Consider the following 417,095-nt stretch of genomic DNA (forward strand, 5'->3'; position numbering starts at 1 on the left):
CTACCACTGTCAGTCTGTGAAAGTGGACGACTGATTGTAGTGGGAAATGCTTTGGGGTCCTCAGACTTAATTTACCATTTTCTGTAGTCCCAATGCCTTAGAAAAGTCTTTGTAATATCTTCAAGACCGATAGATCTAAATGAGTTTGTTTTTTGTTGGTCTTGAATTTCTTTACATTGCCCCATGATGTGTTGCTTTTTGATGTGTTTCAGCCTACTTCATGTTGCCAGACAGGTTCTATGTAAGTGATTCCTTTATTGTTCGGGTCTTATTGTAATCAGGCTTGGATGAGGCAAGTTAAATTGAACTCAGCTTTCCAAACAGGTTCTTTCAGCTTAGTTTTTATGATTTAAAATGCAAGAGACAATAGCTTTTTCACATTGGGCCAGGGTGGTTTGGATAGCTTTTTTCTCTTAATAAATGAAATCATAACTTCAAAACTGTCTTTTGTCAGGTCATCTTTGGCTGATATTAAAATTGTTTGATTATCTGAAATATTTAAGTGTGACAAAATGGCTAAAATGGAAGAAATCTGAAAGGTGGCAATACACTTTCACAGTACTGTAGATGTTAAAGCATAGAATAAATTCAAAATCTTGTAAAGTTCAAGTCAAAAAATCACACTAAGATAAACATTCGAACTGAGAATTTTGTTTTTCTTTAGAAAACTTAGAATGATCAAGAACAACCCAGAACCACTATCCTGAATTGTAAGACAATAGAAAACTAGCCTCCCTGTACACTGTGAAGTCAGTTACAATTGACTGAGATGGTGTCAACCAAGAAAGAAACTACTGATGTAAAATCAACACCTTCAAGCACAACCTGAATTTGCATCTGCCAGCACGGACAAGCCAATTGCCTCCTGCAGTTTTATGGCCAGACGAGACAAAGATCAGTGACCTCAATGACAAGAAGAAGTCGGGGTGGTGGGGTTGAGGCTTTCAGACCTAAAAACACTATACCAACTGTCAAGTATAGTGATGGTACCATAATGCTGAGGGTCTCTCCTGCTTTCAATAGTACAGGTGCATCACAAAATGTGGATGGAAACATAAAGAAGGACGACCACCTCCAAACTCTTCAACTTCAACTTCTCAGATCAACAGCTCCATGGTTGAAACTAAAACACAGCTGGCTGTTCCAGCAGGACAGTGATCCCAAATATACATCCCAGCTGGTTTTGGAATGGATAAAGCAGGCTAACATGAAGCCTCTGGAATAGCCCTGACCTACACCTTATTGAAAATGTGTAGATTATGCTTCAAAGTTTGTTCTCTGCCAATAAAACAAGCAATTTGGAAAAGCTTCAAAATATTTGGGTTTTCTGCAATCCATTAATGACATTTCTCCACAAATTAGAGCGGGTATATGTAAATATTTTAGCCCATCTGCATTATTTTTGAGCCTTTGTGTTACCAACTGTAGTATTTAAAAAGTCACAAAGGTAATGTTTTTGCGTAATCAGTCCAAAAGTGCAGAATTAATAGGATATTTTTGCCAATGATGACTGTATGTAAACTTCTCACCAACAATGTACATGTAGGTCACCAGTTTAAATATGCCAGGAACCAACCTATATTATGAAATAAAAGATAAGTATTTTAATATTTACAGAACAAAACAATGTTACATGACAAGGCTGATCAACCAGTATTGAAACACTGTGATGTTTGGGTCCTCAGGCTATGCTGGCAGGAGTCTACAATATAAATGGTCTCATAAAATCTCCTTAAAGCTGTTCTCAATCAACACAGTTTGTCACTACATCCTTGGACGCTAATACAAGTCATTTTATTGGAGGATAAACTTTTAGAAAAAGAGCCGTGACTTACTGACTTAAGGTAATCTTCACAGGCGTGAGCTCCTTCTAAGGTGGACTGACGTGATGTGGAAAAAGGTTGTTTTGTTGTGTGGGTTGTGCAGGTCCAGTGGTTAGTAATGCGTTTGTACTAGAACTGTAGCCACATCTCAATAATCCACGGCTGGTGGAGGAGTGACATCTGCAGTTAACAGTGTGCAGATTTACTGCCTTTCTGTTGAGTTTTAAAGGGGAAAAAAATGGCACAACATGCATCCATCTTCTGAGAAAAGGAAACTGCTGATGAACGCACGGCTAAGCAACAGAAATGAAAAGAAAGAATGGAAACTGTGCAGTTTGTGTTTTTCTTTTATATCTACGGTGGTTTGTCCACATAAGATATACCTGATGCATTACCTCGCAAAATTATTCTCATAAGAATCTAAAACAATGTAAGTAAGGTATGATGTGCTTTTGTATTCAGCCCCTTTTTCTCCAATACCCCTAAATAAAATTCAGTGTATCCAACTGCCTTCTGAAGTAATAGGTAAGTAAATAGGGTACACCTGTGTGTAATCTATTCTCAGTATAAACACAGGTGTTCCATGAAGGCCACAGAGGTTTGTTGGAAAACACAAATGAAGAAACAGCATCATCAAGACCAAGGAACACAATAGACAGGTCAGGGATAAGGTTGTAGAGATGTTTAAAGCAGGGTTAGGTTAGAAAACAATATCCCAAGCTCAGACATCCCATATAGCAATGTTCAATGCATGGATAGATCCAATGGATAGAGCTTGAAGAAACACGACACCTGCCAAGACATGCTCATCAGATCAGCCAAGATCCCCATAGTAACTCTAGAGGAGCCACAGAAATCCACAGCTCAGGTGAAATAATCTTTTGATAGAACAACTGTCTGGCCGTTATGGAAATGTGGTAAGAAGAAAACAAGTGTTAAGAGAAAGCCATAAGAAGTCATCTTTGCAGTTTGTCACAAACCATGTGGAGAACACAGCCAATATGTGCACGACACATTTGGTCTCCTCTGGTGAGAGGAAACCAAATTTAAATTTTCTTTTTGATTTATTGTGTGTGGCGAAATAAATGGTGCATTCCATTTGTACACAGAAATTGGAATGTCCAACTTCTGAGTAGGAAATTTCAACTGGAACAGCATCAACAGTGTAAAACCTTTTTACTGTGACTGTTTTTAGCAGTTCTGTATTTTTTATGTAACGTAATCATTCGTACATTTACAACTTTTCAGTGTTTATAAGACGCAATGTTTCACCGGTGTTTGTGTGCATGAAATACCACATAGAACAGTGTTAATTGTCTTTGCTATTGCTGTAAGGCTGCTGTTACAGTTGCTAGCACTACAAACAAAGACAAGCAGGAAACTGGAACGCTATAACTTAGAGATGATATAAACCATGACTTCCGAGGTTAATGGAATGCACCATAACACTGCACATCACCCTGGACCCCCACTCTGCAAAGTGAAACATGGTGTTGGCAGGATAATGATGTGGGGATACTATTCCTTCCAGCAGGAACACGACCCTAAAGATACAGCCAGAGCTAAAAAGGAATTGTTAAGATCAAAATATGTTAATACATTAAAATGTCCCAGTCAAAGTCCAGACCTTAAGAATCTGTGGAATTGCTAAAATAATGTATGTTCACAGATGCCCTCTGTCCAGTCTGACTGCATTTGTGCTGTTTTATGAATATAAGGAAAAAGAAATTCAATCTCTAGATGTGCAAACTTGGGAAATACATATCACTGGGACTAAGTGCAACTGCAAGCCACACTTTTTAGATTTTTATGTTTTAATTTGCAATCATGTACTGCTTTGTGTTGGTCTATTAGGTTAAATCCATAAAATACATGATAGTTTGTTGTTAGAATGACACGAAATGTGGAAACATTGAAGGCGTTTTTTTGTGCCCCTCGCAGGAATGAACTGAAAACGTGCTCATGTGCAGTTTGTCCATTGAAAGGTTTTTCACCAAAACCAGCTGGGTGATCCAATGAGCAGGAACGAAGGATGGAGTCTGACGTCTTGTCAGTTGCAGAACAGCCTGGGGTTAGGTGGGAGTTTCATAACTGACTAACCACCACACCACCCGCTTTTGTGTGATCTGCCACATTCAGAGAAGCATTTGACCTACAATCTCCCTGTAAATCCTGTAAATGTGCCATGGGGCTGTTTTCAGATAGTGAAGAAATTTCAGGGCAGGCTGCAACATTGCGTAAAATGACAAAGGAATGAGCTCAGTAAAAACAGCCAACCACAGACGCAGAGCTATAGTATTGTGTAAAATTCACAGACTCCTCTCAAACACCTTTATTTTGGGGATTTTGGCATTACTCAACCCAAGGAGCAGCAATTTGTCTTCTTACTTACTCTGTTTGTTTAGATCTATTGCTTTAGATCAAATGCCACGCACTTATCTGATGTACTTCTGAGGATAATTAAACACGTGTCACAGAGATGAATGGTTAGCATTACCAGTGTAACAAACAGCCATTAATTTGGAAATGCATGACACAGCTGACTGGAGATGTGACACTTCATGACAGAGGAGCGCTTGTTCAAAAGTTACCAACTCTTGGCAGGCATCGTGAGTCATGTTCCACTATAAAATGCCAAAGTGCAGGGTGGGTCATTGTTTGAAACTCAAATTCAGCTCTGCTTTCAGCTTTCTGTGGATTTAAAACTAGAACCGAGCAAAACCCTCCAGCCCTGCAAGGAATCATTTTCAACACACCTGATCATACAAGTGTTGTCAGCTCAGACAATGTACAGAGCCTTGCAAAAGCTTTCATACCTCTTTTCTACATTCTCCCAAGTTGTAGCCACATTTGCATTTATCCCCCTTTACTCTGGCACCCCTGAATAAAACCCAGTGTAACAAACGGCTTCCACAAATCACTTAGGTAGGTCTCAGAGGTTTGTTAGAGAACCTAAGTGAACAAAACGCATTATGAAAACAAAGGAACAAGACAAGACATGACCATCCACGTAAACTGACAGGATGCTCATGGAGAGGATTAATTAGATAAGCAGCCAAAAGGCACATGGTGACTCTGGAGGAGCTGCAGAGATCTACAGCTCAGGTGGGAGAATCTGTAAACATCGCAACCTTCAATCCTGCACTTTATAGAAGAGTTGTTGGAACACAGCCTGAAAAAACAGCCATGAGAAGTCCTGTTTAAAGTTTACCACAAGCCAGGCATGAACACGCCATCCAAACCATGAAAAACATAGTGGTGACAGTATTATACTGTGAGGATGCTTCTAAAGTAGGGACATTGATGTTCAGAGTTGATGGGATGATGGATGGAGCTATGGTTAAAAATTATTCACACCCATAAAAGAAAATGTATCCATCCTCTTTTTGCTTACATTTTATTGTTTTTATTTATTTTTAAACCTAAAAATATAAAAACAATGGTGGTTCTTAAGAATGACTTTTTTTGCAAGGTCATGTAACATTAGGGGCTCTAAACAAGGTTTACTGAACTGGACTGAGATCAAAATGGCTCTTTAGATTGTAAAGGTTGCGGACCCCTGGTATGGATCAAAGCATATTCATGTGTTGAACTGGTCCAGTTAAAGTCCAGTCCGAAGTCCAATTGAGAATTTGCAGCAAGACTTGAAAACTGAAAATAAAAATGCATGCCAGACTTTAGGGTTTTTACTCATGAAAATTATGTGTTCCTCTTTCTTCAGTTTGACAATTATGCAATATTTTGTGTTGGTCTCTCACATAAAATCACACTCAAACACATTGAGGTTTGTAGTTGTAAAGTGAGAAAATGTGATAAAGTTTAAGGGCTAATAATAGCTCTGCAAGCCACTGCAACTGCTGCAAGTGATACTTCATTAATCTGGTTTTTCATGTACTGGTCCACAGTTTGACAAACGCCTGCCTGTCAGCAGGCCTCTCCTATTGGTCTTCCTCAAAGGTTTCATAGGCAAGTGATTAGTCTGTTTCCCTGTTTGGATTTTAAAACATGTTGTGGCGAAGTTACAGCCCCTTGGTACCCCCCCCATCTGCTGCATGCACTGGTAAACAGTGGCGTGGCTTAACATTCAATAGGTTTCCACTCAAAAAAAAAAAAGATAGCAGACTGATGCATGACTCATTGTGTTTCCTCTCTTAGTAATACACCAAGAAAAAATAAAAAAGGAACATTCTTGTTAAAGTTCTTTTTCCGCAGGCCTTTTCCTTTGGTTTTATTCAGCTGCTTTCGGTGCTTATTGTTTGCTGGATAGATTAAGCTGCAGGGAGTGCCCTATTTCTTCTTAAATGTATGTTGCAAACCTAGCTTCATCTCACCTGCAGGGTGGAGTAGAACACACCCAGGACACAAGCAGGTCCAACCGCATTCTACTTTTTCTCAATCTGCCTCCCTCGTGTCGGATCCAGATCCATCTCAGGTTGTCTCTCAGAAGCAGTTTGGGTAACAGATGCATCACAGCATAGTTATTCAGTTTTGTTTTTTTCATCTTGAGTCACTTTGGAAAGCAGGACATGTAGTACTATTTCCCTGCATCGAGGGTTGTGTTACTCATCTTGGTTTGGTGTGATTGTCTGAGGTTGCATATTTGTAATTATTTACCATGAAAATTAACCTGGGATGTTGAGAGAATTGTTCAAGGTGTGGTGCCTAAAATACAAACTGATTTGTTCCAGTTCTTTTCTTTCCTTCTGTTATATACTTTAACTATGCTTTTAGATGTATGTCCATCAGTGTTAAACCCTTCACCCACTCAGAATGTAGCCACACGAGTAGCTGTTGAAGGTCCGAACCGGCAGGATGTTTTCCTCTGAAGCGTGTGGTCACATTGCTCACCTTCACCTGCGGCTGAGCAGGTCTGACGGTATACTGAGTAGTTAATCTGTGGAGTCCATTTGGTAGAACATGCCAATCATTTTAGGCTCACCAGAAGCAAACAGATTAGCTCAGCCGCTGAGCATGTGCCTAGCTTATTCCACCTATTTCTCCCACCTGCTTTATTTTGCAAACATTTTGCATATGAAAATTAACAAACTGTTCTGATACTCATGCTACTCCACCTATCCTCAACCATGTCATATTGAAATCAGGCAGTCAGCTACAAACTGGATTCAAACTTGCAAATTGTTTCCATTCATTGTGCTTCAAGCAGCATACAGCTGACATCATGCTCCTCACTGTATGTTTTACCTCCCTCACTGATTTAAAGTTTCAGAGGGATTTTAAAAGAACATGACGCCTAAATCTGCACAGAAACTTGTCTGTTCATTCATAAGTATATATATATATTTTTTTGTAATTTCAGGCAGTGTTTTCCAAAACTATTAAGTATTTTGTTGGGATTAAATTTGATTGAGTACCACTTTTATTATTTAAAATCTAAAGAGTGTGATTCGTAGGTGATGAAAAACGTTTATGAATAGAAGGTTTTGAGTCTTTCCACAAATTGTTAATTGGATTTAGGTCTGGACTTTGACTGGACCATTCTAACACATGAATAGCATTTTCATTTAAACCATTTAGGGTCATGGGTTTGCTAGAAGGTGAACCTCCTTCCAGAATTATCCAGTATTTAGCATCTATCTTACCATGAACTCCAATCAGCTTCCCTGTCTCAGCTGAAGAAAAGTATCCCTTACAGCAGGATGCTGCCACCACCATGTTTTACTGTGAGTGTGGTCTTTTCAGGTTGCTAGAGTTAGTTTTTCTTCCCCCATAGTGTTTTTTATTTAGGCCAAAAAATGTCATTTTGGTCTCATGGGGGGATGTAAGCTGCCAGCACCATTAATAGGTCCAACTGATTTCAGAGAGGTTTCTTTGGAGTTGGTCAAAACAGAAAAACAGGGACAGCCCCTAACATTTACTGCCATCTACCAGGTTCTGCTTTAGAGAAACTGCTAAGTGTCTCCCATGGATGGATAGATGGAATGTGCTTTCAGTACAAAGCATTTCAGTGATAGAACATTTGATGCAGTTTTTAAATATCTTTTTGCCTTTCTGAATATAGACAGGATAAGACAGAGATTACTGTAACTGAAGACAATTGTTGCTTCAGTAAAATTTGTAAGTAGCTTGGGAACTTTAGTGGTCGTTGTTAAAGCAAGTTTGAAAACCACTGACCTTATCCATTGTAGCTTGGGCTGTGTTTAGGGTTGTTGTCATTCTGGAAGGTGAACCTCCATACAGTTTCATGTATCATTTTCCACACGGCATGATGCTGCTAACACCATGTTAGATGTGGTTATTAGACGCTCCTGAAGATGACAGGTTGCACTTGATTTCATTCAGGGTGATCAAAGTAAAGGAGGGCTAAACGTAAATGAAAACTATGTTTTATTTTCCTTCCACTTCACAATCATGCAATACTTTGTGTTGATCTACCAAATAAAATCCCAATATAATACTTTGAGGTTTGTAGTTCTAATATGACAAAATGCAAAAAGCTACAATAGGTATGAATACTTTTGCAGAGCCTGAAAACTAAATGGTACAAATGGCCTTAGAAGCATATGACTTTGAGTTACTGGGCTCATTTGGAGCATATCACTCTCCAATGAGAATTAAATGGTGTCGATGAGTAATAGCAAATGAAGTCACAGCGGTGTGAAATGTCTCCTAACCCCTCCACCCTTTACATTCCAATATGTTCCTCCTTACTTTGCACCTAGGCAACGAACTTGCATCCATTTGCCCTGTCCTACTTCCCTCTGTTGCCACCAGAAAAACGCCTTCATCCTGAAATATCGCCTTCTGTAACAATAATTGGGGAAACACAGGGAAGCCATCAAGAAGGAAAGTTACGGCATTCATCAGACGCGTGAGTGTTTATGTGCTCTGATTTGACTATTTCTGTGTATACACGTCACCCATAGCGACAACACTGTGATTGTGATTGTGCTTAGCTGGGCTGCAGTCTGTCACCATGGCATTGTGTGTCCAGTCAGTGTTTTAGGAGTTCCCCCTCAACTTCGCCTGTGAGTCACCAGCAGACCTCATAAGAATAAACCAACATCTTCAGCTGATTGGCAAAGACATGAGAAATGACACAAAAAAACACAACTTGTTTGAGTTTGTGTGTGTGAGAGAGTAACGTAGAGGGAGTATACACAGGAAAAGGAGTCAGAGATTATGTGAAAGGCAAACAAGAGGCTTGTCTGGGGTGTGGACTTAAAAAGAGGGCTGGGTATAAGTGGGCGGACGGGTAGTTTCTTATGTTTGTGCATTTAGACTCGCAGCTTGGAATTAGGGTCACTGACAGCAGGAGGAATAGGACCTGAAAGAGACACACAGCCATTTAACAGTAAGTCAAAGACTTTTCTTTGCTTCTCAGATCTGATATTTGAGTTGATTCAGGAGGATCAGAAAAAATATTTGAACATGCTTTCTTCTGAAGATTTGCGTTTGGATGATTTCATTTGTATTCAAGAGAAGGCAATGAGAAAAAAGGTGCAAATTTACTTGTATACCTCACTCGGCTTTAATTTTCCAATCTATTTCGATTTCACTGCTGGCAAGACTGGTTCACATTTTCAGGTTTGAATCTGGTTTGAAAATGTGGGTAAAAAGTTATGAAAATTAAAATTACAAGCTTCTGCAATTGCAAAAAAATATTTTTTTTTCATTTTCCGGGATGGAAATTCAGCAACATCAAGGCCAGATGTTAATGTCCCTGCAGCAACACTTGACAGCTCAGCTTTTCTGGATCAATTTTGGAAGAACCAGATATTTCCCAACTGTGTTTTGAATGAAAACAGATAGTTTAACTTTTTTTTATTTTAGCCAGATTTTTCAAATTTAAACTTCAGTCTAATCTGGTGAAATTCCAGAAAACATCTGTGGTCCTGCTTCTTAGTGCAATAGGTTGGCGCCGCACACAGTTCTCTAAAAAGTAAAAATCTTGTGGCTTTTTGAGGCGAGAGTGAGGGCGGCAGGAAAGTATGGATGCCCGAGGCCTGGTCACATGGCTGCCAGCTCAATGCCCCGTGTCTGCATGAGTTTGCTGCTTTAGTGAGCGGCATGGAGGATGCCAGAATGTGTGTTAGTGGGCCCAACCCTTGACCACTCCTTTACCGAAGAGGGAACCAGCACATTCCAAGTGCCTCTGATCTCTCCTATCGTGGCTTCAGGACCGGATTTGACACAAACACAGTTCATGTATACATGAGGTTCTTTACAAGTTTCTGAAACTGTAATAACAGTTTTACAATGAAAGCATGAAACAGTTTGTAAAATGAATTTTTAAAGGCAGAGGGGGATGCATTGTCTGCCAGAGTGTGTAGGGATCAGCAGTTTGGTGAGAGAACTGGGTGTATGCTCTAGTTATTTCAGGGAGTGGCAGGTATCCTTCAAGCCCTGGACAAGCCCATACTCATCTATATGCCATAAACTCTTCTACTAATTTGTCTTTTACTCCTTCCTTACCAACAGTTTCTGTGTTTACTGATCCTTCTCATGCCTGATGATCCATCTGCACCTCTGCTTTCCCACTGACTCCTTTTATAAATATTAACCTGAGCTCGGTTCGCAGACATTTTCATAAGAGTCGTTTGGCTCTCGGACTCAAATTAGAAGTTGAGAAGCAACGCCCTGAGTGGGTGTGAGGCTTTTTGGTCTTCATTTCAAGCTTAGAATGAGCGGTTGTAGAAGGGGTTTAGTGGAACTACATGTGCAAAACTCTGTGAGGGGAAACAACATCCAACCCATTTTATCTCCATTCATCCCTCCAGAACAGTCACCATGCTGATTCTCGTCGGACTCTCGGTTCTTCACGTCGCAGCCATCATCCTCCTGTTGGTGGCTACCATTGACAATGTAAGTAAGATTCATATTGCAGTACTATGAAAACACCTCATGCAGGATTGCTTAGTTTTAGTTCATCAGAATGATTATTCAAGGAAGAGTTGAAAGGATAGTTTAGGAATTTAAAATATTATAAACAGTTATCAGCAGTTGTTAACCACTTTGTTTGCTTTACTTAGGCCACACCTACACTAATCTGTATAATTTTGAAATGAATATTTGTTTCCTCCGCTTTTTTAAAAATCTGCATGTAAACCTTCCATTGGAATCCAGTCATATAAAGTATGTCGCGCCAGCAGGGGCGATAACCTTGCCACTGTCAACATCATTGGGGGTTTATGTCAAGTCTATGTCACTTATAATATGCTTTTTGCAGATTATATGCTTTTTACTAAATATCTATGTTAATGTGAACAAAGCCTCAGTATAAATAAAAATTGGCTGGTCCCAGAGGCTAAAGCTAACAGCTAGCCCAAGGGAGGCCAAGATTAAAGTGGACTTCTGGCATCTTAAAAAAACTTAAGTCTCAAAAACATCACCACTTTACGTTCTGTTGTCAGTTTTTTTTACACAGGAAAATCCTTAAATGCACACATTTACTGCATTTACCATGTAAATCGACTTCTCTGGAACTAGCCACCACATGCAAACATGACAACGGTTTGAAGGTTCATAATATGCCATCAGCACAAAATGCTTTGGTATTCCTTAGAATGTATCTGTTTTAAGTAGCGGACCTTAACGAGTCTCAAGGTACTTCACAAAGGGTTTGGAATGGTGCGGGGTTGTTGGGGAGGTTAGATTAAACTACTGAGTGTCAGAGTATGGCCATTGTAGAATGGGCTATTCGTTGGGGTACTAAGTAAAATAATAAACTGATAAAGTTTGTCCATGTAGAGCCCACTGGTGGTCATTGTTATATTAAAAACCACAAGGATTGGGGGTACCTCTCTCTGACAGACTGATTATAATCACTGGAAAAGAGAAGGGGTCGCACAGGTAGCAGAAATGGAGGTTGTGTTTGCACCTGTTGTGATTATTAATCTGAGAATATCTTTTAATATTTAATATTAATATTTTATCAAATAATATTCCGGTCTGTTAAGGGTTGTCCTGTGAATACCAGCCCAGTAAGGTGGTGGTATTAGGACAAAATAGAAAGGTGTGAGACGAGCTCTGACATTATTGAACAGCAAAACTCTGCACACATATGGAATGAATTCACACAATCTCTTAAAATACAAGAATTTATTAACAAAAATAAGTCGACTCAAAGTCAAACATATTTCAATCAACAAACTCTTTACTATGCTAAAACAATCCATCTAACTACCAAGCAGAATTAAACAATAACAAAGACTAATGGGTTATGTACAATATAAACAGGTTGATTAATGATGATTGGAAATCATGACCAAAAAGAGTGATGCAACATTACCATGCAATGTTTATCTTGCAATGATTATCTTGAAGAATCTGGAAGTGAAGTGAAGTTAGTCTTGGAACCAACTTAGGAAATAATCAGCAAACGTTTAGACAACCCTTCACAATGCAAGATCAGGTAAAATATTATTTTAATAAAATAATGTTTTAAATAACGATCTGCTGAATAAAACCAACCTTCTGGATGACCATTTCTCAATGGTGTCTCATTAGCTGCCTTTACTTATTAAAATAATATTTGAAGAAATATTATTAAGGGAATATTTTGTAAAGAGCCAAATCTTTCTGGAGAAATGGTGCTTAATGGTGTTTATTTAGTTATGTATAGGGACTATTATTTACTGGATTGAAAACTAAACCTTTCTGGGTAAATATTATTTAGCACCAGAATCAAACACACACCTTTAGAATACCAGGGTCAATAAAAGGGTTAAAATGCATAAGCGCGGACGGCGCGTTATGAGCAATCTTCTGTGTTTAAAATCATCCTTGAAGTAAAGTTTGTCTTAACTTTAAAAACACACAGACAAAGAACACAAAACTTAACACGTGTGCTGCAGATACCCTGCTAGCACTAAGATAGCCGAGTTTCACAAAAACAAAACCAAACTTCATAAAAAATGGAAAACGTTTAGATCATTTCAGTCTAAATCTTTCTATTATTTTTTTGCCCAAACCTAACCTCTGACCATGCTGAGGAAACGTTGTCCAAGGGGCGAAGTTTGAAGAAACGTCCACAGTCAACAAGTGGTTGGCTTTCAGCTAACCTGACCTCTGGAGCTGTGGCTTGCAAGACGACTTGTTCTGTCCGCTGACCACACGGGTTAACACGGTGATGCGGTCTCTGCTGTCTTCCTTCCAGACTGGGAAACCACATCTTTGCAGGGGCTTCTCTCAAACACCGTTTGCTACTGCAGGGCTCGGAGAGAAAGTCAAGCAATGCTTATACCTTAATTACCCCCGTTCATGAATGAATACCGGGTACACAAACAGCAATTCATTCCTACTTAACTTGTACATATGATCGCGTGATCTTATGACACTTTTGAATCCAGTTTGAAGAGTTTATGTCTTTTTGTCAGCAAAAGACATTAGCGCGCTGGCCTCTCCTGACCGGTCCCACTAGAGGCCGTGTGGAAAGAGAGCGTATGTAGCAACAGCTGTGCTATTATTTGGGCAGTGGCGTCACAGGAAGTCCGCAAGCAAGGTTAATGCACTTTATTTTGAAAAGTTCCAGAAGAGTTCGTACCGGAGTTTAATGTTGAAATCCATGGCTGGGTCCCAACACACCTCAACCATAACTGAGCCGGTTTAGGCTAAACCTGACCACTTATTCAACATTTGTTTTTGATGCAAGCCAATCATAGTTTAACAATCCAGCCTGCACATGCTGGTCAAATACATGAAATATCTGAGATTCCTACCTGTGTTGCATTTCAGAGCAAAGTTTGAGTTATACCATAGTTATGTGGAGATGTGCATCAGTACTTTGAATTGTCACTCCCCCTAAAAATGCTTGACATTGCTTCCTCTCTGACATTATACAGCGTTAAATCCAGTGACAAAATTTGTATTGATTTCATTCTCTGCCCTTCCCATTAGGCCTGGTGGGTAACTGATACCATGCGCACTGATGTGTGGGGCCGGTGGATCTGGTTCAACAATAAGTGGAATCATACTGAGCTCCCAAATATCCCTTCCTACCCATCAGGTGAGCACAACAAAATACATTTGCTGTAGATGTACAACAGGTAGATAATGATGCTAAAGCTGGTTTCAGAATTGTAGCTTCATATTCTGTGAATTAAAGTTCACTATTTTTTCAAGGAATCTGAACTGAATTTGATCATCTTTAGTTTAAAATCTAAAATACTTGAAAAATCAAATGTGAACTGCACTGAGATTTTTTATTCACAGTTTGAGACATGATCATAGGAAACTTTTATTCTGTTTGTGGAAATGCAAAACAAGAGCACTTTAGTGCTTTTAAGACATTAGAACCATCGTAGATGTCACATTTGTAAATGCCTGCAATTAAAGCATGCTTTGACTCGCAAGTTAAAATTCTTGCCCCAGCATTGTAGCATTCTCTTGCAACATATCCAGCATCGTTTGCACATTCTAGTGCTCTAACTCTGCTGGGATGTGGAAAAATGTTCATTTGCAAACCGTTTGGAATAAAATCATCCATTATGATAAACATTTTTATCACCCACGTTTTGTGTTGCTCTTTCTGGCTCCCCCTGCAGATTACCTCCAGGCAGTGCAAGCCACCACTGTACTTGCCTGTATTTTCTGTATCATTGGCCTCTTTGTGTTTCTTGCTCAACTCTTCACCCTCCCAAAGGGACAGAGATTCACCATCTCCGGCATCTTTCAAATCCTTGCCTGTAAGTTACACTTTGAAAGAATGTTTCTGCACATCTCTGAATGATCTGCATCATCACCATTTTCTTTTTTTCTCCCTCATAATCCTCTGCCTTCCCTTCAGGTCTGTTCATCATGATCGCAGCCTCCATCTACACAGACCGCTTCCATGTCAATGAGCCTGAAGGTAATTACGGCCACAGCTACATCCTGGCGTGGATCGCCTTCGGTTTGACGTTCATCTCCTCCATTGTTTACTTTGTGCTACGCAAGAAGTAGCATGGAGCAACCTGGACACTAGATCACACTCCACCTAATGTGCTTGTTTTTTGGACAGATCTACTCTTTCAACTAAAATCCTTTTTTAATTACATTTAAGCTGCTAGTGTAAACACAACAGACCTGTGGATATTCTCATATACATTTAATGTTTTGACCGAGTCTGCCTTCTGATGGTGCTTCAGATTTACATCTGAAACAGGAGGCAAACTCAGTCAGTCGCAGTCATATTTAAGTATATTTTCAGCCCAGCGTCAGGCTAGCTTACTTCAGGGCATCTAAAGATACTTTTGTTTAAGCTGAACAGAGAAAGCCTTCATGTTTATGAGAGGCGATGATTAATTAAGACGTCAACATTTTATGATGAGGGTACAAATCAAATATTTAATGATCCGCTAATGTGTGTCAGGATCATCAAGCATAAACTGTTTATAAATTGCTTTTTTTCCCTCTGTAATCAAGATAGTAAGTCACTATTTATAAGAGATCATTAAGTATTTGAATGGCAGTAATATAAAGTCTTACCAAATAACATCAATAAATTTTCAAGTTTGAAGAGTTAAATCTGTGGTTATTTTTTAAATGTACTTTTACATATATGGATATGTATGTTACAGAAGATAAAAAGAGTTTTCTGTTATCCTCTTTCATGTTTTTACTTTATGTTGTTGTCAGTTTATCAATATTTTTTCTTCTCTATAAAAAAAAATATCTTTCTTCATAAGGCTAAACTAATATGATCCAAAAGACCGTTAAGGTCATGCCATCCAAAAACATCATAGTTGCATTTATATTGGATTAAAACATATTTGTTATTAGGAAGACAAAATATTCTGCATGACAAGTATCTGCCCCGAAAGAAATGGCTCCACAGAATTATGATGGTTTTTAATATTTAAAGCATATCTACTCTAAATTCTAAATAACATATTAGTAAAATCAAACTTATTTTCCGATTGTAAATTCATCACATTACAATCTCTTCATACACTTACATTAGCTGTGTTCACCTAAAGGCAACTGTTTTAATAATGAAGCATGAGACATAATGTGTAAATAGGATTTTTTCCCATAAAGCTCTGTATGTCTGATTATTATTTTTGCTACGTAAATGAATAATAGTGATTTTTGAAAAAATAAAACTTCATTTTCATTCAGTGGTGACTTGTCATTTGTGGTTTTGAGCATAACAGATTACATTATATAAAATCACAGAGTAACAAATTAAAACATGCCTAAATGGCCAAGATGGGTGTGGAGTTTCTAAAAAAAAAAAAAAAAAAAAGACTCCTTGCTGAATGTACACCAGCATCTCAGTGAATTAGTTGAGTTCAGTGATTCAACTCAAAAGTGTAGCACATACACTACTGGTCAAATTGTAGACACACTTTCTCATTTAATGGTTGTCTTTATGTTTCTGACTGTTTACATTGTACATAGATTTTCACTGAAGGCATCAAAACTGTGAATGAACACATATGCAATTATGTAGCAAACAGAAAACTAAAGGAACTAAATATGTTTTATATTTTAGATTCCTTAAAGTTGTCACCCTTTGCTGTGATGACTGAAATATTAACCTTTGGTTGTCTCTCAGTGAACCTCCGGGAACTTATTTTAGGACTCTTTGGAAACTATTTCAGGTGACCACCTCATGGTCACCTGAAATGTACTTGGAGAGAATGCTAAAGAGCAAAGCAGAAATCAGAGCAAAGGGTGGCTATTTGTCATAATCTAAAATATAAAATGTTTAGTTATTTCACATGTCCATGTTTGTTCATTCAGTTTTATTGAATCAACAATGTAAATAGTAAATATTCATGAAAATAAAGACACTCATTAGGTGAGAAAGTGTATCTAAAATGTTTGACCGGTATTATATATGACATACAGTGGGGAGAACAAGTATTTGATACACGGGTGATTTTGCAGGTTTTCCCACTTACAAAGTGTGTAGAAGTCTTTAATTTCTATCTACAGGTATTCTTCAACTGTGAGTGACGGAATCTAAAACAAAAATCCAGAAAATCACATTGTGTGATTTTTAAGTAATTAATTTGCATTTCACTTTTTGAATTAAATTACCTAAATAAATCAACTTTATGGTGATATTCTAATTTATTAAGATGCACCAGTAGGAGTTCAAAGTGGGCTGTAATCCTCGTCCCGATCCAAGGGATTCTCTTTGTGTCCTGGGAGCATCATGTGAACAGAGATGGAGGGTGAGAGAGACGGCGAGGGCAGGGAGAGGCGGTGGAAGGGGGACGCAGGTGCAGGGTGGAACGGTGGAAGAGGGAAGGAGTCTGAGTGAGTGAGGGGGAGAGAGTGGGAGTGCGTGAGCTTTGGAGAAGTGAGAGGCAAGGCAGCTGATGGAGGCTCGTAGTAGGGAGACAGGTGGGAGATCATTGGGGCAGGCAGAGGGGCAGACAGTGGGGCAGACAGGGTAACGGGCAGGTTTGGGGGGGTGTAGTAGGGAGCTGGTGGCAGAAGTCCCACAAAGTTAAAGCTGCAGGGGTTGAGGCTAGAGGAACTCCTGGGTCCCACCATCAGGAACTTCTTGGTGTAGTTGTTCAGGGTTGAGACGCCTGCCGCCATGCACACAGTGAAGGCTAGCCAAACCACACTGACAGAGATAAGACAAGGACAAGAGACATGGTGTTAATGTTTATTTCTGAGTCTACACTAAAAGTGCAAGCGAAATCTTTTTTAGATTGATTGCCCATCACACTACATGAGGTCCTGGTCAATTTAAATTCAAAATCACCATGCACATGCTTTAGTTTCAAAGGGTGCCACCAAAAAATTGTTAGAATTTTAAATAGAACAGCTACAATTAAAAGCCTTATCTTTTAAAGCAATGGCCTTTGTAGATATTTTGGATTTAAGTGGGCCATGCTTTTGGATGTGGTTTGTTTGTTTGTAGAAATATTGTTTGGTTAAATCAGGCGGCAGCAACAAGATCAACCATTGATGGATGCCAGCAGTTATGGAAGCTATCAACTGTAGAAGGAGTCCTTTAGGGCTTGGTTGTTTCTGAGGACTCCTGAATAACAGGCAGCTACCAAGTGACCTAAAAGACATTGCTTCTGTGTTTGAAAACAAAAGCCCAGGTGTGTGAGGATTTCAGAGAGACTATGTAGAAGGACATTTGCTTCTCCCCAAGAGGGTTATATGCCAGCAACTCAAAACCAAAACAGGGACCAGGATGTTTGGGGACCTTGACTGAGCAGATTGTCGACCAGTGAGACGAGCGTTTTGAGGTTATCCTTAATCCGGTCACCATGTTCACCTTGGATTCGACAGGGTCTTGGGATCCAGGGATAGGTGAGTTCATAATATTTGCAGAGGTTGCTTAAGTGGTTAAAAAGCTTCCCAGGGACAGGGCACCAGGAATGGACTCTACTTCTTTGTGACTTTACCCTACGGCACTGGAAGATGCTTTGACTGATTTACTCTTCCTAACCTGGAAGACTCAGATGATAATGCTTTTTATTCGGTGTATGTGTTTTAAAAATCTTTTTAGAAGGAGAAATTTGAAAAAGAGTGGAACATTTTTTTTGTTCAAGTTATTTAAAACAGGGGCAGCACGGTGGCGCAGTTGGTAGCACTGTTGCCTTGCAGCAAGAAGGTCCTGGGTTCGATTCCCAGCCAGGGGTCTTTCTGCATGGAGTTTGCATGTTCTCCCCGTGCATGCGTGGGTTCTCACCGGGTACTCCAGCTTCCTCCCAGTCCAAAGACATGCCTGTTAGGTTGATTGGTCACTCTAAATTGCCCTTAGGTGTGTGAATGAGTGTGTGTGTGGTTGTACAGGTCCTTCTCAAAATATTAGCATATTGTGATGAAGTTCATTATTTTCCATAATGTAATGATGAAAATTTAACATTCATATATTTTAGATTCATTGCATACTAACTGAAATATTTCAGGTCTTTTATTGTCTTAATACGGATGATTTTGGCATACAGCTCATGAAAACCCAAAATTCCTATCTCACAAAATTAGCATATTATTAAAAGGGTCTCTAAACGAGCTATGAACCTAATCATCTGAATCAACGAGTTAACTCTAAACACCTGCAAAAGATTCCTGAGGCCTTTAAAACTCCCAGCCTGGTTCATCACTCAAAACCCCAATCATGGGTAAGACTGCCGACCTGACTGCTGTCCAGAAGGCCACTATTGACACCCTCAAGCAAGAGGGTAAGACACAGAAAGACATTTCTGAACGAATAGGCTGTTCCCAGAGTGCTGTATCAAGGCACCTCAGTGGGAAGTCTGTGGGAAGGAAAAAGTGTGGCAGAAAACGCTGCACAACGAGAAGAGGTGACCGGACCTGAGGAAGATTGTGGAGAAGGGCCGATTCCAGACCTTGGGGGACCTGCGGAAGCAGTGGACTGAGTCTGGAGTAGAAACATCCAGAGCCACCGTGCACGGCGTGTGCAGGAAATGGGCTACAGGTGCCGCATTCCCCAGGTCAAGCCACTTTTGAACCAGAAACAGCGGCAGAAGCGCCTGACCTGGGCTACAGAGAAGCAGCACTGGACTGTTGCTCAGTGGTCCAAAGTACTTTTTTCGGATGAAAGCAAATTCTGCATGTCATTCGGAATCAAGGTGCCAGAGTCTGGAGGAAGACTGGGGAGAAGGAAATGCCAAAATGCCAGAAGTTCCAGTGTCAAGTACCCACAGTCAGTGATGGTCTGGGGTGCCGTGTCAGCTGCTGGTGTGGTCCATTGTGTTTTATCAAGGGCAGGGTCAATGCAGCTAGCTATCAGGAGATTTTGGAGCACTTCATGCTTCCATCTGCTGAAAAGCTTTATGGAGATGAAGATTTCATTTTTCAGCACAACCTGGCACCTGCTCACAGTGCCAAAACCACTGGTAAATGGTTTACTGACCATGGTATCACTGTGCTCAATTGGCCTGCCAACTCTCCTGACCTGAACCCATAGAGAATCTGTGGGATATTGTGAAGAGAACGTTGAGAGACTCAAGACCCAACACTCTGGATGAGCTAAAGGCCGCTATCGAAGCATCCTGGGCCTCCATAAGACCTCAGCAGTGCCACAGGCTGATTGCCTCCATGCCACGCCGCATAGAAGCAGTCATTTCTGCCAAAGGATTCCCGACCAAGTATTGAGTGCATAACTGTACATGATTATTTGAAGGTTGACGTTTTTTTGTATTAAAACACTTTTCTTTATTGGTCGGATGAAATATGCTAATTTTGTGAGATAGGAATTTTGGGTTTTCATGAGCTGTATGCCAAAATCATCCGTATTAAGACAATGAAAGACCTGAAATATTTCAGTTAGTGTGCAATGAATCTAAAATATATGAATGTTAAATTTTCATCATGACATTATGGAAAATAATGAACTTTATCACAATATGCTAATATTTTGAGAAGGACCTGTATGTGTGTTGCCCTGCAATGGACGAACCCCTGCCTCTCACCCAAAGACTGCTGGAGATAGGCACCAGCTCCCCCGCGACCCACTATGGAATAAGCGGTAGAAAATGACTGACTGACTGACTATTTAAAACAGATGAGACCCATGTGGTCATGCATTATTTGCAATAGTAAACCTACCTGCAATTTTGACCAAAACGTTTATGAATTAAGTGCTTGCAAGTGAATTCTTACTTTAAAACCCAAATCTGCATATTATTTTCAATATTAGAATAATATTTTCCTGATTGCAAATTATAATAATTGTTTTGGGCTGCTATTTTACTTTACATTAAATATATTGGGGAAAATGTTTTCACATTGAATATATAGCTTCCAGTGTAAGTGTATGTGGGTTCTATTACTAATACGAGCAGTTTTAAAAACGTTCAGATTAAACAGAAATGTCTAACGAACTCACTAGAACGCCCAAGAGTAGCCGTAGCTGTGAGGTTTAAAATCTTCTGGTCCCATTGAAACTGTGGTCTGAAACACCTGCAGGAACATCATGTGACCCACCATCCCCAGCAGGCCTGTGGTACAAGAAATCCAGAGAAAGGTCAAGCACTTCCATTAAAACCAGTAACCCAAATATAGATCTGAGGTAGCAACAACTGTACCTCCCAGGACTGTGAAGACAGCTGCAAAGGCATTGAGCATCTGGCCCCAGCACAGCGTGGAGGGAAACCAGGCCCTGATGCAAAGCTGCACGGACAGCAGCAGGCAGCTGACCAGGAGCAGACCGATATACATAAACTCCAACGAAAGACACAGCCAGATCATTGCTGCAGAGGAAGGAGCAGAGGCTGAGGGCTAAAACAACAATGTAGGCATGGACATCCAACAATCAGCCAGCATGAAGAGGAAGAATTTACCTTCTTCTGATTCAGGAGTCAAACTGTAAAACCCTCGACACTTCTCTTCTAAAAAAGACAAAAAAGGAATAAAATACTAAACTCATAAATAAAAGTCTGTCTGGACAGGGAATGTGACCATTTACCACAAACATCTGAGGTCCTTACATAAAAAGATAAGAGTTACATCAGAAATCAGATTTTTTTTTAAATCCATTTCATAGGAAACCCCAAGTTTAATTAAACACATCTATCAAGCTATTATGTGGCAAGTTCATTTGCATAAAGAGCTTTCAGTGCCGGACATAACCGGATGAAAGATTATAGGATTTGTTTGGTGCAAGTCTGCCAAGGATGGCAGCAGAAAGAAAAATATTAGCTGCACCACAAACTGAAACACAGGCTTGTTTTTCCATTTCCAAGACTATTTAAAATCATTTCAATAGTGGAAATTTCCAAAAAATATCAAACATAGAGCAATCATTTCCCCAGAGGGATCTGACTGACTCCAAGCACGTGCACAGATAATTGCACAAAAAAGGAGAGAAAAAAGCAGCATCATCCTGTCTCAGTTTTTAGTTAAGCTTCTTTGTGGCTTGATTACCAAACTGTTTACATGATAGCACCAATAATCTGCTTCTAAACTGACTAAAGCAAGAGTCTTAAAGAAACAAGTGCAAGTAAAGACAGCAGCAGAAAAGGAAGACTTCATCCACCTCTCCTCTTTTTGTACCGTCAGATGTCCTTTCTAATTCTGCTGACTTGCTAAAGTATTCATACCCTTTGAATTCAAATTTTGTCATGTTACAAACACAAACTTCATTGTATTTGAGTGACATTTCATGTGTTAGACCAACACAAGGTACTTCTGATAGTGGGTTATTTAGTGGGGAAACATTATACATGGTTTGCCTTTGTGTTCAGGCTCCTTACTATAATACTCCGAAATAAAATCCAAAACAACCAATTGCCTTCAGAAAGCCCCTAATCAATATATAGATTCTGTGTATAATCAAGTCTCAGTATGAATCCAGCTGTTCTGTTAAGGCCTCCGAGGTTCACCCTAAACACACCATCCCTAAAATGAATCATGGTGATGGAAGCATCATGCTTTGGGATACTTTTCTTCACCAGGCACAGGGAGGCTGGTCAGGTTTCATGGGAAGATGGATGGAGCTTATTATAGGTCCTGGAGAAAGGCCTGTTGCAATCCTCAAAATGCCTGAGATATAATTATGCATTACTTTGTGTTGATCTAGCACAATGAATCCCAATAAACTACACTTTATTTACCAATAATGTAATAATAAATACTTTTGCAAAGCAGTTTTTGTTCATTTGAAATCTTTGTCCTTTTGTCCTATTTATGGAAGCACAAAGGTGAGCAACTACACTGAATGGAAGTTAGACCAATAATGTAAGAAATGATTGTTCAACGCCGTACAATACTCTCGCTCAGTTCATCTAATCAGCTGCAAACGAGACGATAACCCGGCCCGTTTGTGGATCCTGTTAACCTTTCCCCTCTCTGGCTTTTAATCCATAATTGAGTCATGCTGTTAAAGTCTAAATCTCTGTGAGCAGAACTTGGCCTGGTGATAATCCTCTTTGGGCTGAGCACACAGCATTACAGGCTCACAATCACACACATACATCATACATTATATATATATATATATGGGTGCAAAGGAGACCTTGGTTCATCCAACCACTTTTCTGTGCCTTTTCACGGTGGTACCAGATCAGTGTTTTTGCTAAAATGAAGTCTAAATAAGAATTTCCAGTAAACATCATGTCACTCACCATGAGATTGCTTTAATATTCTAAGCATACATGTAAAAATGGATTAGCATTCGTAGATTTCCTTAGAAATCCAGTGTTCTTTGATTGATTAATTTTCTCCAACTTATGTAATCCCAGCTTTTACACAAAAAACTGAGCAATGTTGTTCTTAAACCTCCTGCCTTGATCAGTCAAAGATTTATTTTTCCTCTTTAGGGACAACTGACTGGACCCATATCACTCCCTCTCGCTCTCTCACCCCATTCATCCACATAGATGTTTTCCTCGCAAATGATGAACAGGCCCGTGTGAAAGGTAGGGAAGACGAAGCGGTCATCCCCCGTCTCCCAAAAGAACTGGATGTTGGAGGTGTTGGACACACCGGGCACAGGGATGCACCGGGTGAGCTTGGTGTCTGTGCACAGTGGCTTGGGCACCTTCTGCTTGCCTGTGCACCAGAAGGAGGACGTGAGGGCTACCGTACTCAGGAGGAGGGACACGACTGTCTGGAAGAAGGAGAGGGAAGGGGATCGAACTCTCTTCAGGAAGGCCATCGTGGGAGGAGCAGGCTGGCAAAGGGAAAAAGAAGATGAAATGAAAATATGTGATACTTTTTACTCAAATGAGAGGCAACAGATGAGTAGAACATGTGGATTTAGTGTAATTATACTAACTAACCTTTTTTTACCTTTTGTCTCATTACAACCACAAACATCAGTGTATGTTATTGTGATTTTATGTAAACAAACCAACACAAACTAGTGCATATTTCTGTAGGGGAAGAATGATACATGGTTTCTGAAAATTGTGGCATTCGTTTGCTTTCAGCCCCCTTTACTCTGAAATCCACTGCCTTCTGAAGTCGCCTGATTAGTAAACACAATAAAACTATGTTTAATTTATCCTCAGTATAAGCAGAAAGTTGAGCAGACGTTTAGGTTATAAAACAATACTTGGGTCCGCTACAGACCATACAGTAGATACAGCTAACATGAGGAAGATTATGATGAAACAAAACAGACATTTTTGGTCTAAAAGACAAATACTGTGCATTAAAATAAAATACCACAGCACACGACCCTGAACACACCAGCTGAAAACTTGTGCTGATCGATGCCATGCCACATAATTGTGAAGAAAGTGGTTTTCAGTTGTTTTTATTCTTATTTTGTGACAGTAGCAAATTAAAACGATCCCTCTGGTGAAACATGGTGGTGGGAGCATCATGTTGTGGGGATACCTTTCTTTAGCAGGGACAGGGAATGTGCTCACAGTTATTGGAGAGATGGGTGGAGCTAAATACAGGGCTTTCCAGGAAGAAACCCTGTTAGAGGAGGTTCTCCTTTCAGCAAGAGGATGATCTTAATCATACAACCAGGGCTACAATGGAATGGTTAAATAACGGTTGTCCTGCTATATCCCATTCTAGCTGTTGAGCATAGACTAATTATTTTCTACATAAAAAAAAAAAAACAGATAAAATGTGCAACCCGTGAGTACTATTAATTCAGCTCTTTTGACGCCATTGATTTGAATCAAAGCATGTTTATGTGTCTGAATGGTTCTGTCAAAGTCCTGCCTTCTCCAAATGAGAATCTGTGGCAGGAGTTGAATATTGATATTCACTGATGCCCCTTATCCAAACTGAACTTGAGCTATTTTTCAATGAAGAAAGATCAACAAAAGAAAGAAATGAATAAAGAAAAGGTGGTAGACAAACCCAAAAGACTTGAAGCTACAATAGCTTTGAAACACAATTCTACAAAAAAATGACTCAAGGGGGCTGAACAAGATTTGAGATTTTCTTTTACTCATAAAAAAACTTTAAAACCAGGGTATTTTATGTCCACTTCCCAGTTGTGCCGGTCTATCTCGTAAAATCCCAGTGAAATACAGTGTTTTAAAGACTGACAGAAATTCACACATTACTGATAATTGGTAGGATAAAGATGTATTAACTGGAGAGGAAATCTGCCATCACCATGGCAACCCTCCAAGAGACGGATGCAATACGGTGCGTCGAGACAAAGAAATCATTCTTACCTCCTTTAGTCTCTTTCTTTATATGTCTTTCCTCGGCCTCCTCTCTGAGAGAAGAGTAAAAGATGTGAGAAAAATGGGACCCTGCTGCTGCTGGAGTCCCCTCTCCCACTTTCACTTCGCTCTTCAGCAGCTATGTAGACTGACAGAGGATTGTGGCTGTCACAGTGACCTCTACGGGGGTGTCCGACTGCCACTCTTTATGAAGCGCTCCAACATGAGCGGGAGCATATCCCTCAATCACACACACACACACACACACTATAAATACACAAACATGCCTTTAATCCAGCCGTATAAATAAATCCAAAACAGACAGCTCTGTTCCATCTGTTTCAATTTGATTCCTAGACTCATTTTGATCCGTTCAAGTTGCTGCCCCCATCCATTTCCATATAACGCTTTTTAGCCTGTACAAGCAAGTTCTTCAATTTGATTTAACCTTGACACGACTAAAACTACACATACACACAGACAAACCGACAAAGCTGCACGGGTTTAAATATGGAGAGATGAACTATATTATTTTGAAGGGTGGGAACATTACTATAACCTCTGTAGAGAGAGGTCTTAGGTGGGATACTGACCAAGGACATTCATCAACAATTCATTTATCAAAACTTGACAGAGGCTCACTTATGTACAGTTCCATGAAAAAGTGTTAGCTTACCAATTTTTTTTTTTTGTCTTATACTTTTATGTCACATTTAAATGTTAAGATAACCCAAGTAAATACAAAAAACTGTTTTCAGATAATTACATTCAATAATGGAAAATATTTGGAGCTGACTTCAATTTCAGTTGACACATCTAGGCCTTTAGTACTGCCTGCCCTGTAGAATCAAGAGCTCATGAAATAGAACCCGTCCGACAACATGAAGTAGATGAAAAGGAGATCAGGTCTTGACCTAAAGAAGTTCAAGAACAAATGTGAAAGAAAGTCAATGACATCCATCAGTCTGGAAGGTGCTACAAAGACATTTCTACATGGAGAGCCGTTTCATTCAAAAATAAATAAATAAATAAATACTGCTATTGATAAATTAATATTCCATGAAATAAAACAAAATAATTATGTTAAAAGAAATTTTGATATTATTTTATTTATTTAAAGATTTATTTAATAATGCAGTTTTATTTTGTAAAGCTACTTTACGTTTATCAGTGACTTTTACTTTTGACCCCGTTTTTCATTTTAAGCTCTTTTTATTTCATGTTCTTATATTCAAATGAGGGGGCAGAGTTTTATCTGCTGGGCGGCGCTGGAACAACACGGCCGAGCTCAATTTGTGGCTGTGGCCAGCAGAAGACGGCATGGTTTTTATTTAATAAACAGCGATAGACCCATAACATAAGATGGCTGCATTTACTTGAGATGGGAAATAAATAGCACTATATGTGTGTATGACGTGCTGAAAGAATGACAAAGACTTATTGCACAAACAGCTTCCACAAAAACAGCAACAACCACCGTGGCAGGCTGCTACGGCCGGTCTGGCACCTTCTGGCATCCTCACGGAATCCCCTGGCGCCCTCCGCCATGCCGTCTTCTGCCGGCCTCAGCTACGAATTGAGCTCGGCCCTGCTGTCCTAGCGCCGTCCAGCAGATAAAACTCCACCCCCTCATTTGAATATAAGAATAAAAAGAGCTTAAAATGAAAAAACAGGGTTAAAAAGTAAAAGTCACTGAAATATGTAAAGTAGCTTTACGAAATAAGTGTCACAAAATAAAACTGCATTATGAAATAAATAAATCTTTAAGTAAATTAAATAGAACAAGATAAAAAATTCTTTTAACATAATTTTGTTTTATATCATGGGGATATTTACTTATTTCATGGAATATTTATTAATAATTTATCAATAGCAGTATTTATTTATTTAATTTTGAATGAAACGGCTCTCCATATTTCTAAGGCTTCGGGACTCCAACAAACCAATGTGAGAGCCATGATCCAAAATGGCAAAAACATGGAAAAACTTCCCAGGACTACAGGCCAACTAAAAGCAATATTCTTGCTTTGCGAATAAGAAAGAGACTAAGCAAAAATGGCATTTCAAATAAAAATCAAATGAATTCTACCACAAAAACCGAAAAGGAGTAGTCTCTTTCAGGAGAATAATGACCAATTATTAAAGAAATGGTTCACAAGTCACTTTTATGATCCAACCTTGTACAATGTTAAAGACTTGGCGCTGTTCCAATTACCCAAAAAAAAAAGATGTATTAACGACTAGAAAGTTAAACACTGGGCCTAATATGTCATTGTGGAATCAAACAGCATTAATTTTAAAAACGAAAAAATATATACAGCTATCATATACCATGTTTTTGTAGTATTGTGGTTTCCAGATCATTTGGTGAACAAGGAAGTGAGCATTAAACTAGAGCCTGGGATGGTCTTTCAAGACCTACCATTGTTTTCTTTCTTCAATCTGTCAGTGTAGGGCTGTTTAATTACTGCCTGAAACACCTCTGTGAATACCCATCCTAGACTTGCTACAACAGGTTTTAGACTCAAAGGTGCCTTCTGTACAGGGTGTAACCGTGTGAAACAGACTCTCCCTGTCAACTGAAAAGATTAAGTCATGGATCAAGAGAAAAAAAAATAACGTATGTGAAGATCTGACAAAGAAGGCTACTGGTCACATTCCCCTTATCGCTATTTGTAGTTTGGGTTGTTCACTACTTGAATTTTTCATCATTTTATACACACCAGGGGGACATTTCTTACCTGCTTTAATAATTGATGATTTGAACAAATTTTCTATCAAAGGGAATGTGGAGGTAGGAAATGGGGGTATGAAGCAGCCCATTGGTCTGGAGCTGCCAAAGAAAAAACCTGAATATGCATGAACACAATGTGAAAATCCAAGCAAAACGCTGTCAGACAGCTGGTTTCACCACTACAAAATACCCCAAAATCAGAAAATTAAGAAGAGAAACAATGTTGAAGCATTTTTAAGTGTATTCATAATTCATATACATATTGACAGGTTTCTAATACAGCATGGTTTTGATAGTGTAACTGTCTTTCCGATTGACCTTTTTTTTGTACAAGAACAATAAAAAGTAATAAAGACAACACCATGTATGACTCACTTTGAAATCTGATGGCAATGGATTTCGCATCTTCCAATTCATTTGCCGCTGCTTCACTGAAGTGGGAAACCTCTCAAAAGTACATGGTTAGGCTCACTTGCGGTTGGTCAGGACAGATGGCCACTAGCGTGACGTCTCCAAAGTTCAGATCCATCTCATTCTGCAGAACTGACGCGTGCCGTTTGAATCAAACGTTTCACCAACGTACGAAAGCTCCTCTGTGTCCTGTCCTTCCATCGGTCTTCCAGTTAAAGACGGCAAACAAGCATCAGTCCATAGTGTTATCACCTCCTCTTACAAGTCTTTCTCTTTGCACATTATGAACGTTTTGTTCTTGAAAAATAAGACTGTCCATCGGATCTTTTTAATGAATACTATCTGTACCGTAAAAACCCCTGTGATGAAAAATAAGAACACTTCTCAAAAAGGACCAGAAAATGGAATCAAATATCAGCATTTTTTTCCTCACACACACACAAACACACAATCCTCACTCATTCAAAACTTGTTTTTTTTTCTTTTGTTTTTTAAAGGCAACAGATGTCCACTCTCCAAGGCAATAATGTCTTTGTGGCAAACTCGACCCTGACATTCCAGACATCAGACGCTCTGGCTCTTCCTTCTCCGGGAATAGGGAAAGAAGAAGTATAAAAAAATAAAAATCGAACTCAGGTGCAGACTGAATATAAAGTCGGATACATCCATTTCATTGTCGTAAGTAAATACTGATGAGGATACAAAATAATGAGGACTAAAGTAATAAGTGTGATCATCCTAATACCGTAACATAAAATACTAACTGGTAAAATGACACCAACTCTCCCAGTTCACTTTCTGGGCTTGACACCCAACTTGTTCCCACTACAACCCCCATAAAGCCAACAAAAGATAAAAAGGTAAAGGATGACGCAGAAAATGATAACTAAGAGTTTAACATTTTAAGGTTGCCTGGAAAATCAAAACAAGCCTAGAAGTCTGTCACTTTTGTTCTTTACAACAAAGCTGCTTTAATTCCTCCGTCAGTCGACGTCTCATTTTGTCCCGCTTTGATCACTGTAGTTTGTTTTTTCTGTCTTTTTCTCTCAGCTAAGTTCCTCTGTGTTGTTTCTGTGTTTCTGCTTTTAAGTAACAAGCAATGACTCTGGTAAAAATGTTTCTTTTTCTCTGTTGTCCTGTAAATGCAAAAAATGCTGATTCAGTTTGAGAAATTGTACATTCCCTTTAGTCGTTCGCCTCGATGAAACACAGTCCAGTCTCTTCACATTTTGCCAATGTCCTACTCTCCAAGGTACCCTACGAGAAGAAACAATAATTATCAGTCACAATGATTCTATTGAGCACCATCCAAAAGTATTCACACTATGAACTTTTCCACATTTTGCTCCATTACATAATCAAACCGGAATGTATTCTATTGGGATGTTATGCAAAAGACCAACACAAAGAGCATTATTGTGAAGTTGGAGGACAATGATGATGTTCAATATTGAAATACATTAAAAATAGTAAAATTTGAAAATGGTAAAACATGGTGATGGCACGTATGTAGGGATGACTTTCTTCAGCAGGGACAAGGAAGCTGTGCAGGGTCGATGGAGCTAAAGATGGGGCGTTCCTGGAACAAAACCTGTTAGAGGCTAAACAAGACTGGACATTAAGACATCTTTCACTTTCTTGCACCCTTTTACTGAGGTTGAAGAGAAGAATAAAGTGACCAAGACATTTCACACTTCACAAGAACTCCGGTGCAGACCTCTTAGTAAGCACTCATAGATCCCCCCCACTGCAGCATTTGTTCATGACAGTTGTCGGAAACCACCCAAGAAAAAACGTTCTGCACTGTGGATGTGTGAGGAACTAGCTGCACAAACTCCCAAACCACAGCTGCTAAAACAATGATGGCATGCTGGTCTTGCAGCCCTGGTAGAGGGAACTAAGTTCCTAGTTCTTGTAGGGGATCTATTGGCCTTAAACATAGCTACCATTGTGGCTTGATGGGAAACGTAGTGTACTTCAGAAAGTTGTGGACCTGATTTCAGCTTCCTACCCGGCCACATGTTCACGTTTCCTTGGAAAAGGCTCTTAAGTAGTGCGTCAGTTCAGTCAGGGAGGCGGCTAAGCATAATACAGCAACGATGTCCAGCTTAAAGAAAGCAGTTGTAACATATAGTAACAGAAGGCTTAAAAAAAGCTTTAAAATTAGAGAGTCTAAATCATTACATTTTATTGTATTCAGAAGATTATCCCACAACCAAGATGCAAAATAAGAACAGAATTATTCCAAGTTAGAAAATATTCTGGAAACGTTGAAGAGAGGCCAGCTCAAAGATCGTATAACATACCAAGTGCTTACCAACAACTTAAATATTAGGGGAGTAAAACTTTGTCCCCAAACCCAGATAAGAAGCCACACAATGAGGCATTGGCATAAGGCTATAAAACAAAGAGAAATGTCTCACAAGATCCAAATAATGAAATGTGGGGAAAGCAGCCTGCATATAGATAATACCAAAATCAACTAATGCAGCCTAAACAAGTTTTTGTCCCGACTGATAAATAAAATCGAGGAAAAAGAGAGGCCATCATCTGGCAAATTTCTTAAATATTTGTAGAATGGTACTCTCTGGATGAGCACTCCTCCTAGGGTAGAAATAGCAACATTGTCTAGGAATTGTGTTTTACGTCTGGAAAACATCTATTTAGTTTTCGTCACAATTAGAAGCAACCTTAAGTCATGCAGCAGCTTAAAGCCAACTTGAAGCTCAGTAACATTTTGCCTCAGAGCAGCGCCAACTAAGTAAAGCATGTTGTCATCTGCATAAAGAGGCACTTTAGCTGAAGACATTCTTCCTAAAGCTATTAATAAAAATGGAAAATAAATCAGGGCCTAAAATTGATCATTTGGAAACAAATTTTAACATCTTCAGAAAACTGGATGCTATATCAGTTTCCATCAAATTTATAATTAAAATGGTGTTCTGTAACTCAGTGTAATGCCTTTTAAATACTGGATTACGCTGACACCAACTTGCAGATGCAATGTCCCAAATTAAACAATATTTATAAATTGGAGTAACAAGCAAGAAACGCATTTCAAGGCCAGCAACACAGCTGAATATAAAGTGGGGTTGTGTGTGTATGTGTGTGTGCCACAGGGGTTCAGGCATGCATCTTAGTGCATCTTGGTCAAATCAGTGCGGAGGGGAACACAACAGACATGTCAATTACATTTGCATCATAATTTGAGAAATTAATTTATTGATTAGGAAATGAATCCTGGTTTTACAGACTTGGGTCTGTAAAAGACATATCACACTCAGGAGAAAAAAACCCCTGATGAACTCACCTGATATTCAGCTAATTCAAAGAGAGAAAACAAAATCCTGTTTTAGATGATCAAACAACAAGCTGTCATAAGCTCAGAATGGCTGATTTCTGGTTATTTTCTAATTCAGTCTTAAATGCATGTAAGACAATTAAGCTTGTCACAGGAAAAATAAGCCTTTAACATCTGCTACATCCTGACATTTGATCCCTAGACAGAGGAATGAAAGCTCAAGGTAGAAAGAAAAATAACTTAGTACATTTTACCAAGAATTTCCTTCTTTGTTGGCTGAGGAAGGAGAGCCCTTAGAACAAAGGTTAGGAAACACTGGTTTAGATCAAAGAATATTCAGGGTACTGTTATAATGAAAAAGTCAAAATCCACTCCTGAATCCAACTGGGAACCCATGGCTTGACTTTAAAAGAAAACTGATCTTCATCAGATGTTTTTCATACAGCCTAATTGAGCTTGACAGAAAACCTTTGTACAAAACAATGGCTGCATTGTTTTATCATGTAACATTGTCTTATGTGCTGTCCTTGATTAAATAAACTTGACTAACTAAATCTCCATCTTTAGATGTAGAAGGCTGTTAGGTACATACCCCAAAAGGTGGTGCTACAAGATAGCGCATTGGGGGGCTAAATACTGATCCTCAACAAAAACTACGTAACCCCTTCCTTCCAGCTCCCAAATCCACACCACTCTGTGTTTCTGCCAAATACATTAAGGTCTGTGGCTGTCACATGGTGTGGAAAAGTCCAACAGGTCTGGATACATTTGAAAGGGAAAGTACATAAGAATTACTGACTACAGTTTAAAACGTTCAGATTTTTTTTCTTTTAGTAATTTAAAACAGCTGAAAGACAGTTTAAAGCTAAAAGAAACAAAAGGGATCCACCCCGATTAAAAGGCAGCTATACTGTATGTGTATCAGTTTCCATGGAGTCTGGTTGGCTTGAATCTGAGGGGGAGGAAGTGACAGCGGGCGACAGGAGTACAGCTCAAAGGTAAGGAGAGCAGGAGTATAAACAAGAGTGTGGCTCATGCGCCACTGTGCTGAATTATATAGTTTGGGAGGATGACCTATGAACCAGTCTAAGAAAACAAAAATAAGGAAATTGTGCTATTTTTTTGCTGCATGGCTTGCCAGACATCACTGTTATTTTGTTCAAGAACAACACTTAAAACGAGTCTTGAAGTCCTGCGCTCTGTTTTTGCGTAAGGTGCATGTGAAAGTATCTGGTGATTAAGTCTAAAAAAAAAAAAAAAAAAATTTTACTACAAAAGCATGATTTTACACCCAAAAATGTTTTTTAAATTCAACCTTTAATTTGAATACATTTATTTAGTGGCGAAAGAAGGCAATGGAAAAATAAAAATAGTGTTTTTTTAATTCACTGAGGATACAAACCCCTTTTGCCAACAGCACAGCACTTTGTGTGCTTTAACCTTGTGTTGTAGAAGAAGACTGAATACACAGGTCTTCCATAGAACTAAACCATTTCTGGGTCAGTTTAACCATAAGCTTTGGATCATCATCGTGCTAAAAGATTCAACGATGGGCCATTTTTAGTTTACTGAATGAGTGCAGAAAAAGTTTTAAAAATGTTCCTGCATTTCAAAGAATTTATCAAAAGTTTCACTCTGAAAAGGTTCCCATGACTTTTGAAGAGAAACAGACCCACAGTATCATAGATCTTCAACCACACTTCACATTTAGCAAGGGGTGCTTTTCCACCTTTTTATCTTTTGTTGTCACCAAACCCACCTGCAGAGTTTCATCAAAAAGCTCAATTGTAGTCTCATTTTACCAAACCACATAGTCCCAGTTTAAATCTCAGTAGCATTTAGCAAACTCCCTATTTTTATGTTTGTAATGGTAGGACGGAAAATGTTTTTTTGGCATCACTCGACAGATTGGTGTTTAGATAGTGTCTAATCGTTGCTATGGAGATCTGGTGATCCCAAGATGCCACTCTGCTTTGGTTCAGTAATAGCAGGCTTTTACTGGCTTACATTCCTCATTCTGCACGGTGACAAGATAAATATCAGTCCTCATGCAGCCTAGTGGCACTGGTTAATAAATGGGCCTTGTGTTACGTCATGTTTATACCCCAGGGAAACAGAAAGTCATGGGTTACTAATCAGAAGTTCCTAGAAACTCTCATTTTAAAAATTCCTGCAGTTCTATTTATTTCAAAGTGATTTTTAGAGGTACCAATAACTGTGGGTAACAATTTCTTAACTCAGAGTATTTTTTAAATGAATAAATGTACTCAAATTTAAGGTCGGATTAATGTAAAAACTTCACCTGATTTAAGGCTTATTCAGAAAGAGAAACACATGTAAGAAGATAAAAGAAGACCGTTTTAGATGATCGAATGACATTTGCTATAAAGCAAAAAGATACATCGATTTTAATGCTTATTACACATCTTGACCCAAAATATAGGGGCAGCCATGTATTTTTTTTGTGGTTCAGATTTTAGTGGCTATGATTGCTGAAAAGATTATAGGTTGAAATTGTTGTCAGATTGAGGTAGGTGATTTTTCCTTAAGCCTCAGGAAAGATGAACATCTAGGAGTATGCCTGGCCTCTACTGTCCTTTCTTTTCCTAGGCTTCTGTGTCTTTGCTCTGGCTTCTATCCTTGTGTTCACAAGAATCTGCAGGAGTTCAGACGTCACCCACACAGTACTACAACTATCATAAAGCTTAGGGAAGCTGCGCTGCTTAAAACAGATTACCGAAAATGTGAGAAAACAGAGAAAGGTTGAAATAATTTATCTTTTCAAATGTAGTAACTCATTGGAGCCGAATAACTCTCTGTTTGGGTCTGAATCTGAGCCACAATCTGCCTAAGAAAATCTACAAATTAGTTTATGACTTACAGCTCCCCAAATCCTGCTCTTCTTTCTCCAGGTTGCCCTCAGCCTCTTTCTGACTGCTCCACAAACACTGACTTGGCTGGCCGGATGCTCTGGGCAAACTGGTTTAATAGGAGATGAAAAGAGATAAAGAAAACAGGGGGTTTGGTCAGTTTTCAACAGGTAGGTATATTATAAATAAATGGTTCAGTGAACTAGGCAAAGAAAAACGAACCTCTCCTTCTTTACCTTGTGCTTCGGGCACCTTAGCGAGAAGTTATCTTCATTCAGAGAACAGTCTAAGTAAAAGACAAATGATACCAATATTTTTTGTAAAAACACCACGGTGCTGTAGAAAACAACAGAGAGAGGCTGTATTACATGCACCTCCTCACCTGCTTCGATAGCACACAGATAGTGGTAGCGGAGTGTGCAGCCTTTACTGTAGCAGCCCAGCATCGAGCCGACCATCTCACAGAACGAGCAGCTCTGATGAATGAACGCAGAAGAAAAATAATAAAACCTCTCAGAGGCTAACATTACTTAACAAATTCATAGAACTTAAATCAGGTTTCTATAAATATATCACTTTTCCACACTGAAGTCTCAACATTTTTCAGTAGCTTTATTAACATTCTTACCATCCAAGTTCACCCTGGTTATGTTAAATATTCAGTATGTTGCAGAAATCTTCAAAAAAACATTTTTGCTGCTTTTTTGGCCTTTGAATCAATTCTATTTCAATATCTGAAACACTTGGACGGACACGGACAAAAACTAAATGAGGAGGTTAAAAGGAAAAAAGATGTTATTTAAATATAAGTTAAACTAAAATGCCCATTCATTTTTCAGAAATTCTGATTTTTATCTTGCATAATTATACCTGATATCAAAGAATTTATAGGAACCCTATGAAATACGTTAAAAAAAAGAACAAATCAAACCAATCCTGACACAAAAGAAAGCAAAACAAATACAACTGGCACTCACTGTTTCTCTGGCACCATCTAGTGCCTCCTGCAGGCCGTACAGTCTCCCATTGACTAGGTACACTCCACTTGTCCACACTATACATCCTTCATGCACCCACAGCTCCTCTGGGTCCATGGGCATCTGTGGCAGCTGTGCGAGTTGTGCCAAGGGTCCCAGAGAGTCCAATGCAGGTGGAGGGGGCTGAAAGGGCAGGGAAGCCTTACTGTTGGATGGCACCATCCTGGGGGAATCCTCGCTGGACTTGTGCCGCCTTTTAAAACGGGGATGTGAGGTCAGCTTTCTGTGCTGAGGTCGCTGCTGAGTGTCATCTGTCAGCTGCTGTGGCTGCTTCTGTGCCTGCTGCTGATCGCTTTCGAGGTCTGGCTCTTTCTTAAGCTCAGGGATAGGTCGGATATCAGAGTTTTTATCCCGGGTCAAAGGTGTTTTAACAGGGTTAGGGTTACTGAGCTTTCCAGGCATATGCATCATCATCATCATCTCCTCTGTCACAGCCGTGGAGGCAGTTCTGTCTCCTGGGTTTGAGCTGCAATTGTTGTTCTCAGATGAGGGCTTGTTGAACTGAGCAAGCCGTGTTTGTGTGACTTGGAGTGTACTCAAAGTGTTCGTGTCTAAATTTGGTCCAGTTTTGTTTGGGCCCGTGGTGGCCTGACACTGTCTGATCTGGGGCTGGTTCTTGGGGAGCTTTGCGGCATATTCAGCTGGATAGTACGGCCCGTAGAGATCTCCGAGATGTTTGTAGTTTGCCCATTTCTGACACAGGCAGCATAGCAGGCGGCCAGAGTGATTGGTCTCTGTGATCACAGGCCCTGTAACGACATAGCCAGATGAAGGAAGTGCTTTGCCCGACTGAAGCGTGGTCTCCACCTCATCCATCTCCCTTTTCTCCGACTCTCTGTCTCTCCGAGATAACTGAGAGGAAAGAGCTGAGGGCAGGAGCGAATCAATTCCACCACCTCCTGCTTTTCCCCCCGCTGCACTGCGCTCTCCTTTCATCTTGTCATCCTCAGCATTCACAATGGTGCACACTGCTCCAATCTCAGGTATTTGTTTCTCCACATGTATGTGAGGAATGAACAGGCCTTTTCTGTTTGGATCTGTGAAACCTCTGCTTGAGCCAAAACTACCCCCTGCCCCTAAAGGTGGATCTGGCTCATCTTTAGACACTGGTGGTGCGGTGGCTACCGGCGCTCTCCTCCTCCTCCTCTGCTGCCCCCTAGCTTCTAGCTGTTCATTATCAACTTTTGCACCTCTGCGTCTGCGTCGCACCTGTTTCACCTCAATTTCCAGCTGCGTGTCCTCACTCTCAACATCAGCTTTTACCACCTGGGTCAGAACAGGAGGGGCTATAGGGGGGGTGTTTGCATTTTCTGACAGAGTTGGTGCAGGGGGTGTTGAAGTGCTGCTGGGAGGCTGTGTTGCTGGTGGGGTGGAGGCAGGTGCTGGGGTTGACGGAGTTGGAGTGGTTGGAGCCGGGGGATCGCTTAGAGCTGTGCTCTGTGGTTGGGCTTGAGCCTGGACCTGCACCGGGACTTGGATTTGAGCCCGTTTTTGCTTATTCACGCTTCCAACTGGCCTGCCCTTCTTCTTGCCAGAAGGGAAATAGCCCTTGGGCACAACATTCTCTAATGGCTTTGAGTCTGTCGGTGACAGACTGGACCGTCCAGAGGACATCTGATGTTGTCTGTTCAGCATGTGGCCTTGGTGGGGCAGGGTGGTCCCGTAGTACTCACTGTTAGGGTAATCCTCAAATCCCATGCCAGATTCTTGGAGTTTTTGTCGAAGGAGGTTAGCAGCAGACTGCTCTCCCCTTCGTGTCTCAAGCTGCTGGTAAGTGTTTGTAAAATGCTGAATGTCTGACAAGGCAGACGAAGATGGAGGAGAACCCTGGACCGGGCGGGGAAGAGGTGGGGGAGGAGGTAATGGTCCGAGCAAAGCAAAGTCTTCCTTGTCACCAGATGCAGATACCACAGAGGTCCCCAACCCAAAGTCGAAATCTTGCTGCTTGACTTGAGATGTCTGATGGGATTCACATGGGAAGGAAGATGGTGGTAAAGACCCACTTTCATCAACTCCTCTGAATGGAATCATGTTATTTAATGAATGACTTTCATCCATGTAACTATCCTCCCCTCCTGCAACTCTGGGGAAATGTGCCAAGTCTTGGTCCTGTGACTCATTAAATATAGGTATTTCTGAGTGCAAGAAACCAGGGTAATGATTTGATTCATCATCAGTGGGGCCTGTTGGCCTTTTAATATTTGGGGTGATTTTCTGCACTATTGCCTCCAGTTTTAAGCCTCGCCCTTTTCTGGCAGCCAAAACCTTAGTGTTACCACCTGATGGAGACAGTGGTTGTATGAAGGTGTTCTCACCTGGCTGTGGGGAGGAGAGCCGAGGACACGGCACTTCTGGGTTGGATGAGTCATCGTCATTGTGATGGCTGGGCTCTGACCGAGCTCCAGGGGAGTGATGAGAGTTTGTAGCGGCTCTCTGCTGAGGTGTGTCCTGGTGCAGTCTTTTTGCAGGAATGGGAGAGATAAAAGAGCGAACCCTTCTTCTTAATATTAGAGGGTTTGTGTCTCCGGAACCTCCGGCTTTTGTCGGACGCTGCACCTGTGTGGTGTTGGTTTCTGTAGAAGGTTTAGAGGAGATGGGTGGGGGAGGTGGGCAGGGGTGTTTGGCCTCTTCTGTGGCTCCTTTGGATGCTTCGAGTTTGACAGCATTGTGGCCGTGAGTCATTTGAGTCACAGCGTGGCTCTGTGAAGCTACAGGAGTAGAGGCAGGAAGTGGAGGAGGTTGTGCTCTATAGTAGGAATCTCCCTCCATCAATCGAGCGCCCTCTCTTCCAGGATTTGTCGACTCCCACATTTTTATATCATAGTAAGGATTCTGATGATGCACTGACTGAGATTTGTTTGTGTGTTCAACTTGCATGTCAGCCGGCGGAATCAGTCGCTGTCTCTGCTCTGATTGGTTAACCTTGTGTCTCCCAGGAGAAGTTCCCTGCTGCATCATCATCTCCTTTGGAGGCCTGTTTATGGCCTTTAGCCATTCACTCATGTCTTGAGAAGGATGAGGTGGGCCACGTGGGTGTGGGTACATTTGGAGCTTACTGGTGGATTGAGATGCTAAATGGTGGAAGGGATGGTGAGAAGGAAAGTGCAGATTCCTGCGTGACATCACGTCTTCTCTCGAGTCTCTATATTGATATCCAGGAAATGTACCGCTGCTGCCAGATGACAGATCGACTCCATGGAGATATGAATGATGCCTTGTTGGTGATGACATAGCAGTCATGCTCACAGGGTGGGAGGGCATGGGAGATATATCGACAGTGCCTCGCCTGTAGGGGTCAGCACTCACTCCACTTGACAAATGAGAAGTTTTGGAATGATACTCCACCTCAGATTCACTGCCATGATTCTCAGTTTGTGAATTTCCAGCCTCTTTGGAAACAGTTTCTATTTTCACCACTCGTTTTTCTCCAACATCCTTTTTACTGAGATCACTGGGTGCTTCCGGTGAAGAAAATGGTTGCTGAATCACTGAGGCTCCGCTCTGACTTTTCTCCCGTTCCCTTTCTCTTTCCCCCTCCCTTTCTGGTGTGCCACGCCGGTTCGGCGACACATCGCAGATGACGGTTCGCCGTTCTGACTTGGCTACTATGGAACCCGCTGACTTCTGAGGCTCGGTTTTAGAAGTGAGAGTTAACATTTCAGGCTCTTGCAACAAGAGCTCCTGTACATTGGATAGTGTTTTTCTCTGTGGCATAGAGTAGTCAGATAAGTTGATGTGTTTAGCTGGGGGTTGCTGAGAATCTGCAGTCTGTGTTAAATGGCCCATGTTGGGTTTTTCAGCATTTTGAAGACTTTTTGGATTGGAGACCTCTGATTTGACTAAGGACTGAGTATCTGTAAAATCTGGGTCACTTCCATGTTTCTGATTTGTGGGCTTACCAATTTGAGCTGAATAAGATGAAGCCTCAGGTACTCCACTGTGTATCCGTGTACCCTCAGTCATGCCAAGTGAATGTCTGGTTGGAAACTGCTGTGGGGCTTGATGGCGTGCAGGGAATGTCTGCTCTGGTCTACCATAACGTCTATCTAAATTGTAACCCTGAAGAACCTCTTGCAGGAGACTCGGGAATTGCTGCATCTGTGAGTTCTCTTCCTGAGCTTTAGACCCCGCCCCATGACCTTTCTTCATCAGGGTCTCGGCAACAGAACCAGATCCATCTTTTGGATGCACAGGAACGTAACCAGTTTGTGAGTGCTGGTACCCAATGTATCTGGGGTTTGTTTCCATTACAGAAGCTGAACTGGCCCTTGCTCTGTTTTTCATAGACATATCTGAGCCATATGTGGATTCTGAGTAGCTGTATTTATGTGAAGCAGGCTGGGGAGGATTCTGAGATCTCCCACTGTTTGACTTTTGATGATGGGACGAATACAGACTAAGATCTACACCATCCTCCCCATTATGACTGCTTGCCTCTTTTAAATAAGAGAGTGACACTTTCTCTTCTACACAGTTGTCTTGGGGATGCCTACTTTTGTCAGTGTGACTTGAAACAATCACACCAACACTACTAACATTCTGCTGTTCCTCTGATGCCTGTTTTTCTTTCTTCTTCTTACTGTGCAATTCAGAGTGAAACATACTTTCCTTCTCCTGGCCATTTTTTGCACTGACTCCTCCATCTTGTTGCATTTGGCTGCTGACCTTCTGTGTTTTTTCAGCTGCTACTTCATTTTCCTTTTTAATTTCCCTACCTCTGTGGTCATTGTATGCCAAACCAGTTTCTGGGACACAATTCTGTGCTGTGGCAGGAAGAATACTGGAGGAGGAGGGGGATGACGAAACTGGAGGTGCTGAATGTAGAGTCAGGCCACCCTCAGAGGATAGTGATGCTGCTGATGAAGGAGTGTTAGTTTCTTTTGTTTTAGTTTCTGTGACTGATGCTTCTTTTGAATGTGTATCAAGGACAACTCTTTTAACATTACAGGCCTGTCCAGTTTGTGTTTGGGTTGGATTATAGCCTGTTGCTTCTGACCCAGTGCTCGCACCGCTCACTTGCCTCACTCTCCCATGCTCCCCCTCAGACAGCTGCTCTTCTCGCTCCACTTTGGTCCCCAATGGTGCTCCGGTGGGCATCAAAGAAGAGTCTTCCTCAGCCCCGTCACCCGTCCTTATGTCTTTGACTGTGCTACTGCTTGAGGCTGCGCTTAAGTTCCGACTCCTGGGTTGCGATGGGGGCACGCAGTGTGCTGCCTGTGGCGTTTGCCCCCCGTCTCTCTTCTTATGCGAGAAAACTGTGTCAGTAAGGAGCATGTGCTGAACTGTGTTTGGTAAATTGGCTACTTGGGAGCTCAAGGCATTGAGACTATTCAGGCCGGCATCCTGCATTCTGTCAACAGAGGAAGTGGAATAAACAGAGGAGCCTTCCTCTCGGGATCCCTGGCTCATTTTAGTTCGACCCACTGGAGGTAGACTGCTCCCTCCGACTGCACTCAGGCTGTGAGCTTTTTGGCTGCCACTGCTGCCACAACTACTGATACTGCTGTTCGAGTTGGGTGTAGGACTTAACTGAGGTGCGGCGTGCAATAGCCTACCATGGCCGTGGCTGCTACGGGTGCTTGACATAGGAGGAACTTGATTTGAAGCATTTCCAAGTGCCTCAGAGACCCCCATTAGAGGGGAAGGAGAAGAGCTACAGCTGGGGGAATGAACTGCAGAGGCAGCAGGGGAGGGGTTGGATATCGGGCTAAAGTTTTGGTTCATTTGAGTCTGCTGCGCATTAGAATGCATAGGGGATTTAGCTATTTCTTGGGAGGATGGTTGAGCTATACTTGGGTTGGAGGCTTGATGATGTTTAGCATAAACAGCACCTGAAGATGGACCCTGGTGAGGCATTTTCAGAGAACCGTCATAACCTACCCCTAAACTATGCTGCGAGTTTCTGTGCTGTAGTGTGGCTTGCTTGTGAAGTGAATGAGACTTTGGGAGATATCCAGAGTAATTCGAAGCTGGGTAACTCTGCTGAACATTCTCCATAGTCCCAACATTATTATTATTAGCAGCAATAGAATTGGAGCTAGCATTGACATTTGGGGAACTGTTGACTTTAGGATCAAAGCTGGCGTTTGCAGCTCCATCCAGATATCTCTGCAGAGGTGGGCTGTACATTCCAGACGACCCTGTGGACGCTCCCCCCTGTGGAGAGTAATGAGGGTACTGTGGGGTCATCCTATGCCCAGAGTGTTGGTAGGTTCTTTGCTGCTGCGTATTGTGGACAGGAGGAAAGCTTTGTCCGTGCTGGCGCTGTTGCATTTGAGAACCTGGAACTGTCTGCATCACAGGGTTCTGATTCATATTGTATTGATGAGAAGGAGAGAAGGCTCCTGCAGTTGCCACTGAACCGGCAGTAGAGCCATAATCCACTGGGTAAGGGGACATCAGGCCAGATGACGTAGCAGAACCGGATCCAGGATGTCGATACTGGTGAGGTATATGTCCATCAATACTGGAATACCCGAAACCTCCCCCGTAACCCATACCTCCCCTCCTGTGTCTGTCTTTTCCACCCATTGAAAAATAATAATCCATAACCTCCTTCCTGTAGGGGTTGTTATTGTTGCCGGTGTGGACGTTACCCTGTGTTGGCGGTGGCTCCAAAGCTCCTCTGTTTCTTGCGCCATATGCAAGCAGGTGGCTGGCTTGACTCGGGTGTTGGGGGCCTCTGTGAATGCTCTGCTGCTGCATCCCTACGTAATCTTCCGTCATTCTCGGAGAGATCTGGGGCTCCACTGACTGAGGGGGATACGGCGATCCGCCAACACTCCTCCCGCTGAATCCAGGAGGTATTGTGGGTGGAGCTGGGCTGTTGGAGAAATTCTGCATTTTGTCCGCCAATTTCAGATTAAAAAAAGGAAATATCTGTAAGTCTCTATAGCAGGGAATGATTCAGACTGAAAAACTGGCAGGCTTATAGCAGTAACCATGAAGAGAGTCTACAGCCTGGCAGGAAAACAAGAAAAGGCAAAAACTATACATTGATATCACAGATGTCAAAATCTTTAGGGTAAATTGTTGAACTGTTGATGATTTTAACAGTGACCAGAGAATGTCCAAAATCCTAAAAAATAGTTCAAGTTCAGTGTGACTGTATGTCGTTTGCTAGTCTCCAAAGCCTTTTTTAAAGAGACATGCAGAGAAGCAAAAGTTCATTTCTAAAACGCAAAAGTCGTTTGGCACTGCCAAAGTGATATCATTGACTTCCACATCACCAGCAGAGATATTCAACTTCAAATGTCTTCATATGGATAAGTTCCACAAATGTTGCAATCGAAAAGTAAAAATTCAAACAAACTTTTAAAAAATGTCTCAAAAGACACACACGAGGCGCTCTGTTGCAGTGATACTTTAGCTTCTCTTTGTGTGTGAGTTTCTGTGGATCTGACTCACATCTGTGTGGCATAAAAATCCACCGAAGAGAATCAAGACGTCTAAATGGAGATCCTCGCTAATCATTCCAATAGGCAAAGTCTCCATGGATATTCTGGTCAGCTGTTGGATGACAGAGGAAATGTTTCTTGCACTCATTTGGTCTTTATATGCATTTGGACCCTTTTTCTGGACTCTTTTTTTCTGTCTGTATTCAGACTGCTCTCGGTGCCCCCCAGCGTCTTCAGCATTCACTTTTGCTGTTCTTTGTCAACCGTCATTTAACTTTAAATAGATCCATGGCAGTTTTTCAAAATAAGGGTAATCCATTTATTGCACTTCAGATTCCATCAATTCCAGTTCATTTTTTCAGTAAATCCACTCACATACATTTGTTTCCATCCGATGTTGTTCTAGAAGAAAAAATAAAATAAAAAGACAGGTCAAAGGAAATACCAACTGTAACATTCTCAGTTTTCAATGAATTACTAATAGAAATGTTTTGATATGAATTTAAATAAGAGATTATTTTACTTTGACCACTTCTAGAGTTGCACGGATAATGCCTTTCTTGGCCGATACAAATTGCCAGACTTTACTGAGATCTGACCTGCAGATTCAGACTTGGAGCAATTTGAACCACATCACATACGAAAAAACATGCAGCTGGCTCTTTGTTCGAGGTTGTAAATTGTAATTCAACAGGAAATGTAGTAAATCTTACAATTATTAACATTTGATTTTATTTATTGTATAAAAAAAATTTCTATCCTAGAGCAGTCAGGAGGAATTGGGGGGTGGGTGGTTGGGTCCAACTTTTCTACCGTTGATGCAACAATCACCCAATCAGAGTCGATCATTAAGGGAAAATTTGCCAATTCCAATCTCTGGTCAAACAGTTGGTGCATCTCCTAAAATATCAACAATGCACTTCAAAACAAATTTATGTCAATATACAGGGGTTGGACAATGAAACTGAAACACGTGTCATTTTAGTGTGGGAGGTTTCATGGCTAAATTGGACCAGCCTGGTAGCCAGTCTTCATTGATTGCACATTGCACCAGTAAGAGCAGAGTGTGAAGGTTTAATTAGCAGGGTAAGAGCACAGTTTTGCTCAAAATATTGAAATGCACACAACATTATGGGTGACATACCAGAGTTCAAAAGAGGACAAATTGTTGGTGCACGTCTTGCTGGCGCATCTGTGACCAAGACAGCAAGTCTTTGTGATGTATTAAGAGCCACGGTATCCAGGGTAATGTCAGCATACCACCAAGAAGGATGAACCACATCCAACAGGATTAACTGTGGACGCAAGAGGAAGCTGTCTGAAAGGGATGTTCGGGTGCTAACCCGGATTGTATCCAAAAAACATAAAACCACGGCTGCCCAAATCACAGCAGAATTAAATGTGCACCTCAACTCTCCTGTTTCCACCAGAACTGTCCGTCAGGAGCTCCACAGGGTCAATATACACGACCGGGCTGCTATAGCCAAACCTTTGGTCACTTATGCCAATGCCAAACGTCGGTTTCAATGGTGCAAGGAGCACAAATCTTGGGCTGTGGACAATGTGAAACATGTATTGTTCTCTGATGAGTCCACCTTTACTGTTTTCCCCACATCCAGGAGAGTTACGGTGTGGAGAAGCCCCAAAGAAGCGTACCACCCAGACTGTTGCATGCCCAGAGTGAAGTATGGGGGTGGATCAGTGATGGTTTGGGCTGCCATATCATGGCATTCCCTTGGCCCAATACTTGTGCTAGATGGGCGCGTCACTGCCAAGGACTACCGAACCATTCTTGAGGATCATGTGCATCCAATGGTTCAAACATTGTATCCTGAAGGTGGTGTCGTGTATCAGGATGACAATGCACCAATATACACAGCAAGACTGGTGAAAGATTGGTTTGATGAACATGAAAGTGAAGTTGAACATCTCCCATGGCCTGTACAGTCACCAGATCTAAATATTATTGAGCCACTTTGGGGTGTTTTGGAGGAGCGAGTCAGGAAACGTTTTCCTCCACCAGGATCACGTAGTGACCTGGCCACTATCCTGCAAGAAGAATGGCTTAAAATCCCTCTGACCACTGTGCAGGACTTGTATATGTCATTCCCAAGACGAATTGATGCTGTATTGGCCGCAAAAGGAGGCCCTACACCATACCAATAAATTATTGTGGTCTAAAACCAGGTGTTTCAGTTTTATTGTCCAACCCCTGTATATTTCATGTTTATCTAGGGGTCTTTATTTAATATGAGTACTGGATTATAGTACTTGTATTTTAATATGCAATGTGAGAGCATTACATTTGTTCTTGCATCAACAATACAAACCCCAACTGTCTCCTGTGGCCTATAGCAAACATTGTAAGAGAGAAAAGTTGGGGATTCAGTTTATAATAACACTCAACAACACTCCCTTTTATTATGTAAACCAATAGCTTTGTAAAAGATCTAAGTCCATTAAACACATTTAATATTGAGACAAAAAAAACAAAACACTATTTTGTTATTTTTGGAGATAGCTGTATGCAGGTTGGCATCAATTTTTAATAAGGCCAGTATCCTTCATTGACATTTGTGGCACAAGCCTCTTTTCAACTTATCTTATCCAATGCATTGCAAAACTGTCAATAGTCCCAAAGGTAGTAAAACAGGGCCAGAAAGGGCTGCAAACCCGAGCAAAAACAACTTAGCAAATTTGAAGGACAATGGTTCTCTCAGAGTTCTCAGTTTATTTTTGGCTCATCTTGAAGCAAAAATATAACATTTCAGTCTGAATTTATAGGAGAAACTTATCCAGTGGTCATAACCTCCATAAACAGAACCTTCAAAATCCAGAAACTAAGGAAATGGACTGATGGCTTGACAGACTGAGAGACAGACAGATGGATAGATGGATGAAGAGATGGTTGATGAAAAAAAGGATAAATTTATAAATGAATGGATGGATTGTTGGAAATTGTTCATCATCTATTTTCCAATGAATGATAAAGTGGATGGATGATAAATAGACGGGAGTGGATAAATAAACTGAAAGAATGATGGATGGATGGATGGAGAAAAATGAGAAAAAAGTGGATGAATGTCAAAGAAATAGATGGGTGGTGAAAGGAAGGATGAAGAAAATTGATAAATTATCAACCTATGTATGTAGGGATAGTTGATAAACAAATGAATGTGCAAATAGATGCAAAATCTTATGGATGAATAGATGAACTGATTGATGGAGGTGCTAACTGACAAACAGATGGATGAATTAAGCACACTTTATGGAACAACCCATTTTTATACAGTTATATGTCTATAAGACAAATGAACAGGCAATACAGTCTGTAAATATAAATGTTTTCCATTTTCTATTCTGGTTTTTCAGATTTACAAAGTCTTGGATAACACCCGTCATATACATACTTTTCTAGACTATGTAGGAACCCTAAATATTTCATTGTGTACTACCAGGCAGCAGCATTTACAACCCACAAACAGTGCAGCAATAATAAAAACTGGCTGTCTCAGTGCAGTCTGTTAGCCAGTCAATCACCAGCAGAGCTGCCTAATTGATGCAAGCAGACGCAGTGTTTTTGCAAGGAATGAGCCAACGTTAGCTCTGGTTTGTTTGTTTGTTTGGTTTGTCATATTGCCATCAATACCACATTGGGGGGGGCTTTTGCACTGCATATGTAGCAGCTCCATATTAGCCGACAGCAAGGAATATGCATTACAATTAGCTTTGTAGTACTGTTGCCTCTTTTAGCCATGTCAGGTTAGCCCTAGCTAAAACACCTCAGATATCTCATATTAAATATGCGAGCTAGCCACGTAAACTGTGAGCTAGCGAACATGGAAACACTCGATAGCATCTCTGTGGGTCTGGATATTTGTATTTCTTATATTATTACAAGAACTTTACACATACACGTATAGTTAAGCAAGGCTAAAAATGAGCAGCTACTGAGAAGAGGTGATTAGGTGCAGATGTTACTCCCTCGGAAATCACCAGAGCCTCTCAGTAAATAGGTTAGCTAGCAGCAGAAATAACGTCTCCTACCAGGAGACCCGCCGTGACTACTGCATTACAAAAACTGCCGTCGCGCAGTCTGACATTTTCTCCTAAATAAACACAGCAAACATTTCCCGGAGGAGAGGCAAGTCAGCCGCAGACAAGGCTAGCTAACACTCTGAAGGCATACCTGGAAACGCAGCAATACAAGGCCCCTCGAAGAGTGAAAGGCTGTTTTGTGACAATCCCGCTGCTGTGGCAGGAAACCCCAGCCTAGAGTGGACCGCTCCGCCGCTTTTCCCCTTAGCCTTCCGAGTCCAGACAACCCCGAACCAAGCGGCGGCGGCGAAGTCGGGGGCCCCGTCACGACACCCAGATCCAGGGCCTTTTCTTCTTCTTCTTCTTCTTCTTTTCTTTTGTCCTTACACCTCCAGAAATGATGAGAGCGGAGCACAATCGGGGTGCCTGTGGGTCCCGTAACAAGCGAGGTCCATACACCCCCGCCCCCTCCGCTCTCTTGTTCCCCTCTCTCTCCCTCTTCTTTCACACACCGCTGAGGTGCTTCCACCTATGTCCAACTAAAACGAAACATCTCTCTCTCAAGCTTCCTTTCACGCGCGAAGACTTTTCAGGCGTCGTTTCTCGTCACTGAAATGCAGCTCCATTCCTCCATCAGCAGCTCCAGATATTCGTTTTCCTGTTAGACTGTTTTTTTTTTTCTTGCAACAGAAAGACCGCCTTGAAAATGCATACACACTCATATTCCTGCACCCCCTCCGTCATCTCTCTCCATCACATCCCTCCACCACCCTCCTCCTATGAAGCTTTGGCTTTTTCATTGATCTTTGCGTATTTCTGCCATAAAATCTAAAGAATAAACCAATGCTACAAATTGATTTTTTTCTTCAAATGAACACGCAGCTTCCACTGCTCCTTTGTTCATATTTCATGTCAAGTGAAAGTGAATTAGCCTGATGAAGGCACCAGGGTACAGACAATATGGAGAGGGACCAAAGGAAGGTTATGTCTGTAATGAGCAGGGCATGCGTCAGAGAAAAATTACAGTGTACAGGTTGGAGCTCTTAGAGATAGTGAAAAAAAAAAAAAAAATTACTAACAAACGTCAGTGACAAAAAACACAGCAGGGCAATGGAATATGGATTTCTGCTGCCGCATTTTTAGAAAGCATACAGAAGAAGAAGAAGAAGAAATCGAACCATGCTTTGTTTGTATTTGGGTTGATGACATCACAAGAGGCAGAAGAATGGAGATGATCAGCTGATGTTAGTAAACCATAGCAAATGAAAGACCTTTGACAGATTTCAACATAGCTTAAAAGCAATCAGGTTCCATATGGGCTGCAAGGGGTCCAACCTTACATGTTTGAGCCAGAGCATGACTCCGGTGACCTGATGAAGTACAGATGTATCAGAAATGGACATAATTGACTCTAACCAGTGACCAGACTGTGACTCAAAAATAGAATAAAGAATGGATTTCCACAGCAGGGCTTCGCAAAGTACACAGTTGTCAGGACACACCTGAAACCCTACCCCCAACTCTCCTCCCAAATTTTGCTCTATGTGTATGTTGATCAATGACATTACAGGAGGGATTTTGCCCCTCCACTATTTGTACTTCTGTACTCTTTGTTGAGGCATAATTGACGTCTTCAGGGAATTTTTGCCCACCTTTATAAATTCTCCCACCTGTCCGAGCAGTTCAAAGTGGATGATGTATAAATATAAAAAAATTTAAGAAAGAAGGGAAAAAACTTTAACGAGTTGAGTTTTTTTTTCATTTAATATTTATTTATTTATAAATATGTTATTTGGGTATAAATAATTTCTGATTTGCCATTTATGAATAAAATATAAAGAAAAACAGCTAAATTATTTGTTTCAAAATTTAAAGTACTTTTGCACCATTTTATTATCTCCATCATACATCAAAATACTAAACCACAAAGAGAAATAACCTGATACATAACGATAAAAGCACATGAGTATGATATGGTTTGTTTATTGGTAAAAAATTGAAAAAAAGAAGCGACAAATTGACAAAAGCCAATCCAAAATGGGATTATTAAGTGAGCATAAAGATGAACTGATGCAGAGGTGATTTGAGATGACCAGCTAGCATTACTAAACATTAAAAACACATTTCAATTAAGTTTCTTATGTTTTTGAATTGCAATGGTTTCAACTTTACACGTTTGAGCCAGAGTTTGACTCTGGCTGAAGCAAACAGTGACGATGATCATTTTCAGAACTTTATCTGGTTAACATCGGTTTATGTTTCACGTTAAGTGAAACATAAATAAAATACAAAGGCAATATGGGGAGGAGACGGGACTAAAAGAAAAGGCTAGAGTAGGATTTGGAAAAAGATAAAAGACAATATCTAAGAAAAAAGGTTTTTGCCTGCAGAAAATCAAGATGAGGCAGTGAATAGCTGTGCCTCACTATGGCGTTGTGTCACAAACACTGATTGATATAGGCAGTTGGCGCATGCCCATTGCCGTCTCTCTTTATGTCTACAATATAAATGCTGGATTACACATGCAATAAACCCCTTCTCTTTTCCAATGGTTATAATCAGTCTGACAGAGAGAGGTATCCCAATCCTTGTGGTTTTTAGTATAACAATGACCATCAGTGGGACCCTTTGTGGGGTTCCTTGAAACGACATTGTTGAAAATAAGCGCCGTTTAACTAAATAATCTGAACTGAAACTGTGTAGTTATGCTGCTATAGGCTTAGGCTGCTGGAGGACATAATGACCACTTTCACCCTCTTCGCTACATTCTCACACTACTCTCCAATTTTGCATTATTTGCTGTTATTTCAGCTTTTAACTTTGTTCTCTCTTTTCTCTTCCTAGAAGCTACATCTGGCCTGGCTCTGTGTCTACCTGTGACACCTTTCTGGAAAGGGGAATCGTCCGAGCTTCTGCTGGCAACAACTTAATGCTCACCCTCTACCAATGATCCACATGGCCCTGTGTTTTAGTGTTTAACCCTTTCTCTCTCCTAGACATGGTGATTGACTGAGCTTTTACTGTGACTAATTATATGTGCTGTCTTTGAAAACTGGCACAGAGTTTATCTGTTCTTTCTTTCTAGGTGAAATGACTAAAGGAGCTACATCCATTAACATTTACTTTTCCTTCCCATAGAAAGTACTCCTGGATCAGTGCTTCTTTGTTCTTTTTGTGTCTCTGCTCTGTTCTCTCAAACCCCCAGTCGGTCGTGGCAGATGGCCGCTCACACTGAGCCTGGTTCTGCTGGAGGTTTCTTCCTGTTAAAAGGGAGTTTTTCCTCTCCACTGTCGCTACATGCATGCTCAGTATGAGGGATTGCTTCATAGTCAATGCCAGTGACTGTCCACTGTCTCTACATGTTCATCCAGGAGGAGTGAATGCTGCAAGTCACTGACTGGATGCAATCTGCTGGGTTTCTTTAGACGGAAAAACTTTTATCCAATTTGAATAAATAACTGAATCTAACTGCACTGTTCAATGGTTATGATTAATTGGAATGTATGTACCTGACTGTTGAGAAGTGCCTTGAGACAACATGTGTTGTGAATTGGTGCTATATAAATAAACTGAATTGAATTGAATTTTGTGATGTCATCCAAGGCATGCATGCTTGGAAGCTTGTTTTTGGGTGGGTAGGTTTTGTCTTGATTACATAAAAACTTCAAGCAAATAAAAACAACTGATAATGTCTCATATCTGGTGACGCACCATCACAGGAATAAATGACTACCTGTTGCTCTGACGTCTGTGGTCATGAAATCCTTTGAGCGACTGGTGTTAAAGCAACGGAAGGACATCACAGGCCCCTGCTGGACCCCCCGCAGTTTCCTTACCAGGCAAACAGGTGAACAGATGATGCAGTCAGTTTGAGAATACAGTTCATCCTGCACCACCTCAACCACCCAGGGACGTAAGCCAGTATACTATTTGTGGACTTCAGTTTAGCCGTCAACACCATCAACACAGACATCCTCCACCAAAAGCTTACCCAGCTCACAGTGCCATCCTCCAACTGTCAGAAGATTACCAGCTTCCTGGCAGCAGCAGGTGAGACTGGGGAGCACCTTCACCCACACAAGAACCATCAGCACCAGCACCCTCCAGGGGCAAGTTCTCTCCCCACTCCTCTTCTTTCTGTACAAGAAAATGACTGTACCTCAGTGTACCCATCTGTGAAACCCCTGAAGTTGAGATGACCGTGGACTTCCGGATAATACCCCCCACACTCCCTCCCCTCACAATCCTCAACAACACTGTGCCTACAGGTCCTTCTCAAAATATTAGCATATTGTGATAAAGTTCATTATTTTCCATAATGTCATGATGAAAATTTAACATTCATATATTTTAGATTCATTGCACACTAACTGAAATATTTCAGGTCTTTTATTGTCTTAATACGGATGATTTTGGCATACAGCTCATGAAAACCCAGAATTCCTATCTCACAAAATTAGCATATCATTAAAAGGGTCTCTAAACAAGCTATGAACCTAATCATCTGAATCAACGAGTTAACTCTAAACACCTGCAAAAGATTCCTGAGGCCTTTAAAACTCCCAGCCTGGTTCATCACTCAAAACCCCAATCATGGGTAAGACTGCCGACCTGACTGCTGTCCAGAAGGCCACTATTGACACCCTCAAGCAAGAGGGTAAGACACAGAAAGAAATTTCTGAACGAATAGGCTGTTCCCAGAGTGCTGTATCAAGGCACCTCCGTGGGAAGTCTGTGGGAAGGAAAAAGTGTGGCAGAAAACGCTGCACAACGAGAAGAGGTGACCGGACCCTGAGGAAGATTGTGGAGAAGGGCCGATTCCAGACCTTGGGGGACCTGCGGAAGCAGTGGACTGAGTCTGGAGTAGAAACATCCAGAGCCACCGTGCACAGGCGTGTGCAGGAAATGGGCTACAGGTGCCGCATTCCCCAGGTCAAGCCACTTTTGAACCAGAAACAGCGGCAGAAGCGCCTGACCTGGGCTACAGAGAAGCAGCACTGGACTGTTGCTCAGTGGTCCAAAGTACTTTTTTCGGATGAAAGCAAATTTTGCATGTCATTCGGAAATCAAGGTGCCAGAGTCTGGAGGAAGACTGGGGAGAAGGAAATGCCAAAATGCCAGAAGTCCAGTGTCAAGTACCCACAGTCAGTGATGGTCTGGGGTGCCGTATCAGCTGCTGGTGTTGGTCCACTGTGTTTTATCAAGGGCAGGGTCAATGCAGCTAGCTATCAGGAGATTTTGGAGCACTTCATGCTTCCATCTGCTGAAAAGCTTTATGGAGATGAAGATTTCATTTTTCAGCACGACCTGGCACCTGCTCACAGTGCCAAAACCACTGGTAAATGGTTTACTGACCATGGTATCACTGTGCTCAATTGGCCTGCCAACTCTCCTGACCTGAACCCCATAGAGAATCTGTGGGATATTGTGAAGAGAACGTTGAGAGACTCAAGACCCAACACTCTGGATGAGCTAAAGGCCGCTATCGAAGCATCCTGGGCCTCCATAAGACCTCAGCAGTGCCACAGGCTGATTGCCTCCATGCCACGCCGCATTGAAGCAGTCATTTCTGCAAAAGGATTCCCGACCAAGTATTGAGTGCATAACTGTACATGATTATTTGAAGGTTGACGTTTTTTGTATTAAAAACACTTTTCTTTTATTGGTCGGATGAAATATGCTAATTTTGTGAGATAGGAATTTTGGGTTTTCATGAGCTGTATGCCAAAATCATCTGTATTAAGACAATAAAAGACCTGAAATATTTCAGTTAGTGTGCAATGAATCTAAAATATATGAATGTTAAATTTTCATCATTACATTATGGAAAATAATGAACTAATATTTTGAGAAGGACCTGTACTATGGATCACCTAACTCCCTTTCTAAGGACCTCAGATGGTGCTCACACATAAACACTGTTTGGAAGAAGGCCCAGCAGAGACTGTACTCGTGCGGCAACCCAAGAAGTACAGGAGACATCATTCAGTCTGTCCTGTGTTCGTCCATCATTGTGGCTTGGCTCATCCATACAAAACAACAGGTCCAAACCCCTCACATCTTGGACACAAACTGTTTCAACCTTTATCTTGAGGTCGGCGCTAAACAGCACTGTTGCAAGGACCTGATGCCACAGAGACAGTTTCTTTCCCCATACTGTCTCTGTAAAGAACACGTTATTTCTGCTGCTGAGTACCCAGATCGATACCATGCATATTTGCACCAATTCAACCATGTCTTTCTCTTTTGTAAAAACACTGTATATATACATATTTAAAAGAAAACCTTTAAATATTTACTTTCCTTTTTATATATTTATATTTTGAATTTCTTCACTGGAACCAAATTCAGATTCTTTGTGTGCACAAACCTGGCAAATAAAGCTGATTCTGATATATCTAAAGCAAGTTGGCCAGTAGCTTTGAGTAAGCTGTGCTCACATTAAATAGACATACAGCAATCAGAGCACCTTAATGTTTGTTTCTTGAGAAAAAAATACTTGAATCCTAGTTATGCCTTCAAGACATTTATTAACTATCAGTCCATTACCACTGCCACAACAATGGAGGTGCAACAAACCTTATTTGCTGTCAAATTTATTGTGTTGTCTTTGGCTTGGCTTATCTTCACTCACACAGAGCCTGCAAGCAAGGCACAGTCTCCAGTAATCGCAATGATTTGCCCTATACCCCAATCCGTGTTGCTGCACTTTTAATATACTGCAGTGTGCCATACATGCAGCCTTTCGTTCACACACACGTGTACACAGTCACCACAACATGCATCAATCCATAAAACTGGCATATGGGCGAAAGATGGGCCCCAGCTTTTTATTCACAAACAGGTGGTGCCCAATGTCCGTATTTAGCCAAACACTTAACCCGTCAATCACAGGGTAACATCTCCCTGTTTCCAACCAACAGTTCAATTCATTTCATTCCCTTACAGATGCGCATCTATTTCTATCATAGTTGCCATAGCAACTGCATCACAGCACCTTAATGGAGAATAATTTTTAGACTGCATTTACTTATTTATTTTCATTGATTATTTCATGAAGGCTCTCTTTCTTTGTTGGAACAAACAAATCCCTCATGAACGGCTCGTGGTTGTCCCAATAAAAAATTTGACAGGAAGGAGCAGAGGGGCATGATGAAGGGGCTGTGATTCTGAGGGCCAACAAGCCAGGCAGCCAGGCCTGTCCAATCAACAGGAACACCTGTTGAGAAACACTCACATTCTCTCCATCACAGGCAAGGTCAGAAAATCTTCCACAGAGGAGGCTCAAAGTGCACAGATGTGAAGAAATCAAGCAGTTTGGAACACATCACAAATTTTAAAACATTGAGGGAATAGAAAAAAAATTGAAATAGAAAAGACAGGGGAGAGTAAAAACAGCACCCTTAAAAGGGTGAGGTTAAAAGGGTGAGGTTATAAGCAGTAAGTATCTCACCTGCAGTAGATTGTTGGCATCTTCATTTTGTATGGATCAAAATTCTCATCTGGAAACGTGTGCCTTGGAGCTGTATTTAGTTTGTTTGTTGGTCCTAACAAATGTTACAGAGCACAGTGGTTCCTCAGTCAGGTTTGTTGTTAGCCTCATAGCATATTTGCATAAGTCATATTTGAACGTTTTTGGAAAACAAGAAAAATGATCACATAAAATTTGTTATTGATATTCTACCAGTAAGCCAAAATATGACTTATGCAATTATGCTATGAAAACTAATAAAACTAATAAAAACTAATAAAAAACATCCTATTGTTGACAGACTACATATCCAGCCTTTCAGTGCTACTAACTACTTTGCCCAGTTTTCTTTCACATAAATGCTCTCATATGTTTGTTATTGCTTGCACCTCCACCACTAACATATGACATCAGCCTATTTTAATCCATGAATCCAGATGAGTTGGTCCCTGAGGGTGAAGCTAACTGCAAGCTTGAGTAGGGGCCAAGACTAAAGCGCTCTTCAGCTGTCTTCACTTCAGTCTCAGCAACCGCAGAATAGGTTAACACTATTTTCTTTAACCTTTAAAGTGTCATGTTTACATTAGATGGTTATTTATGAAGAAATTGATTATTATTAATTATACAGGAAAATAGATAGGAGGCATTGCACCATCAATAATTTTACCGTGTAATTTACTAAAATGAGCATTAGGCAGTGTAAACACCTACTGGTTTAAGTGAACACAGTTATATTAATTGAAGCTTTGACTTACTTTTCTGTTGGGTAGGCTAGTTCTTCTGAAAATACATTACAAGTTCTGTTCTTAGTATATGTTTCACACAGGAAGACCAGCAGGGGTGAACAGCCTCCAACCATCAGCTGTTGTGTAAAAAAAAAAAATCTACTTCTTAGTAAAAAAACGTTCCACTGGCAACATGATAACGATTCAAACGTTAAAAAAATGTCATTCAAATAAACTGCTGTAATGATATTAAGATTGGAATTGTTTTCATACAGTAGAAGGTTCTCTTTTTTATATATTTTTAGGCTTTCAAGCTCTTCTTTTATGGAATATGTTGGATTTTGAAACGTTTGAAGCCCTTTGGAAATCTAAGGAGATTTAGATTCTTCATGTAATAAACCCAGAAACTAAGGCGTTAGCAAAACTAGCTGTGCCAAGCATGCTACATACACTAATCACTAGCATAAAATGCTAAAGACAGTTTGACAGGTCAACCCAGTAACAATTTTATCTTTGTTTTAAAACACTATAACCCTGCTGTACAGTGACTGCTCTCATACAGTCGTCAGATTTTGCTTCTGCTCCTAATACTAATAATTGAGTAGCTACTGCTTGCAACAGGAAGGTGAGAAAAAAATATTTTGTATACTTCAAGGATAAATTGGAAGTCGGCCAACATATTCTGAATCTCTAACCCCAAACCATGAGGCGTGCTGGTATTGGTGGCGAAGCTGAAGTAAACGGTGATGATTATAACGATCCTAACCAACTAGCTAACCTTAACATCTACTGATGAAGAATTTTAGGCATGAGAATCATGTACAAAGCAAAACTATTACAGCTGTGTTAGTAAACTATATTTGTTTCTATTTTTATAGACCCTTACTTTTCTGTGGTATTTACTCAGACTAGAAATGTACCTTCTCTTTACATGTTTTGCATCATTTGTGGGATGAAATTCTTTTTAAATAGCCGTAAATGCAAATGGGCCCAAGGTTTAAGGCCTTTTTCGTGCTTCCAAGTCTATATAACCTTTTAATAGAACCTCAGTTCAAAAATCCTGAACTATCCCGTTATTAATTTTCCTTTTAAGGAAAACCAACTTTTCTAATTTTACACATAGGTTTGCAGAAACTGCTGCGGAATAAAAACAAAAGCCACTACATGTCTGCACCGGTTTCTCACAATCTTTATACAGATCTGAGCAAATATCCGTCCTGAAAAAAAAATCCCTTGACAAGTTTAAACTAAGTCCATCACCTAAAATTGATTAGTTATTTGTCTGTTTTTATACAAAGGGTTCACGGGACTAAAAGGCTGTAAAATTGTACGTTGAACAATCAAAAGGACAGGTGATAAAATCTCAACTGGAACTTCTGCGACATGGCTCCAGCACATGTGGAGATGGAACAATGGCTAAGTGCCTGCACTTTGTGCTCACTGGTCAACTGGAATACAATCTAGTTTTTCAGTTTCACTCTAAGGGTAAAGTGTGATGCTACTTAGAAAGGTATTTCCTGGTGCTGGTGCTTTGGGAACATGTTCTTTCAGGGAACAACTGGGAACACTGTAAAACTGTTGGTTCATATAAACATTTATGGCACAAACCATACTTTTGATTTTTATCAAATACTACAACATTGTGCAATGGTTTTAAATCATTCTTGTTCATACTTTGTTCATAATCATTTAGAATTGTATAGATCAATAGTGCTCAAGGCTTTCTGAAGGACTTTGGCTGCTTTTAACTCGTTTTCTATTAGGCCCAGTACACGGCATTTAACACCGTTGGATGCATGTTTTTGGAGAGCCCTTCCTTTTGCCCTGTTTGTGTTTATATATACAGTCCATACACTACCAGTCAAACGTTTTAGATACACTTTTTCATTAACGGGTCTCTTTATTTTAATGACTACACTGCTCAAAAAAATAAAGGGAACACTCAAATAACACATCCTAGATCTGAACGAATGAAATATTCTCATTGAATACTTTGTTCTGTACAAAGTTGAATGTGCTGACAACAAAATCACACAAAAATCATCAATGGAAATCAAATTTATTAACCAATGGAGGCCTGGATTTGGAGTCACACACAAAATTAAAGTGGAAAAACACACTACAGGCTGATCCAACTTTGATGTAATGTCCTTAAAACAAGTCAAAATGAGGCTCAGTATTGTGTGTGGCCTCCATGTGCCTGTATGATCTCCCTACAATGCCTGGGCATGCTCCTGATGAGACGGTGGATGGTCTCCTGAGGGATCTCCTCCCAGACCTGGACTAAAGCATCCACCAACTCCTGGACAGTCTGTGGTGCAACGTGACGTTGGTGGATGGAGCGAGACATGATGTCCCAGATGTGCTCAATCGGATTCAAGTCTGGGGAACGGGCGGGCCAGTCCATAGCTTCAATGTCTTCATCTTGCAGGAACTGCTGACACACTCCAGCCACATGAGGTCTAGCATTGTCCTGCATTAGGAGGAACCCAGGGCCAACCGCACCAGCATATGGTCTCACAAGGGGTCTGAGGATCTCATCTCGGTACCTAATGGCAGTCAGGTTACCTCTGGCGAGCACATGGAGGGCCATGCAGCCCTCCAAAGAAATGCCACCCCACCCCTTTACTGACCCACTGCCAAACCAGTCATGCTGAAAGATGTTGCAGGCAGCAGATCACTCTCCACGGTGTCTCCAGACTCTGTCACGTCTGTCACATGTGCTCAGTGTGAACCTGCTTTCATCTGTGAAGAGCACAGGGCGCCAGTGGCAAATTTGCCAATCCTGGTGTTCTCTGGCAAATGCCAAGCGTCCTGCACGGTGTTGGGCTGTGAGCACAACCCCCATTTGTGGACGTCGGGCCCTCATACCATCCTCATGGAGTCGGTTTCTAACCGTTTGTGCAGACACATGCACATTTGTGGCCTGCTGGAGGTCATTTTGCAGGGCTCTGGCAGTGCTCCTCCTGTTCCTCCTTGCACAAAGGCGGAGGTAGGCGGGTCCTGCTGCTGGGTTGTTGCCCTCCTACGGCCTCCTCCACGTCTCCTGGTGTACTGGCCTGTCTCCTGGTAGAGCCTCCAGGCTCTGGACACTACGCTGACAGACACAGCAAACCTTCTTGTCACAGCTAGCATTGATGTGCCATCCTGGATGAGCTGCACTACCTGAGCCACTTGTGTGGGTTGTAGAGTCCGTCTCATGCTACCACGAGTGTGAAAGCACCACCAACATTCAGAAGTGACCAAAACATCAGCCAGAAAGCAAAGGTACTGAGAAGTGGTCTGTGGTCCCCACCTGCAGAACCACTCCTTTATTGAGTGTGTCTTGCTAATCGCCAAAGATTTTCCTTGATTTACTTGGAGTTACGTTGTGTTGTTTCAGTGTTTCCTTTATTTTTTTGACCAGTGTATTTACATTGTAGATTCTCACCAAAGGCCATAAAACTATGAATGAAAACACATGTAATTATGTGGTAAATAAAAATGGTGAAATAATTCTAAACATTTTATATTTTAGATTCTTCCAAACAGCCACCCTTTGCTTTGATGACTGCTTTGCTCTCTTGGTATTCTCTCCATGAGCTTCATGAAGTGGTCACCTGAAATGGTTTTCCAAAAAGTGCTGAAAGAACATCCCAGACGTTCATTGAGAGATGGCCAAAGGTTAATATTTCAGTCATTACAGTAAAGGGTGGGTACTTAAAGGAATTTAAAATATAAAACATAGTTACAGTTTTTTGTTTGCTACATAATTGCATATGTGTTCATTCACAGTTTTGATGCCTTCAGTGAGAATCTACGTACAATGTAAATAGTCATAAACATAAAGAAAACCATTAAATGTGAAAGATGTTCTAAAACATTTGACCGGCATGTTTAGTCCAGGTCATTTATCTTTCCACCAATCCATTTTTCAATCCATCCAACCTGGTAGTAGGAATTTGTTTAAAGTTGAAATTAGTGAAACCTTGGGAACACCAGGATGCAGAATGGTTGTAAAAGCTGCAAACTGCTGTTGGTAATGTTCTGCTTCTCAACCTTGGGTCTTGCTATCTATGTGGATGTCACTTTGACATGTATCACTTAAATACACATTGTTGCAGACTGTTTTGATATGGTACTGGAATTCCTCTTTTAGTTGGATAATGAGAAATGCCAAGAGCCAAAATGATTGCCAAGAGCCAACACCTCCTTAAATTGTAAGTAGATGTTGGCATGGTTTACAATCTCAGTCCTGTCAATTATGGATGGGATGCGGTGGACAGACATGTCCAATCCATGGAGGCCCCACTCCTCAAATTCCCCGACCTAAATGGATCTACTACTAGCATCTTGCTGTCACATCCCACAACACACCTTCAGTGAGTCCATACCTTGATGGGCAATGCTGTTTTGGTAGCAAAAGAGGTGTGGAACAAGACACTATTAGGCAGGCAGTCATGAAGGTATGCCTAATTTGTGTTTGTGACACCTTAAATACACATTGAATACATTCAGTCCCAGAGAATATCAGCATCAGTCATTGCTCTAGATTCAAACTAAAAGCTGCAGCAATTTGCAGTTTTTTAGACTGCCACCAGGAGGCAGTTTCATACAGTAAACAAACAGAAAGGTGCTGCTCACAATCCACTGGCCTTGTGATGTAGCATTACATTGAAAATTATGACAAACAGCTCTAATAAAATGTAGTTTGAAAGCCCGCTCCATCAGTGGCTTTGAAGTGTATGTTTCTTAAACTATGCTTGGTATAATCTTCCCATCTATGATCCTTCTTCCTCTGGAGTCTCTCACAGTATCACAATTAGTGGGGCGTGGACATGAGATGTCATGTCTGTGCAAAGAGAGCTGCTTTGATACTAAATTACTGCAAACATTTTTCTGAGGCAGTAGTGAAATGAATTATGGAGGTGATTGTTATGAAGGTGTGGTGACCCTGTGACAATCTTGGTGAAACTGGTTTAGATCAAAGAATATAATGGTGCTCAGATGAAATGCACTGACATTAGGAAGTCTTTTGGGACCTGAACAGAGACTGATGATGTAAAGAAGGATCCTCCTCAGAGAAACATGACACACAGAACCAGTATTCCTTCTGTCTTCCTCTAACAGATCCAGTCAAGCAATTGATTCCTCAAAATCATAGTGTTTAGATTTTAAATAATTCTCAAAAGATCTCTCTTACCCTCTGGAACACACAGACATAAACGCACTTACCTCTGTCTGATTATTCGCGCGTTCACCAAGCATAGGAGCTGGTTTAAGGCATTTAACTGAACCAAATCACTGTTAGTAGCTAGCAATGACCAGACGGGAGCGCTCTCTCCTAATGTCCCTCGCCATTCTCTATAACACTCCCTCACAATGAGGCCTGCTGTCACACTCTCCCTGTCTCTTAGCAACCTTCTAACCCTACCTCCAGTCACTACGGTATCCGTAGTGACTGGATGGAGAAAGGGAGGGTCTCAAACTTGTGAAAGGTGGGTGAGAGGGTGGGATGACTGGGAGGAAAGGCTGGCTTGGGATCCCAATCAGCAAATCTGATTGGATGCAAACCTCAGTAACTAGTTGGGACACGGGTTTTTAGAGGATGATCATAGTGGATGAATGGTGAAGGAGATGTGAATCATGAAGCCAGATTTTTCAGGGCCACACTTAGATCATGATTCAAGTCAATGATATTGAATAATGTGAAGTGGAGGAAAATGATAGCCTCAATTAAGCTAGATTGTCTTGAGGGTCACATTGGCCTCAGTGCAGCTCATGGTCCCTCCTTCCCCAGCATCTCCTCCCGGCGTCTGTTCCTCTCCTCTCACCTATGGAGTCCTGACTGTTAAATTTGATGGGGCCATCATCATCTCTGTTCTGCCCTTGTGACTCATGACGGGCTTTATGACTTCGCTAATCCTTGGGGGTCCGTACCCCCCACCTCACGGTGTGATATATGGTGCTGTCTCAATCACGGAGTGCAGGTGTTTGTGCCCAAAGTCAAAATGTGCACATTCTGCATAATATAATCTGATAAAATATCATGCAGATTACGTACAGTACATTGTAAGTATTTATATACTCAAGTATTAATACTCTATAACCCTAAGCATAATGGTGCAATGGAAGGAAAATTATTCATGGCTTTCAATACTTTTCCTCTGATACCCCTAAATAAAATCACCTGTGTGTAATTTAATCTCAGTAGAATTTTGTGGAGGCCTCACAGGTTTGTTTGAGAACACATAGCATCATATAGACCAAGGAACACAGCTTACAGGTCGGGGTGAAAGATGTGGAGAAGTTTAAAGTGGTGTTAGGTTGTAAAACAATATGCCAAGCTTTGCCCATCTGACAGAGCTCTGTCTGAGTTCTCATCTCAAAGAGAGCATTAATCAGAGAAAAGAAACCACAAGCCAAGTAGAGGACACAGCAAACGTGGAAACGTGCTCTTGTCAGACATGACCGCAATTTAGGTTTTTTTGGCCTATGTCCTAAAGATACGGTGGTGGTGGCAGTGATGCTGTGGTAATTTCTTTCTTCAGCAAGGAAAGCTAGTAAGAGTGGCAATGAAAGGATTTAGATCAATTAAAGGAAACTTTGAAGCCCACAGATGTTCTCTAATGAAGAACAGGCAAATATTTTAGTCTCTAGATGTGCAAAGCTGGTAGATACACAACCAAAAGGTGGTTCTACAAAGTTCTAACACGTGTGGGGAGAATTCACATGCATGCCACACCTTTCAGATTTTATATATATTTGAAACAACATAACATTTTCCTCCCAGTTCACAATGTGGCAAAATTTTAAAAGAGTTGAAGTTACATGAAAACGTTTGTAAGGCAGCTTTAAAAGTCATAGGAAAAACCCATATATCAATTTACTGAGTGTTTGACAAGGGAGACACAATTTCCCCACACCTCTGCATGTGCTAACAGTCAAGGCACACAGGCTTTTAATGTGCTTAAAAATGTAGTGGGGACATATATTATCACATCGCATATAGTGACATAAATGTAAATGTGATGTATTTAATTATATAATTTGAAATAAGATGGACTGACATGATGTGCACAACATTTCGTGTGATTTTCCGCATCTTAATTCATATCGTGCCAGGATTGGTGATGTGTGACGACAGGGACGGCACCTGATATGGAACCAGAAAAATGCAGTACATCGATGCTCGTTCAAAAAAGCATCCAGTTCTACTGAGTGCCGCCAAAACATGGCGCGAAAAGCCCAACCTGTAAAGAAATGCAACACCAGGTAAACTATCAGAGAAGATGAATGAATTGAAGTGAGGAGGAGAAGATGTGCACGTACACGCCTGTGTTTACTGTGTGTGTGAGCGACTGTTAAAGACAGAGATAATGCTGGCTGCTGTTGCCATGGCAACCCTCTCTCTTCCCTCTTAACCCTTTCTCCTCAGCACTTCCTTTTTCACCTTCTGTGTTTTAGCATCGCAGAGAGCTCTCACTTGTTAAAGTTCTGTCGCGCCATCTGCGCCTCTTCGCACATCTCTCTGCTCTTTGTGCTGCAGAACCTTCATTCAAGAACTCCTCAGGCCTTATCTTTATCTTGATTATTAATCCTCGTTATGTTGGCGGCACACATGTGCTTTGTTAGCTGTGAATCATTCATTGCAACAGAACAGCGACAATTTGTGCCGAACAGTGTTAAGCATCAGGAAGTCATTGTTTCACTCAGATTGTGATGATTTTAAAAACTAGAACGCATGGTGGAACTTTTTCACTGCTGTCATGAAGGAAAGCAATTAGCAAACCTGAAGCAATGACAGAACTTGTGGAAGTTGCTGATTTGGAAATTTTACATGACACTGAATTGATGCCAGGTAGATCATTCTTTCACATGTTTATGTCCTTAGTACAGAAGTGGTGCTATTCACCCTTAGTCACTTTTAGAACAAAACAATTAAATTTTAAATTTAGTCAGAATTTGTGAACTATTTTTTATCACGATACGACTTTTATTTGGGAACAATTCCAAACTGTAACATTTCATGTACTTTTGTTTAACTGTTGGGTTTACATTGACCTACTTCTTGTTAGGAGCAAAATTTGTATTATTATGTCCCAACATGTAAAACATTAAAATTAAGAAATGGAGAGTATTTTTTTCTAGTTCTTCTTTTTTCTTTTTTTTTCCTTAACTACATTTTTATCAACCTGGTTTGTTTTAAGTATAAAGGCATTTCCAACTGTTTAAGCTACATACAAACATAAAAAAAAAGAACTAACTCTGTGCTGTGAGCTATTTCATTAAGCACATTCATGAGTGGCGTAGACCTTTCAGGAAAGTTTGTACTTAAATGGATCTGGATTATTGAAAAGATCTTCTGTTAAAAGGTTGTAGACAGTTGGCTCTCTTGGTATAAGATTATTAATTATTTGGTCCAGGAGGCTAATGGCTAGTTTGAGGGAGGCCAAGACTGAGCAGTTTATGTGGACTCTTAATATATGACCCTTTCAACCATCATCACATTTGCATTGGGTGGTTAATTACAGAGAATCCGATGATTATTTACAGTAAAAGGAGGTTGGAGTTGGTGCACCAACAATGACCTTTCTGTGTGAATGTTAGGGTTTGAAAACTTTTGTATTGTTTATCACTCATGTCTGCTCTAAGTGTTTTTCCCTCCTTACATGTCACAGGAAAGGGAGATGGGGAGAGGAGTGAGTTATGCTTTTATCAGCAACATGTAGGGACTGGTACCAAGTCCTCACTCCCTCTCTGTTTAAAATCAAGACACATGAACCCTAACCTTTCTGACCCCCCCCCCACACACACACACACACCTTGAATGTTTGTTGAACTGTGTGTGAACCAGCATGTATAAATAAAGAGAGAAGGGTGCCAACACTTGGTAGTCTGTACTGCAGAGCTACCCTTGCAAGTAAATTGACTGTATCGTTCTTGCCTCTGAGTTGACTAAATAATACCTAACATTAACTTGGTCCTTCGAAGCCGGATATTATAAGAACTAAACTGATCTTATTTTTCTTTGTAGTGACTGGCGGGTCTCCGGGAACAGTCTGACGTTGAGATAAGCGCTGCCGCACAGCCGCACCTAGGCCTGGTGGCTGAAAGTCCCGGTGTGTGATATTCGCATCTGGCCGGTGGGTTATCATCTTGCTTGATGCCAGGTGACCCTGGGGATCCGACAGAGTCACCTAGAAGTCAACTCCGAGGTGAAATACTTTAAAATACAGTACATGAGATAAGAGTAAGCGCTATAGAAATAAAAGAAGAAAAGTACTTAAAAGTTGTTGGTAGTGTGTCGCCGGTAAGGACACTGCATTGGATAGGTTTTATTTCGCCGCAAGGAAATAGCGATAAATTTAGGTAGGATCTCGCCGCAAAGAGATCAGAAACGACTAGGTAATTCCGCCGTAAGGGAACTGGATAATTTGGTTGGTAACATTTCGCCGCAAGGAAATGAAATTAAATGTTGAATAATAAGGGAGCTCATCAACTAAGCTAGGTCGACCACATATATGCTGAAGGGACATACATATGTCAAAATACTAACTGTGTGAGTGTTGCTGTGTGTGTTTGGAGGACTAAGCATTTTTGGAAGAGTCATAGCAAGATTCTGTTGGTCCTGTGTTTTCTTTTGCACAGATTAAAAATACCTTTTATCTGGGACATTCATACTCTACAAATATATCTGGGTGAGAAGTTGCTCTGTATTATTATTATATTTTTTTTAATAACACATTAACCATCATCTCCTAAAACAATTAAACAAAAAGGTGGGGATGATTGTGTTAAATGTGCTTTATCTTGGGAAGATAAGTTTGGTTTTTCACAGAGTGGAAGTTTGAGTGTAAATAAGTTAAATAGTTTAAATAGTTTCAAGTAAAACAGTTGATGGATGGAGATCAGAAAAATAAAAAACATAAGAAAAAGATTAAAAAGCACAGAGTGCATCAATTAAGGTGTTAAAGAGTTAAAACTTTCCTGCAGGAAGTTTCGTTTGTCTTAAATATTGCGATCAGTCGGAAAAGAAAGGAGTATAGTGCATGTTATGGTGGACAACTGACTGACTGACTGATAATATTTCTGTGTGCAAAATCTGAACCTATACTAAACTTTTTTTCTGCCTCTCTCACACACATACACACACATATATGGGATTTGAGTGCAACATCTGCGTTTTTGAGTCTGGACTTTAGAAACCTGCCGTTCCCATGGCTACTCAACCAGAGACGCTTCTTCATCATGGCCTGAAAGAGAGAGGTTCTGTCTGCCTGCTTGCTGCAAATGACAGTGTGAGTTTCCACCAGAACTAAACTCAGAAGAAGTCTGGCCCCAAACCCACTCAGATGGACAACAATCCATGCTGCTGCAGAGCCAGAAGAGCGATCTTATGCGGGCGGAAGAGAAACAGGCCGGAGCAAAGTTTCTTCTTTCTCCGTCCTGGAGAAGTTAAAGTGGACAATGAAGGAGTGAATCTCCCACCAACAGACCAGAAAGGCTTGGATTGTTTTTGGACTGATAGAGGACTGTGTGCCATGACAGTCTGACTCTGGAGCGATTAAGAAACTGATGGGGGTAACGTACAAACACACACACATTTGCGTAAATCTTTTCCTATTTTCTGCAACAAAGAACGCTTATTAACCGCTGCTCATGTGACGCTTGCTTGACGTTGACAGATATAGCGGGTTAAAATATTATTTTAGTGTTAGAAAAGTATCTTCAAAAGGGTGATAACTTAGCTCATTTGATACTTTCCAGTTAATTCTTTCAGAGAAGCAAGTTCTCTTTGGTCGTGGAATATTCAGGATCAATTATTCTAGTTATTAAAAGTTATTAAAAGCAGAGAAAGTTACATCTCCAAAACTCAGCAGTTTCTATGTCATTCTCAGGACAGATATCATGAAGGAGCATTTTTAAAACCCAGCGCATGCGTAACACCTGATGGTTTTCTCCTTCAGGTATTATTTTCTGTTGTCAGAGTTTGTATTCCATAAATCTAATGGGTAGAGACCTCATTAAAACAGGCTTAGTTCTACTGCAGATGGTCTTCATACAGTCTCTGACACAGTACTTACAGTTTGGTGCAGTTTTTGTCCGCAAGTGTTAACTGACGCTTATGGAAAGTACAAATTCATTGTTTTTCACAGCAGCTGCTGGGATGAGGTTATATTAGGTTTTTTCTTCCCTCTTTTGATTCATGCAGCGTGTTGATTTATACTGTACCTTATATCAGGTCCTGACAAAAAACTATGAAAGGCTTGGTTCTGCAGGTTCTTTTTTCTCCCTTTGGGGAAGGAAAGGACACCTAATCAGTTCTGTGTTGCACAGAAATATTAAAACACTTGTTGTTTTCTAAGATATCACCAGCTAAAACATTTTAAACTTTTGAAAGTAATTGGTTTTGTTAAACACATTTTCCTTGGTAAAACAAACCTTTAAAATGAGAATGGGAAAAATTGGGTTATTTTTGAAGGTAAGAAAGAATCTGATTGGACAGTGGTACCACACAAAAAAAAAAATTAAAACATATCTAAGCCAATGATAGGTTCCAGTCATTTGGTGGCTTTGAAATGAAATAATACTCAAAATTTCTACTCTGGGGAACACAGATTGGGGTTGAAGAGTTTTGTTTTGGAACCAAGGTTATGATTTTTATAACGGAATAAAGGAAATCCTTCATTTTAAGAAAAGAAAAGATATAAAGGCTCTCTCAATACTAAAGAGGACGGTCGGCTCAAACTCAAGTCTCCTTGTTTGATTTCTTAGGGTTTAAAGATTAAAAGAATACATAGGAGTACAAAGGTACACAAGGTAATTTCAGATTACTAAGAGATAAAATATTGGAACATTTATCCGCATTTGGATTATTAAAGAAGGGTTCTAGTAATAATTTTCTCCCCAACTCTCAAAATTTAAATAGCCAAATTAAGGAAAATTATATGTGTCCTCCCTTTGAAACGCTATGTGGAAAAAAGTCCAGTTTGGAGTCAAGTTTATTATCTTAATTTCTGATTAAGTCAAACACTGCAGTTTTTGTTTTGTTTGGGTATAGCATAAAAATGTCAACGCCGTCTTAAAATACTTCTTTGCATTTAACCTGAGCAGGGAAATTCTTGAATGCAGCTGCGATCAAATTGAGCAAAACAAAAAGAGAACTATAACAATAACTCTCAGGATTGTAGTTATTATTATAAAGTTACAGTACAAAGAATTGGCAAAAGGTTTCAGCATCAGTGAATTTGGATTCATTTAAGAGAAAACTGTTGCTGTGCTTCTAAATACTTTGAGATCTCTTTGGACTATGTGCATTCATCTTAAAAAGGATCCTGAAAATTGTAATAACAAGATTGATCAATTACAGCATTAAAAAATATGGCTGAGAAAACATATTTTAAAAAGAGATTGTTAAAAATGTATTTTAATTCTTGAAGCTTCAAATTTGGCCATTTGTCTGTCTTGGATGTTTTGTCTTTGTTTTGATGGAATGAATGTTTGTTTATATGTTGCATGAAACAATAATCCATGTTTAGAATAATGTTTCTAAATCCCAGATTGATTAAAACTTTGAGTTTTCAGGAGAGTTAAGAAGCAGCTTGTTTCTGAGGTAGGTGCATGTTAACAGTTTTGTAGTTTAAGTTACACTAATGTGGGATGAGATGAAGAAACTGTGGTTCCGCCCATAGGCTGTCAATCATAGGTTAGTTCTGCCTGACTCCGCCCACCTACCAGGTTGGTTCATGCCTTTGTTGTCATGGTAACGCTCAGCACCTCCCTTCCTGAGTTTTAACATTGTTTAAGAGACAATAGAATCAAAAGGCTTGTAGTGATTGCTGCCTTATAAACATGTTTTTTGTATAATAATTAAGGATGTAGCATGACTTTTAGATTTATGTGTTTTACTATAAAAAGGTTAATGAAATAGTTTAAACTAGTTTGAAGAATTAGTTTTGCATACAGAATCATTGGTGATTTATTAGATTGAAAGTTTCCCTGGTGCCATTAAGCTAACTGACAGTTCAAGATATGCCAAAAGTAAGTAATATATTTTTGATAAAGAATCAGTTATGATTTCATACTTGACAGGAATTATTTATTAGATTAAATTTATAGGGTTTATACATCTGAATTACATTAGATGTCCATTAATCTAATACACATCTTCATACAAGACAAATCAGGATGATATGTGACTTATTTCTAAGTGAAATATTGATGAACTGTACAACAACTGAAGTTTGTGTTTTGTTGTTAATGGAACTGAATTGCAGTTAAAAACATCTGGATTTTCTTTATGTTGCTTTCATTAAATTCATAGTGACACAGTTATGTCAGAATTAATTTCTTTGGTTCTATGTAATGTGATCTTGGTTACTAGAACATTTTTGTACAAACGTTTTGATGGATTGTCGCAGGGGTTGGACCCTGCGTGGAAGAGGGGAATGTCAGAATAAAGTAACATGGGGATATTGCCAAGATAATTTTTTTCCACATCTTTGTGTGAAGATAGGATGTTGTTTTACTGTCAAAAACTGTCCACTGTGTTTTCTCAAGTTTCACAGACGGTGAAGGCTGCATTACCAGAAACAGCCACTTCAACCCTCCAGTCCTTTATTTCTGGCGACTGGATTCTGGTCAGAGAATCTAGGAGAAAACACTGGAAGTCCAGGCGCTAGAATGGCCCATATCAGATCCTACTAGACACCCAGGAAAGCTGCAGGAAAGCTCCAGCTCCTCCAGCTTCATCTGGCTTCCAGGACACAAGTCATCTTACAACTGGATCATCCACGGCCCGAAAGGTGTGAGGACAGCGGACCACCACAAGATAAAGAACTGTAAGCTGATCACTGGCGAGTGATTGAAGAGGTGGTTGAAGAACACTGTTCTTACAAGGGCACAATCTCTTGGGCAGTGCAACGTTATTACAGAATCTACTTAAGGCCATCGCATTGCTTGAAAGTTAGAAATCATAAGGTCATTTGCCTCACTGCACACACACCACAGTGAGACACACATTAGGAAAACATACAGGGAAGACCTCTACACATTGCACATAACCTTTCTCTGGATGATGGACTGGCGATGTCTGCAACAGAGAGACAGTCAAACATGCGCCATGATGCTTATTCTCCTTAATTTCTTAACATTTGGTGGCTACTAGGCCCTCCTTTGCCTGGACAGCGAGGGTCAGCCAAATTCTTTTCTCCCACTTTGACAGCGAAACTGACTCTGAGGAGGAAATCTCGGATGCTTTTATCTAACTTTCATGTTTATTGCTTGATATCTATCATTATGGTATTATTACAAATTTGAAATGTGTTCATTTCCACCGTTGTTTAGTTGGACTATGGAAGCCTAACTTCCAGCAGGTTAGAGTTCCTGTTTCTAAACAGACAGGTCCTTCTCAAAATATTAGCATATTGTGATAAAGTTCATTATTTTCCATAATGTAATGATGAAAATTTAACATTCATATATTTTAGATTCATTGCACACTAACTGAAATATTTCAGGTCTTTTATTGTCTTAATACGGATGATTTTGGCATACAGCTCATGAAAACCCAAAATTCCTATCTCACAAAATTAGCATATTTCATCCGACCAATAAAAGAAAAGTGTTTTTAATACAAAAAACGTCAACCTTCAAATAATCATGTACAGTTATGCACTCAATACTTGGTCGGGAATCCTTTGGCAGAAATGACTGCTTCAATGCGGCGTGGCATGGAGGCAATCAGCCTGTGGCACTGCTGAGGTCTTATGGAGGCCCAGGATGCTTCGATAGCGGCCTTTAGCTCATCCAGAGTGTTGGGTCTTGAGTCTCTCAACGTTCTCTTCACAATATCCCACAGATTCTCTATGGGGTTCAGGTCAGGAGAGTTGGCAGGCCAATTGAGCACAGTGATACCATGGTCAGTAAACCATTTACCAGTGGTTTTGGCACTGTGAGCAGGTGCCAGGTCGTGCTGAAAAATGAAATCTTCATCTCCATAAAGCTTTTCAGCAGATGGAAGCATGAAGTGCTCCAAAATCTCCTGATAGCTAGCTGCATTGACCCTGCCCTTGATAAAACACAGTGGACCAACACCAGCAGCTGACACGGCACCCCAGACCATCACTGACTGTGGGTACTTGACACTGGACTTCTGGCATTTTGGCATTTCCTTCTCCCCAGTCTTCCTCCAGACTCTGGCACCTTGATTTCCGAATGACATGCAGAATTTGCTTTCATCCGAAAAAAGTACTTTGGACCACTGAGCAACAGTCCAGTGCTGCTTCTCTGTAGCCCAGGTCAGGCGCTTCTGCCGCTGTTTCTGGTTCAAAAGTGGCTTGACCTGGGGAATGCGTCACCTGTAGCCCATTTCCTGCACACGCCTGTGCACGGTGGCTCTGGATGTTTCTACTCCAGACTCAGTCCACTGCTTCCGCAGGTCCCCCAAGGTCTGGAATCGGCCCTTCTCCACAATCTTCCTCAGGGTCTGGTCACCTCTTCTCGTTGTGCAGCGTTTTCTGCCACACTTTTTCCTTCCAACAGACTTCCCACTGAGGTGCCTTGATACAGCACTCTGGGAACAGCCTATTCATTCAGAAATGTCTTTCTGTGTCTTACCCTCTTGCTTGAGGGTGTCAATAGTGGCCTTCTGGACAGCAGTCAGGTCGGCAGTCTTACCCATGATTGGGGTTTTGAGTGATGAACCAGGCTGGGAGTTTTAAAGGCCTCAGGAATCTTTTGCAGGTGTTTAGAGTTAACTCGTTGATTCAGATGATTAGGTTCATAGCTCGTTTAGAGACCCTTTTAATGATATGCTAATTTTGTGAGATAGGAATTTTGGGTTTTCATGAGCTGTATGCCAAAATCATCCGTATTAAGACAATAAAATACCTGAAATATTTCAGTTAGTGTGCAATGAATCTAAAATATATGAATGTTACATTTTCATCATGACATTATGGAAAATAATGAATTCATCACAATATGCTAATATTTTGAGAAGGACCTGTATTTCTAGAGGAGCTTCCTACGAACGCCCACCTGTACCAGACTGATAACCTGGCAGCTTGAAGCGCAGAAGCCACTCAGGAGAGGAAGCAGGATTTTTGAATTTTGTTTATAATTAGTTTTCTTTGGAAAAAACTGTTTGTTTTCTGTACCAGAAGAAAGGACATTCCACTTCAAGGTTACGATGCAGTTATATGGAAGATGTTCTGTTCTGATGATGATGATTGGTATTGCAAGTATTTTTATTACCCCTGACCCGAGGACGGTTTAGGGTCGTAAAGCACAAACTTTTTTAAGTTGAGATAACACCCACATACTCTTTAAATACTGTGTGTAAATGTTGACACCACACTGAACCCAAAGCAGATGACTATGCTGACACAGAAAAGGTTTATTTTACCGAGCTACAAAATAAAGACCACTACTCCTATGATGACATGTTGTAAATGAAATGACGCCTGAGTGTACTCATAATTGTACCTCATAAATTGACTTTATAGCAGAAAATCGAAAGAAGTTGCTATTTAATTGAAATGAGACAAAGTACACTGATGACATGAACAAGGCTTGTTTTAATTCTTTTATTTTTATTACATTTTGTTTTCTTTGATTTGTTATATTGTTTTATTATTATTGTACTCTACCATGCCCCTTAGGGGGAGGGGCGTGTGAGTATTTTTCCCACAATATAATCTGCTTCCCGTCCGTGGGTTTGTGCTCACACAGAGTGTTTTCTTTTATATGTATCTAAACATGACTTTCTTCATGATAAAAAAGGGGGGACTGTTAGGGTTTGAAAACTTTTGTATTGTTTATCACTCATGTCTGCTCTAAGTGTCTTTCCCTCCTTACATGTCACAGGAAAGGGAGATGGGGAGAGGAATGAGTTATGCTTTTACCAGCAACATGTAGGGACTGGTACCAAGTCCTCACTCCCTCTCTGTTTAAAATCAAGACACATGAACCCTAACCTTTCTGACCCCACACACACACACACACACACCCTGAATGTTTGTTGAACTGTGTGTGAACCAGCATGTATAAATAAAGAGAGAAGGGTGCCAACACTTTGTAGTCTGTACTGCAGAGCTACCCTTGCAAGTAAATTGACTGTATCGTTCTTGCCTCTGAGTTGACTAAATAATACCTAACAGTGAAACATACTGCAAACCGAATAAAAAACAAAACATAAAGCAAAAATGTAGATGTTTATGTCAATGGTACTTTATGGATTTTTAAACTGCTTTACTTTTCTATCAGATAGTTACTTTGACTGGAAACTCTTTATATCTTAGCTCATGTCTTGTCTAAATTTACCCTCAAAAAAGAGTTTGAAAGTCAGGCTTGGTTAGCCAGATGACAACCCAAATAACTTTTAATCATGTTTACACATCAATAGATGTCTGCTTGTTCATTGGCACCTGATTCTGTCACATCAGGGAGCAAATGTGAAAAAAAGGTACCTGACCCCAAACCCCTGTCCCTTCAACCATCAAACTGGCAAGAAAGTTCCCACATTAACCTTGGTGAAAACTTTTTTTATTTTCTGTTTTAGATTGGTTTTTCACTGTATTACTTCTATACTGACTTAAAATGCATATTTAAAGAGTTCGCAGCTAGATTTTTTTTGAAAGTTGTTGCTGTTTATAGGAGGGGTGAGGAGCAACAGAAAGCTGCACGACACCTGGTGTAATCTGGTCACAGGTCTGCAGCTCCACCCACATAGTGCAATGTCCTGTAAAGATATTCTACTTTGATTTACAGTACATTAGAGGGATGCATCACTATTATAACACTCAAAATAGAGTGATTTACTTTCTGTTGATTTTACCTTTCTGTCAATGTCTATGGAAACTGTCTTACTAAAGAGATCCTTCTGAAATGAAGAGACTTTTATTTCCAAATCTGACTGTGGCATACATATGAGATGAACTATTTCAAACTAATTCAGAGGGATAGGAGAATGGCGCTAAAATTTAGCAATTATTTACAATATGTATTTTTGGCTTTGTAGTTGAAGGAGTGTAACTAGGATTTATGAAGACTTTCTAAATTTGTCAGATGCAGAGATTGTTTAGATTTTTTTGGGTGAAAAAGTGGGGAAGCAAAAACATGAGCTTGTTCACCCACTTTTAAGGCCCTGCCCCCAGGGCCGTGTTGCTGCACAGGCATCATAGGCAATTGCCTGGGGCGGCAGCCGTGGAAATGGCGCTGAAAGAAATTATGTTTTTAAAATAAAATGGTTTTTAAAAAAAATATTAATTACGCTTTTTTTTTTTCTGTGATGATACATCATCCTAAACCATTCTATAACGACAGACTCATGTTCTAAAATTCCAAAGAAGTCTGTAAACTAAACTTAGATTAATAACCAAGAGGCCAATTTATTATTTACCATGTTTCGGTACCTAAATGCATCATTGTTGCACAGAGGGAATGGAAGAGTGGGCAATTTTCCATGGTGGACATGAACACAGCATTGCACGCACCATAGTGTGATGACGTCAGAAGCCGCTGCTACAGTAAACAAAGCAAGCATGGCTGATAGAAAGCGCTGAAGAGGAGGGCTTCACTTTTCAAAATGCGATGCAGATATTTGTGACGCAAAGTGCAAGGCCAGCGGCGGGAATACTTCTAATCTGAAGAAGCATCTGGTTAAGCGCAAGATTTTTCGCAAGGCTGAAGAGTGCACAATTTTCAGCAACCTCAGATCCATGGCTCCAACTCCTGCATTGGGCACCGTTACCATCCGTTAACTAATCGTTGTCTGCAGCCAGCAACATGGGTGAGGCAGCCGCATCATCATCATCATCATCATCTTCATCTTCTCCAGGTTAATAAGCCTAGTGTTTAAGATGATGTTAGCATGGTACAGAAAATAGGTACCGACACCAATTCCGCAACTAAGTACCCAGGAATCGGTTCCTGGGTACCGAGGGGACAGGATGGGGGGCTCTCTGTCCATCTGTCCGTCCATCCCATCTATGGCAGCAAAAAAGCACAAAACGTCCATGTCTGTTCCAATACTCACACTTCCATCTTTGTCTCCCTCAATTGCGCCTTGATGGGTTCAAGTGTGTAGTGTGCCCCCATTCTCCACAATGGTCTTTCGCACCGCTCCCTTTGTGCCCTTGATCCACACTTTGGCTAAGCGTGCATTTCTTCTCCTCAAAACTGCTTGTTGTAATTTTATATTTTTATAGCAGCAAGACAGTTATGTCACAGTTATGGCGCAGAGGTGCAAGTCGATGATGTAACCCCTACTGTCCCAATTCTCCAATTTTGCACACTTGTAACCTGCACACTTCACCCCAATGTGCACCTTTACTAAGTACACACTTCATAGAGGGATGTAGGTGTATTGTGGGTATTGGGACGGGGCCTTGAAATGGGCTGGGGGGCTGGGTGGGTCCACTTGCTCTGTTGTTCAGGCATGTATCTCCATGTGGACAGCTTTTCACCTTTGACTTCTTAACCATATGCACTCCTTGTTTATATGGAGATTTGACCTATAAATAAAATTTTGCTCAGGTCAGTATACATCTTGGTGACCTTTGTTCCTCAACTGTTTCTTGTTTGGGTGAGCTCTGCCTTTTCAGTTTGATTTAATTTTGTTTTGAACTGATCCTATTGGATTTTTGTGTTGGATCTGCAGCTCGTATGTTTTGTATTAAATTATGCTGTCATCCTCATACATCAGTCTTCCATATGTCGCTCTTAGTTATTAAAACTGTGCTGTCTCCAGTGTTTTACATTGTCACATATGCCGTTGTGCTGTGCAGGTGCTGTTCTGAAATGAGGACCTGATTGTGTTTTGCACAGAGCACAATGCTGGTAATCACAGCTTTCAACCAAAGTAAAGCTTATGCAATACTTGGTTCTCCATCTGCAGAGTGTATGTGTACAATAAATAGGTGTCAAACACAATGCATCTGACAACCATTTGTTTATATCCAAGAATCAAGTTAAATTAGGCGACCGTGTTTGGCCTATTGCCATAAATATGTTACTTTAGCAACATACAGACACTGCATTCACAACAGCTTTAGATCCAACAGTTCATTCTTTTTAGACATAACCTAGCTAGTAACTGTTAATTGTTAATTATCAGTTGCTTCTTTCAAAACAAATCAATCAATGGTTGAGGTAATATGGAAAAATTGTACAAAAGAGCAGGAAAATGACAAATGAGGGCAAAAGAAATTCCTGCAACGCATACATAAATGAAGTAACATTTTGCTAGCTCTTTTAAGGACTTACACTGAAATGACAGTTTGCTTTCTTGTGTCTCTATGGTTGTGATCTGCCTGTTTTTACCCTATTCTTCCTCCGTACTGCTATGCTGTTCGTCCTCCAAAATCCAGTGAACCCTTCGACATAACATCACTGTTGTAATTATGATTATTGATTAATTAATATTTATCAATACTTATAATTAAAAATCATAATTTGACTAAATTAATTTCTTAACCAAAAATCCTCATTTATGAATCGAGACCAGAGATGTCTTCTGGTGTTGTAATTGTGGCTCAACGCCTTTGATAATTATAACGTTAAATACCAAGTAATAATTAATAACTATTACCAGAGATGTCACTGTTTAATCGACCGTTTCTGCTGAAACGTGTGGAACTTTAACCTTATTTTGACTGACGAATCACTCTTGCACAAAATAAACACCCACGACTTCTCTTTATCTATGTGAACATTTATTAAATTGATCAGCCTGATACACTCGCTCCTCCGATTCAATGATCTTCACCTACTCAAACATGCAAAGTTCTACACAAAAAGGTGTAAAATATCTAACTAAACAAAATAAAGCAAAACAGCAGTATGGGATCAAACCAGCAGTTATGGCAAAAATGATAATATGACAAAGGGATGTGGTGGTGAGTGGAGGTTGGGAGCGGAGCTCAAACTGTAACTCGGTTATACTCAGTCATAAAACATCCCCCAACTCTGGGCGGGGTTGATCACACAAAGAGTTATAAAACTTTTGGCGGCAAGCTAGTAAGCAGTAAAGTTGAAGACAAAGAAAATGGTGAATTTCCCCATGAGGTTATTATAACAGTCCGGTTCCACAGCGCACCTGCGCTTGCTCTCAGGTGTTAAATAACTCCGCAAAGCACACACAAAGATGGGTAGCACAGCGGCTTCCAGACATCCAACACATCACATCAAAGTTTCAATAAAAGGTTGCATGCAGATATAATTCCGAACACATTAGATTAAATGGCGAATCTAATCGCACTAAAAATCCTACTCTACCCTGCCCACGCTATTCCTAATAAAGAAAAAAATAAATAAATAAAAGGATGAGTTTTACTTTGTGGAAGTCTTCATTCTGAGCAGCGAGTGAAGAAAAAAAAGGGTTGAAGAGCACCTGTGCGTCCGCAGTTAAACTCCAAGAAAGTGGTCAATATCCGTCCTTTGGCCTCCTTGGCAAAAAGGAAAAATATGATCTGATCATCAGCAGTCGACTAGAACCAAGCAAGGAGGGAAAGTTGCGTCTCCTTGAAACTCCGTGGTTTTGCTTATGTGTTAAACTCACGTCTTCGATTGGCAAAGTGAAATTTTTGGCCTTCTCATTCCAGAAACCTCTTTTGTGAATTTTTTGTTGGCAAACGAAGGAGAATAAAGGAAGACTCCCCGTGGGACCTCTTCTTCTCCAGAGAGAGATGCTTCAGTTGTGTGGTAACCGTGTCAAGGTCTCCAGCTGAAGGCGTTCTTTAAAGGGGGTCACCTTTCTTTATAATCTCCTGTGACGTCAGACTTGGTACGCCGCCGTCATATCAGCCGCAGTGGCCGACGGGATTTGTAGTAACGGACTGTCCTGCATACAAAATGGCCGATGAGGTTGGAAAGGCATAGTGGCATCCAGCAACGTGCAAATGGTCCAATATTCAGCAGACAAGTGGTCCAAAAACTCATGGTCCCTCTCCAGCTTTTATTACAGTCAGTTCCCCCTTCCCACCATCCCAATAACTCAGGGTGATGAACACTACAAGGATTTCTTGGCTCAAGAGCCGAGAGGAAGAGTGGGAGAGGAAGAGTAGGGAAGAGATATGAATGCCAGGAAGCAAGCGTTTGGTTGATGCATCAGCAGATTTATAAGAAAGATTTTTTTTGTTTTAGTTTTTAAAAGGGTATCTGAAGTTATGTTTAGTTGTTCTGGTTTTGGTAATGTTATCTTAGTTTCATGGTTCTTTACTCCTGTTTTTTTTCTGTCTCTGCTTTAATTTCTTGAGATGATTACTTCAGTCCTACCTTCTGCTTTTTACATTCTCTTAACTCTTGTTAACCATTACCGCACCTGTGCTGTGTTTGTCATTTACATTTATTTAAGAAATATTCTCCAGTGGATAATATTTTAAAATAATTTTGTCTGGTCCTGTTTAGTTGTGCTGTCACCTTATGTCTTTTTTGTACTGTATAACCCAAAGCACTATGTCCTCTTGTTTCCAAGACACCACAGAACATTTTTTCTCATTTAGAAAACAGTTATTTCCAAATAACAGTAAAGGGGCAAAGTGCTGCAAGAGACAGAAATGGAGCAAGGATGTTAGCCCCGAGACATTTTGAAGTTCTAGCTTTCAGCCTAAATAGTTTTGCTAGACAATTTTGAACGTACCCCTGGTAAAGATGTCTGGAAAATTGAGAATACTACCATCCCCACCAGAACAGTAAGATGCTTCCCCAGTAACAAACCCTGGATCACCAGTGACCTGCAGGACCTGCTTAAAAAGAACAAAAGAGCCTTCAGAGAGCGAGACAGGGAATTATTGAGGAGTATACAGAAGCAACTTAAAATTAAGATAAGAGACAGCAAAGAGGTGTACAAGAAGAAGCTGAAGAGAAGCTCCAGCAAACAAGTCATATCAGAGATATGTGGACAGGAAAGAAGATCACAGGCTTCAAGCAGAAAGAAGATTGGACTGATGGATGTCTGGACAGAGCCAATGAACTGAACACATTCTTCAGTAGGTTCAGTTCAGAAACAAGCTCAGCATCCTCCTCTCCTGCTCACAGCCAAACAGACATCCCGCCCTCATTTGACCCACAGCTGTCCAGTAACACCTCAAATGTTTTATCTTCCACGTCAGCCATGGACCCTTTTGCTTCTACATGTTTGTCTTCAACCAAATCAGAAGATGCTGATACTCTCTTTTCCTCCCCCTTCCACCTGTGTGTCTCAGGAAGTCAGTTGGAGGGTCAACTGGAGAGACTGAACAGCAACAAGGCTGCGGGTCCAGATGGTGTCAGCCCTAGAGTCCTGAAGGCCTGTGCAGAGCAGCTCTGTGGGATTCAGCAGCACCTCTTTAACATTAGCATGGCCCAGAAGAAGGTTACAGTGTTGTGGAAAGAATCATCTCATCTCGAACATGAATAAAAAAAATTAGATGATTGTAGATTTTAGGAGAAACAGAAATAAGTCAAAAACTATTTCCATCATGGAGGAAGAAGAGGAGGAGGTGGAGGAGTATAAATGCCTTGGTGTTCACCTGGACAACAGACTGGAGTGGAGATGCAATTGTGAAGCCATCTACAAGAAGGGACAGAGCAGATTGTACTTCTTGAGCTTCTTGAACTTTCAGAGCCAGGGACTAACATTTTGCAATGAAGGATTCTTCATAAAATGAAGAACATTATAGAGAACCCTGATCATCCTCTTCATGAGACTGTTGTACAACAACAGTGTCTTCCGGCTTCATCAGATCTGCTGTAAGACAGACTGCTACAGGAAATCCTTTCTGCCCACACCATCAGCATCTACAATGGCTCTTTGAGGAAACCTGTATAATATGAGCAACAAAAGAACCAAAAGAAAATCCAGACATATAAAACCATGCACAGCAGCAATCAGTTTCCCCTTTATAAATCCTAGCTGCACCTCAATGTTTGTGTACAAGATTCTGCCTCATGTTCTGCCCTCTACATGCCCACATTCAACCATAAATGGTTAATGCAAAGCACTTCATGAATGTCAATTTGTCTTTAAATAAGCCAGTTGATCAATGTTATTTTATGGTTAACAATGGTAACCAAGGAGCAAAGAGCGAAGAAATACAATTTCTCCGATGCGGAAACTCGATTTGACACCATCTGAGAAATGGATGGCCTCCATACTAGGAAAGACAAGCTTTTGTGGCATCGTCAGAGTAGGAGGGAGACGCTGATTTGTCTGAGACCTCAGATGCCAGGCAAAGCACTGTTTAATTTGTATTAAATTGGTAAATCAGAGGTACAGACACAGTAGGCTAATGTCTCTATGTCCTCAGGTCCTCTTGAGTTGGCAGGAAAGTTACGAGTGACAAGAGTCCGAGCAATGTGGCAACCGGCACCGAGGTCCCCAGCAACAGTGTGCCCCATGCACAAGGTGCTTCTGGAGGACGTGTTCAGTCAAATGCTGTTCTGCAAAATCAGAGAGAAACAACTGATGTATTGAAAGAAATTAGAACAGTACTGAGTAACTTGTAAAATGTGAACATTATTGTTGTCCTTAATGTCGCATGACATCCTCACGCACATATTCCTTGGACACTTCCACACACTGCCACCAGCATCTTAGAAGGCCAACGGAACACAGGTATGGGCAGTAGTAAAGCGCACCTGCTCTGCGCTCTGGGGCTGAGGAAAGGGGGTTAGGAGCCAGCGCCTCAAGAGGTAACCACTGTCCCCTGCAGGTTTTAGCGGAAGATTGCATCATTAAATCAGGCCCAAATGGTTAGAATTTCCAAAATAAGTTCTTGGATGTGCCAAAATGTTTTTCAGCTGAATCAAAACAAAACTGAAGTAATAATTCTTGGACTAAAGGAAGAGCGTTTAAAAGTTAGCACACATGGAGTTCACCTGTGGGGGTGTTCCCCTGTGGGGGAAGGGATTCGTGGCGTTTGGGTTCGGGGGCATGTGTTCGATATCGGTGTCCTTGTTGGGGGTGGCCCTGTGGGGAGGTTCCTGTTGGGGTTCACGGGGTTGGAGGCTCATGGGGTTGGGATCGGAGCTCATTGGGGGGTCGGGACTGCTCCGTCCTGGGGCGGCTCTGGTTGGCGGGCTGGCTTGGGCCATGTGGACCCCTCTTTTGTACATAGCCCCTCTCCGGAGGTGGATGGGTATGGCGTCACATTCCTGCCAAAAATCAAAGGAGTGTATTAAGCAATCACAACAGCGCATCTTTTAATCGAGAGAGCGCATAGCTCTGTTCGCGGGCGTACACCTTTATTCGGAAGTGTCTGAACACAGCACTGCGAGCAGTAAAAAATGCCCCCTGCAACCATCTGTTCGCTCTCTGAGAAAAATTACGCTCTCTCGCTCTGTTTAGTGGGCGTATTTGTCAGTTGGGGGCAGAAACTCTTCTGATTGGCCGGATTTTCACCTCATATCCGGTCGCAGCCCGCACAGGACATTGCCTTATAGGAGAAGAAGAAGAGCAGGGAACGTGACGTGGATTCAAAGCGTTGAAGAAAACGAGGAATAAATAAGAAGGTAAGGAAAGGAAAAGTTGGTTGATTGCAACACTTTTTTACCGGTGACATTTATTTTATTTATATTTTTTAAGGGTGTCCTCTAAGGATGCTTATTTTTCTTTTTCTATGTGTTTTCTAAAGGTTTTAAATATCTGACTGTATCCTATGTGGCATTCTGAGTCGGATGTCTCAACTAAATTTTATTATGGTCTCATAATGCAATCGGTTAGCTGTGGATATGTTAAATTAATTAGCCTGAGACAATTTCTAATTGTAGAAGTCAAAATCTCAACACTAACAGTATGTCGCTACATGCATGCTCAGTATGAGGGATTGCTGTAAAGTCAACGCCAGTGACTGTCCACTGTCTCTACATGCTCATCCAGGAGGAGGGAATGCTGCAACTCACTGACTGGATGCAATCTGCTGGGATTCCTTAGATAGAAAAACCTTTTATCCAAATTGAATAAATAACTAACTCTGACTGCACTGTTCAATGGTTAGGATTAATTGGAATGTATGTACCTGACGTTTGTGAAGTGCCTTGAGACGACATGTGTTGTGAATATGCGCTATATAAATAAAACTGAATTGAATGTTGTTGCCCTGCGATGGACTGGCGACCTGTCCAGGGTGTACCCTGCCTCTTGCCCATAGACTGCTGGAGATAGGCACCAGCTTCCCCGCGACCCACTATGGAATAAGCGGTAGAAAATGACTGACTGACTGAATTGAATGTCTCTGAGAGGAAGTTTTCTCTTAACTCTGGATGCTGATTATAATAACCGTTTTATTGACATTGTTGTTTGATACAGTTGAGGACAGCATTGAAGATTTTATTTTGTGGGATGTCAGATGAAGTGAGCCTCACTCCACTCTTAACATCTGTAGGAATCTTGATTTTTTTTTTGGATAAATCTAGGTACAGATTGCATGTAGTGTTTGCATACTTGTTTTGACATGACTTAAGTTTGCTTATGTTGCTTAAATTTGTCTTGTGTTATGTTTGTTTTTGTCCACCCAAGAACAGTGTTATTGTTTTTAATGTATCTTCTTGTCAACAGGATATCCTCAGACAACAAATGATTTCCAGGCTGATCAGAAAATTAAAGTATGGCCTTTCACAACAACCTCTGGACATGGGCTTTCTAGTATTTACTTGCAGGCAAGAGCTGTACCTCTGGGAAGCACTGTCGAGGCATATAAATATCCAGCCAGAGGTTGTACAGGCCTTACAAGAATTCCTCACTCTTGTGATGGACCACATTGATCACGCTAATGTTACATGGACCACAGTTGAAACTCTAACTGGAGCAAGGGGGCGTCCCATGTTTTCAATAGATAAAGAGAGACTAGTTGAGCTTCTTGAATTAAATCTGCCGGTGAACAGCATTGCAAAATTACTGGGGATTTCAGCCAGAACAGTTCATCGACGGATGGTGGAATTTGGCCTGTCTGTCAGCCAGAATTACAGCAATCTCACTGATGAAGAGCTGGATGATGCAGTCCAGCGCATACAGAGTGAAATTCCAACAGCAGGCTATCGGATGGTGAAAGGAACACTAAGGTCAATGGGTGTCAATGTCCAGTGGAGAAGACTTACAGCATCAATGCATTGCGTGGATGCACTTGGAATTCTTTCCAGACTGACTGGACTTGGCTGCATTGTACGGAGAACTTATACCGTCAGAGGACCCCTTTCACTGTGGCATGTGGACACTAACCACAAGTTGATAAGGTAAGTATGCTACTAATTGCATTTAAAATTTCATGTCCTCATGTTAGATGTATGAAAAACAAAAAGTATGTTGTCTTGAAATAAAATAACTTCACAATGACCTTTACAAATGACACCAGGTACAACATTGTCCTTTTTGGTGCAGTTGATGGCTACTCCAGGAAAGTAAGATTTAACCTATCTTTTCACAACTTGGTGTTTTCTTAGTAAGCCTGTATTAAAGAACATTCTTGCAATTGTGTAGGCGATGTGCTTGCAGGCTGCAACAAACAATCATGCATCAACAGCTTTTGCAGCATTCAAAAAAGCAACAGAGATACATGGCATACCATCAAGGGAAGTTTATACAATTTTGCAATATGCAGACAAAGGATTTGACACCCGTTTGAAAATGGGTATTCATATAAGTACATATTCTGATGTGCGAACTTCTACATAGCATTTTTTGTATTTGATGGACTGATTGATCTAAAAAAAAACTGTCTTATGAGCTCTGTGGGGCAAAGACGAAAGGTAGCACTCCTCAGTTTCAACACAAATAAGTTAAATGGGAGACACCTAAAGAAATACTAATGGCTAAATACATAGGTCATTTTAAAGGCATTAATAAAAGTTTAGGACAGTCAATATTTTATTCTCAATTTGTTTTATTTTTTACTTTGTAAACTTTTTCTTTTATAGAAGATCTGTTTGCAGTCCACCTGACATTCCTTACCAGACTTCTGAATGACCTGGTTGCTTTTGTGGAAGGTTGGAACCACCATCCACTCAGAACGGAAGGAAACCAAACCCCTGAACAGCTCTGGCAAACAGGAATGATGCTTCAGCCTGTCAACCGGCCTGAGAATCTTGAGGTTTTTGATCTTTAAAACCTTTTTCTTTTAAAACTATGTTGATACTGTGTTTAAAAATAAGCTAAAAGCACAATAACTCTACTTTCAGGATATTCAGGAGCCAGATATTGACTGGGATGTTGCAGTTGATTTTGGAAAAGATGTGCATGGAGCAATGGTGGTTCCTGAATTTGACGGCCCAATAACTGAAGACCAGTTGGTGGAATATCAGAATCTCATCAATGACAACGAAGATCTGGACAGCAGGAGCTTGTACCTCCTGTGTCGTGAATATCTGGCAACTTCAAATGCGTAATTCATAAATTGTTTAGATTTGAATATTTGGTACTTAGTAATCATTTGCAATACTTTGAAATCACAAAACCCCACATGTAGTTATTTTCCAAATACACCAACCTCTGCATGCAGTCAGTGATGTCAGAGGTAACTTTTGGATACCCAGACACATTTGCTTGTAAATACTTAATGTAAGATCTAAGTACAAGTGCACATGTAACAACAATAAAACTGCACAGCAATTCTTTGAAAACTTTATTTTCTGAAAATGTTTACACCTTAAGTATTTTCCACCCTTTTTAAATACAACAATAGGGTTGAAACAATCACAAGCTAGCTTTAGCTGCAAAACAAAACAGTACTCAAGCTAAGTTTTTAAATAGTTATTTAGTACCTGCTAAATTCATAACTGAACTCTAATGCAGTGCTCAATTTCTTCTCAAAGTCACTATATGTCCGTAAGTGACATATGGGAAATGTCACACTAACCCCACAGGCATTGACAACTGGGTAACACACACCATGTTCCCCATACAGGTCCTTCTCAAAATATTAGCATATTGTGATAAAGTTCATTATTTTCCATAATGTCATGATGAAAATTTAACATTCAATGTTCAAAATAGGCTTAATATGCCATGTCTTACCTCGGTCTTCAAGACTGCAGGAAACTCAACTCAACAACACATAAGTTTCACTGTTGAATTAATTTCTGGTGCTGTTTAGTGACACCTTAACTACAGTCACGTTCTCCATAGCTGAAAAATTAGCAACTGCAAGTGATACATACTTGTTGCTGGATTATTCAGTGTTCTTCTTAGCATTTCTATTAAGTTCATTGCAGCACTGTGCACTTCATCCTAAAGGATTTTGGAAACGTGAATTAATGCACTAGTAGAAAACGCTAACTCTATTTTTTTCTTTTTTAGATAACACCAGCCTCTTTTGGGTCTGTCATTTAGAGATTTGGAAAGATGATCTGGAGGTACACAAAGACAAAACTTAAGTAAAATGAACATGTGGCTACCGAACTACAACCCGATATACATACATGAAGTAAAAAAAAGCTACGTTATCGTCCAGTTGTTGTCTCCATTGGGAGATCAATAAATTCAATCTTATCTTAATACTTAAATACCAACTCAACCTACAACTCAAATGTGTCACACAGCTAGCTACAGAACTAACGCGGTAATATTTTCTCAGGCTAACGCCGGATAATTAATTGAACAAATACACAGCTAACCGTAACCTAATAAAATAAATGTCACCGGTAAAAAAGTGTTGCAATCAACAACCAACTTTTCCTTTCCTTACATTCTTATTTATTTCTCGTTTTCTTCAACGCTTTGAATCCACGTCACGTTCCCTGCTCTTCTTCTTCTCCTATAAGGCAATGTCCTGTGCGGGCTGCGACCGGATATGAAATGAAAATCCGGCCAATCAGATCAACCAGAAGAGTTTCTGCCCCCAACTGACAAATACGCCCACTAAACAGAGTGAGAGAGCGTAATTTTTCTCCGAGAGCGAACAGATGGTTGCAGGAGGCGTGTTTTACTGCTCGCAGTGCTGAGTTCAGACGCTCTCGAATGAAGGTGCACGCCCGCGAACAGAGCTATGCGCTCTCTCGATTAAGAGATGCGCTGTTGTGATTGCTTAATACGCTCCTCTGATTTTTGGAAGGAATGTGACGCCATAGATGCAGGTTGTTGGGGACTGGGTTCGGGGCCGGGGCCGCCCGGGTCTGGGCGGTGCCAGCGCTGTCTACCTGTCTCTGCCCCAGGAGGGAAGGGGACAACCTCCTGGGGCAGAGAGCTGGTTGCCCCTAGGGGGTACTGGCGCCTGGACCTGGGAATATAGAGTATGCATGGGAAGTGTGAGTGAATGTATGACGTCCATTGTTGTTTGTCTTTACGGTGGGTGCGAGTGATTTTATGTGTATGCATGAGGGTGGGAGTGGGTGATGGCGACTGTGAGTACCTGTTTTTTTTTATTTTTTTATTTGTGACAGGTTGGGTTTTGGACTGCTTCCCCCTTATGGGGGGCCTCCCCGCTACACTACCTGCTGGTGGTTGGAGTCTCTGCCCGCTGGTGTACTTGTGGTTCTCGGTGTCCGGGGCTGGGTGCTTTGGTGTGTGCTGGCTCACTCCCGGTGGCTGCTTGCCGGGGCCTGGCCCCCTGGGCTCTGTCGGGCCTCTGCTGGGGGGGGTGGTGTGTCCCGGGGTCTTGGGTCTCTGGGTCCATGGCTGGGTCTGCTCGGGCGTGGACGGCTGCCGGCGGGGCTTCTGGGCTCGTCGCTGCGGCTCCCTGGGGCTTCTGCATTGTCGCTGCTGGATGGTTCCCCTGGGACTCTCCACTGCTCTTCTCTGGGGGGGTTGCGATAGTCCCGGCGGTGGTTCTCCTGAGGTTCCTGTGCTTTGGGGGGTCTTTGGATGTCTGTGGCTTGGATCTCCTCAGTGTCTGCCCAGGGACCACGGGGCAGGTCGGTGGGTCCTCACACTCGCTATTGCATATTTTTGTGGAGAAACCTTGTTTACAAAAGTGCGTCCACACCCAGACTCACAGGTGTTAAGCTTCAGGTGTTGACAGATACACAGATGTTCTATATTGGGCTGCACCTCTCACTAAATACATATTACATTCATAAATACCGTGTGTTATTTTGTAAAAAATAGCAAAAACAAAAAACAGCTGCAGGTGTATAAGCAAGCAGGGTGTAATCTTGTATTCTCTTCATCCTTCTTTCTCTCCTCCACTCTTTCCTCCTTTTCTCCCCTTTTTCCCCCATCTCTCTCTTTTTTGAGCTTCTTTTTTCCTTTTCATTTCAGTCTTTGTGTCCGTAACAGTTGAAATATTCCCAAAGAAGTTTATGATGAAGTTTCTTTTATAAATATCAAGCAGAGCTTCAAAGCATTAGCTGTGATGCTCTGCTTGTGAAAGTAAATCTGTTGGGCAATTTCTTGGCACTCAGACAACAATTCTGAGCGATACTCTGCCGGACAGGACACAGTAGAAAATAAATAAATAAATAAAAGTTAGCACACAGCTAGCAACCACCAATCAGGCTTTAAATATAGGTGTAGTAATTGACTCAGACCTGAACCTTCAGAGGCACATAAATGATCCAGAATGCTGCTGCCTGCTTCCTCACTAAGACTAAGAAAGTGGAGCACATCACCCAAGTTCTAAAGTCCTTACACTGGCTCCCCGTATCTCAAAAAAATGGACTTTAAAATACTTCTGTCTATAAATCACTGAATGACTTAGCACCAAAATACATCACAGACTTGTTGTCAGTGTTTCAACCAACCAGACCTATCAGGTCTTCTGGCTCAAATCTACTCTGCATACACAGAACCAGAACCAGACATGGAGAAGCAGCTTTTAGTTCTTATACTCCATTAATCTGAAATAAACTTCCAGAAAATTGTAAAACGCTGAAACCCTAAGTTGCTTCAAATCATAACTATCTGTACCCTTCTTGTGTTACTAAGAGCTGCTGTAACAAGTCAATTTCTCCATTGTGAGATCAATAAAGTATCTTATCTTATATTACATGATTCCATATGTGTTCATTTACGGTTTTGATGCCTTCAGTGATAATCTACATACAATATAAATAGTCATAAACATAAGGAAAACCAGTAAATGAGAAAGTGTTTCCAAATATTTTTGAAAGGTAATGTATAGTGCCTCCAGCCTATTTCCCAGACCTATGGATTGTTTGACAGAATTACAAGGGTTACATCTACAGGGGTTGGACAATGCAACTGAAACACCTGTCATTTTAGTGTGGGAGGTTTCATGGCTAAATTGGACCAGCCTGGTAGCCAGTCTTCATTGATTGCACATTGCACCAGTAAGAGCAGAGTGTGAAGGTTCAATTAGCAGGGTAAGAGCACAGTTTTGCTCAAAATATTGAAATACACACAACATTACGGGTGACATACCAGAGTTCAAAAGAGGACAAATTGTTGGTGCATGTCTTGCTGGCGCATCTGTGACCAAGACAGCAAGTCTTTGTGATGTATCAAGAGCCATGGTATCCGGGGTAATGTCAGCATACCACCAAGAAGGACGAACCACATCCAACAGGATTAACTGTGGACGCAAGAGGAAGCTGTCTGAAAGGGATGTTTGGGTGCTAACCTGGATTGTATCCAAAAAACATAAAACCACGGCTGCCCAAATCACGGCAGAATTAAATGTGCACCTCAACTCTCCTGTTTCCACCAGAACTGTCTGTCGGGAGCTCCACAGGGTCAATATACACGGCCGGGCTGCTATAGCCAAACCTTTGGTCACTCATGCCAATGCCAAACGTCGGTTTCAATGATGCAAGGAGCGCAAATCTTGGGCTGTGGACAATGTGAAACATGTATTGTTCTCTGATGAGTCCACCTTTACTGTTTTCCCCACATCCGGGAGAGTTACGGTGAGGAGAAGCCCCAAAGAAGCGTACCACCCAGACTGTTGCATGCCCAGAGTGAAGCATGAGGGTGGATCAGTGATGGTTTGGGCTGCCATATCATGGCATTCCCTTGGCCCAATACTTGTGCTAGATGGGTACGTCACTGCCAAGGACTACCGAACCATTCTTGAGGACCATGTGCATCCAATGGTTCAAACATTGTATCCTGTGTATCAGGATGACATTGCACCAATACACACAGCAAGACTGGTGAAAGATTGGTTTGATGAACATGAAAGTGAAGTTGAACATCTCCCATGGCCTGCACAGTCACCAGATCTAAATATTATTGAGCCACTTTGGGGTGTTTTGGAGGAGCGAGTCAGGAAACGTTTTCCTCCACCAGTATCACGTAGTGACCTGGTCACTATCCTGCAAGAAGAATGGCTTAAAATCCCTCTGACCACTGTGCAGGACTTGTATATGTCATTCCCAAGACGAATTGACGCTGTATTGGCCACAAAAGGAGGCCCTACACCATACTCATAAATTATTGTGGTCTAAAGCTAGGTGTTTGAGTTTCATTGTCCAACCCCTGTATGTTGTTCCTGAAAGAGGCTTCAAGCAGAGAGTTCATTGACTGCTGATTATATTAAACACACCTGTTGGCTAATTTGTGGTGGTAAAAGCTGGAACACCAGGCTGGTTAACACCTGTAATTGCACAGGGATGGTGCGGTTCTGGCAAGTTTATCTCTCCAATACAGAAACCAGTACAGCACATAGATCCAAGAGCAATGCTCTAGGGAGTTTAAATCGGCATATTAGCCAGTAAATATCATGGACCAGGAAATTTTGGTGATCCCAGAAAACGTGTTCCCTCCTAATTCTGTGGTACACATCACACTGGTGATCATCAGGGAGAGGAATGTGATGGTAAGGAAACTTTGATGAAATGTTGTGACTTTAAGTTATGATTTAAGTTGGCTTATAGGCCTTTTTGTATTTATTTGGAAGGTCCCTATGTACAGATATGGCTCACCAGCGCAAGCATAAATAACACTGCGGTTTTAAAATCTATGATTAAAGTTTGAAATGAAGTGAATGTCTGAGAGAAATCATGATGCAGTGTGGTTTCAACTCCCCACCTCACCATCTGCGTCGCCAGTTGCATCGCCAACACCCATGGGTCAGAGTCTCCCGTCAAATTTGTTTTTTATAGATCACAACCTTTGTGTGGAAAGTGATGCACACCAGTTTCAGGCCCGTTTTGTGTGTTTATACCCTGATGAGGCTCAGGTGTTTAAGATCTCATAACAGGGACGGATTCACAAGGGGGCAAGGGGGGGGGAACTGCCCCCCTGTTGTGGAACCTAGCCCTTCCAGCTGCCCCCCTTCTTTTATGTCCTCAATTACTAATAGCTTATTTGTCCAAAAGCCTCTTACAGGCTTCAAATTAAACATTATTTACCAAAAAGTATATAATTGTAGATATAATCTGAGGTCCCTGAAAAATGTAGTTACGGCCCGGCATCAAACAATGTCTGCCTACCGCTCCGCCACTGCACGTGCGTGTGTCACAGGCACTTTAATGAGGCAGTCTGTCTGCAGCCCAGCAGAGTGGAGCAACTGAGCTGTCTAAGTTTCTGCAGTTAAAGTCAGTTTGTCCAAGTGATGTTTGAATAATAATACATTTTATATAAAATGCATTAGAATTCTTTTATTATTATTAACACACAACAGTAATGTTAACTTACGTTTGCAATTAAACAAATGTTTGCTAAAGTGACTGACGTTCATGGTATAATACGTTTATTAATCATTTGATGATAGTGACTCACTCTCGCGTGATTTGTAAGAGTGTTAGCATATTTCCCTTGTTAGTTTAGCTTACAATGTTTAAATGAATAACATACTGGCACCAGTCTACAAGTGTGTTATAAAGAAAACTGAATTAGATAATTCTAATTGTCACTGTATATTTTTTTAGAACTATGAACTTCAATGAAAAGGTCCAGCATTGCCACCCTGCCTAGACCTTTCGGCCTCATTTGCCCCCTCTTGTAAAACCTTCTAGATCTGCCATTGTTTGACAATAATTGTTTTTTGCTGTCACCTTTAGTTTTGTGGTTTATTTAGTTTACACATTACAACACTCACACAAAATTCAATTCAATTCAGTTTATTTATATAGCGCATATTCACAACACATATCGTCTCAAGGCACTTTACAAAAGTCAGGTACATAAATTCCAATTAATCATAACCATTGAACAGTGCAGTTAGATTCAGTTATTTATTCAAATTGGATAAAAGTTTTTCCGTCTAAAGAAACCCAGCAGATTGCATCCAGACAGTGACTTGCAACATTCACTCCTCCCAGATGAGCATGTAGAGACAGTGGACAGTCACTGGTGTTGACATTGGAGCAATCCCTCATACTGAGCATGCATGTAGCGACAGTGGAGAGGAAAAACTCCCTTTTAACAGGAAGGAACCTCCAGCAGAACCAGGCTCAGTGTGAGCGGCCATCTGCCACGACCGACTGGGGGTTTGAGAGAACAGAGCAGAGGCACAAAGAGAACAAAGAAGCAACAGAGAGGGAAGAAGATGGAGGTAAAAAAATAAGGAAGATAGCTCAGGACAACCTAAGCCACTCTAACTATGAGCTTTATCAAAAAGGAAAGTTTTAAGCCTAGCCTTAAAAGTAGACAGGGTGTCTGCCTCACGGACTAAAGCTGGGAGCTGGTTCCACAGGAGAGGAGTCTGATAACTAAAGGATCTGCCTCCCATTCTACTTCTAGAGACTCTAGGAACCACCAGTAAACCTGCAGTCTGAGAACGAAGTGCTCTGTTAGGAACATATGGAACAATCAGATCTCTGATGTATGATGGAGCTAGATCATTAAGGGCTTTATATGTGAGGAGGAGAATTTTAAATTCTATTCTGGATTTAACAGGGAGCCAATGAAGGGAAGCTAAAATAGGAGAAATATGATCTATTTTTAATTTTCATCAGAACTCTTGCTGCAGCATTTTGTGCATTTTGTGGACATCATGATAGTAAACAATTACAATAGTCCAGCCTTGAAGTAACAAATGCATGCACTAGTTTTTCAGCGTCACTCCTGGACAGGATATTTCTAATTTTGGCAATGTTCTGGAGGTGAAAGAAGGAAATCCTAGAAACCTGTTTAATTTGGGATTTAAATGACATGTCCTGGTCAAAAATAACACCGAGGTTTTTTACTTTATCGGAGGTCAATTTAATGCCATCCAGGTTAAGTGATTGACTAAGCAGTTTCTTTTTTAAAGACTCCGGTCCAAAGATGACAACTTCTGTCTTGTCTGAATTTAGAAGCAGCAAATTTAAAGTCATCCAAGTTTTTATGTCTTCAAGACATGCTTGTAGTCTATCTAACTTGTTGGGCTCATCAGGATGTATGGATAAGTAAAGCTGAGTGTCATCAGCGTTACAGTGAAAATTTATTCTATCCTGCCTGATAATTTGACCTATTGGAAGCATATACAGGTCCTTCTCAAAAAATTAGCATATTGTGATAAAGTTCATTATTTTCCATAATGTCATGATGAAAATTTAACATTCATATATTTTAGATTCATTGCACACTAACTGAAATATTTCAGGTCTTTTATTGTCTTAATACGGATGATTTTGGCATACAGCTCATGAAAACCCAAAATTCCTATCTCACAAAATTAGCATATCATTAAAAGGGTCTCTAAACGAGCTATGAACCTAATCATTTGAATCAACAAGTTAACTCTAAACACCTGCAAAAGATTCCTGAGGCCTTTAAAACTCCCAGCCTGGTTCATCACTCAAAACCCCAATCATGGGTAAGACTGCCGACCTGACTGCTGTCCAGAAGGCCACTATTGACACCCTCAAGCAAGAGGGTAAGACACAGAAAGAAATTTCTGAACGAATAGGCTGTTCCCAGAGTGCTGTATCAAGGCACCTCAGTGGGAAGTCTGTGGGAAGGAAAAAGTGTGGCAGAAAACGCTGCACAACGAGAAGAGGTGACCGGACCCTGAGGAAGATTGTGGAGAAGGGCCGATTCCAGACCTTGGGGGACCTGCGGAAGCAGTGGACTGAGTCTGGAGTAGAAACATCCAGAGCCACTGTGCACAGGTGTGTGCAGGAAATGGGCTACAGGTGCCGCATTCCCCAGACCTGGGCTACAGAGAAGCAGCACTGGACTGTTGCTCAGTGGTCCAAAGTACTTTTTTCGGATGAAAGCAAATTCTGCATGTCATTCGGAAATCAAGGTGCCAGAATCTGTAGGAAGACTGGGGAGAAGGAAATGCCAAAATGCCAGAAGTCCAGTGTCAAGTACCCACAGTCAGTGATGGTCTGGGGTGGCGTGTCAGCTGCTGGTGTTGGTCCACTGTGTTTTATCAAGGGCAGGGTCAATGCAGCTAGCTATCAGGAGATTTTGGAGCACTTCATGCTTCCATCTGCTGAAAAGCTTTATGGAGATGAAGATTTCATTTTTCAGCACGACCTGGCACCTGCTCACAGTGACAAAACCACTGGTAAATGGTTTACTGACCATGGTATCACTGTGCTCAATTGGCCTGCCAACTCTCCTGACCTGAACCCCATAGAGAATCTGTGGGATATTGTGAAGAGAACGTTGAGAGACTCAAGACCCAACACTCTGGATGAGCTAAAGGCCGCTTTCGAAGCATCCTGGGCCTCCATAAGACCTCAGCAGTGCCACAGGCTGATTGCCTCCATGCCACGCCGCATTGAAGCAGTCATTTCTGCCAAAGGATTCCCGACCAAGTATTGAGTGCATAACTGTACATGATTATTTGAAGGTTGACGTTTTTTGTATTAAAAACACTTTTCTTTTATTGGTCGGATGAAATATGCTAATTTTGTGAGATAGGAATTTGGGGTTTTCATGAGCTGTATGCCAAAATCATCTGTATTAAGACAATAAAAGACCTGAAATATATCAGTTAGTGTGCAATGAATCTAAAATATATGAATGTTAAATTTTCATCATGACATTATGGAAAATAATGAACCGTCAACTTAACGTGGTGGAGGGGTTTGAGTGCTCAAATGATCCTAGAGGCTATGTTGTCTGGGGCCTAAATGCCCCTGGTAGGGTCTCCCATGGCAAACAGGTTCTAGGTGATGGGTCAGACAAAGAATGGTTCAAGAACCCCTCATGAAGAACACAATATCGAGGCACGTGACGTCGCCCGGTACGGCGGAGCCGGGGTCCCACCCTGGAGCCAGGCCTGGGGTCGGGACTCGTCGGAGAGCGCCTGGTGGCCGGGTTGCTCCTCGCGGGACCCGGCCGGGCCAAGCCCGAACGAGAGACGCGAGGCCATCCCCCAGTGGGCCCACCACCTGCAGGGGGAACCGTGAGGGACCGGTGCAAAGAGGATTGGGTGGCGGACGAAGGTGGAGACCTCAACGGCCCGATCCCCGGATGCTTAGGCTGGCTCTAGGGACGTGGAATGTCACCTCGCTGGGGGGGAAGGAGCCTGAGCTTGTGCGGGAGGTCGAGAGATATCGACTAGAAATAGTCGGGCTCGCCTCCACGCACAGCGTGGGCTCTGGAACCCATCTCCTTGAGAGGGGTTGGACTCTCTTCTACTCTGGAGTGGCCCATGGGGAGAGGCGGCGGGCTGGTGTGGGTTTGCTTGTTGCCCCCCAGCTCAGCCGTCTCGTGTTGGGGTTTACCCCAGTGGATGAGAGGGTTGTATCCCTGCGCCTTCGGGTTGGGGAGAGGTCTCTGACTATCATTTCAGCTTACGGGCCGAGTGGTAGTGCAGAGTACCCTGCCTTCTTGGCGTCCCTGTCGGGGGTGCTGGATAGCGCCCCTCCCGGGGACTCCATTATTCTGCTGGGGGACTTCAACGCCCACGTGGGGAACGACAGTGACACCTGGAGAGGCGTGATCGGGAGGAATGGCCTCCCCGATCTGAATCCGAGTGGTGTTTTGTTATTGGACTTCTGTGCTAGTCACGGATTGTCCATAATGAACACCATGTTCAAACATAAGGGTGTCCATCAGTGCACTTGGAACCAGGACACCCTAGGCAGGAGGTCGATGATCGACTTTGTTGTCGTATCATCAGACCTTCGGCCGCATGTTTTGGACACTCGGGTGAAGAGAGGGGCTGAGCTGTCCACTGATCATCACCTGGTGGTGAGTTGGATCCGCTGGAGGAGGAGAAAGCCGGACAGACTCGGCAGGCCCAAGCGAATAGTGAGGGTCTGCTGGGAACGCCTGGCGGAGCCCTCGGCCAGGGATGTATTCAACTCCCACCTCCGGGAGAGCTTCGACCAGATCCCGGGGGATGTTGGAGACATAGAGTCCGAGTGGACCATGTTCTCTGCATCTATTGTCGATGCTGCTGCCCATAGCTGCGGCCGTAAGGTCTGCGGTGCCTGTCGTGGCGGCAATCCCAGAACCCGGTGGTGGACACCGGCAGTAAGGGATGCTGTTAAGCTGAAGAAGGAGTCCTATCGGCTGTGGTTGGCTTGTGGGACTCCTGAGGCGGCTGACGGGTACCGTGAGGCCAAGCGTGCTGCGGCCCGGGCTGTGGCAGATGCAAAAACTCGGGCCTGGGAAGAGTTCGGTGAGGCCATGGAGAAGGACTACCGGTTGGCCTCGAAGCGATTCTGGCAAACCGTCCGGCGCCTCAGGAGGGGGAAGCAGTGCTTTGCCAACACTGTTTATAGTGGGGGCGGGACACTGCTGACCTCGACTGAGGACATTATCGGGCGGTGGAAGGAGTACTTCGAGGATCTCCTCTATCCTGCCATCACGCATTCCGTGGTGGAAACAGAGGCTGGGGACTCGGGGTTGGATTCTTTCATCACCCAGGCTGAAGTCACCGAGGTGGTTAAAAAGCTCCGCGGTGGCAAGGCTTCGGGGGTGGATGAGATCCGCCCTGAGTACCTCAAGTGTCTGGATGTTGTAGGGCTGTCATGGTTGACACGCCTCTTCAACATTGCGTGGCGGTCGGGGACAGTGCCTCTGGACTGGCAGACTGGGGTGGTGGTCCCCCTTTATAAGAAGGGGGACCAGAGGGTGTGTTCCAACTACAGGGGGATCACACTCCTCAGCCTCCCTGGTAAGGCCTACGCCAGGGTATTGGAGAGGAGAGTCCGACCGATAGTCGAACCTCGGCTTCAGGAGGAACAGTGTGGTTTTCGTCCCAGCCGTGGAACACTGGACCAGCTCTATACCCTCTACAGGGTGCTCGAGGGTTCATGGGAGTTTGCCCAACCGGTTCACATGTGTTTTGTGGACCTGGAGAAGGCATTCGACTGTGTTCCTCGTGATGCCCTGTGGGGGGTGCTCCAGGAGTATGGAATCGGGGGCCCTTTATTAGGGGCCATCCGGTCCCTGTACGAGCGGAGCAGGAGTTTGGTCCGCATTGCCGGCACTAAGTCGGACCTGTTCCCAGTGCATGTTGGACTCCGGCAGGGCTGCCCTTTGTCGCCGGTCCTGTTCATAACTTTTATGGACAGGATTTCTAGACGCAGCCAAGGGCCGGAGGGGGTCTGGTTTGGGGACCAGTGGATTTCGTCTCTTCTTTTTACGGATGACGTGGTCCTGCTGGCCCCCTCTAGCCAAGACCTACAGCATGCGCTGTGGCGGTTCGCAGCCGAGTGTGAAGCGGCTGGGATGAGGATCAGCTCCTCCAAGTCCGAGGCCATGGTACTCGACCGGAAAAGGGTGGCTTGTCCTCTTCAGGTTGGAGGGGAGTTCCTGCCTCAAGTGGAGGAGTTTAAGTATCTCGGGGTTTTGTTCACGAGTGAGGGAAGAATGGAGCGGGAGATCGACAGACGGATCGGTGCAGCTGCCACAGTAATGGGGGCGCTCTGCCGGTCCATTGTGGTGAAGAGAGAGCTGAGCCGAAAAGCAAAGCTCTCAATTTACTGGTCGGTCTACGTTCCTACCCTCACCTATGGCCATGAACTTTGGGTCATGACCGAAAGAACGAGATCACGGATACAAGCGGCTGAAATGAGCTTCCTCCGTAGGGTGGCCGGGCACTCCCTTAGAGATAGGGTGAGGAGCTCGGCCATCCGGGAGGAGCTCGGAGTAGAGCCGCTGCTCCTCCACATTGAGAGGAGCCAGTTGAGGTGGCTCGGGCATCTATACCGGATGCCTCCTGGACGCCTTCCTCGGGAGGTGTTCCAGGCACGTCCCACCGGGAGGAGGCCCAGGGGACGGCCCAGGACACGCTGGAGGGACTATGTCTCTCGGCTGGCCTGGGAACGCCTTGGGCTCCCCCTGGAGGAGCTGGAGGAGGTGTCTGGAGAGAGGGACGTCTGGGCGTCTCTGCTGAGTCTGCTGCCCCCGCGACCCGGTCCTGGATAAGCGGAAGACGACGAACGAACGAACATTATGGAAAATAATGAACTTTATCACAATATGCTAATTTTTTTAGATAGGAATTTTGGGTTTTCATGAGCTGTATGCCAAAATCATCCGTATTAAGACAATAAAATACCTGAAATATATCAGTTAGTGTGCAATGAATCTAAAATATATGAATGTTAAATTTTCATCATGACATTATGGAAAATAATGAACTTTATCACAATATGCTAATTTTTTGAGAAGGACCTGTATAGTAAAGAGAATTGGCCCAAGTACTGAACCCTGTGGTACTCCACAATTAACCCTGGAGTTTAAAGATGATTTATCATTTACATGAACAAACTGGAATCTGTCAGACAAATAAGATTTAAACCAGCCTAGCGCTGTTCCCCTGATCCCTACAGCATATTCCAGCCTTTCTAAGAGAATTTTGTGATTGACTGTATCAAATGCAGCACTGAGATCTAACAGGACAAGTACAGAAACAAGTCCATTTTCTGAGGCCATAAGAATATCATTAGTGACTTTCAGCAGAGCTGTTTCAGTGCTATGATGAGCTCTGAAACCTGACTGAAACTCTTCAAACAGGTTATTGCTGTGTAAATGCTCACACATTTGATTAGCAACTATTTTCTCAAGAATTTTAGATAAGAAGATTGGAAGATTGGATATAGGTCTGTAATTTTTCAAGTCATCTTGATCAAGTGAAGGTTTCTTAAGTAAAGGTTTAATTACAGCTACCTTAAAAGCCTGTGGTACATATCCATTTACTAAAGATAGATTAATCATATCTAAAATGGGGCTGGTAATCAGAGGGAACACCTTAAATAATTTGGTTGGGATTGGGTCTAACATGCAAGGTGAAGGTTTAGATGAAGCTAATATTTCTGATAACTCAGGAAGTTCCACAGAATCAAAACAGTCCAAACACAAATCAGGTTCTGCAATTACTTCCAATGTTGTCTCACTTGCTGAGGATGAAGTAATCATCTTCGGGAGTATGTCAAAGATTTTCTTTTAATAGAATCAATTTTATTTAAGAAGAATCCCATAAAGTCATGACTGCTAAGAGCTAAGGGAATGGATGGCTCAACAGAGCTATGACTCTGTGTAAGTTTAGCAACTGTACTAAAGAGAAACCTAGGATTATTCTTGTTCTCTTCTATTAATGATGAGAAATAAGCTGTTCTAGCTTGGCGAAGTGTCTTTTATACAACAGTAGGCTATTTTTCCAGATTATGTAGGAATCCTCTAGGTGTGTAGAGCGCCATTTTCTCTCCAATTTTCTAACATTGTGCTTTAAAGTACGCAGCTCTGAATTAAACCAAGGAGCTAGCCTCCTATTAGTGATTACCTTCTTTTTCAAGGGGGCTGCATTGTCTAATGCACCACGCAGTGATGTAGTAACACTATGAACAAGAGAATCAATTTGTGAAGGAGAAGAAACCAAATTATTGCCCTCCACTGTGATTATCTGTAATAATGAGGAAATTAAAAGGGGAACAGATTCTTTAAAGGTTGTTACAGCATCGCCTGATAATGATCTACTATAATGAAATTTTCTTTCAGGTGTGGAGTACTCGGTTAAATTAAACTCAAAGGTTATTAAAAAATGATCAGACAGGACACGGTTATGAGAAAATATTGTTATGTCTTTACACTCAATGCCATATGTCAGCACAAGGTCCAGAGAATGAAGACAAAGGTGGGTGGGTTTGTTAATGATTTGTGCAAAGCCAATTGAGTCTTAAGATAGCATTAAAGGCTATATTTAGGCTATCACATTCAGTGTCAACATGAATGTTAAAATCCCCCACTATAATAACCTTATCTGTATTTAACACTAAATCAGATAAAAGGTCTGAAAACTGATCTAAAAATTGAGAGTAAGGACCTGGTTAAATTAAATATTCAAAAGAGTTGTAGCTATTGATTGGTCTGGGACTAATCAATAAATCGGACTGAAAGATGGTTGCTACTCGTCCTCCTCGCCCAGTATTTCGAGGAATGTGAAAATTTAAATAATTAGTAGGAGCTGACTCATTTATAGTAACATAATCCTCTTGCTGCAGCCAGGTTTCTGTGAGGCAAAATAAATCAATGTGATTGTCACAAATCAGGTCACTAACTAGCAAAGTCTTTGAAGAGAGAGATCTTATGTTCAGTAAGCCGCATTTAATTGTTTTATTTTTCTTTTTAGTCTGAGTTGTGTTTATTTTTATTAGATTTTCCTGATTTTCTCGTTTTAGATTATTTTTTAATCTATTCAATTTTGGCCGTGGGCGAGACACTGTCTTTATAGGGTAATGGGTGGGTAGCAGTACAGAAGCTGCAGAGAGGAGTGTTAAACTACGACCCTGCTTCCTGGTCTGAACCCTGGGTTGTCAGAGGTTTGGAGAACTAATAAATTCGGCCAGATTCCTAGAAAGAAGAGCTGCACCATCCAAAGTGGGATGGATGCCGTCTCTCCGGATCAGACCAGGTTTTTCCCAAAATGTTCGCCAATTATCAATGTAGCCCACATACATCCCCACTCATGAGTACAATACACCAATTATTTAATTGACTTTTACACCCCATATTGGAATTTGTTTTTTATTTCCTAAAATGTCTTTCATAGCTAAAGAAAGTGTTTGGATGCAAGATAAATTGCACCGCTCAATATGTGAGTTCAGTGTGATTGATTGACAGCAAACAGAGCTTGACCTCGTGGGGGGGAGCTTTCCAACACAGAGGTACTTGCACATGCATAAAAGATATATAAAACAGATTTAGGGTGCAAATGACAGATAAAGACATTATTTTTATTTTATGGTGCTTGTGCGCCCAATCCTCTAGTGCCACCCTGGGAACTGCCCATATGGTCCATATCAAAAGGCACAGCTAAATAATGTACATGGTGTTTCTCCATTTTTCTTGCGGCCTTTCAATGGGATCATAACAGCTTATCTTTTTCTAAAATGCTGTTTTAGACTGGGTCTCAGTATCTGGTAATGGCTAATGTTAAATGACCTGTACTCGGGCTAAAAATCCTTATCAGGACATCCTGAACCTGGAGAGAACCCATGTATGGATAGGATTGTGTAGCCCCGTGGCTGTGTAGTTTTTCTTTTTACATTTGGCAGCAAATTTTAGGATTGGTTGGTTTCAAAACATTCCTATCTAAGAAATATTTATGAAGTTCAAGAATATATAACTTCATAAAGGAACAGTTTTAGCAGGATGTAAAGCTGACTGAAAACCTTCTAAAGGATTAAAAAAGCAGGAAGCTCAGCAATACCACAGAAACTCAGGTCGGCTAAAGACGTCACACCTCACAGGGTGATGTCTGCCTTTTTCCCACAAGGCATCCAACCTCTGTCTTTGACCAATTGAAAATGTGGGTGGTAGAGAGTGGGTTGGTTCTGAACAGAAAAAGGACAGATTAATATTTTATTATTGTGCCTGGCAAAGTAAATGCTGAGTCCTAGCCACTGAAAACAACCCCATGAAGCCCCAGCAGATATAAAATACTCATTTTGATATAACGAAGGGGCTGTAAAAAACCTTAATGCATCTTTGAGTCACTCTGGATAAGATGCTTGATTAAATGCCAAAATGCCACTTAGACAACCTGCATTGCTTGCTCAGTAAAAGAGTGACAAACCAATCTGCATTCATACAGTGAATCATCTTCCCAATCCTCAGTCTGAAACTTCATTTATCCCTTATTTTTTATTTCTAAGACATAACACCTTCATCTCCAATCATTACCAGCCAAGGTAAAGGCATGTTAGCTGATTTCCTTTGGGACATTTTGTCTATATGCTCATTTAGAGAGCATCCTGAATAATATTTATGCATGTAAAAAACACCAGGGAACAACTTAATAAGTCTTGGTGAACAATTGTAGAAGCAGTGCCAAACACTGGAAGATAAATGGCAACTCTTTGTGTCGGTTTGATGTTGAATGTAGACACAGGGTTGTATACTTCACTTTCCATCATCATAAATTATTTTATTCTCAATAGTCAGGAAATAATAAAAGGTTTTCCTCAGATTACAAACACACACCAGAACAAGGCAGTGCAAAATTGTGAACTTTTCTATTTTTTTTAGAAATCTGAAAATCATGCATCAATTTTCTTCTGCTTTATAATTCTGCCTTGTTTTATCATAAAATGCCAAATAAAATACATTAAGCTTTCGTGTTGTAACGTGAAGAAATGTGATAAAGGGTTGTAAATGATTTTGGACGGCACTGTAGATTACCATTGTAGATTTTAGTTTTTATATATTGAGCACCAGCTATACGTTCAACTGCTGCTCAGTCCAGCAGAAGCAGCAATAGGAGAGAAGAGAACAGCCTGTAAGAACCCTGAGGAGCTGGACGGCATCAGACAAGCCTGTGTGGAGCGCCAGCAGCAGTGTGGGTCATAGAGGGGAACAGATCCCGACCCAGCTACCCCACCATACCGCCACCATATGGCTGTGGTTTCTCAGGCATCCCTCTCCTCTCGTGTTCTGCTCTCCCAGGAATTCCTGCGGGCCTGGGGAGGCAGGGTGCCAACTTGTGTGTGACAGCAAAGTGTACATGCAAGTGTGACATTTCAACTGTCCAAAGGAAAAACTAATAAAGACACCTGATAAAAGACATAATAAATCATTTCAATTTATAGGCAAAGTCAAAACCAGTGAAGGCCTAAAAAAAAAGTCAGTGCCATCCATCTGAAACTTATACTTTTTATTATTAATACTCAACACTTCATTTTGTTCATCATGTACAAACAGAAAGAATAGTCTTATTTGAGCACTTATAATGGTAGATATCAGCATTATCCTTAGAAGTACCTTAGTGATATTTTTTTCTTTTTGCAATTTTGTCATGACATGGTTAAATTTGCTATTGAGAATACGTCGATCATTTCAATACAAAAAAAGGTGAAGGTAAATACTTTTCCCCCAGTATTTGGTATATACATAACCTGTACAATTAGCTGTTTTTGTGTGATTTTTCTGCCTGTACGCTGTAAAAATTTTGGCATTATTTGAAAGAAAATAGCCAAGAAAAGAATGGCCAGGAATAATGTTCTGTATATGATTATGTATACAAGTGGTCATACTCATATGTTACACTTTTGTCACCCACAGTTACTATAATCAAGCTATTTAGTTTCAGTAAAGACTTGTGATTTCATTGACTTCATCTCGCTTTGGGAAATACATTTTGTAGCAACCCCTTATGCAACACTGAGCAAATAACTCAGAAATTACAGAGGATGAAGATGGAAAACAGGAATATTGACAAACACCAACTGTACACAGCTGAGTAGAAAATTTTGTGTGCGTCAATATGAAGCAGTATCGATAGATGGTACACATACAGCACATTGAAAAAGTATTTCGACCCCTAGACTTCCACATTTTAGGGTTTTATGCGATAAACCAACACAGAGCGGGGCCTAGTTGTGAAGTGGAGGGAAAATGATAAAGGGTTTTAAACATAAAAAATAAATAAATAAATCTGAAATATGTGCTCGGCATTTTAATACGGCCCCCTTTACTTTGATACCCTAACATAAAAATATTACAACCACTTGACTTGAAATGACACCCAATAGTTAAATAAGGCCCCCCTGTATGCAATGTGACAATTGGTTTTATTTAGGGGTATCTGAGTAGATCACTGCAAATATGTGCCACATTTTCAGATTTTTATTTGTAAAACAATTTTGCTAAGGATTGTTTTCTTTAAAATGTGTGGCACGCCTTTGTATTCAACCACCTCTACTCTGATACCCCTAAATAAAAATAGTGCCTCCAATTCCCTGTAGCTATCACTTAAACAGTAAGCAGAGCCAACAAATTGATTTAAAATCATATATCCTTTAAAAGTCTAGCATGCATTTGTATTTAATCCCCTTTGCTCTTAAATAAAAACAGTACAGCCAAGTGTCCTCAGACCTCCCCTAATTAGTAAATACAGTGCAAATGTATGTAATTTAATCTCACAATAAACAGTGTTTTATTTAGGGGTAGCAGTGGGGGCTAACACCACATATCTTTTTTGTTTAAACATTTGACATCCATTTGTATGTCCTACAGCTCTGAAACCTCAAAATAAACATAATTCTAAATACCCAAAACTTTTTTTGGTCTATCAGATAAAATTCCAATCACATGTATTGCAGTTTGTGTCTGTAATGTGACAAAATGTGAAATAATCTAAGAGCTACACATTCTTTTGCAAGGCACTGTATAAAGAGACAAACACATACAGAGGTTTGTAACAAAAATATGAGAGAACTTGTTTTCAATGAACAGAGAGGAACTGAAAAAGTGTGAACTGCTCACTTACGTAAAGGTTCGGAATAATCAGTTATGTAATATCACAGTTTAATTCTTCCTGTCTGTATGGGATGAAGTCACACTGGTGACACATTTTTTAATAAACACAAGCAGTTTCAAAGTCAAGAAACATTAAAGTGAAGCTCATCAAACACCTGTTTGTTTCTTTCAAAATGCTAAAGAGCACAGATGAACTGCAGCCAACTGATTCTTGGCCTTAGTTGGTCCCACAGGTCAGTGTTATTGATAGAAAAAAAAAAAAACATCCACCGCCATCAGGATGTTGTTACAGCCATTTTTCCTTGTGTGTTAAAACCAGGGGAGGGGACACAGTGTTTTGCCCTTCATGAACAAATCTGTTGTGACATGCTCGTTTGCAGAAACTGGAGACTGGGACCAATTTGGCTTTGAGGGAACTAAAGACTCCTGACAAGCCCAACATAATCTGCTTCACAGGCAAATCTGATCATGAGGCTGCCGAGCAGCTGTAGGGTTGAAGACCTGATGGTCACATGTTTTTAACAGTATCAGGTACACCTCTGTGTCATGGCCCACAGGCATGAACTAGCCCTAGCTAGTCATCCTCATGCCTAAAAGAAAAAAAACAAAAACAAGAACTGATAAATTAGCATATTTAGTGTACAATATGAACATTATCTGTTTGGTTGTGCTGTTTATTGCAAATGAGTTGAATTATTTCAGTGCTTTGTAGGGAAAAAATGGACCACTAACAGAGTTTATGTGCATACTGATACATTTTTCATTTTTCAATCAACCCCGTGGACACGAAAACAGTTAAGGAGAAAAAAACAGTGGAGAGATGAATTTCTTCTCTCAGGGTGGAGGAGAGGATTACATAGACTTGTTGGAATTAGAACCACACAAATAAGTGGAAGGAAAATCATTCCCGAATGCATGGGGCTAGCGTTCCACATGCACCCGTGCAACTTAATAAAGATGTATCCTTCTCTAATGCAGAGGAAAACACAAGAGTTGAGAAAAACAAATGAGAATCCAGACTATTTAGTGATTTTCGGTTGTCGAGTAACAGTTTAGCAATACAGCACGTGAGTCTAAATAAAGCAACAACAGTTTAATTCCTCTGCAGCAAAACACAGCACAATATGAGACATGACAGAACAAATGTTTCACCTTTTAATAAGGGGTTGCACAAATGCATTTCAGCCTCACTTTCACTGAGATTAATCTGCACTCCAGTTTGGTATTGTGCTGAAACTCTCAGCAACATCAACACTGGAAAAAGGTCCAGCATCCATGTGTGTGTGTGTGTGTGTGTGTGTGTGTGCATGTATATATATATCTTCCATTACCACAGTGATGTCTATCCCAAACAAAGAGAGGGAGCAGGATAGACTGGGCCGATGATGGCTCTAAATTCTGTGTGCAATTACCATTAGAGCCCAAGTCAAAAAATGGGCAACAAAAAACACAAACGTCTTGAAAACGTTTAAACCAGAATGTCTGCTTAGAAATTAAGGATCACAATATACTGCCTCTATATGCAAATATCACCTCTGTATACATGTAATATCGTATTACATAAATGTTTACATAATTGAATCTACCCTGAAAAGCATGGAGAAAGAGCTTATATTAAAAAGAGAGAGTCTAACACAATCCAAGGGAAACTTAACAAAGACTCCTAAAACTAAACCTTCCCTTTTTAAACACTAAACATCTACAACTACAGTAAATTATCCTCAGTTTTCAACAATTTAGAGAAAATAAAGAGAAATTATAACTCTTAACATAGTCCGTATTGGTAAAACTATTATAATCAAGTAAACATGAGATTTAAAGAAATAAAACGTTTAAATTATATCACTTATGATTAGTAATGTTTGTGTATTATCTATATTTTGCATATTTTTATTTTTATTTTTGGATTTTACAAGTTTTTATCACAGTTTTATTTCTTAAATTATAAAACATACTGAAAGGTACATCCTGTCTGTCTGTTTACTGTACAAAGTGAAAAGATTCTTAAATATATATTATTTACAAGAAAAAGATTGAACATACTAATGCTGACACTGACAGATGTCCATACCCAAGTCTTTCAAGTCTTAAAGGGATAGTTTCGAGTTTTTGAAGTGAGGTTCTGTGAAGTTATTATCAGCAATAGTGACCTTACCAGCTCTAAAAAAAGTCTTATGGCAGTGAGTTTATAGAAAAGTTAAGCAATCAGGAGAATGGAAGGCTAATAGCTGATTTTACAGACTTTAACCAACTCAAGAAGAAAACGTTCCAGTACATAAGACACATCACCAGATTAGCAGATATTACCTGTGTTGACTTTTCCAGGAGACTGTTGCCAAGGCTGTTGCAGTTTTCTCAGCCTAACAACATCAATGTAAGTTTGCATGTTATTAGCTGTTAGCTACCACCACTCTAAAACTGCTTTGATGCTATGTATGTTGATGTGTCAAAAAAAGCATGTTACGTGGGTTTAATGATGAAGAAATAAGCACATTTTGTTTGTCAGAATACACCCCTGGATTGTATAATGGACATACCACTGGGAGAAATGTGTAAGATGTCCAGAGTGTCAGAACAGGGTATATTTCGTGTCACCTTCTTGTTTTTTTCATACTTTATGATTGTCTAAACATCTTGGGCTGAAAGTTCACTCTGGGAACAGCCTATTCATTCAGAAATTTCTTTCTGTGTCTTACCCTCTTGCTTGAGGGTGTCAATAGTGGCCTTCTGGACAGCAGTCAGGTCAGCAGTCATATCCATGATTGGGGTTTTGAGTGATGAACCAGGCTGGGAGTTTTAAAGGCCTCAGGAATCTTTTGCAGGTGTTTAGAGTTAACTCGTTGATTCAGATGATTAGGTTCATAGCTCGTTTAGAGACCCTTTTAATAATATGCTAATTTTGTGAGATAGGAATTTTTGGTTTTCATGAGCTGTATGCCAAAATCATCCGTATTAAGACAATAAAAGACCTGAAATATTTCAGTTAGTGTGCAATGAATCTAAAATATATGAATGTTAAATTTTTATAATTACATTATGGAAAATAATGAACTTTATCACAATATGCTAATATTTTGAGAAGGACCTGTATGGTATCTCAGAGCTCAGAGCTGCCATTAAGGTTTTTGGCATGGGAAAAAAAACATGGCAACCTGGCCTGGCTGGTGATGAAATTTTGATTGCTACGGTGTCAAATCTATAGGAAGGTGATGTTAAAACGCAAGGTAGATACATAATAATGTGATAGAGGTATAAGGATTTATTCACTTTTCTTTAAACTCACTGCAATAATACATCTTTCTATTACAGGCAAGGGAACTACTCTTGACAACTTTACAGAACCTCACTTCAAAAATCCAAACTAGCCATTTATTTCTGTGTCAAACCTTTATTCCTTCTTGCTGATTATGTTTCACCTGAACTTTCAAAATGTGTATAAAAATTTCAGAGATCCCAAGTTATTTATTAGGGGTATCTTGGGGTGTGTGTGTGTGGGTGGGTGTAGGGGCATCTGATTTAAGGCCAACTCGATCAGTTTCACTGTTATCCGAGGAGTTAGAGAGTACAGGCTGTTGAAGTAATGAATATTTAAAAGCGTGATTGGAGAAAGCACTTATTGTTGAATAATGGTCTGCCTTTCTTCAAAAACACAAACACACATAGCCTATCAACCTATTCCATAAGTGCTTTTATATTGGGATGTGATATAATTACTAACATCAAATTCCACACAGTCCAATAGGTCTTCTCTGTGTCCAGTACTCCTGCATGATCTTCCTCAGCCCTTGAACTTGTGACACCAACCAGTCATAGATCAAACCTTGAAATAACTGTAGTCTGTACATGATAAGTCATCATCATACAACTTGGGGGAGGGGAACAATAAGGCATGTCTACTGAGTGCCTGAACCTACACTGAGTAAAATGTCCTGTGCAATAAATGAGGCCTCCTTAGATAAAAAGACTATCTACAACAACCCAAGTGAAAAAGAAAAAACAATCTTTCACAAGATAGCCACCTTCACAATGCCTAGCCAGTTCCTTAACTCTGCCTTTCATCAGCTTCTCCTACAACTTTGTTGTAGTAGTTCTCCTACACAAGTGACTGCATAATATTAGTTTTACACAAAGTCAAAACAAAGATTTTTCTGGGAGCCTCCCAGACTGTTTGTGTGATGTAAAGTAATGCTAGCAAGAACCAGGTGAGAGGTTGAAGAAAACAGGTGGTCTATAGGCTTAGATTGCTGTGATCTGAGACAGCTTATGAGTAACAGTGGAACATCCTGATTCACTGGATCATAAAACACCGCCCATACCTAAAATATGAAATATTTTCACGAAGATATAAAAGATCTTGGACTGTGTCTTGTATGGAAACCATCATTATCAGCAGCCTGCTGTCAAATTTCTACAGCAGGTTTGGCTCATGTGTTCGTCACATAACAGAGCAGCTTGAACGAGCACTGGTCCGTCCTGGTGTAGTTGCATGTCAACTGGAGGACACTTCCACTGGAGACCTTTAAGGCACGACCTTCCTCTCAGTAGCTTCTGTTGAAAACATTGTTCTTCACAGTAACGCAAGTTCAAACTGACAAAAAAAACCGGTGTGTTTTGAAGTATGTGCGTGCTTGATTATTAGTAATGTCTTAAAACATCAACAATCTCCCAGCACCAAATGTGTCTTTGAAATCCTAGATCAGATACACAAATGGTCATGGAGTAAAATATTCTACAGAAAACAGAAAGCAAACAGGAATAAAAGACTCAGTCTTTCTGGCTTGTTTGCCGAACCAAGAACAACCTTCCTGGCACCACCAGGAGCAGATGGAACAGGAACACTACTACAGATACTTAGAGAATAGTCAAATACTATACCAACAGAATACAAAACAAAATTTGTGGTCTCACAAGCAGAGTTACCATAAACAGCAGTCTTTGTTATTCACAATGTTATTGTTGTTCTTATACCCTGTTTTTCTATAAGAATATCTTATTATCATTCATGATTGTATTTCTCATAAGCAAACAGCTCTTTAGGTGTCGGGGATGATGAGGAAAATCGGGGGCAGAGAAGAAGAGGAGTGGACCGGGGTGCAGGGAGAGAAGAGATGTCCAGACCAGGCTGTTTTGTGGCACATGCAAATGTGACAATGTCTAATTTCTGAATTGTCAGAGAGGCAGACGGGCGGTTTGCTCCCATTCCCACTCTTCCTGTGGTTCCTCAAGAGCACATGACAGGAGCCCTCAAACTGTGGCCCTTGAAAATAAAACAAACTGTTGCTTCATTATGAAACCAACCAAGCACAGTGATTTCTAGCACACTGGTGAGTGAGATGATTTGACTTGCTGAGGTTGAGGGCTTTTGTAAGATTAAGAACACTGTTGATTGATTGTGTATGTATGTAAAAGTTGAGTAGCTTTGGCCATTTTCAAGAGAGGTTTAGCATCCTTAACCCCCTCAGGATGTCCTGATTTCTTATCCATATTTTCAATCTTTGTTTCTTTTACAACAGTCTCAACCTTTTTTGTCTCTATCAATCATTTGAGCCCTCTTTTAATCATCTGTTTGTGTCCCCATTAACTTGGGCTGCTTTGTGTCTGCTTTGTGTTTTAAGAAATAGCCCGATCTAACACTTTGAACCTCTTTTGCTCTCCTCTTTCTATACCTTTATCTTTTACACGTCAGACTCAATGCTGGAAAGTTTCTCGTACACATGGCCATTGCTTCCATTGAAGGGACCTGGGGGTCCGACCGCCAACATGGATCCATGATGATTCATCCCACCAAGGCCCAGCTCTTTTGGGAATCTTGGGGACACGTTGGACATCAACCCGGATGTGGCAGATGCTGGCACATATGACGTTGCGCTCAACTGACTCCTGAATTCACTTCTGCTGTTTGGGGCAACTTGTTGCTGCTGCTGTTGCTTTGTCAGGTAATATTGTTTGGCTCCATGCATCAGACACTGGTCATCGCCGAAGGTGGGTATAAAGGGGTTTTGGTTTACCCGATCAGGGTAAAGGGATTTGGATAAAGAGAATGCTGCCCCACCTCCACCTTCCATCAACGATCTATCTCTCCTGTCTCTCTCTCTGATGGAGCGGCGGTGGAGGCCCTCATCACCTCTGAATAGGCCAAATGGCGACTCAGAACCTTTCTGACTCTCACCTCCATAAAACAGTGGGTCTCTGTCCCTATCTCTTTCTCTCTCTGAGCCCCCATGACATTCAAATATGTGTGCAAAGGGGCTGTTATCTTCCATGTAGCGTTCTTTCTCCTTCAAACTAACACTCCTCGGTGGGGGCACCATTCCTCCCATGCCAGCTCCACCGATGCCTCCCCCTAAACCTCCCATCAAACTTCTCATGCCACCGGATTCTTCTTTCTGAAGGTCAACAAACGTGTCGTACGAATGCTGCCGCCTTAGTTGCTTCCCAAATCCTCCACTCTTTCGCCTCTGCTGGGCCTGAGATTGAACCTGAGGGCCTGCGGCCATACCACCCACTCCTCCCCCACCTTTTCCTCCCCCCATTTGTTCCAAGGGGTGGTTATTATCCTCGCTAATATCGTAGAGGTTTCCTGTCTTTTTACAACCTTCACAGCGCATGCAGGTTGCAGAGCTAGGGCGGCTGCTACCTGCTGAGGACCCACAGCCCATACCACTTGAATACCCACCACCTCCTCCATGAATGGACATCTGCTTTCCCCCACTAGCTCGACAGTTCCTGCACTCCCATTCTCCCCCTGCCAAACCAGAGCCTGCTCCGCCCTTTGAATCAGACTTTTTAGGTTTGCTTTTAAGAAAGTCTTCAACTGGTACCAAGGAGGTGCAGGTTGGCACTCCATCTCTGTTTCCAGGGCCCTCTGTCAAGTCTACATGTTCCCATTGAGGGACACCCTCTTTGGGTCGAAACTGGTCCAGGTAAAAGTCCCTTACACTCTCCTTTTCCCTGAAGAGATAAGAGTTCCCATTGTTGTTTCCTCCAACACCCCCTCGCTTGCGTTCAGCGGGCAACAGCGGGGGGGAAGCAGAGCGCTGGCTGTGGTAGTGGTGGTGGCTGATGTGGTAGGGTTTCCTCCTATAGCCCAGCTCAATTTCGTCCAGTTCCCGTCTGGACTTTGCAGAGGCCGGCCTCTTTTTTAAGCTGTCGCAGTACTGTTTGCGCTTCTTGGCATTACCCTCCAGGTTCCCGTATGTTACAGTGTGTGTGGAAATGTCTGAAACATCTGAACGTATATTTCCCTCATCATCTCCTCTCCCCCCACAGTAGCTATGTCCAGGAATGAAAGTGGAACTCGAAGCACCACCTTTGAAGGAGAACTTCCCGTAGATGTCAGGCAGACCTCCCTTGAAGCTCTGGCCTGAGGGAGGAGTCTGTCCGGACAGCAGGTCAAACTTGCTCATGTTCCTGTGGGTCAGTGCTGAGCAGGGCTGGGTGGTAAAGATAGGTGCCACCCCCCCACCGAGGCTGTCACAGTCAAACATGCCACCCTCCAGAGAGCTAGCACTGCCCAAACTGTGGGGTCTGTTGGGGGGAGGGCCACTGAGCCCTGGGGTTGAGCCATGATGGTGTAGATAGTGATCCTGGTACAAATTACTGTCCTTGAGATGGATGTTGCCAAACGTCCTCTCCACCTCACTGATGTAGTCACTAAACATGTTGTCTTCTGGCATGTATGGAGGTTTGCAGTCAGAATGGCCTGCCAAGCTGCGGCGATGCTCAGAGATGTCATAAACAGAAGAGTCTCGACGGATGAAGTCCAGAGCGCTGTGTGGTGAGCCGTTTACTCCTGACAGGGAGGCCATGTTCTTGGCAGTGCGTAGGAGGCGCATAATGTTTGAATGGGTGTTGTTCATGGTGGCTGACGGGGAGTTCAATGCAGAGCTGCTCTTCTCTTCGATTTGGACCCCATGAATGCAGCTGTATATTCCCTGTACAGACGAAATATAAGGAAGAAGAATTGTCAGTGATGCACTCTAACAAAGAAGATTTGGACAGACTTTTCTTGCACACCAATGATAAAACACTTCCGCCTCTGACTACAAAGTTCCCATTTTTACACATGCAGTGTTTTGCATAAGTATTTTTAGTTGGATTTAATTTTGGACTTTAACTAGGTTATTCTGAAACATGAATTTGCTTTGACCATTCCATTGTAGTTCTGTCTGTATGTTTAAGGTTGTTCTACTGCTGGAAGGTGAACCTCTGCCCCAGTTTCAAGTCTTTTGAAGCCCCTTAAAAGGTTTCCTTCCAGCTCTGTCCAATATTTGGCTCCATCCATTTTCCAATAAACTTTGAGCAACTTTCCTGTCAATTTAGAAAACAAAAAGCATCCCTACAACATGATGTTGCCACCACCATGTTTTACACTGATAATGTTGTGTTGAGGGTCAGTTTTGACGGTTTGACAGTTAGATTTCCACCACACAGAGTTTTGCCAAAAGGGTTAATTTTTGTCTAATCTAAATTGAAAACCTTCTTCCATGGAAAGAATGTGTTAAAGCTTTTGCCAAACTACAAATGGGACTTCTGTAAAAACTCACTTTTGCAAGGCACTGTATACAAATAAAGGAATTACATTAAAAACTTTCCACCAAGTAAAACAATGCAATTTTTCATAACTTTAACTGCTTTATTGTCTTTGAATTGAATTTATTTTATTAATTTACCCCATGATGCTTTTGTATGTCTATGTAAAGCTTACATTAAAATAATGGTTCTCATGCCACTTTGAATGTGATTTTCTCTCTTTTTAACAGGCTTATGTATTGTCTTTTAATTAGCACTGCCGTTATTCCACATAGGCATCCAGTAGCTTTCTTAAAGGGGATGTATTATGCAAAATACACTTTTTGATCATTTTTATACTTCAATTTGGGTCTCTGTTGCTTCTACAAACAGTCCAAATGCAAACAAAAATCTAAATAATTCTACTATGTTTTGCCTATATATGGAGCCTGTAGCCTGGAAATGTCTCCTTTCAAGTGTCAGCAGGTAAAAACCAAAAGCCGGTGGAAATCCGTGCTAACGCTTTACTAAACCGTGGGCTCTGTTTTGCAATCCACACGTGCAGATTAATCAGTGACATCTGTCAAGTGTTTGGACGCATGGCCCACACCTGCCAGGTAAGTTCAGTGGATCTGTTGTTATATATTGTCATATATAAACTTAAAGCACTACCATGTTTTAATCAGCACACTCCATGCGTCCAAACTCACAACAGATGTCACTGAGTAATCTGCGTGCACAGTTTGCAAAACGGAGCACACAGTCCCTACTGATCGTGGGAAATCTGCAGATGACATAAATGTAAGTACTTATTGTTGTGTCTTATAAGTTTCAGTTTAGTTTTCACGGACGAAGTGCTGGTTAGGGGCGCGGCCAGATACAGCTAATTTGCCTAAAATGACAGAGCCCTAAAACAGCTCATTCTGAAAGGAGCTTAAAAAAGGGGCAACTGAGGAGGTGAAATCTCATTATCTGAGAAGGATTTTGAGCAAAAAAAGTAATTAACATGTTTTGTGAAGCCCATAGATCTATCCCAAATGTTTAAAATGAAGTATAATAGGTCACCTTTAAATATGTAAAGAAATATTTCAAGACAAGTGCATAAAAAATGAACACGTCAAGAGACAACCTCATAAATGCACAGTAACATTTATAATTTCTTTAAAAGTATTGTTAGACTGCATATAAAACAGTTAAAATTGCATCCTGACAAATCAATTTAGAGTGTAGATGACAGAGTTAGAAGAGTTGTATATTGTATATATTAGGTAATGCGATACAGCTTTTTTGTAGTTGTGAAACAGAGTGCAAACAGCACAACCCTTGTGAGAGAGTGGAGTAACTTGATGCCAGATGATTGATACTGGCGTAGGGATTATAAAACCCTTTCGGATCCACTGGTCAATACTTTCAATCAATGTAATTAGAATCCAGCTCAACAATTTCCTCTGGCAGTTATTAAAAACTTCAGTTTCACAAGCCTCTCGGTGCCACTGGCCCCAACACAATTCCTACTGTAACAAAAAGGCCTTGCTAAGGCGAGACTAGCTGAGCCTCTCAGAGACAGAAAGATAAACTGCTCCATTTGCATTCAGTGATGTACGATTCAGTATTCAGATAAAAATGGATGTTCAGCGGAGGGCAAACCAGGCGTGACAGATGAGGACCTTAAAGGAAAAAATCAATTGCAAATACTGATTTTTCTCAGGTGGTGCTCTGGAAAATGTAAAAGCAGTTGGATCTGCAGGATCAGAAATGTTTTACTGTTTGGCATCTTCTCACTAAGCCCCTCTCTATTTTTCCACAAAAAGATCCTCTGCCCTCCTTCCACAGGTCATGTGTTTCTGGTAATCAGCCAGACTGCTGCATTGGCGCAGAAAAGCTTCATCCTAATATTTATTTTACAGGCTATGTTATTGCTTCTTTCAATTTCACAGTCTGTTAATAGCCAAGTAGGTGAGGCTATTGTCAACGAAGTAAAGCTGAAAAGGTACTTCAAGAAACCAGGAAGAGGAAGATGAAAACAAACCCAATCACCTGGTTTGATGGTATTTATGTCTTTTTCAAAGCAGAACGATCTTCTCCTGGTTACTGAATCCGTAACACTTTCCCAACAACAGGTCTACAGGTCTGCTAGTTTTTTCAAGCGTTTATTGTCTGGCAAAAGTATTCATACCCCTTTAATTTTTCCATATTTTGTAACGTTAATCGTGTTTTTATTGGGATTTTATGCAATAGGTAAACGCATAGTTATGCATGATTGTGAAATGAAAGGAAAATGATTATATTTCCGACACATTAAAAATCTGACAACTGTGGACTATGTTTGGTAGTAAACAGAGTCCACTTGTGTGTCATTTAACCCCAGCGTAAATACAGCGAAGGCCTGAGGGGTTTGTTAGACAACGTTAGCTGTAGTGAGCCATAGTAATGCTGGATGAGCTGCTGAGATCCACCGGTGGGGGGATCTGTCAACAAGACAACTATTAATTGTGCGCTCCACAAATTTATCCTGAATGGAAGAGTGGCAAGAATAAGCCCAGTTTTTAAAGAAAGTCAGGAGAAGTCACATTTGCCACAAACCATGTAGGGGACATAGCAAAAATGCAGAGTGAGGAGCTTTGGTTTTTTGGAGAAAAACTAAGACTTGACATCGCTCCAAATATGCCAACCCCATGTTGAAACTTGTTGGCAGCATCAAGTTGCGGGGGATCTTTTTCTCAGCCAGGACGGGAAGCTCGTCCGTGTTGATAAGATGGCGCAAAATACAGGGTAATCCTAGAAGAAAACCTTTTAGAAGGTAAAACAAACTCTTGAGACTAAAGCAGAGGTTCACTTTCCAGCAGGATATTGATCCTAAACAAACAGTATGAGCTACGATGGAAAGGAATAGACAAAGCATATCTATGTGTTAGAATGGTCCAGTCAAAGTCCGAATCTGTGGCAATACTTGAAAAATGAACTTCACAAATGCTCTCAATCAAATCTAACTGAGTTTGAAATATTCTACAAAGAAAAATGGGAAAATAAGTTAAGTAGATGTGCAATCCTGGTAGAAGTATGCCCTAAAAGACTGTAATTGTAAAAACAAGAAAAGTAGTTGTACAAAGCACTTTTCAGGGGACTGGGAATATTTCCAGGATACAAACCAAATCAAATCTAATAATTTTCCTTAAACTTCATAATTATGCACTACTTGGTGTAGGTCTACACATGAAACACTTTGATTTTGGGGGTTGTAACATGACTAAATGAGAAAAGGTTCCAAGGGTGGAAATACTCTACCTTAATCTCAGAATGACTCTGCTTCCATAAATTTAACAGGTAGAGAAAACCTTTAGAATAAAAATTTTTAAGCTCGATATGCGTGAATAACAGAGGAAACCTTTCAAGTGATCGGACTGTTAAGGAGGCAGGAAACTGCCGTTGCAAACTGTAGATCATGGACTTATAATAACTCCTACTTTATCACTGTTCAAATGTGACATATGTGTATGGTGCTAAATGCAAATTTACTTACAAATAATTTAGTGAGAGAGCTGTGTAAAGTGTACTAATTAAACCTTTAATACATTTACAGTTCTAAAGTCATTACAGGATTTTTAAATCCATATAACTAATTTGTCTGAGTGTTTCAGGTGGGACCTGAAGGAGCAGGTAGCCAGGGGAGAGCTTCTCGCAAACCCTGCAGAGGGCGGGAACACTAAACAAGCATGGAGACATGTCTGAGGCCACGTGACTCATGCCAGCTGTGACAGATGTCATTTTTCACGTTTCCAGGCCTAAATGTTAATTGCAGCAATAACAATAAGCTTTATTGGATTATGCTATAAAATGAAACAAAACAGAATCTGTCTGAGAAGCAGAACAAGAAAGAAAAAAAAAAAAGCAAGAAATGGCTGCTGCTGAGGAGACAATGTTACAGGAAATGAGACAAAGATGATCCGATGTTTTGGACGTTGAGTTGTGAAAAGATGATGGAGAGTCATAACTCCTGTTGATGTTTTCCTGCTCAGTGCTCCAAATGCAAATGATTTCTTTCTATGATAATATTTTATCATATTGAATCATCTCACTGTATTTGTGAACACACACAGCTCATTCATTTTGCCATGCTGCAGCAAAGACAGACATAATTTTTTTCCATTAAGAACAATCACTGAAGGCTACACAAAGCTTAATTGGTCTCAGTTTCAGCCAGCTGTAAAAAGTTTAATGATGCAGTTATCAAAAAAACAGAAGCGAACACCTTGCCTTGGAAAATGAGAAGTCAAATGACATAGCAGCAAATGGAAATCAGGGTTCCCACACATTTTTCATGAAAAATTCAAAACTTTTCCAGGTTCAACTTTTTTGAATCTTTAGAACATCATTTAAAATACCAAAAGTTCACTATGGATTTATGGCTGATCTTTCTACTTTGGGCACACTTCAAATATGGAACCTGGCAACAACAGAAAGTGGGAGGAAGGACGGAAGGAAGAAAGGAAGGACGGACGGATGAACGGACGGACAGACGGACGGACGGAAGGAAGGAAGGAAGGAAGGAAGGACGGACGGATGAACGGACGGACAGACGGACGGATGGAAGGAAGGATGGAAGGAAGGAAGGAAGGAACAAACGGACGGACGGAAGGAAGGAAGGAACAAACGAAGGAAGGAACAAACAAAGGAACGAACATAAAGAATAGTAGGAGAGAGGAAGGAAGGAAGGAACATAAAGGATAGTAGGAGATAGGAAGGAAACAATGAGGTAAGAACGGATACAAATATACAGGAAAGAATGGAAGGATACAAATAAGCAAAAACCGAATTAAGAACACAACTGTTTGTCAGTGGGATAGGTGATAAAGTTTGGAAATGCCAATATTTTCAATACTACTTCCATATTTTTGCAGACCTATGAAATACTAAAATCAGACTCCTTGCTTTTCAAGGCTGTAAAAGAAGACAAGAACAACATAAAATTAAGATTATACAGAATAATGAAAGTTGGACACGCCAGCATGATCAGAGAGCATTGTGGAGTTTTTTTCCTAACTTTGCTTTCTGGTTGCAAACCCCTGTCAAGGGCACACCAAATGGAGAGAATGAGCAGCAACATGTGGCTTTTCTGCTGTAAATTAGCCATGTGGTTCAGCCTGCAGTGGTTCACCTTCAGAGACAAGCAGTGAATTACACCATAGCCATGTCAAAACAATTGGAATGCAAATCCAACACCTTGGGGTGACTTTGGTCTCCTGGTAAGTGGTAATCCACCCTCAACGGTTCAGGGGCTGATTTTTTTTGTTGAGTGAATTATTGATTTCAGCTCAGCATTTTGTAAATGTTTATCTCATGGGCTCGAGGAAGGCCTACGAATGAAAACAAAAACTAAAGGGGAGAGCTCCTTGTTTTTTGTAAAGGTTGACAGAGAGAGCCTGCCAGCCTATAGCGATCACAAAATGGAAATTAAATATAGGGCCTTACAAAAATGTTAATATTTGTTGAACTTTTCTACATTTTGTCCTGTTACAACAACAAACTTTATGGTGTTTTGCTGGGATGTTTTGTTATAGCCTAACACAAATTAGGCTATAAAAAAATGAAAATGGTGGAATGTTTTCCCCCCTGAGTCAATACTTTATAGAACCAACTTTTGCTCAGTTATAGCTGTAAGTCTTCATTTTCACATTTTCAGGCCTTGGCCCAGATTCTCAATAGGATTTATGTCTGTACTTTGGCTGGGCCATTCCTACATATAGATATGTAATAATGGCCCAGTCTAAGTCTCAAAACCATTGCAGCCTGTAAAAGGTTTTTATTCAGGGTTGTCATGAATTTAGCTCCATCGGCCTTCCCATCAATGACCAGTTTCTTGTCCATGCTGAAGAAAAACATCTGACCAGAATAGCTTCTTTCACATGTTTGCTGTGTCTCCTAAATGGATGTCTTATGGCTTTCTTTGAGCACTGGTTGCTTCTTTCCACTTTTCAGTAAAGGCCAGACCCGTGGAGTGCAGGACAAATGTTTTTAACATCAGCAGATTCTTCCATCTGAGCTGTGGATCTCTGTGGCTTCTCCAGAGTTACCAGGGATCACTTGGCTGCTTTTCTGATTGCTCTCAGCCTACAGGTCCTTCTCAAATAATTAGCATATTGTGATAAAGTTCATTATTTTCCATAATGTCATGATGAAAATTTAACATTCATATATTTTAGATTCATTGCACACTAACTGAAATATTTCAGATCTTTTATTGTCTTAATACGGATGATTTTGGCATACAGCTCATGAAAACCCAAAATTCCTATCTCACAAAATTAGCATATCATTAAAAGGGTCTCTAAACAAGCTATGAACCTAATCATCTAAATCAACGAGTTAACTCTAAACACCTGCAAAAGATTCCTGAGGCCTTTAAAACTCCCAGCCTGGTTCATCACTCAAAACCCCAATCATGGGTAAGACTGCCGACCTGACTGCTGTCCAGAAGGCCACTATTGACACCCTCAAGCAAGAGGGTAAGACACAGAAAGACATTTCTGAACGAATAGGCTGTTCCCAGAGTGCTGTATCAAGGCACCTCAGTGGGAAGTCTGTGGGAAGGAAAAAGTGTGGCAGAAAACGCTGCACAACGAGAAGAGGTGACCGGACCCTGAGGAAGATTGTGGAGAAGGGCCGATTCCAGACCTTGGGGGACCTGCGAAAGCAGTGGACTGAGTCTGGAGTAGAAACATCCAGAGCCACCGATCACAGGCGTGTGCAGGAAATGGGCTACAGGTGCCGCATTCCCCAGACCTGGGAGACAGAGAAGCAGCACTGGACTGTTGCTCAGTGGTCCAAAGTACTTTTTTCGGATGAAAGCAAACTCTGCATGTCATTCGGAAATCAAGGTGCCAGAGTCTGGAGGAAGACTGGGGAGAAGGAAATGCCAAAATGCCAGAAGTCCAGTGTCAAGTACCCACAGTCAGTGATGGTCTGGGGTGCCGTGTCAGCTGCTGGTGTTGGTCCACTGTGTTTTATCAAGGGCAGGGTCAATGCAGCCAGCTATCAGGAGATTTTGGAGCACTTCATGCTTCCATCTGCTGAAAAGCTTTATGGAGATGAAGATTTCATTTTTCAGCACAACCTGGCACCTGCTCACAGTGCCGAAACCACTGGTAAATGGTTTACTGACCATGGTATCACTGTGCTCAATTGGCCTGCCAACTCTCCTGACCTGAACCCCATAGAGAATCTGTGGGATATTGTGAAGAGAACGTTGAGAGACTCAAGACCCAACACTCTGGATGAGCTAAAGGCCGCTATCGAAGCATCCTGGGCCTCCATAAGACCTCAGCAGTGCCACAGGCTGATTGCCTCCATGCCACGCCGCATTGAAGCAGTCATTTCTGCAAAAGGATTCCCGACCAAGTATTGAGTGCATAAGTGTACATGATTATTTGAAGGTTGACGTTTTTTGTATTAAAAACACTTTTCTTTTATTGGTCGGATGAAATATGCTAATTTTGTGAGATAGGAATTTTGGGTTTTCATGAGCTGTATGCCACAATCATCCGTATTAAGACAATAAAAGACCTGAAATATTTCAGTTAGTGTGCAATGAATCTAAAATATATGAATGTTAAATTTTCATCATGACATTATGGAAAATAATGAACTTTATCACAATATGCTAATTTTTTGAGAAGGACCTGTATGTGGACGGCCACGTCATGGTAGTCTTTTAGTTGTGTCATACTCTATTCTTGGACAATACATTAAACAGTCCTGTGAGATGTTCAAAGCTTGAAATATTTTTTTCTAACCAAACCCTGTATTAAACTTCTCCAAAAATTTATCTCTGACCTGTCTGTTGTGTTTCTTGATATTCATGATGTTTAGTCACTAATGTTCTCTATTAAACCTCTGAGGCCTTCGCGAAACAGCCGGATTCATAATAAATAGAATAAATTACACATAGTTGGACTCTTTTTGCTAGTAAGGTGAATTATAAAGGCAAATGACTGAACAGAATTGGGTTCAGGAGTATCATAGTAAATTGGGGTGTTTGCAAACGCACGCTACACTTTGTAGATTTTTATTTGTAAAACATTCTGAAAATCCTTTTTTCCACTTGCCAATACAGTACTACTATCTGTTGTTCTTTTACATAAATCCCAATATTGGACTTTTTGGTTATAGCAAAAAGAAAAAAAAAATATCAAGGGGTATGTATACTTCTGCTCTGTTCCTGCTACTCCACTACTCTGGGTTACTCTGCTTTCCCTGTTATATTTGGGATGTTAATTGTCTCTCACCCTGCTGACGCTGAAGACGAAGCTGGGCTGGCCGGAGCAGACGCCCATGAAGTAGAAGCGCAGCTGCCAGTAGAACCAGTGCTCGCAGATGAAGGTGATGAGGGAGAGAGCCATGGCGGCGCCCAGCATGTAGAAGACCCCGGCCATGTTGTCCACGTCCAGCTGGCTGGACATCACCTCATTCTTCTCATGGTGGCAGATCCCAGTCAGCCACAGGGACTCCAGCTCCTCCATCTCACCTGGAGGGAAGACACGTATGACAATGGAGAGGGGAATATTAGAGGAAGGACAAAGGTAGGGATAAGGTGAGGGCTGCAACAGATGGCATGGAGGGGGGAGGAGGCAGCGAGAGATGGATGAGGGGGAGGGAGAAGCATAAGGAGTTGATGGAGCACTAAAACAGGCAGTAGAGGTGTACATCAAAGGCCTGGGAAGTGGTGGGAATGGACATAAAATATAAAGCTGAGAGGATGGATGTGATGTAATAAAAGAATGGTATAGGAGGGCCTGAGACATGGAAGTGATGATGCAACAAAAGGAAAAAGCAGGGAGGATCGCGGGGGAAATGGTTTGTGTGTGTATGGAGAAGAGGGTAGTAGCCTTCACAGCAGACCAAGGAGGAGAAACATACACATAAAACACGTCACATGTTGATGACATCAAACTCCTCTGTCCAAACATGTGTCTTCAGGTGTCTGCTGTGCGTCTGATGCTGATCCGTCAGTTAACGGTGTCGTTTGTGGGTCACCTTCTGTTTCATCACAAGCTGCTCTCAATCAGAGCAGAAAGAGGCATGGTGGGAATCGCTTAATTAATCATACAGTCAGCCGCGGTAGCTGCACCATCAGAGGGAGGCAGAGATATAGAAACACAACAACGTCCACTGTGCATATGCCGATGAACTGATAAAGACACCTGTAACCACTTTATAGCTTTTAGCTTATGTTAGAAATTAGTTTTTCCCCTTTTTCTAATTTTAAGGTAAGGAAATTGTTTTTTAAGAATATGAATTGAGATTTTCCTGATCTGCATCAATTATGATGCAACAAGTGATAGGATGCTACAGTGCAATTACAGGCAATTACAGGTCCTTCTCAAAAAATTAGCATATTGTGATAAAGTTCATTATTTTCTATAATGTCATGAAGAAAATTTAACATTCATATATTTTAGATTCATTGCACACTAACTGAAATATTTCAGGTATTTTATTGTCTTAATACGGATGATTTTGGCATACAGCTCATGAAAACCCAAAATTCCTATCTCACAAAATTAGCATATTTCATCCGACCAATAAAAGAAAAGTGTTTTTAATACAAAAAACGTCAACCTTCAAATAATCATGTACAGTTATGCACTCAATACTTGGTCGGGAATCCTTTTGCAGAAATGACTGCTTCAATGCGGCGTGGCATGGAGGCAATCAGCCTGTGGTACTGCTGAGGTCTTATGGAGGCCCAGGATGCTTCGATAGCGGCCTTTAGCTCATCCAGAGTGTTGGGTCTTGAGTCTCTCAACGTTCTCTTCACAATATCCCACAGATTCTCTATGGGGTTCAGGTCAGGAGAGTTGGCAGGCCAATTGAGCACAGTGATACCATGGTCAGTAAACCATTTACCAGTGGTTTTGGCACTGTGAGCAGGTGCCAGGTCGTGCTAAAAAATGAAATCTTCATCTCCATAAAGCTTTTCAGCAGATGGAAGCATGAAGTGCTCCAAAATCTCCTGATAGCTAGCTGCATTGACCCTGCCCTTGATAAAACACAATGGACCAACACCAGCAGCTGACACGGCACCCCAGACCATCACTGACTGTGGGTACTTGACACTGGACTTCTGGCATTTTGGCATCTCCTTCTCCCCAGTCTTCCTCCAGACTCTGGCACCTTGATTTCCGAATGACATGCAGAATTTGCTTTCATCCGAAAAAAGTACTTTGGACCACTGAGCAACAGTCCAGTGCTGCTTCTCTGTAGCCCAGGTCTGGGGAATGCGGCACCTGTAGCCCATTTCCTGCACACGCCTGTGCACGGTGGCTCTGGATGTTTCTACTCCAGACTCAGTCCACTGCTTCCGCAGGTCCCCCAAGGTCTGGAATCGGCCCTTCTCCACAATCTTCCTCAGGGTCCGGTCACCTCTTCTCGTTGTGCAGCGTTTTCTGCCACACTTTTTCCTTCCCACAGACTTCCCACTGAGGTGCCTTGATACAGCACTCTGGGAACAGCCTATTCGTTCAGAAATTTCTTTCTGTGTCTTACCCTCTTGCTTGAGGGTGTCAATAGTGGCCTTCTGGACAGCAGTCAGGTCGGCAGTCTTACCCATGATTGGGGTTTTGAGTGATGAACCAGGCTGGGAGTTTTAAAGGCCTCAGGAATCTTTTGCAGGTGTTTAGAGTTAACTCGTTGATTCAGATGATTAGGTTCATAGCTCGTTTAGAGACCCTTTTAATGATATGCTAATTTTGTGAGATAGGAATTTTGGGTTTTCATGAGCTGTATGCCAAAATCATCCGTATTAAGACAATAAAAGACCTGAAATATTTCAGTTAGTGTGCAATGAATCTAAAATATATGAATGTTAAATTTTCATCATTACATTATGGAAAATAATGAACTTTATCACAATATGCTAATTTTTTGAGAAGGACCTGTATAACTCTAACGAATATATCAGAACAACATCCAGCTGTTGGTAATGTAACATCTCAGTTGTTTCAAACATTTCTTCTCCCATGTTGCTGGCTGCAGACGACGAGTCGCTAACAGATGCAGGCCTGCTAACGGTGCCGAATGCTGGAGTTGTAGCCATAGATGTGACGCTGTCAAAAATTGTGCACTCTTCAGCCTTGAGAAAAATCTTTTGCTTAACCAGGTGCTTCCTCAGATTAGAAGTATTCTTGCTGCTAGCCTTGCACTTCGCATCAGAAATATTGCAGCGAGTGCAATCTGCATCGCGTTTTGAAAAGTGGAGCCATACTTTCGACCACTTTCTACCAGCCATGCTTTGTTGACGGTACTGGTGGCTTTTGACATCATTACGCTCTTCTGCGTGCAATGCCGTGTTTATGTTGCTTGGAAAATGACCCACTCTTCCACTCCCTCACTGACACGATGATGCGTCTAGATACCGAAACATGGCACCATTTTATTTTACGTGAATAAGTATTTGGTATTACCAACGGAATTTGGTCGGTACCTATAAAAGTACCGAATTCGGTACCGATCCCTTATTACAGGTTCAAAACAAAAAATGTGACTGAAATATACAAATTTTCTGTCAGTTTTCAAACAAAAATATTTTAAAGATGTGAAATTAACATTATAAAATGAAGTAAATATCGTGTATCATCATTGATCTTTGTCCAATATTAAGCAACACGTCTTTTTCAGAGTTGCCAACTTTTAAGAGAGCAGGGGGTGAAGAAAAAAGCAAGATGTGCATTTAACGCTTGGCAACATATGAATGAAGTAACTAGCTTATCAGTGATGGAGATGTGGTGTGAAAGCAACAGCCTCTCTATCTTCAACATTGATAAAAACCTCAGAGATTATTTTGGACAATAAGATAAAAAGTGTTGGGTTAATTGGTCTCTCTAAATTGCCCTTAGGTGTATGAATGAGTGTGTGCATGGTTGTTTGTGTGTTGCCCTGCGATGGACTTGTGACCTGTCCAGGGTGTACCCTGCCTCTCTCCCATAGACTGCCGGAGATAGGCACCAGCTTCCCCGCGACCCACTATGGAATAAGCGGTAAAAAACGACTGACTGACTGACAGACAAAAAGTGTTTTGTATTGAGTATGAGTATGGTCCATCTGGTGAAAGGTGAAATCTATTTGGATATTATACTGGATATTATTCTGAGTGCTTTAAGCCACATCCTGTTGTATCGATGTTTCAGACTCCTATTTTGAAGGAAGAAAGGAAGTCTTTCTTGGCTGACAACACTTGGTGATATTGACATTGATGAAACATTTATCCTTTTTAATTTATTAATCTGGCAACGTTTTGGGCTCTCTGAAGAAAAAAGAAGCCACTAACCACCCTGAAGTTGGCTTTAAGACTTCAAGCAGTAGTTTTATTCCATTTAATTTTCTATCTCAAAAGAGGAAAATTTAAATCTAAACATATGTTTTTAGGTTTTCTTGATTTCTGTACATCACAATAAAATAAGGCTATCAGTTACATCCAGTACAATAATAAAATTAGGTAAGTACATCATTGTCTATTTTTTAATTCACATCAGTAAAATACTTAATTTTTTTTTTTAAGTTTCAAGGAAGAAGACATTTTTGGTCAAAGTTCTTTAACTTTATTTTAATTTTTAAAGTATTTTACTGATGTGAATTAAAAAATAGACAATGATGTACTTACCTAATTTTATTATTGATTTTTGTGTAATGTTATGCAACATGTGGCTAACAAAAAGAGTATATTGAAATTTCATGACACAAGTTCTCACAACATTAAAACTCAATATCTCTCTTAAAAGCAGAGTTTGTCTGGCAGAGCTCTATCCAGCTGCTGTCTACATGCGACTTTGTCTGGTGAAATCAGTCTTAAGGTCTGCAGTTACTCCACAAGATGAGAGAAATCTGTTCTCCTAGACAGGGTTATAGGAGAAAAATGTAATCATTGTTTTCTTGCAGCCATGGTTTGGGAGTTGCAACTTGTTCTCGTCACATCATCTGGGCAGAACGTTTTTTGTGTGGTCTCTGACAACTATTATGTGATTAGTGGGATATTTAAAGTGATGTTGGTTTCTACTCTGATGTATGCTGCAGTGGGAGGTCCCTATGAGAACTTCCAAGGAGTTCTGCCCCTGAGTTTCTTGTGAGCTATTAAACAAACCTTGCTTTTCTGGTGAGGTTTGTACAGGCCATTGTGTAATATTATGATATACAGAGGGGTGCTTCAAGCTTGACACCCTGCTATATCTGTGTTTGAGACTCTTATTTTAAAACAAGAAAAGAAGTAGTTCTTCATCTTGCCCTGTTGTGTTGACCCTGTCAGTTAGTAAAGACTTGTCCATCAGGTTCGCAGACCACACTTAGTACTCGGTAGAAAAAAAGACAAAGTGACAGACGATACAAATAATTTCAAACTACTGTGAGAATACTAAAACTTGCTAACGATAAGCTGCTAATAATGTTGAAGTCAATATCTGATTTGTAGTTACTTAAGGCTATTTTACAGTTTTTTAAAGAAGTTTTACAGCTATATGTCTTTTTTGTTTATGATTTAAAATACTGAGACTGATCAAACCTGAACAGGATAAATACACCTTAGAATTATAGTAGCATAAAACACAGTGAATGGAGTCATACCCGGACTAGATTTTTATTGTCTCATTCTCATGAACCTAACATTTGGTTGTTCATTAAAAGGTCAATCTAAACTAAACCACATAAAAACTTTCTATTTTATAAAAAATCTGAAAAACTGTAATCAATTTTGTGGTTAGTGTTTTTGTAGGACAGTTCTTGTATATAAGTTTTGCTCCTGTCTGCTTCAAACAACCCAGACTCCCTCCTCACTGAACCTCCGGGCTTTCCGCGTGAGCCGGATCGCTTTCTAGGCCACGAGGAGTGGAGTGGACGATGAAGCATGGCAAAGTGACATTGAAATCCTCAGAGGTTGTGATATAGGGCCGCTTGATTCCTGTGGCGACACAGGGGGTGTTACAGCAAGCCGACCCATATTCATATGCAAACAGATACAAGCGACTCTGAAAGTTTGGACAAATTTAGTTTGATCAGAAACTGTTTATTCTGATGATCAATAAGTAAGAAACACGAGATAGAGAACACTTAGACTGAATGCATGTAGGTTGCCAAAAATATCCCTCTTTCATAAATAAACAGAATCTCAACAATCCTGTCTCCTTTTCTCACTCAGACACACACACCCTCGCTTACACACATCGGCACTCTCATTTTCAGAGGGCTGACCCATATTCACATGCGTACGCCTTCACACATGCACACTACCCCGCACTCTCACAGCACCCAGTGTCAAAATACACCAGGAGCTATACTGGCACCCCTAACTGGGACACAATAAAGCCGGCCTCGGGAGGCCCCTTGTTTCAGGATGCTTACAATATGCTGGACTGCATCCAACTGAGTTAGCTACTAGACATGAGAAGAACTCCACACACATTAAACCTCTCATACATTTTCTTGTCTATCAAGACAGGACATCCTGAATTAAAAAAGGATACAGCAGCCAAAGTTAACATGGGCTGGTTTTCAGTACCAAGGTATGACAAGGTTTAAAAAAGTTTCAAAACCACTAAATATTTCTGCCAGTGCAGTCCTACTGTTTAAACTCCTTTTATTGAGATGGCAGAGAAAGCATCAAAGCAACCAGAGTTTTGTCTAAGTGCTGCTCGTTCCTCCACCTGTTGCTGCAGAATGACAGTCATCAGCTGAACAAAGATTGCTCACACTTTTCCCACTGTTACAAAACAGTCAAACACTGTTTGGAAAAATATCGGGACGCAAATGGTGTGGAAACTACAGCAGTGCCACCTATTACTCTTATAAAGGGAACACTTTTACATTTAAGCTGGCAAACAATGAGAAGCACCCCAGATTTTTTATGAATATAATGGCTGTATGTACCAACAGGAACAATAATAACCCCAGTCAAAGGGGGGTGCCAAACACACACAGGAGTTAACATAAACTGTGTGTCAGACCACAAGCAGAAGAAAAAAACAACAACAATGATGCTTGCAATGATGCAATGATTTTAGGAAATACAGCGAGGATTTGTTCTGAAGAACCTCAAATCATTTATCTATTAGGAGCAACAAGAATACAAAACCTGCCATGATATTTTGGAGAAAAATCACTTCTTTCTTTTCAGTTGTTTTGTTCTTTTCGTCGTAGATGGTATTTAACGCAGTGCATTTGCGCCCCCTAAGAGGCTGTTTTTAAAACTGTATTTCTCTGAATTGAAGGTTGTGGTTCGAATGAACTAAAAAGAGACTCAATATGGGTAGGTGCTTACTGCAGGGTCCAAGCAGCTTGTTGTAACGCTAATATCGGCCTGTTTGGCATCCTAGAGTAAAAAGGGAAGCACTTCGGTGCACCTGGTCAATTGTCACACACCCTAAAAAAGATGAATCAATATGAAAGGTTTTAAAAGAATCACTGGCTGCCAAGCCTTGGAGCGTCAGTTGCTGACCGGAGTTGTTTACTAGGCAAGTCCATTAAACAAAATGTACCAAAGTAAAAATAAAATACAATAAATCAATGTTATAGATACCATTATAACAGCCAAAATATATAGATTGTTGTTTTATTTTAACAGCAGTTTATGGTACTTCCTCTTTCAATATGATTAGTTGTACACCACAACTTTATTCTGTACAAAGAAAGACTATAGGACGACATTTAATCGCCAATAATAGACACCCAAAATGCTGAAGTTAGAACTGGAATAAAGTGCATTTCAATAGCAGAAACTCTGGAGAGTTTGAGCAAAGTTCAATAAAAAGCTAGTATGATCATAAAGCAGAGGGTCCCCACAGCAGAGCTAAATCACAGGTTATATTAAAGCTCAGCCTTATCGTTTCTTGTCTGAAACTACTTTACATTTAACTCACAATTAGAGACTAATTCCTTACAAAAACCATATTATTATCCTCAGACTCAGAACTTTCAGCCTTATCGCTTTACACAACTTTACACAAATATAGAAATAAATCAAGATCTTCAATCCAATAAAGAAAAAAACACCCAGTTGAAACAAAAATAAATAAAATGTGTTAATAAATTCACCTTTTTCCTGCCTCATGAATTCGCTGATGTGAGCATAGTTAAGAAAGACCTCGTTATGAGCAAACTTTAGATTTAAAGCATGATTAATCATCAAAACCTCAGAGGTCTTCCTGGGCCATGCAAATGGGGCTGTCATTGCCGGGCTTTTATATGAAAGAGCAACAACAATGGACAATTAAACTAAACATCTCAGAAATTGATTAGAAATCTAAAAAACACAAAGAAAAACAAATTATCTGAACACTGGTTCTTCTTTAAAGGTCTAAGCATGGACAGCAGCCAACAGACATGACAGGCTGACATTTGTTGATCGGCTGCTGAATGGAGCAACAGCGTGAATGCAGATGTGTTAAAGGGATAGTGCAGCACTTTTAGGGAACATGTAAAGTAAAGCTGATGTCTCATCTACAGATAAGAGCAGTCGGCATGATTTACCTAAGAATCAATGAGGATTTTTTTTACAGGTAAATTAAGCTCAAACTCTGATGGCCGGGAGGTGTAAACCAACATTACAAAATCTGAAAAACTCTTATAAATACAACTCCGTGCTCAAGACATGGATGCACACAAGGGAAGCTTGTCAGAAAGTCAGATGCAACAAGGAAACTTGAGATCGTTCCTAAGTGCACATTTTTCTGATAAACTAAACATTCTGAGCTAAGAGGTTAAATTTTGCTGTGCTACTTTTGAAGCACAAAAAAAAGTTATGAATAAATAAATTATAACAAACAACTGTTCTGTAATCCATGTACTTTGATATTGAGAGGACATTTAACAGCACACTTATTGTTGTGTTTTTGAATTTTCCCTGCAATAAAAATCTAAAAAGGCAAATTTAAAAAGGTATTCTTAAAGACTTAAAATGTTTTGGGTTTTTTTGTGACAGGAAGTAGACATGCTCTTTTGTTCATAATTTTTACCTTCTTGTCACAATGGCTTGGTTCATGTCAGCACACATCTATCCCTGGTTTAGATTTGCAGCTAACTTGTCAATATGATCTGTTGTTGTTGTTGGAATGCTTCAGTTCCTTCACCAAGCTTTTTTTCAGCAGTGTTTTCATGCCCCGCAGCTTCAAGTAATTCTCCTTATGACAACAGTGTTAAAATAAAAAAGTTTGATGTATCCGTTTATACTCACTTCAAGGTCATTGAGTATTTGTGATCTCTCGCCTAAAATACAGTCTTAGGAAACATCTGATGCATTTTTAAGCGATTACACCACTAATCACATCAGTACAGCTTTATGCATGATGGAGTCTGCTTGTAGGGAGAACTAAGCCAAGCAGCATCAATGAATAAAACAGTGCAGGAAACAACCCGCTTTGCTCACCGTCTCCAAAAAGTTGCAGGATGGCCAGGTCCACGTGTCTCTTCCATCCAGACTCCTTCTGGATGGCAATGCCGTATCCCGTGGTGGCGAAGATGTAGCCGCTGCCAATGGTCACCAGCTTGCAGCCCTCATCCCTGCCAGCCATGTAGTTCAGAACGGCCGCATCATAAATGAAAGCATCTAATTTGCTGAAGAGAAAGGGTAAGAGACGGATAGAAAGGCAGGGAGAGAGACAGATAGGTTACAGTTAATTAGCACTTAGAAGTAAGACAGCACAGCTACAACATTCCAATTAACCTGCTAAATAGCACTAAGCCGCTGATAAGAGTAATAGACTTCCACTTGGTTTGCCAGTGGCTGGAGCTAGCACACAGGCTGGTGAAAAGGAACGGCAGATGAAAATTGAAGAGGGAGGGTGAAGGTGATATTGGTATCATTTAGCCTCTTTTTGTTTATATTTATTAAAATACAAAAAAGGATTTAAGCAATGATGTATATTTCCACTGTTCAGCAATGACATTCATTTCTCTTTCACAAGATCAAGATAAGAATTCACCAAATAAATACAACTCATTTATGTAAATGTATGCTGTCCTGTAAAGTATTTAAAAAGATCTTTTAAAAACGCATCAAATGTTGGTTGTCGACGGCATTCAGCTTTTACATTGCATCATACTGGCACAAAGACAGTCTGCCCTCACCCAGTCCTTCACATCTGTTCTTTTCTCTTCTACTCTGTGTATTCACATATTTTACTGCGGAAAAAATCCCCATAAAGCTGCTCTCTTTCAAAAATGTTAATTTTCTTTGTAAAGGCAGAAATTCAAATCTAAAAATGTGGTCAGCTTTGATAAATTAAAAGACGTTGCTCTGCTCTTATAAAATCCTGATTTGTGTAATTGCCCTGTAATTTATCAAATCCCTTCTCAAAGTTTTGCCCTCTCTGTTGGGCCTAGATCTTGAGTTTTTTTTACCCTTTCTATACCTAGATTGTGTTCCTGAGACTGAAGCTTTGAAGATTAAAATAAAAGCCTTTAGTTTCAAATACCCCTGTCACACTATTGCATTTCTGCCTTGTGTTTCTATGGAGAATGAATATATTTGGCTTAGGTTAAATAATGCTCTAGAGTCACTTTTCTACCTAATTGCTACTGTATGTTATTGCAGCAACCCAATAATTTGACATTATGTCATACTCTTTCTATAGCGGGATCAGCCCGACCCTTCTCCATCGCATGCTTGCTAACACCCCTATTTTATCCCCTCTACACTGGCTGACTGTTTCTTTTGGACTCACTTTTAAGATTTTACTTTTGGTTTTTAAATCTTTAAATGGTCTGACACTGACTTACCTCTCTGAACATTTACATAACCACAGTCTTTGTAGGACGTTAAGATCTGAAAACTAAATGCTTCTAAGTTGTTCAGAGGACTCAGCTGGTGACAAAAAGAGACCAAGCTTTTTCAGCTGCAGCTCCTAAACTGTGGAAATGTCTCTCACTTATCCATAATGTCCACCAGAACCTTAGTTGATTTAAAATCACTGATTTCACTGGCTTTTAACTATGGGGAGCTTGAGCATTGGGCTAGTTGTGGTATTATTTTTGTTTTTGCTTTAATTGTCTTCTATGATGTTCTATTCTATTCCTTATTTTACCATTTTATTATTTGTTTTACTTGTGATGCGCTAACTCTGTTGTGTGTAATAGTGCTATTTATTGATTAATTGATTGTATGCAGTTGCTCTGTCTGTACTAAAGAAAATCTACTCACCTAAGCATGCCAAATACTTAAAGTGGCTCCAACAAAAATGCAGTCCAACCTGCTTTCTCTTTATATAATTATAAAATAAAATTAATTATAAAATAATAATTTAACCACTTAGTGGCAGTCATGGATTTTGTGTAAGGCACTGAACTTTCATCCCCAGACGGTCAAGCAATAATCAAGTATGGAAAGACAAGTGAAAACAAAACAATGACAACTAAGCAAAAGAAACTTATTCTATCTAACACAATGGTGCACGAAATTTTACACCCTTCATCCAAATATTCATGTAATGCAAAAACAGAAGGCGCATCAAAAATGACAAAAATATTCCATAGACATGGGAGGACTTGATGTTTGATAAAACTTGCTTCATTTACTGTTTAGACCCACTCAAAACACATTTTTCGAAATGCCAGCATACATGGCAATATAAGAAACAGCATGACAACATCCTAAAATTCAAGCCTTCACAAAGAGAGGAGAGCATAAAGGTGTTTGTAACAGTCTGATTGAACAGTGTACACACTGCAGACAACTTGTGCCCCCCAGGGAAATTTTCAGCAACATTAATTAAATAATAATAATCCAAATAAAAAGGTTGGATTCATTATTATTAAGTCTCTCAGTTTACACAGTTCATTCACACTTCAAAAGAATGTTGCTTTTGGGAGACAGAACTGCTTTGTGTCTTCCCACTGATATGACATCTGCTGTCTCTGAATGTAAGTTCCCTGAGATCATTGTAAGTAAGGAGTCTGGTTGGAAAAAATGCTTTTTAATTGATTTAACTCTTCTTGCAAAAATGACAAAATCATGTCAAGGTCCCTACCCAGCCTTCAAACTCTGCAGAGCTTCATTGACGTTTCTCTGGTGAAACTTGGTCATGTAGGAGTGCATTTCTGGGTAGTTGTTCCTGATATTTCTCTCTGTGCTTCCATTCGGGACCGTGCCAAACCGGAATGGAGGAGAGAAGTCATTGGGACTCTGGAACTAATTACAGGAAAAATGTCAAACCTTTCACAGCTTATTTTTAAGGTATGCAATGAGGCCAATTTATGCTAGAAACCTTCCAACTTACCTTCTTGTCGGAGAGACCAGTTACTTGATCCACATATTCCTCTTGGATCATGAAAGCAGCCAGGTTGGCAGTGTATGAGGCCAGGAAAATGACAGCGAAGAAGGCCCACACCGAGACCATAATTTTACTGGTGGTGCCTTTGGGGTTCTGGACCGGCACAGAGTTGTTGAAGACCAGACCCCAAAGTAGCCAAATGGCTTTACCAATGGTGAAAGATGGGCCATGAGGCTCTGAAACAAACAGGTAAAAAAACATTTAGATGACTTTCTGAACCAGCAGACACAACTATTGATCTTTTTTTTTTACATTTTGCCCTGTTAGAACCAAAAAATCTGTGTTTTGGGAAAATTTTAAGTGATCAATCAACACCAAGTAGTGCATATGCAAAAAGGATGAACAGCTTTTAAATTTCTTGCAACAGAAGAATAAACTGTGGGGCCTTTAAGTTTTATATTTATATTCAGCCATCTTTACTAGGATACCACTTAAACTCCAGTGCAAGTATTTTCCTTCAGGGCTCAGCTAATTACTAAACGGAGTCCACCTGTGCAATCCAAATACAAAATGCTATTTGGGGCAGAAAATGTAAACTGAACATCCCATTTCCAAAAGTAAAACAGGGTGGTGGCACAATCATGCTGTGAGGATGCTTTTGTGCAGCACAGAAACTGGTCAGAGACCCGGGTTAGAGGTTCACCTTCCAGCAGAACATCAACCTTAAACATCCAGCCAGAGCTACAGTAAATGCATCTGATCAAAGCTAAGTCATGAGCTAGAATGGCTTAGTCAAAGTCCAAACCTTAATCTAAACAAAAACGTGTGTTGAGACCTGAAATTTACATTTCACAGAAGCTCCACCTCCATTGTGATTGAGCTTGAGCTATTTTGCAAAGAAAAATGGGCAAAAATGTCTCTACATGTGCAAAACTGATACAGAGATACCCCAGAAGACTTACGTTTTAGTTTTTATTTAAAAAACAAAACAAAACAGTGTGTTATTTTACTTCCACTTCACACTATTACAGTACTTTATCATGTTCTGCTACATAAAATCCCAAAAAATACATAAATGTTTAAGACTGTAACATGACAAAAGGGGAAAAGCCCCGTTGTGTGAGTTTTACAGAGAGATTTAGTAAGAGCGCTTTCTCTTTGCTTTACCCCATTCATGGAAGCAGTTTGGGTATAAATCACACCTTAATGACATTGTTCAGTTTGTCTGTGAGCTGTTATTACACTGTAAAAAGCAGTTGGGTTTTTATGCTCGTGTGGGTGTGTGTGAGCAGGAAAGAGTGAGAGTGTAAATGTGTGAGTGTGTATGTTGCAAAGTGTTTTTTTTTTTTCTGTTCTTGGACAAACTGACTTCATATAGCGCCAAACAATCCTCTGTAAAGTCTGCCTGCCAGAGAGCTGCCTAAACGGATCCAGCAAAGTCTTCACAACTCTGCAATGTACTCATTGATACATTATTGCGTCAGGTCCTTTGACAGCAAACTTCGATCTGCACTCTTTATGATACCAAACTCCCACGAGGCAAATAATAAAAAAATAAAAAAACACATGGAGGCCCACAGAAGAGAACAGAGCTTTAGGGAGAAGTTCATCTTCTCCAGAAGATGATGAAGGATGAGAGGGATAAAAAAAAGATAACCACTGTCTATATATAGACACATCAGAGATAGACTTGAGGGAGATTGATTTTCCTCTTTTTTTGTCTCTCATCTGTTCAGATGGTAAGATCTAAGACAAAACTAGCCTCATGGTATCAGAGCTAACACGGGATTTTAGGAGGAAATATGGAAATTTATGCAAATGACCAGGTCCAGTGTGAGGAAAGCAATGGTTGAGTATTGCTTAAATCAGTGTTTAGATCCAGCTCCATATGATAAAAAGAGAGCAGAGAGGTGAAGAGGAGGAGGTGGAGGAGGAGGAAGAGGCATTGGGTCAGTGAAAACGGCTGGTTTAGGTGCGGAGGCGGCCTGCAGTGTGTTTCTGTGCCTGTCAGTCTTTGTGCACGGCAAAACACAATTTGTGCAACACAGCTTGTGTTGTTGCAGAGAGAGAAGCATCCTCTGTGAAGCATCTGTACTTTCAGTTGACTGCTAAGAGAAAAAATTTTGCTTGTTGAAGAATTACTCTTTTAAGCCTCTTTATTTAATGGAGCAAGGTATCGACTGTCATTTTCTTTATATACACTTTATACTTCATTTTTGAAGTTAATTTCCAGTGCCTGTAAAAGTTGCTCTACATTTTGATGATAATGTTAAAATATTTTATTGTGGAATTTGCAGAAATCCAGAAAGGAATGGGACACTAAACAGGTAACTGTGAGTTACTCTCCAGGGGCTGGAAGGAAACAACACGACTGTAAGGTGAAGGAGGGAATTTTGTGTACTCTCTTTTATGTTTGCTGAGAATTTTCTAACTTGTTTTGAAGTCTCTAAAAAAAGATCCTTAAACCTTTTCTCATCTCAATCACAAACTTCCTCTTTAATTTGTATTTAGAGGTAGACACACAGAGACAAACAATAAGTAGTTAATATTTGTGAAACAGAAGAAAAATTTTAATTTAAAAGTGTAACCCGCATTTCCATTTAGCTCTCCCTAGTCAACACTTTAAAGATCCACCTTTTCTACAATTACATTAGTCATTTAAAGTATGTCTCTGCCTGTTTTGCACATCTACAGATTGATATTTTTATCCCCCTTTCTTCTTCAAAATAGATCAGCGCTGATTTTTAGCATCTTGCCACAGATTTCCCAATTGGATTTATAAATAAATTTTGCCTGGAGCCACAAAATCCAGACATTTGACTTGGCCATTGTAATACATTACAATCTAAACCGCTCTGGTTGTGTTTTTAGGCTAATTGTTCTGCTGGAAGTTAAACCTCCACCTGAGTCTCAACTCAAGCCTTTGCAGCCTTAAATAGGTTTTCTTTTTGCATCACTTGTATTTAGCTCCATACATCTACCAATCAGCTCTAACAAGCTTTTCTGGACTCCATTTACCTGTTCAAATGACTTCTGGAGAAAACCTGTTGCACTGGATTGTATCAAGGAGTGTGCACAATTTGCTTTTCCCCCAAAAATACATGAAATTTTTATTTGTAACATAACAAAATTCAGAGAAGCAAAAATACTTTTGCAAGGCACTGTATGGAAGACAACATCACCTGAATACTTAGAATATTTGTGGATTGAATCTCTCTTCTGAAGCAGGCTACACATAGGTACTATGCCTGTGTGTATCTGTGTGTGTGTGTTGGGTGAGTCCAGATCTCTCACCTCTGCCATCAGCCAGACAGCGGTTGTAGCCCACAGGGCTGAAATACTCGAACACGAATACAGCCACTGCTGACACCAGCAGCAGCATCACGAACATCATCACCCACACATCTGCGCTAAAGGGCTCTGAAGGGGTGAAGGGGTGGGGAACAGAGGAGAGGGAATGATGATGATAAACGGGGAAGCCAATGGATTGATAAAAGGAGGAAGCATGGTCAGAAAGAGATATAGCAGAAAAAAAGATTTGAGTAAAGGGTTGTAAGGAGGCAGGAGGTGCGGAAGGAAGGAGGTGCATGAGGAGGGAGGAAGAGTTTCCCTTGAGCAAGGGCAGCAGAGAGAAAGAGAAAATGAAGCAAGAGAGATATGCAAATGTGGTATGTCATATTGAAAAGAGGAAGGTAGCGTCAGAAAAATTGAGTAGGAGTGGGAAACATAAGAGGGCAAAGAGAAATAGAGAAAAATAAGCAGTTAGCTGAATAATCATGCAGGTTAGAAGAACTTGTCAGTGAAAGTTTACTGAAACTTATTTTAACACATTTTTACCTGTTAAATCACTTTTAATTGATTTATTTTTATTAAGAAGAACAAAATGTCCAGGGCATACCCTGCCTTTTGCCCATAGACTGCTGGAGATAGGCACCAGCTCCCCCGCGACCCACTATGGAATAAGCGGTAGAAAATGACTGACTGACAAAATAACAAATAACAAAAAAACGTAATTCTGACTTAAACAAATAACTACTACAAGTATATAGTAAGTAGTTATTTGTAGTAATAACTACAAATAACTACTAAATCTCACTCCAAATAACAAGATCTCATTGAAGGGGCCTTTTACACAGCAGGAAGGGATGAGTGCAGAGGGTGGCTTGATCACTGAGAATTTGAAGAAGTACTAGTCACATGACCTCATGCTCAGGGCATGACCACCATACATGCACACCACCCTGGCAGCGGTAAGTTACTGAAAAGCTCCTGAATTACAACTACTCCACATCAGGTCTGTCCAACGCCTTTACGACAACCATCAGGATAACTCCATATCGTGCAACCGTAAAAGCCAATCCATTCTCCCTATGAGCCAATAAATATTCAGCTGTCTTTCATTCATCTCTGGCCCATACTTTTGAATAGCCCAGAAAGAAGAAGTTCCAAAGGATTCAACAAAATCATGGAAACAATCTAGGCAGATGGCACCTGTGACAGAGGCAACATGCTATTAGCTCGTAGCAGCTTCCTGTCCAAGAGAGTTGTGTCAGGAAAGGGTGCAGGGCAAATATAGGTGATGGTGGTTATATTGTAAAGCAGCAGGGAAAAATCTAATACTAGGTGAGTAGACCTGAACAAAACAGTGTATATCAAATTGTAATCTCAATATGTGCAACACCGTAATTTCAAACACCTGCTTGGATGTAATACTTATTATTCTTCATGTTCCATCCATTCTTATTTTACTTGTCAGTTAAATCGACTCTTACTGCTCTTGATGGCCACACCTGAAACAGATTTTAGGAACTGAGATGCTAAAGCTCATTGAGAGTGGTGGGGATATTGTGGTGTTGGAAAAGAAAGAGAAGAATGAGGAAAATGTGGGTTAATTGTCATCACAGTTTTTAACAATATCACTCATACTCGTAATTGTTTTCTCCGCTTTATCCGGGACCGGGTCGCGGGGGCAGCAGACTAAGCAGACTCAGCAGAGACGTCCAGACGTCCCTCTCCCCAGACAACTCCTACAGCTCCTCCGGGGGAAGCCCAAGGCGTTCCCAGGCCAGCCGAGAGACATAGTCCCTCCAGCGTGTCCTGGGCTGTCCCCTGGGCCTCCTCCCGGTGGGACGTGCCTGGAACACCTCCCGAGGAAGGCGTCCAGGAGGCATCCGGTATAGACGTCCAAGCCACCTCAACTGGCTCCTCTCGATGTGGAGGAGCAGTAGCTCTACTCCGAGCCCCTCCCGGATGGCCGAGCTCCTCACCCTATCTCTAAGGGAGTGTCCGGCCACCCTACGGAGGAAGCTCATTTCAGCTGCTTGTATCCGGGATCTCATTCTTTCGGTCATGACCCAAAGTTCATGGCCATAGGTGAGGGTAGGAACGTGGACAGACCGGTAAATCGAGAGCTTCGCTTTTCGGCTCAGCTCTCTCTTCACCACAACGGACTGGCACAGTGCCCCCATTACTGCGGCAGCCGCACCGATCCGTCTGTCGATCTCCCGCTCCATTCTTCCCTCACTCGTGAACAAGACCCCGAGATACTTGAACTCCTCCACTTGAGGCAGGAACTCCCCTCCAACCTGAAGAGGACAAGCCACCCTTTTCTGGTCGAGTACCATGGTCTCTGACTTGGAGGAGCTGATCTTCATCCCAGCCGCTTCACACTCGGTTGCGAACCGCCCCAGCGCATGCTGTAGTTCTTGGCTAGAGGGGGCCAGCAGGACCACGTCATCTGCAAAAGAAGAGAAAATCCACTGGTCCCCAAACCAGACCCCCTCCGGCCCTTGGCTACGTCTAGAAATCCTGTCCTTAAAAGTTATGAACATGAGCAGTGACAAAGGGCAGCCCTGCCGGAGTTCAACATGCACCAGGAACAGGTCCGACTTAGTGCCGGCAATGCGAACCAAACTCCTGCTCTGCTCGTACAGGGACCGGATGGCCCCTAATAAAGGGCCCCCAATTCCATATTCATGGAGCACCCCCCACAGGGCATCACGAGGGACACAGTCAAATGCTTTCTCCAGGTCCACAAAACACATGTGTACTGGTTGGGCAAACTCCCACGAACCCTCGAGTACCCTGTATAGAGTATAGAGCTGGTCCAGTGTTCCGTGGCCGGGACGAAAACCACACTGCTCCTCCTGAAGCCGAGGTTCGACTCTCGGCCGGACTCTCCTCTCCAATACCGTGGCGTGGGCCTTACCAGGGCGGCTGAGGAGTGTGATCCCCCTGTAGTTGGAACACACCCTTCGGTCCCCCTTCTTATGAAGGGGGACCACCACCCCAGTCTGTCAGTCCAGAGGCACTGTCCCCGACCACCACGCAATGTTGAAGAGGCGGGTCAACCATGACAGCCCCACAACATCCAGAGATTTGAGGTACTCAGGGCAGATCTCATCCACCCCCGAAGCCTTGCCACTGCGAAGCTTTTTAACCACCTCGGTGACTTCGGCCTGGGTGATGAAAGAGTCCAACCCCGAGTCTCCAGCCTCTGTTTCCACCAGGGAGTGCGTGATGGCAGGAATGAGGAGATTCTTGAAGTACTCCTTCCACCGCTCGATAATGTCCTCAGCCGAGGTCAGCAGCCTCCCACCACCACTATAAACAGTGTTGGCGAAGCACTGCTTCCCCTTCCTGAGGCGCCGGACGGTTTGCCAGAATCGCTTCGAGGCCAACCAGTTGTCCTTCTCCATGGCCTCAACGAACTCCTCCCAGGTCCGAGTTTTTGTCTCTGCCAAAGCCCGGGCCACGGCACGCTTGGCCTCACGGTACCTGTCAGCCAGCTCAGGAGTCCCACAAGCCAACCACAGCCGATAGGACTCCTTCTTCAGCTTGACAGCGTCCCTTACTGCCGGTGTCCACCACCGGGTTCTGGGATTGCCGCCTTGACAGGCACCCCAGACCTTACCGCCGCAGCTACCGCCGTGGCAGCAGCATCGGCAATAGATGCGGAGAACAGGCATTCCCAGCAGACCCTCACTATGCGCTTGGGCCTGCCAAGTCTGCCTGGCTTTCTCCTTCTCCAGCAGATCCAACTCACCACCAGGTGGTGATCAGTGGACAGCTCAGCCTCTCTCTTCACCTGAGTGTCCAAAACATGCGGCCGAAGGTCTGATGATATGACAACAAATTCGATCATTGACCTCCTGCCTAGGGTGTCCTGGTGCCTAGTGCACCGATGAACACCCTTATGTTTGAACATGGTGTTCATTATGGACAATCCATGACTAGCACAGATGTCCAATAACAAAGCACCACTCGGATTCAGATCGGGGAAGCCATTCCTCCCAATCTCTCCTCTCCAGGTGTCACTGTCGTTTCCCACATGGGCGTTGAAGTCCCCCAGCAAAATAATGGAGTCCCCGGGAGGGGCACTATCCAGCACCCCCGACAGGGACACCAAGAAGGCCGGGTACTCCACAGTACCGCTCAGCCTATATGCCGAAACGACAGAGACCTGTCCCAAACCTGAAGGTGCAGGGATCTCTCATCCACTGGGGTAAACCCCAACACGAGACAGCTGAGCTGGGGGGCAACAAGCAAACCCACACCAGCCCGCCGCCTCTCCCCGTAGGCCACTCCAGAGTAGAAGAGAGTCCAGCCCCTCACAAGGAGATGGGTTCCAGAGCCAACGCTGTGAGTGGAGGTGAGCCCGACTATTTCTAGTCGATATCTCTCGACCTCCCGCCCAAGCTCAGGCTCCTTCCCCTCCAGCGAAGTAACATTCCACGTCCCTAAAGCCAGCCTAAGCATCCGGGGATCGGGCCACTGAGGTTTCCACCGTTGTCCGCCACCCAGTCCTCTTTGCACCGGTCCCTCACGGTTCCCCTTGCAGGTGTTGGGCCCACTGAGGGATGGCCTCGCGTCTCTCGCCCGGGCTTGGCCCGGCCGGGTCCCAAGGTGGGACCCCGGCTCTGCCGTACCGGGCGACATCACGTGCCTCGATATACTAGTCCTCATGAAAGATTCTTGAACCGCTCTTTGTCTGACCCGTCACCTAGAGCCTGTTTGCCATGTGAGACCCTACATGGGGCAATTAAGCCCCAGACAACATAGCCTCTAGGATCATTTGAGCACTCAAACCGCTCCACCACGTTAAGGTGGCGGTTCAAGGAGGGATTAACAATATCACGATTTGTCTTATAAGTTTTCTTATAATGGAGGGTCAAGAGCAGAGCAGCAACATTGTTTCCTTTGCTTAAAAGTAATTTGCCAAATTTGCCACAATCCTGGCAGGACATGGCTGAATTATGACAGGGTTGTGAATTTGCTTATCCAATGTGAAGGTGGTAAAACCGCATAAAATGAACAAATGTAGGTATTGAATATAGAATCATTTGGGGAAGCAAAGATTGATGGAAAAAATGTGGTTTATTTATCTGCTAATACACCACACTGATTCGCTGAAGTATTACGTTTTTTTTTTTTACAAGAAGATAAAAAAGTCAAACAGATCGCATCTAATTCAGCCTAAAAATCCAACATTACTGTCCCACAAGTAAGAAGCAGAGCAGATCACATTTTTGGATAAAAACAGTTGCTTTTATTTATACTTGTGCACATCCTGTTCATTGCCTGTATCTATTTTTAGCATCAGTTGCACACATTCTGGTCTTGTGTGTTTCTGACATGTCCATGCTCCATTGGAGCCTTTTCAAATGGTTGAAATAGTTCCTCAGCAGGTAATCAAGTTCTGCATAGGCCTCGTAATGAACCACTTATTTGATTCAGGTGGGCTTAACCAGGGAAACATAAAACATTCAGAACCCTGGCCCAAAAGGATTGACATTAGACACCACTAGTGTAAATGTTCTCCATACAATACTGGGAGACGGTAAAAAATTTAATTGTGTCTATGCAAACCTAAAAGCAATACAATTGTCTGCAATGATGTTAACCCGTTCCAGTGCAAATTGTTGACATGAACCTGGACCGTAGCTCCATAGTGCATGCCAATCCCAGCTTGGACTTGTTTTCATGTTTTACATGAAGAATGAAGCACTAATTTAAATCTGCTGTGGTTTTATTAATCTTTTAAACATGACGAATGGTCATGACTACTCACCTAAAAATGCTGAAGGTGAAACTGTGCCATTACTGCGGGAAACCATGACACTGATTCCAGTTTCAATGAAGGGAACAGAAAAATCGATGACCTCAGACCTCTCCTCATTGATGGTTAGAGATCCAACAGCCATGTGGGCATTTTTTAACACAACCTGGGCAAGATGTGTAAAGCAGAGAAAGACATCCATTGGTTAAGCAAACATTGGTCATTAGTCCACTATTAGAGCAGAACTTAGTCAAGAATGTCTGGTAAATGAAATGAAAATGTTTGCTAACACTTCAGTTTTTCACTTCAGAAGGATATCTTAAGAGTTGTGTCAAGAAAAACGAAGCAAATTTAGCTAAACCTGTTAAAAAAGCAAGTAGTTGGAAGAGAATGAGAAGCTCAGTTAAAGTTATTGTTTTTAACAAATTTTTTGTGGTGAAATGAAAATGAGACCTTGCAATATTTTAACTCCTCAATACTTTGTCTGGTGGCGTGTAAGCTGTTATGAAGAGCCCTAGATCTGAAGGTGAGATCCTGTTGTAGCTCTGTTTGAGACTCTTATCTTGAAGTAAGAAAAGGAGTGGTTTTTGAGTCGTTACACAGTTTTTTTGATGGAGTTGACTTCTTGTTGGGCCAGCCTCCAACACTCACTTACAGTAGCACTGAAGAACCTTGTACCACTTTCAAATTTTTGGCATGGCAACATCTTGGGTATGCGGCAGTAAAAACAAACGGAGTCAGAGTGACAGGTCGGATACAAATGTTGAGTAAGCATTGTAATAAATACTGCAAGTGGCTAACAGTTATTCACTAACCGTGAAACATTTGTTCTTTCTCACTCAACTGGTTTCAATGTCATTGAGAGCTTCACACATCAGCATTCACACACCATCAAACCATGCAGTGATGGTTGCTTCATGTGATACTGAGACAAGAGACAGGACCTGGGGTATCAGAGGACCACCACTGCCCACAATACACCTACAGTTAAGCCCAGAATTATTCATACACTTGGCACATTTAGGTTTAAAGTAATCTTTTAATTTTACCAAAGGTGTTTCCTGATTGGGAGCAATATTAGCATTTTAGAGTGACCTAGTCAAAGTCTCTACTTGAATCTGATAAAGAATCTGTGGAGCGAGCGAAAGATTAGGGTGATGGCAAGGAGACCTTCTAATCTCGAATACTTGGAACTCATCATCAGAGATTCATTCATTCATTCATCTTCTATATCGCTTATTCCATAGTGGGTCACGGGGGAGCTGGTGCCTATCTCGAGCAGTCAATGGGCGAGAGGCAGGGTACACCCTGGACGGGTCGCCAATCCATTGCAGGGCAACACAGAAACATACAGGACAAACAACCATGCACACACTCAGACACACCTAAGGACAATTTAGAGAGACCAATTTAACAAACAGTCATTTTTTTTGGACTGTGGGAGGAATCCGGAGTACCCGGTGAGAACACACGCATGCATGGGGAGAACATGCAAACTCCATGCAGAAAGACCCCCGGCAAAGATAAATCATCAAAATACGAGTGGAGAAGCATAAAAGGTTGGCCAGCAAATAAAGGGTGGTTGACTGCTGCAATGCTTGTTATGATATTTCCATTGAATATTGGCAAGGGTATAAACCATTTTTGGAAATGCCATTAAAAAACATAAAATAAAAACAGATTTTTATTTTATTTATACTCCTTAACATCATCTTTTAAGATATTTTGTCTCAAAAACAATCTTAGTTGAATGAAAATAACTTCAAATCTAAATCTGCCATGGATATGAATAATTGTGGGCTCAACTGTAACTAGGTCTACAGTGTATACAGATTCTTTAAAACATTGTTTATATTATAAAACAAAAAGTGAGGATTCTTATTTTTTCGAACAACACTGCTAAAAATCTTGTCTCATTCTCATGAACTCAGTACTGTGTAAGTTACCAGTGGAAATGCTGGAGATTGTTGTTATAAAAACAAATGAAAAACATAAGACAGAATTGACAGACTTTCAAGAGTGACTACTATGTTTAAACCGGATCTTCTATCAGACCAGAGCTAAAACTTGATAGAGCCATCTGGACATGGGCACCCTAAATCACTTTGGGCTACGTGTAAATGCTATAAACTATTCCCAAATGACCTAAAAGAACAGGGTAAACGTACACAAGACTCTTACACAGAACACATGTTTTTGATGTCTCAGTGTGTTTTCTGAAAAGACCAAGACAACAGGGGGAGATTGAAGTCAACCTGTAGCAGTTGTGTTTCTGAGTATTGGCTGACTTGTATAAAGATTTTCTAGCTTTGTGGCTTGATGGATGGATGTAGCGATTCCAAACAGTCTTTGCAACCAGATGGCCTGCAAATTCAAGGCATAAGCACAGAAGGGCTTATCGAACACAATGTCCTGCTATTAACACACGCTGGATGGGTTTAACTGATGTGCACCAAGACAGAACAGGTCAAGGGACTTCAGCCTATGTTAGTTCTTTCAGTGGTGGTTATGGTAAAGCATAGCACTAAACTGATAAGGTTTCTTCACCATAATTTGTAATACTTTAGAAAAGGAGATATTTGACATTAACTTTATGTGTAGCACTTTATATCAATTCTGCAAAGTTCTACTACCCACCTCCTTTGCTTCCACAATGCCAGCTTTGTTTTTAAAAGCTCATGCCAGTAGGACATTACCAGCTTTTTCGGTGGTGAGGAACTTATATTTGCTATTTCATGATGAAACTATTATGAAAGAGGTTGCAGACGCTGTTCATCCCCACATGAACCTCTTTGAGGGCAACAAGGGAGGAAGTCACATTATGTTAGATGTCATAACCTATTTAAATAAAGAATATAAAGACCACCAAATGTCACATTTAAGAAAAAAAAGGGTTTCTTTGAAGAAACAAAAAGTTAAGATATTAATACATGGAAGGTGGGGCAAAAGAGGCCTAAAACTGGAAGCATTGGAGACAAAGATGTGGTATGGCGGGTAGCGACAGGAGACCAAACTACTTTACACACAGAGCCCTCGAGTGGACACTTGTGACACTCACCAGGGCACAGAAGAAAAGAGAAAGACAGAAGGAGAAGAAGAAAGTGGGTTTACACAGTGGGTCACAGCTGATGAAAATAGCTGGCCCAATGCCTTTCGCTACCTGCCTTGCTCCCTTCAGTTCTTCTGCACAGGTAGTATATTTAGACCCAAATTTTATAGCCTTAAAGCATTGGGGTAAACTGGGGCGAGATTGTCTCTGTGAGTTAATAAGGTGTGTGTGACTGTGTAAGTCAAAACTCTGCTGTGAGCTTCAACGCTGCAATGTGTATGAGCGTGTGTGTGCCTTTATGTGTGAGTCATAAAGGGAAAAAGACAGAGAGAAAGAGATGTGAGTAAACCTTTGTTCATCTACCTGTGAAGTGGACCTTTTCAGGGTGGGAAAATGTTACGTCTCCTTTACTGATTATGTGCAATTCCGCAAAGAATCTGCTTGCAATTGTTTGTGTGCATTTGTAACTTTTCAGTCATATTTATTCAGCAGATATGTAAGTATGGTTCTGAATGTGCATTGGAATCTATGTGTGCCCGAATGCGTGAACATCTCCCTGGGAAGGAGAACGAGTGGAACCAGCAGTGTGCTCACTTCCCCTCTCACCATTCGCTCTCTCCATCTCCCTCCTACGACTTGCTCTCTCCGTGTTATGAAAATGACCCATGTGGGTGTTATTGAGAATGATTGAGTGAGGATCTGTGTGTATTTGTGTGTCTTGGTTTGTGTGTGTGAGTTGACCATTGTCTTCTGTGGATCTCTTAGCGAGGCTAAATTCAAAATGTATAGTCTCTAATATTACAGTTTTGCCAGCAGCATGAGTCAGTGTGGCCCATGAAAACAGATTCTGGCTGCCAGAACAAAGTCAGGAAAAGGTGTAGAGCTTCCAAAGCATTTGATGATTTCCTTTTGTTTTATTTTTTTATCTTTTAAAATCTGACGAGTGGAAAAAGCTTAGAGTGATCTCTGACTGCCAATCAGCCAATTGACAATTTGACATATGCTCTTGTTTTGTCTGTGTTGAAACGTTAGGTAGACCGAAAAATATTGTCAAAAACAACATATTTGAAAACTTTAATAAGTAGTGTGGCAGAAAGCAAGAGGTTAATCAAAAGTCACAAGCAATATCAATAACAGATGTAGAAGTCAACTTGGGTAGGCAAGTTGGAATTTATTGTGGATTTTCACTAACCCAAAGTGTCAAAATTAAACATAAAGGATCAAATATATAATAAACACCCACAAATTTTTGTACAAATGTTCCTTTGGAAGCTACTGAGAAATCATACACTATATACTTTTGTAGCCGTCAGCAAGCATCTGACAAAGTTCTGGCTGGACATTAGACTAGTCTTGGCAGATCATTTTGAATAGGTTTGAGATCAGAATCTTAACGTTAGCCAGCTTTATCTATTCCAAACATTAAAATGTTTCATTTTCAGCCATCTGACCCTAACTGTCCCTCAGATGAAAGGAAACTAGTTAGGATTAGAGATGGGAAGTTATAAAATCTTTTATTGTTATCTAGAATTTTTTTTTATTGTGAAAGGAATTAAAATTTATTGTTAAAAATTAAAACTTTGATTGTCCTCAAATATCCCTAGATTTGACCATATAATAAAATGCAGTAATTGTTATGATTCTGGCACGTCTGCTCTACCCTGTCTCCCTGGCTGCAATCAGCAGATTAGATGCACCTGGTGGCTGCTGCAGTGTAGTGCAATCTGTGGAATGCCAAGCACCTGTGTCTTCCCTGGTATATACTGACTCTGACAAGCAGACGGTGCCAGATTTTTGAAAGCCATTCGTGTGAGTAGATATCCAGTGTTCCTTCCTGTCTGATCATTGTTCTTGACCTTGCCTTGCCTTTTGGATTTATGCCTCTGCCTGCTCCCTGTCGGACTATTTGGATTTTGGTTGTCGACCTTGTTTCCTGCATCTGGTTTATGCCTTTGCCTGCCCCTTGCCTGACGCCTCTTGTTCCAATCGTTGACCCTGTTTCTGTCCTTGGATTATTGAGCCAGCCTAACCCTCGGATTATTCAGCCTGGAGTCATTTCTTACCTGTGCTGTGGAGATCACCGCCTGCCGCCCACTGAGGTTTCCCCTCTGGCCTTCAATAGTTTCAATAGGTAAAGGAACTCTTCACGTCAGCTCCAGTGTTACGGTCTCCTGACCCAGAGAGACAGTTTATTGTGGAGGTGGATGCCTCAAGCACTGGGGTCGGAGCTGTATTAAGCCAAAGAGGTGAGGATGATCGTGTTCATCCATGTGCCTTCTTTTCAAGGACTCTGTCACAGGCTGAGCAGAATTACGACGTGGGAGACAGAGAGTTATTGGCTGTCAAGTTGGCATTGACAGAGTGGAGACATTGGCTGGAGGGGACTAAGGAGCCATTTATGGTGTGGACTGACCATAAGAACTTGGAGTACCTGAAATCAGCAAAACGGCTAAACCCCAGACAGGCTAGATGGGCTCTGTTTTTCGGTCGTTTTAATTTCTCCCTATCTTACAGGCCAGGGAGTAAAAATGACAAACCTGACTCCCTATCCTGAATTCAAGAGCCTGAAGAATCTCAGTCTGCGGGTGAAGAGGAGTTTATCCTTCCTGAAACCATCAGGTTGTCTGTGTCCCGAGTGGAGGTGGAAAGGGAGGTCCAGGAAGCCATTAGAGATCTGCCTATCCCACCATCATGTCCACCTGACCGCTGTTTTGTCCCTGAACGCCTTGTGCCTAAGGTACTGGAGTCTTGTCTTTGCTCTCGTTTAGCTTGTCATCCAGGAATCAGCAGAACCATTCAGACAGTTCAGTCTCAGTTTTGGTGGCCATCGCTGGTCAAGGATGTCAAAGACTTTGTTTCTGAATGCACTCAATGTTGTCGAGCCAGGCCTTCTCGTCGCCCCCCTGCGGGGTTGTTGCACCCATTGCCCATTCCCCATTCCCCCTCGCCCATGGTCACACATTGCGATGGATTTTGTGACAGGTCTACCGGTTTCTAATAGTCACTCTGTACTACTAACCATAATTGACAGATTTTCTAAGATGGTTCATCTGGTGCCCTTGGAGAAGCTTCCATGTGCAAAGGAGATGGGTGAGATATTGACCCGAGAAGTTTTCAGGCTCCATGGAATCCCTAATGACATTGTTTCCGATAGAGGACCCCAATTTGTGTCACGTTTCTGGAAGGAGTTTTGTTCATTGTTGGGAATTTCTGTTAGGCTTTCCTCAGGGTTTCATCCTCAGTCTGATGGCCAAACCGAGAGAGCCAACCAAGAAGCTGAAACCAAACTTCGTATATTATGTGAGTCTGACCCGACCAAGTGGTCACAAAATTTGCCCTGGGTTGAATACGCCATGAACTCTATGCAATCAAATGCCACTGGTTTGTCTCCTTTTTATGTTGTGTTTGGTTTCCAGCCACCCATGTTTTCAGTTCAGGAGAGAGAAGCTAATGTTCCGTCCGCCCAAGCGGCTGCCCTAAGGTGCCAAAGAATATGGAGAAAGGCCAGGAGATCGATGATCAGAATGTCACTGGTTCAGTCAAGAACGGCCAACCGGAGACGGATCCCTGACCCTAAGTACCAGGTGGGGCAGAAAGTTTGGCTCTCCGCCAAGGACCTCCCATTAAGGGTAGAATCCCAGAAATTGGCACCCCGATTTGTTGGACCTTTCCCAATCTCTAAGATCATCAACCCTGTCGTTGTACGACTGAGATTACCCAACTCCATGAGGATTCACCCCACGTTCCACGTTTCTCAGGTCAAGCCCTTCGTGGAGCCCCGACTTGGGTTCACCTCCGGGCCCCCTCCACCCACCTGGGTCATTGATGGTGGTCCAGTGTTCTCGGTCCGGCGCATTCTCAGGTCCAGGCGAAGAGGACGTGGAATGCAATACCTGGTTGACTGGGAGGGCTATGGGCCCGAGGAACGGACTTGGATTCCTGCGAGGTTCATCATTGATAAGGACCTAATTCGTGAGTTTCATCGTCTCCATCCTGATCAGCCTCGTGGTCCGTCAGGAGTCGGACCTTAGAGGGGGGGTACTGTTATGATTCTGGCACGTCTGCTCTACCCTGTCTCTCTGGCTGCAATTAGCAGATTAGATACACCTGGTGGCTGCTGCAGTGTAGTGCAATCTGTGGAATGCCAAGCACCTGTGTCTTCCCTGATATATACTGACTCTGACAAGCAGACAGTACCAGATTTTTGAAAGCCATTCGTGTGAGTAGATATCCAGCGTTCCTTCCTGTCTGATCATTGTTCTTGACTTTGCCTTGCCTTTTGGATTTATGCCTCTGCCTGCTCCCTGTCGGACTATTTGGATTTTGGTTGTCGACCTTGTTTCCTGCATCTGGTTTATGCCTTTGCCTGCCCCTTGCCTGACGCCTCTTGTTCCGATCGTTGACCCTGTTTCTGTCCTTGGATTATTGAACCAGCCTACCCCTCGGATTATTCAGCCTGGAGTCACTTCTTACCTGTGCTGTGGAGATCACAGCCTGCTGCCCACTGAGGTTTCCCCTCTGGGTTTCAAGTTCCACTCAAGACAAAAGCAGGTTAGTGGCTTTTCTGATCCCTGCAAAATCTGGAGAGACTACAAGTCGCTAATCCCTCTTTTCTGCCTCAGATTCCTGGAAGCTGTGAGGAGTGTTACCTGTGTGACGTTTTCCTGTTGCTGAATAAACCTTTTAAACTTTCAGTACTGTGTCTGGCTGAATCTTGGGTCCGCCTTTTTCTGATTCATAGCAGTAATCGTTTGTGCAATTGCACTACCTGGTGTACTGAAGTGGCACATTTGATAATGAGCTGATTTTGTTGGTTTTAAAGTCATGGTTAGTTATGTTTACGGTATGTTGCAATCATGTTCTAGACTTTTAAAAAGGAGCCAATGTAGAACTGGCTGGAGTGTTGGTTACCAGTTGTACCTGAATGCACGATATAAAGTTGGGGAAACCCCTGCTGTTGGATGAACTCCTGGTCCACATGTCTGCCACTAGAAGGACTCGAGTTACATTTGGGGCTGGTAAAATCCTGATTGTTGGGGTCATCTTTTGCTTTGGTTCAGTTTTTGTTGCATGGCGGAGCACATAATTTCACTCTTTAGTTACACACATAGATGTTCCACATGTGTACTGATTTAAAACAACACTGTATTCATTCGGTACACGAGCGTGCCAAACCGTTGGCCACAAAAATGAGTACACCCCTAAACGAAAATTTTCAAAGTATGCCCAAAGTGTCAACATTTTGTGTTGCCAACATTATTTTCCAGCACTGCCCTATGTTTTGAGCATTGAGTTCACTAGAGCTTCACAGGTTGCAACTGGAATACTCTTCTACTCCACTGTGACCACATCACACTGCTGGTACATGTTAGAGAAAATTACTTAATTCCTCACCTCCAATGATGACAAGCAGAATTTAAACATCACTGGTACCAAGAAACCTAGGCCAAAGTCCGAATCCAGCTGCCTGTAGCATTTTACCACGCACAAATGCAACCCGAGTCTTTCTAATGGCAGACATGCAGACCAGAAGTTCATCCAAAGGCAGAGGTTTCCCTGACATTCAGCTTTCCATTGTGAATTCAGGTACAACTGGTAACCAGCCAGTTCTATAATAGCAACCCTGCACCACCACCGTGCTCATTCAGCATGTTTTTCTAACAGAGGACCTTTAGGGTACTATTGATTGGTTGGCCACTTCCCTCATTAACAAAACGCCAAGATCAGTCAACTGAAACACATCTGGCACTTACAGACTTAAGCGTGAGAACTGACAGTAACCTTTTCATGGGACCAATACCTATTAGAAAATGTTGTTAATTCCAAAGATATTAGGTTAAGCAGACTGGTGTGAGATTAGAGGTAGTTTGGCAGAGGCCATGGCATTTGACCCAAAAACAAAACCTCAAATTTGAATGGAACTATAAATATACCAAACATATAACTGATCAGGTGGTTAATGAATTCATTTATTGTTCCCAAGGACTTGAATTTAGCCGTCTTCCACAAAACTTAGGAAAGTTAATCCAACATGTCAAAGTCGATAGAGAAAGGTCATCTTAACACTTGCCAGGGTATTTATCTTACCAAGACACAGTGGAATAAAAGTAAACTTCTCCTAGGTTTTTTTTTCCTGTAGTCTTCTGCCTGACAAATTACATTTGAAGAGTTACACTTTTTACTGTACCTCGCTAGTTTTTTTTTACTATTTGGCAGAAATAAACTTCAACTTGTATGGAAAACTATTCTGACATCAGTGAAAGTTTTATGGTATTAGATCAGTTTCAGATCAAAATGTGCACAGATTAATTTATTCTATGCAGAAATGCAAGCAATAGTCAATCACAGAATTGCATTAAATCAAGGGACTCCAATTAAAAAGTCCTAAAGTCTGGCGCTGAATTTTTTTCCCCTTTGCAGTATTTGTTGTTTCTGCAATTATTTACCGACCAAAATTGACTTCAGCACTGACGAACACATCTATGTACCAAAGCCTGTTTGGTAATGGAACGTTTTCTCTACTGACCTCAAACATTTTCTTTGCTCTCCTCTTGTCTATAATTGACATGGAGCCAAATACAGCAACAAACATTGTCTGCCCAGGTTCTGATAACACCACGAACCTCAGTAACATTATTAACAGTGTCCCAAACTGTGAATTAGTTGCAATCTTCATTTGAAAGTTTAGCCAACGAATAATAATTGACACTGCAGTATAATTTACACATGGATGAATTTGAGAAATACGATAGAGTTTAATTTGTGGACCTGTGAAATCTACTGGATCTGCACGTTTAAACACTGGAAGTGGAATGCCAGCGTGACAACATGTGCAGTAAACAGAAACGAGTGACAGGGCTATAAAATTTATAGGAAAGATATACAGACTGACAAACATAGACTCTTCCCCTCACCTCTCCCACCATGCCGTTCCAGGTTCCATTGATTTTTTTTCCATGTTTGCCGTTAGTGACCAGGTAAAGGTCATACGTAAACTTGACTGACTTGGCGATCTTCTTCAAGATGTCAATGCAGAAGCCCTTACAGCATCGTTTGATATAGATTCCTGTCTCCTTGGTCTGATTTCTGCATAAACAGAAAGATAAACACTCTGTAATCCAAAATGTACATCTGTCTGAATTGGCAAATTCACTTGTAAATGCTATTTAGTATTTCTGGCTTTGTCATTCTCACACTGTTGAAGTGTGAAATTATTCTACCTCCGGCTATGTAAAGCTATCGTGGGAAACCACCATCATTCACTAACATAATTTACTCAGCTGTCAGTGCTTTCTTGCCATTTTTGCTTTGGTCAGTTCCAGCTACTGTGATAGATGGGCAGAAAAATGCAACAATACGTAGCAACATGTGTGGAGATAAATACGTCATGCTTTGTTAATCTGGACTTGGTAAAACATGATTTGGTATGTCCTAGATTAGAGCCTCACATTGTTTTGATCTGCTTTCTGCAGGGGACAGTGTTCCTCATGCAGGTCCCACTCAGCGGATCCACATCTTCAACAATGACGAATGGAGCCTCCTCCAATGTCACAATGGACAGGTGGTCATCTTCCCTGGTTGCTGCCCCACCATACAGCTCATAGCGAGGCCACACATGGTACTTCATGGACAAGGAGCCATTCTCCCATTTACCCACCTGCAGAGACACGCAGAAAAAAAATGATGTTCAGATTGTCTGAACGGTGTTTTACCTTTAAAGCATTCATTAGAACAACATGCATTGGTATTCACATCCCTTACACTTTCTCACATTTGGTTATGTATTTGATTGGGATTTTAAGCTGCTAGTCTTTGGCAGTATGCCTCAACCAACTTTGGACATCAAGGTACAGAAATGGGCAGTCCGGGACCTCCCATCTATATTACATGAACTGGTCATTATCAGGCTACTGCAGGATATATGATAGGCTGCATAGATAAGTTAGCTATTTGATTCAGGTGTGTTGGAGCAGGGGCCCATCTAAAATAATGCCGGAAAAACAGCCCTCGATGACCAGGATTACCCATGTCTGATCTAAACCATTTCATTGATGGAAGATGAACTTCTACTCCAGTTTAATGTTCTTTTGCAACCTCTAACGGGTTTTCTTCTAGGATGGTCCTGTATTTATCTCCATCCATCTTCCCACCAACCCTGGCCAGCTTCCCTGTTTATGATTTTGTTTGGTATTAGGATACATGTGGTGACTGGTATTTATTAAAAAGTTGGAGCCATGATTCTCAAACTGTGGTACAAGTACCACTAGTGATTCTTGGGCTTTCGTTAGGTGGATAAGAACATATTAACTGTGATATAGTGGACTATAGTGAATCATTAACAAATGTTATTGTCTAACTTTGCAGATGTGTTGTGCATGACTAATAGAATACTTTAAAAGATTATCCTACCTGTGCTGGAGAGCTCTGCAGCTCCCCCAGAGTTACGTGAGCTTTTTGGTTGTTTCTGATTAACGTTCTGCTTGCTTGGTCGGTCAGTTTAAGATGGACATGTCTTCATAGGCTTGCAGTTGTGCCATACTCTTTCCATTTTTAAATGATGGATTGAATAGAACTCATGAGATGATAAAAGCTTCAGCATTATTTTATAACATAACCATGCTTTAAATTTCTCCTCAGCTTTGTCCCTAACCTGTCCGTTTGTTCACAGATGTTGTGTTTACTGTGTGTGACTTCTGATTGCTCTTAACTACACTGAATTTTATTTAGTGTTGTCAGAGTAAAGGAGCTGGATACAAATGCAAAAAACACTTTTCAGATAGTCTAATTTGTGGAAAACCATGCATCATTTTGTTTGCATTTCATAATTATGCACTACTTTGTGTTGGCCTAAAATGTTTGTGGCTCTGCTGAGATCAAATCTGAGTTTAAGTGGCATAAATACATTTGGAAAGAACAGTAACTGGAACAGAGCTGAAACATTTATTCATTCATTTGTTGTTACTATATATATATAGTAACAACAAATGAATGAATAAATATTTATATTAATATTTGATATTTCCTTATTTTCTTAGTTCCACTGGTTTCATTGCACCCATTGTGGATGATTGTCTTTATTCAGTATATTTTGTGACTGAGCTCCGAGGCACTCAACACAACACCCGCCAGGAATCAAAGTTAAAAAGGAAATCAGATTGCATTTCTCACTACAGTAGCTCTAGTCCATACAAAACTGCTGTTCTCCAGTTACAAACAGTTCTGAGGCATATCATCAAAGAGGAATATGGAGTATATATGCCTTTCAGCAAAAACAACTTCATCCAGTTGGGATTTTAAAGCCTCATGTTGAGTGTCCTGCATTTTACTGCAGGTGGGCCATCTGCCCGTATAATCACAGGTTATATCAGGTGAAGAGAATCTAAAGAATGATAGTTTATTTTAACTGAATGTTAGAAATAAAAACCCACAAATGCTTATTTTGTGTTTCTTATCCTGACAGCATAAGCAAACAGCGTGGTGTGTCTGGTTGCCTTGCAATGTCAGGTCAAATTTACTCTACAAAATGGGGAAAGTGAGCTGATTCTCCTGTTGCATAATTGGCATTACTGACAGTAGACCGCACCTGATTCAAGCAATAAAGGGAAGAGGCCACATCAATTACAGGGAGACAAAGATGGCTGGTTAAGCCGGGGCAATGATAACACAATTACAATAACAGTGACAGACAGAATTAAAGATCAATACAGACCAAGACAAGAAGAAATAGAAAATAATGAAAAGTTGAAAAAGGAAATAAAAGATGACGAAGTAAATGTGTCCACAGCACCCATTGGCATTTAAGTTGCAAATGTAAATTAAAAACGTTTGAGCTGCTGCAGGTGACTGTGTCCATGTACGACTGCATGTCAAAAATGACAAATATTAAACAGTTAATTTGATTCAGTCATTTAATTAAAGAAGTGAAACTCCTACATTACAAAGATTCATCACACGCAGTGTTATATTTCAAGCATAACCAATAATGAAATAACTTTAATACAGAAATGTCTGCCTACTCAAAAACAGGACCGGTCTATTCACTCAAAAGGACATTGGGTGTCCTTTTGACTGAATTACTCCTTCAGTGTGGCATGGCATGGAGGCGAGTAGCCTGTGGTTCTGCTGAGGTGTTCAGGAAGCCCAGGTTGCTTTATTGGCAGCATTTAGCTTATCAGCATTGTTGCCTCTGGCATCTCTCATTTTCTTCTTGTCATTAGTCCATAGATTCTTTGTGGGGTTTACGTCCGACCAGTTTTGCTTCTCAGACTGGGAACACAGTGATATCCCATACAATGGTCATTAAAGCTGGCATTGGTGCTTATGGCAGTGTGGGCATGCCAAGTCCTGCTGGAAAATTAAGTCAGTCTATCCAATAAGCTTGTCAGTGGAGGGAAGAATGGAGTGCTCTAAAATTTCCTGACAGGTGGCTACACTGACTTTAGGTCTGATAAACTATATCTCTTCAAATCATCGCTGATTGGGGAACATTTACACTGAACCTCAAACAATGATTTTCTTTTCACACTTTTTCCTTCCACTCAACTTTCCGTTGACATGCTTTTTCAGCAGTAACATTTTCTGGCTTAACCTACTTGTAAAGGGCATCATTGACAGGCTACTGAACAACAGTTAAGGAAGCAGTCTTCCCCATTAAGGTACAGGCAATAACAAATCATTTTTTGTATTAAATTTTTTTTTTCATTGGTCTTATGTAACATTTTAAAGCTCAGAGAAACTATATTTTGGGTTTTGAGCTGTATTCCATATTCAACTAAAAGAACAGAAATAAATGCCTCAAATATATAATTGTGAGTGGAATTAATTTATATAGTATATGAAAAAAATATATGAATGAAAGTACTGAAATAAAAAAACGTTTTAATCATAATAAAATGTATTAACATGCCACTGTAATTGGGAGACTCCAAACATGTTTTGTAAATGGATAGTTTAAATATGGAGAAGAGAAGAGAGTAACAGGAGAGGAGGGGCAGGACTGGGAACTGGAGTATAGAATAAGAACAAGGTTAACCTGAAGGACGGGACCAACACAGAGGATAGAGCAGAATTCAGATCGCAAGGATAGAAAATACAGGAAGATATACACAAAGCAAGAAAAAGAAAAGCAGACAGTAGGGGCTATAAAAACACATATTTCTGCGGAGAGAAAGTGGAATCTGAAGTAAAAGACTGTGTTGAGAGAATTAAAATGGAACTCATTCAAATGCAAAATGCTAGATCTTGTGAAGAAGAGTGTCCAGCTGTATGTCTGAAGGACCCTCCAGCCCCCGGAGGTGTACTCGACTGAATAAGTATCACCACTTAGTCAATTTCTTCCTGATGCCCCTCTCAGAAAAACCTTACCTGGATGTGCCAGTTCCTTCCATCAAGAGGAACAGAAAGTTTGCAGAAGGTTTGAAGTGGAAATGGATCAGACAATTTGACACAGCTTAACTGTGGTTTGAGTGTCCAGTTTTGCACACTCATTAAATATGGAAATGTGTTCAAACACATTTCATTCTGGGGAACACAAACTTGGCAAGGCTAAGCCTGTGTATCCCCGGAGCAAAATGCAGCCATATTTTTGTATGAACAAAAACGAGTGAGAAGCAATGAGTGATAGAAACGAGAGGCGAAACAAGGTTTAAATTCGGCCTGGAGGGATGGGAACTGGACATTACCAGAGTCTTTACGCTTCTTCAAAGAGGCAGCGAAAGGAAGAAGAGCCAGAGGTCGTTAGGATCCGAGAAACTGGAAATCAAGCCGGGAATTAAACATGAGCGATAAAGCTGGAGGTTGAACTGGAGGAGAAAGAAAGGGATGGTGCAGACCACAAGAGGAGTGGGAGAAAGGGAGACCAGAGGGGAAGGACTCACCTTGTTTGCTGATCAGAGGACAGAATATAGATTAGAGAGGCAGAAGACGGAGAGAAGTACCGAGAATAAAAAGCAGGGAGAGGTGAGGGACTCAGACAGCAGGACACAGACACAATGGAGCCAGATCATCTTAGACACAGATGCATGCTGACTCGGCAAGTGGTGGGATGCAACAGGTTCATTCTGGGTGGTTTGAATTATTGTTGCCATATGTATGCTCTCTTATCACCATACTTTGTCACTTTTTATTCTTTTGTTTTTATCACATCATAAAATGAATTTTAAAAGCCAGATTCATTGAAGAAGAAGCTGAATCAGCGTGTAAAGTTTAACTGAAGTTTCCTTTTTACTGCTAATAATAGCACACTCTTTCAGCTGAACTTCTTCAGGTCAAAGGACTTTGACATTATTAGATTCATGCATATGAACAACAGTTGCTCTGTTTACTCATCCCGTATCTTTAACTGCCTCTATGCTAAAGTGGGACTGGAGCAATATTGTTGGGACCCGCAGCCATGGATTTCAACATTAAACTCCGGTACATACTTTTCTGGAACTTTCAAAATAAATTGCATTTAACAGACTTTCAGCACAACTTCAGAAGGGGGAAGGGGGGGTAACAGAGGACTTCCCATGATGCCACTGCCCGCATAAAACCCCCCACCTTCCCACAAGTCTTTCTCTCCAAGCCGGTTGACCATCGGGACAGGAGCAGGCCAAGCGTGCTGAGGTATTTTGCTGGCAAAAAGACATGAACTCTTCAAACTGGATCCAAGAGTGTCATAAGATCACGCGATCATATGCAAGAATTAAGTAGGAATGAATTGCTGTTTGTGTACCCGTTGATTTCATTCATAAAAAGGGGAAATTAAGGTATAAGCATTGCTGAGTTTCTGTCCGAGCCCTGCTGAATCAAACGGTGTTCAAGAGAAACCCCTGCAAAGACGTGGTCTCCCAGTCTGGAAGGAAGACAGCAGAGACCGCATCATCGTGTTAACCCGTGTGGTCAGCGGACAGGACGGGCCGCCCGGCTACAGCTCCGAAGCTAACCCTTTTGTTCACAGAGCGAACGCAACTTCAACCCTTCAGCTAACCGCTTCAGCTAACCGCTAACAAGCGGTTAGCTGAAAGCTAACTGCTTGTTGACTGTGGACGTTTCTTCAAACTTCGCCCCTTGGACCACATTTCCTCACCATGGTCACAGGTTAGGTTTGGGCAAATTAACAGTTAGGATGAAATGATCTGAATGTTTTCATTCTATGAAGTTTGGGGCACTAACTTAGTGCTAGCAGGTTATCTGCAGCACACGTGCCCTGCTTGTGTTCTGTGTTTGTGTGTTTTTAAGTTAAGTCAAACTTTACTTGAAGGGTGATTTTAAACACAGACGATTGCTCATAATGCGCCGTCCGCGCTTATGCATTTTAACCCTTTTATTGACGGTATTTTTAAAGGTGTGTGTTTGATTCTGGTGCTAAATAATATTTACCCAGAAAGGTTTAGTTTTCAATCCAGTAAATAATAGTCCCTATACATCATTTACTAGATTTGATAACTAAGTAAACACCATTAAGCCCCATTTCTCCAGAAAGATTTGGCTCATTTCCAAAATACTCCCTTAATAATATTTCTTCAAATATTATTTCAATAAATAAAGGCAGCTAATTAGACACCGTTGAGAAATGGTCATCCAGAAGGCTGGTTTTATTCAGCAGATCATTATTTAAAACATTATTTTATTAAAATAATATTTTATCTGATCTTGCATTGTGAATGGTTGTCTAAACGTTTGCTGATTATTGCCTAAGTTGGTTCCAAGAGTAACTTAACTTCACTTCCAGATTCTTCAAGATAATCCTTGATTCTCAAACATAAACATTACATGGTAATGTTGCATCACTCTTTTGGTCATGATTTCCAATCATCTTTAATCAACTTGTTTATATTGTACATAGCCCATTAGTCTTCATTATTCTTTCATTCTGCTTGGTAGTTAGATGGACTGTTTTAGCATAGTAAAGAGTTTGTTGATTGAAATATGTTTGACTTTGAGTCGACTTATTTTTGTTAATAAATTCTTGTATTTTAAGAAATTGTGTGAATTCATTCCATATATGTGCAGAGTTTATGCTGTTCAATAATGTCAGAGCTCATCTCACACCTTTCTATTTTGTCCTAATACCATCGCCTTATTGGGCTGGTATTCACAGGACAACCCTTAACAGACCGGAATATTATTTGATAAAATATTAATATTAAATATTAAATAATATTCTCAGATTCATAATTCCAACAAATATCCATAATAGCTCAAGAGGTGGGCAGCACACTCTGGATGGAGTGCCAGTCAATCACTAGGTTGACTTGAAAAGACAGGCAATTATTGGCATACATATCCACACCTACAGAAATTCCGAAGTCAGCAATTAAGCCTAACCTGCATGTCTGTGTTCTGTGGGAGAAAAATGTAGTCTGAAGAGATAACCCACGCAAACTCAGGGAAATTATGCAAGCTTCACACAGAAATACCAAAACGAGCCTGCAGGTTCTAACCCTGAGGATGGGAACATTTGTTGTTGAACTGAATCTCAGAGTATACATGAATAATCTGAAGAGGAATCATGGAGAGGAATGGTTCTCTTGTTCTTTGATATGGACTTTGATATGGAAAGTTAAAGGCGACGTTCCAGATTCAATTCAATTCAGTTTATTTATATAGCGCCAATTCACAACACATGTTGTCTCAAGGCACTTCACAACAGTCAGGTTCATACATTCCTATTAATCCTAACAATTGAACAGTGCAGTCAGATTCAGTTATTTATTCAAATTGGATAAAAAGTTTTTCTATCTAAGGAAACCCAGCAGATTTCATCCAGTCAGTGACTTACAGCATTCCCTCCTCCTGGATGAGCATGTAGAAACAGTGGACAGTCACTGGCGTCTGTTCCACAAGAGTTGCATTCAAAGATCAGCCACTATCCAGAAACAATAACTAGCTGCACCGTAGTGCATTTATACTAATGCATTTATCTGCGTAGGTTTTGTTCATGGTACAATGTTAAAGTGACAAACTCACAGTTTGTCCCAAATTTAAGTTTTTTTTCATTTTGTCATGTTTTCAACAGCAAACACCAATGTGTTTTATTTGGATTTGATGTAATAAACCAATACAAAGTAATTCATGATCACAAGGCGGAAAGACAATGATGCTTCACTTTTCACAAAGAAAAATATGGAAGGTTAGGTGAACATTTTTTTTCAGACCAATGAGACAATACTTAGAAAAAACTGTTGAAGATTTACTTTAGATAAGCAGTCTTTGCACATCAGAAGTCAGAAGCTTCTGCTGAATTGAATGGACTTCACTGAGATGATGATATTTAATCAGAGCAGTGCTTTAAATGCTTAAAAAGTAAAGATAGATCCAGATGGAAACACATACCTAAACCTCTGACAGTGGCGGTAAAAATTTCCCCTTAATTTACCTATTAAGATAAAGAAACAATTTGCTTTGACTGTAGTTTTAACAAATGCATGTAGCAGTCCCTTTCTTGTTTCCTTTTCTTCCAACCTCCATTACAAATAGACATCTTTAGATTGAGTTGCAAACAGACAACCTGACGCTGCCACCTCTCGTTCTGTCTTACCCTGTCCCACTGTCTCTCTTTGTTGAGTAGAATAATGACAAGCTTGGGGTGCAGCTGGTACCCATCCTCGCTGAATGACAGGTTGCGCCCCTCAAATGTCACATTCATCAGGTACCTGCAGAGGGAAACAAGGAGGAGAGGGACAGAGAACAAACACTGAGCATCACTTACTGAAAAATATCATTTTTGCCAGAGATAACTAAATATATTGTCGAATGGCATCTGTTTTTTAAACAAGAGAGAATTAATATTTTGACATCTTATAGATTTTTACACAAAAACATGGTAACTTAGATAACTTTGTACAACTTTCGTCCCATTTTATATTTCGCTTTCATTTCCATAATCCTATAAAAAAACTGTTGCATCCCAGGTTTATGATCACCACGCTCTCAATTATCTGTATGAACAGTTCTAATCCACTATTCATTGACTTCACACAACTGAAACTATTCTTTTTAAAATCACAATCAATAAAAAATAAATAAATAAATAAAATTAACCAATCACCTCCTCCTGCTTCCTGACTTTGGACACTTTACCATCCTCATCTCAGCCTTTGACACAGTCTGACACATCATCCTCATTTCACTCAGATGGTCCAACTCTTTCACATCCCACCCATTTCCACCTCTCTTTTCGTGTACCCCAGGGCTCTGTACCTCCCCCGGTCATTATATTTCTCCTCCCAATTGGCAATATTTTCCATTGCCATACAGACACCCAGGTCTACTTGTTCATCAAGTATGTTCACGCTGGTGAATGTATTAAATAAAGAGAACAGTAGGTTATATCACTTTGCAGATGATACACAATTATATTTCCTTCTTCTCCACATGTTCTTGGATGTGGTAGGTCATTGCTTGAGTCATCGCATGGATTCTCGGATGCTGTGGATTTTTTCACAGTTAAAGACTTAAAGAAATTATAGATATGATTTTTGTAACAAGATGCAAAAGAACAACCCATTATTGGATTTTAAATTTCTTACCTTAATTGAAAAAAGAGCTTAGAAGCCTTGTAATCAATTTTGAAGGTGACCTTGGATTTTACCAGCATACAGTCATATGAAAAGGTTTGTGCACCCCTGATAATTTTAATTATTTTGATTTTTACACCTTAGGGTGTTTGGATCAGTTATACAAATAACTGATGGGCATAGTAATATTTCAGTAGTGAAATGAGGTTTATTGGAATAACAGAAAATGTATATAATCCATGAAAACACCATTTGAGAGGTGCATACATTTGGGCTCGCCAATAGAAAAATCACATCAATATTTAGTAGATCCTCGTTTTACAGAAATAACAGCCTCTAGATGCTTCCTTTAGCTTATAGTGAGTATCTGGATCCTTGGTGAAGGTATTTTGGACCTTTCCCCCCTTTTCCCCCTTACATAATATCTCCAGTTTCCACTTTAAGACAATTCACAGATGTTCAATGATATTCAGGTCTGGGGACTGGAATGACTATTGCAAAACTTTGTACTTGTTCCTCTGCATGAATGCCTGAGTAGATTTTGAGCAGAGTGTTTTGGGTCGTTGTCTTGTTGAAATATCCATCCAATCCGTAACTTATTTGGTACCGGCATTGGCAACACAGCTCCAAAGCATGAAGGAACCTCCACCAAACAACTGAATCGTTGTTTCATCAGTCCACAGCACCTTATTTGAAAATGAAGCTGACTTGTCCAAATGTACTTTTGCATACCTCAGGCGACTCTGTTTGTGGCGTGTGTGGAGAAAAGGCTTCTGCTGCATCACTCTCCCGTATAGCTTCTCCTTATGCAAAGTGAGATGATTTGACACCATCTGCAGCAAAATGATGTTGTAGGTCTTTGGAGGTGGTCGGTGGGTTGTCTTTAACTGTTCTCACCATCCTTCTTCTCTGCCTGTCTGATATTTTTCTTGGCCTGCCACTTTTGGCCTCGATTGTGTGGTCCTCATGAAGGTGTCTTGAACCGCTCTTTGTCTGACCCGTCACCCAGAGCCGGTTTGCCATGGGAGACCCTACCAGGGGCATTTAAGCCCCAGACAACATAGCCTCTAGGATCATTTGGGCACTCAAACCCCTCCACCACATTAAGGTGGTGGTTCAAGGAGGGGATTTGACATCACCCTGGAGCCAGGCCTGGCATCGGGACTTGTCGGAGATTGCCTGGTGGCCGGGCTGCTCCTCGCGGGACCCGGCCGGGCCAAGCCCGAATGAGAAACGTGAGGTCTTCCCCTATTGGGCCCACCACCTTCTGGGGGAACCACGAGGGACTGGTACAAAAAGGATCGGGCAGTGGACGAAAGTGGAGACCTCGGCGGCCCAATTTCCGGTTGATTAGGCTGGCTCTAGGGACGTGGAATGTCACCTCGCTGGGGGGGAACTGGGAGGAGTTCGCAGAGGCCATGGAGAAGGACTACCGGTTGGCCTTGAAGCAATTCTGGCAAACCATCCGGTGCCTCAGGAGGGGGAAGCGGTCTAGGTCCCGGATGAAGAGGAAAACAGCGACGATGACGCCACTTCTGGCACCTGTGGTCTTCCATTTCCTTACTATGTTTCTCACAGTGGACGCTGACAGCTGAAATCCCTGAGATAGCTTTTTGTACGCTTCCCCTAAATCATAATGTTGAACAATTTTTGTTTTCAGGTCATTTGAGAGTTGTTTTGGTGTCCCCATGTGGCCACTCTTCAGAGTAAAAGCAAAGAGGAGAACAACTTGCAATAGGCCACTTTAAATACCTTTTCAATGATTGGATACACCTGTCTATAAATTAGTACACACTTTTAGTACACACTTTTGTGTCATCTAGACCGGATTATTGTAATTTCGCCATTTTGTGGTCAATATAAATCTAATTTATACCTGCCATAAGTTCAGAACACAGCTGTTTGAGTTTGAAGAGAAAGGAGGAAGAACATTACTCCAGGATTTAAATCCTTTCATCAGCATCTTGTAGCTTCTAGAATGGATCTTAAAGTTTTACCACTTTTTCTTAGACATCGTCATGGGCTCATTTTTGGATGTCAAAATGCTATTGTATACACCTCCAGCCACGGAAGTGATTGTAACACTGTAATTCATTGATTTGGTTTTATCCAATACTTTTGGCAATATAGTGTATTTTTATATGAAAAGTTGATACAAAGAAGGAAAAACATAAAGTGCAGAGAATAGGCTTCTCAGCTAAAATCATCTCCAGCTATTCAAAATGGCAGTGGATAAAATAAAGTTTCAGTACTTTAACAATATGAAGATGCCAAGCTATCAGCAAAAAATCCCCCTATAGTTCCATTTTTGAAAGAACAACACAGGCTAAAAGATTACAATTTGCCAAAAAAGACATTGACTGGCCTAATGGAAATGAAGTAACATTTATGGTCTGATGAGGGAAGGATTTTCTTTTGGGCTAAACAACTCCCAAACATTAAATTGAAGCCTCACTGTGAAGCATGGTGGTTCAGTCATTGTGATAAGGGAAAGTATGTCATCCTACGGTGTCATGCCAAATTATCGCATACCAGGAAACATGGATTAGTCCAAATGCATCAACATAGTTGTAGAGGTTATGCTGGAAAGGAAATGTCCTTGATATGTTATTTCAACAAGACAATGACCCCAAACACAACGTTAAGGGAGCAGCATCTTAGTTCCAGACCAACAAGAATAACATTGTGAAGTGGCCAGTCTAATCCTTGCCCCTGAATCAGGTTCCCAAAAACAGTGACGCAACTAATTATTTGTGCAAATATTTAGAATTTTTTTTTTCAGTTTATATAGTTGATATTTCAGTTTATAAAGTAAAATAGAGACAGCAATTTTTTATAGCTTATTAGTATTATTTCCTCTTTTTCTGCAAATTTATAACAAATATGCTCCTTTATGTTTTGATTTGTAATTGTTTTTATTTGTAATCGATGTCTAGGAAGGACCTAGATGCAGGCAGACAAGAACCAGAGGATTAGAAATAAACAATTTAATGATAAAAAACAAAGGAACTTACATGTTTGACTTGTACAGAACAGAGCATGGAAAAAGGGTTTATACAATGGAGCCATGCAGCATTGAACAATGAAAACCAGGGAGCTTAAAGAGAGGAGTGAAGAGTAACACTGAAATAAGGTGAGTCTAATCAGATGGATGAAGGACAGCTGGGAGAGAGAGCTGAGCAGGAGGACCGAGGGAAGGAGAATAATTAACACAGAGAGAACACAGAGAGCAAAACTAAACAGAGAAGGCTTTACAAACCTAAAGGGAAAAAGGCTGAAAGTACAGACCGAAATGCACATAGAACAGAGCCAGAAAATAACAAAGAAGCAAAAGGAATAAACTAATATGGAAATACCCTCACATATAGATAGAACCAGAACCAGCTTTATTCTCTTTTGTTTGTGGACACTAACAAAGTATTTGACTTCGGTTCCACTTCACTCTCAATGAAGATAGCACACCCATGGAACCAATGAAGCTCACATGTTGCATCTGTATATCTGGGTGTGTAGGAAAAATAGGAAAACCTTATTGCTTCTGTCAAACCAAATTATTTGAGCCATGTTTGAGTGAACATTGCACCATGCTTGCAGCCTCTTGGAGGTGAATTCTCCTCGCGGTGATTACAGCTAACGTGTGTGGGAGTGTGTAAGTTTGTAAGTGTGTGAAAGAAGAAAACCAAGGATTTTCATATCAGGTAAAATCATCACTTCCACAAACAGACACACACTCACACAAAACATCTTAACCCATTCAATCTCTCACTCTTGCATCTCCTCCTCATTTTCCCTGTTACTGTTTCCATGGTAACCTGCATCAAGACCATGCACAAGATACATATGATGATATGAAAAATAAATAAATTGTAAAATTGTTGAACGTGACTGCAAGTAATTATTTTATTGCTAATCTGTTTGTCTGTTACTCTGTGTCTTATGCAATGCAGTTCCATAATTCGACTTCCTGTATTAAATACTGATATTTTCAATGGGCTCTGATGATCAGAATCATGCAGCCCCATGTGTCCAGCTAAGAGCCCCATCCTGTTGAGTCCTGGCACTGATACAAAGTGCACAGAATCTGCTGCATAAATCATAAGCCATTTATGAAAGGACTTAACGCCACGGCAGCTTTAATCTACGGTGCGATTCAGGGCCTACATGTGTGTGTTTAGTGTGTATGTGTGCACATCTCCAATAGCAGTGAAACACAAGCATAAGTGTGTTGCCATGACGCCCACAACCACTGTGATTTCTAAGCCAATATGTGGCCGTTGCTAAGGCAACGGTAATCTCACAAAGAGTGGGACTGAGACTAAGTGAGAGGTGGGAAAAAGAGGAAGGGGATGAGTGCTTACTACTATACCGCATACTGGAATGCCCCTCTCCTTACAGTGTAACTACAGACTTTACAGTAGAGCTGATCTGAATGGTTTGACTCTAACAAACCTGGACCTTGACAGTCTGTCACCTTCACCAATAGAAACAAAGGGCCCAGTGAACGCATTTCTTCTTTTCCACCTTTCACCTTCTTCTGTTTGAGCTATGAGGATGCAGTCAATCCTGTGTTCAAGCTGTGTGTAAATAAGATGACAAGAAGGAGTCACACGTCCTCCCACCAATGAGACCTCGCGTTTTGATATCCCGCTATGCTTGTCAGCTTTACCTTTAGGCCAGGGGAAAGTATCTCCACCATGCCCCCACCTACCTAGCTCACTCAAAGCTTGTGACCACTCACGCAACAAATCATCCCCAATATATGTTTGAGCAAACCTCTTCCCCTCACTATCCTTCTCATATTTCTTAAGCATTAAGGGGTGTTTACTGCATTCACCCACAGAAAACTCATCGTACTTCAACTACTGTAAATCCAAGCAACGCAAACATTTGCCAGGCTCACTGCATGGCCTGACAGATTGCTTTCAGCACATGTTCTGCTTTGAATAATGGAGGAGTCATGTGAAATATTGATAAGTCAGTTTTCATAAATTAACCCCGGCATCAATTAGTCATGAATTACACTCCTTAACAATCATTGTTGTATCGGATTTGTGAAGGAAAAATCTATGTGAGGAATGATAAAATGACCTATATGGTGTTGCATGTCTGAGGCAGAGAAACATATTGTGGCTTTGCAGCGTGCACACATGGGGTGTACAGTGTGAATGGTAGATGAGGTGTGAATTTGTTTCATGTTAAACTGGTTTGTACTCTCATGTGTACATTTAGACTAGATGCATAAGCACATTGATAGATTGACAAAAGAACTGATACTTTCAACAGTGCCTTGCAAAGGTATGCATACACCCTGAACTTTTTCACTTTTTTTCATGTTACAACCACAGACTTCAGAGAATTACACTGGGATTTAATGTGAAAGACTAACACAAAGTAGCACATAACTGTAGAGTGTAAATTCAAAATGTTTTACAAATCGAAAATCTGAAAAATGTGACTTGCATATTGAGCTCCTCTGTGCCAATAGGCTACTTTTAGAACCACTTTTTGCTGCAGTTACAGCAGCAAGTCTTTTGGGGCATGTGACTATCAGCTTTGCACATCTAGAGGTTTAACTTTTTGCCCATTCTTTACAAAATAGCTCAAGCACAGTCAGGTTGGATGGAGAGGATCTGTAAACATCAAATTTTACATCTTGCTACAGATTCTCAATTTGATCTAGATCTGTACTTTAACTGGGACATTCTAACAAATTAATACATCCTGCTGAAAGGTGAACCTCCACCATAGTTTTAATTCTTCTTTTTTCAGTCCTACACGGTATTTAACTCCATCCATCTTCCCATCTTTTCGGACCAGGATTCTTGTCCTTGATAAAGAAAAGCATCCCCGCAGCCCGGATGAAACAAGAAATTTGACTTTGGTTTCAAGCGCTTACAGCGTACAATTAGTTTGAATATATAAACTTTAGAGAACATAAAATTAAGATACACAAACAGTATGCACATGTATGTGTAGGTACAGCCATTTTTAAAAATAAAGACAAGAAAAAAATTAAAGGCAGGTTGTGGGAGTGCAATATGCTTGCTTGTTTGTTTCACAGCAGAGTAGCTGACTACTCGGGATGTAAGGTGTTCATTGTGTTCACCAGAGAGACAACCTGTAGGAAGAAACTAGGGGAAAAAATTGTCTCTGTGGTGGCTGGTTTTTGCAAGTTGAACTCTATAGCACCGACCTGAAGGTAAAAGTCTAAACAGTTTGTGTCAAGGATGTGTGGGGTCTGCAGAGGCGTTAGCAGCCCTTTTCCTGACCCTCGACTTGTACAAGTCCTGGACTGAGGGGAGGTCAGCCCCGATGAGCTCATCTGCAGACTGTTGTAGTTTGGATTTCTCCTGTTTTGTTGATGAGGCAAACCACACAGTGATGGATGAACACAGGACAGACTGAGTTATTGCACTGTAGAGGATGACCAACAGCTTCTGTGGAAGGTTGTACTTTTTGAGTTGCAGCAGGAAGTACAGTATCTGCTGGGCTTTCTTCCGAATATGTTAGGGGTGTACCTAGGAATCGAAAGTGATTTGCAAAGAGTTAGATAAAGCCACTAACCTTCTTAGTCTGGGAATGAGGTGCAGAATCCAGAAGAGGATGTGATCCAGACAGTTAGTGAGGAAGAATCCAACAGACTGAAGTCAGATTGCCAACTGATCCAAATCCTCAGGGGAATCTGCTGAAGCTGTGACAGGAACACAGAGAGCTGTGATTGTCCTCTTGACAATAATTCCAGGCGGACTTGAGAGCCAGGCGGGCTCAGGCTGAATAAACCAGTGGTTAGGCTGGGGCGTAAATCCAGGGACAGAAACAGAGTCGAATTCCAGGGCTAGAGGCATCAGACAAGGGGCAGGCAGAGGCATGAAACCAGAGGCAGAAAACAGAGTCCAAATCCAGAAATCCAATCCGTCAGACAAGGAGCAGGCAGGAAGGCAAAATCCATGAGGCGAGGCAAGGTAAGGTCAGAGAACGAGATCAGTCAGGAAGGAATGCTGGATAACTACTCACAAATGTTTTTGAAAATCTGGCACCGTCTGCCTGTCAGAGGGCTGTATATAACTGCAGCTCCACAGGTGTGTGGCATGATGGTGATTGCGCAGCAGCGCAGCAGCAGACAGGTGAAGCAGATGAGTTGATTGCATGAGTGAGAGCAGAGCAGGCAGACGGGCCAGAATCATAACAGTACCACCACCCCCCAAGGTCCGGGTCCGGACGGACCCCGAGGCTGATCAGGATGGAGGCAGTGGAAATCCAGGATGAGGGTTTTATCCACAATGAATCGTGCAGGAATTCAGGACCTCTCCTCAGGACCATAGCCCTCCCAGTCTACCAGGTAACGTATGCCACGTCCCTATCGTCTGGACCGGATGATGTGCTGGATAGTGTAGACCGGGCCTTCAGCAAGAAGCCGGGCGGGTGGAGGGGGCCTGGAGGTGGGCCTGAGACAGGACACCACATAGGGCTTGATATGGGACACGTGGAAGGTAGGGTGAACTCTCATGGCGCGAGGCAGACGTAAACGAACAGCCACAGGGTTGATGATCTTGGATATGGGAAAAGGTCCCACAAAACGAGGTGCCAGCTTACGGGAGTCAGCCAGAAGTGGGAGGTCCGTGGTGGACAACCAAACCTTCTGTCCCACCTGGTAGCTTGGAGCAGGGACTCTCTGACGATTTGCTGTGCGTGCCTGCACCTCCGACATCCTGATCATGGACCTTCTTGCCTTTCTCCAGATGTGCTGACATCTTAGGGCCGCGGCCTGAGCAGAAGGAACCTCAGCTTCTTTCTCCTGGACTGTGAACAAGGGTGGCTGAAAATCAAACACAACTTGGAAAGGGGATAACCCCGTGGCACTAGCCAGGAGGGTGTTGACAGGATATTCAACCCAGGGTAAATTTTGAGACCATTTTGTTCCGTCTGACTCACATAGTGCGCGAAGTTTGGTCTCCACCTCCTGGTTGGCCCTCTCAGTTTGTCCGTCCGACTGTGAGTGAAATCCTGAGGACAAACTGACTGTAATCCCCAGCAAGGAACAAAACTCTCTCCAGAAACGTGACACGAACTGGGACCCTCTGTCCGAGACAATGTCTGTGGGTATGCCGTGAAGGCGAAAAACCTCACATGCCAAAATGGCCCCCATTTCTTTGGCTGAAGGCAACTTCTTGAGAGGGACAAGGTGAACCATCTAAGAAAACCTGTCAATGACAGTTAGCAGAACTATGAAGCCATTAGAAACTGGCAAACCTGTCATGAAGTCCATGGCTATGTGTGACCAGGGAAGAGGAGGAATAGTTAGTGTATGTAAGAGTCCAGCAGGAGAACGACGAGAAGACTTGGCTTGGGAACATTGAGTACAGGCCGTGACGTAATCTGTAACATCTTTGACAAGAGATGGCCACCAAAACTGAGTCCGGACCATCTGCAACGTCCTGCTGATATCAGGATGACAGAACAGAGGTGAATTATGGCATAAATTAAGTACCTTGGGTACGAGGTGTTCCGGGACAAAACACCAGTGGGCATGAAGTTGGGATAGGGAGGTCTTTGGTGGCATCTCTAACCTCTCCTTCCAACTCCAACATGGTGACAGAGAGTCTCACTGATTCCGGGAGAATAAACTCATCCCCCCAGAGGCCTGTGACTCGGAGGGTTCCTGTATTCTGGACAGCGCGTCCGGTTTGCCATTTTTGATTCCAGGTCTGAAAGACAGAGAGAAGTTGAATCTTCCAAAAGATAAAGCCCACCTTGCCTCCCTGGGATTAAGGTGCTTAGCTGATCTTAGGTACTCCAGGTTCTTATGATCTGTCTAAACAAGAAACGGTTCCTTAGCCCCCTCTAGCCAATGCCTCCACTCCTCGAGAGCTAACTTGACTGCCAGCAGTTCTCGGTCCCCCACATCATAATTGCGTTCTGCTTGGGACAAAGTCCTAGAAAAGAAGGCACATGGGTGAATACGATCATCAGAACCTCTTTGGCTTAGGACTGCTCCAACCCCAGTGTTAGAGGTGTCGACCTCCACTATGAACTGTTTTTCGGGGTCAGGGGACCGTAGAACAGGAGCAGACGTAAATAAATCTTTGAGCTTGACAAAAGTTCTTTCTGCCATCTCGTTCCATACAAACTTGGTCCTAGGCGGTGTGAGAGCATTGAGAGGGGCTGCTACAAGGCTATAATTTCTGATGAAACGTCTGTGAAAGTTAGCCAACCCCAGAAACCTTTCAAGCTGTTTGCGATCAGTAGGAGAAGGCCATTCCAAGACCGCCTTGACTTTGGAGGGATCCACAATGACTTGGTCTGGAGGAATGATGAATCCTAGGAATGAAGTGGTGGTGGTGTGAAACTCACACCTTTCAGCTTTGACAAACAGATGATTTTGAAGAAGACGGAGGAGGACGGCCCGAACATGACTTCTGTGAGTTTCCAGATCCTGGGAATAAATCAGAATGTCGTCAAGGTAAACAAAAACAAACTGTCCAACCATGTCCCTCAGGACATCATTCACCAATGCCTGAAACACTGCAGTGGCATTTGTTAAACCAAAAGGCATTACGCAGTACTCATAATGACCAGTGGGAGTGTTAAATGCCATCTTCCATTCGTCCCCCTCCTTGATGCAGACAAGGTGGTAAGCGTTTTTCAAATCTAGCTTGGAGAAAATCTTGGCGCCTTGAATCTGGTCAAAAGCAGTGTTCATGAGTGGTAGAGGGTATCGGTTCTTGATGGTGATGTCGTTTAGTCCCCTGTAGTCGATGCATGGTCTCAAGGAACTATCCTTCTTCCCCACAAAGAAGAAGCCTGCCCCTGCTGGAGAAGAAGAGGGTCTGATTATACCAGCCTTTAATGATTCATCGACATACTTCTTCATGGCTTGGTTCTCTGGTCCAGATAATGAATACAATCGGCACCTAGGGGGAGATGTGCCTGTAAGGAGCTCAATGGCACAGTCATAGGGTCTGTGAGGTGAAACTGCCGTGGCTCTGGATTAGTTGAAAACCTTCTGAAAAGCATGATATTCGGGAGGCACCTTAGACAAATCAGGGTATGTCTCCTCAATGTCATTTTCAGGAATGTTATCTGTGGTGGCAGAAGACAGATACGTGGCCGAGCAGGACTTAACCCAGCCCAAAATTTTTTTGGCTTGCCAGTCAATGTGGGGGTTGTGCTTTTGTAATCAGGAGGCCCCTAAAACAATGGGTAGTTTAGGCGAGTTGATAATCCTGAAAGTCACTTCATCCAAATGGTTGCCCCCCTGTGTGAGTTTGATTACCTCTGTTTTGTAGTGTGAACTATTGATGCTATGACCATCCAAAGCCAGGACATTACGGGTGTCAGACGTGGGAAGGAGCATGATGTAATGGTCCCTGGCGAACCACTCATCCATAAATTCTGTGTCCGCCCCTGAGTCAATAAACACTGGCACCGACACTGACAGTCCCGGGTTGCCAGTTCATCCTTGATGTTCTCATTAAGACCTTGCACGAAAGCATTCATTTTAGCATGCTCGTTCCAAAAACTGTCTGCTGCCAATAAATGAAAGTCAATGATATAAGATGTGACGCTTCTCTCTCCCTGTTTTATGGAGAGTAAACCTCTGGCAGCTTCACGACTAGGAAGAACTGGATCAAAAACCCTGATGAACTCCTTGGAGAATGCAGAATGCAGCTCCTTGGAGAATGCAGAATAACACACGTGACCAAACCATTTTGCCACTCAGCAGTGCCCCATTGCTTAGCCTTTCCAAAGAACAGAGAAATAACAAACGCCACCTTATAGCGCTCAGAAGGGAACGAAGAAGGCTGAAGCTCAAAATGAATCTCACATTGAGTAAGAAAAGCACAGCACTGGTCAGGATCTCCCTTAAATAGCTCAGGAGGCGTGAGTCTAGGCTCTCTCACCACAGAAGAAATATCAGGAACTGGGGGCAACAGGCTGTGGGGCGCTGACGTGAAGGCAGGAAACATGGAGCGCAGCATATAAATTATTTCCCCCATGCCATAATCTAGACGGGCAATAGAGTGATCAACATTAGCGCGCCACTGCTGTGCTGGCAATGGGTCCATATTTTGGCCAGATTTTGCTATCACGGCTTGAGACAGAGAACCCAAATTCAGCCAAACACAAAGTGATAAGTTAAAAGGTTTATTCAGTAACTCAGGATCAGAAAGCAGGAGAACAGCAGTCAGCTTCCAGGAATCACTGAGGACAGAGAGATTAGTTAGTGGCTGAATAAAACACAGGATTTGCAAAGAGTCAGATAAAGCTACTAACCTTCTCAGTCTGGGGATGAGGCGCAGAATCCAGAGGAGGAAGTGATTCAGACAGTTAATGAGGAAGAATCCAACAGACTGAGGTCGGATTGCTGACTGATCCAAATCCTCCGGGGAATCAGCTGAAACTGTGACAGGAACACAGAGAGCTGTGATTGTCCTCTTGACAATAATTCCAGGCGGACTTGAGAGCCAGGCGGGTTCAGGTTGAATAAACCAGTGGTTAGGCTGAGGCGTAAATCCAGGGACAGAAACAAGGATGAATTTCAGAGCCAGAGATGTCAGACAAGGAGCAGGCAGAGGCATGAAACCAGAGGCAGAAAACAGAGTCCAAATCCAGAAATCCAATCCGTCAGACAAGGAGCAGGCAGGAAGGCAAAATCCGTGAGGCGAGGCAAGGTCAGAGAACAAGATCAGTCAGGAAGAAACGCTGGATAACTACTCACAAATGTTTTTGAAAATCTGGCACCGTCTGCCTGTCAGATGGCTGTATATAACTGCAGCTCCACAGGTGTGTGGCATGATGGTGATTGCGCAGCAGCGCAGCAGCAGACAGGTGAAGCAGATGAGTTGATTGCATGAGTGAGAGCAGAGCAGGCAGACGGGCCAGAATCATAACAGTACCACCACCCCCCAAGGTCCGGGTCCGGACGGACCCCGAGGCTGATCAGGATGGAGGCAGTGGAAATCAGTTTCACTGGATTTTATTTCAGAGCATCCGTGTAAAGGGGGCTGACAAAAATGCTTGCCACACCTTTAAGATGTTTAGATGAAAACCATGCATCATTTTCCCCATACTTCAAATTTTACTCTATTTTGTCTTGGACTATCACATAAAATCCAAATAAAATAAAATAAATGTTGTTTGTGGGACATAATGTGAGAAATGTGCTCTAAATTATTGTGTTAGTTCTGGTTTCTCAGCATCAGATTAAATTACATTTATAATAAAAACAAACATAAAGACATATTTCTATGTTGTTTTGTTTGTATTTTAACAGATGAAGCCCAAAAAAGACTGAGAGCAGCTACTAGAACCAAGACATGTGGCTCTGGCTTGTTTTATCTTTGGAACGTGATTATGGTGCTAAATTAAAATTCATTACTGTGACAATGCCCTAAAATGGGACCTCTTAAACAGATTAGATTTGCATCCTTGAATAGAGGATAGATACCTGAGGCGATGCTTGTCTTTTTATACTTTTATTTCAGAGTATTTTGGAATGAAACCTGAAAAGCCTTTAAACACATAGCATATGCGCAGGAAAACAAATGAAAAACCTTTGAAAGCCCGCAGCAGAAACAACTAAATAATGCAGTTCAGAAAAGTAGGGCTGTGAACGAAAATGACAATTTTTAGTAACAAATGTAGCCTATTTAAACAGGTTTTTTAAACGTTATTGCATTTTCATTTTCCAACGCCAGTCATGGGTGTTTTCTCTCAGTGCTATGTGGGAATTTAACATACTAGAAAGTGGAAAATGCATGCCTTATAGAAGTCCATGTTCGTAGTCCATGTGGTATGCATTAATTCTTTAGAATTCACCTAACTAGTAAATAGTCCACCTGTATGTTATTTAGTCTGAGTATAAATACACCTGTTCTGTAAAGAGTATAAGATTTTTGCAAGGAACTGCCCATCAAACAAGTACAACAACCTCTCTGGAGGTAGTTTTGTAAACTAAGACAACACTAAGGAAAGGTATTAGACTAAATACTATGATTTTTACATGTGTCCTCTGTGGTCTGACCTAACTCAAAAATACATTAATTCTGAGTGGGCAATTGTATTTAGCTCTCAGTTACCTGCTGCAAATGCACACTGAACAGAAAATTTCTACGTACACAAGTGTTTTGTGTCCATGAGAGCATATACTATTGTACAAGAATGCCAAAAGTTTTGTAGGAGCAAAGAATATTAGGAGAAAGGCAACAGCAGACACAATCAACTCCAAGAACTATAAAATATAAACAAAACTAACAAGACAACTCTTTTATAAAGCATAAGACAACTCTTTTATAAAGAATTTTGGAACAATTTCTTATTGAAATTTTCTGACCAAAGCGGTTTTTGTCCAAAATGTTTTTAGGATTTATCTGAAATCATTTTAATACATCTGGCTGTATGAGGGCTTTGAGGGTTTGTAACATGTGAGTTTAAGAGGAGTCAGCTGAACTGAGGCCTTTCTGTGTTCAGTTTTCATGTTCTTCCGGTGCATGTGCTACTTTTCCCTGCATACTCTAATTTCTTCCTACAGTGCAAAAACATGCCTGTTAGACATACCAATTTACAGTGTTGTCTACCTCTTGCCCATTATCTCATGAGACAAGCTACTGTAGTCCTAAACAGAATGAGGCATGTATGGAAAATGAGTGGGTGGTAGTTGTGGCTCTCTGACTGCCCATTTCAAAGAGTTATTTTATGAACAAATCCATCCATCCATCCGTCTAAACCCGCTTGTCCAAGAAGGGTCGCAAGGGTGGCTAGTCGAGAGGCGACATACAATCAATAGTCCATAGGCGATGGCAGCGTCATGCTGTGGGGATGCTTTTCTTCACCAGTGAGAGTTGATCGGAATATAGAGGGAACTAGGTAAAGGGCCATGGTGAAAGAAAATCTCCTTGTTAGAGATATACAAAGCATTTAGCCAGAGGTGTAATGGAATAGTATGGCTCAAAGCAGATTTATGTGAAGTATCATCCATCCAGTCAAAGCCCAGACCTAAATCCAACTGAAAAAGTCTTGCATGAGTTGAAAACTGCGGTTTGTAGCACTCTTACTGATCTTAATGAGATATTTAGCGACATTCACTAGACAAGAATTTCAGATTTTTAGACATGTATGTAAGTTGTGGTTTCAATTAATATTCACTCAAGGGGACATAGTACATATGCTCATCACACTGGTTAACAACTACTTTAATATTGTTGGTTAATCAGGACACATGTTGAAACAGGAAGACACATGTCTGAAGATGATTTGTCAGACACATTTTGATGTGTAAGACCTTTATTGTTCATAAATGGACTGCAAGAATGAGCTCTCACAACAGGACTGAGAGCGAGCCGCCAGATGTTGTGCAGACGAAACTGATCTGTTGATGACTGCAGCAGAAATTACAGAGATGCTTTACAGACACAAGAGAATATTTTTATCTGACTTTTTCTTATAGTACCTTAAAGCCAGACATGAGCAGGTGTCTGACTTTTTAACAGGTGTACAAAGAGCATGTTAAGGACAACTGAATTAAGTTTCTGGAGAATTAGACATTTAGGGAAAGAGACAGATTCAAATATCAGAGTTCAGATAAAATAGACATGAGGGTGGATGGAAAGCAAAAAGGAGACAGAGAAACAAGTTTTCTTGACCTAGTTCCAATTGTACGTTCCCTAAAAAAACAGCTATCTTTCAAACTCCTCCCTCTCTTCTGCTCCATGCAAACACAGCCAACTGTTCTCATCCAGTCTCAGACTGAAAAAAAGGCCAAAACAAACAGACACAAAGACTTCTGAGGAAACAGAGACACATACTCGTCCCTCTGCTCTACAGGGTCAACATGCTGCCTCAAAGCGTTCTGCACCCACAAACACACACAGATGCTCCACTGAAAGCTTACTGGGGCCACACAAGTTCAAAACTGTCCACAGAGCTTAAAAGCACTTGACACCTTTCCAACTCCAAGCTCATCTAGAACCTGTCCACGCCTGGCAAGGTCAGGGCCACTGTTGTCAAACTCATGATTCTCGCACTGTTGTGTATTGCTCACAAGTGATTTCCAGCACCATCTCTTTCTTTCTGTGAGGTTTGCTTTGCTTTCATTTTGCTACTATCTTCTTTTGTCAGGCTCCTACTGTGGCATTAGCTGGAATGTCACAGCCCTGGCTACAAAGAACTTCATTTCATTAGTGCAGGCATGTGCCCCTCTCTTAAAAATGCTGAGCAAGGAAGTGAGCGTGCCATCAGCTCAATATAAGTCAACCAGACAACAGCTACACAGAAGACTGTTTAACATAAGACAGAAACTTGCACTGGGTGTGATTTACTAATCCAGTGCATGAATAACTCAGTCAATATTGTTACAATAACTATGACACATTTTCCAACTGGGACATGGAACTCAATGCATACAAGACATTCAACATTGTTTATTTGTGACTTCAGCTTTTTATTAGTCAAATTACTTAAAATAAATTTACAGGTCCTTCTCAAAATATTAGCATATTGTGATAAAGTTCATTATTTTCCATAATGTCATGATGAAAATTTAACATTCATATATTTTAGATTCATTGCACACTAACTGAAATATTTCAGGTCTTTTATTGTCTTAATACGGATGATTGTGGCATACAGCTCATGAAAACCCAAATTTCCTATCTCACAAAATTAGCATATTTCATCCGACCAATAAAAGAAAAGTGTTTTTAATACAAAAAACGTCAACCTTCAAATAATCATGTACAGTTATGCACTCAATACTTGGTCGGGAATCCTTTGGCAGAAATGACTGCTTCAATGCGGCGTGGCATGGAGGCAATCAGCCTGTGGCACTGCTGAGGTCTTATGGAGGCCCAGGATGCTTCGATAGCGGCCTTTAGCTCATCCAGAGTGTTGGGTCTTGAGTCTCTCAACGTTCTCTTCACAATATCCCACAGATTCTCTATGGGTTTCAGGTCAGGAGAGTTGGCAGGCCAATTGAGCACAGCGATACCATGGTCAGTAAACCATTTACCAGTGGTTTTGGCACTGTGAGCAGGTGCCAGGTTGTGCTGAAAAGTGAAATCTTCATCTCCATAAAGCTTTTCAGCAGATGGAAGCATGAAGTGCTCCAAAATCTCCTGATAGCTAGCTGCATTGACCCTGCCCTTGATAAAACACAGTGGACCAACACCAGCAGCTGACACGGCACCCCAGACCATCACTGACTGTGGGTACTTGACACTGGACTTCTGGCATTTTGGCATTTCCTTCTCCCCAGTCTTCCTCCAGACTCTGGCACCTTGATTTCCGAATGACATGCAGAATTTGCTTTCATCCGAAAAAAGTACTTTGGACCACTGAGCAACAGTCCAGTGCTGCTTCTCTGTAGCCCAGGTCAGGCGCTTCTGCCGCTGTTTCTGGTTCAAAAGTGGCTTGACCTGGGGAATGCGGCACCTGTAGCCCATTTCCTGCACACGCCTGTGCACGGTGGCTCTGGATGTTTCTACTCCAGACTCAGTCCACTGCTTTCGCAGGTCCCCCAAGGTCTGGAATCGGCCCTTCTCCACAATCTTCCTCAGGGTCCGGTCACCTCTTCTCGTTGTGCAGCGTTTTCTGCCACACTTTTTCCTTCCCACAGACTTCCCACTGAGGTGCCTTGATACAGCACTCTGGGAACAGCCTATTCGTTCAGAAATTTCTTTCTGTGTCTTACCCTCTTGCTTGAGGGTGTCAATAGTGGCCTTCTGGACAGCAGTCAGGTCGGCAGTCTTACCCATGATTGGGGTTTTGAGTGATGAACCAGGCTGGGAGTTTTAAAGGCCTCAGGAATCTTTTGCAGGTGTTTAGAGTTAACTCATTGATTCAGATGATTAGGTTCATAGCTCGTTTAGAGACCCTTTTAATGATATGCTAATTTTGTGAGATAGGAATTTTGGGTTTTCATGAGCTGTATGCCAAAATCATCCGTATTAAGACAATAAAAGACCTGAAATATTTCAATTAGTGTGCAATGAATCTAAAATATATGATTGTTAAATTTTCATCATGACATTATGGAAAATAATGAACTTTATCACAATATGCTAATATTTTGAGAAGGACCTGTAGCTTTAATGGCTGCAGCACAATCCAAAACTGAAAAATCTAGATAGAACCTGAGCCCTGACAATCCCTTTAACATAATGGTAATTAAAACAATCTTTAATTTATTTTTATTTTCTCAAGTTGTGATTTTAAATAAACCACTAATAACTAACCCATGACTTCCTGTTCCCTTTGGGCTTAAATATGATGTGCCACACAGGCACATTTATTTTAAGGGAAGAGCACAATGTTGGAAGAGGACCATTTTTTATATTATCACCACAAAAGGTCAGCAGGACGATAAAAAGGAGAATAAATACATCTCCAGAGCTCACTGTTGGAGACATGCAGCACAGTGTGGCATAAACTGTTGTCGGACTTTAACTGGAACTGTGCTTCAGGATTTGTTGTATGATTGGAAGGTCCAAAGACAGATAAACAGAATCCAGACTGAGTACAAAAACAACAAACTGAAAGGTCCAAAGTCTAAAACCACAAGCAACACCAGACGCAGAGACATGGAGATGAAAACAGGATGCTAGAAACAGCCTCTGAGTAAATGACCCAAGGGTGGAATACTGTATACACTGTGGCAGGTGATTAATGGGTTGAAACAGGTAGGACTTAATTATAAATGAAAAATAGCTGGAGCACAAGGGGCTGAAGAGATAACTGGGGGAATCTTTAAAGGGAATGGCTAAACAGAACTAACTCAGAAACCAGAAAAGAGCAAAAACATGAAGAACACAACCCAACAAGGGAATGACTGAATACCAAACAAAACCCTGATGCAGAAATCTCAGGATTAACAGGAAAACATGAAGTCAACCAGAGTATAAGGAACCATTGCCTGCAGAGAGAAGTGGTGACTAAGGGCAACACCACAAACCAGAACCTAAAAAACATAAAATAACAGAAAAAACACAAGAAGCAATAGGAATCTTAAAACTTATGATAAACCAAATACAGAACACCAAATGTGACAAAACCGAAACCACAAGATAATCAGAGTACAAGCTGAAGTCCAAAGGATCATGATACTGTGCGTTATGGATTCAGCCCTTCTGCCTTTACACATTTCCATCAGGGGAATCATTAAATGTGACTGGCACTATAAATTCTTTGCCACAATATAGCTTGCATAATACAGGGGTTGGACAATGAAACTGAAACACCTAGTTTTAGACCACAATAATTTATTAGTATAGTGTAGGGCCTCCTTTTGCGGCCAATACAACGTCCGTTCGTCTTGGGAATGACATATACAAGTCCTGCACAGTGGTCAGAGGGAATTTAAGCCATTCTTCTTGCAGGATAGTGGCCAGGTCACTACGTGATACTGGTGGAGGAAAACGTTTCCTGACTCGCTCCTCCAAAACACCCCAAAGTGGCTCAATAATATTTAGATCTGGTGACTGTGCAGACCATGGGAGATGTTCACCTTCACTTTCATGTTCATCAAACCAATCTTTCACCAGTCTTGCTGTGTGTATTGGTGCATTGTCATCCTGATACACAGCACCGCCTTCAGGATACAATGTTTGAACCATTGGATGCACATGGTCCTCAAGAATGGTTCGGTAGTCCTTGGCATCTAGCACAAGTATTGGGCCAAGGGAATGCCATGATATGGCAGCCCAAACCATCACTGATCCACCCCCATGCTTCACTCTGGGCATGCAACAGTCTGGGTGGTACGCTTCTTTGGGGCTTCTCCACACCATAACTCTTCTGGATGTGGGGAAAACAGTAAAGGTGGACTCATCAGAGAACAATACATGTTTCACATTGTCCACAGCCCAAGATTTGCGCTCCTTGCATCATTGAAACCGACGTTTGGCATTGGCACGAGTGACCAAAGGTTTGGCTATAGCAGCCCGGCCGTGTATATTGACCCTGTGGAGCTCCCGACGGACAGTTCTGGTGGAAACAGGAGAGTTGAGGTGCCCATTTAATTCTGCCGTGATTTGGGCAGCCGTGGTTTTATGTTTTTTGGATACAATCCGGGTTAGCACCCGAACATCCCTTTCAGACAGCTTCCTCTTGCATCCACAGTTAATCCTGTTGGATGTGGTTCATCCTTTTTGGTGGTATGCTGACATTACCCTGGATACCGTGGCTCTTGATACATCACAAAGACTTGCTGTCTTGGTCACAGATGCACCAACAATTTGTCCTCTTTTGAACTCTGGTATGTCACCCATAATGTTGTGTGCATTTCAATATTCTGCTAATTGAACCTTCACACTCTGCTCTTACAGGTGCAATGTGCCATCAATGAAGACTGGCTACCAGGCTGGTCCAATTTAGCCATGAAACCTCCCACACTAAAATGACAGGTGTTTCAGTTTCATTGTCCAACCCCTGTAGATGTAAAACCAGAACCAGGTCAAACAGACTATTTCAGTTTAGAGGTAGCAGGTTGGTTTTAATGAAATTGTGACATTTTGAGAGTTGAAACTCTTCCAACCTGAAGCAGTCCAACAAGTGTGTCTTCAATTGCATGGGTATTTAGAAAGATGATGAGAAGCCGATGAGTGTGTAACATTTATAGCATCATTTAAAAAAAGACATCCAAGTGCTGATTGAGCAGTAACACCTGAACATTAAACTGGACTGTTTTGCTGTTAAAATGTAAAAACAAAAATATCCACAGCACCCGGTTGTTTTGGATTTTGTCACACTTCACTATGTTTTATGGGGATGAAATGTGAAAAACCAACACAAAGCAGTGCATAAATGTGAAGTGGAAGGGAAATGATGCCTGTTTTGTGACACACTCTCCACTGGTTTCCATTATATCATTAGCAAATAAATAGCATTCAACGATCAGAAAATTAAGGTTTTGTCTACTGTTAGTCATTTTTAAGGGTGTTTTTGGAGCAAAATAGCAATGCTGTTTCTTGTAAAAAAATAGCAAAAGAGGGATTTGATAATAGCTTTCAAAACATCATATGACAAAATAAAGCACTTTTATTGGTTCTATATAGTCTTTTTCTTTATTGTTTTATCATTCATAGTGATGCACTGTGGAGATGTGACAGGCCACAAAAGGGGTTGTAGCCTGATAGCAACATGGTAGCTTGGAGGGATGGCTTCTCTCTATTGTCGGTCTGATTTTTATATGCAGTATATAGTTCACCTAAAATATAAACACTAGCTAAATTCTCAAATGTGCCAAATGTGTTCAATATTTTAGGTTTATCTTCCAAGCCACTGTCTGGTGCAGGGATTAGTGTAGAAGTCTTGTTTCAGCTAGCTGACAGGCAGTGCACAGCAACAACAAAGGGAGAAGTAGTGCTCCATTACTCTATGCTTTATAGTTGGAGATTTTCTCTGGCATCTAATTAAAAGGATTTAAGCTATAAGAATGGAACAACTGAAGGTTCATGAGGTTTACGCTTAGAATTCCTTACAAGACATGAAAAACATGATTGAAAAATTTAAACACCTGCAGTATCTATGACATCATAATAAATATTTAAATATTAAATGCAACATTTTCAAATTGACCAATGAAGCTTATACTGAAGATAATCTGACATAAAGGTGAGGTTTTGTGAGTCAATAAATCTCAGGAACCCTCTTCTACACTGACGACATTTATACATTATCTGATTTGAACTGACCAGTGGAGCATCCTTCCAAATAAGCACTTTATTCAGTTCAGAGCAGATAAACTCTAGCCCTGTTGCCAATCTCTTGATTGAACACTTGAAGATAAAGGTTATCACCAAACAAATTTAGTTAAGGCAGGGAGGGGCGAAGGATCTCAGCAGCACTCGCAACTGATCTAATCAACTACACAGCTAAGTTGATTATAAAACTGCAGGTCTGAAGTGCAGACAATGGCTGGGGAGGAATAAAACTGTGGATATGAGAGGAAAATCACCAGGAGGAGTGAGGAGAGGACAGAAGGTGTGAGCAGCAATCCACAGAGGTGAATGAAGACACGAGAACAGAGGAAGACATGTAAAAATGAACCAGAGAAGAAGAAAACTGCCGGGCAAGGGGGTACAAAGGCAAACAGGACAGGGTTAGGAGCAGGTTCAACAGAGCAGGGAGCAACACAGAAGAGTTATAATGAACAAAGGGGTTCACAGCAGACTACAGTCAGGTACACACAAACAGAATAGAGGAATTATATTCCAGGGCAGCAGCAGCAGCTGAACTCCACTGCTGGATCAAAGCAGTAAGCAGTGGTCAAACAAAAGCAAAGCTTCATCAGAGGAGTAGGAGGTTCATAAGGAGCCATCCAAAGAGGTGAGCATGTTTCTGCTGATGCCAAAGGGGGATATTAAAGTGTGGTTGAAGAAAAGTGGCATTTTTTGTATTACTATAGGCTTGTGATGAGCAGTCAACTTTAGGAAGGCAGAATGTGTTGTATACAAAGACTTGCAAAAGTGTTCATAGGCCTGAAATATTTTTTACATTTCACATTATAACAAAAATCTGCATATTTTTTAATGTTGTTTTAGATGTTTAAAAAATATATATTGCAGTAAAAATCGGCAAAGTGTGAATTGCATTTCTATTCAAACCCCTTTACTTTAAAGCAAAACAAAAATCAACCCGAACTGGGTGGGCGGAGGGGGCCTTGGAAGGAGGAAGAAACAAACAAAAAAGAGAGTTAAGGCGGGCGACCGAGATGCCCGAAGAGGCACAGGGTTCAGGTTGATGGCAGAAATTAAGCCTTGGAGATTGACAGCGGCAGAAGCACTGGGCTTGGAGAACCCACGTAGAACCTTGTCAGGTAGTCAACCAGGAGGTGCAGAGGACCTTCTGTGACCCTTCTCACGTAGCTGACCATGTGGCACGAGAACCCACAGAGAATCTTCTCTGGAGGTTGAGTTGGAGATTTGTGGAGTCCTGGAGACTGGAAGCTACTATGGAGCTCTGGAGAATGGAAGCCATGATGGAGCTCTAAAAACTGCTTCACGGAGTTCTGAAGTTCAAAAAGAAGGTCAGGGAGCTGGCTCATTGAGGAACAGCTGTGGAATGGCAGTATAACCCTCTGAGGAACCCTGGAGAATGGCAGTGAAACCGCTGGAACCCTTGGAAGAACCTTGGAGAGCTTTGGAGACGCTGGGATTATTCTCGATGGAGCTCTGGAGAGCAGCGTGGAAGCTGGGAGAACCCTCGACGAAGCTCTGAAGAGGAGTGTGGAAATCAGGAGAACTCTCAATTGAGCTCTAGAGAATGGAGCTGGAATCCTTAACAAGACTCTGGGATGTTGATAGAGGTAAGTCTACCTGGATGCCGTTGTCAGAGAACACAAGAACAGAAACACGAGACTGCCTGTTCTCAGTTTCTTCTGAGAACTCAGACACAGGAAAGTAAGACAGCTTGGAGAACTCGCAGGAACGCAGGAATGTGAGATGGCTTGTTTCTTTGCCTCCAAAACATGGAGGAGGGGAGGAGGGGATAGTGATGAGGAGCTGGTCTGGAACCAGGAAACTTGAAAAGAGGTTGGAGACACTGGGGCAGGGATAAAAGCATTGACCAGGGCCTCCAGGAGCAGAGAGGTCCGTCTGATCTTTCAGAACAGGAGCAGGCACTAGCACTCGGAGGCAGCTTGGTGCAGGTTCTGGTGCTCTGAAGCAGCATGGAACAGACTCAGGTGCTTTCAGGCAACAAGGAGCAGTGTCAGGGACCACGTGAAGCAGATTCAGGGAGCTTGAAGAGGTCAGACCCCCTTGAGAAGGAGTGGAGTTGTCGGCCAGACCCAAAGGAGAAGGCGTGGAAACGTCATGGCCGCGGCATGCACGTCTGGAATGCCAGGACTGTGTTCCACCCACTGGTGCACCGGAGCATGGCAATGAGGAGCACCCGACTGGAGACTAGAGAGAGACAATGTGGTTGTGGCATGGAACCCTGCTGATCTTGGTGGAGAACATGTGAGGCGTTGAGCCAAAGGTTCCGAAGTGGAGGTGGGCTTGAGCTACTGGTGACCTTTTCGTCAGGCTTACGCACCATGCTGAGGAGGGGGAAAAAAGGCATACGGGTCGTACTCTGGCAGCGCAAGCACCAGCCTGGAACCCCGAAAGGTCTTCTCCATTTCCCCCTGCAGCAGCGGAGAAAGCAGGATCTCTATTTCATCTCTATATAAGTCCCTCGCCTCCTCCAGCTGCTGCTCGATCCACCGCAGAGCTTCTGCAACCCTCCTGTCTGCTTGGAATATTTTCTGGTTGGGTTGTACTATCATGGTTTGCAATGTTGAAGGACCAAAGCGGCAACAGGACATCGGCAGGGGAAAGGGTATTCAATTCAATTCAATTCAATTCAAAGATAGATTAGACATGATGGAAACACAGGAATTTGAGAGATGACAACAGCAGTGACAGCAGATGACCCAACAATAAAGGACAGAAAACAGTAACTTTAATTTACAGACAAATAGGTGAGTGCAATCAACAGAAACACAAACAGGTGCGGATCATGACACATGGTCTAATTTAATCCAGTATAAATCCAGCTGTTTTGTGAAGGCCTCAAGGGTTTGCTAAAGAACATTGGAGAACACTCAGCAACATGAAGCACAAGGAGCAGAGCAGATAGGTCAGGGACAGGAAGTTAATGGGAAGATGGATGGAGCTGTATACAGGCACATCAAAAAACATTTTAGAGGCTAGAAAAGATTTTAGACCGGGGTGTAAGTTGAACTTTCCAGCTTGGTAACAACGCTAAATATACAGCCAGAGCTACAATGGAATACTTTAGATTAAAGCCCTTTGTTAGAATGGCGCAGTCAAAGTCCAGACCTAAATCCTATTGGGCATATGTCCCAAACCTGAAAAATATCTATTCACAGATGCTCAACATCCATTCTGAAATAAATCAAGCTTTTTTTTTTTTTTTGCAAATAATGGAAAAACATATCAGTTTTTTAGATGTGCATAGCTAGTAGAGAAATACTCCCCCAAAACTTGATGGTTTAACTGCAGCAAAAACTGGTTAAAAAAATTATACAAAAACTTGCAGAATTTTCCTTCATCATCACAATTATGCACTGCTTTGTGTTGCTCTGTTACATAAAATCCCTATAAAATATGTTATTGGACAAAATGTGAAAAGTCTAGGTATTTTTGCAAGGCACTGTGAATCTCAAAATGTGAACATGTGTCAAGCTAAGGCCACAGTCGACTTCAGTATTATCTTTGAGGGTCTAAAATTATTTTATAGTATGTGTGTTTGTTTTCCTTCAGCTGCCTTTCAAAGCAGCATGTTTAAAAACCCTGAGCAGGAAGCCGATTTTGTCACAACAGCAACTCAACCAGTGTCCTCACAGGAGCCATGACAATCTATCAGCAAACACATCTCAGACAGAGCTACTCCAACTGCACAGACAGACATACCTGTTCTTCCCTGACAGCCTGATTCTTGATATTAAAACACCCACACTGCGGGCAGACATGCACAGTGGCAGGAAGGTGAAACTGCTCCTGCATACCATCCTGCGCTGTGCTCTGGAGCACAACGCAACAGGGGATAGTGTTCGTCGACTGAAACACCATTGGGACCAATTAAGCAGAGGGCAGAGCACAGTGCAGTCAAACGCCACGCTTCAAAACCAGTTCAAAAGGCCTGCTGCTGAAACGGAGAGCTTAGTTTTCATTGGGATAACAAGGGGATCTTTGTGTGTATTGTGTGGGATTTTATGGGACAGAGGTTAGTGTTTTTGCATGTTTAGGAGTATGTTCCAGCATCTGCTACTTCTTCAAATGTGCTGATCTATACCAGACTGAGACACTGACACTGAACCACCTGAATCAGTCCTTTTTAAAGCAGCTGTGTGTGGCATGTTCGCTTTAATTAATCAATGTCATAATAATGTGTGTAACTAAAATGTAATGCAAATAGAACAACTGAGGTGAATCATTGCCCGTAAACTTAAAACTATTTCTTTTGGCACTTTAAAAGTATTTTGAAAATATTTTAGACTGTATGTATAATTTTGAGTGTGTGTGAATTAGAAAACATCTGTATAAAATTTAACGATTTGCACCAAATTGTTGTTTTCATTCAATTTATTCATATTCATTTAAGTTATTTGTTGTCTAATAACAACCCAAAAGAAAAAGAACAATGAAAATGCATTGTTATAAAGCCAAAATTAATTACATATTATCTGCCCATGATGAGTGTATGTAAACCTCTGACTGACACTGTACATGGAACTGATTTTTAAAATGTATTGGACTTTCCTATTGACTCTGTATTAGGAACGGAAAGGCTTGATCTGTTTATTTCCAGTGAAAACTGGAGGGCAATATTGTGGGTTTACAGATCCAAAGACTTTATAATTATGGACATCTTTCCATGATTAAATGCAAAATTGGTTTGCTTTCGTGAATATTTTCAGCGTCACTACAGGTCAAATGCAGCCTCAATCTCCTCTTACCTGAGGACTTCATTGGAATTGCCTGAGATTGGGGTTTTCTTTTCCGGAGCTCCGTGGCATTCTGATTTCAGCAAGGTGTGAGGTCCACGGTCCATCATCATGGTGGAAGTTGCCATGGTAATAATCGCCACACCGTCCCGAACACGGGCTTCCAGGCCATAATCCCACTCATCGTAGGATACAGAGAGAAGACCTGTGTGGACAAAGCAGGAGGATAAGAGATAAGATTCAGTTCGAAGCAAAATCTGGAAAGTAAGAAGGCAAAGTACGAAGACTATAAGATACGGTGCTGTAAATAAGTATTTGACTCCTTAAAGGGTTCTTCTATTTTTGCTCTTTTCTCAGATTTAAATGATAAATAAACATGCAGTTTTGGGACTGAATTTATGTAGAGAACAACCTATCCAAACTAAACTGCCTTTTGTTAAAAAGCAATTGTCCCTCATCTTTACCATGTGGTTACTCAGTTAATCATAAATTAACTGAGTAACCACATTTTCTGGTTCCATTTCACTAGTCACAACAAGATGTGATTACTGTCAGACCTGTAGAAACAAGAATCGCTTAAATAGAACCTGTCTGACAACATGAAGTATGCTAAAATATTTCAAAAAGCAACATATCATAGTGTGATCTAAAGAAATTCAAGAACAGATGAGAAACCACGTCAAAAACATGGAACAGTGGTGAACCTTCCAAGGGCCTACAAAAATTACTCCAAGAGAACATCCAGGACTCAACCAAAAGAACCCAAAGTTACATCTGAAGCACTGCAGGCCTCATCTTCCTCAGTCAAGGTCAGTGATAAAAGGTCCAAGATAAAAACCACTGCTGACCAAAAAGAATATGAAGGAGCGTCTAACTTTGCTATACTTCTTAGTGATCATCAGACATTAGGGAAACTAATCTGTGGACTGACAAGAGTCATAGCTACAGTCAAACATGGTGGTGATAGTCAAATTGTCTAGTGAATAGCTTGAAAAAAAAAAGCACTAAATGATTTTGGAGTGCCCAAGTCAAAGTCTGGACCTAAATCCCATTAAAACACCGTGACATGGCCTTAAATAGCTAAATAATTTCCAATATGGCTGATTAAAAAAAAAAATCTGCAGATATAAGTGAATCATCATTCCTCAATATCAGTGTAAAAGACTTATTGAGAGTAATCACAAATGCTTGGTGGCAGTTGTTGTTGCCAACCAGTTACCTGTACACAACGGCTTGGTAGGGTTGGATGGCCTCTTTTTCTTTAATAAATGAAATCTTAATTTGAAAACTGTATTTTGTATTTACTAAGGTTGTCCTTGTCTGATCTTAAAATTTGTTTGATGATCTAAAACATTTAACTGACACAAAACACAAAAAGGTTAAATCTGTGTGAGGGAAATAATGAGGGGGAAGAGAAGCAGAGATGGAGGAATTATTCTTCCAGAGTCCATACAAGACATGAAACTGGGTATAGAGTGTGATGATTCAGGGATGCTTCAGAGTAAATGAATACCAGTCGCATTCTGCCTGACTGAGTGTCTGTCACATTGCTAGGTTCGTCCATCTGTCTGTTTAAATCTTTGTCTTTGTCTGCTGGCCTTTGTGCTGTCTGTAGCTTGTCCTCTTGACTTGTTTACTTTCTAGTTACAAATCTTTCGGAACATGTATTTGTATTTATATGTTTCTGTGCGTTTAATTTTTAATTGGCCACCTGTTTCAAAGCCAATTTCTCCAGAACCCTTGAAAACACCCATTTAACTTTTGCCAGGATGCATGATATTCTCTATCATACCCTCTTGTAAGCAAGTGTTTAGACCATTCCACATATTTGTCTGAAGCACTCAGACGTTCTTTATCTAACAATTTTGCCATTTTCTGTAATGTTAAGGTCACCCAAACTCACCGTTTCAAAGCTGACATTTAGTTTTTGGTTATTATTCTATTTTGGTACAATATTAATCTAAAATGAATGGAGAAAAAATCACAGGCCAAAGTATAATGAGTGTTGATTTATTTGGAAAATCACCCAATCACCTAACCCATCTGATAAACTGCTGTCATTTCGAATTAAAATCTATATTGTGATTTTCATCCATGATGTAATTAACCAATGACAAAGCATCATTATGAAGTGATGAGACGCAGTGTGTTCTATCATGTGCACAATGTTCATCTCTTTTTAATGACAAACTCATATCATGATTGCATCATGTTTGGATCTATTTACTCTCCTCAGGCCTAACTTACAACAAGTCTAATTCTATCAGGAATAATTTTGGAACACTGTTTAGGAGCTCATTTATTCATGTTTGGGTACAAGGCTTCTGTTGGACCAGTTCCAGTTATGACTCCATGTATATACAGACTCTCACAAAATAATTCGTAGCTTTTGGACAATCACAAACTCCAATGGTTTTTCTTGGTATTTTCACTGCTTTTTACTAGCCCTTTATGGTATGTTTCTGCCAGCTTTGTACATCTAAAGACAGATTTGTTTGCCAATTCTTCTTTACAAAATAGACCAAGCTACGGCTAGCATCTGTGAACATCAGGTTTCAACTCTTTTCACACATTACAAATGGATTTTTTGTAATAATGAATATTCTATGACCCGACATATGCATTTGCTTTAATCAAGACAATTCTTTTTTTTTTTTTTACCTGTCCTGTCCGGCAGAGAAGCACTCAGAATTGTTGTCTGAGTGCCAGAAAAAAGCCCAACAGATTTACTTTCACAAGTGGAGCATTACAGCTGACACTTTAAAGCTCTGCTTGATATTCATAAAACCTTTATTAGAAACTGCTTTGGGATTATTTCAACTGTTACGGACAAGGAGACAGAAATGGAAAAGAAAAAAAAAGAAGCAGGAAAGAGAGAAAGGAGGGCAAAAAGGAAAAGGGGAGAGAAGGAGAATAGAATAGAGGAAAGAAAGAAGGATGAAGAGAATACAAGATAACACCCTGCTTGCTTCCACGCCTGCAGAAATGTTTGTATTACCAGCCTTTTTAGCACAGTACTTATGAATGCAAGATGTATTTAGTGATAAATGCAGCTCAATATAAAACATCTGTGTATCTGTTCACACCTGAATCTAAACACCTGTGGGTCTGAGTGTGAGCGCGCATGTGCATACAAGGTATCTCCATAAAAATATGCAATAGTGAGTGTGAGGAGCCACAGACCCGTCCCCTGGACCCGGAACAGATACGAAGGAGATCCAAGCCACAGACATCCAAAGGCCCCCCAGAGCACAGCAACCCCAGGAGAACCACCGCCGGGACTTCCGTAACCCCCCCAGAGAGGAGCAGGGGAGAACCACCCAGCAGCCACAGTACTGGAGCCTCAGGGAGCTGTAGCGACGAGCCCACAGGCCCCACTGGCAGCCGTCTACGCCCGAGCAGATCCAGCCATGGACCCAGAGACCCGAGACCCCGGAACATATCACTCCCCAAGCAGAGGCCCGACCGAGCCCAGGGGTCCGGGCCCCGCAAACGGCCACCAGGATTGAGCCAGCACACACCAAAGCAACCAGCTCCGGATACCGAGAACCACCAGTACACCAGTGGGAAGAGATACCAACCACTGGCAGGTAGTGTGGTGGGGAGGGAATAGGCCCCCCATTGGATGGGGGCCTAAACTGATCCAGGAGAGGGAACAGCCGAAGACACAACCTGACACAAAAAACAGGCACACACAATCACACATTCCCAGCCTCATGCATACACATGAAAACACTCACACCCACGCACCCAACATAAAGACAAACAACAATGGACGTCGCACACTCACTCACCATACATACTCTATACTCCCAGGTCCAGGTGCCGATACCCCATAGGGACAACCAGCCCCTGACCCAGGAGGTGGTCCCCTTCCCTCCGGGGGAGGAGACAGGCAGACCGCCCCAGCACCTAAACCTGGTCTGGGCTAGCCCGGCTCTTGCCTGAACCTGATCGACCCCGGCCCGGACCCCCTGCCCCGTCCCCAGTCCCCAACCACCCCCATCCTCATCCAGAGGGAGGGGGCCATGTACAAAAGAGGGGTCTACATGGTCCAAACAAGCCTGCCAACCAGAGCCGCTACAGAATAAAATAGAACCAACCCCCAATGAGTTCCGATTCCAACCCCATGAGCCCTCCGTCCCCAATGAACCCGTCATGAATCTCCCCACTGGACCACCCCCAACCAGGACACAGATATTGAACACATGCCCCAGAACCCAAACGCCATGAATCACCCCCCACCACAGCCCATAGTCACACTCCCACAGTAGAGCTTCATCCCGGAAAGGCCAACGAAGCAACACCCACACAGCGCAAGCTCCACACACAGCTCCGCTCCAAGCACCCCCGCCGTGACAGCAAGGCAAGAGCCCCACGCAATGCTGTCCCAGCCCCCGCCCACAAGCGCAACAGGGCAGACACTGTCAAGCACCTGTTGCCCCCGACCCCACACCAAGACGGAACAAACTCACCCGGCAAGATGTCCCCGGCCAGCAGCAAACACTTGAGGCCGGCATCCCCAAACCCGCAACCACATAGACACACCACATCACCGCCACTGAAATGTTAGCCCAGGTAGAAACATTATCCAGCTCAGCTCTACCATTGCCGCTCAGCCGATCCAGATGTCGGTGACCCCACATCCAAGGGCACAAGACATGCTCCGCCGCGCCACCCGTTGAGGAACTGTATAATATTTTTAACCAGTTTATGAAAGAGCTTCCAAAACCAAATTTAGTCAAGGTTGCAAACAAGAATTTCCAATTAACTCTATCAAATGTTTTTTTCTGCATCTAGAGATAATATATTGGTCTCAATATTTTTACAGTATGAATAGACTATTAAATTAAGTAATCTGCGTGCATTTGTGGATGAATGCCTCCCATTTATGAAACCAGTTTGGTCAGGATGTATTATGAGAGGAGTTACCTTTATTTTAAGATCCACATTAATAAGGGATATGGGACGGTGGCTGGTAGGAAGTACTGGGTCTTTTCCTGGTTTTAACAGGAGAGTTATCTTGGCAGAATTCAAATTTAGTAGAAGTCTGCCATTTATTTGGATTTCCTGCACCATTCTTTGGAATGTTGGAGCCAAATTATTCCAGAATTCTTTGTAGAACTGTTGGGAATCCATCTGGGCCTGGAGCCTTTTTAATGGGCATGCTTGTGAGAGCTTCTTGGATTTTGGCTCCAATCAGTGGTACATCCAGGGCCATCGCTTGATTATCTGATAATTTAGGAAGTGTTACTTTATCCAGGAATTGATTAATGTCGTTATCTGACAGGTCTATCTGTTGTGAGTATAAAGCTTGCTAGAAATCTCTGAAAGTGCTGTTTATTCTTTCAGGATCATAAACTGTATTCCCTGTCGAGTCTTTAACAGCAAATATAGTTGTTTTTTCTTTATTTATTTTTAACTGGTTAGCTAAAAAGCTACCTGATTTATTGCCATGTTCAAAGTTTTCTATTCGAAGTCTTTGCACTAAGAATTAGGTTTTTTTGTCTATAATGTCATTTAATTCTAGTTTGGCTATATGTAGTTTACTCTGCATTTCCTCTTCCTGGGAAGCTTCTAACAGTTTAATAGTTTCTTCTAATTCTTGAATTTGTTTGTTTTCTTTTTTTTCTTATGTGATGAGAATGAGATTATTTTACCTCTCATCACAGCTTTCCCTGCCTCCCAGAGAACAGAAGTTGATGTCCCTGGGAGGTCATTAAACACCAAATATGAAGTCCACTCTTCTTTAAAATATTTGATAAATTTTTCATCCTTAAGCAATGATTGTTTAAGTCTCCAGTCTTTGCTTTCATATTTACAAGAGATAAGGAGACAGGATCATGATCGCTGACAGCTATAGGGTGTATCTCAGTGTCTGAAATGTCAATCAAAAACAAGCTCAATGAAGACCATTCTATTGCATCTCTGCCTGTATGTCTAGTGTCATCATTCTACTGGATGGTGAACCTCTGCCCCAAACTGCATTGAGAGTGATATGAAGTTACACACTACATACTATTTAGTAATAAGGTGACATCTCTTGGCTGTTGGTAGCACTGGATTTTATTTAGGGGTATATGTCTTTTCAGGTACTTTTTTATTTAGTAAACATTTTATATAAATCATGCATCCTTTTTAATTTTACTGTTTTCTACGATTATGTGCTAATGTGTGTTGGTCTATCACATACAGGGGTTGGACAATGAAACTGAAACACCTGTCATTTTAGTGTGGGAGGTTTCATGGCTAAATTGGATCAGCCTGGTAGCCAGTCTTCATTGATTGCACATTGCACCAGTAAGAGCAGAGTGTGAAGGTTCAATTAGCAGAATATTGAAATGCACACAACATTATGGGTGACATACCAGAGTTCAAAAGAGGACAAATTGTTAGTGCATCTGTGACCAAGACAGCAAGTCTTTGTGATGTATCAAGAGCCACGTTATCCAGGGTAATGTCAGCATACCACCAAGAAGGACGAACCACATCCAACAGGATTAACTGTGGACGCAAGAGGAAGCTGTCTGAAAGGGATGTTCGGGTGCTAACCAGGATTGTATCCAAAAAACATAAAACCACGGCTGCCCAAATCACGGCAGAATTAAATGTGCACCTCAACTCTCCTGTTTCCACCAGAACTGTCCGTCGGGAGCTCCACAGGGTCAATATACACGGCCGGGCTGCTATAGCCAAACCTTTGGTCACACATGCCAATGCCAAACGTCGGTTTCAATGGTGCAAGGAGCGCAAATCTTGGGCTGTGGGCAATGTGAAACATGTATTGTTCTCTGTTGAGTCCGCCTTTACTGTTTTCCCCACATCCAGGAGAGTTACGGTGTGGAGAAGCCCCAAAGAAGCGTACCACCCAGACTGTTGCATGCCCAGAGTGAAGCATGGGGGTGGATCAGTGTTTGTGCTGCCATATCATGGCATTCCCTTGGCCCAATACTTGTGCTAGATGGGCGCGTCACTGCCAAGGACTACCGAACCATTCTTGAGGACCACGTGCATCCAATGGTTCAAACATTGTATCCTGAAGGCGGTGCCATGTATCAGGATGACAATGCACCAATACACACAGCAAGACTGGTGAAAGATTGGTTTGATGAACATGAAAGTGAAGTTGAACATCTCCCATGACCTGCACAGTCACCAGATCTAAATATTATTGAGCCACTTTGGGGTGTTTTGGAGGAGCGAGTCAGGAAACGTTTTCCTCCACCAGTATCATGTAGTGACCTGGCCACTATCCTGGAAGAAGAATGGCTTAAAATCTCTCTGACCACTGTGCAGGACTTATATATGTCATTCCCAAGACGAATTGATGCTGTATTTGCTGCAAAAGGAGGCCCTACACCATACTAATAAATTATTGTGGTCTAAAACCATGTGTTTCAGTTTCATTGTCCAACCCCTGTACATTTCCAATTAAACACATTTGGGTTTGAGGTTCTTATGTCACAAAATGCAAAACAGTTTGAAGAATAAATGCTTTTACAAGGCATTGTATGTCCTTTTATCTACTTGTTATGCACAAAATACAAACAACGCCCTAGTGTTGACTGCAGGGTTCCCAGCTGAACTCAAATGGATATTAACAGGAAGAGAGTTACATTTTTTTTATCACCACTTAGCCTGTCATTAAGGACATGTAATTATAAATTTTTAACATTGTATCCATCCATCTATACATACGTGTTCTATTCCCGTTACTTCCATACAGGGCCACGGGGGAGCTAGTGCCTATCTCCAGCAGTGTACGGGCGAGAGGCTGGGTACAAGAACAATACATTTATCAGCCAAACCAACAGTGTCATAATCCGCACCTGTGTTGTGGTTTCTGTTAATTGCATCCACCTGTTTTTCATGTAGTTCTGTTAATCCTCTGTTGTATTTAAGTTTGTGTTTTCTGTTCCTTCATTGTTGGGTTGTCTATTTATCCAGCTGTTGTGCTGTGAGTCCTGTTTTCATTGTTGTTGTCATCTCCCAGATTCCTGTTTTCTCTCCGTGTTAGTAAGTTCTGTTCATTAAAATGTATCAATCCACCATGCGACTGCCAATGTCAATAACTATTCATTTGTCAATGTCTTGACAAATAGTTATTTTCTTTAAAGGAGTGCTTCTAGAACTTTAAAAGCAAACAGGTGGCTTTGCAAAATTCAGAGAGTTGTACTATTGTAACACAATGGATTACACTAGAAGCAACAATTCATAATGTTTTCACTTGAAGGAGGATGCCAGCTAAGAAAATCAGTGACTGTAGAGAAAATAGTTTATCTCAAATCCTTCTTAATGAAAATTCAGATTTGAAGAACTCAAAAACTCCAATAAAGGCTCATAATTTCTGCCAGATGTCCATTTCAGTACTTTACAACCATCTGGATTGTAGTCACAGTTTCATTCAGTGTTCATGCCAGTTTATCCTGCTGTCCATTTCTCTGTCTTTCATTTAGCCTGTCCTTCTCTCTGTTTTTCAGTTGATCTGCATCGATCTGACAGTGTATGACTACATGTCAGCCAGTCCACTACCATGTCAGTGGGCATAAATAGACAGGCGGCTTGGCAACCTGCCCTCCTCATGGGGCCTTAGTGGTGACAGCTTCGGGCCCTTCAGGACCACATCTAAAAATCACACAGTCTTGACACTTTCTTCACACTCGCTCCCATAGCTTGTTCCTTTTTAAGCATGTCACTTCTGCTATCCTATGGAAAAGATTCCTATCTAGAAAGCGGTGGGCATGCACGTGCACGTAAGCGATGTCTGAGGGTTTCTTTGCATAATGGGAACTTGCTGCCTAATGCATATGGATTCATACCTCTCTCAGGACATGTGTAAATGTCATAACACATTCACGTAATTGGGTGACGTATGAACTAAATGGTACAGCCGCATTTGTGAAGCCTTTTACCAGAGAGAAATGGGGCTGTTGATTAAAATCTGTCTCCCTGTAATATGCTCACACATTAGATTAAACAAGCAAATAATTTATACATCATCTTCCACAGCCACTGATATCACTGGTGAACATGTGTAAAAAGCTTTGAAAAAATTTTTTTTCATCTTGCAGTGGGATAACACCACACTAAAAATTTTACAAAAACCCAACCAGTAATTTGCATTCATTTATGTTCCAAAAGAAGAAGATATAAGTAAAGAAATATTTGTTGTTTTACAAAACCCCTGGTGCCACAACTAGTGTTACTCCTAACAAGTCCTATAAAAATGTAAATAAATAATTTTAGTAATTCAAACTTTACCTAACCTTAACTTAATTAGTAGTCCATGACTTTTTGTTTCATTGGAGTATAATTATGACAAAATATAATGACAAAATGCATTGACAAAATGTAATGGCCCTTAGCCACTGAGAAAGATAAGGAAACATGTAATTCAAATACAGTAGATGTGTGTTGAACTCAATGAAACAGGAAGTGACTACAAGAACACCACTGCTTGCTTCAATTTGCTGATGCCTATAGTCAAAGCATGTATAGTTATTACAGAGAGAGTTAAAGTAAATTCTTCAGAGTGAGATGATGCTTCATAACAGACCAAAATTTTAAGCTTTTCACCAGGGGTAAAATTTAAATGGTACTGTAGTATTCTTCAAAGGGAAGTCTGTCTTACGAAGCAAAAACCAGTTACTGTTTCTGTCGGGGCTGGAGTTCCTGTTGTATGTTTTTGTCTGTGTTTTTTGACTCCTAGTAGGCGCTAGTGCTCAGCAGTGGTGGAGACAGTTGTTTTCCTTCTCGGTGATTGAGTCTTGGGGTACTTAAGCAGGAAGCAGCCAGCATCTCGTCGATCAAGTATTAGCCTCTGTGTGAACTGAACCGGTGACTACCTGCAAGTTACCCAGGCTGGCCCCGGTGGCTTCGTTTCGCACTAGCCTCGGTCCTAGGATCTCCGTAGGAAGGATCTTCCACACACACCTACCCGACGCCGAACTCTGGAACTTCCCCGGCTGGCTGCTTCCGGACCCGGATTCTCCAGAGACCATTCAACCTAATCTGTCCACCCTCCACCTCTCCCTCTGACACTTCGCCTGCACTCCAAGCTCTAACCCAAGTAACTGAGAAATCATCGGACTTACCATTGTCTCCATATTCACTTCTTCTCCAGTCCGAATCCCTCTCCTCCTGACGGATTGCCTACTCCCTCCTATTGCTCCTGCACACCATACCGATCCATTCTCCTTAAATAAACCTTTTTCAAACTTGTACCTGTTTCCCTTAAGCGCGATTCTGCATGACAGTTTCAGAAGAAGTCATTACCTTGAGGACATGTGAAAGTGAGTAAAGTAAGTATGACAATGTCTTGTATTAATGGTTATGACTCATATTTTGAATTAAGACAGGAAGTAGTTATTGTCCTGTTGTCATGTGTTATGTTGGAGAAGGCTAAGAAAGACTGCACACCGGAGTGCCCAACAGGACTCCGTATAAGCATTGGAGCAGCCTCCATCACTGTTAAAACATGGTAATTTTATTGCCAAAAATTATTAAACATAGTTTTAATCAATAACCTTGTTTTTTTTTATCAAAGGTCGACAAAACTTTATTCAAATTAGGTTTTTTGTCATGTGGAAATACGGGAGGAGTTGGAAAAAGTAAGCAAAGCTAATACAGTTAGCATCCAGCATTACCTTTCACCGCTGTTGAAGATCAAGATAATGTTTGGATTATGTTTTTTTACATAAAACACATTAGAGGCCCAAAAATGCATTTCTCCATTAAATCAACTTTTAGTCAGCTAGGTTTAGAGTAAATTTACTCGACTGACATGTAGATTTTTGCAATTAAACTAGACTTAAACTTAAATGAAAAACATTATGTTGAAAACACTGTGAGTAAAACTAATTAAAAATGTACAATCCAAATTAACAATGGTGACAGCATTTTTGCTACTTGGTAGAAAAAACGACATGGTGAGAGTTACGAAGTTACAAGATACAAATGATCTGTAAGCACCTTGAGAACCTGATGGCTAGCTAAAACCACGAATATTCTATTTTAGCATTAGCTCCATCTTAGGACTGGACAGACAAAAAAATCTAACCTGGACTGAGTTTTTCTTTACTGACTGTAAACTGTTATCCATGAAACCTTTAATTAATCTTTAAAGAACAAAAAAATTGCATTCTTACTTTTTTAACATATCGTTAAAAAGTCATCTTATTTCATTCTTCTCAAAAAAGCACATTGTATCTTCTCATCTACTAAACTGGATCATTCATCACACCCTTGCCAATGAGTTTGAGTATGTATCTGGTATTGATGCCAGTTCATAGTATGCAGTACAAAAGACAAAAAGAGGTATAAGAGCGCAGAGGTACAAAGAGCAATGAAAAGAACAGAATGAACATGGAGTGTGCAGGAAAAGTAAGACAGAAACTTTAAAGAAATAACAGAAATACAATAAAATGCAGAAAATAGAAATGCAAATTTGACAGAGCAGCAAGCAGGTTCCCAGGAGCACAACTTGGCGATGGCATCACTGGAATTACCCCTGATAATTCGAGACACTTCTTCACACACAGTGCAAATTATTAAATGTACCAAGCGAGCTATTTATCCCCACAGCTAGCATGCACCTTTTATTGAACTCTGAACCACAAATCATTAGTTGCATGCTATGCCACAGTTTCATTTCCCCCCATGTTTGTTTAGAGGTCGGTGCGCTTGAATGCCCCTGAAGGCATCATGTGGTTCCTCTAATGTTCAAGTTGAGAAGAGATAAAAGCTTGCTGAATGAATTTACTGGGCAAGTATTATGTGTCCTTCTGTATTACAATAGAAAATGTAACCTAGCAAAGAAGACTGTTATCTTTTCCATGAAAATGCTTTTGGAAAATAATTAGTATCATCTGGATATGAGCATTTCTGCACTTTGATAAGACTTTCAGATTATTCAATACAGTGGTTCCCAGACTTTTTATTACAGACACCACTTAAGCAAATACAAAGTTGTAAAGACTTTTCAAAACAGTTGTACAAGGCGGGAAAAATAAGGAAAAAGCTTTCTTATTCATTAGCAGTAGATGATTGGTTGAAGAATGCAGTTAACTTGCTGTATGTGTTGTTTCTTTAGCTATAAGTTAAAATTTATATTTTTGTAGTTGGAAAAGGTAACAGAATGTCAAATGCTTCTCACCAAGCCAGACCTCAAAATCTAATATGGCCGCCTTGCATTTAAACTAAGACTAAGTTCATACTGCAGGCAAATACACATATCTGACTCTTGCATGGAAGATGGAAATGCAAAAAGTTCACCTTTCCGCTTCTGAAAAATTCTGAATTGTGCCACCTTTATATGTGGTACTAAATCGGATATGCATCCGACGTTCATGCTACATTTAATCTGACTTTTAAGGCATTGTCCTGGTTCAAACAACGCATCCACACAGACTTCAAATGCAGAAGTCTCTTTTTTCTTACCTTTCTTTATTTTGTTATAATGTGGTTATAATATTGTCGACTCCTATTGCTCTATAACTTAAAAATAACACAGAGACGGAGGCATCCATTATTACTTCCGTAAACAGTGGCGCTGCTGTGTGAAGTCTACATTCTTCTTCTGCTTTGGGGTCATGAACCGTTCAGACTGAAGTCTTATTAAAGTTGCATCTAATCAGCAGTTTGAATGACTACGAAAAGAAAGTCAGACTCCTGCGAAAAATCAGAATTGAGCATCAAAACCTGCAATGTGAACATCGCTTTAGTGACATCTGAAGTTAAAAAAAAACTGTTATATTACACATTTGTTCATTGGTTTCTGATCTCCATCTTTTACACTCATAGTGTAATACATTTTTCTTCAGTGAGGTTGCCACCGTGTTTAAAAGTACAAAAGGAAGACAAAGGCGTCCAGGAGCCACGTCAACTGGCTCCTCTCGATGTGGAGAAGCAGTGGCTCTACTCTGAGTCCCTCCCAGATCACTGAGCTTCTCACCCAATCTCTTAGGGAGAGCCCAGACACCCTGCGGAGGAAACTCATTTCGGCCGCTTGTATCCGTGATCTCGTTCTTTCGGTCATGACCCAAGGCTCATGACCATAGATGAGGGTAGAAACGTAGATAAACCGGTAAATTAAGAGCTTCACTTTTTGATCAGCTCTCTCTTCACCGCGACAGACCGGTACATCACTGCTAACACAGCACAAATCCATCTATCGATCATTCATGAACAAGACCCCAAGATACATAAACTCCTCCAGTGTACATATGTGCCAATAGCACATATGGACACCCTTATGCTTGAACATGGTGTTAGTAATGGACAATCCATGACACACAAAAGTCCAATAACAAAACACATCTCGGCCCAGAATGGGAGGGCCTTTCCTCCCAACCACACCCCTCCAGGTCTCACTGTCATTGTCAACGTGAGCCTTGAAGTCCCCCAGCAGAACAAGGGAGTCCCCCGGAGGGGCGCTCTCCAACATACCTTCCAAGGACTCCAAAAAGGGTGGGTAGTCTGAACTGCTGTTTGATGCATAAGCACAAACAACAGTCAGAACCCGTCCCCCCACCGGTAGGCGGAGGGAGGCGACCCTCTCATTCACCTGGGTGAATCCCCAACGTACAGGCACTGAGATGGGTGGCAACAAGTATGCTCACCCTAGCTTGGGGCCTCTCGCTAAGGGCAACTCCAGAGTGGAAGAGTGTCCAACTCTTCTCAAGGAGACTGGTTCCAGAGCCAGAGACGTGCGTCGAGGTGAGCCCTATTAGTTCTAGCCGGAACCTGTCTACCTCATGCACTCAGGCTTCTTCCTCACCAGAGATGACATTCCATGTCCCAAGAGCCAGCTTCTGCCGCCGAGGATTAGACCACCAAGGTCTCCGCCTTTGGCCGCCACCCTCCCTGGGTTGTCACCTTACTGTGGTGGAGGGGGTTGAGTGTCCCAATGGTCCTAGGAGCTATGTTGTCAGGGGCTTTATGCCCCTGGTAGGGTCACCCAAAGCAAACAGGTTCGAGGTGAGGAATCAGACAAAGCGCAGCACACAGACCCCTTATGATGATTTCCATGAATGGAAACAGCATTCCCTCGCCCAGACAGGTCACTGGGGCCCCACTCTGGAGACAGGCTTGAAGGTGAGGCACACTGGCGAGTGCCTAGTGGCCGGGCTTTCACCCATGCAGCACAGCCCAAAGAGGAAACGTGGGTCCCCCTTCTGATGGGCTCACCACCAAAAGGGTTGGGCCAAAAGGGTTAGGTGCAATGTGGTATTGGTGACTTTAGGGGGCTGAATTATCTATTCAAATTGTTTAATAAATCCCAATCATCATATTGATCTTATTGTTTTAATTAGCCACATTTAATAAATGATTTAAAAGCAGACTTGGGTGCACCAAAATCTGCTTTGTCATTGGATAGATGTGGTTCAGTTTTGTATACAATTTAAAGGAAATGCAAAAAGGGTGGTTATAAAAAGACAAACACTTTGTGTTGTACCTAATATTTTCCATTGTAAAAAGATTTGAATTTATCAGTAATAATTTTCCTTTTAATTAAAAACAAAAGACCTCCAAGACCAGATTTGTATCATTCCTCAAATAAGCAACAAAAAATGAATGATAGAAATCAGATGATATGGACATATATATATATATATATATATATATATGTGGACAGATTCAAATTCAGTTGCCGACATTATTCTAATTCAATCTTGTTTATAGCACAATGCAGTCAAATCTGGTTTTTAATGGTAACTGGTACTAAAGAAGATGGGCTGCAAATGGTTCCCTGGCTGCACTCTGGACACCCCTAATCTATCAACTAAAACCCTATTGAAACATTTTTAAAGCTGTGGCTTTAAAATGACAAAATGTGGAAAGGTTTAAGGGATATTAACACTTTTGCCTGGCATTGTACCTAACATGCAGCAGCAGGGCAGTGTGTAGAGGCTTGATCACTTACAAACTGACTTATGTTTCAGAATATTTCTTTTACCCTGAATTATACATTTTCTTCTCCATTTGATGTTGTTGCAAAAATGATTGACTAACATGTTTTGGCACATTCTGTATTATTCATCATGCAAAAAATTTAAATTTAACATTTTGCCAACAATTTGTCATTACGTCCCATTTGATTTATGCCACAATAATTCAGTTTCAACAACAAAAAAACAAGGTGTGGTGTAGGGTGTATGGTGTAAACAGCCACTCCACACTTCCACTTAGCAATCAGTCAGGCAGTACACAAACAACACGATTATCTCGTTAGCCACATAAATCAAGAGAAAAGTCATTGTGTGATTTAAATAACCAGTACGGTGACGGATCATACTTTGCAAAGTGAACTCTCATTTGGAGCATGAACCAACAGTTTTGGTTACCTAGACCAACGCAAAAACACTCAGGTCCACCAGGCAAGTTACACACTACAGCATAAACACACAACACATTGGATGGCATTAATCCATTATTTTTCTCAGATGCTCTAACACACTCTCATTTAGAGTAACCCATCCACAGGTGTAATAAAGGGAAGCAGAGGTAAAACGTTTTAGTTACGGAAAACCATACCTCCTGAAACTGCTGAGGACAGGCATTGGTTTAATCATTACTGTAAATCAACAAGCCAAACACCAACAAATCATCACGCTCATGTGTACCACCATGTACATATACAGCCTTACTGTGTCACAGAGAGGGGAGCAGATTGAAATGAAGGAACTGTTGCTTAGATTGGCAGATACACCCCCAACACTGAAAGGTTTGGCCACCCGCTGGGAAATGGCCTTCCAAAAAGAGTCTGTCCACATCTGAGTGCTGTAAGTTGTGTTACATTTGGCAGCCTGACAGGTGTGCCAGACAGATTGCTTGTGCAGGTTGAGTGCTTAATGCGCCCCAACTCGGAAGTCACTTTGGTTGACCTTCAAAGGTTAGAATGACATCCAGTGGTGATGTGGGAGGAGACGAAGTAAAAAAAGACTTCTACCTTATCATTACAAAAAGGTCGCTTTCTTTCTTTTTTTGTTGTTTTTTGTGTTGGAACAAAATGTTAAAATCCACATTAAAGTAATTGGTTCTCAGCTTTGCTTATGTGGTACAAAGCAGACTAAAAGGGAGACAATGATGGCTTTAAACAGATACTATCAGCTGCTTTTATGGTACATGGAACCAGGTCAAGTTTTGTTTACAATTGGTGGTAAAATCTGTTTTTTTTTGTTTTTTTTATTTCATTGTTTCATAAATGAGATAGACCACTCTCTCTTAACTGGTAGGTGCTGACTCAAAAATAGGTTGTGGTTCACTCAGCTTGTTTTATTTAGATTATGGCTGCAGAATAGATGTAGTTTAAAAAAAGAGAGGGCAATGCATAGTAACTGTTCTCATACAAGGTTGAACACATTAAACTCAAAGCAAGCTAACTTCAAGGATTAAGACTTTTCTCAGAGAAAATACATTCAATTCAGAGAATCTGACTCAGCTTTTTTGCCTACCTGTGGGAAACTCCGCAGGCACTACATCAGTGTCTCCAGCAACCAGCGAAGGGACAATCCAAGTGTAGCCGTAACCAGTGATCCCAACAGAGTGGGCCACTTCGAAGATGGTGTTGGCCTCCTCTTTTGTGCAGTAGAGAAGAATCACGGGGCTCTGGAGTTTCTTCAGCTGGTTCTGGATCTTTGAATCACCATCATCCACTGACATGTCAAGCAGAAGAACTTCTTCTAGCTCCCAGCCAACAAAGCTGTTCTCAATGGTGTTTCGGATCTGAGACAGGCAGGGAGACCAAAGATTATTGGAAAATACTCAATTTACATAGACTAACAAAAAGGCAGTATTGTGAAAACATGGTAAGTAAGTGGCAAAGTGGGCGAAGGGGGCGAAAATACCCAGAGCCAAAAGAATAATGATAGTTTGAATAGTTTTTATTTATACAAATTAATGAAAGAGCGATTTGCATTTTCATTCAGACTAATGCTACCCTAAAAGAGGGTCCAGTTTGCCTTCAGATGTCATTTACTTGTTAAATATAGTCTACCTGTGTGTTCATTAACTGCTCATCACTCTGAATACACCCTCTAAACCATTGTGTTGGCAGCATCATGCTGTGGGGATCCTTTTCTTCAGCAGGGAAAGGAAAGCTGGTCATAGCTGAGGAAAAAATTAATGAAGGTAATTTATAGGATATTATGGAGAAAAACCTATAAGAGGCTAAAAAAATGACTTGATCGGGGGCGGCGGTTCACCTTAGAATGTCCGAGTTTAGTGCGGACCTAAATTAAACTGAGAATCTGCGACAGGACTTGAAAAATGATGTTAACAGATGCACTCCATCTAATCTGAGAGAGCTTGAGCAATTTTACAAAAGAGAATTCGCAAAAGATTTCGTCTCTAGATGTAAAATACTGTTTGAGAAAAATTATTGACTCAGGGGTGCTGAATAGAAACACCAGCCATAATTTTCCGATGTTTTTTTTTAACCCTAACCCTATGTATCTTTTCCATGTAATTTCACATTTATGCACTACTTTGTGTTGGTGTATATCACAATGTGTCAATAAAGTACTTTGAAAGTTGTTGCAAGTTCATGGGGTATTATTTGTTCTGCAACGCACTGTAACTGCGTGTTCCTTTTGCTGAGCGGTCTTACCTTGGTGACAAAGTCCTGATAACCGGGGTAGTACGTTGTGACAATGGAGAAGATGTACCAGTCATACTCCTCCATGATGTTCAGTATAACAGAAGCCTGCTGCTCAATAGAGGGGCCGAACTGAAAGAACATGGAGTTGTCGTCCTAGTAATAACAGAAACACACACAGAGGAACAAAGACTGAGTGTAAACGGCAACAATATTGGCTAGGACTTTAATTTACTTGGCTTTACACACAGAGGAGAATGGCCACGACTTGAAGGACAGTGGCGGGTTTTGTAACATTATTGGAGCGAACATTAATTTAGCTGCCTTTATTCTTTGGCTCACAGAGGAGAAAGACAAGAGGACTCCTGTGGACTTGTAATGATACCGGTCATGATTTTCATTAGTTCCCTTTATGACGCCTTTAATGAGTTTGTGGCTGGAACAAATTCTGTGGACTCAAAGCTGCTGTCTTTAATCTTATCAGCCATTTTTATCAGTTTGTTTGAGAACAACCAACAAAACAATGTCAGTGTAAATTATTAAACATCAGATGTATAGAAAGATATTATATACATAAAATTGGACACATTTACCCTGCAGAAATTGTAAAGAAAATTCAAACACGTACAGACCACATACCCAGGAAGTGTTAAATCTCAGTTTGACAGATACAGAACATACACCAAATAAAAAAAGCTGTGTAATCTAGCAGACTCTTAAACAAACATTTCTTAAACACTTCAAGCCTGCCTGTTGCCACTGGTGCTGGCATCAGAACATTGAGCCAGACAGAAGAAGAGGAGGAGGTGAGAAGTAATAGTCTAGACACGGCCTTGGAGTTCTGCATCATCAGCTTGCTGTTGTGTATGTGAGTCACTGTTTGAGAGTCCTGTTTACACAATGTACAGTAGCATGTTTATTTTGAAATCCATACTACAAATGGGTCAATTCATATAAACGAGTTTAATTTTTTTGTGCGTTTAGTGTTTAGCTGTATGTGAGTTCAATGACCAGACTAGCTGAGAGGCGCTGAAATGTCTTTGAGGTTCTTTCAAAATCAAATGCTAAAGCCGAGATGATGTTCAAGTGACTGGCATGAGTAGCTGATTTGCCAATTGCTGCAGTTCACCTGAGCATATTTATGTTACCCAAATATTATTACCCAAGAAAAAAGGTGGGGTTTGACAAAGTAAATGAGTGACAATGTTTCTCCACACCCACCAAAACAGTCTCTCAATTGAAAACATGTTTTCCCTCTGGGTCATAAGGAAACATTTTAATTTAAGTTAAGAAACAACCCCTGGTTGAGGGATGAGGGCATAATACAGTTCATCTCATAGATAAGACATATAGTTCTGGCATAGTTAGCAGCTGAACCTTTAATGGAGCAGTGGGTGTTGTTTGTGAGCATAAAGTTTCTCAGGTAAGAAAAAACTTTGTTTTCAAGTTTTTACTTTTATGTGACCTCTGTCAGAAAAAAATGTTTGCTGACATCTTTGACTCTCCAGACATTCCTCTTTTTTCAGTGTTCTCCTGCTATAGTTGTTTGAAGAAAAGGGAGCTCTGGTATACACTCACCGGCCACTTTATTAGGTACACCTTGCTAGTACCGGGTTGGACCCCCTTTTGCCTTCAGACCTGCCTTAATCCTTCGTGGCATAGATTCAACAAGGTACTGGAAACATTCCTCAGAGAGTTTGGTCCATATTGACATGATAGCATCACACAGATGCTGCAGATTTGTCGGTTGCACATACATGATGCAAATCTCCCGTTCCACCACATCCCAAAGATGCTCTATTGGATTGAGATCTGGTGGCTGTGGAGGCCATTTGAGTCCAGTGAACTCATTGTCATGTTCAAGAAACCAGTCGGAGATGATTTGTGCTATATGACATGGCGCGTTACCCTGCAGGAAGTAACTATCAGAAGATGGGTACACTGTGGTCATAAAGCGATGGACATGGTCAGCAACAATACTCAGGGAAGCTGTGGCGTTGACATGATGCTCAATTGGTACTAAGGGGCCCAACGTGTGCCAAGAAAATATCCCCCACACCATTACACCACCACCACCAGCCTGAACCGTTGATACAAGGCAGGATGGATCCCTGCTTTCATGTTGTTGATGCCAAATTCTGACCCTACCATCTGAATGTCGCAGCAGAAATTGAGACTCATCAGACCAGACAACGTTTTTCCAATCTTCTATTGTCCAATTTTGGTGAGTCTGTGCGAATTGTAGCCTCAGTTTCCTGTTCTTAGCTGACCGGAGTGGCACCCGATGTGATCTTCTGCTGCTGTAGCCCATCCGCCTCAAGGTTCGACGTGTTGTGAGAGATGCTCTTCTGCATGCCTTGGTTGTATCGAGTGGTTATTTGAGTTAGTGTTGCCTTTCTATCAGCTCGAACCAGTCTGGCCATTCTCATCTGACCTCTGGCATCAACAAGACATTTGCGCCCACAGAACTGCCGCTCACTAGATATTTTCTATTTTTCAGACCATTCTCTGTAAACCCTAGAGATGGTAGTGAGTGAAAATCCCAGTAGATCAGCGGTTTCTGAAATATTCAGACCAGCCCGTCTGGCATCAACAATCACGCCACATTCAAAGTCATTTAAATCACCTTTCTTTCCCATTCTGATGCTCGGTTTGAGCTGCAGCAGATCGTCTTGACCATGTAGACATGTCTAAATGCATTGAGTTGCTGCCATGTGATTGACTGATTAGAAGTTTGCATTTACAAGCTGTTAGACAGGAGTACCTAATAAGTGGCCGGTGACTGTATGTTTGGTGGTTATTTGTCGTTATGCAACCACGTTCTGACTGGACTAACCAAACAATAATTTTAAATCTCTGGGTATGGTGCCAGCTTGTTAAGTCTCTGCGCTACAACTTCAGATCCCAATCCTCCTGACGTTTTTTGCCTCTCTACATTAATCACCATAAAAATACTTGCTTTATAAGCTCACATTTGAGGTGGAGACTGAACTATTGTTATTTTCTTTCATGGTTGGCAAGTGATGTGAGAATGAATATTACTATCTTGAGCTACAAGCCCAAACACATCTGAAAAGGAAAAGCAAGAATGACAATGTCTGCCCTTCAGGCAAATTTTAAAGTTTATGTACAGTCATGGTAAATAGAAAATATACCATCTGCCATCTTCTAATCTGGATTTTAAATTATTTAAATCTAACCTCAAGTGTAAAGACTCACACTGCAGATTCCACCATGTCATCATTTATGAAACAAAGATGAGCCCAGACTGGAAAAGGTTGTGAAAAACTAAGCACAACCCAACAAAATCTAGTTGCAAACTCTAGAATGATAATAGGATGCACTGATCATGTTTTACCATTACTGTTATGTTGTACTGTACTGTTATGTTAAGCATTTCTAAAACCTTCTGGAAAAACAGAAGACCATACTGAATTTTAACATCAGGGAAACCAGGATGAGAATAAAGGGGCAATTCAAAATTTTTTAAGTTGGCTTCCAAACAAAAATGACATAGTACTACTTTATAAACCCGCAATGTTTCCATGAGATGTTTACGTCCACAGAGATCTAAAGTTACTTATGCATGGTATTTAAAATATGCGCTTTAAAACAAAGCATGTTAAGCATATTATTAAAATATGATAACGTCTCATGTTAATGCGACTTTATTGACTTTTCCCCTGTTTTACTCTTACAATATGGCAGACAGTTGCTCAGGCGCCAGATGGTTCACATTCCCTATTTTACAACTGGTGTTTTAAATGCACTGGTCATTTTTACAGATTTGCTTCCTATTTTAGAAAGCGTTGAGCTTTCTAAAATAGGATTTGCTTGAGCTGATCTTGAGATTGGGGCTTTTTCAACATAATATTAGTCTGCTTTGGTCTTACAGCTGCTCAAATTAATCCTTATCTAAGGAGCTAATCACTGTTTGAATATAGCAAAGAAACTGGGAGGGTTATCAAAAGCAAGTTATATATCATTTGGTAAATTCCTCATAACAGAATCTGGCTCTAAAAGCTTTGAACTATCTCTTTAACCTAGTGCTCCCTGGAGGGCCAGATTTAAATCAACTTGTGTTCATGCTTTACTAAGGATTTAGGAATTATTTCATTCAATTCAGTTTCAAGTCAGGTAATTTAAAAGTTTAATAAGTGGAATAAGAATATAAATTCTAATGTTCGAATACACTCTAAAAAGGAAATTAATGTATTGTATGTGTGAGTTTTTCTTGTTTATTGCAAGTTCTTTTAAGATGAAGATATAGAGACACACAAGCACTGACCTTGCATCATCTAACCATTTTCACTTCAGTGCATTCCTCCATTTCTCTCTGTTCATATTCTTTTTTTCTCATTCTTCATCCATCTCTATCTCCTTACCCGCTCTGCTGTACCCATTAATACCACTGGAATCATGGCCAGGGCACACTTATAATTGAATTTCCAGACTCGCGCTCTCCCGCTTTTATCCTCTGCAGAGCACCCTTGTCACTATGCACCCCCACCTCTCCGTTTTCCCCTGGGTTCCTTTCTCCATGTCTCTCTTCATGAAGTGCGGTTTTAAAGCACCACCTAACAAACTGAGTCCAGAAGACTGAGGAATTATTTTAGCCTTAAGGAAAGCACCTGCTCAAACAGGAGCTGTAAAAATAGAAAACTGGAAGGAAGGAAGGATACAAGGATACAAGGATACAAAGAAGAAGCACACAAGGAGGGAAAGATACAAGTAAGAGGGAAGGAAACGAGGAAGAAAAGGGGGACATAAATAAGGAATTGTGGATATGAGGAAGTAGTAAGACAGAAATAAGGGAAGAAGTGCAAGTGGATGAAAGGAAGAAAAAAAAGGAAACATATGAGGAAGGAATGATGAAAGGACATAATGATAGAAGAAAAAAGGAAAGTATCAAGGACATAGGGGAACAAGAAAGGAAGAGAGGCCATAAAAAAAGAAGCAAAGGACACAAGCAATTACAAAACGAAGGATATAAGGGAGAGAGGGAGGAAGTAAGGATAGAAAAAAGGAAGTATACAAGGGGGCAGAAAAGGAAGGACATAAAGCTAAAGAGCAGAAGGAATCATACAGAAAGAACGGACCCAAAGCTGATAACACTAAGGGCAGGGAGGACACAATTTTTAAGCAATGGGGTAGGAAATGAAATCTTGAAATACTAATATTTTTCTATTTTAATATTTTTCTAAACCTATCCAGAGCTGGAAAATATAAAAATCTATTTCAGACTTCTCCAGACTTTTTCAGACTGCAAAGGAACCCTGACGATAAGGGTGGAAGTCAGTTGACTGAAATTAAGTCCTGCACAACACCACTCTTCATTTGCAGCTACAACAATTAGGGTTTGGCCACATTATCACCTCTGTTGGCACAAAGTGATCGATTAGTGAGTATTAAAATTCCCAGAGGGGTAGAAAGGCAGTCAGCCAGATGGAGGAAGCTGGCTAGGATGGCTTTGAATAGACCGCTGAGCTGGTCACTGTCTTCTCTGTGGATCCACAGCTGACATCAGCGCTGGCTACTGTACATGGAAAACAATACGTTACTACACCATATGATGCAGCAGAATGAATGCTTGGTGGAGACAAGGGAGAAAACAATAGAGAGATCTGGCAAAATTAATGAAAAGACAACATGAGAAAACCAACAGAGAGGGATCAGATAAGAGAACAGAGAGGAGCAGAAAGAAACTAAAGCAGGAATAAAAGACAGAGATGTCCAAAAAAGGCAGCTGAGATTTGAAGCCTCCAGAGGGACAGGAGCAGAGGACAATGTGGTGACAATAGGATGAATGGAGGAGAGGGGGGGCCATGCTGGCAGATGGCTGTGATCCTGTATGGAATGGGTGAGCAGGAAAGAGGCAGAGAGCCAGGAGTCGCTGGAGGAAGTGTGTGTGTCTGTGTGTGTGTGTGTGTCAGGCAGACGGCCAGCCGTTTACACAGAAAGGGAGGCGGCTTAACCTGAGCCGCCCAACCACAGAGGACTGCTGCTGTCAAACAGGGGACGACAGAAGCAGGACATGGGTGTCCGCCTCTGTGGGAAACCTGGGTGTGCTTGTGTTTTCAGGATAAAGATGTTTCAGCCTCTCCATTAATCCCTGTACTTACAATCTCTACATTAATGAATGCAGATGCATTTTCATGCCTAATTTTCTATTTCATTTGTGCAGGTCTGACCAAAGTAGGACGCTAGTGTGTGTGTGTGTGTGTGTGTTTGTTCGTTTTGTATGAGTAGTCCATGGTAGATGGGCCATGGTGTGCCGTGGTTGCTTGCTCTGCCCCAGAGCCTTCAAATGAGTGCACTCACACACTCCTGAAGCAGTTATTTGATTTGAAGGCTAGGGAAAGTCAATAGCTCAGGTATTTCAATTACACACACAGGGGCACATCACTGGCTGCAAAAGAACTAGATTGGCTACCACTCTTCCTATAAAATATGTAAAAACACACATAGACGACACACGCACACACTCACAGACACACAAACATACACACATTTAAATAGTTTTAAACTCAAACACATAAAAATACATTTGCACACTGCAAGCAGAGTGAAAGCCCATGCATAAACACATCTAAAAAGATGTATTCAGTCTTTTGTTGGATTACCTTTTACTGCAATTACAGCTACAGGTTTAGATACCATATGTATGTACTGTATGTATGTTTATATAACAGCTTTTCACATTGAGTGACTGCCATTTTCGCTTGATCTTTCCAGAAATAGCTCCAGCTTAGTCAGATTGGATGGAAAGCATCTGTGAACATCTCTTGTTTAGTCCTGTTCAGCTGCTGAGAACAGCAACCACCTCATTTTCACCTGACCCTTTCAAATTAAAATCAATTACAAAAACAACTTGAGGTTTCCAAAAGTCCGTGTGATCTGTTTGCAGTGATTAGTTCATAAGGAATCCTTCTGACTGGCCACCAGGAGCAGCGTGGCATCCTCACCGGTACACTGTGCTCTGCGTGTTTCTCAGCTTGGCAAAGTTCAGAATGGGTTTCGAAGCTGTGTGGGGTGCACGTGGTTTCCCATGTGAACAGGTGTTCTCCCAGTTTTGCCCTGTATTTAGCTGCATCTATCTTCCCATCAACTCTGACCTGTCTGACCCGATCCCTGCTGAAGAAAAGTCTCCCCACATAATGGTGGTGCCACTAACATTTTTCACAGTGGATGTGGGTTGGTTCAGAATGATGTACAGTATTAGTTTTCCATCACCACCACATGGGGTGTTTTGGAATTAGGCCAAAGATTTTAGTTTTTTTTCTGACCAAATTATCTTCTTCCACATCTTTGCTGTTTCCCTGTATGACTATAAACAGGACTTTTTATGTCTACTATCGCATAGAGGCCAGATTTCTGAACATCACATTGGACAGTTATCCATTTAACAAGTTCTCCCTCCTGAGGTCTATATCTCTACTGCTCCTCCAGAGTTACCATGGGCCTTGTTGCTGCTTATTTGATTAATGCTCTCCTTGCCCAGCCTGTCAGTTTAGACCACAAGTGCCAAACTCCAGTCCTCAAGGGACAGTGTCCTGTAACTTTTAGATGCATCTTTCTGTCAACACACCTGAATCACATAATTAGGCCATTAGCAGGACTCTGTAGAGCCTGAGTCCATAAGGAGGTAATTAAGTCCTTAGATTCAGATGTGTTGGCCGTGGGAGCCATGAAAAACTTACAGACACTGGCCCTCAAGGACTGGAGTTTGACACCCCTGGAACGGATGGCCATATCTATATTTGCAGTTATGCCACACTCTTTCCATTCTCAGATGAGGTATTGAACAGAGCTCTGTGAGATGTTAAAATCTTTGGATATCCTAACCCTGCTTTACACTGACCTTCTTGCTGTCTCCCTTGGTTTCCATGGTGCTGTTTGATCTCTAATGTTCTCTAACAAACCTCAGAGGCATTTATAGAGCAGCTGGATTTATAATGAGATTAATTTACACACAGTTATTTATTTAGTAGATGCCTTGTAAAGGCAGTTAGTTGTGCTATATTTGATTTAGGGGTAACAGATTAAAAGGGGCTGAAAAAATGCACGCTGTATTTTACAAGGCACATAACATATTACATGGCTAAAGATACCTTCTTACAGGTAAAACTGCAAACCAGTTTGTTGGGAAAATATGTTGCCAGTGTTGGTTTAAAAAATCAGCAGTTTTAAGATTTTTAGTGCAATTGTATTTTCCACCTCTTCAACCAATTGTTTGCCTTTCATTTAAAGACCTGGGATTGTATGTTGGAAACAGGTGATCTATCCTGTACTGAATGTTTTTTTTTTCCTCAAAGATTTAAAAGGTTGGACATTTTCCAAGAAGAAAAGAGACAAAAAACAAGACTGCAAAATAACATTTTTCCTTTTGCTAGGATGCTTTTCCTATACAAAATATCTGTCTGTTTATAACTGACACAACTTTAGTTCAGTTCAAAGATGAACAAAGGTTTCACCATTTTATGCATTTAAATGGGGTATTTGGTTAATTGCCGTGGTCAAAACAAATACCATCCATTTTCAATAACAATTTTCTTCCATAGTGGGTCGCAGGGGAGCTGGTACCTATCTCCAGCAGTCTATGGGTAAGAGGCGGGGTACATCTTGGACAGGTGGCCAGTCCATCGCAGGGCAACACAGAGACACACAGGACAAACAACCATGCACACACCCATTCACACATAAGGGCAATTTGAAGAGACCAATTAACCAAACAGTCATGTTTTTGGACTGTGGAAGGAAGCCAGGGTACCCGGAGAGAACCAACGCATGCAAACTCCATGCAGAAAGGCCCTCGGCGGAGAGTTAAACCCAGGACCTTCCTGCTGCAAGGCAACAGTGCTACCCACTGTGCCACCGCGCAGCCCCAAACTCAATACCTACTGTAAACTAAAACAATGCTGAAAGCATTGCCTAATTCTGATCCTATAGAAAAAATGATATAGGGTTAGGGTTTTTTTCACAAAATGTGGTATGCATTTACATTATGTAAGTGCCCTTTGATGTGATACCCCAAAAGAAAAGAATCAATTTGCAAAGCACCAGATGTTACACCCAGAAGACTACAAACGGTACCTTTTCAAGATTTAATTTTTTGTAAAAATGTTCCACTTTAAAATTATGCACTACTTTTAAAATGATTTGCTGTTGATCTATTACATGAAACGCTAATAAAATACAGTGAAGTTCATGGTGAAGCTCAACGGATATGAACACTGTAAATTCTGATTGGATAATAATAAATATAACCCTTTAGTCACAATATTGGCACCTTCAATAAGTTGTGGGGATATATGCATAGTATAGGTTTTTGCCTGTAAGTGTATAAGTGGAAATGAGATAAAAACAGGGATAAGAAGGTATAAGCCAGAGAGCCAATGGAGTCTGTTGCTGGGAGGGTTTTGGCAATGCATATTTCTGTCCTGCCTATAAAGGATGCTTTGAACTTGAACAAGGGGTGTTGCTATTGACTGCTGCTGCACAGCCTGATGGAGAGTGAAACCAGCCTGAAAGAGCGAGAAACAGAGGGAAAGAGGATGGAGGGATGATAAAAGAGAGCGCTGGAGTGGAGGTGAGGAGAGAAGGAACAGCTGGCCTTCGCTTCAATATATGAATTCAAAAGATGGTGGGAAGAAGATATAAACTAGCCACAGCCACAGGCATTCACCAACAGAATCATAGCAGAAAATGATATGAGCGCACCTCACACAGCGACACAAGTGCCCAGCAGCTTTCAGCTCTAATAAAGCTTTAAAACTACAACTGCCATTACCACATGCACACAGTTATTATCTCTGCGTCCTCTTCTTCTGTTTCCCTGTCCTCATGCCCCATCATCACATATTTTATCAAGCAAGCCTACTTATCTTTAATCAAACACATACACACTTAAGTGGCTTGAACATTTGTTCGATAGTCATCTAATTAACAGTGACCCTATTTAAGTACTTTTCGAGTCTTAATTAAAAACAGACATGTCTTCATTAAAATGTTTGACTAAATTTGTCCTAAAATAGCTTTGAAAGCAAAGAGACTTGCGCACAACAGCCACACACAAAAATGTCCAGGTGTTAAAACCTGGATAAACCAAAAAACGAATATGAAGACAAATGGTAACGATCAAATTAAGTGGAAGGGCGTTTTTATTTTACCCTGTGAATCAATTAGACCAGGTTCAATTTAAAGCTAATACCATAAACAGTCAGGCACAGATGCAAAAATGCAGCGACTGTTTCTCTATGGCCCATTTCTGCTATAAGTTTAGCTAAGGACCCACTGAGGGGCCAGTGCAGTCTGAATCTGCTACTCGTGTTTGTCCTCTGGTCCTTCTAAAATAAGGTGTAAAATGTACCCCTTTAAATTTTTAAATATACTGTTATGTTCAAAGGAAACATATAGAAAGAGGTTCACATCTCTTAATGTTATATAGGGAGTGCTTTTTTTTTTTTTTAAACCGGACATGTTTTTATAATAATGCTAGTTTTACTGACAGGAAGGAAAAACAAAGGTGCAACATTAAAAAAAGATAATTTCTTCCTTTCAAATTAATTTGTCTTCTATATTTCATTACCTGAACTGTAGAACAACTTCCCACAATCTTACCACAGGACAGGGAAACCTAATTAAAAAAATCAAATCAAATGAGTGTTTTAGCATTGAGGGGTTATAGGTTGCATAGCTTTGAATGGAAGCAGGGACATGGCGGATGCTGAGGTTCACCACGGTGTCCCTAGGCAGCTGTAAAGTGGTTCAGGAAGTCAGGGAGAGGAGCATGTTTATGCAGTCAGACATCTTTCTTCCTGTCTCTCGCTCCAAGTCAAAAGGAGGTAGGGAAAGGTGACGGTGGTGCTGAGCAGCAGAGAAAAGAGACAGAGACAAGCTGTATGAGGAGGGATGGGAGGGGTGAGGAACATCCAAATGAGGGGTGTTATTAATCCATTTATTTTCCTCCAATCTCTGAGTCTGTCCACTGCTATCTCCTGCACTCCAGTCATATCTTCTGATTTCAATCTCTTGCTCTTGCTTTCCCATAAATCTTCAATCTTGGCTCCTTACCTCTCCTCATTTTATCTCCATGCTTCCTATCTTTTCCCTTTACTTCCCATCTTTCCTGTTTGCTCCTATTAGCTTCCTTCCTATTCTTTTATTGTAACGCCTTCAGTTATTCCGTCCTGCTTGCCTTGGTCTTCCCTGCTAAGTCAATATCTACTGCTTCCCCCTTCCTTATTCCTTGTCTTCCTCTTCCAGCTCCATCGTGCCATCCGGGTGCCACCTGAGCTGTACTGTGAGTTGCAGGCACAAGGCCATCATCATGCTGAGGCTGTTTCTCACTATCTCACACTCCAAAAACTAAATTCTGTCATACACAGACACAGACACACATACCCACTGGCATCTTCCTACAATCAAGCATCTCTAGCTCACCTCCCCTGATTTCACAATTTACCTGCAACACATAACACGGGGGCAAATGCAAAACAATGTGAAAATCTGAATCGAACATTAAGGAAATGGTTATGATATTTATAAATCTGTGCCCTATTGAGTGGTTATAGATAGTCAGTATCTCTCCTACATTAGAGAACCATCTGAACATGTTCATTTTGTGTCAATATAGACCAGTTGCCAGACAATGACTGGCTAGTCCAAGTAGACTAGGGGTTGACCCTGTTTGCTGTTCACAGAGAGAAAAGGTTACCTCAATGGAGTGCACAGCACTTTCCTGCACCCTACTTCTGAGGTTATTTTCTGGACTTTGATTGGTTATTAGGAATAATCAAACTGAGCTCACGTTGGGTAGAGCACAACTAAACCTGCTAAATCTGTCTTCAGCAAGAAAGAATCATTGCTTCCATAAGTAATGTGCAACTGGTAACTTTGATAATAATAATAATAACCTGTTCACTGATATTATTACTTAACTTCATAACAAAAGCATTACATTTTCAGTTATGCCACCTTCAATAACTCTAAAACTATTTCTATTTGTAAAATGTGGTTTGTCTGACAGATGTCAAATGTAAAATTATGCCAAAGTAGTTTATTTTAAATTTATAAAATGGTTGTCAGGATCTCATGAATTGATTAACTAATAGAGGAAATAATGCACTCGGACGCAATAACATCCATGTCATATCAACATGAAGTGGTTTTATTCTAAAGAACCGTTAATGTCTTTTACGCTATTAACACCTATTTATCCGAATGCTCAGATTGTTCACTCCTTTACAGTGTAGTATATATATGGAGGAGATCAGCCTGTGGTTCTGCTGAGGTGTAATGGAAGTCCAGGTTGCTTTGATAGGAGCCTTCATGTCACCAGGTGCCAAGTCCTTCTGGAAAATTAAATCAGCATTTCCACAAAGCTTGTCAGCAAAAGGAAGTATGAAGTCCTCTAAAATTTCCTGGTAGATGGATGTGTTAACTGTGGACTTCAGAAAACCCTGTGGACCAACACCAGCAGATGACACAGCACCCCAAATCATCACTGACTGTGAAAACTTCACACTGGACTTCAAGCAACCTTGCTTCTGTCCCTCTCCATTCTTCCTCCAGACTCTGGGACCTTGATTTCAAAATGAATTACAAATTTTACTTTGGACTACTAAGCAACAGTCCAATTCTATTTCTCCTTAGCCCAGGTAAGACACTTGAAGCCCATGTGCAGGATTTGTCTGTGTGTTGTTCCTCTTGATGCAGTGACTCCAGCTTTATTCCCCTGCTTGTGAAGCTCCCCCAAATTCTTTAATAGATTTTGCTTTACAATTCTCTCTGGATTATCCAATAATTTTCTGAGACACTGAATTTTTGTATCCATTATCTGTAATACATAATTATCAAGAAATAAAAGCTAGAAATATTTCACTTTGTGTGAAATATTTCTATATAATCTATAAATTTCACTTTTTGAAATGAGAGCCAAACAATGTTTAGATTAGAGGTCAACAAAAAGCATAGAATTAGAGCTATGGGATTCTGTGATCTTTTCAGGGCAAAGCTGAAAGGGTTCACTCTCAGCCGTTGTTCGAGGTGACACTTTTCCACCTCCAGTACAAACCTTTCAAAAGCAAAAACAGCCTTCCCTGTATATCCTTCCTCTTTCATCTCCTGTGCTCTCGCTCTCTCTCAGTGCCCTGCTTTCACAGCCGGATAATTTTCAGCATTTACCAGGTGGTCTAATTCACAGAGACATGTCGAACCCAAATTCACTTTGAACCGTTATTCCTACTCTCCAACACTGCTAGAAGCAGGAGGTCAAGAGGTCAAAAAAGAGGAAGTTCCACAACAAATATAACGAATGTTCCGAATCAATAAAATGATGACAGAAGATTACTTGGAAGCATGCTCTAAAACGAAATCTGAGGATAGTTGGTTTGTTCATTTCTCATCTTTGACTCACACGGACCACCCCCTCTGCATATGCAACATGATCTCTCCCCATAAAGCTCCTCCAGCGAGACCCGTGAACATTCAGTGTGGTTTAAAATTTAAATTCAAATCTGCTTTATAGGCGTGACAGTGGAAGGGGGATGTTTTTTGCAACACAACATGTTGGGAGGAAGACTAAGACAATAAGCCAATCTACAGTATATGCTGCTCATTTTCCAGTCTTCCCTCCCTGTCTAACTAACCTTGTTTTGGTTTTGGAAAGCTGTGCAGAAATACATAAAACCATAAAACCCTACTGTCCTCTGCATGCCCAGCTTCCTTCTTTTTCCTTCTTTCTTCTTAAGAGATGCTAACATGGAGGGATAATATTGCTATCAGGCAGAGTTAAGCTCCTGTGTATGCACAGACATATGTATTAGTGACTGTTGTGCCCACTGGAAGACATTGGAGCCAGTGAAGCCTAAAAAAGACAAGAGAACAGAAAACCAAAGTTGTGTGTTCAGGTATGGAGCAATGTGGAAAGTTGTGCAGCCTTAGGACAAATGGAGGGAAGCTTGCTGGTATACTTATGAATACTTTAGACTCAGTGGCTTCTTTTTCAGTCCTGGGAATCATTATGTGCTACACTTTTTTTCTCGTACCTGGAGTTTTGGGGAAAGACAATTTTGAAAGTTTGCTTCAGTGGTACAAACTAAAATCTCTGTTTTGATGCAGATTTTTGCCAAGCATTTTTTGTGATAGCATAATTACTGTTAACGGATGTACACGATCCCAAATGTAACACAAACCACATATTCACAGAAAATAACTCATGCATGTAATTGAGCCTTGCTATCTGCCATTGGCCATCACAATTCAGTCTGCCAAAGTAAATCAGAGCCTTATCGAGTTCCTGCTAATGTACACTTTAACTGCTCATGTTGCCCATTAATAAAAAAGGTCCAAATTATACGAGAGATGAAAGTCTTACCCTCCTGATTAAGAATTTATTCAGATTTGATTAGGGCTCAAAATATTCTGGCTTTTAATCAGGCATTAGCATGTTTACAGAGTTCCTCGATATGTTTCATGTCAAAATTACATCCTGTTTCAGATTCTTCTTATTTAGGTATTTTTTTTAAATATATGTGCAAAGGTTTCCTATGAATGTCATGGATTGACTTAAGAACCAGTGGATAGACAGTGTTACTGATTGGCATGGATGGATGGAAACAATGTGGGGATGAATGATACAAAATCAAGAATCATCTATTTAAAGCTGCATCCACAACGCTGGATTGTGAAATTATCAACCTTCTTAAACCAAATCCTTCGTTGTTAAAGACTGGGGAGCAAAAAATTATTTAGTGTAAAGAGCATGTGCTGTTCTAGCACTTTTACACTAAAGATAACATACAGCAATTATCAGAAATGTCTGAAATTTCCTTTAAAACTCATGCAGCGGCTGCTGCTGCGAACAATGGCTACACTCATGGCTGAGCAAAAAATAATAGAAAAATATCTTTGAAGCTTAAAATAATAAAATTAAGATTTTCACATATTAATTATTATTCTGTACATGTAAAGGTGTTATATCTTCATTTATGCGTGGAGTAGCAAACACTTGTGGCCTGGCTTCCCGTCTCTCAGCATGCTGCTGAGAAAGGCGTCCTCTGAGTCTGCTAAAGATTTTTAGCCACAACAATAACTAAATGGCACATAAAGGACCATTAGATTCATCAAACCATTAAACCTGCAACAGGCAACCTTCAGCTTGGCAATTACAAATATTTGATTCACTCTCCCAGCCCATACACACACACCCACACTCCTGCATGCAGGCATACACACTCTTCATGTGCTCCTTCTCTCTCTTTCATCGTTTCCCTCTGCTTCTATTTCATCCTGTGCTTTGCATGTGTGCATCCTCTGTCATGTGCATCCGACCTAACACCAATCCACTCTTTTTTCTGTGCCCCCTCTCCTCCAGGCTCATTTCTCTCTCTCTCTCTCTCTCTTTCTCTCTCACAGACACGCTCTCTCTTTCTCTGCAGCCGCCGTCACCTTACTACTGTGGCCGGCGATCAATGTCAGGATCAATTAACAGATTTCAAGCCACTAGACGCGGCATTTGTAGAAAGCTGCGTGAAATTAAAAGAAGCCTTTCTGCAGTAATGAGGAGAATATGGAAACAGGCCTAGTGCTTTGCTGTCATGTACGTGGAAACAGCACAGAGGCAGACCTGTTTCCACTTAAGATGTAGGCTCAAGGAAAAGGTAGCAGCTGTGGAAATAAGAGACTTTGGGTAAAAAAAAAAAAAGAGGGATTGGATGGAATCTGGAGAGTAAGAACCCTCAACAAAAAGCTTGAAATTTATTTAGTTTTATATGCATTTTGCTGTTAGTTAAAATTATGCATGACTGGAAAATTTCAAGAGATGTTGCAGAGGAGCAAAAAAAAAAAAAAAAAATCCTCTCCAAATTCTTCTATTTCTGATATTACTCAGCCAACTACTTCAATGAGGACAGGCGATAAAGCATATGTGAGAGGGAAACTGGCAAATTTCTGGAGCATTTACAATGAGCATTAATAATCCTGATCTTTCTTTCTTTCCATTAGATATGTCAATGTCCACACATTATTAATGCCAGGACAGTTTTTTCTGGTAAATCTGCAGCCTCATCAGTAATCCTCAACACACCACAAAACTAAAAACTGCAGTTTAAACAACCAACCTTTTGCATAACATTCAACAGAGACAGTCCACAACCTATTCTCCCAACATTTTCCATAAATTCACTGGTGTTCAGGTTTGAAAATCAGTCCAAATGCTCCAGAAAGTTTTCACAGGGTGGCCACATGGGAGATATTGATTATCTGAGGCCCTGAGAAATCAGCTGGTAACAAGGATCAGTTGATTTCTACATTTATAGCCAGTGAGTGCACAAAATTAAGCACTACCAGGTCCAGCTACTCTGTACCAGGTACAGAGACATAATGGCTGCTCATTTACAGTGGTACACCCAGGAGATGATCTTCTCACTCTTTAGCCATTACTTAATTTTGCAATTTAGTATTAATTGCCCCCTACGTTTCTGGGTTTGAGAAAGAGCCATCTGCCACAGGAAATCACTTCACAAAGCACCCTCTGGATGTGTTGTTGAATTGCCAAAGGCGTGAGGTGGCCAACCTCAGCAGATACCAGAAAGGCTCAACATCTTACAGCAAAGTTGCTCCTTTTTATTGTTCTGAGCTTTCAACCTCAGTCTGGTAAGGATCTGTCTAAGTAAAAGACCCAGAGGCAACTGTCCAGTTAGTAAAGCCAACCACAATAATCATGCAAAAAATGCTAAACACTATAAGATGCTAGAGTGTCAACTCAATTATTTTGTTGCTATTTTGTTTGCCCCCCCACCCCCCCACCCCCACCCCCACACACACACACACACAGTCAGTAATGTGCCAAACAAAGTTTAAAATTTCAATTCCAAATCAACTTGTCTTTGTTTTAAATCAGTAAAAACCAACTGGACTCTCTCACACACAGTGCCTCTGTTTCTAATAAGACTCATAAAAAATATTACTGCACTAAGGTCAGAAAGAATATGTTGAATGTTGGTAAATATGGTTTTTCAAGGGTTAGGTAAATGGCTAAAATCAGTAATGCCATTCCATAACGTTTTTAATAAAAGAGATGGATAATTGGGTACAAATTCCATATAGATGCGAAACCACAAAAAAAATAATAAAAGGTCATGACATAATTCAAAAGTTTTATTATTATGCTGTTTTCATACATTGGCTGATGGAAGTTAGGTTCCACTTTCTAGTCACTCAAAGAATTTTTTAGTACTATAAATTTTAAACCCACAACAACAAAACTTCTAACCGATTTAGGTGTATGTAAGTCTTTTGCTCTGACATTGATTTAACAAGTGAAATACTATGAGTAACACTATAACTGAATAATTAAACAATCCACAGCCAGATCTGACTTATCTTTAGTTTGATGCAATTTAGTACACAACTAGAAAAACACATTCAGTATCAGTTTGATCTACAGCTTGAACTTGCACAGTGAATTAGTTTAAACATCTTTTATAATGGTGTACTTTTATCCCTTAGCCCATTAAGGCATTAAAGTCTTTCTAAAAGAGGGTTTGATCCTCTAAACAGATATCAGGTAAAATATTCCATACTAGCACCTCTGTGAAGCCGCTGAACCCCCCCCCCCCCAATTATTAACCCCTTGGCTGTGATTTCACAAGCATAAACATCTCTGATGTATGGTCTTTGACATTCACACAAGCTGGTTAGGATTTCACACCGCGCTCCCATCCCCCTCTTCATCTCATCTCATCCTTCTCCGCTCACCGACTGACAGTTGGTTGCAGCAGCAGCCACTGAATACACACAGCGGAGGTGTGACCTGCTCTTCCTATCCCTTGCTGAGCTTCCGTGTGCATGCAAACGCGTAAAGGTGCACATGTACGAATTTTGTGCTTATGAAATATGCAAATACTGACGACTGAAGTGCAGAACATTCCAGATGCAGCAATGTATTTCTGTCCAGTTACACACACACACACATACACACACACACATTTAAACACACACCAGTTGTTGCACTGAAGCCTGTTTTTGGCAGACATATCCATTTTTCTCCTTGCTTCCCTGCATGCTGTGCCACAGATTGGAACTTGAATTCTGCATCTGGAGTTTTTGCATGTGACACTCTCCATCTCTGTCTAAAACACACAAAATAAAAAAAAACAAAAATATGATGTGCTTTCGTATTTAGCACACTAAATAAATTCTTTGCCTCTAAAAGCGTTGCACAACTAGAGACTGAATTTTTGTGCAATTCTTTTTTGTAAAACCATTCAAAATGAGTCAGACTGGATGTAGACATTCTGTGAAGATCAGTATTAAAGCTAGGTTTATACTTGACCCAATGAACAGGTGCGAGGGTCCTGCGTGCTGTTGCGACACATGGTTGTGCACCTCTGAATTTATGTAACTCTCCATTCAGAATGAAGTAGAAGGTCGAACATTTCACACACAAATAAATCACTTCTTCATGAACTGAAGGAAGAGAATAACAACAGAAAATCAATAAACAAAAAAAAGGTTAGAGAAATGCGAGATACAAAGTTAGATTGTATGCCTTAACAGTGTTTAAAGTTTTTATAGCTTTTTTATTGTTAAGAGTCTGAAATTGTATCTAGGTACAGTTTTATATCCTTTACAAGGATGTCAAAAAGTATTGTTCTTTTCATTGTTTTACTCTTATGAATCTGAAACTTTACAAGAAACAGTTTCACGTTTCTAGGAAATGTTTTTGATAGTGCACACACCCATTTTAAGCGATTTTTTCTCTCTTTTACTACATTTCCATTTGTTTTCAAACATACTGCCTCACTGTGTTTTCGGAGAATACTGGAGCGACGTCAGCTTCAAGTATAAACGCCTACAGCACCTGTCAAGGCGTCATCAGCGGAGTCCTGCGTGATACCCAGAAGCGCGACTATAAGTGAGTCTGAGACTGAGGTGAGACTGCTGCTAACAGATTTATTTTGCAGCGTTTCCCTAAATTAAAATCCACCCATTATCTCATCAACTCTGACCTGTTGAAGAAAAGCATCCCCTCAGCCTGATGTTGCCACCACCATTTTTAACCAAGGGGATGTTGTGTTTAAGGTGAATTGCAGCTTTTGCAACAGTTTTTGCCAGGTCTCCATAAAGGCCAGATTTGTGCACTGCTAGGTGTAGTCCTGTCAACAGAATATCAGAACTAAACAATGGATATCTGCAGCTCTTACCCTGTTACCCTGGGTTTCTTCTTTGATTAATGTTCTTTTTCTGTTGAAGTTGACAACCATGTCTTCGTTGGTTTGGTCAATCACACAGTGTTCATCTTATCTGACCAGAACACCTTCTTCAACATGCTTGCTGTGTTCCCTGCATGGCTTGTGACAAACTGTAAATGAAAACTCTTTTTGGTTGTCTGTCAGCAATTTCTTGCAACTCTTCCATAAAGATCAGATTTGTGGAGTGGATGAGTAATAGTTGCCATGTCAACAGATTGTTCCCACCTGAGCTGCGTATTTCTGCAACTCCTGCAGAGTTATCATAGGCCTCTTGGCTATTTCTTTGATATTCCTCTAACAAACCTCTCAGGCCTTCAAAGATTAAATGGATTTGTACTGAGATAAAGTTAAAAATAGGCTGACTCAGTTTAGTAATCAGTTGAAGCAAATGTGAAGTCAATTATTTGCACTGGAATTTATTCAGGTGTATCACAGCAAACGGCTAAATAAACATTTGGACCACACGCCTTTTATCTCTATATTGACACTTATCTATGGTTCTGTATGATCTTACTATCAGAAAGTAAAAGATTATGAAGGACGATACCAAAAAATAATGTTTTCCATGTATTTTTCTCATCAGCTAAACTACAAAAGTTTTTATTTCTTTTCCGCCATATTTCTCTTGCTAATTAGTCTTAGTCCTCTTTGTCTGCTTCATCATGTTCCTCATTTTGCTCCTTTTCCATCAGAGAACCTGAATTTATAATCAAAGTGTATTAATTTTAAAAAAGATGCTTAAAATAGCTGCCAGAGCATCATATCATGCTTGTGCTTGAAAGAAACTTTCAAAAAGGAAGGACTAAATGAGAAAACTTGAAATAACAAAAACATTCAATGGAGATGCCAGGTGTGCGACTAAAAGCCAGGTGAGAAATGTGTGAACCAGAGCAGCACCTGCAGCATGAATTAAAGTGAAAGAGACTACATTCACCAGACAAATCCCACAACAGGAAGAGGAGGTGCTGTGAGGGGGCATGCTTTGCATCACAGTGAATTTGGGAGGCAACTTAGCTCACCTCGCAGAGAACTTTCCGGGTATGAACTCTAAAAGCAGTCATAATGCATTGCACCATAACCGTAGCAGGGTATGCTGCCTAGCTGTAGTTACCGAGCCGGCAAGCTGGGCTTCAGTCCAGTAAATAGGGCGACAGAGCAACAATAATATGCTTCCATGCATGCACATATAAACAGGCAGCAGGCATTTGATTAAACTCATAATTGAAAGGAGCATAGAGAAACTTGAGCTGCTTGCTGTCTCAGCACATTTTATGTTTTATTAAGCATAACCCATCCCTGTATAGCATTAGGGTCATTACCCAAGTTAATTATTTGCTAAGTAGGAAATTATTCCATGACACATGCTGTTCTGTAATAAATGTCTGCCAACTACAAAAAATGCACAAAAACTGTCTAAATTTCCCTGAAATGACTTTAAATAAGTACAAAACATGAACTGCTAAAAGTCAAAGTCAATCCAAAAAATCCAATAAAACAAATCGTTTAAGATACTGGTGCAAATGTATTCCATTTAGTTCCTTTCACCTGTATTTGTTAACTATAAACAGATTCCCAGCGCTTTAATATGTGTTTCATAAAACAAATTTGAAAGTTTCTAAAAGGGCAAAACAACGTTTCATAAATTGCAGTTTCACTGACCAAACGTGCACATCTATTTCTAGACTTATAATGATGAAACTCACCAGCTGAGATATGGTGAAAACACAACACAGCCTGACTGACAAATCTAGAAGAAGATGGAACAAGATTAAAGTCTATGTTTTTTTGTCGTTCAATAAGTATTGATTCCACTTTAAAGTTATACACTACTTCTGTGGGTCTACAATATAAAATCGACCCAAAATAAATGTAAGTTTGGGGATGTAATGTGACGAAGTGTGAAAAAGTTAAAGTGGTTGCAATACTTTTCCAAACCACTGTTTAATCCAAATAATCTGAAACATTCCACATTGAGCACAGCTCTGTCCCCACCTCTTTCTTCTCAGAGATATTAAATACCCACCTGACCAGGATTCTCATTAGTTTAAAGAGGCAGGTTCTCTATCCCTGACATTTCATTTCCATCAGGCCCTACTTACAGAGACACATGTGCAGCATAAAGCGTGACTTAGTGTTTGCTGTTTTTGTCTGTCCTGTGCAGTAAACAGCACAGGACAGACACCTCCTCAGTCAGGAAGCAGGTTTTAAAGTGGTGAAATGGGAGGATGGACAGGGGGGAGGCACCAAAAACTGATGATGGGTGACACAGTAGCACAAGAGAAACCAGAGAGTCAAAGCAGGAAAAACGCAGTTTTTTCTCTCTCTCATTTTGTTCTCAGAGCTTTGTTTTCATCCATTCTTGTCCCAAACACACATTACTCTTCTCCTCTCAGCCGCTATCTTCCTTGCAAGTTCTTATCTGCAGCACGCACATCCCAGACACACCCTATTCTTGTTTTCCCACGCTCAATCTTCTTTTGCCCATGTCCCTGACTGTCCTCTTCCTAAGGCACGAAAATTTCCATTCCCTTCTTTATCGGGACCCATCGGTCCATCCTCTCATACGTTACGCCCTTCTGATTGGATTACTATTATTCTCACAAATGGATTTTTTTGTCTTGACACTGCAGCGTTTTGAATGAATATTTAAAGAGGAATTTCTAAAGTCATCACCCTCCAAATGAACTATTATGCAGGATCCAGCTGGAATTTAGGAAGCAGTCTAAGTGTGTTTTCATATATATATTTATATAGTTTTTAATTTGGCTGGTCTCCACTTTGTACACTCCTTCTTTCTCTCATGGTTTTTCTCTTTGTCCCTTGCCTCCCATTGTCCTACTTTTGAACCGAGTTATTTTATCTATCTCTCTGTCCAACTGCTGGAGAACCTCACTCCCCTCATTTCTGTCTCCCTGCCATTCGTCCTCTCGCCCTCCCACCCATCTTCCGTCTACTTTTCTCCCTTAGTCCCACTATCTGTCACTCGTCCGGCTGCTCTATTCTTTCTCCCTTCTCAATCATTCTCCCCGCAATGTTAATTCAAATTGCCTGGTTAGGGAAGATGGTACTGTTCCAATAATGCCGAAAGCACTTTAGAGAACATAATCAATCTTGCTCTCTTTCCCTCTATTCCTCCACTTGTTCTTTTCTCCCTATTTTCACACCCCATTTTATATCCCCTCCATATGTGCAGCAGGAATCATCCTCCTTCAGTTCTCGGTTGTAGTCATCCTTTTTTTACTTGCTCTCTATCGGGGCTTTATCTGCTACTTTGAGATGTATCCAAAACATTTACATTGTTTTAGAGATCTGTTCATCTTGAAGGGTAATTAATGAGTTAAGGTAGCTTTAACATACAGGGAAATGGGGATGCACAAGAATGAGGGTGTCACGTTCCTGCCACGGGTGCTTCATGCTTTCCCCCAATCTGCAGTAAAACTGCAATATCCTGTGACAACTGCAAGCTTTCCAGGCTTTAGGGTATTCAAAAGAACAAGTGTGTGTTATTTTTTATATTGCCTTCAGAATTGGGCCAAGTTTTGATGGGGCTTAAGCAGAACCAGATTTGGTGGGGGCCTTTCGGTTAAGCCCATCGCCGGCCAGCCACCAAAACAACACGAATAATTCGTTTGCTCTGTCAGTGGTTTATAATTTGGGCATTGTGAATGAAACACAACTTGTTTTGTACAGTGCTGTAAAAAGAGTCCTTAGAGATTTCTTCTGTCATTGCTTTTTTAATGTTTCAGATCATTAAAAAAACTAAATGTAACACCAGATAAGGATTACCAGAGTAAAAACAAAATTAAGCTTTCACATCGTGATTTTATTTATAAAATTCCACTATCCACACCAATGCTTAATTACTGCATGGAATCACCTAAATAGAACCAGTGAATGGCCCAATAATGCACCATAAACTATATAGGGCAAACAAAACGTTTTTCACAGCGCGGTAGGTAACTAAAGTGCCATAAATACCCTAACACTGACTGTACAAGAGAATGTCTATGAGTCAGAATGGAGGCCTAAGTTTGATTGATTGTTCTTTTTCTTGAGGTTTATTTGAAATAGCTATAGTGTGCATAAAATATGAGCTAAGCAGCAGAAATAACTAAACTTCTGACATTGAATTATAAATGTTAATATGAATTTATATATTTTATATGTTTACAATTTGTGCATTGGACAAGTTTTTAAAAAATATAAATAAAGAACATTTAAAATAATTATAATAACTATAATAATTATAAAACCCTTTAACTGGGGCACAAATGAATCTTAAAAAGTATGCTTCTTGACAAACAATAAAATGATATATAATAAGTGTACAATTAAACTCTTGAAGGTCCCTGCTGGTTAAAAGGCAATAAACGGTGGCTTAGTTTGGGTAAGCCTGGGACTGGCTCTGATTACCTTTAGTGTTTGAGAGCAAGTTACATTTTGGTGAAAAGAACTTTAGTTAAAATGGATGTTTAACCAGAAAACAAGTGATTCAACAACGATGGTTTCCGAAGATGAGGTGAGGTGTCCAGCGTGGGCCACAAAACAAGTGGGAGGTGTTAATCCAATTTCCAGGAAGTACATTTAGTTCAAAAATGATTGTTGATAGCATATTCTCACTACAATTGTTACAAGAGATGAAAACAGAAGTCATAATTGGGCAGAAAATTACATAATAGTTCCTGAGGCAGTTTGTGCTATAATTAGATTTGTAATTATGGTCTCAAGTGCGGTCAGAATCCGATATATTTTGATGATTTGTTCAACATTTTCTGTTTTCCTAGTACCTTTAAGATGCTTAGGGATTTTGATGCATGCAAATTTATTATTAAAGGTTCAATACAAAATAGTTCGAGGTCGACCAGTGGGTGCTAAGCCCCTGAGCAACCCATGAATGTAGTCATACAGTCTGGATTGCAAGGAGGTTTGCAGTGTTTGGAGTAGTTGTAGTGAGCAGCACTCCAATATAATCAATGCTGTTTCTGCAACGTCAGCATCCTTTATATCTAAAAGATGCTGAGTGAAGCACAACCCAATCAATGCCATTTTGTTTGTATTTGGGTTTTGTTTGCTGTTTTTCTTTATCAATTTTCTGATCAAAAAATGGGTCAAATTGACTGATGTTTAACATTAAGGCTACCAAAGAGGGTTAAAACGAATAACCCATAACATGAATTTCTAAACAAAGAAAGAAAACCTTATGATGTCTCATATGACTTTTATTAACAAACAATAGAACACATAGTAAATGCATTTATTATTAATATATTATTCTGAATTGACTTTATGAACAACTCTTGCAAAACTTAACAGGAAAAGATTGTATCATCTTAACATGCTTGTATTTCAGTAACAGGTTTCATGAAGTCTGATGAGGTTGAAGAATAATAAGTCTTTTCTCAAACACAGAATATTTTGTAAGAACTACACAACTTGCATCCTAACAACATAAACCAGGCTTTTGGGTTGATGTTTTTCGAGCATAGGTAAGGTTACATTGTTGGCTGGCCGAATGGTTGACTGGCACTGGTTGTCACATGTATTTATCACCCATTTTTCAGAGTTCTTTAAGGTTAACCTCCTCCTGTTTGACAAAAGACTTCAAATATTTATTTTGACCGCAGGAACTTTGTTTAAGTTCTTCCTCTTATTTTCCTTTTAAACATGAGCATAGTGTTCAGTTTAGCATGTATGTGTGCAATTTATCTAAATACCTTTGGTCATTTAGTGTGTTTCTTTCCATGTTCTCTCATATAAATGCCACTCCATTTCCCATTCATGACTCCTTCATTTATATCCTTCATTTATATGCCTGTACCTTCACCCTTTTTTTTCCTTCACACCTACAGAATGCTTTTTTTTACCTCGAAAAAAATATATTCCATTCTTACTTGTCGTCTTTTTCCCTTGTCAGCCCGTCCCCTTGCTCTTTGATATACACGCACACCTGTCTTCAAGTGTCAGCTGCTCCCCCGTCAGGTTTACGGGGAGTCAGGTAAAGACGAGAGGCAGAGACGGAAAAAAGAAAGCTGTATGAAGAACAGGAGCAGGGTGGGAGAGTGCTGAGAGAGAAGGAGCGAAATACTTTTAATTCACAGAGACAGCCAGCGTTTCCACAGCAACGTGGTTGCCATCGTTACAGTCCTGCTAAGGATGCCATTAGTTGGGAACAAAAAGAGAACGGCACTCACCGCTTGTATGGAGCATACAGCGCCAGAACACAGTATTACACACAACTATCTTCTCCTTGCGTTTATACATCCTACTACACTGACTCTCACAAGCACTCAAGAGATGCAGACATACACACATGCTGCCATCCACACATCATTCTGCCACCCCCCCCCCCCATCTATTTCGCCTCGCAACTCAGTACACGTACTGCTGCTGCCACTTCCCCGCTGCCCACACAGGAGCTCAAACAAATGCAGACATATACTAATCTACCTCTCACCTGCAATCAGTCCTGCTGGGCCTGCTATATAATAAAAGCATCACATCATTCCTCATTTTAAGCTGTGCAGCCATGGCTCATCAAGACTTTCCCGGGGACAGATTCGGTATGCTGCACTTTGGATTTCCTGGAAACAACCTAAAGGCTTGTTTGACACCCATTTATCCTTCATCTGGTTCTCTAAATACAAGAAACACAAGTCAAGGGGCATGCCAAGCAGCCTGAAAAAGGTGAAGAGAGAAGAACAAAGACGGCAAAAAAAATGTTTTCTGTTATTATTCTGAAGAAACGTTGATAGTTTATCCCATATAGGGCATCCGGCCCCCTTTGCATCTCGATTCAGCAACGCATCACAGAGCCTTAATGCGCTGAGATAAACTGATAGAGAGGTGGAGGCCATTAAAGCAGAGTTTTATTAACTTATGGAAACATTTAACTTTCAGTTATAACCGCAACCAAGCTGCTAAGGTAGGGAAATTCAGCTATATTTGTCTTTAAAATGCTACTTCAAAGAGGTTTAAGAAGTATTCATACATCTTAAATATTTTCACATTTATTGCATTAAAGCCAAAACTTCATTGCATTTGAGGGGATTTTTTTGGGAAATGGCAGGAAACCCAAATAAAAATCTGAAAATTGTGATGTACATTGTGCTTTGGAAGATGTTTAAGCTCGAAATAGTGTTTTGTAACCTAACCTTGCTTTAAACATACCCCCGACCTGTGTGCTGTGTTCCCTGGTCCTTATAATGTTATTTGATTACTAATATTCTTCAGTAAACCTCTGAGTCCTTCTCAGAACAGCTGGGCTTATACTCAGGCAATTAGTTGCACTGAATTTTATTTAGGGGTAGTAGAGGAAAGGAGGCTGAATACGAATACACGAGATACATTTCAGCTTTTTGTTGGAACATCATGTAATAATTTTCTTCCTCTTCTCAATTATGCATTACTTTGTGTAGGTCTATAAAATAAAATCCAATTGAAGTAAATTGACGTTTATGGTTCTAATGTTAGAAATGTATAAAAGTACAGTAAGTGTGAGTAAATTAGCTAGGTGCTGTATAACAGCCTAAAACAGTGTGATGCACATAATGACACATTCTCCAAGTCCTGACACAAGACAGAATGTGGATATCACTCTAGGCAGCAGGCATGTTGGCCGCTCTCCGCTTGCTCCAACAGAGCAACCCAGTTTCCACGGCCGGGCTGAATAGCCAAACAGAGCTTGCTCTTAATCTATCGAATGGAACGGAAATGTAATCTCAAAATAAACCACGTTTTGGTTTTCGTTTCTTGTGGCCAAAAGAGTTCAAACAAACAAATGTTTGAAGCATATTCATTCTTGAATGAAATGTTAAAAAAAAAAAAAAACCTTGGAAAGTGCTTTTACAGTTATAACATGAAAATGAAACATGTCAGGGATTGCAGTCATTTACTAGAGTATTTCAAAATGAAAGCCCTGCTCTGTAAATCTTGCTCTGCTATTACATTTACATTTAATCATGCATGGAAAGTAGTTGAGGACTCAGACGCTACATCCTGAATTATGAGAAAATGTACTTCAGTTGAGTAAGGACTCATGAGCTATAAGCTCATCTGCACTAGACTTAATCTAGTCATTTGTGTGATATTAAAGATCATGTTGCTGGTATCAGTTTTGGATGTGGAATACGCCCAACCTCTGGTGTTGTTCTGAGAAGGAGACATGTCCATCAGCACCATGAAAGAACGTTTGGTTTCAAATACAGATTTGCAGAGCTAAACAGTGTTTTGGTACCATAAGGGTGAAGTGGTGCATGTCCAGCACAACTTACAGAAAAAAAGGTACAGTGACATAAAAAGGTTCCCCCCCCCCGTACAGATCCAAACTAACCTGATCCTATGTGTAAAGGTGTCCTTGTTAAATCATGAATTTAACTACACACTTTTGGATCTCAAAAAGCAGCACATAGCGCCCCGATCTAAAAAAAAAAAAAAATCAAGAATGTATAAGAAGTTATTGATATAATATATAATATTTTTTATCTATCAGCCGGGAACCGATCACAACATCTTTTCTATGGTTTTAGGGACTTCAATGAACCAGAGTCAGAACTTGGAGAAAACAGGGAACAGTGGTGAACCTTTCCAAGAGTGTCTGGCTTACCAAAGCTACTCCAAGAGCACATTGACGACTCATCCAGGGAGTAACAAAAGAACCAAGAACATCATCCAAAGCAATGCAGCCCTCACTTAAGCCCACTCAGTGTGGCTCGACTGAGCTCTAATTGGTTATTAGGGTTTTCTATTAGTAATTTGGTACCAGCCCCTTTTTTGATATTTATTTGGCTGGGGTTCCAAGCTTGATGAGTAGCAGCAACATTCTCCGTTTATTTTTGGGTTTTTCTGTTAGTACTTTGTTAGATATTTCCTGTAGGTTTTCATTCATGTTCGTTAGTCTCTCTCAGCCGCCCTGCAGTTAAGCTCACTCAGTCCACCCGCTGCCTTCTCATCAGACTCGTGCTTGTTGCCTGTTTCCACTGCTATTTATGCTTCTAATTTCTCTTTGCTTCTTGGTGGTTTATACTGTTTTGCTCATTCCTTTGTGCCAGTGCTCCATACCTCATTCTCCTTATTCTTGCCTGTACCTTGTCTTTTATTTATAAAACAATTCTCAACTCACCATGCTGCACCTGCCTGCCTGTCTGCAATTTCGGTCCAGAAAATGGTTACCTATGTGCTTGCATAATGATTTTCTATTTTATGATATGTAACATCTGGGTGGCCCCAAAGACTTTAGGGAAAATATTCTGTAGACCGTGGGTGTCCAGCTCCAGTTCTCCCGGACAACTGAATCGAACTACCTCCTCAGCAAGTACTGCTGAGGCCTGGTAATGAACCATCATTTGATTTAGGTGCGTTGAACCAGGGAAAGAACTAAAACAGGCAGGATACCAGTCCTTGAGATTGACGAGACAAAGGTAGAACTTTATGGAAGGTGTGCATCCCATTACATTTAGTCTAAAACCAACACAGCATTTCAGATAAACAATGTCATACTAACAGTTACATGCAGTGGTGGTAAAGTGATGGTCTGGGTTTTCTTTGCCTTTTCAGGACCTGGACAATCCCTAAATGATGGAACCATGAATTCTGCTTTCTACCATAAAATCTTGAAGGAAGATGTCTGGCCTTCACTTCATGACCTTAGGTACAAGCATACTTGGGTTATGCAGCTGTTTCCAAACACACCAGCAAGCCCGACTTTGAATTATTGGGAAAAAAAAATTTTGGAGTCTTCTAGTCAAAGTCTAGACTTAAATTTAATTAAAGATGTTGTGACATGACCTTGAACAGGGCACTCATGCTCAAAAGCCCTCCAATTCAAAAACAATTATGAAAAGAAGAGTGGTCCTCCATAGTCATGTAGAAGGTTAATTGCAAGATATCAGCAACACAGCCCACCAAGGATGGCACAATAATTCGGTTTGGTAGACAATGGCTGTTTTACATAGGGCCAGGTTTGTTTTAAATATGATTTTTGTGTTTACTCAGGTTATCATTGTGGGACATAATAATTTGTTTGATGATATAAAACACAAGTGTGACAAAAAAGCAAAAACCTGCAATTTGTAGGGAAGCAAATATTTTTCCAGGAAAATATCTTAGGGGACCTGCCATTAAGAGTTATTGAGCTTTACAGAGCTGGATAGATTTAAAGGTTATCCCAAGGAGTTCAGGGACAGATCAGGTCAAGGTTACACACACAAGATCAAATGGAAGAACATCTTGTTTTTATGGGTTCTTCCAAAAAACACATCTTTCAAATTATACAGCGTGCAGCACTGCTGTTCTTTGGACTGAGAGATCTAACTTTGCATTGCTGGCAGACGGTGGGTTGCGCCCTTAGCCACTAGCAGCTGATTGCCCCAAATCTCATACTAAGAGTCATAAAACTCTGAGGCGGGAACTCAGTGGAAAAATTCAAGTAATAAAATCGGGACTACAGAGTGGTCAGGCCACAAGGTTCAGACCGCAGTTGCTTTGAATGGAAAAACTTTAAAAGTCCAGCTTCTAACTCCTGGCTGATTTGGGATCAGCCGGACAAAAACACACGCACCTTGCTGATCGCATCTGCGCTGCATGATTAAGCACACTTGCACAGCAAATCAAACACTCAGCATAAAACACTTCAATCAGTATTGCATGCAACAAGTTGATACCTTGGATCAACTACTGGTGATTCTAAAACACTTTAACTATGTCTCATCCTGCCCATACCTCTAAATGCACCTATCCAATTTAATATAAAAAAAGAAAGAACAAAATTACTTTGACGTTGATTTCTTCTCTTCACCGGCTGAGGATGTGTAGGTCTGAAGGAGAAAAAAGGGGGAACCAGAGTGACACCCATCCGTGTTCAAATCAAAAACGGTAAACTTCTCATCCGTCCAAAACGGGGAAAATATGAGAAACCGTTGCAGTCGGCTGAATCAACAAGGGAAAACTCCTCTCCTTGGAAATAAAACCTCTGTGGGTTTCCACCTGCTCCGGGTGTGGGTGGGGTCTTCAATCGGTATATGAATCTTCTGACCTTCTTGTATCAGACAGCATTTCAGCTTTCAAGCTCTTCCAGGAATGACCGTGTGGAGGAAAAGTTTGTCTGTCGCTCCAGATATGCCCTCCGTTGCGTCGTCCTGTAAGACACGCTGGAAATGGCAACAAAAGTTTATTTTCCACGAGTTTTATAATCCCAGATGACGTCAGAGCTGAGACATCTGTTGATCTGCGCATGTCAAACTACGCAGCCCAGCTGGTCTATCCCGCCAAAATGGATGACCTCAACAGCCCTCTGCACAGCAAAAACAGGTCAGATAGATATCAGAACATTTGGGAGGGCAGCAGATCGAGAATTGTTAGCATTTTGAGCATTGTGCTTGCAATCACTGGTAAAACTAAACTAATTTTTAAAGATATTGAGTAATGTTGTCTGTATTCACAGAAAAGTGCTTGCCGTGGATTTTCATAGTGTTAACAGCAGACATTCTAAAAATAAGTTAGGGATGTTTTTTTAAAAGGAGAATAAGCTGAATTTCTCACATGTGGGCTGACCTGCAGCTGTCACAAACATGCTTTGTTGTTCCTAAAAGTCTCAAAAACTCCAAAAGCTCACTTCTCACTATTTTCTCAAAACGGTGAAATATTTGTGTTAGTGTGAAGTGTCTGTGCGGTATCACACTGCATCTGTGTCTCAGAGTTAATCAGTTTGTCATTTGACTGAGAAGGCCCAATCTGTGAAATCCACATGATGTTTAATTGCAGAACAACATGCAATGTAAAGAAATTTGTGCCAATGCAAAGAAAAACTGTAATTCTAGTCCACACTTCGGTAGAGAATGCTTCATGTTTATCTGTCTATCTCTATGTGAACTGAATATTTCACATATTAATTACATCCAGCATCAGCAAAATCTCTTATGTCAGCACTGCTTATGAAAGCACATACAATGCAGCAGGCAGCAAGATGGTGTGCAGGCGAGAGTATTCTGACAATGAAAAATCATTTTGATGAGGGAAAACAAAGGCTGCCTCTGAAGCCTTGAAGTTTAACTACTGCTGCTGGATTTTCATGTACCTAAAACATGTAAACAATGCCAATCTAAAAAGTATTAGCCATTTTTTATTAAAGCAATGGTTTGTGAGTCAAACACATAGTGGATGAGATTATTAACTTTGAATATAATTCTACCAAGACTCTGATAATACAATATAGTACTTTGCAAAAGTATGAACCTTATTAACATTTTGTCTCTGACTGTGCATCCACAAACATTATGACTTTATTGAGACTTTAGGTGGAAGTAGAAGGGATTTTATTTTTTCCTTACAGATTTAAATGTGAAACATATATTTGGATTCAACCCTCTTACTCTGATACTAAATACCACCAATACCTATGAAATTAGTAAACAGATTAAAATCCAGGAATCCAAGGAAAACAGCAGACAGGTCAGAGAAAAGATTGCAGAGATATTAAAAGTAGATGGGCAATATGGACTTTAAATTAAATCACAATATTCTGTGGTAAATCTCTCAATGATGATTAAAGTGATAACAAAAAAAGATAGATAGCGCTATGACTGATTGTCTCTGCATACAGTGAGAGCCCAAAAACACAAATACAGCTCTCATTCATTATCTATTAGATTACTCCAGTACACCATCTATATTTAGTATGGCAACTGTACTGCTTAGCAACAAACAATAATTGATTTTAAGCATGTTTTCAAATGTATTGATATTTATTGATGCTCTTATGGAATCGACTGAAAAATTTGTGAAATTAACGATCTCTACTCTACCGTTAGTTTTAGTAATGACAAACAATATAATAAAAGCCTATCCCAGGTGTATAGCATGGTTAGATTGGAAAATCTAACCATGAGAAGCATTGTTTCATTCATCACTTACCAAACAATGGCTGCCTACACACACTGACAGGGGACGCATCAATCTGAGAAGTAAGTCAAGTGAAGTCAAGTCAACCTTTTCAGGAAAAAGGCACTCAGAGCACTGTACACGAGGAAAAACATTACAATGACACAGAAAATCAAACACAGAAATAGAAATCAAATGACATTAATAATCCTTGGGGGTTTACTGGTAAGAGCTGGTTCTAATCCTATCTTTCTAATAGAGGTAATTCGCTCATTAAGTCCTCTGTGGTAAGGAATTCATCCAGTGCTTGAAGAAAAATTAATATTAAAAATTTTAATATTAATCCTTGAGGTCGCTGGTATGAGGCAGCTGTGGTCCCGTCATTTAAATAATAATATCATGGGCAGCCACTGAAGTCTAAGTAGAGAAGCTGGGTCACTGGTATAAAATAGTTTTAGTCCAAACTTTTTAAATACTAATAATATTTGGCTTTCACTGGTATGAAATAGCTGTAGTACAATCCTTCTAAGAAATCTAAAAGTCTCTGGTCATTGGTGTAAAAACAGAGTTAGTCCAAATTTTCAAATACTAATAATATTTGCCATTTGCTGATAATCCTTCTGAGAAATGTTTAAATCTATGAAAAGTAATGAAATCACACATTTAGGTAAAGTAAGATAGGAGGAAAAAAAATCATATTTCAGGCTCTATTCTTAGCACAATACAGTCTGAAGTAGTACAAAAAACCTCAGCAGGGGTAAGCAACACACACATAAGTAAAGATTTAGCAAGGGTACGGTGAAATCTTGAGGATGTGAATATATACAGTACACACCAAAGGTTTGAACACACCTTCTCATTCAAAGAGGTTTCTTTATTTTCATAATAATGAATATTGTAGCTTTACAATGAAGGCATCAAAACTATGAATTAACACATGTGGAATTATATACTGAACAAAAAAGCATGGAGGAGGAGGTGTGATGGTGTGGGGGTGCTTTGCTGGTGACACTGTTGGAGATTTACTCAACATTGAAGGCATACTGAACCAGCATGGCTACCACAGCATCTTGCAGCGCCATGCTATTCCATCCACTTTGCGTTTAGTTGGACCATCATTTATTTTTCAACAGGACAACGACTCCAAACACACCTCCAGGCTGTGTAAGGGCTATTTGACCAAGAAGGAGAGTGATGGGGTGCTGCGCCAGATGACCTGGCCTCCACAGTCACCGGACCTGAACCCAATCAAGATGGTTTGGGGTGAGCTGGACCACAGAGTGAAGGCAAAAGGGCCAACAAGTGCTAAGCATCTCTGGGAACTCCTTCAAGACTGTTGGATAACCATTTCAGGTGACTACCTCTTGAAGCTCATCAACAGAATGCCAAGAGTGTGCGTAGCAGTAATCAAAGCAAAAGGAGGCTACTTTGAAGAACCTAGAATATAAGACATATTTTCAGTTGTTTCACACTTTTTTGTTCAGTATATAATTCCACATGTGTTAATTCATAGTTTTGATGCCTTCAGCGTGAAGCTACAATATTCATAGTCATGAAAATAAGGACAACTCTTTGAATGATGTCCAAACTTTTGGTCTGTACTGTAAGTCTGAGTGTGTTTGCAAGAATTTTACTGACAACACTGATAGAAACGCCATTGACTAAAACCATAATTAACAAGTTTGGAGGATATGCAAAGCAAGGCTCTGAGAAAAATACAGACAAAAAGCAGAAGCAGGGATCAGCAGGGAGGGAGGGAGAGAAAACATGTGTCTTCGACCGAGAGCAAGAAAAAAAAAAAGTAGCCAAGAAAGGCATGTTAACTGTGGTGGAATGGCAGAGATCAACAGTTCAGGAGGGAAAATAATGACAATACAGCTACTACTCATGCACTCCACACATTTGGACTTTTTGGAGAGAAAGACAAAAGCTATTCTTGAATGAAAACCATAAGAAGTCAGGTTTACGGTTTGCCACAAGCCATATAAGGGACGCAACAAACCTGTAGAAGAAGGTGTTCAGGTCAGGTGAGACCAGAAGGAAACCGTGAAACATAGTGGCGGCAGTATCATGCTGTGTGATGCTTTACTTCATTGAAAAAGAAGCTGGACAGAGTTGATGGAAAGAAAAGCTGTGACAGAGACTGCAAAATACTTTTGAGACTTGGACAGGGGGTTAGCTTGCAGCAGTACAACTGCTCTGAACAGCCAGAGCAATGATGTAATGGTTCAAATGAAAGCATATTCCTGAATCATTGATGTTCACAGCTGATGTTCTCTATTCAATCTGACAAAAGGATTTAGCACAGAAGAATGTGTAAAATATTCAGCCTTAATTTGTGCAAAGATGGTAAAGACATACTCCCAAAGGACTTGTAGCAGCAGGTGATTCTACAAAGTATTATCTGAGGTGGGCTGCATACAAATAGAGCACTTTCAAATTTTTATTTTGTAAAATTGAAAAGTAAGAAAACCACCAACATCACCTTTCATTTCACATTTATGCATTGCATTGTGTAGGTCTATCACATACATTTCATCCAAAATACAATGAAGTTTGTGACAAAATTTGAGAAAGTTCAAGCAGTATGAAGGAACTGCAAGGAAGTGTGTACTAGTTATTGAGGCAACAACAACAAAAACATCTCAAAGGTAGCATGTCTGGTGTTTCCTAAATATTTCTCTTAAGTTAATAAATCTTCTGGGTCCAACATAGTTAATTAGCTCCTCTATTCGTAGAAAACACTGACCTATTTGTCCCATGTTTATGGTATTCCTGCAGAGAAGGAACAATTTTGGCTTCGCATGCCAGATTGTTGAAAACAATGTCATAGACTTACTGCTGACTTATCCTATAGAACTTATCACTTCACACAGTTGCATAACAGTCAATGGCTTTATGGTTCCTGTTCTGCTCCCTGTGGTAAAAAAAACATATTTCACAATGTGGTCACGTCATCTTGATAACGACTTTTATACAAAGTGCTTTCATAAAAAGTGGATGAAACATTTCCACTCTCCTCACCGAACCTTTGAGTGCACATAGAAAAATTGATTTACAACCCCTTCAGTTGAAGAGAAGCGAGAAATTTGTTCACATCAAAATCCACTGGACACAACACTTTATTTTCGGCAATTTCTGGGTATCATGCTAACTATTCTAGATACCTCCATTACAGTAAGCCATACATAATATAGATTCAGTGTCTCATTTCAGTTTTTTTAAAGTAATGCTGCTTTGTCATCACATGGGTCAGGTGCCAAAAGGATCCATATTTAGCAGTGGTTTTTGGAAGCTGCTCTGCGTTACAGGGTTCAATTACTGGGATAAAAATGCAGAATACAGTACAGTATGATGTGCATTTCCCTTCAGGTGCAGCAGTACTTATACCTATAGTTCTTATAGCAACGTAATAAACTGGCTTCATGCACCATCTCCGTGTTTGTCTACCAAAGTAATCATAAATCAAAGAACAGTAAAGAAAACTGCAGGGACGGCACGAGCTGTGACCCAAAAATGCCATAAACCACAATGTAATGCTTATTGATGTCAGTTAATATAGCAGAGGATTGTGTGGGCACAGATGATGTCCTGGTACAAAGATTTCTGTTTATCACCATGTTGTTTTGTGTGAAAAAGCCCCCATCAGCACACCAGTACCTCTCCAATAAAAGTCTATTAGGTCAGTTTGACTTTGCTCATGCAAATTAGCCTTTAGAGGATAAAAGGGGAGACAGAGAAGACCCTGACACAAGTCTGATATGACGAAAAACATGTCAGAATAAATGCATAAATGATCAATAGGGGTAAGGGTTGATAAAGATCTCTAATTGTGATGAAGGTAATTGGAATTAACAACCGTATAAACAAGCTAAATAACTTGCACAATAATGTAAAACTTTATAAACCTTAAAACATATATTCAACTTTATTCATCTTGAGCCACAAAAGCTATGGACATGTGAAAAAAGGATAACTTGTCAAGCTTTAGAAATATTTGCATGCATTTTCTTATTTCATCATGTTTACAAAACCCACAATACATTTTATGTTTTGGTATTAGTGAAAAAAAGCTTCAAATTGTAAAAATAAGCTAAATAATATAGATTATTGGGTATCTTAGGGCGGTTACATATAAGTAAAATTGATAAAGGCAGCCACTAGTTAAACAATAATACACATAATTTGCATCCCACAAATAAACGAACAAAGAGAACAACAGTTTGCAGCAATGATGTCATAACAATCCTTCTTAAACATGTGCTATACTATGCCGACTCTCTGTCTGCACTGTTGAAGAACTAATTTGACATCCTTCAACTGATGTCAGTCTGACCTATTTTTTGATTAATTCAGCTGAGATATTTGACCAGTTGGGGGCAGTAATAGACTGTGTATTGACCATTGAACCGTCATCTGTAGGAACACTGTAAATCCTTTATCGAAATACACACACACTGTCTAAAATGGGATGGGATCTTAAGTGCATCACCTACTTCATGAACATGAACAGATAATGTTTAACAAATGTGTCAAGATAGGAAAAAGTGTGACAGACGTTTTAGTCAGAGATTTCATGTATACACTTTAGTATAGTGACGTAAAGCATGAGACTCTATGTTATAGGTGTGAATATTGGAATTATAAATTTTTTACATTCTACTTCAGAATGTAAGTCTTCTATCATAATTGTATTTGCTTTAGTTTCTTTGGGAAGTATATTTAGATCTTTTTCTTTAACGGGGACATATCATGCTTTTAAATCTTTCTTTTTCACACTTAAATCATTCAGTTGTGGTCTATATAAAAGGGAACCGCAATGCTTTGGTCTGAATTTCTTGTTATTGTAGCTCCACAGGCTATTACCCCTGTTCTGAGGTGCGTCTGAGAGCAACTCGTTTCGGTGTGGTCTCTTTAAATGCTGTTGAGGCACTTCACACCCCGCCCTCCTTGAGGTCACAGAGCATTCCACTCCACCCCGTTCTGACATTTTTGTAGTCTGATAACTGAGATACAATTATCTAACTGTTTATGTAATAATACTATTTAAAACATGTGTAATCCAGATGAATAAATAAAATAAAGCAATCTGAATTTAATGATTAAATAAATAATAAAACAAAGTTTAGAAATAATATGCAGTGAATGATAACACAAAAAATATTTTAAATAGAATATTTTGATCATAAATGCAAGATATGTTTTTCAAATGTGTACTGTCCCTTTAAATCCGAGCAGTGGCAGGAGCCAATAAGAATGAGATAGCTCTATAGCAGCATGGAAATAAAACAATGATCGAGAAGAAGAGTGTTCATGTAAAAAGTAAAATGTCTAACCAGTGAGCCAAGAAAAGAAATTGTAAATAACTTAAAGATAAGTTTGAAGAAATTTAGAAGTTTTTTTGTGTTAATTTGAGTTAACAACGCCAGACTGTGGTTGTTTCCACCCGTTTTGTGGAGTTATCCTGGATTTTGGACAGTTGCGTGTCAAGCACAAGGCAGCTTCAAGGACTAAAGAGAGGAAAACCTGAAATGGCGAGCCACCCATGGAAACATCCTAGTGAACGTAATGGCAGAAAAACGCCTCTGCATCCCCACTAAACACTTTCAAGCTGCGTGAGGACCTGAAAGAGCTTTTCTGGTCCGGAAAGCGGAGTGAGCTGTGGAGTCGCGGTAAGAGTGAGGTGGTCACCCAGCGGTTGCATACCACACCCGGATTTTCAGAAAGATGCAAGTACCGAAAGACAAATTTCACCTGTCTGATGGAGTTGTCATTAAAAAATTGTTAATTGACCATATAGACTGATATGTGTATTTTCGTTTTTTGAATGCCCTTGCTAATGTGTTAAGATGTTGTAAGGTGAAACAGTTATACTGAACTCATAAAGTAAACGAGTTTGTGGATTAAAATATCAAAGTTAATGCTCACTGGTTGGTCTTTTTGGTTTGATTTGTTTTTTTTTTTATTTTATTTTACTTCATTTTATTTCCTAAGAGTGAACTAGAGTCACATAAGAGGTTAATTGGATTTATTTTGGTTATTTGATTTAAATGCATCCTGCTACCAATTGTTGGTTACATGTTCCTTTTTATTTCTATTTTCTAAATTTAACAAGCCTGCATTTAAAATTTGTCTTGGTCTGTGGTGTGGATGGTTGTTGATTAGCTACGTTTCCTGCTCCCACAAACAGAGAACCTGGTCTTACCTCACTGCCACGTATACAGGTCCTTCTCCAAAAATTAGCATATTGTGATAAAGTTCATTATTTTCCATAATGTAATGATGAAAATTTAACATTCATATATTTTAGATTCATTGCACACTAACTGAAATATTTCAGGTATTTTATTGTCTTAATACGGATGATTTTGGCATACAGCTCATGAAAACCCAAAATTCCTATCTCACAAAATTAGCATATCATTAAAAGGGTCTCTAAACGAGCTATGAATCTAATCATCTGAATCAACGAGTTAACTCTAAACACATGCAAAAGATTCCTGAGGCCTTTAAAACTCCCAGCCTGGTTCATCACTCAAAACCCCAATCATGGGTAAGACTGCCGACCTGACTGCTGTCCAGAAGGCCACTATTGACACCCTCAAGCAAGAGGGTAAGACACAGAAAGACATTTCTGAACGAATAGGCTGTTCCCAGAGTGCTGTATCAAGGCACCTCAGTGGGAAGGAAAAAGTGTGGCAGAAAACGCTGCACAACGAGAAGAGGTGACCGGACCCCTGAGGAAGATTGTGGAGAAGGGCCGATTCCAGACCTTGGGAGACCTGCGGAAGCAGTGGACTGAGTCTGGAGTAGAAACATCCAGAGCCACCGTGCACAGGAGTGTGCAGGAAATGGGCTACAGGTGCCGCATTCCCCAGGTCAAGCCACTTTTGAACCAGAAACAGCGGCAGAAGCGCCTGACCTGGGCTACAGAGAAGCAGCACTGGACTGTTGCTCAGTGGTCCAAAGTACTTTTTTCGGATGAAAGCAAATTCTGCATGTCATTCGGAAATCAAGGTGCCAGAGTCTGGAGGAAGACTGGGGAGAAGGAAATGCCAAAATGCCAGAAGTCCAGTGTCAAGTACCCACAGTCAGTGATGGTCTGGGGTGCCGTGTCAGCTGCTGGTGTTGGTCCACTGTGTTTTATCAAGGGCAGGGTCAATGCAGCTAGCTATCAGGAGATTTTGGAGCACTTCATGCTTCCATCTGCTGAAAAGCTTTATGGAGATGAAGATTTCATTTTTCAGCACGACCTGGCACCTGCTCACAGTGCCAAAACCACTGGTAAATGGTTTACTGACCATGGTATCACTGTGCTCAATTGGCCTGCCAACTCTCCTGACCTGAACCCCATAGAGAATCTGTGGGATATTGTGAAGAGAACGTTGAGAGACTCAAGACCCAACACTCTGGATGAGCTAAAGGCCGCTATCGAAGCATCCTGGGCCTCCATAAGACCTCAGCAGTGTCACAGGCTGATTGCCTCCATGCCACGCCGCATTGAAGCAGTCATTTCTGCCAAAGGATTCCCGACCACGTATTGAGTGCATAACTGTACATGATTATTTGAAGGTTGACGTTTTTTGTATTAAAAACACTTTTCTTTTATTGGTCGGATGAAATATGCTAATTTTGTGAGATAGGAATTTTGGGTTTTCATGAGCTGTTTGCCAAAATCATCTGTATTAAGACAATAAAAGACCTGAAATATTTCAGTTAGTGTGCAATGAATCTAAAATATATGAATGTTAAATTTTCATCATTACATTATGGAAAATAATGAACTTTATCACAATATGCTAATATTTTGAGAAGGACCTGTATTTTCAGACATAGAAGCATGCTTGATGATGGCTGGTGCAAAGATAAGGACAATGAGCCTTAGGAATCCAGGATGTGCTGGCAGTCAAGGTCTCTATCCTCCACTCTAAGTGTCCTCAGAGTAGACACCATGCATCCTGGAGGTGTTTTTCTTCATTTCACAGTATTGTCTGTTTGTCCTGTCTGACTCATATATCTATGTACTTTATCTTCACATGTGTTTCTGCAGTGCTGGAGGCCGGGCAGACTGCCCCGTCGACCAATGCGTGAGGTTGCTGTGGGTAAATGCACACACCTGGGGAGGGGGAGAGTGGGGAGTGAAGGTGTAAGAGGTTGTGGTGTTTGCTGCAATTTAGCTGAACAAATGAGGGGAGGGGTAGCATTTACATTCATCACAGGGGCTCACTGCCTCAACTCAGATGCCGTGTGAAAGAAAGGAGAACAGAGCATCTGAGATACAAAAAAAAACATACATACAACAGGAGAGATGCAACCAGACAGAATGGGGTTGAGCACAGAAATCTTTTCTCTGTTTCTTGATTCTTTTTTTAACTCAAGGAATGTTTTCCTAGTTAAGAACCTAAAAACAAGATGCTTCATTTACAAAAAAGTAAGCAAATATGAGGGTTGTTTTATGTGTAATGACATCAGGTATAAACAAACAATGCAGTTGCCAGATTGCTCTAGAAGAATAAAAACTGCTGAGAAAGTTATTCCAGTGGCTTCATTGTGTTAGAATACACACAAAAAAGTGAAAACTGTTCTCTTACATTTAAGATTTATGATCCAACATAGGTGCTTAAATTATGAAGACTGGGAAAGGACAATATACAGTGCCTTGCAAAAGTATTCATACCTGTTGAACTTTTTCATATTCCCAGTATAAACTTAAGCGTATTTTATTGGGTTCATAGGGGATAGGCCTAACAAAGTCAACCAAAACATGGAGGTGGAAGGAAAAGGGTACACGGTTTTCACAAATAAAAATCTGCCTGCATTTGTTTAAGTCCAGTCGATGTCAAACCACCTTTCACTGCAATTGCAGCTGCAAGTCTTTTAGGATATACATATTTTCAGTATTGCCCTGCAGTTAGCTCCATCCATCTTGCCATCAACTCTGGATAGCCACTCTTCCTTACAGGTTAGATTTGGGGACTTTATGACTAAACGTTTACATGTCATTAGATTCTTCCACTTGAGCTGTGGATCTCTGCAGCTCCTCTGGAGGTTACAATGACCCCTGTGAGCACCTCTCTAATTAATTCTCTTTCTGCATGGCCTGTCAATTTAGATGGACTAGGTGGAATAGGTAAGGGGTGTGTGCACGTGTGTGTGTGCGCGCGTGTGTGTAAATAGACTGAACTTATATAGCGCTTTTCCAGTCATACAGACCACTCAAAGCACTTTACACTAGAGCCACATTCACCCAATTGCACTCAGACACACATTCATACACCGATACGCAGATCGGTAGGCAACTTGAGGTTAAGTGCCTTGCCCAGGGGCACATCAACCTATGGCAGGAGGAAGCTGGAATCGAACCCACAACCTTCTGATTGCAAGACGACTACTCTTCCTACTGAGCCACAGTCGCCGTGTGTGTGTCATAAAAAATATCATACAAATACTGTATGTTTAGAGGATGCTTACAGGCAGCTACGGCAACCTGCAGGTTCATGCATGTGTGTTTCTGCAATGTGTCTTACTGCAAATGGCTCTGATGAGGCCATCTTGGCTGAATACCAGTGAATTATTAAGTGAGCATATCACAGTCTTGCAGTTTCCTACAACTACATCTCATCCTCTTCCATCTGCCATTTTGTCTTCTTTACATACTTTTCCTCCACAACCTTGTTTCCCCCTTCCATTTTTTCTAAATGTTTTCTCTCTTTCTGGCTATGCCTTCTGTTTTTTGTTCAGTGGGAACAGACTAGGTGATGGTTTCTCCGCACAGAAAGGGCAGACAGAGAAAGGACACCCTTAGAACAAACACGTTGGCAGCAATTAAAAACTATTACAGTACTACACATGAAGTCTGTGAACTCTGAGAGGTAACAAGTCTTAAAACTATATTTATAGTTGTATAGATGTTTGTTGTTTGTGTTGGTAAGTGATGCAACATAGACTACATAGTAAAAAAGCAAAAGGGTAATATTTCTGCAGTCATCGTAACAGCAAAACAAATTATCAAAATAAAACAACTAAAAATTTATTTGACAAAATAAAATTCTGTGTCTTTTTATGATCACAATAGTTTTTTGCTTGTATTTTACATTACGGTTAGGTAAGGGTAGTATTATGTCATTTATTTTATAATGGTAGAAGAGAATTATCAATACATCAATCATCCTGAAATAATTAATATTGTGATTGAAGGCGTTTTTTGCAAACTGATGATGTTCTTTTCTTGAAAGATGTTAGTTTTATTGAAAATGTAACGAGACGGACACCTTCCAAAAATAATCTCTCACTTTTGACTCGTCAGGCCACAGAATGTTCCCAAAAAAACTATTTTGCCAAAGATGAGATGGACATTGTGTTCTTTTTGGTCAATCTGTTTTTTATTGTTGGACCTGGAAAACAGACCTAACGGAGGCAAGTGAGGCCTGCAATGCGTTAGAAGTTTTGACTTCTTCTGTTGTTGGGACCCACAGCCAAGGCTACAAACTGTTCTGGAACTTTCAAAATAAATTGCATTTAACCTACTTCCGGCACAGGCAAGGGGGGGTAACAGCGGACTTCCCATGATGCCACTGGCCGTATAAAACCCCCACCTTCCCAAGGAACCGATCTCTTCTATGCGGGTCACACAGGGGCCTGGACAGAGAGACCCAGCGCGTTAATATCTTTTTGCTGGCAAACAGACATAACTCTTCAAATGGATCCGAGAGTGTCATACGATCATCGATCATATGCACTAAGTTAAGTACAGTACGAATGAATCATTGTTTGTGTATCCGGTAGATTCATTCATAAACGGGATAATTAAGGTACAAGCGTGGTTTGACTTCTCTCTGAGATTTACAGAAATTAACTGTTTCTAGAGAGTTGCCAGCACGATGCTGAGTGGAGCAGTTTCCCAAAGCAAGGACAACGGAACACATCACCGTGGTTACGGCAGCTAACATGAGGTGTGTTCAGCTGCATGTTAACTGCTGTAGCTGTAGCTAACCTTTTGTTCACAGAGTTTCTTCAAACGTCTTCGTCGCCTGGACAACTCCTCCTCAGCACGGTTCCTATGTGGTTAGGGGTTTGGGCAGAGAGATTTAGGATGAAATGATCTAAATGTTTTTCATTTTATGAAGTTTGGTTTTGTTTGTGTTGAACTCAGCTGTCTTGGTGCCAGCAGGCTATCTGCAGCACATGTGCTCAGTTTTGTGTTCTGTGTTTGTGTGTGTATTTTTAAAGTTAAGACAAACTTTATTTAAAGGGTGATTTTAAACACAGAAGATTGATCATAAAGCGCCGTCTGCGCTTATGCATTTTAACTCTTTTATTAACCCTGGTATTTTAAAAGTGTGTGTTTGATTCTGGATGATGAGCTATCAGCTTCTTTTGTTAGCTTTAACTGCTAACAGCTAAGAACACGTGCTTGCATACGTAAATCCATTTCTCCAGAAAGATTTGGCTCTTTTCCAAAATATTTCCTGAAATATTTTACTATTTCCTTAATATTTCTTTAAATATTATTAATGAGACACCGTTGAGAATTAGTCATCCAGAAGGTTGGTTTTATTCAGCAGATCATTCTTTAAAACATTATTTAATAAAATAATATTTTATCTGATCTTGCATTGTGAATGGTTGTCTAAAGGTATGCTGATTATTGTCTAAGTTGGTTCCAAGATAACTTCATTTCCAGATTCTTCAGGATAATCCTTGGTTCTCAAACATAAACATTGGTTGGTAATGTTGCATCACTCTTTTGGTCATGGTTTCAACCATCTTTAATCCACTTGTTTATATTGTACATAGCCCATTAGTCTTCCCTATTCTTTAATTCTGCTTGGTAGTTTTGTTAATAAATTCTTGTATTTTAAGAAATTATGTGAATTCATTCCATGTGTGTCCAGAGTTTTGCTGTTCAATAAAGCTTGGCTCACCCTTTTCGATTTTGTCCTGATACCACCGCCTTACTGGGCTGGTATTCATATGACAACCCTTATCAGACCGAAATATTATTTGATAAAATATTAAAGTATTAATATTAAATAATATATTCAGATTCATAGTCACAACATTTTAATCTACTGCACGAGTAGTCCGTGATCTTCTTATTTAGCTTAGGTAGGCTGACCACTCCTGGGAAGGTTCTCTACTGTTCCATGTTTTCTCCATTTATATACAATGGCTTTCACTGTAGTTTACTGGAGTCCCAAAGCCTTAGAAAAGAGTTTGTTACATTTTCCCTCCTGATAGATGTCAGTCTATTAGTTTCACATCTGTTCTAGAATGTACTACGTTTTGGGATCTTTTAGCCTACTTCATATTGTCACACAGCTTTTATTACATTGATTTTTGATTATACAGGTCAGGAAGTAATGAGGCCTAGCCACAGTTACTTAATGATTCACAAAGGGGGTAATTATAGTTAAGCAGCGTTCTCCTTTCCCCGCATGGTGCTGTACACTGTTGGTCAGCTGGCTAAAAAGAGGGGACAACATATTTTCCTGATTCACAAAAAGGAGAAATGTGTTTGCAAGTATCTATGGTTGTCAAAAACACATGCAGTTGTTGTATAGAAACTAAAGAGCAACTGTTCACTCTTATAAAGATAACTGTTGCCAAAGTGCAATGGAAAAGCTACAAGGTGGCATGTCTGTCAAGCAGTTGGCTGCAGGCTGACTAATTATACTCAGATTTACGAAGAGCAGAATTTGCAAAGCGCAGAAAGGTAAAAAGGTTAAATATTGTGTGATACATGCACTTGAAAACTACTAATGCATTTAGCAGGAGTTTATCCTACATTTTGTTTTTACTCAAGATTATCATACATAGGCCATGCCTACTCCTACGGTGAAGTGGCATCTCTACAGGATTGTGTAATTTGATATTTTAGTTTTGAGTTTTAGCTTCTTAGTCAAATAATGTCCAAAATGAAAGATGTCAGACAATGCCTCAAAATAAAAGCAACACATGTTAAGCTTCTCTCATCACCTTTGATTGATGCTCTGAGCCACATTCTTACAGCGAGGATGCAGTGAAATCTCGCTCGGCTGTTTCCTCGCAGGAACACAGTGGGTGTTGTTGGGCCAGATTCTGTCACAGCTGGTTAGCTACATTGCCACTGTCCTTCAGTGGGAATGAGAGCGGCAGAGGTTTAAAAGTGGACAGACGGGACTTGTTGGAGTGACTAAAGGGGGAGATAAAGGTTAAAGAGAAAGATGTGAGAGAAAACATCCTTTTCATGGCACATCACAAAGCTTTGGCGCAGTAATTAACTAGTCCTAATTATTAGAGAAAGGCAAAGATGAGGTAAAAATGGGTGTGAGCAAAGGGTTGTCATGATGGTTGTGAAGGGGATGATCAATGTAAGAAGCACTGGAAAAGTAGTTAAGCAATGAAAAAAATAAAATTGCTGAGACTATAGTAAAAATAAAGAAAAGGGATAAGGAGAGCAAGTGAGAGGAAAGGAGAACGTAAAGAGGTGTATTGTGGGATTCAGGAGATGTGAATGGACGGCTAAGAATGAGAAGAGGTGTTTGGTCCAATAGCATGGGGACAGGTGGAGAATTGAGGAATGCGTTATGGGTTTATGATATTCAAGGTCCTTATTACACTAAACAAATTCCCTAAATTCAGCTGGCATTTAAACATGACTGAGCAGAAATAATGTAAGCCCATCACTGTAAATAGATTGGTTGTCATATTTGATTAGCAATCGTACCCAAATGCTGACATAACCAGAGGTGAAGAAGTGAAGACTTTTTTAATTATAACAAAGCCAAGAAACGTATGCAACTGCAGGAGAGGAACAGGACATGGAGTATAAAGAAGACACAGGAGATAAGATGGGGAACCACAATCATGGCATTGGAAGGTTTAAGTGGAGAACAATAAGAATCAGAGATTTTAAATACTGAGGGAAGTGTGGAGAAAAATGCAGAAGAGAGCGATTAAGTGATAATAAGTAACAGCATGGTTTATAAAATGCATATCTCACTGAGCACTGTTCAGTCAGTCAAAGATGAAACAAGCATGGACATGGCCATCCACCTAAACCCACAGGCCAGACAGGCAAAGGATTAATAAGAGAAGCAGCCAAGTCCATGGCAACTTGGTACTGGAAATATCTGGCACAGCCCTTGTCGGTTCACTACAGATGTTCAACATGTTTTATTTTCAAGTATGGGCACAGTTTCCAAAAAACATATTTAACATCAATATTGGCCATTTTCAGTGGAAAAATAACAAAACCAAATTAATTTCGGAATTTGAAAAATAATCTTTGTTTCCTGCTGACCAAAGAAAAAAACTAAAAAAATTCATATTTCTTGTCTTGTCGTATCGGGCCTTTCTTGTCGTATCGTGCCTACGTATGGACCTTGTCCACACGTAGACGGATATCTGGGAAAATGAATAACTTTGTATGCGTTTTGGCCTTTCATCCTCACACAAACTCTGTTTTACATCACTAAAATGAATAATTCTGAAAACCCCAGCCAAAGTGGAGATTAATAAAAATTCTGTTTTTGAGCCTGTGCCTCTACATGATCAAACGGACTTTTACAGTTAGGCACCTCACTGTCTGCGACAAATATTGCGGTGCTGACGTCAACTTATTTTTCTGTCCACACAAACAAACCTCCTGGCACCATGTTTTATACCTAACAGAAAGTCATGATTGTTTTGAAAGATTCTAACTGGCTGACATAGGTTTCATTTTTGCAGTACACTGCCTCCTATGCGTCTGCGTGTTGTGTTTAACACAACCCACAGTGGCGTATTTCTGTGGGTTGATTTAGATGAAAACTTTTCTGAAAAACCTCACGTGTGTGCGATATTATTTTTTAAAACGATGTAGGGGAGCTATTTGTTTTTTTTAAATACCCTGCCATGTGTGTACAAGGCCTAAGGTGTACCACAATTGTACAAAACCATGACTTTCAGACCCAAATACATACAGCAAATCATGATTTTTGTGTACCGTTACCCCCTAAGCTGCTATCCATCCAATCTAAGCTATTTTGCAAAAAAATGTAATAAAAACTGTAGGTTGGAATCAGGGATGATGAACACCAATGCACATCACACATTTATTAATAATTATTAAATAGTTTTTACTTTGTATCATTTTCCTTCCACCTCACACTAATGCACTAGCGGTCTAACACACAGGATCTCAGTAAAACACATTGATGTTTGCAGTTGTAACTTCATGACATGTAAAAGATTTCAAAGGGGAATACAGTAATATTCAATAAATTAGAATATGCATTCCAGTGAGGCCTGTCTGAGGGAGTAACTTTTAAAAATAACGTTTTCATTAGCTATAAGTGAAGATCATTTTAGTTAGAGGCTTGAAAAAAACCTCTGTCTTCAAAAATATGTTTTGCTTTTCAGAAATATTGAATCACCAACAATGTCCGCTTTCCCTTTTTGAGTTATGGAGTTTTTCAGGTTCTTAACATTTTTCATTTTTCTTTAAAATAACAACAACCAAGCACTCAAAAAGCTAAATTGCCTTACTTTGCTAAAATTTGTTTTGTGACAAAAATACAAGTTCTCAATAGAACTTAATTCAGGTGAGTGAGTGAGTGAGTGAGTGAGTGAGTGAGTGAGTGAGTGAGTGAGTGAGTGAGTGAGTGAGTGAGTGAGTGAGTGAGTGAGCCAGTATTTTTTGAAAAGGTGTGGAGAACAGGAATAGATGAGATATAGCATAAATGAAATTGCCTTAAATGGTGATGATATCTCCACCACTGTTTTAAAAAAAACATCATTTGATAGGGGCAGCACATTTTTGTGTGACCTTAAACAAAAACAGGTCTGTCTACAGCAGCTCATTGTTAGTGGTAACATAGCAGCTCAAACTGGTGGTGATCTTCTGGCTTCATGGAGTCAGACTAAAGCAGTGTCTGACCAGTGATCAAGCACGCATGTCCACCAAACCAGCTGCAACCTATCTGCTGGCAGTTCTTTATCACACTATTGGAATTTGTTGATTATTAACCTGGTCATACCTGGTGATGCCTCATACTTCTGGAAACTGTCCGGAATATGGGGCATTGGATAAAAATGGCGTCCAGTTCAACTCGTCTAATGTTTCTGTGGGCTTTCTAAAAACAGCAAGATTTTTTTTACCAGCTAATTGGTCCAAATTTTAGCTGTTATTATGTCTGGGAGGCATTTTGTAGCAATGTCTATCAACTTTATTGATGAGTTAAATTCAATTCAATTCAGTTTTTATATACAGCGGCAATTCACAACATGTCGTCTCAAGGGACTTCACAAAGTCAGTTCAATCGAATCATACAGATTTCAAGTCAGGTATATACAGGGGTTGGACAATGAAACTGAAACACCTGTCATTTTAGTGTGGGAGGTTTCATAGCTAAATTGGACCAGCCTGGTAGCCAGTCTTCCTTGATTGCACATTGCACCAGTAAGAGCAGAGTGTGAAGGTTCATTTAGCAGGGTAAGACCACAGTTTTGCTCAAAATATTAAAATGCACACAACATTATGGGTGACATACCAGAGTTCAAAACAGGACAAATTGTTGGTGCACGTCTTGCTGGCGCATCTGTGACCAAAACAGCAAGTCTTTGTGATGTATCAAGAGCCACGGTATCCATGGTAATGTCAGCATACCACCAAGAAGGACGAACCACATCCAACAGTATTAACTGTGGACCCAAGAGGAAGCTGTCTGAAAGGGATGTTCGGGTGCTAACCTGGATTGTATCCAAAAAACAAAACCACAGCTGCCCAAATCACGGCAGAATTAAATGTGCACCTCAACTCTCCTGTTTCCACCAGAACTGTCCGTCGGGAGCTCCACAGGGTCAATATACACAGCCGGGCTGCTATAGCCAAACCTTTGGTCACTCATGCCAATGCCAAACGTCGGTTTCAATGGTGCAAGAATCGCAAATCCTGGGCTGTGGACAATGTAAAACATGTACTGTTCTCTGATGAGTCCACCTTTACTGTTTTCCCCACATCCGGGAGAGTTACGGTGTGGAGAAGCCCCAAAGAAGCGTACCACCCAGACTGTTGCATGCCCAGAGTGAAGCATGGAGATGGATCAGTGATGGTTTGAGCTGCCATATCATGGCATTCCCTTGGCACAATATTTGTGCTAGATGGGCGCGTCACTGCCAAGGACTACCGAACAATTCTTGAGGACCATGTGCATCCAATGGTTCAAACATTGTATCCTGAAGGTGGTGCCATGTATCAGGATGACAATGCACCAATACACACAGCAAGACTGGTGAAAGATTGGTTTGATGAACATGAAAGTGAAGTTGAACATCTCCCATGGCCTGCACAGTCACCAGATTGAAATATTATTGAGCCACTTTGGGTTGTTTTGGAGGAGCAAGTCAGGAAACGTTTTCCTCCACCAGTATCACGTAGTGACCTGGCCACTATCCTGCAAGAAGAATGGCTTAAAATCCCTCTGACCACTGTGCAGGACTTGTATATGTCATTCCCAAGACGAATTGACGCTGTATTGGTCGCAAAAGGTGGCCCTACACCATACTGATAAATTATTGTGGTCTAAAACCAGGTGTTTCAGTTTCATTGTCCAACCCCTGTACATTCCAATTAATCCAATCTATCAAACGGTGCAGTCAAATTCAGTTTATTGGTTAAAAGTTTTTCTATCTAAGGAAACCCAGCAGATTGCATCAAGTCAGTGTTAAACAAAGTTAAGCAATATCCTTCTCCGTTATAGAAGTACAGTGCCTGTCAGAAATTCACATACACTCTTTGTGGGCATTAATCTTATGCTTTTAATAATGAATTTGAACCCTGTCTGTCCAGGGTGGAATGATCATATTGTCAACAACAGATTAATATTAAAAACAAGAATTGTGTGTACAAGTTTTAATTTATTGTAGATTTTCCATAATCCACATATGATAAAAAAAAAAAAACAAAGGCTCAAATACCTCTATCCAAGCATCAGTGGAGATGTAGGTATGTGTTTGACCTTGAATGTTAAGTTTTGACCCTGTGTGGATTTGAGAAAATCCACGTCATTCATCTTCTATACCACTTATTCCATAGTGGGTCACAGGGGAGCTGGTGCGTATCTCCAGCAGTCTATGGCCGTGAGGCAGGGCACAACCTGGACAGGACCTGTACACATCACCTAAAAAAAATGAAATCCTACAAATATTTAGGTTGAAATTGTTTTAATTTGTATAATATACAAAGAAAATAATGGTATGAGGAGGAAAGAAGAAAATGAAATGGAAAAGGCAGCTTAGGGAGAGTGAGGTATGGAAGAGAAAGTTATAGAAGGAACTAAATGGCCTGGGTAAATTGAGACCAACAGGGTTGGAAAATAGGACACATAAATTTAGGACTGGCAATATTTTTCTCCACATCTTCCTGTCTCCCTCTCTCTGTAAAATACTGGAACACACACAGTGGGTCGTAACACTAACTAAACCAGGACAATAAAAAAGTAAAATAGAGACAAGTAAAATACGGGTGTTTGGAATTTGATCCGGTGGTGGTGTGGTTATAGAGTCAGCACGACCATAAAAAAAATGCTATACTATTTGTCATTTTTAAAAATTGATATTTCTTTATTTCTTGTGGGAATAAAAATGTTTAACTTCTAAAATTTCTCTTAAATCCGTTATAGACATATGGTTTAAGTATGGTTGTGTCAGTTGATGTCAACATTGTTATTTTCTCGTAGTAAGCCTTTGTTTTTTATTTTCATTTTCTTATAACCCTGTCACACTATTAAATACCTGTCTTGTTTTTCAGTGGTGTATAAAGATACAGCAAGTAAATAACACTCTAGCATCACCTTCCAAAGCATCTGACACTGTGGCATAAATGTAATTTGATCTCCAGTTTGATCTCCAGCTAAGTCTGGCTGCTAGGAATTTTTTTGCGAATGTTTCAAAAAATCATATATACGGCCAACATAGTATATATGAACTGTAAATATTGTGCACATTTAAACAAGTCCTACTTAAATGTCAAAGCAACAAGCAGATAATAAAATTACTTGATCACATGCCATGATAGGCCGTGGAACAAAATCCATTCACCTCGGCATTTTGAATACTTTAAGTGGCTCCACTGTCAAGCCTGTCCAACCTACTTTCTGGTTAATTCAGTAAAAATTCATCAGAACCCCAAGTGACCAGACTTGAGGTCACTTGGGGTATGTACCTGTCAGAGTCTGTGTGTGTGTGTGTGTGTGTGTGTGTGTGTGTGTGTGTGTGTGTGTGTGTGTGTGTGTGTGTGTGTGTGTGCGTGTGTGTGTGTGTGTGTGTGTACTTGTATTCATGGCTTCAGTGTTTCTCAGTTGGTGCTGGAGGTTCTCAGGTGCACTGGTTCACAGGTGCGACCTACCTGCTGATTGCATGGAGGAGTACTTAAGCAGGAGGCTGCCAGCACTTCAACACCAGAGTGTTTGCCTTAGTGGTAACAAGCTCAGCCTCTACTGATTTTTGCTTTGTTCATGTGCTTCTAGTAACTTTTGTATTTGGTCCCTCGCAAGTTTTTACCTGAGGCTTTGTTTACCTTGCTGAGACCCGACTTGGTTCCAGAGGTTCTCTGAGCAATCTGGATAATCTACTGAGTATTGGATCTACCTTCTTGTGGATTTCTCTCCCAACTGTTTGTACTTTTCGTGCACAGACCAAGCTGGCGGCTTCCCACTTCCTTCAACTCCAGGACCAAGGCAAAAGCATACCCTGTTCCACCCTCCATCGCAAGCATATGCTTCATCTGGTTTGCACCAAACCAGCAGCTGAGAAGACAACTGAGCAACCTCACTTCGCAAGCTAAGACTCTGGATCTCTCTACCCCTGATGGTTAAAGCAACAGCAATTTAGTAAGCCATTTCTCCGATCTCTTTAATCAGTTGCTATACATTGTCCATTTATTCACCAGTCCCTTCTCCTTTCTTTCCGTACAGTTGGTGTTTCCAGTTCGTGTCCCTGATTACTTTGCTGACAATAAAAACACGTTAAAACCTTACTTCTGAGTGTTTTCTGTACGTGGGTCAAAACTCTGTTGAAAATGACAGAACACTCTGGCCAATAAGACCCTGCAGAAACACTCTGAAGAACTCCTTCAAAACATGCTAATCAAATTCATTGTCATGATTCTTCTCTCCGTTTTCTTACAGAGCAGCAGCGTCAGACAAACCAACAGTTAGAGCAAATTACCTCCATGCTACAACAGACCCTAAATACCCAATCATTCTCTGGAGAGGTGGGTAATTGTAGGGAATTTTTACTCCAATGTGCATTAGTTTTCAACCGATCTCCACGTTCCTTCCCACATGATGATGTTAAAATTTCGTACATCATTGGTTTATTGACCGGCAAGGCTTTGCAATGGGCCGAGGCCCGTTTTTCAGTTTCCAGCATTTTCGGTTGTTCCTTTTGAAGAATTTATTTCAGAGTTTAAGCAAACATTTTCCCCTGAATTAGATAAGACAGGTATAGGTCGGCAGCTGGGGTCATTAAAGCATCGCAATAGACCCCTCACTGAGTTTTTGATAGAATTCCGTACTTTGGCAGCTGCTTCTGGTTGGAACAATAGTGCTTTAAAGTCTGCATTTTTTCACGCCCTAGACGAAGATCTAAAAGATGAGTCAGCTCTGGTTGATGAACCTCCCACATTGGATGAAGTAATTTCCTTCGCCACAAGAGTGGATAACAGAATAAGAGAAAGAAGGAGAACCAGAGCAGAAAGATCTGTTTATAGACCACAGCTGAAGTCTAGTTTTTCACCTGTTGCTAAATCCCTTCACCCTTTAGCTACCGGGTCAGAACCCATGTTGCTAGGAAACACCGATTGACTCCGGAAGAGAGACAAAGACGCAGACAAGCCAAGCAGTGCTTTTACTGTGGTTCTCCTGACCATTTTGTAGCTCACTGTCCTTTTTGTCCCGGGCAGCCAAAAGACAGGGTCCGCTAACCATGAAGGGGGGGTTGGCGGACCAATCTTAAAATAGTAAAGCCCCTAGACTCAGCCTGCCAGCAACTATCATAGTTAATCAACAAGCTTTGACTGTGTCACCTTTGGTAGATTCCAGAAGTGAACAGAATTTAATTGATTCTGAATTAGTGAGCAAGGCCGGAATTGAAGTGGAACCACTTACTTCCCCACAATCTGTTTTAGCTGTTGATGGACAGGTTTTACAGCGAATTACTCATCAGACTAAGCCTCTTGACCTTTTGTTATCAGGAAACAATAGGCAGAAGATATCTTTTTTCGTATTTCCAGTATCACAGGGCTCCTTGGTTTTAGGTTACCCCTGGTTACGAAAACATAATCCTTATCTAGATTGGTCTGAGGGTCGCGTTGAATCCTGGTCTACTAGTTGCCACCATGTTGCCTCTAGTCAGCGTTCGCTCTTACCGTTCTTACCACCTCACAGGCCTTGTGACTGCGCTATCGACCTACTCCCCTACTCTAGCAGGCTATATAATATCTCTCGTCCCGAACAGATGTCCATGGAGAATTATATTAGTGAGTCTTTGTCTGCAGGAATAATTCGGCCATCTTTTTCACCTCTTGGTGAAATTTTTTTTTGTAGGGAAGAAGGATGGGTCGTTAAGACCCTGCATTAACTATAGGGGCCTAAATCAGATCACTGTCAAGAACAAATACCCTCTTCCACTACTTTCCTCAGCTTTTGAGCCGGTTCATGGTGCTACAGTATTTTCCAAATTAGATCTGAGAAATGCTTACCATCTTGTTAGGCTCTGCCAGGGGGATGAGTGGAAGACGGCCTTCAGGACTCCACTCGGTCACTTTGAATACCTGGTCATGCCCTTTGGTCTCTGCAATGCTCCTGCTGTTTTCCAGGCCCTTGTTAATGACGTGCTTAGAGATTTTCTGAACATTTTTGTTTTTGTGTATCTGGACGACATTTTGATTTATTCAAAGGACATTGAGGAGCATCGTCGCCATGATAGTCAGGTACATCAGCCTCTTCTGGAAAATAGTCTTTTTGTGAAAAGTGAAAAGTGTGAGTTCCACCAAAACGTTTGTCACCTTTTCGGGCTACATTCTCGAGGGTGGACTGGTACGATCTGACACCGAGAAGATTAAGGCAGTCCTGGAGTGGCCTGTACCAGATAACCGTAAAGCATTACAGAGGTTCCTTGGATTTGCAAACATTTACAGACGTTTCATAAAAGATTACAGTCAGACAGCTGCACCCCTTACTGCCTTAACCTCTTCTAAGGTTCCATTTTCCTGGCCACCTGAGGCCGAAGACGCGTTTCAGGCACTAAAAAGGAAGTTTTCTCAGGCTCCCATCTTAATTCACCCTGACTCTTCGAAACTGTTTATTTTAGAGGTCGATGCCTTTGATATTGGGGTTGGAGCAGTGTTGTCGCAGAATTCTTAGGATGGGAGACTACATCCTTCTGCTTTCTTTTCACGTAGACTGAACAACGCAGAAAGAAATTATGATATCGGAGATAGAGTTATTAGCCATTAAATTAGCTCTCGAAGAATGGTGCCACTGGCTTGAAGGAGCTGAACAAGCTGTTCAAGTCTGGACGGACCATAAAAACTTGGCTGACATACAGTCAGCTAAGAGATGGAACCCACGTCAGTCCTGGTGGTCTTTGTTCTTTTCACGTTTTGATCTATGCATTTCTTTCAGATCTGGACCTAAGAACAATAAACCTGATGCCCTTTCTAGACAGTTTGCTGTTGATGACTCAGTAAAGGAGCCAGCTTCCATTCTACCGCCCAGTTGGACAGCTGGGGCACTCAGGTGGGAAATGGAAGACATTATCCTCAGAGCTCAACAACAGGAACCCGACCCTGGCACAGGACCACCCAATCGCACCTATGTCCCGCTTAAGGTTCGTTCCAGACTCATTGATTAGTTGCACATGGCTAAGTTCTCTGCTCATCCCGGAGTCAGTAGAACCATAGCTCTCATACAGAGAAGGTTTTGGTGGCCTTCAGTTCATAAGGACGTTAAGGACTTTGTTCAGGCCTGTGCCACATGTGCCAGAAACAAAACCAGTAATCAACCACCCGCAGGTCTCCTCCAATCTCTTAGCATTCCTAGCCATCCCTGGTTGCATATTGCTTTGGACTTTGTTAACGGTCCACCCCTATCCTCAGGTATGACTACCATTCTCACAATTGTTGACAGTTTCTCTAAAACGTGCTATCTCATCCCTCTCAGGAGACTTCCGTCAACTCTGCAGACAGCTAAGTTTCTCATCAAACATGTTTTTCGTTTGCATGGAATCCCACATGACATTCTGTCCAACCGAGGCCCGCAATTCATCTCTCAGGTCTGGAAGCAGTTCTGCTTAACTTTGGGAACTAAGGTTTCATTAACCTCTGGCTAACACCCTCAATCTAATGGACAGAGAGACTCAACCAACAACTTGAATCCACTCTACGCTGTCTCACTTCTACTAACCCAACAGACTGGTGCTCATACCTACCATGGGTTGAATATGCATTAAATTCTCACGTTTCCTCTGATACAAGACGTTCTCCCTTCGAAGCATCCCTTGGTTGCCAGCCGCCATTGTTTTCTGCTGATGAGACAGGCATCACGGTTTCCTCGGTCCATCAACAAATACGGCCCTGCAAATCCGTCTGGAACTCCACCATCCAAATCCTCCAACGAACCACAGAACAGAACAGCGCTTCGTTGATCAAAGACACCGAGCTGCCCCGGAATATCAGCCTGGCTGTCAGCACGTGATGTACCACTTAAGTCTATGTCCTGAAAACTTTTGCCTCGTTTCATCGAACCTTACGAGATTGAGGCCGTGATCAGTCCCTCTTGCTTTTCACCTTCGTCTACCTGCAAGCCTTCTCATACACGCTACGTTCCATGTGTCCCAGATAAAACCGTGGATCTCTAGTGCTGCTGAGGCTTTGTTTACCTTGCTGAGACCTGACTCTGTTCCAGAGGTTCTCTGAGCAATCTGGATAATCATCTTCTCAGTATTGGATCTACTTTCTTGTGGATTTCTCTCCCAACCATTTGTACTTTTCGGACATGGACAATGTGAGACTGAATCTCTCTACTCCTGGTGATTCAAGCAATAGCAATTTAGTATCCATTTCTCAGATCTCTTTTATCAGTTGCTATATATTGTCCGTTTATTCACCAGTCCCTTCTCCTTTCTTTCCGTACAGTTGGTGTTTCCAGTTCGTGTCCCTGATTACTTTGCTGACAATAAAAACACGTTAAAACTTTACTTCTGAGTGTTTTCTGTATGTGAGTCAAAACTGTGCTGAAAATGACAGTACCAAGAAACATTAATTTTGTCATTATTTTCCACTGTCACTACATGTATGCTTAGGAAGAGGGATTGTTGCTCTTTTTTTTAGAAGTTTTAACCTACCTGTGTTTCAGTCCTTACTCCCTGGTGACACTCCCTGGTGTCCCAATAAAAGAAGGACGATGCGATCTCCACATATGTGTAAGGTTTCACACAAATAAATTTCCAGGCCACTTCTACTGCAACTCAAAACATCCATGCACACAAACGATAAAAGAGATGTACCTATGAAGAGATGCAGGTAGAGTGCCTTATTGAGCACAGAAATCAATTATTGAAGTGAACAATTAAAAAGGAATCTAAGGAGACTGGAACAAATAGAATCAGTACAATAAAAATGGCATACTAAGAGGCACAAGGCAAAGGAACACTCACTTTAAATTCTCTTATTGTTTACAAATGCTACTAATTGCGACTGTTTTAGCAAGGACATGGCACTGCCAAGCTGAACAGCATATTACATTAATAGAGTACAGGACCTCAATGATTACTACAACAATGGGCTCAATTGTACCACAGTAATTGCTGATATAAATGCAAGGAGATTTTGTTGAACCTCAGAAGGACTTAGAGGGAACAGTGCTGACAGGAGTTGATTTGCTAAGGTGAACGAAATCAAAGGATGGCTTTCGCCAACTATAAAGTAAATACTGAGAACAGGGGGAACAAAAACACTATGGACATTAACTGCTCCCCTGAATTCACCCATAAGCTGTGATTAAACGCTTCGACTGCCTTACATACATGGACACAACAATTACCCCTGGACACAATTCATCACCAGTTCTTCACTATGATCGAACACGTTTCTTCTAAGGAACAAGCACATGTGTGCATGCACAAAAACAGATGCACAGACACAGCTCTGCTCACAAACAAAATGCTCCTTTTCTTCTCCGAAAAAGGCTAGGACACGCACAGGCAAATGACCACACTGGAAAAGATGAAAAGCCCGACTCAATTGGATAAAAGTTAATAGATCCCACCCTGCTGCCGTTTTTTTCACGAGAAGGCTGCCCAGTGACACAAAAGACATCCGATATTTGCATGTGTGTGTTGGAGAAAAAAAATTGTTTCTGTTTCTGCTATGTGATATGGTTAATACATTGTTTTAAACCTCATAAACTAACTGTACATTTGTGAAAAAAATGCGTAGGAGTTTTCCTGTTTGCCATGTTTTCTGTGTGTCACACTGTAAATAATGCTAATGTGGAAATGTTATTCATATATTATTCCAGTTTCTCTCAGGTCATCTAAATTGTCCACCTTCCTCATTTCCATTAGTTGCTAACCATCTTGCATTTAAATTCTATGTACAAGTGGAAGTTATCTCTCCAAATCTACAGCAACAGCCTTCTCTCATAGATTAGCTGTGCACTTATTGTGCTGTGGCCCAGGGGTGATCAATGACAACTACAGCTATTTGTACGCTACAAAGCCAAACCTTCTAAACAAGCTGGGAAAAATAGCTCAACATGTCTTGATAATATGACCATTAGCCTGAGCTTTAGATGGCACTGATTGCTGCAGTCCAACAGACTGGCAAAACCAGAATGGCTACAAAATACACATGCAAAAGCATTTATACTTCTTAAACGAGAAGCACACCCTGGAACAGTTGGCAGTCCATCACAGGGCAACACAGAGACACAGAGGACATACAACCATAAACGCATTCATACATAAGGGCAATTTAAAGAGACTAATGAACCTAACAGTGACTGTGACCTAGACTGTGTGACTAAGCTGGAGTGCCCTACAGAGAACCCACACATGCAAACTCCATGCAGAAAGACACCAGGCCAGGAACTGAACCCAGGATCCTCTTGCTGCAAGGCAACAGTGGTACCGACTGCAGCACAACGCAGTGTTTAATATTTAATATTTTCTGTCTTGCATATTAAGAACATTAAACTGTATACAGAAGTCAATGCTTCATAGAACCACTCTTCGCTGTAATTACAGTTGCAAGTCTTTTGGGGTATGTGTTTTTCCGCTCTGCAATAAAAAATTTCTACACATTCTTTGTTGCAAAATAGTTAAAGCACAGGAACTCCGGTTGGATGAAAAGCATTTATGAACATCAATTCTCACCTCTTTTTTTGGATTCTTAATTGAATTTAGATCAGGACTTTGACTAGACCGGTCTAACACATAATAATTATTTGATCTAAACCATACATTGTAGTATTTATACTGAGATTAAATTACACAGTGGTGTTCACTATTTACTGTTTAGGTGACTTCTGAAAGCAGTTGATAGAACTGGGTTTTATATAGGATAATTAAAGTGAGCTAAATACAAATGCATGCCAATCCTTTTTAGACATTCATGTCTAATAAAGATTCAAATCATTTAGAAATTTCCCTACATTTCATAATCATGTCCTATTGTGTGTATCCCACTAAAAGAGTTTGGGATTTGTGGTTGTAATGTGACAAATGTACAATCAATCAATACAATCAATACTTTCGCACATCCCTGGTTAATCATTGGATGAGTCCCTTTGCCTTCTTCATCTCTTTCTCCTCCTTTATCACATCTTACACAGATGCAGGCACAGCTGTGCTCTATCTATCCCTCTTCTTCTTCAGCCCTCCTCCATTCAGGCTGTGATTTCCAGAGCAAAGAGGCAGCTTCTGTTTTTCTTCCATGGATAGATGGCAACACACCTGCTACAAACATCCTCTCTGTATCACTTCGTCTTCCCCGCTCTCCTTCAGCCCTCTCTTAGTTATGCAACTCTGCACTCAGGGCACTCATCCTTTTCTTACCGCCCAGCACCTCCCTCACCGGTTTCTTTCATTGATATAGATGCAAGTGCCCTTTGCCTTGATCAATTTTCCTCCCTCCACCTCCTTCCTCTTTCCATTCCTCCTATCTTTTCAGCTTTCCTTCTTTACAAGCTTTTATTTCTTTCACACCAGTTATAGAAGAACTTCCCGTTGGCATACTGTGTGCAGACACGCAAAAGGCGTGGCAGCTGGAGTCCCACTTTTTATTGCTGAGCTGCTGTTGAACTTCCATCCCACCTTCCAGAGGAAATTGTCTAAAATATCCAGTTTTGTACTCGTTACAGATGTCGGAGGGCTCAGAGGGGAATAGGGCTTATTAAACGAAGGATGTGTTGCATGCCTCAACTTTGCGAGCAATGTTTAATCTTACCGGACTTAAACGAGTGTCTGTGTCTCCCAGTGGCACATAACAGTGGGCTTAGTTTTGTGTTTCATCCCTAAACACATAGAGCCTCTGTTTGCATGTGAGAGCAAGAAAGGAACATAATTCCAGAACCATAATTCAAACCGACTTGTCATGCAGCACGACAGTAGGCCACTCCAGAGAGTAGATTTTATGGAAATATCTTGTATTAGTCCTCCAGATTCTCCTACTCTTCAGCCTTTGCTAAAAACCTAAATGTGTATTCTGCCTGCCGTGTTGCTCCCTGTTACTCTCTTTTCCACAGATGTGTAATGAAAATGGGGGTTGTCTTTTCAACTGTAATAGCAGCATTTGGCCTTCTCCCGTGATGGGTGCATCCACTTGTGTGTTTGCATGGATGCGTGCGTGCATGCGTGTGTGTGTGTGTGAGAGGCACAAGAGATAAACAGCTCCTACAACATCATTTGTCAATCCATTTCCATGTCAGAAAAGGAAAACACAATTGGCCAAATCTCTATTTTTCTCAAGCTCTGCAACTGTCTCGCATGTTGTCTTCCAGATTTTCTTTCTGCTTATTTACTCAATCTTTGTTGTCCAAAAGATAGCAGGAAGGACAACATTTCTCCATCTTCTCCTGTCTCTACTTCATCTGTCTCTAGACTCTGTAGAGAACAGTCTGCCTCATGACTCAAGACTCCTGGCTTATCAGTGAAACTGCCTTTATCTTAAGAGTGAATCCCACATTTCCACTGCGGTTTCAGCAATTGCACTTTTTAAAGATAAGAAGAAAAGATGGCATTTTAAAAATGTGAATGGTTTAATAAACCATTGTCATGTTTATTAAAAGAATAAACATGACAACGGTTTAATACAGATCATACAGAAAAATATAATGTGTCATACTAATTAATGTTTAGACATTATGAGTGTACCAAAGAAAAGAAAAGAAACCAAGGTAAAATAACAAATAAAAAAGACTATAAACAAGATGAAAAAGTTATTGTAAACTACAGTTTTGTGTAAAGGTATTTGCTCCCTAACATTTTTTTGTGGTTTGGCTTTTGGCCTGTTAAATCATGAAGTGACTGTGATTAACCACAGTTTTCAGAGGGCTGAGTTCAATTTCATTACCCACACCCATGCCAAATTATTTTCAGATATAAAAAATAATATAAAGAAAATGAACAACAGATGAAAAACAATCTTATCAGTCTTGAACGGTTTACAGATGAATTGCTGAGGCACTGGGACTCCAGTGAACCACAGTGGGAGCCATAATCTGCAGATGGAGAAACATTGGTCAATAGTGAACCTTCCCAAGGGTGGCCTGGCCTATGATAATTACTCCAGGACCTCATCAACAACTCATCCAGGAGGTCACAAAGAAACCCAGAACATCTAAAGAACTGCAAACCTTATTGCCTGCATAAAGGTCAGTGTTCATGATTCAACAATAAGAAAGTGGCTGGGAATAAATGGGATCAGTGGAAGAGTTTCAAACAAAAATCACTGCTGACCAAAACAAACACAAAGGCCCATTTCATATTTGACAAAATACATGTTGATCATCCCCATACAGTAGACTGACTAAACAAAGGTGGCACCTTTTGGAAGCTGCGACCCGTCGTGTCAGTTAAATCTAACATGGCATTTCAGAAAAAGAACATTAGGCTGACAGCCAAATCCTGACATTTCTGCCATCAGTCTGTGACTTCCGGAAATTCCTATCCACTGAGCCCCAGAAAAAAAGCTAAATTAAAAGTGCTGTGTAAGGGGGGCAGTGTCATGATCTGCCAGTGTTAGGGTTTTGAGTTTGTGTTTAATTTCCTTCCTTAGCCAGTGTCAGTGTTGTGTTTTTGTTAACTTGCCTCAGCCAGGTATTTTCTGTTCATCCAGGTCGTTAGATTACTTTTGTTCGTTGCTACTCCGTAGATTCTTGTGTTTCATGTGTTTGTTTATATTTTCCTATTGGTCTTTTTTTTCCCTTGGTTTTGTTATTTAGTCTAGTTTCCTTGTTTTCTGCTCATTTTCTCATGTCCCTTCTTTCCCTCTGCTTGTTAGTTTAATTAGACACATTCTCCCTCAGTCTCCTTGCAGCCTGTTTCACACCTGTGTCATATTTCCCCTGATTTCCTGTCTCCCTGTTTCAGTGGTTCATGTTCCACTTCCCTCAGTATATTAGCTTCCTGGTTTTCATTGTTCCTCGCTGGTTCCTCCAGTTTACATCCCTGAAAACTACACTGCTGACCTTCCCATACCATGTCTCTGTGATCGTGCCTCTATGCCTGCCTAAGTTCTGTCCTGTAAGTTACCTGTTGTTTATCACTATTAAAAGACTTCTCAGGCCCCCTCGTGCTGCTCTGCACATTGGTCCAACGCAAAACCAGTGCATCTTGACCGGCAGATACCATTTTACATCACTTGTGAACTAAGAGAATGTAAGACCAAGTGTATTTTTTAAGAATTAAACTGATTTAAACTGCATTCACTTGAGACATTTGGGTCTGACCTGACTGTAGTATTGGCTTCTCAGTGGGATCACCAGCATTATTTCCACTGAGACGTAGCTCCCTTTTGGACCATTACTTCAGCTTAGAGACACATGAGTGGGGAATGTTTGTAAAAACAGTGAAATCAGACTGATTAAGCATCAGTTTTAAATTGTTAAATTACAGTCGCCCTTTAAAGGCTACAGATTGCCACTCCAAACTGTGTGAAAATAGGTTGAAAAAGATTTAGGTGAACTGTGCTGATATTGTAGGAAGAATAACCACATTTAGCAATCGATGCAGTACGTCTGCTCCATTCGAACTTAAATTTAACGAATTATCAAAAATCCTGGCAGGTTGTGATAGCTCTAATCAGTAAATAATAAAAAATATTTAACTTTACCGACCTATGAAAAGAAGCTTTTATGAGAGCCTTTTTTTGTTTGAAAAAAGCAAAATTGCAATCTCAATGCATACTTTGTGAAACACTTTGATATTTAGTATGGGTGGCTGGGTCTAAATGGGTCCAAAAAAAGGTATTCCTGTCACGTAATTTAAAAATAACAAAAAATATGACCAGCAGAGGAGGAGATGACTAAAATTAAGTGCTGGGGATTTTCAGTTTGTAAGATTGTTTAGCCTCCTTCCACCATGGAGCTCCTTATTTGGTTCAGAATCCATCCAAAATCCTACATTCTCTACAGGGCTGTTTTCATGGTAGCGTTCTACCAACTTTTGTCTGATTTGCTCCTGGTTCCTGTAGTGGAAATGTGCCTAAACTCAGCATAGCGTATGATGATAAATAAACTCTCGCAACTGCAGTCCATGGGGTAATTGAACTTAGGTGACATGAATAATCCGGCTTTATGGTTCAATGAAAGCTTTCTTCCTTCTCTGTGTTTGGTTCCAAAGAACGTTTTAGCACACCTCCCTCCAAACTAAATCCATCGGGGCTGATCAACCAATAAAACGCGAAAATTTAGCCAGTGTAGCAGTTATATCATATTACCATTAAGAATTGCTTCAACTTTAAAATATTTTTTAACACATTTATCTGTTTCACAGGATAAAAGATTTTCCTGAATTTTAACATAAACATTCAGAATGTCAACTATTTTGTCTCTCATTATACGGTCCAAAGCAGTTGTAGGTGGCTTTAAGTGAACAAACACTACAACAAGCTTGGAGTGTCAGAAAAAGATCACTATTTTGAGAGACCAGGATAAATTGCAAGAAAGATTCTGTAGTAAGAGTTTAATGGGACTAAATAGAAGAATCCAATTTCTGGAAACGACAGGAAGGCAGAGTCCCTTGGGACACGCACATTTTTTCCTCCCAGTCTGAATTTGTCGATCACTCTCAAGAACCTTCACAAGCCCACTTTGATCAAGCCTAACCCTCTTCAACCAAGTCCCATCTCTCCTCTCCCAGCAGCATTTCTTTAAAAGCACAATTTCTTCCATCCGATCTCATTCTCTCCTTACAATCTCAATTACTCTGCCTTCCCACGTGTCTCGCTTTTTTCCTCCCTCCTTCTCTCTGATTCTTCTCTATCGTATTTTTGCCACTCCATTGTCTCACTCCATTAGGCAGACACAAATCCGTTTGGAGACGGAGCCTGAGACTAACCCCGTCCTCACTCTCTAGGGCCCAAGCGCAGCCAAGAGAATGCTCTCAGGGGAGGCAAACTCTGTCTTGTTGCCGGGAAAATCCATTTAAACCTTTGCCACGGAATACTGCTCTTTCCTGCTGTCTGGTGCAAGTACAGTATATGTGCTTAATAGGTAATATCGTTTCTGCACACACACACAAGCCCACTCAGAGGTCTATGAATTTCTTGACTTCCCAAGTGCTATTTTATTCTTTTACAAGCCTGGAACTTTCTATGTAACAATGTCCAAACATTCATTCAAAACAGCATGACAGAAGGCCATTGGGTAATAAGGCCAAGAATAAGACAGATAGAGGTACCCAGCAATTTACAAGTTAAATACCCTACAAATTTACAAAAAGAATTTCAACAACTCCCACTATTAACCAAAACAAACAGCAACAACTGCTGGCTACTCTTAACACGTCTAAAGTCAAACTGTGGATCTGGAAATTATGTCAGAAAACCATTCGGATATGGTAATTGTTGTGATCAATGACAAACTAACTACTGTTAGCAATACAGGCTGATGACTATGTATTTCCTTGGATTTCGTATAATCAAACACTAAAAGAACATATTCACTATCAGAGGTTTGACTGTACTATGTGCGAAACATTTAAAGAGATGCACATGATCAGACGCCTAATAACTTTACTGATCAAAGTAAAACAGTTTATCAACACAGCCATTACTATGTTTTAATCACATGGCAGCCATATTGAATTTTGAGTTTGGGATTGGTGAACAACTGCCAACTCTTCCACTTACTGTAATTAAACATGAAACACACAAGTAAACCACATCCATTCAACCAACGGCATAGCGCCAATGGATATGATTTTTTTTTTGTATTCATGATAGAACAGAGAAGTAGTAAAGTCCATGCAAAATTTAAAAAAACACTGCTTTAGGAGACATGTGTATATGAATTTAGGATGCATGGTTAGGATGGATATCCTTGAATATTTTTGGGCTGAACTGGTAGATTGTCTACCCGGACTTGTACTGCCAAATGTGTGTGCTGTAAAGCAGTCCTTGTGCATGTGAGTGTCTTTTTAAATGGGAGATGATGGTTCCCTGCGACATCTTCTTTTTGAGCAGTAATGAGAAGCAACAGAAAATAGTGCTTCAGTGGTGGCCGCTGGTCTTGCAATGTCACTCCAGCTCATGTCTCTGATGTTACAACAACCTGTTGACACCAGAGGGTCACCAGACAAATGCAGGGATGACAACATGGAGACACTGATAGGAATGAGAAGCCAGAGTCTCTGTGTGGCAGGACGCACATGAAACTGTTGTACACATCCTCAACTGTGGCCCACAGGATGCAACTGTTGTGATTTGACTGTCTGGTGCCTACACTGCCACTTAAAGGAGTGTCCCAATTTCCCAAAGCAAACAGCATAACCAAAGCAAATTCAGTTTGATTCAGTTCTGGAAACACATTATACTCCCTGTTTATAGTGAATGTGTAAGTGGTACGTTCATGAGAACATCCAACAAGTTGTCAGCAGCTGAGGAACTCTCATGAGACCATAAGATTTCACTTTCTCTGCATGGATGGATAGAGACATTTTTCTTATCTGGCAATTTTTTAGTTCAGTGACAATTCAGCACAAACTGAATGAGCTGATTTTGCCCAAATCCACATCTCAATAGGTCACAGATAAAGCAGCAGCAGATTGCTTTATCCCATTAGGCAAGGCCTAGTAAATAGGCAGAGATCTAGCGCTCTGTCCTGGTGCAATCTCCAGCTGATCCTGTCGCTGGCATCAGCTCTGTTGGCAGTTTGTCTTTCAAGTCAGGGCCCCCAGCTAAGCTTGCCTGTCTGTCTTTATGCGCATGGAGCTAATACAAACCAGTGTAGTAGTAAAGCAGGAGCAAAGAGACTTTGTAACTGCTGTGATTTCTCTGCTCATTGTTTTTATATGCATAGGGGATCCACTTTAACAACAAAGGAGAACATAAACTAAAGTGTTTTTCTGTATGCAGTGTGCAGTCATGAAGTCACAGTTGTACAAAAGAGGCATGCTGAACCTAGTATAGGTAAAGCCTAATAAAACAAGGATTCAGAAAAACTGCAGAGTGAAATTAAAACCATGAGTTCCACCACCAGGAAAACAGGAAAGCATTTTTTTCTACTGTTGCTTTTTTGTCACACTAAAATGTTTCAGATAATTATTCAAATTTTAATTTCAGACGCTTTCATTCATTGAGAAAAAAAAGCTTTTCAAAACCAACCTACCCCCATGTGAAAAAGCAGTCCCCCCCAATCCTTTTATAAATAATTGTGACTGACCACATTTTTTGGAAAGCTGAGTGCAACTTCTCTCGCCACGCATGCCTAATTACTGCAAGACCTGTGGGACCAAGAAATCCCTTAAATCCAATCATAAAAAAGATGACAAGCACAATCATTGATATCTATAATTTTCTGAGGCTTTGAGATTCCTGCAAACCACAGTGAGAGTGATCATCGTCATAGAGCAAGGGTGAACCTTCCCAGAGGTGAGCAGCCTACCAAAATTACTCCAGGACCGCTTTGATGACTCATCCATGAGTTCCACAAAAGAAAGTCTAAAAAACATCTAAGAAACTACATACCTTACTTACCTCAGTCAAGTTTGTTTGTTAATTGTAAGTTTTAAGTTTAAACTCAGAAAACTTTACAAAATGGTCTCTACAAGTCATGTTTCTATGAAAGAAAATTCTGAGGGTTTTAAAAACCCTGAATCTCAATATCCAAAATGGAATAAAACCGGTAGAACCAAGAACCATGATAGCTGAAGTAAAAGTACAGCATTTCAGACTACTTAGATCTGATTAAATATATCATGCACAACACTTTACAACCTCTCAAAGTGAAAATGTTTTTTTACAGTGTCTGAAAATGTAAGATTCAAAGACATACACTTGTATTGGCTTGTATTGCTAATACCTGTTAGCCTGGTCACTGAGAATACCAATAAATAAAATCTACTGGTTTTTGAACTTGAAACAGGAACACAGTTAAGTTTGGTTTGACATTATTTCAAAATCTAACTCTGGACTTCAGAGGTGAACGAAACAGTATATTTAGCCATTAGTTATCTGCCCTGGTTCTCTGGTATACACTAATAATTTATACCTGTGGTATTTGTACCACAGTTTGAGAACTATAGCTCTAGGAGCTTAAAAAGCAGCAGAGGTTGGTGAGGTTATCAAATCCATTACAAAGTTATGCTGGGATAATAACTGACTAAATAAAAACTACACTCTGTAGCAGTGAAATATGTCAGAGATTTAAATGTAGAACTGATCAAAGCAGTCACTGCTAAGATCAGGACTCTGGATTAATCGTTGTAGAACTGCAGTTTAGTTATTTATATCCACATTTAAACCACCTGGTCACTGTTCCTTATACAGTTGCTGTAATTATATGAATTTTTTGTTTTATGCAAAGATTATATAAAATTTTGGTTTTATACAATCTTTGTTGTTGGGTGCAAGAGATCCTACCTTGGCAGCCATGATCATTGAAGAGCCTCCTCGCACTCCAAGAATGGGAATGTGGGTTTGAGCTGAAATGAAGTCCAGAATCTGAGCGATGGCTTCCTGGTCTGTGTCATCCCCAAACACTACACCCTGCAGCCAGTGTTCCGTCATCAGGTCACAAATGCTCTTGATAATGCTTTTAGGGTCAGTCTCATTCATGGTCAGCACTTCCACGTTAGGAGCCATATGTAGAAAGTCCTCCTTCTCTCTGGCCCCTGCCAGTGCCACCTCACTGGAGTTGCCCACCAGTACGACAGCAATGCTTAGGCCACGTAGGATGTGAGGCAGTGCCATGTGGTGCGGAGGAGGCTGTGGGATGGGTATGTAGTGGCTGCCACCTCCACCACCTCCTCCGCCCTTTTCTCTCCGTGAGTGACAGGCTGAGGGTAAGTGGAGAAGACAGAGCAGCAGACAAAGAAGGGGCAGGCGTAAAGACGTGCCTGTGCTGTGATGAACTGATGAAGGTGGGGATGGATGATGAGTCCGAACTTTGGGGGAGAGGTGAGGCCCAGCATGTTGGCGAGGTGGGGAGGAGCTGCAGTGTCCACGGACAGGCATAATGTAGTAGTGGAAGAGAAATACCTGGAAAGGCAAAAAATGAGCAGGGGGGGAAGTTAAAGAGAGCAGAGGATGATAAAGAGAATGAATCAGAAGTTAGTATACTGTCTTTAATGTGTGGAATATACTGAAGCAGACAGGCAACATGCATCATATATATCAGGTCTTATTTGTATGTGTTAAAAAAATGAAAAAGGAGTGACAGAAGACAAGGGAAACATTGTTTGAAAGTACCTTCATAAATCCAAGCAGTCATACTTGACATTTACAATTTAAAGTCACAATACAGGGAACAATAACAAGTGTGAATCAATAATTTATGCAGAATGTTGAGAATGAAAGTTATAGCACATATTAAAGATAAGACCCTTGTTTCTTGACTGGATGGGAGAACAGAAGGACACAAGGGAGGAAGCAAAGGAGCGAGCAAAAGAGGGAAGGGATGTGGAAAAAGATTAAGCAAGTGAGCGCAAATGACAGAAAGGGCAGATGGAGGGAAAGACGACTAACTGCCAACTCAGGCTGACTGACAAACTGTCTGAAGCGAGATGAGTGACGCACCAACTGGAGACGCATACAAACTGACTGATGCTGAAACTAATTAAATGATTGAGGGTAGAGACACTCTGGACAATTCACAATGCTTTGGTATCTGCAGAAATACTCGGATGATTCTGCAGTTGTGGGGTGGATCAGAGATGGAGAAGAAGCTGAGTACAGGAAGGTGGTGGACCGCTTTGTGGCATGGTGTGGAAACAATCATCTCATTTTGAACGTGACTAAAACAAAGGAGATGATTGTAGATTTTAAGAGAAACAGGAATAAGTCAAAAACTATTTCCATCATGGGAGAAGAAGTGGAGGTGGTGGAGGAGTATAAATACCTCGGTGTTCACCTGGACAACAGACTAGAGTGGAGATGCAACTGTGAAGCCATCTACAAGAAGGGACAGAGCAGACTGTACTTCTTGAGGAAGCTTAGGTCCTTTGGTGTTTGCAGCAAGATGCTGCATATCTTCTATAAGTCTGTTGTGGAGAGTGTGATCTCTTCTGCCATCATCTGCTGGAGAAGCAGCATCAGAGCCAGAGACTTAAAAAAAACTCAACAAGCTGATAAAAAAAGGCTGGCTGTGTTCTGGGGACTCCTCTGGAACCTCTGGAGATCATTGTGGAAAGACGGATTCTTCATAAAATGAAGAACATTATGGAGAACCCTGAGCATCCTCTTCATGAGACTGTCCTACAACAACAGAGTGTCTTCAGTCAGAGGCTTCTTCAGATCTGCTGTAAGACGGAGCGCTACAGGAGATCCTTCCTGACCACAGCCATCAGCATCTACAACAGCTCTTTGAAGAAACTCTCACAATGAGCTACAACAACATTTAATTTCCCTTTGGGATTAATAAAGTATTTTTGAATTGAAATGAATTGAATTGTATGAAACCCGCCCTCTTCCTCCATCAGCCCCTGTTGGTCTAGTTTAACACTCTTCTGCTGTCCACCCCTCCCTCCTTTCTTACACCCCATTCGTTCCACTTGACCGTACCTTTCTCTCACTGACTGACTCCCTCTTTTTCAGTGCTTATTTAAATTTTTTTTTTTTTATTTAGTTTTTTAATAATTTGGATGCAGATGGGTGACAGGGCCAGGTGAGACAATGAAAAGGGGGCAGAGCAAGAAGCTGTGGAGCAGGGGACCAGATCTTAACCCTGTAGAGTTGCCGAGTCAGTCATAGCCATTTTGAAGGGGTTCTGCTAGAGTACAGGGTCACAGGAACATTTGTAGGGGATATGCTGTCCTCGTATAGCCAAAGCAAAAGCTCTGTTGGCATTTCCAACCCATATTTGAGCTTGTTCTCACTGTAGTGATCCCAACATGTGCTTTTCATGAATAGAATCTCAGCATAGTTTGGGAAAGGAGATGTATGTTTTGGTAACCTCCGGGTGTTAGCTGATGATGTCATTCTGTCAGCCATGACCTTTATCGTGCACTGGAATGGTTTACAGCTAGGCATAAAGCAAGAAGCAGCATCTCTGTGTCCCAGAAACAAGAATTCGATCCAAAAAAAAGGTAAACTAGTCCTTCAAGGTTTATGGTCATTTTCTGTCTTAAGTGGAGCAGTTTCTTCCTCGTCTCCAATAACGTGAATGCAGCTAGGGTCTATCATGATAAAGAAAAAGGAGAGCCATAAAGAAAAGCTCTCAATTTACTTTTCCCTCTCTGCTCTTACTCTCACATATTCTTATGAGATGTGGATGAATGCGATACTGGAAGAATGCGATCCCAGACAAGTGGCTTCCTCCTTGGGGAAAGTAGACTCAGACTCAGATATAAGGTAAGGCCCTGCCCCATCTATGGGAAACTCCAAGTAGACCCACTGCTCCTTCACATCAAAAAGGGTCATTTGAGGTGATTTTGCCATCTGATCAGGATACCTCCAGGTACTTCCTTTTGGAGGTTTGCTGGGTGCACCCCACTGGGAAGGGACCTGGGGGCCAGGAATATGCTGGAGGGACACTTAATTTACTCTATATTGCCAAAGGTATTTGTCCATCTACTTTTACATGTACATGAGCTTTGAAGATGTCCTATTCTTAATCTACAGTGTCCAATTTGTTGATGGACCAACCGCTGGCAGCAATAGCAACTTTAACTATTCTGTAAACACCTTCAATAAGGTTGAGCATAGTTAGATGAGAAAACTAGAAATGTAGCCTCAGCTCTAATTCATCACTAAGGTGTTCAAGAAGGTTGAGCACTGGACTCAAGTTTTTCCACACCAAACTTTATACACCTGCAGCCATGGAAGTGATTGTAACACCAACATTTATTGATTTTGCTGGTGTGACCCAGTACCTTTGGCAATATTGTGTACCTTCTGGTCTGAAACACATTGGTATTTTCCCCAGTTGAGCTGGAAATTGCTGCTAGGAAAATGGTTGTATGGGTTTTCCTCCTGGCCCTGTTACTCCCGTGACAAATTTCAAATAAGTGGTACGATGCATAGATGGATGGATGGAAAAGACTATAAACATTGGTAGGAACCCTGATGGAGACAAAAAGGTGCACCTGAAGACGAAGCACTCTTAGAAGAATGTTTGTTACTGTATGTTTACATCTGACTGAGTGGGAGGGCATCTGTACCCCTGAGCTTATCCGCACGTAGTCAGAGTGGGTGTAGATGGAAGAGATGTTTGCCTAACTTTCGTGGGCAGATGATACCAGGGAAGATGTGGATGTTGCTGCTCATAAACTTGAGCAGCGCATTGTGGGTCTAACTCGCAAATGAATGTAGCCAAATAGGCAGATGGAAGTTACAAAAAACACAGACAATATCCACCGAGTGAAGCTGACAGCTGATAAGACAGGGAATGACAAAGAGGGAGGAAAAAGCAAAAAGAAGATTGAGGGAGGGATAAAGGGATGCGTGCGGAGATGACAGAACAACTACTTTGGGGAAAACTAATTGCTGGAGGTTCGTCAGCTCTAATTACAGGTCCCTGTGTTAATATTCAATTGCACACCACTCTGCAGGAAGGATGGAGAGGCGGGAGGGAGATAAGGAGGGAGGGATAATAGGCGGCACAAGGACATGGAGTGGGGATAGGGGATAGGGGAGAGGAAAGCAACAAGAGAGAGGCTGCATAAAGTGGAGGACAGGAAGAAAAAAACGAAAAATTCAAAGAGAGGGATGGAAGAAAAAAGGCAGCAACGAGAGTTACAGAGTGAGACAGAAAGAATGATTTGGCCTCTTTGAATCTGGACTTCACTGGCAGCACTCTGTTTCCATAGCAACAATTAAAATAGGCCTACATATACAGACACAGTTGATGGACACTGAGATATATACATGTGCACCGGCATTTGTATTAGGTACTGATCATGTAATGCAGCAATATAGTCTAGAGTGCACTCACTCTGCTGTGCATTGCTGAAGTGGATGTACTTAAACCAAAGTTTGCAACACACACACAAAGAAGTCAGACAGATTTTACAAATAAACAGACACAGAAATGGTGCTTTGCATGCATCTACTAATGGTAAAATGACCATGTTTTTCTACCTTGCTCTGCCTCACAAACAAGTACTCAGCACCCTGCCGCCACATACCCTCACTAGATGCAGCTAGTAAAAAAGTCCCACGATGACTGGAAGAATGTCTCATAAATGAACACAAAGGGAGTGTATTCACCTGTACATTGCATAGTTGATGTTATGACACTAAATGACCCAATTTCCCCATCAGCCAGCCCCCCTTTATCGACAATTTGCCTCATTACCCACACAGTGCACATAGAAGTCAAATCAGTTAAACACACAAACTGCAGATTGTTTTTACCAGCTGAAGACAACACAGGTAGCAGTGCTTATATGACCTTTAAAGTCTTTATTTAATTTAATTAACATTAATGCAACAATGATAAATATTGTACACTTTCATTTCATTTAATGTCATTTTCTAGTGGTTTATGCTGTAGAGAGAAATATTGCAAAGTTTTAACCAAACAGTAGGTAAAACATTCTAACCAATAGTTTTTAGTTATAGAAGAAACTAGGAGCTTTATGATGCTCCGCATTCAGAACCATGTAGCTAGGTATGTTCTCCAATAATTTGAATGGTGATTGTTCTACTGACTGTGCAGTCCCATTGCTGTTACAGGTTCCAGTTTCAGGAATGTCCAATGATAATGATGTAAACATACCCCAAATAGAATCCTTTATGTATTTCTTTTTCATTCTAGTCAGCAACACACCCTTTTGACTAGATATAAGGACCAAATACATGTAATGTAAGCACTAAAAAGGCACAACATTCATCAAAGATTATTTATTGAATATTTTCTGGCAATGTCTAAAAGTGTTTTTAGACATTGCCAACTGTGATTTTTGTCACAGTTTTGTCCCAATTTTTCAGGTTTCAATGTAAATTGAGGAGCCTTAATTAACCCATAAGTTCAACATTTAAAATGTTTTAACTGTCTTCTCCACTTGATGGAATAGGAAAGGGTAAGATGTTAAAACTGTGCTGTATAATAATGTTAATGTTAGTCGGTTGTGTAAATGACTTTAGTTCACTCTAGGTAGTTTGTTCACTAAACAATAACATTAGTCTTTAACTCACTAGGAGTTAGCAGAAGCTAGTGCTGGTAATGTTCAACATTCACACTTTGACCAAAGAAAGCATCATCAAGTCACTATATTGAGGCAATATTTTGTGTGGTGTTGTATATTGCGTCTGAATTCGGGTCTGCATGACAGGGAAGTTGTCAGCACTTTTAACGTAAAGCAAGAAAGTCCTGGATTGAAATCCAGGTTACTTTGGGTTTCTCCCACAGTCTCATAACATAAAAGTTAGGTTAATTGACCGCACTACTTTAATCCTAGGTGTGAGTTTTTACATGGTTATTTGTCTTGTCATGGACTGCCGATCTTTCCTCTGTTGCCCAATGGTCACTGAACGTCCAGCCATGATCCTGCACCATTAAAGCAGCTGAAGAAATTGGTTGGATCAGTCCATGTTTGACCCAATACACAATATTTTATAATAGCAAAATAACCCAATTGGGGTGCTTTCACCCCATCAGCTTTTAGTCTGTATATGTGTCCTATTTACACGAGAGAGGGGAAGAGTAGTTAGAGGCAGGCCATCTATCTGGGGTTACACTAGTCCTACTTATACTAATTTATTTTCCAAATTTCCCAGAAGAAGCCTGTTCTCATGTCCAATATGATGTGCAATTGTTAAACTAACAATATTGTTAGGAAAAACCTAGTGTACGAATACAATTTCACACCATTCACAAACACTAAGACAGAAATTTTCCTTCTGGAACTGAGATGGGTCTGACAAAGATGATGGACTTAAACCATTAGGCAGCTGCAATTTTTCATACAAACGTATTGGGAACAAAAAGGTAGATATTAAAGAAATATTCCAGCCAAGAGAACAGTGACATCAGTAAACACAAAAATTATTTTCAGAACATGCAAAAACAGTGTTTAGTCAAAAACTCATCTAATTCGAAACAATCTAAAAACACATTATTGATTTATTATGATGGGTGAGTTTTAAAGGCACTGTGAAATGATGTAAAACAAAACAGTGAGCACCTCCTACAACAGCTACTGTAGTTGCCAGTGGTGGACTTAGTCATAACAGAGACCAAGGCAATATATAGACTTGGGGCCCTTCACTTCCCTTCTTTGTCTCATTTTTCCCCTTATTTCACTAAGAGCTACTTTCAGCTTATTGTTTCTTAGTTTATCTAAATAAATTCACTGTTACAATCTCAAAATGTATGTAAGAGCAAAACTTGATATTTGATATACAGTATAGCTGTGGATATTTGTAGTTTATCTGCATACAGTCAGTTCCTGATGCTGGTAGATGGTGTGACTTCTGCTATTTTAACTTTTACTTGGTAAAGGCTAAGGAGATCCTAGCTCACCATTAAAAGCACAATATGCACATGTTCTTAATGATGAAATACAGGTCCTTCTCAAAATATTAGCATATTGTGATAAAGTTCATTATTTTCCATAATGTCATGATGAAAATTTAACATTCATATATTTTAGATTCATTGCACACTAACTGAAATATTTCAGGTCTTTTATTGTCTTAATACGGATGATTTTGGCATACAGCTCATGAAAACCCAAAATTCCTATCTCACAAAATTAGCATATCATTAAAAGGGTCTCTAAATGAGCTATGAACCTAATCATCTGAATCAACGAGTTAATTCTAAACACCTGCAAAAGATTCCTGGGGCCTTTAAAACTCCCAGCCTGGCTCATCACTCAAAACCCCAATTATGGGTAAGACTGCCGACCTGACTGCTGTCCAGAAGGCCACTATTGACACCCTCAAGCAAGAGGGTAAGACACAGAAAGAAATTTCTGAACGAATAGGCTGTTCCCAGAGTGCTGTATCAAGGCACCTCAGTGGGAAGTCTGTGGGAAGGAAAAAGTGTGGCAGAAAACGCTGCAAAACGAGAAGAGGTGACCGGACCCTGAGGAAGATTGTGGAGAAGGGCCGATTCCAGACCTTGGGGGACCTGCGGAAGCAGTGGACTGAGTCTGGAGTAGAAACATCCAGAGCCACCGTGCACAGGCATGTGCAGGAAATGGGCTACAGGTGCCGCATTCCCCAGGTCAAGCCACTTTTGAACCAGAAACAGCGGCAGAAGCGCCTGACCTGGGCTACAGAGAAGCAGCACTGGACTGTTGCTCAGTGGTCCAAAGTACTTTTTTCAGATGAAAGCAAATTCTGCATGTCATTCGGAAATCAAGGTGCCAGAGTCTGGAGGAAGACTGGGGAGAAGGAAATGCCAAAATGCCAGAAGTCCAGTGTCAAGTGCCCACAGTCAGTGATGGTCTGGGGTGCCGTGTCAGCTGCTGGTGTTGGTCCACTGTGTTTTATCAAGGGCAGGGTCAATGCAGCTAGCTATCAGGAGATTTTGGAGCACTTCATGCTTCCATCTGCCGAAAAGCTTTATGGAGATGAAGATTTCATTTTTCAGCACGACCTGGCACCTGCTCACAGTGCCAAAACCACTGGTAAATGGTTTACTGACCATGGTATCACTGTGCTCAATTGGCCTGCCAACTCTCCTGACCTGAACCCCATAGAGAATCTGTGGGATATTGTGAAGAGAACTTTGAGAGACTCAAGACCCAACACTCTGGATGAGCTAAAGGCCGCTATCGAAGCATCCTGGGCCTCCATAAGACCTCAGCAGTGCCACAGGCTGATTGCCTCCATGCCACGCCGCATTGAAGCAGTCATTTCTGCCAAAGGATTCCCGACCAAGTATTGAGTGCATAACTGTACATGATTATTTGAAGGTTGACGTTTTTTGTATTAAAAACACTTTTCTTTTATTGGTCGGATGAAATATGCTAATTTTGTGAGATAGGAATTTTGGGTTTTCATGAGCTGTATGCCAAAATCATCCGTATTAAGACAATAAAAGACCTGAAATATTTCAGTTAGTGTGCAATGAATCTAAAATATATGAATGTTAAATTTTCATCATTACATTGTTGAAAATAATTAACTTTATCACAATATGCTAATATTTTGAGAAGGACCTGTATGACAAGATAATTGTATTCTTTAGGATATTTAAGATAACTATTTGACTTTCACTCTGTGTATAAATGATTGAACTTCATTCAATTTCCAGACAGGTTGTTGTAACATTATTAACCTGTAGCCCCATAACTAATGACATTTTAAAATGCTTGATAGCATTCACTCTGATCAAAATACCATTCTCACAATTCACAATTGAAATTACATATATCTTTCCTAATGTCATCTTGGGGCCAGAAGCAATTTCCTACTGTGTGAAATAGTTAAATGTTCCTCTGGCTGATGCATGCATCAACATGAGCAATACAGTAGAAAAATATGACAGGAACAGAATTCAAAGACATGCCAACAAAAAAGTAAACAGATAAATATACACGAGTTGTCTCAGGAGATTAGAAAGAAAATTATAGACAAGCATGTTAAAGGTAAAGGTTATAAGACCATCTCCAAGCAGCTTCATGTTCCTGTGACTACAGTTGCACATATTATTCAGACATATAAGATCCATGGGTCTGTAGCCAACCTCCCTGAACGTGGCCACAGGAGGAAAATTAATGACAAAACAAAGAAACAGATAATACGAACGGTAACAAAAGAGCCCAGAAAAACTTCTAAAGATATTAAAAGTGAACTTCAAGCTCAAGGAACATCAGTGTCAGATCGCACCATTCGACATTGTTTGAGGCAAAGTGGACTTAATGGGAGACGACCAAGGAGACCATTGTTAAAAACAAATCATAAAAAAGCCAGACTGGAATTTGCCAAACTACATGTTGACAACCCACGAAGCTTCTGGGAGAATGTCCTATGGACAGATGAGACAAAAATTGAACTTTTTGGCAAGGCACATCAGCTCTATGTTCACAGATGGAAAAATGAAGCATATGAAGAAAAGATCATTGTCCCTACTGTAAAACATGGAGGAGGCTCTGTTATGTTCTGGGGCTGCTTTGCTACATCTGGCACAGGGTGTCTTGAATCTCTGCAGGGTATAATGAAATCTCAAGACTATCAAGGGATTCTAGAGAGAAAAGTGCTGCCCAGTGTCAGAAAGCTTGGTCATGGGTCTTGCAACGAGATAATGACCCAAAACACACATCTAAAAACACCCAAGAATGGCTAAGAGGAAAACATTGGACTATTCTGAAGTGACCTTCTATGAGCCCTGATCCTATTGAGCATCTTTGGAAGGATCTGAAACATGCAGTCTGGAAAATGCACCCTTCAAACCTGAGACAACTGGAGCAGTTTGCTCATGAGGAGTGGGCCAAAATACCTGCTGAGAGGTGCAGAAGTCTCACTGACAGTTATAGGAATCATTTGATTGCAGTGATTGCCTCAAAAAGTTGTGCAACAAAATATTAAGTTAAGTGTACCATAATTTTTGTCCAGGCCTGTTTCATGAGTTTATTTTAAAAATAATTCTGTTGAAGCATGTTTGAAAATCAATGTCTGACTTTCATTTGTTCATTTTCATAGAATTTTTATTCATTATTACCTTTGTCAGATTCAAGTTAATTCTGTGACCATTGTGGGTTTTTCTTTCATTAACCGAGGGGTACAAACAATTTTGTCCACGTGTGTATTCGTTGGCAAATGGGAGAATTAAGTGAGGAAAAAAATCATTTGGATTTCAAATAACAGTGGGCTGCCAGTTGAACAGAGGATGTTTTCAAGAACAATTATCAGTATATCAGAGCCTGAAAACTTGAAAATCTTTACAGTGTAAAAAATTTATACACTGCTTTTCAAAGCATCTAAGTAGTTTTTAAACATTCTTTTCTGACACAGAAAGAGCCATTGGAGCTACACCTCTCTGAAACAAAAAAGCACCACAATATGCATAATGTCATCAGGAACTGTGGACTGCCTAATGTAAATAGAAAAAGTTGTTTTCTTGACAAATCGAATGTGTGGCAACTTATTGGCAGCCCCATAGACCCTGTGTAGAAAAAGTAGATTAGATTAATGAAAGCAAGTAGGGCAGACCTCTTCATTCAGCAATAACTGTCTTTCTGTGAAAAACACTTTTTGCCCCTCCAACATGAAACAAAAAGCTTTGGCTTCAAAGAATATGACCACACAAGACTGAAGGATGGGAGACAACATAATTTATGCTATAAACAGGTAGTTCTAGCAGAGCTATTAGCCAGGCCAGTGAAGTGTTATTTGCGAGGATAAACCTTCTCAATTAAAAAAATGCTTTGTTTGATTGTGATTTTTTATTTTACATGTCCACTATTATTTCACAATGGCTGCTGAAGTCCACAAACTTCAATAATGAGCTGCAGCAGCCACATGTTCCTTCAGTGTCTGAGTCAAATGAACAGATTACATATCAGGATTTCAACTTCCCTCCTGACCTCCACATTTGCAGCATTAACTTGAAGTGACATAATGTTTTGAGTAAAATAACTGTAGATAGACTTACAAAGTTTCCGTTTTGTGACCGATGGTGTCCTGATAATCAGAATCAGAATCAGAATCAGAAAAGCTTTATTGCCAAGTACGTTTTTGGACATACAAGGAATTTGTTTTGGCATAGTCGGTGCAATACAGTACAAATTAAACAGTATAAACATATCTACAATATAATATAAATATATGTGCACAGTTTTAAGTGAGTGAGAGTAAATATAGAGCAGTATAAGATGCAAGAGCAATACAACAGTGCAGGTGATCATTGTGCAAGTATGGCAGTGCAAGTAAAGCAGGAGTCCAAGCTGAGCCTTAATGTAACGCATAGAGTTACAAGTTACAAGTGTCATGTCAGCCAAAAAAGGGGGGGTGTGGGGGAAAGGGAGAGTGTCAGGGTGGTTTCCGGGCTTTGTTAACCAGGCTGGTGGCAGATGGGAAAAAACTGTTCTTGTGGCGTGAGGTTTTGGTCCGGATGGACCGCAGCCTCCTGCCAGAGGGGAGAGTCTCAAAGAGTCTGTGACCGGGGTGGGAGGGATCAGCCAGAATCTTCCCTGCCCGCTTCAGGGTCCTGGAGGTGTACAGTTCCTGGAGCGACAGTAGACTGCAGCCAATCACCTTCTCAGCAGACCGAATGACACGCTGCAGCCTGCCCTTATCCTTGGCTGTAGCAGCGGCGTACCAGATGGTGATGGAGGAGGTGAGGATGGACTCAATGATGGCTGTGTAGAAGTGCACCATCATAGTCTTTGGCAGGTTGAATTTCTTAAGCTGCCGCAGGAAGAACATCCTCTGCTGGGCTTTCTTGATGAGGGAGCTGATGTTTGGCTCCCACTTGAGATCCTGGGAGATGATGGTTCCCAGGAAGCGGAAAGATTCCACAGTGTCAATTGTGGAGTCACAGAGGGTGATGGGGGCAGGTGGGGCTGGGTTCTGCCTGAAGTCCACAACCATCTCTACTGTCTTTAGAGCGTTGAGCTCAAGGTTGTTCTGGCTGCACCAGTCCAACAGATGGTCCACCTCCCATCTGTACGCAGACTCGTCACCATCAGAGATGAGTCCGATCAGGGTGGTGTCGTCCGCAAACTTCAGAAGCTTGACAGACTGGTGACTGGAGGTGCAGCTGTTGGTGTACAGGGAGAAGAGCAGAGGAGAGAGAACACAGCCTTGGGGGGAACCGGTGCTGATGGTCAGGGAGTCAGAGACGTGCTTCCCCAGCCTCACGCGCTGCTTCCTGTCAGACAGGAAGTCAGTGATCCACCTGCAGGTGGAGTCGGGCACACTCAGCTGGGAGAGCTTCTCCTGTAGCAGAACTGGGACGATGGTGTTGAAGGCAGAGCTGAAATCCACAAACAGGATCCTGGCATAGGTTCCTGTGGAGTCCAGATGCCGGAGGATGAAGTGAAGGGCTAGGTTGACTGCATCATCTACAGACCTGTTGGCTCTGTAGGCAAACTGCAGGGGGTCCAGGAGGGGGTCGGTGATGTCTTTTAGGTGTGAGAGCACAAGGCGCTCAAAGGACTTCATCACCACAGAGGTCAGGGCGACGGGTCTGAAGTCATTAAGCCCTGTGGTCCTTGGCTTCTTGGGAACAGGGACAATGGTGGAGGACTTGAAGCAGGCTGGCACATGACATGTCTCCAGTGAGGTGTTAAAAATGTCTGTGAAGACTGGAGACAGCTGATCAGCGCAGTGCTTCAGGCTGGCTGGTGAGATAGAATCCAGACCAGCAGCTTTCCGGGGGTTCTGTCTCCTGAAGAGTTTGTTGACGTCCCTCTCCTGGATGGAAAGAGCCGTCCTCGGCGTGGGTAGGGGGCTGGTGGGGGGGAACTTCAGGGTGGGGGTTGGAGGTGCCAAGGCCCCTCTTGAGGTTGGGGAGGTGGGGGTGGTGGATTGTGGCTGCAGCTGTTGGGGGGCGTCGCGGGGGATGGTTGCAGGACTGTCCCTTTCTCTTTCAAAGCGGCAGTAGAACTCGTTCAGGTCGTTGGCGAGGCGTCGGTCGTTGATGGAGTGGGGGGCTTTCGGCTTGTAGTTGGTGATTTGCTTGAGCCCTTTCCAGACAGACGCAGAGTTGTTGGCTGAGAACTGGATTTGGAGCTTCTCAGAGTACAGTCGTTTGGCCTCTTTCACTGCCTTGCCAAACTTGTACTTAGCCTCTCTGTATATGTCTTTGTCCCCACTCCTGAAGGCCTCTTCCTTATCCAGTCTTAACCTTCTGAGTTTAGCTGTAAACCAGGGTTTGTCGTTGTCGTAACTCACCCTGGTGCATGATGGTACACAGCTGTCCTCACAGAAGCTGATGTAGGAAGTCACAGCCTCTGTGTACTCGTCCAGACTGTTGGTAGTAGTCCTGAACACATCCCAGTCTGTACAGCCTAAACACGCCTGGAGATTCTCCACAGCCTCACTGCTCCACTTCCTTGTCGTCCTCACAACAAGTTTGCAGAGCTTTAGTTTCTGCCTGTATGCAGGAATCAGGTGGACCATGATGTGGTCGGATTGGCCCAGTGCAGCACGTGGGACGGCGTGATAAGCGTCTCTGATGGTGGTGTAACAGTGTTCCAGAATGTTGTCCTCTCTGGTCGGACATTTTATAAACTGTCTATATTTGGGGAGTTCGTGGGTCAGATTACCTTTGTTAAAGTCGCCAACGACGATTACTAAGGAGTCCGGGTTGGTCCGCTCCACACTCAGTATCTGGTCGGCGAACATGCGCTGTGCGACCTGCATGTTAGCTTGCGGCGGGATGTAAACACCGACCAGGATGAACGAAGCGAACTCACGGGGGGAATAGAAAGGCTTACAGTTTATGATGAAGGCTTCCAGGTCTGGAGAACAGTGCTGCTGAATCACTGTCACGTTGTTGCACCAACCACTGTTGAGGTAAAAACAGATTCCTCCACCTTTCGCTTTGCCGGAGAGTTCTGTGTCTCTGTCCGCTCTGTAGAGCTGGAATCCTGCCAGCTGCAGTGCAGAGTCCGGTATTAATCCACACAGCCACGTCTCCGTGAAGCACAAAACTGCCGATGAATAAAAGTCCCTGTTTTTCCCCAACAGCAGTTGTAGTTCCTCAATTTTGTTGGGAAGTGAGCGCACGTTAGAGAGAAATATTCCAGGTAACGGTGTTCGTAGTCCACGCTGGCGAAGTCGTACCAGCACCCCAGCCCGTTTCCCTCTCTTCCGGCGTTTCACCGCGTGAACAAAGGTGAGCGCACCTTTGACCAGGATGTCCAAAAATTCCAGAGCAGTAGGCAGAAAAGTTGGAAATAACTCCTCTGGTGTAGTAGCCCTGATGTTCATGAGTTCTTCTCTGGTGAGAGAGCTCCGGGTACCATCACAGAAGACCGTTTTAAAGCAAAAAACAAAACAAAACAATGCGCACCAACACGCCGAGGCGACCATCTGCGGCGCCATCTTGGATCATTACTGTTAAAACATAATGTTTTAACAGCAATATTATTAAAGTGTAGTTAGTCCCTCACTACTAAATAATTAATAGTTAACTGGAAAAGGGATATTTTCAGATGCTTCCACTCATCGCGGCATATTTAACAGACAATTCTTGGAGACAAGGTAGTGCTGGTGCAAGCCAGTTCTCATCATGATCATCAGTGCTGGTCAGGTGTAAAGCAAAACTTACAGACTACAATTATTGTCGCTCATTCACCACTATGGTGAGTTACAAGTAGACTGAGCTGACTAGTTTGTTAGATAAGACCACATTTCTCTCAGACAACATTTCTCTGAAGTTCCTTCTCCAGATTGAACAAAATCCTTTCTGAACATTTGAATCAGAAACTCACATTTAAACTGCAGACTTTAGTATCACTTCTTTGTTTATGAATATTGTTGTGTATTGCATCGATGCTTCGTTTCAGTATTCTGTATGTAATGTCATCACTCTTCATCAACTTTTAGCTACATTCTTAGCAACCCTGTTTTCTTTTTCCTCTTTCATGCTTTTTTACAGGTTTTCAATTTTTGACATTTTTGACATGGTAATTATTTTAGATAATTAGAACTACAAGCTCGAACACAATCAAACATGAAAAGTCATTTTATATACTCTTTAAAGCTTTTAGAAAACTGAAAATACATCAAAGATCTTTCTTCCTTTAGGAAGTAAGCACCTTACAAATTAGACAAAAGCAAAAAGTTCATGAAAAATTCAAGAGCTTTACAGTTTGTGGCCATGAAAAGATTTTGGTATATGTCAAAGGACCAGGAGTTTAATTGTGTCTGAGCGTTTGTCCCTGCTGGGGGCGGCTGCTTCTGCCACTCTGCTGTTACCATGGAGTGAGCGTGCTCGCTCTGAAGCAGTGTTCAGGTAAGTGGTACTTGTCGAGGTAATATCTCACGAACACCTAATCAGTGTAACTCATGTTTCCTGACAGGAGTTTTATGATGTTGCTGACCACTTTATGAATTCATGTTTTAATATGATTGCAGAAAACATTAGCACTGTTTCTGCGGGATCAAAGAGAATACATTTCTTTGTGTAATCCTGGATCTGTTGCCTTCATATGACCTCTGAGAACTGACCAGCTGTCAAGTGGCATAAGCCAATTAGGTTAAAAGTTGGTGATTTGGGAAGCTTGGCAGGCCTAGCAAACAAAAGTGGTGCAAACAAACCCAAATGCACAATAAAGAAGGTCAGGTTAATTAATATACTTCAGGCACAATATTGCTGTAGCAGAAATGAGGATATGAAGCATGGCACACAAACAACTCTAGCTGCATTTTCTACTGCCCTTTTTCTTTCCTGTTTGAATCAGAGTGCATGAAAATCGTCTTTTCAGTAAATCAGAAACAGTGTCTTGCTTTACAGGTGAACAAACAGGCCTTTTGTTTGAGCTTTGTATTTAATATGTGGGGCCGAACGTAACTCCTTTCAAATTACAACATACTCTGCTCTCACTGTGATTAATCTAGCTTTGACAAGAAGCTTTACTGCTGGGAAAAGTTTGTGCTCTTGTAGTGCCATGTAAATGTGTGTTTATAGTTGATGAATTTGGTCTGAAAGGCTGTGACCGGTGCCAAAAACACCCTGCTCCCTCTTATACCTTATTACAGGCAAAATTGATGTTATTTATTCTCATGAAACCAAACGGAAACATGAAGCACTTATGTGCAATCTATAATCAGTGGTCGTTCCAGCATGAACCTTAATGTCCAGGGAAAAGGAAATTATAAAATAAAAAAGATATTGAGAATTAACATTTTAAACTGCAAATATTTTAAAACTTTTCAAATTGTTTTGGACTTCCTTAGTGCAAACCTTTCATCAACATCATGACAAGAACTTTGCTCAACAGTAATGTGGCTGATGTTGATGATGGCCCCATCACCCTACTATGTTGTTTGCATATTATTATCAGAATATTTCTACCAGTGGTGATTGCTCTAAGCCCGCAAGGGAAGCTCAGCTTCCCCTAAAATGTCAAAAAATAAGTGATCAAATATATACTGTTGTGTGTTCATGTCATTGACTAAATATGCGCTACAACGCGTTCAACTTTTGTTCAGAATCAGCTTCTTATCACTGGTAACGACACGGCTTTCCTCTCACTCATTCCCGCAGCTTCACAGTGCTTTAAACAATGATTCAACAGCGAAGCAATAATGCTGGGCTTTGTCCCGCCCATCGGACGCTCAATGTCTCTGGGGGTCTAAGGGGCAGTGGGCTGGCCTCGGCTGGCCCGGATGCTCAGCTTCTGCATGATGATTGGATGATCTGCCTGAGGCTGAATCCCTTTTTGATTGACAGCGAAATGAGCGAATCAGCGACCTTGAAATTGAGCTTCCCGTCCTTGAAAGACCAGCATTCGCCACTGATTTTTACCTATATAAAAACTATATAGGACTGCATTATACCACTATGAATGGAAACTACAGTTGCTTATTTGCAATTGCTGCACAGGGACATCACATTAAAGTGCCCCCTCCTCTTTGAAAATTACTTTTCTTTTTGAATTGCTGTCAAGAGCCCATGCTTCCCCCTACAGGATGTGGCCCTCGGCAGTGAGCCATATTGAGATCAGCCACTGACTATTAGTAGATTGTCAAAATCTTGCGCCACGAGATCTCGCCATATTAAAACGCTATGATATTTATTGTCTACGTGAAGTCTGTCTTGCAAAGCCCTATTTACCTGCAGTCAGCCTGTTTGTAGTGAAACAAGACAAAGCTTTTATTAGAGGCCATGGATATGAAGTTAAGCACCTAATCCTGACACCACTTGCTATCATTGAGACTTTTTTTTTGAAGTAAGAAAGGATGTGGTTCTTGTGTTGGTCCCCTGTTGTGATGATGGAGTGCGCTAATAAAGACATCATTAGACCGGTCCACTGCCCTCGGTTATAAAGGCATTGAAGAAGCCAGCATCACATTTAAATTGTTTGTATGGCTGCATTCTAGGCACTCTGTAGAAAAAGAAACGGTAAATGATAAGATGTAAATGACATGTAAGCACTGTGAGAATACAGCAAATGGCTAACCATTAGCTGCTAACGACGCTAGTAATTTAGTTTCCTATCAGTGTTAAAATACAACACTATTTTTAATGAGTCTAACCAGAATTCTAGTTTAAAATCTAAAATATATGAACTCATGAAATCTGCACTAAAACGACATACTTTAAAATCTGAAAAAACACAAAAAGAGAGCGACTTAATGAATTTTGACATTAGGAAAACTTTGGAATTACACTAGTATAAAAACTACAATATATGGATGAGTCAAACCTGGGCTGGATAATTCAACACTGTATGTAGATTGTTTAAAACAGCCAGCGAGTTATGAAATATTTACGAGAATTGTCAAAACAAACAAAAAAGACATTTTTTACTCAAAGAAATGCTAAAATATTGTCTCATTCCTACAAAACAAATATCATCTATTGTTTCATATTATTATAACACTACTGACTGTAATCTTCACCCATTTAAAGATTTGTGCCCTACAAAGAAGATTATGTCAGTATTAAACATTTTTCAAGGGGAGGGTTTAACCCATAGGCAATGAGATTTGACCAGATCACAACTCAGGTCACTGCACAGCATACAGAAGAAGGCAGAAACCAGCTGGATGCCAGACCCACTGCCATACCTCTGATACTTGATATTATGAAAAGAATGACGGTCTAAGGAGCGAACCCATGAAGTGTTTGGATAAATATTCATGTGGGACTGACTGTGCAGTCTGCTGTGGAGGTGGAAGGTAGAGTGTGTGTGTGTGATAATGTGTTTGGACATGTGTCTGTACATGGTGTTCTGATGCAGCCACTCGCCACCCTCCCTCCCCTTAACACCACCACAGAGCCAGCCAAGGTTTGAAGTCACATGTTTGCTGGGACTCCAGAGCTAATCTGTTGGCATAATGGTCATCATTTCCAGAAAGAAGGGACAATGAGTTGCCCGTCACTCTCGTCCTCCAAAATTTGCCCTTTCTCTTTCTTTCTTCACACTTTTTAGGCCTTTCTATCTCTGCTACATCATTTTGAGCCTGAACAATACTAGCTCTCAGTTTTCTCACTTATCTCTCTCCTGGTCTCACACTCTCTCATCACCCTCTTCTCATTATGTGGTAAGTATCAGGATTGTCGATGGCGTTATTTACAGGACAAAGGAGGTTGTTAATTTTTCATGCTTATTCTCTGGTTTGATATTTAGGAAAACAGCAGAGGATGGTGTGGCGATTGTCTTTCCACATCTCTAGAGCATTTGAAACATTTACTTTCTAAGTCAGATGTGCTAAACTGACTTAATTTCTGCTTTTAATTCCAACAACCATGTGTCGATGAGAGGCTGATATGTCTCCTGCTGCAGCAGCAGAGTAAGTACCTTGCCTTCTGTCAAACGCACACATGGTTGAGCCTACTTAGAAGTCTGACTCTTTTGTTACTACTACTTTTAAGGTGATAGTTCAGGAATTTTGAAGTATGGTTTTTTAAAAGGTTATAAGTAGTTATTATATTACCTGACAATTCTCTTGGTGTCTTTCGTATGAATCTGCATTAGCTGGCTCCATAGACTGGAGCTAACAGCTTTAATGGCTTTATAATTTAAAAAGCTGTGCATAAACCACTATCAAGCTTTTTAAAAGTATGGAGTAAGGCTTAAGCCACTGGCATACACCTGAAAACAAAAGCATATGCCGATTTATTTAAACACAAGCCAATGACTAATTAATGTACAGAGGATATGGAGTTTGGAGGTGGTGTTATTTACTACGGGTACAATATTAACTGCGTAGAACCTCTCTCCAAACCAGCAGGCAAGTAAGCAGGCTAACCATGAAACATGTTAACTAGCAGATGTTAGAGAACAGGGTTGTACAACAATTCATGTGCACCAGAAGCCCAAATAAGTTTATTATCACTTTAGCAGTCACCCCCTATAATGTGTCAGGCCACCAAATTTCATTTTGACATTGGCGCTGGAATGAGGCTGTTATCTTTTAAAAATCCACATTTAAGGGGGGGCTTGTTTGTTTTTTTTTACTTGGAAATGAATAGAGGTCTCTGCTCCAGTCAATATATTACCTGCTTATAATCTTTTCACATAAGCTACTTCAGGAATCCTCGAGTATCCCTCTAAGTCTCTGTATTAAGTAAAACTGTGAAAAGGGACTAATTCGTTTGAACATGCTGTACAAATCCTGGGCTTTTTGCTATTTAATTCAGTGGGACTCAAGGACAAAATCCTCAAGCGACACTTTGTTCTGACCCAGAGAACAACTGCTGACAAGTGATGAAAGATAACGTTACCTGGACAACCGCTTTGACCACACAGCAGCCAGACATGGGGGCTCTGGAGGCTGTGGCACAGTGGTCGGTGGGGAAAAAGAGGGGGACGGCAAAAGCTCAAAATTCAAACCCTGGTTTATACCTTAAAGTTCAAATATTATATATAGCTCACAATGTAATGACAAATTTTCTGGATGTAAAAAGCTGTAACTAAAATGAAACCAAAGGTGGGCTGGTAACCGGAATTGTGCCAATTTTTAGCTTGATAGGCTCTGACCCGTGATCAGCCTGTCGGAAGTTAAGAATAAATTTTTTTTCCCGATGAGCGAACACACCATATTTAAAAATTATTATGTGGCGGTAACAGCCCTCTTCAGTGTGGGGCCAGAAGACTCAAAGTTAGCTAGTTGTTTGTATCAGTGATGTGTTTAAACATCAAGTCAGAGGAAGCAGAGATGTAAGAAGTTGTTTCAAGGAAAATGTATTTTCTACAACATGTTGACACATGACTGCAATTCATTTAGGCTGAGAGACAGCGAGAATTTTAGCAGGTAACAGCTAGGCTGAATGGACTACAGCAAAGTTTGCAATATCTGTCTTAAATGGAACATGATGGAATTAAATGCTGTACATGTTTTGGAAATCTTAGGGTTAAGGATAAGTGTTTACATACTGTAGTGAATGCGCAGAGAGAATATTTCTTTAGCCATTCACTAACTGTGCTAATTGTATAAAATGCTAAATACAGCTTTAAATGTGAACTCTGTAGTTGATTTGTCTTCGTATAAAACCCTGTTTTACAGCAGCTGTTCCCTCACACATGGTGTGAAGTTGCCTCTGCTCCTAACATTAATAAATGATTGCTCAAACGTGAAGAAGTACTGCTCTTGTATGTTCTTATTGTTTTTGAAGAGATAATGAAATTGTTTAAAATCAGTACTGGCCTGGCAAAGCTTTACAAAAATCGAGCATTGGCCAGAAAATTCTGATCGTTGCATCTCTTTCTTTCACTAGAGCATTCTAAAACCCATTTCTAGATTAATTTTGAGAAAGTTGACCTGTGCCATTATTTGTGTTGTATATGAATTATATGCATAATTATGCATAATTAAATATATCGATTTTATTTCTTTTTTTTTACATATGGGATAATTATCCCAGAAGAAAAGCAGCAGGGCCACAATCCCTCCGTATTGTAAAGCTCTATGATTACGCCTCTGCAGACGTTTTCTACCTTATTTATAAACCGTCAGTGTGTATGTCCATGTGTGTAACCCATTAGGTTCAGTTCTGTAGTTCCTTGCAGGTGTACAGCTCTCCTGTTTGTCAGCAGCTCTGCTCTGGGGCAACTACAGCCATGACTTACAGGAAAAGTCCCGGAGGAGCAGAATGATTTCCCTCCCTGGGATTACAAGAAGCCCATTCAGAAAGCTTCTCCGTGCTATGGGGAGCAGTTTTTTCTTCTGGTCTACCAGAAGAGATGATATTTTCAAGAATATTTTCGATTTGTAATTATATAATTGTTTGGTATTTTCTTCACCCTAAAAAAAATTTGGATCAATGTTTTGCTCTATTAGACAGAGATTTGTATGCATTACCTCTGATGCAAACACAGTGTTCCCAAAAAAATCAATCAAAGGATAATGCAACTAAAGGAAAATCTAAATCACACAACAAATTCCTACATTAATTAAAACAACAAAAGCATAACCATTTGCAAAAAATACTAATAATAAATAAATAATAAATAACTCCTGTTTAAGTCCACAGACAGCAGTTCAAAGACAGACCCGGTTGTATAATGGATCAAGATGTCAATTCTTGATCCATTCTTAAGTGCATTATGGTTCCCAAAAATTCCTGGAACCTCTTTAAGACTAAATATGACAAGCTGATGTTGACCCATACTAACTGGCAGACAGCCCAAATATTTACTGATGGTGTATTGATGTGATAGATGCAATGTAACGCAGCCCTTAGACAAATGATGCTGCCTTCCTCAATTACAAGACAGCACGAAGTTGCTCTCCATAATGAATTGATAAAATTATGAGGTTATAAATTCATTCAGCCTGCAGCCAAAGATCTGTTCAATGTAAAAAGGATTGAAGGAAAAAAAAACACTTAAATATTCAGCTGTTTTAAAAACCCAATTTTAACAAGACAATTAACAGTTTGCAGGCATTCCAGTTTTAATGCACATAAGTGCCCCACTTGGTCAATTATTCTCTCTGAGGATGAGGTTTTATGAACTTACAGTCCACTCCTAAATACCCCTCAGTATAGGACTCTGTGCAATAAACAGGACAAAGCATCGCCTTTTAAGTTGATGTTAGACAAGGATGTATCACTCTGACTCTGTTAAACCTGTTCTTCCTTAAAGGAAATCACAGTAAATGCTAGGTCCCACAGACATTTTTGTCCTGCTAAATCATCACCAGCAAACTGGTGAAGAAAACTGGATTATGTTTCAAGTTTGCTTTTGGTACATGTAGTCATACTAAACCATTCAACCCTGAAAGGAGAAGCTGGTATAGAAAATGGATGGATGTGTTTTTTCGCATTGTGTAAGCGTTAAATACTTGTTAACTTGTTGCACATAAAAAAGGTGTCAAAGACACATTAAATATCTGTTTTTGGCCCAACTGGTATTCCAAACCTTAGATTCACGCAGTCACTCAAAGAATACGTCACTAGTTTATGTGGAGTTTTTTGCTTTTTGTTCAAGAAAATGATTAAATTGAGCTATTATGTAAAGCAGTACACACCAAAGGAATGCAAGAATAACTAGCTGCGATGACCAACAGGAGTCTGAATATCCACCTACTGGTTTTTAATCAATAGTCAATAGTTTGTTTTTATGTTTACTGCGATACACCAGCTGTCAAGTTGGAGTTGTGGATACATGGCAAGCACAATAATTGTCAAGTAGCTCTTTTATGGCAGAGCAAATTGTGTATTATTTTGACATTTTTGATATCAGGTGTCATTTTTACTGTTAAGCTTGTGGTTTGCAATTTTCAAGGCCCGATAGAGTGTAATAAATGGCGTTAGATATACCACTAGGTAACACCAGACAATTAACAAACAAGCACCACCTAGGATCTGAACACTAAGACACCATGCGAGTAAGTGTTTTACATTTTGTCGCCAATTAAATTTTTGTTTCACATTATAAGGCGACCTTTTGCGGTTGGATTTACAGTTGAGATGAAGGCAGATGCAGAGTATGGTGGAAGCAGCAAATGTTTATTCGTTTACATACGGCACAACTCCATGGCATGTCAGGCCTTCTAACAGCAACAAAAATCTCCTTTCTCTAATAACTAATGGCAGCCTTAAATAGTCTCAGCTTTTGGAGGACTAAGCCATTACTTGCTCACATGTGAATTTACCAAATTCCAACATTGATATACAGTACAGACCAAAAGTTTGGACACACCTTCTCATTCAAAGAGTTTTCTTTATTTTTATGACTATGAATATTGTAGCTTCACACTGAAGGCATCAAAACTATGAATTAACACATGTGGAATTATATACTGAACAAAAAAGTGTGAAACAACTGAAAATATGTCCTATATTCTAGGTTCTTGAAAGTAGCCACCTTTTGCTTTGATTACTGCTCCGCACACTCTTGGTATTCTGTTGATGAGCTTCAAGAGGTAGTCACCTGAAATGGTTTTCCAACAGTCTTGAAGGAGTTCCCAGAGATGCTTAGCACTTGTTGGCCCTTTTGCCTTCACTCTGCGGTCCAGCTCACCCCAAACCATCTCGATTGGGTTCAGGTCCGGTGATTGTGGAGGCCAGGTCATCTGGCGCAGCACCCCATCACTCTCCTTCTTGGTCAAATAGCCCTTACACAGCCTGGAGGTGTGTTTGGGGTCATTGTCCTGTTGAAAAATAAATGATGGTCCAACTAAACGCAAACTGGATGGAATAGCATGCCGCTGCAAGATGCTGTGGTAGCCATGCTGGTTCAGTATGCCTTCAATTTTGAATAAATTCCCAACAGTGTCACCAGCAAAGCAACCCCACACCATCACACCTCCTCCTCCATGCTTCACGGTGGGAACCAGGCATGTAGAGTCCATCCGTTCACCTCTTCTGCGCCGCACAAAGACACAGTGGTTGGAACCAAAGATCTCAAACTTGGACTCATCAGACCGAAGCACAGATTTCCACTGGTCTAATGTCCATTCCTTGTGTTCTTTAGCCCGAACAAGTCTCTTCTGCTTGTTGCCTGTCCTCAGCAGTGGTTTCCTAGCAGCTATTTTACCATGAAGGCCTGATTCACACAGTCTCCTCTTAACAGTTGTTCTAGAGATGTGTCTGCTGCTAGAACTCTGTGTGGCATTGACCTGTTCTCTAATCTGAGCTGCTGTTAACCTGCGATTTCTGAGGCTGGTGACTCGGATGAACTTGTCGTCCGCAGCAGAAGTGACTCTTGGTCTTCCTTTCCTGGGGCGGTCCTCATGTGAGCCAGTTTCTTTGTAGCGCTTGATGGTTTTTGCGACTGCACTTGGGGACACTTTCAAAGTTTTCCCAATAGTTCGGACTGAATGACCTTCATTTCTTAAAGTAATGATGGCCACTCGTTTTTCTTTACTTAGCTGCTTTTTCTTGCCATAATACAAATTCTAACAGTCTATTCAGTAGGACTATCAGCTGTGTACTGTATCCACCTCCTGCACAACACAACTGATGGTCCCAACCCCATTTATAAGGCTTGAAATCCCACTTATTAAACCTGACAGGGCACACCTGTGAAGTGAAAACCATTTCAGGTGACTACCTCTTGAAGATCATCAACAGAATGCCAAGAGTGTGCAGAGCAATAATCAAAGCAAAAGGTGGCTACTTTCAAGAACCTAGAATATAAGACATATTTTCAGTTGTTTCACACTTTTTTGTTCAGTATATAATTCCTCATGTGTTAATTCATAGTTTTGATGCCTTGTGTGAAGCTACAATATTCATAGTCATGAAAATAAAGAAAACTCTTTGAATGAGAAGGTGTGTCCAAACTTTTGGTCTGTGCTGTATATACACAACATACACTTTATTAAATACAAATACATACATTTTACAATTTAGAATTAATAATTAAATATTTTATACTTTAACCTCATACCTCAACACCATTATGACAACATAAAAAACCATGTATAGAAATTCCCCACACTATCTTATCCCGTGGCATCTCTTGGAACCTTTACATTTTGTCCAGAAAAGCAAGCAGCAAGCAACTGCTTTACCCTTACACTTTTACTTCTAGATTTTATACATAAACATTTGCCAAGGTTTTGCTGAATAGCAGACCTTATTTGTCCCAAGTAACAACTCTTTTGTCCTCACAGGCAACCACCACACTTCTAAATTATGAGCACTTGTGCAGGGCCTGAAAAAAAAGGCTACATGCTAATTTTTAAAATGCTCAAATAATTAAAACTTCTTGTGTGCAAATGGGTATTGGTGTGCAAATGCTTAATGTGCAGCGCTAAACAAAGTGCTAGTTAAAGTACCTTAATGAAGTGCAAAGGGTCTCATAAAGTGCTGTACAGGTTACCACAGTAAAAATGGTACCAGTAACAAAGACCTCATTGTTTCACACATTTAGGGGAGTTATTCAGTTGTGTCCAATCAATTGTTTTGCAGTAAAGTCAAAATGCTTAAAACACTTTCTTTTGTTTTATATAAGAACTTTACCTGTCAGTTTTACACTAAATTAAACTGTCTGTTGGTCTTCCTGGTAATGTGTAGTTCAAATTGAAGGAAAATATTTTAAACGTTTTAAATTTTAAAGAGACTTTTTCAGTATGCAAATCCCACCTTGCTGTACTTAGAGGTTCTCACTTGCAAGGGTGGTTTATGATTCTGTTTTTGTAAGGGTTGTTTTTTGTTAAAACACATTTAGCATTAACTTTGTTTCCCGTGCCATTGTACTGTATTTCATAACCAAGATCCAAAAAACCAAAGTGCATACCAAACACTAAATTTGTCCTTTTGCACCTGGACATTTTCTGGTTAAAACATAATATAATTTAGGTCTTGTCTACTTTGAATTTGTTCAATCTTACTTGTCCTAAAGTTTTTTCCAGTTGCTTTTTATCAAATTGTCAGTAAAACAAATCATTGCCTTGTCATATATGACCACATTTGTGCATAATAATTTATCAATTGTTATTGTCTATTGTTCTGTATTTGTAAAGGCCTGTTTTCTTGGTTATTTCAACTATTCATTGCCTTTCCATTTTCTTTTGCTGTCTCTGATACAGGTAAAACTGTGCAATCATATTTGATCACGCTTTAAAATAGACATCTGTAAAAGTTACAGGCAGTTCTTTGATGAGATTTTAGTTGCTTCGGGGGGGGGGGGGGTCTTGCATCGGCGGCTCCCGAATTGAATTCAGTGAGACGGGCACTTTAATATTAAATATTGATCCCCATAGATTAACTATAATGTAGATATGCTGCCTGCCATCCCACCAGCCACTTCTGGCAGAGCTTAGGCTACCAAGCTGTGTGAGTCCGCCACAAGAAGGCCTGAAGATGATCCCAAAGGAAACAGCACATTTTGTTAGGAAGAATGCAGCATCACCATGGCCCCAAACTCCCTCAGCTAATTTACTGGTCAGAGACAGTCACAATGGGAGGCATTTTCTCATCATTTTGTGAAATGCAGCAGCTGTTGCATGGGTACAATCGCCGCCAGCTGTTTGATGATGATGAGGCTGGTTATGCAGGTGAGAGAGTCAGACACATGGAAGATGCATTTTCAACTCGCTGGTTCTTACTGGTCCACCAATCTAGGGGCTATACCATAGTGGAAGCAGCTTTCTCTAGTTGCAGGTGGTGTTCATGTGTGCTTGACTTCATGTGCTGTCCATGTGTTGAGATGTGTGGTTGATGCTAACAATCTTTAGTCTACCACCAGCTGTTTACTTTTGAGTATCGGGTATCTTACAGACACAAAGACGCTGCAATACTAGAGACTGAAAAATGTGTTTTGACAATACTAAGAAAGATAAGAACCAGGTCTCTGAAATCTCACTCTGGGAAATATTTTTCTATTTACACCTCCTCTACGACAGAGAAGGGAAGCTTAATCCTCTCCATGATTTGTGGCTTCACTGCCAAAATCCCTTCACTCTGTTCTTCTTCAACCTCCTTTCTTACATTTCTTTCCTTTTTATCTCTCACAGTCTATCACTTCAGATGCTTTTATGTCTCTAAATGTGGAGTCATGCAGCAGTCTGTTGAGAGGCAAGGCTTGGGACAGACAAGAGCCCAGAACATTGAAATCCCCCCTCTCACCCCCCAGCCCGCCAATAACAGTCCTGTAATCAATTTAAATCTGTTTTATTGTCATCTTTTTAACAGATTAGACCCACAATAATCTGTCCTCTTCCCTCCATCTCATTCCAAGTTGTTATTTTTGGCACCAGGATACTCTGCTTTTTTGGATTAGTAGGTGTGCAAGCGTTTTTTTTCTTTCTCTCAGGCTAAGTGTGTTTATGTGTGTACCTGAAAGATACAAAAACATTACATCCTCTGCCACTCTTTTCCAGGAAATGTTTCCAAGTTTATTTTTTTTTGGACAGAATTGGTTCAGGGCAGAAGATACTGTGGGTCCAAGCCCGATATTTGCTGCATTATATGGAAATCAGTATTTTATAGGGTGTGACTAGATTTTATGCCACAAGATCTTGCGATAATATAACCTCACAATAAAAGTCTGTCGTGTTTTGCAACCATACCCTGTTACAATTCAGTTCAATTCAAAAATACTTTATTAATCCGACTTCCGCTTCCGGTAGCATGGAGGGAAGTTGTGTGCTTGCCTGCTCCGCATATTATTTAATTATTTTTCATTTTCTGACCTTTCCATTCAGAATTATACAAATCATGCCGGTGCTAAAGTCAAAATGGAAACTAAGAAAGGCAAAAAATATACACAAAAGACCGTAGACATTGATCCCACCCCGACCGGAGAATGAGGTGAAGCGGCTAATGTTACATCTAAAGCTACTGCTAGTGCTGGGACGGCGGCGGAGACCCTCTCATCTGTGGAAATATTACGCGAGGAACTCCATTCAGGATATAAATCATACAAGAATAGTTTGGATGGCTTACGTAAACAGATCAACACTAGGCACAAAGATATCCACAGTAATATCTCCTCTCTATGAGAGGAATCAAAAGCGGATATCAAAGCCACCCGAGACGAGTTTATGGTATAAGTTGAGAGGCTGTTTACAATGCAAGTGGAGCCAGCTACTACACAGAAGGATATGGAAAAATCCCTGAATGATGCATTTGATAGGCTGACCGCACTGGAGAAATCATACACGTCTTTGATTATGGATCACAAGAAGTTGCAGGAAAAATTTACTTATTTAGAAAACAGATACCGCAGACAGAACATCCGAATAATAGGCGTCACGGAGGGCTCCGAGGCTAATAATACAATGGACTTTGTCATACTGTTTCTTGTATAAGTCCTTGGGGAAGACAACTTCGAATCTCCCTTTGTTATTGACCGAGCTCATAGAAGCCTCGCTCCCAAGCCACGCAGCGGGGAGCATCCGAGGCCCATTATCATCCGACTGCATTACTACTCAGATAGGGAGAAAATCCTGAGATTGTCCCGGTGTAAGGGTGGCCTGCATTTTGGTGGTTCTCCTGTTTCCTTTTTCCCATCTGCCACCAGCCTGGTTAACAAAGCCCGGAAACCACCCTGACACTCCCCCCCCCCCCCCCCCCCCCCCCCCCCCCCCCCCCCCCCCCCTTTTCCTTTTTTTGCTGACAGGACACTTGTAACCTGTAACTCTATGCGTTACATTAACGCTCAGCTTGGACTCCTGCTTTACTTGCACTGCCATACTTGCACAATGATCACCTGCACTGTTGTATTGCTCTTGCATCTTATACTGCTATATATTTACTCTCACTCACTTAAAACTGTGCACATATATTTATATTATATTGTAGATATGTTTATACTGTTTAATTTGTACTGTATTGCACCGACTACGCCAAAACAAATTCCTTGTATGTCCAAAAACGTACTTGACAATAAAGCTTTTCTGATTCTGAATCTGATTCTGATTTATATTTTTCCCAACCTGAGTCCTAAAGTTGGGCGGCATTCAACCAGGTGAAGCTTAAGCTCCGCAACACTGGTGTTCCATATAACTTATACTATCCGGCCAAACTCGTGTTAACGGTAAACGGCACCAGACATACATTCACCACCCCACAGGCGGCGGAGAGGTTTGTCCAGATTAGCGCGCTGATTAAAACGGAAGATGCAGCACAGGGAGCGGCCAAACCAGAAGATGCAATGGAGGGAGTAACGTTAGCCACACTGGAGGAAGGAGCGGACTAGATAGCACAGGCCCAATTGATTACAGAGGATATTTCTGACTGGTAAAACTCACAATCTGAACTGATAAGCTAGTAACCAGGTAAACTAGAATAATGTTATTGTCGATTTGTTTTTTCTTACTATTACTCTTTCACTGTGTCAAAGGAATTTCAGGCCTTTTGAGTAAATTTCGTATTACTTTTGTACTTTTGTATTTATGTATAGAAATTTCGACATCAACATTACGTAAATAGACAATCTATTCTAATTTTATAGTTATTTTAACTTTAATTAGTGGAAAGCCTAAATTAAATGTCAGCACTGAGTGTACCAATTTAAAATCAATCATCTGTCTGAGAATGTTTGAAATGCTTGTAGGAGCTTAGTGGTAAGTCAGATGTTCACATATCTCTGGATTGGGAGTAGATTTTTGTTTTTGTTTTGAGACTCTCTGTCCAAGTTTCATTGGATTTTTTTGTTCAGGGAGAGAAAGAGAAAGAACAGGGATTTGTTCAGTAGGAGTTTTTGTTTGTGTTCTCACCTGCACTATCATAAATAATTACTCTGGGAGGTTATCTTTTGAAATGATGAATGTTTGTGTTGCAAATATTTACCAACAAGAAAAGTGATGGTTAGTGATTGTGGTACCTCTCAGAACGTAGTTAATTTTGTGTCATGGAATTGTAAAGGACTAAAAGGAGCTGTTAAGCGGGGGAATGTTATAGCACGTCTTAAAAAGTTGGGAACAAACATAGGATTTTTACAAGAAACTCATCTGAAAAATCAGGACCACAAGAGGCTATTTGCCAGGTGGATAGAACAAGTATATCAATCAGATTGTACGACATAAAGTATAGGTGCCGCCATTATTGTCAAAAAAGGTATCCCCTTTAAAACATCAAAAGCAATATCTGACCTGTCACTATAACATAACCTGTCACTATAACGTATCGTCCTCGAGGACAGGTTTACTTTATAATAATCCAGTTACACTTGCTAACATTTATACCCCTAATGTTGATTATGTTAGTTTCATTAAATCCTTTTTATCTGCTTTACCTAACATGGGCTCCCACCAGTTAATAATTGGAGGTGATTTTAATCTTGTCTTGGATCCCAGTCTTGACAGATCTTTCCAAAAATTAGCAATTATGTCTAATCTGCAAAAACTATTCATGCATTTATCAATACATACAAGTTAATAGATCCGTTTCGAGTTTTATCTCCCAATGTTAATCAGTTTTCTTTTTTCCCCCGTCCATCATTCGTACTCTAGAATAGATTTTTTTTTAGTAGATTACAAATATTTAACACAGATTCAGAGTTCTGATTATAAGGCCATAGTACTATCCGATTATAGTCCAGTATTATTTAAGTTAGCAATTGGATATAGATCAATCAGAATCAGAATCAGCTTTATTGCCAAGTTTGTACATACAAACAAGGAATTTGACTCCGGTACACTTTGCTCTTTGGTTTGTTTTTGCATTACAGAATATACATATTTACAATGTACAATATACACATATATAAATAAAAAGGTGCATTTGCAACATCTGTATGCTGTTGTTTGGTACTCTATTGAATGTTCAACAGAGAAACAGCCTGGGGGAAGAAACTGTCTCTGTGGCGGCTGGTTTTAGTGAACGGTGCTCTGTAGCGGCGGCCTGAAGGTAAAACTCTAAACAGTTTATGTGCAGGGTGTGTGGGGTCTGCTGAGATTTTAGCAGCTCTTTTCTTGACCCTAGACCTTTATAAGTCCTGGATGGAGGGAAGGTCAGCTCTGATTATTCTCTCTGCAGTCCTGATTATTCGTTGCAGTCTGGACCTGTCCTGTTTTGTGGATGAGCCAAACCACACTGAGATGGATGAAGACAGGACAGATTGAATGATGGCAGTGTAGAAGATGACCAGCAGCTCCTGTGGAAGGTTGAACTTCTTGAGTTGCCTCAGGAAGTACAGTCTCTGCTGGGCCTTCTTTTGAACAGTGTCTATGTGTGAAGACCATCTCAGGTCCTCAGAGATGGTGGTTCTTAAGAACCTGAAGTAGTCCACGGCCGATACAGTGTTGTTGAGGATGGTGAGGGGGGTGTATGGGGGTGGCGTTCTCCGAAAGTCCACCACCATTTCCACAGTCTTGAGTGGGTTGAGTTCAAGGTAGTTCTGACCGCACCAGTGTACCAGCCGATCCACCTGCTGTCTGTATACCGACTCGTCACCGTCGTGGATCAGTCCAATGACAGTGGTGTCATCTGCAAACTTAAGGAGTTTCACGGACCGGTCCGGTGAGGTGCAGTCATTTGTGTACAGAGAGAAGAGGAGTGGGGATAGAACACACCCCTGGGGGGCACCAGTACGTATTGATCTGGATCGGGAGAAGATGCTCCCCAGTCTCACCTGCTGCTGTCGGTCCGTCAGGAAGCTGTCTATCCACTGACAGGTGGAGGCTGGGACGTTGAGCTGGGCGAGCTTCTGGTGGAGGATGTCTGGTATGATGGTATTGAAGGCCAAGCTGAAGTCTACAAACAGGATCCTGGCGTACGTCCCTGGGTGGTCGAGGTGTTGCAGGATGAAGTGTAGACCTAAGTTAACAGCATCATCTGCCGACCTGTTTGCTTGGTAAGCAAATTGCAGGGGGCCCAGCAGGTGTCCTGTGATGTCTTTCAGTTGCTTCAACACCAGCCGCTCAAAGGAGTTCATGACCACAGACGTCAGGGCTACACGCCTGTAGTCATTTAATCCTAGGATGGTGGGTTTCTTGGGCACCGGGATGATGGTGGATTGTTTGAGGCAGGAGGGGACCTCACATTTCTCCAGTGATTTGTTGAAGATCCTTGTGAAGATCGGAGCGAGTTGATTTGCACAGGCTTTCAGGCATGATGGGGAGACGTTATCAGGTCCTCCAGCTTTCTTTGTTTTCATGCGCTGAAAGAGCCTGTTTACATCTTCCTCAGAGATCTTTAGTGCAGGCAGAGGATCTGAAGGTAGGGGGTTGGTTACTTTATGGGAGGAATTTGTTCCTGAATGGGATGTGGAGGAGATGGTTTGAGGTGTGAATGGCTTCTTGTCATGTCTGCAGTAGAAGTCATTCAGATGGTTGGCCAGGACTTTGTTCAGGATGGGTGGGGGGGCTCCTATAAGCAATCAGGTTTCTCAGACAGGTCCATACAGCTGAAGCATCACCAGTAGAAAGGCTGTTCTTAAGCTTCTCACTGTAGCTTCTCTTGGTTGCTTTGATCTCCTTTGTTAGTCTGTTCCTGGCCTGCCTGTACCGCGCCCAATCTCCACTGCTGTGAGCTTCTTCCTTTTCCCTGCGCAGATTCCTGAGGCGTGGAGTAAACCATGGCTTGTTATTCCCAAAGGTGCAGAAGGTCTTGGTCTGCACACACATGTCCTCACAGAAACTGATGTATGATGTCACCACATCAGTTAGTTAGTTTAGGTCAGTGGCTGAGGTTTCACTTCAACTGCACTGAAGTGGCGATTAAATAACAGTCTGCTGTCAGACAATAAGTTGATAGAGGAAATAAATAATCAAACTGAATTTTTTATTTCAATACATGACACACCTGAGGTCCATATTATGGAATAAAAAAATCCATATTATGGGATACATTAAAAGCATATTTGAGGGGTCAAATTATCTTATTAAATAGTCAAAGTAATAAGCAACAAAGGGAAAGGGAATCAAAAATAACAGAGGAACTTGTAGAAATACAGGTCCTTCTCAAAATATTAGCATATTGTGATAAAGTTCATTATTTTCCATAATGTCATGATGAAAATTTAACATTCATATATTTTAGATTCATTGCACACTAACTGAAATATTTCAGGTCTTTTATTGTCTTAATACGGATGATTTTGGCATACAACTCATGAAAACCCAAAATTCCTATCTCACAAAATTAGCATATCATTAAAAGGGTCTCTAAATGAGCTATGAACCTAATCATCTGAATCAACGAGTTAACTCTAAACACCTGCAAAAGATTCCTGAGGCCTTTAAAACTCCCATCCTGGTTCATCACTCAAAACCCCAATCATGGGTAAGACTGCCGACCTGACTGCTGTCCAGAAGGCCACTATTGACACCCTCAAGCAAGAGGGTAAGACACAGAAAGAAATTTCTGAACAAATAGGCTGTTCCCAGAGTGCTGTATCAAGGCACCTCAGTGGGAAGTCTGTGGGAAGGAAAAAGTGTGGCAGAAAACGCTGCACAACGAGAAGAGGTGACCGGACCCTGAGGAAGATTGTGGAGAAGGGCCGATTCCAGACCTTGGGGGACCTGCGGAAGCAGTGGACTGAGTCTGGAGTAGAAACATCCAGAGCCACCGTGCACAGGCGTGTGCAGGAAATGGGCTACAGGTGCCGCATTCCCCAGGTCAAGCCACTTTTGAACCAGAAACAGCGGCAGAAGCGCCTGACCTGGGCTACAGAGAAGCAGCACTGAACTGTTGCTCAGTGGTCCAAAGTACTTTTTTCGGATGAAAGCAAATTCTGCATGTCATTCAGAAATCAAGGTGCCAGAGTCTGGAGGAAGACTGGGGAGAAGGAAATGCCAAAATGCCAGAAGTCCAGTGTCAAGTACCCACAGTCAGTGATGGTCTGGGGTGCCGTGTCAGCTGCTGGTGTTGGTCCACTGTGTTTTATCAAGGGCAGGGTCAATGCAGCTAGCTATCAGGAGATTTTGGAGCACTTCATGTTTCCATCTGCTGAAAAGCTTTATGGAGATGAAGATTTCATTTTTCAGCACGACCTGTCACCTGCTCACAGTGCCAAAACCACTGGTAAATGGTTTACTGATCATGGTATCACTGTGCTCAATTGGCCTGCCAACTCTCCTGACCTGAACCCCATAGAGAATCTGTGGGATATTGTGAAGAGAACGTTGAGAGACTCAAGACCCAACACTCTGGATGAGCTAAAGGCCGCTATCGCAGCATCCTGGGCCTCCATAAGACCTCAGCAGTGCCACAGGCTGATTGCCTCCATGCCACGCCGCATTGAAGCAGTCATTTCTGCCAAAGGATTCCCGACCAAGTATTGAGTGCATAACTGTACATGATTATTAGAAGGTTGACGTTTTTTGTATTAAAAACACTTTTCTTTTATTGGTCGGATGAAATATGCTAATTTGTTGAAATAGGAATTTTGGGTTTTCATAAGCTGTATGCCAAAATCATCCGTATTAAGACAATAAAAGACCTGAAATATTTCAATTAATGTGCAATGAATCTAAAATATATTAATGTTAAATTTTCATCATGACATTATGGAAAATAATGAACTTTATCACAATATGCTAATATTTTAAGAAGGACCTGTATAGGGCTACAGGTAGTCACTGTGCTGTTTGGTGACATGGTGTGTACCACACTCAACATGGACCAGAGGAAGTGAAGGAAAGAGTTGTCTCAGGAGATTAGAAAGAAAATTATAGACAAGCATGTTAAATGTAAAGGTTATAAGACCATCTCCAAGCAGCTTCATGTTCCTGTGACTACAGTTGCACATATTATTCAGAAATGTAAGATCCATGGGACTGTGGACAACCTCCCTGGATGTGGCCACAGGAGGGAAACTGATGACAAAACAAAGAGACCATCCGATGTTGTTTGAGGCAAAGTAGACTTAATGGTAGACAACCAAGGAGAACACCATTGTTGAAAACAAATCATAAAACAGCAAGACTGGAATTTGCCAAACTACATGTTGACAAGCCACAAAGACTCTGGGAGAATGTCCTATGAACAGATGGGACAAAAATTGAACTTTTTGGCAAGGCATATCAGCTCAATGTTCGCAGACGGAAAAATGAAGCATATGAAGAAAAGATCATTGTCCCTACTGTAAAACATAGAGGAGGCTCTGTTATGTTCTGAGGCTGCATTGCTGCATCTGGCACAGGGTGTCTTGAATCTGTGCAGGTATAATGAAATCTAAAGACTAACAGGGGATTCTAGAGAATTGTGCTGCCCAGTGTCAGAAAGCTTGGTCTCAGTCGCAGTTCATGGGTCTTGCAACAGGATAATGAATTAAAACACACAGCTAAAAACACCCAAGAATGACTAGAAAGAAAACACTGGACTATTCTGAAGTGGCCTTCTATGAGCCCTGACCTAAATCCTATTGAGCATTTTTGGAAGGAGCTGAAACATGCTGTCTGAAAAAGGCACCCTTCAAACCTGAGGCAACTGGAGCAGTTTGGTCATGAGGAGTGGGCCAAAATACCTGCTGAGAGGTGCAGAAGTCTCATTGACAGTTATAGGAATCAATTGATTGCAGTGATCGCCTCAAAAGGTTGTGCAACAAAATATTAAGCTAAGGGTACCATCATTATTGTCCTGTTTGTATGTCTGAGTTAGCATGTTTGAAAGGTAATGTCTGACTTTCATTTGTTCATTTTCATAGAATTTTTATTCATTATTACCTTTGCCAGATTCAAGTTATTTCTGTGACAATTGTGGGTTTTTCTTTCATTAACCAAAGAGATTGCCAAAGATTATGACTGTATTAACTGAATTTGTTAAAGTCTCAGGATATAAAGATAGCCTAACAAAAAGCATACTGTTTCCAATTAAGGCCATAGCAAAGCAAAACACAAACATTTTGATTCCTTTTCCTTTTACCATTTCAAATAGTTTTAAGCACACTGCCTGGCCAAACAAAAAAAAGTCGCCACCTGCATTTTACTAAGCAAATAGGTACGAGCCTCCCATTGGATAATTACTGCATGGGCAAATATTTTTCAGCTGGCAACAAGTTATTTAACCCCAATTGGTGCAATGAGTTGCTTCTCATTTTTTAAACAACTATGCCGAAGACACATCCCGTGGTCGTGGAAAAGATGTCAGTCTGTTTCAGAAGGGTCCAATCATTGGCATGCATCAAGCAGAGAAAACATCCAAGGAGATTGAAGAACCTACCAAAACTGGGTGAAGAACTGTCCATCGTATTACTAAACACTGGAAGGATAGTGGCGACCCATCATCTTCGGGTTAGAAATGTGGCCAGAAAGAAATCCTGAATGATCGCGATCGGCAATCACTTAAACGTTTGGTGAAATAAAATCAAAGAAAAGCAACAGCAGAACTCCAGCCTATGTTTAATAGTAAAAGTCAGAGCACTTCCACACGCACAATGTGAAGGAAACTCAATGGATTGGGAATGAACAGCTGTGTAGCCTTAAGAAAACCACTAATCAGTGAGGCTAACCGGAAAAAAGGCTTCAATTTGCTAGCGAGCATAAAGATTGGACTCTTGAGCAATGAAAGATTTACCCTGTTCCAGAGTGATGGAACATCAGGGTAAGAAGAGAGGCAGGTGAAGTGATGCACCCATCAAGCCTAGTGCCTACTGTACAAGCCTGTGGGGGCAGTGCTATAATCTGGGTTGCTGCAGTTGGTAAGGTCTGGGTTCAGCAACAGTATGTGTTCAAAGAATGAGGTCTGCTGACTACCTGAATATACTGAATGACCAGGTTATTCCATCAATGGATTTTTTCTCCCCTGATGGCACGGGCATATTCCAGGATGACAATGCCAGAATTCATCGGGTGCGAATTATCAAAGAGTGGTTCAGGGAGCATGAGACATCATTCTCACAGATGGATTGGCCACCACAGAGTCCAGACCTTAACCCCATTGAGAATCTTTGTGATGTGCTGGAGAAGGCTTTGTGCAGCGATCAGACTCTACCATCATCAATGCAAGATCTTGGTGAAAAATTAATGCAACACTAGGTGGAAATAAATCTTGTTACATTGCAGAAGCTTATCGAAACAATACCACAGCGAATGCATGCCGTAATCAAAACTAAAGGCAGTCCAACGAAATATTAGTGTGTGACCTTTTTATTTTGGTGACAACTTTTTTTTTGGCCAGGCAGTGTATGTTGTATGTCACTTTGAAATGGAACACATATACCTGATTGAGAACAGATGGAAAGTCAAACGTTCTTTCCTAACACATTGAAGTCTTTGGTTTACTCAAACCTGGAACTAGGAAAATACAAATGCAAAAATCCTGTAGTATCTAATTCACTTAAAACTTGGTCTCAGATCAGAAAACATTTTCATTGGGATCATTGTTCAATTTTAACCCATAATCAAGCATATGCAATGTTTTCAGGATTATCATTTCAAATGTGGAATCTTAAAGGGGTCCTCACAATGAAAGATTTGTTTATTGATAAAAACCTTTCCCACGTTTCAACAGCTCCAACAAAAGTTTAACATAGAAAACAAAGATTTCTTTAAATATTTGCAAACATGCAACTATATCCGAGAAACTTTTCCATCTTTTCCCAATAAACAACAAAGAACTGATTTAGATGATCTCTTCCTAACAAACCCTTTGGAGAGAGGTGCTATTTCCAGGATTTACAATAAACTTTCACAATTAGACTGTTCAACCACATTGGATCACCAGAAAGATGCTTGGTGCAGTGAACAAGGAATTTTCATGACTGAAGAACACTGGACCAAAGCGCAGGAGCAGGTTCATTCCTCTTCTGTCTGCTGTAGACATGGACTTATACAATTTAATGATTTGCACAGGCTACACTTGTCTAAATTAAAGATGTCCAAGATGTTTTCTGGGGTAAGCTCAACATGTGATCATTCTGCTTCATTGTCACATATGTTTTGGTCATGTGCCAAAATTGCCACCTATTGGACTAAAATATTTTAAACACTGTCTGAAGCTTCTGAAAAGTGTCTCTCTCCAGACCCGATAATGGCATTGTTTAGTTTATCTACAATTACAGATTTAAGTAATGAACAAGTTTACGTTTTAAGCTTTGTGACATTGTTGGCAAGATGCCTCATACTGTTAAATTGGAAAAACAAAGCTCCTCCTACTCATTCAGCTTTATGAAGAGATATTATGCACCACTTACAACTAGAGAAATAAAATATTCATTAAGGGATAACATAAGCCTTTTCTACTCAATTTGGCAAATTGGGACAGATGACCTCCTCCTGTACTTTAATTTTTGTGTATGGACATATAGGGGTTGGACAATGAAACTGAAACACCTGTCATTTTAGTGTGGAAGGTTTCATAGCTAAATTGGACCAGCCTGGTAGCCAGTCTTCATTGATTGCACATTGCACCCATAAGAGCAGAGTGTGAAGGTTCAATTAGCAGGGTAAGAGCACAGTTTTGCTCAAAATATTGAAATGCACACAACATTATGGGTGACATACCAGAGTTCAAAACAGGACAAATTGTTGGTGCACGTCTTGCTGGCGCATCTGTGACCAAGACAGCAAGTCTTTGTGATGTATCAAGAGCCACGGTATCCAGGGTAATGTCAGCATACCACCAAGAAGGACGAACCACATCCAACAGGATTAACTGTGGACGCAAGAGGAAGCTGTCTGAAAGGGATGTTCGGGTGCTAACCCGGATTGTATCCAAAAAACATAAAACCACGGCTGCCCAAATCACGGCAGAATTAAATGTGCACCTCAACTCTCCTGTTTCCACCAGAACTGTCCATCGGGAGCTCCACAGGGTCAATATACACGGCCGGGCTGCTATAGCCAAACCTTTGGTCACTCATGCCAATGCCAAACGTCGGTTTCATTGATGCAAGGAGCGCAAACCTTGGGCTGTGGACAATGTGAAACATGTATTGTTCTCTGATGAGTCCACCTTCATTGTTTTCCCCACATCCGGGAGAGTTACGGTGTGGAGAAGCCCCAAAGAAGCGTACCACCCAGACTGTTGCATGCCCAGAGTGAAGCATGGAGGTGGATCAGTGATGGTTTGGGCTGCCATATCATGGCATTCCCTTGGCCCAATACTTGTGCTAGATGGGCGCATCACTGCCAAGGACTACCGAACCATTCTTGAGGACCATGTGCATCCAATGGTTCAAACATTGTATCCTGAAGGCGGTGCCGTGTATCAGGATGACAATGCACCAATACACACAGCAAGACTGGTGAAAGATTGGTTTGATGAACATGAAAGTGAAGTTGAACATCTCCCATGGCCTGCACAGTCACCAGATCTAAATATTATTGAGCCACTTTGGGGTGTTTTGGAGGAGCGAGTCAGGAAACGTTTTCCTCCACCAGTATCATGTAGTGACCTGGCCACTATCCTGCAAGAAGAATGGCTTAAAATCCCTCTGACCACTGTGCAGGACTTGTATATGTCATTCCCAAGACGAATTGATGCTGTATTGGCCGTAAAAGGAGGCCCTACACGATACTAATAAATTATTGTGGTCTAAAATCAGAATCAGAATCAGAATCAGAATCAGAAAAGCTTTATTGCCAAGTACGTTTTTGGACATACAAGGAATTTGTTTTGGCATAGTCGGTGCAATACAGTACAAATTAAACAGTACAAACATATCTACAATATAATATAAATATAAGTGCACAGTTTTAAGTGAGTGAGAGTAAATATAGAGCAGTATAAGATGCAAGAGCAATACAACAGTGCAGATGATCATTGTGCAAGTAAAGCAGTGCAAGTAAAGCAGGAGTCCAAGCTGAGCGTTAATGTAACGCATAGAGTTACAGGTTACAGGTGTCCTGTCAGCAAAAAAAGGGGGGGTGTGGGGGAAAGGGAGAGTGTCAGTGTGGTTTCCGGGCTTTGTTAACCAGGCTGGTGGCAGATGGGAAAAAACTGTTCTTGTGGCGTGAGGTTTTGGTCCGGATGGACCGCAGCCTCCTGCCAGAGGGGAGAGTCTCAAAGAGTCTGTGACCGGGGTGGGAGGGATCAGCCAGAATCTTCCCTGCCCGCTTCAGGGTCCTGGAGGTGTACAGTTCCTGGAGCGACAGTAGACTGCAGCCAATCACCTTCTCAGCAGACCGAATGACACGCTGCAGCCTGCCCTTATCCTTGGCTGTAGCAGCGGCGTACCAGATGGTGATGGAGGAGGTGAGGATGGACTCAATGATGGCTGTGTAGAAGTGCACCATCATAGTCTTTGGCAGGTTGAATTTCTTCAGCTGCCGCAGGAAGAACATCCTCTGCTGGGCTTTCTTGATGAGGGAGCTGATGTTTGGCTCCCACTTGAGATCCTGGGAGATGATGGTTCCCAGGAAGCGGAAAGATTCCACAGTGTCAATTGTGGAGTCACAGAGGGTGATGGGGGCAGGTGGGGCTGGGTTCTGCCTGAAGTTCACAACCATCTCCACTGTCTTTAGAGCGTTGAGCTCAAGGCTGTTCTGGCTGCACCAGTCCAACAGATGGTCCACCTCCCATCTGTATGCGGACTCGTCACCATCAGAGATGAGTCCGATCAGGGTGGTGTCGTCCGCAAACTTCAGAAGCTTGACAGACTGGTGACTGGAGGTGCAGCTGTTGGTGTACAGGGAGAAGAGCAGAGGAGAGAGAACACAGCCTTGGGGGGAACCGGTGCTAAAACCAGGTGTTTCAGTTTCATTGTCCAACCCCTGTAACTTTGTGCAGGTGTAATGTTCTTCTTGTTTGTTTGTTTTTTTTTTTCATTTATATCTTTAAAGATAAAAAAAAAAAAGTACATAGAAAAATGATTGCTTGATGACAATGACAATGCCTATTGTTATGAGTGTTGGTTATTAGGAAATTGTAAAAAAAAAAAAAACTTTATTAATCCCAAAGGGAAATTAAATGTTGTTGTAGCTCATTATGAAGGTTTCTTCAAAGAGCTGTTGTAGATGCTGATGGCTGTGGGCTGGAAGGATCTCCTGTAGCGGTCTGTCTTACAGCAGATCTGAAGAAGCCCCTGACTGAAGACACTCTGTTGTTGTAGGACAGTCTCATGAAGAGGATGCTCAGGGTTCTCCATGTTGTTCTTCATTTTATGAAGAATCCTTCTTTGCATAATGTTTGTCTCTGGCTTTGAACCTGCTATTCCAGCAGATGATGGCAGAAGAGATCACACTCTCCACAACAGACTTATAGAAGATATTCAGCATCTTGCTGCAAACACCAAAGGATCTACGCTTCCTCAAGAAGTACAGTCTGCTCTGTCCCTTCTTGTAGATGACTTCACAGTTGCATCTCCACTCCAGCCTGTTGTCCAGATGAACACCGAACTATTTATACTCCTACACCACCTCCACTTCTTTTCCCATGATGGAAACAGTGTTTGACCTGTTCCTGCTTCTCTTAAAATGTACATTTATCTAATTTGTTTTAGTCATGTTGATGATGAGATGATTGTTTTCACACCATGCCACAAGGGAGGACAGGGAGCGGTCCACCTGCTCCCTGTACTCAGCTTCTTATCCATCTCTGCACCCCATGACTGCAGAATCTTCTGAGTATTTCTGCAGATGACAAAAAATCTGTCTTGTACTGAAGGTCTGAGGTGTACAGAGTGAAGAGGAACAATGAGGTCAGGTTGAACTGTGATAAATGCACCGGAGAAATCAAAGAATGTGATGCTCACAGTACTGCTGCCTTTGTTCAGATGACAGTGGGTTTGTTGAAGAAGGTGTATAATGGCATTTTCAACTCCAACTCCACAGTTGTAAGCAAACTGAAAGGGGTCCTCATTGAAGACTGATGGGTGAGTTTTTTTTTTGGTACCGGAACAAGACAAGAGGTCTTCCACAACACTGGAACCTTCTTCTGGGCCAGGCGAAGATTGAAGAGGTGCTGCAGAATCGCACAGAGCTGCTCTGCACAGGCCTTCAGGACTCTAGGGCTGACACGATCTGGACCTGCAGCCTTATTCTGGTTCAGTCTTTCCAGTTGTTTTTTTACTTGACTTCTTGAGACACACAGGTGGAAGGGGGAGGCAAAGGGAACATCAGCATCTTCTGATTTGGTTGAAGACAGACATGTAGAAGCAAATGGATCCATGGTTGAGGTGTGACAGGAAAGCTGTGGTCAAAGGAGGGCGGGATGTCTGTTTGGCTATGAGCAGGAGAGGAGGATGCTGAGCTTGTTTCTGAACTGAACCTATTGAAGAATGTGTTCAGTTCATTGGCTCTGTCCAGACCTCCATCGATCTGATCTTCTTTCTGCTTGAAGCCTGTAATCTTCTTCATCCCTGTCCACACATCTCTGATATTGTTTTGCTGGAGCTTGCTCTCCAGCTTCTTCTTATACACCTCCTTGCTGTCCCTTATCTTGACTTTAAGTTGACTCTGCATTCTCCTCAATAATTCTCTGTCTCCCTCTTAGAAAGCTCATTATTTCTTGTTAAGCAGGTCCTTCAGGTCACTGGTGATCCAGGGTTTGTTATTGGCGAAGCATCTCACCATTCTGGTGGGGATGATGTTATCCAAATCAAAGTTTATATAATCGGTTTTACACACAGTTATGGCACTTGATGTCCACTGGATGTGGCTGGCACAGTGCGACCCAGTCTGTAGCCTCAAAACAACCTCACAGGGCTTCTTCAACTTCCTGGGACTATCTTCTCACAGTTCTCTTTATTAGAGGTTGCCTCTGAACAAGGGGTTTATATTTTGAGCCGAAAAAAAACCAGATTGTGATTGGGTTTGCCTAGAGGAGGTCTTGCTTAAGAGATGTATGAGTCCTTGACATTTGCATAAAACAAATCCAACATTTTGTTGTCTCTGGTAGAGCAGCTGCCAAACTGTTAAAATGTTGGAAGTGTAAAAGAAACTTAAGCATGGTTAAAATCACCAGATATTGGCACAAACGCATTGGGGTGTTGTATTTGTACCTTAGCAAAGACTGAGCTGAGGACATCACATGCAGTGTCAGCAACAGCTGATGGTGGAACGTAAACTGTTGCCAAAAAACACTATTGAACTCTCTGGGTAAATAATACTGCTAACAATTAATATCTGGACTGCAGAGATGACACTTCACAGTAACATGTCTAGAATTACACCATCCGTTTTTCATAAGTACTGCCAGTCCACGTCCTTTACGTTGGCAGCTCCTCTTTAAATCCCTGTGTGCTCGTATGGTCAGAAAGTCTGGCAGAGAGACACTGGAGTCGGAGATATGATCCTGCAGCCGTGTCTCACTAAAACACAAAATACTGCACACCCGGTACTCTGGCTGGGTCCTTTGTAGGGCTTGGAGTTCATCCAACTTGTTTCCCAACGATCTCACATTGGCCATCATAATTGATGGAAGAGATGGTTTGAACTTCCTCCTTCTCTCTCTTCTCTTTGCTCCTACTCTGCATCCACGGTGTCTCCTTTTCAACCCATCAGGGATTTGGGGTTGTAGCTGAAATATTATTTGAGCTTTTGAGATATTAAAGAGCTAATAACAAATGTCCAAAAGTAAAAAAGTATCAGCAAAAATCCTTCCAGCTGTACAGCATCCAATACCGGAGAGGATAATTGTAAAAAAAAATCTATTTTTATCCACCACAAGAAAAGTAACAGAGCTACACCAACCTGCTGCCACCTTGAGCGGCTCAATTCTAGAACTTACTGTATGCTTGTGACTTTGTCTGATGTGTCCCATATGAGAATGTGTGCGCCTTATGCTTGACGCTCTGTGTCTATGGAATTGTTCAGACCTGGTATTATTATATATTGCCTTTGTACTTGGAGGTCATATTTTCTGACATCCCAGTCAGGAAAACTACAAGAATGCAACATTAGGATCCTTCCTGAATGATTTACATGTTTTTAGCCTGACAACAACCATTAAAATCTGTCCTGAGTGATCAGATACAGTGATCTGACACCCCCCATCAGAGACTGGAGTATCAGCTGAGCAATAAACAGGAAATCAACAGATCTGGTAATGTTTCTGTGACCTTTCAGATACATTCACTTGAACTACATTATTATCCAGAAATCACCACGTTTAACAATCATCTGAGTCACAATTATGTATACTTATTTCAGCTACAAACTTAATAATTTATGTATCCTAACAGATATGATATGTGAAAGGAAACAGAAGATGTAATGTAGAAATAAAAAGATCAATGTTATTGCATAGACACAGAAGATTTTAATCCATAAAACAACACTGCAGTAAAACAGGTCTTGCCTTGCTTTCACGGACCTTAATTAGTTTATGCATTACATAAAAATAGTGAATATTCTACAAGATTTTGTGCTTTGCATTAGTCAGTACCATAGCTGGTTCAATAGCCTCCAACAAAGATTAAAATACTGTAAACTACATAATACAGAAAAATAATCACTAATCAATAAAAGCCGCACGTGAAAGATTTTTATTAAGGATGATTCAACAAAGTAAACTTTCTTATTGGAATAGGTTATTTCTTTAAAATATTTCAGACAGTAGTTAAATTGTTTTAGGTTAACAGCAGTGCTGCCTTTGGTAGCGCTGTTTTCATAAGTTTCTGTTAAACCCTTTTGTTTTAAACTGAGGCCCCTCCAGATAAGTTGCTGCTTCAAGAGCGTCGCATCATATTGGTTAGTGGTCCTTCCTGTAGTTTGCTTTTGCAAGATGATGCCAAAATATTGCAAGATCCCAAATTACTTTTGTGAGATCCTGCACAAGTATGTCGGGATCCTTTTTTTTTTTTTTCTCTCGATGTCCCTTACACAGTTAAGTATGTTAGTGCCAGGTGTGAATGAGTTGATGCCTAAGACTCCTTTCTTTAACTAAGAAATAAATTAGTTCTCGTGTTGCACCATTATATTGGCAGAGTTGACCACTAAAGACTACTCATTGTTGTTATTTCTGACGACACTCAATTTAAAAAAGCTTTGAAGAAGCCCCCGCCACTATTGTTTGTGGTACACCATTTTTGGTAGAAAAAAGAAACGGTGACAGTGACAGACAAGATGATTTATATTTTTAAAAAACATCATGGAATGAGACGTCACAATTTAGATTCCCTGTGTTAGAACCCTTGCAACATAGTCAAGCCAAGCACTAGTCATATATCACATGAAATGAAATAACGTTGCTTAATTTCATGCCACAATATGCAGATACTCTGTCTGCACTGATGAAGATTCATCTCACTTCGGGATGCTGAATTTTCATAGATGCTCCCTCTGACGTACTCTAACCCACTTTGAGATTATTCATGTAATAACTATTTGACCACTTGTAGGCACTCATAGACTGTGAATAGGGCATTTAACTTTTATCAATGGAACATTAGACAGGAAAACATTTAAAACATGGATATACTTCAAAGATGTGACAGGACCTGATGCGCCACAAATGCTCTTTATTTTTTCACACTTAGACCCACGTAGCAAGTCTTGCCAGTGGCAAGATTACAGCAGCTTTATGAAAATTCAAAGCAATGTTCAAATCCACTTCTGCAGGAAGTCTAACAACTCTACCACCAAGTACACATTTTATTAATGCAGCAAAAACACACTTGGCATTAAAGAAATCAAAGACGCAGATATTTTTACTATTGTTTTTTTGCCCTCTATCTTTGTTTAAAAAGCGATAATTTATTAACTGACTGCACAAATTCAGGGAAGCCTGTGAATATATTAAATAGAAAAAAGGTTATTTAAATTCACCCGCGTTTAATTTTTTATAGACCCTTCTAATTCATATCAACCTTGGATAACACAAAAAGAGCTATCTCCTTGTTACCAACCTGGGATGAATATTGACTGATGACTTTCATTTTCAGCTATCGGCCCTGATGCTAATTTTACATATTTTTTAATTAACTCCAAGTATTCTTGGAAAAGACTAACTGATTAGAAGCTGCAGAAGGGTTAAGGTTTCACCATCCTAGACCTCAGCACAGCTATTCCGCTTATTCTTTAATGTAAGCACCCACACAGCCACTCGTACTGACACATACAGAAGCTACCTTCATGTGCAACCTTTTTACGTGTGATATTTTTTTCGCACTTGTTCATCACAATTTTCTTGACTACCAAAAGCTGTCATGACTCTCTCTGACACTTTCTGTTTCTCTCTTTCTCTCTCTCTCTCTCTCTCTCTCTCTCTCTCTCTCTCTCTCTCTCTCTCTTTCTCTCTTTCTCTCTCTCTCTCTTTCTCTCTCTCTCTCTCTCTCTCTCTCTCTCCCTCTCTCTCTCTCTCTTTCTCTCTCTCTCTCTCTCTCTCTCTCTCTCTCTCTCTCTCCCTCTCTCTCTCTCTCTCTCTCTCTCTCTCTCTCTCTCTCTCTGTCTCTGTCTCTTGCAGCCTTCCCGGGCCGCTGTGTCGAGATCTGCTCTGTTGGAGGATGATGATGAGACTCCCCACAGGGATAATGACATCTAAGAGTGTCTCTCCAACGGATGTCCCCTGGATTTAATGCCATCCAACGCTTAGCCCGAAAGAGATGTGCAGCCCCGAGACAGCAGCACAACACAGAGACATGCGTGGACAGCCAGCTTGGCCAGTTCGACAGGCAGCAGCCGCTGAGATACACAAAGAGACAGTTAGTCAGACTGGCCGACTAACCGGCAGACATCTGGCAAGAAAAGAAGCAGCCCAGACATGAACAAACACACTGACACAGGTGAAAAACTACATGAGGTGGATGGCATCAGAGTAAGACCAGACTCCACAAAGCTTCCAATCCACCCCTAGTATCGGGGGAATATCTACTGCTGTCAATATAAAACCATCATGATGATGTCATACAGTATATTATTTGACATGTTATCAGCTAGCTATGGTAAAACCACTCAACCTGTAATGAAAAGGACCACTTTTCATGAAAATATTATTTTCTTAGGGGCAATCAAGTGATCACCTATAGTGTAGCCAAAGGTTTTGAGACAAACAGTTTTAGCAAATTTTTACGGTGGCAACTTGCGCTGAGCCTGTGTTGCTATGATGAGTGTTCAGATGAAATGCATATATTGAAAAATAAATAAAAATTCACTTCATCGTGAAAAACTCATATGCACCGTGTTTATCCCTGCAGCAAAATGACCTGCTGGCTTCATTTAAATGATCTCAGGAGAAACTGTTAACGAGGAAAGGGCCGCCGATATCGATGTCATTTTGATTGAATCAGATAAGCAGAATGACTCCTTTAAAAAGCAGGGCGCATTCTTCTTTTGTCAACCATGGTTACCTCCAAAGATACATGTGCTGTCATTACTGCTTTGCATCAAAATTGCTTCACAGGTAGAGCTATTGTTGCTATTAATATTGCACCCAAATCCAATAGTTATTTAATCATCGAGAATTTTAAGGAGAGAGTTTTAGTTGCTGGCAAGAAGTCTTCAGTGTGTCCAGGAAGGCTCAGCGGGTGCCAGGACTGCGCCCTAAAGAGGATTCAACTAAGGGATCGGCTTGCCACCAATACAGAGCTTGCTCAGAAATGGCAGCAGGCAGCTGGAGACGTTTGGACAACAGAAGGGTTTCAAGAAGGGCAGCAAATGAGAGACTATCTCAAAGAAAAAAGACAAGACTGATATTCTGTACAAGCCAGGACTAAGTATGGCTGTAAGGTCTGGACTCCAGAAGACTGAAATAAGGTTATTTTCTTTGAAGAGGCTTCTTTCAGACTGTCTGAGACATAAAAAAATAAATTAATAAATAAAAATGAGTATGTGATTCCTGTCGACATGAAGCATGCTGAGACCATTTACGTATCTGCGAGGTTGCCTCATCCAGGGGAGTATGCTCCAGGGGAGTATGATCAAAACGCTGACATGAATGAATTTGATCAAACCACTGATCAATTTTGCCAAGAGACCCCTGACAAAACTGGCTGAAGAACAATGCTTGTCCAGCACAATGGAGCAGGATGCCACAAGGCAAAAGTAATCACGGCAAAAATACAGACAAAAGAATGAGGGGATAACTCAGAATTTTTCGTTGAAGCTGATATCCAATATCCCAAAGTGAAATTAAATAGAATGCTTGACAATGTAAATGTCAACACGTTGCATAAAGTTGTATTTCTCAATGAGATGTCATGATCTGCATGTGTTTGTGTTTGGTTAATTGAACCCACTTGTTTTCCATGTAGTTCTTTTCACCTCAATTGTATTCAATTTCCTGTTTTCTGTCCCTTCACTGTTGGGTTCTCTGTGGCTGTCTCCCTGGTTTCTATGTTTCCTTCTTGTCTGTAAGTTCATCATTTCTTTTCAATAAAACATATCCATTCACCGTGCGCCTGCCGATGTCTTGTTGCTGCTTTGGTCCTCAACAAACTCAAAACATGACAGAAGAACCCAACCAAAAGAAAGACCAGGCAACAGGTGTTTAGGTCATTACTCTTTTTCGACACTGGCGATTCCACCCTTAACAAGTGGCCTGCAGCACTGCTCTCTGCTTCCTCAGAGCAGGACACTGGAATAAATAGCAAGCTATGCAGGCAAGCTCTGAGTCCAACGCCTCGCACTTCCTCAACGAGGGTCGGCAAAGTCCTGCGCCAGCACGCCTGCACCCTGCTTCCTGGCACCAGCAAGGACTTCGGTGACCGATCCAACCCATTTGGCTGTTTAGTCAGACACTGACACAGATTTTTTGTTTGCTTTCCCAGAGAATGCTTCAAGCCGCTTTGAGGTCCCAAAGCCTGCTCCACGCCGCTCCAAGATCCATGAACCTACTTCTCACTCCCTGAAAGCACCAGGGCCTGCTCCTAGACTCAAGCTGCTGCTGCCTCTTCGTAGTCCAGCTCCTGAGGTCTCCGATGAGGGTGTCCAGGAGGACCCGTCTTGTGCTACAATACCTGAGGTCTCTGGCGAGGGTGTCCTGGTGAACCCGCCTCCAGCTCTAGTACCTGACTTCTCTGACAAGGAAGTCCAGGTGGATGCACCTCATGCTCCATTACCTGAGTTCTCCAACAAGGGTGTCCAGGTGGACCAATCTCATGTTCCTGTCTCTGAGTTCTCAGACGAGGGTGTTCAGGTGAAGCCGCCTCTTGTTCCCGTCCCTGAGTTGACCAATGATGGTGTCTAGGTGAACCCGCCTTGTGTTCCTGCCCCAAAGCTCCTTTGTGCTTCAGAGCTCCTCCGTCAGTCCCGGCTCCAGAGTTCCTCCATAGGTTCCCCCCTACAGATCCTCTCTGCCAACTTACTGGTGAGGTTCTCCATGGGTTCTCCATGAACCTTGACTGCCGGCTTCCAAGGTTCCTGCATTGCTGCTGGCCCCATAGGTTCTAACATCGCTGCCGCCAGCCTCCATGGTTCCTGCATCACTGCAGCTTCCTCCAGAACACTGTGCCTCTGCAGGACGACCACCAGGATATCCTACTGAACTTTGGGTTTTGTTTTATTTTATTGCCCTCCCTCCAAGGCCCCCTCCTCCTGCCTGGTTCGGGTTGTTTTTTGTAGTTTATTTCACCTGATTTGAATTTAAGTTCCTGTTTTCTGTCCCTTTATTGTTTGGCTTTTTGTTGCTATCTCCCTGGTTCCAGTGTTTCCTTCATGTCTGTAAGTTTAATATTCCTTTTCATTAAAATATATCTATCCACTATGCGCCTGCAGATGTGCTGTTGCCTCAACAAATTCAAAACATGACATAAACGACTTAAAAACTTAGGATTATTTTATTATTGAATTTCAATATGCCATTGAAACAACTGACAAAAAGGTCCAGCATCACTGAAGCAGCAAAGGCTGTGGAAAAAACAAGTTTCTTTTGGCCTCAACTGTAAAAAGTCAACATTACATCTACAGAGACTCACTCTTCATTTTACAATTTATTTGAAACAATTTAAATAGTGGAGATAGGCACCAGCTCCCCCGCGACCCACTATGGAATAAGCGGTAGAAAATGACTGACTGACTGACTGACAATTTAAATAGCCATTGTAACTCCAAAACTCTATTAACTTTAGGAAACTGCTCTGCACCAACCCATCATTACGGGGGGGCAGAGGCTCTGCTGGGCGAACAGGTTGTTTAATGATCCCCATGTATCCTTCATGTACCATTGGTGTTTGAAAAAGAGAGAAAAGCAGGCAGGTGCTGATTACAGAGACGTTTGCACAGCAGCCTGGACTTAACTAGTGGGTTTACTATTAGGTGAATCAAGCCTCTCCCAGACATTTTTAAGCAAGGTCTGAGGATAACCTCATCTGCATTAGTGCTATGTGTGAAATGACCAAAGTGGACATGATGGGTGGACATTGACTTAGTCAGTAGAGGATTTTGTCACATTGCCCTGTTAGCAAGTATGTCTGAAGTAAGGGGCAGCACAGGCACTGCTCCATTATAACCAACAGTGCTTTTGTCAGTCCAGAGTTCCTGCAATGCTAGCACCATTTGTATAAGCTCAAATATTCATGGAAGATGGTCGTTTTTGATTGTGTCAAGCAACATAGTCATAATACTGAAACAGTATGAAGTTGAATTCATGCCTCAGTATCTGCTCTATCATTTGCCTATCTGAAGAAACGTCTATGACGTAAATTTCATCATCTGTACCAGCCCAACAGGGTCTGCCAGGACTCTCAATGGACCCTGGCTGTGCAAGCTGATGGCAACAATAAAACAGCCATTAAAAGACTGGGACTAGACAGACAGTCAATGAATAAAACACTGAATCAGATTACAAGCAGAAGAAGAAAAAGAACCACAAAAAAAAAAGACATTTGTGGGGACATTTGCTTTTTAGACTAGTTTAGGTAATTTGTATTTTAGAGACAATGACTTAACATCTGCACTTATATCCACGTGAGAAAACACTTAATCATTTCCTTTTCTCATCTTAGTACGCAGTTAAGACTTCACAGCATTATGACCTGCCAAATCAAAACAAATAAGAATATGACTGCATGTGAGGCCAAAGCAGTGTGTGTTTGTGGATCTAGAAAGGTTTGTGGAAACCTTAACCCCTTTTATACTCTTGTCCCGATTGTCTACTAATGATTCCAGTCCTAATGCAGCCAAATTGCAGTTATTGCATATTCCATGCATACCAAGGCTTATATTGGAAGCACTTTACTGCCCTCTAGCAGTCAGAGTGTCAATGATATTAGGTTGTGATTTTTACGGTATTACGCTGTATTTGAAATTAGTTGATCTTGGACCACAATGGATTGCATAAAAACTAATGTCATAATTTCAAAATCCTTTTAATTCAAAGAAGCACCGCTAAAAACAAATCTGTATAACTGGAACTGGAAATTTTGTGTAATTAATATTATACCCGGTTAAGCATAATGTCACTAATTTGCATTTTACCTAAACCAATATCTATTGTTTGTGCATGTAACGTGTTCTCTGTAAGTAATGACCATAAACTAAAATGTTTGCCGGTTGGGAACTAAGTGTAAAATAAATGTTCAGACTGTTTGCTGATGCACCAAATACAAAGTGTTTACTTATCCATATTTATGGATGCAAATGAACCCAAATGGTAGCACTAAATAAGGGGGGTCATGTGTAAAAGATGATCTGATGCCAGCTCAGGTCAGGAGACCTCCAGAGCCTTTCTGTGCCTGTCGCCATGGCTACCCAGAGGACTCCATTTGCAGAGAAACAGTCAGCAGGGTGAATCGCTCCAGTACCTTCAATTAGCAACCCATTATCATTCATGAGTTTGTTTGTGCAAAACTGTGAGATTGAATTCCTGTTAGCCCTTTCTCCCTGCACTCGCCCGGCTGATATAACGGTAAAAGATGCCGTGGATTTTGCTGCAGCAGCCCTGCGTTGAGTTCCAGCTCTGCTGCTGTGCTCTGTTGAGCTGATGTCTTCTCCACTGAGGCCCGGCTCATCTGGCTGTCTCCCTAGTACGATGTCAGCTGTACTTGCAAGACATGAAAAGGTAATAAATTAGCAAAGGGGCTCATTGAAAGAAGCGTGGTGTTGAGTTTTAACCTGGACGTACCTCTGACATGAGCTTTTGAGAGTAGCCATTTTGCTTATAGATTTGAGAACTATGTATTTTATTCAACAATATAGCAATGCCAGTGTCATTGCACATTTAATGGCAGAAATAACATCTTGCCGCCTTCTAAATCTGCACGATGACCAGAAAAACAGCAGACATGCATAGCAGATGTTATGCATTCCCTTCTCATCTTGAATTGCCAGTAGGCAGAATGTCCGTTGTTATGATCACAACACTAACTGTTCTCTCTTGTTCAACAATAACATATTTCCCTTGCTACAACACAATTAAACAAAGTTCTGTAATTTTAGCTGCTTTGAGTGCTGTTTCTGCCCTCCTTCCTGTTTGTATGATATAATGCTATTGACCCCAGTGGCACCAGACCCTCCATATCAAGTTATCATATTTACGCAACCGCTAAGCTCTTGAGCTATTTCACAACACTGTCAGCCCTGAGTCGCTATGCAGGGACGAGGATTGCTGTGGACATTCTCAATTTATTGTTGAAAATTGAGTTGCAAGTAACAAGAGAGAACCTGAGAAAGAGGAATGGGAGGAGCAGACTGAGTAAGACAGAGAGAGGAAGAGGGAGAAAAGAAAAAGTGAGCCCTGTATATTTTATTCAGTGGCAGCGGAGTACACTTCATAATAAGGCCAGACTGATTCACAGTTTTAATTAAAAAGTAGCCTTATAGTGCCGGTGGTAACATTTTGATTTATGTAGACCCAACTACAGGCTTCCATCACCACAGAGTGAGTTCACTGTAGAAGAAGGTGGGTAGGGCGAGGAGCAGATGGGGTGCTCACATTCATAGGGAGAAGAGGCATCTCATTCCTCGCAACAAGGTGGTAGGCTCTGTTGGTATCTCTGTGTGAGAGAGTCAGACTAGGTATGTACATTTCTGTCTGTGTATGACATGAATGACACTACTGACTTTAACTGCTATTGCTCATCCAGGAGGAGTGACTGCTACAAGTCTCTGACTCGATTCAATTTGCTGGGTTTCCTTAGACAGAAAATGTTTTTATCCAATTTGAATAAATAACTGAATCTGACTGCACTGTTCAATGGTTGGAATTAATTGGAATATATGTATCTGACTTTTGTGAAATGCCTTGAGACGACATGTGTTGTGAATTAGCGCTATATAAATAAACTGAATTGAATTGAATTGAATTGAATGATGAAATGGTTTTCTTACATTCTTGTTTGGTAAAATTTAAATGTTTCAAATCATCAAGCTAATTTTAATATCGGGCCAATATAACCTGAGTTATCCTTCTCTGATAAAAGCATTTTTTTAAATAATTAATTTAATTTAATCAGAGAAAAATCTATTCAAACCAATCTGGCCCTATGCAAGAAAATAACTGCCTTCCTTGTTGAATTAGGAGTTAACTGTGGTTAGCCACATTTATTGGTTCAATCGCATTAGCTACACCCAGGCTTGGTTACTACAAGACCTTTTGAATCAAGAAATCACTCAATCGAACCTGTCTGACAACATAAGAGACTTCCAAAAGCAACACATTGTGCACCTATCTAAAGAAATTTAAGAGCAGACAGAAAAACCAAGCATTGGCATCTCTCTGTCTGGAAAGGGTTATACAGCCGTCTTTGAGATTTTGGGACTCCAGTGAACTACCGTGAGAGCCATTATCTGCACAAGAGAAAAATATGGAAAAGTTGTGAATCTTTCCAGGGGTGACTGGCCTGGCAAAATTACTCCAGTAGCTCCAATGACTAGCTCCATCATAGCCTTATAACATCATACCAGCAGTCAAAGATAGTGGTAGTAGTGTGATGATCTTGGGTTGCTTTGCTGCTTCAGAAACTGGACAATTGACTATGATTGATGGAACCATGAATTGTGCTTCTTTAGCAGAAAACCCAGAAGGAAAATATCCAGTCATCAATTCATGACCTTAAGCTGAAGTGCACATGAATTATGCATCAAAACCAACAAGTCCACCTCCTAATGGCTGAAAAAACAAAATGTACATTCTCGAGTTACCTAATCTGGACTTCAATTCAGTGAAGTCCACATTAGGTAATTTCCTGTGAATTGTTGCGGCATGACTTTAAACAGGTGATTCAAAACCCCCCAATGTGGCTAAAAAACAACTCCGCAGAGGAGAGTAGGTCAAGGTTAAGTATAGCTGCCGATTAAACAGTGACATTTAGCGTGGGTTTGGTTAATAATTATCAATTATTAATTATAAATAACTAATTGTAATTATTAAGCGCTTCGAGCCCATAATCACAACACCAGTGGACATCTCTGATTTCTATTTGCAAATAATGATTTTTGGTTAAGAAGATTATTTTTTTTGAATTGAGTTATTTTATTATAATTTTTGATAAATATTGATTAATCGATAAGCATAATCCTTGCAGTAACATTATTACTGGGTCATTGCTGTGACGTGTGAATAGCACTTCTGTAAATTCTGTGGCAGTGGCAATTAAGTGAACAAATAGATGGCTTCTCTAAGTTGTTATGCTCATGCTACAGATATCTGATTTAGCTGGTGATCAAGATGTTCATGCTGCAGTATCAGCTGTGAAGGAAGGTAAGGCTGGAGAGGTATTTACCTAAGGCAGCATGTCTTCCTACACCATTAAAACACAAGGCTGATCCACAATCGTGTGCCAGGGGTATGTTTTAGATGTGTATCTGCTCCAGCACACCTGATTTAAATGATTGCATTACCTCTTTAGCATGCAGTTAAGTGCTGCAGAAGCCTGTTAATAACCCATTTAGGTCAGGTGTGTCAAATTCCAGTCCCCAAGGGACAATGTCCTGCTTGTTGGAGATTTGTCCCTGTCCCAATTCAACTGACTTAGATCATGGAATTGCCTTCTAAAAATGTCATCAGGTCCTGCAAAAGCCTGTTAAGAACCCACAGATTTAGGTCATGTGTGCGGAAGCAGGAACACATCTAAAGCATGTAGGACACTGGTCCTTGAGAGTTTTTCCTTGTGATATTCTCTAATAATGTTTTTTATGCAGCTTTCTGCTTTTAGATAAAATTTTATAAAAGGTAGAAAATACTTTTTAAACATTTTGCCATGATTGCAGCTGACTGCAATGTCAGCACATTTAGTCATCAGATGTAATCGTCTAATGGCAGCAGCTTTGTTGTTACTAGGAAACAGTTAAAAATAATGTAGTGTACCTAACTACATTACTACCAGTTCTCTACATAGCTTATGGTACTGGTCAGCTCAGAACAGGCAGGAATCCAGGAATAATGCTTGAAAACTACATTAAAGATCTACTTTACTAAGCTTATATTCATGACTTCCCATTGCTATATTACTTTCCAATTCAAAACAATGGGGAAATCTGTTTGAATAGTGAAGGTGAAAAGTAATCTTCAAAAATATTAATATTGGTGTCCAAATGTGGTTAAAAAGCAGTTTGGGTTAATCAATTAGGATAATCAAGGCTGACTTTAAAGATAGTTTCTTAAAGCTGAATGTGGTCAGGACCAATGGGCTAAAAGGTGTATGTTGAACATATTTTTCCATCCTAAATAAAGACAAAGACTGGCCAACCTTAAATGGCCATAAAAAGATATCCTGTGTTTTGGAGGGTTGGTACACTATGTAAGTTACTGGTCCGCTTAGGGTGGCTGATATAGGATCTTTACATTTTTTGCGGAGATGCTAATAAAAATATTGTCTGTAATAGCATTATAATAGCACAATTGACTATGATTGATGGAACCATGAATTGTGCTTCTTTAGCAGAAAACCCAGAAGGAAAATATCCAGTCATCAATTCATGACCTTAAGCTGAAGTGCACATGAATTATGCATCAAAACCAACAAGTCCACCTCCTAATGGCTGAAAAAACAAAATGTACATTCTCGAGTTACCTAATCTGGACTTCAATTCAGTGAAGTCCACATTAGGTAATTTCCTGTGAATTGTTGCGGCATGACTTTAAACAGGTGATTCAAAACCCCCCAATGTGGCTAAAAAACAACTCCGCAGAGGAGAGTAGGTCAAGGTTCCTGTACAGTGATGTACAAGACTCAGTTCCAGTCATTACAAGCATTTGATGGCAATTGCTGCCACTAAGGCTGGCACAACCAGTAATTAGGTTTAGGGGACTATCACTTTTTCACATGGGGTCAGGTTGGTTTGGATAGCTCTAAGTGAACACATCATTTGAAAACTAATCTGCTTTTTCAATTTATTCAGCTGTCTGATAAAATTTGCAAGAGGATGTGAAATATTTAAGTATGACAAAAAATGTTAAATCAGATTAAGTCTGTTATGAGGAAATACTTTTTCACAGCACTGTCACTTACAAATATTGTGAGAAAGGTAAAGGTAAACCTAAAAACATATCCTAAATATCTTTTAAAACAATAGCAAGTTAAAAACTGCAGCCATGGTTTACAAAGCCATAACAACTGATCCTCACTAGAAAGCTAGGAAGGTTACAGGGTTATACTAATAAGATCCCATATAAAATGAATCCGGGAGGTTGCACTGCTAAAGCTGTAACTTACCATAGCATGTGGTTGGCACATCAGAAAAACACCTTTTATCTGGGTCAAAATGTGATGAAATAAAGCACAATTCTTGAAACATGATGTGACATAAGTGTTGAAACATTAGTGTTGCTTTTGATGCAACCTGATAAAAAGTGTAAAACTCACTGCATTTAACTGTATCAATACATAATACAGTCTAGTTTTGCCTGTGATGTCATTGTCTTGTTTTATTCTTCCATATTTTGTTATTAACTGACTGTCTGGGGATAAAGTTCAATGCCCTGCAAGTACCCCAAGCAATCAAATAATTATTATTTGATATAGTTGAAGAGTAGGCAGGGCTGCCATTAGTTGGAGCCTCTCCAAGTCTTCGACAGACCAGGATGAGAGTGCAGTGCAAAAACCAAATCAGCATAAAAGACATTAAGTAATGTTGGGTTCATCCATTTTGGTCGGACAGACCAACTAGGCTGTGCAGTTCGACATGCGCAGCTCAACAGGCGTTGCAGCTCTGATGTCACCCGAGATTATATAACCCGTAGAAACCAAACTTTCGTTGCCATTTCCAGCATGTCTCATGGGACAATGCAACTGAGACGCATATCTGGAGCGACAGAAACTTGCAGGCGAGTTTAAATTCTCCTCCACACGGCCATTCCCGGAAGAGCTTGAAAGCTGGAATTCTGTCTGATACAAGAAGGTCAGAGGATTCATATACCAATCAAGGACCCCGTCGACACTCCGGTGCAGGTGAAAAACCCACAGAGGTTTATTTCCAAGGAGACCCCTTATTTTCAGTCGACTGTATCGGTTTCTCATATGTTCAGCAAGGTGCATGTTCATGTTTTTGTCCGGTTGATCCCAAATCAGCTTAGAGTTAGAAGTTGGACTTTTAAAAGTTTTCTATTCAAAGCTGGGCCTTGTGGCCTGACCACTCCTTTGTTTCAGTTTTATTACTGGAGTTTTTACACTGAGTTCCCCCCTCAGAGTTTCATGACTCTTTGTTTGAGATTTGGGGCAATCAGCTGTTAGTGGCTAAGGGTGCGGCCCCACCGTCTACCAGCTGATCGCCGCAATCGAGACATCAGCACACCAGGGGGGCTTCTCTTTCCAAATAAACCAAAATTGCACATTTTGTCCATAAAACTGCTGGTTTGATCTTCATAGACACTCAAGCGCATATGTTTCGTTTTATTATTAGTTAGGTAATTATTTTGCTGTTTTTTTTCGAATAGTGCTTGTTAGTTAGGTGAAGGTTTTTGGGCCAGAATAGTAATTATATCAGGGCTATATGTTTCAATAAATGTTCACATACATAAAGAAAAGCCTTTGTGTTTATTTCATGCAAGAGTGATTTATCTGTCAAAATAAGATCAAAGTTCCCCCACCGTTAAGTATAGCTGCTGATTAAACAGTGACATTTAGCGTGGGTTTGGTTAATAATTATCAATTATTAATGATAAATAACTAATTGTAATTATTAAGTGCTTCGAGCCCATAATCACAACACCAGTGGACATCTCTGATTTCTATTTGCAAGTAATGATTTTTGGTTAAGAAGATTATTTTTTTTGAATTGAGTTATTTTATTATAATTTTTGATAAATATTGATTAATCGATAAGCATAATCCTTGCAGTAACATTATTACTGGGTCATTGCTGTGACGTGTGAATAGCACTTCTGTAAATTCTGTGGCAGTGGCAATTAAGTGAACAAATAGATGGCTTCTCTAAGTTGTTATGCTCATGCTACAGATATCTGATTTAGCTGGTGATCAAGATGTTTATGCTGCAGTATCAGCTGTGAAGGAAGGTAAGGCTGGAGAGGTATTTACCTAAGGCAGCATGTCTTCCTACACCATTAAAACACAAGGCTGATCCACAATCGTGTGCCAGGGGTATGTTTTAGATGTGTATCTGCTCCAGCACACCTGATTTAAATGATTGCATTACCTCTTTAGCATGCAGTTAAGTGCTGCAGAAGCCTGTTAATAACCCATTTAGGTCAGTTGTGTCAAATTCCAGTCCCCAAGGGACAATGTCCTGCTTGTTGGAGATTTGTCCCTGTCCCAATTCAACTGACTTAGATCATGGAATTGCCTTCTAAAAATGTCATCAGGTCCTGCAAAAGCCTGTTAAGAAACCACAGATTTAGGTCACGTGTGCGGAAGCAGGAGCACATCTAAAGCATGTAGGACACTGGTCCTTGAGAGTTTTTCCTTGTGATATTCTCTAATAATGTTTTTTATGCAGCTTTCTGCTTTTAGATAAAATTTTATAAAAGGTAGAAAATACTTTTTAAACATTTTGCCATGATTGCAGCTGACTGCAATGTCAGCACATTTAGTCATCAGATGTAATCGTCTAACGGCAGCAGCTTTGTTGTTACTAGGAAACAGTTAAAAATAATGTAGTGTACCTAACTACATTACTACCAGTTCTCTACATAGCTTATGGTACTGGTCAGCTCAGAACAGGCAGGAATCCAGGAATAATGCTTGAAAACTACATTAAAGATCTACTTTACTAAGCTTATATTCATGACTTCCCATTGCTATATTACTTTCCAATTCAAAACAATGGGGAAATCTGTTTGAATAGTGAAGGTGAAAAGTAATCTTCAAAAATATTAATATTGGTGTCCAAATGTGGTTAAAAAGCAGTTTGGGTTAATCAATTAGGATAATCAAGGCTGACTTTAAAGATAGTTTCTTAAAGCTGAATGTGGTCAGGACCAATGGGCTAAAAGGTGTATGTTGAACATATTTTTCCATCCTAAATAAAGACAAAGACTGGCCAACCTTAAATAGCCATAAAAAGATATCCTGTGTTTTGGAGGGTTGGTACACTATGTAAGTTACTGGTCCGCTTAGGGTGGCTGATATAGGATCTTTACATTTTTTGCAGAGATGCTAATAAAAATATTGTCTGTAATAGCACTATCATAGAAAACCAAAATAGAAATGACACAGCTTAACCAATAACTCTGAATGCTGTTTCGGTTTGAAAACAAGCTAGCACTGGTACTGCAGAACAGCTAGCTATTGCTTAAATATATCATTAGGCAACTTGTATGCAGATATTTATCGTATGTATTTCTGAGGATGTTGTGGGGGAGTTGGACCCAAGCACAGAGACAACAACTTTAGTCTCATGTTGAGATGATAAATTATTTAATTAAGTCTTACAGAAACCAAGGAACAGGCACGTAATGAAACTTTACAGCGTAGAATGGAATAGTCTGGCAAGAAGGAAAAGTAACTGGCTGCCCTTTAAAAACTCAGAAAGTGGATGTGTGGGAGTATGAGAACCAGAAATAACTAATTAGGAGAATGCAGAGAAATAAACAGAGGGAATAAAACAGAACACAAAAGGATCTTACCAACTGCAAGCTTAAAACTAACAAAAACATATGATTCTTAACCAATTCACAAAGAGCAGAACACAAAAAACGCAACACAAAGGGATGAACTGTGTATGGGACACCCTTAGTGAAAGTACAAAGTACAAAACTAAGTGAGAACCAAACGAACAAAGACCTGTGGATTACTAGCCACTTCTTTCAGCAAGCACTCATACACAGCCAGTGTTCACAACATAACCATGTCTGTGAAAAGCCAAAAACAATTTACAAAGATTTCATGTGGTCAATGACCATTACTTGTCAAGATAGCATCAGATTTAAAGCACGTTAAATTACTGTTTGACAAGGATAGAGACAAACCAATAGAGAGGTATGGAATATCCCCAGTTTAAAAAAAGAAAACTAGTTTATTAATAATTAACATTTCCAAGTGCATTTTGTAAACTTATTTTGATTAGCTATTTGTATAAATGAATGTTTCTTAAAATATCCATGGCTTTTAATAATTCTTACAAAGCAAATCCAGGATAAGAGTTGAAGCATCAAACAACACAACGTCATGAACAAAGTAAGATGTATAAATGGATAGCATGAGAGGGAGTAGTAGGCAGACAGGTGATGGCATAGATATTGGCTGCAGAATAAAAAGACTTTTGGAAAGAAGCCAGCACTGCAAATTTTACCAGGGCTGATGAAATTTGCTTTGGTCTGACAGTAATGTTACGTTTATGTCAGGCCCTCCATTTAAATCACCACTGAAACTGAATACCTTGATATGGACGGTTTTTAATTAAAAGGCAGTGAGGAAGAAAGGAGAGATAAATTTAGGAAAGAAGAGTGGGAGAGATGGAACATTGCAGGAGAGAAATGATAGAGAGAGCAGAGGAGTTCTGAAGTGAGATGGAAAGCAGGAAAGAAAAGGAAAGGATGGAAAGGGCGAGAGAGTGATTACATGAGCAAGATAAGTGGCAACTTTTTCTGCAGAGAAGTGAAAACAGAACATCTCTATCTCTGTGATTGTCCTCCTGCACTTATTTTCAATGGCTTACAGGGCCTTCACAGTGTGTGTACATGTGCTGCATGTGTCTTTGCCTCTGCGCTCTCTCTCATCCATGGTCACTCACACAGATTGATTTTTTAAGGGTTGGCTCTATCATAATTATGACAGAAACCACATGCAAAAAACTGCTGAAACACACGCACATATGCGCTACAGTGCACACTGACCCTCCTCCCACAAACGGAAAACGGCTACATCAATCTGAATGATGCACACCCATACTGTGAAATAATCCATTTATGTTTAAAGGCATGCAAAGCCCGATGTTAGGTAATGAACACTGTCTATCAGCTTTAGCCAGTCAAGCATGTCCATACCGTTTCTTAGGACACACAACTGATCTAACACCGTAGAAAAAACCAAACCAGAAAAGCATCATATCAGAACTGATGAAGCATGAAGCCCACTATCTACTGCTTTATATTATATTTTCTACATTTCCTTTGAAAAAATCTTTCTGACATTATAGAATGGTGTGTAACTTTCTGCACTGATGTTAACTGATAGTACAAATAGAGTAAAAGAAAAGATTACTTCCAGTTATCAGTTTTGTCAGAAATTGAGAAAAGAACAAATTTAAAGCTTTTGCAGCTTTTGCATATTCTGACTCTTTATTGCAAGAATTTCATTCATCAAGAGTGTATGATCCAAGTATTTTTTATCTTACTGGTTGCTAGTGTCCACTCTTTCACAATCAGATAACACAGATAACCTTACAGACTGTTCTGTGTAACACACACCATATGGTTTGCTGATTGTTTTTCATGCAACCAGAAGTGGCACAAATGGGTACAACCTCTTTTTGTTAGGGCAAGACTTCATCTTCTATTTTATCTCCCAAGCTTAGAACATACAGAGAAAGGGAACTTTGAACAGCTACGTTTTGCACAATTTCTCTAGATCATCCAGTCCTGGGTCACCTCTTATACTCTCTTCTCTTAGGCTCCACATGTTCTCTAAAGAATTTTGGGTCTGGGGACAGAGTCATGAAAAATCATTTATTTTTGTGTTTTTTATGAACCCTGTCTCTTTTGATTTGTATATTGTTTAAGGATGTTAAAAGACTCAGTCATCAGATTTCTAAGGTGATGATGCAATGCTGTCAGAAAAGTTTCCCAGGGTCTTAGGAAGAGAAACAAGCCCTTGGCATCACAGATCCACCATATCTATATATATAGATAGATATATATACATCGATATATATATATCAATATTTCTGTGCGTATGGGTATACTCGTGGTATTTTTAGGTCAACAGCTTGCAATCATGGATGTACAGACAGACAGACAGACAGACAGACAGATAGACAGACAGACAGACAGACAGACAGATAGACAGATAGATAGATAGATAGATAGATAGATAGATAGATAGATAGATAGATAGATAGATAGATAGATAGATAGATAGATAGATAGATAGATAGATAGATAGATAGATAGATAGATAGATAGATAGATAGATAGATAGATAGATAGATAGATAGATAGATAGATAGATAGATAGATAGATAGATAGATAGATAGATAGATAGATAGATAGATAGATAGATAGATAGATAGATAGATAGATAGATAGATAGATAGATAGATAGATAGATAGATAGATAGATAGATAGATAGATAGATAGATAGATAGATAGATAGATAGATAGATAGATAGATAGATAGATAGATTTGTATTCAAATATACAAATTTTATGTCTGTCAGTCATCAGTCAGTCAGTCATTTTCTACCGCTTATTCCATAGTGGGTCACGGGGAAGCTGGTGCCTATCTCCAGCAGTCTATGGGCGAGAGGCAGGGTACACCCTGGACAGGTCGCCAGTCCATCGCAGGGCAACACACAAACCACCATGCACACACTCATTCATACACCTAAGGGCAATTTAGAGTTACCAATTAACCTAACAGGCATGTCTTTGGACTGTGGGAGGAAGCCAGAGTACCCGGTGAGAACCCACTAATGCACGGGGAGAACATGCACAGAAGTGGCACAAATGGGTCTCATTTTATGTCTGATTTACAATTTACAACTCCACATCTTGAATTTTTACAGAGTTGAAGTACCACAGATCACTTACTCACTGGAGACTCTGTATTTAGTGCTCAATAACACAGTCCAAATTTTTCAAATCTAGTCTGCAACTAAAATAGAAACCAACTGGAAAAGTCATTTTGTTGTGTCATACACTCACCCATCCATTGTCTAAATCCGCCAATCCTTACAGAGTCATTGGGGACTCTCACCAACTACTCAAAAGTAGAAATTTAAAAGAACCCTTCAATTACATTTATATCAAATGAAACGTTAGCATTGCCAATATTTGTGGCACCAGTGATTTTGTTCGGTCACTCAATAAATGTATTCAAATTGTATTTATTGTTTGTTTTTTTATTGTCAGAATGAGATAAATTTCCTGCACTAAAAAATACATTTATTTTAAGGCTTTAAACACATCTTTACAAGGGGCGCAAATAACTGTAGCTGACACTGTTATCAGTACTATCTCCCGGCCATGTGATGCTCTCTCATTGCTTTGCAAGTAACTACACTCAAATGTCCCCACAGACACACACGCTGTTACTTTTATTGTAGATGCAGAGCAATAGAGAAGGTGCTATCTCATGTCACCCTGAGGGTTTCCTTACTTTATAAAGGATATCAAACTCTTGGACAGCAGTTACAGATTATGTCAAAGGGTGGTTTTGTCATGACTGACAATGTTATTCCAATGGGCCTGGACAGAAATGTATTATCCAAGTGTCAAACTAGATTTTGCCTTTTACAGACAGAAAGGTGCCATTTTTTTTTATTTTTTTTTTTTGACATTGGTGGAAACATGAATCTTTTCAGGTTCTTTCTTCAAAACCACTTGTAGCACACCGTATTATGTTCCTTTTAAAGATACTATGATATTTAGAAAATTGCTAATAGCTTTAGGATAACTTTCTCCACAGAAACCTGCATTGCTTGTACTTTTCATATTGATGGTGTATTGTAGTCTATAAAACATATATTTATTGCCTCCCAAACTCGCTCATTCATCTTTCTTTAGATATATCTTGACTCCCACCGCATTGTGACCAAAACTGCATCACATATTAGCAGTGCAGCCAAAGCCTTAGAAAGATAAATAGACATATATTGCGAGAGCCCTGAAGCAGAAACAGCTTGAATCTTGAGATAAGCTGTCAGTTTTCACTATTAATATGAATGTCCCAGAGACCTATACCAGCCTGGGACAATTTAAAGCAGATAATCCAGCACCTACCTTTATCATAGATTAATTTAACAAGACGTACAAAATGACTCAGTGGCACGGTGCGTGCATCATGCAACTTTTCAGTAGTCTCTCCTGGGTTGGTCACTGTGTTTTTTATCTTTCTATCAAAACACATGCTCTCACACACACATTCTTAATAAGGCTGTGATCAAAATCCGGCTGTATGAGCATGTTCTAATTATATCATCTTTTAAAGGTGGCACATTGTTGTGCTGGGGTTTAATTTCACACCCAATCCACCTCTAGCCTTGCTTTTATTTACACTCCACCTTCCGCAAAACATCTCACACACCTACATGTAGATACACCTACTGCCACAGAGGACTCTACCATCTAAAAGTAGTCTTGTACCCTCACCATCACCCTAATGAGTCACTCCGCTCAATATCATTCCTGATTGTCCAATCTGCCAACAACATCTCATGGTAAATGAACTGGCAAGCTACTGTTTTGCATACCATCTGTATTAAAAACCTCCGTACAGGAAACTTTCTTTTCAGCCAAAACACGAAGACACCAAGTCAGATTATGTCCCTTGAAAATCAGATAAACAGCAGTCAGAATTGTATTAAGATCAAATCAGCTACAGTTTAGTCATTGTTCTGAGAAGAACTGTGTTCAACTCTCTGAGAGAAGTAAGCCTTAACTAAAGGTCTGTTCAGTTTGTTTCAGACGTTAGAACTTAGATCTGGGTCGCATCGGAGTTTAGCGTGTAAGGCTTGAAAGTCAGAAAACCAGTGGATTTTGCCAACAATCTATTAGCTGATAACACTGTATTTCTCTCCATGTTGTTTATTGAAACATTAAAAGGTGGGTTCACACATCATTCGTCATGAAAAAACAAATCTCTGGTTGTGAGCTTTACTCAATGGTCTAGGGTCATTTAGTGTGACTGGTGCCACTGTTTCAGAGGTCTTTCAAATAAAGATGACCTACGAAGAATATCAATCACTGTCAGATGTTTTCTGGGAAATCATGCAGCCATGAGTGCTTCTATGCTGCCTTCTTTACCTCCTCCTCCTTTCCCTCTACATTTATTTCCTGTATGATTTCAACATTTTTATGTTCAAAATTACTGAATTTATGCATTGCCAATTCTAATGAATGGGAGAAAAACAATGTGAGGCAGTGAATAGCTGTGCCTCACCACCGATGGTGATGTGTCACACACACTGAGTGATGCAGGCAGTTGGTGCATGCCCATTGCATTCCATTATCTCTTTATATCGCCAATATACATGCTGAATTACACATGTAGTAAACATGCTGATGTTCCACAGTCTGTCTAATATATTTAATGAATGTGTGTGACATATTAATTATTTCAAATCTGCTATAAAAGCAAAGTGAAAATGGTCAGGGTGAGGTATAATGTACCATGCCTCACTCATAGAGGGCAGTGCAGAGCCCCATAGGCACAGACTGTTAACAGCACTATTCAGCTACACCGAGGGCAGGGGTGTTTTCACCGACAAGTCCTGTAAGCATACACTCATTTAAATTTGATCCCACAAAAAAGGTTACTTCTCAAAACTGGTAAGACATTTTTCTAAACTGGATTTTTTAACAGGAGGTTTTAAACAGAGGAAGACTAACTCTGGAGCTAAAAGATCTGCTTCAAACAAGTCGGAAAAAGGTTACCAGCTCTTTTCGACCAGTGGTCCGCCTGAAAACAGTGTGGAGTACACAGATTTGACTTGGCATTCAATAGGCAGCACAGACTGTACATTAGCGTCCACGAGAAGATTAAGATTAACAATTAAGATTGTTAAACAACGTTCTTAATTGTGAGATTATTGTACATAAATAAAAGTTAACAGAGGAAAGAAGCATGCATATTTTAAGAAAATTGTTATGCTAATTTTTTGTCAATTGAACAATGTCTTCGTCACCTGTGAAATATGCAAATTTTATTTAATGATTAGCTGAGCTTTAAGCTAAAAAGTCAAAACTATAAAAAAGAGATTGCAAACTTTTCCCAACAATATCTTTCTTTGTGATGACAGAAAAAGCAGATAAAAACAAATTCCCAGCACAGATAAAAATGCCGGTGGCGTTTTTCCAACTGAGCAATCTTATGCTGTTTTCAATAGCTGTGATACTCCACGCTGGCTTTCAGAAATCGATGTGAGATGTAAACGGGAACAATCGACTGAACACACAAAGTTAAATAGCTGCTGCATTGCAGCATTGTATTCAGGTGCATTTTGTTTAATCAGTCAGACTTTGACCAACCCATCATGTTCGTATGCTTTATAATACCCAGTGTGACATCTTTTCTCTTTCCTTAGGTCTATGAGCACTATTTGGAGTCTAGCATTTCCCCATCCAACACTGCTCCTCTCTCCAATTCCCTCTCCCTGTAGCCTGTCTGCCACATATCACAGCATTTGACAGTATGTGAATGGGGTCCCTCAGGGACGTATTAGCTCCCTATTGGGAGTTCTTCTGCGATACTCCTAGCGGGTGTTTTTTGCCCTTGACACAACATAATCAATAACTTTTAATATCATCTAGTGGCAAACAGAGTCATGGTGAAGGGCTGCAGGAGGCGTTGGGCCAGACTGAGGTTGAGAGACTGAAGTGGGGGCAGATCATGCTGTGGTGAGCCCACAGATATAAGGAGAACATTAGCCTTGACATTTCAGCTGAAGCGGGGCTGAGAGATGCTGCCTAACATTAGGTTCTACTAACAGAAGAGAGCGTATTCAAGGATGGTTTAGGGTCACTGCCATTGCTTCACCATTTTATCTTTGCAGCTTCAGAGATTGTCTGTTAAAGATTTTAGAAGTGGCATGACAGATGATACACTCCCATCTGGTCTCTTATAGGGGGGAAGGGGATGTAACTGAATTCTGCACAACACTATACCAGCATGGTAGCCTTTTTTTCCTGCTATACATTGAATTGTAGTCTGGCACAGCTTAGGTAACTGGCATATAAAAGTGAAGCTGTGCCATAAGAAAAAAAGATTTAAATATAGTTAATTAGTTGCAGCTTCAGTAAAACAACAAAATCAGATGCAATTATCCAGCATTATTTACACAACAGGACAATGAAGTCAATATTCCAGAATAATACTGGATTTAAGGGAATAATTACAGGGAATAATTTTTATAATAAGCATCTGTTAAAGGGTTATAAATAGTTAATATCTGACTTGCAGTAGATAATGCTCCTGACATCTTCACTTATTATAAATCTAGATTTTTCAGTCCTTGAGGCTAAAGCTGATGGGTAATTCAAGAGGCCAAGACCAAACCCCACTCAAAAAATGTTGATATATTCCTTTAGGCTTTGTTTAAAGACATCAGGCAGATTTCTGAGGGAATCAAACCGTGTCAGGTACTGACAAAAAGAGTTTCCTTAAGCACTTCTGGTCAAAGAAACTGTCTGATATAGAAGTGAAGTGTTGTAAAGAGCAAAAATAAGTGGTTTTAGTGAATGCTGTTTTATTGATTTTACGCTGCCTTACTTTTCAATTAGTCAGTAACTCTGAACAGAAATGTGTTATAGGTTATGTTCTCAGGGAGATCTTTAGGGGTGAACCACCTTCTACCTCTTTTTCCTGTAAATAGGTTTTAAAGATAAAAAAAGCTAAAATCTTTCAATAAACCATCTCTACATTTTAAATACATTTTATTGAAATGTCTGCATGGAGCTCAGGGTAGTACAGTGCTGCCTCTCCCTAACCTGTTGCTGCACACTTTCAATTAGCTGGCTACACTTTTTTCACAGTTAGAAGAAACGGCAAATCCAGCTGTCTTGGCATTTTTCCAGTCACAAAAACCCCCGTCTGATAATCCGAGCAGATTTCCTTAATGAATAACTACCTTATTTGAGCTTGTTATACTCTCACTGTTTATTAATAAATAGCAACATAACAAAATGGTCAAATAGTTTGTACAACAAGCACTCGAGAACTAGTTCTAAATTTAGCTGATTAATATCTTTTATATTTTTGCTTTTAGGAATTATTTCTGTTCATTTTTAATTTAAGAAATTAAATCATGGTTTATGGTTTTATTTTAAACGAATGTGTAATTATCATGACAATGTGAAACTGTGATATTTTTTGAAAAAGTTACCAGGAGAACCATATACTGGCTAATACCTCACTGCAATTAAGATATAACTGTTTATAGGTTTCCAACAAAACCTTACTTTAAAATAGCGACCTATCACTGTAAAGCAAGAAACCCATAACATTTACATTATTTTTCACTGCCACTTCAAGTTAAAGCACAAATATAAAGCTGTGCTTGCTTTAATAGCCCGCAACAATCATGCCTGGCGTCACCAACCCAGCCAAACAATCAACACTCTGCACCGTTACTCCTCAAGGTGCAAGTACAAGTGTTTCCTGTCAATCATGGCTGCATAAAGATGCTGACCCCTGGCATTCATGCAGCGGAAACAAATCATTCATCTGCCTCTACAGCCCAATCTCTAGGTTACAAAATGGCAACTCATGTGAAGCAGAAGCAGAAAAACAGCATAACCTTGTAATGTCAGCACACACACAGTCACACACTTAAATGGACAAATATAAAAAAATATATAAAAGACTCTAAAAGTACTCTAAGAAAAAAATACACATTTATTTCAGCTAACTAGCCTGTTCCTATTAAGATCACGACACTGCCTCTTTGGTTTACCTCAGTCTAAATTTACAACAATGAAAAAACTGTCTCGCTGCTTCAAGCACGTGTTGACACTGATGCCAAACCAGGTAAAACAACAAAACTTTGTCAGTTCTTTGCAGTTCAGTTCACATAATCAAGAACTCATTTAGGCACTAGATCTACCCAACAACTGGAGCACAAACATTGACAGCACCTGAAGCCTCCTCACAGCAGCATCTGAGCATGTGCCAGAAAACAACAGATGCCACCAAAGCAAATGTTGGAAGTGCAGCGCTCAGCTAATGATGGGATCTGCAGGCCGTTTTCCAGGTGACTTATGTTACTGCGTCTCAGCTGGGGGCAAGGATAAGTGAAGCTCTATCGATCTGGTGTTTTGCAACGCGATCGATCCTATCACACGGATCCTAGTAGTAATATTTAGGTCAAGCCAAGGCATGTGGGGTTCAAATGTAATTAATGCTAATGAGCATAAGATAGCATCAGCCTAAAATAAACAACCAACTGGGACTTGCACCATGTTATTGATTATTCCGAGAAGATGAGTAGCATCAGTGATGCAGAACATGCTCAGTATGATTGGTATTCATTAAACTAAGGCAGGCCTGAATGTTTTTGGGAAATAAGAACTTTTAGATTAATGAGATTTGCCCACACGCCAATGTGTAACTTTGGATTATTTGGAAAATATACAGCAGAACAATAACATCAAAGGTCATTCAGCCAAAATGGTTCTATTTTTTACTTGTCATCCAAACAGACAGGTTCTCTGGGTGTAGCGGTGCATGTATTCTTACTGAAAATGTTTGGTATGTAGACAAGCAGAATGTGTATAAGTGGAACTAAAGTTTGGAACTCTTTGTTCTATGACAGAACCTTTAAAACGTAGCGCATGAGAAGCACTGACAGAGCTTGAGAACCCCCCACTATCATTAAAGTCTGCTGGGGGGACGTTACCAGTTCTCAGTATGATTCAATGAGTGCCTCATGTCCACATTGCTCAACAGTAGCAAACTCAGCTAGTCCCAGCCTTTTGTGTCTGTGTTTTGTAATTAACTTTTTCAGGTACTAAATGAAAGCATCTCCTGTAGGACATTTTGTACCTGCTTTGAACTAAATATTTAAGGTAGTACTGTACACATGGTATGACTCCAATTAATAATATTTACCAGCAGAATGTCGCTAATAGTAATTTTGGTGTTATAAAGGGTTTCATAATCACTCATATTTCAAAAGGCCCCCCCATTTTCAGAAAATTACATGTAATTAAATTAAATTATACACAACATTGGAGCAACTTTGAGAGTGTCACTATAATTCATCAAAACAATGGGTGTGAAAAGGGAATGGAAATTGGCAAAGGAAAGAAGTGACCCAGAGCCCAAAGGTGCCTGCCCATCCTTGAAAAAGCTTGCTAATATTTCAGACCAGGTCTAAGCCATAATAAACACTATATGAGTTTGTTATAACTTTATGGAAGCAGAAATGCAGCAGTACGCTACTGTTGAAAACACCGGTGATGAACACACGTTGAAAGTTTCAGAGTATTTGATTGGTGTGATGCCAATACAGATGTTTTCCTTTTTTTAATGAGAGGGGTATAATCACTTTTGAGCTGCCATTTTTCTAATGTAAATAAAAACAGATACAGATTTTTTTCACAAATGGTAACCCCTATCATGGTAATTTTCAAGAGATGACTGTCAGAAACAAACCTTTTGGTTGAATGACTTCAAACCTAAATCTGCCAGGTGTATGAATAATTTTGGGCTCAACTATGTGCACCTTAGTTGTTGTCTTTTTATTAACTTTAGAAACTTTATTTTCAGACTGTTTTTTTTCATAAGATAAGATAAGATTCAATTTATTTTGCTGAGTCAATAAAACAATTTATGTGCATGTGTGTATTTTTGCCTTCTTTTAATGGTATTAATCTGACAAATGTACCAATATGTGATGCAAAGACAGATAGATGCCAAACTCTCCTCTTTGTGTACTATTAATTATCAAATTTATCTTTTCTCTTCTCTTTGCTGTCTTTTTCTCCATCCAGGTCCTCTTGATTTCCTGATATTTTTCCAGGACTCCAATTTAAGAATAATCTTTTAATTTAAAAAAAAGTACAAATCCCTTTTTATTGCTGAAAACATGAAAAGAAAGAGAAATAAATAACTATGATTCTCTTAAAATAAATGTAGAGTAATAAATGTCTATGCATCAGCAGAGAGAGGAAGGGCGACCCTGAGAAAAAAAACAACAACAACATATTTTTCACTCATCAAAGATCGCAGGCTCAGTATATTTTACCAGTTTATTATCTATGACAGGCGATATGGCTTCCCAGAGTCTGAAGAACTGCAGTTAATTATTGGCACTGGTCTGTGCTGATATAATGGGAGGGCCGGGATCCTATCAAGCTCAGGTACACAAAGGTTGGAGAAAAAAACGTTATTATTTTAATGTGTTCTTATTTATTTCAGCCTATCTTTTTTATATACCTTTTATCTGCTGGCTTTATGAAACACTCCAAACAATAAGAAGAAAATTAATAATCTGTAATGATAAATGTGAACCTTTTTTTTATTGCAAAACCAAATGGTATGGTATAGATGAGATACAACATCTAAATGGTAAGGTTTTCTGATGTAAGCCCCTAGTAGGAAAAGCGCCACGTCAGCACCAGCTGAAGCTGCTGTGTGACTTTCAGCTAATGACAGAGGACCGATGCCGAGGCACTTCATTACAAAGCTGCTCCATCGCTCCACCGCTGGCCGAGGCAGCTACTTAAAGTAATGGGTGAAACTGCGCCTGGCACTGCTTTCCGGCGCACTCTCTCACACGCTGCCTGCATACTCCATTATCCCCGCAACCACTCCAAGTTCCTGCTCTCACCACAATCGCTGGCTCCCATCTCTTACAAAAAAACAAAAGAAAATTCATTTCTTCCTGCACCTTTGCAACAAGACTCATGCCTCTTCACTGTCACAGATGATTAATAGTGTGTGAGAAGGGAGAAGGAGGGTGGACTGAGTTAGAAAAGGTACAGGGTGTTAAATAAGTACTCAGCGAACATCTTAAATGGAGTGTTTAATAAAGCTTGGTACTGCAAAACAATAGAAGGAAAAATAAAATGGAACCAATTTGATAATGACCTCTTATAAGCACTTGTGGCAAGTGTATTTGCCCTTACAATTATACATACATATATATATATATATATATATAGTGAAAATGATGTCTTCTTTTATCTTATCATACAAAACATACAGTCTCCCTGTTTTCACAGTCCCTTGAATGTTTCCACACTTTTGTCACGCTAGATCTAGAAACTTTAATACATCTTAGTGGCAGGCCAGCACATAGTAGTGTTCAACTTCAAAGTGAAATGAAAGTGTTACTTGTTTTTTAATTTACTTGGTTTTACTTTTTTTTGGTAAATAAAAATCTGAAAAGTGTGGCGTGTATTTATAATGATTCCGCTTTTCTCTGATACCCCTAAATGAATTTCAACTGCCTTCAGGAGTCATCAAGTAAGTAAATAGAGTCCACCAGTGATTCATTTCATCGATATAAGAGTGGAAATTAAAAAGAAACCCTCAAGATGTCCAGTGTAGCATTTGCCATGAGCCATGTATGGGAACACAGCAAATTATTTGGGGAAAAAGGTGCTTTGGTTAGATGAGATCAAAAAACGAAACATCGTGGTCCACATGCAGAACGCTTTGGTGTGATGGAAAAGTAACACTGCACATCAACCTGAACACATCATTCATACAACGCAACATGGTGGTGGCAGCATCATGCTATGGGAATGTTTTTCTTTAACAGGGTTCCCTGTCCCTGTTCAGAATTGATGGGAAGATGGATGGAGCTAAAGACACAACAATCCTAAAAGAAAACCTGTTAGAGGGAGCAAAAGACTAAGGGTTAGGGTTGGAGGTTCACCTTTAAGACGGACACCAACTCTAAACATGCAACCAAAGCTGCAATGGGATGTTTACATCAAAGTATGTGTGTTACAAGAACACTCAATCAATCCCAATGAGAATCTGTGGCACAACTTGGAATCTGATGTTCAGTAAATTTGGCTGAGCTTAAGCTATTTGACAAAGACAATTGGCAAGAATTTTAGTGTATAGATGTGCGACGCTAAAGAAAAAGTTCAAATAACTTGCAGCTGTAATCGTAGTAAAAGGTGGTTATTCAAAGGATTGACTCAAATTGCCCAAATACAGAAGCACGCCACACTTTTTAGGTATTGATTGGTAAAATACATTCTAAACCATAAATTGTTGCCTTTCTACTTAATGCTGGTCTACCACAAAAATCCTGGTACAATACATTGAAGTTTGTGGTTGCAACATGACAAAATGCAGAAATGTTCCAGGGGAATGACTACTTTTGCAAGACACTGTACACACTCACTGCATGAACATATCTATTATGAGTTCCTGTCCAAATACTCCCACACTTTGACCACAAAATCACATCCAACAAATCCTTTAATTGCCTGATCAATGCATGTAGAGCTATGAGAAATGAGGCCAACAGTTGATTTGGCCTGGGTCTGGCCAAACGTCCGCGCACTGATGCGTGTCATTGATCAAAGCGCGCGCCATGCTTACAAACCAAGGATTAAACTATTTGTCTGCAGGGTCCACCTTGAAACATTATTCTGACCCTCAAGCAAACCTACCGTGAGATACAAAGCAACAAAGACTCTCAGGAGTTTCAGGACATCCATCACCAAGCTTAAAGAAAGGCACATAGAGCTGGGAAGTTGCAGACGCACAAACACGCAGCTGAGATAAGATGGGTTGTTATTGTGGGTCTCTATGGGGACGAGACAACGGTGGAAAGAAACCCCTATGCATCAAGATTGTCCTACCTCGTGTTTTGCCAGCCAAAGTCTCATCCCAGCTTCTCAGAAGTAGCATGGTGGTGCAGCCTGGGACTCCTCACTCCCTTTCATAGCCTCAGACTGAGGGATCCTGAAGGAAAATCAACATGAACAAAAGGACAAAATGAATATTAATAGGAAGCAGCTTCTGGATTTTAGAAACATTCCGATTTATAGATTTTTGCTTAATCACAGAGACTGAATAAAAGCAATGCAGCTTCTTTTGTTAAAGTTTGTTTTTTAAATGTAATGACTATGGTTTTAAAATAAATGCTACAGCCCATTTTCTTTTGTATTCTGCATTTTATATTGTTTGCTTTAACCAGCTTTTGCGTCATCAAAATCGTGTTTTCATGAAGCAAGTTCAGATGCTCAAGGATCAGTCAGTTTAAAAATGATGCACCGCTGTTTCATTCATCTATTTTTAAGCCATTTTTCTCCAAATCCAATATTTTTATAGTTTTGATTGTAAACAGCGAGCTAGTAATTAAGAACTTACAGCCGTTTTAGGAAAACTCCTCAGACAATGAACAGGGCAAAGCATCGATCTTTTTGTAATTGCACTCCACTGGAGCACCGTCACTTCTCCTCCTCAGTAAAGATGCTTGGAGAATCTTGTCTTTCTTACGTCAGCCACTCTGTTATTGCAAAGGGAACAAGGAAGACAGAGGGTTAGAGGCAGGTCGCACTCATTTAAGACTCTAATAAAGCCACAATGTGCATTGGCATGGTGTGCAATCTCCGACCTGCTCCCCTTAGAATTAATAAATCAGGTTAATTAGTGGGGGCAGATTAAAACATACAATGGGTTCCTACGCAGTTTTGTCTTGAAAAGTTCAGAGTGTAGTTTTGTCTTTTTCCATATCTGGAAATTTGTGGAAAAACAAAATTTAAAAATGGAAAAGTATTTCCATTTCCAGACTGCATTTCTTTTTTGATTGTCTGCTGACAAAAATCTGAATTTCATAAAAATAATGGCATTTTTATGTTTAGATCTTGACCATTAGCTCTGTTTTTGTCCAACTCACTGCTCATTTTTGCTAACTGCAACCCATTAAATATTTTGCTCAATACGTTGTTTCACCTTTGGGTTTTTTTAGTGGCCCAAAGATTCTTGAACTGGATTCAGATTAGATACTAAAAAGTACCTGAAATTCCTATTTAATTATTTTAGAGCATGAAAATATCACTGATCACAAACTGTGATTAAAAACAATCTGTATTTAATCTAGAATAACCTTATCCACATTTTTTTAAATTTTGCTGGTGTTACCTGATTTAAGTTTGGCCAAAATACAAACAAAAACTAATTGAAAATAGCCCTTTTCCTCAATATTGAATTGAGAGAAAGCTTCAACGTTGTGCTGTTTCACGCTTTGTGGAAAAAAAAGATAATAAAACACAACTAGGAAAATATTTTGTGCTACAATATCCATAATGTATTCAGAAGAATGACGTTTTGAAGTTTAAACTTTGTAGTTTAAATTTCTGGTTTCAGAACTCTTCCTACATTGTTGTTATCTAAAGAAAAACAAACTTATAAGACATTTTAAATCACCATCTCCAAAAGGCAGTACAGGTTAGGAAGAAAATCTAACAAAGCTGATCTACTATTTGAGGAACAAGAGTCCAAACAATAACGTCTAAATCTAAGAGGCAAGTTTGAGCCATACTTTAGGTGAATAAATGATTAAGGTTAATAAATAATGAACAAGTCTTTGCGGGGTAACAGATTGTTTGTTTCATATTTAATAGATTGATGGGCCTCACACAACTGAGACAAAATGCACATGATCACTAATAAACCCAAAAATAATGAACAAGGAAAATTCAACAGTGGTTTTAAAGCGTATTAAAACAAAATGTTGTGCCGTGCTCGCTTGAAGTTCAGAGGCATTTGTTGAACCTTTGTTCTTAGCTCGGTTCTAAACTTGTAAAGAGGCCTAAATGCATTTCTGTGCACTCGGCGTACATCACTTCTCATGGACAGCATCTCTGTCGATACGAGTCCTCTTAATCAGTTTCAATGAATTATTGAATAGCCTTTTTATATCAGATCATGACCCATATTCTGCTCTCTTGAAGTGAATATACAGCCAATAAAATCCGGATGTACTTTTTTTGAGTCGGACTGAGACGCAAGCGGCCCTGTTATGAGCTTCAGATGGAGCTCTATGGACTGATCCTCTCATTTAGAACAAGATGATGGATGGGATTGTCTTGCAGCGCCGCACATAAAGTGAATCTGAGGTGTTGGGTTTTGCTTGTTGGGTTAGGCTTGCTCTACGCCGACGGTTCTGATGCTCAACGTCAGAAGCAGTGAATTAGGATTCTGTGATCCCTAGATGGCACAGAGTGGAAGTCAGCGGAATACAAAACACCTAATAGAGGGGTTACTTCTCGCTCTATCGAGGCGGGTGCGGAGCTGAGCGCCACAAACAAGAGTTGCTTTGTTGTCTCATTAAGCAGCTGAAAGACAGAGAGAAAATCAGTAGGAAGAGGGGATAGGATTATGAATCTCCTTAGCACCTGCTGTCTTCTCACTATCCTGTTAATCAATGATTACTGCAAACGAGGTGCATATAAAATGTCTTAAAGGGAGAGTTTAGAATTTTCAAGATAAAGGATTATAAGCAGTTCATATTTTGCCTGCAAGTCAAGAACTTTGATTGCATCTTCATTTTATGTAAATTTTGATTAGTTTTTGTCCCAGATGGTGACGCTAGCTAGCTAACATTTAGCTAGTTTAAATGGAGCCAAAACCAAAGGGGACCTCTCTCATCGTAACAAACTTCAATTTTAACAAAGTTGTTGCAGTTTTTGCAAACTTTGCCTCAGAGCCTTTAAACTTGGAATCGGACACTTATTCACAGAAAGGTTCCTGATCATTTGCACTTGATAGGAAGCTAGGAGGTGCTTCCATTAAACTTTTCTGCCAAAGTAACTACCTAATAAAAAGTTAATGTAGTGTAAAAATCAATCAAATAGGGTTTGCATGAATAGCTTTGACATTTTTGGGGTTGGATTTTTTTTTTAAAAGATAGAAGTGTACTTTGGTCTCACTCCCTCACTAACTAGCTGTGGCTTTAGTATCTGGAACAGAGGTCAGCAACCTTTGCAATTAAAAGGGTTCACTCCTATTAAATAAAAATGGTCTCAGCAAAGCCTACACAACCCGTCCAAAAAACATATCTTATCAAGCTTTACAAGAAAAGTCTAAAGAGATGTTTGCTTATGGTTAACTTTAAAAAACACATATCTATTTCCATTTTTGGTTATAGAACAAGAAACAACAAGAAATGGATCAAACATTTACAGCAAGTGAATACATTTTTTAACAACGTTTCAGAGAATTTACAAAAAATAAAAATAAATATTTTGCGCACTAATGACAAAAAATTGTAGCGAAAATCCTATGTTCACATACCACTAATTCCATTCAAATAAGGAAATTCTATGCAGATATTAATTGAAAACTAAGGGGGAAAAAAATCCCAAAACTAACATTGTAGCTTTATTTCTAAGAACATTGGTCACTTTTATAGATTTGGCCAAGTTATTGCTGAAGGGGACAGGGTGTTGTCCCTTGATCTGGGAATAAAACTAATCTGGTGCGAAGAATTGGATTGCTAAGAGGGTTCTACTACAGGACAGCCCCGGACACTAAACCTAGCCCCTCTTAGGCTAGCTTTTAGCTAGCTGATAGCTACCACCTTACAAAAGCCCAATCTCAAACTTCATAAGAGTTTATGTGAACACCATTTTATGAACCTTTTTAGCTGTTATGACATTTGCTTTGGATGGTTACTTACACAGGAAACAGAGGTAGGAGGCAGCACATCACCAGTGATCTTCCCTGTAAAACATGCGCTGAGAATGGAATATTTTGCACTTCTGATTAGTGCAACTATTTGATAGTAAAGTAATGTAGAGTAAAAATCTATAAAGTAGCACTTGTCTAAATCTCTGAGGTTGGAGCTTGCTTTTACAAATGTATAATGACTATTTTAGTCTTTTCCCCTGTTGGACTAGGTGTTAGTTTTAGCGTCTGGGACAAAAGCTAACCTGAATTTCAAATAGATGAAGATACTAGTAAACATTCTGAACTATCCTTCTGATCTGTGATTAGAACCATTCAGCAGGTATTTTTGGGAATCAAACTGTGTTAAATGCTGAAAATTCCTAGAGGTACATTCTAGTTTTTCAAACACCATCAATTTATTGTTCAGTCGAATTTTTGGCAACACTTCCCCAAACTGGGGAAAACATCTACTCCTGGCAGCTAGATTGAGATAAATTATAAATGTTCTGATTTGCAACATAAAGGACCATGATTACAATTCACAGTATGAGAAAAAGCACATCCCAAGATGACAAACAAATCATCTCTATAACTCTATGTATGTCTGCATACTTCATGCATACTGGTGGAAATCGGTAAAGCCAGGTGTGTGAAATGCCTTTTTCCAGCTATCCACATCAACTTCCATTTTGACTCTGTCGAGCTCCACTGCATATTTTCAAGACAGCACAACAAACATTATGCTTGAGCATGAAAGACTACCACAGACAGTTTCTGTAATCATTAGAGCAGCGAGCCATGTGTCAGGGGCAGAGCTTGCACGCGAGACGCCCGTTTTGCAGCGAGGCAGCGGAGGTGACAGCTTTGACAGACTACCTGAGCTTAAGCAACCATCTGTGTAAAGGCTACGGAGGGTCACATGTGTGCCAGAGAGCAACTAGCAGAATGCGTAATAGACCCTGAGTTTATGAGAGCACAACCCAAGCGGGTTTTACAGGTGTGACGCCACATACACACACACACACACACACACACACACCTGTGGTGTAGATTCAAAACACGTTATCAGACAAATGATTGGAAAGTTAGTCAGAGAAACAGGGTCAAACACCACTGCACTTGTGGTAGATAGATGGACAATGGGGTCCGTGTGTGCCTGTGATGGGAGAGAGAGATGAATAGAATGGGTTTGAATGTGCGTTGTGTTGCAGATTTATTAGAATTTGATTCTGGAGCTACATCATTATCACGCCCCTACAGTTAAAGCAATCTGGGTTTTGCTGGAATAACGTCAGATAAGGAAAATTGTTCTGAGAAAAGAAAAGTGTACTCTTTTTCCTTTATGTAGATTACTTTATTGATCTAGAAGTACATCCTTCCTGCACTGAGTTACAGTCCTTATTTCTTTTCTTCTTGTCCAGAACAAGTGGCTCTACACAGCTGGGGTTTGAGACACAAAGTGTTTTGACATTTAAAATAATTTTTTTACATATCTAGACAATCCATTGTATTCTTTAATTGGAGTTCTCATAACTAAAAGAGGAGAATGAAAGACAGAATTGGGGGAGAGAAAATGAAAAAAGATGAGAGGAGGTAAATGCGCGGGCTATTAATGATGTCAATAATCCACCAGCATTAAGCAATTAGTCTGTGACAGGTCTGTAGACCCACACATGCACACACACACATACATATATATATATATATATATATATATATATATATATATATACATATATATCCAAAACAGCAATAGCATGTGTGGATCCAAGGAATTATACTCACCTCCTGAATTCTAAACAATGAAATATATTAAATGTGCTGAGTTTTTGTAGGATGGAGAAATTAAAATCAAGGCCGACTGACAAAGACGTTGCTCGAGTCTTTAATCCGCAGTTGTGAAATCCAGTTAAGATTTAAAAGCCAAAAGGCGGATCAGCTTCGGTCCTTTAACAAAATGCGAAAAATAAAATAAAATAAATAAAAGTCCAGAATCTTAAAACATTTTCTTTGTTTTACTGTTTAATATTTTTTGCATCATTCAAAATCTAATCCAGGATCTTAAAGGGTAATTCCACAGGAAAACATCTAAATCCAGAGTCCCACGTTTCCGTCGTCTTCATTCGGTTTTAAATCTCCTTCGGAAACAGAATGAAAATATTTAAAAATCAAAAGAAATTGAAGATGAAGATGACTTATGTGATTTTCTCCACTTTTTTGCTATTGGTGTGTATATTTCTGTGCTTTTGCTATGTCGTACACACTATACTCCAGACTGTTCAGTTACCTTGCATTTAAAAAATATTCAGCTCTCTTTTTTTGGGATTAAAATTGTAAAGTTTAAAGAATTGCAAAATCACAAAATCAAATTGCAAAATATTCCTTCATGATGTACGGCAATTCTTCTTGCACTGCGAAGAAAAATTTTAAAAGGAACAATAAATCAATGAGTGGGATCAGTCTGTAAAAGTTCACTGGATGGAAGCAAAGGAGGAGAGAAAACACAAATGGTGAGATATTATTAAAGTAGGTGAGTGTGAAGCCAAAAAAAAGGGAAAGAAATGAGGGATAAAAACTCCTTCAGGATTGTTTTTTAAAAAGCCATCTTTTTATCCTAGTCCATAATCTTTAGGTGCTTGTGTATGTCTGTCTGCAGGACTGGGAGTCAGTTTGGAAACGATACGAGACAGAAAGAGGGAGAGAGAGGGAGGAGGCAGAGGGGAGGAGAGAGGAAAAGAGGGCATCGAAAACGGAGGCAGAGGACTGTACAAACACAGATGACACGCCAGCAGAACGGGCTTTGAAGCAACCGAGTGAAACGGGCCCTTCCTGCTCAGTCTGACCTTCACCTGATCAAACGTAACGCTGTAAAACTGGAGCTTTTCAGCAGATGAGGAAGTTTTGTGGTGTGTGTCTGCATGTGTGAGACGGGAAAACCAAAGGAACAAACATGTAGACGTGATGAAGCCGTTTTAATGGACACAACACACTTTTAACTATGACAAGGCAGTCAAACATTTCAGGTCCGTGATGATGGCTGGAGAAGGTGTTCGCTCGATGAGTCACTTGAGGAGGAAAAAAACACAGAAATCAAGTCAGAAAACAAGGATGAAAGAAGGAAGAGTGACATAAGGAGGGCATGAGGCAGGAATCAGCTGAGAGCGGGATGGGAGGAGAGCCATGGAGATACCAAAGCATTGCCAAATCTGTGTTTGTGTGTGTGTGTGTGTGTGTGTGTGTGTGTGTCATGTCAAGGTGTGCTACAAACACAAACGCCTCACACACACAGAAAGAAAACAAAGACAGACACTAAACACTAATCAGACCTACCTATGGTCAGAGTTAAGGATCAGCCAGATAAGATGCATTAGGGGAAAAAAAGAAGGGGGGAAATAGGTATAAAAGTGGAAAAGGCATAAATAGAAAAGACAAAGAAAGCCAATTAAAATGACTCTATTAGAGCTCCATAAAAGAAATAAATGAAACGACAGGTGGAGTCAAAAAAAGCAGCCAAAGTTACGGGTGGAGGGGGTGGGGGTGAGGGAGAGAGGATGGAGCGTGGGCTGCACGGGGAAGGAAAGCAATGGAAAGGGACGAAAGAATGGATGGAGGGGATAAAAGAGGATAAAGAGGGGGAAAAAAATCCCCCTCCTCTGTCTCTTTCTCCTTTTCTCTCTCTTTCTGCTTCTTTCTCTCTCTCCCTCCTTGTCTGGCTCATAAATAGAAGAAATTGTTGACCAGGTAAATGGCAAAATAGATGAGGAGGCAGAGGACCGAAAGAGCGAGCAAATGAAAAGGCAAAGCACCTCCCAGCAGCGCAATGAGGAAAAAAAAGAACAAAAAACGAAAGATAAAAGCAAATACTCCAGTGGCCTCCGTTGTCTCCAGTCTGTGAGTGGAAGGGGGTATTGGCTGATGCCAGTTGTTCCCCTTCCTCGGCTGCTTTCTGCTTTCTTCTCTCTCTCCTGTCAAAAAGCACTTCCCATCCAGATGACAGAAACCAGGCACAGATGTCCTCTCCGCTTTTCCTCCTAACTCTGCTCAGACACCACACTCCCCACACACAGGCTAGACATGTTGCAGTGGCAACGGACGGTGTTACCTATATTGCTCAGTGTGAGACAAAAAAAAGAAAAAAAAAGGCATCATTTGGGGGGGGGGGGGAGGGAGGGGGCTGATGCTGCTGCTGCTAGTCAAGCACAGCCTACCTCATGAGGAAAGATACTGAGCTGGAATTGCTCTGTCTCCCCCTCTCCCGCCCATCCCTGCAAAAAGATGGTAGGAAGGGAGGTGGGCCCACTCGCTGCATTATTATTCATTGAAAGAGTGTGTGTAAGAGAGAGAGAGTGATATGGGGAAGGTAGAAGAGTAGAGGGGGCTTTCCAATAAATGTAGAGGAACCAAACCGGTGTGAAACTAATAAGAGACTGGCTCCCCCTAGAGTCAATCATCAATACACAAGTTCTGTGCACTGGAATCACTGGTTGAGAAAATATTTACAGTGCTTAGCAAAAGTGTTCACACATTTTCTCACATTTTGTCACGTTTCAACTAACTTCTATGTGTTTTATTGTTTTATGTGACAGACAACATATTGCTTAATTGTGAAGAGGAAGAAAAATTTGATTTTCAAAAATGTTAACAAATACAAATCTGAAGTGTTTTGTGCATTTGGACTCTCCACCATGAAACCATGCTTTTGTTCAGTAGGGGCAGGTAAGCTGCTCAGAGTTGACAGGGAGATGGAAGGAGCTAAAACAGGACAATCCGGGTAGAAAACCTGTTAGATGCTGCAGACGACTTAAAACTGGGATGAAGTTTCATCTTTCAACAGCACAATGATTCTAAACGTTCAACCAGAAAGCATATTCATGTGCTAATATGGCCCAGTCAAAGCTGGCTTGTAGCTGTAATTGCAGTGGAGCATGATCTGCAAAGTATTTTCATATTATTGCTGAAGACAAATGCAGGCCACACTTTTCAGATTGTGTTTCATTATAAAAAATAAAAAAAAACATGATCAATTTCCTTCCACATTACAATTATCCACTACTTTCTGTTGGTTTGTCCAATAAAATCCCAATAAAATACATTGATGTTTGACATTGTAATGTAACAAAATGTAGAAAAAGTTCAAGGAGTATCAATACTTTTGAAAGGTCTTGTATGATTACTTAACTTTAGGCTGTACTTTCCTCCCTCTCTGTTAAACGATACTCTGTTATTTAGGGTTCCAGGCAATCCATTTTGCGCCATGTTAAACTCAGATGCATTAAAGAACTTCTGGTTCAGATCTGCGTTGCTGTGAAAACAAACTGATTATCTCGTGTGCATTTTGCCCTCAGCTAAACTCAGTGTTGCTATGGCGATAAATTCCTCTCCACTCTAGTGGTGGCTCTCAAAAGATCATTGCTGGAGGTTCTGTGTTTTCTTTTTCTTTCAGTTTCTGACATTATATGAACCAGACGATCATGTAACATTGCACACATTGCAAACCACAAGGCTGCCTGTTGTGCAACAGGCTTAGTCCAAGATGCAGAGCAGTGGTGCCACCAAGGATGGGAAAGGGGAGGCAATGGCATACCACTACAAATTAGCTAACCCAACCCCACTGACCTCACTGTTTTTAATTTTTTGTAGCTTGGATTAATATTTATTTATTTATTTATTTATTTATACCTGTATAATTTTTTTTTGCTCCCAGACTATTTTTCTATTTACCAATCCATACCTCCGTTTTGTACCCACATGTTGCAGTTTTGTCATTTCATACCTTTAAACCAGGTGTCTGCAACCTGCGGCTCTAGAGCCCAAAGTGGTTCTTTGGACCTTCCACCACGGCTGTATACAACTTTGACTAAAACTAATGTTTTTAAGTATAGATATAATAACAAATGCAGGTTTTACCACTTTTTTTTTATGAAAAAAAATCCACAACCAGCTTATTTTTCATAATTTTCCACAAATATCAACATCCCACAGAAAGAAATGTATCTTATGCTTTTATGTATCCTAAGGTTTTATGTTTTTCTATATTTTAATAGCTAAAAATAGAAATAAAGTGGTGACTCTTTAAAAATGACAAAAAATGTAATAGTAAATATCCATTAAAAATTTCATTTTTTTTTATAAAGGTAATTTGCAGCTCTAAATTTGTTTTATTTAGATGGACTGGGAGCAAAAATGGCTCTTTGGATTTTAAAGTTTTTTTTTTTTTTTACAAAAACCATTGCATATCAGTTTATTTATTTTTAAATAACAAATTTTAGTATTTACATAAACTTAAACAATACTTCCATTTGTTTTAGTTCTGATCTCCATTTGGCCAGTGAACCTTTATGAAATATGGCAGATTATAACCCCTAATCAATCTATAATAGCTGTAAGCACCCTCCTGCTGGCAGATATTGTTTAGTAGAGTTGCTCAGCTTAATGTATATCTGAAAAACAAAATATGAAAAAAACTTAATGAATCTGTAAAAAATAATAATAAATGTGAATAACTTACAGAACTGGAAAAAAGATTAAAGTGGTCTATGCTGTTTGACACTATTATGTTTTGTTGCATTTGGACTTTTTTCACATTTATTTATTTATTGGTTTATTTATTAAGAATTTTGTTATCTGTTATTTGTTAAATGTGTTATTCTTTATATTGTGTTTATGATTATTAATTTATTTATTCTCTCAGTTTTGAGAGGTTGTACAATGTAGCGGTTGTTAGCACTGCTGCCTTGCAGCAAGAAGGTCTCTGGTTTGAATCCCTGCTGCGGCCTTTCTGCATGGAGGCTCCTCCCCCACAGGTCAAAAAAAGCATAAGAATCTGAATCAGCTTAAATCGCCGAGTTTGTGCTCATGGTTCCACTTCGCTCTCGGTGAAGAAATGTAAAATATAAATATATAAAAATCAAATAAATAAATAAATAAATAAAATAAAAGGTTGTTTACGTACGTTGGGTTAATTAGTCGAAATAATCTTGGCCCTCCTGACTGAAGCCACAGACCTGTTGAAGAAGCCAAACTGTCATCCTAGTTATTATGTGTGAAATGCCGCCACCTTGTGGTTTGTTTGCAGAATGACAGTGCTGAGTTTGATTGGGCTGCCTTGATGTGTTGCTTGAAATAAGTACATCGTGGAGAGATGGCGTCGCTGTCATCTCCTCTGAGAATCTGTAGAGAAATATTAAAAGAGTTACGTGCCATTCAAGGACCGAGTTACAAACAGTCGCTGGCTTACAACTATGTTTTAGATCAATTTCGCAAGAATAAGGTGAGTTTAGCCCCAAATTAGCAAAGGCTAATGTTAGCTAAGTTGCTACTCGGACTGAACGTATCCTTCAGACTCATAATAGGTCGCATTAGGCATATGTTAGTGGTTAAATTAGTTAATTATTTCATGTTGAAACGTTTACAAGTGTCGTGGCTTTAGAAGGAATACAGACCCTGACACTCACAGGTTGTTGCCAAACAGTAAAATCTTTAAAAAAAGACAAGGTTAGTATTAGTGGTGAAGGGCGTGCTAACATTAGCCTTCGGGATAGCTCATCGTTGAATTAACTTTATAAATGCGAACATTAACCGCGGTGCAACCTTCTGAAATGGTTATTTGCTAATTAAATCAGTTTTCACAATTTTCTATAGATACCTGCGTTAGCAATAAATAAACCGGAAAAATCAAATGCAGTAAAAAGCTCAGGACTTTTATGCATTTTATGTCATGTAAAACTCTAGCTAAGTCTTCATCCGCAGTAAAAAGTAGATACCTCTTTTTTTTTTACCTCCATTTTAACTGTATATAAAACAGTAATTTAAAAGCTTATATTAAATAGTAGTTTACCATTATATTTATAAGCTATGTGATTAACTGCTTGTTATATATAAATGTTATAATTATCATAGTGTGATGTAATAATAGGATGTATATAATATCAGGCATGCAGAGGAAATGTTAGCCCATTTCTCCACCTAGAAATGTTTCTGGTTTTGCCTTGAGGTGGGCAGTTTTAGTGTTTATTGTTATCAAAAAATGATCAATTAATAAAGATTAATTGTGATAAGTATGAGTAATTGATTTCCCAAAACACCTAAGCAGATGGTATGGTTTGGATTATTACTTTTGCCAATTTGTCCAATGTTTGCTCAATGAGAGCAACAATAAAAATGTATATATATTTGACAATATGCTTGAATGCAGTTATTGTGAGAAGTTTAGCAGTAATTGTACCACTTATGTATTGTATTTTATAAGCTGAAGTAGCCTACTTCCTAAAACATAAGGTTTATTAGTAGGGCAGTATTTGTTTGTGGAGCTCTGACTGTATGTGGTGACTATTGCCATAAATACTGTGGTCTGTTGTGGTTAACTCTACATTTTTAAGACCACATAGCTCATCCTCATAGCTCAGCTCTCGGTTTAGCTCTATTTCTCTTGCTGCTCCCCAATTTCACTTGTGACTGGTAAAAATCAGTCAACATTGTCCATAATCTGTCAGTGAGCGTCTTCTTTGCCATATAGGCTTAGAGCTTGCATTATTAATGGTTGGGAGAACATGGCTCAGCAGGATTGCTGAATGCTTATCACTGAAGCAAAACAGCTAAAAGGAGCTCTTGCTTGTCAAGTTGTGTTTATACTTACTGTGCATTGCTCTCTAGGCTTTACTGTGTACATTCTAGTCTCTATATGGACTGTACGCAGTGCTATTGTTCTTGCAATATTGGATGAAGGTCAGAAAAGTCTTGCTTCTTTGTGCTGCCCTTATTGGCCTGGAGCTTTTTCACTTACAGTTCCTTGCAAACGTGTTCATTCACTGAACCTCTTTGCATCTTGTCAGGTTAGAACAAGATCAAAAGTATTTTTTTAGGATTAAATGTAAAAGAACAACACAAGCTAGTGCATAATTATGTTGAAGGAAAATAAGAGATAGTTATTTTAAGCTGTTCCAAGAAGGTCTAAGAGGGTTGTTATTGACCATTAGTGAACAAACAGCATGGTGAAGACCTAGGAACACAGCAGGCAGGTCAGGGAGAAGGTTTTAGAGATGTTTAGAACAGGTTTAGATTATAAAATAATATCTCAAGCTTTGAACATCTTAATAAGCACTGTTTATCATCTGGAAACAGAAAGAGGTACAACTGCAAATCTACCAAGATGCAGCCGTTGACCTAAACCGACAAGCAGTGCAAGGAGAGGGTTATTTAGAGAAGCAGCCAAGAGACTCAGGGAAACTCTGGAGGAGCTACTTGAGAGCCACAGCTCAGGTGGAGAACTTGCTGGAAGAAGAGTTACAGAGAGTCATTATTGAAAGACATCCATAAGTCTCTCACAGCAAAGATGTGGATGAAGGTCCTCTCGTAAGATGAGAGCAAAATTGAACTTTTTGTCCTACATGCAAAATGGTTTGTCTGCCTGAAAACGAACACTCCGCATTCCAATGGGTAAACATGGTGGTGGCAGCATCATGCTGTAGGAATGTTTTTCTTTGGCAGGGGCAGGGAAGTGAAAATGTATGCAGCTAAGTACAGGGCAATCGTAGAAGAAAACTTGCCTGAGGCTGCAAAATAACAGCAAGCCTAAACATACAGCCAGAGCTACAATGAAATGGTTTAGTTGTCTAAGCATGAGTTAGAATGGCCTTGTCAAAGTAAAGTTTTCATAAGAAAAGGAAACATGGATTAAAGTGACGGAAGTGACCTTCATTTGTAATTCTTTTTCCTGGTCACAGGTTACAGGGGAAAGGTACTGCCGAGCCCAACAGGAGGCGCGCCACGCATCGCTCACATACCTGTGTTTGCTAGTGTCCACCAGGAACCACCTGGCCCTGCATAACCTCTACCATGGCAAGGGAGAGCGCAGCCCTGAAGAGGTGGCCGGCCTAGTGGGGCTCAGGCTGCCCACACAGCCTGGAGGGAAAGGCTGGGAGAAGTGAGGACATGGGAATGTCAGTCCGTGGGAGAAAATCCTGAAACTCTCCTGGTATTACCTGTGTGAATAGCTGTTGTATCTGGTCTCATACAGCTGGCCTCACGTAATTTAAACTACATATATGTAGTTGACCAGGGTCTGCTGGTTGTGACACTGTCGAATGAGGAAACCTGACTTCATTCTGTTGAGCAACCATTGTTCAAAGTGAAGGAAAATATGTGAACTGATAAAAGTTTCATCTAAAATCAAACCCTTGTTGATACAGCCTTTGTTTTAGTTGTGTTAATGTCTAATAGCAGCTCATCAATAACACTGAATATACCATCACTTGGTGCATGTCTCTCATTTCAAGTTAATCACCTGAACAGTTGGTGCAAAGGTTAGAATAACTGGCTGTGTTTAAGTATGTGTATGAATGAACAGGCTAAAATAAATGTCAATCTTTATGTTACTAATTGTCTAATTAATCATTATTTTGCTTTTTTTAGATTTTTTTTTTTGGGTGTGACACTATTGGTCTTTATTTTTTGCTGTTATTTTTTCAAAAGTAGGCAGACAGGAAGTGGGGTGGAGAGAGGTGGAATAACATGCAGCAGAGGCCTCCGGGGTCGGGACTCAAACCCGGGACAGCTGCGGAGAGAACTCCATATATGGGCGGCGAGCTCTACCGCTACACCACGCCCCGGTACTTGGCTTTTTAAGCTGATACCTTTCCAGCGAGGTTTCCAGTGTTTGAACTTTAGGATATGACCTCAAACCTTTTTTTGTGTTGTTGCTGCCAAATGTAAAGTATGCATATTTAATTTATTCAAAAGATGCCATTTTTCCTTTGTAATATTTGGTATCAACTTTGTAAAATGTTTTTAACTGCATCCCAAATTCTTTTTAAATAAACTTGTAAGTGTAGCGGTGTGGACAAAGGTTCTGCAGGTGACTCGGATGTGCTTGCATTTTTGTAGACGTTTTCTATGTTTCTATGGTTTACTGAGGAAAACTTAAAAACATCTCATACGTTTCAGAAACATTTAATTAGCAGATGCATCCTTTTTATGTAGAAATAATAACATTGTCTGGGTTGCTTTGTGGTCTTAGGTTTGCCCAATTCAGTTCTATGTCCAGAATTTCAGTATTATGTCTTAAATAACAATTTGTCGTGTCATAAATCTGCCCCTCTTTTCATTGCTGCTTGGATCAATCTTAACAACATGCACCTTTCTGCTCTGGAAACGGGTTTATTTCCTCTTCAAAATCTAGATGTTACGCCATTCTCTACTGGCTGCTCTGTCATGGGAAAGTGTGATTTTTAACAAGGCTTGTCTAAAACCTGTAGTTTGTAATCGTTACAATGCTTATTGGATCCTGTAAGAAGGAAATAAGTTGAGTAAGTCATGTCTAAATGCACTGAAGTCACATTTTAGAGCAGCGTAAGGCCACAGTGTCATAATTACCTTCCTTACATAAAGTAAGTTGGGTATTATTTAAGAAGTTATTTGTTTCAATTCATTTAGGCTTTGAATTCATTTAATGATGTCCTAAAAGGGTTCTGGGTCTGAATCCTGGCAGGGGAGCCGTTCAGCATGTAGTTTGTATGTTGGCTCTGGGTTCTGTAGGTTCGTCCCATGGTCCAAAACCTACATGTTAGGTTTAGTGGGGGTTCAGGTTATGAATGCATGTGTTCATTGTTGTTTGTCCTGTGTCTCTGTGTTGCCCTTCAATAGATTGTCCAGGGTGTACTCCACCTCGTTCCCATTCAGCGCTGGAGAAAGGTACAAGAACCCCAAATCAGAACCTAAATCCACCACTCTGCTATGTCATATTTTGGGTTAAAGAAAACAGTTAATAAAACCTAAGTCATTATTTTAGGCTCACATGTAAATTATTTTCTAAAAACTAAGGGAAAATCAAGGAAATGAAATCTGTAGCCAGCAAGGTCAGGTCAGTTTATTTGTATGGAATAATTCTTACACAAAGATGTTTAAAATGGTTTACAGGAAAATAAAGGAACAATAATAAAATTACATTTGAAACAAGATACACGTTAAAATAAAAATGTCAAATTTAGGCACCACACAAAAGCAGAAAAAGATTACCACTAATAAATAGCCAAAACTTAAAGGAATCTTTGACCTTCTAGGGAAACCTGCAATAAACAGGTATACTCCTGGTTTAAAGGAAACCGTTTCTGCTCATCTCCAGTTTTTAGAGAGTTGCTTGGTGTTTTGGAAAAGGTTGATCTTATTGAGAATTTTGATGTGGATTGTACCAGGAGTCATGATGGTGTTCACATTTTCTTCTCCACACAAATTATTTTCTCAGATATCTCCAACAACTAGAAGGATTCAACTGTACCACTCCGAAGGTGTTTGTACCTCCTGTGAAATTTCAGTCTGTCCTCGATGCTTTTCTTGGACATAATTAATGTTTTTGCTTGTCTTCATAATACTACTGTCAAAAAGTTTTTACCTCACTGTGTGTGTAGGTGCATTCCTGCTGCCTGTGTAAGTAAGCTCTGCACTGGTGGTGAGACTTTAATGTTGCACACTCCTCAGCAGGAGCCATCCTGGCACTTGCTTGCTGGAGACACTTGGACATCCTGAAGCCTTCATCACTGGAATCTCTCACCATTAAGTTTTGATAATACAAAACCTGTTCTTTGATGCAAAATTATGGTGAATATACACTTTCTTTTAAAGGCAAAGAAAGTACAAAAACAAGAAAATGATTGTAACCAACTTCTTTTATAGAATTAGGTCTGATGCAGTCAAGCTGGCTTGAGTTGATTGGAAAATGTATGAAGCTAAATACGGGGCAATAAAGGAAAAATATCTATAAGCCTGCCAAACACTTTCCACTGGGGCAGGGGTTTCCCTTTCAGCAGGACAACAACCCTAAAGATACAGCCAGAGCTGCAAATGAATGGTTTAGATCAGAACATATTTATGCATTAGAATGGTCCAGTCAAAAGTCTAGGCTTATATCCATTTGAAAATCTGGGGCAAGACTTTCCAGATGTACACTGGGAACATCAGATCTCACGAGCATGATTTATCCCTACAAAGGGGGGAGTTTCTAGATGTGCAAAATTAGACCAGGCATACCCCAAAAGATTTGCTCAGGAGAGCGTTGAATCATTTATGATTGTAAGTAAAGATTTGTGTCACTGTGAACGGTATTTTATGTGGGGCTTGTATATCACAGGTTGCTTTTCTATTATTAAAAGTGTATGTTCAAAACTCAAATTGTATTGCTTTCAAAAAAGCCCTCATTTGCAAATAGATGGAGTACCCAAATGTTTCTCATCCGTCCTTTGACCGTGCTCTTTCCTGACTGGTGGTTTTTGACATGGGCTACATGGGCAGTTGCCAAGGGCGTCATTAGACATGGGGGATCCTTAGTACAACCTATCTGTCAGTTGTGCCCTGAGCAAGTTTTCTATTGTTTTTGTGCATATGCCTGTCAAAGATTGGTTAGCACCCCTGTGTGTTGAGTAGGGGTCCCCTGTTTGCTGCTAGGACAGAGAGCCAAGGTTAAGCACTTTGTGGAGAGTTGCTCTCCATTTTATCCTGCTCGAGAATCTCAGATAATTTCTCACATTTTAAGTGTTTGGAAGGTTAGGAGAAGGCTGGTCTCATCCAGGGTGCCATTCATGCAAGGACCACCACTGTTTCCTGACCTGCATTATCAAATTCACCCCCCCGCCTCACACACACATAATTTTACCCTTTCCCTTTTTCTGCTCTTAATGTGCAGTGGTGACTAACGTTGCCTTCAGTGTGAATTAAAATAGACTAACCCTGGAGCAAAGCAGCTCACAGTGGCACAGGGGGAGCAAGATGTGCGCTCATGTACAACCCAAACTTCACATGCACAAACACAGCTGGGCGAATTAAACTCCAAATGAATCGTGACAAACGAACCGCTAGTGTCAAAATTGATTTTCCACAGATACAAGAAGCAATTACTATCCGTCTTCTGATCCTACCATCCTGGAACAGGCATCCGTGACAAACAATGAGAGAGGAGGCTGAGCAAAGTGGCGCTGAAGGTTTGTAACTTTCACACAGGTAGAAGCTGGAAGACGTGTCTGTTTCTATATTGGTGGTTTGAGTAAACGTTTTAACCAAGTCAGCGCAACTTGGACTATTCTGAGAGGAATATATGTTGGAAAATGAGTCACGTTAGGTGGTGATGCGCGTCAAGCTTGGAGGAGAAGAGCGGAAGGCGGGGACAGTGTGGAGGCTGCTTTGGTCATTGGTTTGTCAAAGGTGCAGACGCTCAGCACCGTCTTCCTCCAAAAAGGGGAGGAAAACAGCTGTTGAGGGAGTTCACAGAGACGAAGTGCTGCGTGTTGTTGATGATTTGCAATCACAGACTGTCTCTCCAGGGAGCTGGTTGCTAGAAAAAAGGGAGAGCAACACCTTTTTTAAAAAAGGGCAAGGAGCGAAGAGAGGAGAAGTGACCAATCCGAAGCAATGTTCGGCATGATCAGAAATTCGCTCTTCGGAAATTCCGAGGAGACCGAGTACAAAGTCCTCAGCAGCGAGACTAAGGTAAGCCTCACAGAGACAGCTCCATCACCAGCTGTGCGCTTTTCGATGTTTGCGCAATTATTAGGCACAGAATTCCTGCTACCCTAAAACGTTGAAACATTTCTGTGATTCCCTTTTCAAACTCCCAACTTTAAAATTAGATACATGTAGTAGTATTTACGTGGAATAATTTTCTTTGCAAGCTCTCACAGCTCCTGTCACCTTGGCAGAGAGTCGGACAATAGGCTTGTGATTGCTTGTGACCTAGAAGGATACCTGGTGACCCACAGTGTGGGGAAATAAAGGAGCCCCGAGGTTCTGTGCCGGTCAACAAGGCAGACGTGAATAATGATGAAAAGGAGGGGGGGGTTCTATATGGTGATGCTATATTTAGGACTGTACATCTCCCTGAACACATCATCGCCACCGTGAATCATGGCAGCATCATGCTTTGTGCACTTTTTTTCAGGCTGTATAGATGGGAAGGTGCTGGAACTTAATTCAGGGCAATTCTGCAAAAAAACTTTTAAAAGGCTGCAAAAGACTTGAAACTGGGGTGGAGGTTCATCTTACACCATGACAAAGACTCTTAACATGCATCTAAATGTAATCAAGATGCTGGAAAAACATGAAAATGCTCGGATAGAGCTTTAGCTTTTTTGCCAGGAAGAACGGGCAAAAACGTGCCAAGATGTGCAACTGAGTACATTATTTGTAGAACCACCTTTTGCTGCAAGTCTTGTGGGGTATGCCTTAACCAGCATTGATTTTGATGTGTAATATATTTTTTTCAAAGCTATGTATAATTTTCCTTCCACTTCACAATTATGCACTACTTTGTTGCTTATCCAGGAAATCACCCTCAACCCTACCGTGAAACATGGTGGTGGCAGCATCATGCTGTGGGGATGCTTTACTTCAGAATGGATCAGGAAGCCGGTAAGAGTTGAAGATCCTCGTTCATCTCTGGGACCAAAGTGCAGTCCCCAATAGTCTAATGTAATTTTATAGGGATGAAGCTTGGTTATTGGGCCAGTGTTAAAATTGTGTTAGCTTAAGGTCAAAAGTTAGGCATTTAATTATAATAATTTAATGTTAAGGTTAGCGATAAGAGCATGCACCTTGTCAGTGGAGGGAACCTATGGGGCTATATTTTCACATCTCTGTGTGGATTCATGAGTCCACAATAGATGCATTAAATGACCCTGCCTTGGAAGAAGATACATCTCAGCCTATGAGCTTCGACCTTGTGTCCAAATTCCAACCAAATACCTGTTGATTTGAGGTGAATATAAATAATTTAGAGGCATACCCCCTTATGCGTTATTTCACCTCATTTGTGCAATGCACCTGTCACACTGATAGCAAGCTAGACCCTCAGTAGGATTCTACCACTGCCATGCTTGACAGACAGAACAGTTAAGATTTTAACGCCTAGCCTTGACTCCCCTAAAGATTGTTCTAGTCATTGAGGCCAAATAGCTCAATCTTTGTCCCATTTGAACTTGTTAATGTGGGTAGCTGCAAATATTAGTTGAGCTTGAAGGTGTTGATTATGGAACAGGGCCTGGTTTCACCCTCTCAGTCTATTGTAATGTAAAACTTGCTTCACTGTGGGCAGTGACACTGGTGTTCCAGTATCTTCCAGCTAGTGGCAGGCTTGAGTCTTGAATGTTCCTGGGTTGTTCTTGAACGTCCAAACTAATTTTCTTTCATCTGAGGAGGACGATTTGGCTCAGATGGTTGAATCTAAAGCTGGCTAATATTGAGTTTCCACAGTGGCACCAACCGTAAACTCGAACCGAAAAATGATGTGCTATGCTAAAAAGTAGTCAAACCAATTTAAGTGAACTCTGTTGAGAAGAATAGTCAGAATTATGATGGAAGCTTCAAACTCAAATGCATCCCTAACCGTTCAGATTCAATACGACATTAATTCCATAAGGTTGTATGTAAACTTTTCACAGGCATTGTTTATGTCTTTCTTAAGGACCAACAATGAACCTCATCCTCCCTGGATTGTAGATGTTCATATGCAGCATGTATTGCTTTGTTTTGAAAGTCCCTTTGTTCGTTTATCTCCCAAACAAAAGATAACTTCTGAGTGGGAGACAAAGAGATAAAAAAAGGATTTCCATTTCACATGAGAGAACATGGCCCACACTGACACACACACACACACACACTGACAGATAGATCTGTTTTGACACAGCCAAGTGCACGTCTTGTAAAGATGGGATATTTAAAAAGGACTCTTGAAGCCAGCTGTTGTTTAATCCTGCATGGCAATAACAGCTCTTCTGTGTATCCAAAACAATATTTATCTCCACAGCTGTCAAGTGGCTGTTAGTTTATAAGCTGATTATTTATATAATAGATACAGGATTTAGAATTTAACGCCTGCTTTGAGAAATGGATTTTATAATGGTTTAGATCAGAACCAGTTCAGCTGCACTTAATTTTGTCAAAGGGGCCAAAATTCCAGCAAATTATTGTAATAAACCTGTGACTTTGGAGACAGTTAAAAAACATCTCTCACCCATTATTCTGACAGCAAACTGAAAAAAAATGTTGGTTATCCTAAATGACTGAAAACAGGAAATGTTTGGTTTCATGTCACACGTCGAGAGAAAAGGGATTTTTATACACTCCATGTCCATATCTGGTTTCATTTGTATAAAGCACCTGTCTGACACTTCTAATTAAAACTAACAGTTACAGATGAGATGCTGGGTGGGGCATATTCACACATTCACAGCTGAACAACACCAGCAACAGTGGGTGAAACCGAGGATAAATCCTGCTAAGCTAATGAGCACAGAATATTGTTTTAAACCAAAACCATGGAGTTTTTTCTTTATTATTATTAGTTAGTTGTTAGAGAGAGAGAGAGAGAGAGTGTGTGTGTGTGTGTGTGTGTGTGTGTGTGTGTGTGTGCGTGCAAAAGCACTCTTTCAGGGCACAGGCTAATTACAATGTACATGCTGACATAGGCACACACAGGCTCACAGCCCGTATGCACACGACAAATTAATTGCAATGTTGCACAGATGAGGGTCTCTGCTTTCTTGTCAGCCTGCACAACTTTAATGTTGTCCCCAGTGACAAGTTCTACAGTGCTAACTCTTTAATTGCAATACGGTTGCCGCTGTACCTGTCACAAGTTACAGCTCCATGATAGCATAGTGTTATCCTGTTTTCAAATTGGAATTTACTCAGTGGAAAGTTAGCCCTGGAGGAAAGGTTGTTCAAGATCTTTATAAAATGCAGTTTGAAAAGGGGATTGAAAGATACAAATTTATTTTACAGGATGAAGACCCCATAATCTGCATGATACTTCTTAGCTTTGAATGTTGCTCATGGGGAAAGAAAATAGTCACAAAATGTCCAGATACGAATAAAAACATGAAGTACAAATTAAGTCTTGAACATAGTTCCGCTGTTTCATTTAGTGCTACAGGTGTCACACTACGAGCAACATTCATCTGCAAGATAATAAACTGCAACAGCCAGCAGTTTATTTCCAAAGCATAAGAAAAATTTTGTAGCAATATTATGCTAATTAGTTCCAAGTTACACTGTGAAGAAAACCCCAGAAACTACTGTACATAATAGAGTGATTATGCTGCACATTAACCCCACTTAGTCATCTATTTTTAATGCAGATGTTTGTGTAAGTTGTTTATATGTCTCCTCAATGCCTCTGCACTATTATGTAAGAGCACACATCCCTGGCCCATAATTCTCTGCGAGCTCACTGAACCCTAAAGAGCAGAACAAGACATTTAATCAGAGCAGTGAAAATATGGTTCATCTGGGTCTGCCCACTGTGGGTTTTTTTTTGCCCACACACAGATATGCATCAAGGATTTATTGGGGTTGGGCCAACTCAAGTGGAGTATAACTGTGAATTTGAAGAAAATGAATGCACTGCCATCAAATTATTTCACAAATATCATCTGAAAAGTATGGCGTGCATTTGTATTTGGGCTCCCTACTTTCTGGAGCCACCTTATTTTCCTACAAATACAGATACAAGCCTTTTGATGTATGTTTCTGCCAGCTTCGCACATCTTGACACTGAATGTTTTGCCTGTTCTTGTCCCGGCGGAAAGTAAACCTCAGAAACTGCCTGACCACTTTTTCAGCCTCTTACAGGTTTTCTTCTCAGGTTGGTCTATATTTAGCTCTATCCGATTCCCAATCAACTCTGACCAGCTTCCCTGTCCCTGAAAAAGAAAAGCATTCCCATAGCATGATGCTGCCACCACCATGTTTAACTATGGGGAAGGTGTGCTCATTATGTGCATCGTTAGTTTATTTACCCAAAATAGCATTTTGCATGTACAGTCAAGCAGTTCAGTTTTGATCAAGTTAGACCAGAGCACCTTCTTCCATATGTTTGCTGTGTCTCTTCTACACGCCTGCAAACAGGACTTCTTAAGACGTTTTTCTCATCACCCTTCCATAAAGGCCAGATTTGGAGAGTACATGACTAATAATTGTCTTGTCAACAGGACTTGATGCATTTGCAGCTCCTCCAGAGGTACCATGGGCCAATTAGAAGACTTCTGAATATTATTGGTTACACTAGATTTTAGTGTACCAGAGTAAAGGGGGCTGAGTACAAATACACATCAATTTTTTCTGATTCTTTTTTTTTCCATTTTAGATTTTTTTCGTGGCACTAGTGACTTTTATTTTCATTCATTCATTCATTCATTTTCTACCGCTTATTCCATAGTGGGTCGCGGGGGAGCTGGTGCCTATCTCCAGCAGTCTATGGGCGAGAGGCAGGGTACACCCTGGACAAGTCGCCAGTCCATCGCAGGGCAACACACATACAACCATGCACACACTCATTCACACACCTAAGGGCAATTTAGAGTGACCAATTAACCTAACAGGCATGTCTTTGGACTGTGGGAGGAAGCCAGAGTACCCGGTGAGAACCCACGCATGCACGGGGAGAACATGCAAACTCCATGCAGAAAGACCCCCAGTCGGGAATCGAACCCAGGACCTTCTTGCTGCAAGGCAACAGTGCTACCAACTGCACCACCATGCAGCCCTGCAGACTTTTATTTTTCCCAGTATTTTTTGACAGTAGTTAGACAGGAAATGGGGGCGGAGAGAGAGGATAAGATATGTGGCAAATGTTGCCAGGGCTGGGACTCAAACCTGGGATGGCCGCGTCAAGGACTAAAGCCTCCGTATATGGGTTTACCGCCTACACCACCTGTGTTGTGCCCCATTTGTTCTGATTTTGATTTGTAAATACGCTACCGGTCAAAAGTTTTAGAACGCCTTTCTCATTTAATGGTTTTCTTTATGTTTATGACTATTTACATTGTATTTTGATTCTCACTGAAGGCATCAAAACTATGAATGAATACATATGGGATTATGTTGCAAACAAAAAATTGTAAAAGAACTTTAAATATGTTTTGTATTCCAGATTCCTTACAGTAGCCGCCCTTTGCATTTATGACTGAAATATTAACCCTTGGCCATCTCTCAGTGAACGTCCTGGAAGTTCTTTCTAGACTCTTTGGAAAACAATTCCAGGTGACCACCTCATGAAGCTCAAGGAGAGTATGCAAAGAGAGCAAAGCAGTAATTAAAGCAAAGGGTGACTATTTGGAAGAATCTAAAATATACAAATGTTTTTTTCACACTTTTTGTTTACTACATAATTCCATGTGTGTTCATGCATAGCTTTGTTGTCTTTGGTGAGAATCTACAATGTAAATAGTCATAAAAATAAAGAAACCCATAAAGTGAGAAAGTGTATCTAAAACGTTTGAGTGAAATGAATAATTAATAGTTTAGAGTTAATAGTTTAAATTGCTGCTATCATCTAAATTCAACCTCTTCTCTACTTTCTTTCTTAGAAAGGGCACAACTTGGTTTGCACGTGCAAAAATGGTTGTCGCAGCTGTTCAAGAAACCATTAACACACACTGGTCCACAAATTGTTGGCATTCTCTTGTTCCACAGAATGGAGTTCGCTTTGAGGTGAGACGTTACGATGCTGCAGAATACGCCGCCATCTCCTCTGAAGGAAGAACCTATGATCAAGTAATTGGGGAGCTGGTGCGGAAGCTGCTGACGTACATTGGTGGAAACAATGAGCAAGGTTCAATGGAGAAACACAAAAACCAGCCAATCCACAATTCAAATTTACTAAACATCAATGTATCTTGTTCAAAAAGTAGTATATTTACAAAAGCAATGTGCCCAAAAACAGAATTTTACATTTAAACTTGAGAAATTTTGCTCAAAAGAGATTAAGTTACATGTATTTTAAATCTACTTCCTTACATTTCACATTTAAAGGTGAGGCCATGGGGATAGCATTTCCCATCATCATCACAGTATACCCACGGAATGATGGCGTTTTCTCCCGACGTTTGGTAGTGGGCATCCAGATCCCCATCGCCTACCAGCAAGACCCCCCAGCTCCCACTGACAGTGCTATCAGGATTGAGGAGCGGCCTGGCATGACTGTATATGCTCTGTATGTTCCAGTTAAATCGGTTTTAAATCTAATATGTACTCAACATTATATTTGGTGACACAATGTGCCTTAAGAAAGAGTTTAGAATTCAAAATGTTCTGTTTGAAAAGGTTTGCAAGACATTTTGTTCACATATAAAATTGCATGTTTGATGCTTTTTTTATTACTTAAAGCTTGTAAAAGTGGATTAAGAGACCTCAGTCCATAATACAAGAGTTTAAACGTGATGTGTAGTCTATTTATTATTGAAAGTGATCCAATATTGGGTATCAGTAAATAAAGAAAGTGAAGGAATCTGCAGGATAATTAATTTAGGTTGAGGTGAACTATCCTCCAAGCATCTCTTTTTTAAAGCCTTCCATGTATTATTTTAAGACACAGTGGACATGACAGAAAATCTGAACTTGGAGACCATAAAACCTGCATATTGTTCACAGACAGAAATAATTCAGACTAATTGTACTCTTTAAGACTGGATGCCAAACAAAACATTTTAAGAGCAATACATCTAAAAGTCTGTCAGGTCACATGAGTTAAAAAACCATGGATTCCCTTTTTAAACATCTGATTTTTTCTGTTGCACCAATGTACAGGAGCTCATCATCTGCCAAACAATAATCAGCAGCAATGTCTTTGATAGAGCTGAACTATCCAATGTTCAGTATACTGGTGCTGAAACAAATCAGTCAGACAACTGCCTGGAAGATGTTTTGTGGATATATGAAACCGAACAGAAGCTTTTGGACTCAATTAAACAGTCAGATGCTTATGGAGGACAAGGCACTGCTACAAAAATTATGACTTCTAATAAATAGCATGGTGATGGTAGACTCGTGGTATGGGCCTCCCCTGTTGTATATATGACCCATTAAGAGTAACTGTTATTATTTGGACAATTTAATTCTATTTTAGATCAGTGAGTTCTAAAAGGAGAACTAGATTTGAGTTTAGGAGGACTGTAGTAACAATGTGGAAGTCTCATGCTACGGACCTTCCCAGGTCTATTAAAGTCTGTTGTTTTGCCATTATTGGCTGGAGAAAGAATACAACTTCACATCTGTGAATTCTGAAAAGGGCCCTGCATCAGTATACCTTTCTGGAAACAAATAATTGAAAAAACAAATGTGATACTCATTGCACAGGTATTTTCCTGTTGCATTAAAGCCAGTTGCCTTTACTCATTGGGCAATGAATTTAATTGTAGATCAGTGAAAAATGAACAACTGTTAGATCAGTGAATTTTGAAAGGAAATGTCAGAATACCTGTCTGAAAAATGAGCTGTAGAATGAATGTATATATCATTCAGTGTAACATTTGAACTATTTTAATGGTTAATACCACTTACTACAGGGCTTGGACAATGAAACTGAAACACCTGGTTTTAGACCACAATAATTTATTAGTATGGTGTAGGGCCTCCTTTTGCGGCCAATACAGCATCAATTCGTCTTGGGAATGACATATATAAGTCCTGCACAGTGGTCAGAGGGATTTTAAGCCATTCTTCTTGCAGGATAGTGGGCAGGTCACTACGTGATACTGGTGGAGGAAAACGTTTCCTGACTCACTCCTCCAAAACACCCCAAAGTGGCTCAATAATATTTAGATCTGGTGACTGTGCAGGCCATGGGAGATGTTCAACTTCACTTTCATGTTCATCAAACCAATCTTTCACCAGTCTTGCTGTGTGTATTGGTGCATTGTCATCCTGATACACGGCACCGCCTTCAGGATACAATGTTTGAACCATTGGATGCACATGGTCCTCAAGAATAGTTCGGTAGTCCTTGGCAGTGACGCGCCCATCTAGCACAAGTATTGGGCCAAGGGAATGCCATGATATGGCAGCACAAACCATCACTGATCCACCCCCATGCTTCACTCTGGGCATGCAACAGTCTGGGTGGTGCGCTTCTTTGGGGCTTCTCCACACCGTACACCGATACATCACAAAGACTTCCTGTCTTGGTCACAGATGCGCCAGCAAGACGTGCACCAACAATTTGTCCTCTTTTGAACTCTGGTATGTCACCCATAATGTTGTGTGCATTTCAATAATTTGAGCAAAACTGTGCTCTTACCCTGCTAATTGAACCTTCACACTCTGCTCTTACTGGTGCAATGTGCAATTAATGAAGACTGGCTACCAGGCTGGTCCAATTTAGCCATGAAACCTCCCACACTAAAATGACACGTGTTTCAGTTTCATTGTCCAACCCCTGTATATATTTCCTTTTGAAATTTGTGAAATCTAGCTGCTTCTTTCTTGAAATATTAAGCCAATAGACTTTTCCTTCATTACGGTGTAGTCAGCTAGATGCTCTCCTTTGGATCAGTGTGCCGATGGTGCTTGTGAAAAAGGTTTGTGCTTTGTTCAGCTGGCTTTCAAATATTCTTTTTTAGCTCTTTATTCTTCCCCAATTATGTTTTTTTTTTTTTTACCAAAACGGTGGTTTGAAATAATCTAAACGATAAATAATATGATGGCTGCTTTTTGCACTTTATATTTGGAGTTGATGCTATGATGCAGCCTTGCAGAATTATGGGTCACTCTTACAGACAGAAAACCCCACGTCCACAAGTCTCTCAACCAAAATGCTTAAGGAGAATAAAGTGAATGTTTGGAAAGGGCCATGTCAAAGTCCTGACCCGAATCTAAAAGAGATTATGTGGAAGGATGTGAAGTGAGCAGTTCAACCGAGGAAACCCACCAATACCCCAGAGTCAAAGCTGTTCTGTACAGTGAAGTGGACTGAAATACCTCCCAGCTCATGTTCAAGACTGATTACAGTTACAGCAACAATGAAGCTGCGGTCATAACCTGCTTGGTAAAACTGGATCATTTTCCTATTAAACTATATACCATATACATTTACCTCAGACTTGTTTCATTTTGTGGGTCACTAATGAATCTAGATTATTTCGAGAAATTCAAAAAAATTTTATTACCACTTTTATAAAAGACTAGAACTTGAAATTTCCCATTTCTTTTTTGTGTTTCAGACAGTTTGGTGGCTTTGCAGGGGAGAGCGAGTATCGGGCTGAGGCGTCCCGCCTGACGCGCACCTTGGGCAAGACAACCCCCTTTCAGCGCAAGCAGTACTTCTGCTGCAGCTATGACCCACCACTAAAGCCTTATGGGCGTAGAAATGAAGTTTGGTTTCTACAGGAGGACCCGTGAATGGCCAATCAGTCACATCTGATGCTTAATCCTCTAAAACAATCTACACCATTGTTAGGTTCAAATTAAACATACTTAACATTTAAAAACAAACTAGAATTAATCTTAAGAATGACCAAAATTTAGGAAAGAAGCAATCATATGAAACTAAATTAGCTTCCACTTGTCGTGAAACAGTGTAAATAATTTATTTTATGGAGAATTATATTTGTCTTTGAACCTAATAAGTCCCTGTAGAGTTGAAATGCCAATGAGCTACAATTTGCACAGCTTCAGTTTAAATAAACAGTGACAACTACAGAGAAACGTGAAGACCTAACGTGGAAAATGGCTGCAAAAGGAAACCTTTCTGATTAAAATACAGTGAAGTTTAACCATAAAGTGGAATATGGCTTTATAAATGAGCTGTAAGGGGACTTTTGCTTGTTTGGGCTACGACTACACATACTTTGTTATATGTTCATCTAGAAAGCATCTGTATGTTCAGTAAGGACTTTTTGTTTTACTGCATGAGATATTACAATTTTGATTTCATTAAACTCTACGGAGTGTTTTGTGATCCGTCTGTCCACGTAAGGGTTTTGTGCATAGAGTGAATTTTTTTAAGGCTTGAGTGTTTCTATGCATAATAAAATACATTATTCAGTTATAGTCTGCATTTCCTGGTTTTGGTCTTTTCATTTGTGCATCACAAATTCAGTCAGATTTTTCTCGCACCATTGAAAAATGGAACACTCACAAACATCTAAACCCTTCTGAACGTTAAAGCTGCACACAGTGGCTTGCAGAAGTATTCCTAACCCTGGATTTAGGGAAGAGCGGTGAGAAGAAAAGTCCCATTTGCAGTTTGTCCCCAGTCATATAGGGGACACAGCAAACATGAAGCAGCAACATTTTACTTTTAGGCCTATATGCAAACGCTATGCGTGGAGAAAAACCAACAATGCACAAGCCCCAGGGCACACTATCACCACCATTAAACAAGGTGGTGGTTCCATTATGCTGTGGGGATGCTGGAAGAAAATCTGTTAGAGACTGCAAGCGACTTGAAACACAAAACATACAGCCAGAGCAAGAGTAGTTTCAATCAAAGGATATTCATGTGTTTGTTTCAGACCTCAATGCAACTGAAAATCTGTGAAATGTGATGTTCACAGGTTCTCGCCATCCAATCTGACTGAGATTGGGTGATTTAGCAAAGAAAGCGCAAAAAAAAAAACCTACTGTAAATGTCTGAAGCTGGTACTTGTAGAGTCACACCTAGAAGACTTGCAGCAGTAATCGCAGCTAAAGTTGGTTCAACAAATGTTGACTTGGGCGCTGAATCGTCATTTTCCTTTCACTTCTCAACTAGACACTAATTTGTTTTGCATTTCCCATAAAAGCTCAATAAAATAGTTTATTTTTTATTTTAAGAAGATAAAATGCAAAAAGGTCTTTCTTGAGTGTGTGGCAGTGGCCAACTAGCCAATAATTGAAACACAACAACCCGAAGGTAGAACAGCATACTAAATTAATATTAAAAAAATTTTACAATTTTGGAAGATGTTCAAAAACATAAAACACTGAAATATAAGCTTTAATAAATGATTAATTTATTAGATTTTATTTCAAACTAAATTTAGCAGAAAGAAAAAGAACTTCAAAAGGTATTAAAATACAGACATTAGATTAAATCAGGTGAAGCATCTACCTACTATATCTGTGCGCAAATAATCCATCAAACAAATTGTAACTGTTGCACATTAAGGGAGACACAGCCTGTTTCAACCACAACACTCTTAATCTGCAACCAATGCTTTGCATTCAGAGGAATCAACAGCAATAAAGCACTCATGAGCCTTGAATAAATCAATGTGGCTCAGTAACCCCACACTAGTTTAATTAGAGAAGGAGAGAAGTTCTGGTGTTGATCACAGAGATTGCACCTACATGTATCACAAGAAATCTTTCTGAATCCTCCTTACCCCCAAACATTGCACTACTTACTTTTAACTTAAACCATCTAAGAGAAATTATCAGGAAAAATAGCATAAATGAATGATGCTATATAAAATATAATGTGAAGCAGTACAAGGAAACATTCCTGATAGCTGAAGTAAAGTTGTTTATATTTACCTACATATTAATAAACACAAAAAACTAATAGGAAAAATAATACAGTATTTGCTATGATGCTGTGGAGAAACGGGGTTTTAGTGGAGAAGTTTCCCTCGGTACAACAATCACATAGCCAGAAAACGTTTTGTTAAAAATATAGTTTTCTTCCTTTAAATTTATGGATGGATAGTTTTGGTGTTAGAGAATTAGATAGAAAATAATAAATTTTCATGCTCAGAATGTAAGTGAGTTAATATTGTTGGTTTTAACTGGCACCATGTCAAAGACACAGTTATGTTCTAACCTGTTCTTGTGCCCAAAATATCACTGATTGTACATTAAAGCATTACTGACATCCTTGAGCTCTGTGCCAACAGCCTTCACTTTTTATTAAACCTAGCAGTTTTCCATCAACATTACTTGCTTTGGAGTCTAATTTGGAAAACATGGGAAGCAAGAGGAGTGCCACAGAGGTGATGGTTCGAGTCTCAGTCTTTCTTTTTGTCAGGGGAGTTAGGATAAGGTGCATATGGTGGAGGCCGCTCCTGTAGTGGAAATAAAACACTGTTTTGAGTGCCATCTTTAAAAGGACAGCTGACACGCCACACAAAGACATGGCATGGAAGCTTACCGCAGGCATGTAGACGCTGTGCGGATTGCTGGGATTATAATACGCGCTGCCTGCTGCTTCAGCCGCCTTTGAGTTGCCTGTGCATAAAACGAAATGTGGCAAAGACAAGAAGATTAATTCTGACAGTCATGAATGCAGAACGTACTTAGGGTACAGACGCTACAGCTCAAACCACTATGCAAGGAGCGCACGGTTAGTCATGTGAATCCTAAATGACAGCTTCAGAAATCCTCCTGACAGAATCAACTGTCACTGCCCAAGGAGCAACACGGGAAACATCCAACTGAACATCCACCGAAAACAAAGACATGTCACACTGGAACAATGTATTCTCACATCTAAACGGGAGGATTGTTTAACCTTTGTAATTATGATGTTCAATACATGAGACAGTAGGAGACCCCACTCCCTTTTATGTTTTTTTTTTTAAGTGCCGTATTTCAAAGTGATTCATCTTGAAAAAGATATATCAGATCTGACGGGTGCAGTGACACAGAGGAGAACAAGGAGAGAGACTCAGAGAGAGAGAGGAACAGACCTGCAGGAGGCGGGGGAGCGGTCCAGTTCTGAGGAGGTGGAGTCCAATTCTGGGGTGGCCCGGGATAAGGAGGGGGTGGGGCCATGTAGTCAAATCCAGATGGGTACATGCCTGGAAAGGAAAAAACAAGATATGTACAATTTTGAGACACAATATAAAGCGAACTGTCAAAGTACTAATACCAACTGGAATACAAACGCTCGGCACACTATTACGTTTTTAAAAACCATTTAAAAAACATGTATCATCCTCACTCACCTTCACAATTATGTGCTACTTTACACTGGTCTATCACATAAAATCCCAATAAAATCCATTCAAGTTTGTTGTTGTAACGTCACAAAACATGAAAAATTTCAAGGAGTATGAAAAACATTTTGCCAAACTAACTACTGTACTGTAAATACTGTAAAATTACATTAATACATTTTAAGCATAAAACATTTAGAGACATCTTAATCTATCCATACAATAATTATGCAATTTGAAAATAGAAGAAAAAGTCATTCTGGCTGAAATCTGTACCTGCTGCTGCTGTTGGATAGGGGTACCCCATATTGCCAGAAGCAGTAGGAGGAGGGGGACCTTGGTAGAATCCGTTCTGCTGGGGAGGGGGTGCGTAGGGATAGCCGTTAGAGGCAGATGGAGGTGGACCATACCCGTTCACCATGCCGGGTGAAGGGTAACCATAAGCAGGAGCACCGTTCTGGGCCGGAGCAGCACGAGATGCTGAAACACAAAGGAGAACAAGGTCTATTACCACATACATAGTGGACCTATTTCACTAAGCTCACTTTTTAAACTTTTTCATTTAAAGGTAAAATATATGGTGTGTACTCATTTTTTATGAGTTTTATATCATCCATTGTGGCGAACAATAACTAAAACCATATGAATACAAACCATTTGTGGCCAGTTTGAAGAGATGCTGTCCCACCTCAATGGCTCCTCCACTGGGAAATGACATCTTGAAATGAGCCTGACCTTCCCAGCCACCTGAACAAACAGTCCATTTCAATTAGACAATGGGATTCCTCATCTTCTCTAAATTACAATGCTAACCCTATTCATCTTTTGGTTTCGGATCAGCTAACAAGAGAAAAAGATGGACACCTACCACCTGCCTCAGCCGACACAGTGCCTTTTATGTAGTTGGCTCCAAACACTGGCTGCTCAATGCTGCAGCCCTTCATCAGATAATAGGGGAAGACGGCTGAGCCTAAGCAGTCCTTGTTGTTACTGGACACGAACACCAACTGAGAAGGTGAAGGGGAAAACAATAACAAAAGAACAACATTGTGTGAGAAGCATGAAGATCACAGCAACATCCAAAGCATGCTAGTTGTACAAAACTGAGTTACCCTGTAGGGTGTAAGATAAATTGTGCCTTTCTTGGTCCCCTTGAGCAGATCAGTCTTGCAGGTGACATCAGTGAATGACAGCTCCACATTCTTACATTGTCTTAAGACACTGAAAAGGCAAAGCAAGGTGAGTTTATTTATATAGCACATTTTGGTAGCAAAGTGCTGTACATTAAAAAAAGAAAAACAAACATAATAGGAAATGTACATTGCAGTGGCATAATGGTAATTAAATAATTAAAGAGAATAACAAATGAATTATTAAAAAGATGATAATAAAAAAAATAATAAAATTAAAGCTGCAAGCAGCGTTGAAGGCCCTCAGCGTAACTCGGCCTGTGCAGCGACCGCGGGAGCCTGGCATCGCCAGCTGCATACCACTAACCGCCGCTCAATTCCAAATGTTGCGTCTAGGTGGCGCTGTGAGCGTCATGTCAAATGATCTTCGGTCATACAGAATTCTGGTCTGGCGAGAAGCATTCAAAATTTTGAGTAAATCGGACCTTCCAGATGGAAGCTGCACACACGTTTGTTTGTGGGCAGGGCTAAAACGACATAATAGATTGACAGTGTCCACATGACCATCATTAACTGATGATCATGTATACTACATTTCAAGTGGATCTGATGATGTATGAGGGAGATATAGCCCTTGAAGTTTCCAAGGGTCGCTGTTGATCCAAATGTAAATGTAATCCAATAGAGGTGTTTGGGGGCTGACAAAGGTCAACCATATTCAGTTTGGAGTAAATTCATGTTGATTAGGTGTAGAACATCCAAAATTGACTCTCTAAAGGAAAACGTGACACTTCCTGTTCTCAGGGGGCGGGGCTTCGATGATGTCAGCATCTGATCAGTGAATATTGTTCAGGCCTAGAGGCAGATCAATCTTATAAGGTTTCAGGTCTCTGTGACTTTCCTTGTAGGAGCTATATAAATTTTGTCTTTTGTGGTGAGAAGTCAGATTTTGAGGCTTAGCCACGCCCACATAATTTCATGTATGAAAAAGCTTTTGATAACTTTTGATCCCCAGTGCCTTAAGAGTATACTGAGTGATTTTCGCGTCTCCAAGTCAAAAGCTGTAGGAGGAGTTCGCTCAGATGTGCAGGCTAGAAACGCCCAAAACAGGGTCAAAATGGCAACTTCAATCCAAAATGGCCGACTTCCAGCTGGTTTTGGACCAATGCTCCAATAGAGTTTTTTTGTAGGTCCTGACAAGTTACATATGTGTACCAAATTTCAGATTCCTTGGACAAAGCACGGCTTGGGGTTGATTTTGTTAAATTTTCTAGGGGCGCTGTGGACGAATTAGGCCACACCCACCAAATATGTCATCAGATCTCTGTTGGGGACTGGATAAGGATCAATCACATTGAATTTGGTGCAGATCAGGTGATGTATGTGGAAATTAAAGCCAAAAGTATGGCCATGGCGTGACGTCCAACTTCGCCGCGCAATCACGGCCATGGCCTTTTATGAAACGTTACTGTGCTTCAAACGAAGTTAGACCCACTAGTTATCTGTCTTCTGACACACTTTCAAGTTGATTGGGTCAAGAGGGTCAGAGAGGCACCTTTCCAATAGAAAAGTTACTTCCTGTTCTCAGGGGGCGTGGCTTTGGTGATGTCAGCATATGACCCCATAGGATCGTCGGGAACCTGCAGGTCCTCCTTCATGCCAACTTTGGTGAGATTTTGGGTTTATTTGGGAAAGTTTTTGCAATTTTTCAATTTCGGCGCGAACGGCAAGTTCGTGCCCCGGCCACGCCCCCTAAACAAGGCCGAAAACTCAAGATTTTGATAACTTTTAATCCCCCATGCCATAACTGCATATTGGCAAAATATGAAACAGATAGCTAAAAATCCCTAGGAGGAGTGCGTTAAAGTTCGAGGTGAGTAAAAGTGAAAAACGGCCAAAAATTGGCCTTTGACCCAAAATGGCCGACTTCCTGTGTGTTTTAGGGCATAACCTCAAGAGACTTTTTTTCTTGGTTTGAGGAGCTTTACGCGTGTGCCAAATTTCAGATCTGTACGACTCACAGTTCGGCCTATCTCACGTTTGGGGGCGTGGCTAAGAGGTTTGGTCACGCCCACTGACGGCAACATTGAAGAACCAAAATTTCACGCGGGGGACAATTTTGGGTAAAATTATATGCGTTTTGGTCCATGGCAAAGGCCCCAAATTGCCCCCCCAAAAGTCCCCGGAATAATAAGAATTCTTGCAATTACAATAGACCCTCACAGTTTTCCTGCTCGGTCCCAATAAAATAAAACACTAATGATAAAATGATTGACAAGAAAATGAAAGGAAAGTTGGACAGAAAACGTAACCAATAATGTTTAGATGGCACAGTCAAAGGCCACTCTAAACAAATAAGTTTTTAATCTTGATTTAAAGCAACTTAGGGTTTCGGCGTTTTTACAGTTTTCCGGGAGTTTATTCCAGATTAGTGGAGCATAAGAACTAAAAGGTGCTTCTCCATGTCTGGTTCTGGGTATGCAGAGTAGATTTGAGCGAGGTGATGTGCTCTACAGGTGCCGCATTCCCCAGGTCAAGCCACTTTTGAACCAGAAACAGCGGCAGAAGCGCCTGACCTGGGCTACAGAGAAGCAGCACTGGACTGTTGCTCAGTGGTCCAAAGTACTTTTTTCGGATGAAAGCAAATTCTGCATGTCATTCGGAAATCAAGGTGCCAGAGTCTGGAGGAAGACTGGAGAGAAGGAAATGCCAGAGGTCCAGTGTCAAGTACCCACAGTCAGTGATGGTCTGGGGTGCCGTGTCAGCTGCTGGTGTTGGTCCACTGTGTTTCATCAAGGGCAGGGTCAATGCAGCTAGCTATCAGGAGATTTTGGAGCACTTCATGCTTCCATCTGCTGAAAAGCTTTATGGAGATGAAGATTTCCTTTTTCAGCACGACCTGGCACCTGCTCAGAGTGCCAAAACCACTGGTAAATGGTTTACTGACCATGGTATCACTGTGCTCAATTGGCCTGCCAACTCTCCTGACCTGAACCCCATAGAGAATCTGTGGGATATTGTGAAGAGAACGTTGAGAGACTCAAGACCCAACACTCTGGATGAGCTAAAGGCCGCTATCGAAGCATCCTGGGCCTCCATAAGACCTCAGCAGTGCCACAGGCTGATTGCCTCCATGCCACGCCGCATTGAAGCAGTCATTTCTGCAAAAGGATTCCCGACCACGTATTGAGTGCATAACTGTACATGATTATTTGAAGGTTGACGTTTTTTGTATTAAAAACACTTTTCTTTATTGGTCGGATGAAATATGCTAATTTTGTGAGATAGGAATTTTGGGTTTTCATGAGCTGTATGCCACAATCATCCGTATTAAGACAATAAAAGACCTGAAATATTTCAGTTAGTGTGCAATGAATCTAAAATATATGAATGTTAAATTTTCATTGTTACATTATGGAAAATAATGAACTTTATCACAATATGCTAATATTTTGAGAAGGACCTGTATATGACAATCTGAAAACTGTGCATGCACACAGCTCTGGCTGCATGTTTAGGTTCATTATCCGGCTGGAAGGTAAACCTCCATCTCAGTCTTGACTCGTTCGTAGCTTCAAACAGGTTTTCTTCCAGGATTGCCCTGTATTTAGTTCTGTCCATCTTATCTCCAGCCATCCTCTCCCTAATAATGTTTAGATGGCGCAGTCAAAGGCCACTCTAAACAAATAAGTTTTTAATCTTGATTTAAAGCAACTTTCGGGGTTTCGGCGCTTTTACAGTTTTCTGGGAGGTTATTCCAGATTAGTGGAGCATAAGAACTAAAAGGTGCTTCTCCATGTCTGGTTCTGGGTATGCAGAGTAGATTTGAGCGAGATGACCTGAGAGGTCTGGGTGGTTGATACACTGACAACAAGTCTGTAATGTATTTTGGTGCTAAGCCATTCAGTGATTTATAGACTAACAGAAGTATTTTAAACTCTATTCTCTGATCTACAGGGAGCCAGTGTAGGGACTTTAGAACTGGGGTGATGTGCTCTACTTTCTTAGTTCTAGTGAGGACACAGGCAGCAGCGTTCTGGATCAACTACAGTTTTTCAAGGTCCTGCTGAGACATTAGTCCTTTAATCCTGGAGATGTTCTTTAGGTGATAGAAGGCCGACCTTGCTACTATCTTTATGTGTCTCTGAAGGTTCAGGTCTGAGACCATCACTACACCCAGGTTTTGAGCCTGACTGGTGGTTTCTAGGTGTATTACCTGAAGCTGTGTGCTAACTTTTAACCGCTCTTCCTTTGGTCCAAAGATTATTACTTCAGTTTTGTTTTAATTCAGCTGAAGAAAATTTAGGCCCATCCATGCATTGATTTCTTCTAAGCATTTACCCAGCGCTTGAATATGTTCATAGTCACCTGGTGACATCATAACATATAGCTGTGTGTCGTCTGCATAGTTATGATAACTTATGTTGTTGTTTATTAAAATCTGAGTTAGGGGAAGCATGTAGATACTGAATAGGAGGGGCCCTAAGATGGACCCTTGGGGAACGCCACGTGATTTTTGTGGTCTCTGATGTAAAGTTACCTACTGCCACAAAAAATCCCTCTCCTTCAATTAGGATTTAAACCAATCGAGTGCTGTACCAAAAAGGACAAACAGATAATAATTAATTTTCAACAAAATAACAGGTTTTGTGTCCACCTGTTTAGTTCTTATTGGGTGAAGGGATTGTCAAACAAAGTGGCTATCCCAGGGAGATCATAGATGTGAGTCAACTGCAGAACAATTTAGCCTTATAAACCTCGGTTGATGTAATATACAGGTCCTTCTCAAAATATTAGCATATTGTGATCAAGTTCATTATTTTCCATAATGTCATGATGAAAATTTAACATTCATATATTTTAGATTAATTGCACACTAACTGAAATATTTCAGGTCTTTTATTGTCTTAATACGGATGATTTTGGCATACAGCTCATGAAAACCCAAAATTCCTATCTCACAAAATTAGCATATTTCATCCGACCAATAAAAGAAAAGTGTTTTTAATACAAAAAACGTCAACCTTCAAATAATCATGTACAGTTATGCACTCAATACTTGGTCGGGAATCCTTTGACAGAAATGACTGCTTCAATGCGGCGTGGCATGGAGGCAATCAGCCTGTGGCACTGCTGAGGTCTTATGGAGGCCCAGGATGCTTCGATAGCGGCCTTTAGCTCATCCAGAGTGTTGGGTCTTGAGTCTCTCAACGTTCTCTTCACAATATCCCACAGATTCTCTATGGGGTTCAGGTCAGGAGAGTTGGCAGGCCAATTGAGCACAGTGATACCATGGTCAGTAAACCATTCACCAGTGGTTTTGGCACTGTGAGCAGGTGCCAGGTCATGCTGAAAAATGAAATCTTCATCTCCATAAAGCTTTTCAGCAGATGGAAGCATGAAGTGCTCCAAAATCTCCTGATAGCTAGCTGCATTGACCCTGCCCTTGATAAAACACAGTGGACCAACACCAGCAGCTGACACGGCACCCCAGACCATCACTGACTGTGGGTACTTGACACTGGACTTCTGGCATTTTAGCATTTCCTTCTCCCCAGTCTTCCTCCAGACTCTGGCACCTTGATATCCGAATGACATGCAGAATTTGCTTTCATCCGAAAAAAGTACTTTGGACCACTGAGCAACAGTCCAGTGCTGCTTCTCTGTAGCCCAGGTCTGGGGAATGCAGCACCTGTAGCCCATTTCCTGCACACGCCTGTGCACGGTGGCTCTGGATGTTTCTACTCCAGACTCAGTCCACTGCTTCCGCAGGTCCCCCAAGGTCTGGAATCGGCCCTTCTCCACAATCTTCCTCAGGGTCCGGTCACCTCTTCTCGTTGTGCAGCGTTTTCTGCCACACTTTTTCCTTCCCACAGACTTCCCACTGAGGTGCCTTGATACAGCACTCTGGGAACAGCCTATTCGTTCAGAAATTTCTTTCTGTGTCTTACCCTCTTGCTTGAGGGTGTCAATAGTGGCCTTCTGGACAGCAGTCAGGTCGGCAGTCTTACCCATGATTGGGGTTTTGAGTGATGAACCAGGCTGGGAGTTATAAAGGCCTCAGGAATCTTTTGCAGGTGTTTAGAGTTAACTCGTTGATTCAGATGATTAGGTTCATAGCTCGTTTAGAGACCCTTTTAATAATATGCTAATTTTGTGAGATAGGAATTTTGGGTTTTCATGAGCTGTATGCCACAATCATCCGTATTAAGACAATAAAATACCTGAAATATTTCAATTAGTGTGCAATGAATCTAAAATATATGAATGTTAAATTTTCATCATGACATTATGGAAAATAATGAACTTTATCACAATATGCTAATATTTTGAGAAGGACCTGTAGTGCGATCTGCTTGATGGATCCAAACATTGTCTTTATTGGTTTGTTAGACTGTTCCGTCAAATCTTTGCGAACACTCACAAAGTAGCAAAGAAGACAGATGAGCTGCAGAACCAGCGAATACCTCCAACATTAACTTCTCCATGCTTAGCAAGAGGTCACAGTGCCCGACAACCCTAAGATTAGCAGATTTAGGGCAAATGTTTTACATGTTTAGTGTTGAAGACGACCAAGCTAAAATCGACGGTTTGCTTTAATGTCTGTGGTTTTAAACTGTGGGACAGAAGAGAAATGCATTCTGATCTTATATTCTGATCTGCATTATAAAGAAAACAAATACCTTGCAGAAAAGATCCAAAATCTAATTTGAGCAAACTCAACAGCCACGAAATTACACTTAACTGAAGAAAAATGTTAGAAAACTAAGGCTTATCACGTCACAAAATCCCCTCACTCTGAATCGTTGGAGTTGTAGGAAACAATAAGATCTCTTTGCCATATATAACATCAGTCAGTCAGTCATTTTCTACCGCTTATTCCATAGTGGGTCACGGGGGAGCTGGTGCCTATCTCCAGCAGTCTATGGGCGAGAGGCAAGTTGCCAGACCATTGCAGGGCAACACACAAACAACCATGCACACACTCATTCATACACCTAAGGGCAATTTAGAGAGACCAGTTAACCTAACCTAACCTAACAGGCATGTCTTTGGACTGTGGGAGGAAGCTGGAGTACCTGGTGAGAACCCACGCATGCACAGGGAGAACATGCAAACTCCATGCAGAAAGACCCCTGGTTGGGAATTGAACCCAGGACCTTCTTGCTGCAAGGCAACAGTGCTACCAACTGCGCCACCATGCAGCCCCATATATAACGTATCCTGGAATATTGTTAGACCGACAAGAACTAAACTAACCTCCAGATATGCACCAGTTAATTGTCCTTTAATTTACATTATTTTATATTCAAAGGGCTATAAGTTATTTAAAAAATATAGTAAGTTCTTTAGGGGTTTTGAATGAAACCCTCAGAGTTGATCAAGGGAAAACCGGGCGGATCCATTGGTGGATGTCTAGGTTTTATTTAAGTGTTTTCACTGTAATCTCTATAAAACAGCTATAATAAATGTAGTGTTGTGGTTTCGTTAAGGTAATGCATCAGGTAAATATCTAAACCATTACCTATTGGTTTATTTCTCATCGTAGTAACGTACTTTCAATAAACGTGGAGATAAATAATACCAAACATGGCCAAAGCTGTGTGGCCGTGATAGAAAAGACGAACTTCCAGACGTTTTACGTAAATCTTATATTTTCGATCGCGGTTTGTAACCCGAACTTGCGTAAAACTAGCGCGTGATGGCATCATTGTTGTAACAGAATGTCAACATGAAAAGCAGCCATTACTTCCTGTTGACAGACGATTAACGAAACAAGTTAGCCAAAAGCAAAACCAACCTTCACGACACCATAAGAGTAACAAGACAGCATTACATTTCTTCTATAAACGTAATTATAGGTGAAATCACAGGAACTCTGGTTAGAAATAAGAGCAATTGTAAACAAGGCTAGCTTTGCTAATGTTATCCCGTGAGCTAGCATTAGGTAATGGAAAGTAAACAAGCTAAGGGGAAAGACAACAGCTCCCTAGTTTACTAAATAAACCCAGAATAAACGTCATAAAACGCATACGTCTCTCCGTTGTTAATCAGGACTCCGCCGTTTTGAGAATGATTCCGATTTAGAGCCATGTTCAGGAGCTGTGTGGAACTTCTCCTGTTGCCTGTGGTTAATGCTAAAGCCTGACGCCGTCAAGAGGGATGGTCCACCGACGACACAGTCCTTACGTCACCACAACACCAGATAACTCGTGACCTGAGAAGCTTTTGACAAAGTATGGCAAGCAATTTTAACATTTAATAGCCAATGGGGCTCTTTGATTCAGTGGGCTGAGAGGACTAAACGGTGTCCCTTCCTGGCCATCCCCGGAGCAACGGTTGCCTCGCCGGGTGACAAATGGTGCGCAACCAAAGTCACAGGAAAGTTTAGAAACAGAGTGGCAATCAGTTCTAAGTTTGGCCATATAATTTTTTGGCCTAACAATTTCTGCTCTGTATTTGGAATATACAATTATGTTGGGGATCAAAAAATATTTATGCTGGATGGGTTGGATTTATCAGATCAATATACGTGAAAATGAAACTTGAAGCTATCTGCTTCTCTGATTGAGGAGGAAACAAGCTTTAGACCAATTAAGGCTAATTACCAGATGTCACGTGACCCTCATCTAGTGTCATACAAAGACATGAGAACCCTGGAGTCAAGAAAAACGTTACAAAGTAAAAGGAGATGATCTACAATTCCGCAAAAAATAGATTGCTTTCTTTAGTTTTGATCCTGATGGCGAGGCGCTGTTGCTGCGTCTCCACCAATCAGGGGAAGGAAAGACCATTGCAGAACACGCAGCAGGCTTTACCGACAGTCACCTGCTCAGTCCGTGGCATTAAAGCGATGTTCGGCCCGATGGTCAAAAATAATCTTCATGTAAGAGGTAAAATCATGTCTGTTGCATTAATTATATGCCAATTATAAGTGATGAAATTTGTGGTAAAATATCTCAAAGTTACGACTAAGTCATGAATTTCTTTCTGAAAATACTCTCATAATTCTTATTCGTGTGCTTTGTTGTTGTTGTTTAGACGTGTCAGGTACTACAATCCCTTTACTTAATTCTAAGGGGTCCTGTGGAGTGAGGGTGGGTAAAGACAAGAATCAAAACGTCGCGTTTTTCAGTAGATTTGACAGCTGCTATGCAAAGATAGAGGTAAGGGTTCAATTAAAAACACATGACCAAAATTCAGCATGCAAATAGAAAAGAACATTTCAAAAGCTCTTCCCATCACATATTCTCCTGACTTTTTTCTTTGCAGGGCAACAAAGTGGTCATCCCTCTGCTGGTCCAGTTGACAGGAGAGAACCGGTGGATCAGAGTAAACATCAATTGTCCTCTGATAAAAAGAAGGAGTGAAATGGCCCAACCAACATGTGAGTGACCCCTCATCTAAGCTTTAACAGGATTGTGGCATTTTAACAGTATTCAATGGATATTGTGGAACGTTTTCCATAGCGACCTTCTCCTTGCCACTCTTATGTACAGCTCAGATCTGTTTAGTGTCCACAGAACTACTGGACTGAGATTAAATTACACAGAGCTGGATCCTGTTTTATATTTAGGTGGCTTCTGAGGGGAATCAGTTTCAATGGGTTTTATTTAGTAGTACCAGAGTAAAGGGGGGTGTATACAAATGAATGCCTCATGTAAAAGATTATTCCAACCGTGTGCTTTTTTTTTTTACTCCACTTGACAATTTTGCCCTACAGTGTGTTCATCTGTCACAGAAATACCCAATAAAACCCACTGAAGTTTGTACGTTCTAAGTGTTGAGTGATGAAATGTAAAAAAAAATGTTCAGAACATTAAAACATGATTCTTCTCCAGCTTCCGTTGGTGATTGTGAAGCTGATAAATTCCTGCGTTTAGACTGTGGCCACCAAAGCATCACCAGAAGCGCCTGCCAAAAACTGGGCTGCTGCTACGATGCTCACACATCAGCCTGCTACTACAGACTTAACGGTAAAATAATTATTTCATCCCTCTGTGAGGTTGCTAATGGATTGTAGCATGTTCACATAAGACACCCCCCCTCAACATTTGCTAAACTAAGCATATTTTTCTCTCTTGTGACATTGTTTAGCCTGCTCTCTGGATGGACACTTTGTGTTCACAGTCAAGGCTACAGACACCCACCCGCCCATTGATCCCAGCAACCTTGTAGTCAAGGATCAGCCTCACTGTTTGCCTGTAGTCTCAACTCCAGATACTGCCGTCTTCAAGATGGGAGTCATGGAGTGTGGCGCAAAAATGAAGGTAAGCTATCATGCCTCAACCTGACTTCATATTAAAATGTCTGCTCTGGAAGGTCAATAGAGGACCCTGTTAGCTCCTGTCTAGAACCGCCTATGCTAGAATGGTCCAGACTTAAATGCAATTGAATTTAAAGTTGATGTTCACAGATGCTCTCTATCAAATTGTCCTGACCTGGAGACATTTTACAAAGAAGAATGGTTAAAAAAATCAGTCTGTAGATGGGCAAGGCTGGTAGAGCCGTACCCAAAAACACTGGCAGCTGTAATGTGCTTCTGTGGTATTTACTTCTGGAGGCTGAATACAAACGCATGCCATGACTCTTTATCTGCATCCTTTTCCTTCCACTTTAAAGCTATGCACTAGTTTGTTTATTGGTCTATAACATAAAACCTCAATAATGTATATAAAGTCTGTGTTTGTAGTAAAACAAAATGTGGAAAGGCTCAAGAGATATGAATACGTATGAAAGGCGCTGTATGGACTCACTAAAAGATTTCTCCTTTTTAAATACTTGTTTTCTCACTTTAAATATCTACATTGATGCTCTTTCTGGAGGCTGAATTATTTGTTTGGCTTCTAGAAAGATTGAGAGCTGGTGATCTATGAGGTTGAGGTGGAGGAGCTGAACACTAAAAGGGAAAGACATGCTTCATTTAAGTATACTTTTACCCATTTATGTTATAATTGATTTGTGGTGATGTAAATGAGCTGATATTTTGGAGTTTTTTTCAGTTTTCACGTTGCTTGTGAATATAAAGAACTGGATCTCAAGCGTGCAAAAGACTTGAGGTCCCTGTATACGGTGACCAATCCACCCGCTGCAGTTGCTCAGGGAACCATCAGGGTGCAGATGAGATTAGCAACAGGTAGAAATATTTTTGCCAGCTCTAATTGCTCAAAACCCATTCCTGACCCACTTTGGTTTCCCTCCAGATGCTTCCTTTACTACCTTTTTTCCTGAGGACCAGCTTCCCCTGAAACTGCCACTGCGCGAAACAGTGAATGTGGAGATTTCCATCGTTCCTCCATCCCCTGATCCTACACTCTCGCTGCATGTGCGAGACTGCTTCGCCTACCCTGTGTCTAAGCACTCTGTGTGGACCCTCCTCCATGATGGGTGAGTGGTGTCTACAATGCACCAACCTGAGAATCATGCCGGAATGTGAAAGTGAAATGATTTCAGTTTTTCTTGGACAGATGTCCTAACCCTCTAGATAATATGAGAAGCTCTGTCCCTGTGGACAACCAGGGGGAGACCACCACTCACTCTCAAGTTAGGAGGTTTGATGTGAAGACTTTTGCCTTCTTGGACCCTGATACTGGCAAACCAAGTGTGGAAAAGGTAACCTTATCCAAAAGGGGTTAAACTCCAGACCTCGAGGGCTGATGTCCTGCTACTGTTAGATGTGCCTCTTCTTCACCACATATGAGTTAAATAATTAGGTCATTGGCAGGACTCTAGAGAATTAGATTGCAGACTGAGGAGGTAATTCAGCAAATTGATTCAGGTGTGTTGGACCAGGGGAGACATCCAAGTTGCAGGACAGCGGCCCTCGAGGACTGGAGTTTGACACCCCTGGCTGGACACATTTGTTTTGGAGGAGTATTTGTTTTGAAAAATGTGCACAATGTACAGGTCCTTCTCAAAATATTAGCATATTGTGATAAAGTTCATTATTTTCCATAATGTCATGATGAAAATTTAACATTCATATATTTTAGATTCATTGCACACTAACTGAAATATTTCAGGTCTTTTATTGTCTTAATACGGATGATTTTGGCATACAGCTCATGAAAACCCAAAATTCCTATCTCACAAAATTAGCATATTTCATCCGACCAATAAAAGAAAAGTGTTTTTAATACAAAAAACGTCAACCTTCAAATAATCACGTACAGTTATGCACTCAATACTCTGTCGGGAATCCTTTTGCAGAAATGACTGCTTCAATGCGGCGTGGCATGGAGGCAATCAGCCTGTGGCACTGCTGAGGTCTTATGGAGGCCCAGGATGCTTCGATAGCGGCCTTTAGCTCATCCAGAGTGTTGGGTCTTGAGTCTCTCAACGTTCTCTTCACAATATCCCACAGATTCTCTATGGGGTTCAGGTCAGGAGAGTTGGCAGGCCAATTGAGCACAGTGATACCATGGTCAGTAAACCATTTACCAGTGGTTTTGGCACTCTGAGCAGGTGCCAGGACGTGCTGAAAAATGAAATCTTCATCTCCATAAAGCTTTTCAGCAGATGGAAGCATGAAGTGCTCCAAAATCTCCTGATAGCTAGCTGCATTGACCCTGCCCTTGATGAAACACAGTGGACCAACACCAGCCTGACACGGCACCCCAGACCATCACTGACTGTGGGTACTTAACACTGGACTTCTGGCATTTTGGCATTTCCTTCTACCCAGTCTTCCTCCAGACTCTGGCACCTTGATGTCCGAATGACATGCAGAATTTGCTTTCATCCGAAAAAAGTACTTTGGACCACTGAGCAACAGTCCAGTGCTGCTTCTCTGTAGCCCAGGTCTGGGGAATGCGGCACCTGTAGCCCATTTCCTGCACACGCCTGTGCACGGTGGCTCTGGATGTTTCTACTCCAGACTCAGTCCACTGCTTCCGCAGGTCCCCCAAGGTCTGGAATCGGCCCTTCTCCACAATCTTCCTCAGGGTCCGCTCACCTCTTCTCGTTGTGCAGCGTTTTCTGCCACACTTTTTCCTTCCCACAGACTTCCCACTGAGGTGCCTTGATACAGCACTCTGGGAACAGCCTATTCGTTCAGAAATTTCTTTCTGTGTCTTACCCTCTTGCTTGAGGGTGTCAATAGTGGCCTTCTGGACAGCAGTCAGGTCGGCAGTCTTACCCATGATTGGGGTTTTGAGTGATGAACCAGGCTGGGAGTTTTAAAGGCCTCAGGAATCTTTTGCAGGTGTTTAGAGTTAACTCGTTGATTCAGATGATTAGGTTCATAGCTCGTTTAGAGACCCTTTTAATGATATGCTAATTTTGTGAGATAGGAATTTTGGGTTTTCATGAGCTGTATGCCAAAATCATCCGTATTAAGACAATAAAAGACCTGAAATATTTCAGTTAGTGTGCAATGAATCTAAAATATATGAATGTTATATTTTCATCATGACATTATGGAAAATAATTAACTTTATCACAATATGCTAATATTTTGAGAAGGACCTGTAGAACTTTCCCAGAAGTTTCTTTTGGAAGTGGATCAGACTAACCAAATCTCAGATCCTCCACCCTACTTCAGTGAACATCAGGTGTTGTGGCACATATGCGGTTGTTTCATGCTGGACTCATTTAGAGTGCTGAGCAGGTTTTGGAAGATTTGCTGATGAAATATGTTTTAGTCTGACCCAACTAGGTCTTGTTTATGTCCCAGTAGTGTCTACAGGGGTTTCTTTTCAGGTAGAGTCCAACATATTCTTATTTAGAAATTTTAATACTCAGAGCCTTTGGAAGTAAAATGGGCCCACAGCAACACAGATCCTCCACCATACGTGACAGAGGAGCATGAGGTGCTTTTCCACATTTGCATCCTTTGTTATATCCCAAAACCATCTGGATTGTTTGCCAAGTTGCATCTGACCAAAATTTGCAGAAAAGTTTAGTAAACCTTGCATGTTTACGTTTGCGATGGTAGGAAAACCTCCCAAACAAGAGGTTGGTGTGTAGATAGCATCTGCTGGTTACGGAGACGTGGTGACCTTCCAATGTCGATCTTTGCTGCAGTTCTTTAACGGTGAGCTTTGAAGATTTTTATTTTTAAACCTCCTACCATACTGCTAGCTTTGTGTGGCAGTAACAAAAATGTAGGTCCTCGTCAATCGTAGAGGTTCATGGCTACAAGGAGTGGACCTTTAGGTCATGTTTTATTTAAACCCAAGAGAACAGAAAACTATAGATTACTAATTGGAAGTTCCATTTTTAAAATTCTGAAAAATGTAAATTATAAATTTCAGATATATTTATTTTAAAGGAATTGTTAGGGGTACAAATGATGGGTACCACTGATGAACCTGTTATTATTAAACCCCCACTATATAAATGCACCTTTTTCAAATTTTAGATGATACTACCACAATAAAATAGTTTATTTAAAGTCTTTTTAAATATCTTGACTAGAGGTGCTAGTAAATGTAACTGGCACTGTTACAGTATCAAGTAAGTATGACTACAGAAGTTCTATGTATTCTGTCCATTAGATGTACTTCTTCTGTTGGGTGGAAATCTGCACAGAAGACATCGACCGTACCCAACGTTGCACCATCATCTGAGTATTACTTAAATTTGTTTGTCCTTTTTTTTTTTATGACTTCTGCCTCCTCAGCATCAGATGCTGAGGGACGAAGAAGACGGGCCACACCTACATCCCATCATGTCCAGCTCATCTCCTTAGGGCCACTTCAGCTGCTCCAGAAAACACTGAACTGGGTTACATTACAGCGTTACAGCATAAAAAACTGAGGAAGGGTAAATGTTCTTTCAAACAAAACTGTCAGCAAGCTAATGGTAATAACTTGGTTGTAACGCAACTTGTCTCCTGTTTCCTAGTGTTCAGAGTGATGTAGGCTCTCTCTGGCGTGGCGCTGCTGCTAATTCTGCTGTTTAATCTTTGGTAAAGCATCCAAAGATGTAAGAGGACAGATAAAGCTGACACAAAAGATCACTTTAAATGAGCTCAATAAATTACTTTTTGTTTGCTGAAATTGTTTTGGACAGCTTATTAATACCATAACTAAATATTGCTTTGATCACTGGATTTTATCTTTCAGAAAAGTTTGTGGTAGGAAACCAGAAATGAATGGCGGTAGATAACAAATTTAGTTAGACCATACATTAGTTTATTTTATTGTATTTTAATGCATTCTAAGTTTGATATAAACATAGACATTTGCCACTCTTCACTGTTTTGAGGATTCATGAGTAGAAGAAGTCAACTTCTGTAGTTCTGAAAATAAACTACATTTCCATTCTTGCTTTAAACACAATTTTAGCTCTGGGCCCTCTGTATTTTTGTTTTTCATACTGAAAATCTATTTTGCAATCTATCTGAGGTTTTGCAAAATGTCTGGTTTAGTTCCAGAGGCGTCTTTATGAAGCAGTGGGTTCAACATCTGGATGGTAGCAGATCTGACCCAAGAAACCTTTACTGTGTACAGTGGCTGTACAAAGCGCATCAGGAGATGCTGGTCCTCACTTCATCTCCTCATGGATGCATCTCTAGAAGTCAGAAGAGGCAGTGGGAGAGACTGAACTGGAACAGGGCTGCAGGTCCAGATGGTGTCAACCCCAGAGTCTCAATGGCCTATGTGGTGCAACTACGTAGGATTCTGCAGCACCTCTTGACCTTCGCCGGACCCAGGAGAGAGGGTTCCAGTACCGCCATAGTTGTGAAACTAACACATAGGTGTTTAACTCCAATTCTCAACAGCCTGTGTCCTGTATGTTTTCCATGTGCCCCTCCTCAAACACAAGCTGAATCACCTCATCAGTATGTCAGGAGGTTCTGCAGAGGCCCAGTAATGAACATTCATTTGATCCAGATGTCTTGGGACACCCCAGCCTAAACATCTCGCATCACAAAGGTCCTGGAGAGACTCCAGTTGGGCCTGTTCTGGAACCTTTGGAGATTATGCAAAGCAGGATAATTCAGAAAATAACACAATAGGCAACACTGAGCATCCTCTTCATCAGAAACTACTTAATCCTTAATTCTTCAGTCAGATGTTTCTTCAGATTTGGAAGGCAAACCAAGCAGTTATTATATAATAGTCCAACATAAAGTGCTGCATTACTGAACTGGAAGAAATGATCCATGGTTTTCTCTTTTGCTCCCCCAAAATAAAATCTAGTGCAACCAATTGCCTAAAGAAGTCTACAGATTCCAGTCCAAACGGCATCATGAAAACCAGGTCATGGATAAAGATGTGGAGAAGTTTGAAGCGGGGTTAGGTTAGAGGAGAATTTCTCATCATTTAATCCATCATCTGAAAATGGAATACGGGTCAACTGCAAACCTACCAAGACATGGCCGTTCACCTACGCTAACAGGATGAAAAAGGAGAACCTTAATCATAGAAGCAGCGAAGATGCCTTTTAAATCTCTGGAGGAGCTGCTGATCCACAACTCCGGTGGGAGAATCTGTCAATCATGCACTGGAAAAGTGACAGAAATACCACTTGACAAATGTCATTTAAAGGACAAGGCAAACAAGATGTACCTACTGAAGAGATGACCCCAAAACTGAACTTCATGGTATACATACAAAACGATGTGTGAAACTAATGCTGCACATCATCGTCCCTGTGAAACCTGGTGGCAGCAGCATCATGCTGTGGGTGTGTTGTTCTTCATTAGGGAGAGGATGGCTGGAGATAAGATGGACAGAACTAAATACAGGGCAATCCTGGAAGAAAACCTGTTTGAAGCTACGAACGAGTCAAGACTGAGATGGAGGTTTACCTTCCAGCCGGATAATGACCCTAAACATGTAGCCAGAGCTGTGTACATGCACAGTTTTCAGATTGTCATATACAGGTCCTTCTCAAAATATTAGCATATTGTGATAAAGTTCATTATTTTCCATAATGTAATGATGAAAATTTAACATTCATATATTTTAGATTCATTGCACACTAACTGAAATATTTCAGGTCTTTTATTGTCTTAATACGGATGATTTTGGCATACAGCTCATGAAAACACAAAATTCCTATCTCACAAAATTAGCATATTTCATCCAACCAATAAAAGAAGTGTTTTTCATACAAAAAACATCAACCTTCAAATAATCATGTACAGTTATGCACTCAATACTTGGTCGGGAATCCTTTTGCAGAAATGACTGCTTCAATGCGGCGTGGCATGGAGGCAATCAGCCTGTGGCATCAGCTGAGGTCTTATGGAGGCCCAGGATGCTTCGATAGCGGCCTTTAGCTCATCCAGAGTGTTGGGTCTTGAGTCTCTCAACGTTCTCTTCACAATATCCCACAGATTCTCTATGGGGTTCAGGTCAGAAGAGTTGGCAGGCCAATTGAGCACAGTGATACCATGGTCAGTAAACCATTTACCAGTGGTTTTGGCACTGTGAGCAGGTGCCAGGTCGTGCTGAAAAATGAAATCTTCATCTCCATAAAGCTTTTCAGCAAATGGAAGCATGCAGTGCTCCAAAATCTCCTGATAGCTAGCTGCATTGACCCTGCCCTTGATAAAACACAGTGGACCAACACCAGTAGCTGACACGGCACCCCAGACCATCACTGACTGTGGGTACTTGACACTGGACTTCTGGCATTTTGGCATTTCCTTCTCCCCAGTCTTCCTCCAGACTCTGGCACCTTGATTTCCGAATGACATGCAGAATTTACTTTCATCCGAAAAAAGTACTTTGGACCACTGAGCAACAGTCCAGTGCTGCTTCTCTGTAGCCCAGGTCAGGGGCTTCTGCCGCTGTTTCTGGTTCAAAAGTGGCTTGACCTGGGGAATGCGGCACCTGTAGCCCATTTCCTGCACACGCCTGTGCACGGTGGCTCTGGATGTTTCTACTCCAGACTCAGTCCACTGCTTCCGCAGGTCCCCCAAGGTCTGGAATCGGCCCTTCTCCACAATCTTCCTCAGGGTCCGGTCACCTCTTCTCGTTGTGCAGCGTTTTCTGCCACACTTTTTCCTTCCCACAGACTTCCCACTGAGGTGCCTTGATACAGCACTCTGGGAACAGCCTATTCGTTCAGAAATTTCTTTCTGTGTCTTACCCTCTTGCTTGAGGGTGTCAATAGTGGCCTTCTGGACAGCAGTCAGGTCGGCAGTCTTACCCATGATTGGGGTTTTGAGTGATGAACCAGGCTGGGAGTTTTAAAGGCCTCAGGAATCTTTTGCAGGTGTTTAGAGTTAACTCGTTGATTCAGATGATTAGGTTCATAGCTCGTTTAGAGACCCTTTTAATGATATGCTAATTTTGTGAGATAGGAATTTTGGGTTTTCATGAGCTGTATGCCAAAATCATCCGTATTAAGACAATAAAAGACCTGAAATATTTCAGTTAGTGTGCAATGAATCTAAAATATATGAATGTTAAATTTTCATCATGACATTATGGAAAATAATGAACTTTATCACAATATGCTAATATTTTGAGAAGGACCTGTATTAAACTCTGCATCATTTTCCTTTTACTTTACAGATATGTGATTATTTCTCAGCCAATTATATAAATTGCTAAAAAATATGATAAGGTTTGGGGTATGTCTTCCTAAAATCCCGCAGCTGTTATTGGCTTGTTGTACAGTTAGCTTCACAACCCGCTACTCTTCTTTAAAAATCTTAATGTATAAGTCCCCACTGTCTCGCTTACTGCCAATAATGATAGTCGTGAAAAAATAAACATAAGTTTATTCACAAATGACATCCCAAGTATATGATGCAACTAAAATAGAAAAGCAGTGAAATGAGCCAAAAAGGAGTAGTTGACTCAGTAAGGTTTGAACTTCCTCTGTGCTCTCATTAGAGCTATTCGCTGTTTATCCTCCTCAAACTTCTTCCTCAGTTCAGCAATATCTGGGGAACAAAACAGATTAGAAAAAAGGTTTAAATCCTTCTTAACCTTAATGTGCTTCTGTAGTTCATTGTTGTTAAAAGATGATAAACTTACGTTCTTTTTGCGTGTTCCGGTGCTGCCAGGTGTAGAAGTTCATCAACTCTTTCCTCCTCTTCTTCCTCACCTCCCTCTGAAGAGTCCTCTTGTTGGCAGCCTCGCTGTGAGGGCGGGCCTTGGCGCCTTTGTGCCCTCTCGTGACTTTCACCCAGCCCTCTTCGTCCTCCTGTTGTTTCTCAACCTCCTGTCTCTGTCGCTCTGCCTCCTGCAACAGACAAATGTCAGATTTAGGTCCCATAAACTTTAATGGGGTTCCAGAGGAAGAGCTGTGCTGTTTTTACCTCTTCTTTCTGCTTGTCGTAGTCCTGCATGAAAGAGTCGACCGTCAGCTGCAGTTTGTCGGGGTGGATGAAGGACTTTGTGTACTGCTGGATCCATTCTGTCACGGGGAGAAACACCAAACACGAATGTGTCACATGAACCATTTGTTTCATATTTAAGGGCTCGTCAGCAACCTGCTGACTGCTTTCTAAATATGAAGCAAAATATTTTTTTTATAGTTCAAGTAACGTGACATCATAGAAGATACAGTGCCTTGCCAAAGTATTCACACCTCTTGAACTTTTTCACATTTCAACACATTACAACCCCATATTTTAGGGAATTTTCTCTGACTGTATGTGACAGACAAATACAAAGTAAACTACAGTATCTGTTCTAAACTGGAAGGAAAATTATACATGGTTTGTACAAGCAAAAAATGTTTTCCTTAAGCTATCTATATGTAGCCCTATCCATCTTTCCATGAACTCTGACCACTTTCCCTTTCCCTACTCAAGAAAAGCAATCCCACAGCATGATGCTGCCACCACCATGTTTCACCAAAGGAACGGTGTGCTCTTGTTGATGGGCAGTATTAGTTTTTCTCCCACATATATTGGCTTTAATGTTGGCCAAAAACATTTATTTTGGTCTCATCTCTCCAATGCACTCTTTGCTTGCCAGGTCCCTTGCATGGCTTGTGGAAAACTTTAAACAGGATTTCTTTCTTCCAGTGAACGATTAATAGTTGTCCCGTCAACAACTTATGCCACCTCGGCTGTAGTTCTCTACAGCTCCTTCTGAGTTACTAGGGGCCTCTTGGCAGCCTCTCGGATTAATACTCTCCTTGTCCAGTTTTTCAGTTTAGGTTAATGGCCATATCCCAGTCATGCCACACCAATAACCCTTCTATGATATTGGATTGAACGATGGTCGATGAGATGTTCAGAGCTTGTGATATGGTTTATTAACCTAACTTTACTTTAAATTTCTCCACCACTTTCTCTCTGACCTGTCAGCTGTGTTCATTAGTCTTTGTGATCATGTTTGTTCACTAATGCGCTCCAACAAACCTCTGACGCCTTCACAAAAAGGATTTATACGGAAAATAAAGTAAGACGGCTGATAACTAATTCACACCAGACTTCTCTTTCCTTTTTCATACCATGTAACCCTTTCCTAACTTTACAATTATGACCAACTTTGTGTTGGTCGATCACATAAAATCTGTTTAAAATGTTTGTGTTTATAATGTAAAATGTTAACGGAAACCTCATGTGGTGCGAATACTTTGCTACAAGGCACTCTAAAACCGGTGACTCACTCTGTACTCCTGTTTTTACTGGCCGCTGCTCTGTGCTGACCACCAGAGGATCATCATGTGGATGGGATTTAGCTGCGGCTAGACTGGAGGAGCTTTCAAACACAATGTAGCCAACTTTGAAACCCTGGAAGACATGAAAGAGACATAATGAACCTGGTGGTACTATATCAATAATTAAAGAGAGGAAAACTTGCAATGCAGGCTGACCTGTTTGTCAGCTGGTCTGAAGACCTTGGACAGTTTGGGTCCAGACTCTGGAGAGGAACCCGGGTGATCCCTCAGCTCTACTGAAGCAACGCTGCCAAACTGGGAGAATAAATCTTTGACAACGCTCTAAAACACAATAAAAGGGAGAGAAATGTGACCCTCTTTGATTTTATAAAACATCAGGGAAATTACCCAGCTCCTGATTGTTGCTCCAGGCTGAATGCTGGGAGTTGGAGTCTCACCTCTGAGCAGTATGGAGGGATGTTGAGCACAAATAAAGTCCGATCCAGCGGTCTGTAGGAACTCTTCTCGGCCCGGACCCTGTGCTCCTTCACATACAGAGAGTGCCGTGCAGCGCTATCAAGGCTGAACTGTAAGGACAGAACTGCAGAGACGAGAGGAAAACCAAAACATCAGCATCTGCAAGAACTAAGGTCCGTCAAAGTGATCCATAAATACTGACTCAAACAAGACGGCTGTGTTAAAAAATAGACCTAAGATCGTCCGCCTTCTGGAGACTATAATCATAAAAATAACGATAAATACCCGTAAATCCTCCAGGAATAACACAGGCCTTCCTCGTTGCATGTTTCTTCTTAGACGGCGCCATATTGGGTGACCTTTTCAACCGGAAGCGCATCAACAGTACAGTTTGCACTTCTTCTTCTTCCTCTGTGTTATTTTTTGGCAGTTGGCAAATAACGTTATGATGTGCATTAGCGCCACCGACCGGTATGGAGTGTGGTTCTTCATGGTTTTAAATCTTATTTACTATTACAACAATCAAATTCTATTTATTAATTTAGTGCTTTTGAAAAATCTAATTATAATTTGAATATGTTTGCTACCTAAACTTCTTTGCAAAGTATCTCTCAAAATAAAATTTTCTTTAATACCTACAAATTCTCTCCTTAAAATTGTTCTTTCTTGTTCATATTTCTGACACTTCAATATTACATGTTCTATTGTTTCCTCCTCTCCACAATGATCACATTTTCCTGTATTATGTTTCTTTATTTTGAACAATGTAGAATTAAGTCCTTTATGTCCAAGTCTTAATCTTGTAATTAATCTTTCCTCTTTTCTGCTCCTTCTTCCTGTTCTTACTTCTCCTACTATCTTGTTGATTCTGTAAAACCATCTTCCTTTCTTTTCTTCATCCCACCTTTTTTGCCACTCTTTCCTGATTCTCTGTTTAATTATATTTCTTGCCTCTGACCTACTAATATTAATTATAAAGCTAATGTTGTTTTGTGTTGCCTTCTTTGCTATCCTGTCCGCCTTCTCATTCCCCACAACTCCTACATGTGCTGGTACCCATAAAAACACTAATATTAATCCCAAACAAAATGTCTGGTCTACCCTCTGAATGATTATGTTTTAAACTTAATAATGCTGAACTTGAGTCTGAACAAATGATTGTTTTTAATGGTTTTATATCCTCCACCCACTGCACTGCTAACAATATTGCTAATAATTCTCCTGAATATACTGATAATCCATCTGTAATTCTTTTTCCTACTTTTATTTTAAATTCTGGTATTATAAATGCTACTCCTATTTTTTTATTTTTTCATCTGTTTTTGATGCATCTGTGTAAATCTGGACATAATGATAGTAATTGTTTATATATTCCTGTATTATACTTGAATCTAATCTACATTTCGTATCTTTTTTCTTTTCCATCAATGCCATATCCACCACTGCTTCTGGTAACAGCCACGGTGGCACTACTGGCAAAGGCAACATTGAACTTATTTCTTTTTCATATATTTGAAATTCTTCTGCTATATTATTGATAATCCAACCAAAACTCTTAACTTGTTTTTTTTTTTTTCCCAGCATGGTTTTAAAATATCACGTGTGGGATGATCTGGATTATTGCTTTGTAAGTTTATCCAGTAATTAATTGCTAACTGTTTCCTTCTTAGATCTAATGGCATCTCTCCCATCTCTACCTGAAGTACTGCTATTGGACTGGTTCTGATTGCTCCTGTACAAATTCTTAAAGCTTGATGTTGTATATTGTCTAATTTTATAAGGTGAGTGTTTGCTGCTGATCCATAAATTATACTTCCATAATCGATATTTGATCTAATTAATCCTGTACAAATTCTTTTTAATGATGTTCGATCTGCTCCCCAATCAATACCAGCCATACATCTCATAATATTTAATATTTTTTTGCATTTATCTATGATTCTTTCTATATGTACTTTCCATATAATTTTTTCATCAAACCATACACGTAAAAATTTTATATTTTTTACTTGTTCTAAAACTTGATTGTATAATTTTAGTTTTATATTTTCTCTTTTTCTTTTCTGTGTAAACACCATTACTTTTGTTTTTTCCACTGAGAATTTAAATCCCCATTGTTTTGCCCATTGTTCTATTCTAATAATCTCATCCTGTATTTTCTTTTCAATAAGTTTGATATTACGACCCCTTTTCCATATAGCTCCATCATCTGCAAATAGTGAACAACCGACTTCCTTACCAATATTTTTAAATACATCATTTATCATTATAGAAAACAATAACGGACTTATAATACTTCCTTGAGGAGTACCATTATCTATTATATATTTACCTGACAATTCTTGACCAATTCTTACTTGTATTGTTCTTTTTGATAAAAAATCTTTAATCCAGTTAAACATTTTTCCAGTAATACCCATTTTATTTAATTTAATTAATAATCCTTCAACCCACATCATGTCATAAGCTTTTTCTATATCAAAAAATACAGCTACTACATTTTCTTTGTTTATTTGTGCTCTCCTAATTTCATATTCTAAACATAATGCAGAGTCATTTGTGCTTCTCCCTTTTCTAAACCCATTTTGATTTCTAGATATATATCCATTAATATTTAAATAATATGTTAATCTATTATTAATCTTTTTTTCCATTATTTTACAAATATTTGATGTTAATGCGATCGGTCTATAATTTTCTGGTTTTCATCTTTTCCTGGTTTAGTTATTGGAATAATTATTGCTTCCTTCCAGCTCTGTGGCAGCTCTCCCTCCTCCCAGACTTTATTGTATAATTATAATATTTTGTCTTTTGCTTTGTCATTAAGATGTTCTATCATCGTATAATACATTTGATCTTTTCCAGGTGATGTATTTTTTGTTTTCCTGGTAACAAAGTTCAATTCTCCTTGTGTAAATGGTTTATTTATTAATTTATTTGTATCTACATTATTTCGCATTAAATCTTTATATTTCATCTTTGTGATTTCCCTACTTTTCTTTCCCTCTTCACTAATATTATTTGAACTATGAATTTTACTAAATGTTTTAACTAATATTTCTGCTTTTTCTTTATCTTCCGTTATAGTTGTATTATTTATTTTTAATATAGGATATCCATATTCTTTTCTAATACCATTCATTCTTTTAATCGTTTGATCAGTTTTTGTTTCTCTCCCTACGGAATTACAAAAGTTTCTCCAATATTCTCTTTTTGCATGTTTAATGATCTTTCTTACCTTTGCCTGCTTTCTTTTGTACTCAATTAGATTCTGATAAATTGGGTTACTTTTTAACACTTTAATGCTTTATTTCTTAATTTTATTACTTCACTACAATCTTTTGTCCACCATGGCACAATTTTTTTATCGTTCTTTCTTCCTCCTTTTTTTATTGATTCTTCTGCAGCCTGTAAGATTTTTTTTACAGATATTTATATTTAAACTATTTATATCAATTGACTCATCTATTTCTTCCAATTTCTTTTGACTTAAATATTTAAATTTTTTCCAATCAGCCTTATTAAAGTTCCATCTTTTATATAATCCTGTATTCCTGTTATTTATTAATATTCCTGTTATGATTTTAATGGGGTAATGATCACTACCTACTGTTGTATCTTTGTCAATGTCCCACTCACAGTTATTGGCTAAACAATTTGATACTATTGTTAAATCAATCACAGATTCTGTAACTGTTTTTTACATTAATTCTTGTTCCTCTTCCATCATTTATACATACCAAATTTTTTATTTCCATTATTTCTTCAATAACTTGTCCATTTTTATCATTACATTTTCCCCATAATGTGCTGTTAGCATTAAAATCTCCACACCAGACTACTTTTCCTTCTAAGTATCCCATTAATTCATCCATCAACTCAAATGATAATATTTTACATGGATTATAAAAATTTATTATCTTACATTTTTCTTTTTTATTGTAAATTTCAACTACTATGTATTCTAAATTTTTACCTTTTCCTAATATCTGATATTGTATCCCTTCTTTTATAAATATTCCACATCCTCCTCCACTTCCTTCTTGTCTATCCCTTCTGATACTATTATACCCTTTAAACACAAAATCTAGGTTTGGTTTTAACCACGTCTCCTGTATACATATAATTTCTGGTTTTTCTTCAATTCCATCTATATACCCTTTAAATTCCTGTCCATTAGCTATTAAGCTTCTTTCATTGCACTGTAATATTATCATATATTTCTATCAGCTGGGTTCCTCCTTGCCTCCCATCTGTTTCCAACTTTTTATGAATGTTTTCCCAAGATCCTTCTTTAAACCCTAAGAACTTTTCTGCTCCTCTGACTATTATTTTAATCTTTTCTGTTTTGTGTTTAGCCTGTTCAGTGCAGTTAATGACATAAGCTATGAATAATATCAGTTTTTCCAGACATTGTAACATTTTCCTCTGATTCTACTTTTCTTTGTTGATAATCTGGAATCCTAATTAGACCTTCATCCCTTGATCTTTCTTTCTGTACATTTTTGACTGCTTCAGCATAGCTTATGTTTTTAGTTATCTTAATTTGTTGAATTTCTTTTGCTTTCTTCCTTACCTCACATCCCCCGAATGTAACTCTATGTTTCCCTCCACAATTGCAACATTTTTCCTGCACTTCTTCCCCACAATCTTCAATTCTGTGATCTTCTCCACACTTTGGACATCTTTGTTTTCCTTTGCAGACAGCTGCTATATGACCATATCTCTGACATTTAAAACATCTTAGTGGTGGAGGAATGAAAGGCCTCACAGAAAAACTCAGATATCCTATTTTAACATTTTGTGGCAACACCTTTTCTTCAAAGTCTATTAAAATTGACAGGCTTCCTACTCTTTATCCATTTACATTTTTTGTCAGTCTTTTGAGATTTTTTATCTTTGCACCAACAATGCTTTTTTTTAACTTGTCTATATCTTCCTCCAGAGGAATGCCATAAATTACCCCCGAATGATTTTATCTTCTCCTATAATCTTCCTCTCTGTCACCCTTTTCTTGCAAATGTTTTCAACTTGTAAAGCCTTTCTTCTTGGTTCTTCGGTTTTACACAACACCAGTATATTTCCATCTCTCAAGACCTTCACCATTTCAACATCTCCTATCTTTTTTTTTATTTCTCTAGATAGTGAAATAGGACTCAAGTTCTCTTTTTCTTCTTCATTTTTTATCTTTAATATTATTTTACATTCTTCCCTTCCAATTTTCCTCCTAACTACTCTCTCTTCTTCAGAACTGTTTTCTTCCAGCTCTCTTTTACTCCTTTGGCTGTCTAACAATTTCCCTTCTTCTGCTTTACCTCTTCCGCATCCTCTCCCTCTACTTACTGGCGTCCATTCATCAAAGTCCATATTGTCCTCCTGTGTGTCCATTCTGAACCATTCACATACCAGTTTATGCCTTTTACTGCCACTTCCAAAAGTAAATAATTTCTACCACTGTGGGGTTCTAAGTAGACCAACGTTTTCAGATCGAAGTTTCGCGCTCCGCTCTACAGCTTGAACTGATGGGTTTTTTTTGTTAAATTATAATTATATGTGGTCACCGTTAGTAAAGTTCCACTACAAAAATAACAGGAATATTTTGTGACACTGAAGCATTGTCACAACATAATTGGCACTAAATCTTATACCTAAATGGAGCCTTATTTGTAAGGATCATGTATTCAGTGAGTTTATGGGTTCTGCCCATTAAAACTTGCCAGATCCTCTCTGCTACTGAAAATGTAACTATAAATAGTTAACACAAATTACCTGTTAAACCGCCTTCCTATAAATTATAAAAGATATTATTGGCGTGGGACTTCATCTATGAACACCTTTCCCCAATAACTGTATGTAAATAGCAATAAAGATATTCAGTTTAACACAAAACGTTGCTTCTTTATTTAAAGTATAACATTTCTATTTTTTTTTTTTTTTTTTAGTTTGAACTTCCTGATACACCATAGGCACATGCATGGGTATTTGACACAATTCTTTACATAAACTATTTCTTTAAACTATATAATCAATAAAGTCTTTAGATGAAATATTACCCAGAGTGCTCAGATATATTGGTCTTCTGTTTATAACTTGAATTGTTTGAAAGTGTAGAAATATTACAAAACAATTCCTAAATAAACGTATATGCGGTTTTATAAGACATGCTTTGGAATTAACTTGCCTTTGATTTCAGTGGTTTACACATTTATTTTTCAGCTGTTTCTAAGCGATGTAACAAAACTTATCAGGGAAGAAAGTTCAAATGGTGTTACTGTTTTCTTACTGTATGAACATTGTGGATATGGTATAGTGATGACATCACCTAATTCATTATGTCAGGGAGCATAACGAAAGGATCAAGCAGAAAAGTAATGTCACAGCTGTATATTAAAAAATAAAACTGCTGACAGACTTGATGCATGTATGTTTTCCACACCATGTTTCAGTGGGGTATAAAATGTTGAATGCGTACAATGTTTGATCATGTTCCAAGTATCGTTGACGTTTGTGAGAAGTGTTTCTAGCATCAGAATTTCTTTGTGACACTTGGTTAAAGATTTAAACGTACTTAGAAACTCTCATGTTTGATAGAACATTGCTCCACAAGTTGAAACCTCTTTCTGGGTTTTTGGAAAATGTTTGTGATTTCTCTTCTCAGAGTGGATGTTTAATTATTTATGATCATATTGGCAGAAAACAATGTTACAACTTAAACTAGATCTACAAAGCTGAATATTTAATGGCAACAATTCACAAACAGATCTGACAACCCCCACTGACAAACCGAGAAAGCAACCTAAAAGTAGTTTACAGTTGTTCGACACAAATAGAATGTAAAGTGTCCTACAACAAATTATCTTCCTTCTCCTCTAAAACTAAACAAGCATGAGGAATTCTTTACAGAGCACTGAATCCCACACAAACTGGAAATCCAATGAAAGCAAGGTACTGGTCTCTTCCTGCTCACGTTTAACATGTTTTTACAAGCAAAACTAGTACTTGGATTTAACAAGTCCCAAAGTGCGGGGAAAATGCTAAAGAAAAAATGCAAGATCCTGTTCACATAGGCTGAACTCTGACAGAGGTTCTAATGACTAAACACATCCATATGTGCGCACATCTTTAAAAAGGTGTTGATTCTTCAGAATAACTTCCGTTTTCAAATAGTCTGTCAATTTTTCCTTTAAATCCCTCTTTTGGAAAATTGCAGATAACTGTAGAGTAAAAATAAACCAAATTTTATAAAAGAACACTTCCTACAACCCCTCTTTATGCCGATTTAAAATATCAACATTTCTTCATCCGGTCCAATTAACATTGGATTGGATCATCTATTAACCTCCCGTTCCAAGTAATCATCTCAATGAAATGCGTAAAAAAATCAGTTTCATTAGAGAATATGGGCTGCTTGCCATTAGTGAGAACCACAGCTTTAATGTGAACACTGAGGACGTTCTAACGGCAGCAGATTCCTTTCAGATATCAGCTTTATATCTTGATGCGGAGAGCGGTGGTCTGTGAGCTGGCGGCCTCGGTAGTGGAGGTGGACTGTGTGGTGGACTTGAACAGAGCTTTGAGAATGGTCTGAGGGTCCACTTCAGGAGTGGGCTGAGAGGAGGCTCGTTGACCGCTGGGACGGGACAGAGAAGGAGGCAGACCGTATTTCTTCGTGGTGCTGCTGCTGCCTGCTCCAGGGGTGTCACTGAGTCTCCTGTAGGAGAACAAAACTAACTGGTCTCTTCATACACAATACAGTTTTGGGTTTTCTTAAATTCATCTATGGCTAAAAAAATTAATTGGATTAATCAGTCAGTCATTTTCTACCGCTTATTCCATAGCGGGTTGCGGGGAAGCTGGTGCCTAACTCCAGCAGTCTATGGGCGAGAGGCAGAGTACACCCTGGACAGATCGCCATTCCATCGCAGGGCAACACACAAACAACCACGCACACATTCATTCATACACCTAAGGGAAATTTAGAGAGACCAATTAACCTAACAGGCATGTCTTTGGACTGTGGGAGGAAGCCGGAGTACCCAGTGAGAACCCACGCATGCATGGGAGAACATGCAAACTCCATGCAGAAAGACCCCCGGCCTGGAATCGAACCCAGAACCTTCTTGCTGCAAGGCAACAGTGCTACCAACTGCGATTAATCGATTATTGAAATAATCATCTACTAATTTAGCAATTGAATAATTGCCAACTTCTTTGTCTGTAAATATGTCCTATCCAGAACTCCTCAAGTTGCAACGTTTTAGCTTCACCCGATACAAAACCTGTAAAACATCTTATATTAAACACCTTTTGCAATCCGATTATTAATCGGTCAATCAAAAAAATTGTCAGATTAGCAAATTGATTGTTAGTTGCAGCCCTAAATTTGACCATCTTCCAGTTTACAGATAAACTGGAGTTCACAAAAACACAAAACTAGAAACTGAATGCAGAGGAAGATGAATTCTAATAAAGGAGATGAACTCACAGTAGAATCGGCTGATCAGAAGTGATGACGTTTCCCTGAATATGAAGGTTACACTTCATGGGTTGGCCTGGCAGGGGTCAAGAAAAGATGAGGGAAACTGTGATTCTTAAAACAAAAATACAGCAGATTACCCAGAAGAAACATCCTAGCTAAAGTACAGGTCCTTCTCAAAATATTAGCATATTGTGATAAAGTTCATTATTTTCCATAATGTCATGATGAAAATTTAACATTCATATATTTTAGATTCATTGCACACTAACTGAAATATTTCAGGTCTTTTATTGTCTTAATATGGATGATTTTGGCATACAGCTCATGAAAACCCAAAATTCCTATCTCACAAAATTAGCATATTTCATCCGACCAATAAAAGAAAAGTGTTTTTAATACAAAAAACGTCAACCTTCAAATAATCATGTAGTTATGCACTCAATACTTGGTCGGGAATCCTTTGGCAGAAATGACTGCTTCAATGCGGCGTGGCATGGAGGCAATCAGCCTGTGGCACTGCTGAGGTCTTATGGAGGCCCAGGATGCTTCGATAGCGGCCTTTAGCTCATCCAGAGTGTTGGGTCTTGAGTCTCTCAATGTTCTCTTCACAATATCCCACAGATTCTCTATGGGGTTCAGGTCAGGAGAGTTGGCAGGCCAATTGAGCACAGTGATACCATGGTCAGTAAACCATTTACCAGTGGTTTTGTCACTGTGAGCAGGTGCCAGGTCGTGCTGAAAAATGAAATCTTCATCTCCATAAAGCTTTTCAGCAGATGCATGAAGTGCTCCATAATCTCCTGATAGCTAGCTGCATTGACCCTGCCCTTGATAAAACACAGTGGACCAACACCAGCAGCTGACACGGCACCCAGACCATCACTGACTGTGGGTACTTGACACTGGACTTCTGGCATTTTGGCATTTCCTTCTCCCCAGTCTTCCTCCAGACTCTGGCACCTTGATTTCCGAATGACATGCAGAATTTGCTTTCATCCGAAAAAAGTACTTTGGACCACTGAGCAACAGTCCAGTGCTGCTTCTCTGTAGCCCAGGTCTGGGGAATGTGGCACCTGTAGCCCATTTCCTGCACACGCCTGTGCACGGTGGCTCTGGATGTTTCTACTCCAGACTCAGTCCACTGCTTCCGCAGGTCCCCCAAGGTCTGGAATCGGCCCTTCTCCACAATCTTCCTCAGGGTCCGGTCACCTCTTCTCGTTGTGCAGCGTTTTCTGCCACACTTTTTCCTTCCCACAGACTTCCCACTGAGGTGCCTTGATACAGCACTCTGGGAACAGCCTATTCGTTCAGAAATTTCTTTCTGTGTCTTACCCTCTTGCTTGAGGGTGTCAATAGTGGCCTTCTGGACAGCAGTCAGGTCGGCAGTCTTACCCATGATTGGGATTTTGAGTGATGAACCAGGCTGGGAGTTTTAAAGGCCTCAGGAATCTTTTGCAGGTGTTTAGAGTTAACTTGTTGATTCAGATGATTAGGTTCATAGCTCGTTTAGAGACCCTTTTAATGATATGCTAATTTTGTGAGATAGGAATTTTGGGTTTTCATGAGCTGTATGCCAAAATCATCCGTATTAAGACAATAAAAGACCTGAAATATTTCAGTTAGTGTGCAATGAATCTAAAATATATGAATGTTAAATTTTCATCATTACATTATAGAAAATAATGAACTTTATCACAATATGCTAATATTTTGAGAAGGACCTGTAGTTCTAGAACCAACAACTCATAGGGCATGTGTGTTCTAGCCAGTGGCACTCACCGTCCAAGCAGCGATTGTTGTACCTCCTGTATGCACTGACAGCATCCTCTTTACGGACAAACACTACCTCAGCTACGCCCACCTTTACCAGGCGCGCTCGCTTCAAAGCACCGCACACACAGAACAGTTCCTTTGGACAAACAGGCAGCACAACCACACCCGCTTTAGTCACTGCCGTTCTACAGCACTAAACATGTCACAAACTAGCAAACAGAAGAGATGAGAGTCAAAGACAAGCAGAATGATCGACTCACCAATATGTCCTCCTCAGTAACCCGGGAATGAAGGTTGGTCACGGTTATTTTAGTTCCCTCCAATGGGCTAAAAGTCAGCTAAAAAGAAAGTTGTTCCGTGTCAGTAATGAAACCTAATTATTGACCTGCCACATACATACTTCCTAGCTTTACATTTACAGTTATGCGACTTTAACAGAGAGCTGCACTGTGAAGCAAAGTAAACAAAGCTGTTTTTGGGGGTTTGTATTGATTCAGCCTTGGTCAGCTAACCTTAAAACGCCACCTGGAGATAATAGAAACTACGATGGTAAATATGAAGTATCCTTGTCAACCTGGGGGTTGACTCTGGGGTAAAATCTTAACTTCCTATTCTAAACGGTTTTCAGATCATTGAAAACCTTCTAGAATAGGCAGGTTTGATAACCATTAAGGCATGAAAGTTAAGATTTTTAAATCTTTACATAAAATGTTCTGATCAGAGCTCCTGGGGCTTGAAGTCTTTTAATGAGTTGCCAGAAAAAATGTCAGTTTTCTCCAAATGCATGTTGCCCTCCCCTATCTGTTGCTACTACAAATTAAAAAGCAGTTTGGCTATTAAACAGTAAACTGCACGAGCAACCAGAGGAGACCAACAGCTAATATAAGTTTAATTCACTTGTGTTACTCTAGAAAGAGCAAAGCATAAAAAATGACAGCATTCTGTTCTTGAAAACTACTACAGGTGTTCACTGTATTCCATATCATGTATCAAAATCCAAATAAATAGTATGGTCCAAATGATTAGAACTGTAATAATCAGTGTTGCATTATATCAGCAGGAGTAAGAATGATTGTTGCGTTTCTGATTTAAATACAAGCAATTTGATGATATATATTTCTGTTTTTGAATTTTTGATGTAAATACCCTAAAACCATGAAATTGTAATATCTTTACACAAGGTGATACTTTGACTCTCATACCAGCCCACTAATTTAGAACATGTAGCTTCTATGTAAGTTTCTTCTGCTAAGAATCCCAATTATTCTTTCAAGAAAAAAATATACGTATACGACAGAAATACGCTGATATTTGGTGAATATAAATCTCCATCAAGATCAAAGTTCAAGTGTCGGGTGAAAAGTTATCTAATTGATTGATATAATTTAATAACACGTGAGATGTCTGTCTCCCAACATATAAATGTTGTTTAGGTGTTTCTTTTCACCCATGATATTTAAAAATATGTTTTATGGAGCTCTTCTTAAGAAAGTATAAAACTAAAACCATGATGATCTAGCTGGACTTGCAGGGATTCCTGTTTGTAACAGAAAAAAACTCAACATTGCTGGCTAAGTCAAGCTTTTTTAGGTTTCCACACAAAAACAATCTATGTCTCAAACAACTCATCTGATACAACAAATGTAAATATTGATGTTTTTTTCTTTAAGAATTCTTAATCATTATAGATTTTTCCCCTCACAAAAGAAACTCAAACACTAACATAGTCGCCACATTCATTTAGTGAAGATAAGCCAGAGGATGAAGATGCGAAAAGAAAACACGGTTGTTTATAGATGCAAGCTTGAGTATGTACCAGAGGAGGAGTAGGCGTTGCAGTGCTGGTTTCTGCTGTGCTCTGCTGCAGAGTCCTGGACACCGGCTGCAAAGCTGCAGCAGAGGAACGGGCAGCAGCCGTGCTGGTGTTGGGCCGGGTGGGCGCCACCGGGACTGGAGGCCGTGGGGCCGTGTAGGCATCATTTTTTACCACCTTAGTGATGGGGGCTGTCATGGAGAACATGGAGCCTACGGGGCCAGTCTGTATGAAGCATTTTTTATTTTATTTTATGTGGAAACCAGACACAGTTTGAGTAATGCTTCAAACATTTGGGTATTTATAAGATCGTCTTACCCGGGACTGTCCCATATTGTTGTCAGTTGTGATCTTTATTTGTTTGCTGGGGATGCTGCCGAGGTCATTTAAGGCAGGCTGAGAGAAACGATCATTTATTAAGCAGCACGTTTTGCACTGAAGATAAAACAAAATGAAAATGAAAACATATCTACCTGCGTCATTCCACGAATTCCACTTAAGATCCCAGCTGGCCGTTGCTGAAAAGTGAGTCAGTCATTTTAAAACTGCTTTTTCGTCTACTTTTACAGTTCGAGATAAAAAAAAACAAAAAACTTTCTGCACCCTTACCTGGATGGTCTTTGTTATTTTTAGAGGTGGTTCAGCAGCTGCTTGCGTCTGTGTTCCTCCAATACTCCTCTTAAGGCTCAGCCTATCGCGAGCATCCATTACTCGTACATTATTGCTCAGCTGTGGTGTTGTGCTGACTCTGGCATTCAGTCCTTGTACATTAGTGGTAAACTGCCTAGTATTCGCACTGGCAAGATTACTGTTGGTTTGTATCTGTATCTGTGGCACTGGCGTCTTGCCTTGCAGTTGTTGCGTTATCGCTGCCTTTAGTGTGGTCTGTGCAGGGGTGCCAAACTGACTTTGCCCCTGTTTGCGTGAGTTAATCATCTGCCGAGCATCCTGCACACCTCCTGCCCCTCCCCTGCCACGGATTTTGAACCGAGCATCTTTTTGAACTAACTTCTCTCTGGCATCCTTCACTTGAAAACCTGATGAGAGATAGAAAAGAAGTTGATGGCTAAAATGATTTTAATCCTTCAACTGTTTACATCCTTGTTTAATAACAAACCTTACCTGTTCCTCCTCCCAGGCGTTGTCTTGCATCATTGATCCCAATTTTTTGCCTGGCATCAAAGTTTTTACTGTCCCCTCCTCCAACCCGTCCAAACATGGGCCTAAAGCAAACAAACAATCTATAAATAAAACAGCATAACTCTCACATGAAAATAGAGAGTCCCTCACATCTACATGGCAAAATCCCATAGATAGATAGATTATTCCAGTTGGAGCGACTCTTAACTGCCCTTGATCATGTAAAAGAAAGAAAAGAGACAACATGGGTTAAATGATCTGCTATAGTATTGTGATGTATCATAATTGTTTTTCTCTATTTTGTCCCTAACCTTAAACCCGTGTTGTTTTTTTATTTGTATTTTTAAGTCAAAGGGAGACAAACCTGTAATAAAAACCTTCACAGACCAAATTTGTGATTTTAGTCTTAATATTGTTTGATTGGCCGAATTTTAACCAGCAACCGGTGCGGGATCAGTTTTGGCCATCACTTTGTTACTTTTTGGCACAACACTGGTTGATGTTAATATAGCTCGCATACACATATAGGCTGGAGCAGGGCCTGTAGCAACCACATTTCTTCAAGAACTGGTAGCAGAAACAAAATTTAAAAAATAAATATTAGCGGAGCAAATCGAAATAGGGCGGTACAAACAAGACAACAAGCAAACACGATCTTATACTGCAAGCATGGGCTTTTAATGCCCCACCAAAACAATTAGGTATTATGCATTGGAATTATTCGTGTTTTTTTCAACTTAAAGGGTTCGTTTCTAGAGGCCTCTTGCTAATGGTTGCTACTTAGCTTAATGTTTAGCATTCTGTTGCTGCCACACGTAACAACGAACAAACAGCAGCTCTATTTTATTGTTATTCTTTCAAAATTCCCACAAAAAGGCTTTATAGATTCCTCATTTAAAGTATTTACACCTTAACTACATTTTACGTACCGTTTAGCTGGAGCTTTAAGGTTAATTCCGCGCCGCCGTATAACTTCATCCAACGAGACGTCTGCCATTTTCTCATACACTGCAACCACTGCGCGTGCGCGTCACAGAATATTTTCACTATCATTATGGACACCGCTTTAGACCAAAAAGGACAAAATGAGTTTCTGTGGAAACAATATCGTTTTGTTTATACTTTACAGTTTTAGACATTTTACTATCACAGACCTGAAAATTAAGAATAGCACACCGTTAACTTTTAAAAGCAGCCCTCTTACTACTGAATAATCTGTTATTGGTTACTCTTGAAGAGGTCCACAAAAATTGGGATTACCCATGAGGCTTTGCGCCCCTTGTTTGATAAATACATATAAAAGTCGGCCAACTAAAACGATTTACGTCTATTTGTGTACATTGTTTTAAAACAATATTCCTTAGTATATTTGAGATATTAGTATAAATGTAATTGTTTACCAGTGTTTCGCTTTCATGCTGCACCCTAACTGAGAATGCTATGGCAAGATGTCTATAGCTGCTGATCGACGCTCTATTGTTATGCCTTAAACTGATGAGTAAGGAAAATAACGATGCGGGGTGACGCCCGTATCCTCGTCAACTATACGAGAGGAATTTTTGAAAGGGCATAGGTCTGCCTGTAGAGGTGACTCGCTTACTTTGCGAGATGCCTCGCTGGACCAGGACCTTCCCCGGTCCCAAAGCTTGTAAATGTAACACAGAAGAAATTTGCTGACAAAGAAGTCATTAGGATCAAGACACATTCATCTCTCAGACTAGGATCATAAATTGGTCCATATTCAGCACAATATCACACTTTCAATGACTACTGCAGTTTCGAAATTATTTAACACCTGAATAACATTCCTTGTAAAAAGCACACATTTGTAAATCAGTTGTGTTGATGCAACATTAAGATATCAGCTGGCAGAACTCTCACCAGGTAGTTTGAAGAGCTCCAGGCCTGAACTCTTAGATGTACAAAAGAAAAAACAGCCACCCCCAATTGTTCAGTTATGTAAATGACCCAAAGAGGCTTTGGAATTGTGTTTCATGGAAGGATGGATCAACACCAGAACTTTTCTGGCCGAAGGATTAGCAGTGTATCTGAAGGAGGAAGAATAAAGCATACACTGAAAGGAAAACCCTGCCTTTATGGAAAGGAAGTGGCTCAGTTATGCTCTGGGGCCTTCTTCTGACACTGGAAACCAGCAACTTGTGAAGTGCAGGATGATTCAATTACGTGTCAGGAAATTCCAGAAGAAAAAAATCATTTCGACTGTGAGGAAGCTGAAGCTTAGACATAAGTATCTCAAAGTCCACCAAGCCTTACTTTCAGATGAACCACTGGAAGATACCAGAGTGGCCATCATAGCTGGCTCATTTAAACTCTATTAAAATCTCTGGTGGGGTTGTAAGAAACATGGAGGTCCTTGCACACGAGCAGTAGGGTAATAAGCTACCTGCAGCAGACATCTGCATGCATTTTTAGTTTTTGTGCTTGTTGAGGAACAGTAAGAATACATTACCAAATGTGACACATAATAATTGCTCAGACTAGACAAAGAGTGAGAATGTGTTTCAAATAGAGAAATGCCAAATATGACTTTGTCCTTTTTTTCTGAAAATTATACTAACACAATACATTGTTATCCATTAGCGACACATTATAATAGTTGATAAAGTGGTAAGACATTTATTAACATTCATACCTTAGATGTAGAAAGGTCAAATCTGAGCTGAAGTACTTTACTCTGAACAAAGATTCTTTACCACATATTTGCATATTTATAAAACTAGTATTGCATCTGCCAAATTACAAAAAAATTCAATTCAATTCAATTCAAAAATACTTTATTAATCCCAAAGGGAAATTAAATGTTGTTATAACTCATATTATGAAGGTTTCCTCAAAGAGTCGTTGTAGATGATGATGGCTGTGGGCAGGAAGGATCTCCTGTAGCGCTCCATCTTACAGCAGATCTGAAGAAGCCTCTGACTGAAGACACTCTGTTTTTGTAGGACAGTCTCATGAAGAGGATGCTCAGGGTTCTCCATAATGTTCTTCATTTTATGAAGAATCCTTCTTTCCACAATGATCTACAGAGGTTCCAGAGGAGTCCCCAGAACAGAACCAGCCTTCTTTATCAGCTTGTTGAGCTTTTTTAAGTCCCTGCCTCTGATGCTGCTACCCCAGCAGATGATGGTAGAAGAGATCACACTCTCCACAACAGACTTATAGAAGATATGCAGCATCTTGCTGCAAACACCAAAGGACCTAAGCTTCCTCAAGAAGTACAGTCTGCTCTGTCCCTTCTTGTAGATGGCTTCACAGTTGCATCTCCACTCTAGTCTGTTGTCCAGGTGAACACCGAGGTATTTATACTCCTGCACCACCTCCACTTCTTCTCCCATGATGGAAATAGTTTTTGACTTATTCCTGTTTCTCTTAAAATCTACAATCATCTCCTTTGTTTTAGTCACGTTCAAAATGAGATGATTGTTTCCACACCATGCCACAAAGTGGTCCACCACCTTCCTGTACTCAGCTTCTTGTCCATCTCTGATCCACCCCACAACTGCAGAATCATCCGAGTATTTCTGCAGATGACAGGAGTCTGTCTTGTACTGGAAGTCTGAGGTGTACACAGTGAAAAGGAATGGTGAGAGTACAGTCCCCTGTGGTGCCCCTGTGCTGCTGACTACCTGGTTAGACTCACAATCCTTCAGTCTCACAAACTGTGGTCTGTTTGTCAGGTAGTCTTTGATCCAGGAGATTGTTGAGGCCTCCACCTGAGTCTTCTGGAGTTTCTGACAAAGCAAATCAGGTTGGATTGTATTAAATGCACTGGAGAAATCAAAGAACATGATCCTCACAGTGCTGCTGGCTTTGTCCAGATGACAGTGGGTTTGTTGAAGCAGGTGTATGATGGCATCTTCAACTCCAACTCCACAGCGATAAGCAAACTGAAGGGGGTCCTGATAGTTTATTGTTTGCTTACTCAGGTGGGCCAACAGGAGTCTCTCTAGGACCTTCATGATGTAGGAAGTCAGGGCAACAGGTCTATAGTCATTGAGGACTGATGGGTGAGTTTTCTTTGGTACCGGAATAAAACAGGAGGTCTTCCACAACACCGGAACCTTCTTCTGGGCCCGGCTAAGGTTGAAGAGGTGCTGCAGAATCCCACAGAGCTGCTCTGCACAGGCCTTCAGGACTCTAGGGCAGACATGATCTGGACCTGCAGCCTTATTCCTATTCAGTCTCTCCAGTTGTCTCTTCACCTGACTTCTTGAGACACACAGGTGGAAGGGGGAAGCAAAGGAAGCATCAGCATCTTCTGATATGGTTGAAGGCAAACATGTAGAAGCAGAAGGGTCTAGGGCCGAGGTGGAAGATAAAAAATGTGAGGTGTTACTGGACAGCTGTGGGTCCTGTGGGTCAAAGGAAGGTGGAATGTCTGTTTGGCTGTGAGCAGGAGAGGAGGATGCGAAGCTTGTTTCTGAACTGAACCTATTGAAGAATGTGTTCAGTTCATTGGCTCTGTCCAGACCTCCATCGGTCTGATCATCCTTCTGCTTGAAGCCTGTGATCGTCTTCATTCCTGTCCACACATCTCTGATATTGTTTTGCTGGAGCTTGCTTTCCAGTTTCTTCTTGTACACCTCCTTGCTGTCTCTTATCTTGACTTTAAGTTGCTTCTGTATTCTCCTCAATAATTCTCTGTCTCCCTCTCTGAAGGCTCTTTTTTTCTTGTTAAGCAGGTCCTTCAGGTCACTAGTGATCCAAGGTTTGTTATTGGGGAAGCATCTCACGGTTCTGGTGGGGATGATGTTATCCACACAGAAGTTTATATAGTCGGTTACACACTCAGTCATGGCATTGATGTCCTCTCCATGTGGCTGGCACAGTGCGTCCCAGTCTGTAGCCTCAAAGCAACCTTGCAGAGCTTCTTCAGCTTCCTGTAACCATTTTCTCACAGTCCTCTTTATTACAAGTTGCCTCTGAACAAGGGGCTTATATTTCGAGCAGAGAAAAACAAGATTGTGATCTGATTTGCCTAGAGGAGGTTGTGCTGTAGAGATGTATGAGTCCTTGACATTTGCATAAAACAAATCTAATGTTTTGTTTTCTCTGGTAGAGCAGCTGACAAATTGTTGAAACGTTGGAAGTGTAGCAGAGAGTGAAGCATGGTTAAAATCACCAGAAATTGCCACAAAAGCATTGGGGTTTTGTGTCTGTAGCTTAGCAACAACTGAGCTGATGGCATCACATGCAGTGTCAGCAACAGCGGAAGGTGGAACATAAACTGTTACCAAAATAACACTGGTGAACTCTCTGGGTAAATAATATGGACGAAAACTTACTGCCAACAGTTCAATATCTGGACTGCAGAGATGACATTTCACAGTTACATGTCCTGGATTACACCATCTGTTGTTCACAAGTACTGCCAGTCCACCTCCTTTACATTTGCCGCTCCTCTTTAAATCTCTGTCTGCTCGTATGGTTAAAAAGCCCGGCAGAGAGACGCTGGAGTTGGGGATATGATCCTGCAGCCATGTCTCAGTAAAACACATGATACTGCATGCCCGGTACTCTGGCTGGGTCCTTTGTAGGGCTTGGAGTTCATCCAACTTGTTTCCCAACGATCTCACATTGCCCATCAAAATTGACGGAAGAGATGGTTTGAACTTCCTCCTTCTCTCTCTTCTCTTAGCTCCTACTCTGCATCCACAGCGTCTCCTTTTCAACTCATCAAGGATTTGGGGTTGTAGCTGAAGTATTATTTGAGCTTTTGAGATATTAATCAGCTGCTCCCGGTTGTAAGAAACAACCCCGTTGCCATGGCAATGCATCATAACAAATGTCCAAAAATAGAAAGTATTAAGAAAAATCCTCCAAGCTGTGCAGCATCCGACACTGGAGTGGACAGTCATACAAAAAAAATCAACTGTATCCACCACAAGAGGAATAGTTCCCAAAAAAGAATAAATCAGAATCAAAAGTAACAGAGCTACTCCAACCTGCTGCCACCTTGAGCGGCGCAATTCTAGAATCTACAGATTAAATTTTTCTTTTCAAATTAGGATTCAGACTAGCATCAAAACACCTCTGTTAGACCGCTCAAACCTGGGCTTAATTATTTTATACTGATTATAGATTCCTAAAATCTTTTTAAAATAGTTTTAGGTTCAGAGACTGGGGGGGGTTTAAGGGATAGCAGAAGGGACTCATCCCATCCCATATTCATGCAAGAACCCAGCGCAGGTGTTTCATACTCATATGTAATATGCGTGGGTAACTATTAATAATAGAATAGAATAACCTCTTTGTTGTCATGCAGAAATATCGATTAAAATGAACTATGTTGCCCCATCAGACTATAAGAAAAAGAAACCTTGTTTTTGTCGTCTCCCGCTTTATACAGAGCCGGGTTGTGGGGGTAGCAGACCGAGTAGAGACACCCAGACCTTCCTCTCCTCAGACACCTCCTCCAGGGGCAGCCCAAGGTGTTCCCAGGCCAGCTAGAGACATAGTCCCTCCAGCGGGTCCTGGGTTGTCCGCTGGGCCTCCCCCCCAAAGGGACATGCCTGAAACATCTACCAAGAGAGGCATCCAGGAGGCATCTGATACAGATGTCCAAGCCACCTCAACTGACTCTGCTCGATATGGAGGAGCAGCAGCTCTACTCCAAGCTCCTCCCGGATGGCTGAGCTCCTCACCCTATCTCTAAGGGAGTGCCCGGCCACACTCAGAAGGAAGCTCCTTTCAGCCGCTTGTATCT

The 417,095-nt window shown here is 40.7% G+C and overlaps 9 protein-coding genes, 1 long non-coding RNA gene, 1 other non-coding gene and 1 pseudogene across 14 annotated transcripts; 5 read left to right on the forward strand and 7 right to left on the reverse strand.

Annotated features, from left to right (window-relative positions):
* Positions 1 to 8,996: 8,996 nt before the first annotated feature.
* LOC124863923 (epithelial membrane protein 2-like) lies at positions 8,997 to 15,880 on the forward strand. The gene is made up of 5 exons (XM_047358486.1): positions 8,997 to 9,135; positions 10,562 to 10,646; positions 13,680 to 13,788; positions 14,327 to 14,467; positions 14,569 to 15,880. The coding sequence occupies exons 2-5, from the start codon at positions 10,572 to 10,574 to the stop codon at positions 14,721 to 14,723; spliced, it is 480 nt and encodes a 159-aa protein (XP_047214442.1). The 5' UTR covers positions 8,997 to 9,135; positions 10,562 to 10,571; the 3' UTR covers positions 14,724 to 15,880.
* A 947-nt stretch (positions 15,881 to 16,827) lies between these two features.
* LOC124863922 (germ cell-specific gene 1-like protein) lies at positions 16,828 to 25,458 on the reverse strand. 2 transcript variants are annotated; one of them, XM_047358484.1, is made up of 6 exons: positions 24,851 to 25,458; positions 23,067 to 23,376; positions 21,047 to 21,094; positions 20,792 to 20,956; positions 20,593 to 20,704; positions 16,828 to 17,346 (listed from the first exon to the last, which is right to left on the reverse strand). In XM_047358484.1, exons 2-6 carry the CDS (start codon positions 23,359 to 23,361, stop codon positions 16,866 to 16,868), a joined length of 1,101 nt encoding a protein of 366 aa, XP_047214440.1. In that variant the 5' UTR covers positions 23,362 to 23,376; positions 24,851 to 25,458; the 3' UTR covers positions 16,828 to 16,865. The 2 variants fall into 2 exon arrangements, with proteins under 2 accessions (XP_047214440.1, XP_047214441.1); XM_047358485.1 differs by lacking the exon at positions 24,851 to 25,458 and having other exon boundaries at positions 23,067 to 23,649.
* A 2,340-nt stretch (positions 25,459 to 27,798) lies between these two features.
* Positions 27,799 to 47,458, reverse strand: LOC124864433 (transcription factor 20-like). The gene is made up of 6 exons (XM_047359211.1): positions 46,781 to 47,458; positions 35,135 to 42,993; positions 34,540 to 34,633; positions 34,380 to 34,443; positions 34,169 to 34,266; positions 27,799 to 29,243 (listed from the first exon to the last, which is right to left on the reverse strand). Exons 2-6 carry the CDS (start codon positions 42,035 to 42,037, stop codon positions 29,227 to 29,229), a joined length of 7,176 nt encoding a protein of 2,391 aa, XP_047215167.1. The 5' UTR covers positions 42,038 to 42,993; positions 46,781 to 47,458; the 3' UTR covers positions 27,799 to 29,226.
* A 31,543-nt stretch (positions 47,459 to 79,001) lies between these two features.
* On the reverse strand, positions 79,002 to 79,802 carry LOC124864103. The gene is made up of 3 exons (XR_007037260.1): positions 79,669 to 79,802; positions 79,346 to 79,496; positions 79,002 to 79,230 (listed from the first exon to the last, which is right to left on the reverse strand). It is a non-coding gene; the product is annotated as an uncharacterized LOC124864103 (long non-coding RNA).
* Positions 79,803 to 107,901: 28,099 nt separating this feature from the next.
* LOC124863843 (glutamate receptor ionotropic, NMDA 2B-like) lies at positions 107,902 to 351,025 on the reverse strand. Of its 2 annotated transcripts, XM_047358359.1 has the most exons (17): positions 350,693 to 351,025; positions 344,060 to 344,198; positions 343,549 to 343,651; positions 269,917 to 270,534; positions 202,693 to 202,836; positions 201,539 to 201,809; positions 185,097 to 185,289; positions 158,659 to 158,773; positions 150,584 to 150,792; positions 150,050 to 150,221; positions 140,099 to 140,252; positions 134,323 to 134,448; positions 131,035 to 131,264; positions 130,786 to 130,946; positions 128,187 to 128,374; positions 119,068 to 119,306; positions 107,902 to 110,208 (listed from the first exon to the last, which is right to left on the reverse strand). In XM_047358359.1, the coding sequence occupies exons 3-17, from the start codon at positions 343,573 to 343,575 to the stop codon at positions 107,950 to 107,952; spliced, it is 5,106 nt and encodes a 1,701-aa protein (XP_047214315.1). In that variant the 5' UTR covers positions 343,576 to 343,651; positions 344,060 to 344,198; positions 350,693 to 351,025; the 3' UTR covers positions 107,902 to 107,949. The 2 variants fall into 2 exon arrangements, with proteins under 2 accessions (XP_047214315.1, XP_047214316.1); XM_047358360.1 differs by lacking the exons at positions 269,917 to 270,534; positions 343,549 to 343,651; positions 344,060 to 344,198; positions 350,693 to 351,025 and adding an exon at positions 227,828 to 228,182.
* Positions 351,026 to 354,431: 3,406 nt separating this feature from the next.
* Positions 354,432 to 357,733, forward strand: LOC124864486 (protein FMC1 homolog). The gene is made up of 2 exons (XM_047359284.1): positions 354,432 to 354,632; positions 357,085 to 357,733. The coding sequence occupies exons 1-2, from the start codon at positions 354,504 to 354,506 to the stop codon at positions 357,286 to 357,288; spliced, it is 333 nt and encodes a 110-aa protein (XP_047215240.1). The 5' UTR covers positions 354,432 to 354,503; the 3' UTR covers positions 357,289 to 357,733.
* A 3,251-nt stretch (positions 357,734 to 360,984) lies between these two features.
* LOC124864038 (heme-binding protein 1-like) lies at positions 360,985 to 371,942 on the forward strand. Of its 2 annotated transcripts, XM_047358642.1 has the most exons (5): positions 360,985 to 361,834; positions 362,666 to 362,752; positions 367,814 to 367,952; positions 368,153 to 368,333; positions 371,338 to 371,942. In XM_047358642.1, the coding sequence occupies exons 1-5, from the start codon at positions 361,757 to 361,759 to the stop codon at positions 371,513 to 371,515; spliced, it is 663 nt and encodes a 220-aa protein (XP_047214598.1). In that variant the 5' UTR covers positions 360,985 to 361,756; the 3' UTR covers positions 371,516 to 371,942. The 2 variants fall into 2 exon arrangements, with proteins under 2 accessions (XP_047214598.1, XP_047214599.1); XM_047358643.1 differs by lacking the exon at positions 362,666 to 362,752.
* Positions 371,943 to 373,088: 1,146 nt separating this feature from the next.
* Positions 373,089 to 384,356, reverse strand: LOC124864432 (WW domain-binding protein 2-like). The gene is made up of 8 exons (XM_047359210.1): positions 384,199 to 384,356; positions 376,146 to 376,254; positions 375,902 to 376,040; positions 375,688 to 375,780; positions 375,310 to 375,513; positions 374,785 to 374,895; positions 374,247 to 374,323; positions 373,089 to 374,160 (listed from the first exon to the last, which is right to left on the reverse strand). The coding sequence occupies exons 1-8, from the start codon at positions 384,255 to 384,257 to the stop codon at positions 374,104 to 374,106; spliced, it is 849 nt and encodes a 282-aa protein (XP_047215166.1). The 5' UTR covers positions 384,258 to 384,356; the 3' UTR covers positions 373,089 to 374,103.
* Positions 384,357 to 384,749: 393 nt separating this feature from the next.
* LOC124864725 lies at positions 384,750 to 391,165 on the forward strand (annotated as a pseudogene).
* Positions 391,166 to 394,831: 3,666 nt separating this feature from the next.
* On the reverse strand, positions 394,832 to 397,605 carry LOC124864674 (ribosomal RNA-processing protein 7 homolog A-like). Its single transcript, XM_047359546.1, has 7 exons — positions 397,449 to 397,605; positions 397,145 to 397,287; positions 396,903 to 397,028; positions 396,696 to 396,819; positions 395,392 to 395,489; positions 395,108 to 395,315; positions 394,832 to 395,013 (listed from the first exon to the last, which is right to left on the reverse strand). The coding sequence occupies exons 1-7, from the start codon at positions 397,540 to 397,542 to the stop codon at positions 394,928 to 394,930; spliced, it is 879 nt and encodes a 292-aa protein (XP_047215502.1). The 5' UTR covers positions 397,543 to 397,605; the 3' UTR covers positions 394,832 to 394,927.
* A 6,273-nt stretch (positions 397,606 to 403,878) lies between these two features.
* On the reverse strand, positions 403,879 to 411,380 carry LOC124863851 (polymerase delta-interacting protein 3-like). The gene is made up of 10 exons (XM_047358375.1): positions 411,298 to 411,380; positions 410,351 to 410,451; positions 409,838 to 410,265; positions 409,702 to 409,746; positions 409,547 to 409,624; positions 409,232 to 409,453; positions 407,676 to 407,753; positions 407,422 to 407,551; positions 405,649 to 405,715; positions 403,879 to 404,874 (listed from the first exon to the last, which is right to left on the reverse strand). Exons 1-10 carry the CDS (start codon positions 411,363 to 411,365, stop codon positions 404,652 to 404,654), a joined length of 1,440 nt encoding a protein of 479 aa, XP_047214331.1. The 5' UTR covers positions 411,366 to 411,380; the 3' UTR covers positions 403,879 to 404,651.
* A 469-nt stretch (positions 411,381 to 411,849) lies between these two features.
* LOC124865074 lies at positions 411,850 to 412,003 on the forward strand. Its single transcript, XR_007037439.1, has one exon. It is a non-coding gene; the product is annotated as a U12 minor spliceosomal RNA (small nuclear RNA).
* The last annotated feature ends 5,092 nt before the right edge of the window (positions 412,004 to 417,095 follow it).

Source organism: Girardinichthys multiradiatus, chromosome Y, assembly GCF_021462225.1.
Source record: "Girardinichthys multiradiatus isolate DD_20200921_A chromosome Y, DD_fGirMul_XY1, whole genome shotgun sequence".
In the NCBI taxonomy this organism is placed as follows: Eukaryota; Metazoa; Chordata; class Actinopteri; order Cyprinodontiformes; family Goodeidae; genus Girardinichthys; species Girardinichthys multiradiatus.

Excerpts from the sequence above, each read along its gene's own strand:
- LOC124864038 (XM_047358642.1), top strand. The coding sequence starts at position 361,757 with ATGTTCGGCATGATCAGAAATTCGCTCTTCGGAAATTCCGAGGAGACC. Across the intron at positions 361,835-362,665 it reads TCCTCAGCAGCGAGACTAAG|GAAATCACCCTCAACCCTAC; the intron begins GTAAGCCTCACA and ends TTGCTTATCCAG. Across the intron at positions 368,334-371,337 it reads GGCATGACTGTATATGCTCT|ACAGTTTGGTGGCTTTGCAG; the intron begins GTATGTTCCAGT and ends TTTGTGTTTCAG.
- LOC124864674 (XM_047359546.1), bottom strand. The coding sequence starts at position 397,542 with ATGCGCTTCCGGTTGAAAAGGTCACCCAATATGGCGCCGTCTAAGAAG. Across the intron at positions 396,820-396,902 it reads TCAGACCAGCTGACAAACAG|GGTTTCAAAGTTGGCTACAT; the intron begins GTCAGCCTGCAT and ends CATGTCTTCCAG. Across the intron at positions 395,490-396,695 it reads AGTAAAAACAGGAGTACAGA|AATGGATCCAGCAGTACACA; the intron begins GTGAGTCACCGG and ends TCCCCGTGACAG.
- LOC124864433 (XM_047359211.1), bottom strand. The coding sequence starts at position 42,037 with ATGCAGAATTTCTCCAACAGCCCAGCTCCACCCACAATACCTCCTGGA. Across the intron at positions 34,444-34,539 it reads TCTGTGTGCTATCGAAGCAG|ACTGTTCTCTGAATGAAGAT; the intron begins GTGAGGAGGTGC and ends TCTTTTACTTAG. Across the intron at positions 34,267-34,379 it reads CACAAGGTAAAGAAGGAGAG|TTTGCCCAGAGCATCCGGCC; the intron begins GTTCGTTTTTCT and ends CTATTAAACCAG.
- LOC124864432 (XM_047359210.1), bottom strand. The coding sequence starts at position 384,257 with ATGGCTCTAAATCGGAATCATTCTCAAAACGGCGGAGTCCTGATTAAC. Across the intron at positions 374,896-375,309 it reads CTATCCAACAGCAGCAGCAG|GCATGTACCCATCTGGATTT; the intron begins GTACAGATTTCA and ends TTTCCTTTCCAG. Across the intron at positions 374,161-374,246 it reads ACAGCGTCTACATGCCTGCG|GAGCGGCCTCCACCATATGC; the intron begins GTAAGCTTCCAT and ends TTTCCACTACAG.
- LOC124863922 (XM_047358484.1), bottom strand. The coding sequence starts at position 23,361 with ATGGCCTTCCTGAAGAGAGTTCGATCCCCTTCCCTCTCCTTCTTCCAG. Across the intron at positions 21,095-23,066 it reads CATCTATGTGGATGAATGGG|AAGAGAAGTGTCGAGGGTTT; the intron begins GTGAGAGAGCGA and ends TGTCTTTTTTAG. Across the intron at positions 20,705-20,791 it reads TGTCTTCACAGTCCTGGGAG|GCCTGCTGGGGATGGTGGGT; the intron begins GTACAGTTGTTG and ends CTTGTACCACAG.
- LOC124864486 (XM_047359284.1), top strand. The coding sequence starts at position 354,504 with ATGGCGTCGCTGTCATCTCCTCTGAGAATCTGTAGAGAAATATTAAAA. Across the intron at positions 354,633-357,084 it reads ATCAATTTCGCAAGAATAAG|GTTACAGGGGAAAGGTACTG; the intron begins GTGAGTTTAGCC and ends TCCTGGTCACAG.
- LOC124863851 (XM_047358375.1), bottom strand. The coding sequence starts at position 411,365 with ATGGCAGACGTCTCGTTGGATGAAGTTATACGGCGGCGCGGAATTAAC. Across the intron at positions 410,266-410,350 it reads ACGCCTGGGAGGAGGAACAG|GTTTTCAAGTGAAGGATGCC; the intron begins GTAAGGTTTGTT and ends ATCTCTCATCAG. Across the intron at positions 405,716-407,421 it reads CAACAATCGCTGCTTGGACG|GCCAACCCATGAAGTGTAAC; the intron begins GTGAGTGCCACT and ends GACCCCTGCCAG.
- LOC124863843 (XM_047358359.1), bottom strand. The coding sequence starts at position 343,575 with ATGAGACTTTGGCTGGCAAAACACGAG. Across the intron at positions 158,774-185,096 it reads AATTCCAATGAAGTCCTCAG|GTACCTGATGAATGTGACAT; the intron begins GTAAGAGGAGAT and ends TTCCCTCTGCAG. Across the intron at positions 131,265-134,322 it reads CTGTCTGGCTGATGGCAGAG|AGCCTCATGGCCCATCTTTC; the intron begins GTGAGAGATCTG and ends TGTTTGTTTCAG.
- LOC124863923 (XM_047358486.1), top strand. The coding sequence starts at position 10,572 with ATGCTGATTCTCGTCGGACTCTCGGTTCTTCACGTCGCAGCCATCATC. Across the intron at positions 10,647-13,679 it reads TGGTGGCTACCATTGACAAT|GCCTGGTGGGTAACTGATAC; the intron begins GTAAGTAAGATT and ends CCTTCCCATTAG. Across the intron at positions 13,789-14,326 it reads TATCCCTTCCTACCCATCAG|ATTACCTCCAGGCAGTGCAA; the intron begins GTGAGCACAACA and ends CTCCCCCTGCAG.